The sequence below is a fragment of the Callospermophilus lateralis genome, chromosome 15, assembly GCF_048772815.1.
Source record: "Callospermophilus lateralis isolate mCalLat2 chromosome 15, mCalLat2.hap1, whole genome shotgun sequence".
Taxonomy (NCBI): Eukaryota; Metazoa; Chordata; class Mammalia; order Rodentia; family Sciuridae; genus Callospermophilus; species Callospermophilus lateralis.
Genome location: NC_135319.1, coordinates 85,028,513 through 85,600,495, shown reverse-complemented (window position 1 = coordinate 85,600,495; position 571,983 = coordinate 85,028,513). Strand labels below are relative to the sequence as shown.

The 571,983-nt window shown below is 44.9% G+C and overlaps 6 protein-coding genes, 1 non-coding gene and 1 pseudogene across 27 annotated transcripts; 3 read left to right on the top strand and 5 right to left on the bottom strand.

Moving 5' to 3' along the window:
• Nucleotides 1-31,556: 31,556 nt before the first annotated feature.
• On the bottom strand, nucleotides 31,557-93,767 carry Plekha1 (pleckstrin homology domain containing A1). Of its 6 annotated transcripts, none has more exons than XM_077105273.1 (13): nucleotides 93,655-93,767; nucleotides 71,434-71,594; nucleotides 65,884-65,940; nucleotides 62,528-62,573; nucleotides 55,710-55,807; nucleotides 49,416-49,541; nucleotides 45,209-45,352; nucleotides 43,907-43,975; nucleotides 39,903-39,967; nucleotides 38,618-38,681; nucleotides 37,013-37,102; nucleotides 35,473-35,543; nucleotides 33,810-34,116 (listed from the first exon to the last, which is right to left on the bottom strand). In XM_077105273.1, exons 2-13 carry the CDS (start codon nucleotides 71,572-71,574, stop codon nucleotides 33,903-33,905), a joined length of 1,185 nt encoding a protein of 394 aa, XP_076961388.1. In that variant the 5' UTR covers nucleotides 71,575-71,594; nucleotides 93,655-93,767; the 3' UTR covers nucleotides 33,810-33,902. The 6 variants fall into 6 exon arrangements, with proteins under 6 accessions (XP_076961386.1, XP_076961391.1, XP_076961387.1 ...); XM_077105274.1 differs by having other exon boundaries at nucleotides 35,486-35,543; XM_077105275.1 differs by having other exon boundaries at nucleotides 35,503-35,543.
• Nucleotides 64,293-65,093, top strand: LOC143638053 (ATP synthase peripheral stalk subunit b, mitochondrial pseudogene; annotated as a pseudogene).
• A 26,882-nt stretch (nucleotides 93,768-120,649) lies between the features above and the next one.
• On the bottom strand, nucleotides 120,650-172,403 carry Btbd16 (BTB domain containing 16). The gene is made up of 17 exons (XM_077105361.1): nucleotides 172,309-172,403; nucleotides 166,582-166,639; nucleotides 164,485-164,636; nucleotides 160,833-160,906; nucleotides 158,411-158,554; nucleotides 156,543-156,554; nucleotides 155,410-155,475; nucleotides 154,318-154,432; nucleotides 150,906-150,975; nucleotides 149,583-149,713; nucleotides 142,009-142,128; nucleotides 129,635-129,730; nucleotides 127,186-127,264; nucleotides 125,515-125,592; nucleotides 123,677-123,775; nucleotides 122,169-122,357; nucleotides 120,650-120,718 (listed from the first exon to the last, which is right to left on the bottom strand). The coding sequence occupies exons 1-17, from the start codon at nucleotides 172,401-172,403 to the stop codon at nucleotides 120,650-120,652; spliced, it is 1,647 nt and encodes a 548-aa protein (XP_076961476.1).
• A 4,386-nt stretch (nucleotides 172,404-176,789) lies between these two features.
• On the bottom strand, nucleotides 176,790-367,494 carry Tacc2 (transforming acidic coiled-coil containing protein 2). Of its 9 annotated transcripts, XM_077105524.1 has the most exons (22): nucleotides 367,409-367,494; nucleotides 348,773-348,870; nucleotides 328,191-328,300; nucleotides 303,402-308,549; nucleotides 302,727-302,828; nucleotides 270,680-270,799; nucleotides 218,968-219,104; nucleotides 210,633-211,941; nucleotides 207,175-207,235; nucleotides 205,893-206,094; nucleotides 199,128-199,189; nucleotides 197,159-197,271; nucleotides 196,016-196,187; nucleotides 194,647-194,787; nucleotides 193,715-193,804; nucleotides 187,487-187,630; nucleotides 186,986-187,062; nucleotides 185,017-185,060; nucleotides 179,341-179,501; nucleotides 179,033-179,139; nucleotides 178,773-178,893; nucleotides 176,790-177,327 (listed from the first exon to the last, which is right to left on the bottom strand). In XM_077105524.1, exons 2-22 carry the CDS (start codon nucleotides 348,803-348,805, stop codon nucleotides 177,262-177,264), a joined length of 8,520 nt encoding a protein of 2,839 aa, XP_076961639.1. In that variant the 5' UTR covers nucleotides 348,806-348,870; nucleotides 367,409-367,494; the 3' UTR covers nucleotides 176,790-177,261. The 9 variants fall into 9 exon arrangements, with proteins under 9 accessions (XP_076961639.1, XP_076961631.1, XP_076961632.1 ...); XM_077105516.1 differs by lacking the exon at nucleotides 303,402-308,549 and having other exon boundaries at nucleotides 205,800-206,094; XM_077105517.1 differs by lacking the exon at nucleotides 303,402-308,549 and having other exon boundaries at nucleotides 197,159-197,268; nucleotides 205,800-206,094.
• On the bottom strand, nucleotides 353,201-353,274 carry Trnaa-ugc (transfer RNA alanine (anticodon UGC)). Its single transcript has one exon. It is a non-coding gene; the product is annotated as a tRNA-Ala (tRNA).
• Nucleotides 367,495-385,616: 18,122 nt separating the features above from the next.
• On the top strand, nucleotides 385,617-399,066 carry Nsmce4a (NSE4A component of SMC5/6 complex). Its single transcript, XM_077105412.1, has 11 exons — nucleotides 385,617-385,957; nucleotides 386,724-386,801; nucleotides 388,822-388,952; nucleotides 391,022-391,173; nucleotides 393,050-393,149; nucleotides 393,784-393,874; nucleotides 395,107-395,201; nucleotides 397,023-397,071; nucleotides 397,782-397,876; nucleotides 397,962-398,048; nucleotides 398,947-399,066. Exons 1-10 carry the CDS (start codon nucleotides 385,693-385,695, stop codon nucleotides 398,034-398,036), a joined length of 1,131 nt encoding a protein of 376 aa, XP_076961527.1. The 5' UTR covers nucleotides 385,617-385,692; the 3' UTR covers nucleotides 398,037-398,048; nucleotides 398,947-399,066.
• Nucleotides 399,067-400,426: 1,360 nt separating this feature from the next.
• On the bottom strand, nucleotides 400,427-405,096 carry LOC143637974 (uncharacterized). Its single transcript, XM_077105360.1, has 3 exons — nucleotides 404,876-405,096; nucleotides 403,324-403,399; nucleotides 400,427-401,218 (listed from the first exon to the last, which is right to left on the bottom strand). The coding sequence occupies exons 1-3, from the start codon at nucleotides 405,094-405,096 to the stop codon at nucleotides 400,427-400,429; spliced, it is 1,089 nt and encodes a 362-aa protein (XP_076961475.1).
• Nucleotides 405,097-413,023: 7,927 nt separating this feature from the next.
• On the top strand, nucleotides 413,024-557,519 carry Ate1 (arginyltransferase 1). 8 transcript variants are annotated; one of them, XM_077105278.1, is made up of 13 exons: nucleotides 413,024-413,129; nucleotides 415,844-415,907; nucleotides 418,010-418,072; nucleotides 422,848-422,951; nucleotides 425,146-425,400; nucleotides 428,210-428,439; nucleotides 430,764-430,892; nucleotides 431,775-431,903; nucleotides 454,615-454,647; nucleotides 474,624-474,805; nucleotides 485,105-485,204; nucleotides 525,453-525,573; nucleotides 554,475-557,519. In XM_077105278.1, the coding sequence occupies exons 1-13, from the start codon at nucleotides 413,045-413,047 to the stop codon at nucleotides 554,651-554,653; spliced, it is 1,674 nt and encodes a 557-aa protein (XP_076961393.1). In that variant the 5' UTR covers nucleotides 413,024-413,044; the 3' UTR covers nucleotides 554,654-557,519. The 8 variants fall into 8 exon arrangements, with proteins under 8 accessions (XP_076961393.1, XP_076961397.1, XP_076961396.1 ...); XM_077105277.1 differs by lacking the exon at nucleotides 413,024-413,129 and adding an exon at nucleotides 413,146-413,624; XM_077105282.1 differs by lacking the exon at nucleotides 430,764-430,892.
• Nucleotides 557,520-571,983: the final 14,464 nt, after the last annotated feature.

The window sequence follows — 571,983 nt, the reverse complement described above, 5'->3', positions numbered from 1 at the left end:
ACTACATTTCATTCAGAATCTCGCACGGTGGTTCAGGAAGCTGAGGCAGGAGGATCAGGAGTTCAAAGCCAGCCTGAGGAAAAGCAAGGCACTAAACAACTCAGTGAGACCCTGTCTCTAAATAAAATACAAAATAGAACCAGGGAGGTGGCTCAGTGGTGGCGTGCCTTTTTGACTTCAATCCCTGATACCTCCCCCCAAAAAGAAAAAGAAGTGAAAGCCAGAATCCCACCTATGGAAAGAAAAGCCTTGACCCAGAATCCACTCAGCCCAGGAAATTGAGGGGGCAGTTACCTCGTGCAAGCCCTGAGCATCCTGCTATCTGTGGTTAATTTGGGAAAAAAAAGGGGGGGGGGCTGCAATTATCAAAGCTGATCGCTGGTGAGGGACTCCTGGGAGGCAGATGAACTAAATGGGCATGCGGTGGCCAGTAAACTAGTGAAAACCTCTGTATGTCCAGTTCCCTTATTTTATAGATAAAACCCAGGACCAGAAAGCTGTGACTCAAGGGGAGCGGGGCGTCACACAGGAGTGAATTGTCCCTGTGCCCAGCCCTCATCCCCCAACCAAGGGGCCAGACACAGGGTGAAGCAGCTGATTTACCAGTGTGACCACAGCTGCCCACGGGAGCTGGGGAGGGATTTCCACTCCCTTGCCTGAGTCCCCATCATCCCCACCCACTCCACTCCACCTCGCTGCACTCACACCTTTCACCCACCACCAGTACAGAATAACCTGACTTTCCAGAACATGCCTTCCCGCTCACATCTCCATGCCTTTACTGCAGCTCTTCCCTCTGCCAGAAATGCCCTTCCTCCCCTCATGTGACCCGTATGACCTAATGAATCAGAGTGTCACCTGAGAGACCTTGGTTCACATCCTACTCTGGGTCTGAATTCTATGACTCTGAGAAGAGTGGGTAGTTTCACCAGGAAAATGGCAGTTACTGTCCATCTCCCTGGAGTGACCGGCCTAAGGCCAGCACCCAGGCACCACTTGCTCGGGGCTCCTTCCAGTCTCATCTGGCACACTCCCCTTCCACCCTCATATCCCTGCCCAGTGCCCTTTCCTCTGTCTCTCACCTGCGGCCACCCTATGTGGCTGTTACTGCCCTGGTTCGTCACCCCATCCCTGGGGTAGGGGCTCACTCCTGCTGGTCTCTGAACATCCCAATACCAGCCCAGGGCCGTGACACAGCCTACCCTTTGGGAAGTGTCTGTTGAGGTGAGGCCATCCCTGTAACAACCTGGGAGGGACGTTTGCCATGGATACGAGTAAGTACAAGACACAGAGGCTCCTAGAGAGTAGGCCTCATACTAGAGAAGGAAGACAGCACCACTCCAGCACTGAGAGCCATGCTGGGGGCTTCAGAAGGAGGAGTGGAGGACCACATGGTACCCAAGATGCAGAACTTGCAATGCCCAAGGGCAGAGACTCTTCACAATATGATCACAGAATCATCTCCCAGTTGTGAGTGCACCTTACCCCTCCTGCTCTTACAGATCACTAAGTAAATAAGCAACTTAACAGAGGGTCTTAGTCCATTTTCCATTGCTATAACAAAAAACCTGAGGCTAGGTCATGAAGAAAGAAGAGCTCACCATTGTGGTGGCTGAAAGCCCAAAATCAGTTCAGCCTTTGGTGAAGCCTTTCTGGTATATCACAAGTTGGCAGATGGCATCGTGACAGGAGTGAATGTACACAAGAGGTAGAGGTCATATGGGAAACAGAAATAAGGGATCCAGGGGCCAAGCTTGCTCTTGTTAACAACTTACTCTCTTGGGAACTCACTGGGGTCCCTTGAGTACTGCACTACTTTCTCCCAATGATGCTCCAAGAACACAATCACTTCCCCCAAGTCCCCATCTCTTAAGAGTCCACCACCTCCCAGCATCACCACGCTGGGGACCAAGCTTCCAGCACATGAGCTTTTGGGGGACACACTCAAGCCACATTCAAACCATAGCTGGCCCAACAAATCCTTCAACCCTTAGAGAAAGTCCTGCTGAAAGGATTAGCCCTGAATAGGCCACACAGGAGAGTGCTGTACATGTGCCTGTGTGTCCCTGTGTGCGTGACCACTGGGTGCATGTGGGAAGGAAAGAGAAAAACCCAACATCACAAGCCCATCTCCGGTCTCCTCCGCCCATCCCCGGACTCCGCCCATCCCCGGTCTCCGCTGCCCATCTTTGATCTTCGAGGTGTCCTCACGCCTCCTCCTCTGCAGGCTGTGCTTTTCATCTGCAAGCGTTGCTCCTTATCCTTCAGATTCTTCCCCACCTGCTCCCATTTATAAAAGTGATTTCTTAAACATGCAGTTTTTGATGCATCATGAAAATTCGTTTCTCACTCACAAAGTCTTGGCACCAATCCTAGAGAGGGTTTTTCCAGAAAAAAAAAAAAAAGGATAATGCTGAAGGCAAACCGGCAAGTTCCCTGCCATCCTCTCTGCAGCCCTAATTTACAGCATTTGCGCTTTATTTTTGAACAGAGGAGTCCATTCATGAAAAATGAATGACGAAGCGCACCACGGCCAAAGCCTTGATCAGGAAATGAGGCTCCTGAGTTGGAACCCAGTGCCCTGGTTGCTGCCCAGCAGAGGAAGGATCTGTCACCCAAGGCCTCTGTTCTCTCAAATGTACCAAAGACCCAGAATGGTCGGAGGCTCAGATTGCCTGTCCTACTTCACAGAACCTAAAACCCAAGGCACTGTATTCATGATTCTGACTCTTCTTATAACCTTACACTCCCCAACTCCCTGATTTCCAGGGGCTCTAGCCCCAGAGAGATGAAGTCCAAGCTGACTTCCTAAGTCCTCCATGGTGTCACCAGAGTGGCCCTCAAGGCAGGTTGTTCAATGGCCCCAGGGCAGCAGGCATCTCTCCCCAGCCATCCATTTTCCCATAGTGACAGGAACCTGGCTGGTTCTGACAACAGGTGGCTTCTAAGCTGGGTAGGACTCCCTTTCCTGAGTGCCAGGCACACTCGCATGTCCATTCTGCAGCTTATGTGGCCCAGGCCCTTTGCTCAATGCTGGAGAGGCAGGCTTGCATGAGCTGGGTGCCTGGGGAGCTGAGGCCCAGCATTTTCTGCAGTTCTGTGCCTGTGCTCTCAAGAGGGCAGCTACTAGCTACAGGTCCACTGGGCATTTGAAGTGTGGCAAGTGAAAACAAGGACCTGAATTTTTATTTCTACCTAATTGTAATTAATTTAAATGTAAATAGCCACATGAGTGCAACCCATGAATCACCTAAGGCCTTTGGCCCCACAGAGAAGGGGCTCAGAAAACAACTGCAGGGTGACAAGAGGGAATCCCACATGGAAAGGGGTGGGATATTAAGAGGAGATGGCTAAGCTAAGGGAGCCAGGGATAGAAAGACAAGTGCTGCCTCTTCTCACTCATGTGCGGAAGCTAAAAAGCCATCTCATAGAAGAGAGTGGAGTAGTGGCCTCTAGAGACTGGAAAGGTAGGGTGGAGAGGAGATGGACAGAGGTTAGGCGTGAGCATCCTAACACGGTTAACCAGGAGGGACTGGTTCTGGTGTTCCACATCAGTCAGGTAACCACAGCCTACAGCAATCCATGACATATTTAAAAATAACTAGAAAGGTTGGGCATGGTGGCACACACCTACATGCCCAGCATCTCGGGAGGCGGAGGCAGGATGATCGCGAGTTCAAAGCCAGCCTCATCAGCACCGTGTCTGGCAACTTCTGAGCTGATTAGGACTCCCTTGCTGAGGTGCTAAGCAACTCAGTGAGACACTCTCTCTAAATAAAATACAAAATAGGGCTGAGGCTGTGTGGCTCAGTGGCCAAGTGCTCCTGAGTTCAATCCCTGGTATTGCCCCCCAAATAATAATAACTAGAAGAGTCTAAAGGATCTCAACATTTGGAATTGATGGGTGTTTGAGGAAGTTAGAATGGTATTTACCCTGATTTTACTGTTACACATTTTATTTATATGTGTGTGTTGGATCATCATACAGTACCCTATAAATCCATAAAATAGTATTTGTCAATTAAAAACATTTCAATTTTTTTTTTTTTTTTTTTTTTGGTTATGGGAAGTGAACTCAGGGTTACTTGACCACTGAGCCACATCCCCAGCTCTATTTTGAATTTTCTTTAGAGACAGGGTCTGACTGAGTGGCTTAGCTCCTCCGGGTTGCTGAAGCTGGCTTTGAACTCAGGATTCTCCTGTCTCAGCCTCCAAAGCCGCTGTGATTGCAGGCGTTTGCCACCACACCCGGCTATAATTTCTTTCTTTCTTTCTTTCTTTTTTTTAAGGAGATAGAGCTACATCTTGAGGGATGGGGACGATTTGGGCTGGTAGACAGAAGAGGGGAAGGTCAGTATCATGAGTCCATCCAGGTGGGGAACCTGCAAGCTGCCCAGGATGGCTGCATACAGGAGTCCACAGGACAGGAGAGGCAGCTGAAGGGAGGGTCCCCTGAGCCAGATGTGACAGGCTCTGGCTGTCCTCCTAAGGAACTTGGACTTGACACAGGTACTGGTGAGAAGTTTATCAGTTGTTAAGAGGTGTATCATCTTGGAAAAAAAAATGATTCTGCAACACATTATTAAATATAGGTACATTACTATATTTTAGGCTGAGGAGCACTTTGAATTAAATTGAAGATGCAGTCAGTACAACCCAATAGGCTAAGAAGTAAATAAATTCCATTAGCTTTGTAACAATTCATTTCAGTATGAGCTCTTCAATGCAAACATCTTCAAAAAACAACTCAAGGTGAAGATGTTTAATATATTTCTGAGACCTTCTAAAGCACTTTAGATGTGCTAATATCAAATCACAAAACCTTCTTGTCAATTAATTAAGACCCTAAGCCCCGACCCCAGGCCTGGTTACAGTATTCCCTTCAATTGTTTAAATTCTGTGTATTCTTTAAGATCCGTAATTCAGATCTTTCATTAACTGAAACTAAATTAATGAGGGATTTGAACTAACCTTTCCCCTAAATCAATTGCTTAGACCAACATTCCACTTGTACATTAATTGCCTCCTTCCAACGTATTTGCTTTAGAAAATTAAAAGTGCATGGCAGGTGACCAAATTCTTCACTCGCAGAGATGAAGATCAGTCAGACGCAAATTCAAAAAGAACCACAGGCAGCTGCCAAAATGTAGTGAATGACAACTTGCGATTTTCTGTTATTTGGGAACAGCATATAAAGCCGAGCAAGGTCAAGTTTAGGACACACCGCCTTTGGGGCAAAATTGTTTTACTTTGAATGAAGGAAGGAAATCATGAGCCAGAATTTTAAATGTGCTTGTAACAAGAAATTTTTAAAGGGGTGATGGGGAATTTGAAACTTTTTAGCTATTTTATTATCTTAATTATATAGACTCTACAGTAGGGACGAAGGTCCAAAATTCTGTAAGCATGAAGAAGCATCCACCAAACTTTTTCAGCAACATTTCAACATTTTTAACCCACTTGAGCTAGAAGGCTCATATTCTTTTTCTACAAACTTGCATTATTATTTTCTTACATACAGCCAAGTGTTTTCCTAACTCCTAAGTGAATGGGAGCCATGAACATGTAGAACTGGGAGAATCCAGAAACAGCGATGCTACACTAAGCCCCAGGTGAGCCGTGGCCCACAGCCGAGTTTCACGTTTCCTTTGGGTAACTCCAGACCCAGTCCACTGCTTGAGGGACTGCTCTGGGCTTTGGGTTCTTGCTTACCCAGTTCTACCCTCTTACCTAGTGTGCTTTTCTGTTTCCTTGGTCTGGCACATACTAGGGGCACTGGGAACACTGATATTCCTGAGCCGACTTGCTGGCTCTAGGGAACATGTATGTGGAGCTCCTTGATACACAGCAGGGTGCAGGGACCTGTCCTGCCTGGGCATCCCTGCAGCCACGCTAAGCTAGAGGTCCTCAAGCAGCACCTGCATCAGACACCCGCAGGGCTGCGTGAAGTACAGATGGCTGTGCTCCACCCCCTGAGTTTCCAGCTCCTTGGGTCTGCACCCAAGCCTGAGAGTGAGCATTCCAACTAGTTTCCAATGACACTGATGCTGCTGGCCCAGGGACCTCACTCTGGTTATAAATCACAAAACTGAATCACCTGTGTCCCCCTTCTGTCCCTGTCTACCTCGGGTTCACTCTAGTTGATATAGTGGGAGAGAAGCAAGTGGAGCCAACCTGAAGCCTCTGAGGTTCTCCCTAGAGACTCCAGAGCAGACTCTTGAAGAGTGCGGGGGGGGGGGGGGGGGGGTGCGGTCAATAGCGATGTATTAAGAAAAAACCGGGGAGGGACTGAGCTTTCATAGCCTCTGTAATGTGGCCAGGCACAGTGGTGCAGGGGCTTGGGAGGCTGAGACAGGAGGATCCCAGTTCAAAGCCAGCCTCAGCAAAAGCGAGGCACTGAGCAATTCAGTGAGACTCTGTAGAGGAAGGGCAGATCGGGGACAGACCTGCTGCCTGCCATTTATTAAATCCAGAAGAACACAGGTTTCAATCAGGAAGAGGATGCAGTCAGAGTCCTGTGTTAGAAAGACCATCCAGGCCCAGTAGAAGCCCGTCTGAGGGATGGGAGCAAGGAGGGGGAGCCCAGAGGCAGATTCTAGGAGAGAGGAGGGACTGTGAGGTGTGGATTTGGCCGCTGGGATTATGGAAGGCAACAGAGACAGGGTGCCTCTCTGCCCTCGCCAGCTGCCTCTCCTCCCCTCAGTGGGAAGCACAGACCCTCCAAGGAGGAAATAAAAAATGCCCGTACTAAAGAGGGCAGCCTGGCCGTCCCAGGCCCCAGGAGCTCTCCCACCTCCCCATCCTCACAGTCTGCTCCTGGGGGGAGAAGGTGCAGCATGCCAGGGCCCTGGGCCCTCTGGCAGAGACAAGGGTGCTGTCCCCTTGCCAAGTTGGTTGGCCATCTCACTCAGCCAGGGACAAGATGCTTTTCCTAAGTCACACAAAGGTGTCCCATGGTTCAGGGCACCCTGACAACTCTGCTCTAAATTGTGCAGGGTGACCTCAGAGAGGCATCCTCCCCTCTGGCTCCCACAGTCCTCATCTGCCAGAGGGGGTGACAGAGGTTCCTGATGCTGGTTAGAATCTGTGGAAGGTTTTAAAAGGGCCTATATCTGGGACTTGAACACAGTTAAATTTGGTAGGTTATAATGCTGAATCAATGTTGATTTTCTGGTTTTGATTATGTCACAACTGGTTGCATAAGAGAAAAATTTTTAAAGAAAAACCCCTGAGCTGGGCTGGCGCACTCCACTCCTAATAATCCCTCCCGAGGCAGGAGGATCACAAGTTCAAGACCCTCCACAAGTTAGCATGACCCTATTTCAGGGGGGAAAACAAAAGGCTAGGATTGTAGCTTAGTGCTAAGGCACCTTGGGGCTCAATCCGAGAGAGAGAGAGAGAGAGAGAGAGAGAGAGAGAGAGAGAGGCCTTGAGCACGGAACCTACAAATACAGGAAGATGAGTAGGCTGCTTGGAGCTGATTGAGCAGAGATTTAGGGATAGAGTAGCTCAAGTTTCAGGGCTTATTTTTAAGAGAAAGAAAATGTTTTGAAATTGCAATAGTTGTGGATGTCTACGAGTCTACCACAACCTTCAATGGATGAATTATCTGTTATGTGAATTCTATATCAATAATGATGTTTTAAGAAAAGACCCTGGAGGGACTGAGCATTCATAGTGTCTGTAATGTGGCCGGGCACAGTGGCACACGCCCGTAATCCTAGTGTCTCGGGAGGCTGAGATAGGAGGATGGTGAGTTCAAAGCCAGCCTCAGCAAAAGTGAGGCACTAAGCAACTCAGTGAGACCCTGTCTCTAAATAAAACACAAAATAGGCCTGGGGATGTGACTCAGCTGTCGAGTGCCCCTGAGTTCAATTCCCCTGTACCCAAAAACAAAAACAAGAGAAGCCCCATCTACCCCGGGGCTCCAACTAGGAGCAGTGCTGAGAACTACAGACAGGCCATTTCTAGGCACTAACATCATGCGAATGCACCTTTAAGCCATTTCACTTACTCTATAGCCACAGCAATGACCTTAGAGGTCTAAAATTCCATGACACTAGCAATTTTGTTTAAGTCTTAACCCTTATTCAGCCCATCTATTCTAGATGGGTCACCACATTGTCCCCCCACTGCTGGCTGGACGAGCCACCTCTGGTGGTGGCTCTGTTCTCACACTGCTGTGTTAACAGGTGCCTTCAGCCACAGCCAGGTATAGCACAGAAAGAGCACAGTTTTGTCTTAATTTTCATTTACTTTCTTAAACATGATTGCAGTTTTGATGTCTTTCAGCTGTCCGCTGTCTGCACTCACGATGGCGGGTGGCGTGGCACCAGCAGAGCACTCTCCTGATGAATCACAGTGAGGTACTTTTCCACTCAGCCAGCTCTCCCTTCTCCATCCTTCAGGAGAGTTCTGTCACCTTGCATGGCGGAGACTGTGTCTCTCACCCCCACCTCCGGGGGGCAGTGTGTAGATGCTCATGCTGAGTGCAGTACATGGCACCTAGTTATGAAATCAATTCTCTTTTTCTTTAGGAAGCACAGTCACCACTTTGGGAAATCAGGCTCAAAAATGCACCCGCTTCCTCTCAGGAAGACCTGCAGCTCAGAAGGAGGAGAGAGAGAAATAACCCAAGACCCTAAGCTTCAGAAGACCAAGTTCAGGAAATCCTCCCTAAGGCCAAACTTCCCTGGTTTGAGATGCAAAAGGAAATCGGATCCCCAGGGTAATGCTTCTACAATGAGCAAAAAATGCAGAATACAGTACCATGTGCACTCTGCTCCTGATTATTTAAGAAAATGATATTCAGATGCAACCCTGGAAGGAGATGAGGTTAACTGGGACTCATTCTGGGTGGAGGGGCGGTGGGTTGTCTTTTCTGCTTTTTATTTTCAGTACCATCAATATTAGGGAGAGGGGCAATTAAAACCAGAAGGAAGAAAAGGTAAAGAAAGGCATCTGTGGTCATGCAAGGCTGCCTTGAGCATGTCCTCCCTGAAGCAGAGCTTCTCCATGAGGGCACTCCCAGAAGGGCCCGGCCACCGTGGCCTCTCCTCTGTCCTGGGGCACTTCAGACTCAACCCGCACCACCTCTAAGCTCAGCACCTGGGCTGCTTCTGCTGGTTACCAACTTCCTCCCTCCATCGCCACCCTCTGTCAGCCACTGAGCTGGGTGTGCCCCCAGGAGCCTAGCACCGGTGAGGCTCTTTCCAAAACAATTGAAACCTCTGAGGGGCTGGAGTTGTAGCTCAGTGATAGAGGGCTTGCCTCATATGTGTGAGGCAGTGGGTTTGGTTCCTAGCACCACATATAAATAAGCAAATAAAATAAAGATCCATCAACAACTAAAAAAATATTTTAAAAAATAAGCTGGGTGAGATAGACAGTTATTTTCTAACATTTTAAAATGAGGATGTCTTTTCACGACCTTTAACACCTATACATCACAAATAAAAGAAAGTTTAAGTCTTCAGAAAAACTCTTTCGGTATCTGGACACTTGTATGTTGTACTTTCCCAGTTCCACCTTTCCATTTCCTGGTACAAGGAAATAGCCTTAAACTCTCCATTGGGAGAGACAATTCTGAGAATACTTTTAAAGACAGTGTCTACTAGCTCTCACAACATAATTTGACAATGATGAGGGGAGTTCAGTACAGGCACACACACAGACACAAATGAGTCAATAGAATCAAAGGGAACCCAGACCAGACTGGTACATACCATGAGGCACCTGATTTAACAAAGGCATAGCTGTGATTCAATAGGGAAAGGAAAGTGGTGCTGGATCATCTGCTATTCATATGCAGAGACAGAACTTTGCCCCTGTACACACGGGACAGAAAAAGTAATTAAAAAGGGATCATAGATCCAAATTTGACAAACAAAAACAATAAAGGGAGGAGCTGGGGTTGTGGCTCAGTGGCAGAGTGCTTGCCTAGCATGCACAAGGCCCTGGGTTCCATCCCCAACCCTGCAGAAACAAATGAATAAATAGACAAGCGTGGTGGCACATGTGTGTAATCCCAGTGGCTCAAGAGGCTGAGACAGGAGGATCATAAGTTCAAAGCCAGCCTCAGCAACTCAGTGAGGCCCTGAGCAACTCATCAAGACCCTGTCTCTAAATAAAATACAAAAAAGGTCTGAGGAAGCCTGGGGCTATAGCTCAGTTGGTAGAGTGCTTGCCTAGCAAGAGTGAGGCACTGGGTTCGATCCTCAGCACCACACAAAAATGAAATAAAGGTATTGTGTCCATCTACTACAAAAAAAAAAAAAAAAAAAAAAACATTAAAAAGGGGGGGTGGAGGGTGAGGGTGTGGTTCAGTGATTAAGCACCCCTGGGTTCAATCCCTGGTACATAAATAAAAGAGAAAAAAAGGCTCTGAACTTGACAGAAGAAGATATACAAATGGCCAATGACGTCAGGAAAATCCAAACTGAAGTAACCAGGCACACCCACAAGAACAGCTACAATTGAAAAGACGGAGTCTGACAGTGATGGAATTCTAAGAGGCCTCTGAGATTTCCGCCCTCTGGTGGCCACGCCCCATACAGTTGTTTCCCTCACACACACTGTGAGCAGGACCTGTGGCTCTGATGGATGTCACTTCTGAGACTCAATTACATTATATTCCAAAGATGGAGGGATTTTTGCAGATGCAATTAGGATCTCTAATCAGTTCAAGTTCATCAAAAGGGAGAGTATCCTGGGTTGAAGAGAAGGAACTGCCCTGAGCTTAGAGAGATTTTCCGGCTGTCCTTGAAGAGGCAAGTAGCCATGAATCTACAGATGTGCGGAAATGAATTTGGCCAACAATCCTATGAGCCCTAGAAAAAGGGCACCCCAGACTCCCTTGACCTCTCCATCCCCCACACCACCTGTCCTAAATCATCCGCAGCTGATGATGGGGCAGGCATCAGATCAGGTCCCACAGACAGGCACCTTCTCTGCCAGTCCATGTCACTGCCTCTCTCAGCTCCCTGCACAGAGCCAGGCGCAATGTAAGAACTCAGCACATTTACATTAATTTACTGAGACATGAGCGTTGAAGCTGGAATCCAAAACAAGGGTCCCTAAATCCAATTAAAGGTTCAGGTGACACTCTTGGGCTTTTACTCCCCCTGTCCATACATGGAGGGGTTTAGTTGCATGTGGCTATCTCAAGTGAAAGGATTTGTAAATTAAGGTTTTCTGTATTTCCTCCTCTGAATTTAAAGGAAACGTTGCTACTATTGATTATTTTGCAATTTTGCTAGTGTCACCACGGAGTAGATTGCAGATATTCGTTGCCTGCCCTATAAGGCAGGATTCTATCAGGTTAAGCCATGTACAGTGGAGATTATTTATTCTTTCTTGACTTAATAAAATGCCAATTTCCTATGGTTCACCATACTACTCTCCTGATCCTTTGATGTCTAGCTTGACCATTTTCTCTGGCCAATGAAATGTGAGCTTTAGAGGCACTTCTGAGCAGTTTAAGAGTGACTGCATGTTGACCAGTGAACATTCATCCTCTGCCAGGATGACCAGACAATTCCCAGACAGAGGCTGCTTAATGTGTGTGGGTCCCAGGGAGAAAATGACAAAGGACAGAGCTATTGACAACCTACAATGAGTATACAGCATACAGGACCAACAAACCTCTGTGTTATAAACCTCTGAGGTTTCTGTGACGGCAGCACAGTCCAGCCTGTTCCATCAATAGGCTGTCTTTTAGTTGTGCTGCAGTAGGCGTAATGTGAGTGCGCCTCACTTACTTTTTATATCCTAGACTCCAGCACAGTTTTTTTGTCCATAGGAAGCCCTTGGAAAAAAATATTGATTGGATTTAATTAAGCACTGTGTCTTCTGCTGGGCAAGAATCTGGCTGAGCACAACCACAGAGGTCTGTGGCATTCATTAGTATCTGTTCTCCCTTTAAGCTTAAGGACAAGAAGCAGCCGCAAGCCAAGCTGAGTTATGTCAGCAAAAATCCCCAACAATTAAGCCACCCTGGAGTTGTTTCCACAACCATCCGGAGTGAGGGAGTGAGCGCTAGCTCCCCTTCTTGGAGACCCTTTTGTCACTCTAAGCAGGACAAGGACACCAAACCCAAGCCCGAGTAAGTTGGAGGTACCTAGAACTGGGTCATGAAGGGCCTTCATAGACCACGAGACTCGAAGCTATTGATGAAAACTCTCAGAAGTGTCTGCGCAGGGGAGAGACAGAGCTGGTGTTTTAAACATGGTGAGACCTTGTCGGCTAAAATTTAGGAAAAAGGGGAAATAGATGGGATAGAAACTTTCTCAAAAATAATAAATTGCCAATCCCAACTAAAGACAAAACCTTAAACAAACCACTATCGATGGAGAAAAAGAAATATTGTCAACAACACAAGAACCTCCTCTGGAAAAAATTCTTGAAGCCAAATAATTTCATGATTAAATTCTTTGAAACTTCATGTGAACGGATAATGTTATGTTCTTTCAGCTGATATGGAGTATGGAAAAACCTTTTTTTTAAAAAAAAACTTTTGGGCTGGGGATGTGGCTCAAGCGGTAGTGCGCTCGCCTGGCATGCGTGCGGCCCGGGTTCGATTCTCAGCACCACATACAAACAAAGATGTTGTGTCCGCCGAAAACTAAAAAATAAATATTAAAAAATTCACTCTCTCTCTCTCTCTCTCTCTCTCTCTCTCTCTCTCTCTCTCTTTCTCTCTCTCCATCTCTCACTCACTCTAAAAAAAAACAAACAAACAAACAAAAAAAAACTTTCCAATTTATTTTACAAAGCAAGTTCATCCCAATACTAAAATCTGTCAGAGCTAGCATGCAGTCTCTCCTGCAAAAAAAGACCTACCAGCCCAAATCATACATGGATTCAGGCATAGAACTACCCCAGAAAATAGATACAGATCCATCCGGCATTATGTTAGAGAATAAATATGAATGAAAGAATGGCATACTATTATAAGAGGTACTGATTTATCTTATCTCATAAATTGCCAAGATGACTCTAAATAAAATTTCACATCCATCTCTGAGGGGAACTTTTGTTTTTGCGAACTAAAAAACTGAAGAACTTCCCTAACATAGTAAAGAATATCTCAAGTCAACAGCCAACTCAAATAAAATTATAAAACATAAAGAGACATTCCTGTAATTTCCAGAGTAAAGCAAGGATGCTCAGCACTGGGAGTTCTGACCAATTCCGTGAGAAATAACACAAATAAAAATTGGGAAGAAGGAGGTAAAAGGATCATTTACTGTAGATAATACTATCATATTACTAAAATCATGTGGGAATCAACTAAAAAAGACTAGTAATTTTCTTTCTTTCTTTCTTTCTTTTGTGATGTTGGGGATTGAACCCAGGGCCTTGTGCACACGAGGCAAGCACTCTACCATCTGAGCTATATCCCCAGCCCAAGACTAGTAATTTTTTAGTTGATGAATTTTTAGTTTAGGTGGTTAATTTAAAAAGTTACTTTATATAAGCATTAGCTTCCCTATAGACTAGCAATAAGTGGTTTTAAAAGAATCCAGTTATGGGGCTGGGGATGTGGCTCAAGTGGTAGCGCGCTCGCCTGGCATGCGTGCGGCCCGGTTCGATCCTCAAAACCACATACAAACAAGGATGTTGTGTCCGCCCAAAACTAAAAAATAAATATTAAAAAATTCTCTCTCCCTCCCTCCCTCTCTCTCTCTCTCTCTCTCTCTCTCTCTCTCTCTTTAAAAAAAAAAGAATCCAGTTAATGGAACTAAAAATATAAATTAGATATAGAAAAAAATATAAATATAAAGAATTAAATATAATAAAATGTAAATAAATATAACAAAAAATATTTTGTTAAAGAGGAATAGAACTACCTGGAAACTTAATAACTAAAACATAGAGGAGCTCTATGAATACAATTACTGGAGGATCTAAAGACAGTGGGAAGACATAAAGATTCCAAGGTGGGAAAAATATTATATGTGTGGAACTTTTCAGTCCCTTTGACTGCTAGCAGGCCCATCCTTGAAGACTGCAGGGCCTGACTCCAGCTCACATGGGGTAGTGTTTGATGATCCCCAAGGGATTTCTGGCTCAGAAACGCTCTGCCCTTCCTCTGCAGCACAGACACCAGCTGAACAACTCCTGGGGGTAGGGGGCTCACCCTGCCCAGGGCCAGTGGTCTGTCTGGAGGGGGACAGCTTCTTTCCCCAGGGCGCTGCCCCAATCCCTGCTCCCACTCCTCAGATTCGCAGAACCCTTGAAGCAATGGTTGGCTGGTAAATATTCAGCAACCATTCCTCTAGGGGGCAAAGGTTTATCATAATTTTTTCTGATATGAAGGATACTCAGCATGTGATTTACGAATGACAACATATGGGTTAAGTCTGATCCCTCCCTGGATTTGGACAACATGCAATGGAAAACATGGTTTTTACATTTTTGAATGGTGGAAAAAGGAAGAGCTGTATTTTATGACATGTAAAAATCGTACGAAATTCCAATTTCAGTACCCACAAAGTTATGTTACGCTACAGCCTGTCGTCCATTTGTGTGTCTATGGTTGCTTTCGCTCAGTCATAGCAGAAACAATACTCGTGACCGAGACTGTGTGGCCTTTTACAGAAAATGTTTGCCAACCTCTCATCTAATCATCAAAACAAGCAATCATGCATGCCCTGGTTTGGAATCCTAATTTGTTTGGAATCATGCATGCCCTGGTTTGGAATCCTCATATCCTAATGTGGTAGCACTCAGGCGGTAGCATTTGTCAATTTGCATGGTGTAAAAACTTTCACTGTGCCAATGTGTGACGTCATTGAATATGCAGTCAGGAAGAGAGGCACAGTAGCAGAAATGATAGACGCAGACAACCTCAAGAGCACACGAGGTAGCTCTGGGGATGTGGCTCAGAGGCAGAACAATGGCCTAGCATGCACAAGGCCCAAGTTCAAGCCCTAGCACTGCAAAAAGAAAGAAAACAAAGGGCACAGGAAATGATGGATTTGAGGATTTGTTACTGAGTCAGGAAACGGATAGGCAGGTAGAATTGGGGTCCCACCACCCCCGGTTAAACCCTGGGCTAGAGCTTGTTTGCTCTTGGTAGCCTGACCAGAGCCCGACTCATGCTCAGATGCCTACACAATCTGCAGGTGCCCCAGGCTTCCTGGACTACCCTAACAGGAGTCAACCCCAAAGAGTTGGTATGAACTCAAGGAATCCTTATTAAAAAAAAAAAAAAAAAAGTACAGGAAAAATCTCAGGTTAACAAATACATTAAACCATCCCATTATGGGAATAAGAAATCAAAACTGTACACCTTCAATTGAGTCCAAAAAAAGAGAACAAGAGAGACTTTCCAAGAAAGGTCAGTTTCTCTTATCAAAACAGCATAAAAACCCCTAGACAGAGAGCCACCAAGGCAACCACCTTGGGGCCCCTCCCATGCGGTGGGGGCTTTTCTTGCTTGCTCCTGATAAATCTGGTACTGAGTCTCGCCTCTGTCCTCTGTGTACTTCATTTTTCTGATTTGTGAGATGAGAACGCTCCAGCCTCACACAAACCTGTGTTACATTACTTTGTTCTGTGTGTGTGCCCACTCTGCCACTGTGGTCCTGAGTCAGCAGCTCTTCTTGGCACCCATCTTCAAAATACAGATGCAGGGCTGGGGATGTAGCTCAGTGATAGAAGCACTTGCCAAACATGCAGGAGGCCCTGGGCTCCATCCCCAGTACCCCTCTCCACAAATAATAATATTAATAATAATAATAATGATATTATTATTAATGGTGCAGATTTATTCACAGTTCAGAGCACCGACCCTCTTGACCCTCTCGTTTCCTCCCGTGTGAACAAAGCCCCTTCCCCCAAATGCAAACAATCTCCTGAGAGATCCCTAGTTGGGAGAATCATCTGTCTATAGAGTAACCAAACACCTACGGCTGTGATCTGAATGTCAGTGTCCCCTGGTGAGAGATATAAAGTCTCAGGGGCTAGGGATATAGCTCAGTTGGCCACCCTGATTCTGAAACTAGCCAATCATGTAGATTGTACCACTGAGTCCTCCAATTAGGATAAAGGGCAGCGCTATATTAGGTACATAAACAGGTGACCTGTCCATCTAATGAGCTAGCGGGTGTTTGATTTGTAGCGCCACCTTGTCATTTCTAACACCCTCCAAATCCACTTGGAATCCTAATATCCTAATGTGGTAGCACTCAGGCGGGCTCTCTTGACTGAGATAAGGGCCTTCAGGAGAGAGGCTGCTGCGCCCCTTCCAACCCCCTCCAGCTGAGAACACAACAGTTACCCTCTCTAACTAACGCCAAGCACGAGGCCTTACCAGACACAAGTCTGATGGTGACTTCATCTTAGACTCCCCAGGTCCAGAACTGTGAGCAACAGATTTCAAAAGGCTACAACAGAACAGGATGGCAGTATCCCAAAAAGGTACATTTGGCTGTGTATAGGTGTAGCTAAGAACAGGGTTGGGGGGGGTCTGCTTTACTGTGTGTGAATGAGAATAGTCAGTGGTCAGCAATCTGAAGTGCTGGGCCCCAACAGAGGTCCTGTTCAAATGCAGAGACCAAAACTGCAGGCTCACTGGGCACATGAATGAGCACCAGCAAGGCCCATTCAGATGTAGAAGACCCTGAGGCTCACCCTGGGAACCCTCCAGCCAACGGTTTTGTCCCAGAGGTGGAAAACCGGAAGACTGGGGTAAACCCAAATGGAAGCTGCAGGAAGGCAACAGCCTTTTTCAGTGCCTGTTTTCTGGATTTTGATCAATGATTTTGGTGCTGTTTGCAATGCCTGTTTCATACAGATTTTGCTCCATGCTCTACCCAGACCCATATATAAGCTCCAAAGCTAGTGAAAAACCAGCCTCTATCTCTGAGCAAAGCCTGTCCAAGGAAGGGACATGACCTTTGTCCTTGAAAAGACCCACAGAGCACTCCTAGGCACATTCCCACCCTGCTAAGTTGTTTATCTACAAATAACAGGAGAGCTCTGCTGCTCCAGGTGTCCCTGACTCAGTCAGGCTAGGTGGAGACCCATAGCAACCCCCTAGCAGCCACCAATCGGCATGAGACAGGGAAATACCTGGGATGCCAGATGACCCTCCAAGTAGTTTATGGTGGTTGATAACGGGTTGGGAAACCATGTAGTTCAGCATGAACATCCCTCTTGGCTTAAACCAATCAGTTCAAATGAATCCCCCTCTTGTAACCAATCACCCCTACCCAACTTGTGTAAGGGACCAGCGAACGACGGAGGAAGAGACCACCAAGAGACCGACTCATGCAACCGCAAAAGGGGGTTTATTGAAGTTCCAGCTAGCTGGGGCTCCGCGCTCACTCAAGAAGGGAGAGCAGCCAAGAGCCCCGAGCAGGGGTTAAGCAGCGCTTAAGTACACTTTTTGGGGAGGGCGGGGGCTTTGCATACATCAGAGCAAATCATCATGAGGTGCGGGAAAATCAAACAACAACTCTCAAACATGATTAGTGCATTCATTGGCGGGAACAGGTCGGGCGGGGGTGATAAGTCAGTCCTAAAGCGGGGTGTACATTCAAACTGATTGGTTTAGGCCCTGAGGTGCCTACATGCTGAGCTGCACAGGGTCCAGGTTGTTAAACAACTAGGTAGTCAAGGGGGGAATCCGGCACACAGCTAATGGGCAGTTCCGGGAATTGTCTTAACTGCCACTGGAATTTCAGGCTTTGAGTGTAGCTTAGAAACTTTACAATACCTGGTCTTTTACATTTTAACTCAGGCTTTGCAGCTTAGAAGCTTTACAATGCCTGGTCCTTTACATTTTAACTTCAGTTTCTTTTACCCTTTCACTTGTTCCCGCCAGGGAATGTGCTAATCATGTTTTAGAGTTGTTATTTGATTTTCCCGCAGTGTGTGATGATTTGCTAAGAGATGCTATGATGATGTGGGGATCCCCGCCTTCTCCAAAGAATGTATAAAACTGCTGCAAACCCTGGGCTCGGGGCCTCTCAGCTTCACCAGTTGCTGTGTGTGCGCGTGGAGGACTGAGCTAGCTCGCAATAAACACCTCTTTGCTGTTTACATCGATCTTGGTCTCTGGTGGTCTTTTGGGGGTCCCAAGTTCGAGCATAACACTAGCACACCAAAATGGGCTTTTCTGCTATCAGCCACCTCCCCCCTCCCCCACCCCATCCACTTCCTCCCCTCCACCCCCTCCCCCTTCCACACGGCAGGATTTCTCTCTTCTTGCTTAAATAAACTCTGCTCCATTAACTCTTCCCTTCCATGGTGGATTTTATTATTATTATTTTTTTAATATTAATTTTCAGTTTTCGGCGGACACAACATCTTTGTTTGTACGTGGTGCTGAGGATCGAACCCAGGCCGCACGCATGCCAGGCGAGCGCGCTACCGCTTGAGCCACATCCCCAGCCCCGTGGATTTTATTCTTCAAAATTTACACGACAGAACCCAGAGGAAATTTGTGAAGCAGGGAATCTAGTCTCATCTCAAAACTCTAGTTTCAGTGTGTGGCCTGTGATGTCTGGCTGGTTTACAAAGACTGTGGAACACCTGTACACATACACAAAGAGCTAAAAAGGCTTGGGAGGGTAATCACCGAAATGTCAGCACAGGCCATTTCTTGGTGTTAAGATGACAGGTTATTTTATTTCTTGTTAGATGCTTATGTGAATGTCCCACAATAATGTGTTCAGTTAAAAATCAGGAAAAACAGACTGTTCTTTTTCAAACCAAACAAACTCTTGGTGTTGCAAAGGAAGAAAGCAAACAAAATGTAGTACAGTAATGGTCACAGTGGCTGTGGTTCCTGTTGGGAAAAGTATAAACGGCAGCCATACCCCAGAGAAAAAAACCCAACATGGCGCCTAAGGACCTCTTCTTCCTACCTTCTTCTTCTCTGCAGTGGCGCGAAAAGTTCCCACCCGTGTGAACTCTCCCGCCGGCGCCAATTTCAAACCTCGCTGGGCTGGCGGGGAACCTTAGCTCCAATGAGAACTAATTCCTGAGCTTCAAAGCTGATATCTGGAAGAACTTGCCAATAAACGGGTTGTCTGGTACTTATCTAAGCCCTATTATCTCCCCCTTAGTTCTATATAAGCACACAGCTTTTTGCAATAAAATTGGAATTCTCCCGGCGAAGTGTCTTTGCGTGGGGAATTCTTTCAGTTCCTGAGGGTGCAGCCTCCCCAGGGAAGGGAAAGTCAGCAAGAGCTGGGACGGCTGAAGACATGTCACCAGGAGTTTGAGTCAGGGGAGGCAAAGGGTGCTCCAGCTAGAGGGGACTCATTTCCTCAGACTCAGCTCAACAGATTGTTCCTGGTGCTACAGGGCAATACGGAAGACGAGGAACTTTCCATCCTCTACAAAAACTGCCCAGGGCCTTGGTCCCCAGGTTACTCAGGTCACCTGCAGCAAAACAAGTTTCTGAACATTTAATACCTGGAACTTCCACTACCCAAAAAGGTGCTAGGCGTCATCCTATCAAAGACTAGTATAGAAGTCAGTGTTTTCGCTTCAGGAGGCTCAGGGTTAGATCAGTGTTTAAGCACTTTCCTCAATTCCTGATAAAATTCCGTCTATATATGAAACTTGCTGGGAACAAAGGTTCTGGTGTCCTACCACTGGTCACTCCACTAGAGCTGGGGAGACAGAGGATGGTGAAGGAAAGCAGGTTTATTCAAAGCCGGCCTGGATGAAGATAGAGGAAAGCTTTCTGAGTAAACGTGCAAACAGCTTCTATGAGAGGAAGAAGGGGGCAGTGGGACAAAAGGCAGGAAGTCTGCAGTAGCCTTGCTCCAAAAAGCATTGCCACCTCCTCTGCCTCCCTCTCCAAGCCTCCTGTGGCTGCGCATCACTTCAAGGGGAACCTGGGCCTCCTGGGGCCAGCATCTCTGGTATTTTCTTTTCAGATGGACATGTTACATGCTGAGCTGGGGAGAGGCCCTGTGGTGGTATTCTTTGGAATTTAGAATGTCATGGGAAAGAGATGGGTTATTAAAGCAAGGGAGAAAGATTAGGGAAGAGCTTGGGAGTGCAGGAAGAGAAGGAAATAACATGAAAGAAAAACATCTTCCCAAGGGAACTGGGAAAAATGCCCGACCAAACAGCTCTGTTCCATTGAGACTGTTGGATAAGGAACGCTCTTCATTTCAACCTGGTTTACTTGGTCAGAGCAGGTTCATGCAGGTAGCATTTTTTTCAGTGGGGGTCCTCACTTGAATCACAGGACACAATGATTTGATGACCATCTTTCTCAGCTCTCCTAAGGATGCTGTGTAATAGTGCCATTCTAGATGCACAGGGGAAAAGTTAACTTGTTATATGCAACGGACACTTTAGGGCAAGGATCTCACTCTTTAATGGTCTGAAACTGGCTCCTCCCCAGAGATAATTCCACAGGACTGGGATGGGAGCAGTAATTGCATTTCCAGCAAGTTCCCAGGTGATGTTGGCATTGCTGGTCTCAGGGAGCACACCAGAGAACCACTGTACTGGGGAACCAGCATTTAGTTTCTCTCGCTGCAGGCTTTGAGGCAGCCATGGGGTGATTGTGAACTCCCTGAAATTCAGTGTAAATCTGAATACACAAGTAGGAAAGGGCATGACCATCTGCTGTTGCCGCTATGGTCAATCTGACCTACACATTACCTCCAGGGTGTTTGAATTTTGTTTTCCATTTTACCTAATTTGCCTTTGGGCCAATCTAATCAACCAAGAGCTGACTTGGGCTGTTTCCATTTTCTAATCTCTTTCAAGTTTTGAAGTCATTTGCTTTAAAAGGGACTGCAGTGGAGAGAAGAAAGCTATTTAGTCAGCACAGCATTTAAGAGCAAAAGCTAAAGTGAATTCTGGCTCCAGCCTACGGAACCAAAGGCACACAAGGAAAGAGGAGGATCAGGTGTCTGCAGGGAAAATGAGAGGGATTTCAGTGCCACAAGGAGAAAGTTGGATTTTGCTGACAATTGGAAGATGGGTGGATTAACAGGCAAGGATTAAGAGGAAAGTGGCTTTCCAGGCAGTAGAAACAGTGAGAATAACGACAGGAAGGTAGGAAATCCAGGAAACAGTACAGGTACAGCTGCAGTGGAGTTGAGGACACAGGTAGAAGCACTCTGTGATGAGGAGGTGGACACGGAAGGGCCATAAGTACCAGCAAAGTTTACAGTGTTCTCCTGGGATCATATGAATTTTCTTCTTTTTTTGTAGTGCTAGGGATTAGACCTAGGGTCTTATGTATGCTGGACATGTGCTGTATCCCTGGTCCTTTTATTTTTAAAAATATTTATTTTTTGTAGTAGGACACAATAACTTTCTTTATTTATTTTCATGTGGTGCTGAGAATTGAACCCAGGGCCTCGCTCACGCTAGGCAAGCGCTCTACCACTGAGCCACAACCCCAGCCCTCCCTGGTCCTTTTAAAATTTCATCTTGAGACATGGTCTCCCTAAATTGCTGAAGCTGGCCTTAACTTGCAATCCTTCTGACGCCAACCTCTGGTCACTGGGATTAACAGTTGTGTCCCAAACACCCCAAACCCGACAGATGTGTCTCTCTTTGAATAAGAACGGTAGGGCTGGAATAGGGCTCAGTGGGAGAGTACTTGCCAGGCCTGTCTGAGGTACTAAGAACAACAACAAAAAGAAGATCTGTATATTTTGCTCAGCTTCATGCAAACACAGTAAAAATTTAGGTAAAAGGTATACTCTTCTTGGAGTATAATTTATCAAACTGACCCTAGAAGAGATGACCTCAAAGAAAGTTTGGGGGAGTTCCTGGAGAGAAGGGGAACCCTGACTCAGGTCCAGGGGTATTCTTGGCATACAAGACAGAAAATTTCAGCGTGTGCCAATCAGAGGCATAGACAGAAGTTTATTTAGTAAAGTAGTATTCAAGGTGATACCGCAGGTTACTGGTGACAAGTTCTGCTCCCCACATGTTGAAATTTGAACATTAGAGGAACACGCCAAGGCAAGCATATAAAACAGGTTTATTTAAAAAGGGGTAACATAGACTTCTCCCGGGAGGAAGGGGGCATAGCATGTGTCCTGGTATCCCAAGAAGCAAGGTGTTCTGCTCTTTTTAGATGTCTTAGGCTTCCTTTGTTCTCCTGCCTTCTCCCCCTTACCTTCCTCCTTCCTGCTCACATGACTAGGCATTTGAGGGGCCTAGGAAATAAATGCTCGGTGGGATGGCCAAAAGGTGGGAAACAGGTGGGCTGAAGGGGGAAGGACACAGGGGCCATTCCTGGGACAGGTTACCTTAGCAACAGGCTGGAGCAGGGGGAGGTTCATGATGAGGGTGGAGGAAGGGCTCTGAAGGAATTAACATTTCAATCCCTCAGGGACCGTCTCCAACTTGGCAGACTTACTCTTAACTGGCCTCTTAGATCTGACCTGACTCGATTTACCCATCTATACCGACTGCCTGCCTAATTCTGGCTTCAGAGGGAGAATGGGGGCAAAGCAAGAAATACACATTTAAGGCATTTAAGGGAGAACGGGGAGAGATGTGCATTTGGGGCGTTCCCAACTCTTGGGTTAGAGGAAACTTGGTGAGGGAGAGGTATGGAAGTGTAGTTAGGGAAGGTAACAGGCAAGACAGTTTCTGGTGGTCTGATCAATCTCCGGACCCTCAGGCTGACGTGGTATTATCATGACCTGATTATTGATCAGATAATGAAAGTCCCCTACACTATAGGTTCCTTGGAAGGGATACCATCTCTTCCTTTGTAGGATCTATTTACTGGGGTTAAGTAGACTTACATATTTTCCAGGAATCTGAGAGTGACAGGCCTGGAAGGTAGTAAGGCGTAGGGAGTGACAGGCCTGGGAAAATGTGTAACTTCTGAATGAAAATATTTTTTTCCTAGTCCTTCCTTTAAGTCTCCTTTCTACCTATTTCTTATCCTACCTATTTCTTATTCCTTCTATCCTACCACAGAAGATCTCAGCACATCTGCTTTCACAGAGAAAACGAGGAAGTTGTCAGAGACATCTGAGCTCCAGGTCCAGAAAGTTTTATAAGGAAATTCCACCAATTATTTTTAAAAATATTTTTAGCTGTAGATGGGGACAATACCTTTATTTTTTACTTATTTATATGTGGTGCTGAGAATCGAACCCATTGCCTCACACATGCTAGGCAAGCACTCTACCACTGAGCTACAACCCCAGCCCCAAATCCCACCAACTTTAAAGAATGGTTATTTCCAGTTTGTTTAAAGCTGTTGTGGAACAGCTTAAAAGAACACCTCCCAGGACTGAAGTTGTGGCTCAGCGATAGAGCACTTGCCTCACGAGTGTGAGGCACTGGGTTTGATTCTAGCACTACATAAAAACAAAGGCATTGAGTCCATACACAACTAAAAAAAAAAAAAAAAAAAATTAAAAAAAGAACACCTCCCAAGTGTTTCCCAAGAGGCTAGTGTAACACCACAAAACTTACCAAAAGCCAGGCAGGGTGGTTGGTGCAGGCTGTAATCCCAGCAGCCTGTAATCCTAGCAGCTTGGGAGGCTGAGGCAGGAGGATTGAGTTCAAAGTCAACTTCAGCAATTTAGTGAGACCCTGTCTCAAAATCAAATATAAAAAAAGGGCTAGGGAATGTAGCTTAGTGGTTAAGCACAAGTTGGTTCAATTCCTGGTACCAAAACCAAAAAAGAAAAACCTACAAAGACAGGCTGGTGGGCCAAGCCTATAATCCCAGCGGCGGGGGAGGCTGAGGAAGGAGTCCAAAACCAAGCTCAGTAAAAGGGAGGTGCTGAGCAAATCGGTAAGACCTTGTCCTTAAATAAAATACGTAATAGGGCTGGGATGTGGCTCAGTCACTGAGTGCCCTTGAGTTCAACCCCTGGTGCCCCCCCAAAAAACAAACCCCCAAACCAAAAAAAAAAAAATCTATAAAGATTAGATCTATACAAAATAAAAATAGACACATACCACATATTTATGCAAAAATCACCAATAAATAGCAAAAAGAATCAAGCAGTATATTTAAAAAATAATAAGTATCAGGGAGGTGACACACCTACTTAGGAGGTAGATGGAGGAGGATCACAAGCTCAAGGCCAGCCTGAGCAACTTAATAAGACTGTCTCAGAACAAAATAAAAAGGGCTGGGGGTGTAGCTCAGTGGTAGGGAGCTTGCCTAGTATTCTGAGGGTCTAGGTTCAATTGCCAGTACCCCCCTACACACACCAAAATAAAACCAAACCTGACCAAATGGGATTTAGTCAAAAATTAATGATAAATATTGGAAAAATGGATTAATATTTTTCACCAAATTCAACCAACGAAGGAAAGAAAATTACTCCCATAGATACTGAAGATAGGATGTTATGGTCTTTTGTGAACTGAGGCAGCAGAGTCCCCCTTCATGCGGATTCTTGAAATCAGGCCAGAAAGATTTCAGATGTGTCAGAGAGTGAACTAGAAGGGATGGGAAATGGGCAAAGGGACACTCTCTAGAGAGGGTGTGCTCTCAAAGAGGAGAGGGACAGCACACCTCTCCTGCCCTCCAGTTTGACTGGGGTTCCAGGGAAGAGTCCAGAGTCCCCCCAAGTCCACCTCTTGACTTCTGACAGCAGGATGACATCAGAATTTCAAGTCCCCACTGCTATGACAACTCTGGGTCACTTTGGCTCCTGCTGACCAGTTCTAATTGGAACCTGTTCACACAGATTTTATAATTGGGGGAATCACTGTTATTACCCTGGGTTCTACGATCTGGTCTGTCAAAGGGTCACACAGGTGATTTGTGATCTTATCATTGGCATTTGGGGCCTGCACTACTTCTGCAGGTGGCAGGTAGATTGCTAAGGAATGTACCATATCCTGTTGGCTTAGGCCAGGCAGAGTTGCAGTAAATTGCTTTTTAAAAATGAAAGCGTGTGGGGTTCAGCACAGTGGGTCAGTTTATACAATTACACTCTTGACCTCATGTTCCTACCACTCACATCTGTCTGTCCCTTATCCGTAGATTCAATATTTCCATCTCCACCCAAAGCCAACATTATACTGAATGGGGAACCATGAAGGACTTCCCATTGCAACGGGGGACGGCAAAACGACTCACTCCCAACACTGCTCCTGGTCACAGTGTCAGCTTGGCTCAGTGCTGACCAGGGTATTCCCAATTTCCTCAGTCTGTGCTTTTCCACATCCTAGGCAGTTTCACACCTTCTGTTCTCCCCTGGAACCTCTCGCATCTCCTTCCCCATCTCATAATTGAGGATTCTGTTTCCTAATTCACTGAAACTAGAGACAAAAAGATTTTTAGAGACTTGCCCCTCTGCATTTACCCACTTAGCCAGTGGCTAGCCTGCCCTTGAATAAAGCCACACCTCCCAAACTTGTGCACCACTTTCCTTTTTGGTACCACAGATTGAACTCAGGGGCACTCAACCACTGAGCCACATCCCCAGCCCCTTTTTGTATTTTATTTAGAGACAGGGCCTCACAGAGTTGCTTCGCGCTTCACTAAGTTGCTGAGGCTGGCTTTGAACTCTTGATCCTCCTGCCTCAGCCTCCTGAGCAACTAGGATTACAGGCCTTTGCCACCACACCTGACTCTTTTTCCTTGTTAGCTCAGTTTCTAGTTTTCAAACCAAAACACTTTCCATTACCCTACTGCCTCACTTCCTGTCACTCCTCAGACCTGACCCACTAAGTTCTCCACCTTAAAAACATAAACAGACAAAGGAGAGTGGGAAGGAAGGACAGCTTAAGTGACAACATGACCTAAGACCATGAGTGTGAAGTATGCATGGTTACCAAGAGTGGATGTCATCAGGACCAACGGCCCTCTATTTGCAAAATGCAGTAAGTTTCCATGGGAAATATGTTATGATCATATCTCGAAGGTACCAAAAACAGGCAGGGAAAAAAAAAAGGCTTGATGTGGGCAAGTTTCCAAATCACGGCAGGTTCCCCACATTCCCTGCCTCACACTCACCCTCACCCTTTCCTCCTTCAGAAGACTAGCATGAGAGGGTTAAGTACAGCAGTTTGGGAGGAAGAGGCAAAAATCTTCAAGAAAATTATTTCAATTTTATGCACCAGTTTGAACCCAATATTTACAAATTGTCATGTCACGTGGCTGTTATAAAGAAATACTTTTTCTCTCTGGGACTTTCTAAAGGCCCTTTCCCCAACGTCTCTTCTCTTACCCACACTATCCTTTACCTATCATCAGTTTATGGGTGTGTAGTTTTCCACACCACTGTAGTTTTCCTGCTGGATTTTATCACCTATTATACTTTTGTTTCTTCAGGCAAATTCCTGTGGACAGCTTCATCACCTTAGGCCTCCTGAATGCTGTGTGTCATACACTGAAGACATGGATTTGAACTAGACTGACTTCAATGGGTCAAAAGCTTTCTCACACAGAAAAACATCTTACCCTTGCCCATACCAAAGTGATTATCTTCATGATCCATCTCTATATCTACTTCCTGTGCAAGAATTTGGCATTTCAATCCCCAGCCCTATTTTGTATTTAGAGACAGATCTAAGTTGCTTAGAATCTCACTTTTGCTGAGGCTGGCTTTGAACTCTTAATCCTCCTGTCTCAGCCACTGTGCCTGGTGATCTTTATTAATTCATATGTCAGCATGAAATCTTTTAGGAAGGTTCAGGAAACTTATCTATTATTCTTAAAAGTTCACTTGAGCTGGGTATGGTGGTACAAACCTGAAATCCTAGTAACTCAGAGGCTTGATGCAGGAAACATGGCAAGTTTGAGGCCAGCTTCAGCAAATAAGTGCGACCCTCAACAATTTGGTGAGACCTTATCTCAAAATCCAAAATAAAAAAGTCCAGGCAAAGTAGCTCAGTGATAAAAGTACCCTGGATTCAATTCCCAGTGTATTGAAAGAAAAAAAAAAAAAAAAAGTTAAAGGAATGTATAAAGACAACTCTCATTTGAAATACGGTTGTGGCTGGGTGTGGTAGCACAAGCCTATAATCCCAGGAGCTCAGGAGGCTGAGGCAGGAGGACTGCAAATTCAAAGCTAACCTCAGCAATTTAGTGAAACTTAATCTCAAAATAAAAATAAAAGGGACTAGGAGTATGGCTCAGTGGTTAAGCACCCCTGGTGCTTAACCACTGAGGAGGGAGGAAGGGAGGAAGAGAGAAAGGAAGGAAGGAAGGAGAAAAAAGAGAGGGAGGGAGGGAGGGAGGGAGGAAGATGGATGATTGATTATGGTCTTGGAAAATGTTGAAAATAAGACCGAATGAAATTTCAACTCATTATTAGTAACCAGAAATAATATAAACAAAGCAGTTTTCAAGACTCTACTGTGACAAGAGTATCACAGGGGTCAGAAGCCTAAACTTTGGTACTTAAAGATTGCATTTTAATCCTAGTGTGACTCTGGACAAATGACTAATCTGTTTCCAAACCATAAAATAGAGGCATGTGACTATAAAAGGGTCAGAATGAGGGAATTGTGTGTATCTTGACGGCATCAGTCTCAATATCCTGGTTATAATACTGTATTATTTCAGTTTCTAATATTTCTTATAACTACATGTAAAGCTACAAGTATTTTATACAAAAAGTTTAATCCAAAATTCATTTGTAGCCGGGTAAGGTGGCACATGCCTGTAGCCTGTAATCCCAGCAGATGGGGAGGCTGAAGCAGGAGGATCATGAGTTCAAAGCCAGCCTCAGCAAAAGGCGAGGCGCTAAGTAACTGAGTGAGATCCTGTGTCCAAATAAAAATACAAAATAGGATTGGGGATGTGGCTCATTGGTCAAGTTCAATTGCTGGTACCAAAAAAAAAAAAAAAAAAATTCATTTGTAGCTGGACATGGTGATACCTACCTACATGTAACCCCAGTGACTCAGAAGGTTCAGACAAGAGGATCACAAGTTTGAGGCCAACTTCAGCAATTTAGCAAGACCCTGTTTGAAAACAAAAAATAAAAAGGACTGGGGATGTAGTTTACAAGTGACCCTTGGTTCAATTCCCAATACCCGCTTCTCCCCAAAGAGTCATTTGTAAATGGTGGCTTAAATTTGATATTAACTTCAAAACTATCCTAAGCAACCACCTATCTTCTCTTATTTTCTGTTTTGGGTAAAGAAAGAGAAACAGGTACCAAATTACTTTTAATTTTAGCAATGGGATAACCAGAAGGTGGAGCTATTATCCATGAATACACAATAGTAAAACACTATTCACATTTTATTTATTTAGGTACCAGGGGTTGAACCAAGTGGCCCTGAACCATTAAGCCACATCCCCAGACACACGCACCCCACCCCCAACTTTTTTTTTTTTTTTTTTTTAGACAGGGTCTCACTAAGTTGTGGAGGCTGGTATCAAACTCTGAATCCTCCTCAGTCTCCCGAGTTGCTTGGATTACCACACGGGGCTAAATCTTTGCATTTTTGATACAAATATTTCCTATCTCAACAACTGTCAGCAGGTTTATGTAGTTTCTTTTAAAATTATTTTTTAGTTGTAGTTGGACATGGTATCTTTATTTATTTATTTTATGTGGTGCTGAGGATCGAACCCAGGGCCTTGCAGGTGCTGGGCAAGCACTCTACCGCTGAGCCACAACCTTAGCTCTTCTTTATTTTTTCTAAGAGACAGGGTCTTGCTACCTTGTCCAGGCTGGTCTTGATCTCCTGGGCTCAAGTGATCCTCCTGCCCCAGCCTCCTGAGTAACTAAGGCATGTACCACGGTGCCCAGGTGCCCAGCTGGTTGTAAATTCTTGAGCTGCAACCAAAAGTAAAAGGAAAGCTGAGGGAGGACACTCCTTTCTGTCAAGGCAAAAAGGCTTAGCATTTTCCTTCTCATTTGGGGTTTTTTAAAAAAACATTTAAAATAGTTTTTGAGGGAAGAAAATTAAGTTGCATGGGTTAATAAAATTACCAAGACAGATACAATTCTCTCGTTTTCTATAACGTAAAGGTGAGGTTTCAAAATATGTATACACTTGCCCAAGTGTGGCAGACCTGGAGCTGAATCCAGGCCCCAAGATTCCTAGTATAAGACAGCTGTTGTATGTAGACCAACAAGAGAAATTCAGGTAAAAAGACACACTGAAGGCAAAAATGCAGTATCTTTGTTTTAACTGTGTATTGTTTGTTTGGGTACTGGAGACTGACAGAACTCAGGGGTGCTCTACTACGAAGTAAACCTACAGCCCTGCAAAATTGTTGAGGCTGATCTTGAATTTGAGATTCTCCCATCTCCCGAGTCATTGGGATTACAGGCATGCACCACTTTGCTGGGCCATTGGTTTAATTTTAATAGTCACATTAGTCTTAAGTAGATCTTTTTAAAAAATGGACAAACTATGTCTATGAATAAGCAAAATTATGTATTCAGCCAGGCACAGTGGCACACACCTGTTAATCCCAGTGGCTTGGGAAGCTGAGGCAGGAGGATTGCAAGTTCAAAGCCAGCCTTAGCAATTTAGTGAGACCTTGTCTCAAAAAAAAAGGAAAAACAGACTGGGGATGTGGCTTAGTGGTTAAGCACCTTGGGTTCAATCCCTGGTACCAAAAAGAAAAACAATAATAAAAAACTATCTGCAAGAGAGCTACTTATTACAGGAACATAAGAAGCATCAAGAAACCACAAACAAAAGGGTAAACATAAAGCATCTGTGATCCAGAGGGGAAAACAGCACCAGATGCTGGCAGGCCAGTAGCTTTCAATGAGGTGGCTTCCGAGATAAACGTGCTAGAAATTATTTTCAAGTTATAACTGATTCTCATGGCTGGATGTGAACAAGGGAACATGGGCTAAGCATGCAATGATACCTTTTAAAAAATATATATTTTTAGTTGTAGATCAACACAATACCTTTATTTTATTTATTTTTATGTGATGCTGAGAATCAAATCCAGTGCCTCAAATGCACAAGGTAAGCGCTTTACCACTGAGCTACAACCCCAGCCTGCAATGGCACTTTGAATTAAAAAAAAAAAAAAAAAAAATCTTAATCTTTTAGAAAAATAAGTGTACAGTTAATAAAAAAATCAAACTCAGATAAAGTCTTGGAAACAAAGCTTTCCCCAAACAGTATCAGTATTAAACATTCCTCTTTCTGAAAGCACTGAAAATGCTATGTATAAAGATGTCAAGTGGGTTTCTACCAAATGAAATATAGAAATGTCCACGGATTTCTAAAAAATGAAACACTGATCAAACCTCAAGTTCCTTGCATTCTAGGGCCAACGTGGTCCCAACGTGGGAAGGGCGAGTGGGAATACACACTAAGCTACTCAGCAGCTGCTCAGTGGGTTTTTCACCAATCATTTAAATAAATGAAGAGATCTGAGGGCCTATGAAGAAGAAAGCATTTCAGAGAACAAGAGGCCTTAGGAAAATGAGAGCGAGACCAAAGAGCAGAACACTAAATGAACCTGTCTGGAGAGGAGAGAGGAACTCCTGGAGGGCACCAGGAGCCAACCCACATGACTCTAGCCAAGGTATAGATCCTAACAGTTCTTTGTCCCATGGGCAAATCCTCTCCTTCCTGGTGGCACAGGTTTGGACTGATTGATTTTTAAGATATAACTCAACTTTTGTAAAAGGAGCATACATCAAAATGTTTAATGCCTGCCCTGAGCAATGACAGGATGAGGGTGGTACAGAGAAGTCTAAGAGGACATGAATAGGTAAGAGGAGATACTGGCTCAGAGTCATTTTGGGCAGCCATCTCGGAGAACAGGATTATGAAGATACAGGAGAAAAGCAGCAGAATTTAACAATGAACTAGACATAAAGAATAAAATAAAACATCTAAGATTACTGAAGGCTTCTTTATACAGAGAACATTCCAGAATTGCAAGTGAAGAATTCGTATTTTAAAGTACATAGTACTTTAAAGTGTACAGTTCAATACATTCTCTTCCTGCCTTGTCCTCACTTATTGAAGGAGGACTTGAGCTTTACCTGTACATCACAAACCACACAGGGAGGGCTCTGGGTGCAGTGTTCACCACAGCTGTCAAGAAAATTATCAAAAGGGAAAGCTTGGCCTGGCACAGTGGCACATGCAACTCAGGAGGAGGAGAGTTAAAGCCAGCCTCAGCAACTTAGCAAGGCCCTAAGCAACTCAGTGAGACCCTGTCTCTAAATAAAATACAAAAAAGGGCTGGGGATGTGGTTCAGTGGTTGAGTGTCCGAGTTCAATCCCCAGTGCCCAAAACAAACAAACAAAAAACAGGGAAAAGTTGTGAGAAGCAGCAGCCCGTGGATGGTACCTCAATGTCCCACCTGGGAATCAAAAGGCCTCTGCATCAAGCCTAGGCTCACACCATCTAACCAATGAGCAAGCATGATAAGCAACCCTGATGGTCTGATTCTATGCTTGCAAACTCCCCCACCTCCCAAACCCTGACATCTTTCCTTGTATAATTTCACATGAAGCTATGCCTTAAAAATTCACAGATCTGAAGTTTCTTAATTTTTCAATTAGCAAATAATTACTATCCTTAAATATGTAAATTTAAGTCGATTACCAAAAACATTTTGTACTTGCCCTGTTTACTTGTTCATAGGAGAGCTGAAGCAAATGGAATGAGAAATAAATTAGAATGAATTCTGAGCAGTTTATTCTCAAGTCATTACAGTGTTCAACCAGTTCGACATATAAAGATAAAAGACGTAACAGTAAACATTGGGAGGCACACATTCCCATTCTGAAAGAAGACAGGTTACACATACAGGAAAAAAAAATGCAGCAAATATTAGGGTATTCAAAGTAATTTTTTGACACTTCAGATGTGACATATTTACAAGAAAAGGTAAGTTTTAAAATAATTAAATAATTTCCATAGACTTATAAAAGAATTGAGATAAATACTAGGAGACCCTGACAATCACAAGAACATTTTCCTATGCTATTGAACAAGGGTAGTTCTATAAAAAGTCCCAAAATAGAGCTAATATTTGCCACCATTAAATATATCAAATTACCAATACCAAAATATGCTAAAAGGAACATGCAATGTGGAAGCTGTACCAAAGAAAACAGCATCAGGCTCTTGAATATTGCAAAGTTCTATACAAGTTTTCTTAGGTGCATCCATGAAACAAAACTTCTTTCAAAAGAGCCATTAAAATGTGTAGGTCAGCAGAAAAAGTGTAATTATTTAAAACCTTTTTATTCTATCCTTTTCAAATGTAGGTGCAAAAGAGAAAAATCTAAATATAACTTTAAAAAATATTAGCTTATGAATGAAAAAAGGTGAGTGGTGCATTCTTATGCATTTGGATTTTTTAAAAATATTTTTTTCAAATTGCAGATGAACACAATACCTTTATTTATTTATTTATTTTTATGTGGCACCGAGGATCAAACCCAGTGCCTCCCATATGCTAGGCAAGCACTCTACCACTGAGCCACAACCTCAGCCCCTGCATTTGGATTTTTTAACTCATACTCTATTAATTCTAGTATAATGTATCTTAAGCTCTGGACCTTACCACACTAGTAGAAAGTTTTCCTTCCTCTCAGACAAGAAGTCATCTTAGAAAATAAAAAGGAGAAATGGTGATATGTATGAATTCAAAACAAAACAGTACTGGAAAATGGTAAAATATAAAAATAGCAGCATGTGTAATTCAAGACTGTGTTCTTAAAGCAAATGTTTAAGACTGAACTGCAAAATGGCGCTTTCTCAAACTAGTCTATTGCAACAATAGAATTCTTTAGAGAGGTGCTGATATTTTTGACATCCCCATGATTAAGTGTATACTTAAAATTGTTTTTTAAAACATGTATATTGCACAGGTAAGTATAATACCAGCATTCTGGTATCTCTAACATAAAATGCTATATTATTTAACATATTAAGCTATGCTACTAAAAGTTTTATCTCACTGTTTAAAGCCAATCATGTAGGAATTTTGAGCACATTAATCTCAACATATTCTTAAACAAGATGGAAAAACACAGGCACTTGAATACAGGTTATTAGTAACAAAAAAGTAGAGGCCACAATTTCATGACTAAGGGCAGTTACGTTGTCACATATAAAGTTGAGGTCTTTCACCAATCCAAATATGGAGATGAGAAATATTTACAAAATTTTGTTAAGAAAATCAGGTGTCTCCAATACTTCCAACCTAATGATCGTCACTGAACAAAAGCACTGACAGCTGCAAGTCCTAAGCTTTTTCAAACAAATATTTAAAATATAGTTTGAATTCTAATTTCCCCCCTTTCTCGAGCCTAATACAACCCCCCATCCCTACCAAGGGTCTAAATCATATCTTCTGTGCAAAATTTAACACTCATCTCAAGATCCAGGGCATCAAAAATGGTTATGATTTCAAAATAGTCTACATTGCAGTATAAATTTTGCAGCACCACAGACATCATGAGCTTAGGAATCTTAGTCTGGCAATATTTCATTCAATAATATTAACCAATAATGATGTTTAAATATCAACATTTAATAGGAATCATAGTAGCATTTTTTAAATGACCAAAATCATTAATAAGCATTTTCAATGTTTATAAGTCGTTAAACATTTAAACTGTCAAAGTCACTAGGAAAAAAAATACCACACACACATTTTTACCACCCAAAGGAGAATACACAAAGCTTCAGATAGTTGATATGAAGACAATCAGGTTTTTTCCTTCTTTCTGAAAAAAATGACATTTCACTTGGCTACTCCCTAGATTCTTGGTTTACCAGCTTTCAAAGAATACATCTAAGAGGCAGTATAATATACGCATTAAAACCCACTTCCCCTTTTATCATCTTTGGCTAGAAGCCTCATGAAGGACACTGAGGATGGATGGTGGTAGGCCCTGCATGCTTCCATCTCACACATCGCTGACTGGAAGGCTTGCATCATCCAAGTCCACGGGGTCACCATCTTTTTCCTGAGGGCCATTTTTACTTTGAGGTTTTAGCAGAGCTTGTTCAGTCACTTTGGAAGCTGGTTCTCTTGCAGAGACAGTCTGGACCTTGAAGTTCCCTGGCCTGACCTTGGCAAGAGATTCGTAAAATCCTCGCTTCTCCATGGTAAAGCTTGAGACCAGAGAGTTGCTGCGAGAGGCTGTGGAATGTGAGGTGGCTGCTGCTGCGGCACCGGCAGGACGGACAGTGTGTTTGGACTCTGAAGGACTGTGGGAATGCTCCTAGAAAGAGGAGTAATGGTCAGACACTGTCAATCATTGACAATAAGGTTAGTAATTCAGCGTAAGACTTGATTCTCTGAAAAACACACATACACGCACACGCAGCAGAAGCATAAGCCATGCAGGATAAATGCGCAAGTTCTTTCCCAAAGCAAATGCATTTTTAAAGGTGAGTTTAAAGCAATGACAGCCAACAACCATTTCCATTAAGAACCTAGTTCTGTCACCAAAGCTGAATTTGGCAGCTAATGACACTTTGAAGACTTAGCCAGCCTAAATCAGGATAGTGTTCCAACTGCAACTGAACTGTATTTAGAGGAAGCCTACCAGCTTTACCTTTTATTTAAGAGTATATTCTCAATTGACAATGGGAATTATCCCATGTATTTTAAAAGATAAAAATACAAAGTCGTAAATTTCTCTGATAATCAGGAATCAAGATTTTTCAAATATTCTATCTTAACAATCTGATAAAATTTAGTTTATTTCCCTAAATTTCATTGCAACCAATAAGAACATGGTCTTTTTATCTAATTTCATGTATTTAGTTTTGAATGTTATATATTCATATGGTTTAAGATTTTAAAGGAAAGAAAGAGCATATAGTCATTTTTAAACTGGTGAAGTAATATCAATTGTGAATTTTAAAATGCTTCTAACTAGATCAAATCAGAATATACCTTTAAACTTGACCATTCTAAGTGCATTGTGCCATATACTTCCTAGTATATTCTGTTCATTTATGATACCAGTGGCTTTGAAAACAAAGTACTACAAATTACAAAAACACAACAGAGTTCTATTACATGGCTGAATTTCACTAGATTTAAAATGCCATGCAAATTAGTTTATCCAATGTATATGCATGCAAGGCTTGTATATATTATTGGAACAAAGGTAAATTTCAAGTGTTGCAGTATAAAATATCTCAAAAAACATAAAATATAGAAATTCTTGTAGCAATTCAGTAAGTAAATTTTTAGAACCTAGCTTAATATCTCTTTACATTATTTAAGTTGTATTTTTAAAATCTTTTTAATAAATTACACATTCAGGGCTGGGGTTGTGGCTCAGAGGTAGAGCGCTTGCCCAGAATGCATGAGGCACTGGGTTGATCCTCAGCACCACATGAAAATAAAATAAAGATATTATATCCACCTATAACTAAAAAATAAACATTTTTAAAAAATACATATTCAACCTGATGACTGCAGTGAAAGTTTGTGTTAGTGTTGACAAAGTCAGTCATGACAACTGCAAAAGGCAGTTTAGTGAACTCAACTTTCTAGGATCAGCTGTTAAGTAGTGAGTCAGGCCCTCCACTAAGAAGGCACGTTTGCGTGAGAGCCCACATACGTGCTGCATTCACCAGTTCTTGATGTATACCTCTGTATACAAGGGTTCGACAGCCTTCTGGCCTGCCGCATCTGGAACACAGTGCAAAGCTAAGATTAGAGTTAACCTATACGTGGGAGAGGGAGGAAAAGAGAAAGTTGTGCTGACAGTGACAGCTAGATAGTTCACCTGCCCCCACCACAAAGCACAAAACACAAGCACCCTTCTCCAGCTTCTCCTCTTCCCAACAGACATTGTTTTTGCAGAGAATCTCAGAGGTGACTACTGAAAAGGTCACATAAAATGAAGATAGTTACAAAATTAACACCCACAAAAGTGACTTCTCAGACATTCCAAAAAGGATATAACTAGAATTTGCTGATCTGTAATTATCACCACCAGGACATTAAAAGACAACACTTCCAGGAAAAGTATTAAAAGTACAGATTACATATAATGAATCTAGATAATAAAAGCTATATATTACATACTAGACTACATTCTACCCTTGACAATGCAACTCTTTAAGACACTACATTTTTTATTTCTCAATAGAATTTGTATTTTCAGATGAGAGATCGGTGGCCAAAGTATTCCAAAGGAAAATACAAGTCTTATTATATACTTGAACAAAATATATAAAAGACATTACTACTTCTGAGTAGAATATTTAGTTATTTCAATTTTATTATCATGCTACCAAAAAGATAATTACGGTAGCTTTCTGAAGCAGGCTTTTATTTATTTATTTTGGGGGTACCAAGGATTGAACTCAGGGGCAATTGACCACTGAGCCACAACTCCAGCCCTATTTTGTATTTTATTAGAGAGAGGGTCTCACTGAGTTGCTTAGCACCTTGCCATTGCTGAGGCTGGCTTTGAACTCATGATCCTCCTGTCTCAGCCTCCCAAGCCACTGAGGTTACAGGCATGCACCACTGCACGCAGCTTGAAGCAGGCTTTTATATTAACCTGCTACAAAATAAATAAACATGAAATAGAAAATACTGAATGGGAGAACTAAACTATATTTAAGGTTCCAGCTTGGTCAGGAGTTTTATGGCATGCTAAGCCAAAAAATTAACCCCAAAACCAAAAAAACAAAAATGAAACAAAATGTTAACTGATATTAGAAAAGTAAAGAATAAATTGACATTCATAAAACTGTGTAATGCTGGAACTAAAGGTGCCTTTCATGATTAGGCCACATTCCACACTAAGAGTCTTTCAAATTATACCAAATCTAGACCTAATGACAAGTTAAGAATTGCTAAAACAAAGCAAGGAAATGTCTATTCTTTCATTGCCCTGCTTGTGCATTTAACACAATACAATGCACAGAAAGTTAAGTCTATGTAACACTACAAGGAAGCATTAAATTAGAAATGCATTATTCTTCGCAAGTCTAATTGGTCTAAAAGTTAACATGCAAATAAATCTCAAAAAAAAAAAAAAAAAAAAGAAAGAAAGAAACCAAAGGGATTAGGGGGAGAGGAAGGAAAACAATTCGACCGGGTGAGGGGACCCGTGGGACTGTCACCCCAGAGAGCAGGAAACCTACAGAAGATGCTGATCTGCCAGGTCCCCGCTGTGCTACAATGGCGCCAGAGACTGCTTTAATCCAACTGTGCATCTCTTCAGGGCTATCAGCCTAAAGGAAATAAAGGATTCAGTTAACTTTTCCTTAATATGTACCTTCTACTTCCATAAATCCAACATATTTATTTTGGTAACTTGTACTGCCACCTACAAAATCATTATCTAAGACAATGGTTTCCCAAAATTTTGGAAACAAACAAAATAAATATATATATATATATATACATGTAATATATGTATGTTATAGGCGAACACAATACCTGTATTTTATTCATTTATTTTTATGTGTGCTGAGAATCAAACACAGTGCCTCACACATGTTAGGCAAGGATTTTACCACTGAGCTGAGCTATAACGGGAGCCCTTGGAAACACTTTTTGGGTGGTGGTGGTGGGGGGGGACTGGAGATTCAATCCATGGACACTTAACTAGAAGCCACATCCCCAGCCCTTTTTAATATTTTATTAGAGACAGGATCTTGCTGAGTTGCTTAAGGCCTTGGTAAGTTGCTAAGGCTGGTTTTGAACTCTCAATCCTCCTGCCTCAGCCTCCCGAGCCACTGGGATTACAAACATGCTCCACTGTGCCTGGCAGAAATACTTTTTTAAACCAGGTTTTGCTGGGTAAGTTACTATACCAAGACATAAGTTGAGAACTAACATTTTGAGATCAGACACATCTAAAAGGGTCCATAATGAATACTTCTGGAAATAAAATAATAAAAGGAAGAAGTCAAAGAAAGCCCGTCTTATTTTGTTCTTTCAATATGTACACAGCTGTCATTTTAAAAAAATTTGACATCATTTCACATATTATTTTTCTAGAAATAATTTTTAGTAGTACTATTTAGAAGTACTGGCAGTCACATTCCAAAATGCCATATTCCTTGATATGTACTTAGCTCACTTAAGTTGGCAACAGTGACGCACAACTATAATTTCAATACTTTGAGATACCTGAAAAATACTTAGTTACTGGGATTATAGACATAGTACCACCACACCTGGCTAACAAATATTCTATTAAAAACCTTTCTATGGGTCTGGGGATGTGGCTCAAGCGGGTAGCGCGCTCGCCTGGCATGCGTGCGGCCCGGGTTCGATCCTCAGCATCACATACAAACAAAGATGTTGTGTCCGCCGAAAAACTAAAAAATAAATATTAAAAAAAAAAATTCTCTCTCTCTCTTTCTCTTTAAAAAAAAAAAAAAAAAAACACCTTTCTAGGAGGCAGGCGTGGTTGCACACACCTGTAATCCCAGTGGCTCGGGAGGCTGATAGAGGATTGCAAGTTCAAAGCCAGCCTCAGCAAAAAAAAGTGAGGCACTAAGCAACTCAGTGAGACCCTGTCTCTAAATAAAACACAAAAAAGATTTGGGATGTGGCTCAGTGGTTAAGCACCCCTGGGTTCAATCCCTGGTACCAAAAAAAAAAAACCTTCCAGGGCTAGAAGTATAGTGCTTGCCTAGCATGGAAGCCACTGGGTTCGATTCTCAGCACCACATATAAATAAATAAGTATAAAAATAAATAAATAAATAATCTATGATTTTCAAATAAGTACCTTACCTGTACGTAGAAAGTTCGAGATGTTGTTACAATTTCAAACAGGTTGTCCCTCATCATTATATCACTGTTACAAAAAAAAAAAATAGTTGTATTTAAATAGCAGTTGTTGCGCAGTTTTTTTTTTTTTACCTGTTTATAATCTGTGCCAAGTATGTGTCAACAATTATATATCACAGGTAAAACTGATTTACAAAAATCAGTTTTTAATTTAACCCATTTATTTTGGGTATTTTTGCAAAAATTTTTACACATATAATTTTAATAAAGCATCTAACTATGAAGAAATTAATTTTTTTATTATTTTTATTTTTTAGTCATACATGAAGAAATGAATTTAATATACCAATTTGTCAAATCTGATGGCATAATTGTAAGTTGCTCATATTCATTTTTTCCTTTCTCATAATAAGCTATTCCTGAACTTTTAGTTTTTAAAAAATAAACAAAATATTTCAATACTTTTGAGATTTTTTGTGGGGGAGGGAACCATTGATTGAACTGGGGGATGCTTGACCACTAAGCCACATCCCCAGCCCTATTTTGTATTTTATTTAGAAACAGGGTCTCACTGAGTTGCTAAGCACCTTATCTTTGCTGGGGGTGGCTTTGAATTTGTGATTTTCAGGCCTCAGCCTTCCAAACCGCTGGGATTAGAGCCACTGGGATTACAGGCGTGGGCCACTCCAATATGCTGGAGAATTTTGAAAACTTTAGCAAATTCCAACTATAAAGAGTTAAAGATAAACCAGGTGCAGTGGCACAAGCTTGTAATCCCAATGTAGGAAGCTGAGGCAGGAGGAACTCGCATTCACAGCCAGCCTTAGAAATGGCAAGGCTCGGGCTAGGGTTGTGGCTCAGTGGTAGAGCGCTTGCCTAGCATGTGTGAGCCACTGGGTTCAATTCTCAGCACCACATATAAATAACTGAATAAATAAAGGTCCATCAACAAGTTAAAACGTATTTTTTAAAGAAAGAAATGGCAAGGTACTAAGCAATTCAGTGAGACCCTATCTCTACTTGAGTAGGTGAGGAAGGAGGACTGAAAATTCAAGGCAACTTGGGTAGAAAGAGACCATCGAAAATAGAAAATAAAAGGGCTGGGATATAACTATGTAGCACAGAGCCCTGGGTTCAATTCCAATCCTCCTCCCACTGAGGGGAAAAAAAAAAAAAAAAAGAACCCGCTAGAATAGAGACAAACATAACCTGCAAGCACGTCAATGAAGCCAAGGCAGTCCTCTGTCTTAATAAACTGTGCCAGTGTCAAGTCTGAGCACTTCCTTACCTTTGCTTACACTCTTGAACTTTATGAACCTCTTTAAGTGGTATTACACGGAGAGGTTCCTTTTCCTGGCAAAAAAGCAAACAAGTGTATGACATTTATCTTTAACATCCCTTCGAAGCTTAGTTGTCTTATTTGGAGATTTGTTTATTTTCATGTGGAGATCTATGGAAAATTATGCTTCTTTAAGCCCATCTAAGATATAACTATACCTTTTTAAATCACCCAGCATCAGAACAGCTCAAATTCTCTACCCTTCTATGTGTGTTGTTTGAAACAAGGCTTCCAGGCTTAATGAGTATCACTTATTAAAAGCCACGAACCAGCAGAGTTGGTCTTGGAAGGCCCACTGTGTATAGTAAGTGAAGCATGCTACCTCCTCTTTTGGAATGTCACTTTGACATATAAGGCACCTGAGCAGTGAACATTCAGTTTGATGTAAATCTATCACTTTACATATGTCACTTTTATATAAATACATTATTTTAATATGCACCATTTCTTGGAGTGCCAGGGCATCTACCAGACTTTTATATGTGTTACCTCACACTTTCCACAATCCTATATATACATGCTACTATTCACCTGAGAAAACTAAGGATTAGGCATGCTACTAAAACTAAATATAAAAATACAAATGTAAGATAACTGGTTTCTAGTAGGATAATATTGATACTATACATTCCATTAAAATACTATATCCATATTTCACTGAATATGCTACCATGAGATTAAGACATAACATTATTTTATGTAGCACCAAGAAATCAAATTTTCAAAGTTTTTTACAAAAGTTTTATTTTGAAATAATTTGAGACTACAGGAGACTTACAAAAATAGTACCAAGAATTTCTACATACCTTACACCTCATTTCTAAGATATTAATATTTTCCACTTTCTTCAGCACTGTGCATGTGTGTATGAATACATATGTTGAGTATACTTTCCTGAAATGTTTGAAGTTATAGACATGATACACTTTTCTAAATACTTCAGTGTATTTTCTTTTTCTTTTTTGTATCTGGGACCGAACCCCTAGGCACATAACCCCTGAGCAATAATATCCCAGTCCTTTTATTTTGTTTTGGTTTTTTTGTTTGTTTCTTTTGGGTATTGGGGATTGAACTCAGGGGCACTCAAACACTGAGTCACATCCCCAGCCCATTTTTTTGTATTTTATTTAGAGACAGGGTCTCACTGAGGTGATTAGTGCCTTGCCATTGCTGAGGCTGGCTTTGAACTTGCAATACTCCTGCCTCAGCCTCCCGAGCTGCTGGGATTACAGGTATGTGCCACCGTGCCCAGCTGTCTCTGTTTAAACATTGAAGCAATCATGAATTTACACAAAAGTTGAAAAGCTAGCCCACATACACAAAAAGTTTTTCCTAAGTCATTTCAGAGTTAGCTGCTGACTTGGCTCTCACAGTACCTCTGAATACTTTGGTGCTTATTTTCTATAAAGACATCTTCTTACATAATCACATTATAGCCACTAAGTCAGGACATTGTCCCCAAATGTATTTTTTTTTTTTCCGGTCCAGGGATTGAACTCAAGGGCACTGGACCATTGAGCCACCTCCTCAACCCTATTTTGTATTTTATTTAAAAACAGGATCTTACTGAGTTGTTTAGTACCTTGCTTTTGCTGAGGCTAGCTTTGAACTCTCCAGCCTCCTGCCTCAGCCTCCTAAGCCACTGGGATTACATATGTGTGTAATCACACCCAGCCTCAAATGTCTTTTATTAGAGCAAACGCACTCTATTCAGAATCAGACTACATCTGAGCCATCTCACTTTTCCTTCCCTTAGCATGAACAGTTCCTCCTTCTTTTCTTGACTTTTTTTGCCAGGTTTTTTTCACCATAAATTTGCTCTTTTCACATAAATATTTTGAAAATGTAAATATCATATTCCTCACTATACATACAAATCATTTACCATTCAACCATTTATTTATATATGTATGGATTCCTACTTTATCCAGTGAGCTATAATCTGTTATCCTCATTATTCATTTTGATGCTCTCATTGTCCCAAATTTGGTAAGAGGGAATGTTTTCAAAGTGGCTTGTGGGATGAGCACTGAGGTGCACACAGGTAATCCCAGGAATATATAATAAAAAGGACTGGGGATATGGCTCTGTGGTAGAATTCTCTGGTTTTTGGTTTCTTTCTTTATTTGGGGGGTTGGGAGGGAAGGCAGTGGCTTTTCGGTCTTTTTACCTGTCTTTATCATTCTACAAGTACTTCCTTTTTAGTTGTAAATGGACAGCATGCCTTTATTTTGTTTATTTTTATGTGGTGCTAAGGATTGAGCCCAGGGCCTCACACTTGCTAAACAATGCTCTGCCAACCCTGAGCTACAGCCCCAGCCCCTGAGTACTTGCTTTCTGATACAAGACATTCCATGCTCACCTCCCATTTATTTCTCTTATCCCACTCTATAATCTGCTATTTCTCTTTGGAAACCACTTCTGAAATGGTAGTTTTCTTGGGACACAGAGCAAGGGAATGCATCATATACACACACACACACACACACACACACACACACAAAATACATTTAAATCTACATTTATCTCAGTGTGCTAAGTTATGCCAGATTTATCCAATTCCAATCTAAGACCAAAATTTTCTCATTTTTCTAATTTGTCCTTCCTTGGTTTGACAGAAACTTGGCTTCCTTTATCTTTAATATATTTCCCCATTTTATCATTTTATGTTTGTAACCATTCTCCTATCTCTGCCACCATCTTCTTCCCCATGAGGATAACACTTTCCTCTCCCTACTCCATGCTGGGCTATCCCTGAAAGAGGACAAACTCATCCTGTGTGATTGCTGACTGCCCACACCAAGCTATGCTGACTACTCCCTCTTTTCTAAGGCCACAAAAGCTTCCTAGAAGAGCTGATAGCTGAGATGAAACTTAAAATAGTCTCTTCCTATTTTCTAGAGCACCACTGCCATATATAGTAGTCACTAGTTTTGTGTAACTTTGTCAATTTTAATTAATGAAAATGAAATAAATTCAGTTTTCATTTTCAGCTCAGTAGGCACATTTCTAGCACACAAAAGCCACAGGCAGCCACTGGTATGGACAACACAGATATCAAACACTCCCAGCTGTGCAGAAGGTTCTACAGGAATAGTGCTTTTCTGGTGCCTTCATTCAAATAAAGAGCCTGGTTCCCCTCAACAAGAAGAGGTACAGAATTGCATTAATTTATGCAACCATCAATTGCAGGATTCAGGTCAGCTGACAACATTTTAAATAAGGATATCATTCAAACATGTGAGAAAGGGAATCTCAATTTCTGATTCTACCTTCAGATAGGAGAGAAACACCTTACATAAAACAACTTAAGAGTTGATCTGAAAAGATAAAGAAAATATCAGGAGAAGGCAGAAATACAACGTGTTGTTAGCCTGCAGGGACAATCCTTCAGGAGGACATCTGTAGACAAATAAGTTTAGATCTTTCACGGTGGAAAATCTCTTTGATGATATGACATTTTCATTTAAGATGCATTTAAGAAATATACCATTGGGCTGGGGTTGTGGCTTAGTGGTAGACCACTCACCCCAGGCCCTGGGTTTGATCCTCAGCACCACATAAGATAGATAGATAGATAGACAGATAGACAGATAAAGGTGTTGTGTCCATGTACAACTAAAAAATTAATATTTAATAAAAAAGGGGGTCTGGAGTTGTGGCTCAGTGGTAGAGCGCTTGCCTGGTATGTGTGAGGCCCTGGGTTCAATCCTCAGCAACGCATATAAATAATAATATTTTTTTAAAAAGGTCCACTGACAACTAAAAAAGAAAAAAAGAAAGAAATATACCATTAACCAACAGTTTCACAGTAGAGTAAACTGAACTTTAGGTGCTTCTCAAAACTAGAAGCAGCTTATTCTAAAAATAGAGAATGCACAAAACCATACACCACCACACTGTAACACTTCTCAAGCATTTTTAGATGCAACATTTATGATGCAGCAACATACCAGTTCAGATTTAAAGTAGCCTATTGTGTTTTCATCCAATTGAAAATATCTTCTCTTCCAGTTTTTCATCTACCAGAAATAAACAGAGATATAAGATTTATTTCCAAGAATGTAAAATTTAATCACTACTTACTCATTCCACTATAAACCCCCAATGAGAAATGCTAAGGATTAAAACACCTCACTACCTTCCCCCAGTGAGGCAATATATGAAACACTGGCTCTCTTTTGCTACCCAGGACTTGAACTTCTGGTTCAACTTTTGCTGTCTAAATTTCAACTTTTATTAATGATTTTATGATATTTTATATTTTTAATGCTCTAAAAGAGGCACTTTTATTTCCTCGTCATCCCCACAAAGTGAACAGCAAGCACAGGAAATGTTATTAAACCACTGGGTTTCTCTATCTATAAAACAGACAAAGAAACCATCTATAATTATTTTACATGTAGTAGCAAAGCAATAAATACTTAATTCATGAAACAGTTAATGATAAACACATATTTATATATATTTAAATATTTTTACAATTATTTTTATTAATGGGTATACTGAAATGTCTCTAAATGATATCTTGGACTTGGGAGTAAATCAAAAAGGAATCCCTCATTAACACACAACAGAGCATCACGGCCTGGTGATGATTCTGATTCTACCCCTAGACACTCTATAGGGAGAGACCTTCAATCATTGCCTTCATTTCCCTGCACCTAGAGGAAGTCAAACAGAGCTGGAAGAACTTTCCCTGGGCTGACCTAGGGGAATCAGAGTTGCCAGAAAGGGATGAGCAATCAAACAGAACTTCCAAGAGAGTTGCTGGTTTGTTTTTTTCCCCCTCTTCTATTTTCAAATTGTAAAGTTTATTTTCTCATGCAATTCTGAAAATTTAGCCCACACAGAAAGAATAAATTAAAGAAAAGCATTTGAATCCTTAGAAATACTGGTAAGTTTATACTTTCTATTGGCTTCCACTTTGCACTAGAGCTCTTTCCCTCACCCATTCTAGAGGATAGAGAGAATCAACAGAAAAACTTTGCAAAATAAATTTAAACTGTTAAAAAGGTTCATTTAAACTGAAGGTTAATGGTAATAGGCCTTAATTTACCCAACAACCCTTAGACCAAGGAAATACTACCATTACATTACAAACATAGAACAACCTCTGCTCTAGGTCCTAATGCCCTTCCCAGTATGCTAATCTCTACTTTCATAAAATAAAGCAAACATTCTAAATGTTAACTTGCAAGTTTCCTAGTACATTCACATTTTCATAATCTCACAGATTTTATTAAGTTACTCACCACTGCTCCTTGTTTTACACAATATCCAGCTTTGATAACAGCACTGTCAAGAGGTGGTTTTGGAGTAAAGCAAGGAAGATGGCTTTGTGATCGTTTCAAATTATTTCTGTCAACACTCTCGCCACATTCATTTACTTCTTCTTTCTAAAATGGAACAAAAGAAACAAATTTTCTTGCATGTTTGACTTCAAAGCATACTTTCATTTCATATTGTTATCCTAGTAGAAAATCTTCGTATCTACCGTAATGCAGTAGGAACACAGATTTTGAAGAGAGGAATTTTCTAATTAACCCAGGATACCTAATCATAATTTTCCTTTTATTGATTAAAACACAAATTTCCACTTCTGTGGGTCTACAAAGTCTTACTAATGCTTTTATGGGGGGCAGGTAACTCCCATACATACATATATACATATATATATATACATATATATATATACATATACATATATATATATATATATATATATATATATATATATAAAATTAACTTGTTGATAGACCTTTATTTCATTCATTTATTTATATGTGGTGCTGAGAATAGAACCCAACACCTCACACATGCTGGGCAAACACTCTACCACTGAGCTACAACCTAGCCCTATAATGTCTTATTTTGAAATAATTATACAAATTCTTGATAGGAAGTTTATCCCCCTCACCAAAAATGTACAAGACATCCTCTGACCCTACAACCAGATTCCCCCAATAAGAAAAGTGTATAACTATAGATTACATAACTAAAACCCAGAACAGACACTGGTACACCTATAAACCTTATTCAGAGCTTAACAGTTCCATAGGTACTCATCTGTCTGTGTGCACATATAGTTCTACTCAATTTGATCACATGCGTAGATCTGTGTAACCACACCACAATCAAGATAAAGAAGGCTTTACCCCTTTAGAGATCCTACCCCAATCCTTCCGTCATTTATCTGTTTTCTTTGTCTGTAATCTGACACTTTGAGAATGTAAGTGAAATCAGGCAGAAGGTATTCTTTGAAATTGATTTTTTTTTCCACTCAGCATAAGTCTCTGGAGATTCATCCAGGTCATTCCTTGTATCAGTAGTTCAACTCTTTTTGCTGCTGCATTCTATAGTACAAATGTACTATACCAGTTTTTTAACTTTTAACCATTTACCTATTAAACAGCATGTTCTCCTAGCTATTAGGAGAATTAGGAATAAAGCTACTATAAACATTTATGTAAAGCTTTTTATCTGAACATAATAATCATATCTTTAGGATAAATGGTTAGGATTATGTTGTAGTTTGAATCTGCAATACTTTCCACCCCAAAGGCTCGAGTGTTGAAGGCTTGGTCCCCAACACAGCAGTATTCAGAGGCAGGACCTTCAGGAAGGTGATTGGATGATGAGGGTTCTAACCACTTCAGTGGACGAAGCCACGGAAAGATTCATAATCTGATGGCATTACTGGGAGGCGGTAGAAACTGCAGGAGGTGGGGCCTAACTGGAGGAAGTGGGCCACTAAGGGCACTCCCTGGAAGGGTATATCTTGTCCTAGGTTCCTTCTTTGCTCTCTCTGCTACCCAACTCCCATGAGGTACGCAGCTCTGCCCTACCATGCCCTCTCTGCATGATGCTCTGCCTCACTGCAGGCCCAAAGCAACAGAGTCAGCTGACCATAGACTAAAATTTCTGAAACTGTGAGCCAAATTAAATCTTTCCTTCTTAAAGTTGTTTTTCCTAGGTATTTTGTCACAGTGACAAAAAGCTGACTAATACAGAGTACAAATGCTAGTTTGGAGAGCAACTGTTAATTTATTTGTATGGTAATAAAACAGCAAAATCTGCCAAACTCTTTTTTGACAATGTCTGAATTATTTTACATTCCCACCAAAAGTGGATGAAACACTGTTTTTTTCCCTTCATCCTTGTTAGCATTTGTCTTGTCACCAGTTTATTTCAGTTACTCTGATAGGTATGATATTGTAGTCTTACTATTTCCCTACTGACTACTGATGAACATTTTCAAGTGCTTATCATATGTGATTTCATCTTTTGGTGAAATGTCTGTCGTGAATTTTGTCCACTTTCTAATTGGATTTTGTTGTTGTTAGGTTTAATTGCTAAGAGTTCTTCACATGTTCTAGATACAAGCTCTTTACTGGCTATGTGGTTTGCAAATGTTTCCTCCCAGTCTGTAGCTTTTCCTTTCATCCTCTAAACAAGGTCTCTCATAGGGCAAATATTTTTAATTTTGATGAGGTTCAATCTATCAATTTTTTCCTTTTGCAGATTATACTTTTGATGTCAAGTCTAAAAATTCTATTTAGTCCTAGATCTTGAATATTTTCTACAATATTCTTTTTCTAAAAGTATAGTTTCATATGTGAGCCCAGTGTTTTTAACCTCTAACTATACGAGGATTTCATGTTTCTCAGAGCACTGGCTTCTTGTTTGTTTCAACATCTAACAATTTAAAATCCCACAAATAAGCCAAAGGTATATTCAAAAACTCCTAAAATTCAAGAAAAACCTACATCTAAATTGTATACGTACCTTAAGGCTTTTCAACCTGTTCTACATTTAGACAGGTGGACAATACTCCTTACATACTTAACTCACTGCTTTCATAAAACTTATTGAATAAATTCATCATGCAAATGAGATTTAACATTCTCGTGATACTATATTACCTAAATGCTTTATAATGAGTAAATACTACTTTATTATTTTATAAACTATTGGTAAATACTAAAGCAATAAAATTCTTTATTAATAGAGTGTTTAAAAAATGGCACCCCCCTCAGAACCCAAATTGAAATAGCCAGAGATACAAACTGCTACAATATCTAAATAAAACTAAAGAGAGTCTTGGCCCTACTGTCAGTGCAAGTCACAATACAGGTGAAAGCAGCTTAGTCTAGCTGGATATTAACCAGAAGTTTAACAAGTTAAAATCATAAAAGTAAATACAGATGCAATCCTATTGTATCTTTTTATCCAACTTTGGTAAAAACTGTAAGCTTCTACTAGAACAAGGAGTTTTATTAATTAATATCCTTTGCCAAGTATAAAGAAAACATTGAACAGCTAATTAATTAATGGTATGATTTTTCTTTCCACTAATCACTGTCCCCTGCCAAAGACCTAAAAAATATGGTGTATAATATGATTTAAAAGGTTTATAAGTGTTAGTTTAAGTTCAAGAGATATGAAGCTAATGAAAATGCACGAACACTGGCAATAATAATTACTTAAAAATTCCTGGTTTCTCAATTACTAGTAATTAAATTTGCATTATAAATTCATTCCCTAAATAGAAAACAAGAAATATAAGCTCATAAAAAGTAATAATTTCATTAAAAAATGCCTACAAATTTATATTTTTCTTAGTACCCAAGTGAGGCTAGCATGTCAATTCTTTTTGGATACAATAAAATCAGTATTCAAGAACTCTCTTTAGTTCACTTAGTACAGGTTTTAGGAAAAACAAGTTTTAAAAACTGTACATTTTTGCAAATTCTTTGAATCAGCAATTTTATTTCCAAGAACTTATCTTTTAGAAAATATCAATAATGTCTCTAAAGTTTAAGAATGTTCATCATGGTACTATATATAAAAGAAGAAAGAAAAGGGAAAAAGAACTCCATTTGTCCACAATAGAGTATTTGTAAAATTATGGTAAATTCATGGCAGAACTACTATGAGTCAATAAAAATGATATTGAAAGCTGGGCACAGTGGTGGGTTGCTTATAATCCCAGTGACTCAGGAGGCTGAGGTAAGAGGATAGCAAATTCAAGGTCAGCCTCAGCAACTTTACAAGACCTTGTCTCAAAATAAAATTTTGAGGTTACAGCTCAGTGGTAGGGCACCCCTGGGTTCAATCACCAATACTGGGGGAGGAGGGAGCAGAGTAACTGTAGATGATCTGGAACATATTCATGATAAAAGTGGAAAATATCTAATATAGAATTCACATCTCCATTTATGGGGAGGAGTACACAGAAGGCTCAGAAAAAACATGAAATTTATGTATTTTAATCTGTGATTTCCATTTTTCTTAATAATAAACATATACTTTGGAATTAAGAAACACAAAAATAAAAGTTTCCTACAGTATTGAGTATTGAATTCGTTTAGTAAAGATGCACACTGTTTTGGTTTTGATGACAATATAAAAATCAATAGAATAACAAGACCCTCATACAATAGAAGATTTATTTATTACCTGAGTTGGAGTAATGATGGGTACACCACCAACAATATCAGTTCTGTAAGACACTTGCTTCTTCCCACATTCACCCTGGCGACTTGGATTATCTGAATTAGGCTGTGAGTCTGCTTGCTTTGGTACCTGAAACAAAGTTAGTTTGTAACCAGTGTTTTATATGAAACACTCTATCAAAGAATTTCCAATTGTTCGTTTATATATAATTGACAAATACATCTGGGTGTATAGGTACACACACGTGAGTACCAATCCCATAGGTTGTCACATTAATTTTCTGATCTAGTAATGCTTTACAATACAGCCAAATACTGAGTGCTAACTTGGCACAGGTACTGCTTGATCCATTTCTTCATACTCCTTCTGTTCACCCTATGCAAAGAAGCAAAGAAGCAGTATCTCCATTTAAGAAGTAAGAAACAGAAACCCAGAGGCATTAGGGAACAGGCTCAGACCCTGGTTGTATTAGATCTAGCCAAGTCTGTTTAACTCTCTTCCAAACCATCATGGACCCTGCTCAATAGAGAACTTTACATGGATTGTAGATCTTTGCCGCCACCCTCCCTTTCCTCCATTTCTACTTAAGATTCCGCAAGGTCTGGGGGTTAGAGATCGTGGCACAGTCATCTTTAATGGCTTCAAAACACAATCTATTTCTAAAAACATAAGTATTCAATAAAGGCTGAAAAACCGACTCAATAAACACATTTAAAATCAGCAGAAAAAAAGAACGAAATTCCTAAGAGAAAAAAAAACCCAAGGTATTCAAAATAACACAACACTTATTAGGGATTTAAAGATGAGATTCCAATTCTGAAATCAATGATAAATCACTCATAGTATAAACAAATAATGACTGTGATAATAAGAGAATCTCATACATGTATGCCTAACTGATGTGGAATCATATTTAACATATACTTTAGCTTTTATTTGTGGCCCAACTAGGGACCACAAATAAAATACTCAGCTAATCAATATTTTTGTCTATAGACTGTTAAACATGGTATGAACTTTTTTTTTGTTCTGGGAATTGAACACTGGGGCACCACATCCCCAACCTTTAATCCTCCTGCTTCAGCCCTCTGGAAACTACTGGGATTATATGTATACACCACCACGCCCAGCTTATGGTCTGAATTTTAAGATTTTAAGGCTATGAATAAAATGTAGTAAAACCTACAACATCAATTATGATACTTAACATGATGTAAAGGACATTTGGGGATCTTGCAGTCTTTTAGAAACATTATAATAAATACTACTGAAAATCACAAAACTAGTGGCATAAAAACATTTAAGATTAAATGTCACATAGTTAATCTGCTGGTCACATAGTTAATCTGTTAACAAAGTCCCAAGAGAACTAAAGGAGACTCCATTCATGCTGTATCCAAAGTCCCTAATCATGCAGTAGTATGATCCCAAGGTAGGGTGGATTCTCACAAACTGAAATGTGCTCAAGGTATCACTCAGGAACATTATTGACAAATTCAGATCCTCAGGCTTTATATCCAGAAATTCTGATTTAAAAAAAATCTAGAGTGCAATCCCCCAAAAAATATATTGTGAGAGAAAACACTAAGTGTTTTTGAGGGATGTGTTTCACAAACCACAGTTCAAGAAAACACTGTTCCAAAACCTGTGTTCTTTTTATATGATGCTACTCTCATTAGGTTTATAGAAAAGCAGCTTTTTTGCAAAATAATTAGCAAACAGATCATGCCTGTGAGAGAGGATGTTGAGCTGTAGCAGACCACACAAACTTGAACACAACTGTTTATGGATATAAATGATTTGTCTCATAGGTGACCTTTAAAACTCCTTCACCTTTCCCTTCCACCCTGCCTCCCTGGTGATGCTTCCACTCAGTCTTTGGGTCCAATCCTTCAGCTTCTGATGTGAACTTATATTACAATGCCAGTCACTGGCAGAAACAAAGGAGAAAAAGAGAAACAGTAAAGGAAGATCAGAAAGTGAATCCTGGATACCTCAAGTTCTATACATTTTAGACTGCTTAAAAGGCAACACAAGAGTACACAGAATTTTAGCTGCCAACAAAAAATAGAACATTATGCCCTAGAACAACCTGCTGAGGAAACATACATTTTTCTAATAAACAGCATCATGTATCTAAATGATTTTGACAGTGAAAACGTCGTCTTTTATCTTACTAAAAACCAAAAACACCATAAAGAGAATTTGAAACCAGAGAGAAAATGATCTCTTTAACTACGTTAGATGAGATGTGCTGTCAAGAGGAGACTTATAAAAAAAGTAGTAGCTTCTCCTTTTTACAAGAAGTTGAGAGTTCAGCTGTATATGGTAATTTCCTAAGAAAAATCTTTAGTGTAACTCAAAAATCTACTGAAATTTATATTAGGTTTTCCATTTTTCTTCCAAAATTATAGTATATTAAAAATCCTCAGCTGGGCACAGTGGCACACACCTGTAATACCAGCAGCTCAGGAGGCTGAGGCAAGAGGATCGTTTGAGTTCAAAATCAGCCTCAGCAAAAGCAAGGCACTGAGGCAACTCAGTGAGACTTTGCTTCTAAATAAAATACAAAATATGGCTGGGGATATGGCTCAGTGGTCGAGTGCCCCTGAGTTTAATCCCTGGTACCCTCTCCACAAAATCCTTCCTTATGCTGTTAAACCAACTGCTTCTAATTTGTCCCTATAATAAAATCAAAAGTTAAATATAGCATAACTCCAATGTTCAAGTCTAATAATTAACTCAGAATTGCATTTTGTAACAAAAACTACCTAACTTATAGTTACCTTAAGAACAATACAAGCCAAATATCCATAAATATATGTAACTCCCTTAAAAATTATAGGTACTTAGGCTTTGGAAAGTGGCCCAGTAGTACTGTACTTGCCTTAAATACACAAAACAATGTATCCTCAATGTATCTCTCTCTCTCTCTTCTCTCTCTCTCACACACACACACAATAAATTAAATACATTTTCAATTAATTTTTTTTTAATTTAGATACTCAGAATGAAAAATTAGTCTAAATTCAGCCATTAAGCTAAATTTTCAAGAACCCTAAGCCACAAGTTTCCAAATAAGTCAACTATTAATGAGAATCAGAAATGCGGTCTCACAGGGGAGGGTGAGAGCAAGTGTCAGACACCAAGCAGGTCTGATCCGACTATTGCCTTTCCCTGCCTTCTTTCTTTTTTTTTTAAACATGATTGTTTTTCATGTGAGAATTGGATGCATTTTAGCATGTATTTCCTTATGAATCTAATGTTAAAAATTCCAATAGTAGAAAAAGAAAAGGTAAAAATAATTTGGGGCTGGGGATGTGGATCAAGCGGTAGCGCGCTCGCCTGGCATGTGTGCAGCCCGGATTCGATCCTCAGCACCACATACAAACAAAGATGTTGTTGTGTCCTCTGAAAACTAAAAAAAAATAAATATTAAAAAAAAAAGAAAAGGTAAAAATAATTAGAGAGTAAAGAGATGAATAAAACAGACTTTGATATTTATAACGGAAATAAATGGAAATGTTATATATTTCTTAGAAGTTTAAGGGAAGGTTGTTGTTCAATTTACTAATTAGACAGTACTTGAAGACTAAAACCTGAAAGGTTCAGACACAAATTCCTGGACCTCCCCAGCCATATTTTTTATTTTATTTAGAGGCAGTGCTCTCCACCTGACATGCCAGTTGAAAATATTACTTTAAAACAGAAGGTCCAGCTAACACTCTTGGGCACATATACCATTTTATTAGAACCAAAGTCATATACTCAGTTCACACTTCAACTTGCTCTCAGTGGCCATTAAAAAAAAAAAAAAAAAAAGTCAAATTTGAGTTTGTAACACAACTGAAAAGATTAATTTTTAGATTAAAATTGACTTTTAAATTAAACCTATAGTAGACCTGAGCATGGTGGCACACACCTGTACTCCCAGGTTTAGCTACTTGGGAGGCCAAGGCAGGCAGGAGGATCAAAACTTGCCTTGGCAACTTAACTCAGGAACGCTCAACTACTGAGCCACATCCCCAGCCATGTTTTGTGTTTTATTTGGAGACAGGGTCACACTCAGCTGCTTAGCACCTTGCCACTGCTGAGGCTGACTGAACTTTCAGTCTTCCTGCCTCAGACCCCCAAGCTGCTGGAATTATTGGTGTGTGCCACCCCACCCAGTTGAGTCAAGGATTTCTATATTTCCTAAATGTGAATTATAAAAACCATTACTAACAAATTTACCTCAAAAATTAAAAATTTTAGGGGATGTACCAAGGAATGAAATTGATCAAATCATGTTATGTGCATGTACAAATGTTAAAATGAATCTGAATATTATGAACAATTATAAAACATCAATAAAAAAACTAAAAATTTCAACATAAAGCTGCAAAACCACAAAAGCTAATTAAAAATTCACATTTTAAAGCATTAAAAAGATGGATGCTTATTATTGCAAATTGTAAAAAAAATAATTCAGGAAAGATACCACATATTATCCTTTTTTTTTTTTTTTTAGTTATAGGTGGACACAATATCTTTATTTAATTTTTATGTGGTGATGAGGATGGAACCCAGTGTCCAATGCATGCTAGGCAAGTGCTCTACCTCTGAGTCACAACCCCAGCCCCTTGTCTTTATTTTTCAAGTGGAGAGTATCTACTGATGTAAAAATGATCAATGAAAACTTTTTAAGAATATATACTTCTGGGACTGGGGTTGTGGCTCAGTGGTAGAGTGCTCGCCTAGCACATGTGAGACACTGGGTTCAAACCTCAGCACCACATAAAAATGAAATAAAGATATTGTGACCACCTACAACTAAAAAATAAATATTTTAAAAATATATACATACTTTTGAATCAGTTCAAAATATTCCTTTCCTAAAACTGCAAACCAAAATAACTTCATGTACAAATCAGATATGATATGTGGGCGTTTTCCATCATGTGGTAACCGGCTATTCTGAAGACAAAAAATTCAATCCACCTGTGAAAACAGCTTTAGCTACAGTTAACTCCTTCTGCTGCTATAATGTAAATATGGGATCATTCATTTTAGAAGGAAACTAACAAGTGACTAACAAGCTGACTTTTGGGGCTTTTGTTCTTTTAGAGTAAGTTGTTTAGAGCCAGTAAATAACCTCACAATTAAAAACACCCTTTAGGGGCTGGGGTTGTGGCTCAGCCGTAGAGCACTTGCTTGGCATGTGCAAGGCACTGGGTTCGATCCTCAACACCACATAAAATAAATTAATAAAAGAAAGGTATTGTGTCCAACTACAACTTAAAAAAAAAAAAAAACACCCTTCAGCTGACACAATCCCCACAGGAACTCCTTCCCAAGCCTTTCCAGGCAGCCTACAATGTGTTTCTCTGTTAGTGTAGAAAGAGATAAAGGTGCAGCAAGGCTTATTCAGGAGAACACCCTATGCTCTTGCTCATCAGCATCAGTAGTAGAACAAAACATCAGGATAGGCTCTTGTTCACTGCACTTCAGAGCTAGCTAAGCTCCAAAACCTGATAAGACCATCTCCGGGCTCCCAGTCCCACAGTTCACCAGCTCTGAAACCTGTACAAGTCACTCAATCTTTCTAAGCCTCAGTTTTTAGGTAAAACCTTCAGTTCAACGCCTATCATAGTATAAATAATCAATAAATATTAATGTTCAACAGAAAAAAAAAAAAAAAAAAGCTCATGTCAGAAGCAAAGAGGTTGTAGGAGTAGAGGAAGGTCGTCCAAAGAGTACCAAGCTCTGGAACTCAAGGAAAAGGCACAGGAGAGGTTAGAAAGCTAGTGCCTAAGATCAACTCCTTAGGGCCACCTGGACAGAACCATCCAGCTACCACAGTCTTCCCACCAGATCCCTATATTGTACCTCATTTCTTAGCCTTCATTTCCCTTTGTTTTGCTCCCATCTTCAACTCCTGCCCTATTAGGGCTTAGGCCTATTACCATCACCTGGGTACATACCCGGCAGAAAGCCTCTTCTACTCTCAAGATAGAACTCTGCATGCTACATGTATTTCCCCCAGCAACATAAGAAGTGGTTGAAATCTCTAATAATATATATCCTTATTGGTACATAATGGGTGAAATGCATTTGTGGGCTGATGAAATGTCTGATGGTCACCAGGTACAAGATAACTATTTCATATTCTGAACATCTGTCTTTTAAACAAAGCTCAAGTATGTGACCTGACAGGAAGCTGGGGACATTTGGTAGGTACATTTTCAAAATGTTAAGATTACTTCCAGACACTCAAAATTGTTAAAAAAAAAAAAAAAAAAAAATCCAAATACTTACTGTGATTTTTATAGCTTTGTTCAACACATTTACCCATTCTACTAGATCTTGCTGATCATTGGCTTGTAGGAAATATTTCCTCATTCCTGCATTCATAACTGTTGGAAGGAAAAATAAACATGAAATATTGTACTTGTTACCTCTAATCTTGTTCACAGCAGCTAAAAAAAAATCTTGCTAGATTCAACACTTTGAGACTTTCTTGGATTTGACAAAATATATTTGCCTATATAAAATAACCCAATTACATAGGGAAAATTCTTTGATGGGCACATTTTTCATTAAATGGTTGTGGTATATCCATTTAATGAAAAATATGCCCATACAATCCCCCAACAATAGACACTCAGGATATCTGCAATTTTTGAAATTAGATAAAATATCAAAACAAAACATCAGCACTAAAAAACAACAAAATCATGGCATTTGCAGGGAAATGGGTGGCATTAGAGCAGATTATGCTAAGTGAAGCTAGCCAATCCCTAAAAAACAAATGCAGAATGTCTTCTTTGATATAAGAGGGGCGACTCAAAACAGAGCAGGGAGGAAGAGCATGAGAAGAAGATTACCATTATATAGGGATGAGAGGTGCGTGGGAATGGGAGAGAGAAGGGGAATTGCACGGAAGATGGTAGAAGACCCTCATTGTTATGTAAAATTACATATAAGATGGTGTGAGGGGGAAGAAAAAAGAGAGAGAAACGTGTCACAGCAGATTGGGTAGAAAGAGGTGGGGGGGATAGGAAGGGTAGCACAATACAATAGACATTAGTATGGCCCTATGTATAAACGTGGCAGTATAACCAATGTGATCCTGCAATCTGTACACGTGGAAGATTAAGATTATGTACCCCATTTGAATCAAATGTATGATATGTCAAGATCATTGTAATGTTTTGAGCAACTAATAAAAAAATTTAAAAAAAAATCATATCTTTCTCCATATTTGGACTAGTATTTCTATGAGATTTCTTGACACAGACTTGCTGGTCACAGGGATTTCACTTAAATTTTTTAATAGGTATTAGTTATTGTCTTGTAAAAAGGCTGAATCCATTTATAACTTACTTATTTTCCTTTCACTTATTCCTCCTAACCAGAACTGGTCATTAGTACCTGTGCTAGTAATAGACCTACTGTTTTCAGCCCCAGGGCCATGTAACATTAGGGCTAACAGTCTGCACAAAGTACTTCCTAGGCTTCCTTGCAAACTAGGGTCATGTTCTGCCCATGGGAGGTACTAGTAGACGCCTGAAAGGTGTAGGGAGGAGGATGAGAGTAGATACTCTTGACTACTCTGCTCTTGACCTCCCTCCAACAGCAGCACACAACTAGCTACTGTCCCAGGACCTTCTGGTGCTTCCTACACCATCCTGGCAGGGTGCCCTCAGGCACCTCAGGAGCCCTGGCAGCTCCCTAGTGGCTGCTTCTCCAAATCCTAGATGATAGTCTACCTTTTCATTTTTGTCTCTCTGGTCCTGGGGTAGACTGCTTCACATATTTTCTAATTTGTGGGTGACTTCAACATTCCCTTTATGCTCTTTCAACATTTAAGTAACCAATTACCTATAATAATTTAAATCCCCTGAGACTTATGTTTTCTTGACCAGACTTTGACTGATAGAGAAATCTTTGAAACCTATCAGTGGATAATTATACCTTGTTTATATTTGAATTTAATTATTGTGACAAATTACTTTGGCACATTGATTAGTCATCTGTACTTGTTCCATGAGCTTTACTCATATTTCTCCTGAGTTGTTCGTTTATCATCCACCCTTTCTGTTTCATGAAGTACTTCCCCTCGTCTGTCATTTGACTTTTCACTTTGTTCATGGTATTTTTGATCAAACAGAAATATTCTACCAATTTTTTCCTTTAATGCCTCTACATTTCATGTATTTAGAGAACTTCCCTTACTCAGAATTAGAAAAATAAAGACTGGGATCCAAATTAGAATAAGATATACTCCAAGTTTGCATAAATGTCAAAATAGTCTCCAGTGTTATGTATAACTAAAAAGAACAAATTAAAATTAAAATTAAAAAAAAAAAGATTAGAAAAATAAAGACCTTCATTTTTCAAGCCCTTAGGAGTTTTCTTTACATTTACATTCTTTATATATTTGGAGCCTCTAATGCAATTTACATATACATAGGGACTGGGGCTATTTATAAAGCAAAGCACATCTGCATATATAGCTGGCTACAAAGATAGTTTCTGAATTAAAGCTATTTATTATATAAAATGTGGATTTATATTTAAAAACATAAATATTATTACAGAAGCTAAAGCATGTGAATAGCTACACTGTTGCAATGTGTTACATTGCATGTGAATAGCTACACTGTTGTTAAAATATAAAAATAACTTTCAAAAGTCTGCACCAAAACTTGAAATGATGTACTAGCATCCAGCTGAATAAGAGTAAGGAAGAAATGAAAACCCTCAAGGGAAAAAAAGTTACCAACACACAAGATATTGAAATTGGGACTGGAACCAAACCAGAACTTCCTTGATTAAGGTGAGGGTCTCCGAAAGGAAATAAAAATGTATCCATGAAGTGCCACTGAACAACTAGTCTGGAAACTAAATATTAACACACTGTAAATTGTTCCTTTATATTCTTCTAAAGACTGGAGAAATGATAAACACCATAAAGAAAATTTTAAGTAAACTAGTGAGTTACATATGTTTAGCAAGAACATCATATATGTCAATATTCAACTTGTGTTTTTTAACTCCCAGTTGTCAATACAGTATGTTTTCAGACTCTTTCACAGCTTGGGCTGAGACTCAGCCCTCACGATGGTTTCTCCCTGCTCAGTGTTGTTTGGGCATCCACTCAGAATGCCGAGAGTTTGAAAATCTCTATAGTAATTAATATACTACACCTGGTACAAAGTCAATGTTTAATACACACATTTCTGAATGAATAACATTTCTAGAAAAACCTCTTCTAAGAGAAGGAAGTGAGGCTGCTAAATCTCTAAAAAGACTTCTGGCACACCTTGAAGTCTGAATAAAAACTCACATACTTTTATTATATCACAGCAAGAGAGGCACGGTGATCTGCTGTAGAAAAAATAAATAAATCAGAGCCTGGAAATCAGTCAGACCTGATTGGCTGATGCTCTTACAAGCAGAATCATCCCATAAACATCATTTGACTGCTAAGCCCTGTTTTCTACATCTGTGAAACAGAAATGCCAACTACCCCTTCCTTGAGAGGTAGAGATGATACATGCAAAAACCTAGCATAGTGCCTGGGACAGAATATTATTCTCCATCATCATCCTCGGAGATTTCACTAACTATGGAAATATTGTGGAAAATATAAAGCAAATTACTGAAAAGAGGTATATTTGAAATATCAGAGGCAAGAGGAAACAGGGAAAGAGACTCTGATTTTTTTAAAAAAAGAAAGAACTAGAACATCTCTATGTTGTCATCTTTTTAAGTTCAATGAACAATGAATGTGCCCAAGGCTTGAGTGCTTCCTGCCTTTTCCCTGGACAACTTTATTCCAAATCCTTACCATCCAAATAAATAAAATAAATGAAATAAAAACTAAAGCATAAACATTAGCTTAACTGCAAACACAAATCATCTCACAACCCAGCACTGACTATGGCTCAACTGTGGTTACATATTAAGTGATGATAAAACACATTATCTCATTCTTTGTCAGGTTCCCCTAATCTATTCTTTTTCTGCCCTCTCCTCTCTTAGATGCTGGACTTCCTTGAGAGTGTGTCTAATTTTCTTAATTCTCTCCTCTTACCTCTTTACCTTTGTCCTACCTTTAGATTTTTTTTTTTTCACGTGAGTTTTGCATTGTCTCATGTCTCTTTTCCTATTTGATAATTCTCCTTAAATATTAAGTAATTCTGGGCTGTCTATTCATGTTTTAAAAAGAGGTGTTAAAAAGACTGACTAGAACCCAACTACTATGTATAACTATAAAGGTATCTAAAAAAAAATAATAATAATATGGGAAGAATTCTTTTGGGGAAAAAAAACCCGTGTGAACTCTCTTGGATTATGGGGCTGCCGACTCTTCTAAGAAAATTTCCAGGTCTAGAGTCAGGGTAGGGAAGGACCCAAAATATTTAGCTCTTCATTGGCCTCTTCCTCTAAGCTGCCTAGGTACCTGTTATTCCTCCATCTTCTTTCTATCTTTATACAGTGAGGTTCACACATGTCTATTAGAGGTTTGAGTGTTTTTTGTCCTCACTGTTCTGGAGCAATTTGTGAGATAAGGTTGCAACTTGAAATGGAAATTGTGGTTCATTTTAGAAGCCAGTGTCTGTCTGTCTCTCTCTCTTTCTCTCTCTCTGAAAGTAAGCATTTTATGACTCATTTCTCTACTGCAATAGAAGACTAATAATAAACTAACTATAGAGAGACCAGTAAATGATTAATCTTAATCTTTGATTCCAAATAAATCATCTATTTTAAATATCTCAAAATTATGAATGTCAAATTTATTACTTTACACTATTTCTTCAAACTCTAAGTATGAAATTTTACAAATAAAGATTTGTCAAAAAGTATATTCATTAAATATTCTAAAATACAAAATTCTTACTTGACTTGCCCCCACTAGCCATCATTTGTAAGGCTCCTAGGCATGTTCTTATTTAATAACCAATAGTATAATTTGTAGTAAATACGTTATTTTTTTTAGGGGGGTGACTGGGGATTAAACCACTAAGCCACATCCCCAGCCCTATTTGTATTTTATTTAGAAACATAGTCTCACTGATTTGCTTAGGGCCTCACCTTTTGCTGAAGCTGGCTTTGCACTTGCAATCCTCCTGCCTCAGCCTACTGAGCTGCTGGGATTACAGGCCTGCACCACCATGCAATAGCTTCATAGCTACTTTTCCAACTGCTGTATTCCATCCTGCTCCTATCATATTTTCTTATTGGATATATGATTACTATCAGATGCTATTCCTAATTTATAGCCTGCCAAAGAAAGTTGCCCTTTGCAAGTAAGAGAGAGCAAAGAATTGTAACATTAACTCTGCCTCCCAAAGTAACTTTTTTTTACAACAATGTAAATAGTCTCTCTTTATGTCAGCTGGCCATTTCTAATTTCTGTCTCTCCCACTACTAGTGTCCACTAGGATATTCTGAGAGAATATTAATTCTCCCAGCTTCAACCATCTCCCTCTCCAGTTCTCCATTCATGGTTTGTTTGTTTGTTTGTTTGGTGGTGGTGCTTACCCCTAGACCTTCTCCATTCTTAATCTTCCAATTTTAGCCAGTTATCAGTTATTGCCACCAGAAGATTTCCACTTGAAAGTTCCCTCACCCCTTCAACCTCCTACCAAACATTTTGCCTTGTCGCATCAGCTCTCCTCAATTCCTTTTTTTTTCTTTCCTTTTTTGGGGTACTAGGAATTAAACTCAGGAGCACTCAACCACTAAGCCACATCCCCAGCCCTATTTTCAATTTTATTTAGAGACAGGGTCTCACTGAGTTGCTTAGCTTCTTGTCGTTGCTGAGGCTGGCTTTGCTTGTGATCCTCCTGTCTCAGCCTCCCAAGTTTCTGGAATTACAGTCGTGCGCCACAATGCCTGGCTCCCTCATTTTTTAACATAAACTTCCTTGCTATTTCTCTCTTCCCTTCAGCTCCCGTACATCCAGCATCCAAGTTTTGGGGACTTCAAATGTTTTTCCAACCTTCCTCTTTCTCCCATTGGTACCATGGTAATTCAGGCTCTTAAGTACAGCAATTTAAATGCGACTGAACCAATATGCATCAAGGCTCTCCCAAACCAAACTACTTCACCTATGGGTTGCTTCCATATGCTCTTCATTCTCTCTTCCTTTTTTCCTTTTTTTAAAAAATCTTATTATTTAAAAAAATATATATTTTTTTCTTTAGTTGTACATGGACACAACGACTTTATTTTATTTATTTATATGTGGTCACTTGTCAACCCACCCCATGCAGACTTATGCCTGCCTTTTTACTCCAACCTCTCACGACTGCCCCCAGCTTCACCAAGGGCTGAGCCCCCATATTCTACCTGGCACACCTCTGCCCATGTGGTCCTCCTACCTTTCTCCCCAATGTAAAGGATGATCAGGAGTTTACTTGGCCTCAAACTCAGCACCTCATCCAGTGTGGTTCCCCTGACTCCTGAGGTCCCCTATGAAGGTGTGGAGTTCTTTCTTGGTTCTTCCTTTAACAGACTATACCCCCCTTTATGTATTTTGATAAATGTAATGATAATAACCTTACATTGTGTCTGTATGTGAGACAACCAGCCTCTGAGAGTCTTAGAGGCAGCAACTGCTCCTGTTCACCTCATCATCCCAATGTAAGCACAGTGTCTGCCACAAACAAGATAGTCACTAAATATCTGCTCAACAAGGCAATCTAATAACCTCAACTACTCCTGCCTCCAAACTATAAATTTCTCCTAACTGACAAACTCAAGACCAAATCTTTTTCATTATTTACATGTTTAATAATATGGAATAATACTAGGTATAAAGTTAAAAATTACCTAAAATCTCACTGAAGGTGATTATTATAAACGTCAAGATAACAGTAACACATGGGTGCAGGGAGGAGGCTATGACTAGAATAGGGCACAGAAAGAAGCTTTGGGTTTGGGGATTGGGACAAAGTTTTATTGACTTACCTGGATGGTGACTGCAAGGAAATTTGTCTTAAAATAACTCTTTAAGCCACAGGTTTACTCTCTGTGTTTTCTGTGACTGTTTTCTTTTACTCTGATGGAATTAATTATATCAATCTAATTTAAAGTAACTAACATAAAATATGGCTACTTACCAAAACAGAACTCAGCCTTTGGCCTTAGCTTAGTTGCATCGCTAACCTAACAAGAAAAAGAGAGATGCGTTATTCAGTTCTTCAACACTACTCTAACCAAACTCAAATATCATATAAACTCTCACATGTATACTTTCCCAACAATGATGAACACTTATCATATAAATCTGAAATTAAACTTCAAAGGCAACTGAAAAACAGCAGCAAATTAAGTATAGAATCTGAGTTTCACATGTAATGTTTAAAACAAATGGTACTTCCATGTTTTCTTTGAAAAACCTTGTTTTTTTCTCTGAAGGAAATAAGAAGTTGAAAGTAAAACAGTAGGCTTTGTCACACACATAAATATTTTTCATTTAACATCATCTTTAAAACTCCCTCAATGAATAATCTATATAAGCTCTGAATTGTTCTCAAATGTCATGTTTCAAAATCAGCTGTGAACTCTAAGTGAAATGGGGGTGGGCAAGGGGAAGACTGTGTATTTGAAGTCTCCAAATCCAGAAGGCATTAATATGCTATGAGAAATTAACAAGGTACTTAATCCCCACTTTTACAGGAGAATAGAGGGTAATGGGGCCACTTACTTAAATGTAGCACAAGGTTCCTTTTAGAAAGTGAAGCAACTAGCTACACCTGGTAGCTGCTATCCCCAAATAAGAAGCTCCCAGAATCCCATGCATGACTATCTCTATGCTGTTGCCGAGAGGAAGAACTCATAATTGTGGCATCTATTTTGTACCTTCAAAAGGAATTCTGATCCCAAATACAAATTCACAGCTGCGTCACACTGAACTTTGTTTCAGGAATAAATTCTGGGTAAATAAGTTGAAATGTCTAAACTAGAGTACAAACTGTAAATCTCAAACTTCAGTAAGCTGTAGGACAGACCGAAAGTTAGAACTGCACAGAGAAGAGGTTGTTGTTACTGTTGTTATTGTTGTTATCATTAATATTATTATTTTAGTACCAGGGATTGAACTCAGGGGCACTCAACCACTGAGCCACATCCCTCTATTTTGTATGTTATTTAGACACAGGGTCTCATTGAGTTGCTTAGCACCTCACTTTTGCTGAGGCTGGCTTTGAACTTGTGATCCTTCTGCCTCAGCCTCTTTGTTGTCTGAGGGCTAATAAATATGTTTTGTCAGGGCTGGAGTTGTGGCTCAGTGGTAGAGCACTTGTCTGGCATGTGTAAGGCCCTGGGTCTGATCCTCAGCACCGCATATAAATGAATATATAAACAGAATAAAAGATCCATTTACAATTAAAAAATATTTTTTAAGAAAAAATGTTTTTTTCAATGAGAATGAATAGCTTTATTGTAATACTGATGAAGTCTTTTATTTAAAAAAGTATCTGTCTTGTGAACAGAGGCCCATCTATAATCAATATTCTATTGAAATGATCCATCTTTGCCAATAATCACAGTATGTGTATCATGTACATTTTTAACAGCACTGTGTGATACCTTTGGCATCTCATACTTTACCAACAAACTTCTTATGGCTTTTGTGTAAAACAAAACAATCACACGACTAGCACCTCCATGTCTCTTTCTAAAACACTAATTAAAGAAAAGGAAAACAGCTATCTGATCAATATAAAATCTCAATTTTTGAAAATAATAGAAAAATAGTACTATAAGAGCACCAAAAAAACAAATAAAACAGAAACTAGTAGAAACAAAGTAAAAAGAAGGGAAAAAAATCATCTTTCAACATGAAGATAGTCCACATTTTCCTCAAAATAAAACATAAACATAATGTCAAAAACAAAGGAGCTGGGGCCCCTACGGTCTCTGGTCGGAGTCACAGGGACACTAAGCCTGCTACCTGGATGTTTGCTGACCTGTGGTCTCCTAGTGGTACTTTTTGCTGCCGCCTAAGCGGCCCTGTCTCAGGAATGCAACATTCCTAGGACCGGGATATTGCAGGCAACGAGAATCTTTCATACCGGGCAGTCACATCTTGCCCCTCTACCACCTCTTCCTGGATATGGAGGAAAAGTTTGTCTTGGGCTGATCCCTGAGGAATTCTTCCAGTTTCTTTATCCTAAAACTGGAGTAACAGGACCCTCCATGCTTGGAACTGGGCTTATCTTCTATTTTATATCCAGAGAAATAGATGTGATTATTACCCCAGATGCCTTCTCTCCCATATCAATAGTGGGGTTACTCGTCTATGTAATTAAAAAATATGGTGCCTCTACTGGAGAATTTATTGATAATGAGCAAAAAAATTGCCCAACTAGAAGAGGTGAAGAAGGCTTCCATCAAAAATATCCAGGAGAATTTTCCAATTGAGTTGGAGAAGTCAAAGCAGGCACTGGTTGATGTCCAGGGGAATAACATTGCTATGGCCTTGGAGGGAGGTAAAGAATTGCCTGGATTATCATATCTCTCTGCAGAATATGATGCATCGAAAGGAACAGGAACACATGATAAACTGGGTGGAGAAGCTTGTGTACAGAGCATCTCTGCACAGCGGGAAAATGAAGCGACTGCCAAGTGCATTACAGATCTCCAGCTGCTTGAAAGAAGGCTCAAGCAAAGCCGGTTATGTAAATGTATCTGTCCCAGTTGAGACAGCTATACACAACTGACTGGATAAATGAAAACTATTCTGCGTAACAAAATCTTTCTCTACTGCTATCTACTGAAATTACAGTTTACCTTTTCTAAAAAAGAAAAGTTCAAGTTTCTTTTAGTGAGACAGCTAAATCTGTTGGCCAAAATTTCTCATCATTATTCTGCATTTTGAGTTGTTCTTTGATTGCTTTTTAAAAAGTGGTTTGCTTTTATTAAAACATATTGCCTGGTGAAAGATTACCAAGTTACAATTTAAATTTAAAATTAATTCCATCATCTTGCAATAAAGTAATGATTAAAACAAAATTAAAAAGAACAAAGGAGCTAGATACGGTGGCTATTGAGGCAGGAAGATCTCAAGTTTCAGGCCAGATTCAGCAACGTAGCAAGGCCCTGCCTCAAAATAAAATTTTAAAAAGTATCTGGATATGGTAGAGCACCCCTGAGCTCCCTAGCACTACAAGAAAACAAAATAACAACAAAAAACAACCACACGTTTAGAAAACTCTTCTCCAGATCTTCTCAAAATAGTTAACTGATTTTTCTCATTCTGATGTTCAAGTATCTGACCACAAGCATTAGTATTAACTTTTGCAATTCATCACATCCTGAAGACTGAATTTATTTTCTTCCCAATTTTGTCAATTTAAGGATCTTCCTACCTGTAGTAATCAGGTTCTGTTTTCAGCAAGATATACCCTTTAAATGAAATAGAAACTGCTGCTTTTAGTTCACACATGAAAGTAAAACAAAGCATAAAGATTACCTTTGAAATATAGGTAAGTTTAATGGCTCCGACACGTGATGATCCAGAAGGAAGGTTCTAGAAACAAATTATTAATATATAATTAATAGCCAACATTATACATTTATTTATAATATAATGTTTCATATATTCTAAAGGTAAGAAATTACAGTTAAGGTCACATTTTAGAAATCAGCTTTTCTCTGGTACGTATCACAAGGTTTGATACTAAGAAACGTGGATAACAAAGTGGCAACTCCTCTGTTCCATTTGAATGCAGTCTATAACTGAAAGTCTGTTTTTATCATTGTAGTCAAACTAATGTTCTTTTTCATGAGCTTAAAAAGCCACAAAAAAGGATAAGACATTGAAAACATAAACAAATAAAACTGTAAGAAATTTTAGAAAACTACACATATTACTGTTTTATTGAAACTTCTTTATCAAATGTATATCTTGAAAAAAAAATGCTGGATTTTTCTCTCATTTAAATGGCTTAGTGTTTGTCATACCACATTTAATCTATATGGATGACTTTTTTTCAAAATATTGATTCTCCCTAAATCATACGTAGGGAATGTTGAGACAAATGAAGATAAATGAATTTATAGTGTTGAAACCAATGAAGAAGGCTGGTGAGCAGATACATAATCAAAATTATGCTTTATGTGAAATATAATAACTAGGTAGTTTATAAAAGAGGAAGATGGAGGTAGCAAAACTATAAAAAACGAACCTGGGAAAAAGTAATGAAGAATATAAATGAAAAGAATGATATAAGATTTTAGAAGTAAAACTAAATCTTGACTTTGAAAACCATCTCTGCTAAAAATGAAACAGGATCAACTTTTCTCCTGACTTTATAATAATGCACATTAAGAAAAAAATCTAAAGGGGCTGGGTTTTGCCTCAGTGGTAGAGCGCTCACCTCACATATGCGAGGCCCTGGGTTCAATCCTCAGCACTACGTAAAAATAAATAAATACAATAAAATAAAGGTATTGTGTCCAACTACAACTAAAAAATAATTAAAAAACAAATCTACAGCTTATTCCAATGAGTAGTTAGGAAGTACCTTCATCAGATAAGCTTATTGGAAGCTTAGACATTTCAGTGTTCAGGTTCCCAAACTTGAGCTGGTTATTGTTGATAGGGACAGTCTTTTCAAAATATTTACTCCTATGTAGAGTAAAACTGCATTATGTTCTGCTTTGAACTGTATATGATGTCCAAACTTTCAAATATAAATCAATAAATATGTATATAAAACAAAATTATAGTTTTTAATGTTAAGTTTTTAAAAGTTTAGTCGTATTCTAATATTTTATGCTTAGGTTGTTTTTTTAAAAAAAATTTTGGATAAGGAAATGTAGGTCTTCAAGAATCATTCATATTAAAGTGAATTTTTTAAAACAGTTACCCTTTAATTCAAAATAACTTTTTTTGTTTTAAATCTTCCATAAGTCTATTGTTTTAACTCACTGGACAGAGCTCTAAGCCTTTGGGTAAGAAAGTGAGAAATCAAAGTATGAAACTTAGGATCACGGAATAAACAGTAGCACAGTAGAGGGAAATATCAGTGGAATATTTAAAAATACATCTATGGACTAGAAGGACTTTTGTAAAGTTCAAATAGAAAAAAAAAAACCAGGTTTCAAAATGTATTACTTGACAATGAAAAAGAAATAATAAACTAATAAGACATCTAAGATACAAAGGGAAACAAGCCATTTGTTAGTTACGAGCTCCTAAACTCATTTTGCCAAATACTTTTTAAAGTTTCTTCAAATTCACTTCCTAGCACAGTTACTTAATTATTTAATTCTCCACTATTATCAATATCCACAACAGAACACAGAAAGCCCCCAACTGATACCTAGTAATAGATTAGCATTGATTTTTTTAAACCAATGATTAGTGGAAGCACTTAAGAGAGGAATTGACTCTCTAAAGACAGTTGCATCAAACAGATTTTCTTTACCAGAGTTATTACAATCAGTATAACCACGTCTCACACTTCCACAAAAACAATGAGACTGAATCATTTGAAATTGACATTTTTCAGTAATTCAAAATGACTAAAAACTGGAATTTAATATGATTTAACTAATGTAATAATCTTAACAAGATGTTTTGCTAAAGTTTCCATAAAAAAATTATGTCTTTTTTTTTAATTAGTTACACATGACCGTACAATGATCTTGACATATCATACATTTGAATCAGATGGGTTATAATTTCTCATTTTTCTGAGTGTACAGGTTGCAGAATCACATTGGTCATGCAAAAAATTATGTCTTAATCATTACATTTAGGTGACACAAAATGTTATTAATAGCAGGTCAAGATTATAAGGAGTCTCATAAGCTGGAAAGAAGACAAAAAAGTAATAAGAATTAAAAAAAAAATAAATTCTGCAAATAGCCAGAAAAATCACTGATCTAATTACAAGAGAGACAAAAAAGTTGACGTGAGAGCCTGGGTATGTAGCACAGAGGTAGAACCTGTGGTTAGCATGCCCAAGGCCCTGGGTTCACTCCCCAGTAACACCCTCACTCCCAAAAATTCATGTGACAAAGACCCTGCTGAAACCCTCAATAGATACCCCCCACTTCCAAAGAGATAAACTATTGTCCAAATGTGCCATGGGTCCTCTTGCCTTGACTGCTTTGTCCACAGCACTCTGAGCCCTGGAATAAACTACTTGTTATCACCTCTTGACCAAAATCATATCCAACATTCTAGGTTAATTTTGATGTTACCACATATAAGTTCCACAGACCTTGCAAAGAGAGAGGTCTATCAGGGAGAGAACACAGGCTAAACTATGTGATGGCTCTGGAGAAGAACCAGGAGCTGAAATCTGGCAATTATAGGGAGTCAAGGAGTTCTCAGTTTCTACCTGGGGAAAAGAAGTTTATGAAGGGACCATGCCCCAGAAAAAGAATGGCGGTCCTAAAAGGGAGGAATCTGATCTACACTTTTTTTTAAAAAAAAAAGCAAAGATGAACTTTTGATTTTTGCTGACCTATTGTTCCTCCCACTGACTCTAGCCAGGTAAATAAAGGAAATAAGTTGTGACTATACATCAGGTGGCTAACTCCCAAGAAAGGTGGTTACACCCAGAGGTAAGGCAATAAAACAGGGTGTCAATAAGCTCTGCAAAGATAGTAATAGCAAACAGTTCCCAGCAAAATACAAAGTCACTACTCAAAAAATATCAAGTGAATTAAAAGTGAAAGGCTGCCTATAAATAAAGACTTAAAACTTAGATAACAGAAAACTGGAGGGCAAAAGTGAGATTAATGGTTAGATGATGCAATGAACTAGATTTTGACTCACAGGAAAAAAATAATAAACACTGTCTCAAATATAATTTTTTAGTAATGTGTGTTTCAAATATCTAAAACCCACTGGGCAAGACATTTGCTAGGGATTCACCCCTGCTTTGCATATATTTTCTTGTAGCATACATTTCTGTTTTTAACTTTTGTATCAAGTTTTATTTGAAATAGAGTCCCACAAATAAATTTTAAAATTACTCATAGATGATTTCTATTTTTAAGTCTCTCACATATCTTGAAACTGGGATCCTAATTTTTAATTTGTGATCTTTATCCCAATGACTTGCAAAGCAACAATAAAATTTAAATATATTTCAGTTCACATATGGCATTACAATGACTGACAGTCAAGTCTTACACTATAAAAGAACTATATATGATTTTGGGTTTTTTTAGTGCTGAGTAATATTCCATTGTGTATAAATGCCACATTTTTTTATCCATTCATCTATTGAAAGGCATCTAGGTTAGTTCCACAGTCTAGCTATTGTGAATTGTGCTGCTATGAACAATGATGTAGCTGTATATCTCTACAGTATGCTCTTTTTAGGTCTTTTGGATATAGTCCGAGAAGTCGAATAGCTGGGTCAAATGGTGGTTCATTCCCAGCTTTCCAAGGAATCTCCATTCTGCTTTCCAAATTGGCTGAACCAATTTGCAGTCCCACCAGCAATGTACAAGTGTACCTATTTCCCCACATCCTTGCCAGCACTTGTATTGTTTGACTTCATAATGGCTGCCATTCTTACTGGAGTGAGATGATATCTTAGAGTGGTTTTAATTTGCATTTCTCTGATTGCTAGAGATGGTGAGCATTTTTTCATGTAATTGTTGATTGATTGTATATCCTCCATACCCCATTTGAATCAAATGTATGATATGTCATGATCATTGTATTGTCTTGAGCAACTTAAAAAAAAAAAAAAAAGAAGAAGAAGTAATAGTTTGGGCTGAGGCTGGGGCTCAGTGTTAGAGTGCTTGCCTAGCATGTATGAGGCACTGGATTCAATCCTCAGCACCACATTAAAATAATAATAATAATAATTATCATCATCATCATCATCATCCCTATCCTACATACAACATCTCAACCAAATGAGTTAAAAATTTTCTACCAGAACTATGTACACCCCTTTTAACATTCAGAGTTAAAAAAGGTTTTATATCTCATCTATACATACTATTTTTTCAAAGGAATAAGATTTTAGATAGGTGGAAAAGCATTTGTGGTAGTTAAGATTTGAACATAAACAAGGTAGGTATACAAGCTGAAAACATATTTGCAGAAGCCTAAACCCAGGTGTGGTTCCTACTCAGTGCCACAGATAGACTGAGTCCTCTTTGTAGGTCACAATTATGCAGTAATTTTGTTTCACAGAATTTTATATTAAATTATTTGAATGTATACAAACCTAAATTTAAAAATCTGTACATATTTATTATTATACCTGTATTTTGGTAACAGGTATTATTATTTTGTTGTTGTTGTTGTTTTTCCTCTTTCTGGGCCCAGGACTGAACTCAGGGGGCACTTAATCACTGAGTTACATCCCCAGTCCATTTTATTTTTTATTTTAGGATAGGGTCTTGATAAGTTGCTTAGGGCCTCATTAAGTTACAGAGGCTGGCTTTGAATTTGCGATCCTCCTGCTTAGCCTTCCAAGTTTCTGGAACATATATCATTTTGATGTATTAAGATTGATAAAGGGCTGGGGCTATAGCTCAGTGGCAGAGTGCTTGCCTAGCATGCGTGAGGCAGCACATAAAAACCAACAAATAAATAAAGACATTCTGTCCATCTACAACTACAAAAATTTGTTTTTAAAAGATTGATAAATATTGCTGATTTAAATTTTAAATTACACATATGCTTAAAGGACAGAAATTTCCAGGAAAGTAACTGTTAAACTAGAATAAGTAACTTTTCAACTTTTTAAATAAATAGCAAGATTAAAAAAAAAAAAAAATCCACTGGAGGTAACACTTTTCTCCCAAGAATAATATACACATACAAACACACACACACAATTTTTATCAAATGATGTAGTTTTACCTTCTGAAACTCAAACAAGACAATAAGGGTCATGGGTACAGATAAGACAGAGAGTGTAATAATAAACATAGTATTACCTAAAAAGACAAATCCTAAAGCCTATAGAGCATGTCAAATCATGTAATAAATAAACTTTACTATGCTTTTTAAAGGTAATCTTTGGATCTTACAAACCTGTGGATTATCCATGTACCATACAAAACTATCTTCTCTGGTATCCAGTATGAAGTACCTCCGAAGAAATTTCCCACTGTTTTCATTTTCTTCAATGTCTAGAAAACCACAGATGCGATTCTGACGATCCACATAAGGCATTTCTGGGCTTGAACATTACCCTGTAAAATAAAAACATTAACAGTAAGCTCCCTAGAAAAAAGAAAAGAATTTTGCAATAGGAAGCAAGATTAAATCTGTGCTATGATGCAGTCGTTTAACAAGAAGCCTACTCTTCTCAATGTTAGGGGGAACCAGTTAATAAGAATTTATGCCAACATCTAAAGCATGAAAATACATCACTTTAGAAAATAAATTTATGTTCACATTGATAGGGACAAAGAAGAGCTGTGTACCCCTTAGCTGAATAAGTTACTTACTTTTACCCTAAAATAAACTCAAGTGAGTCAAAAATTAGCTTTCCAAATTTTAATTTCCTAGCAAGAAAATCTACCTTTTGGATTGTTTTAGAATATTTAAATTTGTAAGACAACAGTAATAATAGCTAATGTTTATAGACCACTTACTCTATTATAGGTTCTGTGCAATGTTCCTTTCTATGCATTATCTTAATCTTCATAACAACCCTAAGTGTAGGCATCACCAATCCATTTCACAAATAAAGATGTCAACAGTGACAGTAAGTAACTGCCCTGGATTACAGAACTAGTAGGAAAAGAATCAAAACTCAAACCCAGATCCCTGGACTCCAGAGCTCCTTTTTTTTTTTTTTTCTGAATATATGTATTAATTATAAAGAAAGTAGGAGAACTCCAAGTTCAACAAACACAGGTGAGTCTGTGTTCCCAGTGTCCTTGATAGGCTCCCCAACAAACCATTCATCTTTCCCATTTACAGAGTATTTTTATTTTTTACATTGTACCAAGAAGGATAAAGAGATAACAATAAAACTATCCTCAAAAATAAATTTTGTTTTGAGGAATTCACCTAGAAAACACTATTTTCTGTAGTCATCCAAAGAATCCTGTCATTGTTTATGATGCTGTTGAACACGGAGGCTGAGGCTCACCACCCTTGCCCTTCTTACCCTATGGGGGCCACAGCAATGGCCATCCTGGGCCTTCCACTGGGCCACATCTTCAGGAAGCTGCCTGACAAAGGAGGGTCAAAAATACCTGCCTTTATAGGTTTCCAGAGTTCCCTAAAGCATTCTTGGTCATTTTTTTTTTTTTTTTTTTTAAGATTCCACTTTATACTCTGCAATAGTTCCCAAGCAGATATGGCCACTGGCAGAGAGTAAGCAATGATCTTCATGATTGAGGGACCAGCCCTTTGACTCAAAGATGGCAACACAGAGGGCTGTGAGCCTCAGGAGGATGCGCCAGGATGTCCAGGTGACTGGGGTTTAGGGGTTTTCCTACTCTTGAGGGTGGGGATGAAGTGTGTTCTCTACATTAAGCAACACAGCCACCACAGTCTTGAAGTCGGAGGGTCGGCCGCCTCAGCAAACACACGGTGAAAATTCCAGGTGGGGAGAAGTCCACAGCCTTGTGCATGAGCGTGTGAGTACTTTTATAGGCAGCAACAGAGAAATTCAAACTGTTTTTCACTGACTACTGGAAAGTGGAAAGATGCTCAAGTTTACCATTTAAAGGAACCATAGGCATTTCAAAAAAAAAAAAAAAACCAAAAAACCAAAAAAACCTATCTAAACTTTGGTTTTCTATTTTTTTTTTAAATCAGTTCACCACAAAAGAAATATAAATGGAGGCTGTAGCCAGCTGCGGATCATGTCGTTGGCAGTCTGTTGTGCAAAATAAGGCGTATTTGAGCTCCACATTAAATGGTGTAGTGGAGTCTACTGGCTCTGCATGCTGAGGCAATGCACATCATCCTTCCCCTTGGTGTCATAGCCCGGGAGGGGCTGCCCGTATTTGTCCACACACCAGCAGAAGCCCCGCTTTCTGCCTTTGGAAGGACGGCACTGCTTTTTCTCATAAAATCCCTTCTTGTCACAGTTTGGGATGTGCACGCCCCTGGGACTGAGCACATTGAGGAACTTCAGGTGATTCAGTGTGTCCTCCATTTCTCTACGGCAGGGACCATATTCTGTCTCCCGCTTGGACTCAGAGGAGAAATTCTGGGTGTCTATGCTTTGTGACTCGTCCACTTTGTAGGGCTGGCTATCCTTGGCATGTCCCTTCTTGATGACATCCATTTTGGTATGGAGGGGATGGAACTTGGAGTCAGTCACCCTGTGTGTGCTGGGGACTGCCTGGCTCTCCACACTTCCAGTGCTACAGTCCTCCTCGGATTCACTAGCATTTCCTGGAGAGGATGGTGCCGGCAGCAGGTAGGCGCGCAGAACCCCCAGAGCTCCTTTCTTAAACTCTACACCACCCTATCTCTCTAAAACTCTATGAAGTGAACATGTAATAACAACAAAAAATGTTTTATCTAAATCTGAATTACTCGGTCCCTTTATATCCCACTACCAAAGACAGAAATTCAGAACACACAGGAAGATATTAAATTGTACCACAGGAATCCAATCAGCAACACTGAGATCCAATCCAAAGCCAGGTTGGGAAACTAAAAGACAGACTACCCAGTTTCTTGAGCAAATAAATTACCACAGGGGGAAAAAAAGGGAGAGAGAAAAAGAGGAGGTACAGGTTAAAAGAAACTTAAGAAGTACAACATATTCTGGTTCTAAAGTATTGAAACTTTTGTTGAAAATCAGAATCTGGGTAAACAGTGTTGTTTCCAACCATTTTTGATCTAGAAACTATAGATGTATGATCTTCCTCACATGAAGCTTAGTCCACTCTGCAGATAGCTGTTCCTATACTGGCAGAGCCAGCAACACTATACCTTTTGGCAGACTGAATTTGTATAATTAGTTCTTCATTTAAAGGCTCAAGGTAAATTAACTAAAATATTTAAACTTGTAAGACAACAGAAGATTCAATAACAATGCAGTCTGATATACGTACTATATATCATTATTTTATATGTAGAGAAACGGTGAAACCCATCAAAAAGTTTCAAATAAAGTTATTCATTAAATGTGTGTTATCAACGGAAGGTTTTGTTTTTTTCTTTTTGGTGGTGCTGAGGACCAAACCCAGGACCTTATACATGCTGGGCTAGCATGCTTTACCCACATACATAGCTACACCCCAGCTAATAAAGTTTTATTCGGCCATTTAAAAAAAAAGGGAGGGCTGGGGATATAGTAGAGCGCTTGCCTCACATGTACACGTCCCGGGGTTCAATCCCCAGCACCACACAGACACACACACAAATGAAATCATGTCATTTCAGGAAAATAGATGGGATGTGAAAGCATTATGGTGAGTGAAATAAGTCAAACTCAGAAGGTCAAGGGTCATATGTTTCTCTTGTAACATATGACCTAAGCCCCAGGCGGGGGAGGGAGTCCGAAGAGAGGAAAAAGAAAAAAACAGATGTAGGGGAAGGGATCTCATGAAAAATCAAAGGGAGATCAGCAGAGTAGAGGAAAGGGACCCTAGGGAAGGAGGTGGGAAAGAAAAGGGGAAACATCAGGAAATGACACTGGTCAAATTATATTCACTGTGTGCATGAATAAATACATAAAAACAACCAATAAGTACAATAATGCACCAAAAAAAAATGTAGAGAAAAAAAGTGTTATAAATCTAGTACTTACAAAGAAATAATCTCTTTACTCAAGTTTTCCAAATCTAAAATCTAATCAAAGCTTTAAAAGTTAATACTCTATACTAAACATACACTACAGTAAAAACTATCAACTTTGTGGTACTGCCATGAGCACAGGCATAGACCAATGATATAAAACCGAGAGCCCAGAAATAACCCAGATACTATTGCTGAATGATTTTCAGCACAGATGCTAGCACCATTCAAGGGGAATGAACAGCCTTTCAACCAATAGTGCTGATGTAACTGAACATCCACAGGTATAAGAATGAAGCTGGACCCCTACCTCATACCACACCAAAAGTAACACAAATGCATTAACAATCTAAAATAAAGGGGTAAATAGAGGGGTAAATCTTTTTAATCTTGGATGTGGCAATGAATTCTTAGATGAACCCTAAGAGTATGAACAACAGAAGAAAAAATAAAATAAACTGGGCTTCATCAATTAAAAATTTTTGTGCATCAAAGGATATCAATAGCTGGGTGTGGTGGACACCTGTAATCCTAGGAGGCAGGAGGATCATAAATTCAAAGCCAGCCTCAGCAAGTTATAGAGCCCTAAGCAACTTAGTGAGATCCTGTCTCAAAATAAAATATAAAAAGGTCTGGGGATGTGGCTCAATGGTTAAGTGCTTCTGGGTTCAATCCCAGATTGGGGGTGGGTTTCATTCATATTATATATATTATATATATTATATATATATGTTGAAGAGACAATCTATAGGGAGTAATTATCTTCAAATTATATATCTAATAAGGATCTAGCATTCAAACTATATAAACAATTCTTATAACTCAATAACAAAAAAAAAAAAACTAATTTAAAAATGGACAAAGACTTGAGATATTTCTCCAAAGAAGAAATAAAAATGGCCAATCATAACCCAAAAAGATGCACAATTTAATTAGTCATTAGGGAAATGCTAACCAAAACCACAATGAGATACCACTTCATACCCACTAGAATGACTATAATTAAGACAGGAAAATAGCATGTTGGCAAGGACGTGGAGAAATTGAAATTCTCCATTACTGGTATAAATGTAAAATGGTACAACAGCTGTGTGAAACAGTTTGGCAGTTCTTCAAAGGTTAAACATAAAATTACATAAGACCTAGTGAGTCCACTCCAGACATACTCAGGACTGAAAATCAGTACTAAACACTTGAACATGAATGATTCATAGCAGCACAACTCATAATGGCCAAAAGGGGAAACAACCCAAACAGCTACCAACAAGTGAATGAATAAATAAAATAGGGTATGTATCTACAATGGAATATTATTCAGACAGAACAGGAGAAAGGAATTAAGGTACTGATATATGTCACAGTCCGGATGAACCTCTAAATGCTAAGTGAAAGAAGCCAGCAACAAACAGCTACACATTGTACAACTCATTTACATGAAAGATCTAGAAAAGATATATCCAAAGAGACAGAAAGCAGACTGGTGATTGCCAGGGTGGGTGTGGGGGTCGGAGGGTGGGGGGGAGAGGTAAGTATAAGTAATACCTATAAAACTGTTTTGACACTTTTTGATTAAGATGGTGGTTTGCATAAATCTGACAATGTATTAAATGCCAGCAAATGAAAACACTAACATGCTTGTCTTATGTTAATTTCACCTCAATTTATAAAAATAAACTTACAGGACATCTTATTACCCTAATGAATTTTACCTTACTTATTTTGAAAAAGTACACCAGATAAATTACCTATGTAAAAACAACTTATATGCAAAATGAGACTAACTTTAAGACCCCCATGTTGTGTAAAAGCCAACTATTCCACAGAGAAGCTGTGTGGAGAGAAGTGGCCAGCCCACACCCAGCTGTCCTGGCCATGCCAGCAGAGCAAGAGGCTGGCTCTGGTGATCATCCAGCCTACTCAAGCTGCAGAGGACTGGAGTGCTGGCTGCCCTGTGTCAGCAACTGCATGAGGGAGCCTGGGGAAAAAACTGCCCAAGTGAGCTGGGTCAATTCAAAGAACAGTGGAAGACAATGAATTGTTCTTAGAAGACACACACACACACCCCTAAAAAAAAAAAGAAAGAAAAGAAAACAATCTTACCCGTTATCAAAATGCTTTGGTCCAGAAGCATTTCAAGTTTCAGAGTTTTTAGAATTTTGGGATTTTTGCATAGACTTTACTAGTTGAGCATTCCTAATCAAAAAATTTGCTATCTGTAATGCTCCAAGATCTGAAACAGTTTTGTTTTTGTATGATACTAGAGATTAAATGCAGAGCCTCACACATGCTAGGCAAGTACCCTACCACTGAGCTACATCTCCAACCCTTTTTTATTTTGAGACAGGATCTCAATAAATTGCCCAGAAGGCCTGGAATTTATGATCCTCCTACCTCAGACTCCAGAGTAGCTGGGATTACAGACATATACCACATGCCCAGTGGAGATCTGAAACTTTTTGAGTGCCAACATAACATTCAAATGGTTTGGGATTTCACAGCATTTCAGATTTGTGAATTGGGAATGAGAAATCGGCATAAACCATTCAAGGAATTGTATTATTATTATAACCTGCTGGATTTTTTTTTTTTTTTTTGGTACTGGGGATTGAACCCAGGGGTGCTTTATCACTAAGCTACCCCTCCAGTCCTTTTCAGTTTTGTAATCTTGAGACGGGGTCTTATGAAGTTGCTGAGGGTCTCACTAAATTGCTGAGACTAGCCTCGAATTTGTGGTTTTAGGATTACAGGTATATACTACCATACAACATTCTGGATTTTTGTTAGTTTTTAATGCTATAGATCGAATTATCACCTGGACAGCTATTGAAAATTAAGATGATGTACATTTAAGTAAACCACAGATGAAAGAAAAAAAATTGAGAGAAATCAAAAAATCTTTTTAACTGAATGAAAATAAAAAAGAAAAAGGTCAAACTGTGTGGGATGCAATTAAAGAAGTGTTTTAGAGGAAAATTTACAGCTTTAAAATGCTTTCGTCAGAAAAAAGGCTCTAAAATCAATGATGTTAAGTGCCACCTTAATTGGTTACAAAAAGGGCTAAAAAAGAACAGTTAAAATTTAACAAAATAGAATATCATGCTAAGTGAAATAAGTCAATCCTAAAAAACCAAAGCCCGAATGTTCTCTGATAAGTGAATGCTGATCCATAACTGGGGGGAGAGGGGTAGGAAAAATGGAGGAACTTTGATGGGGCAAAGGAGTGGGGGGTGAGGAGGGTATATGGAAACAGGAAAGATGGTGGAATGAGATGGACATCATTACCCTTGGTACAAGTATCACTGCACATATGGTGTGCACTACATAGTGTACAACCAAAGAAATGAAAAGTAGTGTTCCATGAATCAAAATGCATTCTGCTGTCATATAGACCTAATTAAACATTAACAAAATAGCCGGGTGTGGTGGCACACCCCTGTAATCCCAATGGCCTGGGAGGCTGAGGCACTGAGCAACTCAGTGAGACCCTATCTCTAAATAAAATACAAAATTGGGCTAGGGATGTGACTCAGTGTTTAAGTGTCCCTGAGTTCATTCAATCTCTGGTACCAAAAGAAAATTTAACAAAATAAAAAAGAAATGATAAATATTAGAAAAGAAATTAATGAGGGCTGGGATGGTTGCCCAGTGGTAGAGTTCTCGCCTAGCATGCTTGAGGCACTGAGTTCAATCCTCAGAACCACATAAATGTAAAATAAAGATACTGTGTCCACTTAAAACTAAAATAAAAATTAAAAAAAAAAGAAATTAATGAAATAGAAAACAAACAATAGCCAGGCATGGTGGCGCATGCCTATAATCCCAGCAGCTCGGGAGACTGAGACAAGAGGATCACAAGTTCAAAGCCAGCCTCAGCAATGGCAAGGCACTAAGCAACTCAGTGATACCCTATCTCTAAATAAAATATAAAATTGGGTTGGGAATGTGGCTCAGTGCCAAAAAAAAAAAACAAACAATAAGTTTTCAAAACTGGTTCTTTTGAAAAAACAAACCAACAAAACTGATAAATCAAATACTTGGGAATTAATCTAACAAAAGAGTTGAAAGACCTACACAGTGAAAACTACAAAACACCAAAGAAAGACAATGAAGACCTTAGAAGATGGAAATATCTCCCATGTTCTTGGAAAGAAAAAATTAATATTGTCAAAATGGCCATACTACCAAAAGCATTATATAGATTTAATGCAAGTCCAATTAAAATCCCAATAACATTCCTCATAGAAATAGAAAAAGCAATCATCTGGAAAAATAAGAGACCCAAAATAGCCAAAGCAATCCTTAGCAAGAAGAGTAAAGCAGGATGCATCATAACACAAGACCTTAAACTATACTACAGCTATGGTAACAAAAACGGCATGGTATCAGCATTAAAATAGACAAGTATACCACTGGTACAGAATAGAAGACACATAAATACAGTTATCTCATACTAGACAAAGGCACCAAAAACATACATTGGTGAAAAGATAGCCTCTTCAACAAATGGTGCTAGGAAAATTGGAAGTCCACATGCAGCAAAATGATTTTAAACCACTCTCTCTCACCATGCACAAAACTCAACTCAAAGTGGATCAAGGACGTAGGAATTAGCCAAGAGACCCTGAACCTAATAGAAGAAAAAGATCCTGACTTCCTTAACCAGACTCCTAAAGCACAAGAAATCAAATCAAGAATGTATGGGATGTAGTCATGCTAAAAAGCTTATTCTCAGCAAAGGAAACAATCAATAATGTGAAAAGAGAGCCCACAGAGTGGGAGAACATCTTTACTACATACACATCAGATAGAGCACTAATTTACAGGATATATATAAAGAACTCAAAAACTCAGGATCAAAAAATAAATAACCCAATCAATAAAAGGGCTAGTGAACTGAACAGACACTTCTCAGAAGATGTACAACTGATAAACAAATATAAGAAAAAATGTTCAAATTCTCTAATTAGAGAAATGCAAATCAAAACTACTCTTTAAGATTTCATCTTACTCCAGTCGGAATGGCAATTATCAAGAATACAAGCAACAGTAAGTCTTTGCAAGAATGTGGGAAAAAGGTACACTCATATATTGCTGGTGGCACTGCAAAGTGTTGCAACTGTATGGAAAGCAGTAAGGAGATTTCCTCAGAAAACTTGGAATGGAACCACCATTTAACCCAGCTATCCCACTCCTCGGTTTAGATCCAAAGGACTTAAAACCAGCATGCTGTAGTGACACAGCCATATCAGTGTTCATAGCAGCTCAATTCACAATAGCTAAACTGTGGAAACAACCTAGATGCCCTTCAACAGGTGAATGGATAAAGAAACTGTGGTATATATACACAAAGGAATAATACTCAGCATTAAAAGAGAATAAAATTATGGCATCTGCAGGTAAATATATGGAGTTAGAGAATATTATGCTAAGCGAAGTAAGCCAATTCCCCAAAAAACAAAGGCCAATGTTCTGATAAGTGGATACTAATCCGTAATGGGAAGGGAGGTGGAGGAACTTTGAGTGGGCAAAGAGGAGGGAGGGAGGGAAGAATTGGGGGTATGGGAACAGGAAAAATGGTGAAGTAAAATAAACATCATTATCCTAGATACAAGAGTAATATACATATTGTGTACATATGGTGCGACTCTACATCGTGTACAACCAGAGAAATAAAAAAGTTGTCCTCTATTTGTGTATAATGAATTAAAATGCATTCTGCTGTCATGTATAACTAATTGAACAAATAAAAATAAATAAATAATTTTTTAAAAATTGTATGAATCTACAGCTATGTGGACCAAGTGAAAAAGAGAGCAAAAGCCAATATTAGGAGTTAGGCACAGTGGTGCACACCTGTAATTCCAGCAACTCAGGAGGGGGAGCCGGAGGATGGCAAGTTTGAGGCCAAACTCAGCAACTTAATAAGACTCAGCAACTTAGTGATAGACTGACTCAAAATAAAAAATAACAACGATTGGGATGTAGCACAGTGGTAAAACACCCCTGGGTTAAATCCCCAGCACCCCCGCCACACACACACACACACACACACACAAAGCTATAGTCTAAAAACTATAAAACTTTCAGAAGAAAATACATAACAGGGCTGGGGTTGTAGCTCAGCGGTAGAACATTTGCCTAGCACGTGCAAGGCCCTGGGTTCGATCCTCAGCACCACATAAAAATAAATAAATAAGGGTATTGTCTACAACTAAATAAATGTTAAATATATATATAAAGTCTTCATGGCCTCTGGGATAGACAAAGATTTCTTAGATAAGATATAAAAAGCCTAAACCACCTAACTGATGCATTGAATTTAATCAAAATTTAAAATGTCTGCTCTTAGCCACTTGCCTGTAATCCCAGTGGCTCAGGAGGCTAAGGCAGGAGGATCATGAGTTCAAAGTCAGCCTCAGCAATTTAGCGAGGTGCTAAGCAATTCCTGCCTCTAATAAAATACAAAATAGTGCTAGGAATGTGGCTCGGTGGTTAAGTGCCCCTGGGTTCAATCCTCAGTACCCAACCTCCCCCCAAAAAAGGCTGCTCTTCCATTGAGTCGCAAGTTTTCAATTCTGCAAATATTTCAACAAAATTGATACAGACGCATTAAAATAGGCTGGAAATCATAATTCAGAGCTTATATATCCTTTTAATGTATGTTTACAAACACGTATGTCCAAATGCTCATTTATCTATTACCTTTCTTCAAAAGAATAGATCTCTTGGGGGCTGGGGTTGTGGCTCAGTGGTCGAGCACTTGCCTAGCATGTGTGAGGCACTGTTTAATTCTCAGCACCACATACAAATAAATAAAATAAAGGTCCATCGACAAATAAAAAATATTTTTTAAAAAGAATAGATCTCCCAAACCATAATTATTTTTTAAATAGTAAATGTGCTGCTCAGTTTAAGTTTTTCAGGTGTTCCACATCTGGCATGATGGGTGATGCTTTAATCCCCAGCAACTGGGATTAAAAAAACATAAAAACAAGCCACAAAATGGGATCCAGGACAGGCAGGTAATTATTACAATTCAGTAAGGCAGACAATCAAATAGGAAAATAGGCAAAAGACTCAACAGATATTTGAACGAAGAAGACACACAAATAGTAAATAAGCATCAAAAAAAGGGATGTTCATCATCATTAGTCTACAAGTTATTAAAAAAAAAACTATGATACTACAATGTACTTACTAGAATGGCTGAAACAAAGACAAAAAACGTGATAATACCAAATGTTATCAAAAATGTGGAACAAATGAGCTCTCATACATTCCTGGTGGGAATGTACAACTCTGGAAATCAGTTTAGCAGCAGTTACTTATAATGTTAAACAAATCCTTATAATACAGCACAGCAATTCCCTTCCTAGGTATTTTTGTTCATGTAAACTTTTAGAGCATTATTCATAATTGGCAAAATCCAGAAACAACCCAAATGTCCTTCAACTGGTGAGTAAATAATTAACAATGGTATATCCAGTACAATGGAATACAACTTAGCAATACAAAGGAATTAACTATTAATATATAAAACAGATGAGTCTCAAACGTATTTTGCTAAGTTAAAGAAGTCAGGAGAACAGATCCCTGGGTAGAAGAAGTTCATTTCAGAAGGTAATTCTGGAGGTGGGAGAGCTGACTAATTGTGGTAAGATACAAGACTATGAATGTCTTAAAACTATTAAGCCTAAATACCACATTTGCATGACCTTAATCACATGCAGAGTAAAAAGACAAGAGGCTGGTGAAATAGCTCAATAGGTAGAGTGCTTGCCTTGCAGGGTTCAATCCCCAGCACCACAAAAGAAAAAAAAAAAAAACCCTACATTGATGGAAAGCAGATCAGAATTGCTCGGACTTGGAACAGAGGGAAGAATTGACAACAAAGGACAGGAGGAAAATATTATTTTCTTTTTTTGATTGCTAATGGTTATGCATCTGTATGTAAATGCCAAAACTCACAGAACTAGACCCATTTTAAAATGGGTAAAATTTATTGTTTATAAATTTTAAAATTTATATTTACAAAATTTATATTATAAATCAATAATCCTGAGTTTAAATTTTAAAAAATATACACACTTACCAGAACAAATAAAACTATACAGACTGATAACAAAATGTCATCAAAGATGTAGAACATCCAGTTTATACCCTGCAGATGGGAATGTAAAATGGTACAACCACTTTAGAAAAAGTTTTGTCAATAAAACCAAACATATACCTATCCTATAATCCAGTCATTCTATTCCTACCTGTTTACCCAAGAGAAAGAAAAACATATGCACACAAAGACTGACAAAAGTTTAGAGTGACTATTCATAAATCCTAAACTAGAAATAAGCCAGAATGTGCATCAACAGGTGAACAGATAAATAAAATGAGTAATATCTATGTAATTAAAGACTGCTCTACAGTAAAAAGGAATTACTGGGCTAGGGATGTGGCTCAAGTGGTAGCGCGCTCGCCTGGCATGCGTGGGGCGCTGGGTTCAATCCTCAGCATCATCCCTAGTCCTTTTTCACTTTTGAGACAGGGTCTTGCTAAGTTGCTGAGTCTGGCTTTAAAACTCCTGACCCTCCTTCCTCAGCTTCCTTGGTTTCTGGAGTTATAGTGATGTACATGGCTAAACTGTACATTTTAAATAGACAGCTGTATATAACTTCAAAAAGCAGCAATAAAAAAAATCCAGAAGAAATAAAAACTCATTCCATTGATAAATGACTACAAGTAACTTTTCAAAAGTTTCTGCTTGTCAAAAACTTGATAAGTCTCTCTCTCTCAAAAAAAAAAAAAAAAAAAAAACTTGATAAATGAAATCAAAGTAAAAAACATTTGCTACTTATTTATCACAATGTGCTCATCTCCCTAACATTTAAAGAGTTTACCAAAATGGTCAAAGAAAATATATCAAAAGTATGATAGGAAAAAAAATGAGTAAAAAAGACTTGAACAGACAATGCCTTTAAAAATGGCCTTTGGGCTGGGGATGTGGCTCAAGCGGCCTGGCATGCGCAGGATGCTGGGTTCGATCCTCAGTACCACATAAAAACAAAATAAAGATGTTGTGTCCACCGAAAACTGAAAAATAAATATTAAAAAAATTCTCTCTCTCTCTCTCTCTCTCTCTCTCTCTCTCTCTCTCTTAAAAAAAAAAAAAAAAAAAAAGACCTTTAGGGCTTGGGATGTGGCTCAGTGGTAGAGTTCTTGCCTAGCATGCATGAGGCACTGGGTTTGATCCCCAGCAACACATAAAAATTAAAACAAATAAAATAAAGATATTGGGTCCATCTACAACTAAAAAAACACTTTCTTAAAAAATGGCCTTTACATATACGAAAAGATGTTTAATACCATGCATAAGAGAAATCTAAAAAAAAAACAGAAATGTGGCATTACCACTAACATTACAAAAAGAAGCAAGGGGACTTCCTATACTTCCTCACAGAAGAGTATGACACCATTTATGAACACTTTGGGGGGAAAAAACAAAAACATTCTGAATCCAATCCTTTAAATCCAACTCTACTATATAGGAAACACAGAAGGCAGTGAAAGAGCATGAGAAACTACACCACAGGGATTCAAATGATAAAAATCTATCCTATCAGAAATTTCTTAGGACAACTAGTTTCTTCAATATTAAATGAAAAAGCAATAGGAGAGGCCGGGCACGGGGCACATCCTGTAATCCCAGTGGCTCAGGACGCAGAGGCAGCAAGATTCCGAGTTCAAAACCAGCCTCAGCAATTTAGCAAGGTGCTAAGCAACAGGGTGAAACCCTGTCTCTAATAAAATACAAAATAGGGCTGGGGCTGGGGCTCAGTTGGTCAAGTGCCCCTGAGTTCAATACCCAGTATCTCCCCCACCCCCCCCCCCAAAAAAAAAAAAAAACCAGCAGTAAGGAAGAAAGGAACTGGTCAGACCCTACAAACCAGAAAAAGACTTTGAAAGAAGATTAAACCTATTATAACATATGTACCTTATTTAAATCCTATTTAAGAAATGTGGGGAATTTGAATAATGTCTAATGATATTAAAAAAAGATATTTATGTGGTGATAATGGTATTATTGCTGTTATAAAATGGGTTATCATTTAGAGATGTCTACTGATACAGAGACAAAATGTATCTGGGATTTGCTTCCAAATAATTGTGGAGATGGGAACAAATGGAGAAGGAAGCCTGGGCTGAGGGCTGTTTGGGCTAAATAACGATGCATGAGGACAATTTATATTACTCTTGTCTACTTTTTGTGGATGTTCACAATTCTCCACAACAGTAAAGTTTAGAAATATCTAAACCTGTGGTGCATGTCTATAATCCCAGCAACTCTGATTGCTGAGGCAGGGGAATCACAATTTCAAGGCTAGCCTCAGCAATTTAGCAAGATCCTAAGCAACTTAGCGAGCCCCTGCCTTAAAATAAAAATTAAAATTTAAAAAAATGGGCTGGGTTTGATCCCCAGTACAAAAGTAATAATAATAATAAAAATAAAAACTTTCTAAAACAAGAAATATCTAGGGCTGGGATTATAGCTAGGCAGCAGAGCACTCATTCGAGGTGCCCAGTTCAACCCTCAGCACCCCGTAAAAATAAACAAACAAAATAAAGGTATTGTGTCCAACTACAACTAAAAAATATCTCCCCCAAAAAAGAAATATTTACTATACAACCAGAGACATGAAAAATTGTCCTCTGTATGTGTAATATGAATTGAAATGCATTCTGCTGTCATGTATAACAAATTAGAATTTTAAAAAGTTTTAAAAAATACATTAAAAAAAAGAAATATCTGAACTACATAGAAATATGATTTTCATTTATCACACGGGCAAAAATTCCAAAGTCTGGGATGGGGTTGTGGCTCAGTGGTAAAGCATTTGCCTAGCATGTGTGAGGCCCTGGGTTCGATCCCCAGGCACCATATAAACTAAATAAACAAAATAAAGCATTGTGTCTATCTACAACTAAAAATATTTTTTAAAAAATTCTCAAGTCTTGGGCTGGGGATGTGGCTCAAGCGGTAGCGCGCTAGCCTGGCATGCATGCGGCCCGGGTTCGATCCTCAGCACCACGTACAAACGAAGATGTTGTGTCCGCCGAAAACTAAAAAATAAATATTAAAAAAATTCTAAAAAAAAAAAAAGAACTAAGATTTTCACAGCAAACAAAAAAGTACAAACACAAAACAGAAGGAAAACCTCTGTACAATGTATCTGAATTACTACAAACTACAAACTCATGATCTTTCAAAGTACAACAGTAATAAAAAAAAAAAAAATCACCACTTTGCAATCCCAGTTTATTCATTAATTTAAGCAAACATCTTTAATAAACACTATAAGCACCAGATGAGACACTGTTAGGGAACAGAATATTAGTAAAGCCTTAAAGTCCCACCCCAGTTTTCTTACTGAAGTATTAAAGAGGAAAATGCATCTTTACAATGGAAAAGCTTTTGGAGCCCTACCACCTTTACTAAACAATTTAGAATCAAATCTACCTAAAAGGTACGTCCTAATAGATAATACTTCTCTCTCAGTAGAATACACCTTATGTGATTCCCTTGATAGGAAATACCCAGAATGGGCAAACCCTTGAGGATAGAAAGTAGATTAACGGCTGTCTAGGGATGGGGGATAAGAGGGAAATAAGCTGACTAGGGATAGAAGGTCCAAGGGTGATAAAAAATATTCTAAAATTGATTGTAGTGATGGCTGCACAACTGCAAATACACTAGAAACCACTGAATTCTGCACTTTAAATGGGTGAATTAAATAATGTGAACAATTTCTCAATAAAGCTATTTTTTAAAAAAATGAAATAACTGTAATTGTCTTTATTCTAAAGAATATCAGAAATCCTAATGGACACTTCATCTTCCAGACCTCTCTGTATGTTGGAATGTCTCAGGGAGACTGTGGACCTCTTTCTATTTACATTGTCACTCAATGAACTCACTTAGTTTCACAGGTCTAAAGAGCAAGGATTTCAAATTGGTACCTTCAGCCCTGAATACTCTGTTGACCAGATAATTCTATTGTTCAGCCAAAGTTAAGAAGCATTATTTCAATAGGACCCCATCCTACTCAAAGTAAAAGCCAAAGCCCTTATAAAAGCTATAGGCGTTACTTCCTAGCTCACCCCAGCTCACCCCATCCCACCCCCACCCGGTTGCTCACTCATCTGGCTACTGGAGCACCAAACAAGGTGCCCCATTCAGGAACTTTTAACTCAACTATGGCTCTTTAATGAAGCATTCCCTAAGACCTTATCTAAAATTGGAAACCTTCCAAACTGACCTGCCTCTTCCCACCTCCCCTCTCCTTCCTGCTTACTCTTCTCCTTAGCATTTGTCAATAAGTAACAACTGATATACTTCGCCATTTATTTGCCTGTTTCTCCACACTGGAATACAAGCTCCATGAGAGCAAGAATTTTTTTTTTAAATGTTATTCATGTCTATTTCTCTAATACCTAAAACAGCAGCTGGCACATGGAAGACACTCAAAAACTATTTGCTGAATGAAGTATTAAATAAACCCATAATTACTACATCAAATATTGATGTTTTCAGATAGAAAGTTACTTTTTCCTCATCATATAAAAAAAATCACTTAGCAGATTTAACTGGTTTATTTAGCTAACAGAAGGAGAAAAGTTCCAATACTGTATTTCTGTTTGAATTTATATTCCTAGGAAAGCCAGCATATGGCAGGAATAATTAAAATTAGATTATTAACCCCTGAATTTGTCCTTCAGCTTTACTTAAGCTCTTAGGTGTAGGGATATCTTATAAGAGTCATAAATTAAGATATACAAAAGTTAACACTTTACCAGTCAGGATCCAGGAAGTAAAACAAAAAACAAACCCAAAAAAATCAAAAAGAGAGAAATAAAAGAAAAGGAAAAACTGAATTCTGCACAGTGAGACATTCTTAGGCCTACAGGACTTCATATTGTTTGTTAGATGCCGAGTGGACCCAGTCCCGTTGCCCCAAAATCTGGAAAAAGAAAAAAAAAGCTGAGAAGATAATCATTCCCTCCTTATCCATAGGGATTAGGTGGATGCTAAAGTCCCTTATATAAAATTACATAGTATTTGCACATAACTTATGTACATCCTCCCTGTACTATAAAGCATACCCTTAATACAACATAAGTGCTTTGTAAAGAGTTGTGACTATATTGTTAAGGAATAATGACAAGAAAAAAGTCTCTCTACATGTTTAGTTAGTAAAAATGCAATTTTTTTCTCGAATATTTTTTAACTGTGGGTGGTTGAATCTGTGGAAAGAGAATGGATTATACAAACTTCAAGGATCAAGGCACGCTGGTACAGCCTATAATTCCAGCAACTCGGGAGGCTGTGGTAGGAAGATGGCAAGTTCAAGGCCATCCTCATCAACTTAGTGAGACTGTCTCAAAATAAAAAATAAAAAGGACTGAGGATGTAGCTCAGTGGTAAAGCACTCTTGGGTTCCATCTCCAATACCAAAAAAAAAAAAAAAGATCAAATCTCTGTGGTGTTTTGGCCCCTCATCTCCCTACACACAAACACCTTGGGGCCCTGGCACCCTAACCACCACCTGCCCTCTATGGAAGCAAGTGGCAGAGGAGAGGAAAGAATTAGATACCTTCCAAGTCTTCAGAGAGAACACAGGAGTCATAAGGTGGTGTTCGCCCAAAAACAGAGGTGGAGGCCTCCAAGAAAAATCACTCACTAAATCAAAGTACCCAGAAGGAGGAGAGACTGGCATCTCATCTTCCATTTCAGTGTCTAAATATTGGGTAGACTGAGTGACTACCTGCCTATCTGAACAAGGGAACAAGGAGAATGGATGGGAAGTAGAAGGATACAGAAAAAGGGCACATACTTATGCAGTCTATAAGACATCGTATGGCATCAGAGGAAGTGAGTTTTCAGTGGGATTAGGGGGAAATGCAAAAGCACCTAAACTTGAGCAATCTTGCCATTATCAAAAAATCTGCACACAGAGCAAAAAGATCCTCACCCAAACTCACCCACACTCCACACTCACAGGAATAGACAAGTGGTGTGTGGGTTGGAAAAGGTTTAGCTACAGAGAATTTCATACCCAGGAACTATGTGCAGTAGGGCGTCTCCTGGCAAGAGTTCACCAAAAATGTCAGTGTTGTTGTTCACCAGTGGATATCAATGACCTGCCATCGTTAATCAAGAGACCTTTAGACCCAACAAAGTTTCATATCTCAGCTGGGTGTGACGGCACATATCTATAATTCCAGCGACTTGGGAGGCTGAAGCAGGAGGATGACAAGTCTGAGACCAAGCTGGGCAATTGAGTGAGACCATCTCAAAAAATAAAATGGTCTGAGGACCATCTCAGAGGTAGAATGCTCCTGAGATCAATCCCTAGTACGTGTCCACACACACACACACACACACACACACACACAAATAAAGGAGGTGGAGGGATTAGGAGAAACTGGTAAGAAATACTTGCCTTTTTCCATTTCTCTTCTGAGTAATTCCTGTCCAAGTAGATGTCTTAAGAGAAAAGAGGCATCCTAGAGCATACCACAATCCCCCCTTCCCCAAGTGCTGCCGCAGCCAGACCCTGAGTAAGGGAGGAAAGGAGTTCTAAACTGAATATGAGATTGAAGGTTTAAACTAGAATAGACTGGAGCTTTTAATAGCTGTAAATGATAGAAAAGCTATCATTTACCCATGATGTCATGAGGCAGAGGGAGGAGGGAGAAGAAGATCCTACAAAGCACAGTTGAAAGCAGTGAATGGTGAAAGTTAAAATTGCTTTTTGTTTGCACCAGTTTTGGACTGCTCAGTATCTCGATGACACACGAATGGGAAGGAACACATGCCGTGGGAATTCTCAAGAGTGATTTATTGTACTGCGGAATAACTACACTAGAAGTTCTCTGAAACTGCTCAACTCTACTGTCTATAACTGTCTGTTCTTCAAGAAGAGGTTAAATGAATCCAGAATCTACAACTCAATGGTTAAAAACTATAAAAACGTACGATGCCTAAAGATTTAGTAAAACCCTAACTTTTGGGAGAATAAAGAGCTATCAGATGGACAAGTCTGACAGAGCTGCATTTGGGAATAATATTTTATTCTAAACCATATTCAATTAAAAATCCTAAATGACTCTAATTCTCTTATGCTGAACAAAAATTTCAGTTCAAAGAAAGTTTAACATAAAAATCCCCAAAAACAGTATCTTTCTGAAGCAAAGCTATTCAACTAGTCAAAAAGGCTATTCTAAAATAAACAGTAAACAAATGTTTGCTTAAATATCTTCTAGGAATTACAAATGCACATCGTACCTACAAGGAAAAAATATTACTTCAACAGTTTTATTACTCATTAATTTTAAGACACTGGGAAAGGTGGGAAACAGTTTACATTTTCAGAGGGCCTTTTTCCTTAAAAATACTTGCTAGAGCTTTTTAAAAAGTGACTTTGCTTCAGCAAATACCAATGTGAACTTTATTTTCACATAAAAACATCCCATATGTATGTTTTTAAAATTATATAAACATTACAGACAAGCACTGGAAGCTACCAAAAGCCCCTGTTCCATGAAGTTCTTTCTGACACCATGTCAGTAAGTTTCTAAAGGATGGGTATTCACAAATGGTCAAAAAAATCTCTAAAACTAAATTTTAATATTTATATTCTGAATCCACTTATTGCAGACCTGAAATTAGGCTTAAAAAAATCTTGAAATTTAAAAATTACGTTTTAATATTACCAAAAGTACACTGCTCAAGCATGTTTTAAAAAATTTGTGTATTACCTCAGCTCACAGTTCTGGCACATGGGAGAAGTGCTTAAGGCAGTTACTGTTATAGTATTCAAAATTTTCTATTTACTAAATTAGATAATTTTTTTATCTAATAAATACAAAATGTAGCTATTGTCACATCTGAATAATTAGTACATTCTATTCACAAAACTATCTTCCTCATTCTTTTTTTTTCCTTAAATATCTTTTTAGTTGTAGATGGACACAATATCTTTATTTTTTTTTTTAAGAGAGTGTGAGAGACAGAGAGAGAGAGAGAGAGAGAGAAGGAGTGAGAGAATTTTTTAATATCCATTTTTTAGTTTTCGGCGGGCACAACATCTCTGTTTGTATGTGGTGCTGAGGATCAAACCCGGGCTGCACACATGCCAGGCAAGCGCGCTACCACTTGAGCCACATCCCCAGCCCCAATATCTTTATTTTTATGTGGAGCTGAGGATCGAACCCTGTGCCCTACATGTGAGAGGCAGACGCTCTACCACTTGGCTACAGCCCCAGCCCCAATCTCCCTCATTCTTAAATGACAGACTTATTTAAACAAAAATAAGAGTAACTAACATTAAGCAAAACATTGATGTAAAAATTCAACTTAAATCATGCTTATAAATTCTGCTTAAATTTCACTCTGGGTTACAAATTATACAGGCAAATAAACTGTGGGATTTGGAGTATGACTATGAATAACAATTAAAAACTTTCAGGCTCAGGCAATAATGTTAATTTTTAAAAAGCTCTAGCAAGTATTTTTAAGGAAAAAGGCCCTCTGAAAATGTAAAATGTTTCCCGCCTTTCCCAAGTATCTTCCTGGGAATCTTCAATAACATTACATCCCAGAGATTATCAACCAGCATTTGAATAATGCCCACAATGACTTTTTAAAGAAAAAACCCAATGCTATTCTTAACAACCTTAAATGCTTCTAAAAAGGTCCTTCCGGCTTATGAACTCATGGCAGTTTCCTCACAATTGTATACTTATCCTGTTCCACTGTCTTTCCTAGTTTAAGACAAACTCAAATTTACTATCACCTCTTTCTATTTTCTTACGTCGCTAAATCTGGAAAGAAAAAAAGACAAAAACCTGCTCCCCACCCCCACACCCCAACTAAAACAAAACTACAAATTAACAAGATAAAGTGAGATGAAAGCAACACGTTTGTCACATCTTCTTAGTGATGTAGAAGTTTTCCTCTGCTTAGCCCAAAAGACAAATCCACAGCCATATACCTTGATGCAGTTTACTCTCAAGAGAAACCTGTCAATGGATACGTTGTCCATTTTATAGCACTATAAAATAAATTAACTGTCATTCTGCCAAGTTTAATACTCCTGTTTAAGTGTATCAGTATTCTAAAACGTAATGTCTCTTAGGAAGATTTTGATCAGATCAGGTATATTCACACAAACTTATTTGCGGAAATATTTTTTGCCTCAAGTGTGTCAATATGAAAAAAAACTGAAGTATGAAAAGTAACAGGTATCTTAGGATAAGTCTTAATATTTCTGAAATAATGGTTCAAGTTCTTCAGATTCCAAAGGAAAATAGTTTTACAAAATTGTGAATTTTTTTTCCTCCAAAGTTTTTCTCTGAATCACATACCACTCACCCAAATTTTGCGGTAAATTCTTTTCATGGCATTAAACACAGAAAGTATGTGCGCTGGGTACTCGGCGGGAAATAATGCAGATGGCTCAGTAGTTCCAAGATGAAAGACAATGGTCGAAACCTCAGAGTGTGCTACTTGTTCCAGTCATTAAACACACAGGAAATAAGATTTTCTTGTTAGAAAACTAATTTGCAAAGGGCAGTGACTTACTTAAGGCAAAGAAAATCTTATTAAGCAAACAGCCATCAACAGCAAAGTAAAGGAACCAGGTATTACAGAGGACTCGAAGGCGAAAATGGCACAAACTGCCTGACTGTGGGCTCCTTAAACCTGCTCTCGGACCTGGCCCCAACAGAGCAATCAAGTTTGGGAACTGCCACCCGCCCTCGAGGCTCGGCCGGGCGGCGCAGCCCACCTAGAACCCACAAAGGCTGCCCACACCTGGAGAGCAGGACCGCTTTCGCTATGACACCACTTTCCCCTCGGCTCGTCCACCCGGAGGTCAATAGAAAGCATCGGAGGCAAACCACAAACCCCGCGGGGCCGCCCGTCGGTGGCGGCGGCTGCAGGCTGGCGTCAAAGCCCCCAGACCCGGCTCCGGGTCGCCTCCCTGGTCCCACCTGACCTTGGGCAGACCAGTCGGTTCTCCCACTGGCCGTCTGCACCCCTGCAGCGCGACGCCCGCCGGGGCGACCCCGAAGGGAAGGCGCAGTCGATGCCCGGATGAGGATGCCCAGCGCCGTCGGCCGGGCGCGACCTGGAGCCGCGCCACTCGACAGGCGCCGCCGCCGGGAATCCCCGGACAGCTGCCGGGCGCTGCTCGGAGACAGGGAGGGAGGGGCCGCCGCGCTTCCCGGCGAGGGCACCGAGGGCTCCGCGGCCCCCGCCCTGCCCGCCCGGCGCCGCCCGCAGCCCGCGCGCAGGTGAGCCGGCCCCGCGGCCTCGTCAGGTGCACGACGCGCGGGAGGGGGCGCGGCCCTGCGCTCACCGGCCCGCCAGCCCCGCGGCGGACGCCCGGCCGCCTCCCGCTCGCCGCCGCCTCGCTCCGCATCCGGCCTCGTCTCCCTCCTCGCCCGCCCCGGCGCGGCCGCGCTCCACACGCCCCATCTTACCGCGGCCTTGGCTCGGAGCACCCGCGCCGCCGCGGCCCCGGCTCCTACAGGCACCCAGAGGCCGGCAGCGGCGCCCACGACGGCCCGCCCGCGCACTGCGCACGCGCGGCCGCGTCGCCTCAGCCCCCAGACGGCGGCTGAGATTCCGGAGCGGGCACTCCCAGTGCGCGAGAACTCCAAGTCCCGGCAGGCCCCGCGCGCGCCCCGCGGCGTGGCGAGCCGGGTGTCGGACGTCTTCCTGGTTCCAGGGCGCGTTCCAGGGCGCGTTCCAGGGCGCGTTCCGGGGCGCGCCGGGGCGGGGCGCGCGCGGAGTGCGGACCCCTGAGCCGCCGTGCATCCTGGGATGCGTAGTTCTCAAGGACCGCGAGGCTTGGCTTGGAGGTGGAACTCCGGGTTCTCTGATGTCATCGCCCCGAGCTGCGAGGCGCAAGGATCTTTAAAATGAAGCTTCGTTCGCTTGCAGATAAATTTGTTTGCAAACCGTCGCACAGTGGGTACTGGAGGCATTAATTCACAGACTGCAGTGTGATCTGGAGAAAAGTGCTTTCTACCTCTGAGCACAATTTTTCCGCTCTTAAACACTTCTTTCTCCTTTAGAAATGCACCTCCACCTCCTAATTAGAATGCTGTTAATAGTATAGGTGGCTACGCGAAACTTAAAGAATTAGTCGAAATTCTTTAAGGGCGGATGTCTTCTCAAATGTTTATAACATATTTGTTGAGCACCTACCATGTGCCAGGTACCGTTCTCAGGGATCCTGCGTTAGGTAAGGGGAGCTAGTCCAGAAGCCAGCAAAATCATTACAGATTTTAATACGGTGAAGAGCCGGAAAACTGCAGAGGTAGTGTCAGAAAGGGTGGTCAGGGAAAATTCTCTGAGGAAGTGATATTTGAGCCAAAATCTGAAGAATAAGAATCTTTAAAAGATACTAAGAGTTAGAGAAGAATTACATACTATAATTTTCTCGGTACGTAGCACACACTAGACTGAATAATTTTGTGTTCGTTTCTTCTCCGTGCACAACCTTAGATCACATTCTTCCCCCTCCAAATGTTTTTTCAAAACCTTTCAGAACATCCTTTCTATGTGAAGATGGTGCAGGAGACCATGTCCTGAGGTAGGACACACTGTTCTCAGAGTTGGATAAACTGAGGAAGGTGAGCACACCTTGCAAATTGCATGGAATGTTCCAGTGCTGGCTCTCAGATTTCCTCTTCAGCTGCCTTTCCTCCAAGGTGATTATTCTGTCGTCTTCCCAGAAATCTTTTTACCCATGCAACCTTAATGACACTTGTCTCTCCTTGGGGCCTCATTTCCTCATCTAAATGATGGTTGAAAGAATTTGGCCTCACCAGAGTCTATGAGCAGACTGTTTTCTTTGATCCACACTATGAATTTGTGTTGGTTTAACTGAATGTGTGGCTGATATTTAAAAATAAGAGTTTTCACATAAAAATCCAGATGTCACCTGATTCCTCCAGGCATTTGAACTGGGTGGGCTTTCCTGGCTTGAAGATCTGGAAGAAGTCTCTAGCTTTTTAGCTCTAGAATCCTAGAAGATTCCAGATGGGATATTTGAGACATACTTAACAGATTTTTTAATCTGAAAACCCTAACCCTGAAATCAGACCACTGAGGCAGAGAGCCTCCAACTCCCTCTGGATGCAGAGGGAATCATTTTCCTAATTGTTACTACCATTTGACATCATCAACTGAAAAGTATTATATTGCTCCTTTGCTCTTTTTTTGTATAAGAAACCCCAAATATAGCCGGGTGCAGTAGTACGCACTGTAATCCCAGTAGCTCAAGAGGCTGACGCAGATGGAGGTGAGTTCAAAGCCAACCTCAGCAAAAATGAGGTGCTAAGCAACTCAGTGAGACCCTATCTCTAAATACAGTACAAAACAGGGCTGGGGCTGGGGCTCAGTGGCTGAATACCCCTGAATTCAATCCCTAGTACTACCCCTTCAAAAAAAGAAACCCCAAATATTGTTTGACTTTCAGCACCAAATCTGTATACAATGAGGGAAGCCAGAGATATGACTCAGTTTGCCCAAAAACACACAGCAAGGTAATCCCAGGACTGCTTTGAGGCAGAACTTGACAGCTCCTGATCAGCCAGTAAGTACAGAGACTGAGGAAAGGAAGAAGAAGGAAACAGACAAACAACAACAACAAAAAAGCTGTCTCTGCTTTTCTTCATCCTTTTTTTTTTTTTTTTTTTGGATGGAGAGGTTTTGTTACATAACAGTGCTTTCAGTGTTACTTAAAAGAAAAAAATGTGGAATATTTCCTTGTTGAAATTACAGTCTGAAAGCAAACCAAGAAACTAAAGACACACCAAAGGCAGTGAGGCAGGATGGAATATTCCATCAATCTTTGTCATCAGAAGGAAAAGGACAAACTCTGAATTCAAGGACCAGCAGTTTACCTTGAGAACATCACTGTCATTGTCATCATGGTGCTCTGCACATATAAAGTACTTGAGTGTTTCATTCGAAACATCTCTTCATCCCTTTCTTCATGCTTAGCATGGGCCCTGGATCCTCCCTAAAGACATCAGCCCCTTTGAGAAGGCATTTACTTTATCCACAATTTCAGGGAAGGTCACTGAGCTCTGGCTGCCTCCCTAACACAGTATTTGACTTCCCCACTCCTGTGCACATATTGTATCTCATTTCTCCACTTTATTTTTACATATGTATGTATAATATATATCTTACATATTTATTATATATATATTTTTCATTTATCTTGTTTATTTTCTGCCTGTCCTCCTAGAATGTAGTCTCCACATGGACAGAGATCTTCTCTGTTCTGGTCAAACCTTAATGCCTCAAACAGGTACATCTGCTGAACGATGAACGCCACAAACTCGCTTTATGGATGGAGTTAAACAGGAGGAGCAATTCCAGAAGTCAAGCCTTTACAAGAAATCAGAACTAAAATAAACAAGAGTAAACATGAACAGAACACTCTCTGAACCCAGCTTTGTTCTTTTGTGTTCCCTCCAAAAACGGAGTAGCAGAGAGTTAAAAATAAGCTCTTCCCTATTTTTTAGTGTAAAATGGAACCAGACCTTGTGGGGGTCAGAGCATTGCTTCTGTGACTGGAACCAGGAGGCTTCCCGACCACCCACACCTGGCAACAACCTAGTGACAGGGAGGACCGTCCTAGGTAATTACCCAGGGCAGGCCAAGTTAAGGGACCTGCTCAGACTACAGGTGAGATGACTGGAGTGTCCTACGGCCAATTCTTACTTCCCAGAGCTGACCATAGTCCTCCTTCAGGAAAGAGCATGAAGGACTGCCCATATCTCTTGCTTACAGATGTCAAGAATAGGATTTCTGAAGGGCTGGCTCTGAGAAGTCTGCAGGGTGGCTGGGTCTGGCCTGAGCTCCAAACCCACAAAGTGGGAGTTGGGGGAGATGATGCCTCCAAGACTTGTGGAGGGCAGAACCAGGTCTTTCTGACCCTCAGATCATCCAGCAATAAGAAGCCTAACCCTAAACATCTGGACAAATGTGAAAGTAAATGTCCTGGTGGTATTGGGGTCCTGAAGCTCCCCCCCAGAAGTCCTATGATCTGTGTGGTGCTGACCACATATGGCATTCTGGGATACTGGTAAACTCTAAAATTTAGGAGCAGGATTACCCACTGTCATCCAAACATGTACACTCTTGCACCCATGTGTCATTCAGACTTGAAGAGCAAGGTTTTCTGAAGTCAAGGCTATCATCCAGAGCCCCAGCTAGGTGGCTAATTGCTGTGTTGAAGTGCAGAACATTCTAGAAGCTGAGGGAGACTGGGGATGAGCCCATCTTGGCTTCACAAGCTCCTTGGCCTATGGAAAGAGGAGCTCACACCCTGCCCTGACCTGTCCAGCTCCTTTAGTCAAAGGCCACTGGCTTCTTTCTTCTATCTCCATTCGCCAGAGGAGGTTATTGATGTTCCACAACAAGAACAAATGCCCCCAGGGTCCCTAAAGGCTGGCTGCAACCTGTGCTTTGACTCCCCCAAGGAAGAAAAGCACAGAATCACAGCTTCCGGGGGGCCACCGGGGGCCGACCCAGGGTATTTCATTGGGCTCTAACATTTCTTCATCTGTAAAGGAGATGACAATAGCTCCTGCTTCTCAGCCTGGCCAGGTAAAACGGCAGCAGTTAATGCTTGGCTCAGTTCCTGAGCCTGCCTTGCCAAGGCTGGCTGAGGCAGTAGTAAAGTTCTAGATTCACACCTCCCCCACAGTGCTGGGGATTGAACCCAGGACCTTGTGCATGTGAAGCAAGCACTCTACCAACTGAGCTCTATCCCCAGCCCTAGGACTTATTTGATTGATTACGTACATCAGGATGACTGAGAGGGGATTACAGTGTAGGATCTTGGGGAATTCAACATGGTGGATCTGATGTTGGGGAAGGAGAAGAGCCTGCCTTGGAGGGACCCAAGATGCCAGGGCAGGACTAGGATGGTTTGATGGTTTCAATCCTCCCTGGCTCCCTCAGAAACATTTCACTTTCACCTAAAGGCTCCCCAGACTCCAGTACTGAAAAGTAAATACATAAATAAAAATAAAACCTCCAGGTTGCTCCCCTCCCCCACAACTGCCCCACCCCCAGGCAACAGCAGAGGCAGCTCTAAAAATAGCTTGCCTCCACCGACCCCCTGGCGTGTAAATACATCTTTGTTCCAGGCTGGCATTTAATAACTGTACTTTATGGTGAAACAAAAGCTGTAATCAGAGCCCAACAATGGAAGCTGCAGTCAGCACAGAACAACACTCAGAATTCCCAGGGTGATCTCCCATCCCCAGCTGTGAGAACCAGAAGTCGGCAGCAGGATTCCATTCACAGTTATTCACCAGTCCACTGTGGCTCCTTTCTATCACAGCTTTCTTGCCTTCTTAGCAGGCTCTTGAAGGGTGAGCAGAGATGCCAAGCCTGGGCCCCCACCCAGAGCAGGTGTACAGCTCTGCAAGGGCTGGCTCTGAGAAGTCTGCAGGGTGGCCGGGGACAAAGCCAGGCTGCCCCGTGCTGGAGACTGCAGCAGGCAGCTCTGCACCAGCATTTCATGCAAGACTTCCTTCAGGTAAAAGAGTGCCTTGCACCTTCTTCCTCCTGGGACCCTGCAGTCTGCACATTCCAGGACCAGGCCCCCGCTGCCTTGTGCACCAGGTCCTGCAGCTTGGAGAAGCAAGGTCTTCAAGAGAGATCAAGCTAGTGGCCTGAAGCCCTGCTGGGCAGTCATCACTGGGGATGCTTTACAAAAGTCCACTCAGAATCCCTGCTCTCGGGAACTGGCTTCTATTTTTTCTTCTTCTTTTTGTTTTGAGATTTAACTTAAAGTCTTAAAAGTCTACAACTCTGTGTGTGCATGTGTGTGTGATGCTGAGGGTTGAATCCATGGATCTATACTGAGCTACATTTCCAGTCCTTTCTGGGCTTTTTTTTTTTTTGGTGCTGGCGATTGAACTCAGGGCCTTGTGCATGCTAAGCAATCACTCTACCAACTGAGCTATATCCCCAGCCTCTCCTTTCTGTTTTGAGACAGGGCCTCACTAAATTTCTGTGACTGGCCTGCAACATGTGATCTTTTGCCTCAGTCTCCCAAGTAGCTGGGTTTATAGGCCCGTGTCACCGTGCCCAGCTTAAAGTCCTCAAATTTTAAGTATAAAGCTCAATAAACTGTGTATCCACCACCCAGAGCAAGATATATTTTTAACACCTCACAAGATTCCTCTGCCAACCAAAGTTCACCCTGTTCTGATTTCTATCATCCTAAGTTAGTTTTGCCTGTTCTCGAACTTCCTATAATAACATAGAAGGTTATATACTTTTGGGGTCCTAACTTCTTTTATTCAACATTGTATCTGTGAAACGGATCTAGGTCAGTGTGTGTCATATTGCTAGGTAATATTCCATTGTGTAAAAAAAGCACAATTGATCTGCTTTCCCGTGGGTGGATGTTGGAGTTTCCGGTGGGGGGCTGTTATGAATAAAGTTGCTTGGAGCATTCTGTGGACCACTTTGGTGGATGTTGGTGTTCTTTTCCCTTGCATATCAAGTGGTGTTCCTGGGTCAGAGGATAAGAGTACACTTAACTTTATAAACATACTGCTGCCCGGAGTGCTACACCAATTCTACTCCCCCCAAGCAGAGAGTTGCAGGGGCTCTGTCTTCTCACCAAACTTTCACTCTAGCCCTTCTGATGGACATGTAATGGAATCTCATTGCAGCATCTTTCAGAAGCTCTTCAGTTGATTCTAATGCACAGCCAGGGCTGAGGGTCAAGGATCTTATCCACCTTGGTTGGTAGATAAGGAAACTGAAGCTAAGAGGAAGAAAGAGCCCAAGTCAAGCACAGGGCTCCCCACTCCAGGTCCAGGCTCTTCCCACGAACTTCCCCTGGATGCTTGCTTGGGATTTTGGCCTCCTTGTCAGAATGAGAAGGGGCTGGGCTGGCAGCTAGGGGGGCCTACCATGTCTGCCCACGGCCAGGCTGAAGGAGTTGGCGAAGCTCCTCAGGCTGGCTCCAGGGAGGCTGGACTGCTCTGGAGCTCTACGACCCCAGGGGCAGAGGGAGTTCCAAGCTGTTCTTAGTCCCTGAAGAAGCCAGGGACTAAGGCTTCAGAGGCCCTGTCCAGAAAAGCCACCTCCCTTGTGAATTCTCAGTGCAGTCCTGCCGTCTTCCCGTCTTCCAGTCACACGAAAAGTAACCTGCTCACCTCCTGAGACTCCTCCCTGTCCTCTGGCCCCATATCCACCAAATGCCAGGTGCTGCCACTCCTGCCACCTACCCATCTTTCAATCCCTCTGCCTTCTCTGTCTTACTCCTAATCTGGCTCAGGCCCAACCGTCAGCACCTGGACTCCACCAGCCTCCCTCCAGAGCACACACTGACCTGATAGAGCAACTGTCCTGCTTAACAGCCTTCCAGGACCAGGAGGGCGCCACACACACACCTATGATCCCAGCGACCTGGGAGGCTGTCAGGAGTATCCCAAGTTCAAGGCCAGCCTGGGCAATTTACCAAGACCATGCCTCAGAGTAATTTAAAGGGAAAAGCTCAGAGGACAAGCACTTGTCTAGCATGCCTGAGGCCCTGGGTTCCATTCCCAGTGCAGTGTGGAGAGCCGGGAAGCAGCCTTCCATGGCTCCCAGTTGCCTCAGGTAAGATCTGAACTCCTCGGCACAACCTTGCCATGGCCTCAGAGCCTTCTTAGGCTCCTCCATGGTCTGGGGTTCTCACATGCAGACCACTCTAGCCCTTAGTGTGTGAAAATAGCTTTACTGAGTATCATTGAGATGCAGTAACATGTAAAGAGCACAATTTGATAAGTTTGACCCATGAATACACCTGTGAAGACATCACCGGAAGATAACGAACATTTCACCCCTAAAGTGTCCTTACTCTACCCTTTTATCATTCTTTCCTTCTGCCTCTCCCAACCCAACTGTCAGCACTGGTCTGTTTTCTGTTACTATAGATTCATTTGCATTTTCTGGAATTTTGTATAAATGGAGTTGCATAGTTAGTGCTCTTCTGTGTGTGGCTTCTTTTGGTAAGCCTATTTTTGAGACCCATCCATGTTGTGCTTATCAATCATTTAGTCTTTTTCACTACTGAGTACTATTCCACTGTATGGGTACACCACAATTTATTTTTCCATTCACCTGTTGATGAACATTCAGGTCATTTCCTCTCATCTTTTTTCATGTGGCTTCCTCTGCCCAGAATGGCTTTTCCCTTCATCCCTAATCTCTCATGAATAAAAATCTGTCTACTATTCAAAATTGATCATTTTCTGAGTGTTCAGGGGGAAGTGGCCTCATTCCTCTGTGACCCCACTGCTCCCCACCTTTAACTTAGGGGTGTCTGTAACCTACGATAGAGGATCCCGATTTCCTCACAGGTGGCAGCCGGGTCTTGACTAGGGCCTCAGCCCTGAGTGCAAGGCCCAGGAGGCATGGTGGCCTGTTTCCGGAGCTTTGCTTTCTTTACTGGACAAATGGTCCCTCTGCTGACCTCAGGCTGTGAAGACGGGCTTGGTCTGTGCTCAGTGCTCAGCGAGAGGCTTTGATGGTGCTGTCTGCCCATCCTGGTCCGTCGTCCCTGCCTCCTGACAAGGAGCGACTTCCTCTGGAAGCTCTCCTGCTTGTCCCCAAGTGCCCTGCTGTCCTCCGTCCCGGTGCCCACATGCCACTGCCAGACTGTTTGTTTTGGAGGCAGGAGGCTGGCAGGGAGTGGCGGGCCAGCCCTTGCGGTTCCTGAAACAAAAGTGGCTCACTGAGTCATTGCTGGGAGAAGCCAGCGCCGAGCATCCACAGGGACACGTCCAGGTAGAATGCCCTGCGGCAGAGCCACAGGACAAAGGATGGCAGACAGGCCCAGGGCGTGGACTTCATCCTGGGGCAATGGAGAGGGATATTGAAGGACTCTAAGAGAAAGACAGGACAGAATTGAGGGCCGGGGGCACGGGGTCGAGGAGGCCTCTGGACCTGGGCGTCTCTCTGGATGTAAAAGGCCCACCTACCTTCTAGCCAAACTGTCCTTTGCCCAGTCCAGGTGTCCAGCAACACCAGGCCCCCGAGCACCCTGGGCACTTCAGCCTCACTGCAACATCCCTGCCTTTAAGCCTGGGTTGGCTTTACCTCCTCCAGAAAGCCTTCTCTGGCCCCAAGCACGTGATCATCTCTCCCTACGCCAAACCCAAGCCTTTCCACACACCCAGGGGACAGAATTACTTGGAACTTGTTGCCCTATGCAGCTAATTCTTTTATTTATTTATTGGTAACAGGAATTGAGCTGAGCCACATCCCCAGCCCCCCCCCTTTTTTTTTTTTTTGTATTTTATTTAGAGACGGGATCTCGCTGAGTTGCTTAGCATCTTGCTAAGTTACTGAGGCTGGCTTTGAACTCAAGATCCTCCTGCCTCAGACTCTCTAGCTGCTGGGATTACCATCATGTGCCACTGTGCCCAACTTCTATGCAGTTAGTTCTGAGAGCACACAATGCCATGGAAAGAACAAAACATTTGTGGTCAGAAGATCTGAGTTCAAGTTCAGATTCTATCCTATTTTATTCTATTCTAACCTATCCTATCCTATCCTCAGCAGCTGTGTGGCCTGCAGTATCTCACACAACCTCTCTGAGCCACACTTCCCTTATTTGCTCAGGAGGGCTATTCCAGCATCTCCTGGGATTGTGGTATGAATCAAGGGAAGGCAAGGACTTCATAGTGACATTACACCAAAGCTGGAAAAGGCATGGTGTGGCTGAAGTGCCCGGAGATCCAGGGTAGAAGTCTGGCTTGGTACCCTGCTGGCTGATTGTCTCTGGACAGGTCATCCAGTCTCTCTGGGTTTGTTTTCCCCTGTAGGTGGGAAGCCTGAAGGTCCAGCATGTGAACAGCACAGTCCTGCAGAGTGTTACTGCCCCTCCCTTTTCACTGCCAAAAGACTGGGTCTTGGACTTGGGAGTGCACTTCTATGTTGATTGCCTCAACTTTGAAAAAGAAACGAGTGGGTTCCTTCTGACGGTTTCTGATGGAGACTCTGCTGTCCTTCCAATGTGCTGGGTTTTGTTTGCTGGTTGTTTTCTGTTGGGGTTTGTTGCATGTGTCCCCACCCCCCCACCCCCACTCCATCCCCACTCCCACCAGGCAGTCCATCTCCTCTCTCCACTGCCTTTGGAGGGTGTTTTACTTGTCTTGATTTCAGGAATTGGCGAGGATGATTCTAGGCAGGGATGACTCTTGATGTATGCCACTTAGGGTCCACCTGGCTTTTCAACATGTAGGTTTATATCTTTTGACACTTCCAGCCATGATTTCTCTGAAACCCCCCAGTTCCACCTCTTTCCTTCACCCTGGGGCTCCAGTCACACAGTTTTTTCATACGGGCCCATGAGTACCGTAGGCTTCGTTCCTTTTATTTTTCCATTTATTTTCTCCCTTTTCTTCAGATTGGGTAGTCTGGATCTTCAAGGTCATGAGTCTTTGTTCTTTTTATTTTCCTATTGAGTCCATCCAGTGAGGGTTTATTATTATTATTATTATTATTCATTTTGGTTATTGTGTTTTTCAGCTCTAAAAATTTCACTTGGTTCTTCTTTGCTGCTTCTATTTATTAACTGAGATTTCTGTTTCTGTGCTGAGAACATATTCACTGACGTCAAGCGTTTTTGCAATTGCTTATGTACGATGGCCTTTTTAGGATGGTTGCTTCAGTGACTTTGTCAGGGGATTCTAATCAGTGTTATCTCAGTGCAGTCTGTTGTCTTTTTCATTCAAATGGAGATCTTCTTGGTTCTGGGCATGGTGAGTGATTTTTAAAAAGTTGAAACCTAAACCAGGCACAGTGGCCCATGCCTGTAATCCCGGGGAGGATGAGGCAGGAGGATGGAGAGTTCAATACCAGCCTTAGCAACTGTGAGGCGCTAAGCAACTCAGTGAGACCTAAGTTAAATATAAAGTAAGGCTGGGGATGTGGCTCAGTGGTTGAAGGCCCCTGAGTTCAATTCTCAGTACCAAAAAATAAAATAAAATAAAAATAAAAAAAAATTGAAACCTAGACATTTGGGTGTAGTGTTGTGAGAGTCTAGAACTTACTTAACTCTTGTGTTTTACCAGCAATTCTTTAACACTACCCTAGCAGGTAGGAAAATGCTGCCTTTTACTGCTAGGTGAAGATGGACTTCCGGGCTCTCCGCTTGACCTCCCCTGCCACTGGACAGGGCACCCCTTGTTATTGCTGGGTGGACGTGGACGTTCTAGCACATTCTGCGAGGCCACAGAGACACCAGCCTGGCTGTGAAGGGCAAGGGAGCTCGTTTTTCTCTGCAGGTTGCCTCCACTGACACTGGGTAGGGTGGCCTTGTGACTGCTGATCCGTAGTTCAAGTCCTAATTCCCACTGGCCGTCCTCTGCACCACCCCACTTAGGAGAGTGACCTCATAATCCCTGCATGGCAGTGGAAGTCCAGGCTCCTTGGACAGATTCCACCAAAACACGCGGTGAGAGGGCAGGGACACTTGTGACTGCACGTCTCATCTCCCCACCGGCCTGCTGACAGCACCCCAGGGTGTGGGGCGGGGGTGAGTGTGGAGTCAGACTCTGGGTTCCAGGCCCACAACAAGGGCCTTCCAGGGGCCTGCTCGGCGCTTGGCTGGAGTTGAGCGGCTGCACTCTGGAGCTGGGCTGGGTTGCTCTTTCCAAGCTCCTTTAGTCAGAGGGAGCAGGGCTTCTGGGGAACTCTCTTTGTCTGCACCCACTGGTGTTATTTCCAGGTTACAAGCTTTTGTACTGTGTTTTCTAGAACATAGGAGGCAAAACGAAAGCCAGCAACCCACTATCAAGTCTTGACCTCTCTCTCTGCCTGACACAGTCTTCTTCACTTGTTTCAGAGTTATTATCTGGAGTGTTTAGTTGTGCCCAGTGGATATCTAGGCTCTTTGTTTTGTTTTTGTTGTTATTGTTTTTTCAGGGGGAGGAGTACCAGGTATTGAACTCAGGGCCCTTGACCACTAAACCACATCCCAGCCCTATTTTACATTTTATCTAGAGGCAGGGTCTCACCGAGTTGCTTAGCACCTTACTTTTGCTGAGGCTGGCTTTGAACTCACGATCCTCCTACCTCTGCCTCCCGCACTGCAGAGATTACAGGCGTGTGCCACCGCGCCCAGCTATGTTCTGCTTTGTTCTGTTTTTCTTTCTAATATTTATTTATTCATTTTTAGTTGCAGGTGGACACAAGATCTTTGCTTCATTTTTATGTGGTGCTCAGGGCCTCACGTGTGCTGGGCAAGCACTCTACCACTGAGCCACAACCCCAGCCCTACGTTCTGTTTTTAAACTCAACAGCATGAACCGTATATCTTTTTCCATGTCAATTCAAGTCCACATATGAAGTTCAGTTAAATGCATATCCTCTAATTTGCTTGATTAGTACCTATTAATGGCCAGTTTGATTTTTTTTTCCGAATAATCTCCCAAGACAATCACATTTATATATGTTTGTGTGCTTTATTCTAATAATAAATTGCATTTTGTAGAATACCAGGCAAAGGGTAAGCAAATTTTGAAGACTTTCAATTTTTTAGAAAGCCTGTGGGTTTACACTAGATGCAAAGGACCCATATCCCCACCTTTACCAGCTCTGGGTCTTGGACCCATACGGCCTCTGAAGATCAGGTTAGCCCTGTAGCTACGCCTCCCTCTTTTCCCTTCAATCCCACCCCCCTGCTTCTCATGGGTCCGGTGTACACCCAGGCTGGCTGGAGACTGGGCCTCCTGGCATGAACGCCAACCTGCACTCCATGGTGCGGTGGCCGCCTAGTTGCTTTGCTTGCCACGGAGACAGTTGAGGGAAGGAGAAGGAAGGATCTGCAGAGTGCTGGAGTCCAGAGGCTCCCCGCCCCTCCCCAGAGTCTGTGCCTGTCCAATCCCAGGCCTTCTCAGGGCCTAGCAGGGGTGGGATCTCTGCCTGCTCTGCCTCAGAGCCTGGAGAGCAAACTGCAAGGATCCTGACTTCCCGAACTTCCAGTTCTCACCACACTAGCGACTTACTGATGAGAATTCAGTCTAGTTTTTAAAATGCGAGATACTGTTGTGTTTTGAATGCGGTTTGTCCCCACCCAAACTCATGTTGAGGCCTAGTCCTCAGTGGGATGGTGCTGAGAGACACGTAGGAGACATCTGGGGCCATCCGGGAGGGACTGATTTTGTTCTTGGGAAAATGGATTCGTTTTTGCCAGAGTGGGTTATTATAAAGGGGGTCAGCTCCTTTGTCCCATTTGTCCTCTGGGAAGTAAGAAGATGACAAGGCCCTTCCCAGTCTCCAGAATCGCAGCAAAAATAAAACGTTGCTCTTTATAAATTATCCAGTCTCAGGTGTTCTGTTATAACAACAGAGAATGGGCTAAAACAAATATTATACAAAAGACCTTTTAAAATATATGATTTTATGCACCCCTAGGGGACTAAGTTAATCATAGTTATTTAAAACTCTCCCTGTGTGTGGGCTGGGTGGGGCTCAGTAGTAGAGTACTTGCCTAGCACGTGTGAGGCTCTGGGTTTGATCTCCACACAACAACAAACAACAACTCTGCCTTTGCTATGCCTTCTGATGTCTCTCAGCATTCTCCGATGATAAACTCCTGCCTGTAACTTAAGGTCCTCTCTGCTCTTCACTTCAGTGAAGCCTGCTGGTCCTGAGGAGAAATGGTGGATTCTCAGAGAAAACTTTTCATGTGCTAAAATAATTCCAGTTTTGACGGACATCTCTGACACACACCGAGATGGAGAAACCCCTCCCTCTTTAACCTTGAGCAACATGTTTCAGATCCTAAATATTTAATTCCCTTTGCAGACCTCCTCAGAATTCCTTCCCCGAAACCAACCTGGAGCTGTGTTCTACAATCCCCAAGGGGCCTTGGGGGGACCATTGTGACATCAGGTCCAGGAGACTCGTGCTGGGCCAGCAAGGCCCCACTCATGGCTAAGCTATTGGGGCCTTTGTATTCCAGACTCATCCTCCAAAGTGTTGCTCCAGGTCCTCACGTTCCCCTCCCTCCCCAGGGCAACTTGGGCATGTCATGACAAGTAAATGGCACCTGTTGTCCTGCCTTGGCTTGCTACCAGTGAAAGGGCCAGCCATGTATCCTGGCTCTTGATCCGACCAGCTCTTACTAGCCCAGGTTCTGGAGGCTTCTCCGGATTGCAGACCTCGATCTAATCAAGCACTCAAGCCACAGCCCCTCAGGCCTTCTGCTGCCTCCTGTCTGCAAAGTGATGGGCGCCAATCCAGAGACACCAGGGCCCGTGGGTGAGACCTTTGCTTGAGCAGCAAGGGAGGACCAGGCCCGTCCCCCAGGAGGGGTTCAGTTTACACATGGAGGATGACACCATGCTCACCTACCTCTTCCTTCTGAAGAGTGTTCACCCTCTGGCCTCACCAAGATGCCGCTCTAAAGTATCCTCAGTATTGCGCCAGGGTCTGAGTGGCTGAGAACCTCCTGCCTCTGAAGCCTCGCGACACATTGTGCACACATTCTACCTCCTCGGTTGCAATTATTTACGCCCACATCTTATCTCTACCATTAGGCTGTGAACAATTTAAGGGAGAGAATCCAACCCCTCCCACCTCCTCCACCTCCTCTACACACATCTAACACTGAGGTGCACCTGGCAAGACAGAAGCTAGGGACAGAGCTAGCGGCCCACAGATACACAGCCAGATGAGACAGATCCTTCTGCAAGATGAGCAAACACACCAGACCTCCAGAAGCATTAGTGTCTTAACCCAGAAGAAGGGATTTCTGGATTCCCGGACTCCCAGGCCGGGAGCAGAGGCTGGAGGTGATTAGGCCAAAGGCTTTTCCTGCAGGGTCCCCAGCAATACCTGCCCTATCCAAGTATATTCTCTTCCCATGTATCCCTTTCCATTTTCCCGAGGAAACGTGTGCTGTCACACCACTGGCTCTTCCTTCTGGAAGAGAAGCAAAAGGATCCTTGAATTCACCAAGAAGGCCTTTTAAATACATCAACCAATCCAGGCTGATCAGGAAGACGATGACTCTTTGCCCCTGTAATGAGTGAGGTGAGGCCTGGATGAATTTAAACGCTGATCATGGCCTGGCGCTTTTTATTATCTCCTCAATCCCAAGGAAGTCATGGACCTTCCAAGGCTCCTGACTGTTCTCACAGTATCTCTGCTGCATGGGGTAGAAGACGTGGCTGGGAAATGGAGAACGGCCCCGTGGGGCAAAACAGAAGTCAGGTGTCTTGGGGAGTGTGCTAAGAGCTCAGCCACAGGGCTCCCAGCATGCCACAGCTCCCAGGGGGCTGGGACACCGCTCACTCCAGGGCTCTGCAGCAGACCCTTCTGTCCAGCCGCCAGGTGCGTCACTGCCCACCTGGGGTTCTTTTTTTTTTTTCTTTCTTTCTTCTTTCTCCTCTCTCTTTTTTTTTTTTTTTTTTTTTTTTTTGCAATGTTTGGGATTGAACCCAGGGCCTCAATATGAACAAACACTTTACCACTGAGTCCCGCCCTCCCCCAGAACTGGGCTCTGATGCTCTGAGGGCCTGTCCCCGGCACCGAGAGAACCCTGAGCCAATTGCTCCTTTTTCTTGCATTCGCCTTGTGGAATCTCATGTTCCCATGGCCTCCCCTTGTCATATCTGGGTGGGTCAGTTCATCTCCGGTGCTGAAGGTGAGATGACTTGGGAAGCTCTTCCTCCCGCCCTGGAGATTGCCAGAATTCATGAGACGTGGTGGTCTGAGGGACTCTAGCAGACACCCGCTGTGTGCCTGGCACGGGGTGCAATGGCCCAGGGGGCACTAGAGCACTGGTGGCTCTTTAGAGCAGTCTATAAACTGAAGGGGTGGTGGGGAGACCTCTGGAACCGAGAGCGTCAGACCTCCCTCCTTCCCACGCGCTTCCCTAGGAACCCACAAACCTATCTGGAGAGCATGCCAGGGTGGGATCCTACCTGTCCCCACACCAGGAGTTGGTTCTCAAATGTGAGCCAGGGACCAGCCTCAGCATCACTGGCTGCTTTGCTGAGTGCAGATTCTGTGACTTGCCCAGGCCTCCCTGGTGAGTCAGAGTGGCTGGGGCTGGGAGCAGGCAGCGTGTTGGAACAAGCCCCAGATGATTCTGAAACTCACTCCAGTGCAAGCAGCTGGGCTCTCAGTGTGTGTGTGGCTGAGTCCTTGCTCTCACGGTTTCAGTGCCCAGAGTTTGCCTTTGATTCCCGGGAATGTTGTGCCAGGGAATCTTTCTCTGGTAAACCATGAAATCCCCTCCTCTGCCCAGGGAGATGGCATGATGCTGCAGGTAGGAACTCTGAAGGCGAGTGGCCACGTTCCGGCCCCAGCTCTGCCCTCACCAGCTGCACCGCGTTGGCGGAGCACTCGGGCCCTTGGAGGCCAGTTGCTTTTTCCGTGAAGTGATGACCACCTAGGAGGGCAGCTGGAGGTGATCCTGGAGGTCCTCCCCTCCAGCAAACACTCAAGGTCATCCCAACTGCCAGTACCATCTTGTAAATTAGGGAGTCACAACTTTGAAATCATGCTACACGGATTCGTCCTGAGGCTCAGAGCTCACATGGCAGTAAAGATTCTTCTCATGTGGGTGGCCTCCTGCTGGGATCCTGGGAGGGACAGGGTGACACCCACAGTCCCCAGATCCTGCTTCCAGCCTTCCCTCAACACATCAGTGTGGCTCCCCGCCTTTCTGGGCAGCCCTGGACAACCCAACAAGGCCCCTCTGTCTCCTGCCAGAGAGGTGGTGGCGTTGGTGACCCTCCTTTTGTTGGAGGGAGTTAGCTTTTGTCCTATAGCAAGACTAGAGTGGACAGTAAACTCTCAGAGCTTTCTTTTCCTGAGAAAAACGCTGGCTGTAGATTCATATACCAAAGCATAAAGGAATACTTTGAGGACCGCAACCCTGAACAAACAAGCAGTCTGTGCACCAACCCGTGCCATGCGCTTAGTGTGTCTGAGGACTGGTACCAGGGCCTGGGCATTTTTTCCCTTTTCAATGGGATCTTTACAAAAATGGAGAGCAAGCATTTAGGGACACTTGTTGCTTTTGTGTGTGTGTGTGTGGGGGGGGGCTGGGGATTGAACCCAGGGCCTTGTGCATGGGAGGCAAGCACTCTACCTACAGCATTTTGATGTTGCCATGGATAAATGCATGATCAGTGAGTCTGTATTTTGGAAGCCTGTTTTTCTGCTCATATTTCATAGAAGTGTCAGTCTGAGATGGACTATGGAGGGAAGATTGGTTACTACTGTGCCCAAGCATTGCTTCTGAAGGCTGTGAGAGGCTCAGAGATCGAGAACCTTGGGGACTCGAAGGACAGGAGGGACAATCTGTGTACAGAAGATGGTCTCTGTCTCTCTGCCTCTCCTCCCCACCCTCAGGACTACCAGTTTGGAAGTTCTGGAATGACTCAGGACACACCATTCTAAGAAAGGTGTTTAGAGGAAAACTTACAGACATGCTAAGATCCTTTGGGGGGATTTTTCCCAAGCACTGGGCAACCAGGAGGAGTTTCACCTGTGTTCAGCATTCCCAGGGCAGAGCGAGGGTGGAGAAGTGCCATCTGTGCAGATGCCACAAGGCAAGGCCAAGTGTGGGAAGATAGGAAGAGGCCGAAGGGGAGCTCAGCACCCTGGGGAGCAGAAGGCTGTCCTCTGGCAGGTGAGCCCGGAGGGATCTCCCACAGCTTCCCAGTGACCCCCTCAGACCACCATGATGAAAAATCCTTTTACAAACTTCCTATGCTGCTTCTTTCCTGTGCCTCTTGGCCAGTTTTGGAGATTTTCCAGCCCCGTGAGCTGTGGACATAGAGATCATCTGCATGTGTCTTTCAAGTCCTGACCCTCCGTCCTCCACCCTCAGTCATCAGGCTGTGGGCAGTGCTGCCTATTTGGCGGTCATCGGAGTGCTGGTGCGTGGTCCCCAGTGCAGACTTTCTGCAGGCAAGCAGGAGAGCCCGCTGTGACGGGAGCCACAGGGGACAAGTCAGCTAGGAGAGAGCCCAATCCAGAGAGAGGCAAGCAGCAGGAGAAAATCGGAGAGGGTAGAGACAGAGTGCAATGGGCAGGCTGGTGGCACCTAGCCCCCCAGCACAGCTCCTCGTGTGACGGCTCTTCAGATGCACACGAAAAATGTGATACAGAGGAAGAGTGTTTAGAACTGGAAAGCGTTCTTCCCAGAGAACCAAACATCTGCGCTTGAGAAAAAGCCATGCTTTGCAAAGTGTGAGGCATGGTCACATCTGGCCATGACCCCAGGTCAGAGATCTGCTAGGAACAGGTGTCCTGGAGAAAAACTGGTGGACGCCCATGGGCAGGCCCAGCCGGAGCCTGAGGGTGCCGAGGCCTCACCAGTGGGCGGGCACCCACGCGGGTTGGTCTGACTGAGTTTACTCTGCTGTGAGAACCCCATTAGTTCCGGGGCTTCAGGGGAACTGTGTGTCTTTGGTTCAAACCTCTTGGTGATGCCTGCTGCCTGCAGGGTGGCGTTTCTCCACGGCCACCTGGGCAGTGACTGAGGGTGAGGTCTGCCAGAGGCCTTGAGATACAGCCCTCAGGGTGCCAAAATAAGCAGGCAGGGTCTACCAGGCTGTAGCCATGTGATGTGTTCAGGAAGGGGACAAATGCCCTTGCCCACTTCCGTGTCCCACCATGTCACCTAGACCCCAAAGCTTGTACTCCTGAGGCTATCAGGATCCCTTGGAAAACAGTTCCCTCAGCTCCATGGAGCTGCCTCACTGGACTGGGGCACCAATCTGGTGACAAGGCAGGGTTAGATAGCCAACACCATCCTGTCACACAGCCATTCACAGCCCCTTCTTGTGGATGTGAGCATGCAAATCAACACCTGCAAGCTGACACCTCTCTGGCTCAACAGGCATACCCACCCCTTTGTCCTCTCTATATTATTGGCTCCGGCTATGTGACAGCAAAACCTTCCATTTCACATCAATTTACAAATCAGCCTGTATTCGTTATCTGCAGCTGCTATAACAAATTACCACAAACTTGGTGGATTAAAACAATACATATGTATCCTCCTACAATTCACAATTTTGGAAGTCAGAAGTGCAAAATCAATTACTTTTTTCTTTTCTTTCTTCTTCTTCTTCTTCTTCTTCTTCTTTTTTTTTTTGTACTAGGGATTAAACCCAGGGCCTCACACATGCTAGGCAAGTGCTCACCACTGAGCTATACCCGAGCCCCAAATCAGTTTCACTAAGCTAAACTTTAGGTGTCAGTAGGGCTGGTTCCTGCTGAAGACTCTAGGGGAAAATATGTTCCTTGGCTCTTGTACTCCCCAGCTGGTGACCCCATCACTGCAGTATGATTCTGCCTCCTCCTGCCTCCCTCTTATAAAGATCTCTGTGTGTACGTCAGGCCTGACTGGTGACCCAAAATAATCTTCCTTTCTCAAGACTCTTGACTTAATCACATCTGCAGTGTCCTGTTGATTGTATGTCACAGGTTCTGGGAATTAGGACTCAGCTACCTTGGGGGCCATTATTCTGCTGACCACATGTCCCCACTCATCCCCTCATTCCATGGCTCCCTGAGGATGAGAAGCTAAGACTCAGAAAGGTTAGGCTATTTGCCAAAAGTCACCTAGCTAGAAAGTGTGTGTGTGGGGAGCAGGGTGGGATGCAGAGCTGGGTGTCCTAACAGAGCAAGAGGAGCCCCAGGTGCTGTGGCCTGGGGAAGGCCTGCTGCCCCTCCCTGCCCTTGCTGCCTGCCACCACCGTGGGAGGCCTTTGTTCCTGCTGCATTCTCCAGGGGTTGGCTCTGAGTGTGTCAGCACAAAAGGAACACCTGCAGGCTGCCCTAGTTCAAGAAGTGACCCACATTAGAAGAAAAGAGCCAGGCAGGCCACAGCTGGGTCCCCTTTTCCCTCCCTGTGCCAGCCTTTATGGCAGGCAGTCCAAGGGTTGCCAACAGCAAGCTCACGTGTGGTTTCGTCAATGATTTTCTCAATTAACCCACGAGTTAATAACCTTCCTGCTACTGCAGGAGGTGTTCAGATCCCTGGGACCCTCCACCTTGACCCAACAGCCTGAAAAGGGGGAAACAGTGGGGACTTATCTCTCTGGCACCAACACCCCCTCCCCCAAAAAACGATCACTATTCCCTAGTTTTAATAAGGCACTGCTGCCCACCTTCAGCCTGGTTTCGAAGGTGCACTCAGCCTCACGCACTTCCTGGGTGCCTCAGGGGACCCAGAACGAACAGTGCACCTGCTGGGAATAAACCACTCCTGCCATAGTAAGATGCCCAGTGAGTCAGGCAGAGCTTGTGCAGCGGAGCATGAATTAAAGAAAAGCTAATCATGGTGCCCCAGCCTCGCTGAGGCCTTTCTGGAGCACTGAGGACGGCCCCCTGCTCCCAGCTGCCACCCTCTCCAGCGCCCTGGGCCTGGCTTTCTGACTATTCACGATGCTGCACCAGAAGTTTCCCTCTCCCTAAGGAAGCCCAGGAGCAGATCAGGCCCCTCTCGATGGGTGAGAAATGGGTCAGTGGATGGTGTCACTGGTGGCTGAGAAACCAGGAAACCCTGTTGGAATGAAGGTTGAAGCCATTTTGCTTGAACTCACCCCAGAGCTGAGATTGAATTGATTGTCTCAAATGTGGCGGGTGAAGGGCCTTGACCAGTGGAAGGCACCTCATTGCAGGTGGGGAGATAAACTGCCCATTTTAGACCCATCGTTTCATATTAAAAAAAAAAAAAAAAAAAAAAAGAGAGAGAATTTCTTAATATTTTTTTAGTTTTCGGTGGACAAAATATCTTTATTTTTTATGTGGTGCTGAGGATCAAACCCAGCGCCCTGCGCATGCCAGGCGAGCACGCTACCTCTTGAGCCACATCCCCAGCCCCCATATTAAATATATTTTAAACCCATATATTTAATGGGATCATTTTATGTACTGTAAAAATTGTTTTCTTCTTCCAATTATTCTAGTGTGGTATACTCTGGAGATAACACCAAGGGTTAACTAGAAATGATTCAACAATAGCTTTTTAATAATTGCCTAGTGTACAGACATACCCCATTCTGTCTAATTCCTGCTATTAGGCATCTGGATCATTCTGATGTTTTATATTATAAACAACGCTACAAGGATATCTTTGTAGCCAAATTGTTGACTTTCTTTGTTTTTATATAAAAACATCCCTAAAGTGAATTTGTTTGATCAAAAGGACATGAACTTCAGTCATCTCTTGGATCATAAATCACCCCAAAATCCAGTGAGTTAAAATGATGATGAGTTCTCTCTTACGATTCTGGGCATTGGCTTGAAAAGCCACTCCAGGGTTTCTCCGGGAATCACTAGGAGGCTTTGTTCCATGGAGGGGGCTGGGCGTGGAAGGTTCCAGATGGCCCTACTCACAGGTGTGAGTAGGGCAGTCAGTGAGGCCCTTGGTTCTCCTCCATGTGACCTTTCAGCCTCCAGCAGGCACGGTGTTGTCACGGGGCACCCAGAGGACAGGCCCTGAACGCCTGAACTCATGTGCTGATACTTTTGCCTTGTTCTTCTGGCCAAAGCAAGCCCCAGGGCCAGCCCAGGTTCAAGAAGTAGACTCCATCTGTTTACACTGGTGTGGTTCACCTGAGACCATTACCACCATGATCCACCTCAGGAGTCACCATCCTAAGCCCTTTTCTAAGGTGTTGCCACCCACAGTGGCCCCAGAATGGCAGGATCATCTCAGATGCCACCAGCCAGCGTCCTTTGGGCATTTTTACTCTAAACCAGCTGGTGCAACTACTTCTGGAATACGTGAGAGCAGAGAGGCTTTCTGTCCCCTGAGTGGTCACAGTCACACCCCTGGGATGGAAGGGTCATTAGGGAAGCAGAGGGGCAGAGCAGGGGCTGAGCTCTACACCTCTCCCAGACTGACCATTTCACAGCAGCCCCGCGGCCGTCCCGCCTGCCGAAGGCCCACCCGTGTCTGGATCCTCACAAGAACCTCCCAGCTGCCTGCTCCCCTCTGCCCTTTCCACTCTTCTTTGCCACATGTCACTTGGAATGACTTCTAAAATGCAAGTTACATCAGGGCAGATGCAGGCTTAAAACTCCTGAAGATTCCTCTCGGTTCTCAAGAAGGAGGTCAAATCCCTCCTGTAGATAATGCCCTCAGCGCCACCTGCACTGCCAGCTGGGCTCCCTGCTCTGCGGGCTCTGACCACACAGGCCTCCTTCAAGGCCTCCTTCCACGTGTTCTGTCTCCCCTGAGTAAGCTGTCACCCAGGCTGGCTTCCATGCCTGGGCGCCCAGTTCCCCACCCTTCCTCTCTCTCCCTCCCTCCCTCCCTCTCTCTCTCTCCCCCTCCACCCTCCCTCCCTCCCTCCTTCTCTTTCTCCCCCTCCCTCCCTCTCTCTCCCTCCCTCCCTCTCTCTCTCTCCCTCTCTCCCCCCTCCCTCTCTCCCTTCCCCCTCTCTCCTTCTCTCCCTCCCTCCCTCTCTTCCTCTCTCTCCCTTCCTCCCTCCCTCTCTCTCTCCCTCCCTCCCTCTCTCCCTCCCTCCCTCTCTTCCTCCCTCCCTCCTTCCCTCCCTCTCTCCCTCCCTCCCTCTCTCTCTCTCTCCCTCTCTCTCCCCCTCCCTCCCTCTCTCTCTCTCTCCCTCTCTCTCCCCCTCCCTCCCTCTCTTTTTTCAAACAGCTTTACTGAGGCAGAATTCACACATAACGCACCTTGCTCATTCAGGTGGACACTCCATGGTCGTCAGCGCGTTCAGGTCGTCACCTCGGTCAGGCTTAGAATGCTTTCATCTCAAACAGAAACCCTAGGCCCTTTAGCTCTCGGCCTCCACTCCCTCCCTTCTCCAGCCCAAGCAACGTGTAATCTGCTTTTTGTCTGTAGATTTTCTCCTCTGGGCATTCCCAGGAATGGAACCACATAATATATGGTCTGGGGGACTGGCTTCTTTCACTGAGCATATTTTCAGGGTCCATCTATGTAGCATGGGACAATCCTTTTTTTTTTTTTCCTTTTGGTGCAGGGATCAAACCCAGGGCTTTGCATGAGCTACATTCCCGTCCCCCTCTGTTCCTTTTTAAGGCTGAATCATATTCCATCGTGTGGACTGACCACATTGTTTATTCATTCATCCAGTGAGGAACACTTGGGTTGCTTCCACCTTTTGGCTCTTATGAATCATGCTGTGGTCAACATTTTGTGTACCAGTCTCTGTGTGGACATATTTTTATTTGTCTTAGGTACATATCTAGGTGGGAATTGCTAGGTCACAAGGTACCTCTCTGTTTAATTGAGGAACCATTAAATTTCCAAAGCTCTGCACCATTTCCCATTCCCATTAGCTGTGCGGATGGATTCTGATTTCTCCATGTCCTCACCTCAGCCTGTTCCAAGACCCGCTCCTACTCTCCCACTTCAGATCTCAGCTTAAGCATCTCCCCACTCCCCCAGAGGGTCCTTCTTGTGCCTTAAACCCCCTGCCGGGGTCTAGGTCCACCTTCTTTGCTTTATGCTCTCAGAGCCACCCTGGCAGGGCACTCTGACATCCCTCAGCACAATTACTCTACCACGACTGGCTCTTCCCGACTCTTTGGCTCACCTTTGCAACCCTGACTCAAAGCCTGGCCTGCATCAGCAGCTCCCAGAGGTCTGTGGAATGGAGGCCCAGAAGGGCAGCGCAAAGATCGCATGACTCATGCAAAGTCACGGGGAGGAGCGCCTCTTGTCCCATATCTGCCCTGCCCCTGCAGCAGCCACTGGCCACGTATGGCCACCGAGCACTTGAAATGTGGCTAGTGTAACTGAAATAAAGCTTTAAATTGTATTTCATTTCAGCATGTTTAAATGTAAGTAGTGCAGGTAGGAGCAGGGTAACAACGGTGTCCCCAGCACAGGTCTGAGTTCCGCTTCCCGGGCCTTGGAATCTTCTTTACCCAGCAGAGTTCCTCCCTAACCCTGGGAGGTGACCTTCACCCTGTAGTCCACCCAGTTTGGGGTGACCACTGGCTGAGTCTCAGGCATGGCTGGCCACAGATGCTCCTCTTGTCTAGACCTGGGGGAGACAAGAGGCTCTGACCATGGAGAGTCTGCAGAATCAGGAAGCTCTCTTTCCAAGGTGGCCACTGTATTGACCTGACCCCTCTGCTTGCACTATCTATGTGGGTATGTGAAAATGAACGGCAACTTAAAACCCTGTTCCTCAGTTGCACTAGCCCCCATCTCAAGCCCTGGGTGGCCACACATGGCTAGTGGCTACCATAGGAGCATGGCAGATACAGGTCATACAAAGTTCTGTTGACCCTTTTGGCCCCAGGTCTCCTTCATAAAAGTTCCTCCCATCTCTCCTCCAGGAGAACCTCCTTCCCCACCCCCAGCTCCCAAGGCTGCAGGACCAGGCACCAACCTCCACCACACCCTGAGCCCCACCCCCTGTGCAAATGGGGCCAGCCTGGGACTCCCCACAGCCTCTGGGAGACCATCCTGCTCCCCAAAGCTCCCAAGTCCTAGCGCTTCCCTTCCCTTCCTGGGCTCTCAGGGGTAAGAATATCCTCCCTCTGAGTGTTCTCCAGATGCAAAGCCTCAAAGAGGGGGAGAAAATTCAGGTCAGCCTGAATCTAAAAGCCAAGTATTGCTGCGTGGAGAGTGAATCCTGGGCCAACTCAGCTGGAGGGGAGGGCATGGGAGGTGGGCCAGGTGGCATGTGATGGGAGAAGTGAGCAGAGAGAGGTTCTAGATGTGGCACACAATGTTACATTGTCCAGTGCTCTTGGGGATTGCTTGGGCATTGTGACTATGGCTTTAAAATTCTTGTCTAAGAAGCTCTCACTTGTAAGAAGAGCTTGTAAGATTTTCTTAGGAAATTTTTGTCCCAGGACGCACTCCCTAAGTTCAGAGATTTTGAGCCGTCCATGCTAGATATGCTCCCTTGCCCAGGTGTACCAATCTCATTTTGAACCCCTGAGCTAGGGGGACTCTACTCCGGCAACACAGAGTTTTCAGTTTTCTAGGCTGCAAATTTCAGTCACTGTGATTCCCATTTTGGGGATGAACCCACGCCCTCTAGTGGAAAGGGGTGGACTCTCAGAATTACACCCCAAGGTTGCAACAGGAGGGGCGGAGTGGTTGAGGTTCTGCCTCTTCCTAATTCTAGGAGATGCGGTTGTTGGCTTCTTTCCTTCTTTTTCAACCATCCAGTGTGATGAAGTGGATCCACAGGTCTATGTTGTGGTTTGGACTTTTGGGCACTGGGTAGGAAGACGGCCGGGTACAAAACCCCACCTTGGAGTTGATGCCTTCAGATTAGAGTCCTTCCTGTGATCCCCAGACCTCCTGCATTAGGATCCCCCAGAGCATCTGTGAAGGTGCAGGTTCCTGGGCGTCTCAGAGGGCAGGATCAGTCTCCCGAGGCCTGGTCGGGCTCCACACTTGCCTGGGCTCTCAGGTGGCTCTGACAGGTTCAGTCCAGGAGCCCTGGGGCTGGTGACAGCAGCTCTTGACTGTGTGAATACCACCTGTGTGTCCCTCCCCCATCCCTGTCTGGAAGGACACTGCCCACCATTCCAGGCCCATTTATGTGCCACTTCCATGGTGAGAACACACCCGTGGTCCATCCAGATCCGACGAGATCCCCACACATAGCATCCGGTCCTGGCCTGGGCAGGTGCTCGGAGCAGACAGCAGGTATTCACTAAGCACTTGCAGGACACTCCCAGAACTACTTTACTTCTTCTCAGTGGACCACGCAGGGAATGGGAACAGATGGGCCTGTGGCCAGGCTACTGCCAGGTGCCTTGGACAGCGAATGCCCACCCGGCCCTGGGCTCCGCTTCCTTCTTTAGCAGCCCTGAAAACCGCACCTGCCTCCAGGGGAGGGAACTCGGGGAGATGTGCAGGGTCGAGTGCCTGACCAGAATGGCCACCCCAGCTGGCTGTCTTCAGTTTCCCCTCTGTACGATGAGGAGGCAGAAATGATGTCAAGAAATGATGCCAAGTGAGAAAACGAGACAGCCTGGTGCCTGGCAGTGATGGACGCCTGCACCGCCCTGAGGGCTGGAGGGACGAGGGACAAGGGCTGGTATCAGGACAGGAGCCGGACCCTTTGCTGGGCCCTGGAACTGTGGCAGGAGGCTGCTTGGGAAGAGCTGGGGTGGCACTGGAGGCGCCAGAGCCAGCTGGAGCCGCAGAGGACACAGCTACTCCAGCAATGGCCTCCATACAGGGTGACAGCTGCCCTGGCCTCCTGGCCACTCCTCTCCTCTCCCCAGCTCCCACCACCACTTCCCACGGGTGAGGGAGGCTGAGAAGCAGGGTTTGCATGAGGGAGGGGACCTGCCAGCCGCTCCCAGCACCCAGTTCCTCAGCTCCCATTCTCCCACCAGGCCAGCTCCCCGCCACCCTGCTTGGGTTCCTGCTGGGAAGAAGCCTCCTTCACTTGGGCCTGACTCTAAGTGATCTTTAGGTTGATTTCAGCCACCTCACTCTCTACACAGCATTCTTAACTCGCCATCACTGTCCAGAGACAATAGGTGACACACTGGTGTGGACACCCCCTAAGGTGACCTTTGTAGAATCCTCTCTCCTTGGATGTGGTGGAACAGGCAGCTTCATTTTAGCTCAGAGACCAGGACAAAGGCAGTGGGTGGGTGTTACACCCACAATTACGGTACATCGTGTAAGACTGTTCTAGAGGGCCAGAGCGAGGGGTTCTCCTGCTGGCCTTCGAGAAGCCAACAGGGTGCCTTGAAATTTCTGTAAATTCCCACCAGGACCTGGGCGACCTCTCCCAACAGCCAGTAACTACTGGGGCCGTGGTCACACACCTGCAAGAAGATGCATCTGCTGACAACCTGAATGAGCTTGGCACAGGTTATGTCCTTGCTGGTCACATTATGGATGAGAACACAGTCCAACTGCCACCAAACCATAGTCTTGTAGAGGCCCTGAGCACAAGACCCAGGAAGCTCATCTGGATTCCTCAGCCGTGAAAACCATGAAAGATGTGTGGTTTAGGTGGGGACTCCTGGGGTGCTTGGTTACACTACCATAGAAAACTCACTCACAAAGGGGGAAGAAAGCCTCTTACCCCACTGCCCCAAGCCATGCAGTCCCATCTGAAAAGGTGGATGACAGTCACTCGGCTCCCCCCATCCTTACTTCTGTCTCTGGCTGAGCCACAGCATCAGGGACAAGGGTCAGGTGTGTCCTTCCGGGCACAGGTGGAGCTGCAGCCAGCAGAAGGAAAATTCTGAGGCCTGTGGATGCAGGTGCTCCCATCACACCCCTGGGAAGCGGGATTTGGGGTGCTCTGGGGCCAAGGATGGCAAGTGGCCTTTCTATCCTCAAGTGAGGACAAAAGTTCTAAGGAAACACTGCTAACTAGGACAGTCAGCTGCACACTGGAGTCCCCTTTAATGTCATTTTATTTCCTTTTATGCAGACCCACGTCGGGGGAATCCCATAGAATCTTCTGGAAACTGTCAAGATAGTGGGAAGATGAATGCAAAACTTGCATAGATTGGGATGCCCACAGTTTGGATTTTCAGGGCCTAAAATATGAACCAGAACAAAGCAAATGGGAATTTTAGGACAAGAACACAACTCATATCCTCCAGGATGGGGACAGGGAGGCCCCTCCACCATAACAGTGGGCAGTTCCCAGCCCTGTTGCACTTCGTGATCACCTTGGGCGGGGAGGGTGGTTAAAGACTCTTAAAATTCTAGGCATACTTTAAATACAGCAAAGTCAACAAGTCTTGAGTGCACTTGGGAGTTTTCGCAAAGCCAGAATGTCTGTGCAGCTCCCGCCTCCCCAAGGTAGGGGATGTCTGCAAGGGGCTAGAGACCTGGCTCACAGGTAGTGCCCTTACCTGGCAGATGCAAGGCCCTGGGTTCCATCCCTAGTGTACACACACACACACACACACACACACACACACACACACCTGCAGCCCTCAGAAGTCTCTGCTGGGAGCCATCAGCCAAGTAGGTATGACAAATTCCTTGCCAGCTTACTCCCATGCTGTCTAGTGGAAGGACTTCTGAAAGGTGACCTTGCTCAAGGACCAGGGCAGGATCCGTGTTTAGGGTGTTCCCCCTTTAGAATAGGGCGGTTTAGCATAATAGGAGATTAGGGTGTTCCCCCTTTAGAATAGGGCAGTTTAGCATAATAGGAGATTAGGGTGTTCCCCCTTTAGAATAGGGCGTATCCTGCTGCTGAGTTCCTCTTGAGTGCTTAGGGTCAGACAGTATATTTTGGGAGACTGAAGCCCATACGGTGTGGATTTGGGCAGAGTAGTGGATTTGGGAGAAGTGGATTTGGGCAGAGAACGTGGATTCCCCCAGAGCGTGTTTGTAGACGGCCGGTGTGAGATCGGGAATAAAGAATTGCTGTTTGAATCTACAAGCTGTGTGGAGACTCGTGATTTGTGCCCAGCCAGAGACTGCGGCAAGTCTCCTTCATGTTCTCACCCATTAATATCCCACTGCCTCACTTAGTCCACAAAGAAAGTTGCTATCCTGATTTCCAACAGCACAGGAAGTAACCTGGGAGGCATTTATGAAAACCCCAGGCCTCAGCCAGCCGTGGTGGTGCACACCTGTCAACCCGATGGCTTGGGAGGCTGAGGCAGGAGGATCGCGAGTTCAAAGCCAGCCTCAGCAGCTTAGTGAGGCCCTGTCTCTAAATAAAATACAAAAAAGGGCTGGGGATGTGGCTCAGTGGTTAAGCGCCCCTGGATTCACTCCTTAATACAAAAAACAAAACAAAAAACCAGGCCTCATTCATGCAGCATGTGGTCTCCTGCTCTGGGGAGGCTTGAGTGTTTCTAGGCCCAGGTGATTCTGACGGGCCGTGGGACTGAGAAGTCTTCTCTGGCTTCTGTGCAGTCCCAGCTGCCCTCCTGTGGATGACTGGAAGCCAGGGGCTCCCAAAATGGGATGGGAGAGAGAAGGAGCAAAAGGAGATCAAAGAGAAATGAGACTGAAAGGAATGCTCACGTGGCTTTTGCAGCACGGCTGGACGAAGCCGAACTTCTGTGTGATCTGGTTAGTGCTGAACTCCTGCCACTTGCCTTCCACCAGGGTCTGGGCTCGGATCTCATACTTCACCAGACGCTCTGACTTCAGGCTGACAGCGCTGTGCTCGCAGACGGTAGAGGGGGAATCCAAGTCTGTGTGCCTTATTCTCTGCAAAGAGAATGACCCATTCCAGGTGGACCTGTGACTGGGGTGACCAGGGTGGGTGGAACCCTGTTCTGGGCACATAGACCCTTCCTGTGTGCAGACAGCAGGGGGCACTTCCCAAATGGCATCAGCTCCTGAAGGCCACTACTGAGTCTGCCCTCACCATACACAGACCGCTGTCAGATGGACCGGGATTCGGCCAACCCAGAAAAACACCCGGTCAAGCTCTGTTGTTGCTTCTGCATGTTCCTGAGTGAGGAGAAACCCTGACCCAGGATTCCTACAGCCTTTAGACTGGTGGTATTCCATGACCCATCTTTTCTATCCAATAAAACCCCCTGGGTAGGGAGATGCCTGAGTGACTGGAGACCAGAATGGAGGCCCAAGGAAGAGACTTGCCCTTCCAGAAGGTGAGAGCACCGGGAATAAAACTCAGAGCCATCATTTGTTCGTTTATCCACCCATTCAGCCAGTCATTCAAAGCTCCCCCTTTTTTAGGTTCAGAGACTGGCAGTGATGATGTGAAGATTAAGTCAGGAAGCTTGCAAATGGTACAGAAGAGAGACTGCAATGTAGATCCTACGCGGACCACAGCAGCCCTTAATCACAGAGGTTAGTCATAACCATCGTCAGTGCTGACACTCACACTGTTGGACAGGGATTAGCTCAGAGGGAGAGCACAGGCTTAGCATACAGGAGGCCCTCAGCATCAAACAAAACAAAAACACAGAGTGCCTTCCGCGACAGACCCTGTTCCAAGCCCTTTGCACAAATCAGTGCACCAATGCCCAAAGCCATCCTGGTGAGGCGGGTCTTGTGACCTTTCCCATCTTATAGGTGGGAGGTTCAGGGGAATTTCCCAGCTCATACTGCGCACCAGGCAGTCTGACTACCTCTCTGCTCATTATAGCTGTCCCCTGCCTCTCGTAAGGGTCCAGCAGGAGCACTGACTCCTCAGCATCCCGCCCACTGCCCCTTCCCACTGGTAGGCACTCTGCATTGCCTCCATGGAAGAAGGACACCACCCATTGAGTACAAATCAAAGATGAATTAAATCCTAGATGGAGAGGCAGAAGACCGAAATTCAACCCTGGTTTTTCCGCAGAGGACGTGCAAACATGGAGTCACCCAATCTTGAGATCCTCCTCAGCTCACAATACCTATCTCCTGAGGTGGTAATAAAAATCAAATGACATCAGGTGTATGAGCACTTACGATACAGTCCATGTGAATTACTAATCAATCAACCATTATTGATCAGTACAAATTGACAGACTGTAGGTACTTGTATCAGAGACGTAACGGTTCGGTGCTGTCCTTACCTGCATGTAAAAACTGTAAGAGGTAGTGTCATGTTTGATTCCCTTTATCTCAAAGAAGAATCCATATATAGAAATCATCTTTGAATGAATGGTGTTCTCCTACAGAGGGAGAGAGAAGCAACCAAGTAAAGGAGGGCGATCTTCAGTATTCCAAGGCAAGGGGACGGCAAACTGGAGTGACACCAAAAGCGACTCATTGACAAGGGACCTGAAAGTGGAAATGCAATAGCAATTCCAGCCCCGGAAGCACGGGGAAGCCAAGTGATGACTTTGTTATGACGTAGATGCTCACGTGTGAAACAACACAGGAAGGTTCAAAGGTAAAATGATCTGGTTATTTTGTTAGAGCTTTAACCCAATCAGTGGATTAATCCACTTGAATGGATTAACTGGGTGGTAGCTGTAGGTAGGTAGGGTGTGGCTGGAGGACATGGGTCACTGGGGGTGTGCCTTTGGGGTTCATATTTTGCCCTGGGTAAGTGGAGTTCTCTCTGCTTCTTGGTGCCATGTTTTCTGCTTTCTTCCACCATACTCTTCTGCCATGATGTTCTGTCTCACCTTAGGCCCAGAGAAATGGAGTCAGCTACCTATGGACTTAGATCTTTGAACCCCAAGCCGCAAATAAACTTTTCGTTCTCTAAAATTTTTTTATCAGGTTCTTTGGTCACAGCAATGAAAAAGCTGACTTAGACAGACATCATCAATTTTTTGGCAGGTTAATATTGATTATTATTACTACCAACAGTACAGTTAGTAGGAGTTAGTAGTCGATACTGAGTAGGGACAATATGTTCACTCTGCATGTTCCTTAATGAGGAAAGGCATGAGTTAGGTATGTTCCTAGGTGACCTGGGCTTTGCAGACCTTTGAAACAAAGTGTTTTGTTCCAATTTTATGGACCTAAGAGGCACTCCCTGCTCAAGGTACTTGCTCCTGCAATCTACAGACCCACTTAGGTGGGTCTCTGCAACCAGAGGGCTGATCCAGGGGATTCTCTCAGATGAAAGATTTGGGATTCCCCAGTCCTTGAGACATTGAATTCTTTGGTGATCCCTCCTGGAATGCCTTTAGCCCATTTTGTACCATCATCCCAGATGTGGAACACCTATAAAAACTTAAATATAGTATATAATATGTATAATAATTACTTAATATAATTATAAAAATAATATAATTATAGTATGATATAATACTTATAATGCTAATTAATATAATGCTAGATATGAGCTCCAGATTATGGTTTCTAACCCATTTCCACACTCCTGTATCAATTTTGTTGAAATATTTGCAGAATTGAAAACTTGGGCTTAATAGGTTAGGGAGATGGAAGGAGACTGGTAGCCTGTGCCCATCACCGGAAGCACAGACAGCAGACACTGGCTGTAGATGCTCCCCATGCTTGAACACCAGGACGCCTTCACCCCAGCTCCTTGGCCCCCAGTGGGGTTCGTCAAAGTAGCTGCTGGGAATAAGTACACCCTTGCAAGCTCCAACACAGACTTGGAGTGGAGGCTTGTCTAGCCTGTTGGGAGGCATCCATGTTTGTGAGAAATTGGGAGAGTCAACTCCTCATCCGTTTCCCGGGACTTTCCTGGGTTTAGAATGGAAAGACTTGGATCCCAGGAAGACACTCTTCTATCCTGGGGAAACCATGACAGTCTATCCTGGGAAAATCTGGGGTACACGGGTTGGACTTCTGGATGTCCTGTCGCAGGCTCCTGTTCTGGGAGCCCCTGACTCTCCTATCAGAGGAGAAAAGATCATGGCCTGCCCTACAGAGGTCCTTGATCAAGTGCAGGGCACGGTTCTTCCCCTTGCTTGAGTCCAGTTCTCAGCACCTGGTCAAAAAGCAGCCCAAATCTCACAGCCTGGGTGGTCAGATCTTTCAGGTGGGCCATGTCACCTCCGCTCTCCAGCTGAAAGGGAAATGCACGCGGCTTACCATCAGTGGAAAGGAGCCTCTGTCGCCTCTCCCCATCTTCCTGGGTCTCCCCAGCCACCACCACCATGTACTGGGAGGAGTTCCATCTCCAGACCCTCTGTCCAGCCATTCATCTGGTCCACAAGAATTTATGGAAAACCTACTATGTGTTGGGCCCTGTGCTCGATATTTCCAGAGAAAACAGAGAGAAGAAAAAGAAAAATCCCTGAGCAGTCTCACTGGGGAAATAAAATGTACACATCAGGATCTCAGTAATGAGGCCGAGAATGGCCACGGTCAGAAAGTCCAGAACAAGTAAGAGCCCCATAACCAACTCCACATACAGGGCAGCGGGGATGGGGTGGGGTGTCCCCAGCAGGATGACACTGGCAGCTACTGGCAAAGGGAAGGAAGTGGCAGAGGGGAGAAGAGAGAGTCTGTGGGGACTTCCTGAGGTGTCAGCCTCAGAGACTGTCCCTGGGGTGCTCTGTTACAGCCTCCTTCTGAGTTGTCCCAGAGAAGCACCATTCATGAAGTCATTTCTAATGTGCAAGGAGGGTGGAACTTGGAGGCTGGTTTGCCATCACAAAAGGCATTTGTTGAGCTGGTTGCATTTTAACTAGTGACTCATGCATCTTCAGACCTTGAACAATGCCCAGCTTCATCTCTAAAAATGCTTGATTAGAAACCCATGAGAAATATGGCAGTTTGCATAGATAATTCACAAAGAGGGACATGCTGGCCTGGAAAAATATTCATATTTACTAGTAATAAAGGAAATGTATACTCAAAACTGAGATTCCATTGTCCCCTTCACGGTCAATAAAAGTCATTTGAAATTAAAATGCTCTATATTGTTGAGGATGTACAAAGCCAGGCATATTCATTTATTTCTGAAGAAAGAGTGATTTTGTCCCAACATTTGTTAATATCTATCAAGAACAAATATGCACATTCCTTTTAGAGCCAGTATTTCCTCTAAGGCAACAATTCAAAGCACAGAAAAATAAATGGTGATGTAAAAATATGTTCCCCATATGATCATTTATAACAATAAACAATTAGAAACACTATACATTTTCTATAATAAGGGAAAGTTCAATAACAGTAGCTCTGGCACATTCTGTGGGTGAAAGGGTTGGCAGCCATTAAGAAAGGTGTTAGGAAGTACATATACTTGAGTACATTATATATTTTAAAAAGACTTAAAGATAATAAATATCATAAGATGTCAACAGCGGTTGTCTTTGGGTGATGGGTCTAAGGGTATTTATTTTCTGTTTCTCTGCATGTTGAAAAATTTCAATTATAAGCACATAATACGTTCATGTCTAGTGGGGGCCCTGGAGGCTGGGGTGACTGGAGCCCCCCTGCTGCAGACCATCAGAGCACAGGCCTTGAACACCAGGACTCCCAGGCTGGGCCTCCTCCCTCCTCTCCTTCCCAGGCCCAGCTCTCCCTGATTCCCCTGGAGGAGGATCCAGGCCTCAAAGACCCAGAGGTGGCACACATGAAACCATCTTCAGAAAAGGCAAAGTCAAAGAGGCAATAAATTCGGGTGATTTTTTTCCTTGATGAGCAGACTCACTGCGTGGTAATGGTTGGCTGTAACCCGGATCAGCCAGGACTCGGGAAAGAAGTTAATGTGCCTTAACTCCTCCAGATCCCTGCCTTGAGAGAAGCACAAGGAGAACATATTTACGGTTTCATTCATAACAGAACCTCCAAAATCTCACAGAAAGAAAAAAGAAGATGTCAGGAGCCAAGGGAAGGAAGGGGCAGGTCTCCTTCAAATTTGGGTTGATAAAATGGGAAGAAGACAACTCGGAATCACTGTGGTGGTGTACAGAGTCTGGTTCTTTTATATTCCAAATGAATTTTCTTTTAAAAAAATTTATAACAATAAGCAGGGCATAGTGGTGCACACCTGTAATCCCAGAGGCTTAGGAGGCTGAGGCAGGAGGATCACAAGTTCAAAGCTAGCCTCAGCAACTTAGAAAGGCCCTAAGCAACTTACTGAGATCCTGTCCTAAAATAAAAAATCAAAAGGGCTAGGGTGTGGCTGGGTGGTTAAAGTGCCGCTGGGTTCAATCCTGGTACCAAAAAGAAAAAATAAAATACCAGTGAACTTTCAAAGGAATGAATGAATTCACTCCAAATCAGAGAGCAATTTCAACTTCAGCGGGAAATTCTCGTTGCTACATATTAATGCTTTAAAAAGCAACCTATGATCTTTTAATAGAAATATATTCCCAACAATCCTACAAAAAGACATCAGTGCCCTGTGATCCTGGAGGGTGCTTGGGGAACTAGAGAAAGGAGAGGCCATCAATGGTCCTCAAAGTGCAGCTTCACCCACATGCTTCAAAGAGATTTCTATCCTCACAATATTACCAAAATATTAAAAGAAGTGGTGAAGAAGATTTTAGGCTGTGTATTGCTGATTCAAATTTGCTTCTGTTTTTATTTTTCTTCCCATATTTTCCCTAGGTCTCCATGGGCATCCATGAGGTGTGCTTCAGTTACAGAATACCCACCCCCACCCCAGCGTTCACAGTGCCCTGGCTGCAATCCTGCCTGGCAAGGTGTTGTTGGAGCATCTAAAGCAACTTGGACAAAACAACCCGACTCCCTCAGCCATCCCGGGGTTTCAGAGCTACTTAGTACATGTGGACAGATGAAAATGGATTTGAGGGCTGGGTGGTGGCTCAGTGGTAGAGTGCTCACCTAGCATGTGTGAGGCACTGGGTTCGATCCTCAGCACCACATAAAAATAAAGATATTGTGTCCACCTACAACTAAAAACTAAATATTTTTAAAAAATTCAAAAAAGGAAAAAAAAAAAAAAGAAAATGGCTTTGAAAAGTTCTCAAATATCCTCTAAGAGGGCAAAGATCTCATTGGGTGGCTTCCTGTCCTGCCTAGAATATATTCCCCAACTTTCCAAGTCTCACTTGACTCCCCTGTACCCACAGCATGAGGCCAAGGGAATATAATCTGGCTTTGGGGCACAGACCTAGAGTTTTTAGATCAGTTGAACAGTTTGTCCTCCGGGTGTTCACTTTAAGGATTTATCCCTGAGGGCAGCAGTGGATCACATCTGTAATCCCAGCACCTGGGGAGGCTGAGGCAGGGATTTCGCAAGTTCAAGACCAGCCTGGCAAATGAGTGAGACCCTATCTCAAAATAATCATTTTTTTTTTTAAAGGGCTTGGGATGTAGTGCAATGGTAGAGTGTCTCTGAGTTTAATCCCCAGTACCATCACCAAAAAAATATTAAAAAATTTGTCCTTGATAGATGCAGTAAAGGGGAATTGAAAGCATTAGGTCCCAGTCTGCAATGCTGCCTAAATTCAGCCAAATATGAGCCCAACACATTTTAGAGCGCTCCCCTCATGGTCTCCTGCTTTGCTGTATGTTTGTTCCAGGAGGACTTGATGTTTGGATATGCACGCCAAGGGGGGACAGGGAACGGAAGGTGCCATCACGTGACCATATGCAACCTCTGAGTCCTGTGAAAGGCAGAGCCGGGTGAGCTCTGCAGTGCAGAGCGGGCAGCAGCACAGGGGCACGGTGGCCACCAACAGTTTCCAAAGACCCAGCACTTGACCACAAGTGTGGGATCCACAACACCAAGACCCACACTTCCTTCTCCACAGGACTTGAACTGCTGGACAACTTGTTCAATTGATCCAATTTTTCTCTGGAAATGCCAAACAAGTGACCTAGAGGTCAATCCCCTGCTGAGGCATTTCCCACAATCCTATGGCAAGGAAACGGCCCTGGCAGCTGTGCCCTGCTTCACCATGGAGAGCCACCTCTGTCCGTCACCCCATGTCACAGAACCTCTGATTATCCCCATTTTATAGACAAGGAAACTGAGACCAGAGGTTACTTGATGCTCCCAAAGTCACACAGCTCGGAAGTGACAATGCTAGATTCTAGCTGGTTCCTTTGGAAACATCTGGTAGGGCTTCTTGGGAGTGGCTGAGGGGTGGGGCAGGTCCCCAGCTGCTTTCCTGGCACAGGGGTGACACTTACCGCTAGTGATGCTGTGCAGACGCAAGCAAAGGAAGAGCGGCAGCCAGCTCTGTCCTATGTCTCGGTCCAGAAAGCAGCACTTCTTGGGAAAGCTTAGCAGAGGCACAGAGAAGAACAGAAGCCCTTCAGGATGCTTCCTTCTGGAATGGGAGAGCGCTACCAACAGCCCGGCCATAGACTAGTGGTTTCAGCAGCAGGGGCAGATGGCACCGGGTCTCTGGGTGGGGTAGGCGAGGAAGCAGGAGGCAGCTTAGAGAACACTTGTGACTCAAACCCCAGAGAGTGTCATTAGACAAGTGGCTACGTCCCGCCTCCTCCCTGAGAGCTCTGCACATAGTGTAAACACATGTTAAGTGACTGATGGGAACACATGGTGACAGAGGATTTTGATCCACCTTTTGTCCCCCGAGTCTCACAAACTTCCTGTGGTACAGACAGGGCAACAATCATCAGCCCATTTTACAGATGGGGCATCTGACCCCTCCCTACAGATAGTGCCCTTGCAGCAAGTGACCAAATCAGGCCCTTCAAAAGTTTTCTGGGGGCTGGGGATGTAGCTCAGTTGTAGAGTGCTTGCCTCGAATGCACAAGGCCCTGGGTTCAATCCCCAGCACCAAAAAAAAAAAAAAAAAAATTCCAGTAGAATTACAAAGAAAAGAAGGGTGGGCATGAGTGTGGCTGGTTTCAGCAGCTGACTTTACCAAAAGTTCTGCAACAGCCAGTTGGTGCTAAATGCCAATTAATTTCCACACAGGCTGAAGGTCAGAGCTGGCTGGAGATGATCAAATTCCCCTTGAGAGGTCATGCACACACAGACACATCCACCATCCCTGTTTTGAAATAATTTGCTTCATAAAACGGTCATTTTTCACAAATAGGGACAATGGGGGGTAATTTTTCCAAGTCCCTTTGGAAATGCAAAGTCATTCCCTTGAGACAGATCCTGCATAAAACCAGCCAAGGGCACTTTGGGATTATTTTTCCATAAACTGAGAATCCAAATCACACCCTGTCCCAGCTGGACCGGATGGATGCCTCTTGGCCCATCTCGCCTTGGTTGGGGGTGCCTGCCAACCTGCCCAGAACCACTAGCCTTCCTGGGATCCGGGAATTCCTGGGACTTCCCAGCTCCTCTCCATGTCAGTGAGCTCAGCAGATGGGCCTGGGGTGCCCAGATTTGTCAGAGGGGGAAGGGTACATGACAAATGCGTTCGACCCCATTCAATGAGATTTCTAAAACCTACTACGTGCCTGTTTCTGGGGGTGACGATGAGGCTAAATAAAGGAAGGCCAATACTTGCAGGACTCTGGGGTTATTGGTTCTGGAACCCTCCCACCATCACCCAGGGTGCCCTAAGAACACAGGTGTCTTAGACAAGTAACACTCAGGTCCCTTCCACCTCCTGACCTGGACGCCACCACCTTCTCTGCCTCCTTCACCATTCAACAGGGGAGCATGGGGAAGGCATGGTGGCTGGCAGCAGAGGTCAAGGAGGAAGGGCACAAGCTGGCACAGCACTCCCCAGCCTCACTGAGCACTCTGGGGAATGAACCAGTCCGCGTGGCAAGGGCTTCCCCAGCCCAGGCTGAGGCTGTGGGTACCAGCTGGAGCTGCAGCTTAAATATAATCAGATGCCACCCCAGAAGGGAAACTCCAACCCAGAAGCCGCAGCACCAGCTCCGCTGCTCTGCTTGGAGGGGAGGCTGCTGGGCAAGAGGAGGACCCAGGCCCTGAACCTCCCTTGAGAGGCACTCAGACCCCAAGGATCACCCAGGATCTCTCTGGACAGCCCTCCTGTCCCAGAGGATATGGGAAGAGCTTTGTGGTTAGGCAACGAGGCTTGATGACCTCTTGGGGAAGTGGCAGGGATGCCCACTGTCATGGCTGAACTGGAGAGATCACGGGTGGGCTGTCATCCAACCAAGCTGGGTCCTGGAGTCAGACCAGCCAAGGTCCCATCCTGGTCCAGCCAGCATCGGTCATGTGTCTGAGCCTCTCTGAGCTTCACTGTCCTTCTCTGTCAAGTGGGAACAATAGCCACCCGTGCCTCTTTGGGTGGAGGGGGGACGTCAAGGTGACAGTGCTTGAGAGGAGCTTGGCACAGCTACCCATTGGGTCCTCAGCACCTTGTGAGTACCACCATTGTCCTCTCAACCCCAAACAATCTGGAGCATGGAATCACTCCTGGTGATCATAATGCCACTAAGTCACCCAAGCCATGGGCCACATCCAAGGAAGGCAACGGTGTACTCAGCTTCTAATTTTCTAAAATCTCAAAGGACCAGAGGGGTGTGGCCCACTCCTTGCTCCTAGAGTCTGGGAGGTCCAGCCCGGGGCCTTTCCACCTCACCTGGTGCCTCTTGACTGCCTGGGTGCAGAGGCATCTCCACTCTGGGCCTGGAGGCCAGGGCATTGGCCTCATGTCATACACAGTGGGAGCAGGCGGCTGGCTGCTCAGTCTGGGGACGCCTTTGTATGGGTACCTCGGTGGGGTGGACTCACCTGGGGCTGAGTCCTGTCTGTGCAAAGATCTCCCTTGGTTTAGCACTACGGGGGACAAACTTCAAGCTATGGTGTCTGCTTCCTCAAGTTCACTGAGAAACCCTTAGACATGTCCCTTTTAAGGACCACACTTCTCAGTTCCTTGACATACCCAGGTTGACTCTGGTCCCCTCTCAAGGCAACCCCCCTACAGCCCTCCTGAGAGACAGAGCCTGGGGCAAGGCTCCCCCCAAAGGCACAGGCTGGGATTCCAGAGATGCTCTCCCTCAGCTCCCCAGCCCCTCTCCATCCTGCCAGGCTGGCGTTCCCTGCCCTCCAGTGAAGGGGAGCCCCACAGTCTGCTAGATCCAGCACTTCAAATTTGGGTGATAAAATTCACACTTTGGTATTTTGACACTGCTGCTATGTGAACAAAGCTCGGGGGCATTATGCCAGGTGAAGAAGGCTGACATGAAAGGCAAAGGATTCCTCTCTAGAGCAAGCAGGAGGCTAGAGACCAAGAGCAGCAGAGGCTGGGAGAAGAGGGAGTCAGCATCAGGCTGGGGAATGAAGGTGCTGGAGATCACTCAGTGCCTTTGAACCCACATAAAAATGCTTGCAATGGTAAGTTTTATGCAATGTATATTTTAATCACAATAAAAAAGATCTAGAGTTAGCTGGGTGCAGCAGCGCACGCCTGTAATCCCAGAGGCTTGGGAGGCTGAGACAGAAGGATCACGTAGTTCAAAACCAGCCTCAGCAGTAGTGAGGCACTAAGCAACTCAATGAGACCCTGTTTCTAAATAAAATACAAAAAAAGGCTGGGGATGGGGATGTGGCTCAGTGGTCAACTGTCCAGCCTCGAGTTCAATCTCTGGTACCCCCCCCCAAAAAAAAAGATCTGGAGTTAAAAATTACTTAGCATATTTGAAAAATATTTGAAATAACATACTAAGTTTTAAAGTGAATTTTGAAAAAAAATTACATATTTTGGGACAATAACTCAAAAAGAGGAGAGAAGATGGCTTTTTGTCAAAAGGTAACTTGTATAGAACACCTGGGCACTTTCTGGAATCTATGAAACAGGAAATGGCCTGCTGGCTCCCAACTCCAAAATGTGGTAAATGAACTAATCCTGCTGCCACCACACACGGTCACTTCCAGGTCAGTTCCTCCCATCCAGCAGGCCGGCTGAACTGGTACAGAAGCCAGAATTAAAAAAAAAACAGATAGTCAGCATAGAGAGATGGAAGAAAACAGACCAAACCAGTTTGGAGATTGAAATGTTAATGTCCCAAACCCAGCCAATACAGCCCATCCTAAAGAACTGTTAATGAAGCAACATGAGCAGACTGAACAGCAAATTAATCTGCCCTGGGCCCCTACCTGCCTGGATCATCCCCCCACCCCCCACCCCTGCCCCTCCAGCCCCTCTTTCCTACCTTTTGGCCATCCTACTGAGCATCTCCTGGGCCTAGTCACCAACTAAGAAGGAGAGAGATTAGGGGGAGAGAGCAGGAGGACAAAGGAAGCCTAGGACATATAAAAAGGCAGAACACCCTCACTTCTGGGGATACCAGGACACCAGCCATGGCCCCCTTCTGCCTCCTGGGAGAAGTCTATGTGACCCCCTTTTTAAATAAACCCTGTTCTATATGCCTGCCTCGGCGTGCTCTCTAATGTTCTACTTCAACATGTGGGGAGCAGAACACGGGTAACGGCGTTTCAGTACACCCACCACAGTGGTTAGGTTGCTGACCCCTTAAGCACGCACTTTGTCCAGACTTGAGCTCTTGGAGATGGGTCTGCATTTTCTCTACTTCCTGTGTCCACTCAATACCTCTTTCGCTTATACAGTGTTGGGCAGGTCAACTGGATGGATGATCTGGCGCCTGCCAACTGCCCAGCTTCCACCTCACCTGTCCTTCCCTCCACTCACCCACAATTTATCTCCAAGGAATGCCTTTGCTGACAGCTCTGCTGCTCAGGTGACTCTCTGCCAATGTCCTATGTCCTCTATTGCTATGCTCCTTATTCTGGCCAAGCCCTAGCAGTCATTCATTGACACTCAGTCCAGTGTTACTTGTCCAGCTCTCGGGATGGTTCTGACATTTGCTCCAAGGGGAAACCCAGCAGGACTAAAATCATCTTCTGCTCTGGAAGGCTCTGTGGGTCTTGCTAAAGCAGTATTTGTTCCCATTTAACACCAGACAGCTGACCAGAAAGTCACTCTGTTCATCCTTGCAGTATTTATGAGACATTCGATAGAATAGTTTTCAGAGTTCAAGTGAAATATTTCAGATGTTGCAGTCCCCATTAAAGAGCGTTTAAGGCATCATTCATTCCAGTCTTAGTGAACATATTAAATATTGTGGACTTGGAGAACAAAGTTAATAAGTCACAGTGCCTGCTGCAACTGTCCAGGGTGAGAGTCACACTTAGGAACAGGTAAACACTCTATATGTTTTAAGTAAACAAGTGATAAATCACACCTTTAGGAATAGACACAAGAAAAGTGCACAAGACCTTTAGTAAAAGGTAAGACCTATAATAAACTATAAATATTAAGATAAATTTAAAAATATAAGTGGAAGCCAGAAGCGGTGGTGCATGCCTGTAATATCAAAGGCTTGGGAGGCTGAGACAGGAGAATTGCAAGTTCAAAGCCAGCCTCAGCAACTTTGAGGCACTAAGCAACTCGGTGAGAATTTGTCTCTAAATAAAATACAAAATAGGGCTGGGGATGTGGCTCAGTGGTTGAGTGCCCCTGAGTTCAATACCCAGTATCCCCCCCACATACCAAAAAAAAAAAAAAAAAAAAAAAAAAAAAATATATATATATATATATATATATATATATATATATATACACATATATATGTAAATTTTAGCATTTTCATGGATTGTAAAAGCCAATATTTAAAATATGTCAATTTTCCCCAAATTGATCTATAGGTTCTATGTTTTCTTAATGAGAGTTCAGCAAGATGGGGAGGTGGGGGTTGAAATTGACAAACTTTATCCAAAGGATAAAGAATGGCCCAGTTAATCTTGCAGAACAACAAGAAGGCTGGTGGACCTGCATGATTAGAGATCAAGATTTATAAAGACCAAGAGACAGAGAGATTGTGGCCTTGATTTAAGGATAGACAACTGTACAGAATTGAGAGTGCAGATATGATCCCCCTCCATGTAGATGGCTGTCTGATATAATGACAAAATTAAAACCACAGAGCAGAGGACAAAGGATGGGCTTTTCAATCAGTGGTGCCGGATTGATTGTGCATCTTGATGGGAGAAAAAGGATCATGATCAGGACCCCTACCTCATACCAATTCTGAAAAAGCTTCTAGATGAACTGTGGATTTAAAAGAACGTAAACCGGGGCTGGGGATGTGGCTCAAGTGGTAACGTGCTCGCCTGGCATGTGCCAGGCGCTGAGTTCCATCCTTAGCACCACATAAAAATAAAATAAAGATGTTGTGTCCACTGAAAACTGAAAAATAAGTATTAAAAAAATTATCTCTCTTCTCTCTCTCTCTTTAAAAAGAAAAAAGAAAGAAAGAAAGTAAACCAATAAAGCTTCTGGGAAAAAACAGGAGAATGTCCTCATGGACATGGTATAGGCAAAGATTTCTGGAAGAGCAGAAGCTACAAAAGGCAAGCCTGATACATTAGACAGTTTAAATTTTGAATTTTTAGTTCATCTCAAAACTGTTAGGAAAGCAAGACAGCTAGCCACAGAGTAAAGATGTTTGCAATTCACATATCCAAGGAGACTTGTAACAGAATATAGGAAATAACAATTACAGATCCTTAAGAAAAAACATCTGACTGCCCAACAGAAAAACATGGGCAAAGGCGTAGTCACCTCACCAAAGAAGACAACCAACTCTAAAGAGGGAGTAGATATCATTAGTTGTGAAATGTAAATTGAAAAAGAGAATAGGCAAATTAGTTCCAGTATCTACACACTAGAGAAGCACAGGATTGAAAATACCAAGTATCTCTCAAAAAAACCAAAGGCTGAATGTTCTCTCTGATATGTGGATGCTCATCCATAACAAGGGAGGGTGGGGAGGGGAGTACAGAAGTTCATTGGATCAGACAAAGGGGAGTGAAGGGAGTGGGGATGGGGATGGGAAAGACAGTAGAATGCATCGACGTAACTCTCCTATGTGCACATATATGAATATACAACCAGTGTAACTCCACATCATGTATAACAACAAGGACGGGGTCAAAATTAGAATGGGTTGCACCCCATGCATGTATAATAGGTCACAATACACCCTACTGTCATGTATATCTAAAATAACATTTTTTAAAAAGAAAATACCAAGTATTAAGCAAAAAAAGAAAAAAAACCAGAAAACCCAAAATTACAGAAAACCCAAAATTCTTCTATACTGCTGGTTAGGGAGCAAATTAGCACAATCACTTTAAAAAATTGTTTGACAGTGTTTACTAAAATTGAGTTTATTCATGCCCATGATAGTAATTCTAGTTTTATATTCAATAGAAGCACATAATTTTGTGTACAAAAAGACATGTATAATATCACTATTCCTAATAGCCAGCAATATCCATCAACATCAGAATAGATAAATAAATAAATTGTGGTGTCTTCATTCATATGATGGAATATTCTGTGGGAATATGAAGGCTGTTGCTACATTCAACCACACCGATGGATTTTACTGATAATAGTGTTGAGTGAAAAGAACCAGACACTTCAAAAGTGTACACTAGGGAAGGTCGGGGTTGTGGCTCAGTGGTAGAATGCTTGCCTAGCACATATGGGGCCCTGGGTTTGAACCTCAGCACCACATAAAAATAAATAAATAAAATACACAAATTGTGTCCAATTACAACTAAAACATAAATATTTTTAAAAAATGCCTGACCCTTATAAAAAAAAAAAAGTGTACACTAGGGGCTGGGGCTGGGGCTCAGTGGTAGCACGGGATTCAATTCTCAGCACCACATATAAATAAATGAATAAAATAAAGGTTAACATCTTTATAAATAAAATTAACATCTAAAAAAATTTAAGGAAAACAAAAAGTGAACACTAAGGCATTCTATTTATATAAAATTCCAAAGCAGACAAGATATGCGGAGGGGAATAGAAGTCAGGATGTGGTTCCGCTTTGGTGGGAAGTGGTGTCTGAGATAAGGCCCCCAGGGGCTGGCCGTGCTCTGCTTCTTGACCTGGGGGCTGGTCACACAGGTGCTGCCCTTTGTGGAAACCCGTCGGGCCACTGTTCACGGAAGGTCTGCATTTTTCTGAATGTATTTTATATCTTGATAAAAATGTACATTAGAAAAAGTTTGACATTTGGCTGCTTGGCCCTTTTCCAATCGATGGTTTTTACCATTTTTGTGAACTCCTCAGACTGCTAAATGAAGTGAAATGATGATTTTTTTCCTCCATGAATGAAGGCATCAGCTTTGTTCTTTTTTTTTTTTTTTTCCTACAAGGAGATGCTAAAATTAATTCTGGACAGCCTATTTGTTTTCCTAAAATAGCTGCTGCCAGGAAAACAGGCTGCAGGATGCTAAGGAGTGTGTGTGCAAGTGTGTATTCATTAGTGTGAGCATGTATGTGTGTGTGTGTATGAGAGTGTGTGTGTACATGTGTTCTGGTGTGTGCACATTCCCTTCTTATACTGACAGCAATAAAAAGAGGCTGAAAATGTTCTGAAACATCTGGTTCTGGAGAGAAACTGCATTAGTGTCCAGGGAGGATAGAATATTCAATTAAAAAAAAATCAATGAAGAAGAGATGCCGCTGGGCAGATGAGAAAGGGCTCAGCAGGTCCCTTTGCTCATCCTCTGGGATGTTGGGCTCACTCCTAGCAGACCTGCCAGCCCTTGGTATCTCAGGATCTGAGTGGCTTGTGCCACTATTGTCACATGATGAAGATCTCCTAAAGTGATGGCCTCAAAATGTCTATGCAGGGCTGAGGTTGTGGCTCAGCGGTAGAGTGCTTGCCTCGCATGTGCAAGGTCCTGGGTTTGATCCTCAGCACCACATAAAAATAAATAAAAATAAAATAAAGTTATTGTAAAAAAAAAGAGTCTACTCTGCTTGCTGTTCCTCCTCCCTGGGAGAAGGATATGGATCACTCTGTCACTTAAATTATATCACCAAATATTTGCAGCTTTGAAAACCACCAGGCAGCTTCCATTCTAATTCCTGAACTGGTTTCCTATCTCCCTAGGGCTCTGCTCCTCTGTCCCATCTTTCAGTGCTCCTAGCAAGTCTGTCAGCAGCCACCAAACTGCCTTGGTAGCTGTTCCCTGTAGCTACCTCAGCTCACACCACTGGGGAGCCAGTTCTGGCCGGGTGGACGGTGACTCTCCACAGGTTCCCTCCTCCAACAGCAGGAGCTGGGGCATCCTGAACCTTCTGGATACCAGTCCTGCTAAGCCAGTAGCAACGAGGCTCTGCACTCCTTCTGGCAACTCTGGGGATCCCTGGGAAGGGAGGAAACACGTGGAACATGGGTGCCACCAACCGCACTCCCATGTCCAGGTAGATGCCGCTAACCTACCCAGACATTCTTCCTCACTGAGTCTAGACACAGCGCTTCTGGCAAGCACCACTCATGCATGAAAACGGGAACTCGTCCGCGATCCCTGTTACTTGCACTTGCCACAGGCCTGATATTCTCTGAGTGAATCTTGCACCAGCAGAATAAGACCCAGTTCTCTGAGGCATAAAAATCTTTGCTGGAATCTCATCATTCAGGAAGAAGTCCAGGCAGGTGCCAGGTGAGTTAGGGGTGAGGTAAAGGATGATCTTCTCATGAGTGTGAGCCAAGGGGTTCCGGAGGGGCTGGATGGGGAGGTTCTCAGGGGAGGTTCCCACCAGGAGCTGACCTGACAGAAAAGAGCCAGAGCAGACTGGTGGGGTAGGAGGAGTGTGGGGGCTGAGCCCTGGGGAAGGAGACACCTTTGAGGCCCATGTCAGGCCTCACCTTAGTGTTGCCACTGCCCCCAGGGAGAAGAATGAGGCAGACAGGAGAATCATCCACAGGCGCCACAGTCCTCCAAGCTGGGAGGCCGAGGGCAGAGAGGGCCTGGGCGCCCGCAGGCAGAGGAGCCATCCAGCTCCAAGCTGTCCCATCTTTCTCCCTTAGGGACCCGGAGCTTACGGGAGAGGGTGAGGGCAGAGTGGGCAGGGGAGGCGAGGGTGGGCCCAGGGCAGGCCTGCCCACTCTGGAGCTTCTTGGAGCACCTGCCCTGCTATAGGGCACAGGTCCTGGCAGGCAGTTGTCACCGCTGCTTGGGCAGCAATGGGGCAGTGACAACTGGGGTCCAAGCAAATGGTTTCCAGAAAGAAAGGCAGCAAGGGCCAGGGCTGTGGGGGTGCTGTGCAGAGGTGTTAGGTTTGGGGGCCAGTCTGAGTCAACATGTATTCCTGGGAAAAAGGGAAAGTTCTGACAGCAATACCCTGGCGTGTGACACTCAGGGGGGACCCAGGGGCTACTCGGGAGCGCTGTGGAAGCCCCAGAAAGCCCACCCTCTGTGCAGAGGGCTGCACGCCTCCCCTCCCTCTTCCCCGTGTTCCTCTCACACTGCAAACACAGCTCAGTGAATCACCCGGCTAGCTCACTTCCTATCTCCCCTTGACATGGGTCCAGGACCCAGCTGACAGGCAGCCAGGCAGGAGCCTTCCCAGTGGGCGTGACTCACTGGAAAGAGTGTCTCCTGGGTTATTAAAAGAGGGGAGAGGAGGGATTAAAACATTGCGATTCAAAGCGAATTACATAGAAAGGAGACACACTCCATCTAATTCTGACACGGAATCTGCTTTTCCCAAATAAAGAGACCTAAGAAATGAGCTTTGAAGGGAACACAGGCCAAGATGTTCCCAGAAAGGATTAAATCTTCAAAACAATGCAAATGAAACTCGGTAAACAGGTCGATCAGCTGATTAGCATGAAAAGACAGCTGCCAGGCACACCCCTGGAACCCCAGCCTCTAGGGAGGCCGGGACAGGAGGATGGCAAATTCCAGGGCGGCCTGGGCAACTCTGCAAGAACCTGTCTCCGAATAAAATAAAGAGGGCTGGGATGTGGCTAGAGGTAAAGCGCCATCCCCTCCCCCAAAAGGGGAAGACTGTTTATCTGCTAAACTCACACGTGCACAAGAAATAGGGTTCTATCTCCTTGAACATGCTTCATCGTGCTTGGGAAGGATGCCACCAGTGTCCCCTGTCAAAGGCGGGACCCCTAAGGGCCACCTGGGACTGTCTCTGCTCTGGGATCATGCACTCAGCTGGCTTGACAGTGGAGTGGTATCTCGCAGAGTGGATCGGAACCGTCCCCCAAGGGCCCACATGGGGAGGTGATGGACGCTTCAGGAGGTGGGGACTAGTGGAAGGGAGTCGGGTCATTGGTGGTGTGCCCTTGGAGGGGATATTGGTACTCTGTCCCCTTCTTCTTTCTGTTTCCTGGTTTCCGTGAACTGAGCAGCTTTGCTCCACCTTGGACGCCCACTGTGATGCTCTGCTCCACCACAGGTCCAAAAGCAACGGCGCCAGCCAACCATGGATTGACACCTCTGAAGCGGTAAGCCCAAATAAACTCTTCCTCCTTAAAATTTGATTACCTCAGGTATTTTGTCACAGCAATGACAACCAAAGAGGTTAACACAAGAGGCTGAGGCACAAAATGGAGCCTGGCAACCACTGCCCTCCCCCTCAACCCCTCAGCGCCCCTCCTCCGGCTCCCCTCCCCTGGCCATGGCAAACCTTGCTAATGGGGCCTTTTGACCAGATAGAAAACATTCACAGGCAGAGAGGACACAGGGAGGGGAAGAGTCGCCCTCTGGAGCAATTTTAGAAGTCCTTGGCTAACAACAACAGATCTAGGAGCAGCCTCAGGATCTTCCTAAACCCAGGGCCCAGGAAGGTACTGTGTCCACTCCGCTCCCTGGAGTGGACACAAGACAGGAGCCCTATCTGTTCTTCTAGGAATGAGGGAAGGGCAGAGCACTGTGGGCCTTGGTGGATCAGGGCTCAAGTGAGGTTCTAAACCCCATCATTTACATGACCTCTGACAAGACATTGCATCTCTACTTCAGTTTCCTCATCTGTAAAATAGGAATAATGAAACCAGCCCCTTAGTGTGCAGATACACTGAGAAAATGAAAAGAAAGTGCTTATTGTTACTATTCTTAATAAAGCACATCAGAGGGCTGGGGCTGGGGCTCAGTGGTAGGGTGCCCGCCTGGCATGCACAGGCACTGGGTGCAGTCCTCAGCACCACCTAAATGTAAAATAAAGATACTGTGCCACCTAAAACTTAAGAACAAATATTTAAAAAAAAATAAAGCACATTAGAGGGCTCACTATTATTATTGTAATTTCTATTTCTTACTTAATTGTTGATATCGATACAAACTTCAGGTTAGTTTGGAAAGCATAAGAAACAGTATTAATGCTATGAAACCTTGACACATCTAAATGCTTTTTCATTTGTCCAGAAAATTGAGGATTTTATATCTAATCTAGTAAAATATAAATGAGAATGACCTGGTCTGATTTAGGTACACTAAAAAATAAAGTTTTTAAGGTCAGTGTAGTATGGTAATTTTCCTGAGCAAAAGTACCTTTTGGGTCATGCTATTTCTGGACACGGAGTTCCCAGAAGCACATGATTATCTCATATTATAACACCTACGCACTATTTACTTTTCCAAGTTGTGCAGTGGTTTGAAGGCTTTCTGTGATCTTGGGCCCCATAAGGAAAACTGCATTCTATGCCCTCTGGATGATGCCACAAAAGCTACATCACCGATTCGTCTCCTGTGACCCCAGGAACAGCAACACCACCGGGTCTGCACACTCCATCAATCAACACTAAGCCGTGTCACCTGTTGAAAAACGTCAGCATGGTCTCGTGGATGGGGATGGCCTGGATCTTGCTGTTGAGCTGCAGGTAGGCCCACATGAGTAAAGTTTTCAGAAGATGAAACTCGCTGAAGGTGAACAACCTGGTCAAGGGAAAAGAACCGGGAGAAGTTTCAGGAACAGAAACCATTGCACCATTTGTAAGAAAACAAAGTCAAAAGCGAGTTTAGGAAGGAGACTGAACGCGGCCCAGACTCTGACAGAAGAGGACCACTGGCTCAGGGCAGCTCCTCTGGTGATGCGCCGAGGGTGGTAGGGAGGTGGGGTGGGGGTCGGAGCTAGAGGGGGTAGAGAGAGAAGAGGGGAGGGGAGGGGAGGGGAGGGGGGATAGGAAAGGATAGGAAAGGCAGCAGAATACAACAGACACTAGTATGGCAATATATAAATCAATGGAAGTGTGACTGATGTGATTCTGCAATCGGTATATGGGGTAAAAATGGGAGTTCATAACCCACTTGAATCAAAGTGTGAAATATGATATATCAAGAACTATGTAATGTTTTGAACAACCAACAACAACAACAAAAAAAGAGGTTTTCTGCAGGTTTTATTTATTTATTTATTTAGGATGCTTGCAAGGCAAGTGCTCTGCCACCGAGCCATACCCCTAGCCCTCCATGGATTTTAAAATTAAATTCTGACCACAAACCTGCAAAGCTGGGGTATAGTCCTAACTTTTACAGATGTGGAAATGAAGATGGATCCTAAGTCTATTCAAAATTTTAATGTGTTATTTTCATCATGGATTTTTTTTTTGCATTGGTTTTAAAATATTGCACAAAAATAGACTTTATCATCACTGAGTGTTTTTGATAATTTTTTTTTTTTTTTTTTTTTTTGCATCCAAGTGAGTGCCTCATTGACCCCTTCCCAAATCCTGGCCCTGATTGAAGGCTGAACGTGAGCAACTCCTTCAAGGCCACACGGAACTGGGCCTGGGGCAGGAAACTCTTGGATGTTACCAAACTGCAGTTGCCATTTCCTCATCTGTGGAAGAGCAACAGCAGCAGCTGAAGACAGGAGGTGGTGACACTCTGTGTGAGTTTCCCATTGCTGCTGTTAACAAACAGTCACAAACCAAGTGGCTTAAAACAACACACATTTATTATCTTATCATTCTGGAAGTCAGAAGTACAAAACAGATCTCACTGGGCTCAGGTCAAGGTGTGAACAGGGATGGCTTTTTCTGGGGGTTCTTGGGAGAGTTGTGTCCTGGAAAATCTCAGCACCCTTGGCTTGTGGCCCATTCCCTGGTCTTCAAGCCAGCAATATAGCATCTTCCAGTCTTCTTTTGATTCTAACCCTTTAGCCTCTGTCTGAATACTTAAAGGATGCTTGAGATGATGTTGAGCCCACCCAGAGAATCCAGAGTAAGCACAGTTTGAAGTTAACCTTCATTTCATCTATGACTTTAAATCCTCTTTGCCATAAAACCTATGCAGGTTCTTGAGATTAGGCTGTGGACATCTTTGGGACCATTATTCCACTGACCACGTATCAACAAAGTGCTTAGCACAGTGATTGGCACATTACTGGGTACTCGGTGAATGGCAGCTGGGTACTCAGTGAATGGCAGCACTAGATCCCAAATGGCAGGGCTGGACCCGGCTCTGGAGCCCAGGCTGCACCTGCAGCAGCAGGAGGCCTGTCCTCAATGACCCTTGATGCCAAAGAGCCGCTGTTGCTCTCTGTCAGGTCAGCTCTTAAGCAGGGGCAAACAGTGCCTTGGACAGCCTCTGCTGACTACATTATCTAGGCAGTCATTTCCATGGTTCTTTATTTTTTTTTTTTTAAAGAGAGAGTGAGAGAGGAGAGAGAGAGAGAGAGAGAAAGAGAGAGAATTTTTTAATATTTATTTTTTAGTTATCGGCGGACACAACATCTTTGTTTGTGTGTGGTGCTGAGAATCGAACCCGGGCCGCACGCATGCCAGGCGAGCGCGCTACCACTTGAGCCACATCCCCGGCCCCTCCATGGTTCTTAAACTCATTGATATTTTCAGTTTCTGATCATGGACATGCCGTGAAATTTGTCACAGCCTCTTCATTCACCACTTTGAGGGGTCATGGTGGGTGGAACCCAAACTAAATCGTGACTCTAAAGGGCAGTGGAAAGTCACACACCCACCTCTCATGCTATCTCTGGACAGAATAGGGCTTTATGGTTTCCCTCATTTGGTTTTCAGATCACCCACAAATGCATGGACTTTGAGTCTGGCTAGAAGGACTAAGCTGGTCACTGATGGAGGGACCAGGAGTAAAGAGGCAGCAAAGGGACCCCACATAGAGCTGCTTGGTGCAAAGTCCCCAAAAAGAACTTTGTCGTGGGGTCAGAAGCGGTGTGACTTTCAGAGCAGACTCCCACTTGAGGCCCTCAAGCCCAGGAGGCTCTTTGACATCTTACCAAAGAGGGGCTAGCAGCAGCAGGGGAGCGAAGGGGGCTCCGGGGCTCGGGATTCTGGTTCTGTTCACGAAGGGCAGTTACTGAAGTCAAGTGCTCTCCTTAGGCCAGCACGGAACCCAACCCTATCAGCTCTGCAGTGAGTGACCTCGTCGAGGCATTCAAACACATTTCATTCACCCAAGAGCTCTGATGGCCTCAACCCATAGACACTCCGAGCCTCCAACACATGCCAACAACTGGCTGAGCGTGGTGCTCATGGGGGCCCATCAAACTAACTGGTGTCTGTTCTTCAGGAGGAAAAAAAACCTTTTCACAAGACACTGTCTTCTAATTTTATTTCTTAAGAAAATTGTATATAAACAACAAAAGCCCCCTTCTGTGTATGTACCATGGAGAAAGTCAACTGCTTGGGAACAAAGAGGAACAAGGAAACCCTCACAGCATGGTCTGCCCGGGCGAGAAAGAGAACTCAAAAGGCCTTTAGGAGAGTAAGAAAAGACTGCTGTGTGCTCCTTCCCTCCACCCTTCACAAGGAAGGAGAAGAATGCTAACCAGATGCAATCACAGGGAGAGAGCATAAGGCAGGGTGAGTGTGCACCCCATGTCACTGTCCCTGTCACTGTTCCTGAGATGTCGGTCTGAAATGTCAACCTCCACAAGACATCATGCACGATTCTTGAGTGCACATGTACATATTAAGAGCTTAATCACATGGATCGTATCCACCCAAGCTCCTAACTGTGGTTTAATTGTCTTTAGGAAGGAATGGGACTGGAGGGGACCCAGGTGACCTGCTTTATCAGTGGTGTTTTATTTCTTAACTCATGACGAAATGTTACTCTTTGGTCATTTTGGGAGGTAGCTGCAACTGTTTTGTATAATCCGCCTACCTTTGTATTTTTTTACAACAACAACCAAAAAACCACAATAGATTAATTTAGACAACTTTTTGGTCACTGTGACCAAAAGACTAGACAAGAATAATGTCAAGGAGGAAAAGTTATTTGGGGTACACAGTTTCCGAGGTCTCGGTCCATAGATGACTAACTCCATTGCTCTGGGCCCAACGTGAGGCAGAACATCTTGGTGGAAGGGTGTGGTGGAGGAAATCAGCTCAGGACATGGCATCAGGAAGCAGAGAGAACTCTGCTCCCCAGGGACCAAATATAAAACCCAAAGGCACACCCCAGTGACATATCTTCTCCAGCCTCATCCCTATAGCTGCCTACTACCACTCAGTTAATCCATTCAAGTGGGTTAATGCACTGATTAGGTTAAGGCTCACAACCAAATCGTTTAATTTTTGAACCTTCCTGCATTGTCTTACACATGGACTTTTGGGGACACCTCATATTCAAACCGTAACAAAGATCAATATACTTGTTGACTCGACTGTCCATAAGGACAAACATGGCCTCATGCACACACATCAGCTGACTGCTAATGACCTCAACTGTGAGACCACTCTGACCTGGGTTCAAATCCCAGTTCTCCTGCAGCATGGGGGGAGATTTGACTGACCTCTTCATTTTCTGGAGTCCCCCTTCCCCAAGTGAGAAATGCAGAAGGCAGCACTCCCCTATCAGGCTGCTGTGGAAACGAGTAGTGGGGATGACGCATTCAGAGCTGCAGTGTACAAGTGCTTCCTAGCCGGGTACTGTTATTGTTTACCAGAGAAGCAACGGCTTCAGGTTCAACTACTACATTAGATAGGGACACGTCGATGTTCAAGACGCTGTGGGAACCATGTTCCACCCTATCCTGCAGGCATGTCAGGGACCCTGGGACCCTGAGACTCCATGGCCATAGACAGGAAGCTGGAAGAATTGGAAACAGAGGGGTGTAGGATCCCCTGTTGCCAGGTAGCTTTTTGTGGAGATGGTACTAGAAGGTCCCCTGAAGTCCCCATCCTCCCAGGTCCATGAGGACATTGGCTTCCAGGAAAACAGAACTTGGATGAAGTTTTAATAAACGAGAGTTACAAGAACAAGGTGACCTAGTGGTGACCTCTAAGGAGAAAATTAATTGAAAACTAAGTGCCTAAGCAAATAAATTAAAACCTGAGGCCCAGGAGGTCAGGAAAACCGTGGATATTTGACCCAAGGCTGTTTACAAATGGAAAGTAAAACTCCAAAAAGAGATGAAGTCAAGGGCCTTCAGACGGGAAAGGCGGAAAGGCCCAGAAGTCACAGCATCTGCTAAGAAATGGATGTTGTTCTAAACACCCACAGCCACAAGCATGGGGTCGGTGACAGCGGGCGGCTGAGGGACAGCTGAGTGGGGCCAGGGGTGCCCCATCCCTGACCTCAGGTTTGACATTTCCACATTTCCTGCTCTGGGGCAGGAGACTTCTCGGGTCACCCAGGGTCCTGCTGAGCTCTTCCTGGTGCTAGGCCACCTCTGCCTCCTTAGGAAGGAGCAGAGGTTCAGGGTCAGGGCAGGACGTGGACTCTGGAGCCAGGGGAGGCCTTGTCCAGCCCTTCATTAGCCCTCCCACCTCAGGGATAGCAGTTTTACCTGCCATGTGGGGTGGGGGGATGGAGAGGGACAGTATTCCTAGCACAGCGCACACGGGAAAGCGCTCCCCAACAGGCTCACTCTTAGGTGCAGGCCGTGGTACAAAATCCACCAGCCAGCACCCTGGACCTCGGCAGGTCCCCTGAGGACCCCAGGCCTGGCTACGTTCCTGGCAGGTACCCCTCTTCTTGCACCCCCTGCCTCCACCCACAAGCTGCAAACAGCAGACCCCTCGAGAACAGCGCCCATGCTGGGTGCACCCTCTCCTGTGCACTTGGGCACGTGGGCCCATGACGTGACTGAGGCCATGCAAGGCTCTTGCCGCCTTGAGCCTCACGGCCCTGAACTGTCCATGCAAGTGGCTCCTGCGGAGGGCTGGGGGCGCGGGCGGCCGGGTCCCACTCGGTCGCGTCTGCCCAGGCTGGCGAGTCTAGACACCGGATGCGTCATGCTCCTGACCTCTTTTCCTGCCCAGTGTGCGTCTTGCCAGGCCTGTGCCATCACCGACGTGCTGATTGTGGTCAGACAGCTCTCCTCGTTTTTGGCTAAATGCTTCCAGGGTAGGCCAGCTCAGTCTTTCCAAGGGAGGGACCGTGTTAGGAAAAGTCTAAGGAATGCCAGGTTTATCTGCTCTTCAATAATTTCAAGACCTTGTCTCCACTGGAGGGTGTGGCGGAGGGTGGGGGACACACGAGTGGGGCGCACCAGTGCCCTGGGTGCTGCTCGGGGGCCAGGCTCCTGAGGTCTCCCTCAACACCAGGACTCTGTCACGTGAGAGGCCCTGCAGGCCCCTGTGTACTCTGAATCCCTGGGATGGGCTGATGATCTAGAATGGGATAGATCTTTCCAGATCTAATTTCTAAAAGTGGGACATTTTCTACCACATAAATGCTAGAAAACACTTATTTTCTAACATGCCACTAAGATTTTGAGTAGACTTTAGTTTTCACTTTTGAAATTTACCCAAAGGGAGCACAACCCTGGAAATTTGGCAATGAGTACCAAGGAGCTTTTCAAATAAGCCCCAGAGAGACTTAACGACTAAATGCAAGATGTGATCCTAGACTGAATCCTGCATTGGAGCGGGAAACGCTATCACGAACAGTGTCGGTCAAGGGGTCTAAGTATCACATCCATGATAAATTTCTTGACGTTGATAATTACCATGGGGTTATATTAAGCAAATTCTTTTTCTGGGGAGATAAACACTGAAGCATTTGGGATAAAGAAACATAATATTTGCAACTTATCCCCAAGTAGTTCAGAAAAAAATATGTGGACCTGTGGATATGCACAGAGAAGCAAACGAGAAAGCAAGCAGGGCAGAAACTGACCCATAGGGTAAAGCGTCTACAAATTGTCCCCACTTTACAATGGTCTGATTTATAAGTTTTCAGCTTTACTGTGGTGGGAAAGTTATGTGCATCAGTAGAAATGATACTTTGATTTTAATCTTTCTCCAGGCCCGGGATATGTCCTTTTTCCTGCTGTTGGGCAGGGGCAGGGCCAGCGCCTCATCACAGCTCCCAGCCAGCTGGCGCCCTCTAGTGGGCATGTTGCCTGGCTGTGACACTCGGGAGGCGAGGTGCATCCCGTGCATTTTCAGCTTATGCTGGGTTCACTGGATGCAAGGCCGTTGCAAGTTGAGGAGCATCTGTAGAGATATTCTTTATGCTGTTCTTATTTTTCTCCAGGTTCAAAGTTCATTTCAAAATATTATTTAAAAAATGAATTTTAAAAAGCCATTTTGACTTGAATTTCACTTATGGAAAGTCAATGCAGGGAGCTCATGTGAGAGGAAGATAAATGTGCATTAAAGGACATTCATCCAGCTGCTACTTATATTGGTAAAACATTGGGAATAGCCTGAAAGTCAAGCACTGAGAATGTTCCCATGAACCACTCAGAGGGATAATAAGGAACCTGGCAGGGGGCAGCTTGCCCAGAGGCCCTGTGTGGGTGAGAACTCAGCAGGGGAGTCTGAGAAAGGTGCCTGTGGCTGCTGCTTGGTGTGTGAGATGCAGGAGCAGAGAGCAGAGCAGGAGGCCCTGGAGTGGACAGGGTTGGAAGGGAGTCAAGACCAGAGGCAGGACGCCACCTAGAGGGTGCTGCGGTGGTCCCTGGAGGCCTCAGGCTGGGGCTGGGCTTGTAGCCATACTGGAGCTCAGTTTGGAAGCAAAGAAGGCCTCATAGTCAAGGAGAGGCCAAAGAGGTATCCAGAGGACTCTCACGGTTCTACCTTGTGCAGCCATCGATGGTCCCGGGACACTGGGGTGGATGGGGGTGCAGTAAAGGGTGGGGGACACTGAGGATTGACTCTTGGCCTTCATTGTCAGAGAAACCAATAGGCCGTCACTTGTCCAGGTGGAGGACGACTCAGCAAAGGAGTTTGGGCTGGATGGGAGGTTTTATTTTCCTTTCCTACCTTTCCCTCTTTTCCAAATTTTCCCACAACAAGTGTGTGACTGTCTGGGAGCAGCAAGTTTGGAATCAAGGAGGACAAGGGTATGTCCTGCAGGGGTGTGGGTGCAGACACCACTGTGGAATCTCCCTTCCCGACAGCCCCCCATTCTTTTCCATACCCACCCTGGGCAGCACCCCCAGAATTAGCTCTGACCTGGGGGACCTCAGCACCTTTTGGAGCAGCTCCTGAGGGATATGCCGAAGATGGATCTGTGTCGCCATCAGGGGGACCAAGTTCATTTCCAGCCACTTCTCGCAGGCGGTCGTGAGCTGCTCTTCCTTATACTGAGAAGACAAAACACGGCGCTTGACGGAGGAATTCCTGGCTCTCAGCGCCCTCTGATGGCCGTCAGTGATACTGCACACATGCACAGAACGGGCTTACAATGCTCAAGGCATGGCACTCCGTCCATTTGAACCAGTCCTCTCCACCACCCTATGAGGCTAGCTTCCAGTGAACCCTATTTTTACTTATGGAGAAACTGAGGCTCCAAGGTTTCTGTTCTTCCCATGGGAACACACTAGTAAGTGGCAGAGCCAGGAGCAAACCCAGGTTGTCTGGCCTCGGGCCCTGCATGTGCAGACCTCTGGGCTGTCAACTGACCTCCTGAGGGCCAGGGAGGGGCATCCCGTTGGAGTTCTGAGGCACAAACTTTAGAAGCAAGGTTGAAAGGACAAAGGGAAATTGGAAAAGTCTCCCTGGAGCCAGGGGCCCTGAGAGCGTCTCTGTACATTTAGCATGTCCTCAGGGCTTAGCGTCTGTCCAAACCAAAGATTTTTTGAGAAATGTCAACCAGAATGTAAAGATGTCACTGAGAGTGACTTTCCAACAGTGTGGGGTGAAGGCAGGGACCGCACGGTCTTTGCCAAACAGGTACATAGGACATTCTTAGAGGTGGTGCTAGGAGCACCTGGCGTGGGGCCGTGTGCAAACCCTGCTTTGCCCGGAGTAAGTCTGTCTCCTGGTGTGAGTGTCCCCGAGTCAGGCAGGGAGCTGGGATCAGCAAGCCTGAGGCTAGGCCGCACTGCCCCTCAGCTGCCGGGCACCCTGGGCAGTTTGCTCCCTTGGTCAGGTCGCTGTTTTCTCCTCTGGCAATAAGAGCTGGATGACATTATTTGCTTCCAACACGGACACACTGACTGGGCTCAGGTGGGACAAGATCTCATGGCTCCATTCTAGAATGTTCTGAAAAGTCTGTGCTGTTTCATTGAGAAAGGCCATGCTACACCTTGTTTCTCAACCTCTGAGGTCGTAACTATTCTACTCTTAATGCATATCTTTAAAAAGAACTCTTTTTAAAAAAAACAAGTGCACTCCTTTAGTAAAATAAAATATTTTAAACCTTAAATTGGTGACTTTGAATAGAATTTTTGGAGCTGGGCCTGGCAAGTGAAATCAGAGTCCAGAGTGCTCTTGAAGGCCCCACCCCATAATCCCATGCCCCTGGGTCTATGTGCCCTGCCCAGGTGTTCTCACCCTGTGGCCAGCCAGGTAGAAGTTCTTGATGGTGCTCGGCCTGAGTCCATTCATCATCGTGACCACACATCTGCGGAGAGAAAGCTGTTGATCCTGGAGGCCCCCTCAGGCTGCTTTCAGGGAGGGGACCCCAGAGTTTTTCATTCAGTTTCAGGAGGGCAGCAGCAACCTCTCACAAGGAAGGGAGCCTCCTTTTAGGGATATGGTATTTGTTTAGGCCTGTTACAAAGCGCTCCAGGCTGAGGCAGATAAGGCTGGTGATCCAATCCCTCAGAGGCAACCATGTGGCCTTGACACCAGGGCCAAGGTCATTGCTCAGAGCACACAGGTCTACAGATGCCTAAATGAACTCAAGCTCAGCCAAGGGGGCCAGTTGGTTGTCCTCCTGCCTGGGCTGCTTTCTCCCTGCACTGACCATCAGGGCGCTGCTAGTGGGGCCTCAGGTCCTGAGCTGCTCTATGAACAAGTGGATCCAGAGAGCCTTTCTTATAGAAGCCTCAGTCCTCTGTCACGGCCAGGTCTGGTTTACTTGCTCACTCATCCTTCAGGGTCTATTTATTAAGCGTGCACCCCGTGCCAGGCACTGGTGAAGACAGAGCTAGTGACCAGGGGGTGATACACATCGTTAAGTCACCATGGGGACAGATGACCACATTACTGCAGTTGTGTTAAGGGTTCTAAAGTTAAAGCACAATGTGCCCTGGGAATGCAGAAAAGATGAATCTAACCTAACAGGGTTAAATCAGAAAAGAGGTCAGAAACCAGAAAAGTAACATTAAAAAAGGGAAGGAAGCCAGGCGTGGTGGTGCATACCTGGGAATCCCAGCGGCTCGGGAGGCTGAGGCAGGAGGATTGCGAGTTCAAAGCCAGCCTCAGCAAAAGAGAGGTACTAAGCAACTCAGTGAGACCCTTTCTCTAAATAAGTACAAAATAGGGCTGGGGATGTGGCTCAGCACTTGATACCTGGTACCACAAAACAAAAACCCCCAAAGGAACAGGACAAAGAATTGGTTGGGATGGGACTGGGAGACCAGCAGCCCAAGAGAACACAGGGCCGTACCGCCACCTGTGAAGCTACCTTCCTGTTAACCCTATTTTACTTATGGAGAAAATCTGGGTGAGCAGACCAGCAGTGCAGGGGGTGGGCCACACCAAGTCATCGAGCTGGCGGGACCGAGGGGTGCACGTGCTGGCGGAATGTGGGGCCACGGAAGACTCGACATTCGGTGACTCAACATTCATACCTAATATTAGCCCCTTTTCAGCAAAACCGTCTTAAAACATGCTCACCTTTTTAAACAGGGCACCTGAGAACAGCTCTGGGACTCTCATATGAGATGAGATCCTGGCTCCGTATCACTCAGAGGCCACCCTAAGGTGTACCTGAGCTACAGGATTTCCAGCAACTCTTGCACATGTTTAAATGTATCCCTCAAGGAAGCCACCATGAACTAAAACCCCCATGGGCCCTTGAGGTAGGGCAGAGACGGCATGCATCCTCTGCAGCCGTGCACCTGGGCTGCGCCTCTCACAGGTGAAATGGATCTGCCCTCTACAGAGCAGCCGTGTCCCCTCTGGGCTTGGATTCACTCACTCACTCACTCAGGTGAAGAAACAGGCGTCGGAGGAGGTGAAACAAGCCAGGCAGATCATCCCCACCCTCCTGGCTCTCTACACTGACTTGCTCAGGGAATTTGAAAAACAAAGAGCTTCCAGAGAGCACATCTATCTTCGGGCCCGTCAGGCACCTGGCATGGTCCTGCGAGAGCCCAGGAGACGAGCCAGATGCCCTAGGAGACGATTCCCACTAAGGCTTTTCTGTTTGGTTCACTGCCCTCTCTAAGCATGAATGGCACCGAGGGGTACTACAGGATTCCAGAAAGGGGACGCCCTGATGAACGTGTTTTCTTATCGTGAGCACCAGCTGACTTGAAATTAATCATACATAGCACAACATGTTCCATTTGGGAGCCTCCGCCCTTCACTCTGCCTGACCTGACTCATTTCCTGTGTCTTGGGCCTGTTGGACAGGAGGCCTTCGAGGACAGTGACCTGCCTATCTGTCCCTTTCTGTCTCCTTGCATCCTGGAGAGGCCAAGAGCTCCTTCTTGAAGGAGTGGGCTGGAGAGTGAAGGCGTGACTGAACATGCGGCAGGTGAACCACCCTAGGCAGCCCCACCTGGCCGAGTGCTGCTCCAGGGAGGGGGGCAGGGAAGCGGAAGACAGGCCAGCGACAACATGACCACCCAACTGAGCACAGCAGAGTAGTGCCATGTTCGTGGTGTAGGTTTTGGGGCTCCTCGACCTCCTTCCGTTCTTGGCTTTCCTACTTAGAACCTGGGTGGCCGTGAAGCCTCAGGCTCCTCGTCTGTAAAATGGGTGACTATCTCCCAGGGGTGCAGAGAAGATGAAAGGAGCCTGTGGGGAATGCGTCTGACTGTAGCAAACGCGCCACCTCAAAGCCCTTTGTGTCCACATCCCTTAAACCCAGGACAGTTCTGGGAGGCAGATGGCACAAACACTGAGTCACGCTTTACGGTGGAGACGGTCGAGGTACGCGGAGGCCGAGGGGAAGCTTATTGTAGGGCTGAACACAGCCCCTGCAGCTCACGTGCCCGGACTGTGCAAAAAGTTCAATGAAAACTGGGCACCTCCGACTCAACCGCCCGAGGCCGGCTGCCTTGCCCCAGCCCCTGGACGCCGCGGGCAGAAGCGGCTCCCTGGGTGTCTGGAGCCCCCGTGTCGTCAGGATGAGGATCTTTCCCAGCGGGCGCCAACCCACTCTGAACTCCTGCTGCCCCCTGGCCAGGTGGCTCCTCCTGGGCAGCCTGGGTGGGGCAGCAGGCTCTGAATGCCCAGCGGGAGGACGCTCCCCACCACCTTGATTTCAATCTTTGCATTTTCTCTGTTCAAAAAGATTTCTAACGTATAGCATCCATAATAATAAAAATACTGTTATAAAAGAAAAACCAAGACTGTCTGATATGAGCAGAAAAGACGAGACCTGAGAGGGACGGGAAATGAGCTTGTCCCCCGTGGCCCGTTTAGGTGTATGCACGAGATCTAGAAGTTTTTAACCCCCAAGTGAACACAGGTGACATTGACAAGCGCCTGGACCTGGGGCTCCTGGGAATTCACTTTGCATACCTGCAGCATCTCCCCAGCCACAGAGCCCCTTCCCCCGTTGCATTTCACTCCTATGAGTCAAGAATCATTTGGCTAAACTGAGCACGCAGCTGGCTCCAGAGAGCAGGCTCAGGCCCACGCTCCGAGCGCCTTGGGGTTGGTGGTGCTTTACTTAGCACACAGGACCCCGGGAGTCGGCCCGAGAAGAGGACTGTTCCGTGCGGTGGGCCGGGAAGGGCGCTTGCAGTGGGCCCAGGCTGGCCCTGGCCCTCCTCCTCCTCCTCACCTCTTGAACAGGCGGCTGAACTGCAGGACGTGGGCGGAGGCCAGCACGCCCAGGACTTCTTCCACGTTCATCTCCTCATCCTTCAGGTAGAGGTTCTTCAGAGCCGTGGCGAAGGCTGGGGAGGAGCAGACAAGGGAGGCCATCAGCACGAGGCTCCGCACGCCAGGCAGCACCCCAGGGCCTCAGGACTCCTGAGCTGGGTAGGCAGAGACGCCCTTGGAGATAAGGCACAGCTGGACCTGGGGCTGGCACTGCCAGGGGGAGTTCAGCTGGAGCCAAAGCAAGCTGAGCTCCTGCTGGAGGACCTTCTCTGAGTCTGTGCCTTGGGGTCACCATGAGAGTGAGACATCTTGGGGATCTCTCCCAACCTGGGGTCTGTGGCCCCGAGGGATCACGAGTGCCTGAATTTGTGCAGAATGCCATGAGTAGGTGGGTGAACTTTTTTCTCCAGAGACAACATACAGCTTCCCATGGACTCTCCTTGGAGTCTGGGGACTTTGGTAAGGAACAGAGACTCCTGGGAGGAGCCAGGACAGCTTGACTGTTCAAGAACTGGCCGGCCTTGGTGGGGTCAGATGGGCTTGGCCTGTTGTGCTATCACGGTGGACTCTGAGGATGACTGGCTGACCCATGCTTAAGTGGATCATTTCCTAACCTAGCCATTCATAGCTGTGTTGTCACGTGATGTCACACATGCCACTTTAACACAGCAACCCATGACTGGGAAAGGACGGGGACAAAGGGAGCCCAGGAGAGCACCTTGGGGGAGGCCTCTGCTAGTAGAAGCCGGTGGGGGTCCTTGGCTGGAGGAGTGGGTGGGTGCTGCTGGGGAGCAAGGGTGGCCCGCTGGTGTGGGCTCGGGAGGGGCAGTACCACTGTCCCTGGCCTGAGAAGCCGGCTCCTTCCTGCCCCCAGGCTCCTTCCTACAGCAGCACCTTCTGTTGCTCCCAGGTGCCCTAGCCCCCTTGTCCCTTCTTGCTTGTCACTGTTCGGCACTTTGGACAAGGCTGTGTGTGCCACCTGCATGTTCTGAATCTGGGAATGCTGCCCAGTCAGTGGCACCTGGGGACAGAGAAGACAGGGCTGCATTACCAACTCTGGTGACCGCTGGATCGTTGATCTTTAGGGAAATGATCATCCTCTTTACACGGGAGCGTTCTTGGACCTTCCCAGGCAACAGAGCTAGGGAAGGAAGTCAGACAGTGATCTGCAGAGGCCACCAGCACAGCGGAGGCACAGAAGGAGGCTCCCGCTGCCCTGCACTCGCCTGGGTCTCCGCGGGCATCACATTGCATTAGCTCGGTTAATGGATGCATGTTTAAAATAAGTGCTTTTTAAAAAAAATACTTTTAGACTCACAGGAAGTTACAGAAGTAGTGTAGAGAGTCCCGGGGTCCCCTTGCTCAGCTTCCAATGACCCTTTATGGCTGATGCACATCACCCCCTGCCTCCCTCCCTCTGACCCTCTCCAGCCGTCTCTGGTTAACCTGGGAGTGCAGGTAGGCAGGTCAGGCATTGAGTGGGAGCAGAGTGGCCACTGTGGGGACTGAAATGTCCTTCCAGTAGCTGCTGACACTTTGACCCACAGATCTCCAAACTGCAGATGCCTGCCACCGAGGAGTCCCAGGAGGAAGGACTGGGGTCACCAATCCATCCCCAGCCAACCCATCAGCTTGGAGCTGCTCTCAGGCAGCTCTGGGGCAGAAGCCGATGTCCCATCCGTGGCCCCGGGACCTTCACGGCCTCCCACCCCTTCCCCTGCACCAGATCCCAAACATGCCCCTCTGGGTTTGTCTCTAGGACAGAAGGGGCCCCTCCTTGCTTCTTTCTCTTCGGGGACCTGCCCACACGTGCCATCTCAGAGACGCCTTCCTGACACCACCCGTGCGGCAGCACCCACTCCTACCACCCGCGGACAGGCCTTTCCTTCTGCACGGACCAACCTGCCCACCACCTGCTGCTCCCCCTCAGGGCTGCTGGGGACGATCCGCCGGGCAGGCACATTGATGGCCGGCTGGTGGCTCCGTCCCCAGAAGCCATGGCACTCTTTTACACACCAGGGCTCAGTAGACGTCACTGAGTTGCTGGAATGAAGACTCCATCATCAGTGAGCTCAAGGCTCCAGGTAGTGAAAACCATTTGAGAGCCAAAAGGTAGGTCACACTTCAGGAAAAAAAGACCCCAAATGCCCCTTCCCTCAATGTCCCTTCACTCTCCTCTGGCACTTGGCTGTTCAGCTTTCACTCAGCAAACATGTGTCAAGCACTTACTAAGCACCAGGCCTGTTCCCACCTCTGGGTCATTTTCCCCTTGGCATTACCGCTCACCCTCCTGCTGCGCGACCCTGCCAACCACTCGGCCTGCGGCGGGTAGTGAGTGAGACGATGCCCGCGGGAAGTGGTGGTCAGGCCTGGGAGGGATTCTGTGTTTACTGGGCTTTGCCATCATTTTGGGTTTGCTGAGATGGCAGGGTCCTGGCACAAGGCCTGGCATAAACTGAGCACTTAACCCCTTCGTACCAGCCAGGCCAGAGTGGGCAGAAGACAGTTTAACCCCCCTCCAGGTGAAAAAGCCCCCAGATCAGACGGGGCTCAGATGCTCAAGAGTTTCTCAGTGGGTGTTTAGTAAGAGAGCCGTTTCTTTTGGATTTTGACCCGAGAATAAACGTTCCCTGCTCAGGGACAGCTGCACCTCTGTGCTAGGTGGAAAGGGACCGAGCAGCAGAGAGGCTGTGCCTCTTCACAGAGCCCAGAAACCTCCTCTGCTGCTGACTCCAGGGTAGCAACGTGGACATCCTCAAGAACACGAAGGCGCGTGGGGTCAAGAACACAAACTGTCCTTGGGAGATAAGCTCTGCTTTTAAAGGCACGGCAGGACTTGGCTCCCATGGAACTTCCTGGAGACATGGAGCCCCAGGGATACCTTGGGGGGACCCTGGAGAGTCGTGACAGTCAAGGGCAATGGGGTCTCTTTACTGTGTCTTCCTTGACACTTCCAGCCAGGCCCAGCCTATGGCCTGGGGGTGGGGCTCATATCTGCAGAGCCACCCTGGTCCCAAGCCTCTTCTGTTCAGTGACATCATTCTAGACCCGTTAAGACCATAATGTTAACAGTGACCCTCCTGCTCCCCAGTGTGCTCGCGGTCTAGGTCACCAGAGCCCTCACTGATGGCTTGGTGAGTGCTCTGACCGGGCACAGAGGAGATGGAAGAGACTGTCCTGCTCTTGAGGACACCGGGACAGATGCTTAAGAGCAGTAAAAACCATCCCGAGCAGGAGTCACGGCTGCCACAGGAAGAGCTGAGTCAGGGGCCCTGTGGCCAGGCAGCTCCCAGGGTGCCCTCTCCAGGCCCAGGAGGGGCGGTGGCCAGGGTCTCTGGCTGCCCATCTGGCTCTGGAATAACAGGGTCCTGCTGCCACATCCTGGAGCCGTAATCCCAACCTGACCGTGAATTTTCCACAGCACCTGCTTGTGAGTCAGCCCTGGTGGTGCCCATCTGTTGCCCCAAGAAGTTGGCAACGAAGCTGAGGAAGACATCAAACAGGTAAGAGCAGGCTGAGGTGTCCAGGACTTAAAGGAGGAAAAGAAAAGAAAAGAGAGAGAGAAGGGACCTAAATTCTTTTTGGAAGGAGAAGTTAAAAAGAAAGAAAAGAAAAAGAGAAAAAAAGGGAAAGAAAAGAAAAACCAGAGGCACACAGTAGGCCTCCACCAGCAAACAAGCCAAGTCAGCACTAGGACTTCCTGCCTTCCAGAAAGCCCTGCAGGGACTCGACACAGTCCATTTCTCTTCTCTAAGAAGCATATCTCCCCGACCAGACTTGGAGAACCCAAGGATGACCCCTGGCAGGCGGCATGTGCTGAGTGCTCACTGGGACCGGGCATTATTGCAGAACCGCCTCCGGTGACCTCCCTCGGGCTTCAGAGCCAGGGGATAAGAGCCTCCGTCCTGTTGGACAGCTGAGGGCGTGGAGGTTGAGCACACCTTGAGCTCACACCAGAGCCACACCCATATTTCCTGCAGGGACCCTGGTCTCAAAACAGATAACCACTCTCCAAGCTGGGGTCTCTGGAGCCCGAAGCCTTGGGAATCCACCCTGGGTCCGTGGGAAATTACCTCGGCGGGGGCTTGAACCGCCCCGGCCCAGGGCTGCCAAGTACAGCTTGGTCAAGGTCTCCGACTGGAACAGCTGGGGCTGGTGGAGTTCCCACTTGAAGCCGAGGCATTCGAGAGTCACATCTGAGGGGAGAAAATGACACTAAGCAGCGATGCAGGAACGTGGCCTCCAGACACTCCTTTCAGTCCCAGCTGCTAAGCAGCACAAGTGGCAAGCAGCTGCCTCAGGTCTCAGTGAGGTGCAGCCCTAAAGGAGCTCAGCGACCTGGGGGACACCAGGGCAGCCTCACTGAGCCAGCGGTAAACCCAGAGAGCTGCCGGCGAAGCTGTGGGGCTTCAGGGACACACGTGCTGCCTCCCATTTTGGGAAACGGAAAAGGTTTCCCAGGAACCTTTCGGGGACACTGGCTGGATCACTCTGGTGGGACCTCATTACAGTGTTTCTCAATCTCAGCACTGTTGACACTTGGGGCAGGTGACGACGATGTGAGGACTGTCCTGTGCATTGTGGATGCCCAGCAGCATCCTTAGCTTCTACCTACCGGATGCCAGCAGCACTCCCCTCCCCAGCTGTGACAACCAAGAAGGTCAGCAGACATTGCCAGTGTCCCTGGGGAGCAAAATCATTCCTGTTCCCTGCTGAGAACTTCTGGAAGGTTAGTACCCATACGCCCTGCCCATCTGAAAGGCCACAGAAAAGTCGCAACACAGTGAGAGGCCTGTCAGAGAGGCAGGGTCTGCTGAGTCTCTCTTCTCCAGGGAGTGGAGGTGAGCACAAAGTTCATTATTTCACCAGAAAATATAAAATAAGATGGCCATGTGGGCTGGGACTGGGGCTCAGTGGGAGAGCGCCCGCCTACCACGTGTGAGGCACTGGGATCCATCCTTAGCACCACCTAGAAATGAACAAATAAAATAAGGTGCGTGTCCATCTACAACTACCAAAAATAAAAAAATTTTAAAAAGACAATGTGAAGAAGACCCTTTGCAAATTGCAGAAGGTTTTAAAACATTTTTTTAATGTCTCAACTTTTCCTTTTTTAATATATATATATATTTAGTTGTAGATGGGCACAATTTTAATTATTTGTTTTTATGTGGTGCTGAGGAACAAACCCAGTGCCTCGCACATGCCTGGAGAACGCGCTATCACTGAGCCACAACCCCAGCCCCTGCAGAAGGTTTTATGGGGGAATCTTGCCTGTGGATTGCATGGATGATTTAAAGAGAAGAGACTTTCATAGGAGGGCAGGTGGGGTATCCAAGGACACCAGCCAGGCGAGGCGGGGTGAGAGGCCTCTGCACAGCTCAACTCCTGTGTTAGCACAGAGCTGGAGGAAGGGATGACGCAAGGGCTGAGCTCCCCAAACCCTGAATTTCAGTGCTAGGTAGGACCTGTAGGGCTAACGAGCCCCATCTAGTTATTTCTTGGCTTTGCCATCAGTGTGAATGTGTGACCTGGGATATCTGTTTCTTCTTCCTGTTACTATTCTTGCTGTTCACCTGGGGATCACACCTTACTTCTTGGATCAGCCCAGGTGGTCTGGTTATGCTGAATTAGAAAAAAAAAAAAATCCCACTCTTAGGGTGACCACAGGCAGGAGCATAACTGGATCAAACATGGTCCCTCACTGGACATTGCTTTCCACTTTCCAGGACGGTCAATGCAGGACAGACATTGCCAGTCGATCCTAGAGCTCTTTCTCCTAGTCAGGAGATAGCCTCAAAAGATTGACCTTTTCTGGGTCAATCAGAATTGATGGGTGAGAAGAAATCTATTAGTCTCTCCTTGGAAAGGGGCTCAGCTCTGATCTCAGGCAGCACTACATGGGGTCGGGTTTATCCTTCCCAAAAAATCTTCTTAAAGGGCTGACTTTGGGCTGGGGGAGTAGCTCAGTGGTAGAGCCCATGCTTAGCATCATGAGGCCCTGGGTTCAATGCCCAATATCTCAAGAAAGAAGAAAGGAAGGAAAGAAGGGAGGAAAGAAGGGAGGAAGGAGAGAGCTGACTTGTCTAGGTTTCTTGTGGCTCAATGGACCTTTGTTCAGCTGGATGGTCCAGTTCTGATTTTTGGTTCTATTTCAGGAAAGTCCTCTTGGACAAGCACAGATATGGATGTCCAAGTCATAACTGGTTAAAGCCCAAAGGGGGTAAAGCAGCCCAAAGCAGCTGCCTGGTGCTGAACATCACTGTTTAGTCTTCCAATCTAAGGGCGACTCGTTAGTCCGTTTGTCCTGGTGTGTTTACTGAGCTTGGTTTTCATCCATCATGTATTTGACAAATATTTACAGGCCAGTGGACAGGAATGGTAGCTTGAGGTCTAGTGATCTGAACTGTAAAGACCGCAGAGTCCCCTAAAGTCAGCCACATTCTGATTTCACCCACAGATGACAAAACTCACCTGCTTCCCCGTTTGGGCTGGCCTTGTCCTTCAAATTCTCAGTGAAAATTTTCTGGATTTTTGGAATACGTAACCTCAAGGAAAAACACAAACAAAAAAATCCAAGAGTGAATCCTGACGTTTTTCTCCAGCTGGGACACACATCACTCCGGTGTGTGCTTCCCTCCAGCCACCAGCAACCACCTTGTCACATCATGCCCTTTGGGGGAGCTTCCTCAAGTCACTGTGTGTGGATTTGACCACTGCAGGCTGCCTCATGGCTGGTCCCCAACACTGACTCCCATGTCCAGTCTATGGGTCGGTCTTACCAGGGAGGTATTGAGGCTGCCCTTGGCTGCCTGAACAACACCTTATTTGGTGAGTCCCTAAAACATGGCAGATGATAGGTGCTCAATAAATATCCTTTGGAGAAAACAACAGCATGTTCTACCCACTTTGGGGACTAACTCACCAACAATTTTGTTTGGCAGTTATACAGTCCCCAGTCACAGTGTCCTCTAGCCTGCTCCTCTTGCCAGGGTCCAGCCCCCAGGGCCCAGGCTGGCCTGATGAGTGCCGTCATGTCCAGTTGCTTGCCTCCACCTGATGATATTCTGTTGCATTGGTCCCTGCATCTTTGTCTTTATTATCATGACCTTTACCCTAAGCTCCTCCCGGTCACTGCACTCCTGCACCCCCACGGCCAGCCCTCCTTCACAGGATGCAGCCCTGAGCCCTGCAGAGCTGGTCCTGCCTCTCCTGCTGAGTGTCCCCACCGCCCCCCAGTGCTCCCAAACTCCTTGGCCCAGCTAAGAGCTCCTGCGTCACTCTCAGCCTCGTGCCTCACTGGGCGCGGCCCCCCATCCAGCCCCTTCTGACAGCTTCAGCAGCAGGCGGGCTCCTGCTTCCTCTGCCCCACAGGTCCTGCCCATGGGGCCCCAGCGCACTCCTGCTCTCCTGCTTGCCTTTTTCCTTGAGGGGCTCCTACACACCTTCAGGATGGGCTTTGTTGTTGCCTTGTCCAGTGAAGCTAGGCCAGCGCCCCCCCACCCCCCACCCCAGGATGAGCACCACTGAAGCCCCTTCTGGGTGACTTGTGTGGCTGCCCAATTACTCAGGGTCCTCTGCACCACAGGGCCTTGGTTTATAGCTCTGCCCTGTCGTTCAGGCCTGCAAGCCATCGTGCAGGGGCTCAGTAAGTGTCTAAATGGATGAGTGACAAATAGATAAATGCTTTTCCACAGACACTATGTACTCAGCCCACTAAGCAAGGAAATGAAACAAAATTTGAGTCACATATTTATGGTCTGAGGGTAATCATCCCCAAAAGGCCAGCCAGCCAAGGAGCACTTGATGACCACATCTGGTCCCGGGAGTGTGGTGTCTACTCAGGCATGCTGTTTTCCTGCATCCCAGAAGCCCTCACGGGCCAGGGTGCGTGGAGGAGCTGTGAATAATACTGCCCGTGCCGCCCTTTCCAGAGCCAGAGAGGGTTGGGAGTGACTCAGTCTCAGGAGGGGCTCAGGGAGCGTGAGTTGTTTACCCCCCAGGACTGTGGGCAGGACCCAGCCACCCTCACATCCTCCCTCAACCCCCTGGTGGCTTGGGGGACATGTTTGGGAACATAGAGCTGGACAGGGTCAAGAGTCTGGACCATGTCTTCAAAAGGGAGCAATGAGTTTTGGAAAATATGGGGCAATGCCCATGAGCTCAACCACCTCACAAACATCCCTGTCACCAGCTGAGCCAGGAGATGCCAGACAGCAAAGTGAGCACCCTGCCTCCTCCGGGGGTCATGGTGCCTCTCCAGGTGGGCTCTCCATCATTCTGGCTCTGCAGGGCCCAGCGAGTGATGGATGAATGGCATCTCTTCACCTTTGGGGGACTAAATGGCCTGAGATGAACGACGTGGCATATGGAGACGTGGGGACTGTACTCTTAGGCTGGGAGCTCCCTCCCCCAAGTCATGGCCCATGATGGAGAAAGGAAGGGGATCCTCTAAGTTTCTCAGGGACACATGGCCTCCTTCAGGAGTCTCACAGTCCTTCCGTTTCCTGCCATGCAGCCTTGGACCCACCTGTGTCTCAATGCTTTCCTCATAAAATGGAGATGTCTGGGTGGGCAGAGGGCAAATGTCCGGGAGGCCGTGTCCACGTGCACTCAGCTGACATTTGCCCCTTCGCTTCCTCTCTGACTCAGACCCTCAGGCTCTCAGCCCACTCTCCTGGAACTGCTCTCTGGTAAACATCTAGGGGTCCCATTTTGACATCTTGCCCCTTGGTGTGACCTCCCTCCGCCCTTGGGATGGGCGTGGTACTGCAGGCCAGATGGGAGGAAAACATCAGGCAGGGTCGCCAGCTGGGGAGCAGGGAGGGCTCTGGGCCCTGTCCAGCACCATGACCCTTAGAGTCTTAGTGGGGTGGCCCTTCCCTTGGGCCCTGCCTGAGGAGTGCTTCGCCCATGCTGGATTTCTGGGTTCAGGTGACAGTGTGCGTCCACACATGCCACACCTCACCAGGGACTCTGCCTGACATGGTTGTACTTGTGCCAAACTCTGTTCTAAACTCTTTCCTTGGATTATGCCATAATTCTCACTGCAACCCCATAAAACAGCATATCCTGTATGCAGATAAAGAAATTAAGGCACAAAAGGACAAGGTTGTTTGAAAGGAAGCCAGCATTTCCTCATCTGTCAGCCCCCTCCGCCATGCCCCAGGCCCTGAGGAGGAGAGCAGGACAAGGAGGAGAGCAGGACGAGGAAGAGGAGGAGAGCAACCAGCGGTGCTGCAGCATCTCTGAGCACTGGCCTGAGGGCCCGCAGCATTGTGGACACAGATGCAACCAACTGGCCAGCTGGGCAACACCCAGGCAGGGGCCTGCTCAGGACAGGACATAAATGGGAAGTTGGAAGCCGGCGTCCCAGCTTTCTACCCGAGAGCCTTTACCAACCAGAAAACTAGATGGGTCCAGCTCCTGTCCAAGCACACAGCGCCCTCAAGTGGAAGAAGCAACAATTACAGCATCAGCAACAGGAACAGGGCTTGCTGTGGGCGTTTCAGGGAAGGGATGGATGGGATGTCTTGTGGTACAACCAGGCTCCCCATTGGCCAGGGGGTCTGGAAGCGAAGGGAGGGAAGATGTGGCCACTAGCTCAGCAAACAGGGGGCAAGCAGAAATCGTGTGCCAGACTCTCCCCCAGGGGTACAGCCCTGCTCATCAGACTTGACCTTGAGCTCATGAGATAGATAACGCCAGCCAGAGTGCATGGAATCCGACCAGGGGGAGGCACTAGGGAAAGGAAGAGTTCCTTCTGCAATAAGTCCAGTCTGTTGTGGGGACAGGTATGAGAGAACTCATAGCGTGGAGGAGTGAAAGTCCAGCTGGCTGCTGAGGGGCCATGAGATTGAAGGAGATCAACTGATGGGGTAGAAATGGGCATTTGTGAGAGGTGTCCAAACACTCAGCCACCCAGTTTGGTCAAGAAACCATTCAGTTCCTGGACAGTACATTTAGGATCTTGTGGGGGGTCTCCAAGTTCCAGGTGCAAAAGAAAAGTCTCGAAAAAAATATTGTCAGCCTCTCTCTACATTCTTGTCACCACCTTGCCAATGTGCCCATGACAACCCCTCCATCCAATCAGGGTGGCCCAACCACAGGTGCGGATTCCCCCTACCTTTCTGGGTTCTTCAGAGTTTCCTCAATGTTTATGCCCAAAGCCTGGCACATCTGGGGAAGTGCCAGCAGGTCCCCAAAGAAAGGCTCTTGAGGCAAACGCCACCGGTTGGTTGAGCCAACGATCCGGCGCTCCAGCCGTGCTTTGTGTTGCTGGGTGATTAAAGAAAGAGATAAATCTTAACTTCCTGGGCATGCCAGAGTTCCCAAATTGTACAGCAGGAAGAAAATCAAGGCAAACTTTAAATTGCTGGTTAATTTTCAAACATGCTAATATTTCTCATAGAGACTCTTCTCAAGATAAGGATGCTGTCTGTATTCCATACACCAAGGATCGAAAGCTACAAAGTTATTTGGAATTTAGGATTAAGGACAGGAGGGGTCAGAGGCCAAAGGTCAGGGGGAAAAAAATGGTTTCCTCACAGGCTGCTCTGAAGAGTCCACAAGTCATAGTGTTTGGCTTGAAGTACTGTTCTTTAAGTATCCTAATGTCATTCAGAGAGACTCAACTAAGGAGATCCTGGGCAGGGGCCTTTCTTTTTTAGCAGAATATACAAAACATAAAATTCATATTTGAAAAATATGAAACACATTATTCATTTTTAAAGGGTACAATTCGGTGACATTTAGCACGTTGATAATGTCACGTGACCATCACCACTATCGAGTTCCAGAACATTTTCACTGCCCCACAAAAGCAGCCCGATACCCATGAAGCCGTCACTCCCTCTCTCCCCTCCCTGCCCTGGTGACCTCTAAGCTGCTTTCCGACTCCTCATATTTGCCTGTTCTGGATATTGCCTGCGTGTGGAATCACGTGGTTCAAGGCCTTTGGGGTCTGGCTTCTTTCATTTAGCAGCATTATTTCCAGACTGCGTTCCTTTTCGAGGCGGAATAACGGTACACTCTGTGGTCTGCGGCATTTTGTTTATCTAGTCAGCGAAGGGACACGGTTGTGCCTCCCTCCTAGGGCTGTTGGGAAGAGGCTGCTGTGCATATTCCTGAGTGAGCTGTTGCTGACCGCCCGTCTTCTAATTTTTATTTGTTTGTTTGATACCCAGGAGTGGAACTGCAGGGTCGCTTGGAATGGGGCCTGACTTGAAAATTTTCTTGAGGTTTCAGAAGAACTTCAGTTATTTCCTTTAGGGAGTGGGAGACCACCCACCATGAAAATAAACCTCAGACTCAAGACTCAAAGAAACCAAGTAAAAAAAAAGCACCACGAAAAACACAGGAATGGACATAATTGGTCCTAAGCCTTCCAGGCACCAGTCCTGTGGAATGGAGGTTCTGAGCACAAATCTTCTTCTTCTTTTTTTTTTTTTTTTTTTTTTTGTGGTGCTGGGGTTTGAACCCAGGGTCTTGGGCACTCGAGACAAGCACTCTACCAACTGAGCTATATCCCCAGCCCCTGAGCTTAAATCTTGTTACTGCCACTTACTAGTGGTATGGCATTGGTAAAGTCACTTTGTTCTTTTTTGAGCCTCTCTTATCCTCATGTAAAGTGGAATCGGGTGAAATGGGAAGGATCTATGGCAAAGATGATGATAATGACAGCATGTGATAATTATGACAATGGTAGTGATGGTGGTATGATGATGGTGGTGATGGTGGCGACGTTGGCAGTGGTGATAATGATGGTAATTGTAGTGGTGGCAATGGTGAAGTGGTGATGGTGTGATGGTGACAGTGATGGTAATGATGGGAGTGATGTTGATGGTGTTGGTGATGGTGACGGTGGTGATAATGGTGACGATGGTGATGATACCCTCTTGCCTTCAGAGTTTTAAAAGGGATCAAGTAAAGCTTGAGAAATATGCGTTAGCATAATGCCTAAAATATGGCGGGAGACTGAAAACTGGCTTGGGGTCCAGATGTAGTCCTGCTGTTGTGTGAGGCATGCACAGGGGTCAGTGCAGACAGTGGAGCTGCTCTCTGCGTTCTGGGCAGTGCTGCCTGGACATGCTCTTCCCAGCAGAGTCGCCCATAGAGCTGGAGGCCCTGGGAGGTGCCAGCCCTGGAGGAAACCTGGCAATCCTGCTGAAACCCAGTGCCTCCCCTCGCCATGACCTCCTCCTTGTGAGGCTGATCTACTTACCGGATTCAGCATTTTAACGGATGATAGTGGAGATACACAGCAGGAAAGAGATGAGCCCCTGAAAGGCAAAAGAGCCAAATTGGAAATGTTCAGTAACTTTCCAAAGGGTCCTTCAAAATATTATGGAGGAAATTGGCCTAAAGAATCTATATTTTGCCACAAAGTAATGAGTCAGTCTCAAATCTGTGTTATTTGTCAAATCAAGAGGATATCTGGTTTTTAAAGGCACAGGAGTAGACAGACAATTCTCTGGCATTGTGCTGGGAAAGTGACTCAGATATAGCAGCACAGGGACAGCCGAGGATTCTCTGTACTGCAAAGCTGAGGAGGACCGAAGGCTGACAACAAACAGGCTGATTGTAAAATTTACTAAAGGGGTAATATTATCATTTTTTTAATATTTATTTTTTAGTTGTAGGTGAACACAATACCTTTATTTTATTTTTAGGTGGTGCTGAGGATCGAACCCAGTGCCTCACCCAGGTAGAGTCAGCGCTCTACCTCTGAGCCACAACCCAAGTCCTGGGTGATATTATTCATAGGCCCAAACAACAGGTGTGGCCAGGGCTATCCTGGACCCAGGGGACTTATGGCACAGCTTAGAGGGCTTGAAAGGGGATAAACAGAGGATTTTCCAACTGTCTTTCAAGGCAATTTGTTTGCATGCAACAGAAACCAATCTGGCCGGGTGCAGTGGTGCACGCCTGTCATCCCAGGGGCTTGGGAGGCTGCGACAGGAGGATCATGAGTTCAAAGCCAGCCTCAGCAAAAGTGAGGCACTAAACAACTCAGTGAGACCCTGTCTCTAAATAAAATACAAAATAGAGGGATGTGGCTCAGTGGTGGAGTGCCCCTGAGTTCAATCCCTGTTACCCGCCCCCTTTCCCCCCAAAACCTTGCATATCAAGTCAGCCTGGGCTGGGGTGTGGCTCAGTGGTGGAGCAACTGCTTAGTGAGTGTGAGCCCCGAGGTGTGATTCCCAGCACCATTAAAAAAGATGTTTCCTTCATGGCTGGATTTCCACCTTGCCCGGGAGGTTTCTCCCGTCCCCAGGGAAGACGAAGCTGCTTCTCTCACCCCTCCCACCCAGGAGTTAGAATGGCCTGCAACTTGCTCTCTGAAAACCCCCCTCCAGCTTCCCACGTCCCTTGATTTCAACCCCAAGACCTCAACGTGGCGGAGAGCAATCGGAGAACAGAGGAACCGCGTTCCACACCAGGGCAGACCTGGTCTGCCCAGAATGAGACACGCCACCAGGACTCCAGGATGGCAGGAATCCTTCAGCTTGGGGAAAGGGTTCTGGGGTTCGCCCGGAGCTCTCCCGGCCACTGCTTCCCTTGACAGGATACCCGGGAGCCTCACTAGCTGATCCTGAACCAGGGGTGCCTCCGTGGCCCGGAGCGTGTGTGTTCTTTTCTCATCCCACCAGGCAATAGGCCCTTAGTGGCTTCTGAGAGTCAGCTCCTGAGTCCCTCTGAGTAATGGGAGCTGCTTCTGATGGCCTCCCAGCTCCCAGAGCCCCTGCTCTCCAGCAGGGAATTCCTGAGGTCCCTCTGCCAGCTGAGCCCAGGGTGAGCAGGACCCGGCCCTCCGAGGCCCTCTGGGTCTCTAGAGTGGATGGAAGAACCAGTCCTGCTTACAGTTGGGAGGCCCTTTCGCCCAGCACCAGAGTGTTTACTGAGGAGATGTGTCCAGGGGAGGGACCCTCATGGCACTGTCTCTGAATTCAGGAGGGCTGGCGGCTGGTCACTTCTGAGCCTGAATTCCGATAGCTCTGATGACATCTGGAGCTCACCTTTTTCTTCTTAGCTGGGCGGCTTGCCTTGGTTTCCTGGGGGCATTGCGGGCACCATGGCGACAGCAGGCAAGGTTCCAAGCACTTCCTGTTCTGGGTTCTGGTTTCAGCGCAGGATGGGGCGTATCCCAGGTTCTCAGAGGGGAACTGAAGTTCTCACTGTGAGCAAGGGCTTCTCACAGGGACTAACTGGGTCCCAGGTACTTCCTCCCCAGCCTCCTCCTAGAGAAGCAGTGCACTCCGGTTCCCTTAGAGCACCAGGATCTTCCTGGAGCCACCTGGGGCCACCTGGAAGAGTCTTTAAAAAGGCTTCCCCGAGGGTCAAACCCTGAGTGTCAGCTGTCAATGAGGTTAGACAGCAGGTTCTCAGATCCCTCCTAGCTCTGACATTCTGGGGGACTCTAGCTTTCTGTATCCAGAAATGTTTTGATAAAAATATTTCAATAAAAATGGAGTTTTACAATATTAAGAGCTCTGCCTAATGGGTTGCTTTGTTGATGGGTAATTTTTCAATTTGTTCTCTCTGGGAACAAGAACTACCTAAAAGTCAAGGGCAAGACCAAGAGCTTTTGTGCCGGGGACCAGGGTGGAACCTTGGCATGTCTTCAGTGACTTGGCTTGCAAAGCCTCTGCCCCTCACCGAGGAACGCATCAGTCACATCCACCTCGAACCGTGGTCCATCAAGCTTGGACCACCACTCCAGGGTTGCAGAAAGCCCTAGGCATAGTAACAGGAACCTGAAATTGGGCAGATTATGAGATCGGAGGATGGACTGTCTCCCAGGTTTCTTCTCAGCCTCTCCTGAGTTATGGAAATTATAAAGTAGCACAGGAGAGTAGCTACTCTACCTGTAATTGTGTTCAAGAAAATAGGAACCCCACATAACACACACACACACACACACACACACAAGAAAATATAAGACACTACATAGCTGGGAGGCAACTCTGAATTTACCTCTCTCCTTATCCTGCAATCCTGCCTGTCCTGATGCCTGAACTCTTTGCAGAGTAGTTACTCTGGAGGATTCGGTGGGTGGCTTACCCATCTCTGTCTTCTAGGAACCCAACAACTGAACTTGGCCCTTAGAAAGTGCTTGACAAATCCTCTAGAATTGGTTGATTGAATGTATTACTCAACAACTCTGCTTTTGCATGTGGATGGATGTTGTGTGTGTGTGCATGCCTGTTCATACATGTATATATGTGTGGGTGCATGTGTCCCTGTAGGTCCTGGTGCTAGTACACAAATGTCATTGTTGGCAATTGCATTCATGTATTCATGAATGGGGTGGACTGGTTTAGAGTAGTGTCTTTGGGTTGTGCATTGGATGTGGGGTTTGGGAATAAAATAGGAGGGGGTTTCGTAGTAGGCTATGACTGACCCTAGAAGCTGCTGCCATCTGGCTGAAGAACAATTGATGCTCAGGGTTTTGTGTTTAGTGGCAGCAGCAGCAGCTGGTACCACAGTCAGACTTGAGGTGGGGTCCAAAGGAACCCACTGTCGCTCTCCTCTTTGACTAGCACTGCCAGAGAGGTCAGGAGAGGCAGGAGGGATGCACTTGGTAGGAGAACAGTGTGGCAAGAGACTGGGGGCAGACACTGCTTTTGTTTTACATTTTAGATCCTGCCTACCCTCCCCTGGTTAGCCAGCCTCCAACCATGCTGCCCAGCCTGCAGGAGCCAGAGGCCAGAGGCAGAGCTTACCGTCCTGAGCCAGGCCCCTGGGCTCTCACAATTGAAAAACAAAGAATTGGGGCTGGGGATGTGGCTCAAGCCGTAGCGCGCTCGCCTGGCATGCATGTGGCCTGGGTTCGATCCTCAGCACCACATACAAACAAAGATGTTGTGTCCGCCGAAAACTAAAAATATTAAAATTCTCTCTCTCTCTCTCTTTAAAAAAAATAATAAAAACAAAGAATTGTTAATTTTTTTTTCATTTTGCAAATGCAACTCACTTATAAGGACAAGTTCAGAGGCAAAATATATTGAAAAGAAAAATAATTCTAATTCCATGGTCAAAGTTAACCGTCAATAGTATATCAATATTTTGTGTGTATATATATAAATTTTAAAAGATGAGATTGTGCTCTACTTACTTTTTTCACCTCAGTTGTTCACTCAAAATTTTACAAATGTCTTCCCCCACATTCTTCTTTTAATTCTAATTTGTTATATATGATAGCAGAATGCATTACAATTCATATGACACATATAGAACACAATTTTTCATATCACTGGTTGTATACAAAGTATATTCACCTCATCGTGTCTTCATACATGTAATTAGGGAAGTGATGTCCACCTCATTCCATCCTCTTTTCTACCCCCATTCCCTTCCCTTCCTCTCCAACTCCCTTCCCCCATCTAGAGTTCGTCTATTCCTCCCATGTTCCCCCATCCCATCGCCACTATGAATCAGCCTCCTTATATCAGAGAAAACATTTGGCATTTGGTTCTTTGGGATTGGCTAACTTTACTTAGCATTATCTTTTCCATTTACCTGTAAATGCCATGATTTTATTATCTTTTATTGTTGAGTAATATTCCATTGTGTATATATACCACATTTTCTTTATTCATTCATCCACTGAAGGGCATCTAGGCTGGCTCCACAGTTTAGCTATTGTGAATTGTGTTGCAATAAACATTGATGTGGCTGTGTCCCTGTAGTATGCTGTTTTTAAGTCCTTTGGGTATAGACCAAGGAGAGGGATAGCTGGGTCTGATGGTGGTTCCATTCCCAGTTTTCCAAGGAATCTCCATACTGCCTTCCATATTGGCTGCACCAATTTGCATTCCCACCAGCAATGTTTGCCTTTTTCCCCACATCCTCACCAACATTCTTGAGCATGATTGTTTATGGTGACATTGTTTCCTGGTGTGGAGCAGATGGTGGTTGGTGTAACCAGCCCCCTCTGCTGGACATCAGTGGTGGGTGCAGGCCCTGCAGGCAGGCAGGCTGAGTGTCTGTCTGCACAGGGGAACTATAGCAGCGCACACCGACAGCCACATAGGCACACACACACACACCCTGCACCTTTCCTTTTAAAGTTTGGAGTATTGCCCCCATCCTATCCCAATTCCAAGACCACAGTGTGTGTGTGTGTGTGTGTGTGTGTGTGTGTGTGTGTGTGTATGCAGTGTAGGGGTATATCGTAGAAGAAGCCTGCATAAGTGGACAGATCTGCTTTCTCTACGCTGCTTCTTCCTCTTCACCCAAACTTTTCCCAGATAATTGCCCCTGGACTTTAGGGCCTCATGTAAGTTTTCAATTAAAAAGTCTGATGGAGGGCTGGGGTTGTAGCTCAGTGGTAGAGGGCTTGCCTCGCATGCATTAGGCCCTGGGTTCGATCCTCAGCGCCACATAAAAATAAGTAAATAAATAAAAATAAATATATTGTGTACATGTACAACTAAAAAAATGTTTAAAAAAAAGGAAGAAGAAGTTTGATGGAGCTGGGGTTGTGGCTTAGTGGTAGAGCCCTTGTAAGTCACATGTGAGGCATTGGGTTGATTCTCAGCATTACATATAAAAAATAAATAAAATAAAGATTTATTAACAACTAGAAAAAAAAATTGTAAAGTTTGAAATACATTACCCAGGGCTTTCTTGACATCCCCGCTGTGGGGACCACTTCTGGGGCACCCAGCTAAGCAGGTCCTTGGGCTCCCCCTACTGGCCACTGTAGGGAGTGTCTTTCTGCTTAGGGTGCCATAGTCCTGATGGCTTCTACACAGAAAGCCTGGCCTTGGCTGGGTCCATCACTTCCTGCAGCATCTGAGCTCAGGGATCCAGGGCCTGAGTCCCACCCCTAGAGTTCTTAGCACATACATTCTCCACAGAACTTTCAGGAACTGAGCTGTAAGTCAAAGATAACAAATAATCATAAATGAAAATAGCTCTAGCATCTTTCTCTGAAAACTCTTACCTGGTGGTGCCCAGCATGCTCAGGATGTGCAATGACCTAGACACCTGAGTCCAGTCCATGAGAGGGAAAGAGAAGAGCATAATGTACATCCGCATTCCAGCTACTGGGGTGGGGGGGATGTCCAAACAACTGCTTTCTATCTCACCTGACCTGGAGCATCAATGAGGAACTGGCACATTGGGGTTCCTAGGGGTTAAAAACAAAACAGAACTCAATGTCTTGTTGTAGCGCTAAAACACCAGCAGTACTGCAGAAAGACATAGGGAAAGAAAAGGCTCCAAACTCCTAAAAAAAAGCTGACGATTATTCCTGATTAAATGCACAAGCCCAGAAGAGGTACACCCCCAGAGAAAGTTTGTGAGGCCCCCAGAATTAGTAGCCAGGCTGTTTGTTTCTTATGAATGTTTTTTTCCTGTTTGAAAATAATCTATAAAGACTGGAAGAGGTGGTTGTTTGTTAAAATAATTAAAAAAACAGCAATAAATAAATAAATAAATAAAATAAGAAGGCACATGAAGAAACAGGGAATCATAGCTCAGTCAAAAGAATAAGTTTCAAAAACAGACCGTCAAGAAATGGAGATCCATGAGTTACCTGACAAGGAATTAAAAATAACTATCTTATAGTTATAAAAGAGCACAAACAAAATCAGAAAAATGCTATATGAACAAAGTGAAAATATCAACAAAGATAGGAATCATAGAAAAGACCCAAGAAGAAATTCTGGAACTGAAGAATACAATAACTAGTTGAAAAAAATCCCTAAAGGAGTTGACTAACATATGTGATCAAACAGAAGAAAGAGGGACTGTGGTTGTAGCTCAGTGGTAGAGCACTTGCCTAGCATGCATGAGGCACTGGGTTCAATCCCTGGCATCATATAAAAATAAACAAAAATAAAAGGTATTGTGTCCATCTACAACTAAAATTTTTAAAAAATTTAAAAATAGAAGAAAGAATGTGTGAACTTTTAAAAAACAGGGAATTTGAAATTATTGAGTTAGAGAAACAAAAAGAAACAAGAATGAAGAAAAGTGAAGAAATCCTAAGAGACTTCTGTAAACCTTCGAGTAGACCAATACACTGGAGGAGGAGGAGACAAACAGCAGGAGGCCAAGAGCTCATTGGAGAAATAAATGCCTGAAAGCCCCAAATATAAGGAAGGAAATAGAGATTCAAATTGAAAAGGAGAATAGTGGTTGGTAAGCGGGTAGGTTAGGAGGGACAGGGGATTGTTCAATGGACATGGAGTTTCAGTTTTGCAAGATGAGAAAGTTTTAGAAATCTGTTGCACAACAATTGGGTTATAGTTAATAATACCATACTATACACTTAAAAAGGGTTAATATGGTAACCTGTTATGTGTTCCTGTACCATAGTAGTAAGAATATGTTAATGTTAGAAGAAACTGTTAAATATTAAAAAAAAAAAAAAAAAAAAAAAAAAGGAAAGAAAAGAAACCTTAGCATCTTACCATGATCCAGGGAAGGAGCAGTCACCAGCACCATCCGCATTATCTCTTTCAAGTGCCCCATGCAGAGCACTGTTTTTCTCTCCTGGAGTCAGAAATCTGGGATGCAGGTGTCTGCAGGGAATGCTCTTTGGCTTGGCCTTTGGTCCCTCAGATATCACACCTAAGGGGCTGAGCCCCGAAGTTGAATGGAAAAGAAACCCCCAGGACCCCTGCCCCCGTAAGTCATCAGGGACCCCTTCCATCTTTCCCTCCTGCTCTCATCCACATCTCTAGCCTCAAAAGGTAGTTTTAGTATCTCCAGCCACCTTTAACTTGAGAGCCCCAGGGGAGGTGCCGAGCTGGAAAGAAATATATTAGAAGCTTCAAATTACAACTGACCTGGCAAGCTGAGGTTCCTAAGGCCCTGCTAATCTCACAGCTGCGGGGGGACTGTCCAGCCATCCCATCCATGAGCACACACAAGTCCACATGGTGATAGAAAGTAAGCAGAGGAGAAAAAGTGGCTGATCTCAACCCCGGGGGGCCCTAGAGGCCAGGAACTCCTCCCAACTGCACTTTGGGTAAGCAGAGATACAACACCTGGGTCCAGAGAGGGTCAGTGACCTGCCCTGAGCTCACAGCTAGAAGGTGGCAGGGCTGATGCCTTAGAGTCTAGCTCCCCAGGGGCAGGTGCTGGGGGTGAGTTTTCCTCTCCATCTCCCTGCCAAAATGCCTATGAGGGAGCTGACAAGGAAGAGGGCTATTGTCTTTCCACTCCCACCTTCTCTTTGAGGTCTCCTGGCCTCATACCTCTGGCTCACCTTGACACAGCCCTTAAAGGTTTTGAGGGAATCACATTGATGGAAATACTCCATTTAGCACCCCAGTAAAGCATGTTGACGGACAATGGGGGGGCTGACGTGGCACTTCCTGTAGCATCCCAGAGACAGAGCCACCTCCCAGGGAGGGCCAGGGTGGTGAAGTAGTTGTGCTGAGGTCATGCGAGGCTGGCCGACAGGCAGGAGAGCAGCGTGGGGGCCAATCACACTCCTCCCTGAGGGCGGGGGAGCAATTACATATGGGTATAGCCTTAGTGGAAGGCTGTTTGGCCGCGGCTGCCCAGACTTTAAAAACGTGCACATGCTTAAGGTGTCAGCTGGGCTGCCACCAAAAACATGAAAATATAAAAAATAAAACAAAAATAAAAGTCCTCCTCCTGAGAAAGAACAAAGCAGCCTCTGAAACCTGGAGCTGGCCTGGCACTCAGTGCTGGGCCTTGACCATAAACAACGTCACAGATCATCAGCATCAGGCCACTCGGATTGTGGTGGGGTCCAGAAAAAACAACATCGACCCCTAGAAGTGTCTGAGCACACAAAAGGGAGCAAAGATCCTGGCTTTTCACCGACGGCAGTTTTAGAGAAGAAGCAATGAAACTCATTCCTAGAATTGCCTGTCTCCCTGACAGCATCCGACCAGGAGCACAGCCCACTACCCACTACCTCTCCCAAGAATCCCCTAATCCCAGGCCAAAGTCTTCCCAAGACCCTCTTCCTGAGCTGCCTCGGGCGCCCCCTGGTGTGCGCCCTAGCTCACTGCAGAAAACCATGAACCCAAGCCGCTCAAGCCCTGTGAGGGGCTCTGGAGTTAAACCTAAAGGAGTAATTCCTGGACTCCTGCGGCTTGCAGGATGAGGGCAAAACACCAAGCACCATGCGAATGCACAGCCTCCTTCGCGGGGGCTGGGTCAAGCACTGGGAATGCTGCGCAGCCCCTCAGCATTTACTGCTGTGACAGTTTACCAGAGGGCAGCACATTGAGCTCCAGACATCCTGGGACAAGTTAGAGTCAATGGGCGCTGGGGACTTTGGCTCACTGAAAGAGAATGACTACACGTGGGCTGAAGGAAAACCACAAAGGGACAGGCCTGCAGCTGAGCTGAGCAGGTGAGCTTCATCCACCTTCAAGTCACAGAAGAGACCCCCACCCTGCCCACACCCCCATAGCTGAGGCTGCTAGGGGCCTTCCCTGTTGGGGGGGTGGGCCTTTGTAAAGAGAGCAGCCCAGAGCCACTGTGCCTAGGGCAGAAGATGACAGCTGAGGGCCACTGGGGTGCCTGGGCCTCATCCCACATCCCACTGACACACGTTCCCCAACAAGAAGAGACAGCCATCTCCGCATCCCTGCTAAGGATGGGCCTTATTTGGAAACAAATATATTGACAGATAAAGCTGAATCTCAAAATGAGGTTATTTTGAATTTGGAATGGGCTCTAAGTCCAATGCCAGGCGTTCTATAAGAAAGGAGAGGGAAATACAGAAAGGAGAAACCATGTGATGCCAGGGGCAGAGGTCAAGCCAAGGGACAGCAAGGGCGGCCAGCAACCAATGGAAGCTCAGAGAGGCACAGAGCAGATCCTCCTTCAGAGCCCTGGAGGGTCCAATATCACCAAGGCTCTTAGAACTTCTGGCCTCTGGAACAGAGTGTCTGCTGTTGTAAGCTGCTGGACCTAGGAAACAAAACACACCCTTTCATCTGAACCCCTCTCCTCCTGTCCTTGACCCTCTGCCCCTGAGCAAGTGGGGAGTAGTGAAGGAGTCTGACGGCTGGCAGTTGATTAAATAAGCAGCTTAATTAGCTGCCTCCTGGTCATTGCCTGCCCTTTCCTAATCATTTAGAGGGGAATAGATGACGATTCAGGGTTGATCTTTGCATATCAAGGGCCAGACAGGAAGAATGACAGCCCTTTACTTCCTGGACCCAATAAAAGGAAATAGATTTTGCCTCCTAAGCCAGAGGCTTTGTAAAAACAAAAATCTAAGTTAATCCAATGCATCCACTTAATTATTTAAGTAGCAAGTCAATATTTCTCATTAGCTTCATCTTACAAACCCAGCCATGATAATGAGTGAGAATCAGTGGAGAAAGAAATGAGCCCAAAGAAGAGCAAGAGGCCAAATCTGATATTATTTCATGAAGGCAAGAAAGGCTCAACCCCTTCCCAGAAAATAAATCACAGCCACACTCATTGCCAAGATCCAAAGAAAAAAATTTATTTACAATAGAGAATTTTATTTGAAACATGCATTTTTTTTTTAAACAAATCAGCAAGTGCAGATCAAGTTTACACTCCTTAAGGCAAGAGTCCCAATGCACGCTGTACATGTTCATATTAAATCAAACCTGCTCACCTGGGAATTTGTGTACAAAGGGCAAGACCAAGGTCAGCAATGTGTTTATTAGAGAATCAGACAATCTCCCTGATACAGGAACTCTGAGGTCAACTTGCTATGAATTATACTAGGAAAATGCAAACCAATAGCAAGAAATCCTGATAGTCTCCTTAGCACTGCATACAATCAAATCAACTTTATTCAGAAAGGAAATACAGTAGTGCATACGAAAAGTGAAAACAGAGCCTGTCCCTGTGGGTGGAAGGACGGCAGAGCGCCCACGGCCATATTGCACGTGACGGTCAAGTCCCAGCATTTGGTTCAAAGTTAGCTTTTTCCCATTTTGGCAATCAGTTCATCACAGATCTTGGTGAGTTCTTCTATCTCTTTATTCTGAAAATGAAGACAAGAATTAAGTTCTTGATGTTTGAAATCAAGCCACTTAGAAGACCACTGGACTCTGTGGGGCAATGGGGTTACCTAAAGCGGCAGGAGAACTCAAAGCCAAACAATCTGAGTATACATCCCAGCTCTGGCTATGTGACCTTGGGCAAGGTACACAACCTCTCTGAACCTTGGTTTCCTTATCTTTAAAAGGTAGGTGATGACATCTCTCTAAAAATTAAAAATGAGGCAAAAAACATAAAGTCCTTCTGGGCGAGTAGCCAGCACACAGTATGGACCTTGCCCCTCTATTTGCCTCTGACGGGTGGTCTGGGCTGAGCTCTTTGGAGGTTTACTTGAGAAATGGCCCAAGGTTGAAGCAATTCTACCTGGATGGAGAACACCAGCAATGTGTGGAAGATGCCCAGTAGGCTAAGTCAGTACCAGACTCGACTGCAGGGAATTTCATCTGTGCATTTTATCTCTAGAGCAAAAGGGAGCTTAGCAACCAAGGGGAAGGACAATGCTTGCCTGGGGCCATTAGATGGCAGAGTAGGGAGGAGCTGAGCATCCTGATTCCCAGCTTCTTTCCCTGACCTCCCCTAGTGAAGTGAGTTGGTACTGTCCAGGGCAGAGGTCACTGCACCCGACCCACAACCTGCTCTGGTCAGCCATACTGCAACCTGGCAGGGTGTGGGCGGACAAGAAGAGCTAACCTCCTGGGGACAGCAGGATGTTTCCACAGGCCATCTGGGAGACACACTGGACTCCTGATGCTCACCTGCCTATCAAGACCCATCACCTCTGCCCAGCAAAGCCCAGCTGCTCGAGAAGCGATGCTGCCCAGACCACTCTCAAATGACCACTGGGGGATCCTAAGGTTGGGCCCTTATCTGGAATGGGCTGGCCACTGCCTAGAGAACCAGACTCACTGGTCTAAGCATATAAGGCTCCAGGGCCACAGGGGCTCCTCATCTAGGAACCCAGGGAGACGGGCACACCGTGCGCTGAGCACCAGATTGAAGGAAGGAAACCAGGGACAAGACGAGCAACTCTGGGAAGTCCACCTCCATCCATGGAACGCGGGCCCTTTAGCCTGACGCTACCCATCCTCTGCAGAGCCTGGCAGGCACGGATCACTCTCCAACAAGCACACGGGCTGCAGCTTCCAGAACCGTGCCAGCACATCACAGGTGCTAACAAATATTCGACACATGAATGATGCCGACAAGGAATGAAAAATGGAAATAAACCCCTGTGCAGACTGTGGTTCTAGGAAGGGTGGAGAGAAAGTCTGTTTCAGGACTAGCACTGAACCGGGCCTCCCAGAGGCTTCTCAGGAAGCATGAACTGTTGGGCCAGCTCTGCCCGGGAGCCCCACCTCGGTGTATCTGATGGAGTAGCCGGCCGTCAGGGCACCAACCCCCGCCCAGAGGCCCACCCTCCCCTGTCACCTTCTGCTCCAGCGTTCTTTCCAGGGCATCCACTCGCAGCTGCTCCTTCCTCAAGCTGGCCTGGTAGGCGGCCTGCTCCTGCTGGGCCTTGCCTCGAACCTGGGCAATCTCAGCGTTGGCCCTGTGGGGAGAGGGGACCCAGAAATCAGACCTCTTCCTATAGATGGCCGTAAATCACCGCAGACACCTCCTGCCTCCCTCGTCCCTACCCTGGGCAGCAGGAGGGGCCGCCAGAGCTCCCAGCCGAAGGGCTGTGTTACCTGTCCAGCTTTTCCTCTGCGTGCACCTTCAGGGCCTGGTACCTCTGCTCCTCCTTCTTCACGCGGGACAGGTACTCCTGTGCACATTTCTTTAGCACCTCTTCATTCTAGCATGGCAGAGGACAGGTGTCAGAACCCCCCAGGAGAAACGCCCTGACTAGGGCACCCCGCCAACTCTGATGCAGGTAGAACCCAGTGGCCAGTCTGACTCCCCAGCCTCCTTCAGACTCCCACCCCCACACAACGGGGCCCCTGACGTCTTGCCCAAACAGGCCAGCCTCCTGCTCTGCCCACGAGCTGGGACGCACCTTGCGGAAACCTTCCAGGACCTCCTTCATCTTCTCGTATCTCCTGAAAAGGTCGGCCAGAGACTTCTCCACGGAGTTCAGGTCGGCCAGGGCTTGCTCCTTCTCCAGCACCAGCTGCTGCACTGTTTGGTGCGAGACTGACTTTTCCCTCTGTTCATCCTCTGGGGGGAGAGACAAGAAGCCAAACGATGGAGCCTGTGGAATCCAAACTGGGCCTCTGGAGCCAGCAGAAGCTTTTGGTGTAACTCAGCCCAATCAGCCCTGGCCGATTGTCCTTGGGATGGGCCGACTCCCCAGATCCCTCCCAGATGGTCTCTGATGGCTCCAGCATCTTAGGCCTGGGCCCATGCAATAGCACACGGGGTGGACATTACCCCTTATTCTGTATCCTGCTCAATGCATCACTGACAAATCTACACTGGGGACCCCACCGAGCCTATTTTTTCTGCTGAGAAAAAAGGAAGACATGGCTACTGAATTTTGTGTGGGGCAAGATTAATGGGTGCCGTGGCCCGGGCTTCCCAAGTGCTACCAAGACTGACAGAAGGTCATCGGGAGAGACAAAGGTTTCTTCATCCCTAAAATATCCCAGAATCCCAAAGCCCACAAGACAGTCCTCCTGCAGCTGTTTCAGGCCAACACTGACACTCCTCTGTGCAGTGAGGACTGGGCTCTAGGAAAACAGTCATTTCTGCAAAGTGAGTTTCTCAGTGATGCACGAAGAACAAGCCCCAGGCCCAGTGTGACTGCCAGCCCTGGTGTGAGGAAGAGCACTGCTCTCCAGAGCGCCTCTCTGGCCCTCGGCCATCTCTGTGCTGATGCGACAGGCTTCCTCAGACACTCTACATGAGGCCTGGGCTTCCTCCAGCCTCTGCATGCCAAGCCCAGGGGCTTCAGGACTTCACTGGCCTGGTGACAGCAGAGTGAGGAAGGCAGAGGCCCCAGGGCTTCTGGGGGACACACCCAGCAGACCTGCCGCCCCAGATCTCCTGGGAAGGGGCTGCCCGGGACTGACTCCTAGTGCTGGCTGCCACCGGGAAGCACATCTGGAATTGGTGAGCAGCCACCAGGTGCAGGGCTCTACTCCAGCACCCAGCCAGAGCTGAAAGGTCACCCTCACTCTACCCCTGCAGAACCCCCACAATGGCCGCCCATGCACTGGGACTAAAATCCAGGCTCCTTCCCCACACCCTCTGGCCCTTTATCCTCCCTGGCATCTCTGCTCCAGCCTGATGGCCTCAACACCCAGGTGCCTCCTGCCCCAGGGCTCAGGTGGCTCCAGAGCTTCCCATTCACGCAGGTCTCTGACCCTTGTCACTGGCCAAGGTGTAGGAAACGCCCTCCCCCACGCTCTAGCCCTTGCCTTTCCTCCCCACTGCAGCCGCCGCCCCATATCGTTTTAGCAGCTATGTGCACACAGGGACCTGTACAGGTGTGCGCGCTGGCTTCTGTCCCCACTGAACACATTCCAGGCGGGCGCTGGCTGATTTCGTCCACCACTCTGTTCCAGGCACATAGGATGCCACCACACAAGTCCATGCAATGAATGAACAAGTGAAACCTCACAAAGACCCAGGTGCAAGTTTTCTTGTCCCCATTTTACAGAAGGTGAGATGGGGGTGTGAACAGCTAAGTCCCTCGGTTACCGAGGAAGCAGCAGAGTCTGTGTCTAAACTCAGAGCCATGATAGGGAGTGTGTTTCTACGTGGGCTTCTTGTGGGGCCAGGCCTCGAAAGACGCAGTTCCTGTGACACCAGGGAGGTTGCTTTGGGGTTTTGTTCCTAAGGTTCCTCCTAAGTCTGCATCTGGCTTGAGTTAGGGGACCCTTGGCATGTGGTGTGATGGCGCCACAGGCTGAATTTTTAGCTCCAAACCTGACATCAAGGGTCCTGACCTCTCTGGGTCCCAGGGCCTCATTACAAGCTGCATGTGATCAGGTGGAGGGCTGTGCATGGGCTTTGAGGCCCACCTGACTTTCTGGTTTGGTAGGTGTCGGTGGAGCTGCGGCTCTGCATCGGTAACAAGCTCCCCAGTGATGGAGATGCTCCAGGACCAGGACCCCACTGGCCAAGAAGATGCCTAATGCCCCTCTGTCCCTGCCTCTGTGATCACAAGGGTCCTTAGCACTCTTCCTACCAGCAGCTTGGAGCTACACAGGACAGGGCCAAGGTGCTCCCGAATGTAACTGCCCAGGTTCGAATCCTGACTCTGACACTTCCTAGCTATGTGACCGTGGGCAGTTTTTGACCTTTTTGAGTCTCAGTTACCTCACCTGAAATAGGAAACAATAGCATTTCTATCACACAGCATTGTGGGGGGGGGGGGGATTAAATGACATACTACAGACAAAGCCCTTGACACCTAGGAAGAGTCCAATACCAGTGACTCACTATCCACAACGTCACTGTCCATAATAAATCCTGTAATGGTGTCACTCCTGAATCTGTGTGGCAGTGTCATGGGGACTTAAGAACACGGAACAGAATCACCAGCAGCCTGCTTGCTAAGTCTACGTTCCTAAAACAAAGCGTGTTTCTAAGTTTCACTAGCAACCCAAAGCTTCTTTTTCTTCTTTGAATTTTAGCTTCTTCCTTAGTTTTCAGCATGGGGTGAGACATCGATTCTGGGCTGATTTGTGGCCACATATGAATCTCACTCTGTGGGGTAAAGGAGTCATTTATCAAAAGGAGTCTAGTCTGATTTCCTGGATCAAGACGTTGCCTGCCTTAGGTTTCCTTTCCTCCCAACCTAACCCTTTCAAAAATAGAATTGCCCAGTTCCCAGGAGACCAAGGCGGCAAGAATACTGCACACAAAGCTTTTTATATGTGACCAATGCAGTTAGGTTCTTAAAAATCAGGAAATCAGTCTCAGACCAGAAACACCCCGGACCCAACAACAGAACGATGCTTCTGAAGATTTTTCTGGCTTCTTCAGGCAAAATGTTATTAAATGCAGCAAATACGCAAAAGCAAAACGAACAAAAATGGAAAAACAAAACACAAACAAGGGTTGCAACGGGTAGGGGACCAGTTAGGGGGAAGCGTCTACTTACCAGGCTTGCCTGTTTGTTTTGCAAGCAAAGGGCAAGAAGCAACAGAAAATGGAAGCAAAACAGATAATCAGGGCAGTTGTTAGAAAAGCAGAAAAAAACAATTGCAACAACCTGGAATGCAGAAAGCACAGAAATCTCTTTTTGTTCCAAATCCCAGACAGCCAATATCTGATTTAATAAGACACATTCTCGTAGTAAGCTGAGGGGGGACAATGGCAGCAGGATGGAGGTCACAGCTGGTGAAGGCCGTGCGGAGCCACAGAGCCAGGAAGAGCCAGCCCAGGTGGGCTAAGCTGGAGTCAGCGGCAAAACCCTTTTCCGTTCATGCTGGTGCTGGACTGACTGCCCAGTCCTCAGGGGACCTGTGTCCTCTCCCCTGAGCGGTGCTGTTAGGTGACTAGAATTGGAAGAGAACTATGGAACCCAGATGTGGCTGATGGGCCCGTTTCACACACAGAGAGACTCCCTTTCCCAGAAAGAAGCACATGTGCCCACGGCGACAGTCCGCCAGTCATGCCTCTGGCTCCTGCTATATTCTACTAGGACACAAGGACCTTGAAACATATGGTGGCCTTAATCAGTGACCTGCAACAGTGACTGGAGGCTGACAACCACAGACAGGCCACCTCTGATGAGAAAGCTCTGGAAAAGCAGATGATGGAGGGGGGCAATGAGGACGGGAGTGGACTCAGGGAGATATCACCCTGGTGACAGTGTGTCCCTGGTACGGATGCTGTGGGGGTCACATGAGCCACCCAGAGAGCTCTCCCAAGAAAAGGAAAATGCCAAGAGTCCAGCTCTTGGAGACAGAACCTCAGGCCAAACACACCAGGTGGCTGTAATCCCTGGAGTGGGGCGGGGGGAGGGGGCAGCACCCCCCGCCAAGGGCCACTCTGGAATTATATCACATCTTGGGGGGAAAATGCTGACTGCTCCCACCTGCAGTCTTTCTGCAAGGAAAGCTTGAGAGTCAATTAATCTTTCTGTCCCAAGGCCAGGCGGCTTGTGTCAATGAGGAAGGTCTCATGCTCCGAGTTCTCTAAAGGGAATGCCTGCTTCAATCAGCTTCTCCCACTGGGCACCCAAGCTGGCGTTGAGCAGCCTTCTCTCAGGAGCAAACCTCAAGCCCCTTCACCTCCATTTCTACATGTGCCAAAATGCATGTCCCTGCCAAGGGCAAAAATACTCAGGAATGGAGTGGGATGTTCCGGAGGAGCCATGATGGGTCTAAGCGATGCTCCCCTCTTCCCAAGACTGCAGAGGCCCAAGGGTACTCTGAATGGGCAGAGCCGAGGATGTGAAGCCTTCACCCCGACCGCTCTTACCAGCATGTCGATTCCAAGAGTTTTGAAGTTTCCATCTCATCCGAATGTGTTCATACATTCTTACGACAACTGAACACAGAAATTTCATGTGATGGAAAGCACACAGAAGGGGGCAGCCGAGGGGCATCTCCCAGAGGTGGGGGGCAAAACAGTCTTTATTACAGGACCACAATGAGAGCTCCTCTGATTGGACAGTGCCTCTCCGCCATTCCTGTGGCTTCTGTTTTCTTTATCTGGGGACAAGCTACAGGTGGGGTGTGACTGGCAAATCCAAACATTTGAGAGAGAGGGGGCCCATTTGCTAGCTTAGTGTAAAGCTTAAACATATCAACTGTGGTTGGCAGTGACCTGGAGATTTTACATATATCCTTAGGAGAAAAGAGGTTTTTTTCCCCCCAGTTTTTGCAGTTACTGGGGATTGGACCCATGGGCTCTGCTGCTGAGCTACATCCTTAGATGATTTTTATTTTCATTCTGACACAGGGTCTCACTAAGTTGTCCAGGCTGGTCTCAAACTTGTGACTCTCCTGCCTTAGCCTTCTGATTTGCTAGGATTACGGGCATGTATCATCGCACTTGAGAAAAAGATTTTTAAAAAACTGATTGCTAAGAACCACAGGAAATAATAAATTGACAGCTAAACAAACATCACGACCCCAGAGTCAGAATGTCATTTCTCAACAGTGATCATCAGTCTGAAAACTTGGGCTTAAAACTTCTGGGAGATCTTTTCTCAGTATTTAAAAAAAAAAAGAGAGAGAAAAGAAAAGAAAGGCCGAGTTAGTGTTAGCTTGAGGTTTTCTTCCATTGCAGGCCCAAGCTAGTCCGTCGGTGCCGGCTGCCAAGGATGCAGCAGCCAATCTCCCTGCACAGGGTTAGTTATCAGGGTCTGCCAGAGGTGTGGCAGCAGAGCAGGTGGGCAATGGCCACAGGTTCCTGTCAGGCCCCGGACCCTGTGTAAAGGCTGAGCGGCAGGTTCAGTCATTTGAGACTGAACTAATTAGCTGTAGGGATTCTATTCCATTTCTTTCCCATGAACAAAAACCAAGGTTTGCAAGCAGAAGCCAGCCCAAATCTCCCTCTCCACCAGGTGAGCGGTTCCTGGCTGGGTCAGAAGGGGCCTGCCAGGCCTCCCACGGGCGCCTTCTGGGAGGTCGTTTCCAGGACAGAGCCATGCGCTGGGTGCTCGGGTCCCTCCTGAAGGGCGTCATGTTCTGAGCCTTCACTCTCAAGGCCTCCCCTGAACTTGGAAACCTCACGGCAGGCCCAAGCCCCACAGGATGGTCAGGACACTCACCTATCATCTGTGCGATGGTCTTTTCGTACTCGGCCACGATCTTCCTGTAAGACAAGCAAAAGCACGTTGGACCACGGCAGCAGGATGCTCCCACACGGGGCACATTGACAGTGTGACAAGTCTCACCTGCCAAGGTTGGGCTCCCTTGGGCAGGGCCATCCCAACTCTCAGCCACACACAGCGGTTCATTTCCCCAGTGTGTGACTGCACAGTGCACGCCCTCTGCAAGCCCTCAACTCCCCACTGACCACTAAGGCCACCTTCAGCCTGCAGCCACCTGGGCCCACGCCCTCAGAAGGCCTGCCTCCGCCTCCAGCCCACCTCCCCCCCCCCGCCCCGCCCCGCCCCCAGGCTCTTCGAGGCCCAGGGGGTGCTCGTTTATTGCTCTTTCTCAAGGTCCAGCTGCAGTGTCTCTCCCCTGGGAGACCTTCTCTGATTTCCCCTGGGAGCCCTCTAACATCTTCTCTATCTCAGACACCTGGCCTCCCAGAACACGAGTCCATCTCCTCCTCCACCAGAGCAGACTCTCCAAGGCCTGGAGGTGCACTTCTTGGGGAGCCCCGTAAACAGCAGCTGCACCCGAGCACTGAGAGCCCCTAGTTAGCCCGCTCGCGGCTCCCCATGAGAGCACTGAGGTGAGAAGCAGCCCTCCCTCCAAGGAAGACTCGGGAAAGCCAGTTTCCCTGCATTATTCAGCAATTATTTTCCCCCAAGAGCTGCTAATGGCCAAAGAGACAAGACCTTGAGGACACAGGCCACAAAGGCCCAGGAGTCGGGTGGCCCAGGCCTGGCTGACCTGCCTCTGCCCGCTCCAGGGTATAGGTGGACCAGCCTTGCGCCACCTTCAAGCGGGCAGTCACTCAATTCTTCCCGACGCCCACTCGGAAGCATTTCCATGCTTTCTGATTGACGGCCACCTCTTTGCATCCAGGATCACAAAGATGTGGTGGGGCTGAGTCTAAAGCTGTTACTGATGATGATGACATGCAGGTGGCCAGGGCCACGTCTTTTTAGACGTGTGGATGGACCGTGGGCCTGAAAGTGCTGTAGCTCACTGCACCTTCATCTTATCCTCAGTGACCCAAGAGACTGTGCTCCTACTGTCCCCAGCACTACTGATGAGGATGCCGGGACACTGCAGACTCAGAAACCTTTCCAGGATTCAAGGATTCACCTTTATGTCCCACTGCAGCAAGGCACTGAAGGTTACCCCCACTTTACAGATGGGGAAAGGAAGGCAGAGTTAAGCAACATGCTTAGAAGCAACTGGGAAGAGGAGCCTGCTTTCACCTGGTGACGCTCCAGAGGCCGATAGGGTGATGCTCAGGCCATCAAACGCCAGTGCAGCTGTACCAGCTGGCGGCATGTTGAAATCCTGCCACCTCAGTGAGTGGACAGCCCTCCCTGGGAGGCAGGAAATCAAGGGCAGACCTTCCAGCCTTCCCAGTATACCCCGTTCATTTCCAGAGCAGCTAAAAATCTAGAGCCACCCGACCCTCTCAAAAGAAGAAATAAAGAAACTAAAAAATAATGCAGCTGTGTGGCTTCAGTGAGCCTGTGGAAGGGCACAGGAGACCAACCACAAGAAGGGCCCACAGGAGGGCATCGGTGCTGAGAAGGCACAAGAGGAGAGTTTCAGGATGAAATCACTGGTACCTAGAAAACAGTGCAATTCCCAAGAAGTTTGCTTGCTGCTTAAAATGGCAGCCAGGAAGGCGACTGATTTCAAGCCAGCTCCCACCACTGCTACTAGGTACATGGTGGCTACTGTGTATCTATGACAACACCTGGCACATGAAAGTGAATGATCAGGAGGAACTGGAAGGGAGACCCTGGGAAGGAGGATTATCACTGTACATATCTTTACTCCGTTCTTTAACTACACTAAAAATACTCATAAAACTCTGGGCCTTGCACAATAAAGAAAAGAGGACTTCTCCAAGAGACACTGTTGGGCTCCACCACCAACCTCATCTCCATCACCTCCCGTCTGCTTTCTTCATATTTCTCTTTCCACTCCGAGACCTCTCTCTCCTTGGTTAGGACCTAGAATCAGGAGGAAGAGGAGGGTTAAGCCCAAATGTGTGGATTTGGATTTGACCGAATCAAAGAGACATCAAATAAATGTGCCATTAAAACTTCCTAAGCCAAATCATCATAATCACAGTCGGAGAACTTCCCCAAACACGAGGGAGAAGTAAGCCAGGTACTACTCTCCCAGAGCCCACTGGGAAGCAGAGGAAAGGGGCGTGCTTTCTGTCACAAACAGACAAAGCCCTCCGAGCCCACGGACATGACTTCTAAGGAAGATCAAGGCCCACGGACCGCCACGCATCTTTTGCCTGCAGTGCTCCAAGGAGAAAGGCTGACTCCAAAGACACGGGCTTCCCAGGTGTGCATCTAATTTACAAGACACCACATCCTTTCCAGGGCAACCCGAGTGGCCCTTCCCCTGGCTGTGCCACTGTACCTCTGCTCTGGCCACCTGGAGCGCAGAGTCCAAGTCTGGCTGCTGGAACAGAAGGCCCGCCGGCTTCTCCACCTCGGAGGTCCCGATGCGGGAATACAAGGCTGTTTTGGAGATGGAGACATCTGGTGGGTGAGCAGCTTCTCTCTGTGGAACGGTTTTTCATTTAGGGGAAAAAAAAAAAAACACACAAAAAAAACCCAACCCAGTTAACATTCACCATAGGACAAAGAAAACACATCCATCCTCTCAGTTGCATGGTTTTGAAACAAAGAACATCAAAAGTATGAAGAATGCAAAGACTCATGAATGGGGAGACACCAGGCACCACTGATGGAGATCCATCTTTTGGCCTGTGCAGCCAGACGGAGCGCTGATAATGGCAGAAGCCCTGGCAGCCCAGAACGGGGAGTCGAGTGGGTCTGGTGCCGGCTTATCACTGCCACTTATCAGACGCCAAGCCACTTTAGGCACAGTGCATGAGACCAAGGTCATTATCCAGCAGGCTCCAGTTTCAGAATGAAATCTAATCTACGTTTTCCTGGTTCTGTATAACCACAGATTTGATCACTTTTGGAAGACTGGCCACATCTGAATTTGGGGGCATCTGTTTAGTTCCGTTTGAAAGGATGCGATTCACACATTTAAGGCTGTAGCAATCAACCATGCCAACTTCAACAAGCTGGAGTCTCTGGGCGTAAGGTTTATGTTGGAGTTACGTTAAGTCTGTTGCATCTACAGGAAAACGGACAACTGGGTCAATGGCAATCTCCACATTTGCTGATATGATCTCCACCCCACCAGATGACATTGGCCTGAGGCTTTCTATCCTTTTCAGGGGAGGTTAGGAGCAAGCGGGCCATGGTTATTCTTCCCTTGGCACAGAGTGCTTGGCAACCTGCAGCCTGGGTGAAATGCAGGGTTAGAAGCATCGATCAGCACAGCCAGGTTCGTCAGCCTACTTCTACCACCACAAGAACAGCAAGCCAGCTGCACTCTCAGTCCCATCCATTCACCTCATGGAGCTGTTATGGCTGCCAAGGGGACATCGACCCTAGTTCTAAGTCCAGTGTGAGCCCATGGTGGTTAAGAGGGTGGAGAGGGGCTGTGTCTTCCCTAGGAAATCATGAGACAGGACTGGGCAGTGAACAGACAGAGCACCTTGGGTGTAGGAGGAAGACAGATTTAGGGAAAGAAGGGCGTGGACTGTAAAGGGCAGCAGATAAGATAAAAGAGCCAGCGGTCTCAGGAAGGGGTGGACCTGCAGGCACTTGAGTGTCTCTAATCACAGGACAGCCACGGTGACCCTACCACAGCACCAGGGCAAATGACCTTGGGAAAAAGAGACAGCTCAGAAAACCCGGGCGGAAGTGTAATGGATAGGACTGGAGATGAGGAGTCAGGGCAGTTAGTTGAACACATGCAGGGTGAACGCAAGAGTTTAGGTTGTCCTGGACGAGACCACCTGTCCTCTGGATTTTACTGCCTCTGCCTGGCCTTGAGCTCTTGGGCTGACCCTGAGGTGAGGGGCCGTGCTCAGCTGGTCAGAGTGAGGAACACACAGCCCTGGCCCGGCCCACCCCAGAAACTCGCCCGCAGGTCAAATGGGGGGGCCACGATCTTCTCAGCCTCTGGTCCTCAAGATGACACCTGACCAGACACGGTGGACAGCCCTGGCAGCAGGCAGGCTGAGCGCCTGCAGGGTGGCACCTCTGCCCCGAGGGCTGCATCCCCGCTGTTGGAAACCGGCTTTTACAGTTCTGCCTGCAAGGGGAAGCGTCTCCAGGCTCAGCACTCATACTTGAAAGTTCACAAACATAAAATTCAGAAGAGGTCTTTAAAAGGAAAAAAAAAAAAAAAAATTGGGGGGTGGGAGGGGGGGAGATGCTAGGATTCAAACCCAGGGCTCTGTGTGCACCGGCCAAGTGCCCTCCCACAGAACTACACCCCAGCCCTCCGCTCACTTTTAAATGTGTTCTTTTAAAAAAAAATTAGAACAAAAATATTTCAAAATGAAAAGAACATTAGAACCGCCACACTCATCCCGGTCCTTCTGAGGATGAAGTAAAATGAGGATCGGAGAGATTTGGTTTAAAAATTTCCCCAAATGACACTCAGCTCTGACCCCCAAATAAACCACTCCCCGAAACGCAGAGGAAAATGAACATAGTGAAAACTAACTTTATTACCCTGAGCAGGCGCTAAATAGGATCAAGGAAGGGATTAATGACCCTAAGCTGCCCAAAGTCCTTTGTGAAACAAAGAGGGGAATGAAAAATACATACAACACTGAAGAGATAATGACCACAGAGTCAGTCCCTGTCACCTTTTTGATGGCACCTGGTCCTCTCAATAAAGGAACAGAGGACTTCAGGACGCATGTGAATTACTGCCCTCCATCAGCACCTGTCTGTATAATGAAACTCATCTTCCACACCCTGGCTTCTCCTTACAACTAAGAATTGTTTCCAACTGAAATTCAAAGGTCTGTCTCTCACTGATATTTTAAGATCGGATATTTTTAGATGAAGTTTTGCTTCTCTCACATAATTTCCCACTTGCTACTTTAGAGGAACTAAAGCCACTAGAAATCACAAATTGAGACGTGAAGGGCCAGGACTCGGAAGGCACCGGCCCTTGCCACCAACCTCAGCCATCAATCCACTCCTCAGGTCCGGGGTCCTGTGCGACCCCCCAGGCCACTGTCTCCTGCTACAGACCTACAGGCCTCTTGCCAGGGTCCTTCTGGCCTTGCAGCCAGGGAATCGGGTCCTGCCACTTACCCAGGCTCACGGTCCTCCCTGAGGCCAGTTCCCTGTTGTCAGGCCTCAGGGCTTGGACTGTGGCAGGATCCCTGTCCCCAGAACACTTGGAGGCTGATTGTGGGAGGACAGACCGAAAGCTCAGAGAGCTGTGGTGAGGAGGACCTGCAGGGGTGAGGACCAGGAGTCAAGGACCTGCACACTGAGCTAAGGCCATGGAGTGTGGACCCAGCGTGAGTGTCCAGGAGTGTCTGGTCCTATCCAGGCAGGAGAGTGGCCTCAGCTGGGAGCTGCCCCATCCAATACTGACGGCAGACAGTTCCTAAGCCCTGGAGTGGCAAACAGGGCGGACATCATCCCACACCCTTGTCCCACTCCACAGATGGCACCATCAGGCACCAGGTGGCCACGCCAGCCACCAAGCCAAGACTCGGCCTTCCATCCTTACTGCACCAGGTCGAGGCAGCACCTGCAAGTTCTCTGCTCGCTCCTCCTCAGACTGTTCTCAAGGCTCAGGACACATCTCTCTCCTTGGACCCCTGCCAAATGGTGGTGGGAGGGGAGGTGTGTGTGCCCCGGAGCAAACAGGCTGCCCACCAGCAATATGGCTGCCCCAGCCCAACACCTGCTCAGCTCATGGAAAATCCAGGCACCTGTTGGCCTAAGCCATGACTCTGAAAGACATCAGACACGGCGTGACATCCACAGGCCAACTCCCATCCCCGTGGGAGCCACTGCTGGGACCTGCTCGCCATTCACGTGACCTTGTTCCTGTGCTTCCAGAAGCATCCTTCAGTTTTTATCATGGGTCCCCCTCACTGAGAAAGCCCAGTAGCTCCAGGAATCACAACCAGCATGTCACACAAATGAATTAAATCAATGTGCCCATGCCTGGCACCCCTTGGAAAGCCCCAAAGACAGGACGTGGCAGGTCCCCTCAATCTGTAGCAGTTCCCCTCGGTGTAGCTCAGTGTTAAGCTTGGAGTTGCTGCATGGCAGATCCAGCCACCTTGGTCAGCTTCAGGGGACAACTCGATTCAGTCACCAGAAGCACATGGGAGGAGTCTGATAACGAGGCTGCAGCCTGACACCCCGGCTCCTACGGACTTTTCCTCATCTGTAACGTTTTCTAACCAGAGAGCATCCCTCGCGGTAGTTCAGAGGGGTAACTCAGTTCTGTCAGTCTAAGAGAAATGTCCCTTGAAGCTGCTCTGAGGAACATCCAGAGCCCTTCCCATTCCTGTGGTTTCTTTCCCCTCAAGAGGACAGCCTTATTCCATGAGAACTCATCTTTGTGTTGATAGCAGCTCAAGACCATGCTGTAAAACCTCAGGGCCATGTTGCCTGCAGCTGAAGCGCAAGGGCAGAAAGAAGCACCTTTCTGTCTGTCTGCCAGCAGGTTCCAATGCAGAGGACAGCAAGGGGCCATATCAAGCTTCTACATGACAAACAGGAGACCTGCAGGGATGTACAAGTCACTGGATCGCCCAGAGAGAGCGTCTGTTTCTACAGGCCACAGTCCCCAGAGGACGTCCTGACCAAGATCAATACAAGTTACCCCTGTAGAGAGAAGTGCTCCTTACAGGTAAGACAGTTCCCTTGACAGAATATTCCTTTTAGCACAGCTTCTGAAACACCTAAGGAGGTGGCTTGGGCGCCTCTCTGGCCCACACTCAGTGGATCCAGGAAACATTATTAAATCAAAATGGAGACACATGTCTGAGAACAGGCTGTAACTGACAGGAAGCCGACCGCTACTTGCCTATGGCCGAGGACTGCCTTCTGCCTGACCACCACACTCCACGCAGACCTGGACTACTTAGAGGAGCAGGCTTGGCTAGGCACCAAACGTCCCCGGAGAGGAATCCACCAGTTAAGCCATTCCTACAGGACACCAAGAAACCAACCCAGTGGAGGAAGAAATCCCTCACTCTGACAGCTTTCTAAAACTCCGACTTTCAGGGACATTCAACCTAAGTTTTTGATTTGGCAACAAGAACAACCACATCGCTGATCTCTTTTTACATTCTTGTCTCTGCCCTATGTCCCACTGTTCTCAGTCTGGACGCCCACTGTGGGACCACCTCCTGTCTCTGGAAGGGGTTTTCCTCTTGGCTGCAGCCAGAGAGACCCAGGTGGGGTCTTACAGGCAGGAGCAGCTGCTGAAATTCCCATGTCACCATGTGACTCGGTTTCCCACTTGTAAAACAAGACCTGGACCTGCTTCCTGAGGAGACGCTGGGAACATCTGACCAGGTAAGAGGCAAAAGTGGGGTGCTGGCCAACACAGCGTCTTCCTTTTCTTGCACACCTACGATGTGCCAGGCAGGGGCTGCTCCCATACATCACCTGGAGCCCTCACTGCACCAACAAACTTGCCGTGATGAGCCTCAATGCACAGGTGGAAAAAACGAGGCCCAGAGAGGTTCACTAACTCATTCAAAGCCACAGAATACAAGTGGGGTCCAGCTCCAGGGTCACATTCCATGTCCACTGGGCTGCCCAACTTTTGGGTAGTAAAAAGGGGTGGGAGAAGGCCAATGCTGAGAGACCACAGCTCGACAGCAACCTGGGGCGACACACCGCCTGTCCGTCATCAGCCTTGACTTCTAACCATCAAGAAAACTCACCCCAAACCTGGAAGCCAGTCTGAAAGATTTCCACATGCCCTATCAAGGTCACACTCAAGAATTGGGTGCTAGCAAATGCTGATCCAAGGAAAATGGCCTGCTGCCCCCTTTTAAAATTAAAACAAACAAACAGGTACAGTTCCTTGGCCATCTCTGCACATATTCTGAGGCTACAGGGCACTTGTCAGGCAGAGGCCGTGTGCGGGCCCTGCAAATCTGCACTATTTCTGCAAGCCCTTTACCAAAAGGACTGCCGCTAACCCCCCGTCAGCACATGGTCCAGTGCCTCCGCAAAGGTTTTGCTTTCACTTCCCATCTACTGCTGATTCTCAGTAAAATTCGATGTGAATTTGTAGGAAACAAAAAAGTTGCAAATGATTTTTGTTCCATAGAGAAGCACACATTATCTGTAGGGGAAAAAAACCCGACAATCTCAAAGGTAATGATTTTTTCATCCAAACCAGGATTCTCCGGTTTGATATCAACTCTGCCACTCTTCCAACCTTCTTCATGCCCCTCCCCTTCCTCCTGCGTGCGCGCGCGCACACACACACACACACACACACACACACGCACACGCACACCACATACTGGCTTCTCTGATTCTCCCCACCTAGCCAGCACCACCATCTGCTGGCGAACGCATTCTTGAGTTAAGCAGATCTTAGACATGTGCTCAGCGTGTTTATGCAAGAGTTACACTTTTAGCTTTTTGGAAACCACACTTGGCCGGGCACCCACAATGCCTGCCTGACCGACGGTTAGCAAAGCAGGCGCTGGCCCACGGTGGCACACACAGCATTCTCAGAGGGCAGCGCACTGCAGCCGCAAACCAGTACCTTGGTGTCCTGGCGGCTGCGGGAAGCCAAGGCAATCTGCCTGGCCAGCTTCAGGGCTTCTATCCGCATGATGGCAAACTCTAACTCCTCCTGCCCAAGGGTGGGGTATGAGCAGACCGCAGGGGAAACGTATCAAGACAGATGTAATGTTGTCCGCACCCAAGAAATGAATGCGCCATGTAAATGCGTCATGACAGGTACTCAGGAAAGACACACGCTTGGCTTTCTCACAATAAAGCACCTCAGCAGATCATGAAACCATGTTTAATTTCCTTTTTAAAAAATATTGTCCTTTTAAGTCTCTACAGAGAACCTATGCAAACATGAAATGGATCCAAATTTTTACTGTACTATATACAGTCTTTGATTTTTCCTTTTTAAAGTGAAGTTGGCCAACACTTTCCATGAATGAATGTGCATCTGTCAAATGACTGTGAGCCGTCTCTCTAGATTTCCGTTCAAAGTTCTAGTCTAGGGGATATCAAATTAAGCTGTCAAATGTAAAAGTACAGAGTAGATAATCGTTTGGGTTTCAGATGCAAGACTGAGTCCAGATGTTATCTCAGCAGGATTCTGAGATCGCCTAGTCCACGTAAACAACCAGGCTTGATGGTGACCTCATACCTTTGGTTTGGTGAATGGATCACGGTCACTGCTGTTGGGGTTATCAATACATCTGAAAAATGACTGTTTTGGTCCAGTTTCCAGACTGAAATGGAAATGGTTCCTTCAATATGTAATTGCATAATTTGTATAATTTTGGCACACTGGATAAAGCACACCACATATCAGTGCCTGAGGGGAAGATGTTTCATCTGGAACATTCTCAGCAACTCCTCAGTATATCCGGCCTCAGTTCATCTGGGGCTTGGGGGTTCATTCTCTACTGAGGTTTTGACAAACTTCCAAAAGGTCACACATTGGCTACAAACCTGAAGTTTCTGAGCAAATACTGGGGGGTTCTTTTCTGCTAAGTCGGGTTCCAGATAGTCAAGTGCACCACAGAGAGAGGCGGGGTGGGCCAGCCTGCTGAGAAGGGCGTCAGCAGAGGCAAAGGCAGCCTCGGGAGCTGTCTGAGCGGCGGAGAGGACGAGAAGGAAAAAGGAGGAGAGCAGAGAGTGACATTGATGGACCACACATCTATCTGCAGGACATTTCTGCTTTCAGGCTAAAGGGAGCATCCAGGAGCTGCCAATCCTCACCCACATGCTGATAGTGGACACCTTGATACTGGCCGGCCCATCCCACTCCCAAAAGCACAGCCTCCTGTGCCCTCCCCAGCCTTACTCCCTGGCCAGAGGCTGAAGCCAAGTTACCATTTGCTTCTGTGCTTGGAAATCTCAGTGGTGGGAGGCAGAAGCTAGGTGATGGGTTTTCAAAACCTGACCTCACTCAACAAGGAAAGAGCTCCAAGCGCAAACACCAGAGAAAGTAAGGTTTTGGTAAAGGAGATTTTCTAAACAATGGAAAGATGATTTCAAAAGGAAAAAAAGTGTCTCCTGGCAGATCAAAAAGCCTTCAAAATCAGAAGCCAACTTTGCAGAAAGTGAATGGTGGACGAGTCCTCCACAGCATTGATCTGAGAGGCTGATTAACATCCAGATCTCGTTTTGCCCATTATTATGTTTCCAATATTCCACCCAGCCTCCAACTGGCACGTACACGCATGGTAGGTGCTCAATAAATGTTTGCTATGTGAGATAAATGAAGTCTCCTAAGGCAGACCAAAAATAACACACTACATCAGTGGCTTCAAAAACACTGGGGATTGCTAGGAAGGAAGTAAAGAAATAAAATTTGCCTAGGAGAATGGTCCATTTAAGATGCGTGGAGACCATCATACATGCATCACATACTCTAGGGAACCCCAGGGCCCCATGTGCATGTGACATCAGGGAATGGGCTGGGGGAGGGGAAGAGAAATTCCCATCAGCGGGACCCAGGAAAACCACCTGAGCTCCAAAAGGAGGGTGTCCCCTGCTCTGCCACTCTCGGATCTGCTATCAGGCTGCAGAGGCAGAGTACTGGCCAGTGGTGGCCCCAAAGCATAGTCCAGTCCCAAGGGGAGAAAAACCGGAAAAAAATAACCCTGGGGGCAGATAAAGCACCCAGCCGAGGACTGCGAAGCCAGGTAGGAGAGGAGTCCTTCCCTGGGGTGATGCTGTGGGGTCTCCCAGGCTGGCTCCTGTGGTCTGGGGGTCAGGGTGGGGCCACAGCAGGTGCCAGCTGAGCTTGATGGCACCCAGCAGGCCCTGGCCTCGGCCCCTGTGATCTCACTCTGGGGCCCCTGGCTGTACTTACGACTTCAATCGCCTCTGAGGAGGTGCCCAGGGCCATGGCCTCCAGTTCTGGCTGGGAGGACTTCTCTGGCACCTGTAAGTGTGGCTCTTGGCTGGAGGCTAGCCCTCGTGAGACAGGACGCTGGATTTTTGCTGCAGCATTAACAAGGGCTTCTGTCTCTTCAAAACTTGACCTGTGGAAGCAAAGGGCATCTTTAGAGTCTTCTCCTGGGAAATCCCACTGAAATCAGCCAGGATGCCCTGAACCAGGCAACATCCCAAGCCATCTTGGAGCTCCAGAGCTGTGTCTCCAGTAGCACCTGGGACACAGCCAGATGCCACTGGGGTCACAAGCTCTAGGATCAAGCAGATGGCCTGCTGCTTGGCTGTGTACTCTGGGGGAGGTGAAGACACCACATCCCGGCTTCCTTTCCTATAAGCAGAGACAAGTACCTACGTGAGGATGAGATGAGGTACCGAGTGGACCTCCCATGTGGTGCGACCTCTGCTACGTACCATCACCATCTCACCTCCCGGGCAGATTCTGGTCCGTAAGTTTGAGAAGTCAAAGAAGAGCAGGCAGGCGAATGTGGGACGATCTGAATCTTAACGCACTCCCACACCTCCCCCATCAAACATGACGCTGTTCAGGACACATGCCACATCCATGTCGATAACCTACGTGTATCCAGCATGTTGCGTGGGCCAGACAGCCTGGCAAGAGCTTTCCACACAGCACTGATGGGAAGCCAGGGACCCCCTGCCCCTCGCACAGCTGAGGGAGGTGCCGGGGCCTCTCGAATCTTCCTAAATCCCTGCGTGGTCAGTCTGTTACGTCACACTCAAGGAAACTGAGGCACACGTGGGACACGTGAGTCACATCAGGTCACACTGCCCTTACGGGGTGGAAGTGGGACTCGGGTTCTGAATGCCTTTCACCATTGGATAAATGACAAAGTCGCATGTGGATTGTGGGGATGGTGGGGGTTCATGCTGTCAGCTGTTGAAGGGTTTCACCTTAGTTCAAAGGGCCCCACTAACAAGACCAATGCATCTGTCTGTGCGGACAGAGCCTGGAACGTGGGCTGCCTGTGACATCAGGGCCACGGCATGAGGGTGCCCGGGGCTTCAGGTCTGTTGGTAACTGTCACAGTGGAAGTCGTACCCTGAACAAGGCGTCGGGGACTCGGACATCCGGGTCGGAGACTTAACGGGGCTCTCCTGAGACGTGTCGAACATAAGGTACAAGGATTGCTTCTTCGGGGTGTCATCGTCCTGCTGCAGGGATCAAAGTCACACATTAGCTTGGGAAGATGAAAAACCAGAGCGCTCCTCAAGACAGAGCAAATAACTCAGGGAGCTCTGACTCACTGGGCCAGGAAGGGAAGGCTAGAGCCTGCCAGGAGAGAGGCGGGGAGGAAGACGGGGGTGCGGGACCCGCGCAAGTGGGAATGCATGAGAAGGAAGGAAGCTCTGAATGGTCCTGCTGGGCCACACTGTGTTCAACTCATTTACTGGCCACCCTCATGCTGGCCCCTGAGGATAAACGGAGGGGTAAGGCAAGATCACAGCTGAATGCAGGACACCAGCATGATGACCCAGTGTGATGAGCCCTGCCACTAAGGCACCGGAAAGAGAGCAATGGGTTCAACCTGAAAAGAGGGGGCTCCTCTTGGGGGCAGGGGTGGACAGGGCATGAACAGAGAGGATGGCGCGGGCTGAGAGTCCAGGCACATTCAAGGCCTGTGGAGAGGCTCGACTGGACTCTTCATGGGGGCATACAGTGTGGAGCTAATGGGGAGGAAATGAGAGGCTGGGGGCCATTATCAGAGCCCCAGGCCTTGAATGCCATGTCCAGGAATGGGGACTTGCATCTTTTTGTGAGGGAAAGACCCTACATCTGCCCTGCTGAGGTCCCCAAAGAAGCGCAAATGATGGCCAGTGGGCATGCGCCATCACATCACAAAAACCTCTGGTGGCTGATTCCTGGCAGAGCACACGTCTCGTGAACTTCATCCTCGAAGCCTGACAATGCCCGAGTCAGCAGGCGGTGCACAAGAAGGAGCCCTGTGGTTTGGTCCCATTAAATCAATGACATCAAAACATGGGACTGTTCCACTTCAGTGGTCCAGTGTCATATTATGCATGTGGTGTCAACTATCAGGGACACAGCTGTGGTCTCAGGGGGAAGCGGCCACTCTGAGCAATGCATCAAGAGATCACAACAAAGCCCATGATGCGCCATCCTCAGGGAGCTGTGACTTCCCTCTGTGTCCTGACGTTTCCTGCCTGACCTTCAGGTCCGCTGCAGTTTAGAAGCAGTAACCCCAGCATCTGTGAAGGACGCATGGGAAGAACAGATGAGAGCAACCGTCCAGGGCCATTCAGGGCTGTAGCGAGCCCTCCCGCACACGCTGGGGCTCTGAGGACGTGGCTGGCCAACAGCACGGAGAAAGGCCACGGGCAGAACCAACACTTAAGCCGGGAAGACAGCGGCCGACTACGACCAGTTAAAGTGAAAAGGGGGAGGAGGCCTTACAGCCTCTTAAAATAAAAAGGGGGGTTACTTACCATTGTCCCTCAATATCCACTGGGGATTTGTTCAAGAGCCCCTTGGATACCCAAGTCTTTTATATAAAATGGCATGGTATTTGCATATAACCACCACATATTCCCATATATTTTAAATCAGCCCTAGATTACTTATAATACCTAATATGATGTAAAAAACTTATTATACTGTATTATTAATGACAAGAAAATGAGTTTATATTTGTTCAAAACAGTTGCATTTGGGTTTTATTTTTTTTTTGTTTTTTTTTTTTGATGGTGCTGGGGGTGAACCAAGGGCCTCATGCATGCCAGGCAAGTGCTCTACCACTGAGCTACATCCCCAGCCTACTGTTTTTAAAGAGCATTTTTTGATCTACAGCTGATATGACCCATGGATAGGGAGGGCCAACTGTAATTTGTAGGAAACTGCTTAGGGCACTTTGCCCCCCTTCACCAGCAGCGTGCCCCCAGAATGCTGGGACACAGGGGGCCCCACTTGGGTTCTGAGCTCCAGAGACACTCTGCCCAGGAGAGGTCTCGGCCTGCATGTCCCCAACAAAGGGCAGTGGGGAAGAACTTACGGGTAAGGAGGAGCCAAGTTTTTCCATATATTCGATTTCATAGGAGTTTCTGTAACCCAACTCTGCAAAAGAAACACAAAGTGGATCAGTGCTTCAGACATGACTGGAAAGAACTAGGCCAGCCCGGGTGGGGCATGGAACAAGGCCCTGCCTGATTTTGGCAATGCCCAATGACCAGAGACTACTGATACAGCCAGCAGGGAGGCACAGCTCAGCTGCTGGCAGAAATCAGTTAACTTCTTGCTGACAGGGATTTTCTCCATTAGGGAATCTGAGGGAACCCCCAAGGAACTGAAATGGAGTGACCAGACACAGGTTTTTGGCTTTGGGCAGATCCGAACACTGTGCCCTGAGTTTTTAGATGACGGAGCATGTGCATTTGGGGTGACAGTTTTCTCTGTGACTCTTATTCACAGCACAGGTAACGACATGTCCTAATGACATCTTGGAACTAAACCTGTACCTGTCCTCTGTGGACCCAACCCCAGCTCCACTCTAGAGCAAGGGAAGGACAGATATCACTGTTCCTCCAGTGTTGCCTACAAGGGAAATTTCCCAAGTCACTGGAGTGTTTCCCAAGTTCTACAGTGTCTACAGAGCAGGTCCAAACCAGATTTTCAAATGCAAAGACCACTGAAGCCCAATTAGGCGAAGAAGTGACTTATTCCAACTGGTGGCTTTGAGCTGCAAATAAAATTGTGGACAATTACTGGAGACTAGAAACCCCACAGCCTGCCTAAGGCACCTAGGAGGGTCCTCGTGGAAACTCAGTCCTGCTGCTTAACTAAACGCCTTGCCCAGCACTACTGTGTGCCTTGCACTGCCTGAAGCACAGCAGGTATGACAGTGGATGACCTAAAAAGGACCCTGTTCTTGCAGAAACCACAACCTGGAGCTACCAGGTGTCTCTTTACTTGAAAAGAAAACCACGATGTGACATGGACCTCACTGTATTAAGCACCAGTGGCAATCCATAAAGCTCAAGGCCTGTTATAGCTGGATCTAGAATGTCCCCCAAAGGCCGACAGGTTGAAGGCTTGGGTTCCCACTGCAGAGGTACCAAGAGACTGGGCTTTAGGGAAATAATTGGATTAGGAGGGCTCAGACTCCAACAGGGGATTAATCCACGTGATGGGTTAATGATTTCAATGGACTACTGGGTGGTAGCTATTGGCAGGTGGGGTGTTCTTAGAGGAAGTAGGTCACTAGGGTGGACTGCATCTGTCCACAGCCTCTTCCTCCTTCTTTCTTTCTCTGCTTCCTGGCTGCCCTGGACTTTCTTCCTCCGTAGTACTAAGCCTTAACTCAGGCCTGGAGCAATGGGCCAACTGACTGTGGACTCACATCTCTGACACCATGAGCCAAAAAAACTTCTCTTCCTTTAAGTTGCCTGAACTAGGTATGGGGGCCACAGTGGTTGCTGCCACAGTTGACTAACACAGGTCTCATTTTTTTTTTTTTTTTAAGATAAAAGTAAATATATGTAGCAGTTCCGGTGTAAAGCTCCTTTACCTCTGCGTATGGCTAAAGGCGTCACTGAAACAGTGATTCTTCAGTATGTGCTTTAAGGTGGGATTATCCTTGGGGCTGGGGTTGTGGCTCAGTGGTACAGTGCTCGCCTAGCAAGAGCAAGGCCCTGGGTTCGATCCTCAGCACCACATAAAAATAAATAAAATAAAGGTATTGTGTCCAACCACAACTAAAAAATAAAAATAAAAAAATTTTTAAAAGATAGGATTATCCTGGAGACTTTCTTAAAACCTACAGCCATTTGTGGTTTTAGCTGAATGAACTCAAGAACCTCAGCTTGTGGACAGAATCTCCATCTCCTGGTGGAGATAACATCATTCTGGTGGACACACCTGCTTGTGGGCTTGAAGCCAGATTTAAAGATAGGTAGTGAGTGTAGTTAGGTAAATCAGGTCTAATATCCAGTAAAATCGAAAATAAAGGCCATGTTGAGAATGGAGCCCGGGAGAGCAGAGCAGCACTGGGGGAAATTCAAATGTTAATGTTCCCAAGGCCCAGAGCCCATTCTAAAGAAATGTTAATGAAGCAGCTCCCAGCAAACAGGGGGATGCTAATCAGAAGCAACCCCCAAACCCCAAAGCAGCCCCAGGCCCTTCCTGCCCAGATTACACCTTCAGCCCACCTGTTTCCCACCTTTTGGGCCTTCCCACCTACATTCCAACACTGCAAGATGGAAAAGCTGAAAGGAGACCTTAGCTATAAAAAAGGGAAGACCTCGCCCTTCCACAGATTCCACCTTTTGGGTTCCTTTCTTCCTCGGAGAAGTCCTTACTTCTGTCCTTTAATAAAACTTCTGCTTTCTACTCTACACATGCTTGGGCGAGCTTCTCTGGTGTAAACAGCGGTAACAATAGCAAGCCGGCCCTGCATCATGTAACGGAGCACCCGGAGCACCCGTGGTGTTCTCAACAAGCAAGGGACACCATGAGCCTGTGACCTCTAACGAGTGACCACACCAGCTCTCCTCAGGGCATCCCACCTGGACACTATGCTCACTCCCTGGCCCCCGAGTCTGGCTGCATTTTGGGTCACCAAGTTCACTTACCTGTCTCCCCTCTACCTGCCAAGAGGGTTCCCCTTCCCACTGCCAGTGTCCCGTTCATCTCTTTAGAGGCAGCGTGTGACAGTATGGGTTGATGTATTTTGTGGAAACATCTTAATGAAATTGGCTGCAGAAACCTCACTTATCTGCTTTACCTCATAGGGTAGACATGGGGGCGAGGCCCTGTTCAATTGCAGCCCCCTTTCTGGACCAGGCCACATGCAGGTGACAGGCCAGGAGGGGTTACACCAATGGCCCCAAGTGTGCATCCTCTCAGCAGCTCCAGGGTAAGCCCAGTCGCTGAAGCACGGGGCTGCCTCGCGCTGCAGAGGCCCAAAGTGTTCTGAAGGGCCTCTCCTGTCCGAGGGCTGCTTCTGGTAATCACTGTGTACTGGGACACGGCACACAGACAGGATTGACTGCCCTTTCTTTCTGCCTCCAATTGCTAGAGCTTTGCTAGAAGACTGGGAAGAGCCCTGGGCAGCAGACAGAAGGAGCTTTGCTCCCAGGACCGAGGAAGTCAGTTCACCTAATTGCTCCGTGCCTATCGACTTGACCCTCAAATGGAGCTCAAAGTGCCACGTTGTGCTGGCTAAGATGAAACGTGTGAGACAAAAGCCCTGCAACAGGTAAGACGGGGGTAAGGGATCGTGATCTGACGTATTATTACTGCTCACTGCCAGTATTCTGCAACTTTTAACACAAATGATTTTGTGTTCAGGGGAAAAGAAAAGAGCCCTTGGGAGAGGGAGGAGGCAGCTGCTCCCAATTTCCTCACTATTTCTCTTCTAAACATCAGTAGGAGAGACTGAAGGAGCCCACCATTAAAATCAGAGTAGAGCCAGGCGCAGTGACACACACCTGCAACACCCACAGCTCAGGTGGTTAAGAAGGACGCCTTCCCTCTACTGGATGTGGGAAGGAGGGGCTGATGCAGCTGTGTCAAGGGGACAAGGAAACTGGGTGACCACTAAAGGGCCACCTGGACATGTGAATGTAGTCTACTGTCCTAGACTAAAAGCAGGTGAGCTTGTTCTCCCTGGGGACCACATGGATTAAGTGTGCTCCCATGGCAGCAAGCTTGAAAAGACTGTGCAAGCAAGGCAGTCACTGAGGGCGAACATTTGTAACTGTCAATCCAAGTCATTAATCAGCGGGAGATTATCAGAGTCGCCACAGTGAGGTGATGTTTTGCAGCTCCCTTGTGGCATTGCAAGCGCCCGGGCATTGTTATATTAGAACTAGTATCCACGGAGACACCTGAAGCTTTTCACCACTGCTCTTGTCACCTGGTAGGAAGCACCCGGTGTGGATACCCGGTGGGAGTCCACACCCTCCTTCTGCAGGGAAGGCAGGAAGTATGGTCCATGCCACAGCAGCAGCAGCACAGCCAGGAAGTCGGGCAGACCCTGTTCTCCCTGCATCAGCCCCGAGACGCCAGGCAAGTGGCTTAACAGCACTGAGTCTCTGTTTCCTCGTTCTTAAAGTGGGGGACTGTAGAAATTCCCCATGGAGCAGGGAGGAGGAATTGAAATCGCACATGCAAAAGACACAGCACAGTACACGCTGAGCCAGTGATGGTCTCCCCTATGGAACTGGTACAGAATTACACTAAGACCAAAGTCTTAGGATTTGAATATTTGTTCAAATAGTAATTATTACTTCCAACCCAACGTTTCATTTTCCGGTGGTTGGCGCCTTCTGTTTAAGAAAGTCTCAGATCACAGCTGCAGCCCTGCATTGCTCTACTCCGAAACACATTGGCAGTGCCAGGTATGAGTCTGGCACTGCTGAACTTGACCTTATTAAAGTGCCAGGAGGGCTGATCCTGTAAGAGGGCTCTGCATCCACTTTCCACAGCCAGATGCAGAGGGAGCCACTGTATATTACAGAGGAGGACGCAGGGCCAGCACCTCCTGAAACTGCCCCTTCAAGTCCTCACGTTGGCAATGGTCTTTCTCCATTCCACCAGCTAAAATCACAGGTGTGACCTGCCAAGTCCTTATAATTATTTTCTAAGGAGACATGTTGGGCAGAGTTTTGTTTTGAATTTATATATTTACCTACTTGCTGAATTTTTGCAAAGAATCGTCAAGTCACTGAGCTAGTGAGTTGTGTGTTCACCATGTCAGATGAACAAGCAGATGTTACCATGAATGAGCCACCTCTTAACTTTAGAAGCATTATTAAGTTTTTTACATTTTCTAAGAAAAAAAGTGCATGTATTTGGTTTCTGATGGTAAAACTGAACATACCAGAGATCACAGGCTGTTTATTCTTATCCACAATGCCAAGCCCAGGGTGGTTTCTAAATGTGGTTTTTCTTCCTCCCCAGAATTCAGAAGTTTCTTGTCCAGCTTAAGAGCCATGAGCCAACAGGAAACCACAGGTGCTCTCACAATGGCAAGTCCAATGCTCATACCCAAATGTCCCTGCAGGTCCTGGGACACAAACCTCGCCCCTGCGGTCCCTTACACTCATGCTGGCAATGCCCATTGCAAAGATCAAATCAACAGCTAACACTAGGCTGTCCACCTGCCGAGCCCTGTATTTCCTTTATCTCTAACCCACCTTTGGCCCCTTTAGTTCAGGGTGCTATGGGGACACAGAGTGGCCCCATCAGAGTTTCCCAGACAGAGTTCCTGGCTTCAGGAAACACAGACAAGTGGGGAAGAGAGAACCCACATGCATCTTCCCTTTGGTAAGTGTCCCAGGGACCAAGCATTAAAGGCAAGTGGAGCAGGGAGGGGACATCAGGGGAAAGGCTGAGACAGGCAAGGGTGGGAAGCAGGGAAGGGGTGGCAGCCACGGCAGGCGCCACTGAACGAGGGCGTCCCAGGGAAGTGATCACATTCAGGAGGCTCGTGGCTCAGGTGCGGATGCAGAGCACTACCAAGCTACAAGGAGGCTGAGGCCAGGCCCCAGGGCCTGTGGTGTTAGGTCTGAACAGAGAGTCACTTAGAAGCTTCCTGTACCCCAAGCCAAGGGCCAATACAACGGCTAACCAAAAGGCTCTACTTGGCAGAAAGTAATGCCATAAAGTCCAAATACATATAATTTGGATCATCTTTCCACTGTCAAACAGAGAAAGGCAGCTCTGTGGGGTGAGGATGAGCCCCCTCAATTCCATTACAAACTAGACCTCAGCACAAACACATGCGGGTAGCGTCTGGAGACCTCACGGGCACCAAGCGACCCACAGAGAGCGGTCAGACCACAGAGAAGCATCCTGAGTTACAGTGAGAACCCTCTGCTCCTCCGTCACTGCGCCACCCAGATGGGCAAGGAGGAGGCTGTTTAATGGAGCTCTCGGTTCCTTAACAGCAGCAAAGAAAAGGAGTCGGGCTTTCCTGTGTGATCCTCCTTGTGGTAACGCACTGGGCTTAAAAGTTACCAGAAATCAGGATCTTGGAAAATAAAACTCAAAACCATCATAAAAGCCAGAACTGAAATGCTGACCATGACCAGGTTTGTCAGCCTCACAGAGGAGGTCACAGGGGGAAAGGGATGTGAGGTCTGGGGACACTGAGGACGTTGGCCAGGGAAAGTGGACTCCTCCTTCCTGAGAAAGGCTCTTCTAAGAAAGAAAGCAGGGAAGTCAGCCGGTGCGGTCTGCACCCCGCCTGCCTGGGCTTACTTAAGATATGCGAGTTTTTCAAGACAAAGAATTAGACAAACTGCACACACAGGATGATACTGAGATAAGCCCAATGCCTGGGGACACTTCACAGGAGCCAAGCACGCAGGAGCAAGGCTGGGGTGAACCTGTGGCTTGGGACTTGATTAAAAAGTGTGGCCACACTGTCTGACCATCCTGTAGGAATGAACAATAATGGCACCAAGAGACCCCAAAGTGGGTTGACCAACACTGAAGGTTTGCTGTGACGAATGATTTTCAAAGTCACAGAAGGGACATAAGCCACAAAGCCAAGAATGAGCAAGCTCGGTAGGCTCTCAGGACTTGGATTAAGAGGCAGCAGGCTCGTTCTCAGCAGGCACTGTGGGGTCAGGGGACAGCTGGTATCAAGTTTTAAAACACAGCCTCAGCTTCGAGTGCTTAGGAGCCTGCAGGCGGTCACAACGGTAATAGTAACGGTTACCTGGTTGAGAAGTGACTTTCCTGGCCCTTTGCTCCCTAGAGGCAGTATTCTCCAAGGCAGGGTGGGGGTCCGGCTGGCCACTGAGTTGCTTACCCTCTGTGGGCGAATTGAATTTGGTCTCGTTTACAAAGGTAGACAGGTCCGAGGGTTGTGGGAAGTCCTGTTTGTCAGCCTCCAAGTCCACCGTCATGCATGTCCACTTCTGATTGGTGACCGCCAGCTTCTCCTCATCTGTTGCGTGGACCACTGCGGAGATCACTGGTGGTGCCTCTGGTGTCGCAGCTGGAGTAGGGTCCTGCAAGGAAAAGCGAAGCAGTCTCTTCTCTCATTCATTGTCTTGGTCTATAACTGTGCCTGTCCTCGAGTATGGGGCTCCCTTACCCAGAACAGGTCCTGGCCAAGTCCCTCCCCCTGCTCCCTCACTGTCTGCTCAGACTCTGCTCCAAATGACCCCTCTGGGAAACGCATTCTTTCTTCTATAAATCTCCCTCTCTGATGTTTACTTCAAGGAGTGATTGTGGATTTAAACACACACACACACAGAACGCCGTGTCCTGGTTATCTGAGCCACTCTGCGGGTTTTATTCCTACACTGATGTGTTGGCTCCTAGGGGGCTTCAGGCTGCCACAGCAACACCGTCAGTATCTCCCAACAATCCTCAATCCTGGGAGGACAGAAAGCGGGTCTTACTGCCATTCTGCAAAAGAGGGTGAGCTGAGCGGTGAGGGAATCCAGAAGTGAGAGCTAAGCTGTTGCAACAGGACCCTAGGCCCAAGCCAGTTTTTTGGTGCCTCCTGCAGCCCCAATCCTCACCAGGACTGGGGTTTTGCTCACTGGGATGTGGGAGGTCAGGAGGTTTGTTTTTTGGGGACTGGGAATGGCAAGGCAAACCTGCTTGAGGATGTCCTCCTTTGGTCTCTGGTAGGGGAATACTAAGGAAGAAGGGGCTGTAGGGCTCCTTCCCCCTCTGCCTTTGGGGGCTTAGCTCAGTGCTCCTGACAGACATCTCAGTGTCTCGTTTTCTTACTCTGCATTCCTTGACCTCAAAGACCTTCCCGGCTTGAGGGGTGCATTAGTTCTCAGCAGTTTAATTGGGCAGAAGGGACCAAAATGGTTCTGCCTACAGAATCCAACTATCGCTTTTCCTGAACTTCTTCCTAGTCTTGGGACACGCTCTGATCTTTGCCAAAATGACAGGATCAAAACCAACACCAAGGGACGGACCCTCTATGTAGCAGGCCGGAGGGTCTTGGAAACCCACAAAGAACAGAAAGGAAAGCTCTGTTGATCAGGGCCATAAAAACACAGCAGTGTGAACCCCCACCTCAGCCCCCAGTGAGCAATCGAGTCATGGGGATCAAAGGAGCATCGTACCTGAGAGGGTGGATCAGAGAGAGGACATCGTTTTGGCGACTTTTTCACCCTAAATGTGTCACTGGAAACAGAATGAACAATGTCAACAAACAGAGCTACAGAGCGTCCCAAGCAACTCCGAGCAGGCCGAAGCCACCCTCCCTTGGCCCACTCCAGCACAGCCCGTGACATCCATGCTGATAATTCAGTGACTTAACAGATATTATTTTTACCCCCAAGGGAAAGATCCATCAAGCTGCAGTTCTTTAAAGAGATGCCATTTTGGAGTATCTGACCCAGAAAATGAAGCTAAATTTAACTAAATGTTCCTATTTTACAAAGCAAATTTTGGGTGAGCAGATTAATTCATCTGGATTCTTCCAGGAATGTCTGAGCCAACTAAGGTTGGGGGAGGGGCCCCAGGCCGGGGACACCAATGAGCGGGATCCAGTTTTCACATGGGCAAGGCCACACAGCACTGAATGGACGGCGACAGGGGCCCACGCAGGGACACAAAGCCCTGGGTGCTCAGGAAGAGCGTGCAGCATCCTTCCCGTGCACAGGGATTTTAAGCTGAAAGGATTCCTGTGCTCCGGAGCAAAGGCAGGGCCAGGGGTCAGGTGATGTTTAATGTTTTCGTCTAACCGTGGTTGACAGACAAGGTTCATGGCTCTTTTCCCATTCCTTCCCCTTTCTAGGGGGGGACAGGCTCAGACTCTGGAAGGGTCAAGGAGGCAGACCCCAGGAGGATGGGAACACTTTGAGCACAAATAAGTACTATCAGGTCCAAGGGGCAGTCAGGGGTCATTTCATGGTCAGAGTGGAGGCCCTCTCCACCCTGCAGACTGGCCCCCGCCTCCTCGTCTCCAGACCATTCCAGCAAAGCAAGGGTTTTGGTGGGGGAAGGGGTGCCTCTCACCTTAGATTCCATAACCTTCCCCTGCCTTCTGTGTTAACAGGGTGGACAGGAAAATCTGTCACCCAATTTCCTTTTCACGTTCTCACAAATAAAATGCTCCCACAATGGCATTTAATAATGGAGGGAAAATACTACAAATGGTTACTTACACATTTATGGCATTTGCCATAAAAGCCGTATAATCACCGCTCAAAGCATGTATTTATTCATGCGTATACAACGGCATCCTGAAATTGCTATAGTGCTCAGAAATGTTAAAAAGAGCTGAAGAGACTCCCACTCTACTCTGGGGTTGCCAGATCTCGGGTCCAGCCAGCTTCGCTTGTAAGGCCAGGGAGAAGCCACTGGCTTTGGAGCCCTGGACACTGCTCACAGGATCCCCCTGGTGGGGGTGGGGCGGGGAGCAGCAGAGGCACACAGGTGGTCAGCTGCACTGATGCTGGACTCACGGATGGCAGATGAGGCGTGTTGACGCCTGGCTGGGGACCCAAGTGACCCAGGGCATGGCTCAGGGCAGCCTGGTGATGGCTTTCAGCTGTGGGGTTCACTCTGAGCTGGCCTCACATTTCAGGGGGCTCCTGGAGGCCTGAATTTGGAATGATCCAAACAGTTATACTTCGCATATTGGCGAGGACAGTCTCTGCCTAAGCTTTGAGTGAACAGTGAGCATAAAGCCGCAGCACTATCGAAAGCCATCGCCTGCCAGCCCAATTTAAATCAAAGAATGAAATGAGGAGTTAAAAAAAAAAAAAAAGTATGGGTTTCAGATGAAGGCATCCAGTATGCAGGGAGAGAGAAAATTCCATTCCCAACAAGCAGGCATATGTTGGATAATCACATTTCACAGCCAAGCAGTCTCTCTATGCTAATCACTATGATACAGAAAAACCTCTGCTGCCGGGGAGCCCTATGCCCTGTCATTCCCGGGGCCCACCCCAGAAACACATCCGCAGCAGCATGGAGAGAAACTCAAGAGGGGTCGCAAGCAGAAACAAAGGAGGGGCAAGCACAGGGGGCGAAAGAGGCGGATTGCATTAAATTACTTACAACAGAGAACACACAGACATCACATCTTCAACCATCCTAAGACCAGAAGACAAAGAAGAGAGAGACAGACAGAGCAACTGACAAAAGGATATATCTGCAGACAACCGTTCCTGGCGGGCTAGGATGCCACCGTCACCCTCTGCAGATTCTGCCAGCTTTTTGCGAAGGGGCCCCGGGGAACCGCTACCTCCCTAGGTTCGGATCATGCCCAGGGCCCTGTCCTGAGACCTTTGTCACGCTGGGGTAGGAGCTTCCAAACCAACACCCCATCCACCAGGGGTGAGACCACAAGATGTGGGCTCAGCTTCCCGGCCTATTAGCTTCAATGCTCAAAGGACAAAGTGGCTGGGGATGGAACGTAACCAGGCTGTCAGAGAACGTGGCTACAAGTTCACTCCTATTTCAAAGACCATGCGTTTCAGTAAGCATTTCAGATTCCTATTCCAGCATCTAGGAAGAGCCTGGTGGAAGAGATGACCTAAGAAAAAATCCACAGTTTTGGCCAGAATGACCTCCCAACCTCCACCATGCAGTGGGGTGGTACAAGGCCAAAGCCAGCTATGCAGAACCTCTTCTCAGGAAGCCCCAGCGGTCAGATGCTCAATGCATGAGGGAGCCCAGAACGGGAGGTAAGTGGGTCACCCTGTCTAGCTCATCCCAAGCAGACTCGAAGGGACTGCTACCTGTTCTTTTGCGCTGCCCCTGGGAGACTGGTCTCTGGAGTCTTGATAAATTATAGATGATGCCTCCCAGCACAACAGCAGAGGCTCAGAAGCCAACCACACTGCATGTGGCCCAGAGCCCTAGAATGGCCTGTAGCCAGCCAAGCTGGAGCCGGGGCTTGGAATGAACGCTGGAGTGCAGACACACGGGACTCCAGGGCCATGTACTTGGCCAGGTTTGGGCAAGACTCCATTATTAGCGGCTCCCTGGAGGTGGCAGGGTCTCCCTGCCCTATGCAGGTTTCTCTGATCTCTTTTGGACTTACAGCCTGGCTGGTCAGGTGTAGGGAGTGGCCCAGGGTATACTCCCCTCCACCTCCTGGAGTCCACCACCATGTTGGGTTCTGGGCTGGCCTCGTGACAGGAAGAAACAAATACTCTACATCTGAACAGTGTTTTACAGGGCACAGCTGCTGGCTTTCCCTCAAAAGGTAATACACACGCTCAACAGGCAAAAGGGTCCCGGTCACCAAAAAGGAGGTGGTCAGGTCTCTTGCGACTGCTGCCCTTCTGAAGGGCCTCCCACACTCCCCTAGAGTTGAAGGTTCTGCTAAAGGCCGCTTTAGATCACTGACTTATGAAAGATCCAGGATCCTGACCCCACAGGGCTCTGTGGAGGGGAAAATGCCCCACAGTGGCCTCAGAGAGGAACGGGGACACGTATCCTGCCTGCCTGAGAAAACGGTGGCAGTCAGGGTGAGGTCAGGGCAGCTGGGGGTTACCCAGGACTAAGGGTCACGGCACTACCCCTCCCTGCCTCCGATCCTCACCACCTTCACCCCTGAACTTACGTCTTTAGGGGCGTCTTCTTCTTCTTGGCGGGCTTGTTCAGCCCGTCCCCATCCATTCCATTGGCTTCGATGGCACTGGCTGGGATCTCAAAGGAGGCTGGGGATTTAGAAGGTGAGCTGGGGGTCTTAGAGGAGGTCTTAAAGGGATCAATGGACTCGTCACAGGCGTCTGGGTCAAAGTTATATGACTGTTGGGGCAGTTTGGGAGACTCCTGCATTTTTGAGGTGGAAGAAAAGGGGTTAAAATTGGGGTCATCCCACTTGTCAATATCAAAGGTGTAGGTACCTTTAGCCACAGGGATGTCATTGGGCTCAGCGGGGGACCTGGGAGGTGAGGCAGGAGTGTTGTCGAGTTTCTCGGGTGTCTTTTTCATCTTTGGCCTCCTTAGGGGCATTTTGGCAACTGGCTTTTTGCCTATCTTTTTGGTAGGAGGGGGGTTTTCCTGCTGGTTGTCCCAACCACCCTTGTCCTCAGAATAGTCAAACTCCAGCCTCACTGAGAGCCCTCTGGCCGGGGAGTCCTCTTGCCCCCCACTATCCGATGGAGCCTCCTCCGCGGCCTCGGGGGCCGTGGTAAGAGGCAACGCTTTCCTCCCAACAGGAGGTGAGTTCTGCACCCTGCCACCTCCAGAAGCCAAGGGGCTGGCGCCCTCGGCACACTCTGGGTCCAGAGGACAGGCGGCTCTGGGAGTAGCGGCAGGCTCCGGGGGCGTCTCTTCCGACGAGGCGGACCCTGAGCCCTCTGCCGCGGCCGGCTCCGTCTTCGTCTCCGACGCCAGATACTCCTCGTTGGGGACCGGACTCTCCTCCGCTGGCTCCTGCTGGGTCTCCTTCACTGGGGGGGTTTCTGTGGGCTTCTTGGTGCTCTGCTTCTTTTTTAGGGACGGTGGCCTGGGTTTTTTAGTTCGCTTGAGGGTACTGGAAGCACTGCACGAGCCTGTGCTGCCTGCGTCCGGGGCGAGGACCGCGGCCTCGGGGCTGCCTGAGCAGGAAGCACCATCAAAGTCACCGGCCTGCAGGCTGAGGGAGCGGGACAGCGTGGACTTGGCGGGGGGCACGGACTCGGTGGACTTCCTCCGCGCGCTGGCCTTGCACTCTTGGCTCTTACAGTCCGAGGGCCGAGGCTCCAAGCTCTGGAGGTTATCCACCAGCTCGATGCTGTCAAAGTCTAAGTTGTAAGTCCCGCTGCTGGCTATCGGCTTGTCTTCATCGAAGACGGCAGAGGAGGAGTGTGGAGGGCGGAAGGGGCTGCCTTCCACGGACTCGTTGCGTGGGCCATCAGGGACGGTGACCGTCTCAGAGCCACATCCTGGGGAAATGGAGACAGAGCTGTCACTTGAGAGCATGCCTCACCTCGTGCCAGACGGCTGCCCTCCAGACAGAGGGTGACAGACCCCATCCATGGGTGACTAGCGCCAGACCCTGGGCAGGTTAACCTCAGTTCCCGCAAATGCATTTACCAAGTGCCTGATTGGGATGGGACCAGGCACCGTGCTGAGGACTCAAAAAGGAAATGGACAAAGTAGATGTGATCCTTGCCTTCCTGGAAGTTGCAGCCTTCAAGAGGACGATGGTGAGGAAACAACTAAATAATAACCCAGACTGTCAGATGGTGCTGTGTGCCGGGAGAAAACCAGGGCAGGGAAAGGGATCACCATTTTAGGTAAGATCATTAGGCAAAGTCCCTTTGATCAAAGACCAGACCCGAGGTCTTACACAACCAGGAGGATGTCTGAGCAAGAAGCATCCTGGGCAGCAGGGGCCTGGGGGGCAGGAGCACCCTTGGTCTGTTGGAGGAACGGGACAAGAGGCCAGTGTGGTTGGACAACGGGAGAGGAGCAGGACAGGAGAACAGGCAGCGCAGCGTAGTCAGCTTTCCACGTTAGCTAGCTCATGGGCACCCTGCTCCTGACGACTCAGAACCATGTGAGGAAGAGCCATAGCCTTTACATGGAGGACCCCAGGGGACGGAAGCAGGACTGAGCTTGCCCTTTGCCACCTGCCCCTCCAGATGTCACCTGGAACCTCTCTGAGCGATCCCTCCCGCCTGTCCTTGGCCTTGCCAACTGTTCATTCTCTCTCTTCATGGTTTCCCTCTCTCCTGGTCGACTGCTGGCCAAGGAGGCTCCTGACTTCCTAACATGCTGTAGATATACCAAATGTTGGCCACATGGCGCTCCGTGACCTCTCCACCCTGCCGCTCCTGGGGATCCGGCCAGTCCTGGCCTCAGCTTGGCTACTCTGGGCTCTGCTTGCACCAGGGGGTTTCTCATGCATTTCTGGGCTCCCAGCTGTCTGAGCATCAAAGGATGCTAGGAAATGGTCTTCCAGAAAATTAAAAACGTGTCACTGGACGAGAGGGCCCATGTTGTAAAGTCCTCAGTACAGGGAGCATGCAGGACAAGGGACAGGGAAAGTTGGTACAAATGTGACGTGCGGTATTGCCCAAGTGTGCTTCCCTTACAACACCATGTCTCTCTGAGTCCAAAGGACAGGTGGCTTTGGGTATAGCAGCAGGCTCCAGGGGCGTCTCTTCTGACGAGGCGGACCCTGGGCCGTCCGTTGTGGCCGGTCCCTATCCCTGTGAGAAAACTGCCCCTAAAGTCAGGATGCCTGGCTAAATTTGACTTCAGATAAATGAATACGGGTTTTAGTAAGAGGATGTCTACATCATAATTATTTATCACCTGAGATTCAAGTTTAACTGGGTACCTTGCACTTTTGTTTGCCGAATCTGGCAGCCCTACCCGTCGCCCCAATAAACAGGCCTGGGAAATGCCCATACAGGTGTCTTCCACCGGTGGCTGAGCTGTCCCTGGTAGGGACCAAACCTTGCTCACAAGCAGGGCTCGCTCCTGGAGCTGCACCGAGCCCCATCAGGCAGGGGAGACTAGCACATAGGCCTCCCCAGCAGGAGCTCATCTCCTCTACCCGATTCCTCCACTGTCACACTCTGTCTTGCAGACTCAACAAGTGCCTCCTGGATTGAGAGCACCTTCTGGATCCATGATGAGCCAGTCCGGGCCTCAGGCCTTCTCTCCTCTCCTCACCCAGCCCAGCTAGGAGTGCACACCCTGAATACGGAGCACCTGACCGGAGCCTTGGCTCAGCTCTTCCCACCAAATGATTTCTCCACCCACCATCACCTGACCCCACTGCTTCCTGCTCATCTCAAAAGAACAGGTGCCACTCTCCTTTCTGAGATGAACTCCCCTCCTTGTTCCTGGGGGACTTCGTATCCTGGAGCACCCCATCTTCGCACCAGCAGTGACCGTGTCGTCCTGCCCTGTAGAGGACCCTGGACACTGAGTACAGAGGGCAGAGGCCCAGAGAGGAGGAGGAGGAGCAGGGGAGCCACATGGGCCTCAACAGGGAGAGAAGGGGCCTGTCATCTCCAAGCAAGGCCACGGGCCAACCTTCCTTTGCTAAATTGCTGCACAGGCCTCAGCAGCCTTCTGAAGTCAGGAGTTCTCCCTGAATCATGCTGCAATCAGCAGATATGCCGCTTAACCATCTGCTCATTGGCTTTCCCCAGAAGAAAGAGCTCCTCCTGCTTAACACAGCTTCCCGCGTGGAATCAACACTCCACAATCAATCACCATGGGCCCCGAGACCTGAGCCTGCTTAGCACTGCTTTCCCTGGGCATGATGGGTATTTGGGGTTGGTCAGGCCTCTTTCCTAGGGGCTGGGTGTCCACTGGGCACACTGTACAGCACCGAATCTACTTGCCTCTACCCAGTAGACATCGGCAGCATGTCCCACTCCAGTGGAGACCATCAGCAACGTGTTCAGACATCGCCACACGTCCCCTGGGGGGCAAAGCTGTCCCTGGTTGAGAACTGCTCTGTTGGTGTGTGGTCCTCAAGCAAGCTGCTCCACGGCATTCGTCACAGGGCTGGGAAGCCCTGCAATGCGAGAGGCCACTGCCACGTGCAGGCCTTGATCTTTCCAAAGCAAGTGTGGGTCCACTGGGTTCCCACTGGACTTCTCGATGTCCATACACATCTGCATGAAGACCACTCATTTCACACTCCGAGGTGCCTCCTACCTGCCAGTCACTGAGAGGTAGGCAAAGCAGGTAAAGGTGAGGAAGGACTAGACCCCAGGCCAATCCGTCCACATCAACATGCCCTCTGTCCTGCAGCCGGTGCAGACCCGGGCACAGCCTGCTCTGGAAACCTATACCGGCAACTCCACATTTCTGACTCAGTATGAGGACAAAGTTAGTATCCAGGCTCATCACGTGACAAAGCTCACTTGGGGTTTCTCAGCTCTGTCACTCAGCTCACGTTGCCATAGCAACTATCACAGACTAGGGGCTTAAACAAGAGACATTCATTCCTCACAGTTCTGAAGGCTGAAGATCCAAGATCAAGGCGTCAGTGGATTTGGTCTCTCCAGAGGCTTCTCTCCTTAGCTTGAAGAAGGCGCTTCTCACTGTCCTCACACGGCCTTTCCTCTCTCCTCACAGGGCCACCAGTGCTATTGGATCAAGGCCCATCCTCTGACCCGTTAACCTCAGTGCCTCCTAAAAGGCCCATCTCCAAATACAGTCATGTCGAGGGTTGGGACTCCAATATGACTCCGGGCTGGGCCACGTAGCCCAGAAGGTAAGGGAAAAGTGGGTGCACTTGGAAACAAGAGGGAATTCCCAGGAAGGGGAGAGGGGGCAGTAATTGGCTTGGGCACTAGTGCTCTGCCTGGCCAACCCCTGCCACCTGCAGCTGACACAACCACACCCGCCTTCCACGGGGGTCCTCAGGATGGGCTGTGCTTCAGAGCCCCCAGCAGCCTCCCTGTTCCAGAGACCTGGGCACATGGGACACAGCCAAGAGGGAGCAGCCAGCCAAGGGGGGCCTGAGTGCTTGGGGCAGCCCTTGGTCTCAAAAGCCCTGCTCCCCCTTGCTGCACCCTATGGCCTGACATCTGCGTCCTCCAGAAGTCCCCGTACTGATTCTCACTCCCAAGGTGACCGTACCAGGAGGTGAGGTCTTGGGAGGTGATTACAACTGCCAGAACAGACCAGGGCAGTGCCAACCTGGGGCATGCTGCTGTCCCCTCCAAGCCTCAGCTGTAAACCAGACATTCTTATGAGGACGACGTGGGGGAGCCACCTAAGTACTCGTTTCAGGGTACAGCAAGGGCCAGGAAATGACAGGCACAGCACCCAAATCCTGCACATGCCTCAGCGACGCTGCTCCCTGTACCCTGCCAAGGCTGGGACGGGCTCTCGCCTCTCTGGTTTCTGGGATGCCCAGCCCAGAAGGCCACCTGTCTCCCGGGTGAGTACCCACATGGATTGCTCCAGTGACAGCACACAAGGATCAGGGTCCTCTGTGGAGGGCACAGTGGAAATGCAAGCCACTGGGAACTCTGCCGCCAGGTCTGGCACTGACAGCAGCAGTCCACAGCTGGAGCCCTGTGGGCCCCCACTTTTGGGGGAGAGAGGAAAGCTGAAGGCATTCAGGGTGCAGTCACCTCCAAGACCCTAACAGGGCCCTCTTCAGGCTGGGCAATCTCCCAGCAAGAATGAATATACAAGCTTCGTCCCCGGTGGAGGTCAATGTTCAACTGAACCCTCCTCGCCACCCCTGCCCCCTGCTACGCGCCCTGCCGACTGTCTACTTGCTGTCCCCCGACAGTCCTGTGCCCTGCGCTCTGCCTTGACACGGCCCAGGCTGCGGCTCACAGCACGGGCTGTCTCACAGAGCTGCACCTGCAGCCATCCGCTCCCAGCACCCCCGCAGAGCCAGCAGCAGGTCAGGGGCTGAGCGCACTGCTCACAGCGCCACGTGGACAGCAGCCTGCTTTCCAGCGCAAGGAGCCATCCTGGGAAAGGGGTGTCACGTGCGTGAGGGAGAATTCTCTCACCCGAATGGGAGATGACACACTCAAAAGTCCAAGCCCAGGCCCAACACAGGGCAGAGGCTCAAGTGGGAAATGTTACTGGATGGTGTGATATTTCACTGTGTCCCCAGTGGCCAGATCTGAGTTCTGATGACAGCCACTGTACAATAGCCAAGCATTCCACTCACAGGACCCCCAGGTCAGAGGGGAGGGGTCTCAGAGGCCCTACAGGTGGCCCTCCTCCTTTACAGATAAGGAAGCTGGCTCCAAGGAGTCCTGCCCCACCCCAGACAGAGGCAAAGGCAAGGGCAAACCACGCTGTGACCACAGCCAAAGGTCTGGTCTGTTATTTCATGAGGTTCCTTGGGCAACTTTGGTAACATTCCAGGCACTGAAGAGGAAAGCCAAACAATAGCTCTTCCTCTCCTGCCCGTTCTTTCCCATGGTTCCCAGAACAAGCCTTTCTTCCCTCCGGGCCCCCCACAGCCCCCCACGCCACAGCACAGGCACTTCTCACGCCTCTGCAATGCCCCATGCGGGTCTGCAGAATGGATGAGGGGATGCCACCTCTGGGGGGCAGTCCTAACAAGGGCGGCAAATCAAATGGGCCTTTGTGCAGCCCAAGCAGGGGGGACGCGGGGCAGTGGGGAGTCTAACCTTCCGCTCCTCCTCGCAGGATCCTCCCCTCAGCCTCCCTGCAGTTCTCAGGACGGGGCAGAAAGTCGGAAAGTCTCCGTTCTCCCTGCTCCAACTCCAGGGGTGTAATCAAAGGCTCTGAGGACTGTGATTCAGTGGCAGTCCACATCCCCAGCCCCTTCCCCAGGGGGCCCTCCCATAAGCCTCATCATGTTCACTCTTACAACCGCCATCTAAGGAAGAGGGGGGTGTGGCGTGTGTGCGTTTTTAAGAATGGAGATTGTTCTCGGCTTTGGCACAAGGAAGAACAGCAACAAAAAGAAGTGGAAAACTGTTCCTGAGAGCAAGCAGGGAATCGGACAACAGAAGACGAGCCCATGGTCATGAAATGAACTTGCCCTGCAGGGGCCTTAATCATGTGCTTGACCCAGGGTTCACAAGGTGTTGGTCATTCAGTCACTTATCATCAAAAACTGGGCAATCTGTAAAAACCGTACGGGAAATACATTTTTACATGATCATATAAAATAAAGGAAGGGAAGCAAATGACTCTGGGAACTGCAAGCAGCCCTCTGGGTCTTCCCCACCTCAGTCAGATAAATACCAATCCTCCGGCTCTCGGAGCCCAGCCTCCGTCCTGACTCAGCAGAGCCCTGACTCTGGGCTGGCTGAGGAGATGCTGAAGACAGGGGACGTGAAAACAACGGGTCCCACCCCAGCCAAGGCGGCTGCTCTCTGGAAACAGCTCTCCCATCTTCCTCTGCCCCGGGAAGCCCACCTGTCAGGGCCAAAGCCCTGGTGTTATCCTTTTTCAATCACTGGCCTTCTTACACCCGGGGCAGATAAAATCAATTCCACCTTTTACTTTCTAAAATCAACATCAAGGTCAAAATCTTATTCTGTTGTACAGCCCGGCTAACTCCTGACCCAGGCAGGAGCACAACTGAAGGCCCAGCCTCACCCTGACCCTTTGCCCACTGCCAGCTCCATCCCTCCTGGCTGCCTTGGGCCAGGCTGTGCACACCAGCCTGCAGGTCCCAGCCTCAGCCCAGTTCCCCCGCAGGCTGGAGGGGAAGATGGCTAGGACTGGGGCTGGGGTGGACCTCCGGTGGCTGTGGGAGGCTTACGAGGTCTGGAGGGAGTCAGCTCCACATGCTTGTTAGGCAGGGACCCGGGGAGGGTTAGAGTGGGTCCCACAGTGGGGGCCCCTGAGCCATCCAGGCCCTGGCACGGCACCACCTGGCCTTGACCCGCCTGTAGGGCCATTTCAGGCAGGCCGCATCTCCTTCCAGGACTCTCTTAAGCTTTCTACCAGGGGTTCTCTTCACCCCCCTGGAGAAACCAGGGGAAGCACACAGCACCAGTCACAGGAGCAGTGGGATCACCACGTCTAAACAGAATCTAAAGGTGTTGCCGCTCACAGCAGGGGAGGGAGGGTGTGGGGTAGCACCAGGGTGGTGAGACTCTCTCTTACTCCCCAGCCCACGAGGGCTCTGTGCTTGGAACACAAGTGCAGAGTCACATCAGCTGGACAAAGCCTGACACTCTCACAGGAGCACAGGGTCAAAAAGCAGAATCCAACATTCTTCTGGAAAGCTCCAGGACCCAGCTGCTCCAGCTCCACACCATCTGAGTCTCTGGGTACCAAGCTCCCAGTGCAAAGCACACTCAGCCCAATCCAACCCCAAACACAGGACACAGCCCAGAGTCAAGGCCCAGTGCTGCGGGCTGTGACTAGTCCCAGGGTCTCGCTTCCTCTGTGCTGCGGTGGGCATCTGCCTCCAGCGTGCACCGCCAGAAGTCACTGCCCATCTCCCAAGGGCCCTGGCCCTGGCCCTGGCCCTGCGTTACCTGGTTCTTCCGGGGCTGGTGGTGCGCTGACCTCAGGCTCTGGGATGACTTCAGGGGGTGGCGGAGGTGGGGCTGGTGGAGCTTTGACAGGGGTCGTTGATTCCGGGGTCTCAAATGCTTCTTCAGAGTCAGAACTCCTGAAGGAGAGAGGAGAGAGACAGGTCAGACGGGGCCAAGGGCAATTCTGCATGTTGCATGCCGAGGTCTGGAGGGAGCTGGCTCCACATGTTTATTAGGCAGGGAGGGCCGGGAGCCGGGAAGGGTCAGAGTGGGTCCTACAGTGTGGGACCTTCCTCAATCACTGGCCTTCTTACACCCGGGGCAGATAAAATGAATCCCACCTTTTGCTTGTTGCCCTGGGGGCAGCAAGAGGAGGGCCCCTCAATTCGACCACCTGGGGACAGAGGTGAGAAAGTGATGACTCCTTAAGGTGAAGACTTGACTATGACCAAACCCCTTATTCTTTGAACTCAGCTCTACTCAGATCACATACTTGTAACCTCAGGGGAAATTCGCCCACGGCAGACTCTCCGGAGGAACTCTGGTACCCACTCCTTGGCGTCCATTCAGACCCAGGGCAGTATGCGTGTTGGACAGGGTGGTTCCTGTTACCTAAATTCCCACCCCATGGAGTTAGGCGTCCGTGCCCCTCTTCCTCCTTCCCAGCGCCCCTCATAAACTGTCAGCAGAGATTTATTCACTTGCTAATAATCGTGCCCTCTTTTTTCCTCCACGGGGCTGTACATGCCATGCTTGTTCACAGCACCCAGAGCCCCACACCAAGGACAGTGAATGGGCCTCTGTGGAGTCGTGAGTGAGTGAAAGCCAGCGAGCCAGCAAGGACGGGCACCAGGCCAAGCCACAAAGCACTGCCTGGGAGCCCGAGGGTGTGGACACAGTTCTTGTGGGCCCTGCAGGACAAGAAAGGTTCTCCACCTGGAGATGTGGACCAAAAGTCCGCCCCGAGAAGCTACTGTCTGTCACATGGGCAGCCAATGGCCAAAGCCTTGCCCTGGGCTGTGACAGCCCAGCAGATGCCCTGCTCCCTCACCTGCTTCCACAGGTGCTCCATCTTAAGCCAGAAGATGAGGCTCCCCAGATCACTGGCCCGCATGCTGCCTGGGCCAGAGGGCAGCAGTACACTGGCTCCAGCTGCCCGTGGACAGGTGCCCAACCACAGCTACATGGACGGCCAGCATGGAAGCATCAGCAGTGGGCCAGTTCCCACCTCAGAATATGATAAATAAACCCGAACACCAATGGGTTCATTTGCAACAAGGCGGTTAACTACCAAGAGGGTGGGCTCTGAGGACTGCACATGGGCATGACTGACCTTGGCAGGCGGAAATGGAGCAGGTGACGGGGAACACGCTGTGACAGACACACTGGACGGCACCCGCTGAGCCAGGTAGGCCAACAGTGTGGGGCAGGCACACTGCTGGCCTCTCCTGGGTCAGAGGACCAGTGACCTAGGTACAGGCCACCATCTTCTAAAGACCAACAGCCAGAGAACACCAGGAACCACACCAATCCCTCCACTATCTGCCATGAGGACAGAAAGGGGCCATTTGGTGAGTTCCCTTGTGAGAGACTCATAGTGCCAGAGGTCACCCCCATCCACCCCCCATAAGGACCTTGACTCCTCTAACCAGCCATGAAGTCCTTCAGGGACCCAAAGAGATGAACAAACCCCAGAGCTGCTTTTGATGGGCTCCACTGGGCCAAAGCCAGCACAGTATTGAATTTCATGAGTAAATACTTACAATTCATGCAAACACAACAGGGAAGCTGACTTTTTAACACACACACATTAATATTACAGGACTCAGCTTTTGTCTAAGAGGAGAATTTAAGACCCATCCCCACAGGGACGGTGACAGATCTAGGCACGTGCGATTCTGCAGAGTCTGTTTACAAATACGAGAACACAGGGGGTCACACCACGCAGCCGCAAAGAGGAAGGAGGGCCTGGATCCCCTTGGTGGCCAGGGTGGACTCTGGGAACTGGCTTCCCCACCCTGCCCCCAGCATCGGGGCAACACCGACAAGACGCACGAAGCCAACTTGCCTCTCTCCAGAGCCTCCTCGAAGGGCGGGTGGCCCGGGAGCCCGACTGCTGCTCACCGCCGTCCACATCCACCGGGCCCATGCCACCAGAGACCACATCCGCCAGGAGCCAAAAGCCATCTCCACGGAAGAACAGCCTCTGTCCCCCGAATTCCCAGCCCCAATGTCCTCCCTGGTATCTTTGGGATCTAAATCTCTTTCATTATCACCAAAACAGTTAGCCACACCACCAGACACAGACGCCATGAGCTTCTCCGGCATCCGGAGGCCCAGTGCCGCTCCACCCAAGCTGAGACGAGAGGAGAGGGACTGAGTGTCCGTCCCCCTAGCTTCTGCATCCCTGGGGCACTGGTGACATGTGACTCTGGAGCACAAAGAGCCCTGGTCTTTCTCAACAGCACAGCAACAGGGAGGGCCGGATGCTCTTGGGGTCTAGCTGCAGCTGCCCGATGGTACACCTGCTTGGAGGGACCGCTATTCACGGGGGCCTGTGTGGGAGGCAGCGCCGGGGGTGGGCCGGGCAGGGGCACACCAGGCCCTTTGTGCCCCCTCTCCTGTTTACTATTAACTATTCCTGCATCAAAACACTGGGGACCACCGTGGGCCACAGGAATGGCACTCACTTCCGGAGCCGTCTGCCTGGTTTTCATATTTCCGCGCCCTCTCCTGGGAGGGGGGAGCAAGTTAATTAGAGGAGGCGGATGGCAGCTTTTTTAATTAGCTCTTTCTTCCCTATTCAGTTTCCCAGGAGCTCGAAACATTTCCAAGAGCAAAAATTTCTACAGTCCACCCACAAAGAGTCTGTACATAAAAATAAAGCAGCGTTTTGGAGCCCCAAGGTACAAAGGCAATTCCCGTAGGCTGTTTTCTTTTTTTTTTTTTCCCCAACCAGAAAAAACTAAAATGTAAGAAATTATTCTGTGATGGCTCCACACACTTTAAAACTGGGGTGGGGTTGGGGGAGGAAATTAATATGCCACAAGTATGCATCACAAAGAGAAATGTTGTCATTACAATCTGTTAAAACATCTCTAAATTATAAGTAAATATATTTCCCTAGATGGGCATATGCTATGCTCACCATATAAGTAAGTATGCAAATACGATATGTGTATTTCTACGGTCTGAACAGCTCTTAATAGCCAAACATAAATACAGTGACTCTGATTCTCAGCATGAGAAGCATAATTACTATAATTTGTTGAACATTTTGTTATGCATCAGGCACTGGACTGAACCCATTTGTACACTGACTTATAATCTTCAAACAGACCATTTTACAGATGAAACAATCATGGCTTAGAGAGGCAAATTAATCTGCCCTCGGCCATGTAGTTAGTTAGCAAATGATGGAAGCCAGGGCTCAAATCCAAAACTGTCTTTAAAATCCGTGCCGTGCCCTTTTCACGATTTCTGTGGCTTCCAAATGTTTTCAGCGAGCTCAATTTATGGTATGTTCTTATCCTAGTCTGTCGTGGATGAACTGAGAGCTGACACGGGGACTGGGGGTGCCCACTGCAGCATTATCTCTGCTGATTTCCCTCCTGCTCCCACGGTGCTAGGAGAGGTCCTGATCACCAAGGAGCTCATCACAAACAGCCCCTGTGTTTGCAGAGCTTGTCTGCAGCAAGTCAGGCAGGGCCGCAGAGCCACCCACCTGCACAACACCATCCACCAGCACACGGCGATACGCTACTGTGTGAGGTGGCACACAGGGAAGAGGGAAACCTGAGCCTGCGGGGCTCCCCAACTGTTAGGCCAGCGTAGGGGCCTTTTTATCCAGCTATTTTCTCAGATTTCAGAGACGTCCACAGAGCTCTCAAGACTAAATCTCAAAGCCACAGTTGGAAGTTGTCCAACACAATTCTGAGTTCAGCCCTCCTCAGTGATGCGCTGCGTCAAAACAGGTTATGAAACTGTCCCCAAAGCCCGAGTGTGGACTCTCTTTTCCCTTTATTTGTGATTTGGTTTAAATATTTTCATGTTTTTACTTACAAATGAACTATGATAGTATCAAATAGTATAAGACCAGCCCACATACATGATATGGTTTCCCAACACTAAGTGGTTCCATTTTGCTCAATTTTTACTGGAGAAAATTCAAGGTTTGGAGATAATAAGTAGCAAGAGACCATACAAGTTTCCAACTGTGAAAGCAGAAGAAAAGTTAAGCCATCTTTTTATCCCATTTGTGTGGTTTAGATATGAGGTGTCTTCCAAAAGCTCAGGTGTGAGATGATGCAAAGGGTTCAGAGGTGAAATGATTAGGTTATGCGAGCTGTGGCCTAAGTCGTGCTGGTTTGGGTTAACTGGGCAGGCAGGTCCATCCTAGGTACATCCCTCCACCTGGATGCTCTGCCTCACCTTGGGCCCAGAGCTAGAGTTGGCCGACTACGAACTGAGCCTCTGAGACCATGAGTCAAAATAAACTTTATTTTCCTCTAAATTGTTCTTTTCGAGTATTTGGGTCACAATGACAAAAAGCTGATTAAAACACCATCTTTTTTAAAACAGGTGAGGAAACTGAGGCCCAGAGACCTGGAGCGACTCTGGCCGGTTTGTGGCAGCCACAGCCAGAAATTCCACAGAACCAGGCCTGACTCCATCAGGGGCTGCCTCCAAATGGGAGTCTGTGTTCCGAACCACAATGCCCACCCTGTGTTACCTGATGATCAAGACTGGCTGGTAAGGAATGCTCATGTTTATCCATCTCTAGATCAAGTCCCAAGATGAGAGTGATCTGGGACTGGATGGAAGTTTTCGGACCACCCACCCAGGGTGAAAGAACAGGCGCGACACAGGGCCTTCCCGTGATGTAAGCCACACCCTCTGAGCTCCATGCAGAGGTCGGTGCTGCCTGAGGTCAGGCTGCCCCTTTCTTCACCCCGCCCCCCACCTTGCTCTTGAAGATGAAGCCCAGGCAACGGCCATGGATCTGGCCAAAAGCTCTACTTTGGGGAAGATCAGCCAACATCTCTAGGCCAAAAGACCATCTGCTGTCCCTGAAGAGAGGGGCAGCTTCCAGAAACAAAACTGAGCCCTCAGCAGATTAGACAGACTCATTCATCTGCATCTCATGCAGGAGTCTGATGAATTTGTGAGTAAGTGGATATTTTCGAAACTGCTGCATACTAGATTCTATTCAACAAAATACTTCCCTGAATCCCAGCCAACACCCCGCCCCCCACACACACACACGTGCAAGCACACACACTCCTCCTGTCTAAATGACTTGACCTGACTGGAAGATGCTCAGGGGCTGAATGCCAGGGTCTTTTTCTTTCATGCACCCATCCTGGTTGGAGAAAGAAATCTGCTCTGATGTATGTCTCTCACGGAGGCGAGGCAAGAACACAATTTCAACAGCCAAATGCTGAGACCCCTTGGGACAGGCAGGTAGCTGGGAAGCAGACGTGAGGAGCCGTCTTCCATGAACACAAAGTTAGCTCTGACAAGCCAGGCTAGACTAACACCTACGGTCACCTAGGGAAAATCAAGGCAGACATATTTACCCCAGATTCCCAGCACCCAGTGTCTTGGGTTAATAAGATGGTCCTGCCGTCAGAGGCCAAGTGTCTATCACTTGGTGGCTGTGCTGAGAGGTTAGCAGAGCTCGAAGGCCAAGGCCATACCAGTTGCCCCCAGGTTAGAGAGGTGGCAGGCCAAGGGGAAAGAGCCCACACAGATGAAGGGTCTCTCAGACCCAGTTACACCCAGTTGTAGACCAAATGTAACTGAAGTCCTTTCAAGAAGCAGGACTTAACTCTGGATAACTAAGACAAAAGTACAACTTACCATAAGGTTCTGGAGGATTCCGATTTAGATAGACGTGACCTTAGGCAAGCCACTTGACCTCCTAGGCCCTTGGATGATTTGCAAGCTCTGACTCCCCTGGACCCCAGGCATTAGAGAATGGGGGTGTGATCTGCTCGCACGCTGGCTGGGCCTTCTATTTTATTTGGTCAAAACAACGGAGTTGGGAGATGAAAGAGAATCTGGAGGCCATGTAGAGTGTGGTCGCCGCCTGGCCAGGGTGTCTGTGAACCGCGTGTGTCCTACAGAACATGGCTGCTCCGAATCACAAGAGCTCTGCCTCGCCCTTCCTGAGCCATGGATCAATCCTGTCTCCAGGGACAGGCCAGCACCTGCAGAACGGCTCAGCATGACACTGTACACAAGTGGGTGTGTACACGCGTGCCCGCCAGCGAGCGTAATCAAGACTCAAGAAAAATAAAGGGCACTGGCTGCCCTTGCACGTACCTACTTTCATGCACTCAAGTCCCTGAAACCTCATCTTGACAGCAGAGCTCCTTCCTGAGTAAGTCAAATTGAAAGCTTTACTTTAAACCAACCAGGACCCCAGAAAGCACAGAAACCTCCCTGTTCCACCAAGCCTTGCACAGAGCTTGCTCCATAGTCCTCCAGAAAGCTCTTCTGGGCTTCTCTGGAAACATATTTAGCTCTCATGATTTCATACACGGGTCTAAGAGGTTTAGTATCTGGTTTACGAAACAAAATCAAATTAGTTGTTTTTGTGGCACTGGGAATTGAACCCAGGGGCGCTCTACCACTGAGTACACTCCAGCCCTTTTTAATTTTAAGTCAGGGTCTCGTTAATTGCTGAGGCTGGCCTGGAACTTGCGATCCTACTACCTCAGCCTCCCCGGTTGCTGGGATTACAGGTGTGTGCACCAAACTTGGCTCCAAATCAATTAGAAAGGGCAGGGTATCAAGGTGGGCACCCATAACGGGTGTGTGACTACAGAAAACTACAAAAAACATAAGGAGGAGAGCAGCACTGTCCAGCCAACCTAGGGGGCTTCCCCAGCACCTGGCAAGTCAACAGGTCCTCTTTGGGCACCATCTACCTAGAAGGGGTTGGGTTGCAGGAACAGTTAGGAGAGCTCCAAGCTAAATGATGTGTTGAAATAAGCAGGCCAATTAAGAAACGTATGTACAGTATGAGCTTCTTCATAATAAAATGATGACACATAAACACACACAAATGTACATAAATGCTTATGTACCTTCACATACGTGCCTGCCTCTGTAGGAAGAGAAAGAGTCCCACAGGTAGACAGCACTTAGGGAGGTTCTGGAATTCAGAACGAGACGTTTAAACACCCAGGCTGCCGGGGCACAGGGGAAGACTCCAGCCCCAATAGGCAGAGCCCGTCACACACTGCTGGGGACTTGGGGACCAGCTCAGATTGTTCAGCAAGTTCTTCCAAATGTCACATGGTTCCCAGACATGACCAAGGGGACCCAGCTGGGATCTGAGCAGCTGGATCATGTTTAGGGCAACAGATTAAAGAAAAGGAGCCGATAGGAGTTTGGCAAAAGCCGAGGGGGCTGCAAGAATCTAGGACAGACACAGTCACCAGGGTCAGCTCCCCCCAGGCCACCCCGTTCAGCTCCCCCCAGGCCACCCCGTCTCACCCTCAGGGGTTCCCTGGGGCCATCACCCTGCATCGGGGCTCCTGGTCTACACTCCCCGAGGGTTCTGGTTTGAAGGTGGTCTCCTGAGCAGGTACCCCAGTACCAGGCTGGGGCTGCGAACAGCTAGGAAAGGATCTACCCCACATCCGCTCACCTCAGGGCTTCCTCCTCATTATCAGCCAGTCACAACAGTGGAGTGCAAGACCTCCCAGTACTATGCAGCAGAACCTGCCATCCATCACCAGCGGGCACCTGGGCAGGTGAGCCAGCCCCACTCTCAAACAGTTGAGTCCCCAGGTCCTGAGGATGAGCCGAGACAAGGGCACAAATCTCATCCCAAGCCAGGTGCCTGCCCCTGGGTCACAGAAGCTCCTAGGCATGGACCAGGGAGTCTGTCGGCAGGTCAGTCTCTGGTCCATTTGGATGCGTCCAGTTTTCTAGAGCATTTTCACCCCCAGGGGGGCAGTGAGTCAGGCCAGCGAGTGACTCCTGCCACTTGTCCCTCCTCACCTCCGTCCCCTTTGCTTTGGCCCATTCTTTCATTCAACCAGCGGGAAGGCCCACACCAGGCCACCAGGCCTGCAAAGGCTTGAGATTCTCGGCTCCTACAGGGAGTGCCTGGGGAGCCTGGGCAAAGGGCAATGCCATCCTAGGGTCAAGGGGACACGAAAGGGATGGGTGATCTCAGAGCAGACTCGGAGCAGCTCTGGTCCAAGGACCCAGGTCCCAGCTCTTTCTGTCTAATGTGTGTCTGTCTGTCTTTCTCCCCCACCCCCATACATCTTTATATCTATCTCTGAATTCTCTGCCTCCATCTGCCCCGGCACCATGGCTCTAGGTTTCCCAGGCTTCGATCTCCCCTCCTCTCTTCCCCCTCCAGACAGGAGGCAGGTGCATTGGGAAGCTGCCCTACTAGTGTGAACACTGCACTTCCCATTAATAATTAAAGGCCATGTGTCTTGACTTTATAATTCATCATTTGTAATTTTCCCTTTAAGCTGGTATTTCAATGCCTGCAAATCACAATGGATAACAGTAATGGGGCGGGTCTGTGGCTCTCACTGTGCAGGACACACCTCCCTGCGGCACCTCCCCCTGCTGAACACGGATCGCTCTAAGGATCACTGTGTTCAACAACATACACACACCTTGCACCCACATTCCATCCGGTGGTGGAAATTCCAGAGGCCCAGGAAGCCTGGGGAGCTCCTGGGGAGATCCAAGCAGCATCCCACCTTTGTCCCCCCTGGTCACACTCCCTGCTGACCAGGGAGAGGCCTTCAGAGACTCTGGAGCTTTGCCCAACTTGGTAAAAACACACTTGGTTTTAATTTGGGGGTTTTGTTTGGTTGTTGTTGTTGTTGCTGTTGTTGTTTGGGGAAGGGGGGGGGGCCTTACTAGGAATTGAACCCAGGGGTGGCTCTACCACTGAGCCACATCCCCAACCCTTTTTATTTCTCATTTTGAGACAGGGTCTCACTAAGTTGTGGAGGCTGGCTTTGAACTTGTGATCCCTCAGCCTGGTGAGTCACCGGATCACAGGTGTGCACCACTGTGCCCATTTTGGTTTAGTTTTTGTTACATTTCACTTATCTGAAAACTGGTCATTCTCAAGGTCCTGCCAGTAGATGTTCAACAAATTCGTCCCACAGAGATTCCCCACTAGCCAGACAATTCTCCAGAATGCCTCTTTCCTGCTCTGCTAAATACATAATCCTGAGTGTCACAGAGTCTCCATCACAATTTTGTGCATTGAAATAAAAGAAGCACATGGACTAGACATGGTGTGGCCAATGTGACATGGTGTGGCCAATGTGCTGTGGTAAGAGCCTGAAACTGGGAAAGTTTTAAAAGCTCGTTTGTTACCACATGCCACAGTCTGCAAACTGTGCCTGGGTACAATAAGGAGAGAAAGACTTAAATCCTTTGTCCCTCCCTTCCAGACCTCCTTACAAGACTGCAGCCCGGGCACACTCAGGGCCTGGGAAGCCACTCCCTCTGCTCTCACCCATGACGCAGCAATGCCAGCTCAGTCTTTGACCCACTATTACAAATCCAAACCAATGAAAGTCTAAATTCAGGGCCCTACTTTGCCTGGAACACATGAATTACAGGACTCTGAAGACTCGAGCAGACAGCAGAACAATCTCCATCAAAAAGAAAACTGAGCATCAACAGCTCTGGTTCCAGCTTCATGCTCCGCCACCTGTGAGGTGAGCACCTCTGGACAGGTGCCTAACAGCCCTGGGCCTCAGTTTCCTGCACCACAGGCAGCTGGAGAGAGAGGAGGACAGTGCCATGCACGGGTGCTCTGGGAGCTGGGTCTGCATCTGTAGGGCAGATGCCAAGCACTTAAAAGGCATTTACTCACCAGTCTTCAAAGGGTTAGAACTCTACGACTGCCCGGCTCAGTGGTGCACACCTAAAACCCCAGTGACCTGGGAGACCCTGAGCCACTTAGCAAGACCCCGTCTCAAAAAAAAAAATCAAAATAAAAGGGGGTTGGGGTATAGCTCAGTGGTTAGGCGCCCCGGGTCTAATCCCCGATGCCAAAAAAAAAAAAACAAAAAAAAACAAAAAAAAACAAAACAAAACGAATAACAACAAAAAACTCTACAACTAAAATCACTGAGTTCTTCACGTAACACATCAGAGAAACCTAAACACAATCATGCTCCCATTTTCTTTAAAGTCCTGTAGCTGAGAGACAGCTGCACCAGTGATTCATGAGTTTACAGAGCAATGAAAAAAGAACGTGACTTTTCTTGCACTTCCCACACATCAACACACACGCACACACACAGCTAAAATGGCTGTGGGTGAGGAATTGTAAAATTAAGCAATAAATCTCACTCGAATATTTACTGAATTAATCCAACCACTCAGAGAGAACCCGTGATCAGCCAGGAGGGCTGAAGCTGTTGGCTGCGGCTCCAGGAAGCACTGGGGTCTCCCTCTGGCGTTCCCAAGAAGAGGGGGCCCCCGGGAGCTGAGACATGGAGAGTGCGGGAGCCAGTCACCACACAACTAGGGAGAAGGTTCCAGAGGGCGGCTGGCAAGTGCAGAATGGGCTGGGGTGTGGCTCAGGGGGACAGCTCCTCCCAGCACACACAAAGGCCCCCTTCAGCCCTGTGCACCTCAAAAAATACCCAAGGAGAAAAGGCTTCGGCCACCTGGGAGAATGAAGTAGACAGGGAGGAGAAGGTCTGCCAGGTGGCCTCAGAGAGGGCAGCAGTGACAATCACCCTAGCCCCTGTTGGGCATATGCGGAGCTGGGAAGCCATGCAGGGCTTGGCCCTGGGGAAGGACTTGCCCTGGGTCATGTTTCCAGAAGGTCATTCTGACCGCTGAGACCCACAGCAGGGACAGGAATGGCAGGATTTGAGACAGCCCTGGGAGGTTACAGTGACAGGTGTCAAGGAGAACGGCAATTTCAACCTGTGCTTCTTAAAAGTTTTAGCTAAAAAGTGCATTTGTTTTTACTTGCACTATAATGAATACAGGGAAGAAACGGTTTTTCTTAACTCCAAGAGATTCCGAGTCTCTTGTGTACTGGCTGATTTAATAGCGGCAGAAACATCAGAGCCATAATCGTGGTTTAAATATGACAGGGCTGATAAGGAACCCTGGATTTCAATTATACGTTTAACAAAGCTCCAATGGACAGATATAATTTCCCACATCAAACAAGCATTGCTATCTCAAGGTTAAGGGTTCTGTGGCAATGACCCAACTGAGTTAAAAATAGACTCGGAGCTGACCTTCTTGCCAACAAGTTACTCTACCGTTATCGGATAAGCAAAGACACACGGATGCATCTGAGGACGGTCACCTGGCCATTTCTCTTCATCATGCCTCCAGCCTCCCGTGCACACAAAGCTCCTTGCTTTACGTTTACAACAGATGTCAAGGGCCAGCCCTGGGCTTCGTGTCCCAAGCCGCCTGCACAAAGGCTGAAAGCGGCCACTATCTCAAAGTGCCGGCTGTTTAAAAGTCGTCTCCTGGCTCTGCAGGAATTCTAGGGTAAGTTGAGCTACATAATCAGGGGCTTGCTGGGCTACATAACCAGGGGTTTCGGTTGAACCACATAATTGGGGATTTGTCTTTTCTTCTTAGTTCATCACAGAACTGTTGACTGATCATCACAATCAAAAGGAAAGAATCGGGGATTCCGGGTGACAGGTGCACGGCACCTGCGCCAGCGTGAACGGGGACGCTGTCATTTCCACATCAGGTCCCCTTCCAAAGCCAGCACAGGGGCCAGCTGATAAGGACCAAGAGGACCACTGAGGGGATGGCAGCTCCAGGCCAGAGTCCTTAATGACCATGTCCCTGAGTCACCACTCCATGGGCGCCTGGAGGCTTAATAGAAACCGTGCAAAAAAAGACATCAGTGATGGGGAAGAGCACTTCCAGGTAAAGACAACAATCAGAGACTTGGGACGGGGATGTGGCTCAAGCGGTAGCGCGCTCGCCTGGCATGCGTGTGGCCCGGGTTTGATCCTCAGCACCACATACAAACGAAGATGTTGTGTCCGTTGAAAACTAAAGAAAAATAAATATTAAAATTCTCTCTCTCTCTCTCTCTCTTTAAAAAAAAAAATAAATAATCAGAAACTTAGGTACCATCTTGAAACCGAGGTCCCACGAACCCTCCACTTCCTCTTCAAACACCAACTTCCACCCAAGGACTTGAAGCAAGGAGGAGGAGAGGGGAGGAAAGAGAAGGAGGAAGGTGTGTGGCTCCAAGGAGACAAACTCCGGGCTCTTCACTGTGAACGGACGCTCCGTGAGGATCCCCGACTGTCCCTCCTCTGCCAACTCCATGTGCTGGAACCCTAACATCCAAGCTGATGCTAGGGGTGGTTAGGTCACCAGAGACTCGGGTCCTTAAGAAAGAGGCCCCGGGGAGAACCCCTCACTCCTACTCCCAGGTGAGGCCATGGCAAGAGGTGCCCAGCTCTATGACCCAGAAAGGGAGCCCTCACTAGACACCGAGCCTGGCTTGGATATCAGTCGTCCTGGTCTCCAGGACTGTGAGAAATCCGTTTCTGTTGTCCATAAGCCACTGGACTCATGGTATTTCGTTACAGCAGCCAGAACAGACCTCCAGAGGTGAGCTTGTGCATCCCACTGACGTGTCCCCAGGCCGTCCACCTGGGACCTCTGCAGACTTGCTCCTCACATCTGGGCCCTGGCAAGGGCAGGGCCTTGTCTCCTCCCCAGCTTCATTCTCCTGCTGCTCCGAAGACCTCTCACCCCCAGGCCACCTATGGACTGAGACCTCCAAAACCGTGAGCCCCCAAATAAACTTTCCCCCTCTTAACGGTTCTTCTCAGGTTCTTTAGTCACAGGAGCAAAGGAGCCACTGACATCGTCATAACTCTTTAAAGGCGACGACCACCGTGCTGCTCCTCCAGCCGCATGACCCAAGCACAGCTGCCCGCTCCTGCCCCTTCCTAGAGGAGGACCTGCTCTATCTGAAGTCCTTACACCCCTCCTGCCCCTTCCTAGAGGAGGACCTGCTCTATCTGAAGTCCTTACACCCCTCCTGCCCCTTCCTAGAGGAGGACCTGCTCTATCTGAAGTCCTTACACCCCTCCTGCCCCTTCCTAGAGGAGGACCTGCTCTATCTGAAGTCCTTACACCCCACCTGCCCCTTCCTGTGCACCTAATCTCACACAGCGTCTCTGCACCTCCAATCTGATGGCTGGTCACAGAGCGCACAGCTCGCAGGGGAGACCTACTTTTGTCCACACATACCAAGGGACGTTACCTAACGCGGTGTTAACGTTCTCCAGGGCTGGGATGAGCTGGTCCCCAAGTTCCCTGCGGAACAGCGGGTCCAGCCTCTATCCCATGACTCCCCGGTGAGGCAGCCTCTCACCCTGAATCCCTGTCCACATAGGGGTGACAGCTGAAGTTCTTCCGAACCAGAAGGACCCTCGGGAATGACCATTTCCAGACAATCCTGAGAGACAGGAACCAGGAGCTGCGCTGCCCCACCTCCGACCTGACAAATCCCAAATTCCAAATACACAAACTCCAGATAGAAGAGAGGCCACTCGGGAGACGCTCAGCAAGATGAAGTTGGGCCCTTTTCCCTTTCCTGCCTTGAACACAAACCCGAATCTGATCCGTTGACTCCCTTTAACTGCGTCTAAGACTTCCACCACCCTCCAGGCCCAGTCCTGCGGCCACTGCCAAGCCCAGCCTCTGTCTCCACTAGTCCTCTCGGCCAGCAAGGCCCTGTCCTTGCTCCCTCCACCCAGCACACCCTTCCTGCCCAGCCGAGGAGATCTTGCCAGCTCGAGGGAATGTCTCCTCCTCCATGCAGCCCCCCTGTCCTGTTCTCCCCATCCCTTAGAGCCCTGCTGAAGGCTCCCTGGTGCCACACCCTGTGAGTCTGGTGTCAGCCTCCCCCAGTAGACTGCAAGCTCCCTGTAGGCCAGGCTGTGCACCCCATAAGTCACCCTGCCCCCCCGCCCCCACGTCCACAGGCCCAGCCTTGATTCTTCACCTGCAGCACCACCCTGCCACCCGGGCCCTTTCCACTGTACGGTTCAACTGCTCCAATTTCATCTTCTAATATTTTTGACCAATAACATGCTTCCTCGGGATGTGGCGGAGAGACTTCCCAGGTGGGATTAAAACAGCACCCACCCGGGAAACCACAAGCTGCACTTGCGCCTTGACTGGGAAACGCGATATGTGAGCCCTGGAGGCGCATGAAGAACAGAAGTGCATGGCGCCGTGGGGCGCGTTCTGGGTCTGAGCAGCGGCTCCGAGGTCAGCACCCTCCTCCCACCTCCCAGGCAGGAAGGGGTTTCCTCACTGCTACCAACTGTCCAGAAAGTGACACTAGTGTGGCCTTCCACAAACTATCAGCACTTCAGTGTTTTTCTTCACCAGGAATCATGCTGTGTTAAAAAAAAAAAAACAAAAAAAACCAACCCTCAATGATGTAGAATGACGTAGCAGATAAAAGGGCAGGATGGTGGGTGCTGAGGGTGAAGCAGGCTGCGGGTGGGAAGACGTAGGTTAAGTGGTACGAAACTTCAGCCAGAGCAGAGGAATAGTTCAAGAGCTCTACCGGACGACTTGGTGACTAGTTAATAACCGCGTTGTCGTGCACTTGAAAATTCAAGAGAGCCCATTTTAAGTGTTCCCTTTTACACAAAAGGTATGTGAGGTGATACGTGTGTTAATTAGCCCGACTCAGCCTTTCACAATGCACACAGATTCCAAAACAAAATACAATATCTACAATTTTATTTGTCAAAAAAAAAAAAAAAAAATCCTGCACATCATTTCTTCTCTGGGGTCTCCAAACTCACGTGCCCGCTTTGACTTCTGCCCCCCCCTCTGTGGAGTTCTGCAGGTCGCAGAAGCTGATCGTCCACAGCGAGTGGGCACTGCCACGTTCCCAGATGGTGAGGGAGGCATGCACCGACCAGAGCCCTGTCCACTGGCTGTGTGGGGTACCTGTCAAAACCTGGCGCTGTTCCTTCCAGTGCAGGAGGCTAGGCACGCTCTCCCCTCTCTATGGAAGGAGAGTTGGGTCAGTTTATCAGGCACACCCTCACCTTGCAGGCTACCTGCCTCATGGCCCAGGGAGCACACAGGACTCACAGATATGGATGGACACGGGCACCAGGTGGGGAGAAAACAAAGAGGAAATGAAAAGCCCCAGTCCGAGGAAAGCACACCGTACTGCCCAGTGGCCCTCAAGCACGACCCCACCACAGGGACAGACAGTCCCACTCTGGGAAGGGACCACAGGATAAGGGAGCTCTGCTGGCCAGGGCCCCCACCCAGCCCAAGTCTGCTGTCCACTCTATGGGAGAGGAGGCTGGTGACCTCAGGGCCTTGGAATCCAGGGGCAGCCCAGACCGTGCAGTCTGCGGGAGGGTGAGCGCTGGAGGTGGAGAGGGGTCAGCACTCACGCCCCATGAGCCACACAGAGGACTCAGACACACCCTCACCTGTGACCAGAGCAGTTGGACGGGAAGGACATGGACAACGAGTACCTCTCTCCTCTGAAGTCCCTGCAGCAGAGCCCTTTCCCCGCCCCACAGCAGCAAGGCTCCAGGACACACTGCCAGGAGCGCCCAGTCACACACGCCCACCCTCCTCCTGGCCCTCGGGTCACTTCTCTCAGGCTTTGCCCTGGCCCCCGAGGATGCTCACTCCAGGTGCCAAAGCCCAGCAGCTGTCCCAGGAGCAGGTTGCCTCCTGTGGTCCCCCGTTAGCTGTTGAAGGGCATCTGTGACCAAGCCAAGGACCAGGGCCCAGAGCTCCCTCTTCTCAGTGTCCACACCTCCTACCTGGGCCACGGGTCCAGTGTCCATGCAGCTCAGAAGCTGAGGCAGGACACCCCTGTGGCAGCTGCATGCCTGTTAGCGGGCTCAGGAGGTCGGGGGAGGGCAAGGCCACTCCAGGGAGGCCAGCTCTGGCAGACCATAGAAGGTGAGTCCAACACCATACATCCCGGTGCTCGAGTGTTTGGATTTTTTGGACTTTTGGGGTATTTGTTTTTTTTGGGGGGATGCAGGTGTCCCTTTCCTAAAGCCATCCTGACAATTACCTCTGTAGGAACCCTACCTGTCAGTCACGGGAGACACGTTCCCTTCTTTTTTTTTTCTTCCTACTTGCAACAGAGGGTGTCTAAGGCCACAGACAAAGCCCTGTGTGAGGAAGGGCCATTCTGGGTGCAGCTCTGTGCAGGACACTCTAGACTCTAGGCTCCTGGTCACCAGACCTGTCCTGCTTAGCGCACATCAACTTGCACAGGAGTTCCAGCTCAGGGCTCTCCACAGGCTGGAAACCAAAGGGTGCTGGAGCCTTAGGCGGCCCCACAACTCCCCTGCAGCCCCCCCTGGCTCTCTGTGCACCTCTGCCTTTTCCTGCTCCTGGAGACTGATGCTGAGCGGTGAGCATCAGTGCCGCTGATGCCCCACTCGCCCCGCAGCCCTGCGCCCCAGAAAAGTACCCTAGGGCCGCTGCACGGGACATTCGCACTCCCAGGATCCCAAGAGTTTGGCTCGACCTGCACGTGTGCAGCTGTTTTCCCTGAAGTGAAGCAGTAGCTCCTGCCCTCCTCCTGGAGGGAAAATCCTTCCAGAGCACTCCAGGCTCCTGCCTTTAATACAGAACAAGGAGCAATTAAAGAGCAAGCGTCATCAGGGCAAAGGGGAGTGAGTGACTTCTCCAGTCGGAGCCCCCTTGGATGCGACTGCTTCTGAAGTTCCAGAGAGATCGAGATCTGCCCCACACAGTCCTTCCTCGGGACTGGACTGCAACACGAAGCAGCTCCTCCAGGTGACAGGCGACAAACAGGCAGACAGGTCCCGTGACCTTCGCCCCCAGCAGAGGACAACATAGCCCAGGCTTTTCCTAAATCAAACTTCAGCCTAGACCTACTAAAACCACGGAGCTAGAACACGAAATTAAGACCCCAGGGAGTCTCTGGCATGTCCCTGGGACTTTGACCGCATCCATTTCGTCTCTGGGCCTCTGTCTGTTGGAGCTCGGGTCATTTTAACTCAGTCTCAACAGGTGTGGTTACCGAAAGGCCATGATTTATCCCAGCACCTCTGGGCTTGCTGGGCCCCAGGAGAGATCAACTCCCTCTTGAAATGTCTATACCCGTCACCTGCCTAAAGAGCCAGGAGTCAGATCCTACAGGACAAAGACAGGAGCTACAACTCAGGGAGGAGCTGGATCTATGGCCCAAGTTCAGTCATTTTTATCCCCAAATAAACTATCCACTACATCTCCTCCCGGGACAAAGAATTTGCAGTTTCAGCTGTTTCCCCGTCCTGGGAAGATTCCTGTCTTAAGCTTGCAAAGTAACATATAGTCCATCTAAAAATACATATATTAAGCAAATTGCAAGTTAAAGGGAAATGATTTGAAGTGGCTACTTGACACACTCTGAATCATGACAAGGAGGAGCCGCCTACGAGATATTTACAAGGTTCCTATGAGATTTAAGCAATTTTCACTTCAGAAAAAGCCCTCGGTGACTAAGATTCTGATGCTTCCGTTCCAAAATCCCCAGACTTTGGCACCACAGTCCTGCAGACCATGTGAAGCTGACATGTTGGCGTACACTGGGCCCAGCAGCTGGCCTGAGTCCTCAGCTCATGAGGACACACAGGTGCTGTCCCTGCCTCTGTCCTGCTACCCCAGGCCCCCCTGCTTTGCCCGGAGCTACAGGCTGCCTTAGGCACAGCTGCATCCCTGATCCTCTCAGAAGGAAGCAGCCACACACAGGAAGTGGTCCCTCCTGAATAAGGTAGAACCCTGCGCCAAGTCCACCACCCTGACAGGCGACGTGGTGCCCACCACTGGGGAGTGGGGTGCAGCAGCCACCTCCCAGGCCCAGGAGCCCCCTCCTTTATCAGAGCCAAAAAGGCAGGCACAGAGGGGAGGAGCCGCTCACAGGCCCGCACCAGCCTCCTCACAAGGCTCTGCAGGGCTGGTGATGGGCACCTGGTCCCCCCAACCACGGGACGGAGGGTGGAGGTGGAGGTGGGACGGGGAGAAGGTGCCACAGGTGGAAGGAGGTGGAGGCAGAGTGGCAGTGAGCACAGAGGTTGGGGAGAAAACAGCGAGTGTGCAAGAGGAGAGAGACAGACGGGGAGGAGTGGGGCCGGAGGAAGGAGGGAGGGCTCCCGCTGTCACCTGCACTGTCACCTGCGTGACCTGCCAGTAGCTCTACCCCAGGCTGCAAGCTTCCTGGGGCACTCAGTAGAGAACGCTGAGGCAGGGACTCACTTCCTCTAACAGAGGCACCATGAGGACCCTCTTTTGCCACCATGACACCAGGCAGGCGGGTGCTGAGCCCATTCATGTGGCAGCAGCAGGCCAGGTCCCCAGAACCCCACACCCAAGGCACCCAGCCAAGGCCAGCACTGTCCCCTGCCCCCTGGACAGCAGATGTGGCCGATTTTCCTCACTAGTAAGACTCCCATCCGTCTGTTCACTTAAGCATTCATTCAACAAATATTTACTCTCTGCCAGGTGCCGGGGAGAAGAATAAGCAGAATGCCCTCACCTCGGGCTGGTGAGGACAGTTAAATACAGCAAATGATCACCAACTGTGCTGGCATAAAGAACCCCAAAGAGGGGATGATGCAGAGCTGCAATCTCCAGTGTAAGAGCCACTTGTCAAATATCACTGGGTTAATTTGAATTAAACAGAATTTAATATTTGATTTCTGGGTTGCACTCGTCACCTTCTGAGGACTACTGCACTGGACAGTGCAGATGACAGGGCCCTTCCATTGCCACAGAGGTTCAACTGGACAGCACTGGAGAAGAATGGCAGGGCAACCCATGGAGAAGCCAAGCTGGGGAAGCAGCTGGCCAGAGCAGCTCAGGGTGGAAGGCCTTCCTGGAGACCTTGGCATGCGTAAAGGCCCTGAGGCAGGAAAGCATTGCACAAAGAGCTGCCAGGTGATCCATGTTGGGGAATATCAGGCGAGGGGAGGACTGTAGGCCCTGCAAGGGGGTGGAGGTTTGACTAGACACAATGGAAATGGTCACAGGGTTTTATCCAGGGAAGGCCCATCACCTGGGCTGTCCTACAAAGAAGGGAAGTGAGGGAAAAGACCTTTGGGTTCTGGTTTGAGTACTTGGCTGGACGAGGTCCCATGTGCTGAGATGGGAGACGATGGGGCTGGGTTAGCTGGAATGTGCAATTGGAGGTTTGGGTTTTGGGCATGCTGGGGACGGAGCCCAGGCAGGCCCTCTAACTAGGCTGCATCTTCAGTGCAGTTTTGTTCTGGGAGAAGGAAGGTCATCAGAGTGCTACCTGGGACACATTAAGGCTGAGCTACCAGGAGCAGTCCAAGGATGGGCATGGTGCTCAGAGAAACACAGGAGGCTGCCCAGGTCAACGACAGGAGGGCTCCTGCGCTGACAGACAGCCTGCGGCCCTCAGGGCACAGGACCGGGTCTGAGCCCTGCACCTACCATCTGGATAACCCGCTCACTGCCCGCTCCTGGGAGCAGAGGGCTGCTAGAACATGACCCGTGCTACCTGCGGCTGCCTCTGCACAGCAACTGGAGAGCTGGTGTCCACCCAAGCTCAAGTGTCTACTATCTGACCCTTTACAGAAGGAGCCTGCTGACCCCTTGGTTTAAACCATCCAGAGGACTCAGTTTCTTTATCTGTAAAATTCACCCACCTCACAGGGTCAACAGATATAAAATTTCCATAATGAAAAAGTCTAGCATACAGAGACGGGCACAAAAGTTTCCACCGAGTACCGAGCCGAGCCTGCCTAGCAAGACCAAGCGGTATTGACGCCACAGCGTCCAGCTCCATTTCCACACTGGCAACAGCACATGGCACCCGGGACCTGCCCTCCACACACAATCGTGGATGTGCATTTGTCAATATAAACAGAACAGGGTCCACGTCCAGCGCAGGACGGGCATGAGCCCAGTTCTGACTCTGTCGCTTCTTTGTGCTGGGTGTCCCCTGACCCCTTAGCCATTTGTAACAAAGGCCTGAGTTCGCAAACCGTTGATTTTCACAGAACAACTGCTGACAATGCCTAAGCCCACATGGTCGACCTGAAGGGGTAAGGACACAATTGTTCAGCATCATTTGGTCACCCCGACACTGCCCTCGCCAGGTGATCCATCTGGCAAGAGCAGCCAATCGTCTACCAGGCTACAGTTGTTTCCTAGGCAACCAACAATCTAGCCACAGAAACAGGCTGGAGACTGTGGAAAGAAACACCGGGACGTGGACCAGAGGGGCAATGGCAGGGAGTGACCCAGACTCCCCTGATCTGGCCACAAGGCCCTTCTGCAGACTCACACTCCACGACACCAGGTTTCTAGCTGCCGGCCCAGGCCCAGCAGAAGGGATGGCAGGATCCCCTGGACTTGCAGGAGCTACCCAGAAGGCCTCAGAATCTGCCTTCAGCCCTCTATAGAGAGCCTCAGGGAAGGCCCACACAGGTGGTGGGGAAGGGCAGAGTCCACGGAGTCCCGGGCATTCAGCCACAGGGCCAGACCAGACATCTAGGACTGGCGCTGGGTGTGGGGGAGGGAGAGGCAGCCCTGGGGAGCTGCTGGGCTCCAGTCCCCAGCCCCCATTCAACAGATAAGGTTGCAGCTTATTCAGTTTGGTGGCAGAGGGGACTACTAATTGTTTCAACAATAATATAATATCCAAAGTGAAATCTGCTTCCGGGAACTCAGAAACTGGCTACAGTCCACTTTTGGAATGCTGTCACTTGTGCTAAATGACTTAGCCAATAGTTGCCTCAAGAAACAAGGCTTTGAAACAGATCCAGTGAGAGCTGATGAAAGATTCCTGATGAGCACCAGCAGCCTTTCTGGCCTCCTGAGGCTGTGAGGCTGGAGATTTTCAGGGATGGGTACCTCCTCTGCTTTTGCAGTCATCAGGCACTTTCCTCATCTCGAGTCTTTACAGACCCAGTGTCTTGCTTCTGAGAAAGCCCATAAAGTAGGTGGGCAAGATCATCCCCATGGACCCTCTCAACAGCTCCCAGACTGAGACTCAGAAAAGGTCAAGAGCCACACAAATGAAGGAAGAGATCAGAAACCTGCCTCTGGTCTGCAACCACACAGAGAGGCAGAGCTCCAAGCCATTCTGCCTGGGGAGGGGGTGCCTAAGAGCTTTCTCTGTTCTTGGCTCTGATCCAACCCACTTCTCACACCCCAGTCCAAGCTCATCAGCTTGCCACCCCCCAGCCCCAGTTTCCATGCACTGACTCGGTCCTTAGTCACCAGGCCGTAACCTTGGCTTTGGATCGGCCACTACCTGTGAAGCCAGATTTAAAGACGGGTAGTGAGTGTAGTTAGGTAAATGGGTCTAATATCCAGTAAAATGAAGGCCACGTTGGTAATGGAGCCTCGGAAGGCAGAGCAGCACGGGGGAAATTGAAAAGTTAATGTCCCCAAGGCCCAGAGCCCTTTCTAAAGAAATGTTAATGGAGCAGCTCCCAGCAAACAGGGGGGTGCTCATCAGAAGCACCCCAGGCCCTTCCTGCCCAGATTACTCCTCAGGCCCATCTGCCCCTCACCTTTTGGGTCTCCCCCTACATTCCATCACTGCAGATGGCAGAACAAAGGACAGAAATGGGGGAAGCTGAAAGAAGCTATAAAAAGGGGAAGACATGGCCTTTCCACGGATTCCACCTCTTGGGTCCTCTTCTTCCTCGGGGGGGAGAAGTCCTTTCTGCTGTCCTTAATAAGCCTCTACTTTCCACTCCACACTGGCCTCGCGTGCCTCTCTGGTGTCACACTTCAGCACTGGGGAAGTAAGGACGGTAACGCCTGCACCCTTCCTTCCCGCTGCCAGCATTCAGCTTCCTCCTCTCTCACTCGCCTCCTGGCGTGGCCACTGGATCCTCCCGGGTCCCACATTTGCAGTTTGCTCCTGGGGACTAAGGCCTGAGTGGTGCACACGCCCAGAAGGCAGAGCTCCTGACAGAATTGGCTCTTTGGCTCTCAGATGGTAATGGCTCTCCATGGCTGAGATGCTGGGGCCTGGAGGAAGCTGGGAGAGACCCTGGGATGGAGTCGCCAACTACCGGAAGGACAAAGTACTTAACGCTGCCTCACTTAGCAGAAACCAAGTCCCGCGGGCAGGAGGAAGGCGGGATAGAGTCGCTCATCACTAGAGAAAGACCACTCCACACCAGTGCTTCTGCCCAATGCCCGCCCCCCAGCCAGGGTGCTGAGAACACAGTTTCCATGGTGTGGTCTCCCTCTCCTTGCTACCCAATTTCTCCGTGGACATGGCCACTGTTGCCTTCAGAAGGTCTTTCCCAGTAAGGAAAGGAGCAGCAGCGGTGGCCATGGGTGGCTGGAGGACTTGGAAGGAGAGAAGCTGTACCTAGCTCCAGGCTTCTCCAACTCTGACCTGCCCCAAATCACCTGGCATCCTTACAAACTTGGGGTGAAAAGGGAAGTTCTGATTCAGCCGCCTGGGGCAGGGCCTGAGATGCTGCAGTTCTAACAGGCCCTGGGATGCCGATGCTGCAAGTTTGTGGGCCACACAGGGCATAGCAAGGGAGTAGCCACCTTGAGCCTTCATCTGCTGTCCCATTCTCCAATCCCACAGGCCCTCCTGCCCCCCAGCCTCCTCCTCCCCCATGCCTCCGCTCTCCTGTACAGGACAATTCTGTCAGCTAGGGCTACAAAAGTTGTCCAATGGCACCCAAACCAGCCATCTGAAAGAAAGAATTCCTGGGGGGTGGGGGGATCCTTCAGTCACTTCCAAATCCTCTCTTGGCTTCACTCTTATACCTGGCCCTCTGCAGACCCACCTATCATTGGAGGGAAAAAAAAAACCAAAACTGATTCCAGTTGTCACAGGCTGCAGCTGGCGGCAGGTGAGCACCCCAGGTTGTCTCATTCCTGCAACTCCAACAGCAGCATCTTACAACAGAAGCTCTTTTTTGTGCGGACCCGTGGCGCTGTCTCCTGTATTATTCATGTGCATGCATTTTGGGGGCAGGGAAATACATATGATCAAAAAAGACTTGTGCCTGGGTAGGAAAGAGGTGCACTCAACACATTTTTTTAGAGCCCTGTAGATTGCAGTGGGTGCATCTGGAGTAGAAAGGCAAGCCCCAGTTACAGGTACAGCAGAGACGGGTTTTGAAGGAGGACAGGTGCTAGGAGTGGCATTGTCCCCAAACATTTCCTCTCTCGTTTTTTAGAACAAAAATGTTAGGGGATAGAGCGTGGGATTTGGCGAAAGAGTAAATACACTATCTTCAAATCATATTCAGAGAAATTTCAGAAGCATCGGCTCCAGGGAGAGAAGCCTCAGGCAGGTACATAGGGACCAACTTGACCACGAAAATATTTGATAAGCAGTTTCTGTTACAATGTGGCCATTCAGCCTGAAGTTTTACTTAAACCCCCCTATCCCCACAGTGCAGAGCCTTAGAGGACCTTACCCAGAAAGGCGCCCTAACAGAATCTTTCCAGACTCAGCCTTCAGCCAACAGATCACAGGTCATTTATTAATTCAACTGGGAAAGAGGGCGGGGATGTCAGAGCTGAATTTCCAGTGGCTGAGGAGCACATTTTCCCAAACACAGGGTCACATTATCCTTCCCGAGTCTCTGAAGCACTTTGGTGGGTATGAGCTGTAACAGCCGGCCAGCTGGTGCCCATCCTGGACTAGCTCATTCCTACTTCAGAGACTCCTAATAAATAGGCTCGAATTGTTCTTTTCCTCATGCTCCACAGCGTGCGTTTCCAAGCAAACAATACTGCACCAGGATGAGAACCTGGGCAGCACAGAGCAAGGTTCCCGGCATAAAACAAAACAATCCTCCACACCATGCGCCTCCATTGTCAGATGATGTCTCAAGTTACAGGAAGAAAGACAAATGATGGGTGCACACCTGCCCCAGAACTGGAGCCTGCAAAACCGGGAGGCTCAGCCCAGCATGACATCACCACATGGGGCCAGCTCCTCTCAAGTCCACGCTCAGGCTGGGGAGGAAGCCCCTACCCCTGTGTGGGGCCCCATCCCTACTACAACACACAGACCACTCCCTGCTATCTCTAAATCTCCACATTGAGGGCTCCCAAGAACCCACTGCTTTGCCACCCCCACCCAAGTCTCTAGAAATCTTCTTCTCTGAAACAGACCTTTCTTTGGGAAAGGAAAGCGGTCCTCAGAGTGGACTCAGAGGCCCACTTTGGACGCCAGCCTGACTTGCTGAAATGTGACCCAGCAGGCAGACCTAGTCAATAAGCCCCATCCTCCAAACACGCCTGAGTAGGCGACAGAGAGGACCATAACAGAAGGGCAATTCTAATAAACACTCATCAAGGGAAGAGGCCACTTCTGGGCACATTAGCTCTGTGGTTTAGAGAAAAGATCGGATTCCTGGATCGATGCACAGTCAAGTACTGCCTCAACCAATGACAAGGCTGTTAGCTGTCTTTACTAATAATAGCAGCGGCCTTGTCTTCCAGTGTTCACCAGAGTACATGGGCGATCCTTAGGCTAACTGCACTACCGTCCACCAGCGAGCTCTAGCCATCGGCCAGCCAAGTGAGGGGCTGCCCGGTGTGCCAGTGTGTCTCCACCAGCACGGGGCTGCCACCATTGAGGGCTCTTCCTTAAGAGAAGGCCTTCCCACACTCTGGTTGTTCCCATGCAGGAAATACCACTGTGTGGGGGGTGCAGAGGAAAAGATGCTGATAGAGCAAGAAGCCCCCAACCATGCACCCTGCTGCTGAACAATCAAAACCGAATTCCAAAGGGTCGTTTCTGCTCCCAGTAGTATCTTGAGGCTGCCAGATGCTCATAACTGACCGGGCATGAAATGCTACAAGCCGCAGCCACCAGGTAAAGCCTTACAAGGCTGCCGAGAACCCCAGGCCAGCCCCGGCTCCAGGCTGCACGGGCTAGGTAGGAGAGGCACACTAACAAAGCGGGGCAGCCTCTCCTCCCTCGGGGGGCTCTGGGCAGCCGGACGCAGCACTTACATGGCCTCGGAAACCTCCTGGTTCAGGTCGCTGGCTGGGGCTAGCTGCAGGGACTGCGACCCTCCCATCCTCGCTGCGCCCTGGCGTGCAGGCTAGCCGCGAGCAGGGCCAGCGTCCTGGCGCGGTTCCTCCAGCCGGGGGCCCGGGGCGGGCCGGCCGGTGGCCGGGGCTGCTGCACTGCAGATAGCAGCAGCCGCTGGCATCCGTAGTAGCGATGGCAGAGAGCTGCGGCTCGCGGCCGGAGCCGGGGGCCCTGGGGGCGAGCGCCAAGGCAGTGTGTGCGCGAGTACGGCTGGAGCGCGCCTAGGTGTGCGCGCAGAGGAGCCGGCGCGCACGGCTCTGCCCGGAGCGCGCTAGTGTGAGCGTGAGCGCAGGGGTGGTCTGAATAGATCTTCCCCTCTTAAAGCCCCGGGCAGCCCAGCTCCTGTGTGACGATGATGTCATCACCACCGAGCGGCCCCACGCCAGCATTTTTACAAAGCTCCAGCGCTGGCTGGCTCCGGAAATGGGGCGGGGGAGAAGGCGAAGACCCTCCCTCTGCGCCCACGTCAAGCCCCAGCCTCTCCAGCCTCTCCCAGGCTGCCCGCATTGTGTGGCTTTGAGATGTAAATATACTGCGGGGTCGGGAGCCAGGGGCCCCAGGAGGGAGGAGTGTGGTGGCCCCCAACCACTGACCACAAGAGTGTGGAAGGTCTCCGTGCAGCGGGCTCATCCCTCCAGGAAAAATGAAATGGTCTCTCCCGCCCCAGAGGTAGGGGCACAGCTGTAGGAACAGGTAAACAGGCAGCAGTGGGAATTGAGGACTGCCCACCTCTTCCTCCTTCAGGGTTTTGGAGGCGCTAAGCCCTGTCCCAGTGGGAGCCTCCGGGCCTGATCCCCCCTTACTGCCTCCAAGGATACTACCTTTGTTCTATTAAGTTTTCTGCAGGGGTTGAGGCAAGCCTGAGAGAAACAGGCTCAGGGCCAGCTCAGGGCTAGGTCTGCAACCCCATCTTTGGCCACTAGATGAGTTTTCCACAGAGAAGCCCTGTGCAAAAGCTCATCCTACACAAACAGGCCAGGTAAGCTGTACCGAGGGGCGGGAGTCAGACCCCATATGCAACAAGAGTACTGGGGAAGACATAGCTCTGTAGTCTGACCTACAGTGGCAATATTTTTGACATCCAGTGCGCAACCCCATTCTCCTGCTGGGAAGCAGCCAGATCTTGGCCCCTGGTTCTGAAACTTGCAGGTGTGAGCTCCTAGGCCTTCATGGTGGAGGCTATCAGACAAGGACTCCATCTCCTCACAAGTGCAGTAGGCTTAGGGGTAACCCTGGAATCAGACTGTCCCCTTCTACTTTGCATGCAAAGCAACCACCTTCTGAGTTCTAGACTCACAACTGAACTCAAGTGGAATCACCCATGGGGAAGTTGAAGGCTCTTCTTCATTTCCCCACGATTTCTTAACCCACAGGGCAGTCAGCCTAAATTGTATCTAAATTGTGACCAAAAGAAAAATAAAAATTAAGCTAAAAATGTCCAAAGCATTTAAAAACTTTCCCCCAGTATATTGATTGAATACTTTCTAAAACTGTAGCCAAGGATGTCTGAATGGGCACGTTTAGGATGGCCACGCAAGGTGTTAGGATGGCCAGAGAGCTTCCTGGTGAGCAGACTTGCAGCATCTGGCATTTCGTATCCATGTCAAACTAAACACCAGACTATCAAAACTGCATGAAAATAACTAATGATTCTGTCAATCTCCAAGGGAAGGTAACTGTCAGAGGGTGGTCTGATGTGGCCTGCTCTGGAAAGCACCTCCAGGAAGCTGTCACTCACTGTCAACATTAGGTATCATTTGGTGACAAGGATCCTGTAACCTGGTTCATCCAATCAGGATCCTTAGCACTGGAGGGTTTGCTTCTCTATTAGTAAACAGATCTCTTGGGCTCCAGCTGTAGTTGGGGGTCCAAAGAACCTTACCATGAGGAGCTGAAAAGCTCATAAACAACAATCTAGACTGTTAATATTTTGAGGAGGGCTGGGGCTATGGCTCAGAGGTAGTGTACTTGCCTGGCATGTGTGAGGCACTGGGTTTGATTCTCAGCACCACTTATAAATAAATAAAATAAAGGTCCATCAACAACTAAAAAAAAATTTTTTAAAAAATATTTTGAGAAAAGGGACCCTTTTCCTGGGCACCTAAGGAAAGGCCTTCAGCCAAGCTTGGTACTGGGGAAATGCGAGGGTGGAATTGAGGAAACCCAACTAGAACCTGTCGAACAACTTTCATTTTGGATTTTGTATGACGTGCAAAATGACAGCCGTCAAAGTGTCCCTAATCTTAGTAGGTACGGGTTTTGCTGCAATAACGAGAGGACTTTGAAAGGAGACCAGAGTTCAAATCCTGACTTCCCCTTCATGAGCTGTGTGGTCTCAAGCCAACTGCTTAACCTTACTGACTCTCCACCTCCTCAGCTGGCCAAGGAGAAAGAGCAGCCACTTTGCAAGGGTTTTGGGAAAATTAAATAAAACACCATCTATGAAAACCCAGGACCAGGACCCTTTTTTGTAATAAAATTGAATTCCCTAAGAATAATAGTATAAAGATAGTATAAAGGAAATAAGTCACAGTGCTTTTACTTAGAATCCAGCAGCAACAACAAAACAATTATAATCCCAACAATCAAAAAGATACGACATAGCAACACATTACTTAGTGGATCACTGATGTTGAAAACATGGCCAAGAACCAGGGCTAAAACAAATAGAATGGGGGTACCTCTGAGGTCCATGCAACCCAGACTCATGTGTCATTAGTCTGTGTGACTTTCTTACAAAAACCTCTCAGACCCTCCATTAGACTTTTTGATGTTAAATTACTTTTTTTTTTTTTTTTTTGGTGCTGGAGATTAAACCAGGGGTGCCTAATCCCTGAGTCACATCCCCAGTGCTTTTTTTTTTTTTTTTTTTGAGACAGGGCCTCACTAAGTTGCCTTTCTAAATTGCTGAAGCTGGCCTTAAACTTGTGATCCTCCTGCCTCAGCCTCTGGAGTCTGGGGAATTATAGACATACTCCACTATGGCTGCCTTTTACCTACAATTTAGAACAAACTTGGCTATTTAGTAATTTAGCCTACAGAAAATACAAAGCTGAAGAAAACAGGGAGGGTAAAGGTTGTACCGTTACTTGAATGTTTGTGCCCCGACCCCACTTATCTGTTGAAGCCCTGATCCCCCAGGGGATGTATTGGAGGAAGAATCTGGGAGGAGACTGGGGTTAGATGGGGCGATGAGGTCCCCTCATAATGGGATTAATGCTCTTATAAAAAGAGAGTCAGGGGACCCCACCCCCACCTGATAAAAACATAGAAAAAAGGTGGCCACTTGCAAAGTAGGAGGAGGGCAGCCCCCCAAGAACCTGACTGGGCTGGCATCTTGACCTTGGACTTCCAACTTCCTGAACCATAGGAACAGCTGTTTTAGCCAGCCAGGCTACAGCGATTTTGTTACAGCAGCCCAAACTAAGACACACTGCTTAGGATACATCACAGTAGCAAGAAGAACAGCTAACAAAATAGCAAAAGACAGAAAAACAATTGAATCAGACTAAGGAAATGCCAAACAGTAGCAATTCAGGCATCCGCAGGCCCTGCAGAGACACAGCCGCCCTGCCCTGGGCCACACACATCCCACAACAAATGCTTTTACCACCAGCCCACTCCGGCTTGTTTTGCTGTGTGTGTTGGGGGGTGGGGGGTGGGGGGGGGCAACCTCATCCCCAAATTCATTCCATAAGGGTTAAATCAGCGATTTGTACAAGAGGAAGCAATTAGCATTCCAAAACTCACCCCCTTGTTCAAATGCATTAAGCCCCCACTTGGGCCAGGTTCTGACCAGGGCCAAGGCCATAGTCACGGTCCTGGCCCCACAGACCCACAAGATCATTTATCTGGAAAATCCACACAGGTGGCTCTTTGCCCTCTGTTTCTCCCTGACCTTCACATGCCACTGCTCCTCCCTTCCTCACCGCCCCACATCCAGCAAGGCCTCTACCCTGGTCCCTCTGTGAAGGACGAAGGCTTCTCCAGCAGACCATGTCCTCTCCAGATCCAACAGGAGTGCCCACCACTTCTAAGCATGGACCTAATGAGACCGTTCCAAACAGCCCCTCTGAAAGCCTTGGGGCCATGGTGCACATGGTCTAGGGCCCTGAGGGTAGACCAAGGCCACACAGACGGTTCCATGACAACTGTCCTGTTGTGTCCTGAGACAGCTAGAAACCTTGATAAACTAAGGGACGCCTCCCTCATTTCTGCAGCAATTAGTTGTTCAAGGTCTATTATGACACCTTCTCTGTGCCTGGCCTGTCTGCTCTGCTACTTACTGGCACACACCAGACACAGCAGCAATCTCCTGTACCCACGAGATGAGCCTGGGAGGACTGCAAGGGACTGAGACACGGGAAAGAAACACTCGTGGTTTGAAATACAAACTTGCAGGGTCCACCTTGGCCTCTAGCCTCAGGTAAGACTCCCGTTGCCATGACAGCCAGACTCTCCTAACACTATCAGGGGCCCCCAAGCTGCTAATTAGCCCAAGTGCATGCTAAAGGAAAGTAGGTCAGATCGCAGACCCATCTGGAGGATGCCAGGATGTAAATACAGCTGGAGAGCGGGACTGAGCACAGTGCAGTTCCTCCAAGCCCTTGGCCTTCACCACCCAGCACAGCAAGGTGGGCAGCACAGTGTAGCTGGTCCTGGAGATGCGAAGGTTGCCCACTTCCAACTCTTCCCTGCATCTGTAGCCCCACAGGTCCAGCCCATGTCTTGCCACTGTGCCCAGCACTTTCCAAACAGCCACGCACTGCATTCCGCATGCTAAATTCAAGAGCTGGAAGCTGTGTGGCTGGAGGATAGCCCACATGGACGGTGAGCAGGAGACCAGCACAGCAGGGCAGCCAACAGGGAGAGAACACCCAGCTGCCATCCAGAGCGCACTGCTGGGCTTTCCCGCCCAGGTTTTGCAGACCTCCCCTGCAAAAAGGGATACTTGCTCTCACATCACTCAGGCTTGCTCCAAAAGTTCCAAAAGCTGTCCACCACCCAGTTCTACCTCCTGGCCCTGGTCACTTGCCTCCTCCTGTGTTCCAGCAAGGCCAAGGTCCTCACAGCTCCCCACTGCGCGGCTCCTCATCCCTCTGAGCTCCTCCCCAGCATGGTGGCCCAGCTCCTGGCCAGCTCCATGCCCCTTCAGCAGACTGCTCTTCTCCCAGCTCCCTATATTTATGCTGGGGGGCTTCCTTGCCTTGTCAGTCACAGTTACCCATGTGTCTGCATCCAGTGCCCCCCCTCCAGCCAAGCAGGCTGCCCTCCCATGACCAGAGCTCTGTAGCTACACCCTGCAGAAGGCCAGGGCCAAATCTTCAGTCCTACCCTGAGAAAGGGTGAAGGACCTGAGGGTTCCTCCATTTCCAAGACCACTGGTGTTCTCTTCATCTCTCACACACCAGCATGACACCTCACGCCACCCCAGGGAGTCTCGGGGGTTTTCTTGGGCTGAACACAAGCTCAGGTGAAACTTATCCAGAAGGTTCTCTGGTTCCCTCCTTAAAAGGGCTGATTTACCATCTGTTTCCCTTACCGCCTGCTCCAGACTCCCACTAGACACCTTTCAGAGTCCTTCACAGGCAAGGACAGCTCCACAGGCTGCTCCTCAGGGGAACCAACCTCTAATTCAGTTATGATAGAAGTCTGAGGATTTCACTGTTAGACCCAAAATGTGCCAGGAAAGAAATCAGTACAGATGAGACTCACTTTCCCTTTAAAATGAAGATAGTGTTCAGGACACAATCTTGATAGCTATAGGAAGGAAGGGAGAGGGAAGAGAGGGAAGAGAGGGAAGGAGGGAGGGAGGAAGGAAGGAAGGTTGGCTGGCCCTGAGAATCCCAGGGCTATGCAAAAAGGAGTGGAGAAATCACATCGCATAAAAAAAAGCAGCAACACTAACACTCTCAAGAGGAGTCTCAGAACCCTCCTTTTGTTACCCAATTCCTTCAGCTCTTTTGAGATGGAAATGGTAGGTGGCACTCTGAGATCACTTTGTAGAAAAATAGACCCTGCCTCATGTCAAAAAGGATATAACCTTGCCATCCAGGAGAGCAAAAAGAAATGGGGGTAGAAAAGATGGGGGAGGCTAGTCCAGCAGGGCTTACCTGAGTTAGCCCTTGGAGTAGTCTGCAAGTCTGGTTCTGAGTTTCCCAACAGCCAGGCAAAAAGGGGAATAATCATGATCAATTATGCCATCCATAAAGTCCAGCAGGTTAACAACAACAAAAAAAGGAACATTCCACCAGTAGCAGCTTTTCTTGTCACTGACATTCTTAATATGCTGTTTTACAGGTCCTCTGTCGGGGGCTGTGTGCATGCATGGATGATGCCTTCAACAATATCCTTCCCCGGGGCTGGGGATGTGGCTCAAGCGGTAGCGCGCTCGCCTGGCATGCGTGAGGCCCGGGTTCAATCCTCAGCACCACATACAGACAAAGATGTTGTGTCCGCCAAATACTGAAAAAATAAATATTAAAATTCTCTCTCTCTCCCTCTTTCTCACTCTCTCTCATTCTTTCTTTAAAAAAAAAAAAAACAATATCCTTCCCCAAGCCAGTACTCGATTTCATATGGATACCTCGGTGTGCACATCAGAAGCTCCTCAGCTCCCCCCACAATCAACATCAGAAAACTAGGAAGTTACTGGAGACGCATGTCCTGCACTGAGGGACCCCGCTATGCATGTCTCCATGGTAACAAGGTCACAGGGCCGCCTTTGGACAATGTTTGTCAACCCACAGCTTCCTGAGTCTTCCCAGTCAGCCTCCGGCTGGCAGGACAAATGTACTATGCCACCAGCCACAGGGCCAAGACGCAGCCTGACAGAAGACGCAGCATGTCATGAGGTCACCATGACAGATGGCTCAAAACCCATCTGGAGCCTGGAGAAATGGCAACCAGCTGAGGTGGACCAGGCAACAACTGAGGAAGAGAAGCCCCGCCCAGGGGTGGACTGCAGGTGGCCTCAAAGAGAAGAGTGAACACCCAGGGTGGACGAAGCCCTCGGAGCTGCTCAGAGCCTCTGTGCGAGCAGCCAAGTCAAGGATGACGGGAGGAGAGGGCCACCCCGAGACTCCAGCAGGAAAGCACCACCGGACCCCTCGCTGCCCCCAGCACAGCCCCAGCACTAACGCGGGTCAGGCCGACGTCTGTTCAACATAAAGTCAAATCACGCTCATTTCCTTTGTCAAGGTCAAGTCTCATTTTCTCCACAATTAACCCTAAAATGCTGACCCATGAAGCAGGCTCATTTGAGCATCTTTCTCAGGTAACAGTTTTCTTCAGGTTTTGCCAGCCCTCCCTCCACCTTTTGGTCACTAACTTCATAAACCAGGTCTAAGGTCATACGCAGAAACAAACAGGGTGGCCCAGAGCAGGCACTGACCCATAACAGCCCAACCTCCAAGTCAGGCTTCTGCTTAGAAATGAAGTCAAGCTCCACCCTAAACCTCTGAAGGCAGAACCAGTGGACTCACCTGCGCCAGGTAAGGGCTTCTGTCTAGGATCAAAAACGTAACCAGGGGGAGCCATGTCTCTTCTCGGGGCACTCTTTCCAGGAAGGACAACAGATAATCCCATAAACAATACAAGACCAGGTTTTGGTTCTTGTTAAAAGAGCTTTAATATTGCGCTGGGATTGCAATGAATGTTGACGTGTTAGTCGACCGAGTTCCTCTAGAAGCTTAAGTTGACTGGTTTTAGAGGCTACTTTGTACTAGGAATAAAGGAGAACTCTTGGGGTGTAAACAGAGATGGGGTCTCCCAGCTGCCAAAATGGACGGCAAACCCGTTCCTCTGGCTGGACTGGAGGAGCGGGTGGAGAGCAGCCAGCTGGCCCATCTGTAGGAGCAGGAGTTCTCAGCGGCCCAGTGAGGTGCCACAGAGACGGAAGTGCTTCCCACAAGCACAGGAACACTGCACAACCAGAAGCTCTGAACATCTTGGTCTCCCCTGTGGCAAGCGGCCAGCAGGACGGCATGTACTTGGGGCTGCCCCTGCCGCAGGGTGGCAGCTGTTCATTTAGGCCATCCCCGTCAGCTGCTCTGGGGCAAATCTCTTCCTAGGCCTGGTGAGCTACCGACACAGCCCGACACCAGCTGCCCTACTTGTGAGCAGGGCCATGAAAACCAGGACCCGAGGCCCAAACTGCTGACTCCAGGCTTCACACAAATCCAGAGCGCCCGGCTGGAAAGAGGCGCCATGAGCATCTATTACAGCAGACCGTCCCATCCGCGGCCAGAGGAGTGAATGAGTGGGTCGGGGGTGGGGGGGGTGCACGCCTGCGTATGCCTGCGTGTGTCTGCAACCAAGCCCTAAAAATACCTCCCTTTCCATAACCTTCCACCCTGCCCACTCATGACTGCTGCAAGGAGCATCTAACTGTCTGAGGACAAGGGATTTTCCCCTAAATACAAACTTGGATCTTTGCAAACTGACTTGAACACATGAAGACACTCTTTCTGTCTTCAGAGCAACCCAAGTCCTGCTTCACCTTGCAGATCTAATGGAAATGTTGTGAGGGACACCCCAACACAGGCAAGAGCAGGTGGCCCATCAGCTTGCAGAAGCTGGCTCCATACAGAAGTTTGACCAAAAAAAGCACAGTATATTTATATAACGTTTGTGTCTCTTTAAGTCATTAATCCAGGAAGACAAGAGGGATTCCTGCTTTCAGTGAACTTTCCACCAGGGAACAGACCCCAGCGTGGTGCAGCCCTGCATCCAGGAAGCACGCAGTAAGCTCAGCTCCAGAAGGAAGTGTGGCCAGCAGTGGGCACCTGGGAAGCCTCCAGGAACTAACTGCCTGTGTGGATGGACAGATGAGCAGACAGACCTGTACTCAGACACACTGGAAAGGCAGAGAGCAAAACCCTTTGCAGCTGAGACTAGAGCTGAAGGAAACTCAATGAAGTCATTCCCAGGATGAGGCCTGACCCAGCCTCCAGAGCTCTAAGGAGACCCCTGCCGTCACTCACCACGCCCAGACCCACACTCAGGCTCTGGCCTCCACGTTCCCCAGGGCTTGGTTTGGTTTTGTGATGTTGGGGGAGGAAGGCAGGCTGGATACTCAGCAGCAAGGTCTGCATGGACTCTCTTCTTCAGACACCGCAGTCAAAAAGATGAGTAGACAATAGGGAAAATGTTTCACTCACTCAGCTCCTTAGGCTGGCCCCAAGAAGATGCTCGGGCCCTTGGGGCCTCGGTGTTCTCATCTGTGCAGAAGAGCTGATGATGACAGTACCCCTTCCACAACGCGGAGGTTGTCAAGTTTAAAGGAGATAACACACGAACAACTTTTAGCACAGCAGGGCTAGACGTACGGCAAGTGCTTGACACATGTCAGCCACAGCTGCTTTGTGAAAAAGCAAGAAATCACACCAAACTGGGGAGGACACCACGTCCCTGCTTTGCTGACCCTCATGGCATCTCTGGGGCACTAAGCCCAGAGCTCCTCAGTCAGGCAGGAGAGTTCAAGGTTGGTAGGCTTCCTGGAGGAGGCACTGAGTGACCCAACCCAGAAGTTTTTACCACTGCTGTGCCCTCAGAGCTTGTGAGCTCAGCCAAGGGCCTGACCTTACCGGGCCTCAGTTTCCCCACCTATAAAACGGATACAATGAAAGATCTGCCCGTCAGCTGTTATGGACATTAAAAGAGTGAAGCACACACCTGAAGCCTCTCTCTCAGTGCCTGGCACACAGACGGCGCTCCACAAAGGCCGACCACTGCACCATGATACTCCAGGGACCAAGTACCCACTCCCAGTCAGAGCCCACGAGGCCATCCCTGGCCCTTCCTTTCTCAACCTTGTTCTCCCAAAGGGCCACAGTTCCTATCCCAAGTCTCACCAAACAGCGCCGCAACAACCAGGGTTCTGATCAGAGAGGAGGGCGGAGGGTGGCCCGGCCCGCACAACCAACCGCGTCCACCCAGACAGACGTCTCAGCCTCTGCTGGCAGAAGTCCCGCAGGTTCCACCTGCCAACCCAGGGACAAGGCTCTCCTGGAGATGAGGCAGCTCAGTGCACTCGGAATGCTGCCAGGGACTGAGTGGACGCCGTTGCAGAACAGACTAGAACAGCCCAGAGCAGAAGAGCCGCACAGGAGACAACGGAAAAGTCACGCGTCCCATCTAGAAAGGAGGGCCAGCCAATCGCGTCCACGTGCGAGCAGCCCACGTGGACAGGCCGCAGCGCAGAACTCCCCCAGCTTGAGCAAAGCACCCTAGGCAGGCTGTGGGTCCTCGGATCCGGAAGACTTCCCTTTTCACTTGTTTTGTTTGCTCGTGTCTGTTTGTTTTAACGCCTCAAGATCAAAGCTGGGGTCTTCCGTCCGTTTTTTAAAAAATCGCTCTGCTTTTGCTCACTGCCTTTCTGAGAAGGGCAAGAAGGCCCGTGGTTCTGCACAGCCCCCAGGCGACCATGCTGGGTGGATCTGGACAAAGACTGGGAAGGCACTTGCGGGGGGACACGAGGTGGCATGACGTCCCCAAAGAGATGGCGTCCTTTGCCTCTCAGCTCTGAAGAATGCACAGGGTCCCCATGCTGGGGGAGCACATGGGGAATCCTCCCTGGGCAGCGAGCCTCAGCCCTGGGCAGCAAGGGGGGTGAATCCTAGCGCCAAGCCTGAGGCTCTGGTGACTTGTCCCGGCAACCTCTGCCCAGAAACACAGCCCAACCTGGGAGTCATTGTCCTGCAGCGTCTCTATGACAGACGGCGTGGCCCATGTCTGCAGCGTCACCCCTGCCTCACCAGCACCGGCTGCAGGCCTGCACAGAGCAGGTGCTCCACGTGGCCCTCTGACCTCCAGCCTCCCCTCCAATCTGCTGTCCTCCTTGCCGCCAGAAACATTCCCCAAGGCTAAATTCCAGGCTGCTTGAAAAGTGCAGATGAGTTTCCTTTCATTTCTTGGGACCCAGCAAATCCCCCAGCCTGGCTCCAAGCCCCTCCAAATCTGAAGACCACCTGCCACTCTGGTGCTAAGCTGCTGTTCTGCCCAGGAACTTGGTGCCCGCCTCCAGTCCCCCAGCTTCTCCCTGACCTGCTGCCTGCATCTGCTGGGCACTCCATAACCCAAGACCTGACATATGCAACTCCCTCCCTAAAGAACCTCTGCCCTTCTCCCTCAGCAAAGGCTATTCATGCTGCAAAACCCAGTGGAGAGGCTGCCGCCTCCAGGAAGCCTTCCCAGCATCTGCAGGCAGAGACAGGTGCTCTCTTATCTGGGGTCTTTGTCTTCAGCTCTGTTGGAGAATGTACCCTGTCAAGTTATGCTCAAAACAGCTCTTCATCTCCTTTCCCCCAGTCTGTGATCAAATGTCTCCTCCTTGGCAAGCCAGGAGCTACTTGCTTCTTAGACCTTTACTCTTCACAATGACCCCTAGAAAATGGCTATCACTAGCCTCATTTTAAAGATGGATATACTGAGGCTCAGAGCGATCAAGTAAGCTTCGAAGGCCGAGGCAGGAGATGAAAAGATCAAGACCAGCTTCAGCAATTCATTGAGGCCTTGGCAATTTAGCCACATCCTGTCTCAAAACAAAGAAAAGGGGCTGGGGGGATGTGGCTCAGTGGTTAAGCGCCCCTGGGTTCAACCCCTGGGGTAAATAAATAAATACGCCAAAATGGGTCCAGCAGCCTGTTTCTCCATCTCTGTTCCTTCCCCTGCACCACGACACACAGGGTGTGGCACAGGATCAACCAGGATGAATCTACCAAGTGGGTGGACAGAAGAACCAAAAATGCAAACAAAGCATGAGAGAGCACCAGGGAGCACTGCGGGTCGCCACTCACCCTTCCTGCACCCGGGGGCTTCCCCTCCTGCACCAGCAAAAGGCAGCAGCACTTAGGCAGGAGGGGCCAGAGCCAAGCACGCTCTGGCCTGAACGCCCACCTTCCCACCTCCCAGGGGCGCCTCTGTTTTGCCTCTGAGGAGAGGGTCTGTTTCTCCACTCCCATTGGGCCATCTAGGACAGGGCCTGCCCTGGCAGCCAGCATGTACTTGGAAGAAAAGCATCCCCCAAGGTACATAACATGGGGCCAGGGCTAACACTGGGCAGCTGTGCTGGATTCAGAGTGGGCTTTTGGCCTCAGCTCCTCCACTCAGGGTGCAAAGGGGCCCTACCCTCCCTGACTGCTCCAACCCCAGCGCATCATCTGCTTCTCACTCACCCACTCAGAGTCAGCTGCCCTTCCAGGCTGTTCCAGGGCCGCAGACTCCAAAAGTGCTGCCAGCCTCAATTTTAGTCTCCTCCTGGGAGGTGGAAGAGTTGCAGGGCTGGGATCCTGAGCCCTGCTCTCTCCCATGCCTGTTCCCACCCAGACGAAGGAGACACCTTCTATTTGACTCCTTGAGAGTGAGGCAGGTGCAGGACTTAATCCACAGAGACCCTCAGCCCCAGCCAACCAACCCCTTTTCCCTGGCAAGACAGGGAGAATCACCCAGACCCATGATGATTTGACTAGGGTTTACCCCCCTCCCAAACTCATCAGGAGTTTAATTCCCAAAGCCATACGTCAATCACATGAAGACAGTGGAACCTTAATACCACTATGATATTTAGAAGTGGGGTCTTTGGGGTCTTTAGCCAGTGATTAGATTTAGAAACATCTCTAGAGCAGAGCCCCATGATTAAATCCTGGTAGCTTTACAAGAACAGGGACAGAAGACAAACACAGACTTGGACATGCACCTCCCTGACTCTTGCCACAATGCACTGTGGCTTGCTGCCATGAAGTGATACAGGCAGGGGGACCCTTGCCAGAACCTATACCATGCTGTTTTGGACTTTCAGCCTCCAAACTGTAAGCTAAACAAGCCTCTTTATAGAGTTGGTAATGAAAAGCAAACTAATAGAAGATTCCACCTATAAGATGAACTGCCGAGGGGGGAGCCAGCTGAGGAACAGCCGAATGTGAAGATGTGCGCTGTTTTTCAAGAGGTTCCTGTCGGTTCTCCCCCTCCTACCTGGGAAAAGCTCTCAAATCCTGGAGGAGTACTGATGGAGAGATGGACGCAATTTGGGGCAGGCTGCTCAAGGCAGGCAGGGACACTTACAGGAAGGCTGGCCACCCCACCCCCACAGGCTGCCGTTCAAGGGGTGCCATTCCCTGGGCCTCCTGCATCTGTAACAGGGAGCTGGCCTCCCCCTGCAGGGAGCTCGGCTGCCTCAGGCCAGGTTCCTAATTCCTAAGGGACCCTCCCTGAGCCCCAGCAGGGAGAGTGGGAGGTCAGCTCTGAACTAGGATGGTGTTTTCTTGGATCACGTGCCAGCACAACAGGCTCTTTGCCATAAGCCCCTGAGGTCAGCTGGGCTGTCTTGGTGTGAGCAAAACCTTCTGACTTGTGCTCCTGTGTTCCTGGAAGTTCTTAAGATCATCAGACTCTCTGGCCTCAGCCTCTCTCACCCGCCAAACAGCGCTGGGTGGGCACTGGAGGAGACAGAAGGCCTGTTCGAAGCTCAGTCTCAGCAATCGATGTTCTCCTCCCTCCTCCCAGGACAGGCTCGTTGCTTCAGGCAGGTTTGGGCTGCAGAAAGCAAAGCCCTCTCCTACCCTTCCCTTTCTCTCTCCCCAAGTCACATCTGTTGTCCCCAAGGCATGGGGCCTAATGACACTGATGGGTGTGTGAGGAAGGGGACTGCGAGAGCTCCTGGAGAAAGGCTCTTTGCTCTGGGATTGCGTCAGTATTTCCAAGGCAGCCACGAGAAGCAGCAGGCGGCAGGAAGTGGCTCAGCAAGAAGAGAGCGTCTGTCCATCAGTAATAAGACGTGCCCTGGGCGTTCTCTGTCAAGACACCAGGTCTCACTGCCATGCTGCTCCCCTCCAAGCCAAAGAGGGAAGACAAAGCCACAGATGTGGGGGCGCTGCAGCTGCCTGCACGTGGTGAAAACAGGAGGCAGCCTGTCCAGCAAGAGAAGCCGCAGGGAAACGGGAACCCAGGGACGGATCTTCACATCACGCAATGGAGGAATGGAGGACCTCTGACGCTGGGCCAGGTGGGTGAAGAACAACTTCCGTCTCCACGCAAGGAAATGCTCATCTGCTCACTGTTGAAAACGGCCCTGAAAACCTCCAGGGATGGGTCAGAGAGGAAGGGACATGATTTACTTGGACCCCTGGATCCAGGCCACAGTCCCCATGACCTAAAAACAGTGCCAAGTGGAGTTGGAAGGCATGCTTCACTAGAGGTGATGGAAACACAGCTGTCTGCGTCCTGCCCAGCCAGGCCAGGGCAGGGAGCCTCAAGGCTTGGGGGCCTCTCAGTGCTGCAACCTCTCTGCCTTGGCAGGCAGCTTGTGAAGGTTTTAAAAATGCAAATCTGATCACATCACTGTCCTGCCCGGGGCTTCTAGACACTCAAAAGAAAGTCAACGGAGCCAACAGCCAAAGCTCAGCAATCTGCACAATAAAAGATGACAGTATTGGATTACAGCCCAAAGTATTAAATAAATACCCCGGAGTCCGCACTGATAAATAAATTATTGAATAAATTAATAAATGGGAGAGAGGAGACAAATCTGTGCAGAAGAATTCTAAATAATTTATGTAAATGTAACAGAGGCGGAGGGTAGCTGAAGCCCCAGGCCAAAAGTAGGGGCTGCACCATGACTCCCTCCAAAGACTGCAGATGGAAGAGAAGCCCGTGGAGCCCTGCAACACCACGGCACAGCCAAGGACACAGTTCCGTGATGGCCAGGTTCCTCGATGGGACCGAAGTAAATGGCATTTTATCTCTGTACTCTTTCTCTCCCAAAATCCATATCCCCAGTGTAATCATGAGAAAAACATCAAGCAAGTTCCAATCAAGGGGCATCCTACCAAATGCCTGACCAGAACACCCCAAAACTACCAAGGTCACCAGAACCAAGGAGCGTCTGAGAGGGGGATGTGCCATCTTGGAACAGAAAAAGGACATGGTGGGAGGGGGATGCGGGAAGACTAAAATAAAAACTTAATAAACTAAGGAATTTAGTTAAAAATAAGGCATCAATATTGGTTCATAAATCATATCAAATTACCAGACCATTATTACAGTGTTATCAGAGGAAACTCTAGTCATGGATAAATCGGAGCTTTCCATACTATCTTTTCGACTTTTCCATAAATTTAAATTGTACTTTCAAAAAAATTTTATTAACAAAAAATTCTACCAAAGAGAACAAAAGGTAAATCCCAATCCCCACCTGACCCTCTGCTTGGCCCTCGGGGCCTGTCTTCCAGACCACCCTCCGCTTCCGCCCCCCCCCCACTCTAGGCTCCAGCCCCTCCAGGCATCCTTAGTGAGGGTCCCTGGCCTGTCTTCTGTGTTCTCACTCAAGCTGGCAGTTTCTGTCCTCTCCCCAGCGTCCTCAGCCCGTGTGTAGTTAAGCCCTCCCTAGCCACCTGGAATAGGTGCAGAGCCAGGTCCGTCACCCAGCGAGACACACTTGTGAGTCCCACTCTAGCTGCTCACGCCATTCCTGTCCTCTCCAGTGGGTCGGGTGCCCCACAAGGGCAGGGTGGCGTGTGCCTTCTGATCTTGTGTCCTGTCCCAAGCAGTGTCTGGCCCAGAGTAGCCCAAGCTCCTGCGGCTATGCACTCAGAGTGTAAAGGAACAGGACTCAGAGGTGGCCTGAGCAGAGCAGACTCACCCTGTCTGAGAGGCAGGGAGCCTCGGCAAACCTGGAGGAAACAGGTGCCACTCACATCCACTGGCTCCAGGGACGCGCTCTGCCAGACTGACTGTCTGCATCAGGGAAAGTTCTGGAGGACTGAATTCCTTTAGATTTCACCCAGAATCTATGTTAGCCCATGGATAAGTTTTTTCTTTTTTTTTTTTAATTGAGGTATAACTTATAGTAAAATAGTAAAAGTCACTCTTTTAGTCATAGTTGCCAAAATCTCGACAGTGATGTAACCACCCCCACAACCAAGAGAGGATCTTTCCATCACCCCGAGATCCCTCTTCCCAGCCCCACCCTGGCCACCCTAATAGGGTTTCCATTCCTCAGAGCCTGGCCCTTTCCAGAACACGGTGTAACTGGAATTCTGCAGAAGGAACGTCTCGCACACACTACTGGTCCTGCCTCTCTGCAGTCCCCTGACTCACACGGCGCCTCCCACGGTCACATAAGGAGCTGGCCTGAGATCAGCTGCGGCCCAGAAGACCAAAGACACAGGCTCACAGGGCCCAACCACCGCTCTTGCTGATATGGCCTGACCCATGCCCAGGGCCGAGCTCCAGGACCCTGGCCTCCAGGATGGCTGCTGCGAAGGGGTTTTGCACGGTGCCTGCTTGTGTCCTTGGCCAGATCCTGGCAGGAGGAAGCTTCTACTCCATGGCCAGCTGAGGCAGAAGGCAAAACTGCGTGGTCTGAGGCCAGGGGAGCAAGACCCGCATGGGCAGCAGCTGGGGAGGTGCTGGGGACACAATGGAAGGATTATTCCAAATGGAACTTGGCTCATCAACGGCACATTCATCAGGCCCCACTCACCCCACCCAAGCCACCCCACACACTGCATGGACTATTTAAAGACCCAGTGCACTGCTTCCCTGGTCTCCCCACCAGGGCCTCCACATACACGGTAGAGGCTGTGACCTCCAATGCCAGGTCAGGGCCTCCAGTTCCCCCCTCCTCAGGCTCCAGGAAAACCGGGGCCTCACTAACAGCTCAGGTGTTGGGACCCTCTGTGTGTTTTCTTGTTTGACTTTTCTCTGGAGGAGAGGATTTTTTGTGTGATAATTTATCATCATTGTGTACAGGCAATAAAACTCTGAACTGAGAACTACAACATAACTTTGCAAACTCTCCAGGATTTGCCCCCCCAAAAATCTGAGGCTGAGAAAAGTACAGCTGAAAAGGCTGATGGGTAGCCAAGGACTCAGGGCTCCCTCCCTGGCTCCTCAGCGGAGATGGCCACAGCCAGGGCCTGGTGTGTTGGGTCAGCGCCCTCTCCTGGACGTCCAAGGGAACTCCAGCATGCAGGGGCCTCCTTGGGAAGCTCCGGGAAGACAATCCCAAAAGCCAAGAGGCACAGTCCTGGAGCTCAAAACAGGTGCCCATCTTCCCCTTTGGCAAAGGCAGGAGCAGCACTGCCATCTGCAGCCCGGGAACAGACTTCGGGGACGCCTCCCCAGTCTCTGCAGACCTCCAGGGCTCTGTCCCGAGAGAACTGGCCTACAGGGCCTCTCAGCGGGGGCCGGGCTGAAATTCCGTGACTCAGTTCTGAGGTCTTGAAACCCAGCCTGGGGTGGCAGCTGGGGTTTGAGGTTTCACAGCCCTTGTGGGGCAGGATCATTTCTTCCCCCAGGGGCAAATACCCACAGGAGCGTGGGTTTCTGCGTCACCAAGTCCTGCTCATTCCCCGCTTCTCGGGCTCCACTGAGGCTGGCACCGTGGCCTGGAGGACAACCTCCACAGGCATCTACCCCACACACCCTGGAGGAGACTTCTCAGTCTCGCCCAGTCCCTCACTCCCCTCCCCTGTCCTGCCCTGTCCCCTCCCTCCTGGGTGTGCCTGAAGTGATGGGCCCAGCCGTGTCACGTCCAACGTGCCCACTTTCTAAAGAGTCTGTCCCGGTCCTGAGCCCACACTCCTCCTCGGGAACAGGTCCTGATGTCTGTCCTACCCTGGGGAGACCAACCTGTGAGCTCCCGGTACACAGGAGCCATGTCTCTTATCCTCCCCATCCAGCTGGGCCACCCACAGGAAGCACCAGCACAGACAGCCCGGGAGTATCCCACCGGCTGTGCCCAAGGGTCACGAGTGCAGACTGAGCTCGAGTCCACCCTGTTGGCTCCTCGGGGCCCCATGGAAATGGACAGAAAAACAAGAGTCAGACGACAGCGATCCCTGAAGGCCACAGTGCCAGGCCACAGTGGAGAGAAGTGACAAGGAGTGTTGGAAAGACCCAGGCGAATTCATAACATAGGTTTATAGGTGGAGCGACAACTGGGTCATCCAATTCTTATTTGTCTACCACGTGGACAGGGATTAAAATAATTTTGTAAAAAAAAAAAAAAAAAAAAGACTCAACATGAATAATATGGACTCCTTGAACTGTTTAAACTCTTAAGAGAGACACCTTCACACTCAGGAAGCCCCTTTATGATATTCCCTCAACCCACATTCCTAGTCGGTGAAGAGGCCACTTACAAACACAAAGCGCGCGTCTAAAACACAGGCTCTCAAGGACGTTCAGCTGCTTCCTCCGCGCACACACATCCCACTAAGAGGTAATTTAATACACAACGAGGAAAGGTATACTGCTTGCAGTTCTGTTATTCAAAGTACTCCGTGTGTGTGTGTGTGTGTGTGTGTGTGTGTGTTTATTGGGACTGAACCCGGGCGCTTTATCACTGAGCTACGCCTCCAGCCCTTTTAATTTTTGAGACAGGGTCTGGCTAAGTCGCCCAGGCTGGCCTTGGGTTTGCAAGCCTCCTGCTTCACCCTCCAGAATCGCTAGGATTACAGGCGTGCATCACGGCTCCGGGTTATCAAACTGTAAGGAAAAATCTATTTTGGAAATGTTCCAGCTGGGTGGCCCCAGGACAGTCCACAGCCTGGGACCCCCCCAGGGATGCCCCCAAACTACAGTCCACTGCAGCCAACCTGAGAAGGCCCGGGGGCAGCACCATGGAGGCTCACTCGGTACCCAGCTCCCAGCTCCGCGTCCTGGAGCTCCTGGCTGTCCTCAAAGCCAGTTCTGTTCCCCAGGCCACCCCAAGCTCACTCCTCCCTTCCCTCGGTTGGCTCTGAACCACCAGGCCACACCCTTCCTGCCCTGGCCTGGTCCCATTAGTCAAAGGCACCAAACAAGTGACTCAACAGCTTGATTAAGAACGGTGGGTGCCTCCCTCCACCTTCCCTTCCAGCCATCCCCACCAGCCAAGGAGGTCCGTCCCCCTTAGGGAAATGAGCGAACACCACCAAGCCCAGCACAGACACTCCAGGTCCCAGTAGGGACCCTCCTCCTCCAATCTTCTCATTTGGACAGTGACCCCACCAGCCGGTCACGCAGCGCCTGGAAATCAGGATGGTCAGCCTCCTCCACTCTCTATTGCCCCAGGCCCTTCATCGCCTCTTCCTGCTGACTCACCTCCTTTTTCCGGGATCTGCCTCTCTGGCCGGCCACCTCTGCAGCCCCAGGTCCTCACCCTCTGGGAGCAGAACTCCTGGGACATCCGGCTATGCTATCCCCTCAGATCCATGTCCCCACAGCACAGAATGACCCAACTCAAGCAGGTCCTCTCCTTGCATAAAACCTTCCCCAACTTTTTCCAAGGCCTTTGAACTGCAGAAGCAGACCCCAGCCAGCAGGGGGCTCCCCAGGTGGCTCTGAACCACCCCCAGGCCTAGAGCCACCACCACCCGCTCTGACCCAGCCAAGCAGTGAGGCCCCTGGACGCTCTGAGCAGGGCCTTGGCTCCACAGACCCTCCACCTAGAAGGCATCTGCCTCCCCCCTCAGGCGCCTGCCAAACAGGGACTCTCTCTCCCCTGACAGGGGAACAGCATCCACCAGGCACACCAGGCCAGGTGGCCCCCAACCTCTGGGCATCCCATTGTGTCCCATGAAGGTGTCCTTTCTTCTGCTAGAGCAGGAGCAGGAACAAGCCCAGTTCTGCCCACAGGTCTCCAGCCCCCAGGAGGGAGCCTGGCCCCAATACAGTGCTCCAAACCTGAGGCCCTCCCTCCCAGGCTCGCCAACCTTGGGGGCAACTGACTGTCCTCCGGGAATGTCAGAGTCAAGTGCAGAGGCTGGGCCAGCAACATGCTTTCCAGGCAAAATGGATGCAGGTGAAAGCCAAGGGAAAATGCCGGGCTCATCTTCTAAAGGCACCGAGATTTCAAGAGAGAAACGGCAGAGGGTTGAACCAGGAGCAGGGCCCTTCTGAGAGCAGCACACTGGGCAGCCCCAGGCTACACATCCAGGAAGCCAGCCTGGACCTGGACCAAAGAAGAGGGGAAATGGGTCCCTCTCACTCCCCGAGCTGCCAGAGGGCTCGGCTACCCCGCAGAGACAGGAAGGTGGTGAGGTTCTTGTCATCGATTCCGGTCAGCTCCTGTCTCTGCCTTCCTCCCCACGACCCACAGTGACTGTCTTGAAGACACTGTTCTCAGGAAGGTGAGGCCTTCATGTCTTAAAGACAATGTCCTCTGTAGAACTTCCAGGACCCTTGCCGCATCCAGCACAAAGCACAAGAGGTGGGGTCCTCACCCTCTGCATTCCATGTCACCTCTACAAGTGGTCCTCCTGTCCTCCCAAAATGGGCCCGAGGCTAAGGTACACAAAGGCCTGTCTAGTTGTGAGTGTCCTGATCCCCTGTCCCATTTGAGGGTCTCACCAACACTTTTCAATTCTCCCGGAACAAGTCAAAGCTGAATTCAAATTCACGTAGAATGTTTGCGTGTTTGGGAGGTGAAGGGGATGCGAATTTCATTCCAACTTTCCCCCTTTTTTTGCGACACAGCTGACAAACAGAGACCACCCAAAGCACCATCCTTTCAGCAGACAGGCGTGATCTGTCCATCAGGGTCTTCTTTCCGGTTAAGCCCAGCTGGACCAGACTTCAGAATCCTTCTCTGCAGGCACTGCTGCAGAGCCACTGTGCTGTCCCTGAATCATGCCTTGCCATGGTCCTCATGAACAATGACTGGTCCCAACGGCCATTCAGCCACAGTCCCCACCCACAGAGAACAGAGACCGTCTTCCAGGGCTTGCACCGAGTCCAGCTACACCGAGACGCTTGTGCCTTGAGTCCCTGTTCAGGGTGTTTAAGTCCTTGGCAGAATGCCCACCGAACTGATAGCAAATTTGATTTCACAGATCAGCTGGAGTTGCCAAATTAAGCCCCTGTCCAAGAACAAACACCAGAGCGGCCCAGGCTGTCACAGGAGGGTGATAACAGCCCCCCAGGTGCGAGCTGAACGTATCACGTCCTGCCAGGCCAGGCCAGCCTGGCGCAGCATCTTATCTCCAGCTCACAGCACCATCTGGAAGGCATTGAGCACAACAGCCCTGCCTCACAGCCCTCTTGACTTCTTGTTCTTCAATCCCCACGTGTGCAGATCACGTAACGGGCAGGCACCAGAGCCCAAGTCAGCCAGACTGAAAGGGAGAGCAGGCTGGAAGGAGGGATGGGCTCCGGAATGGCTGGTTTGGAGAGCACTGGACAGTCATTCTGAGGCCGGAGATTTGATTACGCAAGTCCCAGCAACTGGAGACAGGGCAAGCACCTCTGAGCCACGCTACCAGAATGCTCCAGAGCCCAACTCAGAGGGTGCTGAGAGAGGCCCGTAAATTGGCTGGAAGCTCAGAGGCAAGCACATCCAGATATTTCCAGTCACCAGCTAGATGCACCAGCATGTGAGCACCAGCAACCCCCAGAGCATGGGAACAGCCCCAAATAGACTGAACTGCTAATCTTCAGCTCAGAGGGTGGGGGGCAGGGGGGCGTGACTCCTGCACAGTTAACCCTGAACTGGCTGGTCAGTTCTTCCCTGGTACTTTCCTTATCCTCTTTCCCTTCCCAGACTGAGTCTGTGTTCAGAGGAGAAAAATTATTATTACTTTTTTTTAAGTTTGGCCCAAGTGGGATTTGGCAGGAAGGAAAATATTAACTAGGGGAAGAGTCATAAAGACCATCCCAAAACTATAGCAGAGGCTTTGGTCTGGGTTGGAACATCTGGGTCACGAATTCCCACTATCTCCTCATCGCTAGCAGCTCCTGAGGTGCTCAGCCCAGGTGCAAAATCTCCTCACGGGCTCTGAGCACCCCAGGGTAACAGGCCCAGGTTACAGATGGTGGAGGCATGAGATAAAGAGAACGAAAGGAAGCTGAGCTCAGAGATACCAGGCTATGTTTTCATCAAGCCAAAACCCACCTGCACAGATAACGCAGGCCAAGAACCAGGGGAAGAACAAAACCCTGTGTTCATCTGAATGATGTGAAACTGTCAAAATCTGACAACTACCAAAGTGGCAACTCACACGGTTCTGCCTGATAGTAGCCAAACACTGGAAACGCAAAGGTTCTGAATGAATCTACAGAGCACCCCATTTACTAGGCACACTGTGCGCTGCTTGTGTAGATCTGACTCATGAACATCAAAGTAGCTTTGAAATGGCACAAAGGAGCCATTTGGTGGTGCATGCTTGCAATCCCAGAGGCTTGGGAGGCTGAGGTAGGAGGATCAAGAGTTCAAAGCCAGCTTTAGCAACTCACCGAGGCCCTAAGCAACTCAGCAAGACCCTGTCCCTGAATAAAATATTAAAAAAAGGACTAGGGATGTGGCTCAGAGGCTGAGAGCCCCTCCGTTCAATTCCTGATTACCCCTCGCAAAAAAAAAAAAAAGCTACAAAGAAATCCTGTTAACAGAATTGGGTAATCCCTCTTCTAAATTTAAAAGAAATTCTCCATTTTATGCTTCCGTTTTCAATCTAGTGTCTGCTTAAATAAAAATTCAACAAAGCTTCATGGTGGTGGAGCCCCCTTAGGCAACAGCTTGCTGGGGAGGTGGCTCAGCGGTAGAGCACTTGCCTAGCATGCACAAGGCTAGAGCTCAAAGACAAAAAAATCCTGTGCAAACAGCAAAGTGATTTAGGAACAAAAGGAAAAACAGAAGCTTTACGTCTTGCACCTTCTAAAAGTGTGAAGTTCTGCTTCTGTGTTTGGAAATGCTCGAGTAAGTAAGGATGCTGAGCAGGAGCTCCAGGTTCCCTGGCTGTGGCTGCTTTGTTTGAAAGCAGAGAGCAGGAGCATCTGCCACCAACTGCTGATGCAGCCGCCTGGAGTCCTGCCAGCTGTGAACAGGGTGAGATGGCTTCCACGCAGTGGAGCTCTGCTGGAGGCGCGAGACCAGCAGCACAGGCGTCCCTAGGGACTGTCAGCAATGCAGAGTCCTGGGCAGCTCCTCAGGCTCTGCAGCAGAGGCTCAGCTCAGGGTGGGGTTAGCAATCTGGTTGTCACCAGGTCATTCTGATGCACACTAAAGTTGGACCCACGGACATGAGTGGTGAGTAGGCAAACAGTTTCCCAGCTGTGTCGATGGGAATCCTCAAGGTCACCTGGGTCTCTGACAATGGGGAAGAGCATGGGAGATTTCTGGATGTGACCAGAGCTCCCATTTCAATCTGTCTGGTCAACAGCTAGAAGGTTTCATAACGAAATTCATTCTGGTTTTCATAATAGATGAGAGTACAAATGCCCACGGGCAAGCTAGTCATTAGTAGAATGTTCTAGAATACCGGGGCCCCAGGGATGCCAAAGCAAAATGGAAGCACAACTAGCCCAGGCCCTGCAGGGGCCCTTCCTAGGTGCGGGCAGGTGGGAGTTCTCCAGAGGCTTTAATAAGAGAAACACCCCGGACAGAGGTGACTTCTCCTTTTTTTACTATTTAGAGAGAAAAGCTCTAGGAATGTAGAATGAGCAGGACAGAGGCCTGCTCTGTTTTTCTCTTAGTTGGCTTAAAGCAAAAGCTTCTGCCCCATCTTTTACATAACTTTTTAAGAACACATTGAGAGGTTTTTAATTAGCCAGATGTGGTGGTGCACGCCTGTCATCCCAGCAGCTCCGGGAGGCTGAGGCAGGAGGATCTCAAGTTCAAAGCCAGCCTCAGCAACTTAGCAAGGCCCTAAGCAACTCCGTGAGACCCTGTCTCTAAATAAAATACCAAACAGGGCTGGGGATGCGGCTCAGTGGTTAAGTGCTCCTGAATTCAATCCCTGGCACCAAAAAAACCAAAAGTTTTTCATTAAACTTTCTAACTTGAAGTACCGACCCTGTTCTGTGAAGACAAAGGACTGTGACAGCCCAGTTTTCCTCCCATCCCCTCCCCATCCCCTCCTCTCCCAAGTCCTACTCTCAGCAGGGGAGGGAGGAGGGGTCCTTGGGTAGGGGAGGCAGGGACACTTCTGAGGTGAAAACTGTCACCACTGCACCCCCAGAAGGTCCCCTCCTCCACTCTGACAGATCTGCAGGAGTCTGTTGCTTCTTGCTGAACTTGATAAAGTCTGTGAGCCTGAATCTGCCAACACTAAACCTTGGCTCTCGGGGCTCCTCAAGGACAAGGTTGGGCCCCGAGAGCCTCTGACACAATGCTTTCGTCAGCCAACCTATCGACAGTGAGCTTGTGTGTGCATTTCCCTCTCAAGGTGTCCTAGGGTGGGTGACCTGGAGCTCACGCCAACCACACCTCCACTAGGCCAGAGCGGAGCTTGCCTATCACGCGTCTTCTCCCACGGGCACGTCACACACGGCCTTCTTGCACGTAGGACAGCACTGGGACACCCAAACACACAGCGACACCTCCAAACCACAGCACAGGAACTGCCAGCGATCTGTGAAAAGGACTCTTGCTCACGGAAAGCCCAAATGTGGTGAAGACAGCCAGCGGGGCCTCGTCCGACCTCGGCTGAGAACACGGGTGCCATGCGACCCCGATTTTCACCACTCGGCAGGTGTCTCCACGAGACTGAGGAAGAGCCACAGGTTCTGACTCTGGGGTTAGAAGCAAATCTCAGCGAGCCAGTTCACAAATGTGGAACTGAATGAGGAGGATGGATTTCGTGGAGCCCTGGGGGACCCTGCTCCTACCAGAACTACCTCTTTCCCACCGACCCACTGAGAACAGCCGGACGATCTGATTGGATAAATGCCCGCTCCTCTGTGGTGTCCTCCCCAGGTTTGTAGCGGTCACCTCCTATTTTAATCACACTTCACCCTGCCCAGGTTCTCCCCAGCCTCCCCTCTGGGAGAGACAGTGGGGGAGCTGCTGAGGTCCCAGCAGCACCGAGAGCATCTATGCTCTGTCACCTGCCCCCTCCTGCACTCTGCGGTCACCCGACAGGGCTATAGATGGACCTGGCCATCTGCCAGGGAGGGGCTCTACCCCCACCCCAGCTTCAACCCAGCTCTGCCACTTAGGAACCAAGTGAGCCAAGTCTGCACGTGGGTGACACGCAGCGGGCACAGCACCTCCACCTCCTACGCTGCTGCGAGGATTCAGAGACCTCAGGGTGGCACACAGACAGGAGGTGTCCCGGCAAAGGGGCCTGGGACAGCTGTTAAACCATGGTCCCAGGGACGGGAGGGACTTCAGAAGCGCCCGTCACCACCCTCATCCCCTCACTGGACTTGGTTCTCCCAAGAGCCAATCAGCCAGACCCTCCTCCATCCTCTGCTCTGGGGTCCTCGTGCCCCTGTGCGACCTGACTGTAAGATGAAGCTTCAGAGGGGCCCTTCCAGGGTTCCTCAAGCCTCCCCCTCAGACTCAGCCCAGGGGCCCCAGGCTTCCTAAACACTGGGGGATAACTGGGAACACTTGGGAGGAAGGAGGAACCAGGAAAGAGGGAGCGGGTCCCTGACTTCCAGCCTTCCTGTGCTCCGGACCGCTGTGAGCATAGTTCCCGGCCATGATCTCTCCTTTAAAAAGTTAGACTCACAATTAAGAACTAAGGCTGACCTCCACCTGGACGGGGAACATTCAGAATTCCACACCCACATAATGCTGCTTTGGAATCTGCTTCTGGCCGGCACCTTCACCCCCTCGTATCTCTTCCACAGGCAGATACCCCAGTGTATGAAGAGGCCACTCCTTGCTGTTGACCACCTGACTGTCTGCACCCGCCTGTCCCGAGAGAGGCGGCTCGGGAGGGGGTAGCACACACCTGCTCCAGGAGGGTGAGCAAGGGGGCCCTCCTGGTCCTCCCCTCTACTCTGGTTCAAGTCTCAGCATTCCCACACTCTGGGCCACGTTTTAGAAACACAGTTTACTTTTCTTTTTTAGGTACTGGAAACTGAACCCAGAGGCCCTTTACCACCGAGTCACATCTCCAGCTTTTCAAATGTTTTTATTTTGAAACTGAGTCTTGCTAAGTTGCTCAAGGCCTGGCTAAATTGCCAAGGCTGGCCTTGAACTGCAGTCCTCCTGCCACAGCCTCCAGAGCCTCTGGGATTACAGGGGTGTGCCACTGTGCCCAGCTAAGAATAGTTCTGAGGAAGCCTGGTTTCGGTGCAGGCAGAGGGCGGCATGAGGCTGAATCCAGGGTAAGCACAGTAGAATTGTGGTCAGTGTGTGTCGCTGGGGTCAAATGGCAGGGACAAGGATGTGGGAGGAGGTGAGGCAGCAGAAGAACAGGGCAGGACCCCAGGACCTGCGCAGGTAAAGACAGCAGGACCTGGGTCCTATCCTCAGATGCAGCCGACTCCTTGCTCCGAGTGCCACAGAAAGACCAAAGAAAACAAGTAACTGACCCTATTGTCTCCCAGAGGCCAGAAGGCAGCGACCTAAGTCACACCTAAAGCAGGATCAATGGCCACTCTCTGTCCAGGAGGCCTCTGTTTCCACAGAGACCCTTGTTTCAATAGACACCCCTAAATGTTACAAGAGAACCTCTAAAATGGGCTGTGTGAGTGTGGTGGCAGGGTGGTCTCCCCAGAGTCCCCTCAGATTGTCCCCAAGGCCATGAGAAGAGGCCAAGCCCTGACATGCACGTGTGGGGGACAGGTATGCAGACCCTGCGTGGGGGCAGGGAGCAGAACTGCAGATAAGAGGGAAGGGAGGGAGGCAGCCTCAGGGAGTGTCCTGGGGTCCCAGCACCAGCCCCGTCTCAGCCCCCACTGTACCTCTGGGCTGTCAGACCCGTGGAGACCTGGCCGATGGCGTCATCATGGCGGGAAGAGGCCACTAGGGGCAGGTTTCTCAGGCCTGCAGCTGGCTGGATGACATCATCTGTGGCAGGGGTGCTGGGGAGAGAGAGAAAGACCTCAGAAATGCCCTGAAGTTTCATGTGTGTTAACAGCACCTTCTAGCCAGCCCTGAGCAGCCTGTTTCCCCTTCTATGAAGTAGGGTCTGAGCTGCTCACAGGATGGCTGCACATGGCCAGGTCCAGGAAGGGTCGGTCATTGGCCTGTGATAAGTTGTGTTCAGAAACCCAGGGGAAGGTCTTAAAAACCTTTATAGCAATCAGAGAGAGGAAGCTGACGTCTGCTGAATCTAATCACAGAACATCAGGGCTTCTGTTTTGCAAGTCTTCATTAGTGGTTCTCAGTCGGAGATGACGTTTGCCTCCAGGGGACACTAGCAACGTCTGGAGACATTTTTGGCCGTTCAGCTTGGGGTCGAGGTGCTACAGGTAACTAGTGGATACAGGCCAAGGCTGCTAGGCATCCTACAATACAGGGGACAGACCTCTGTGTCAAAGGATTACCTAGCCCCGAAAATCAAGCATCAATGTTGGGAAACCCTGGGCTGGAGTCACGTTCCGTCTTTCTAGTAATTTATTTCATTGGATGCTCAAAAGTTCCGATGTGACCAGTTAGAAATTTAAAAACTGCACTGGTCCCTCACTGAGAAACGCACACTAGAAGACCCCAAGAGCAGGCTGGCCCAAGACACAGGCCTGACACACGGGGGATCCTGCGGGGAGCCCTCTGGCCATGGCTGCAGCCAGGGCTGCCACAAGCAGCTTGCTCTGCCTCCGGGAGGAGTGGCTGCTCCACTCACAGGCACAGTAATGGGACTGTCACTATCATTCCCTGAGCAGGTGCTTACTGAACCCGAGTCCTGTGCCGTGAGCTAGAGATAGGTCCCTCGTGCAGCTTATAGTCTCAGGCAATAGGCAGACATCTTCAAAATGCTGATGTGTGTAGTAACAGTTGCTGGCACTGCTAAAAAGGAAGGTACGGATGGCCGTGAGAGCATAAACAGGAGTTCCCGGCCCAGACTCGGGGTCAGGGAGATCTTCTTTGTGAGGGGTGAGTAAGCGGAGGCCAGCTGGCCGGCCCTGGACAGCAAGTGTTTGCTGATGCTTACTGTGTGCCAGGATTTCTTCTGAGTGCTTATCCATATATCGCCATATTTGGTCCTCAAACAACCCCATGAGGTGGTTACTATTATTATCCCCCTTACTAAGGTTCAGAGAGGCTGAGTAACTTGTCCAAGGTGGCATAGCTGCTGTATGGCAGAACCACGGTACAAACCCCAGCCTGACCATTAGGAGCCTTGTTCTTTGTCACAGCGCTTGGCTGCATCCCAAATGTGGAAGAGTAAGAAAAAGGTGAGTGTCCGCCAGCATAGGGAGCCAGACGCTGTATGAAAGAGTCATGATCTGGAAGGAGTTTGGCGTGGTGGAGGATCAGCTGAAGGTGGTGGAATTGGAGTGTAGCTAGAGAAGGGAAGACTACGAAGGCAGAGTAGACGGGGCAGATCGCAAGGCCAGGTGGGGCAACTGGGACTTGGTCCTAAGCCAGGATCAGCCAGAAACGTCTGTCGAATGTTCAGCATCGAGATGAACGAGGATGGGGAGGCCCAGGGTAACTTCCCCAGCTACACTCTAAATAAAACTGGACCCGCGCACGCGTGTGCCCACACATCATTGCCGGCGCTCCGTGTTCCCAGCATCATGCTGATTCCCCAGGGACAAGACTCTGGAGCCCGGTGCCCACCCAGTCAGAGAGAAGTCTGTGCAAGGAGAGAGAGGAGGGTGGAAGCCAGCGGGGGGATACGGCAGGAATTTGGGATGTCGTCTGGGCATCACAATTTGGACGATACTAAACTACGGGCAAGATGGACTTGCCGGCATCATGAAGTCAGAGCGGAAAATCAGTCTGGGAGTTTTGGCAACACACTCTGAACACCAGAGAAGCCTTTCTTTCCTCTGACACAGCCATGAACTTCCAAGAGTTTATTTTAAGGAGATAATGGAGGGGGAGGCAGATCCCAGCCACAATCAATAATGCAAAAGAACTGTCACAACCAAAATGTCCAACAGCAAGGGACTGCTAGCCAAATCATGGCACAGTGTCACATATGTGTAATCCCAGCCACTCAGGAGGCTGAGACAGGAGGATCGAAAGTTCAAGGCCAACCTCAGCATCTTAGCAAGATCTTGTCTCAAAATGAAATAAAGAGGGGTGGGAGTGTAATTTAGTGGTAAGGTACCCCTGGCTTCAATCCATAGGACCACAGAAATAAATAAATAAGGTAGATCTTCACGCATCTAGAGACAGACATGTTCATCACCAACTGGAAGTAGGGTCAATGCTATTTTAGCACAGTCAGATCTCAGGTGCCTACGTGCACAGAAGTGTACGTTTCCATGAAGGCACACAGAGGATGTGGCAGCAAACCACGCAGGATAAATGCCTCCGTGTTGACAGCACTTCCTTCTCAGAAGTGAAATGATGAGTGTTCTTTTTTCTTCATGGAATTTGTCTCCCTTTTCTGGCTCTATGCTGAATGCATATTGCCCTTGCAATCAAAATAAATAAGAAAACATGTTTAAGAGACTCTTAAACTCAGCTCAGGGAAAGCTGGACGTGATGGAGATGACCAGAACAATGGTGGCTCCCCAGCTCTGGAGGCCCAGGCGTGCCCAGCCTCATTCCTGGGCAGAAACACACCCACGCTGCGCTCAGGAGGCATCACTGAGGAAAACGAAGGAGAATTTTTCAGAAAACACTTATCTGCCCACACGGGCTACAGGATGTCATTTCTGGCTCTTTGGGACGAAATTATTTTTCAAAGCATATTGGACACTTCCCTGACTTCTTCTGAATGGAGAATCCTCAACATAATTAAATAGTTTCTCGATGACATCTGATCAGCATCCTGCCCAGCCGCCAGGGCACTAAAACAACACTCGTGTGTGAAGTCAGGAGCTGGCTCCCAGGCCACCCCGCCCTGGGCTCTCCGCCAGGCACCCTCCCCGGCTCCAGCCTCTCCCTCCGTGAGAATGGAGGCTCCAGGCCACGTGACCAGGGACTCCTGACCCAGTCTCGACCCTCCTGCTCTCAGGCTGTCGGCTTCCCTTCTGCTTCCCAGGCCCGCTCCACCTCCTGCCCGAGCCCTCCAGTTCTCTGCTCTGGCACTCCACAGACTAAAACACAGCCAGGGTGTCAGAACAGGGCACAGATGGAGAGTTAATAAGCGCTAAGTAAAGGACTAGCCGCCTCCCAGACACGGACAGCAGGCCGAACTTCAGGACATTCATACACTATCAAATTCACACTGGACCACCAGCTCTGGGGCTTCTCTGCCTTACTCCCTGGTGACCCAGGTATGCTTCAGATGGCTGACATCTGACATCCCAGGCTATGGAGGGATTCAAATAAAACCCCTCTTCTCAGACCAACCGGCAGAGGTTACAAAAGGTACAACCTAAGTTGTACTGTGGTGGCACTGGGTCTAGAGTGTCTGAAATAGTTTTCAGAGAGTTCAGCCGCCAGCTGCTGGGTCAGTCCACGGTGAGCATGGGCCAGGGCAGGGTTGCTCTGCCACTGGAATGTCAGGAAGGGAAGCTCCGATCAACATACGTCTTCCTGCGGGCCATTGGACACGGCTTCAGAGCTGGAGATAGAGGGTTCTGCTCAGAGAGAAAGCCATTCCCCTGGTCTAAAAGTCTGCTGCCTTCAGTTCTACACGTGCTATCCGACCCCAGAAGAGCCCGTGCAAGGACCAGCATGAGTGACATGGACGGTCCACTCCAGGGCTGAAGACTCAAGAGCAAGACAAGTTCAACATCTAGCGTGGGAACCATGAAGGGAGGTGTCCGAGTCCCTTAGGGCAGCCGCAGCAAACTCCAGAGACGGTGCCTCATCAGCAATGGACATTTATTCCCCACCTTTCTGGAGGCTGAGAAGTCTGAGACGAGGCGCCGCAGACCTGGTGTCTGGTGAAGGCTCACAGATGGCAGCTTCTCGCTGCACCTCACGTGGTGGAGGAGGCCAGGAGCCTCTCGGGCTCCTGATGCCATCACCTCGGGGTTAGGGTTCCAACATATGAATGTTGGGGGGACAGACCATAGCAGGTGGTGACAGAGGGACAAGCTGCCATGGAAACACAGGACTCTTCCAGGCCAGCAAAGATCGCGTGTAAGGTGAAGGGCACAGGGGCTGATGGGCGCCAAGGGCTTCCAGCCTAGAAACCGCCTCTCAGGCTGGAGGAGTGCTCAGTGGTCAAGTGCCTGAGAGAGGCCACAGAGTGAAACTAGCTTCTGCCTCCCTGTGGCCTGGCTGGAAAGCCATAGGCTTCCCTTCCCTCCCACAGAGGTGGGGAGGGGAGTGCACAGGAAGGGGCTGGAGAAGCACTGGCCTGGAGGAGGACAGTGTCCCCGGGAGGTCATTACCTACAGGGAGGGTAGCCAAAATACCACAACCATACCAAAGATAATGGGAGCCAGGCTCGGAGTCAGGGAAGGATTTGCATGTGCAAAAAAGTAACAGGCCAGGCTATTCCCAGGCTGGCTGCAATCAGGGAGAGCAGACCCATGTGCATACACATGTGCAGGCATGCACACACCAGCCTCTCTTCCCCCACGAGGAGGGCCGGGTCAAAAAGACAAGACCACCTCAAACAGGCTGCCACTGGCCAAATCTGGGACTGTTTGGACCTCAAAAAGATAAATAACATGGACAGAGATGGATCTTAACCTACGGAATAAAATAATAACCCACGAGATCAAATAGATATAAATGAAGACAAACAAATGGGGAGAGGGAAGAACCCTCCCTGCTGGCAGCATAGAGCACAGGTCTGCAGGCAGCAGCACCCAGACGCCCCAGCTCAGTCTGGCTCTGGAGGACCGTGTGGCCTGCAGTTTGGCTAGTACCTGCCTGGCTAGCGTATCAGGCAGTGGCCATGGGACCTGCAGCTGGACAGCCGGGGCCAAGGCCAGCTTGGAGAGACCTCAGAACCACAGGAGGTCAGCTGGGAACCTACAATCCCAGGGACGACAAGGAGCATCGGAAAACTATGAGGGGCGCACAGGAGCAGAAGCGGAAACCAACACTTCTCATATTATCTGTCAGCACGGAGGAGAGGGGCCCACAGGTGAGCTCTGGAGCAGTTCCGGCACTGAGCTACACTGGGCGTCTCAGGACACTGCAGAGTGGGGATGAGTCATGGACAGCCGTGATGCCCACCTGGAGGGAGGGAACCCGGGAGCTATCAGAGGCAACTTGGGTTTGGAGCAGCTAAGGGATCAGAAGACCAATTATTAACTGCATGCTCCACACATGAAACCTCAGGCCTCCTGTACTCTTATTTACTCATCTTTAACGAGGATTAAAGATTATTGTCTTGTCCTAAAAGGAAGTCAGCATTCAATTTAATAAATTCACATCATTCTGAGTAATGACATGGACGAATCCCTGGTTGTAAGTGTTCCTTCTCCTTTTTTTCTAGCATGTGTGATAGACTGACAGATAAAGCGTTTTAATGTTGTTGTTGTTTTTAGACAGAGTCTTACTAGGTCGCCCAGGACTCTCCTGCCTTGGCCTCCTGAGTAGCGAGGACTACAGGTGTGCGCTACCACATCTGGCTAATACATAACTCTTCAAATGACCACACAGCCCCAAACTCAGGGCCGAGCTCTCCAGAAACCACGTGCCACACGGCAGAAAACACCGGGGGAGTTCTCACCCTCACAGCAGACGGCGCCAGCGCTGCTCACAGCAGGGCCTCGCACACGCTGGGCAAGGACTCTACCACCCAACTGCGTCCCAGCCCCTTGTGGCCTCCTTTCTTGAAAGCTGATCATAAATCAGCAAAATGAAACCTTCTGGAGTGCCGAATCTTGGTGAGCTGTTGGCAGGTTCTGGGCTGGGCAGGACCCAGCTGGCGAAGGCTTAAGTCAGAGCACAGGCCTAGTAACCAGTGACAGCCTCCGCAGGGTCCCCATCCGCATCTCGAAACTAAGCCTTCCACCTCCGGGTGTGGAGCGGCCGCCCCGATCTGCTCTGCAGGTGTGTCCCTAGGTGCGCAGCTCTGTGGACAGAGGAGCCACGCTGTACTTTATTACCCACAATGGAGAACAATTCAGCTTCTCAGGATCTGGCAGGTAAGATGGGACAGGTGTGGCTTGCCATCATGCAGGGGTGGGGCTGGGTGATAGAAACATTCCTAAGACCAGAGCAGGCCAGCTCTCCCAGGAGCAGGCAGGGCACTCGGGATCCTGTGGATTGAGGGACCTGATCAGGTGTAAGTGTGCTGGTTTTATTATTGATGACAATATATTTTAATATATACAAAACACTGGTACAAATTGAAATAACTATAATAAAGCATTAATCATAGCAGCAATGATAAGAGCAGCTAACACAGCTGAGCACTGGTATCTGCCAGGCCTGTGGGAAGTATTTCACAGCACTCACCCGCCGAGTTCCTCTCCCGGGAAAGGGTGAAGAACAGAATCAAGATTTGGACCCAGGTCCAAGGGCACAGGGGCCAGGAAATCCCGCAGCAGGCTTGAGGCCTGGCTCCAGCTAGGGAACAGGAAGACACCCCCTGCAGGACTCTGGGGAAACCAGCTCTTGGAAGTGACCCTGGAACCCTGGTCAGGGAGAACAGCCAGAGAGTTGCCACTCCCAAATAAGGTAGTTCCACAATTTAAAGATTTAGTCTTTAGTTTAAAAAAAAAAAAAAAAAAAAGTATTCTTTAAACTAATAGAGAGCTACTTAAGTTTGTGCAGGATGTTTTGTCAAAAGCTGCCTTTAGTGATTCCCCAGGACCCCTGGGTAGAAGGCAGCCAGTTACTTTATAGAACAGGAGACAGAGAAAGAGACTTGGCAAAGAAGCACATGGCCCAGTCCCCCTTGAGAGGCTGGACAGGGCAGGTGACAGGAGACCGGGGACTGGGGCCAGACTGTCCAAGCTGGGACCCTCTCCAGCAAGGCAGAGCTGTGCAGCCTTGGGGCAGGTCCACTGAGAGCCTCGGTTTCCCCATCTATCAAAGAGGGCAGCGGCAGGCCCTGCCTGGAAAGGGGGGAAGAGGTCTGTAAGACTAAACATGCAAATGTTTCTCCAGCAAGCGCCTGGCACCTGGGAGCCACTCCAGAGGTGAAAAGGCCACCAATCCCAATATAGGCGTGAGAGCCACACCTCGCTTGGCCAAGTCCTTGAGCCCCTCTCTTCTGCCTCTCCTGCCCAGGTGTGCAACCTCAGGAGCTCATGGTTCCTTCACGCAACCTGGAGCTTGAACACCAGCAAGGCGTGGATTAAGAAGGAATACAGAAACCGGGCACTGTGGCACATGCCTGTAATCCCAGCGGCTCGGGAGGTTGAGGCAGGAGGATCATGAGTTCAAAGCCAATCTCAGCAACTTAGTGAGATCCTGTCTCTAAATAAAATATATTTTTAAAAAGGGCTGGAGATATGGCTCAGAGGTTAAGCACCCCTGGGTTCAATTTCCTGTAATAAAGGGAAAAAAATGAATACAAATAACAGGTGAAGGGAAGCAATGTTTATGAGCACCTAGTATGTGCCAGGTCCTTTCTGGGCAAGGTGACAGCACTTCACAAAAAAACAAAGGCAGCCTCCTGGGTATGGCTTGAGTATGGTTAACCCCCCACCCCCCAAAAAAAACCTCATATGGAAATTCAGCCCCTACTATGAGACGCTAAGAGGTGGGACCAGGTGGGACTGTGAGAGGTAATCAGGGCTCTGCTGAGTGAACCGATTCTTGCAGTCACGTGATTACTGATTAGCAGGTGGTCTCAGTGGTGGTCTGATATAGAAGCAGTCTGGCCAGGCCTCTCCTGCTCCCCGACTCCTGACACCATGCCTGAGCCGTCTCAGGACTCCACCAGCAAGGCCTCCCCCAGATGCGGCCCCTCCATCTTGGACAAGAACTAGGAGTCAAAATAAGCCTTTTTTCTTTCTAACGTGTCCAATCTTGTGGCACCGTGTCATTAGCAACAGGAAACGGACCAAGACATCCCTTGACCACAGGAGGCCAAGCCCCCTCAGGCTGCTCGGACTCCAGATCTCAGACCCCCAGGACCTGATGGCCTCCCTGGAGCAGCATCTTTCCCAAGAAGTTCAATGAAAAGAGCATGAAGTGTGAGCAGCCGTGTCGGGGCTACAGGGGCCACCCCCCTCAGGGAAAGGCATGACAGCCAGTCAGGGGCCTGGCAGTAGCTCTAACCCCTTAGGAACCCTGCCTCTCTCACGGTACAGGAGCCTCCACAAAATGAGGGTTTGGACTGTTGGTCTTCTGGGGCCCCTTCGGACCTGAAGATATGCTCATGTGATTCATACCCAAGGCTCCAGAAGTACTGTCCCCTGGCCTGGCTGGAAAAGGACAGCTTGGGGGAGGTCACAGGGAGAGCCTGTTTGGCCTAACCCCAGGGGTTAGGACTTGAGGCTGGGAAGCAGAGGGTGACCTGCCGCGTGAGCTCCAGCTCCCTGCGGGCTCCACTGGGAAGCAGGAGGAAGGGAACCCTGTCTTCACACACGACTTAGCCACAGCTTGATGTGGCTACTGTTGTCCCCATATCCACCAGGGCTAATGAGTCCAAGAACCAGAGCAGGGTTTCACAACATCCCAGGAGAGGAATGTACTCCAGGAAGACAAGCCCCAAGGAGGCAGCCCCTGTTCTTCCCCAAAGACCAAAAAGTAAACCCTTCTAGGTGCTGGGAGAAGCCACATGGTCAGGTGAGTAACAGTGCAGTTGTGCCCCTCATCAAAGCCACACAAAAACCAAGGGACACTCTGAATGGGCCAGCACTCCAGGTTGCAATCCTAGCTCAGGATCCTCCCCCCCCGCCAAAGCATCAAGCCCACAGGTTCACTGCCACTTCCAGAACTGTCACAGAAATCAACTGAGGAGTCCGGGCAGGGGGCAGGACAGCAAGTACCTCACAAAGAGCACAGGCCCTGGACACAAGTCGGAGCCGGAATCGAGCTCTGCACTTACTTGTCATTTATAAGCCCTAACTAGGTTCATTAAACTCTCAGTTTCTAAATGTGTAAAATGGGAATAAAATACATTACTTGAAATTTTATTCAAAGATATAAGAGCAAAAATGTGTAAAACTCATAGAAATAAAAGTAGAATGGTTGGTACCAGGCCTGGACGAGGCAGAAAAGGATTTGTTGTATAACGGATTCAGAGCTTCGGGCTGACAAGATGAACAAGTTCTGGAGATCTCTCTCCCAAGGTGAATATACTTAACACTACTGAACTCTACACTTAACAATGGTTCAGATGATAAATTTTATATTACATCTGATTTGCTGAATCACAATTTTTTTTTTAAACGTAGGTAAAGCACAGTGTCCATCTTACTATTGGTCCTCAATGTACAGCAGGTGTTCAATAAATATTGCTTGGTTACAAGGAAAGTAACAATAACAGACCAATACTAACAGCTGCTCTCACTAGGTCTGCCTGGCTGCCACTACATTCAGGCCAGAAATCAGCTTCCCCCTGAATTTTCCAGGTTGAGAACAGGCTCCCAGTAGTCAATAAGCCAAACTTCAACAAATACCTCCAGGGTTTTCACATGGACACCACAAAATTTAAAAACAAGGGCTGAGGATGTGGCTCAGTGGTAGAGTATCTGCCTGGCATGCACCAGGCCCTGAGTTCGATCCCTAAACAAAACAACACCAACAACAGAACTGAAAAAATAGCCTCATCCATCCAGTTCTGTGTGTCTTTGATCAGAGTCACAGATTTTCCCTGATTCCAAAACCACACAAGCAGCAAAATTACCTCCACATGTCCACCCCACCATGACGGAAGCCTTGACCTTGAGCAAAGCCTTCAGTCTCACAGTTCAAGAGAGGAGACATCTATTTGTTAGTCCAACAAGAAACTGCTGGAAAGGTGTTCTGCCCTGCAAAGCCCTGGACACTGAGGTGCACACAGAAAAGAGCAGGGTCTCGCAGCCCTCATGGGGAGAGACCCTCGCATGTGGCTGACAACAGAATGAATACCTGGGGACTATAGAGAGCAGAGGTGACAGTTAAACTCTTCCTGTTCTTTTGAAGCATGGAGCCACCTGCAGGAGTCTCCAGAAAGCTCCAGGATTGGAAGGTGTGGATGGGAAAGGATGCCACCAAGGCTGGTGGCCCCGACTCCCTGCCATCCCTTCCCAAGCTGGCACATCTCTCCCAGAGGGAACTGTCACCATGTGAAAGCAGGCCCATGCCATCAAGGGGCTTAAGTGGTTCCATATTCTTTTATTTTCACTTGCTTTTTAGGGAAGGGAAGGGAAGATTGATGGGCAGCCTAGCAAGGCCAGGCAGGAGGAGCCCAAGGGGGGCCCAGTTAACCAGCTCCCAGGCAGCAGGGTCAAGAAATGGCTTTGAAACAAAAGAGAACTACATTCATTAGTATTGATCCCTTGTTTGTGTTTACCAAGAAAAATAATACAAACAGACTCCAGGAAGTGTTAGGAAATCCAACTCTCTAAATTACAATGAGGTGGAAAATCCCAGCACCACGGATCTTTCCTTTGCACGGTACTTAATATTTTACCAAGTACGGTCCCAGGGACTTCACTCGCCTCAGCTCTGCTATGGGCACGCGAGGGGTGGGGGGAGTCACTATCCTCCCACTAAAGAAAAGTGACTCAGAAGGTTCATAACTTGTTCAAGGTCACACAGCTGGTGGCGGGTGGGCCAGGGCCTCTTTAGAGAATCTCTGTCTCCAAATTCTGAGCTTTCTCTATCCTGCCCCTCCCCACCCCAGGGGAAATGAGTCTTGGGAACCTTGCTTTCTCTAAATTGGCAGCCCTGGATACATTTCTAAGTGAGAGGCTGAAACCCTATAAGGGTGGAGAGGGGAGGGGGAAAGGGCTGAGAGCCGCTCTTCCACAGGCCTGAAATGCAACCTCACTGTGGCCCTGGTCTCATCCCCTGGAGAATTCCTCTGCCCCCTGCCCTGTTTTTAGAGGCAAATCCCTGCAGAGGTTAGTTCCCCAGGTCTTTGTTTTCATGCTTTCGTTTCTCTTGAATGATTTCATAATCCTTGGGATGTTTTGTCATCACAGGGAGTTGCTGTGGAAATGACAGTGGAGGCCGTAAAACAAGGACCGTGACCTCGATGGCAGAGAGACAGAGAAAGTTCAGACAAAGATAGATTTCACAGACTTTGGTCACTGGGGAGAGACAGGGGACCCAGCCGGTGGCCTTCTCTACCTTAGACTTGCTCCTCTTGCCAAGCTCTGGTCACTGGCTCTATCACCAACTTCCCAAACCTCCTTCAGATCATCTGTGCAAAAGTGCAAGGCCCTGCCACACCCAAATCACAATGATCCAAGGACCATTTGCTTTTGGCTCTGGAACCAGGTCCAGGGAGAGTACACACCTGCATGTCAGCCTGGGGACTGGCAGGCCAGAGACCCTTTAACTCATCCTCCCAACTACATCTCTCCTGACTCCACCAACTTTGCAGAGTCCTCTACACAGGATGCTATTGGCATTTGAAGTGAGGCAATTCCTCATTGTGCAGGACTGTGTGTCCCATGTGTAGTGTCCCTGACTCTCAGCCACTAGATGCCTATCATATGCTCCTGGTTGCTTGGAGTGTTACCCCTACTACAGGCTGTCCAATGTGCACATGCCTGGGTAGCCCCCCCCACACACACACACAAGCACTCCTCCTTGGAGGTAGGGCCTGCGTCTTATTCAATTCAACCACCATCTACCCCCTAGGCCCCGTGTCACTGGTACAGTGCTACTGCGAGCTAGACATGTCCTCCCTCGAGCAGTGTCTGTCTCCATAGAAGCAACAAACAAACGACTATGATACAAAGCTAAATAAAACCAAAGAGGTCGCCTGTGGACCTAGCACAGAGAACCAGGCCAGGTATCTGGGGTCCTGGGTTGGAGTCTCACAGTGAGGAGCAATCCTAGCCAAGACCCTGGAATTCTTTGAACCTCCCTTTTCGTATCTTTAATGAAACCAGTTTCCTAATAGTTAAAATATTCTATGGGCTGGGGATGTGGTTCAAGCGGCAACACGCTTGCCTGGCATGCGCGGGGCGCTGGGTTCGATCCTCAGCACCACGTAAAATAAAGATGTTAGATGTGTCCACCGAAAACTGAAAAATAAATATTAAAGAAAAATATTCTAAGGGCTCAAGCTTGAGAGAGACAATGGGGACAGGAGGCTAATTTGATCTAGGTTTCAGAGAAGTGTGACGTTTGACTGGCAGATTTCCACAAGCAGTTAATGCCTGTATGTGAATAAGTGTGACTTGAAGCAGGCCACTCTGCATGGTCTACCCTGAGGCTAGGATGTCCCTTCTGATGAGGGACCAGTGACAGTGTAAGAGCCCAGGAAGAGGCACGGGTGGCTCAGCCACCCATGCCTCTGCCCAAGGAGGGCGGTCACTGGCCTATTTCCTGTTCCAGCTCTCCTCAGAGGAAAATGCCCCGGGAGGACAGGCTGAGAGATGCAGTCCCGTGGGAATCCACTCCTTTTCACTGCAGCCAGTACAACCAGCCTGATCTCAGGAGGCCCTCCCACCTGGCCTGGGAACAGGCCAGACACCCTAGGAGGTAGCTCTCCAAGACTCCCCGTGGGACGCCCAACAAAACCCTTGTTAGGAGTTCACCAACTGCCAACCCTGAAAACGCTGGACAAGAGTCACCATGGAAATCTACAATCTGAATGGATGAAAACCACAGATGAACCACACCCTCAGGCCATAGCCTCTGTCAGTCCTTTCCAAATATAATGGAACCAGCTTTTGAAATGTGACTTCATAAGGCATCAGTGAAATATAGTTGGTGAGAGTTCTCTGCCTGATAACAGAACTAAAACTTTACTCTGGTTTAAGACTGATAAGAGTCAGCCCTAGGGTCCTAGATTTTCCAGGTGCTGTGACAGAAGGGCTGGGACCGTCACAGGTGCACATGCACAACCCCCACAGGCAGCTGGGCAGCAACTAAGCCAGGGCTTCCTCTCCTCCCGCCTCCACAGGCTCCTTCTACTTCCTCTCCACAATGTATTTCAGCCTTATTTCAACCAGCTACCACATATTCCTGTCTTCGCATCCGACGGAGCCAGGAGCTAACAACAATAATGATAATGATGATAAAGCCATTTTAAGACAAGTATAGAGTACAGCAAAGTTGCAGGAACAGCCTGCAAACGGATGGTGCATGGAGCGCTCTGGGCCTGCGCGGCCAATCACAGCACTTCTGAAGCTGCATTTGCAGGACGCCCAAAGTCAGAGGAACACCCGGCAGCGGGAGCCAAGGACGCCAAGGGGAAGCTCGGCGGGTCACGTGCTGCGCCAGAGCCTCGAAGTGCGCCCGCTGACGTAACTAGTCGAGAATTTAAAAGTCCCAAACTCGGAGGAAATCCAGTTCAGAGTTTTATGGCTAATCCACGCGCCGCTGTGGCCACTGGGGGTGCCCCCCACGAGAACTGGTGGACCACACGAACTCAGAAGGAGCCCAGGGGCATGGCGCCGACGCCACCCATGGGTGGGGATCTCAACCCGGGCTGAGACCCCAAACTTAGGCAGGGACTCCGACCACGGGTGGGGATCCCAGCCACTGGTGTACATCCTGCCATGGATGCAGACCCGGGACAGCACAGACGCACCCGAGGAGACCAGCCCGCAGGTCCCCTCAGTCCCCCACCCCCCTGCAGACACACTCCACTGCCAGCAGGAGACACAAATGTGTATTTAGATACTTTTCCATCCTTTACCAATTCCTGTCGGGGGAAAGCCAAAATAAGCTTAGCTACCACTTCTAGCACGCCTTTGTCTGGCGGCCAAGGTCCTGGGGACGCCTGTCTCCTCCCTGACCCCGGCCGCCCGCCTCCCTGTGGCTGCGGCGCACTTACCCGCCCGGGGCGATCCAGGATGGCCCTCACAGAGCTGCCTTCCTTCAGGGACACAGCGGCCAAAGAACCGCCGAGCGGCTGGGTTTTTTCCAAGCAAAGCCACAGCGTTGCCTGTGGAGTCTCCAAGGCCGGGTCCAGCCACGGACGCAAACTTTCCCCGGGCAACGGCACTGGGACTGCGCGGCTCGGTGAAGGGCTCGGGAAAGTTGCAGCACAAAAGGCCAATGAGTGGGAGAGCGGCGGCGGCCGGGCCAGGCTCCTCCCCCAGCTCTGGCGCTCCGAGCCTGGCCAGCGCGCAGCCAGCTGCTCGCGAGGGCGCCCGCCGCGCTCTCCTCCCCGGCCAGGAATGTACGGGGCGGCCCGCGGCGCGCCCAGACGCACGGAGTACCGCGCAGAAGCGCACCCACTTGCCCTGCGGCGACAGAGCCAGAGGCCAAGACGGACACACAGACAGGCTTGCCACCCGCCCGCCACTCCTCAATGCCCCGCAGACTTCTTCCAGGAGGCTTTGAGTCATGATACTTGTTACAGTTCTTAGTTTTTCCACGGCGCTTTCCACTAATCATGGCAACGCGGGGAAGGCATCAGCGTGTGAAATGACCACCAAGGCCAAGGGCAGGCCTGACAGCCCAACCCTGCAGTCCACGCTTCCTCCTCTCCTCGAGGAGGGAATGAGGGATTGCCTGCATGCTGCCCGGGGAAACTTCAGAAAGAAGCTGGGGCAGAGGGAGCTTGGCTTGTTCCTTGAACCAAAATCTGGTTCTTATCTCCACCTGGGTGTCCTGAGGGTGCTTAGCCGCTGGTTGTAAGCCAGACTGTGCTACAGTTTGCACAACTGTTAACTTGCTTCTCTTTGGCTGTGGCACCCTCTGAAATAGGCAGAGGCTACTTCACACCACTTCCGGCCTCCTTATTCCAAGGAACACGTGTGTTTCTATTGGTTTGTGAATAACACCCCCCCCATAGAGCCTGAAGTTAACCCCTTCCTTCACTAACATCCACTGCACCCAGAAGTGTGCTTACCTGTCCACACCATTGCAGATCACATTTTCTCTGGAAATTTCTGCAGCTAGACCCCAGCTGAGAAGAGTGGGTAAATATTTGTGTGTGCCAGGCTTCCTGTTAAGTTCAGTGTCAAAGAAAGCACTGCTATATTTTATACACTCAGGGATCAAAGGGCAAGACACTCACAAGTGACTCAGTGCTTCCTTTCCTTCTCTTAAAGAAACAGATGCCCAAGGACTGAGGGCCCCCCAAAGGAAAATTCTCTGTAGAATTCATGGAATATATTTCCACAAAAATATTGTTTGTTTTAATTCCATGATTCTAAAAGTCACATTTCTGAGGGAAATGTAAACAGATTCTTTGTTCACATGCTTATCATGAGCTTACTGGAATATATTATAGTGCCCATTTCACAAATGTAACAACTAAGACCCAAATAGGGTAAGTTGTTCAAAAGTATACCATCAGCCATTGGTGAGTAAGGACTGGAAGGCACAGTCAGACTCGCGGGTTCCTGTGCCCCACTCCCAGGCCAGATCTCACCCCCTTGTAAGCTCAAGCACTCCAACTGGGCCAAACACAAAGGTGAACTTGAGGTGCCACCCCTGTTAGGAGAATCAGACCCTCCCTGTTGACAGCTGCACAGCTTCATGGCATAAGAAGGAACTGCTATGCTTTGAAACCTACTAGTGGGTGTGATCACCAGAATGAAAGCCCCAGGGACGTTGAAGTCTCAGTCCCAGGAGCCCGTGAATGTGTTAAGTGAATACAGCAAAAGGGAATTAAGGGTGTGGAGGGAATTACAGTTGCCAATCATCTGATCTTAAAATAGGGACATGATCCTGGATTATCTGGTGGGCCCAAGGTGATCACAAAGGTCCTTCCAAGTACAAGAGGAGGAAGCAGAGAAAGAGGAGAAAGAAGAGGAGAGAAGCTGGGATAGAGAGATGGGATGGCGGAAGCACACAGAGGGCTGGAGATGCTGGTTGGAAGATGGAGAAAGGAGACATGAGCCAAGGAAAGTGGGCAGGCTCTAGAAGCTGGAGAAACAAGGAAATTGATTTTTCCCAAGAGCTTCCAGAAACAACACAGACTTGAGTGATTTTAGCCCACTGAGACCCATGTTAGATGGTTCACCTACAGAGCTGTAAGAAAATAAAACTGTGTTGTCTTAAGCCATAATTTTGTGGCAGTTTATTAGAGCAACAATAGGAAATTAATACAGTAGGAACCAGTTATTACTGTGATGTCCTCTTTGAAGGATTTTAAGACGGCATCTAGGAATTCATCAACATCTCTGGAGTCTCACACAATTCATTCATTGCTGGGGAAACACTCTGGCTGAGGAAGGTTGACACAGCACCCCTCTGAGGTGTCCCCAAGATCAGGCAGTGCAGTGACCATGGACAGCCAGTGAGAGTATGTCCCATGTAGGGCATACTCATTAGAAGAAGAATTCAAGGACTCCCAACATCACAAGGGATTGAGAGTCGAATCCTGCTATGCATCAGAGATGAATCCACACCAGAACCTCACTGCCAACCCACAGAACCCTGGTCCTAGCTTCAGCCAGAAATGGGGCCAGGAGACACCTGAAGTGATGGGAAGGGTGCACTGTGGTTCCTCCAGCTCCTGGCCAGGGCAACAGCACAATACCAATTTGCAAGAGAGATTTGTGAATGCATGTGAGTCTGTTTTGGGATACCTGGAATTTATAGAAGACTGAATCACAGGCAGCAGGAATGTGCCTTACAAACTGCATCCATGACTATCTTTTCTGTTCTAAGGATTCCCTGGATCCGTGCACAGGGCTGTGGCCTCTGCAGCAGCGTGACCTGTACAGGTATGCACAGTTGCCCTCATGTGGTAGGCGCTGGGCTATCTTCTTCAGAGTCCTGGGGTTCCTGGAGATTGATTGATTGTGGTAATGGGGATTGAACCAGGGTCACTCTATCAGTGAGCTCCACCCCCAGCCCTTTTTATTTCAAAACAACGTCTTACTAAGTTGAGCAGGCTGGCCTAGAACTTGTCATCCTCCTGCCTCAGCCTCCTGAGTACACTACCAAGCCCAGCTTCTAGAGTGATTTTAAAGGCTGGCTGGGAGGCACTCACTGCATCTACAACTAAAGTTTGTCCACTTTTATCTGTTATTTCTTTGATTTTGCATAAGATTTTGTGTAGAGAAAAGGTACATTAGGAGGAAAAGAAAAAAATTTAAAAGAGGACATAGGAAAACACCAATTTATAGAGAACTTTTGCTATGTAATCCTAGAACCCAAGGAGACACCTGAAGAAAGAGTGTGACTTACCCAAGGTCAAAGGCAGCCCAGCCACAGAGCAGATGTCTTGATTGCAGACTTTAAAAAGGTAAGTGGAGAGGACAATATAATGAGCCCTACATATATTACCCAGCCCCCACATTATCAAATCCTCGCTAAGGCTGTTTTACCCACATGTCCACTTCTCCACTGCTTCCCAGATTATTTTGAAGTAAATGTCAGGTAGCATCATTAACATTTCTGTTTGAATCTCTAAAAGACAAGAACTAGGAAAGGAACTTCTATAGGCTAAGTCTTTATTTGTCCTACTCTTTTCTAAAGAATCAGCCCTGCCAAACCAGAAAATATAAGTAGGAAATAACTACACATATCAGGTCCTTGGGCTGAACTTTACTGAAAACCTAGTTCAAACAACAACTAGGTGGTTGTTCAAAAGCAGATTCCTGGACCTAGGCCCCAAACGTTCTGGCTCAGGAGGTTGGAGAAGGGGTTCAGAAATGTGCATTTTAACAAAAACATTCTGGATCATCCTGATAGAGATTCTTTTCAGTCCCCACTTGCAGAGTGCCAAGTTGGAACTTTTGTGGCAGGTGGCACTGGTGCCTCCAGAACTTGGGTTCCCTTCCTCGTCTCCTTCCTGCTTTGTTCCAATGATTGGTTGAGGCCTGGTCCTGTGACAGCATGGGTCAGTGAAACAGAGGAGAAGTCAGCCAGGCCTTCCGGAGGCATTTTCCTTGCTTTTCTTTTTTTTTTTTTTGCAGGGGAGGTATTGGGATTGAGCTCAGGGGTATTCACTCGCTGAGCCACATCCCCAGCCCTATTTTGTATTTTATTTAGAGACAGGGTCTTACTGACTTGCTTAGTACCTCGCTATTGCTGAGGCTGGCTTTGAACTTGAACTGCCTCTGCCTCCCAAGCCACAGGGATTACAGGCAGGTGCCACTGCTCCTGGCTATTCCCTGCTCTTTAGGGGACACAAGATGCCATAGCTCCTGCCCTTCACGTGTCTCCTGTCTGTCAACATTGTCATGGGAGGGCACAATGCCTTAGAGTAGCCACCACCAGCTTTCAATGGTGCAGCAGGACATGAACTCACATGCTAAATGTGGATGGCAAGGAGAGGAAAGGAGGTGGGCGCTCAGAGCCACCACTGAGCTAAGGAATCCCTCCACCTCAAGTGCCCTGCCTCTGCACTTCCTGCTGGGTGAGGTGATGAGCCTCCCGGTGCCAAGGCTTTCTGGAATTGAGTTGTCTGCTATTTGCAGCCAAAAGCACCTTCAAAGACCCACAGACTGTAAGGCCAGAAGTGCTTGCTTGGTAGAGATCAGACATCAGGCACAGAAAGAAATGACAAACCACAAAGCAAATGGTCGTGTGCCAGGGAAGTCTTCTGGAATATAAAAGGCCAACGGAGCCTACGCCACTCCTGCCTGTCCACCACACAGCGCCCTGCTCAGCATCGGCGGCTCTCTGCTGTGGCAGCCAGATTTTGCTCAGGCTGTGAAGCAACAAGACACATGAGGTTAAGAAGCCAGGGGGGAAACCTGTGCAATCAGCGTTCCAAGTACCCACGTGGGTATAAGAATGCACAAGGCAGGCCCTGCCTAGGAAGATGGGCTCTGGTTAAAGAGACAAGAAGCAGGAACGTGGAGCCAAGAAGCCCAGCAACACGGTGCAGTAGGCACTGGAGCTGAAGAGCTGGAGGCCCGAGCAGCAGGAGAGCCCTCGCCACCACCGCCCTGGCCTGGTGACCTCCCAACTTCATGCAAACATGTGACGGCTGGGTGGTGAACAGGGAACCTGTGATGCAGAGGGACAGAGGTCAAACCTCCCTAGATGAAGGATTTACTAGCTCCTTGCTGGGAGTTGGGTGTCTACATCCAAGTTCCTATGTGGGATTTGTTGACATGCACCCAGGTGGAAGCGTGGGAATGCGGGGTCCTGACTTACAGCATGTTACTCTCAGAGAATCACAGGGCGCCTAGTTGGGGCACCCACTCTGCCAGGCAGCATAAGCCTCCATCAGCTAAAGGGGATTCATTCACTATTCAAACCACTTATTGAATACTACATGATCTCAGGCCTGTGCAAAGCACTAGGGTTAAAACATCAGACGCAAATGGCCCCTGTGCCCTCTCCTACAGTTGGGGGAAGGAATGACTGCCTCATAGCAGAGACCAAAATGAACACTGAAGCCAGCCTTGTGAGAGGTATGGGGAGGTTTTCCAAAGAGGAATAGTTAGGCTGGGTTTCAGAGGATAAGAGGGTGTTACTATGTTAGGATTTCTCAGATTAGAGTATTTTAATAGCAACACATTTAAAGAATGTTAGGGGGCTGGGGCTGTAGCTCAGTGGCAGAGCGCTTGCCTAGCATGTGTGAGGCACTGGGTTCAATCCTCAGCACCATATAAACATAAACAAAATAAAGGCATTCTGTCCATCTACAACTACAAAAAAAAAAAAAAATTAAAGCATGTAAGGGAAAAAAGACAATTAGCACACCAACCCTGAACTTTACAGATACTGCTGGGGACAAAAATAAAATAATACATTGAAATAAATAGGAAGCAATTTGAAGAAAGATAGTAAGTCGATACTTGAAGTGGCTACAAAAATAGCGAGCACCAGGAGGTACTGTGAGTGAGTGGCCCTGGTCCAACACTGAGCAAGAAACAAAGGGCCGCGGACTGGGAGGAACGGAACACTCTAGGCAGTGGGAGTTACAGCTCCTCAGTGTACCTTGTGACTGTAAGATGAGGTGAAGGACAGGTGGTCAGGGTAGGTAGTAAATGATCAGGTTGGAAAGATGAGGGCCAATGGGCTGATTATCAAAGAAAAGGAAATGGGTTGCTAATACCTCTGGGGAATCCCTACTCCCAACACAAGCAGTGGCTAATGATTACCCCAGGCTGCTCTTCTCCTGCCTGGTACAGTCACAGGGTAGGGAGGAAGGAAACCTAGGATCTATAAAATGGCAAGACTAACCCACCAGATACCCAGCTCTGCGTCCCCTTCTCTCGGTCTCTTTTTAAATAAAACTTTTCTGCACTTGCCTCAGTGGGTGTTTCTTGGTGTTTAACCGTCAACACTGGGGGAATGAAGACCAGATGCCGACTTCCAAGGCAGTATCAACTTGGGATAAGGCAGTATTTCATCAGTCATCCCACAAAGACTTCCTGAGCACACATACAGAAACGGAGTTTCTGAAAGCAGAGACTTCTCCCCACTGGGGCTATTTCTATGTCCCATTTTTACAGAATCCTTCTCACCAAAGATAAAACATGAACCAAACAAGAGGTTTAAACATCAGTCTCACAGGGAACCTGGTGGTTTCTAATAAACTTTCCACCTTCAGGCAAAACTAAATTCTGCAATGACCAATAGGAACATTTTGTCAGATGCCAAAAACTTACATTGGAGAAAAGGCAGCCTCTTTAACAAATGGTGCTGGGAAAACTAGAAGTCCATATGTGAAGAGATTGGAAAGAGATGCCTAGCTGGCTGCAGTGGTGTGTGCCTGTAATCCCAGTGACTCGGGAGGCTGAGGCAGGAGGATTGCAAGTTTGAGATCAGCCTCCCAACTTACAGGGGCCATAGCAATTTGGCAAGACCCTGTCTCAAAATAAAAAGCAAAAACAGCTGGGATGTAGTTCAGTGGTTAAGTGCCCCTGGGTTCAATCCCCAATACCAAAAAGAAAATAGATCCCTATCTCTCACCCTGCACAAAAGTCAATTCGAAGTGAATCAAAGACCTTGGAATAAAACCAGAAACTTTGTAACTGCTAGGAGAGTGCACAGGGAAATGATCCAACCCATTGGCCCAGGCAGTGATTTCCTGAGTAGGACACTGTAGCTCAGGAAATAATGCCAAGAATCAATAAATGGGATGGCGTCGAACCAAGAAGCTTTTGCACAGCAAACAGCTACGAGCGTGAAGAAAGAACCTATAGAATGGGAGAAAATGTTTACCAGCTACTTTTCTAACAGAGGATTATTATCTAGAATATATAAAGAACTTAAAACTCAACATCAAAAAAAATCCATTCAACAAATAGACAAATGAACTAAACACACTTCTCAGAAGAAAGACACATGGCTAAGAATTATATGAAAAAAATTAAAGTTGCTCAACATCTCAAGGCATCAGGAAAGTACGAATCAAACCTTCACTGAGATTCTGTCTCTCTCCAGTTAGAATGGCAATCATCAATGACACAAATAATTATAAATAATGGTGAGGATGGGAGTGGAGGGGCAGTGGGAGTTACTGGGAATGTGAATTAGCACATCCACTGTGGAAATCAGTATGGAGGTTTCTCAGAAGACTAGGAACAGAAACACCATATGATCCAGTTACTTATCCAGAAGAATTAAAGTCCACATACTATAGCGATACACATATATCCATGTTTATAGCAGCTGATTTCACAATAGCAAGCTGTGGAACCAGCCTAGGTGTCTGTCAAAAGAAGAACAGAAAAAGAAAACGTGGTATATTTACACAAGGGAATTTTATTCAGCCACAAGGAAGAAGGAAAAACTATGCTGTTTGCAGGAATATGAATAGAATTGGAGAACGTCATGTTAAGTGAAATAAGCCAGACTCAGAGAGACAAGGGTCATAATACGTTTTCTCTCTTGTCTGGATGCTAGAAAGGAGAAAGGGGACAAAAGGGGATCTCAAGAAAACAGAAGAGAGACCACTAGGGTAGAGGAAGGGGGCCAGGGAGGAGAGGGGGACAAAGGGAGACACTGGGGGATAAAATGGTCGAAGTTTGTTGTATGCATGTATAAAACGCCACAATGAAACCCACTGTTCTTCATAATTAGTATGCACCAATTAAAAAAAAAAAAAAGCATTTTCTCTCCCAAGGATTCATGGCCCAACTGTTTGCAAAGAAACTTGAACCAGACCATGGTGTGTTCTGAGGGTTTTCTCAGGAGAGGACTCCCACAGACACATGGGCAGGAGCAGGCAGAGCTCGAGTTTCAGCAGGACCTTCCCCTGTGGGAGAAAGCCCAGCCAGCGCTCCCACTCTGCACCCCTGCATCCCCATGAGCTGGAGAACCTGTGAGCACTTTTCATGGTGCTTTCCTGCAATCCCCCTGCAAGGCCCTCAGACACAGCAAAGGAAGGCCAGCCACACAACACAGAGGCTGCAGCCTGGGCTTGTTTTGCCAAAAAGCAGGAGCAAGCCTGCAGAGGCTGCTTCCTCAGACACAACCCAAGCTCAAGATTATGTTAAACCACCACTGCTTCCAGAAAACAATCTAGAACAACAAACTTACAGACTTGCTCTAGGGATGTTTCCTGAAACTGGCAACAATGTCACTTGTGCACTAGTGTGTCAGTGGGGTTGAGAAAAAAGTACACTGATCTTGAAACCAGAGAATCATATTCAATGATTTGGATCAGTGGCCCTGACAGGCTGTGTGGCTTTGAGGGAGACACATACCCTCTCCAGGTCTTAGGTCTCTCATTTGTAAAATGAGGCGGCGGAAGATCCTGAAGGCCCTTCTGGGTCTGACATTTCACGACTGTGAATGCCTGAGCCAGGCGTGGTGTGGCTCCGGTTTCCAAGGCCGGCATCCTTGCTACCCAGCATCAGGAGCTAGAGGCTCATCTGCCCAGACATCCTTCCTACATGGCCCAGAAAGGCAGTCTGGCCCAGGGCTGAGACCTCAAGCCCAGGGTTGGCACTCCCACCCTTTCCAGATTCTCACTGCCTGCCAGCTCTGGCCATGTGCCCTTAAATACCAGCTGCTTGGTCACTTGCCAGAAAGGGTCTCTTCCTCCAGGACTGTGCTGTGGCATCCAGCAGGCGGGCAGGGCCAGGCAGCAATCCATGCTGCCCCTCCCTCTAGAAGCTTGGAATAGGCTGGCAGCTCCAAACTTCATGGCCACACAGTCAAGGCAGTCTGTCCCGGGAGATGCGCTCAGCACTTGCTTCCCAAGAGGTGTGCCCGCTCACCCACGCGGGCACTTCCTCGCTCCTGCTAAAGTTAGCATTCAGCCTTCTGCAGCCACTCTTGGCAAGAGGCTAACCCCAAAGCAAGACTGCATTCACTGCAAGTGCCAGATGGTTTGACCTTGCATCCAATACAATATTGCAACACTGAGGCCACCCTTGTCGGAGGTGGCCACAGGATGGGAGGGCATTAGAGGGCCCTAGCACATTCCAAAGAAACCAGAGCCGACTATGTGAACTTCAGCAAGTTCCAATTAGTCACTGGGTAAAAACACAAGTCCTTACCACGCATCTACCTTGATAATAGTATTAAGATTCAAATGGTGATGATAATGATAAAACAATAAGCCCTGGTGTTTAAGTGCTTACCGCAGGCCTGCAGGCAGGCTGATAGGCTTTTCACATGTTATTTTTATATAATCTCCTTAGTAATTCTATGGGGTGGACCCTAGTATTATATTTTTCACGTGAGGAAACTAAGACTTTGAGTAGCTGAGGAACTTGCTTGAGGTTGAAGAGTCTAATAGCAGACCGGAAGTTAGACTCAGCCTTCTGCCTCCAAAGTCCTGTCTGACCTCATATTCTAGGACAGGAACCTTCAAACACACCTGATAGCTAGCTGCATTCAATTATTCAACGGACACTTATAGCATCATGCAGAGTATCAGGTGCTGGGTAACCAAGAGCCATGCCCTGGGAGTCTAATGTTCCCCAAGAAAGAAGAGCATAGCTTATCCTCCTGGCCAGAGGCTGAAATGACTCTACATCCAAATGACCACAAACACTTCTAGACCAAGAACTTAGGCCTTGATGCCTTTCCTGATCCTGTGTTGGAGGTGTGAGGTCCAGGCAGGTGAAGGTGTGCTGTGCTTTAAAGAAGGCACAGGGGAGTAGACAGGCACCCCGAACGCCCAACTCTTCAGGCTGAGCCCTGGGTGTGGAGTCAGCAGCCTTGTGGTCACTCCACCACATCACATCGACATGCCTGCCCCTGACCGTGCACCCCAGAGCTCTTCCCGGTGGAGGAGCCAGTGCCCCACGCTGCCGGGTGCCATCCCAGCCCTTCCCCCCCAGCTTCTCTTCTGAGCACCTGCCTGCGAGCACATTCACTGGGTGACTGCTGATCCGTTGTGTGGATGGAGCTGTCTGGAAATTCCCCCAGCTCAGAGCCTCGTCCATGGAGTGCACAGTCACAGTCAAGGCATGCTATCCTGCCTCATCTACTCCCATTTCCACTCTCCTTCACCCCCAGACACATCAGCCCATTCACCTGCCGAGGCTTGGTACAGTCCTGTGCCTCCCCCAACAGAGTGGGAGCAGGACTTGAACCTCAGCCTGCAGCCTGATCTCAAGCCCGGGCCTCCTCCCCCACATCTCCCCACTCACCAGGGGCAGCTTCAGGGCCCTGCTCTCCTCCTGCCATGGTGGCTCAGCACTGGGCTGAGCCTCTGCATCCTGGGATCCTCTCTCGGCCCATCCTCCCACTTCGTGAGGCCTGGATGTGACCTTCCCCTGAGGTTTTTATTGCCTAACCTCTTGGTGCCAGCCTTGCAGAAGGAAAAGGCACTAGGGTATCGGTAATCAGGCCTGTTGCAGGGCCTTCTCTGGAAACAGAAACTCTTCCACAGTCTCTGTCGGAATCACAGGCTGCTAAAATATTTAACATTGCAGACAACTTAAGAGGCAAGATAGCATGCCTTAAGAAAGAAGAAAGGAAAGTCGGGCCCAGGTGCTGTGAGCTGGGGCCTATTGACACTGCATGCTAAGCCTCTTTCTCACCCTGCTGGTTTCTTAGGACAAGAATAGTACAGAGACGTCAACCGGAAGACGGCAACCCTGTTCAACTTGGCTCCCTCCCAGGAACCCTAGTGGGTGGGGCTGCTGGGGGGAGTGCAGGCAGGTAGGGGTCCCCAGCTGCTGGGAGCCAGCTGACCTTGCAACACCATCTGTTCAGGGACAGGCCATTCTGCAGGACTGGGAGTGAGGCCACTGGCAAAAGCAGGCTGCTGGTGGGCCAGGAGTGCGCCTCCTTGGCCCAGTGCCAAGGTGGTGCCTCCTGCGGGTCCTATTGCTGCACAGTTGTGCCATGAACACACCTCAGACTCCACCCTCTAAGGACACAATCAGCTGGGGGCTGGGGTGTGGCTCCATGGTAAAGGGCTTGCCCGGCATGCAGGAGGCCCTGGGTTCCATCCCCAGCACCACAAAGACTCCACCACCTGATTTTCCCAGGCACAGGGCCAGGAAGCTGAGGGGGAGGGATTCTAATGCTCTGTGAGCACCAACAGGTGCCTAGGAAACTTCTAGGGCTTCACACACAGAAGCTATGCAGTAGGTGAGGGTCACTCTCCTCTGCTCTCCTCCAGCCCCACACGGCTAATTCAGTTTCAATTTTACCTTGTTTAGTTAAAACCAAATGAGATCAGCCATTCAGTTCCCCAGCACCAGCCTCACTTCAAGTGCTCAATAGCCATAGGAGGCTAGCGGCCATTATATTGGACAGAGGAGATACAGAACATGTCCATGGCTGTAGGAAGCTTTCGTGGACGGTGTTGTTTCTGAGAACAACCTCCCCAAGGGTCCACCCAGTGGGCAGGTTGATGATCAGGGTTCTAAACATGGCCTTGAGGTCCAATGAGCTTTCCAGAAGAGAGGGTCCAGTCCTTGCTCTTACTCTTTGTTAGCTCTCTGACCATGTCACCTGTTGGACCCTCCATTTTCTCAACTGCAAAAAGGGGACACAAACAGAACATCCCTGAGGGCTGAGGTGTTGCTGGATATAAAAGCGACAGGGAGAACTAAGCGAAAGGGAACTTGTACCAAGTCTGTGTGCTAGGTGCTCTTAATAAAATGGCTCACTTAATCCTAACCACATTGTACAGGAAAAATTGGGACCCATTTTACAGGAGAGTAAACAGGTTCAGAGAGGGCAATAGCAGCTCCCAGGTCACAGAGCTAGAACCTGAGTTGGAACTTTTTTGGGGAGAGAGTACTGGGGATTAAACTCAGGGGCATTTCACCACTGAAGCATCCCCAGCCCTATTTTGTATTTTATTTAGAGACAGGGTCTCACCGAGTTGCTAAGCGCTTCACTGTTGCTGAGGCTAGATTTGAACTTGTGATCCTCCTGCCTCTCCTGAGCAGCTGGGATTACAGGCATGTGCTACCGTGCCTGTCTGAGTTGGAACTTGAGCTCTGCCAACACCCAGGCTTGTGTTTGTCCTGCTCTAGTCCCGAGTGGGGCCGTCTCCTTGAAAGCCTAGAAGCACAATTGGGGTGGCTGGGGTTGGCAGTGGGCTCAGTGTGGACACGCAGGAAAAGCATGATGTCAACTGCCAGGGGCCAGAGTCCTGTTCTAACTCTGCAGCCAGTCAGTTCCCTAGTCCTCCCTATCTGAAGCCTCAGTTTCCTCCTCCATAAAGTGTGGAGCCTAATAAGAATGCCCCCAACTTTCTTTCTAGCTCTACCCAGGAGAGTGTCCAAGGTCCACTTCTCAAACATTACTTCTGGAACAAGCCTCAAACCATGTCTGATGCCGTCCTTCCTACCGGTGACCCTAATGACAGGCTGCAGGAAGGACAGCTGGGTTAGTTTGGACACAAGCAATTTGGAAAATCATCACCTTGCCCTAAAACTGTCCTGGATTTCCCAGGAGCAGGAGTGGCTCTTTGCTCCCCTGGGCCCAGGTGCACTGTAACAGGGGCCCCAGGGCAGAGGAGCTGGAGAACCAAGGTGGTAGCTACCCTCTCCCAGCCACCTGCAGAGAATCTGGCCCCTGCCTCCAAGGAGACGGGCACCTTCTGTGTAGGTACCTCATAAACTGACTTTCCAAGGAGACTTGGCACTTGCCCAGATGCCAGATCAACCTCTCGGGAAATTCACTTTAATTATAAAACACAAAAGCTTCAGGACTTAAAGGCTGCATGTCAAAGGGCCCTTTGGTTTTATACAGGATGGTTCACAATGATTGAAGTTGTGCGCAGTTACGCAAATCTACCTTGTTTGCCGTCTCCTGAATCTGTGATCTCATTCCATGCAGGAGCTCCTTGTGTGCCAAGCTGGGTAAGCGAAGGAACCCCACTGGACAGACAGCCACCAAGGCACAAAGATGCAGATTGGCTGGAGACCAACCTCAGTTCCTGGGGCTCCCTACTTCTGTAGGGACAGTAACAATGACCATCTTTATCATGTTCCGACTGTACACCAGGCACTTTCCTGAGGCTTTGGAAACACTGTTGTATCATCATCACCACCACCAGGGAGGTGGCTGAAATGCAAGGGAATCTGTCCTCCTCAACAGCCCCCCAGAGGTGAAGAAGGTAGATACAAGATCAGACCCAGGGACCGAGATCTGCTGTCCTGGCTGTAGCTGAGGGAACTATGTTGGAAGAGACTTTTTTCCTTTTGCTTAATTTACACAGTTGTAGTCATCCTCTCGTCTTATTCTTAAACTTGAAAACATGGTGTCACAGCTGGTAATTTTAGGAGTGACGAGAGAAGGAAGAAACAGAGACCAAGTGGGAAGGTGGCGTGGGAGGACGGGAGAGGAGCGGTTCCCGTGTGGCTTTCAGGTTCTGCCAGCGCTTCCTCGGCAAGAGGCCAAGCTTCCCTCTCTGTTCTTTCCTCAACTTTTCAACCCAGCCGCCCTTTGTGATTCAGCCTAGATCTGAACAAAGACGCTAGGCAATCTGGGAACAATTTAATTCTCTTAAAATGCACTAATAATTGAACACAATACCTTTCTCCAAGTGGGGGAAAAAAAAAAAAAAAAAACCTCTAAATAAATGCTCAGCAAACATAGCAGGGTGGTATCTAAGATCGATCCAGAACCACGTGTGAACATTAGTGATATGTAACCAAGATGCCAAATTCTAACCGACCCTTCTACCCAACATAGAAGGTGGTCTATAAAGGTGAGACCAGTTCAAGCACTTTCAATGAGGCCACTCTGGGTCCCAGACTCCTCCACGGGGAGGACCACACGATGTACAGACATGCTCCCTGAGCCATCTGTCCATCTTTACCTACTTGTGAGGCAGTGGCTGCTAGGACTTAAAGCCACAGGCTACCCCTGGCACATCACCAGCAGTACCCACGGCAGTATCTAAGTTGGCAAGTAAAGCAGGAAACATCTTGACGCTGCCTGTGCATATGATATTGGGTTACCCAGCATCCTGTCACCAAGACGGCAAAGAGACCTCTAGGTGCTGAATTTGACATGGGCTATAGGTTCTACCCAAGTCAGCAGGATCTTCAAAAATTCAATAGGAGGGAGTCACCTGGTATCAAATAAGAGGGTAGAAATTTGGGGTGTGATTTGCTTTGCCCCTCGCCTAGTGACTTACAACATTATTTCAATGGCGAAAAAACAATATAATAGGGCACACAAAGAAAGACACACAATGTATCACAGTAAAAGCAATCTCAAAAAATTTTAACTTGCAGATTATTGTGGGCTACACTGTAGGAGAGAGGAAAGCATCCTCTCCTTCCAAAGCAAGATATTTCAGCAGGCAAAGAATTCTGTGCGAGAAAGGAAGAATAGCCAGGTTGTGCTCCTCAGTCTCAGGAGCATTGACTGATCTCCCAGAAACAGTTCCACACCGGAGACGTGGTCACTCAACTCTCTGAACTAGGAAAATGAGCACCAGAAAATGCCAGTGTAACATGTTAACCAATGATCTCTCAACTTCCTGGCCATCTGAGGAGGCAGGCACTGGTGCTGTCGTCCCCATTCTACGGGCGAATGAAGTGAGGCTGGGTGTGTAGCTAGTAAAGCAGAGCTGGGTTAGGAATTCAGGGCCTTGGCCTTGAACTTCCTCCTCACTGCAGCTCCTGGCAGTGTCCACGGAAGCCTGACCATCCAGCCTCCCACAGACTGCTGCTGGATTTGACCTTCAAGTGCAACACCTCTGCTCCTAACCCCTGCACCTTCTGGCCTTTCTTTTTTATTTTTTAGTTTTAGGCGGACACAATATCTTCATTTTATTTTTATGTGGTGCTGAGGATTGAATTCAGTGCCTCACACATGCCAGGCAAGCGCTCTAACACTGAGCCGCAACCCCAGTCCTGGTAGAACCTTTTCTGAGACCTGCTCAGTCGACACTCACAACTCTTTTGTGGTAAGTGGACTCATTAGAAAGAAGTACTGAGTCTCCTCCCCAAGGAAAAGAAACATTCTCGCCATTTGTGTTAAACCAGTAGGAATCAGCCCCCTGGGCAGACAGGGATCTTGTGGGGTCCTGTGGGACGACATGGCCTTCTGGGTCAATTGCCAAAGCCCTTAGGTCTCTATAGCTAGAGTATCCAAGAGAGGAGCCACTAGCCACCTTTGGCTGTGGAGTGCTAGGAATGGGGTCAGTCCAAATCCAGATGTGCTGTGAGTATAACACATGGTACAGCACTTGCCTAGCACCTGTGAGGCCCGAGTTCAATCCTTAGCACCACATAAAAATAAAAAAATAAAGGTGTTGTGTCCATCTACAACATATATATTTAAAAAATAAGATTGCAGCTTATTGCCTTAATAATTTTTACATTAATTTTATGTTGACAAGGTAATATTTTTTGCATACTAGGTTCAATAAAATATACTGAAGTTAATGCTCCCAGTTTCTGGTTAGGTTTTTTAGTGTGGCTGCTAGAAGATTCAAGGGTACTTCCGTGACTGTGTCACTTTCCTATTGGACAGAGCTGGTCTGTGCATTTCCAGAGAACTTCAGTTGCCTCCTAAGGATAAGAGGGGATCCCACTGCCTATTTGCTCAGGGTTTACCTCCCCTGTCATCTGGCAGATGAGAGAGAAAGACTAGTCACAATTCTTTCCAGAAGGCCTCAACCAACAGGGGACAGAGAAGAGGCCTCTCCCCGAAGAGCCTCAAGCACAGGGAAGCCTGAACTTCTACCATGCCTGGGTCTCCAAGGACCAGAGAAAAGCAAGTCCTGGAGCCAAATAATCTACAGAGAATGCAAGTTATGTCTGCAAAGGCCACATGTGTAATTTTTAAAAATTGAGGGAGCCACATTAAAAACACAAAAAAGTGGATTTAATTTCAAAAATACATTTAAGCCCAGTATATGATATAATCAGTATAAAAATGATCAATAATGAATTTTTTGTATTCTTTTCTTCATACTGAGTTTTCAATATCTGGTGTGTATTTCGTGCTCACTCCTCACACAAAAGTGAACAGAACCACTGCAGGAACCTAAGACTCATGGCTAGGGGCCCAGGACCAGCCTTGCAACCTAGCCACGAGAAATGTCTGTACAGAGTTTGATGACAGAGGAAAAAAATGACTCTGTAAACAGTTAAGCTAAAAAACAGTGGGTGAAGTGACATTAAGACACTGAAACAGTAATCGTCTCTCTTTCCTTTATACACCTTACAAATAGGCCAGAAATTTTACAACATCTAATGCACACTGAGATGTGATAATTTACGATTTTTAAAGTGATAAAAACAATGAGCCATGAAATATTTATTGGGCTGCTCTATCTCTGGCTAAGTCTCCAAGAGGGGGATAAAGTGTGTACATCTTTAAACCCAAAGGCACTGATAGAGTCCCTTGTTGGCGGAGGAGAGGCTTCCCTAGCTAGTCCAACATCCTTCCTGTGCCTTCACTGGGAATGTAAGGCACATACCAGCAAGGGCTGCAGGAAATTTTTCACTGGTCAGCAGCAGAAACAGGCGTCAAATGCAGCTTAGCCTGCATCTGTTTGGGAGGCACAGGCCTCCACACTGGCCCAGAGTCCCGAGTGTCACTATTGTGGGCAGCAGAGGCAGCTGGGAATCGGAGGAAGCGCTCAGACTTGAAAAACAGGTGACCATGCATTCTTTCCGCATGTGCAAAATATGAATCAAATCATTTATAAAATGCCTGCAGCTGTTGGTGGAGACATAGGTACTAATTTAGACTCCGACCCTACCGCACATGTTTACAAATGTGCACATGCGAGCGCGCGCACATGCGCGCGCGCACACACACACACACACACACACACACACACACACGACAGCCCAAGGTCTTGGGATACTACAGAGCTTATCCGGAGTGTGCGTGTCCACGTGTTTCCTTACCTCCAAAGGATGAAACTTAAGCAGCAGCTCCGGCAGAATTACAGGTAACATTTCACTTAGGAAAGAACAGGCAGTCCCCCATAAGTGTGAGGATCTGGCCTTCACACACATCTATCACCCGTGCTCCTAATCTCAAGATCTCTGGGCAACGTAGGCTGCTGTTGATGAACCACACCTGCTTCAGGGATTAAACCAGTGCTGACCCATTTGCCTCAAAAGGCAATAAGCTAGATTAATGGGTGCCTGTGGCTGAGAGCACGAGGGGTTGAGGTATGATGTGCAGGTGGTGGAGAAAATGTTCTGGAAATTGATCGTAGCCATGGTTGCACAGCTCTAAGTACACTAACAGTTACTGAATCGTACACTGTATATTCTTTTTCTTTCTTTCTCTTTTGCAGTGCTGGAGATGGAATCCAGAGCCTCGTGCATGCTAGACAAGCACTCCACCATGCAGCTGCATCCCCAGCCTCATTTGTACACTTTAAATGAGTGGATTCTATGGTATGTGGCTAGTATCTCAATAAAGTCATTCCGATTTTTAAAGGTATTAATCACAAATATGAAAGGGACTCGGCTCATCTCACAACAGTGGCACTTTGAGTCATCTCAGCACCACTTCACCTGCATGCAGGAGGGGACTGGCTCTCTGACTCTCTTGTGTAAGACTCGTGTATAAAGACTACCCTCTTTAGTGAAACTCCCAGTGTTTCTGGGTCTGAGGAAGGCGCCGGTGAACTTCACTGACCTTTCTGGTCCTCCCACACAGCTGGTCTCATCTGAAGGGAATCTCGGAGCATCCTTCTCAGGAACCGTAGGTAAGGTAGCTGGGCCAGGCCCCAGGCTCTTTCTGGGACAATGAAAGGGAGCAATAGATAAGATAATGTTGATGGTAAGAGAGACATCAATCTCCTAGTCTTTTTTGAAAAACATATTTCCCAATGAAAGCTTTAAGTGGCTACTACACCAAAATCCTTCGGGCAGGGTGGGGTGTGGGGGAAACAAACGTCATACAACCAATGGCTTAGAGATGCTTCCAAATCATCTAAGCCCCTCTAAACATATCTAGACTCAAAAGCAGATATATCTGCATCTCCAGAAAAACATACGACTGATTTCAACCTACACCCACCCAAGCACTGCCAGCCAGTGAACGCATGACGCTTTTGCAGCGGTTTAAGTTAGAGGAATTAAAGAACAATAGAAAAGCAGCGAGGCATGTAAAACAGACAGTCCTCACTCCTCCAACCATTGCTCACATATTGCAGAATCTCAGCACATCCAGAGAGGGCAAGCGGGTATATCAGCCATTGGATATGTAAAACTTGGTCTTTGGGAAAACCACCCATCTATTGGATTGACTTAAAAAATCAGGCTGGGATTCACCCTTGAAGCTGAACCCACAAGAATTTAATTGAAGTACCTGTCAGCGTCTTGCTCTTCCGGAGCCAGGGGTTGCAGCTTTGAGTCTCCAGTGTCATCAGGCTCTGGGGGTGAAACACGCACCTCCCCATTCCCAGCTGGAGTAGGGAGCTCAGGTCCCAGCTGCTCCTTGGCCGGCTGGTGCCCACTTGGGCTGTCCCCTCGCAGGGCAGCTGTGTCCTCCATCGCCTGACGGCTCCCTGGCAGCACTGAGTCATGAGCTACGCCGGCGATCATCCTTGCAGCACCTGTTTCTGGCAGGTCACCAGATGCGTGTGCCCGTGCCTCAGCTGTGCTCAACGTGATGTCACCCTTCACCTCCCCAGCAGCTCCTGCCTTCTCGCTGGGCTCCTGGGGAGTGTCCAGCACTTCTCTAGCCAGTGGTTCAGGGATGCCCGGGTGGCCAGGGGCGTTTTGCATTTCCAGGAGGCTGGCATCAGCTTCAGGCTTCCTTTCACCCCAAAGCAGGTCACTATTAGCCTCGGGCTCAATTAAAACATCCCCACGGGGAGGAGAGGATTCTAGAGCACAGGTAGATTCGGGCACATCACCTGCACCCACCGTGTGAGCCAAGTCCTGGGTACCATCTTCTCTAGGGTGACTGTCAGAGACCAGTGTTCCCTGGCACTGTTTTCCAGAAAGAATTCTGTCACCTTGAATGGAGGCCTCTTCTCCAAGGCTCTGGGGAGCCACCTGGAAGTCAGCAGCTCTCTCTAAAGATGTCCCCTGAGCAGCCACTGGTGAGGAAAGGCCTAAAGCTAGTTCTTGCCCACCCCTCGCCTGCTGTGAGTGAACCTCGGCTCCCAGGTCTGGCCTCTCGCTTCTCCTTGCTACGAGTGATACACCAGTCACCTCCTCCTCAACACTGGCACCTGACTGGTTTTGCTCCAAGGCTCGCCCCCCAAGACCTGGCAGCTTGTCTGGAGCTGTATCCTGGGAAACCAGATGGGAAATCTTAGCCTCCACAGCCAACTCTGGCTTCTTCTCCACCCAGAGTCCAGCAGGAGGTGCAGGGAGAGTGGTGGCAGCCATTCCTTGAGTTCCATCTAGAAGCTTCTCTGGGCTTAGTAGCGTGGTGAGGTCCTTGCCCACCACACTCCTCCCAGCTCCTGCCTTTTCACTCGGTGCATTCTGGGGCTGGTCAGCAGTCAGGGCTCCAAGCACCGATTGCTCAAAGATTCTGGTGATGTGCTCCCTGAAGTCATGGAGCCCTACAATGGGGCTAGGCTGCTTGGAGCTTGCTTCTGTACCACCTGGTGCACCTCTCCTTGGATCTGGAGGTGTCTCTACCACCCTGTCCCTGCTGCCCTCTGTCTGTCTTGCTGCATCACCCACCATGCTGTCCTCGCTGCCAGAGCAGGCTGGAATCTCACAGGGCCTGGCCTCTGGAGCTGTGGCCACTTTGTCCTCCTCTGTCATCTGCTTACTCTTGGCCAGAAGAGGCATCCTGTCCAGGTAGGGCATGGAGTCCACAGGTTCCTCAGTGGTTCCAGCTTTGGGGCTTCCAGAGCTGGCAGGCACAGCAGAGTCCTCCCCACCTGAGGCTCCTGGTTGCAAGAGGAGGCTGGCCGGCAGCTTCACAGAGGCAGCCTTTTCCAGCAGGGACTCCTCCATGGGACAGGGACTTTCACCCCGAGTTGTGGGGCTCTCAGAAGAAACAGCTCTCAGACCACTGTCTTCTGCTCCTTTCCTGGCGGCTCCATTGATATGCAGGTAAGGGGTGTCAAGAGCAGCACCTTTCCCAGCCGGCAGGGGCCTCTCTGGGTCAGGGCCAGCCTGATGTGCAGAAATGCCCTCCGTGCCTCTGGGCATCCCATCCAGCTCTCCGGCCCGTGGCAAGGCATCCTGGTAGCTGGGCATGAGCTGCTCAGTCTCGCAGGACTCACCAGGGACGGAGGTAGAAGCTCCTTTCCTGGAGGTGGGGCAGTGCTCAGTCTGAGCAAAGGTGTCACTTGGAGCGGTTTGTGCTTCCCCTGGAGCTTGCTGCGTCCCTGGGCCTCCTTCACTGGCACTCTCACCAGCTGCAGCAGCCCCTCCTTCACCACCCTGCTCCCCAGCCAGCGGGAACTTCTCAAGAAGCTTGTGTGTCTCTGTGTCTGTGGTGGCCGCGGTGGCAGGGCACTCCATTTCTTGCTGTAGGGCCGGCCCTGGTTGCTGCCTCTCTTCCTGGGCTTGATCACATGTCTGTCTCTCTGGAGCATCCTGGGTGGGTGTGACTCTGGGGCTGGCCAGTGCTGGGGCTGCCAGACCATGAGCTGTATCCAGGAGGGCCACTGAGTCAGGTGGATGAGGCGGGGCCCCCACTGTGTCTCTACTTGCCATCTCTGCCTTGCACAGGCCCGAGGGTAGGGGCTGTGCGTCAGCTACCCCCACATCCCAGCAACATGCCCCTTCATGCAGGCTGCCTGCTTCCACGGTATCACCCAGCTCCTGTTGGGACTTGTTTGGCCCCTGCCCAGCACAGCAGCTTCCCTCCCCGCCCAAGCTCCCTGCAACAGAAGAGTCTTTTAAAGTGTCTCCTGCGTTAAGCAAGACCCCTGAAAGTTGGCCACAGCTGCCTGCTCCCTCTTGGCCATTCTCCCCTAATGCAGGCAACTTCTGTCCTGTTGGAGTTGGTAATTCTGACTCTTCCGATGGAGAACTCTCTAGAACCAAACTTGGAGCATCACACAGACTGTCTTTGGGGAGCACACTTTGAAGTTCTGAGCCAGATGCCTGCTCCTGTCCTTCATACGTGGGCAAGCACAGGTCCTCCCGAGGCTCCATGGGTACGTGGGCTGGGGAAGGACCTGCACCCTGGTTCTTCACACCTGGGTTGCATGGATAAGCCTCTTTCCCATTTGCAGGAGGTTGAGTCATCTCCCTGAGCTTATCAATGATGGGTGCCCCTGTGTCCGACTGTGATGGCAGGAGGCAGTTCTCAGAAGATAGTGGGGGCCTCTCAGATGCAGCTTCTCTGGTCCCACTGTCCTCTGGGTGGGACGGGTTTCCCTGAAAATCTTGCTTCGGACTGAGCATCGTATCCGCTGCTGGGGTCTCCTCACAGGGAGTGCTTGGCACATCAGCATGAACTTCCTGTCCATCTAGATTGTGGTGCCCTGGCTCAGAGGACTGGCCTGGGGATGTCAGCACGTTCTCCCCCTCACAGCTGCGGGGCCTCTGTGGGGACAGACGGCCCTCTGTCTTTTTTTCCAATGTGTTCTCTACCTCTTGGGCTTTGGATACAACCTCTGCAGCAGGAGTCGACAGGAAATCCGATTTCTCTGATTCTAAAGCAGGAAGAGACTCCATTCTTCCCGATCCCCACGTGTCCTGAAGGGTATCAGGGCATCTGGACTGCAACTCCAGAACGACATCCTCATCAGTTTCCTCTGGTGCTGGGGGCAGGACCGGCTTCTCCTCAGGGAGGAGCAGTGGGGTGGCTGCAGTGGTCACATTGGCACCAGCCGCCGCCTGCCACGCTACCTGCATTGACTGAGGGTTGGGCCCGTCTATGTGTCCAGCACCGTTCTTCCTGGGTGGCTGTGCCGAGTCTAAGCTGGGAAGGATTCTGCTTTGTTCGTTGCCACTTTGTTTCGAAACCTCATCTTTGTCCCCCTCAGCATTGGGCTTGCCACCAGGAGCCGGAGACTCCTCTGCCCTCAGGTTTCCAGGATCTGTACCACCAGGCGTCTCTGGGGTGGCATCCTGGCTCCTGTCTCTAGCCATGGCAGGACCCTCATCATCCTCGAGGGCCTTGGCTCCATCCTTCGGCCCCTCTGACCTTCCAATACTTTCACTCGAAGTCCCAGGAGGAGGAGGGGGCAGCGGCATCCCTAGTGCGACCCCCTGGCTTTGCTCCCTGTTCCAGAACTCTGCTCTCTCCTGAGGTGAGGGGGCAGGAAACTCCCCAGTACTCCCTTTTGGGTGCTCTCTCTCTCTTTCAAGATCTGATGCCCCCTCCTCCAACCCTCCCAACCCTGTATTCACCAGCTCTTTGGCTGCTTCTGCAGAAACTGGTTTCTCCGCCTGGGAGATCGTCTCCCTGGCCAACCGGCTGGATCCTCCTTCGGCAACAGGGATCTGAGCATCTGTATGTGCAACGGGGCTTGAAGCTGGACACGTTTCCTCAGTCGGAGTGAGTGGAGAGGGCTGGGCACTCACCAGCAAACCCCCAGCTGCCTGGCCACCTGCGGCCACACCGATGACTTGATGGGGTTCAGCTCTTTCTGTCCCTATCTGTGAGTGACCCTGAGCATCACTGGTGTCCAGAGGCTTCTTGCAGGAACTGCTGATTGCTGCAGCCAGAGCAGGACTGTGCGGGTCCCTGGGCAGCTGTGTGTGTGGCAGAGGTGGTCCCATTTGCTGCCAGCAGCTTTCCCAGGTGGCAGAATTTGCATCAGCTTCATAGGCGGGGCCTGAATTGCTGGGAGGCGGGCCGCAGGCCCCAAGGATTTCCAAGCTACCGGCTGAATGCGGAGGCGTCACCTCCACTCGGCCTGTTCCTCTGGCCGAGCTTCCTGCGGCTGGATATTGTGGTTCCCTGGTCTCAGGTATTGGGGGCCACTCCTCCAGGCCAGCTGAGCTCTCCTTGTCCAGCTGGACAGCAGCTGGGGCCTTGGTGGCCACTTGTATAGAAGCTGGTCCTTGCCCGGACTCGGCAGGGGAGCCTGCAGCCTCTTTCTCTTGGGCCTCGAAACCACCAGAGTGGCCCCCCGCTCCACTCGGCAGCTCCCTCCTCAGCCCTGCAGGCTGTGCTGGTGAAATTCCCGACAACTGGCCCATGTGGCCAGAGGAAGAGGAGTCCTGTGCCTCTTCCCTCGGCTCCTCGTCACATCCAGTACTGGGGACGATGGCAATTCCGCTGTGATGAGTAGAGCTGTCCCCCTCAGGGGTAAATGCCGCCATGACATCTCCCGGGGCACTTGGGGACGTTTCTGGTGTGGCTGTGGGGCTTGCCAAGCAAGCCTCTGGGGGGCACTCGGTGAAGGGCATGGAGGTCCTGGGCCACTCCTGCTCCTGGGGCGGCGGTAGGCCAGGCAGTGAAGAACCTCCCGGCCCCCTGGCTTCCTGTGGGAACTTCCTTGGCTCCGTCACCTCTGGGGACACGATGGTCGGATCCCGGCTGGCAGCACTCTCAGAAGTGGAGGGGGGGCTGCCGAGCCCAGCGCTGCCAACAGTGAAAACACTCAATGTTTCATTGGTTCTCAAGGGTGCCAAGGACAGAGCCACACCACAGCAGGTCACGCCAACCCGCCCCCACTCCAGGCCACCAGCAGCCTCCACCACAAATGTAGGGGCCCCCATGCAGCAGGCTGCTCCCCCTGGGAAGCCCTCCAGCCCCTCCCTTTCTCCAAGTCAGACATTCAGCTGGGGGCTTCTGTGCTGGTCAGCAGCAAACAGGGAAAGATGGAGACTCATTCATAATAATCTAAAACACAGGACACCCAGGAGGACCTAAAATGGGGGTTTGAACCAGTTCTCGGTAGACTATAAGAAGATCTTGAGTGCTTCTGGGAACCCTTTGATGTTCAGGAAAAAAGCCCAAGTTGGCCAGGCCAGGCTTTGAAATGGAGAGCTATTCTTGAACACAGTTAACATGATTCTCCGCCATTTGACAGGTGGTAAGAGAGACACAACCCAAAAGTCATTTCTGTTTAGCATGGAATTTCTGTACTCAACCAACATGTATCGCTTGGAATCTGAAATACCTTCATACCCCTATCTGTCCTGACTTGAACACACTTATCCGGGCAATGCATAAAAAAAGCAAAACAAAGCACGCAAGAAACTCAGAGGAACCGGTTCAGAGTCAAGAAGCTGCTGTAGATAGCCGGCTATCGCTATCATAAAAGAACTTATCACATGCTCTGCTTGATTGTTGCCCAATCCCATATAGTTTGAAGTAAAAATATTATTTTAAAAATAATTATTAATAATTTTAAGGCCGCCTGCGGTGGCACATGCCTGTAATCCCAGCAGCTTGGGAGGCTGAGGCAGGAGGATCTTGAGTTCAAAGCCAGCTTTGGCAACTTAGGGAGGCACTAAGCAACTCAGTGAGACCCTATCTCTAAATAAAATACAAAATAGGGCTAAGGATGTGTTCAGTGGTTAAGCGCTCTGGGTTCAATCATGAGTAACTAATTATAATAATAATAATAATTTTAAAATAATTTTTATAAATAACATACACACAATACAAAATTTGGAAAACAGGAAAAAATATCCAATGTGCTTGGCACCTTCAGTGTTCTAGAGATTTTTTCCTTTCTATTTTTTTTTCCTGTACAGTCTCTTAGGGGTATAATTTTTATTATTTGTACATCGCTGTGACTCTATACACTTGCTATGATTAAATATTTTCTGGTTTCAGGAGAAATTGCTGAATGCATAACTAATAGTGTTTCTAAAGCCATTATCTTTTTCCTTCAAGTTTTCATAAGGAGGAAAATAGTGAAGGAACGGCGTGGAATCTTTTTGTAACCATCTGTCACACACACGCACATTCACACACCCCTGGACCTGCAGTGTTCTGGACAAGGCCAGAGGAAGGGATCTATTCTCTGTGTTCACTGCCCAAATTCCAGGTTTCCATGCAAGACAGCACACGTGCATTCATATGTGAGGGAGGCACAGAAAGGGAGGGTGAAGTACGATCCTATTAAAATGTAAAAATATGTTCTATGGACTGAACTGTCTGTCCCTCAATACCCACATGTTGACATCCTAGTCCCCAATGTGACTGCAATGTGACAAGGCTTTAGGAGGCAAAAATTAAACTAGGTCCTAGCGTGGGGACCTAATCCAATGAGAATGGTGTCCTTATAAGACGGAAGACACTGGAAGTGCTGGGCAGAGGGAAGGCTGTGTGAGCCGGGAAGCGCCTCCCTAGCTGGCAAAGCTCTCTCCAGAATCCAGCCCTGCTGGAACCCTGACTGTTAAAGTCACCCAGACTGTGGTGTTTTGTGATGACAGCCCAAACAAACTAATAAAACAGAGGCATATGGCCATTTATTGTCCTATCCTTTCAACATTTTGGAGATTTCAAATTTTCCAAAATAAAAGATTGAGGAAACAATAATGAATGAGAGAACATCAGTGCCTGGCAAGGATCAGCTCATTAAACCGTGCTGACAGCTGGGTGGGGTGGGCAGCACTGCGGCCATTTGCAGATGAGAACACTGGGGAACAGAGAGGTTAAGCTTGGCTTTCAACTCGGGCATCTTCCTACTCTCTGCCACCAAGAATAAGAGCTTCCAAGGAGGGCAGGAGGCCCTTTACCTGGCCCCAATCCAGCCTCTCAGCCAGGCCCATCACCTCCAAACGTGCCATCATTCGACATTCTTCCAGAAGGTGTGTGCCCATAATCACCATGGCAGTCCCCATGGTGACTATGCTAACACCCATGCCTGCGTAAGGACACAAGACAGATGCCTGAGAACCCGGGGGAACTGGCTCTGGTCTCCACCCGATTTTTCTGACTCCAAAGCAGGGTTGACAAGGGCAAAGAGAAAGCTCCAAGGGTGAGATATCCAAGCCCCGAGGATGCTCAGAGGTCACCAAGATGGCCCGGTCAATGGAGAGCCCTGGCCCAGTGCTGCCAGCATATGCAAAACAAAACTACCCTGGGACTTGGGTAAAGCCAGAATGACAGGGCTCTTGGCTCACCTTTGCAATTCCCTCCTGGCAGAGCCTCTTTTTTTTTTTTTTTTTTTTTTTTTTTATTTGTACGGGGGATTGAACTCAGGGACATTCAACCACTGAGCCACATCCCCAGCCCTGTTTTGTATTTTATTTAGAGACAGGGCCTCACTGAGTTGCTTAGCACCTTGCCATTGCTGAGGCTGGCTTTGAACTCGCCATCCTCCTGTCTCAGCCTGAGAGGTGTGCGCCACGAGCCCAGCAGGAGCCTCCTTTTAACAAGCATTTTACATCTCATTTCAGGGTGTCCCAGCCACTAACTGAGGTCAAACAGTTTAGCAGGCTATAAAACTAATGGAGTGCTCCTTTTTTAAAAAATTTTATTTTTCTTTCTCTTAGTAGTGGGGATGGAATCTTGGCACATTCTGACACTGAACTATAACCCCCCCCCCAAGCTTATTTTATTTTATTTATTTATTTAAGACTGGATCTTCCCAAGTTGCTCCACCACTGAAACTTATTTTTTAAATGGACATGTTTCTTTCTCTTCCTCTCTCCCTGCTCCTCCCTAATCTCTCCCCCTCCCTAATCTCAGGGGAAACGGAATTACCTTTCTTCCCCATCCAAGGCAGAATCATCTGTCCTGAGTACACTTCTACCATAAGAATGAGGTAATCCAGACTTTGGGGATGGTACCAGAAGATCTCAGGAATGACCATCCCACTGAAAATAAGATAAACAAAACCACTTCCTTGCCCATGCCTCTGACAGCAACTGCCATTTAGGAGGGTGCAGTTTCCCTTAGGCTGACTGAAGTCATTACTAACTGGGACAAGATGATAAAAGTTGACTGTACTGGGGGCTGGGGTTGTGGCTCAGCGGTAAAAGTGCTTAACATGTGCGAGGCCCTGGGTTCGATCCTCAGCACCACATATAATAAAATAAAGGTATTGTGTCCAACTACAACTAAAAAATAAACTTTTTTTTTTTAAAAAAGGTGACTGTATTTTGGCATCTTGGGAAATCTTCTGTGTTCTTATCAGAGAGCAAACAGAAGTGAATTTTCCTCAGAGTATGGGACCCCCAGCAACTAACTGGCCCCCAAAAGTAACCCAGACATTGGTTTATTTACCATAAGTTGAGCATCAGCAATCTCTTTGATTACCCATCAGAAGCAATTTTAAAAGCCACTCACCAGGAACTGATCTGCCTAAGGGCAGGAAAAGTTCTAAGAACCTGGTCTGTTGAGGAATCTGCATTAATTAAGCTAACATAACAACCTTTTATACTTCAAGATTGAGTCCAAATGTGTGGGACCAGGCTGTGCTCAGAATCCAGGGGGGTGCTTTTCTCTGGCTGGGCAGCAGGGAGCTCAAAGGAAGTCTTTCAGTTTTGGTGTCAGTATCAAGGTCGCGGTCAGGGAAGGAACAAGGACCACAGCGTCCCAGTGCCGATCTTTGCCCATGGTGCCCGCCTGAGGCTGCTGAGCAGATGATGGGGACAGAGAAGGCCCTCCCCACTGCCCTGGTGAAGACCTAGTTCTGCATACACCCTGGGGGGTGGGGGTGCTTAAAGGGAAGAAGTTGGCTGGCTGTGGAACACAAATGTCCTGCACCCTGGACTTTAGGAAGACCATCAACCTGAGGCAAAACTCTTTATGGTGAAGAATTGCTCCACACTGTGTCCTTCCTAAGGCAGAGCCCCCGGTAAGCAGTTGTGGTGCACAGCAGCCTTGCAGGGGGATGCTCCTGGGCACACGTGAAGAAATCTGCCAGGGAGGTCCAAGACTGGCCTGGAGGACAAGAGCCGCTCCTCAAAACAGGGCCATGGCCTTGGGGCTGCCTGGGCAGAGTCCATTTCTGTACTTGCTGCCAACACCAGCCTCTTGCCTGGACAGGTGTGCTGCCCCTTCTCCCATCCACTCTAGCCCCTTTTTTCTGCTCTCCAGGCTGCAGCCGGAGCATTGGCTTGGAAGTGAGTCTGCTCCCGTCTCCCCTGTGGGAAAGCTGTGGCTTGGCTTTGCTATCAGCTTGGTGCAGCCCCCTGGCCTCCCCTGGCTTCCCCTGGCCTCCCCTGGCCTCCCCTGGCCCACATCTCCTGGAGCTCACAGCCCTGCATCTGCCTGAGACCTGGAGCCCTCCTGCTCCTCCCCAGCTCTCAGCACTGGTCCTCACTTCTCGGAGTGGCCTCCCTGGTCTTAGCTCCCAAATCAGATCTACTTTCATAGGCCCACCTAGAGCTAGTCGCAGCAGCCATCAACCTGGTCAATGACCATTTCCCTCAGGGAAGACTGGGTCCTTCTCTCTTCCCAACACTGTATCGGAGGTGCCTGGCACCAAAATGAACACTCAGTAAGTGCTGTTGAATATATAAGTGTATAATGAAAAGATGCACAGACAGGTGGGTGGTGGATGGACAGACACTACTGAAGCCAAATCAAGGACCCCAAATATGCAACAAGGCTCTCAAATTATAGTTGTTTTACTTGAAGATTAGGAAAGTTCTTTTCTTTCATACCACCATAGCATTTCAGGATAAAAAATATCTTATTTTTCAGATTAAGGCAACTGAGACCCAGCCAGGAGTGGTGGTGCACACCTGTAATCCCAGTGGCTCTGGAGGCTGAGGCAGGAGGATCCCAAGTTCAAAGACAGCCTTGGCAACTTTGCAAAGCCCTAAGAAACTTAGCAAGACTCTGCCTCAAAATAAAAAATAAAAAGGTGGACTGGGAAGGTGGCTCAGTGTTTGAATGCTACTGGGTTCAATCCTGGTACTGAAAAAGGAAGGAAGGGAAGAAGGAATGAACAAATGAATTAAGAAACAGAGACCCAGAAAAGGCAAAGTACTTCTCCTGAAGTGAGTCTGCAAAACCACACACAGTCCCTGCGCTCCCTGCAGGTCTAATGAGTGACGGTGACATGACAAGCAATTTGTCACTAATTACACAGGACAGGTTTCTGGGAATAATTTGTTATTTTTACAAATCACTCTGATTCAAAAGATAAGATTGCTGGGTGCCATGGCGTGTGCCTGTAATTCTCACTACTCCAGAAGCTCAGGCAGGAGAATCACAGATTCTAGAAACCTAGTAAGACCTGAGCAACCTAGTGAGACCCTGTCTCAAAATAAAACGAAATGAGCTGGAGAGGCAGCTCGAGGCTAGTGCGCTTTCCTGGCACCTGAGAAGCTCTGGGTTCGACCCCAGCACCACAAACATTAAGAGCTTCCCCTCGTGCCACCATCCCTGCTGCCCACTGCCTCCCACGCGCTGTCTGGGAAAGGAAAGGGCAGAGCTGGCCATGAGTTAGCGCGGCAGGATGCATGCCAACAGAGCAGGTGGCTGGGGTGGAGAAGAGGGTGTTCCCAGGTCCCTGCATTCCTACCTTGGCCGTCAAATGAGGGACTTTCTCAACACTGCTCAGTCTCCTCCGCCCCGTTACAGCCACCCTAAGGGGGTGAGATGTTCTGAGTGGCGAGAGGAGGAGAGCACCCAGGGTCCAGTTTCCCCATGGGTGGGGCTGAGGTGCTCAGAGTCTGCCCACAGTGCAGCTGTCTGCCTTGTGACAAGTGGACTGTGCCAGCTCCCTGTCCTTCCTGGCACCTCCACAGTCCTGGACAGGAAAGGTCAGCTCAGGGGCAACAGCCTGCCGTGGATCACACTGGGTTTCTTTGACTCTAGATCACAGCCGGTATGGAATCTGCTGGGAAGGGTGGGGTTTATCGGTCTCCTCAACCCCGACCACTTGGGGGTTCCTTCTCCCCACACGTTGCAGGGTGGTCAAAATCTGAATGGGCCTTGTCGTGTGGGGGAAGAGGCTGTTCCTTTCTTTTTAGGTGGGGGAGATGTTACCTAGGGCCTCTCCCATGCTAGGTGTTATGGTGTAGATGTGGTGTCCCCCAAAAGTTCACATGTGAGGTTCAGGAGAAAGGATCGGGTTCCAAGACTCTTAACCCAATCAGTGAATTAATCTGCTGGTAGGGATTACTGAGTGGTAACTGAAGAGGTGGGGTGTGGCTGGCGGAGGTGGGAAAGGGGGTGTGGCTTTGGGGTGTGTGTTTGTATCTCACAAGTGGAGTCTCTCTCTGCTTCCTGATCCTCGTGTGAACTGGCTCCCTCTGAACACTCTTCACCATACGTCCTGCTTTACCTGAGCCCTGAGGAATGCAGCCTGCTATCTCCGGATTGAGACCTCTGAAACTGTGAGCCCCTAAGTAAACCTTTCCTCCTGTGCACTTGTTCTGGTCGGGTCCTTTAGACACAGCAGGGGAAAAGCTGCCTAAAACACTAGGCAAGTCCTTCACTGAGCTACATCTGCAGTCGGTGGTCTCTTATTTAGTTGTTTATTAATGTCCTTTCCCCCTGGGTGCAACCTCCTGTAGCTTCCAGAGCTCCTCTAGCACTGCCTAACGAATGAGTGAAGACCTCTTTTAGCCACAGGGGTACAGTCATAAAACCTCTCACTTCCATTGACACCTGCACGGTCAGATTAGTACCTATTCCAGAGACTTTGGGAAAACAATTTTCACTTCAAGTGATCAGGCCAGGGACAGAATTCTCATGCCTGAGAGTTCACCGACCCTGGCAGCATGGCCAGACTTGGCTTTGTATTTTTAATCCAGTTTTATCTTCCTCTGCACATTCTAGAAAGTAGAGAGAGGAAAGGAAAGTTATTGGAGGGCCTATGGAATTATTGGGGGAAATGGTGTGTGTGTGGTGGATTAAAACCAAAAGTACTCTTACCATTCATCTGTACTTTATATGACTCCAAGGCCAAGGTGTTATTCAACTCACAAGAATCCATTATCCAGCTTAGTACAGGGGATGGAGATAAAGAAAATTCAAAAACTGCTTTTTAACCAATTTTTTCAGCAACTCTCCCTAGAGTCCTAAAGAGCAGTAGGTGATCCAATTTGTGAATCCCAGACTGGCTGCTGGAGGAGGCTGGATAGTTGCACCTAAGAGACCCCCACAGCCAGAGCGAGCTCCAGGATCTACCGTCCCTTCAAATGTATCCAGATTCCGACTTTTCTTAATGACCAGATTAAAAAAAAACAACAAAATCAATTATCCCAATAGAAAATTCTTCTTCTTTTATTCACAATAAATAAGAATTTTTAAGACTTTAATAAGCTCAAATCAAGAAATTTGGTGGAGCACTTACCTAAATATGAATAGTCCCATAATTTTAAGTTCAATCCCCACTGGTTATTCGTGGAAAAGTACAAATGACAATTTTGCTTATATAGTTGGATTCTGGTGACATTTTATTTTGACACTCCAAGGGCATTTGGAACAATAATGATAAAAGTATTTTTTTTGTTGTTACATTCCTTCTTATATTTTCGCCATAGCAAATGCAGTGCCAACCAGGGAACATGATAGAATCGTCCTTGGGTGACTGAATATCTTTCAGAGGATTTGAAGAACCCTCTAAACAATAAGATGTCACCAGTGTCACTTATCGGAGATTGAGCTCATGTGTACTGAGCTCAAAAATGTGATTAGGGGCTGGGGTGGTGTCTCAGTGGAAGAGCCCTTGCCAAGCAGGTATGAGGCACGGTATTCGATTCTCAGCACTGCATAAAGATAAATAAATAAAATAAAGGTCCATTGACAACTAAAAAAAATTCTTAAAAAAAAAAAAAAAATGGGATCCAAGTTTTGTTTTTAGGCTACACCCCATTCTCCAGGCCATTTTGTTGAGACTTGTCCCTCTGTGACCCCACGGACCTCTATGGGGGGTGCAAGGTCGATGAGTCACCATTACTGGGAATCAAGCTGGTTGAAGGTCAAAGACAAAAGGCCATCAAAGCTGGCATCCAAGGCCATGAAAGGACACAGGGGACCACCAGTGGCCGGGGTAGGAGGAGCTTCAGAAGAGAAAAGAAGAATTCTGCCCCAGAAAGGCTCTTATTCTTTTTTTCCTATACAGTCTCCCCACCTCTTCCAAAACAAATGCCAGGTGTTTTGCTGCATTTCCTTTTAAACCCAGGAAAGCATCGGTATTGCAGCTTCAATGTTTTCAGAGAACTGAGGATGGAGAAAGGCTCAGAAAGACTTGTTAATTACAAGAGGGTTGGCCTCAGGGGGCCAGGGGACGACTAAAGGAGACACAGAAAGGTGGCGATCCCTGGAGGTGGCGAGCAGCAAGGCGAGCCCTGCCGTTGCCCAGCCTGAGGCCTGGAGAGGTGGGGTGGGCAGCTTGGGGCCAGGCCAGGTTGACATTCTCCCTGACGTGGGGAGCTGGGGCCTGGTATCTGGGGAGGGAAGAGAGCTGAAGCCCCAGGGCAGAGCCCCGTAGAAGAGAGGTCTGGGAATTCCAGAAAAGAACAAGGTACCCATCAGTATGTGCCGAGACCATGACACCAGGTACAGACGAGCGAAAGGTTTAGAGGGAAAAATCCCCTCAGCCACGGAGCTGGGAATAGCTCCTGTTCCCAGCAGGAGCGGAAACTCATATTTCATGGGGTTTCTGTTAAAGTTCTCAGAAGGCTCTTGCCTCAGTCGTGGGGAAAAACATCCCTCACCCACACACTTCTCTCGTCCCATCTACCAAAGCAAGACCCCAAAGGATTAAGCTGTTCCAAATAACTGCATCCCAGAGCAAAGTTCAAGAATATTTATAGGATCACAAAAATATCCAGACCCTAAATAAAAGCTCAAAGTCCACAATGTCTGGCATGCAGAGCAGCAGGGAAACATGATCCATGACGAGGAGAACAATCAAGTCATCAAAATTGACCCCGAAAAGTCACCGTCAAATTAGACACTTTAAAAAAATATTATAGGGGGGCTGGGGATGTGGCTCAAGCAGTAGCGCACTCGCCTGGCATGCGTGCGGCCCGGGTTCGATCCTCAGCACCACATACAAACAAAGATGTTGTATCTGCTGATAACTAAAAAAAAATAAATATTAAAAAATTCTCTCTCTCTCTCCTCTCTCACTCTCTCTTAAAAAAAAAAAAAAATTATAGAGGGGCTGGGGATATAGCTCAGTTGGCAGAGCACTGGCCCAACAGAAATAAGGTCCTAGCACCTCAAAAGTAAATAAATAAACTGTAACTGCATTCCATATGTTAAGGAGACTTGAGGAAAGATTGAGCCTGTTGGGCTGGTATTGTGGCTCAGCGATAGAGCGCTCACCTAGCACGTGCGAGGCACTGGGTTTGATCCTCAGCACCACATAAAAATAAATAAATAAATGTCCAACTAAAAAATGTATATATTTTTTCTTTTTATTATTATTAGTTGTCAAAACATTACATAGCTCTTGACATATCATATTTCATACATTTGATTCAAGTGGGTTATGAACTCCCATTTTTACCCCGTATTAAAAAATGTATATTAAAAAAAAGATTGAGTCTATTAAATACAGACATGGAAGACATAAAAAGACCCCCATCAAACTTCTGGAGATGAAACTACAATGTTTAAAGTGAAAAGCACACTGGGAGAGAATACGACAGATTAGCCACTGCAGAGAAAAAACTCAGTGGACTTGAAGACAGCGATAGAAAGGTACCAAACGACACAGAAATGAACAGGGCGTCACCGAGCTGTCGGATGGCTTCCAGGAGTCGAACACATGTGTGATATTGGAGTCCCCAAGAGAGGGGAAGTAAGAAACTATTTGAAGAAATATTTGAAAAGTTTCCAAATGCAATGTAAACTAGAAACCTACACACCAGGAATCTCAGCTGACTCCATGCACGAGGAGCAGGGAAAACTCCGCACCCAGGCGTGTGGTGACCAAATCGATTAAAATCAGGGGAAAAGGAGAGAATATTGGAGGTAGCTAGGGGAAAAAAGAACAAAGATAAGGATAGCACCAAATATGTCCCTGGAAATAACACAAGTCAAATACAGCCGGGTGGTGTCGTTAAAGTTCTAAAGGAGAAGGATTCTTTACTAAAAGAAAATATCTTCCTAAATTCAGGTGAAATAATTTTTTTTTTTTTTCCAGGCACAAATGCTTAAAGAATTAACCACCAACAGACCTACATTTCAAGAAATGTTAAAGGAAGTTCTTTAAGTGATAGAAAAGACCAGGTGGTAACCTGATGACCAAGACCTACACAAAAGAATGAACACTTTACTTACTATTTAAATTTCTCTTAAAAGATAAGTAGGTGGGGGCTGGGGTTGTGGCTCAGCAGTAGAGCACTCGCCTCGTACATGTGAGACCCTGGGTTCGATCCTCACCACCACATAAAAATAAATAAGTGAAATGAAGGTATTGTATCCAACTACAACTAAAAAATAAATTTTAAAAAAAGATAAGTAGGTGGAGTTTTATTTATTGTTGTTTTGTTTGGCAGTGCTGGGGATTGAACCCAGGGCCTATGTGCATGCAAGGCAGGCACTCTACCAACGGAGCTATAACCCCATCCCCCAATAAGTAGGTGTTTAAAATAAAAACATGTGCTATGGGATTTGTAACTTACATAAAAGTAAAGTGTCTGACAGAATTAGCATAAGGCTAAAAGAGGAAAAACAGATTTACAGTTAAGACTCTTCTAAAATGTTAAATGACATAAATGTCACTTAAAAGCTGATTGTGGTAAATTAAAGAGGTATAGCATAGTTCCTAAAGCAACCACTAAAATAGCATATATACTTATAGATAATAAGTCAAAGGGGAGAAAAATAGAATTATAAAAATAACAAATTACACATGTAATCCCAGCAGCTTGGGAGGCTGAGGCAGGAGGATGGAGAGTTCAAAGCCAGCCTCAGCAAGGGTGAGGCGCTAAGTAACTCAGTGAGGCCCTGTTTCTAAATAAAATACAAAATAAGGCTGGGGATATGGCTCAGTGGTCAGGGTACTCCTGAGTTTAATCCCTAGTACCAAAAAATCAAAAATAAAAATAACAAATTAATCAAAAAAAAAAAAAAAAAAGAAAAAAGAAAGGATATGGATAGATAGAAAATATAATTGTAGACTATAGAACTAAACCAACTGTGTTAATAATCTCATTAAATATAAATGTAATAAATACTCCAACTAAAAAGCAGAGATTTTCAGAGCAGATTAATAGAACAAAATCCTATGTTGCCTACAATAAAGGCACAAATAAATTAAAATAAAAAGAATGGGATGGGATATACCATGCAATCAAAACAAAATCATTGTTTGTATTGTATCAGACAACATAGATTTTGGAGAAAATATTACAGGCACGAAGAAGATCATTTCATAATGCCCAAGGGTTCAATTCAGTAAAAATTCTAAAAATTTTTAATGTATCTAATAATCACAGAGCTTCAAAATATGAAGTAAAAACTGACAGACTCAAAAGGAGAAATAGATAAATTTACAATTATGTTCTGATGTTTCCACTCCCCCTTCAATATTTGATGGAACAAGTAGATGGAAAATCAGTTTGCATGTAGAAGACCTGAACAATATGATCAACCATCTTTAGCTAGTAAACACGTGTTGAACACCATCCAATAGCAGCAAAATAACTTTCAAGTACAGGCAGAACATTTACAAGACAGACCATACATATCCTCTGCATTAAAACAGGTCTCAGGGCTGGGGTTGTGGCTCAGTGGCAAAGTGCTTGCCTAGCACATGTGAAGCACGAGTTCAATTCTCAGCACAATAAATAAATAAATAAAATAAAGGTCCATAGACAACTAAAAAAAATCTTTAAAAACACAGGTTTCAATAAAATTAAGATAAATTCAAACTATCCAATGTATTTTATCTGACTATGATGGAATCAAATTAGAAAGCAAAAACAGAAAAATATCCAGAAAATCTCCAACTATTTGGAAACTAAAAAACATAATTCTAAAGGAGTCAAAGGAAAATCAGAAAGTATTTAAATTGAATGAAAATGAAAACACAAATACAAAATTTGTAGACTACAGTTAAAAAAGGACCCAAGAGGCACACAGAACACTGAAACCCTTAGATTTAAAAAGGCCTGAAATTAATGACCTCAAAACTGGAGACACTGGTTACACAACAATGTGAACATACTTACTACCACCAAATTGCACACTTAGCAATGATTAAGATGGTGAATTTCACATTCTGCATTTTTACCACAATAAAAAAATATAAAAAAATCAACAAGTAGCAATATGTAAAAGAAACCAGTTACTAAACAGAACTCACTTTTTAATCCCATTTGGGTGAAATTCAAGAATTTGCAAAAATAACCAATGGTGACAACGTCAGAATGGTTACTCTCTTGGGCAGAGAGATCAGAAAGGAGCATGAGAGAACACTCTGAAGTCTAGATTTGGGTGTGAATACAGAAGCACACAGGTGTGGCAGAACCTCACCAGGCTCTCAGATTTAGAGGCCTCTCAGTGTGCATTTCATGCCAACTTGTTAAAAATAATAGGAAAAGAAAGAAACTATAGAGACGGCTTTTAAAAAGGTAGAAGAGAATCAGTGAGGGTCAGGGGGATGAAGGGAGACCAATAGGTGGAGCAAAGGACGTTTAAAACAATGAAGCTCAATTGTATGGTCTTGTGATGGAGGACACTACGCATCTGTCAACCCAGAGCCGGAACAGCACTGTGATCCTAACGTAAAGGCCAGAAGCAAACATAAAGCATTGATATCGACTCATGAATTGTAAAAAATACATATGTTATGTATGATATTGATAACCGAAGAAATGTATGAAGGAGAGCAAGTGAGAACTCACCATGCTATCTGCTTAATTTTTCTGCAAACCTAAAATTGCTCTTAGAATAGTTGATTATCCATACACACACACACACACACACGCACACACACACCCCTACATAGAAAGTGTATGTGTGTATATACACATAGAAGGAACATCCTATATATCTACATATACACACACATATGATATGGCTTGGATATGCGGCATCCCCCAAGCTCCTGTGTCAATGCTGGAATACTGGGAGCTAAAGTGACTGGATTACAAGAGCTGGAACCTAATCAGTCCATCCTGGTTTGAATGGACTGACGGGTGGTAACTGTAGGAGACAGGCCATGGCTGGAGGAGATGGGTCGCTGGGGGCGTGCCCTGGAAGGGCGCATCGTCCCTCTTGGGCCCAGGGCAGTGCAGTCACCGTCTAGATCTAAGACCTCAGAGTCGCAAATCAATTCTCTCTCCTCCAAGTTGTTCTTCTTAGGTATTTTGGTCACAGTGACATAAAAGTCGACTAAAACAACAAATGTATATATTGAAAATATAGCTCTCCCACACCCGAGAAAAGAATGAGAAAACAAACCCGGAGAAGTGTGAGGGAAGCACTAGCATTTTAAGAGCAGCCGTCTACACGGCAGGGGCCTCGGTGACATTTCCCCTGGGCTTTCCACTTTTTCCTTGGCTCCAAGCTGTTACAGTTAATGGGGATGATCTCACGAGGGAAAAATACTCCTCTTCCCCTCATCTGAGGACTGAAAATGCCTGCTGAAACCAGAGGAGCAGGAAGCAGCAGACACCACCTACTCAGCCCCGATGGCCCTTCACCAGTGTCAAAAGTCAGGGCTCACTCCTTCCCCCTCTGCCATTCTGCGCTGAGTTTACTTCCGGCCAGAGGTAAATAATGAGTCAGGAGCAGGACAAGGACGGGAGGCTCCGGGGCTCTGCCCGACACTCCCTGGCTGAGCAGAGCAAGCAGCAGATCCGGGCCTTTGCAACACCTTGGAAGAACAGAGCTCGGCCACCCAGGCTGTGTGGCTGGGAGCTGGTCCCGTTGCTCTAACAGACTGGACCTTCCCGAGTTTTACTTATCTCCAAGAACCGAATTTGTTTACCGGGAAATTAAAATTTAAGGATTGACTGAGGTTTGCTTCCTTGATTATGAAGGCCACAGCATAAATACATTCAGACTCCTGCGAGCCAGTTTATGGTTGTAACTCTGGGTTTTGGTGGCATCAGACCAAGCTGGAGTCTGGTAGCCCTCGTGCCCCTGATATCTATGTGGCCCAGGGCAAGTTCCTTAATTTTTCTGGGCCTTGGTCTCCTCCTGTGGCCCCTCAGGTCCTCTGCATGTACCCACGCAGAGCAGGTGGATGGGATGAGCTTCGCCTGGCCCAGCGTGCACGTGGCAGACGATTCCCGCTAATGACGGGGGTGGGCGGTGAGAGCTGACACTCTTGCCTTGCATTTGAAACCAGTTATTTCACTTTTCAAGCCACGGTGTCTACTCTTCCAAGCGGCTAACACCAAGGACTTTTTATTCTAAAGAGGAGTTTGTCTTCTGAAAAAGCCAAAAATTTTGATTTTAACCAGTGCTTTAGGCCATTCTGGTCAGGTGGGCCTGGCAAGAGCTCACCGCTTCACAAACTTCCCTGCTCACAAGAATCACCTGCTAGGAACAGATCACTCCACAGTGAGCAGCACTGCTTCAGGGCCCTGCTGGGGCCTAGGAAATGAAGTATTTACCCAACACCCAGGTGAATCCCATCATCCAGCGGGATGGGAGTCACGGCCCCAATGGTTCCATTTACTGTGGTCCACCCCAATGCTGATCTCTCCTGCCGTCTCAATACAGCATAAAGGCACACAAAGACGGGTACTGGAAGGGGTCAATAGCTGAGTAAACTTGTATAAGTGACTGAAACTGCCCTGAGGATCCCTTAGGATTTGGGGCCACCATCACTCCATTAGACTCACTCCGCCATTGTCAGGGGCCTGCTTTAATAAAGCCAGGCCAACAGAGTCCCCGCAGATAACCTCAGTCGTTCCTTCAACACGCCTAAGCTCCAGTTTCCCCAGATAGCTTTCTGGGGTGGAATACTCTGTTTCCCAGTTTCCAATGTCTTTCTTCTGGGATCTTGGTGCAAGGCCTTAGCATCTTCTTCAACTCCAACCTTCTGCGCATACCCAGGTAAGCAGGTGTCCTAAATTCTACCTTGGGATTGGGTTCAGGCCACCATCCCAACCACAGGACATCCCTGATGGCCCTTTCAGGTCCCACCCTCCTGGGCACTGATCAAGGGTCTCTAACTTCATCTTCTGAACCTTTCCTGGAATGCCTAAGCCCTGGTTTAAAAAAATCCCAGAGCTCTTCCCTGGCAGCCTGTTACCTTCAGGATAAAACCCCACCCAGTCTGCTTACTTCCTGCTCTGGCTCCAGAGATCTGACTCAGGAACTCTGCCCCCACCTGGATTGGCCTCAGCAAGGGGCCCCTTAAGCTCAAGTTCCCCCACCATCTGGAAAGGTCTGCTCATCTGAACCCCAACAGCACTAAGCCCCGGCTCCACACAAGGGCATAGCCCATGCTGCAATCTTCAGAGCACAGCCTGGACCCTCAGCACCAGTGTCACCTGGTGTTTTGGGCAGCTTTGTCACTGCTGTGACAAACAGACCTGGCCAGAACAATTTTAAGGAGGTAAAGTTAATTTGGGGGCTCACAGTTTCAGAGGTCTCAATCCATAGATAGCAGGCTCCATTCCTCGGGGCTCAAGGTGAGGCAGAACATCATGGCGGATGAGGGTAGTGGAGGGAAGCGACTCATGTGATGATCAGGAAGCAGAGTGAGACTCCACTCACCAGATACAAATATATATACCCCAAAGGCACAAGCCCAATGCCCCACCTCCTCCGGCCACACCCTATTGCAATCAGTTCCTACTCAGTTAATCCCTATTAGGGTGTTAATTCGATGAGTTTAGGCTCTCATAACCCAATCATTTCTCCTCTAAGCCTTCTTGCGATCTCCACGTGAGCTTTTGAGGACACCTCCCATTCAAGCCATAGCACCTTTAATCTGTTAGGAATACTGGTTCCCAGGCCTCACCCTGGACCTACCCAGACCAGACTCCCTGGAGGAGAAGCCCAGCAGTTTGCATCTGCACCGGCCTTGCAGGTGATCCTGAAGCCCGTTCAAGTTTGAGAACTACTGGATAATAGTTGAGGCTCTAAGCAGGTGAGTTTCCATTTCTTAGTGACATAGGTGCCAGAAATTCCCCAAGGGATCACCCAGAGTCATCCTTAGAAAAAAAGCCAGGCATCTTTCAAGTTGGCTGGGAGCCTTCCTTGGAAAGATAAGCAAGTGTGATTTGGAACATAGGAAATGGCAGATATCCAACAATTTTTCACCTACAGAAACAGTAATTTCCTGTGATGCAACCTAATGGTTCTATTATGGGGAAGCTTGTGTTTTGCAGGTTTAAAGGAAAGGGCTACCCCTTCCCTGGTTGCTGGTACCCAAGGAGGGAAGGGTTCCAAGACACAGCAGGCCTAGAAGCACTTGAGACACTGGTATCCAGGAGGCTGTGCTTAGGGGTAGGTGCTGGGCAGTATGAAGTGTTACCTGGAGCTAAGCGTCACCTGGGAGGGCAGGATCATCCTCCCTCCAAAATGCAAGGCTGGTCAGAGATGGCAGGGAGCATCACCCAGCATCTGCAGGGCTGGACTATGCAGGGCCAAGTTACAACAGCGACACCACGTGGCAACCAGGAAGCAAAGCAGTTGAGCTGAAGGGACCCCAGGCTCCTTCTATTTGAGTGGAGAACATACCCGCTTTGGGGAAGTGTAAACCCTGAGTTCTAGTATAATTCAAAGGCAGAAGGAACCCTCGGGGCCAAGCAATGGACGTCCTGCTGCCAAGACAGATTATGTGATGGTCTAAACCTGTTTCCTCATCTGTGGAGTGAAGATGGGCTGAGAGACAAGCCTTGGAAACACCAACATGCGCCTCTCTGCACAGCTGTCCCTCCATATCTGCTGGGGATTGTTCCAGAACCCCTCAGACACCAAAATCCAGAGAAGCCTGATTCCATTACACGCATCGACAGGGTACATCCTCCTGAACGCTTGCAGTCACCTCTAGACTACTTATCATGCCTAACGTGGCAAACGTTCAGGACAAATGCCGATTTTTCTGGGATATTTTTGACCCACGGGGCTGGGGACAGTGTGGCCAGACCAACGGGCATCTCATTGGTGATGGTCCCTTTACCATGAGGCCCCAATACACCAGGCCTCAGTGGAGGGGTGTCCCAGTGCCAGCTGCCCTGGGTATGCTCACCAGCCTGGCTGAGCAAGGCCGTGTCACAAGGGAACTGGTTCACAGAAGGCAAACTTTAATTTTGTACACAGAGCCCGTGACATAGCGTCTGGCACACAAATGCAATATGAGCATTAAATACGACGGCTATCCTGCTGGTGGCCAAGGCTCCTGTGACTCAGGAGCTGGTGCCCATCTCTCCTCCCCAGGCATCCTGACTTCACATGGGACAGACTCATGGTCAATTCCTGGGGAAGTCAGAGGCCAGCTGCTGGAAATGCAGCCATTTATTGAGGATAATCCTGATTTTGTTCTGCAGCGCACAGGGCCTTGCTCCCTCTAGGTAAGCCCCCTACCACTGAGCTGCCCCCAGTCCCAGCAGTCCTGTTTCTACCCTGAACAGGAAGTTGCTGCTCTGGGCTTGGTCTTGGAAGGCAGCTCTTTTATGCTCAATCTGCACGCCAATGAGAGCAGTTCTTCTTCCAGGCAGAAATAGTTGACTAATAATTGTCTAAAGCTGGGGAATAAGCAAGAAAAGACCTTTGCGCAACTCTTGCTCTTCAGTCCAGCTGTGACACAGGCCCCAGAAAGATGGGGAAGGGAGAGCTGGACCCTTGGTCTTAGCCAGCAGTGTTTCCTTTGCACTGAATTCCAGAAAAGATAATACCATTCACTGGATTCATGATCCTTGGAGCCAGTTTAGAGGTCTGATTAGAACTGAACATTAAAACTGAGGCTGAGGCAAGAGGATCACAAGTTCAAGGCCAGCCTGGACAACTTAGCAAGACCCTTTCTCAAAATAAATAAAAAGGGCTGGGGGTATAGCTCAGTGGTAAAGTTCCTCTGGGTTCAATCTCCAGGACCAATAAAAATCCTATGTCCTAATACCCTGATAAACAGACTGAACAGGTATCAGCCCCTGGAATTTGGAGAGGCAAGGAGGCACCACTATTGGCAGAGGGCAGGAGTCAAAGGTGCCTGCTGATCAAGGCATCATTCCAAGGCCCTCAACAAAGAATAATGTGCTGCCCACATTGATCATCATTTCCCTAAAGAAATATAAGGCTGGGGGCTGGGCTGTGGCTCAGTGGAAGAGCACTTGCTTAGCACATGTGAGGTTCTGGGTTCGATTCTCAGCACCGCATGTAAATAAATAAAATAAAGGTCCATAGAAAGCTAAAAATTACTAAAAGACAGAAGGAAATCTAAGGCTGATGCTGAGAGGTTCCAAGTATTTCCTGCAGAAACCACACAGCCCAAGCCACCCAGAAAGGAATACCCCCAGGTGTGGCAATTCCTGCCACCAGGGGTCACCAGGGTTATGTACCCAAAGCGCACAATGTTGCCTAGAGTTCAGGTTGAGGAGCTATTTATTACAGGGCCTGTTGCCACCTCCAGCTCCGAGAACTGTGATGGGCTCAAGGCTGGATTTCTGCGTTGGGTTCCGAGAGCTCTTGTTCATTTGTGCCTTCAGGGCTGTATGATCAGGAGTCTTGGAAGTTCAATTCTGCCTGGGGGCTATTCTCCTCGGGGAGTTGAACCCATAAGTAGTTACTAATTAGCTCCAGGGTTTCTGGCCTGTTTCTGCTGGGGACTGAGTCTGCAGCCCTGGGCTTGTGAATACCCCAAAACTATAGGTTCAGAACACGATGTGGGGAGAAGTCCGGAGGGAGTCACGGCAGGGAAACCCCGGCCTGGCTGAGCATCATGAGATGAGGAGCCACTGACCAATGGCCCAGGGCTCACTGGCCATGTCCCCCTGCCACAGGGTCACCTCCAGGGCTTCTGGAATTCGTCTCCCCGCCTCCCTGGGTGGCTTTAGGAGTTGCTCCCTGAAGCCCCTGTTCCAGGGTCGGGTGCCTACACAGCCTCCAGCCTGGAGCACGGGCCACGTGGTCTCTGACCATCCTCCTGGAAGCACTGATCTTCCCATTTCCAGGTCTGACCGTACAGCTAACTAACCTGGAGTGTCGATTACTAATTCTGGGGAGTGTGTAATTACTAATTTCACCTGCGGCAGAGAAACCATTACTTTTCTAATCAGTGCAGGTGTGGCCAGCCCAGAGCGGTCTAGGAGCCACGGCCTCACCACGGGACCTCTCACAGGTGTACAGGTGGATTTCCCAAAGCCAACCAAGCAAAGCAAATGCTGGAGGGGCAGCAAGCCGGCCATGCCTCGCTGTGTCCACCCCAGGGCGGCTCCCTACCTGGTCAAGTCCCTGTGGTCCGGGCTTCCCGGTGGGTCCCCCTGCTTCCCTTTTGTATCCTGACCGTCCTCAGGTGGTTGCGCGGATCTTGGGTTCACAGTTGAAGTCCTCTGAGAAAGAAGAAAGAGAAATCAGGAAGGACTCAGATAAGCATCTAGAAAGCGCTGGAACTCTTCTCAAGAGGCCAGTGACCAGCACATTGTCACCCGGCGGAGCCCCACCGGGCACAGAGTTAGGCTTTGAAGATATGTGGTGAGCAGAGCAAGGCGGCCTGCTCCCATCTAAAGAGAAGAAGCACAGGTAGACGGGCCATCCCAGCTGGGCAGCAGGACCGGTATGGCAGGACTCCAAGGGCAGCGGCATCTGCTCCCAGCGAAAGTGGAGAGGGTTCATCTCGGACCTGAAAGTGTCCACGCGCCTGTGGCTCCACTCTGGATGGTTCCACAAACCATGACTCAGCTGGAAACCGGCGGGGGTGGGGGGACTGGCCGAGAAATGAGGCCTTGCAGCCGGGTCAGCCCCACTGGGCTTCTACCCTCTCCCAGACCAGGTCACCTTTTCTTTCACTCCTTCAATAAACATGTCCCCTGCTGATTTTTAAGACCAAGATGCAAAAATAAGGCTTGGTTAAAACTTCAAATCTCAGGACAAAAAGAGATGAGACCTTTTACACACTTGATTTAAATGATGTTCACTGAAATATAACACAAAGTTCAGGAGAGGGAGAAGGTTTTTTCTCTATTTTTAAACTCAAACCATATTTTCAAAAGCAGTGGTTGACTTTTATTTCATTTTCCCCGCAGTGTCCTGAGCCCCCCTTTTTCACGCCCACCAAACAACTCACACCCCTACTCTGGGACTGTCTGCCTTCAAAGAACTCTTCTACCTGTCTTCTGTCGCCAAGGTCTCATGACCCCCTCCCCTCCCCCCCCCCGCCCCGCACCCACTGGAATATGGACAAGACTCAGGCCAGTCCCCCATGACTCCCTGGGGAGAAGCGGAGAAGCGGAGCAGGGCGATCGGCCCTGAGCTCGAAGCGAATGCAGGCGTTACAGCCTCCCCTGCTCCTGGTCACCATGGAAGAAGGCGGCAGAAGAGCCAGGAGAGCTGGCAGGTAGGGGGAGCCCAGTGGAGAGGCCGGGGAGAGGGCCCTGCTGGTGCCGAGGCCTCGTTTTGTGAGGCCCTGGGGTCCAGCCTCGTTCTGCCCCTTCTGTCCAGAGGTCATGGGATGAGGCCCTGCACTCCCCTTTTGACCCCAGTGAGCACAGGTTGGATCTCTGTCACTTGCAATCCAGAGAGTGCATCTATAGATCACCGGAGGCGTTTTGAGGGGGGGGGGAGGTGCCACTTTGCAGAGCCCTCTTAAGAAAGTCACCGCTGTGCATTAACACAGTCAAAGTTCTGAGAGGTGAAACAGCAGGGGACCCTTTGTTTATGTCCCACTGTTAAGGAGCTGGGTCGCCTGGGACACACCATGAAGGCAGTGAGCACCAGACCTCACTTCTTACTACCTTGCTGAAATCTGGCAACTGATTCAAACTTGCACAACAGAACATTCCCTCGCCTGTGGGTGCCCTTGTGAAACTAGACGGTGGCACTCTCCCGAGAGCACGGCTTGGGAGCCCACGGTACCTCTGTGTGAGCCAGAAGCAGCTTTCCCTCCACCGAGGGGCTGCACCCAGGTCTGGGCACATGGCTTGTGTGGTACCCGGGCAAAACAAATCCGAGTCCCAGCGCCTGGCGGAGAATGTGGTGGTGGAGGCATCGCCAGCCAGGCAAGAGCAGCTCCTCCCGCTCTGTGGGGCTCCTTCCTCCTAGCGGCTGGAAATCTCCCTCCACTGAGGGGTTCTGTTCCCCAATATGACCCAGAGAGAGGCCCACTCTGGCCTGGCCATCACTGGGGAAATCTGGAGATCCTCGTGAGCTAATCAACTCACCCATTGGCCTGGTGCAGTGGTCATTTAGTGACCATCTCTTTTGACACCTTCCAGAAAACAACATTCGAATCATTGATTTTGACGGCTTCAATCATCCAGGGAACATTCATCCAAAACCTGCCATGTGCTCGGCGTGGGGGCCATAGAGGTGACTAAGGCTCCACCCCGCCTTTGTTTGCCCACAGTTGAGGGTGGCAGACCCAGTACCACCTCCACCAGGGGTGACCACAGAGGACAGCCCCAGAGGTCACAGGTGTGCCTCCTGCCTGGAGAGTGGCTCCCAGCCTCCTGGGCCCCCAGAAGGGGGGACCCCCAACCTCTGTAACCTCTAGGTGGAATTCTGTGAATTAATATTGGAGTTTCTGTGGGACCCCAGAGGGCAACTCATGCCCCAGCCTGAGCCTGTGCCTGTGCCTGGGCCTCTTTCTGGGATCCTGACTCTCCTGTTGAATGGACCTGACTTTCAGGTGCCGGCCTGAAGAGCCGGCTGGGTTTGCCTGTGTCTCCTCCCTGCCTGGCCCATTTTTCTGAGAGGTTGGCCAAGTTCTTCCTGCGATTGTGACCAAAGGTAAAACGATAAAGGATGTCCCAGCATTGGGAGGCCCACAGGGTCCAGTGCTAATGTGAACACTCCAGTGGGAAAATCTCCCTCACTGTAGCGGAAACGGGGCAGGCAGCAGAGAACACAGCAGCAGCAACAATAATCATCGCTTCTGTCCTTGAGCAACTGCTAGGGGCCAGCGCTGGGCCAGTATCTCTTCATGAACTGTCACCTGGAGTCTTCACACCCTAGAAGGAAGATGGAGTTTGTGTCCCTGTTTACAGCGTGGCTTCGGAGTTTCAATTACTTGGCTGAGATCACCCAGCAGCGGTCTGAGTGGACAGAGTCTCTGAGTGCAGAGCCAGGACGGGTTCTCTGTCTTCCTGATCTCCTGGGCCAGGAGGGGAGAAGGAGGCCTAGAGAGCCGGGGGGATTCCTCACCCCAGCGGGGCTGCTGACCCCGGCCTGGTGTGACCTCTCTGCTGGCTGAACCATTCCCTGCAAGGGGAGTCCCCTCCCCGCCCTGCAGGGCCTCAGCCCCTGTCTGTGTGTCCAGGAGGGCATTTGCCCGGGAGCACAGTATCAAGACCGGGCACGTTGAAATCACCGTAAATCCAAGCTCCCCGCTGGACGCTTCAGAGGTAGGTTCCTCAACTAGAGAACACCACCTCCTTTGGGTGCGTGGTTTTCATGTTATGTTATAACTCAAGAATGACAGACGGAGTGAACCTGGGTAAGCGTTGTCTTACTCAGTTGATTGTCTGTCAGGCAAACCTCGGCTCCTAACACCTTCAGCTGCCTCCCTTCTAACCACCACGTGATTGTCACTGAATAATGTACAAATAATTTAAAAGATAAGTGTCCTGCCCAGCATTCCACAACCAAAGTTACTTTCTTTTTCTTTTTTTTGGGGGGCGCGGGTATCAGGGGCACTTAACCACCAAGCCATATCCCAAGCCCTTTTTTATATTTTATTTAGTGACAGGGTCTCCCTAAGTTGCTTAGGATCTTGCTAAATTGCTTAAATTACTGACACTGGCCTTAAACTTGCAATCCTCCCGCCTCAGCCTCCTCCGTTGGGATTACAGGCATGTGCCACTGAGCCTGGCTGATCAGTTTCTTTAAATTCTGGAAAGATGTCAACATATCCAGCAGCCCTGACAGACACAAAGGACAGATGGAAAGAGGAGGTGGAAGGGGAACACAGTGAGGGCTGCAACCTGACCTGTCTCTAAAGAAAACAGGGAGCATTTCTGCTTTTTCAGCGTGTCCCATCTTGCTGCTAGAAAGCTAAGCGGCAGGAACAACACCAGCTATCTCCAGCAGAAACAGATTCGGACAGAGTTAAAAGCAACAGGGCAGAGGATGTGGCACAGGGCAGAGTACGTGCTTAGCATGCGCAAGGCCCTGGACTCCATCCCCAGCACCAAAAATAAATCAACCAGTGGCACACTGCTCTTTTCTTTTAAATATTTATTTCTTTTAGTTGTACACAATGCCTTTATTTTTATTGATTGATTTATTTTTATGTGGTGCTGAGGATCGAACCCAGGGCCTCGCATGTACCAGGCAAGCACTCTAACGCTGAGCCACAACCCCAGCCCACACTGCTCTTTTCAAAGTGCTTTGAATCCCCTCTGATTCTTACAAAATCCCTGCTGACTAAACAGGTTGGTAAAAGAATATTTTTCCATTTATCAGATGAGATACAGGTGACTTGCCCAGGTGTTCTGCCTTGAAATGCAGCGTTCTTTCTCAATAATACTCAACACTTAGCTAACATGTGTCTGCTGTAACAGCAAATGTATTATTATAAATTCAGTGTGCGAGTACTGTTCTTTTAAGTGCTTTACATCTTTTTTAAAAAATATGTTGTTAGTTGTCAATGGACCTTTATTTTATTTATTTATTGTGGTGCTGAAAATCAAACCCAGTGTATCACACATTTTAGGCAAGTGCTCTACCACTGAGCCACAACTCCAGCCCTGCTTTACATCTTTTTAAAAAATATTTTTTAGTTGTAGATGGACATAATGCCTTTATTTTATTTATTTACTTTTACGTGGCAATGAGGATCAAACCTAGTCCCTTATACATCCTAGGCAAGGGCTTTACCAGTGTGTGCTACGACCCCAGCTCCAGTGCTTTACATCTTTAAACTCATTTAATTCTTAAAACCCTACTTTGCAGGTAAGAACACACATCAGAGCACAGAGAGGTTAAGCCACTTGCCCAAGGTCACACAGCTGGAAAATGGTGGAGCCAGGATTTGAACCTGAATGGGTTGACATCCAATTTATGCTGCTTTACCATACAGTGGAAATGCTGGCTTTACGGTCCCTGCCATCATGTTGCTGTGCTCCAAGTAACTAAAACAAGTGGACATTTATGAATAATGTGGCACAACTGCCTAGATTTGATGCCTAGAATAGTACCTGGCACTGAAAAGGCAGTCCATAAATATTGGTTGAATTTATGAAAAAAAGATTCTCATTTGGCCTGGCAGCCACTTCTGAGCCAAGGAGAGCACATGCAGCCCTCGGGTGCTCAGTTTTGTCCCACCTCCTGTGGTGTCTTCAAATCCCCTCCCGTCTCCCCAGCCTCCCCACAGTGCCGAGCCTCAGTGCTCGCTGGACCCTGTGGTGCCAACAGGCATCCCCACACACCAGCACGCCTTTCTAAAGTGCCTCTTCCACACTCCAGACAGCAAACCCATCAGCAGTGCCCACGTGACAAACGCACTTGCCCAGTTGCTTCTTCACATCTTTGCTGCCACTTCTTGAGTAAACAAATGCCTTTCTTTGGCTCTGGAATACTCCAGAGCCCTGAGCAGATTTTAAAGCAATCTTTATCCAGTTACAGCAACATTCTCGTCTTGAAAAATACCCTGTGAAAAGCCAATGTATTTCAACATTAAAAAAAAAAAAAAATTCACCCACCTTACTTACCTCTTAAATATGCTCCGTCTCTCTGGCTCATGCCAATAAGATTAATTAAAGCATGCCTCATTAGCATAGCTAGGGCTCCCCACCTCCTCCAGGCTGAAGGAGCTCCTTGGGGCAGCCTGAGCTCAGGTGCATGCTGGGAAGTAGAGCAAAGGTCATCCCCATGGCGCTGGAGTCGGGTTTCAGAAACAACTGCCAGGCTGGCCAAATATGGAGGGAGAACACATGCTCCGTGCTCCAGCCAGCAGGCCGCCCAGCTTCCCTGTCAAGGGCAGCAACTGCTCGCCAGGCCTGCGAGGTCATCCCAGATCTCTCCTCACCTCCAAGAGTACAGGACGGACAGACCTATGCAGGCCGGGAGGACACTGGCCCCGGCCAGTGGGCACTTCCTTTGTCAGGCCAGCAAAGGGGAGCCCACACGGGTGGGATTTCAGCCCTCGGATGTGACACTGCCTGATCGGTGGACGAGACGAACTCGCTCTGGAGTGAGAGCCAGCTGGGTTGAGTCCTCACCCGTGGACTCTGCAGGCTGAGCTGACGGTGCCCGTGTGTAAGGGCTGAGCAGGTTCTGGGTCGACACCCAGAATTAAATAGGCCACTTTCAGTGGGAAGCCGGGGAGCCTCTGCAGGGGACTCTGGACTATCTTTGCAACTTGTCTGTCAATCTAGAAATATTCTGAATAAAAAGTTTATTATTTTAAAAAAGGATGTGTCCGGGCTGGAGTTGTGGCTCCGTGGGAGAGCGCTTGCCTAGAATGTGCAAGGCACTGGGTTTGATTCTCAGCACCACATAAAAATAAATAAAATAAAGGTCCATCAACAACTAATAAAATATTTTTTTAAAAAAAGGATGTGTTTCTTACATTCACGGAACTTTAATAGTGGATACGAATGACATCGACCTTCCCTAACTCAAAAGCATTTGGGTTGCATGTGGTGGACGTCACCCTAAGAGGACCCAGGAACCACAAAGATGCAAGAGGTGATGCGTTCTGACTGCTTTGGTCTGTAGGAGAAAGGAAACTCTGAGACTTCAAGACCACGCCCGGTATTGACATCTGGAATGTATTTGCTATATTAGAAGCAGCCGGGTTCAAGGAGGGCAGAAAACCCTGCCCCAACGCCCTAGGACAGATCCGCTCACCTCTTGGAGCCTCTTTCCCGTCTGTAAAATCCCTGCCCTCCCTCGGTGGTGGCAGGAGCACCTCGTAAACCTGGCAAAGATGCACGCACACAGGAGGGAGCTGCTGCCGGGTGGCCGGCAGTGCACTGCGAGGTCTTCTCCAGCACACCACCGGACACCAGACAGAAAGCTGCGTTCTCCTGCCCTCTGGAATTCCCACGTCCACTCCTTCTCAGGCCGAGGGGCAGGAAGCCCAGGGAGGTGCCCCCACAGCTCCAGGTGGACTGCTGACGTGCATGTGGGCTGACACCTCCCGGGCCACACTTGTAAGAGGGGATCAGTCACAGGGCTGTTTTCAAGGTCAAATAAGATACGACTTGCACATCACTTGGCACAGGGCTAAGCCGTGGCGGAAATCAGACATGCTAGTGATTATAACTATAGGAAGAAACGGACCCAAGGCTCCTTTACTGAGAGCCCCAGTGGCTGCTCCAACGAAGGACAAAGTAGTCAGTCAGGCCCTCAGAAGAGGCGCCTGGCTGAGCCTGGACCCAGGCTATTCAGGTGAGTTGGTGCCTGTGCCAGGGACAGTGATCCCGCCTCTGGACAGGTGTGATGCCTCTACTGAGAGATTCTCCATTGTTATGAATATGGAATTGGCGCTAATTGTCTTCTCACTGGATTTCTTTCCCATTACTGTCCCACCTGCTGTCAGTCCCTGGGAGAAAAGGCTGCCTATTCCGCTGCTAGCCCAAGGCTGTGGTAACGTGGATCCCCTGGGTCCCCCAGGCACTAAAGAAGGCCCTTCTGCTGACTCAGCAGGAGGCATTTGCAGCTGTTGGCGACACACCCACAGCCACAGGCCCTCTATCCATCACAGAGCAGCATGATGAACAGCCGGGGCCAAGGCCACCTTAGGCTGCAGAAGCAGACCCCATTTCCTCCCCAGGGCTTTCTTCTATCTCCAAGCACAGGTGCGCAGGGAGGCAAGGCCCCAGGGAGAGCGGCCTGGGCCCGGCTGCGCTGTATCTGAGGCTGCTGGGCGTGTCTGGGAGCAGCCTGAGTGTCATGAGGGACAGGCAGGACTGGGCGGGCAGCAGAGGCAGCCCAGGGGTGGGCGGAGAGCAGCGTTGGCTGACCTGGTAGAGCAGGCTGCAGGCTCAGTATGGAGCTCTCCCCTGCCACTGGCCTCTCTCCCAACACAGAGCAGAGACCAAAGCTAGGATCTAAACAGCGTGTGCTGATGAAACTAGAAATAACTGTGACCGTCAACGGGTCCCGAGGTGGAGCTACTAAAATTGGCTTTAAGTGGCACCCCCTCTCGCCACAGAAAAGTCTTAACTGAGCTTCTCCAAAAATCTTCCCCATGGCTGATTTGAGGACTATCAGCAAAAGAGTCTCTGCAAAAGAATTCAATAAACTTCCTATTTTCATGTCGCCCTGTTTACTTGGCCACTGGCTGGGAAGATACCAGCACTCCAGGTGCTGGACACCCCCTTACTAGTTTTTCACAAACATATCCAGTAGAGTACTTTGAAGAAATGTGCAAACAAGGCCTCTGGCCTTGAGCTGGGCTTCACAGAGATGTCTACATTTTTAAGATAAGAGAAGTTACCAACTGGGCTCCATGGTACCAGCTGTCAGGGGGAGAATTGAAAGGGGAGAAGAAGCTCTCCCCTTCTCAGGTGTTGTCCTTGAAGGGTTAACTTGCCCAAAACAGTGAAAGAAAAAGCTGCTTTTATGTGAACTTGTGCAGACTGTGAACTTCTGAGCCCCTCCCCTTGCACGCTGGGTACAAAACTCTGAAACTCCCTGAACTCGGGGTTCAGGGGATTAATTAATTACAGCAAAAGCTGTGCCCTCTGAACCTGGCTGCAGCCAAATAAAATTGTTTCCTGCTGTCTTCGGTGCCTTGCCTCGTTTCTCGAGGAACCAAACTGTCAGTAACTCACCCAACCAATGAGCTGTTGCCAAAGAATTGCAAAAGCAAAAATCATCAAAATAATCAGCTGGCCTGCTGCCCAGAGGCTCAGAAGAGAGGTCCTGTCATCCTGACGTCCTCTCTCCTCACTGGGGCCCCTTCCAAACCCCGAGCTGCTCCGTCCTTCATCTGACTGTCTCTTCTGACCTTGCCTCTGCCCCCAGATGGGCCATCGTCCCCCCTCCTAATTGCTCAGGTTCTTCCCACCTTTTCCTGCCTGTCCCTCAGTGACTGACACTGAGGCCCTTTCAAATATGATGATTTTTCTTCCACATTCCAGAATTTCAGGGTTTGGAAAGTGAACCAGAGATCCTGCTGTCCCTGATGTTATCACCAAACTGTTTTGTGTCTTCCCCGCTGAGGAGCCCAGAGCCCTTCTACTGCCCCAACACCAGGGCCCACTGCCTTTCACTGCCCTCACGGGGGTGCCACCCGCCAGCTCCCTGTCACATCTGCTGTGGCTTCTCAGGCTTCTACTCTCTACTATCCCAGGACCTCCACTGCCACCTAGAACAAGGGACTACAGACTGCACGCTTAAAAACAGAGAAAATGTCCCATTTCATTTATGCATTAGCAAAAATCTTGTAAAAACCCCCAAACAGAGGAAAAAGCAGAAGTCCCACCCCCAGCTCATGTAGGAAATGCAATGATGCTTGCCTATGAGCTCACTGTCCGTCTCCCCTACGGAAGGGAAGCTGTGGCTGGGGAGATGGTGGCTGAACCATTCAGGTGCTAGAATAGAGCCTGATAAGCAAATTTTTATTAATTTAACTCATTCTTAACTGATGCATAAAACCAAAAACCATACATACTAATGGAATACTATATGATGTTTTAATTTATGTATATTTTGACAGAGCATTGCAGCACATGCCTGTAATCCCAGCAACCCGGGAGGCTGAGGCAGGAGAATTGCAAATTTGAGGCCAGGCTCCGCAACTTAGCAAGACCCTGTCTCAAAATAAAAAATAAAAATGTGGCTCAGTGGTTCAGCAACTGGGTTTAGTGTACATATCACTGTTTGAATCAGGGTAAACGTATCTATCTCCTCAGACGTTTGTAATTTTTATAGGAAAGCATTCCAGCTCTTGGAGAGGTGGGGCTTCTTCCTCCCGTGTAAGTGTGACTCAGTCCCCACTGCTCAACCTCACCCACCCAGCCCCAGCCTCCAGCAGCCGCCTTCCATTCCCAACTTCTATGAGATCATCTTCTTTAGATTCCTCGGGGGAGCTCACGGTGCCTGGCTCACTTCACTTAACACAATGATCTTCAGATCTATTCACGTTGAATTAAAACAGCTTATTAACTTGCTGGCTTGTTCGCCAGCAAGTCCAGCTTGTCTGGCTCCTTGGCTGGACATAAGTTCCACGAGGCGGGGACCTTGACTGTCCTGCTCCCCTTTGGAACCTCAACACCTAAACCAGCACCTGCACTCCAGGAGCAGGAGCTTGTGCGGAGCCCTTGAGCTCTGCTGCAAAGTGCTATGTGGTCCTGAGCCAGCCCAGTGCCCCTCCCCTGGCAGGGAGCCTTGGACCAGGAGTCCCCAAGACAGCCTCTTGTCCTGAGGCAGTGGGCAAGGGCCTTGACCTCCTGACTGACACCCAAGACAGAACGATGATGAGGATGGCCCTGATCAGGGCTTATCTCCACCCTGATTCCAAAGGTTTTCTTCCAAATGTCTTATGACCCATGGCCACATAAGGCAAGCTGGGCTGCTGACCCAAAGTCTCCCCTTCCAACGTCCCTGTTGAGATGGGGCCAGTCCTTGAAGCAATGTGGGAGGCCACCAGATTGCCCAGCATCCAGTTTGAAAACCACTGGCCTGGGGGCTGGAGTTATGGCTCAGTGGTAGAGCACTGGCCTAGCATCTGTGAGGCACTGGGTCCGATTGTTAGCACATATTTATACTTATATTCTTACCACATATAAATAAGTGAATAAAATAAAGGTCCATCAATATCTAAAAAAAATATTTAAAAAAACCCTCTGGCCTGGCCGTTCTCTATAACCCCTGAGGACCAGGGTTCTAATTCTCACTCCTCCACTCACTCAGGGGAGCAGGATGATTGGCGCCCGAGCCTCTTTCTTCACCTACAAATAGATAGTGACCAGCCTGGGCCTGCCCATCTCAAGGGATTGTGAGAGGCCAAATCAGGCTGGACCCTCACATGTGTTCAAAGGCATCACCAGACTTCGTCATTTCACAACCTCAAATGTCACTCCCTGCTGGAATAGGCAGAGACACGAATCCATCAAGCACCCCATCTGGCACTGGCTTCAGGGTGGAGCACCTCTTAAAGCAAAGAGCACATCACCTTGATGACTAAGCCAGACGTACACCGGCATGACAGGGACTTCAGAGCAGGCAAGCAAGGAGCCGGGGTCTCACTGCCTCCCCGAGCACACCCACAGGTACACGCTGACCCCAATAGCCTCTTCAGGAAAACCACTGTGACATGGAGGGAAAGCATTCATCTGCCCCGACCCTGATGGATGGCAAGGACCTTGGGCAAAGCCAAAGCGGTGAGCTCATCATGCCTGCATCATGCATGCCTGCATCATGACGCTGAGGGTGGATTTGCAATTTAATCTTTTTAATGACTAATTCGTTTTGCCCATTGGAGGCAAAGGTGGGGCCACTACCTTATTCCAGCCTCACTCCAGGATGACAGATATCAAAGCAGAAGAGCATGAAGCATTGGTAATGGCTCCCAGGTCTGCATTCCCAATCCTCTAACAACAGCAGCCTCGTTCCTCAACTCAGAGCACATCAGCCAAGCCAGGTTGGGGATACGCACACCAAAATGTTATTTCTAAAAACCTAAACATGTATTGCTCATTTCTACTGCTTTACAACCTACTAGGGGTCTATGGGATGGACAGGGAGAAGGAGAAACCTAAGTATTCAAATGCACAAGCACACCAGACTGGCTGCAGCCACAGATGTTAGCAGGGCTGAAAGCCACGTGCAGGGCACCACACATCCCATACCTGCACAGCGTCAGGGTTCGGAGGCCACAGGACGACATTACGCAAGTTGGCGTCCTCCTGCTGAAAGCCAAGGGTCCCACGGTTAAGACAGGCGAGAGGAACAGAGACCTGCAGGGCCTCTGGCTTCCACTCCAAGGCCCCAGTGGGCAATGCACTCCTGCGCGGCCTGTTCCCGCCCACCCTGCCCGTGGGCACCCAGGTGGAATCAGACAACAGAAGGAGGGGAAGCCCAGTACCGGGCTGGCTTGTCCCTCATCTTCTGCCCCTGTGACACAGCTGGCCTGCAAACCTGCTCCTTAACCTACAGACAGGAGATTCCTCATCTCACGTCTTTCTTCCCAAGTTCTCTTGTAAGCAGGCTGCAGAGACCCCCAGGTGCATCTTCACAGATGAAGAGCTTGCTGGGAGGAAGGGGGCCTGGGTGGACCCCCACTGCACACAGAGTCAGAGAAACCAGCACAGAGGCGATAGTGACCGTCCAGGTGAGAGGGGAGAGGTTGTGGGAAGGACGAGGGGAAACCTTAGATAAGACGATGTACTGAATCAGTGTCACCTCTGTCCTCTGAGAAACTGCTCCAAACTCTGCAGATGGGCCTCACTGAGCGGGCCTCCCTGTGCCCTCCAGGGGTTGGTGCATGACTTGGACTATTAGAGGGTCCACATTCTGGGCACAGTGTTTGATCCCAGGGAAGGCACACGACACAATCAGGGCTGGTCCAATTCCTTAGGGAGGCCAAATCTGGCTGGACCCTTAGCGGGCAAAAGCATGGGGACCTAGAGTTGGGAAGGGCACTTTTTTTCTTCCTCCAGGCTGAGGGCAGGCCCTTGAACACTGGGGAGTCACAGAGGCAAGTAGAGCAAGACCCAGAGAGGAGGGAACTCAGGTCATCTTTGGAAGCTGTGGGCTAAGCCAACGCGTGGCTGAAGCTGTGGGCTCCTGTTGAGAGCCACAGCTGAAGGGGCCCCAGCAAACTTCCAGCTGCCATCAAACTTCCAGACTGCCGGCTGATGATTGGCTCACAGCGGCCCCAGCAACATCTAGCTGATTGGCTCCTCTGCGGTGATGCTCATTGGGCTGTTTCCCTGCCCTTTCAGACCACGGAGCTGCTCATTGGGGGACTTTTTTTGGCTCTGCCCATGCGACCCAGCCAATCAGCCTCAAGAGCAGGAGGATTGTGGGAGGTGGAGAGGCTGGTGGGTGTAAGAGTGGCTTGTGGGAAGCCAGTGGTGGCAGTTGGGCTCTGAGGGTTTTTCCGGAGGAGCTGTTTTGTTTGGCGTGTGTGGTTCTAAAAATAAAGTTAGTTTCTTTTGACAAGTGGCTCCTGAATCGTGCCCAGCCAGACTGTGGCAGGCTCCCCGTTTCTACCAGCCAATGTTGCCTGTCTCTGCCCACCATCACTGGGGGTGGGCTTCTGTCTCCTGTAGCCCCCAAAGTCCTGATCACACAAAATTCAGAAGGCTAAATACCCAGGCCATCAATCAATCACAGGGTGACACAGCAGATGTGGGGGTGGCAGCATGCAGTGTCAGGGTGGCCTCCGGATTTTGGTCTTGGATGGCAGACCAGATCCTCAAGAGCAGGAGGATTGTGGGAGGTGGAGAGCACAGGAGGAGAAGCAGGATGGTGGTGGGGAGACACTGAGTGGGGTCTGAGGAACTCGGGTGGCTGCAGAGACACGCTGGGTGCGCAATGCTCACGACTGGAGAGGCTGGAGATGAAACTCTGCAGAGCCGGGAAGGCAACCCTGACACTCAACAGGGCCCACATAGCGGGGAGGCTGGGGTGGGGAGCTGGCAGGCCTGGGGAGCAAGGGGTCAGCAGGGCGGGAGGAGGGCATCTAAACCCACACATGTTTACCCTTCTGATTTGTAAGGTCCTGAGGCATTAAAACAGTCATAGCTTGCAAGGCCACGGTGAGATGGGCCCTCACACCCTGAGGAGAGCAGGGGGAGGTGGAATCCCCTTTATGGAAAGCATTTTGCCAAATGCACACAGCAAGAGTCTTGTGAGAGTCCTCACCCTTCACCTGACATGTCCCACTCTGTGAGTCTCTGCCAGGTGACAAAAGCCACCCATTCTAGACAATGGGGAGAGAGTTAAGGCATCCTCACTTTGTCTGAATTCAGGTCAGAATGTTGGAGGCTATATATTATGGTTTGTTTGAGCCTTTAAGGCAGAGAGACCACTCCTCTGGGAACTCCTGGACTGAAGTTCCCCAGGTGGAGAATGCCCGGATCATGCTCCTGGAGATGGGGGTAGCCTGCCAAAGGCCAGTCGACCTGTTTACGCAATACCCCTGCCACACAGAGAAGCAAGCACCTAACAAGACCCCTCCCACTGAACCTTACCCCACCTTTGATGCACTCCCCCTTAAACACAGAATTGGGGCCCTCTTCAGTTGTTCAGCTCCAGTTCTATCAGGTCTGGAAGACCCAACAGATGCTCCGGCTTTTTAAATCTAATCTTTGTCTTTGTCTTATTTCTTACTGATTGTTTCAGGCTTTTTCTTTTCCCGGGTGGCTCACACCTCCTGAGCAGGAACCTGCTCTGTCGGGGTGCTGGCCACCCCATCATATCAAAATTCATCTCCAGTTAGGGAAGTTTGCCCACCCCCCGAAAGGAGTTCTGTTAAAGCAGTTAAGAAGGCTAATGCTCCTCTGTTCTTGGCATTGTTGGGGCTCTGTGCCAGACAATTCTGTGCCGGGCGAGACGATTCTGAGCATTGTTGGATATTTTGCAACAGCCCTGATCTCTGCCACCTAGATGCCAGTAGCCCTCACATCTCAGACCTTATCACAAATTGTCTCCAGACGTTGCTAAAGGTCCCTGAAGAACGAAAGTCCCTCCTTGGGTCAGTACTGCTGCTCTGTCTAGCTGTGGGGACTTGAGGGAACTTGAACCTTAAGTGGAGTCCAGGGGAACCCAGGGAGGGGTGAAGCCACGCCCCTTGGTTTGTTAGTGAGGAGTGAAGGCCATGCTCAGGAAGTGCCCTGTGCTCACCTACCCTTGGAGGGCTCTCTGCAGGTGGCTGTGCTGCTCCACACCAACACAGCAGGGAACAGTCTTTCAGGTGGAGACTACAAGGAGGGGACCTGAGCTGACCCAGCCAGCAGGCACCCTTGCCAGGTTCACAGTGTCCAAAAATAACCGAAACTGCTTGCCAACTTTTTTTTTTTTTTTTAATGTAAGATTTATTTTACACAATGTTTTAGAAAACAGGAGTAAGCACATCTCGGCTCATTTGGTGGGGCTAGCATTACTCTGATACCAAAACCAGACCCCAAAAGAAAACGACTCAGCAACACTTCTTGTGAATTTAGGTACAAGTTCTCCACAAAACAGTAGCAAGTTGATGCTAGCACGTGTCAAAATAATTATGGACCACAACCAAGTGGGACTTATTCCAGGAGTGCAGGGCAGGTTCCACATTTGAAAATCAGCCAACGTCATCCATCATATCAACAGTCCAAAGAAGAAAGATACTATGATTATTTCAATTGATGCAGAGAAAGCATTTGATAAAATCCAACACCTGTTCATGATTTTAAAAAATCATAAGCAAACTAGAATAGAGAGGAACTTCCTCAACTCGACAAGGGTGTTTATAAAAAAACTGGCAAGCTGGGTACAATGGTGCAAGCCTGTCATCCCCGTGTCTCAGGAGGCTGAGACAGAAGGATCATGAGTTCAAAGCCAGCCTCCACAAGGGTGAGGCACTAAGCAACTCAGTGAGACCCTGTCTCTAAATAAAATGCAAAACAGGGCTGGGGATGTGGCTCAGTGGTTGAGTGTCCCTGAGTTCAATCCCCAGTACCAAAAAAAAAAAAAAAAACAAAAAAAACCACCTTGCAGCTTAAGCTTGCTTAAGTAAAGACTGAATGCTTTCCCCTTGGCAGTGGAAATATAGGAAGAGAAGGGTTCCTCTCTCACTGCTCTTAATCAACATAGCACTGGGAGTCCTAGTCACTGTATTAATGAAAAAGAGCAAAGAAATGAAAATCATGGAAATGGAAGAAAAGAAACGATATAGTCTCTATTTGCAAATCACATGATTGTCTACATAGAAAATCCGAAGGAATCAACAATGCTAACAAAGTAGCCCCTGGAACTGGTAATTGAGCTCATCAGCTGTAGACTACAACATCAGCACACTAAATCAAGGCCCTCACCATAAATGTGTGGACACCAAAGTGACAAACACGAAATAATCTACAGTCACTCCAGAGAAAATGTTCTACTTAAGTAAAACTTAACAAGACACGTGTGGGTCTGTTCACTGAAGATTACAAAATGCTGGTGATGAAAGAAATAAAGATGACCTGAAGAAATGGACAGTCCATTGTTCCTGGACTAGAAGACTCGGCACAGGAAAAAGTCAAATTTTCTCCAGTTGATCTAGAGAAGTAATTCCTATCAAAGCCCCAGCAATCTTTATTTTGTATATATAGATCTATTCTAAAATTTATTTTAAAAACCGTAGGTTGCAGAATCCTGAGAACAGCTTCAAAAGAGAATAGAGTGGGAAGAATCACTGCATCTGACTTCAAGACGTGTTCAATAGCTAGAGTAATTAAGACAATCAATGAAGCAGAGCTGAGAACCCAGAAGCAACCCACACAAATATGCTTAACTGATTTTTTTTTTTTTTTTTTTTTTTTTTTTTTGGCACTGAGCCACATCCCCAGCCCATTTTACTTTTTATTTAGAGACAGGATTTCACTAAGTTGCTGAAGCTGGCCTTGAACTTGCAATCCTCCTGCCTCAGCCTCCCAAGTTGCTGGGACTACAGGCAGGCATCACCACGACCAGCAGTTTAGCTGATCTTTTACAAAGATACAAAAGCAATTCAGTAGAGGAAGAATGGTGTTTTCAACAAATGGGGCTGGAGAGACAGACAGTAATGGGCAAAACTACAACAAACACCAAGAAATGAACCTCAACCTCAATAGAGCAAGATAAGCCCTAAGAGAAAATATTTACAAAAGACACACCTAAAAGAGAACTGCTATCTAAAATATACAAAACCTCTCAAAATTCAGCAATAAAAATGCCAATGACCTGATGAAAATAAGCCAAAGACTTTAATAGACGCCTCACCAAAGAAGATAGAGAGAAGGCAAGTATGGCCCATGTGGAAAGATTCCCCAAGTCATCAGGCATCGGGGAAATAAAGCAATAATGAGATACCACGACACACCTACAAGAATGACCCAAATCCAGAATGCTGGTGAGAATTTGGAAGAATCATGTGTCAGAAAATGTGTCACAGCTTTCTATTGCTATGACAAAATGCCTGAGAAAAAGAACTGGAAAAGAAGAAAGATTTATTTTAGCCTGGTTTCTGAGGGTTCAGTTCATGATCAGTTGGTTCTCTTGCTTTGGGCAAAACATCACTGTAAGGAGCAAAAACTACTCACCTCATGGCAGCTGGACAGGAGAGAGAGAGAGAGAGAGAGAGAGAGAGAGAGAGAGAGAGAGGGAGAGCGAGCGCTTTTACAACAAAACCCTTCCCCACACCATTAAGCTCCAGAGTCATAAGTGGATTAATCCACCCATGAGGTCAGAACCCTCATGATTGAATCCCCTCTCAAAGACTCCACCTCTGAACTTATGCCTCCACAAAAACCCGCACATGGATGTTACTGCATCTTTATTCAAAATTTGGAAGCAACCAAGATGTTCTTCAGTAGACAAGTAAACTCTAGCGCATCCATCACTCAGAAGACACCAGCACCCAAGCCGTGGAAAGACACAGAGAAATCTCAACCACATATTGCTAAATGAAAGAAACCCATCTTAAGAAAATACTGCATGATTCTGACCATAGGACATTCTGGAGAAGTCAAAAACTACAGAGATGATAAAGAGCACAGAGACCTGGGGGCAGTGAAAATACTCAGGGTGATACTATAATGGTAGATACCTGTCACACATTTGTGAAAATTCATAGACGGTTCAACATCCAGCCTGAACCGTCATGTCATCTGTGCCCTCTGGGTAATAAGATGCCAGCGAAGGTTCATCAGTCATAATAAATGTACCCCACTGGTACAGGATGTTGACAATGGGGGGGGGCTATTTTTGTGTGGGGACAGGGCGCATATGGGAAATCTCTGCACCTTCTGCTCAATTTTGTTATGAACCTAAAACTGCTCTAAAAAAGAGGGGGGCTGGGGATTGAACCCAGGGCCTCACACATGCTAGGCAAGTGCTCTATCACTGAGCTACATCCCAAGCCCAATTTATTAAAGAAAATAAGCTTCAACCTAAATTTAGCACCTTACACAAAAATTCACTCAAAATGGATCACAAACTTGAACATAAATGTAAAATTTATGTAAAAATTTTTAGAAAAAATAATAGGAGAAAATCTTCAGGATGTAAGGCTAAGCAAAGAACATTTAGACTTGATACCAACAGCACTATTCATGAAAGAAAAAACTGATAAATTGTACCACTTTAAGATTTAAACTTTTGCTTTGTAAAAGACCCTGATCAAAGGATGGTAAGTTCCAGAATAAGAGAAAATATTACCAAACCATAATCTAACAAAAGACTAATATCTCATCTGTATAAAGGATTCTTAAAACCCAATGCAAAAATAACAACAGTAATACTGATAATCCAAATAGAAAATGAGAATGAACAGAATGTATCCATTGGGGATACATTCTAAGACCACAGTGGCAATGACTGTAACCACGGTAATACTGAAATTTATATTTACTATGCTTTTCCTATACATATATACCTATGACCAAGTTTAATTTACAAATTAACCACATTAAGACATTAATAGCAATAAATAATAATAAATACAATTATACAACAAATCATAATAAGTTATGTAACTGTGGTCTCTTTTTCACTCTCTTCTTTGTGATGTGAGATGATGTAATTTTCCACATGATGAGATGAAGTAAAATGAACAACATAGGCATTGTGAAATATCATTAGGATACCATGTAAGGGTTATTTGAATACAAGCACCACAGTGCTATGACAGTTAATCTGATAAACAAAGACACCACTAAATTACTAACGGGTAGATAGCATATACAGCATGGATACACTGGACCAAAGGATGATATTACATCCTGCACCAGATGGTGTGAAATTTTATCATACTACTCAGAACAGTACAAGGTTTAAGACTTATAAATTATTATTTCTGGAATTTGTCCATTTAATGTCTTTAGGTCGTAGTTGATCACAGATAACTGAAACTTTGGAAAAAGAAACCATGTCTAGGTCTGGGGGTATAGCTTAGTCGGTAGAGTGATTGCCTCACATGCACAAGGCCCTGGATTTAATCCCCAGCACCACACACACACACACACACAAAATCACATCTAAAGATGGCAAATAAGCATGTGAAATTTTTTCAACATCATTATCCACCATTGCAATGCAAATTAAAACCATCATGAGATCACACAACACATCTAAGAGACTGGCAGCATCAAATAGGGATAACACCCAATGATGGTCAAGATGCAGGGAAACTGGATTGCTCATAAGTTGGTGGTGAGAATGTAAAATGGTACAGTGACTGGGAGAAAGCCCAGCAGTACCTTATAAAACTAAGCATGCACCCATCATGTGACCCAGCAATTGCTCTCTTGGGTATTTATCTCAGAGAAATGAAAACAGCAACTTTATTTGTAATAGCAAAAAATGAGAAGTGACCCAGTTTTGCGTCAATGGATGAATGATTCAAGGAACTACAGCACCTCCATACAGTGGAATACTATTCAGCAATACATCCAACTTGGATGACTCTCAAGAGAATTATGCTGAATATCCTAAAAGGTCACACATTGTATAATTCTATTTATATAACATTATTGAAATGACAAAATAATAGAAGTAGAGAACAGATTAGTGGTTGCCAGGGTCTAGAATGGGAGACAAGAGGGAAACTGGTGTGGCTATAAAAGGACTTTCAGAGGAATCATGTTATGATACTGTGTAATAGTCTTGCAAGATGTTATATTTAAGGGAAACTGCGTAAAGGGTACATGGGATCTCTCTGTATTATTGCTTAAAATTGCACGTAAATCTACCATTGTCTCAAAGCAAAAAGTTTGATTTAAAAAAAATTTAAGACTTCATAGAAAAATAGGGGCTTTTGGCTTATTTTAAAGAAACGGCCCTGCACAAGGAGGAGTCATCCCACATGGCAACCATCAGCTGGAATTGACAAGAACTCATTTCAGCTGCTTTGGGCAAGAACTGGCCTGTTTGCCATAGTACCCACCTCTCCCTATTGTCTCACACCCACACCAATGGTTTCTTGCCTATCCATAAAATCCCTGGACTTTGCCACCTCTTCTTTTGATAGTTTCTGTTTTCCTGCTTGAGAAAAGAAAATTGTAGGGAAGAAAATGGCAGAGGGAAACTAATTGCAGTAGGTTGGCTTTGGGATCCAATTTTCTCAAAGAACTCAACACCATTAATCCAAAATTCCCACTCCATGTGAGCAGAATGGGAAAGCGTGTCTCCCTGATTTTTTCTCACCAGGACATTGTTAATATTCTCAGACTGAAAATGGATCATGATAGAATTTGGATAGATCCTATTCCCAGCCTTAGGCAACATCCGGCAGTTAAAAGCCCATTCCTCAATTGTGGAAACCTTGCCTACCATGAGAACAAGAGTTTGCATTTCATCTGCTCAACGCAGATCGATTTCAAAATCATGTTTAATGGCCATGGCTCTACTGAAGGGAAGACTGGGAAGATTTTAACCTCCTCCACTAAAACCATGTTAAGTTGTTGAGTGGGCACAGTCTGGGCAGTAGTGTGCCAAATTCTCATTATGTCAATTTTAGAAGCTCAGAATAAAATGGAAAACTAAAGTTCATGGCTTATAAAATGAGAGAATTTGAAAATGCCATTAACAAGCCTCCACGGTGGGGTGAGTGCCTGCGTGCGTCTAGGCATGAGCCGGGGCTTTGCTTGGCCTTTCCTGGGCACAGAGGAGGCGCTGGGGAGCAGGGAAGAGTGTGGTCAAGGTCAAGAGAGCCGGGCAACTCTAAGGAGGAGCTTCCCCATACCCACCTGGCGCTCCGAGGTGCTGTTCTCGTTGCCCATGGTCACTCAGGGAGTCCAGGTGTCTTACTTCCAATGAACGTCCCTCAGAATTTTGTCAGGGGCGACTGGAAGAAATGAGAGGGTGTCAACAGGTGCAGAACGGAAGGAGCGCTGAGGCTTTCTGTCTGCACCTCTCCCCGAACTCCAAAGCCAGATGATGTGAAAGGCTTATCTCTGCAGTCACATCATGGAAAATTACTTTTGAAGGTTTGCTTTTGCAGTATGCCACCCAAGCTCCTTTCCCAGTCGGGGCTGCTGTTCCCTCCCGGCCCTGGGGTTGGCAGACCTGCTGGGAGGCGGGTGGGCGCGGCCTGCCTGGCCCATGCCAAGCGCACACACACAGGCGTCTATACACACACAGCCACACGGGGCCTGTGGGCCCGAGGGCTGGAGAAGCATTGCTCATGGAGTGTTTGCTGTTTCCAATTGTGTGCAGCTTGGGAATTCAGCATGACGGCTTTCTCATGCTGGTGACAGCAGAGCTGGGTGCCCAACATTAGCAGGCGTGAAACCCACTGCTCTCAACAACATCTGGTCTTCGTAGATTTTACTCTAAACACTTGTTTCACCAAATCAGTTTCACTTCTACCCACATTTTTACGAAAGGGGAATGGTTTCCTCGCTGAGGAAAAGAAGTAGTTGGGAAATCATCACGGAAACTTGCCAAGACAGCTGGAGTCCTTCCCGGGGCTCACTCACACGGTGACCCGGGTTGACTCAGGATCATTGTGCTGCTGACGCTTCCCACACACTCAGGTCATACACGGGGAGTCCTGAGACCCTGCCCCACAAGCAGGACCAAGCTCCCACCTTCACTTTTCCCAGGTGGAGAGACTTAATTTACAGAAGGTTTAGACACCAGAGACCTTTAGAGCTGGTGCCTTAGAGACATCTGTCTAACCCAGAGGGGACACTGAGGCCGGAGAAGGCAAGGGGCCTGCCAAAGACCCAGGACGGGGAGGAGAAGAGCCGGAAATAGAACTCAGCCTCTTGCCTTCTAATTCAGGATTTCTCCCGCCACAGGAATGGGGCTTTTATGGGATTATTTCCTCAGAAAACTTAAAGTTCGCCCATTGGTTTTCTTATTCGTTCAACCAACACTGAGCTACATGGACTGAACATTCATTGGAAATAAGACATCAGTGCTGTGAGTAGGCCCCAGTAAAATGCCTCCAGCAGAAAATCCCAAGTGAGGTCACCCCAGTCCTCAAATCCCCTCACCCCGAACTCATTGAAATGGTATGATCCCTTATGAAATTCACGCCATTTGCTATGAACACACACACACACACACACACACACACACAATTCAGGCTCACTTATAGAATGTAAGAATCTTCAGTTACTTAAATTCGATCTCCAGACACAGTGGCACATGCACTGCCATTCTAGCAACTCGGGAGGCTGAGGCAGGAGGCTCACAAGTTTGAGGTGGCAATCTAGCGAGGCTCTAAGCAATTTAGTGAGACCCTGTCTTAAAATGAAAGATAAAAGGGGACTGGGGATGTAGCTCTGTGGTAAAGTATCTCTGGGTTCAATCCCCAGTAGCCCCCCCCCCCAAAAAAAAACAGATTAAAATTGATCACTTCAGTGTAGTTCTTCCATTCATTTGGAAGATGATTCTTCCAAATGTTGACTGTTACTGTTATTAACTTCCCTGCATCCATCAAGTTGAACTGTCCAAAATGATAGTTTCATATAATCCAAAGTGATATTAATTTTGACATTGATTCACCAGATAAATTTAATAATTTTATTAAAAACTGGGTATTTGAACTAGGGGTTTTTTTTGTTTGTTCGTTTTTCCTTTTCTTTTTGGTTCCAGGGATTGAACCCAGGGTCCCTCAACCACTGAACCACATCCCCAGCCCTTTTGTATTTTATTTAGAGAAAAGTTCTTACTAAATTGCTGAGGCTGGCTTTGAACTCCCGATCCTCCTGCCTCAGCCTCCCCAGAAGCTGGGATTATGAACTAGGTTTCCGAACAGACTGGAAAGAATGGCCAACAACTGGTGAAGTGTAAGCTTCAGATCCGCAGAGGGAAGGCCTGGCTGCATCTGGAGTCTCTGCACCTAGCAGGGCTCCCAGCCAGGAAGCGGGTGGCAACGCTCTGCCTTCTCACTTACCTTTGGGGCCGGCCTGGAATTTGGACGCTGCCTCCAGAATCTGCTTTCCAGCACCTGGGCTTTCTCCTCTTCCACTCAGGGGCCCAGGCCCTGAGCCACCTCAACCAGCTGGGCAAACAACCTGTCTCCACCCCTGCACCGGCACCAACCAGCTGAGCCTCCTACCTGGGCCCGGCCGGCTGGGAGATTAGACAAGCCTTCCTGCCCACATGGAATCTGGCTTCGCAGCCCTTCCCTCCGGCCTTTCACACAGGATTTTCCCGGTTATTACATCAGCGGGGCTCCTTTCAGAAGAGGCTTATCTAACTAAAGCAGCCCCTGCATCTGATTGGCTGCACCCACAGCGGGACGGTCCTGGCCCAGAACCACAGGCTGGCCCTTACGCTCTCGGCGGGATCGGCCTCTCTTTCTAGGAAGGAGTCAAAGGCTCAGTGGGCTTCTGGTGTGCACCTGGGGAACCTCCACTCGAGTTCCGCGGAGAGCCAGGAAACTTGTGGAAAGGCGCTGACGCGGCAGCCTGGCACCTGTTGACGGGGAGGGTGGGCCGTGCGCACCCAGGTGTGGCTGGAGTTTCAGGAGGGAAGCTGTAAAAGGCAGCAGGCAGCCCGCCCACTGGGACCCTCCCTGCACCCCCTGCCTGCTTCCCTGGATTCCTCCCCCCATTGCCCACCAGCCCCTCCTTTGCATGAAAGCAGCCAGAAAGGAGAGGAGCCTGGCAGAGCTTTTCATTTAAAGGAAAGTTCTGCAGAAGCCTAGACTTCAACTCCAGGTAGGAGCACTCCAAGGGAAACAAATTAGCACTTCAGGGAGCCTCCTTGGAGGCCCCACCAGGGAAAAGCTGAAGGCAGGGCAGGAGCTTAGTACCCCCTGTGGATTGTGACAGCAGAAGCCTGTTAGTTTCAACAGACTAATGGGTAAGTGCAACCCTGTCTAGCCACACCATGGAATACTAGTAGACACAGAACACAGTGAGGAATCGATCCAGGCTCCGACTCTGATGAACCTACAAACCGTTATGTCCAGGAAAGATGCTCCATCTGAAGCCACAGGGTGCATGATTCTGTTCACATGCGACATTCAGAATAAGAAAATCTAGAGAGGAGAAGCCAGAGTGGCCAGGGACAGGGGGAAGGAGAGTGACTGCCTAAGGGGTACCTGTGCAGGTCATGTTGTGCCGTGATGAAAGTGTTCTAGAACTAGCTGGAGAGGGCGGCTGCCCAGCGTTGCAAGGGCACTAAATGCCACTCGGTTGCTCACTTCAGAATGGCTGATTTCATGTTTTTGATTTTTAAAAGCATGTTTCACATCTTGGGGTTCTGCCTAAGATATTGTTTGGAAAAAGGATTCCACCACTAGACGAAAAAAAGTTTGGAAAACATTTCTTCTGTGTTTATCAACATGAGGTCTCTGTATGGTTAAGGTTTGGAGGGATGAGAAAAAAGAATGTTTGCTTCCACCCCTAAAAATCACAAGAGAATTTTTCTAAATTAGAGAATCCAGTGAAGCAAAAGATCTTGGGTGAGCCATTTGGGAATGAAGAGGCAAGTCTTCAAGGGGACAAACAGGGACAAAAGAGAGAAAGCCCTGAAAAATAGAAGGGGCAGATTGGGGGTTTGCTCCTGAAGAGGGTTTGGGGGAGGAGCTGGCCAGCCAGAGGCACACCTGGACTCAGAAGGTGGGCACACTCAGAAGGTGGGCACACTCAGAAGGTGGGGCACACGCAGGGTCCAGCCCTCAGGTGTGCATATTTTTGTGATGTCCATTTGCTCCACAGTCCACCCTGAAGGTTCTCATGGTCAGCTCTGCAGCCAGCACAAATCCCTCAAGTGACTGGGGTTTATAGAGGCAGGAGGGCTGCATTCCAGGACTGGGTCAGCTCTGGGATCCCTCCCGCATGCTGGCTTCCAGAACGTCCTCAGTTCTACCGAAAATGAGAGGCCTCTGCTCCTTACCAGCAGCGTTTATTATCATTACTGTTACTGCCTCTGGTGGCTCTTTTGTGAGCAGCCAGCATTTCTTGAGGATTCACATGCACCTGGTACTGTGCTCCAGTTTACATGGAATCCTTGTAGCAAAGCAATGAGGGCAATGAGGTCAGACCTATCGTCAGCAGATGAGGGTCAGAACCAGATTGTGGCCAAAGGACACACATCCCACCAAGGGGGTGGGACTTTCTGTTCCTAGCCCCTACCCCTTTCTCCCATCACATGAGGGCTTGTTTCCCAGGTAAATCTGTCTCTGTGTGTGTGTGTGTGTGTGTGTGTGTGTGTGTGTAGTACTGGGGATTGAACCCAGGGCCTTATGCGTGCAAGGCAAACACTCTACCAACTGAGCTATATCCCCAGCCTTCCCAGGTAAATCTTGCTGCACACATAAGCTAGTCGCCCAGAGAAGGCAGATGAATCCTCTGAGGATTCAAGTCAAAACCTCATTTATTGGCATCCTGAGGGAAGACCTGCACTGAAAACGCACATTAACCCAACACCTAGGCGGCCGCACACAGGCTGTTCTCTCAACCAGGCTGCTTGTTTATCTGCATGGAAAAGGTAACCTGGATGGCAAGCAGACCAGGACACCCAAGTTGCCAGAACTGCAGTTGGTCCCCTAAACAGGATATACAGTTACTCACAGGATCCCGAGGAGGACGGTGGGTGTGGAATCAGAGACGGGTGTCAGCTGCAGGCAGAATCAGCTCTCCCCTAAGGTGCCTGAAGGCACCACCACCCTTCCATCACGGTTCTTGAGCACAAACAACTGAAATTCCTCTGGCCAACTCAAACAGAAAAGAAGCTCAGGGGCGGAAGTCGGGCAGTCGCTGTTGCTGAGGGAAGCCTGAAGAAGCCGGCTCAGATCAGGCGGGGACAGAGGCCTCCGGGCAGCTGAATCCACTGCCAGGGCCTGGCCAACGAGGGGCCTGCCTGGGCAGCTCCCACTGCTGCCCCAGTGGCGGCCGCTGGGATCACTGGTGGTGCCTCCAGCCCCTGGGTCCAACCGCTGGTGTCACCATGGCTTCTGGACCCTGGGCATTGCCTTCAACCTCTGTCCTACCACTGCTGTGTTGTCCCCCACCAGGCACTAGAGACTGTCACTGCCAATGGGAAGAGCAAAGGAATACACAGACTTCTTGGTTCCCGTGCAGGGCTGGGGCTGTGTCTTGGAGGGATATGCTGACCAGGCACAGGGGACAGGTCCAGATGCAGGGCACCAGAGATTCTGGAGTGCTCACGTTCATCAGTCGCAACCCCTTTTCCAATGGCAACTCGTGGACTGGACCCCAACATCAATCTCTGCCACGTGCCATGGTCTGCAGGTATATCCATGGCAGACCTGCTCCCCCTCTCCAAGCTGGCTTCCTCTGACCTCGACATCATGCAGCTGGCCAGCTCCCCACGTGGATGTGAGTTGGCTTGTCTATTTCTGGGACAGCCCACTGCAGTGGCTATAGAGGGCTATGAGGAGAACCGGACCCCGCGGCCAGGGTGGTGCAGTGTGAATGCCAACGCCTGCTCCCTTGGTGGACAAACTCTGGCAAATAACTACACTTCTCTGTGTTCACTTTTGTTATTTCTAAAATGGGAATCATAATAATCCCTACTTCACATGGCTACCATGAGTTAATTTCTATAAAGTTCTTAGGCTAGATTCAGTGCTCAGTAAACTGTCGACTGTTACATTATTGACAGTGGGTGTCTTTGGAGCCTCCAAGAGGTTAGTCTCTCCCTAAAACAAAGCTTCTGATGCTCTCTCTTTATTTCTGCCGTAAAATCCTGCATCCAGACACTAGTAATTAGAAATGGGTCTCATCTGCAATAAAAACACAGCTGACTGATTTGTGCACTGGCAGAAAAAAAAAATGTTTGACTAAGAAAATTTATAGTATAGGCCCAAAGAGGGGAAAGTCTGTGGCTTCAGGAACTTTTTTGGGGGGAGATGGAGTACTGGGGATTGAACTCAGGAGCACTTGACCATGAGCCCCAGCCCCAGCCCTATTTTATATTTTATTTAGAGGCAGGGTCTCACTGAGTTGCTTAGCGCCTCACTTTTGCTGAGGCTGGCTTTGAACTCGAGATCCTCCGATCCTCCTGCCTCAGCCTCCAGAGCCACTGGGATTACAGGTGTGCACCACCATGCCTGACTGGCTTTGGGAACTTTTGACTGGCCATTTACAGTGAAATACTTGCTCCCTCCAACACCTCCTCCCAGTCCAGTCCCCCGCTGTGGTGTTGTTGGGCATCAGATGTTAACTTAGCTAGCCACTCTATATCCCTAGGGGGAAAAACTACCCTTTAAAAAGAATCCAGGATTCTTTAGTAGGCTTTTAATTAATTCAAGGTGGTTGGCCACAAATAAGGATGGACTCCCCAAGATTTCTTCCACCTAGTTGTTCCCTGGACACTGCCTGGACAGTCAGGTCAATGGAACTCTTTCCTCCAATCAATTTTAAGCTAATCTTAATATAATTTAAAAATACAAATATAAGATGTATTTGTTCCATATTTTTAGAAGACAGTTGTGAGCTGGGGATGGGGCTCACTGGTAGAGCACTTGTCCAACATGATCAAGGCCCGGGTTTGGTCTTCAGCATGGCAAAAAAAAGTTGTTTGAGGGCTGGGGATGTGGCTCAAGCGGTAGCGCGCTCACCTGGCATGCGTGCGGCCCGGGTTCGATCCTCAGCACCACATACAAATAAAGATGTTGTGTCCGCCAAAAATTGAAAAATAAATATTAAAAATTCTCTATCTATCTAACTCTCTTAAAAAAATAAAAAATAAAAACTACACTGGTCTCCAAAAAAATTAATTAATTAATTTTAAAAAAAAAGTTGTTTGAGAAAAAATTTATTTATTTTCCACTGGTGTGTTGGTGTCACCTCATCAAGACATGTGGCTCTGACGTAGACTGGAGATGAGGTAGTGCAGGTGCCCTCTCATAGATGAAAAAACAGGCTGGGGTTGGGGGTGGGTTGCAATTTGCCTGGTTTCCGTCCCCCACACTGTCCTATGAGAGCAGCCTAGTGATGATCTGTGGGGCTTGTTGATATGTTAGGTAATCAATTATGGTTTCTATTTGATTTTTATTCTCTATAGAAAAAGAAATCCCTCCCCCATTTTGTGATGTGCTAAAAATGTGTCTGTTTCAAAATTTGTTTTTTTTTTAAATTAGTTGCACATGACAATACAATGATCTTGACATATCATACATTTGAATCAAATGGAGTATAATTTCTCATTTTTCTGAGTGTACAAGGAAGGGCAGCAGAATAAAATAAATACTAGTATTGCTGTATGTATATACGTGTCTGTATAACCAATGTGATTCTGCAACCTGTTTCAAATTTGATGACTTCTGATACTTCTTCTGCAGAGAATAACAGAGATCGTTAGTGTCAGGGGAAGAAACCTTGAAGGTCCTCTCCTTCCAAACTTCCCTTCACAGAGGAGGAGCCCAGGAGGAGAGGGTGGCAAGGGGGCGTGGGGGATGGGCCAGAGTTAGCTTCCACAGCTGGGCCTGTTCCAGCAGGCAGCCTCGCTGGCCCAGCCCCTGCAGCCCTAAGGGCAGAGCAGCTCAGATCAGAAGTATCTGTCCACCCCTGCCGGTGGGGCCAAGGTTCCGTGTTGGGGGCAGGTTCCATTGCTACCCCTGGCCAGCCTCTCTGGGGCTGCTTGACCTGCCCTACAACCCAAACCAGCTGCGACTGCCACAGAGCCGCCCCTTCCCAGCAGGCAGGAGACCTTGGCTTCTCCCCCTAGGGACCCGAGCTCTAGCTCCCTACCTTGCAGGGTTGAGCAAGGAGCTACTTATAGCTCTGTTATCATGTTCCTGTTTTAATACAAACAAACAGCTGTAGCCTGGGGAAGAGATTTATTAAGAGCTGTCGCTTGCTTTCTGCTCTGGCAAGAGACGGTCATAAGCACCAAAGACCTGGCTGCTCCTGGGGGTTTGAGTGAAGTGACAGCTCTTCCCTCATCCTCTCCCCTTCTGCTTTCTTCTCTCCCTCCATCTCTGAGGCCCCTGGACACTTTGAAGTGTCTAGTCCTGTTCTGTGGAACATTTGGGCTGGGACGACCTTAGAGACTCCCTGCTCTTAGGACCTGGTGGTCAGAGACCAGTCCGACGGACCACCCTCTGCTGGAAAGGCTGGAGCCAGAGCCAGCCCCCCACAGGCTTGCTCCCCACACAGGGCCTCAGCCCCCCAGCCCCTGAAGGCCCTGAGGGGCTTCTCAGAGAACACAGCCAGCTCCGATGAGAAGCACTCGTCCCACCTTTGCTGAGGCCCTGAGCCAAGCACCAAAAGGCCTCAGGCCATTCGGTCTGCGTTGCGAGGAGAGCTGCGCAGTTAGCTTTCTCAGCTCCCAACCTCCTACATGCCCTATGGTCACTTTATCCGTCTTGCTTTGTTTCTGGCAGGGACTGGGCCTAGGGTTGAAGCTGGAGGTAGAAGCTGAGCTTTACTCATGTCTGAGTCCATGGAGTAGAGACCAGAGACTGAAGGAGCAAGCAAAGCCCGAAGGTAGAGAGGCCAGCTAAGATAAGCTCTGGGGATTCCGAGAAGCCTTGGGGTGGGCTTCAGGGGCAGGGAGACCCCAACTGATGTTTGGGTAAACATATTTACAAAGTTAAAACCTACAAAAGCAAAGCTGGGATCATGCATACATGTGTGCTCTGGTTGAACTTGTTTTTTAAAAAAATTTAACAATAACATATCGAGAACATGTCCCATGACTATCTGTCATATTTAATAGCTGCAGTGGGCACCAGTGGTCTCCCAGTTTTACAAATGTACGCCTTATGTTCTATAGTTTGTTTCTGTCTGGATGGTGTGGGCATTGCAGGGTGAAGTGGGCAGGGTCACCCTAGCCTGCCATTGGTTAATGAAGCAGGAATTGTGAATGAGAAATGGACTCAGGAGCAAGCTCAGACTGGCAGGATCAGAAATGGGCAAGGACTGAGTTAGCACAAGCAGTTGGGGCAGGGAGCAGGCAGAGGGCTGGTGAACAGGCACACAGGGGGCTTGGGGGCAGGGGGCAGAGAGGCCTCTGGTGGCAGGGCATCTCAGCTCAGAAGTCCTGTTCTGCCTTTTAGTGGGAGACCTGAGCAGCCAGGTCTGAGGAGGTTTGAGACAGGCCTCGAAGCTTAGCTCATCAGCTGGAATCTGGTTCTTTGCAGAAAGACACTGCGTACCATCAGCAGTGTTGCTTGCCGAGTCGTAAGCCTCTAAAGTAGAACCTGGGATGGTGGTGGAATCTCTAGGTCTACTTGAATACTTTCTGGTGATAGGAAACTTACTACCTCCTGGTGAAGTAGGCATCCCATCTGGAGAGGGTTCTGTTGGATAACTTCAAAGCTTTTTCTCATGCTTCATACACTAGATCCTGGAGGCTGGGGGTGTAGCTCAGTTGGTAGAGTGCTTGCCTTGCATGCACAAGGCCCTGGGTTCACACCCCAGCACCAAAACCAGAAAACACATACACTAGATCCCACCCACGATTCTGTGTTATTCTCCCAGGCTCTGAACAATGATGATACCACCTGGGCATGTGCTGGGGCATGTGGTGAAGCTTGAAAACCAACAAGGGATAATCTGCTTGCATTTATGATCCATAACCTTTGAATAGGCCCAGGCCCAACATGAATTTGCCTTGTTCTGGGACTACACTGAGACAGCAGGATCCCTCCTCTTCATGGCTGATTAGTGGTAGCTGACAGCTAGCACCCCACAGCTGACCACAGACACATGAGGGTTCCCAGCTCAGACCAACAGAACCACCCAGAGGATTAGCTGAGCCCGGCTCAAAGTGCCAACCCACAGAATCCAAGCTAAGTAAATGGTTCTTATTTAAACCACCACTTTTTGGGGTAGTTTGTTATGCAGCAAAAGCTAACTGCTCAGAATTCCCCAGAGGGCCCATTTCACTTCCCTTCACACTAGGCCGCATCCAACGCTGGCTGGCCACCGGGAAGAGGGAGCAAAGGATGACAAGTGAGGGGGACCGGAGAACCTGTCAACCCCCTCCCCACTGTTCCCATGGCAGTTGACAAGCAAGGCCCTTGGCTGATGGCACCAGTGTCATCTTAGCGTGTGCCAGACTGAAACCTCTGAGGACAGGTCCCTGAGCATCTGTCTGGGAGAGCCAAATGTGTCCTAAGCCACGCAGAGCCCCTAGCCCCAAACCAAAATGTGAAACCACATCTTGATTTTCAGTAAAGGGCCTTTTTTTCTCCTGCTAAAACAGATACTCGAAACCTTCAAGTATATAGTTCCCTTACTCACAGTTTCCACACCGCCCTTCTCTGCAGATGAGATTAGCAGAAACCATATTTCTTATGAAAACAAGCTGTTGTAACCCACAAAAAAATCCAGACATTGATTGGAATCCTAAAGCCGAACTAGGCTGTCATTTTTAGAAATCAAATACAGGATCAACATCATTGGGCACCGCGGGCTAAGCACAGGGTGGCGGTAGCATGGAGTGAGGGTGAGGCTGCTTCAGCACAGGTGACACGTGGGCACCTGAGAGTGAGGGTCACAGCAGGGCCAGTGTTGCCAGAGCCGAGGCGCGGCCACCAACGAGACCACCCTAGAGCCAATCTGGGAAGCTGAAGGTATTTGCTCTCTACATGATGTCCTAGGACTTTGGGTATTTATACTAACTTTGGGTCATTTTATTGTTTAAAAAGGAAAAAAGTTTTAAAACCTCCAATCCTCTTATAAGTTTATTGTAAATTGATCCTTACAAGTGATGCTGATACTTATAAGTCCTTGCTTAGCACCTGGATGGCCACCTTAAGTAACAGCTGCCATCTTAAGAAAAAAATTTCACTTTTCTGCTCAAGGGCATTTCTGAGAAGGGTTCCCCACTCCCTCATACCAACCCCACCCTAAACACCCCATTAGGACCTGCCCGGCTCTAATCCCTGAGCCTCCCCATAAAAGTCCGGAGCCCCAAGCCTGTATTGCCTCTCGCCATCTGTGGAGAGATGGCCTTTATTTTCAGCCCTGACAACAAACTCTAGTCTCTGCCTAGTGTCCCATCTCCTGGTGCCTCACTTTCCTTTCAATACTGGTTATTATGTAATTTAAAAGTCCCAAATAAACAGGACTTTTGTTAAACAGGACTTTGGCTAGTCTATACTTTACCCCAGAAAGAATAAGAACAACATCATTTGGTGGGGGGGGGCTGGGGAATAACCCCGGAAGTGCTTCACTACTGAGTCACACCCCCGCCCTTTTCATTTTCTATTTTGTGACAGGCCTCTCTGAATTGCTGAGGCTGGCCTTGAACTTGTGATCCTCCTGCCTCATCTTCCCGAGGCATTGGGGTGACAGGTGTGCACCACTGTGCCCAGCAAGAACAATATCTTCATCATATTTGCATGTTTTAAAATTAGCTCCCTATGTGATATAAAACCATGAGAAAATAAACAGACACAAACTTTTTCATCATCATTAAATAAAAAGAGCAAAGAGAGAAAATCCCCCCCCCCCCCGCCCCGCACCATTCCTAATACCTGGCTCCCACCCATTGCAGATGTTTATAGGGAACGTTGGCGACCCAGCTCCTGGGAAGACCTGTGGAAAGGCAGAGGGAGCCGCTGCATGGAGTCCGGCTTGAAGGAGTTAGGGTCAGAACAAGCCCACCCTAAATCAGAAAAGCCCCCAAAAGGTGCCTGAGCAGGTCTGAGCAAGGCCTGGGAGGGATTCCACAGCACAGGGGAATGAAAGGGACAGGCACAATTCAAGGGCATGGTCTTCAAAATGTGTGGATTCTGAGGGAGAAAAAAAACCAGCATAAGCACCCCATAGCAGCAGGGTGTTCACTGGGGAAGGGGAAAACCCAGAAAATTTAGTCCTTTTTTAAAAAAAAAAAAAATACTTATTTTTTAGTTTTTCGGCGGACACAACATCTTTATTTATATGTGGTGCTGAGGATCGAACCTGGGCCACATGCATGCCAGGCGAGCACCCTACTGCTTGAGCCACATCCCCAGCCCCAAGTTTAGTTCTTAACAAAGAAAGAAAGCCGTGAAGTGAAACTCTCCTGACACCTGGGCACACAAACCGGACCCCGGCTGCAAAGACAGAAGGAGCGCTACTGAACCAGGATCCTAGGAGACGTCCAGGGTGGCAGACGTGGACCAGAGGAAGGCTGGCTATGGGCACAGAGAGGGAACAGCATGTCCCACACATCACCCAGGGAAACCTGCCTCACACCCCTGTGTCCGCTGGAAAGCACAGCGAGACCTCAAGTCAGCTCTCCTGTCAGGATCCAGGATCCTCACTTGGGCACAGAGAAGCACTTTGAATCAGAAATTAAAAATGCACATAGAGATGGACCCAAATCAGGGAGGGATGAGAAGGTTGTTGGTGGGACTCAGGAAAGAAATAGGAGAAAAAGACAAACCTATCTCGGAGGTAAACCCATCCCAAGGCACCCGGGGAGGAACAGACTCAAATGGAAGTTTAATAAAAGGCACCGAATGAAATCAGGGAAACGGGGAAGGGAACGAGAGACAACATTCGGAAGTAACTGGAAAGTGTAAAAAGAAGAGGGGCAGGAAAAGAAGGAATCAAGGAATCATATTCCGACTTTTGGAGAGCCTGGAGTGAAGACAAAGAAGCAGGATAGTTAGAGCTTCAACTGAAGGAACTTTCCAGAAATAGACAAATACAGCACCTGAATCTACCCAGTGAATCTCACTGGATGCCTAGGGAAAGGAACCCAGGACAAGGAATTCTGAGACAAATCAGAGCACAAGTATTAGATTTCAAAGTTGGAAGATAAAAGATCTCTAGATAAATAGATCAAATAACTTACAAAGTCAAAAGAATCAAACTGGCATCATATTTTTTAAAAAATGCATGAAGTAAGATATCAGTGGAAACACTTTTAAGTTTTAAGGGAATGGGGGTGTAGCTCAGTGATCAAGTGCATGCCTAGCCCCAGAGGTCTGGGTTTAATCCCCAGGCTGCAAAACAAACAAACCTCTTTACATGGTGCATTCCTGTAATTCCAGATGCCTGAAAGGTGAAGCAGGAGGATCACAAGTTAGAGGCCAGCCTAGGCAAACATAGCAACCCGTCTCAACACACAAACAAAACCTGAAAATATCCAGTCGAGCTGTTCTTCATATATAAAATCTAGAGAAAACAATTTTCAACATAACTTGCCAAATTCTGCACCTATATGAAGAATCTACTAGATATATTTAACCCAATCAAGGGATAACTACAAAATTTTTAGCAAAACGACTGATGTTGAGGATTTTTAAATATGTAAATACACAACTAAGACTAAATCAAAGGTGAGAAGGGAAGGATGGAAGTTCAACGTATCAACATTATTCGGTATTAACAAAGTTAAAAATGCATCTATCCAGGCACGGTGGAGCATGCCTGTAACCCCAGCGACTCAGGAGGCTGAGGCAGGAGGATCACAAGTTCAAAGCCTCAGCAACTTAGTGAGGCTGTAAACAACTCAGCAAGACCCTGTCTCTAAATAAAATACAAAAAAGGGCTGGAAGTGTGGCTCAGTGGTTGAGTACCTCTGGGTTCAAACCCCAGTACCCCCAAAATAAAAATAAATAAAATAGATTGCTCATATGTAGATCATGGTTGAAACCAGTAATGGGTACATGAGGATGTTTATAATATTTTCTCTACTTTTATGTATGCTTGCAAAGTTCATAATGAAAATTTTAAGAAGAAAAGAAAAAGGGTAGAAGGGTGGAAAAGAAGTCCTTCCCTCCTTTGTGACTAGGACCCCCCAAGTCACTTCTGGCCATGTCAGTCTCTGGCCCATCCAAGTAGCATTTGGAATTAGGTCATCCCTTCCTAAGCAGACAACAAGACAATCTTTCAATGATTCAAGCTACTAAAGTAAGCTAGTTTTGTTTTTGTTTGTAGATGGACACAATTTAATTTTATTTATTTACTTTCATGTGGTGCTGAGGTTGGAACCCAGTGCCTCACACGTGTTAGGCCAGTGCTCTGCCACTGAGCCACAACCCCAGTCCCAAGTAAGCTAGTTTCGATTTGCATTTTCCAAACTGAATTTACCTGTTGGGCTTGAAACTTGGGGCCCAAGAGTCTCCAACGGATCACTCAAGTTCAAGTGTTGCCTCCCCAGTCCTAGCTCTGCCCCTTTCTTTCCATCCATGTTGGTTGGTTCCTAGTACTGTGTGTTTAATCACTACTCCTCATTTCTAGAACTTGGGCCTAAGGGCTTATCTTGCCATATGTGAGCACAGTTCCTAAAGGAAAACTCAGTTCCAGACTGCTGGGATCTGTCCACCCAACAGAAACTCTGGCAGTAAGGACTGGTCAGCCCCAGGCTTTGTTCCTTCTCTGTCTAACTGCTTCTCCAAGGTTGACATCTGTTGATCAAGAGCACCAACTGAAATCTCTTTGTTTATGCTAAGTGAAGATAAGACATTTGCAAAATGTTGACATCCCTTGGGGCAGTAAAGCAAGCTGGCATTGGGAAGGCAGGGCACTCTGACAAATGCCAGACAGTGAGCCTTCCACCGGGCAGTGCAGAGAATAATGTCACCAGGTGCTCTTCAGAGAACACATGAGATAATGATCTTGTGACAAACCAGTGTTCAAGGATTGGTTGTCTCATCTGTTTGCTATGAAATATGAGACACAAAATCACTGCGTCAGATTCTACCTAGAATCTCATGACCAGTTTCAGCAGAAGTCTAGTCCCAGGAACAGTTTTCTGAACAACCAAAAGTGAACACAGAGCCATGTTTCTTAAGTTCCCAGAGATTTAACTGCAAAATTAAGTGCCCTCAAAATGAAAATCTTGGTCCCACTTAGAAATGGCCTACCCAGCTTCACAGACATCCTTACTTTTCAAAACTCATATATATATGAGCACACCCAGAAAGAAATGCAGATTTCATGGCCCAGTCTTGCAACTCAATAGTAAATAGCAAAGGAACCACTCTTAAAAGGGCCAGTCCTTGGTAGAGTCCTGATATTTCTTTGGAGCCCCCGAATGCTGGGACACAAGCAGTATCAGTTGCTCCTGAACTTTGTGCAGACGTAGATGGTTTGGCTCCAGAGAACCGACTCTCTTTGCTTGGACAACAGCAACCGAGTTGCTAGGTTTAATCTTGCGGTTCTTTGGCACCAATTCTGGCACAGAGCTCTGCTGAGGCTGTTCCCTGACTTGAGTGCAGAGAGAATTTCCCCTTTTTAGGTCACAAACTCAGAGTCTTCACTCACCACAGACACTCTCTCCACTGTGTCAATTTTAAACACCATTATTAATAACATCTCTGAAGCATTGGCAAGGGGCGACTGTTTTGTGTTTTTCCAGCTATACACAGGCAATTCAGCAGTCAAAAACAGGAGCAAATTTGCCTCTGCAGACATTGTTCACCACCTCTTGTAAACCCAGATGAATTAAGAACCCAAGGACCAGGGTCACAGTGGATTGTCCAGTGACCCACTAAGGATGCAGATGAGCCCACAAAGAGCGGTCTCCCTGTTACTCCTCACTGGGCAGCGTCTAGTTGCTCTCCTGCTGCCTCACCATCCCATGTCTTGGTCTCCATGCCCTACATTTGGGGTTGGGTAGGACCTCCTGTTTGGGGGCAGCAATTTTTGAAGGCCTGCCTTGGTTCTTGACTCCAAAAACTGCTCATCCCTCCCCCCTTCCACCTCCCCCCTCCCTCCATCACCCCCTGTTGACCATGGCTTGGCTCACCATGCAAACCCACTCTGGAGACTGCTAATTGGACCAGATTTTCTCTCTTGATATTTGATAGAGATCCTGAAACTCAGTCGGGGAGGACCCTCCTCACAAAGCCATGCAGAATGGGGTGAAGATCGGTGGCCGAGAAGCCTGTGCCCATGCATACCAAATTTAGGGGTGGGCAGGACAAGGAGACCAGCAGAGGAGGCCAGTCCATCCTCAGATCAGAAGGAGGCGAGTGGCTGCTGGGAGCCAGGGCGAAAGAGCTGGTGCGGCCCAGGACTGCGCCTGTTCAACAACCGTCCTCTCCCTTTTCTGAGTGGGTTTCTGTTTCTTGCGACCAAGTTGTCATTGAGTGACACCACACTCAAAAGTTGTCCATGACCCTAGATCCTGGCTTTGTCTCCGTCCTTGTCCTCTCTCAGTCACTCAGCAGGATCCATCACTGTCATCCCACCCCCTCCTCTAGTCCCCTCTGCTAAGGGCTTTCTGACCAAGGTGCTCCCGGTCCTGCTCTCCCTCCTACTCCCATGGCTCCTCCCTCCCTCTCAAGGCAGCCACCTTCTGAGGTCAGGACTTGGTCTCCTAGCCTGCTCTTCTCCTTGGAAGGTCCACAGGTTCTCATAGACTCCTTACTGCTATCCCAGGAGGGGACAGGAGTCCCTCTCCAGGAGATGGCTCTGCTTACAGGACTCGCAGGACTCGACCTCTTGAAATATAAACTGCCACTTTCCCCACAAGCCGACTCTTCTCTTGCCTTTCCCTTTTCTTTCTTTCTTTTTTTTTGGGGGGGTGGGGCGGTGGGTGGGTACCAGGGATTGACCTCAAAGGCACTCGACCACTGAGCCACATCCCCAGCCCGATTTTGTCTTTTATTTAGAGACAGGGGCTCACTGAGTTGCTTAGCGCCTCAGGCTGGCTTTGAACTCGCGATCCTCCTGCATCAGCCTATTGAGCTGCTGGAATTACAGGCCTGCGCCTCTGTGCCTGGCTCTTTGCCTTTCCCGTTTCTGTTTAGAGGACCTGGTGCTTTCAGCCCTATGCCAGGCACCATCATGGTGATTCTATATCTCATGGTGGCTGCCTGTGTGTACCTGCCTCCCACTGGACCAGGAGCTCCATGAGGGCAGGAGCTATGTCCATGTGGAGCATAAACATCTGCTCTGTTCTGGGGCCTGGACGTTAGGTACATGAGGTCATTTAGTGTTTCCCAATTAAGTAAAGAGATGGTTACCTGGGGTTCTCCTTGATTTTCTTTTTTCTTTTCTTTTCTTTTTTTGGTACCAGGGATCGAACCCAGGGGCACTTGGCCACCGAGCCACATCCTCAGCCCTATTTTGAATTTTATTTAGACCCAGCATCTCCCTGAGTTGCTTAGCGCCTTGCCATTGCTGATACTGGCTTTGAACTTGCCGTCCTCCTGTCTCAGCCTCCTGAGCTGCTGGGATTAGAGGCGTATACCACTGTGCCCAGCCTTGATTTTCCATCCGCACTCACCAAGCCTTTTAGAGTCCTTGTTCTTAAAGTCTCTTTTATTTGTCCCCTTCCTGGCCATCCCTTTGTTTGGGCCAGACCCCCATCTCCCACTCAGAGACACCCTGCGGAAGCAAGTTGCTCTCCCTGTGCACAGCATGGAGCTCAACAAATGGAATTCTGGGGAGGAAGCAGCAACAGTTTTTAGAATTTTCCAAGTTCCCTCAGATAAACAGAGCCACTAGACAGAAAAACCTGAAAGTCTGTGTACAACATTTACCAAAAAAACAGGTAAGAAGGTACCTCCTGAGCTTGCCCGTGCAGAGGAAGCTGAGGGAAGCAGAGGCACTGTCAGCTAGAGACCCGAGAACAAGAGAACCCCGAAATAGCCGACAGGTGTTCCCTGGAAGGGTCTGTGGACTGATTTGGAAGCAGAAGCTGAGCTGGGAGCTTTAGCTCTGCACACACTGTGCTGATGTTACATAGCAGACTACAGTGGTGTAAGTGGGCAGGCAATTTCAGTTCACGAACTTCTGTTTTATGAGACATGGTAAAAAACAGACTGAAGGTGCACACACACACACACACACACACAAACACCATGCATACACATGCTCCACTGTGTTTAACTGAACCGCTAGACTCTGTCCTGAAGCTCAGAATCCTGCCTAATTTCAGCTTTGACCTGATGACTCAGTTATAACGGACTCGGAGTCCGTTATAAACAGTCCTACTGAGATCACAAGGCAGCTCAGATTGGTAGCCACACCTCAGACACTGTTCTGAAAAGATGACTGTGAGAGTCTAGAGAAATACATGTGCAAACAGCTCAAGATCAACACAATCATGTGTGTAAATATCAGTGCAAAGTCTTGGCCTATTAGGGTCTTAAGAACTCTCCTGAATTTTCATTTTGCAAAAATCACAAACACTTGAAAATACAACTGAGAATGAACAGAATCATCACAGAGTCCAGATGAGATTTCAGTCATCATCCAGGCCAGCCCCTCATTTTACAATGAAGAGATCAAGGCTGAGATTAATGGGGCCCTGTTCTGCTACTAATGTATTAGGAAAGAGCAACGAATAGTGTATTTGGGGGAAAAAAAAAAAAAGTAGTTCATTTGGCTTAGGAGGTGATGAGGTGGTGGGAAGGAGAGAAGCACAGATGTGCCTTTAATTTTGCTTTACAAGGAAAATAGAAAGAAATGTGTGTGTCTTTTTACTCCCGGAGCCAACACAGTCTAAAGCCACACACTGCCCAAAGGAATGAAGCCATCAACCTGAGACCGACTTACCCAGTATCCTCTTAGCCCGGAGAGCAGCAAGCGGGAGAGGCCTCTGTCCTGAGGTCACCACTTTTCAGCACTGCCCTCTGCCCGCTGTCCGCCTTCCCCAGGATCCCATGCGATCGTTCTATAAATGTGCATTGGCTTAAGGTTGGGAACACTGGCCTGCGAGGCAGTGGCGTGTAAGCAATGTGACCCAGGCCAGGAGGCAGCTTTCCAGAAGGCTCTGCGGCCTGCTGGGGGGCAGGCCTGCTGCAGGAGGCAGGCAGTGTGCAGGTACCACCAGGCCCAGCTCTCTGCTTTGCTCCCCCTGAGCGCACATGGGTGAGGAAGCCACCAGGATCAGCTACCTTGGGCTAGAATGCAACATACTCACAGCAGTTCTCTCTTTTGGCTGGGGCAAAGCAAAGCAGTCTTACAAAAAAAGAAAAAAAAGAAAGGAAAGGAAAAAAGAAAAAGAATTGAATTAAAAGTGCTTTGATCGAATGAGGCAGGTAAGGCGTTGTCATCTGCAGTGGACCTCATAATGTCAAATTGTTGTTTTTGACAACGTCAATATGCTTCCTTGCCAAAGGCACAGTGAGTGGATAGTGCTAGGCCAGTCCTAAATAGCAAGTTCCCCAAATTCCCTCAGTCTTCAGCGAATTAAAGGTGCGGCCATATAACGACGGGCAAACTAAGCAACCGTTAGAAAGGTTATGAGGTCTTCGTGTACCAACAGGAAAACTCTCCAAAAGCAGGGCATGGTGACACACGCTCACCTGTAATCACAAGTTCAAGGCCAGCCTCAGCAATTTTAGGAAGGCCCTCAGCCACCCTGTGTCAAAATAAAAAATAAAAAGGGCTGGGGATGTGGCTTGGGGGTAAAGTGCTCCTGGGTTCAATCCCTGGTACCAACCAAACAAAACAAAAACACTCTAAAATATTCTCCAAGACACGTCATTAAGTGAAAAAAACTAAGGCACAGGATCGTTTGTGTACAACATGCCATCATACTTTAAAAAAGGAGGGTGTAAATTGATGTGCACATGCTTCCTCACATTGGGTGTATAAGTCTACGATCTAAACCATAAAATATACTGTCCTACGATATATAAAGGATCCTGGAAATTCCCTCAAGAAACTAGCAACAGCCGCAGCGCTGGGGCAGGGAAAGAAGATCGCCTCCTCTCACATTTCCCTTTCTAGTCTAAGAATTTTATCACATGTAAATGTTAATAATTTTTCAAAGAAAATTTAAAAAGTCATCTCATTTTCATTAGATACATTCAGTTTTGAAAATGATTTCAATATTAGAGTGTTGAAGTCAACCAACCATGACTTCATTTTTTTCCCCCATATTTAAGAGTTTTGGCTGAGTTATCTTCTTTAAGAGTTTTGCAATAATTAAAGCCCTGTGGTTCCAAAGGCCCTGAGAATGTTGAAGGAGGAGTCTGAAGGCCACCCTTTTATTCCAGATTGCCTACCTTCTAGCAGTGTTTTAACATACCTGCTCAGCACCTCAAGTTCATGAGGATAAAGTGAGAAATTACCCCATGCCCTGCCTATGTCACAGGCTCAGGATGAGCTGATGATGTTTACTAAAACCCTCCTCCGAAAACAGAAAGTCTTTATCAACAAGAGAATCATGCAAGCCCTGCATGGTGGCACATGCCTGTAATCCCAGTGGCTCAGGAGACTGAGACAGGAGGAACGTGAGTTCAAAGCCAGCCTCAGTAAAAGCGAGGCACTAAGGAACTCAGTGAGACCCTGTCCCTAAATAAAATACAAAATAGGACTGGGATGTGGTTCAGTGGTTGAGTACCCCTGAGTTCAATCCCCGGCACCCTCTGCTCCCCTCCCAAAAGAGAGAGAGAGAGACTGAGAGAGAGAGAGAGAGAGAGAGAGAGAGAGAGACAGAGACAGAGACAGAGAGAGAGAGAGAGAGACATGCAGAGTGATCCCAATTTGAAACTTTTTTCTTCCCAAGTTTTTGTGTCATTCAGCACTCACACAAATGAAGTCCGGGTTTCCCTGGAAGCAAGCACAGAGGTTCAGGGAGTGCCTGTCGGGGGCCCTGTGTCTGCGGCCATCGGTTAGGCCTCACCTTTGTGGCCCCCTCTTTTTGTACAGGCCCTTTCCCCACAGTGTGTTGGAGTCACCTGGTGCAGCATTCTGGGCCTTTGGGCTTCCTCCACAGTCCCCAAGCATATCTGACTTCTGTTCCCAATTTATTTATCCAGGATCATTTCCCCCCCAGTCATCCCCTAGGATCAACACATAACACTGGGAGGAAGTTGCTTTAAGATATAAACAAAATTTTAACGACATTAGAATCACCAGCCTGTGTTCCAAAGCCCGTAAGCAATGGTGCGGTTCCCCAGTGCTCACGGAAACCCGCAGGAGACTCTGTTTACCTGGCAAAGCGCTGACCCCACGTGGCCGTGGCCTAAGTGCAGCTTTGATCCTTCAATTGCCTGCAAGTTTGATGACTCCAGACCTACACATTAATTAAGTAATTACATTAATTTTTAAAACCCTTTTTAAATTTGGGAAGATATGAAATATTTCCAAGTTTGCTCATAAAATGAGATTGAATTAAATTTCTTATTTCATATCTGTCCCATTCAAACTCACATAAACACAACTTTGCTGAAAATTACTAGCATATGTAGGAGGACACAGAGAAAGGAAAAACATTTCCAGGCAAAGCAAAGGACTCTGATTATTATTTTAAAATCCTGGGAGGAAAACAAATTCAAAGCAATGTTTGCTATGACAGTAAACAGGTGGATTTATTAAAAAAATAATAATAATGTTGAAAGGTCATTATTTCCATACATAATGCTGGAGAGGATGTGGAGAGAGAGGAGTACTTTTACACTGTTGGTGGGACTATAAATTAGTACAGCCACTGTAGAAATCAGTACGGAGGCTCCTCAACAGACAGGCATGGAACCACCATAGGACCCAGCTGTACCACTCCTCGGTATTCACCCTGAAGAACTAAAGTCATTTCACTCCAGTGACACCTGTGTACCCATGTTCATAGCAGCACAATTCACAACAGCCAAACTATAGAACCAGCCTAGGTGTCCACCAACAGATGAATGGTTGAAGAAAATGTGGCATATGTTCACAATGCAGTTGTATTCAGTCATAAAGAAAAGTGAAATTATGTCATTTGCAGGGAAATGGATGAAACTCGAGACCATCATGTTAAGTGAAATCAGTCAAACTCAGAAGGTGAAGGGTCGCGTGTTTTCTCTCATATGTGGAAACTAGAGAGGAAAAGGGAAACGAAAGGTGGGGAGATCTCATGAAAATCAAAGGGAGAGCAATAAAGGAAAGAGACCAAGGGCTGGGAGGCGGGGAGTGCTAGGGAGTGACACTGGCCAAATTATATTGCTATATTGTGTGCGTGTACAAACATGTAATAACAAATCCCACCTTTGCGTACAACTATAATGTACCAATAAAAAACGTGGAAAAAAAAATAAAAGTAGGGGTCAAACCTGAGCTTTGAGGAAACGGAAGTGTTGAAAGGACTATAAAGATGGCTGGTCCAACAAGCGTCCAACCAAATTTAAATGCCAAATATGAGCTGGAAAATGTTGACTCCTTCTGCAAATTGCAGTACTGGAATGAAGCTCAGTCTTTAATCCAGCACAATCATTTCACAGGTGGGGAAGCTGAAGTCTGGAAGCCTTCCGAGTTTTCAAAGCTCGCACAGTAGGGTCAGAGTGAGAGAACCATCTCCTCACTCCTGCCCCTTCCCAACCTTGAAGCTGTGGTAGATCCAGAGGTGTGGGAGGACCTAAGGGCACCTGATGGAGTTTCCTGCTGTTCTCATCCACGATGTTTCTGGGAGGCTTGCCCCATATTGGCAGATGTGGCTACTTGTGTAGGTAAAGTTAGGCCTCCAGAGAGAGGGGGTCACTTTAACTAGGTTTATTTCCCTCTTCTTGTAGGTTGTTTCTCCTGGTAGACCAAGATGTCTTCTCTGATTCTCTGCCCTGATCTCAATTTAGAGCCAAAGATCAGGTCAGGGAGAGGCATTAACAAGCCTTTAGAATCCATGACAATGACGTGGTGACTGATTTCTGGGTGAGATATCTTGAGATTGCTGACCGAGAAAATAATGGGGGCTGGGGTTGTGGCTCAGTGGTAGAGCACTTGCCTAACATATTTGAGGCACTGGGTTTGATTCTCAGCGCCGCATATAAATAAAGATCCATTGGCAACCAAAAATATTCTAAAAATATAATGGTACGTGTCATGCATTTCTTTTTTTTTAAAAAAATATTTTATTTATAGATGGACACAATACTTTGCAAATGTCATTATTTGCATAAACAATAAAAAATAAATCAAAGCAGACAGAAGACATACATTTCACTTTTTTCCTTCAAGAGAGTTCATTAAAGTGGTGGCAAAGGAGATTTTTCAAAAGCATGTGGAGACAAACTGGAGAGGGCACATCTGCTGATGTGTGGACCATGTGGGTGGATGGTGGCCTGGTAATGAAGGAAGAGGGACAGAGGAACCTAGCCTGGGGTCAGGTGAGAGAGGTGGAAGGAGCTGCAGACCCAGAAACAAGGAGGAAGCAGAGTAAATTCGCCAACAGACAGCGAACAGGGGCGGCCAATCTCTTTGGTCCAGACACGGGCCCAGTGGCACTCCCTCCGTGTGTACTTGGTCAGCCAGTCCAGGGCCTGGGTTAGAAGGGAGGAAGAAAGATGCCAAATCTCATGAGGAAGAGTGTCTCTGGCCACCACTTCTCCCAAGTGTCTCCAGAAAACAAAACAGGTCACTTTCCTGAAGGGATCCGGAGTGAACCAGAGTGGCATAAAGATGATTCTGACCTGAAGACATTGGAGAAGCAACAAAAAACGGAAATGACTTTCTCTGAATTCCCCTTATCTACTGAAAAGCAGAGCCTCCAAAATAGAACCCACCTGTCATAGATCCCCTTCTGGGAACTTTGACCAACAGGGAAGACGGACTTTTGTCATAGGAGAGGAGCCGGGAAGCCTGCACCCAGACAGACCCTTCACCAACCCGGTTTCTCCCATGGATTTTCCTGAGGCCCATTTGTTTTTCCTGAAATTCACTGGCTCCCCACCAGTGGCTTTCCCCCTGTCCCTTTCCTCTAGTAGGATGGCAGGTAAATCTCGATCCCAGTGCTCTTTGGGGTATTGAATTATTTCTACGATGTCTCTGTGTGTGAAATTAAAAATTCATAAAATCAGAACATCTTTTCCTGTTCAGCTTTTATCAGTCTGATTCATAGGCCCCCACCCACTGCACATAAAGGTAGAGGGAAAGTTTTTCCTCCACACTTACAAAGTACTGGGAATCAGAAGCAGATTTATTCCCCTCCCCCCGCGTCAGTTCTTGTTATGTACCATACTCCAGCCACATGAGCCTTCCTGAAGTTTCCTGATTGTGCCAGACTCTTTTTTAACCTCAAAGACTTCTCTTTGTATTGCTTTTGATTAGAATGTGATTTCCCTGCATCTCTGCATGACTCACTCCTCCTCACAAATCAAGCCTCATCTCAAATGTTACCTCTTCGGAAAAGGGGTCTTTGCCCATCACATCAAAAATAACAACTCCTGGTCAGCACCTATCCACTTAGCCTTATTTAAATCCTTCACTGCACTTATAATTATCCACTCATATGTTCCTGAGGGTTTTCTTAAAATATTTTTTAGTTGTCAATGGACCTTTATTTATTTATTTATTTTTATGCGGTGCCGAGAGTTGAACCCAGAGCCTCGCACCTGCTAGGCAGGTGCTCTACCACTGAGCCACCACCCCAGCCCTGAGTTTTCTCTCTCTTGCTCATTATCTGTTTTCTTGTGAGAGTGGAGACCCTCTCTTGTTCACCATTGTATCCAGTGCGTCAGCGTTCCTGGACTCTGCTGAGTGAACATTGAATCAGATGTTGTTTCAAGTAGAATGGGAGCAATGTCTTTAAATTCCTGTATTTTCGACTTAAAATTCTGTATCCGGTGAAATGGCCAACCAAATGGAGGAGTAGAATCAAGACATTTTTCAAATGTCTTTAAAGACTTTTAAAACGTGGCCTCCTTTGTATCTCCTCTAAGGAAGAAGCTTAGCAAAGCTGGGGCAGGAAAGAAGCCAGGTGGAATCCGCATCTCCGCGTGAGCAGAAGCAGTCAGTTTAGCAGAGGGCGGCAGAACAGGGCAGCCCACGGGTGACCACTGTGCAGCGAGGCTGGGGTGGCATCTGAGCTGAAGTGGGCAGGGAGTGGCCCTGAGTTGCTGATCTCCCAAACAAAAAGGGGGGTTCAGCAGAGTAGTGGGTGGGATGAAGAGGTTGGAAAAGGTGACGATGGATTTCTTTAAACCATGAAATGAAAGCTACACAAAGGTGTAGGAAGAAGCAAGAGTGTGAGAGAGTACTTAGTGCTACTTAGTGCTCATGTTGATTATTGTTTCCACATTAAACAACACTCACAGGAACTCACTAGAAATCCATTCCTCACTGATCCTCAGATCTGAGCGTGGAGATGAACTCAGATGATTCACCTTCGGTTACACAACAGTCTTAACCGTGTTGTGGTGGAGCCGGTGACACACCGTCCAGGTAAGAAAGAGCTTATCCTCCAGCTGCAGGAAATGCCAGCAGCCAGTGGGTCCTTTGGGGGTTGACTCCACTGAAGAAAAATGCGTGGCGTGAAGCCCAACTTCCTCCCCTGCCCAGTCCTGCGCCCTTTCCTTCTGCGACCGCAAATCCTAAGGAAACTCCTGCATATCAACCTGTTTCGGAGTCCAGAGTCCACCTGCCATGGCTGGTACTAGAAAAGTGGGCTCAAGCAAAAACAAAAAAGAAGTCAGGTGGGATTTTGGAGCTGGGTCCCCTGTCATCTGGCTGAGGATGAGGATATCATTACTAGTCATTGCTGCAACAGATTTTCCTGGTGAAGGGTGTCTAGTACAACTGTTAAGAATTTCACTGGGGCTGGGCTGCAGCTCAGTGGTGGACTGCTTACCTGGAGTATCAGTGGGCTCTCCAGCACTGTGATAAAACGCCCGAGGAAATCAGCATAGAGGAGGAAACGTTTATTTTAGCTCACAGTTTTAGCAGTTTCAATCCACGGTCACTTGGCTCTGCTAATTCTGGGCTCTACGTTGGAACAGAGCATCATGGTTCTGAGGGTATGGTGGAACAAAGTGGCTTGCTTCATGGCAGCCAGGAAGGGGTGGGGAGAGGAAGAGGCAGGGAGGGAGGGAGAGAGATGGATGTGGGGGCTGGGGGGAGATGTGCACCAGGGACAAGGCACACCCGCAGTGACCCACTTCTTACAGTTTCTACCACTTCCCAAATAACGTCATCACATTAATGTGAGTCTGTCGATAGATCGATCCCCTGATGAGATCAGAGCCCCCATGATCTGATCATGAGGTCTTCTCCAAAGAGCCGCTTCTGAACACTGCTGCACTGGGGACAAAGCCTTTGGGGGACTTTCCAGATCAAACTATGATACCTAGCATGCTTGAGGCTCTGGTTTGATCCCTAGCTGGCACACGTATGCACAAGTGTATACACACACACACACACACAGAGAGAGAGAGAGACAGAGAGAGAGACAGAGAAAAGAAAAAGAATCTTTCACTGATGGTCAGCTCAGACGGTAATTCGGTGAAGGAGATGTGTTAGCATTAAGGTATTAGATGTCAGAGACACAAAGGAAATGCTAAGAGTGATTCATCAGCAATTGCAGCTAAGTGAAAGCCCAGGGCCCAGCCTGCAGGGAAGACTGTTTACATACAGGGGGATTAGGCAAATAAGGAACTACATCACACTGATGCTAAGGGAAATCAGGCTTCCCACTGTTGAAAAAGATGTTAGAAACATGGAAAGAGAATGCATTCGGCAGAGTTTTCCAGACAAACAGAATCAGTGGGATATCTCTCTGTTTCTGTGTGTATAAACTTAGTATGCCCTTGGCTTATCAGTTATGAGGCTGAGAAGTACCACTGTATGTGTTCTGGAGAACAAATTCAGTATGAGCTGAAGCCCTTAGAGCCAGGGAAACTGATGGTGTAACTCCTAGTTCAAGGTCAGAGGCCTGAGAACTGGGAGGTGGTGGGGAGAGGAAGGGGCTCAAGGCCTTCCCTTTCTAAGGGCAGATGTCCCGGCTCAAGATGAAAGAGAAGGTTCTCCATTTCTCTGTGTTTTTGTCCAATTTGACAGGCCCTCAATGATGTCCACCCACTTGGTGAAGGCAAATCTTTATTCAGTTCTCTGATTCAAATACTAGTCTAGAAACACCATCAAGACACACCCAGAATAATGTTTTTGCTGACTTTCTGGGTTTCCCTTGACCCAGTAAAGTCAGCACTGAAGAAAAAACTAACCATGATACATTTATTGACAATAAAATTAGCCATTACAGAGAAGAAAAAACCCAGCGGTACTGGATTAGAATTGGAAATGTTGGGGAGGACTTGTGTTTCAAAGTCATCTATCAATAGAAAAATATAAAACAAGCACATGTGTGTTTATATGTGTGTAAGTATGTCTAACCCGTGCTTTCCCTGTTTCCTGGGAAAGGTGTAGAGGTAATAATATCCCAGAATTAAGGAGCACACGGAGCCTCAGATCTTGGTTTCAAAATCCACTCTCCTCTCAAAAAAATGAGCACTCTTGGAGATGTGACTGATCCAAGGCGAGGCAAGGAAAGCACAAGTGTCCATGTGCAGAAATAAGAGGTGCTGCGAGAAATCAAACGCGTGCTCTAAAGTAGGCGGGAGGGACATGCTACAGGTACCAGGCTAGCAAGGGGGCCTGGATGGAGACCCCCTGCTTGTATCTCCAACCTAACAGCAGCACTGCCCTTCACTCTGATTGGAGGTGTTTGGGTTATAATCTATGGAGATTGGCTAATTTTAGAGTTAGGGAAAAAAGGGAAGGGCTACGATTGGATCCAATAAAGGCCCAGAATACTAGATTTTGAAAATGAACCACCAGACTTTCTATTTCTCACACAGAAAAATAAGGAAGGGGTCAAAGGGTGAAAAGTCTATGTTAAAAGGACAGAGTGAACACCTGGAAGGGATCCCAATTTTGGCATCACTGTAAATCATTAAAGTCTCAAATCAGGCCTCTGCACAAGCTCTGCAGAAGCTGCTGCGGTGCCTGGAGGTCTCTTCCCTGGGAACAGCCTTGGTTACCTCGAGTCTCTGAACCAGAAATCTCCTGTCAGTCAACTGCCGCATGCACTGCTGCCACCATTGCTGCTGCCACAGAAGAAACCGCTGCCCGGATGCAGCTGAAGCCAGCACTGCTGCTGACCCCCGGAGATCTCCTGGTGACGCTGCCCCCACAGCTGCAGCCTCCTCTCCTGCTGACCCAACAGCCTGCTGCCAACAGCCACGGCCACTACTGCTGCTACCACGGCCTAGAGGACTGCTTCCGGGGAGACTCCAGGTTTGGTTGCATGTGGCTGCACCCATTTTGGGCCACCAGCCAGGGCCTGGGGCCTGGGTGCCAACAGGTTGACCACCACAAGCGCCTCTGTCTGGGGACTCCAGCTGGGACTGCAGCACGGTGGCCCAGGTCCAGTGTGGGAGTGCCTGAGGGTTTGGAGGCGCCTGGGGTCTTCCTGCTGAGAGTGCTGGTGGCCCTTGTCTGGCTGCTGCATCTTGGGGTTGCTCTTTTGCATAAGTGTATCCCTGGTGGTCTCTCTGCAAGTAGGAGCGGCACTGAGATCTTGGGACTGCAGCGAGGCCGAGCCTGAGATATCAGAAGCCCAGGTCAGGGGGATAGAGACTGGGTTTGCAAGGGCTGACCTGGGTCAGGTGATCCTGAGAGATGTCAGAGACAGGGCTGAGAAACTGTTGAACACTCACAGAGACAGTTTGACTTTCCAGCAAGTTTATTTTATTTTATTTTTTGATTCACTGATATCTCTAGCATATTTGGAACAGGATTTCTTATGCATCAGTGTGTGGAGGACAATGATATATGAATAGTGTTTTGTATTTTTATTTTATTCTGATGTCTTTAACTTTTTCTTTTTGTTCATATTCTTCCTCTCTCTTCTATTTTCTTTCTAAATTTTCTCAAATAGCCAATCTCTATTGCTCCTCTTCCACTCTTCCTGTGAATTTTTACTTCTAGCTTCTCTCTTCCTCCCTCATGAATATTGTAAACCACACTACCTCTGTTCTCTCATCCACCATTTGAAATTGTAAATCATTTTAACAAATATTCTGTTTGTACTATAGATGGTTATTGAACTCACCATTTTGGTTTAAAGTGAGAAAGCAATAGATGCCTTAGTGGGAGCTATTAGGTTTAAGGCTATATATTGTGTACATTGGGTGCTGTTGATATTGGTCTCACCAGTAAAGATGAAACACCGGGAACCTTCAGGGACACTGCAGGTCTACAGGGTAGAATTTATCCTGTCTTAGATCCATACTTTTAGATGGGAAAACACACTAACAACATGAAAACACAAGGGAATAAAGTACCCCAGACAAACCAAGACGCTTTAACAACAGAAGCCACTGATAACACAGCAGAAGAAATGTCCAGGAAGGAGCTCAGATTGTAGACAGTTAAATTGATATGTGAAGTAAAGGATAGTATAAGGAGTGAAATCAAAGAAAAAATATAGGGAGTGAAAGATCACTTCAATAAAGTGTTAGAGATTGTGGAAAAAAAAAAAACAAAACAAGCAGAAATCCTCAAAATGAAGGAATCAGTAAACCAGATTATAAATTCAACAGAAAGACTAGACCAACAGACCAGACCACTTGAAAGACAGAACCTCAGACAATGAAGACAATATATATAATCTTCAAAGTAGAGTTGAACACGTGGAGAAGATGGCAAGAAACCATGAACAGAACATGCCAGAATTATGGGATAACATGAAAAGACCAAATTTAAGAGTTAACAGAATAGATGAAGGAACAGAAACACAAACCAAAGGAATGCATAATCTTTTTAATGATATAATAGCATAAAATTTCCCAAACCTAAAGAATAGGTTTTTAATACAAGAGGCTTACAGAACCCCAAATGTGCAAAATTACAGCAGACCCACACCAAGACATGTTATAATGAGAATGACTAACACAGAGAATAAAGATAAAATCTTAAAGGCTGTTGGAGAAAAAAAAAAATCAAATTACATATAGAGGGATAACAATTTGGATCTCAACTGATTTCTCAACCCAGACCCTAAAATCTAGGAGGTCCTAGAATAATATATTTCAATCTTTGAAAGAAAACTGATGCCAACCAAGAATTTTATATCCAGCAAAATTAAGTCTCAGATTCGAAGATGAAATAAAACATTCCATGATAAACAAAAATTAAAAGAATTCACAACTAGAAAGCCGACACTACAGAGCATTCTCAACAAAATATTCCATGAGGATAAAGTGGAAAAAAAAAAAGTGAAAACCAGCAAAGGGAGGTTCTACACTAAAGGGACATTCAAACAAATGAGAAACTAAGATAAATGAAAAACCAGAAATAAATCAAAATGACAGGAAATTCAAATCATATCTCAATAATAACATTGAATGTTAACAGCCTAAACTCATCAATCAAAGGACAGACTGACAGATTGGATTAAAAAGCAAGACCCAACAATATGCTGTCTTCAAGAGACTCACCTCATGGGCAAAGACATCCACAGGCTGAAGGTGAAAGGGTGGGAGAAAACATCACTCATATGGATGCATAAACAAGCAAGGGGTCTCCATCCTCACCTCAGATAAAGTAGACTTCAAACCAAAGTTAATCAGAAGAGACAAAGAAGGACATTTCATACTTCTTAAGGGAAGTATATATAAGCAGGACATAACAATTATAAATATTTATGTCCCAAACAATGGAGCATCTATGTACATTAAACAGACCCTTCTCAATTTCAAGAGTCAAATAGACCACAATACAATAATACTGGGTGCTTTAACACACCTCTTTCACTACTGGACAGATCTTCCAAACAAGAACTAATAAGGAAACTATAGAACTAATAATACAATCATTAATTTAGACTTAACAGACTTATATAGAATATTGCATCCATCAACAAGCAAATATACTTTCTTCTCAGTAGCACATGGCTTCTTCCCTAAAATAGACCATATCTTATGCCACAAAGCAACTCTTTGTAAATTAAAAACAAAAACAAAAACCCAAACAAACAACAACAACAACAACAGAGATAATATCCTGCATTCTCTCAAACTACAATGGAATAAAATTAGAAATCAATGATAAAATAAAAAATAGAAGCTACTGTAACAAATGGAGACTAATATCACAATTGAATGATGAATGGATAATAGAAGAAATCAAGGATGAAATAAAAACAATTCTTAGAGGTAAATGAGAACACTGATACAACATATCAAAATCTCTGGGACACTATGAAGGCACTACTAAGAGGAAAGTTTATTGCACTGAGTGCATTCATTAAAAGAATAAAAAGTCAACAAATAAGTTACCCAATACTACATCTCAAAGCCCTAGAAAAAGAACAAATCAACACCAAATGCAGTAGAAGAGAGGAAATAATTAAAATCAAAGCTGAAATTAATGAAATCAGAACAAAAGGAACAAATGAAAAAATTGACAAAACAAAAAGTTGGTTCTTTGAAAAAAATAAATAAAATAGATAAACCCCTAACCATGCTAATGAAACAAATTAGAGAGAAAACTCAAATTACTAAAATAGAAGATGAAAAGGAAATATCACAATGGACACATCTGAAATACAGAAGATAATTAGAAACTATTTTGAAAATTTATACTCCAATGAAATTGAAAATATCAAAAACATTTACAAATTTCTAGAGACATATGATCTACCCAAACTGAATGAGGAGGTCATACATGATTTAAACAGATCAATTTCAAGTAAGGAAATAGAAAACGCCATCAAAAGCCTACCAACCAAGAAAAGCCCAGGACCAGATGGATTCTCAGCCAAGTTCTACAAGACTTTCAAAGAGGAATTAACACCAATACTCCTCAAAGTATTCCATGATATAGAAAAGGAGGGAACCCTTCCAAACTTATTCTATAAGGCTAATATCATCCTGATACCAAAACCAGACACACACAAAGGAAAGAAAACTTCAGACCAATATCCCTGATGAACATAGATGCAAAAATTCTCAATAAAATCTTGGCAAATTGCATCAAAAACATATTAAAAAGATAGTGCACCAAGATCAAGTGGGATTCATCCCAGGGATGCAGGGTTGGTTCAACATACGGAAATCAATAAATGTAATGCATCATATTAATAGTCTTAAAAACAAGAATCATATAACCATCTCAATAGATGCGGAAAAAGCATTTAACAAAATTTTACACCTTCATGTTCAAACACTAGAAAAACTAGGAATAGTAGGAACATACTTCAACATTGTAAAAGCTATCTATGCTAAACCCAAGGCAAGCATTATTCTAAATGGAGAAAAATTGAAAGCATTCTCACTAAAAACTGGAACAGGACAAGGATATCCTCTTTCACCACTTCTATTTAACATTATCCTTGAAACTCTACGCAGAGCAATTAGACAAAAGAAAGAAATTAAAGTGATACAAATAAGTAAAGAAGAACTCAAACTATCACTATTTGCTGATGACATGGTTCTATATCTAGAAGATCCACAAAATTCTACCAGAAAACTTCTAGAACTAATAAATGAATTCAGCCAAGTAGCAGGATATAAAATCAACACCCATAAATAAATGCATTCCTATATATCAGTGATGAATCCACTGGAAGAGAAATTAGGAAAACTACCCCATTCACAATAGCCTCAAAAAATAAAATACCTGGGAACCAATCTAACAAAAGAGGTGAAAGACCTCTAAAATGAAAACTACAGAACACTAATGAAAGAAATTGAAGAAAACCTCAGAAGTTGGAAAGATCTCCCATGCTCCTGGATAGGCAGAATTAATATTGTCAAAATGCCCATCCAAAATCATTATACAGATTTAATGCAATTCCTATTAAAATCTCAGTGGCATTCTTCATAGAAATCAAAAAAGCAAACATGAAATTTATTTGGAAAAATAAGAGACCTAGAATAGCTAAAGCAATCCTTAGCAAGAAAAGTGAAGCAGGAGGCATCACAATACCAGACATTAAATTATACTACAGGGCTATAGTAACAAAAATGGCATGGGAATGGCACCAAAATAGACTTGTAGACCAATGGTACAGAATAGAGGACACAGAGACAAACCCACGTAAATACAGTTATCTCATACTAGACAAGGGTGCCAAAAATATTCACTGCAGAAAAGATAGACCATTCAACAAATGGTTCTGGTAAAACTGGAAATCCATATGTAGCAAAATGAAATTAAACCTCTCTCACCCTGCACAAAATCAACTCAAAGTGGATCAAAGTCTTAGGCACTAGAACAGAGACCCTGTGCCTAACAGAAGAAAAAAATAGGCCCCAATCTTTACCATGTCGGCCTAGGATCTGACTTCCTTCACAAGACTCCTAAAGTGCAAGAAGTAAAATCAAGAATCAATAAATAGGATGGATTTAATTAAAAAGCTTCTTCTCAGCAAAGGAAACAATTAATAACGTGAGGAGAGAGCCTGCAGACTGGGAGAAACCTTTACCTCATGCACCTCCAATAAAGCATTAATCTCTAGGACATAAAAAGAAATAAAAAAAACTCAACACCAAAAAAAACAATTAACCCAATCAATATATGGGCTAACTGAACAGACACTTAACAGAAGAAGAATACAGGCAACAATAAATGTTGGTGAGGATGTGGTGAAAAGGTACACTCATACATTGCTGGTGGGACTGCAAATTGGTGCAACCACTATGGAAAGCAGTATGGAGATTTCTCGGAAAACTGGGAATGGAACCACCATTTGACCCAGCTATCCCACTCCTTGGTTTATACCCGAAGGACTTAAAATCAGTGTACTATAGAGATGCAGCCACATCAGTGTTTATAGCAGCTCAATTCACAATTGAACCAACCTACATGTCCCTCAATAGATGAATGGATAAAGAAAATGTGGATATATATATACTCAATGGGCTATTACTCAGATTTAAAGAAGAGTGAAATTATGAGATTTTCCAGTAAATGGTTGGAGTGAAATAAGTGAAATAAGCTGATTCCACAAAACCAAAGGCCGAATGTTTTCTCTAATATGTGGATACTAATTCACAGTAATGCGGTGGGGGGCGGGGGAACTAGGGAAGAATAGCATTACCTTAGATTAGGTAGAGGGAAGTGATGGGAGAGGAGGGGAGGGGATGTGAGGATAGGAAAGAGAGTAGAATGAAACAGACATTATTACTGTGGGTGTATATGCGACCACATGACCAATATGATTCTGCAACATGTACACTCAGAAAAATGAGAAATTATATCCTATCTATCTATGATATACCAAAGTGCATAAATGCATGCTATTGTCATGTATAACTAGTTAAAACAAACAAAATTTTTAAAAAGTAACAAATCAAGTGAGTGAATAAATATTTGAATGAGGCTAAGTAAATTGGGAAGCTCTTACTTGCAGCACAGTGTCCATAGATGTATGAGAAATGACTCATCGTAATGGAAGGTAATTTGTGACCGAATATTAATAGATGCTAAGTAAAGATTTAAAAAGGTAGAAGATACTGGAATAAATCTGGTGTATTTTCCCATAGAATACTTACCAATTACAAGGGAAAATGACTACATTATGATGGAGCAACCTGGCAGACACCAGCATGACCCATGGTGGGGGTAGGTAGACGTCATATGCCCCCTGCTGAGAAACACTGAGACCAGGGCTTGGCCTCTGTAGTATCCCTGCTAGCAACGTAGGGACCAAGTCCGGACATGACTTGTTTTGCTGTCACATCTCAAACTGCAAAAGATATGGCCACATGCTTAGTGAAGATGGAAGAGACACAAAGTTGGTATGTGTTCATATATGGAAAAAAAAAGGAGGTCTAGCCATGGTTTCAGGCATCCACTGGGGGGCCTGGAATGTATCCCCCTTGAGGAAGGGGGACACTGCTATATTAGCTATTGTGTTTATCTCCAGTTCATTTGAATTATTTTTTGCAAATGGTATGAGAGTACAACTTCATTATTTGCCTGTGGATATCCAATTGTCCCACGACCATGTATTGAAAAGACTATTCTTTCTTTATTGAATTGTCTTGGCACCCTTGCTCAAAATCAATTGGTCATGGATCAATTTATAGAGTTTGAATTCTATTCCAAGATCTCTATGTCCTTTTTTATGCCAGTACCACAACTACTAGTTTTGTCGTAGGTTTGATTTGGATAAGTGTAAGTCCTTCTAATTTTGTCCATATTCAAGATTTTTTTTTAAGTATTTATTTTTTCGTTGTAGTTGGACACAATATCTTTATTTTTATGTGGTGTTGGGGATCAAACCCAGGGCCTTGCCTGTGCTAGGCGAGCGCTCTACCGTTGAGCCACCCCAGCCCTCAAGATTATTTTGATGGTTTTGGGTTCTATGCATTTCCATATGAATTTTAAGATCAGTTTCATATCTGTCCATGGTAATAATCTAGAAGGCAAAGGCCACCTGAGCCATCTTTGTGGTCTGCTGTGTTTTGTAGCTTGTCTTGCCCATTCATATACATTAAAAGCTTGTTAGCAGATTTGAAGGCCTGGGTTCAATTCCCAGTACAGTAATGACAATGACAACAACAACAACAACAACAACTTATTGAATTGAGTGAAAATGTTGTAGGTATTTTGATCTAGAGCTTGGAATGAATTTCCTCTGGGAGAACTCTAAGTATTTGTTTTGGTCACTGTACATTGAGCTGCAAGTGACAATTAGTGGTGTCTTAAACCATAGGATGTTTATAGTTTACTGTATACCAAAGAGTATGGAGAGTAGGCAGCACATCTAGCATTTCAGCCAAATCAGTCCTTCCTCTCCACTATTCTCAGAATTCTGGTCTTTCCTCAGGCTTGTCACCTCCTGAGTAGCAGATGGCTGCCAACATGCCAGGCAGCAGGTTCTTGGAATAGAATTCAAACTCTATAAATTGATCCATGACCAATTGATTTTGAGCAAGGGTGCCAAGACAATTCAATAAAGAAAGAATAGTCTTTTTAATACATAGTGGTAGGACAATTGCATCTCAAAGGAGTGAAGGTTTGCATTTCATCCCCATGAGGAACCTTCTCATATCTCACCAACAAGGTCCCAATCACATGTCCATCCCTAGACCGGTCACTGGGAAAGGAAAATGAGAAGACCACCACCTACTGGGAGCAACCACTTAGTGTTCACTGAAGAGGCAGGGGTAGGGCAACATATCAACATATCAGTTGGGTAGCAAGAAGTAGTGCCACCTTGTTTAACACATGGGATGCACAAAATGCATTCTTGCAGGTTTGTGTAGTAACCCAGCTTACACTATTGTTCCTTCAAAAAATTGTGTTCTTAAGCACCAAAGGGAACTTGAAGGAAACATTTGCCATACAATCCAAATCTATGGAATGATGTTTACATCATTCTTCGAAACAGTACTCAACGTAATTCCATCTTCTTGAACCTTTAAGACGTATTTTTGGAATCTTCTAGTCTGAGAGTCATCTATGAATATACTGTCATGTTGCAGATGTTAGGAGGGATGGTAAACAGTTTACTATGAGAAAGTCCAGGGGCGCTGTTAATTTGGTCGTTCTTGTGTCCTCAGAGTGGTACTGTAGGCTGCACATAAACCCCACTTCACCGCCCCGCCCCGCCTCCCATGGCTCTGGTCACAATGATGCGCCAGCAGCAGACCACTTCTCGCGTCCCCGCGCTGGTCCTGTCCTGGTGCACCGCGGGGATTTGCTCAACCAACAAGAGCTGCGCGCCCACGCTGTTGCCAGGCTGTAGCTGCGTCCTGGAGAGCTCAAGGGACCCTGGGAAGATGGCAGGTCTAGCGGGATGGGCATAGGGGACCACAAAGCCAAGATTCTGACGACTTTGCAGGGTGGAGTAAGTGCGATCGCGTTACACCAATGTCAAGCGAACAGAAGGCCTCGGCCAGGGCCCCCAGGTGCAGTCGGCGCCACCCAGGCCCCCCGGAGGTCCCGGCAGGGGCTGACCCGGCGCCCGCGGCCTCCCGGCCTGGAGACCCGGCCTCCCGCCACAGGCGTCGCTGTGCGCTCGCGCGCGGGCCCGGGAGCCGCGTTCCGCCGGGAGCTGGCGCTCGCGCCGAGCAGGGGTTTCAGTTTCTGGCGCGAACTTCCGCCGTTCGGAAGTTGCTCGGAGAATTGGCGCGATGTCTGGAGACAGCAGCGGCCGCCGGTCCGAGGGCCGGGGTCGGGACCGCACCCGTTCTCGCTCCCGCTCGCGGTCCCCGTTATCCCGCCGCGGCGCCGCGCCGGAGCGCAGGGAGGCCCCGGAGCGCCCGAGCTTGGAGGAGGCAGAGCCGTCGGATTCCGGGGACGAGATGGTGGACCCGGCTAGCTTGGAGGCGGAGACCGACCACGGCCTGTGCCGCCAGATCCGCCATCAGTACCGGGCGCTCATCAACTCCGTCCAACGTAAGGCGGCGCCTCGGGGCGGCGCGGGCCGGGGCCGCGGTCCAGCCTGCGCCGGGCGGGCGGGGAGGGGCCACGGGCAGGTGCCGGCGCAGGCCTGGAGGCGCAGCCTCGCGCGGCTGCGCCTTCCTGTTTACAAAGTGCTCCCACAGCCGCGCGTCGCTGCAGCCGCCCGAGCTAGCTGGGGCCAGCGGGTCCTCCATGGGCAGGCTGGAAAAGCCGGAGGCCGGGCGCGGTCGGCCACTCGCCCGAGCTCAGCCGGCCATGGGGAGAGGACGCGGAAGCCTCTGCGCTGCGCTGCGCCCAGCGGGTCTCGGCGAGGGCTGCCCGGCCCGCCGCGAGCGCCCCCCCCCCGCCCCCGAGAACTGTCAGAAATGCACGTTGTCCCACGCGACCCCGATCCACCTAATTTGAGACTCTGGGTGGGCCCGCGCGTCTGCTGCGTGGCGGGCCAGGTGACCCTGTTGCTAACAAAGTTTGAGAACCGCTCTGTAACGGAGCCCTCCTCGGAGGCTGCGCAGGAGCCCAGCCCTCGGGGTTAAGGTTAGAGGGAGCCAGGGTTTCCTTTTCAAGTTCATGCTGCTTAAAGCGTCGAGTCGCCTTTCTCCTTCCCTGCCATGTTGGTTAAAAAGGTTAAGGCTTTTGAAGTAATTATCTAGGGAGCAGGGACGGGGTTTGGCCTTGCCACCTCAGGTGACCTACATAACTTTGTCTACTACTTCGAGTTTACCAAGAGCATATTGACCAAAGTTTGTGCTTTCTTAAATAGAAAACCGGGAGGATATTCTGAACGCCAGCGACAAATTAACAGAAGTTCTTGAAGAGGCCAACACTCTGTTTAATGGAGGTAATTCATTGTTTTATATATGTTCTTATAAGTTTTATGATCATTTAATTAGTTTTATATAAGAGCCACATTTTTCTCATTATGCAGTTCCCACATTTGTGATGGTGGATTGCATTGGAACCTTTTTCGGTATAGCAACAACACTATTTCCATTGTGCACTTGCTAAGCATATACCAAGGGATCCAGGTGACATTCTGGGGCTGGATCCCACAGTCTGTTTTAACAAGCTCCTCCTCATGGTTCTGTTGCCTGTTCCCAATTTGAGAGCTTTACATGTGAATCACATTTGTTGAATGGGTGAATTAAAGAAAGGAGCTAGCCCCTGATGTCCTATTTCTTTTCCTGTTCCCTTCCTAGTCTCTTTTTGCCCAGCTGTTGGTCCTTTTATAACCCAGTGGAGGTGGCCATGTTTGCTAGTGCACCTGTTGACCTCCAAGGAGGAGAGGGGAATTTAGAGCACTGAACTGGACTGGGAGCTTTAAAAAAATAATCTCAAGATAGAATGAAAAGTAACAAAAGTGGTTGTGGTAGCAGTGATCTATGTTCAATGACAGGATAGATGGGGGGTCACAGAGTTCCAGTACACTCTTCAGACACTCTCCCCGCAGACCCCTCCTACAGTTCTGTGGGAATGCAAAGGGAGAAGGTAGACAAAAATCAGGGTAAGAGTCAACAGAACTGGCCCTGACATCCCGATTCCTCATTTTCTTCATGGACTGGAATACTTCTAGTCATTTCCTTGCATGTATAGTGGCTTCAGTGTTGTCACCTTTAACACTTCCTGTTGACATGTTCTCCAGTTGTGTCTTTTGCTCTGACTGTGGTACCACTGACTCCCCTTCTTTGTCTGCCACATTTGTTAAGTCTCATCAGACCCTTCAGGAACCAGGTTCTCCTCTTTCAACTGGATGAATCCCTCTTCCACCTCTAGCTCATCTCCCTCCCCAGCCTGGCCCAGTCTCCTCACTGCTATCCCTGATTCATTGACTCCCTTGATATTTGCTGTGCAGCTATCCACATGTCCTTTCCTCCCTGAGTTATTTCCAATATTTAAAGCAGAAATTTAAGGCAAAATTATTCTCTCAACTGGACCCTAGAAGTCGCCCTAGAAATAGAATTTCATTTTCTATACATGCGTGGATGTGATGCCTCTGTTTTAAGTCTTTAGAGACTGAGCAGGCGTCCGTGACATGATATTTGCGCTTTTCTTGCGGTGTGCAGGGGGCTGGTGGGTGAGGCAGATAGAGCCCAGGAATGATCTACCCAGGAACAGCATCTGCCTCTGCTTTGCTCCTTCTCACTGTCACTTCTGCAGTGACTCCTGAAATGATTAAAAACCTTTCCTCTGAGAACAAAAATGATGGATAAGAACAAAAACTGCAGTCAACAGGTTCTCCAGCCACGTCTTTGCTGTTTTTGTGAGGATTGTTCAGGAAAGCAGTGCTTCAAATGAAGTGGCCTTGAGAAGCAAGCTGGGCACCAGCATTTCTGTATTTGAACTTGGCTGAAATCGTCTCTTCTCAGCTCCTTTGCAGGCATTCCCAAACTGCTTTTTCATGCTCCCTGTCACCCACAGGGTGTGTTAAGCCCAGCCCCCCCAGCCTGGCTGTTTCCTCCATTTGAATCCTCATCTCCCCAAACTTCATGTCTCCCCTCCACGTAGTGGACACACGACTTATATCAGCACAGGTGAGAATAGTGATTTGAGTCAAAGGAAAAAGTGAGTGTTAGACATGACAGAGATTTTTGTTAAACTGGGGTTGTTAAGAGATTGTGGTTCAGTTACCTGGAGCATGAACTAGATGGAAAGCAGACCTTTAGAAGATTGGTCAGTTTGGATTGAGATTTTGGTGAGGTGGGCAGGGGAACCAGTTTTAGAAGATAGAACCATTTTCAGCTTTTTGAGTTTTTAAAAAAAATTTTTTTTTTTTTTAACCTCTGTGGGATATTTTAGTAAGTAGTTGAAAATTTGGGGGATATCTGTCAGTAATGTGTATATTTTCCTTCTTTCCTCAATAGTGTCCCGAGCAAGAGAAGCAGTCCTAGATGCCCAGTTTCTTGTTCTGGCTTCAGATTTGGGCAAAGAGAAAGCAAAGCAGCTGCGCTCTGATCTGAACTCGTTTGATATGTTAAGATATGTTGAAACTCTAGTAAGTTCAAAGCTATCAAATTTTAATGTGTTTTTGTCATATAATTACCTGTTTGGCTTATATGAATCTAAAATTGGTTTTCACTTCATTTTCCTTTTTTTCTTTTTCTGGTCTCAGAATCCTCTAAAGAGATCTTGCCAAATTAAACAGATGAAAGCAGACCCTATGTGGTGGAATCTGGAGTAGGAACTTAGAACAGTTTGAAAATATCTCAGTGTTCTGAGGCTCTGGGTGCGAAGTTATCCATTTATGGCCATTTCCTCAGTCACTTCATCATTGTCTAGATCACTCTCCAGAACCTGGGGCCCTTGTCCTGGGCTGGGCTCTCACTGCAGGGGCCAGAGCTCAGCTGGAGATGTTTGGTCTGGTGAAGAGGCATATTTTGGTCTGTCTTTGAGAATACTTTAGAATCATACAAATATGACTACATTTTTTTGTTTGTTTGTTTTACTTTACCCATTTTTCTTTGCCTCTTAACAAATTTAAATACTTGCTACCTGAAATTTTAAGACTTTTTTCATGGATTTACTGAAAAAAGTACACTGAGATTAACCTTGTATCTTGCTCTTTGTTTTGTTTTTTTGTACTCTGAGTCAGAGCCTCTGTATAGATGCACATTAGTATGAATATAAAATTTCTGACTGGGTGTTTATGTTAAGTGATTATTAAAATGATTTAGTATTGTGAGATCCAACTAGATACAGTGACAATTTTGTAAAGGTTTGAGGCAAGTCAATTATTTCCAGCTTGTAGTTTTCAAAACCTTAAAATGTTCTTTTTTCCTTAAAAAAACCCTTTTTTGTGTGTGTGTTTAAAATATAATGCCTCTAGGAAAAGGCACGCTAATGTATAGCTGAATAATGTGACCATATATTGGATATTTTTAAAATTATTTTTTAAGAATTCAGATTAAATTTTGTACCTTAAATGTCATGTCATAATTAAACCAGAAATTTTAAGGCAGTAAATATAAAACCTTAAATTAATATTTGTCTGGACTCTGGTTGGGGAAAGCCTTCCCAAGTACAAGATCAAACACAGACACTGTATGGAAAAAAACTGGTAGATCTGTCCAGACGACAATTGAAACACCCTCCCACATGGGTAGGGTTGGACTGGGATGCAGGAGAATGGAGGAGCACTGACCAGGCCACTGTGAAAGGCTCTCGTGGTCCTTCTTTGCTTTAAAGTTTGGTTGCCTTTAATAAGATGAAGCTCCTCAAGGGCTTTGTGATTCTTGTTTACGTATGATAATTTTATTTTCATAATGCCTAGACATTTTACAGCATAATGCAATAAAAGTGTTCTCTCATAAAAGTTAATACATTTTCTGTAAGAAACTTTGAGACGACAGAATTGACTTCTGCCAGCTCTTCCCAGGACCATGAGCAGTTCTCTCACTGCTGCTCTCTGTGTTTACTGAGGTTCTAGCTGGATAACGAGCTCTAAGAAACTGGCAAAATATTAAAATCTGAAATCCAGGAACCTCCCTTTGTGTTGTGGAGTTTTTGATTTGGGATGTGATTTGAGATATTTATGCTAGTACAGCTTGCTGACAACTAGTTGTGGTACAAGACTCCCCAGGGGGCCCAGTTCTTTTAGCATTCTGAACCCTAGCCTGCCATGGGCTGCAGCAGGCTCTCTCAGCTTGGCGTTTGGGGCTGGGTGAGCCTTTGTTTTGGGGGCTGTACTGTGTATTGTAGGACGCTGGGCGGCCTCCTGTCTTCTACCCAGTAGATGCAATAGCACATGGGCTATGATAACCAAAAATACTTAACTATTGCCCAAAGTCCCCTGGAGGCAGAATCATCCTGGTGGAGAACTACTGGTTTAAATCATGGCATTTCTCACCCAGAAGTTCTGAGTATATTGAGGGATATTTTCTGCCAAAAAAATGGTACCTTTGAGTAGGTTTTATATATAACACTGTTTTTACCATAAGAAATTGCGTCAGCATGTTGAGATGCTGGAGACAGGCTTGCCTCTGCTTCTTAGGGTTGTGCAGATTACTGTGGGGAATGACTGCTTGTGGCTTAACTGGGGCTTTTTGTTTTCCTTCGTTTTTGTAGCTGACACATATGGGTGTAAATCCGCTAGAAGCTGAAGAACTCATCCGTGATGAAGATAGTTCTGATTTTGAATTCATAGTCTATGACTCCTGGAAAATATCAGGCAAAACAGCAGAAAACACCTTTAATAAAACCCATACATTCCACTTTCTGTAAGATTATTTTAAAAATCCAACAGACCAGCCACTTGTAAACCTTAAATTGTTTTTTATTGTAGGCACAAAGATTATTTGGTATTGTAGAGGTGATAGTCACAATGCCATTGTTTGGAGACTTTCTGAACTTTGACTTCAAAGTCCATAGACTCTTAGTAGAGAAGGAACCTTAAGGATCTCTCATCCTACTTTACCAGGAAAGGCCACAGGACACAGTCTCCTCGCTAAGGCTCTCTCCTGGTGTGTTTGCTTTCTAGCTCAGGGGACTTTGGGTCTGTAGCATATTTGGTTTCATTTTATCCTCTCTCAAATCCTTATCATGTAGGAGGATGAGTGATTCTCCCACTGATGCTCTCTGGGTTTACCCAGGGTATCTTGAGATTCTAGCAGTGTGTGTCAAGGACCACTATTAAGAGTATCCTATTGGGTGATTGCTGACCTATATTTGGCTACTACTTGAGTCATTCTCATATAAACTGCCCAGTTTGTGTTTTAGTTACAACCTTAAGAAAATTAAAAAAAAAAAAAAAAATTCAAATGAAATGGGCTTCCACCTGTAGCTCCGACCTGTGGAGAAACCAAGAACAGCCCATGGTGGATTTTTTTTTTTTTTTTTAAACAGCCCTTAAGCCCAGTGGGCCTGTTCCCTGTAGGTACTTTCTCTAGAGTAAACTTCTGAGTCGTCTCAGTCCTTCCTAAAGTGTGTTAGTTCCTAGACATTTGCCTTGAAATCTCCTGAGATTGGTAGTGTCTCAGTTAGAAGGCTTTGGAGATATGGACTGTAGTTGGTCATGGTCCAAGGCCAGGCATTTGTTTGTAACAAGTGTTAGGTAACTCTGGTGCCCATAGCTATTGTGTATATTATAGAATAAATTCTGAATCTTTGATTTTTTTTTTTTGCTGTTGAGTACCAAGTTGTCATAAATTCTAGCATCTAAAGATGAAGCCCTAAACTTAATCTCATCAACTAGCACAGCTTCTAGCCACAAAGAAGTGCTTACAACTCTGTGTCCTTGTACTTGCTGTGCCCTTGGCCTCTGATGTCCTTTCCCCCACCTTTTCCACCTAGCAAGGTTTACTTATCCCACAGGCTCCAACCTGGAAGCTTTCTGTGGGAACTTCTTCAGAGGGGTTACCAGTATAGGGTCAGATTTCCCAGCCAGATTACTCCTATGTTTGGGTAGAAATCTCTGCCCATACTTTCTTATAGCACTTGAGGAACTTACTAAGCAGCACTGTAGACTCTACCACATTATGTTGAAATGGACCCTTGTGAGTAAATAAATGTCTGTTCATCTATAACATACACTTTCATCTCTGCAAGAGTGATCTCAGGGGTCTGACTACTTGGGGCCTGGATCTCTATCTGATACATCTATTACTGTACCTCAAGTTCTCTCTCAAAAGGAAAAGAATCCCGTGGCCTTTCCGTGACCATTTTTCCTTACGGTGTTTTCTGTATCACAGGCTCTGAACCTCTGCCCTGGCACTGCTAGATCAGACTTGTGACCCCATTGGAGGGGTTTTGTTCCCCTTGTCATTTGTTCATCTTTCCCTGATCTCAGAAGTTGGCTCTGACAGACAGACAGCAGGCTTGCTGGGAAGACTTCATAGCCACTCACTGGCCTATGGTTCAGAGCACCGTGCATGTGCTTGAGATGTGTGGTTGAGCAAGTTCCTAGGAGCCCTTTTAGAAATACAAAGGGAGTGCAGAGGATGTCACAACCTTATTGAGAGTCTTGGTCTCACATCAGCTCATTTAACACTGATGCCTGGTCTGAATTTGATTATACCATGCTGACTACTTTTAGTTAGGAAATTAGTTTGTTTAAAAAACAAACAGAAAAAGACATGAAAGCATATTTTTCATTAGGTTGGGTTCAATACAAGGAGAGCTCCCTGTGCCAAAGCCACGAATCGATCGTCCAAGAAAACATCATATGATAGAAGAGCAGAGAGCAATGCCTGCTCAGGTTTGTTTTTTCAAATGTTGCTTTTATAACCACCTTAAGTTAAACTAGTCATTAATATAATGTACCTACAATAGGTCATGTTTTCTAAATGTTAGGGATCGGAGTCTGCTTTTACCGTTTATCATTTTATTTGAGTTGTTAAATATTTTAAGAGATTGGCCAGTTTTGATCAGTTCTTCTGAACCAGGGTTTCTTTACCTCAGTGCTGGATAATTCTTTGTTGTGCGGAAGGAAATGTCAGTGTCCTGGACGTTGTAGGATGTTTAGCAGCATCCCTGGCCTTTATCTAGTAGCTGCCAGTATCACCTCCAGCACCATTGTGAAATCCAAAAACATTTTTTTGGAAAAACTGCTTCCACTTGAAAACTACTGTTCAAAACTGTTCTGTTTGTATTTTACTGTTTTATGTTCAACCTGAAAATTGCAGATTTGGTAATGTTACTTTTCTACTAATATATTAATAGAAAAATGTTGCTAAAACTAGAAAAATATTGTAACTAAAAAATTTAAGGCAGGAATAAAAACTGGCAATCCTCAAAAAAAATTTTAAAGCGTTTAGGTGTATAGGAGAAGAGAAGATTGTTAGCTGGCGAGGAGGTCACTGAATTTGATAATGCCTTTTGTCTTTTTCTAGTTGAAAAGAATGGAAGAATCTCATCAAGAAGCAACAGAAAAAGAAGTGGAAAGAATCTTGGGATTGTTGCAAACATATTTTCGAGAAGACCGTAAGTATGACACCAAATGAAAAATGGAACAATTAGTATTTATCAACACATGTCACTTTCAACAAGGCTATTTTTATTTAAAAGGCGTTTTCAGTTGTATATAATCTTTTGAATCACTTTGACTTTTTCTTGTTGTATGTATTTCTTCCTTTAGAAAACCCCCTGTGAGAATGTTGTTGAAGTAATTTATTTTTATCTTTAAAAGATGAGGTATTTTAAATGGGTGCAGTGGCCACACGCCTGTAATCCCAGTGACTTAGAGGCTAAGGCAGGAGGATTGCAAGTTCAAAGCCAGTCTCAGCAATTTAGCAAGGCTCTAACAACTCAGTGAGACCCTGTCTCTAAATAAGATATTAAAAAAGGGCTGGGGAAATGGCTCTGTGGTTGAGTGTCCCTGGGCTCAATCCCCGCTACCAAAAAACAAAAAGCCGGGTGGGTATTTTAGCTGGGGGTGGTGGTGCGTGCCTGTAATCCCAGCAGCTCAGGAGGCTGAGGCAGGATTATTCCAAGATCAAGGCCAACCTTGATGACTTAGTGAGATCCTGTCTCAAATAAAAAGGACAGGGGATATGGCTCTGGGTTCAATGCTGCATAACATAAAAAACAAAAACAAAAAATGAAAGGCAAGGGTATTACAACTGTGCCATAAAAGTGGGAAAAGGGAAAAACCAAGCACCTCTATTGCCTCTTCTCGTTTCTCAGAGGTAGCCATTTGTAAAATATGATATGCTTATTTTCATGTTATTTTCTGTTTATGTTAGTCATAAAAATGCATGTAGTTTTTTGTTTTTTCAAAGCTGATCACAATATATGCATCCTTCTGCAATCTGGACGTTCTTTCCTGTCAGTACACACAGATCTCCCTTATTCTTTTCAGTGATTCCCACCTTGTGGCTTTGTCATAACTATTCAGTAGAGCTCTATTAATGCATAAGTTGTTTATTACATTTTACTATTACATTAACTGCTGAAGTGAAAAGTTGTGTATGTAACTGTGCACTTGTGCTGCTATTTCTGTAGGATGGCTTTTTAGGGGAGGGTTGCCAGGTCAGTGGTCATACTTGTTTTTAATACATAAGCCCAACTGACCTCTTGAAGAGTTGTTTACTTGTACTCCCACAGCAAGTGTAGCGCTCTTTCCTTTGTCTCTGGCTAAAAATAGAAAGTGTGGGTCTTATTGGTAAGTAAAATTCATTTTTTCTATTCTGAGGAATTTTTTCTTTCTCTTATAGCTGATACTCCAATGTCATTTTTTGACTTTGTGGTTGATCCACATTCTTTCCCCCGTACAGTGGAAAACATCTTTCATGTTTCCTTCATCATACGGGTAAGATTTATCTAATTGCTTTTATATGCTTTTAAAAGGATAGGTAAGGGGCTGGGGATGTGGCTCAAGCCGTAGCACGCTCACCTGGCATGCGTGCGGCCCGGGTTCGATCCTCAGCACCACATACAAACAAAGATGTTGGGTTAGCCAAAAACTAAAAAAAAAATAAATAAATATAAAAAAAATAAATAGAAGTGACTTATTTAAAAAAAAAAAAAAAAAAAAAAAAAGGATAGGTAAGCCAAGCACAGTGGTGCACACTTGGGAAGCAGAGGCAGGAGGATCACAAGTTTGAGGCCAGCGTTGTCAACTTAGCAAGACGGTCTGAAAAGAGGAAATGAAAAAGTCCAGGGATGTCCCCTAGTGGTTGGGCACCTCTGGCCTTAATTCCCAGAATTGGGGGGAGGAGGGAAGGAGACATAATAGAAGCTATAGATGGGAGCTTGCAAAGTATGTATAGATTAGACCTGTTATAGCAAAATATTATTTGGTATGTTAGATAGAAGAAGCTAGTTAAAAATTTGTGTGCTTACTTTCACATTTTAGAAATTGCAGGTTGAAAATCCTTAATTTGAAAATTCAAAATGCTCTAAAATAAGAAAAATTTTGAGTGCTGACATAATGGCACAAGTGGAAAATTCCAGCACTGACCTCATGTGATGGGTTGTAGGTACATTGAAGGAATCATATAAAATTATCTCAGGATTTGTGTGTAAGATATATATGAAACATAAATGAATTTCATGTTTAGGCTTGAGTTCTGTTCCCAAGATATTTAATTATAATATACAAATATTCCAAATCTGGAAATATCTGAATTCTGAAACACTTCTGGTTCTATGCATTTTGGATAAGGAATACTCAACCTGTGTTTAGAGAAAGAATTGTCAAAGTTTGGATATTGAACTATAGATTGGATAAAGGTAAGGTAAATTTCCTGAGTTTAATTAATGTGTTTTATAAGAGAATGACCTTATTCTCAAGAAATACTGAAGAATGTGGGGAATAGGGCTGGCTATCATTCTCAAATCATTCATACATAATACTAATATATAATAGAGATGGTGATAAAGTAAATATGACAAATTAGTGATTAAGTAAATGTTAACAATTGATGATTATGGGTAAAGGATATGTGGGAGATCTGTACAGTAGTCTTATAATTCTTTTATTTATTTATTTTAAAAATATTTTTTTAGTTGCCGATGGACCTTTATTTTATTTGCTTATTTATATGTGGTGCTAGGAATTGAATCTAGTGCCTCACAGGTATAAGGCAAGCTCTCTACTGGGAGATTCAACTCCAGCCCCAGTTTTAACCCTGAAATTATTCACATAGGTCTTAAAAAACTCCTGAATGTACTGTTTGCTTCAGACTGACTTATAGTTTTAGGTTACACTGCTATACCTGTAAGATGAATTTGATTTTAACCTTAGACAAAAGCTTGTATTTATTTTCTTCAGAAATAACAAAGGCATATTTTGCTAGTAGTCTCAATGATGGAATCGTGCATAACAAAAATTAAAATATCTATAATAAAATATGCATAAATTGGTTAAGGAGATAAGACAGAGTTTTCCTTAAGAGATTCTCAGGATGGAGACTATGTCTGGTAAAAGAGCTGATAAGAAACCTGAGTGATACCCTATTGTAAAGAAAGATGTTTGAGAAGTCTGTCCATATCATCTCATTATTGTTGGTATGTATTTTGATTATCTGAGACATAGATTTTTTTCTAATTGAATAATTTGTTTTCATCCAATTGTTACAGGTTTTAATATAAATTTTGGTCTTCTCCTAAAATCATATTTTTGTTTTAGGATGGTTTTGCAAGAATAAGACTTGACCAGGACCGACTGCCAATAATAGGTAAAGATTTTATGTTTGGAAAAGTTAGTTTTAGAGAAAATATATTTGCCATTAGAGTTGATGAAATGTATTTTATAAAGTGTAAATGAGTTTTCATTGTACATAATAAATTTTTGCCATGTTGAACACTGTCTAGCTATAACTGGAAAACATGGCCACGGATATAAAACTTTGATAGATTCACCTGTCATTGGTTGAACATCTGCTAAAGATTAACAAATGAATAAAGTTTCCCTTAAATTTAATTTAGGAAGTTTGTAATTGTCATTTTTGTAGTTTCCTTCTTCTTACCACTTTTCTGCGAGTGCCAGCTTCTCCTCCTCCCCTAAGTTTCTGTGGCTCTTTCATTCTTACTTCACATTTTCTATTACTCATGTCCTTCTATGTTCTCTAATAGAGAGTCAAGTCCTTTCATTGAACTTGTTACTTTAAACGTTCTTAATTTCATTTTGGATTCACAAGGGCTTAGTATTTGGTTGGTACATAGATATGTGTAAGTTTTCTAATGTTTGAAATAAGTTTTTAAAATGGAGGCAAATGGGATTACTTGCTACTGTTAACACTACTATAGCAATTTAATAATGTATGGAATCCTAATAATATGGACTAAGTATTTTTTACTAAAGGTTTCGTTTCTGTTATTCATCAGTTGCTATTCAGATTACCTATTCTGATTTGATAACTTTTGAAAACTTTTGTCTTTCAAACAGAACCTGTTAATATTAATGAAGAAAGTGAGGGAATTGACCAAAACACCCAAATTAGGAATCAAGGAATTATAGCTTTGAGTTATCGAGACTGGGAGGTAAAGCTCTGCATGTTGTGCCTGTTTCTGACTCTGACTCACTTCCCGTGAACCCACTGCCCAGAACTTCTTTCTTCCCTGCCAGGAGATTGTGAAGACCTTCGAGATTGCTGAGCCTGTGATTGCTTCGGGTCAGAGCAGGCAGAGGCTGAGTGCTTGATGCCAATTGAAGGTAACATGTTCCGCGGGACAGCTGCGTGGTTTTCCCATAGTTTATTTGGCAATCCAAGCCATACTTTCTCCCCGTGCCAGTGAAATTTGGGTTTTGCTTCCCTCTAGTGCCTCATCCTGGAACTGAGTAACTGGTGAGAAAGGTAGAGGCAGAATGTGGGGTGGAAGTCCCCTTCTCTGGGCTGCTTACCTTGGTATTGGTTTGCAGCTACAAGCACAGGAAAGTTTGTTCTTGCTGTGGCTTTTTTTCCCCTAATAAACTGATGTTAGAAAATTCTTAATCCCCCCGCCCCTCAGTGTTGTTCACTGTCCCATTAGGTACAAGGAAGAAAAGGAGGATTAGGACAGAGTTACTGTAGAATGTTGTTAGTAAATGGACATTTCTGAAACCTGAATTATGCGATGAAGTAATCCTTCATTTTATGAGGGGGAAGATTTCTAGATAGAAATCTTAGAAGTGATCTGGGATTCTATACTGTAAACAGCTGTGGGTAGGAAGCAGAACTAGAATCTGCTGGCTCTGCCCTACTTTAAACCTGTAGGCAAGTCACTTCATCTCAACTGTATTTTCGTCATCTGTACGTCTCTAGAAAATTGAGGAGTTTTTGAATTAGATAATTAGTGTTTTTTTCCCTAGCTTCAATTTTCTATGCTTTTGAGAATTAAAATGAGATTGTTTAGTACTTAATATAACCTCTTAATATGTACTTCAATTAATTGAGCTTCTTTCATTCTAATATTTGCTGTCAAAGTATTTTTGAAGGAAAGAGGTGAACAGATATTAACCTGGGACCTATTTTCTAAGAGGGGCTAGTTGTTATATTTCACTTATGTATAGTTCATAAACTTTCGGTTTATCATTTATAAACTGTTTACCAGCTCTTTTTCCTCCCTTTTAGGACTCAAATGGATAGTGAAATCTGAAATGGGAAGCAGCATGTATTGTATATATTGTATGATTAAACATTTTTAAAGACAGATTGTTTTTAGTAAAATGTAGCTTTTGATAGTTAATTAATTTGTCATGATTGTCTTTGAATAAAGGAAATTCACTGCCATATTCACAAACTATTGTGATCTTTGTTTTATTCTTATTCTCTCTTCATGGCAGAGTCTCTCCTTTTCCAGTTCCCTCCCATTGAAAATCCTAGGTCGTTATGCCTGTGGATCATTAGTTAGCTGGTCAAGTCAATAAATAGGTTGCTCCATATGGAGAGGTTGTTATATCAGGTTAAAAATGGTCAAATGCCAGCAATTTCATATGACTGAGCCCAGGGTTTACACACCAGGGACCGTTAAGTCCTCTGGAAAGCCAGGCTGGACCACTGTTCCCAGCAACAGCAATGTTGTGGATAATGTCACTGTTGGACTCTTTAGCTTTTATATGCCAGTTGCTGGTAGTTAGAGGGGTCATGCTACTGTTTCCAAAGAAATGTATAGATCTTATGAGTAGAAGAAAGTTCTATGTGTCTGATATCATCTTTCAAACTGTTATGTCCTTTTACTTTTGATGTTCATTTTGATTTTGAACCTGTTCTTAGTTGCATAACAGAACTCTGCAATGTGCATCCTCTTAATCTGCTGTTTTATCTGTACTGTGTCTTTTCACATCTGTGATGCTATATGGTCAATGTAAAAAGCATTTCACTTTCCATTGATTAAATATATTATTTTCTTTAGCAAAAAAAAAAAAAAAAAAAAAAAAGCCTTGCAGGATCTGACCCTTTGTCTATATTTCCAGGCTCACTTCCTGTTCTTTAAACTCCAGCATTTCTTTCTTTCTTTTCTTGTTAAGCATCTTTATTTAGATACAATTCACATGCCATACAATTCATCCACTTAAAGAGAACAATTCAGGGGGCTGGGGATGTGGCTCAAGCGGTAGCGTGCTCGCCTGGCATGCATGCGGCCTGGGTTCGATCCTCAGCACCACATACAAACAAAGATGTTGTGTACGCCGATAAATAAAAAATAAATATTAAAATTCTCTCTCTCTCTCTCTCTCTCTCTCCCCCCCCTCCCTCTCTCCCTAAAAAAAAAAAAAAAGAGAACAATTCAGTGTTTTAAAATTATGGGTTGTGCAACCATTGCCATAATCTATTTTAGAACCTCCTTTTGTCCTCTGAAACCCTGTACCCAATCAACCATCACTTTCCCTAACTCATTTAACTTTCTTATCCCTTAGCTCTAACCAACCACTACCCTACTTTCTGCCTACAAATTTGCCTTTTCTGGACATTTCACGTAAATGGAATCATACATATAGAACCATAATTTTCAAGTATGCATGGTGAGTTGCTTTTTCATTTGTCTACTTTCTACAATTTTACTTCAATAATTGCTATAAAATATGTAAAAATGCAGTAATCAAAAAATAATTTAAACTTTATTCTTTTTTAGTTGACTTCTCAGAAAAGGTGGCAAACTCAAGAACTCCCTTTGGAGTGGTTTTTGAATTTTATCTTCTTTCGATTTTTCCCTCAGGATACTAACTTCTATGCATGATTTCTGGTAAGGCTGGAAGATAGGATAAGCTGTGACCCTTTCAAACACTCTCTCCTCCTTTTCCACTTGAGGTTTTAGGAGAGGAGAAGTTTGACTGGAGAGCTTCCAAGGTTCTCTTTGATCATTTCTTTGCTCTGAGAGTTCTCTCCCTCTAATCATTCGATCTTTATGTTCCTTCATCTGATTTGCCCATGCTACCTTGTGCTTTCTGGTTTTAGTTTTATGTGTTTTCTGGATATCTTCATTCTTTTCATCCTCCAGTGTTAATATTTTTGGGAAAAGCATTTCACTTGGAAGTTTCTGAGGGAGTAGTTGATACTTTTGGTCTCTGAGGCCCCTCGCTCGTTCGGCTCGGTATATGTGTTTCTCTATGTGATTTAGCTCTCTTTCAGACACTAGATAATCCCACACATTCGCATCTTCTGACTTTTCACTTTGTGATCTCTCCTCCTCCTCTGTTTTCATAATTTCCCACTTTGGAACTATTTTGTAGTCCCATACTTCTTCCATCATCATTTCTTGATATCGTTGGTAGTAGTATTCCTCTGCTTTAGCAAACCGGAAGTCAAAAGATGTGGCCTTAAGTTTAGCAAGTGCTTCATTCTCCTGCTGAAACTCTTGGGCTAACAGTTTTTTCACTCCTGAAGAATGGATGCCACCTAAACTCTTGTCAAAGGGAGTAATTAGACTTTTTAAGTCAGAAGTCTCTTATTCTAGTTCCATACTACAGATCTCAAGCAGGCTACTACCCTGCCTGGCACACCAATACCGTGCTCCAGTTAGGGTCCTTACCCATGCGTGGTTTATGTTTTCATCATCAAACCTCCTATACTCCCCTCCCCTCCTGCAGTATTCCCTCGTTGAGGACTCTGCCTTAGATTTCCTTGAGAGAATGGAAGCAGTCACCCAGGAGCATCCTCCTCTTCCCACTGCCAAATCATGACCGCCCTAGACTGCCTTCCTGCCTCAACAGTGGAAACATTACCCCTTGCCTATCAAAAGACCATTCTTCTACCTGTGCTTTTTGAACTTTAAGAATTACAATTTTGCAATTACCAAATTTCCTTTCCTATATCATTAAAATCTCCTTTTTACTGGATAAAAATATGCTTCAGTATATCATCTTTAAACAAAAATGGAAGCCTTCCTTTACTGTATTTCCCTCTCTGCGTTATTTTTTTTTTTTGTACCAGGGATTGAACTCAGGGGCACTGGACCACTGAGCCCCATCCCCAGCCCTATTTTTGTATTTATTTAGAGACAAGGTCTCACTGAATTGCTTAGCACCTTGCCCTTGCTGAGTGAGGCTGGCTTTGAGTGATTCTCCTGTATCAGCCCCCGGAGCCGCTCAGATTATAGGCGTGAACCAATGCACCCTGCCCTCTCTGGTATTTATCCCCACTTTTGTTCACCCTTCTATAGTATACTGTGGATTAGTCACCTATAATCCCTTCCAATTACTGACCTCATGTTTTCTCCTCAGATTATTTCCACTGAGTTTCCATCCCCTAGTGCTTCTCAGACTGTTCTTGTTGAGGTCACGATTGGTCTCCAAATAGAAAATTTAGTGGGCTCATTTCTGTTCCTATCATAATTGACCTCTCAACAGTGTTTAACTGTGAGACTTTTCACTTTCTTCTGCCTTTCAAGCTGCCAAGGACATGTGACTAAGGAAGGTTATCCTGAAATCCTCGACCATCTTAGCCATTTGCTGAGTATCCCCAAGTGACTGAATATCCTGATTGTCTTCCTACCTTATAGCCATTCCTCCTCTGTCTGCCTTGCTGGTCTGTTAAATATAGCAGAGGAAACGGTAACTTGAGATACAGCATGGTCACACTTAGGCTTCCTTGGATAGGGATGTTTCATTCAACAAGGTGACATACCATGTGCCAGGAGTGAGAATAAGGGTGAATGAGGGGCAAGCCACACAGGCAGGCACTGGCCTGCATCGGCTCTCAACTTCAGACCTACCTAGTCACTGTGTCCTGGACAGACATCTCCATTTGCTTCTTCCCTCAGTTTTCACCTTAATCATATTTAATTTGAAAATACCCCTCTCATCAATGTTTCATTTCAACCCTGATGACTTCACCCTCGAGTATATGCCGAGTTTTTTTTTCCAAATCTACACTTATTTCCTCTGTCCCCATGCCCACCAGACTGATTAATGCAGCCAGAGTGATCTTTTTGTTACATAATTCTGTCACTCTGGCATAAAACCCTGGGGTAGGGCTCTGTTGGTTTTCAGAGAAGATCCCAGATTCTAGTATGGTATCTATGACCTGGTGCCTGAGGCCCTCCTCTCCAGACAACTTTCTCAGCTCACTATTTATTCACTCTACTCTAGCCACACTGGATTCTGTTCCATGTGAGTATTTTCACTTCCTTCATCTCATCCTAAACATATATATGAGCAACTCTGACCAGAGTACTTGCATCTACAGTTTTTAGATTTTGGTTTATATGTCAACTCCTCAGACCTTCTGTATGCTCACCAGAGAAGACCCAATTCTTTTGTGACAATCACAATCAGTGATTACTGATTGCTTAATGTCAATGTTCCTCACTAGACTAAGTGCCATGAAGACATGAGTGGCATTTATTTTGTTCATTGCCCCACTAGAACTCAAAGAATCAAATGCCAAACTAAGCAGGCAACGCACTTTGCCTTGAAATAGGCCTTTTTTTCCTTTTCTTTTTGCCTCTAGGCTAAACTTTGTGGTGTCCTATTATTGAATCCAAAGTTCAAGGAAAATGTGTTTCCTCACCTTAATCCTCTTTTCTAGTGGGGAATGGGAACCCACTGCAATCCGAGGATCTTGAATATTTTTAGCCCAGGCCAATCTAGAAGATCAAAAAGAAATTATACCAGGATTTGTGGGAAGGTATGGGGAACATGCTCTGGAATGAACAGCATTAGGGAATGATTTGAAACCTACTTTCCATATGTAATAGAAGGCATTTCTCTGTCCTAAAGGGTAGGACTCTTTTTTTTTTTTTCCCTTTGAGGTAGTGGGGACTGAACCCAGGGGCACTTTTACCACTGAGCTACATTCCTAGCCCTCTTTATTATTTGTTTGAATTTTGAGACAGGGTCTTGCTAATATGCTGAAGCTGATCTGGAACTCTGAATCCTCTAGCTTTAGCCTCTTGAGTTGCTAGGATTACAGGTGAGTACCACTGCACGCAGATGTATGTTTAACTTCTTTCCCTAAAGCAAGGAAGGAATACACTGTGATAAAAGTATAAACAGAGTCATATTGAGTCTGAGATTGCAACTGTCTGAAGCACCTTTATTTTAACCCTTGAGAGGGAAGACCAAGTTGCTATTTCAAATACCACAAAACAGTTTTTGTATATCATGAGTAGAACAAAAAACTTAGCTTTGATGAGAAAAGTTTTCATTTTAAATTTAAATAAAGTTATGTGTAATGTTATCAGAAATAATTTCTAATAAGTTATCTACTAGAACATGTTTCATGATTATGGTCAGAGTTTACCTTTTAAGTAGATAAAACAGGTGCAGTGGCGCATGCCTATAATCCCAGCAACTTGGGAGGCTGAGGCAGAAGGATCACAAGTTCAAGGCAAGCCTCAGCAATTTAGTGAGACCCTTCTCAAAAAATAAAAAGGGTAACCCCTGGGTTCAATAACCAGTGGCCCACCCCCAATATATAACAAGGTTTTTTGCTTAAAAAATTTTTTTTTCCAGAAAAATATAGCAGAGAAATTTGCCCTTTAAGACCAGTACAGTCACATTTAGGCATCCTAGAGATCTCTCAACCTGTTTAGTAAGCAAATAAATTCTATATTTAGCAACCTAGATTATAAATGTTGTTTATTTAGCTTATCTTAGCAATAGAAGAAAGGATTTTATAACAGAACTGGAAGAAACTAACAGCGTATTTATTAAATAAAGCTAATTTCTTAAAAAGATAGACACAGATGTCTGATTTCAGATTCTCTAAGAATTTATGTTGTTTCCATAGCAACATTTCTTGAGTTTACTATATATGGGGCATTGTACTACAACTCAGGTGGATCATTTTATTTAATCTACTAAACAACCTATTAAGTAGGTAATCATCATCCCCTATTTCATGGAGGCCATGAGAGGGTGACTTCTTAATGGGCCCGTATTAATTTCAGAAGTATGATGTGTCCTGCCTCCTTATGTCCTTGTGCTACACTGTTTGTTCTTTGATGTGTCCTGCATGACTCCTTGTGTCCTTGTGCTACACTATTTGTCCTTGTGCTACATTGTTTCCAGGAAGAACATTTTCTTGCCTGTACCCAAAATGGAAGGAAAATGATACCTACTGATCTTCTGCACTTAGACCAAACCACTCCGAGTCTGTCATCACCGGAGGCTGGGAGAGTGAGGCCTGCACTGCTCTTTGCTCCTTTGATAGTCCCCCACTGTGACCTCTCTTCAAAGCCCCATTGGTCGCTTGCACTGTTCTTACATCCTTGTGATGATTTTCTCTGAAGTCTTTGGCTTTGGCCATCTCCCTATCAACTGCCAGCTTCACATACAGCATCTTTGCTCTTCCCTCGCTCAGCCCCTGCTCCCCTGAACTGCTCCCCAGTGCTCTAATCTCTCACTTTCTGTTCTGCAAGTACTGGTTTCTAGCCTCTAAAGTTTCCGGCCCTCTTCAGACTCTCAGCCGCTTACTGTTGACCCTCAAGAATGCCTTGAGTTGATTTCTAAGGCAACCAGGAGGAGTCACAAGCTTTTGTGTGTGTCATCACTATCCTGGCTGGAGACTACTGTGAGGGGGTGTGTGAAGACACAGTTGTTGGCAGTGAATGGACTTCACTCTGTGAGCTATAGCCAGAATCTAGAAGGGTCTGTGTTTTGCAGACTCAGGCACTCTTTTCAGTGCCATCAGAGAGAGCGTCTTAAGGCAGTAAGGGCATCTTTCTTTCTTTTTCATTTTTTTTTTTTTTGGCATATTGTATATTCTTCCCATTAAGATGGAACCTGAAGAAACCCTTGGAGTAGATCCTGCGTGTGTACTTGAGAGGTGCTGGAGGATGCAGCAGCATGCCAATGGTCTTATCATTTCTTGAGCTGGTGTTTCACTCAGATTAATGCTGCTATGGAGCTTTTGAGCTTTAATATAGTTTAATATATTTTTAGTCAATTTATGCTCATAATTGGTCATTAAAAGATAGGGAAGCAGAAAATATTTCAGTGTTGAAACACAAACCATAGAGATTGCATCTTTCAAGGAATGTACCTATTTCCTCTAAGTTGTTTTCTTTCTAAGCTCAGCAGCGTTTGTAATATTTCTTCATTATCCTTTTAATGTCTGTGAGAGTAGAAGTGACAATTGTTCTTCAATTCAATATTGATAATTTGTCTTCTCTTTTTTCCTATGGTCACTGCCTGAGCCAGGCACTGTGTGAAGTGCTAAAAGGCAATATTATATATAATCTCACATGAAGCCTCTTTCAAAGAAAAATGTGTAATTCTGAGTGTGAGCCTCCCTTTTAAAGTAATAAGCATAGCTTATTACTATAAACTATAACTTACATTTAAAAAACACACGGACTTAAAAGTAGTTTTAATTTATTATGTTGTAAATTGTTTCTCTTTCTTCATAAGAAACTATACTATACCCTTGATTTTACACAAGTGACAGATGGCTTATGTTTTTTATAATAAAACAATTCTGCTAACAAGAATTTTATTATATTCCTAAATTTTAATTCTTCATAAAAAAACTATGAAAAATGTTTAACTAGTTTGAGAAGCCCTGACTCATGAGGGAGATGATTATGGTTCCTGAATGGATAGTATTAGCAATTTCTAATGTAAACTGAACTTGAAATGGACTTCACTGTATAATCAGAGTATACTCAAGCTTTTGGGATGACTATATTTGTATGAGTCTATTTCTGGGCTCTCAATTCTGTTCCACTGACTCATTTATTTATTTTTTTTTACCAATACTTGCTTAATACAGTTCTTATAGTACATTTTGAAGTCAAGTAGTGTCAGTTTTCCAATTCTGTTTTCCTTCAGTATTATCTTGGTTATTTGGGCTTTGTGGCTTTCCATATAAACTTCAAATCAGTTTGTAAATATCCATATAAAATAATTCCTGTGATTTTGACTAGGATTTCATGAAATTTAAAGATAACTTGGAAATAACTAATATCTCAACAATATTCATGTTCCTTCAGTGAATATGGATTATAATTTAGATCTCCTTTGATTTCTTCCATTTGAGGTTTATAGTTCTCATATGGTAAATCTTGTACATGTTTTGTCAGATTTATTGGTATTGTGTTTTTAATTTTAAATTCTACTTGTTCATTTGTTATATATGAAAGTAATAACACTTTTCATATATTAATATTATAATCTATAATCTTGTCATAATTGGGTTTTTTTTGATAATTATTATTACTTTGGATTCTCCATTGTCATTATCATCTGTGAACAAAGATAGTTTCTTTCTTCCCAATCTATATAACTTTCATGTCATTTTCTTATTATGTTTGAACTTCCAATATGACGTTGAACAGGAACGGTATGAAGAGACATATTTACCTTATTTCTTAGGGAGAAAACACTTAGTTTCTCAATATTAAGTTTTATGTTAGCTACAGATATTTTTTCTGTGTTTTTTATCAAGTTGAGGAAGTAACCTTTTGTTCCTGGTTTGTTGAGAATTTTAATCACACATGAATGTTGATTCTGCCAAATGTTTTTTCTGTAACTATTGATATGATCATCTAATTTTTCTTTTTTACCCCGATGATACAATAGATTAATTGCTTTTCTAATGTTGAGTTAGCCTTGCATACCTGAAATACTGCCTGGTGATGGTGTGTAAATCTTTCTTATACATTCTTAGATTTTGATTTGCTAGTATGTTGTTGAAATTGTTTGCATCTATGTTCATGAGATATATTAGTGTGTACTGGGTATAAACTCAGGGGCACTTGACCACTGAGCCACATTCCCAGCCCTATTTTGTATTTTATTTAGAGACAGGGTCTCACTGAGTTGCTTAGTGCCTCACTTTTTTGCTGAGGCTGGCTTTGAACTTGTAATTTTCCTGTCTCAGCTTCCCTAGCTGTTGGGATTACAGATGTGCACCACCACACTTGGCTAATTTTCCTTATTTGCAATGTCCTTGGTTTTGATATTAGAGTAATGTTGGCCTCATAGAATGAGTTAGTGTTTCATCTGCTTATATTTCTGGAAAGGCCCATAGAGAAGGTATAATTTCTTCCTTAAATATTTAGAATTTAGTAGCGAACCCATTTGGGCCTGGTGCTTATTCTCTAAGGTTTATTATTTATTGAATGAATTTCTTTGATATAGGCCTATTCAGATTATCTGTTTATTCTTGTATGAATTTTGGCAGATTATATCTTTCAGGGAATTAATTTATTTCCTCTGAGTTGTCTTTGTTGTGGGCACAATATTCCATTGTTGTCCTTTTAATGTCTGTGGGACCAGTCGGAATGATGATATGTGTGTGTGTGTGTGCGCGTGTGTGGTGCTGGGGACTGAACTCAGCCCTTCCTCTTTACTTCTGATATTGGTAATTTGCCTTCTTTTTTCTCCCTACCTATCTTTTCTACTTCTTTTTTTAGTACTGGGGTTAGAACCCAGGGCCCCACATATGCTAGGTAAACACTCTACCACTAGACTGTATCTCCAGCCCTCCTCTTTTTTCCTTTTTTGGTACTAGGGATTTAACCCAGGGCATGGATATGAACTCTGGATCCTCCTGCCTCAGGCACACTAGTTTTTGGGATTATAGGTGTGTGTATTGATCTTTTCAAAGAACCAGCTTTTGGTTTCATTGATTTTCCTCTCCATTTCCTGTATTTCAACTGATTGATTTCTGCTCTTTCATTATTTTCTTCTTGTCTTGAATTTGTTATATTTTACAATTTGCTGATTTTATATTTCCTTTTGTAATATATTTACTTAATGCTATAAATTTCCGTCTAAGTACTGCTTTTGCTGCATCCCACAAAATTTAAGTTGTAGTTTCATTCCAGTTAGTTCAATATATTCCAAAATTTCTCTTTAGACTTCTTCTTTGATTCAGAAGTGTTTTATTTTAATCTCCAAGTAGTTTGGAATTTTCTAGCTGTTATTGATTTCTGATGCAATTTCATTGTGGTCTGGAAGCAGATCTTGTATAATTTATACTATTAAATTTAAGGTGTTTTATATGGTCCAAAATGTGGTCAATTTTGGTGAGTGTTCTGTGTGAACTTGGGAAGAATATGTGTTACTAGTATTGTTGGATTAATTCTATAGACACCAATTAGATCCATTTGATTAATGGTACTGTCTGATTCAACTATATCCTTATTGATTTTCATCCTGCTGGATCTGTCAGTTACTGATAGAGGATTCTTGAAGTCTTATTGCAATTCTTGGCATATATACGTAATGTATTTTGCTGTTTTGTTGATGCATTCACATTAAGGATTGTCATGTCTTTTGGAAAATTTACCTCTTTATTATTATATAATGCCCATCTTTATCCATGATCTGTCTGGCTGTGAAGTCTGTTTTTAAAATAGTCTTTTCAAGTTCCTTTTGATTAGCGTCAGCATGGTATATTTCTTCATCCTTTTCCTTTTCATCTGTTTAAATTGGGTTTCTTGTAAACAACATGTAGTGTTGGGTCTTTTTTTAAATCTACACTGACAATCTCTTTTTAATTATTTTGAACCAGAAAAATTAAAATTTAAAACAAATTATTTTGGGCTGGGGCTGTAGCTCAGTGGTAAAGTCCGTGCCTTGCATGTGTGAGGCACTGGGTTCGATTCTCAGCACCATGTAAAAATAAAGATATTGTGTATCCATCTACAACTAAGAAAAAAATTTGAAAAAAAATTTACTTTCTTTTATTCCATCTATAATGCTCTGCCTTTCTTTATGCAGATTCAAATATTTGATATATTATTTTCTTTCTTTCTGAAGATTTAACATTTCTTGCAGAGCAGGTCTACTGGCAACAAATTTCTTCCATTTTTGTTAAAATCTTTACTTTTCTTTCACTTTTGAAAGATAATTCTCTGTATAAAGAATTCTTGTTTTTTTTCCTTTCAACATTTTAAATATTTTACTCTACTCTCTTCATGCTTACTGAAGTCCGATTTAATTCTTGCTCCTCTATACAATTTTTTTTTTCCTTCTAGCTTCCAAGATTTTCTGTATGTAGGTCTAAACCTAGTATTTGTTGATGTTGTTTCCTCTTCAGTTTTTAATTTTTATTACTGGCTACATTTTAGGTGTTCAATAGCCACGTGTGGCTAGGATCTTCCGAACTGGAGAACCAGGTCTTGACAATAGAGAAAAGGGGTCCAGTCTAGACCTCTTGCAGTGAGTGGCCCACAGATGAAAGCATCTGTTAGGCACACTCTCAGGCACTAGTAATGGCAGAGTCCTATCTATTCCCTGCTTCTGTTCATGCCACTCTCCCCTTACTAAGTGCTTCCCTTCTGTGCCTTCAGGTTACCTCTGTCTCTTACCCTTATTTCTCTGGTTTAACTTAGGTCCCATCTACTTAAACATCTTCTTTGGAAGGAAAGGATAATGTTTTACTTCTCCCCTTTAATTTAGCAAACATGAACTGGGGCTGCTATCACGTTGCAAAGATCCTTCACATCACCAGGACAGTACTGAGCTGCATTCTTGTACTTTGCAGACTATATATCACATCTGGTAATTTAAAAAAAATGTTACTAAGACCGTATATAGTGCTTTTAGCATTTTATTATTGTTATATAAGAAAATTAAAAACTAAGACAACTTGCTATCATGTCATAAATAAAAAGATATTGGGCTGGGGATGTGGCTCAAGTGGTAATACGCTCGCCAGGCTGTGTGAGGAGCTGGGTTCGATCCTCAGCACCACATAAAAATAAAATAAAGATGTTGTATCCACCAAAAACTGAAAAATATTAGAAAATTCTCTTCTCTCTCTTAAAAAAAATAAAATAAAAAGACATTGTAATAGTGCTTCCCTTTCTCCTTGAAAAGGAAGAAACCGATGCTTTGCCTCTTTTTTCCCCTCATTTGGGTCTGGAAGATGAAACTGTCTCTGACCTTTAACAAAATACATTCTGTATGTAGGTCTAAACCTAGTATTTATTGATGATGTTTCCTCTTCAGTTTTTAATTTTTATTACTGTTTCTTCCTCCTTTCATATGGCCTTTACTAGTTAGGTGACCTTTGGCAAATTATTCAGCCTCTCTGGTTTATGTTTACTGTCTTATAAAATTTCTGTAAGGATTAGGTAAATTAACACACATATCTATTGTTCAAGGCTGGCATGCTCTGGAGTACACTGGCTGAAGATGGTTTTGGCATAAGGTTGAGATTTTGATGGGATAGAAGTGAAGTGAGACAGGAATACTGTAATGTTCCTTATTTGAATAAGTGTCCCATATTCAAGATCCCTGGTGGAGGCCAGAAGCTGTAATGACTAAACCTTATAAATTACTGTTTTCCATATATATATATAGATATATCTATATATATAGATATATCTATGATTTCATTTAATTTATAAATTAGAGTATAGAGGATTAACCATAATAACTAAAAATAGGATAATTATAATACACTAAAAAGTTATGTTTCAAAATATTTTATTATACTGTAGATCTTAGAACCTCAACTTAAATTTTTTTTCTTTCTTATTAAGTCAAGAACTTAAGTATTTTATGGCTTATTTTTGGCATGTCCAAATTATCAGTATCACTATTATTTCACTTTGGGGCCATCACTAAGTAAGATAAGTGTTATTTGAACATAAGCTTTGCAATACCTTGACAGTCAATCTGATAATTGAGACAGCTACCAAGTGGCTAACAGATAGGCAGTATATACAGTATGGATCTGTTGGACAATGGGATGACTCAGGTAGTACAGAGTGGGACAAGAGGAGATTTCATCATGCTACTCAGAACAGTGTGCAATTTAAAACTTAGGAATTATATTGGAATTTTACATTCATTATTTTTGGACTGTGGTTGAACATGAGTAACTGAAATCAAGAAAAAAGAAACCAAAGATTAGGTAGGGACTGCTATATAAGAACAAAAAGCCTCCTAGCCTCTAACTTCTGCCCGAGCATTGCATTCTGCTGTTTCACTCTACAGGCTCTTGCTGTCACTCAAAAGGAGAACCTGTCCACAAAAAGACTGGCAATCAATCAAACCTGCTATAAAGAACAAAATGGAGAGCTGGACACAGTAGTGCATTCCTGTAATCCCTGTAAAGTCCAATTCTAGAACTATTGGACTTTAACCTAATCCTAAGAATCCCAAATTCTTCTTGCAATCTAGTATACCACGGTCTTCTAGACAGGTCAGCTAAATAAGCTATCTGGCCCACAATCTAAAAACGTTATTTTTTTATCGTTTAGGTACTAATTAACTCCCTAACCTCCTCCACTATTATATTTATTCTCAGGAACTATAATTGCCCTGCTTAGTTCCTATTGACTTCTCATCTGAATAAGACTAGAAATAAGTCCGAGAGAGAGAGAGAGAGAGAGAGAGAGAGAGAGAGAGAGAGAGAGAGAGAGAGAGAGAGTGTGTGTGTGTGTGTGTGTGTGTGTGTGTGTGTGAGAGAGAGCGCGCGCGCGAGCGCATACACAAATACATAACACACTTTTTTCTTTTTTGTAATGGGATTGAACCTAGGGGTGCTAAACCACTGAGCCACATCCCCAGTCCTTTTTATTTTCTGAGACAGGATCTCACTAAGTTGTTTAGGGCCTCGCTAAATAGCTGAGGCTGCCCTTGAATTGCCATCCTCCTGCCTCAGCCTCCTGAGTCCCTGGAACTACAGGAGTGCACTCCCGTGCACTGCGGGAATAAGCACACCGGCTCTTATTCCCATCCTAATTAATAATGAAAATCCACGATCCACAGAAGCTGCCTCCTCGCATTTTTCTCAGCCAAGCAACTGCATCAACAAGCCTAACAGCACTCTAATTACTAATCTCCTAGACTCAGGACGACGGACCCTGGCTACCAGGTCAGCCGACTTGCAGCCTCCAGCGAACCGAGCTGGCTGTTTACACGCCACACAACCTAGACTGATGGCTTCTCTTCAAAGGCCATAGGGGCCAAGGACTCGGCTGACAGCGGCTTCCTCCTGCAGCCCAGCCTTCCGCCGGCCGGGCTCTCACCGATGGCAGAACGCCCGTTTCTGTACCTGCACCGGGAGCACCGTGGCCAGCGGGCTTCCGCGCGGTGGAAGGGCGGCCTGGGAGGGAGCTTTCGCCTGAGCTCCGCACAGAGCGGCGGGTGAGCGAGGCCCGGAGCCCCGCTTTCCGCGCTGCGAGCGGGCTCTCGGCGCGGGCCCCTGCGTGGCCCCCGCCCCCCGCCGCGCCCCGGCCGCCGCGCTCCCCGCCGCGGGCCCCGCGCCCTCCGAGCCCGGCCCCGGGCGCCGAGAGGCGTGGCCGCCCGCAGCACGGGCGGCGGCCATGGCCTCGGTGGTGGAGTACAAGGGGCTCAAGGCCGGCTACCACTGCGGCTACTGCGACTCCGAGGAGGGCAAGGCGTCCTGCGGTGAGTGCCTCGTCCATCCGGCCGCCTCGCGCCCAACGCTCGCCGGCCTCCGCCGCGCTCCGGCGGCCCCTGGCGGGGGGAGCGGCTCCGGCTCCCCGCTGCCGCTCGCCTCTTCCCAGCCGTTTCCACTCGCGCTCCATCTCTCCGCTTCACCCTCACGAACGACCGCGGCGCCTCACGGAGAAGGAACGGAAATAGCGGAAAGCTGCCCTCTGTCAAGATGGCGCGGGCGGCGTCAGCCCCCCAGGCGCCCGGCCGCGTCGGGCCTGCGGGTGCCCAAGTGGCTTCGCGCGAGCCTCGGAGGCTCCTGGGCGGCGCGCTGCATTGTGGGGTGGCGGCGACGGCGGCGGCGTTGGGCCGGGCAGCGCAGTGCTTGCGGGGCCGAGGCCATGGCTTCCTGGAACGCGCTGTCGCCTAGCATCGTAGAGTATTTCGAGGGCGAGGACTTCTATCGCTGCGGCTATTGCAAGAACGAGTCGGGCAGTCGCTCCAATGGTGAGCGAGGCGGAAGCGGGAGGCCGACCGCCGCGGCCCGGGGTTCTGGCGGACCTGTCTGGGGGACGCGGGGCGGCCGGGCCCCTGACCAGCTCCTGGCGGGCCTTGGGCCGCGGCCTCCCGGGGCTGTGGCTGTCAGTTACGTCTGACGCCGTCAGCCTCGGCCGCGAAGCTGCTCGGTGCGCGTCCCGGGAAACCCCAGGCTGCCCCTGCCCGCCAGACGGGCGGGGACGGGCTCGCCCTCGCCTAGCCCGGACGCCCGTCTGCGGGGCCGGGCGCGCTGAGCTGCAGCTGGGACCCGCTCCCCGGAGCGTGCAAACGGGGTGCGGGGCAGGCAGGGGCCTGGTGCGGCGCGCCGCGCGGCAGGTGTGTGCAGTCCCGTGCAGCCTCCCTGGTGGCGCCTGGGTGCGACGCCTGGGGCCCGTGGCTGCGGCCAGGACGGCGGGGGCGTTCGTCTGGGTGTTTGACACTTTGCCCGGGACGCGTGCTGTGTCATTCCTCCACCCACCCCGGCGAGGACACCCAAGTCAGCCCGCTGTCTTGTCCTTCTTCGTGACTCAGGTCTCTCGGGGAAGGCACCAACCATCCTGTTTATTTTCTGCCGTGTCGGGCAGACGCCATGATCCAGGGAATAACTGAGCACTGAAGAAACGGGACAGCATTTAAACGGAGGGTTAAAGGGAGAAAACAGGATGCCAAAGGCATATGTGACACGACAGCTCTGAGAGGAGCAGCACCGCAAATAGTGGCAGTGATTGCCTTCGAGTGGTAGAGGTTCCATCCTTCTCTTTCTTGAGGTTTTTGTATTGTGACTCTAATATCTATATCATCAGTAAGTTATATTAAACATACCTAAAATTAATATTTTGCTAGGGCCTTAGTTATTTTCCAGTAATTTTAGTAAGAGAAAATTGGCCAAGATAAATGTCTATTTCAAGTTTTGTGGAAGAAACCTGCCTTCAACCTTTTCATCTAGAGACATCAGTATACATTTCTATCATTTCAATTTTAGTTTACCCATTACTGTAGGGCACATATTTGTTGTGTTGGTGGGCATGATTATTCCCATTTTACAGAGGATGGAAATAGAGGTTACAGAGAAACATTCTGGTATTAGTGAGGGCCTACTAGGTGTCCGGACATTTTTGCTGGGCTTGTGTACCTTGCATTTTCCTGCTTCACTTTGCTCTGTCAGGCCTATCTCTATCTTGACATATCTCTGGTACAATTTACTATTCACAAAAGGAAAAAGTCCACGTCTCTTTTTTTTGAGACAGGATCTCATTATGTTGCCCAGACTGGTCTGGATTTTGCAGTCCTCTTGCCTCAGCTGGTATTTCTGGCTCCACCATACCCTGCTCCCCATTTCTCTCTCTCTTTCCCTCCTTTTTTTCCTTTTTGGTACTGGGGATTGAGATTGAACCTAGAAGTGCTTTGTCACTGAACCACATCCCCAACTATTTTTAAAACTTTTATTTTGAGACAGGCCTAAATTTCTTATGGCCTTGTTGAGGCTGGCCTCAAATTTTCGATCCTCTTGCCTCAGCCTCCCAAGTTCCTGAGATTACTGGCATACACCACCATGCCCAGCTCTATTTCTCTTTTAACCTTAGTTCTAATATACCTTTAAATGTTAGTTACTTTTCCCCCATAGTTTAATTTGATAATCTCATAGTTCCTGTAATCATCTCTTGGTATCCTTAGCATTTGGGTTAGTTTTTCACTTAAGAGAGAATATTGCTACATGCTTTTGCCCTATTTTTAGTATTTAAGACTGTGCTGAGCTGTGTGTGTGTGTGTGTGTGTGTGTATAAAATATGTGTGTGTATAAATTAGAACTAATATGCACAATATTTTTTGCTGAATATTCTACAGAGACTAGTGTATTAAACCATTGGTGACATAATTAAAGTTTGGAGCTGTGTTCTAGTCTGATTGCAGTAAGGATCTAGATTTATGATGACATGGAGACCATTGACTAATCCTCAATTTGATGTCATTACTTTTATGTATTTTATTTAATTAAAATAAATACATCTTATTTTTAATTTGTGTTGCATATATGCCACACTAAGGAGTGTGAAGTATGCAGTATTTTTCTCCTGTGTGAGTGTTCTAGAATTTTAGCCTAAATGGCCATATTTTAAAAATTAACACTTTGAATTTTAACAGGAAGGAAGTTTAACCCTGCTGAATTTAACACATCTTATTTTTTTCAGGCATGTGGGCACATTCTCTGACAGTACAGGATTATCAAGACCTTATAGATCGAGGATGGCGAAGGTAAAGTTTTTTAATACAAAGATACTTTCTGCTGTTTTTCAGGTACTTCTTATAAAAAGTTTGCTTTTAGAATATTTTCTTGTTAGAAAGAGGTTTAATAAGGTGTTTGTTCTTTTATGTAGTTATTTTGTTATTTAAAAAAAATTAGGAAAATTTCAAGTAAACAGAGAAGTAGAGCCTCATGTATCTATCACTAAGCTTCAGAAGTTAGTAAAATTCTGCCAATCTTGTTTTATCCATTCTTATCGCTTCCCCTGTCTCCAGTCTCAAAACACTTCACAGCAAATTACGCCTAAATTATTATTACAGATAGCATATCCATATACTCCTAATAAATATGTATATTTAAGAGGGAAGGGATTTTTTTCCTTTTAACATACCTACATCCACCATGCGGCCAGCGCATTGGTTTCATTAATGAGGTTCTTGGCATAAAAGTTAGCTAGCAGAGATCGAAATAAACACACAGACTCAGTTACCTTTTTCTATGACCAGGTCTGAGACGGCTCCCCTCTCTGGTTCCTATGTCTAATCGCCCGGTAGGGCAGCAAGGATTACTCAGGGCTAGCAGGAGAGAGAGAGAGTGAGCACGCCAGGGAGTAGCCTTTTATTGGGGAACAAGAAATTCAGGGGAGAATTCCATCCAATGAAGGTTGAAGGCGGGGGGGCCGCACTCCAAGGTCAGGGTCAGTGATTGGGCCCCCGGGGTCAGTGGTCAGTCACACCCCCACCCGGATGGGTTCTCTCATCAGGAGAGGGCCGGGAAAGCTCCCACACAGCCAGAGCGCCTCAGACCCTAACCGGGAGTCGCCCAGTCACGTGTGAGAATGGCTCCCCACACCTACAATACCTTTATCACACTTTAAAATTAATAGTTCTTTCATTTTACCTTTCCCCAATCTAGATTTTCTAGATTGTCTCAAAATCTATTTTTTAAAAATTCCATTAAGGGTTACTCATTGCTTTTGTGGAGTAGTTGTTTTTAGAGATGATTTTTAAGTAACTTGTAGATAAAGTTTCTTATGTAAATATAAGCAACATTAAGTAGTCTAACTAATATTCTCCAAAGACATGGGATTAAACATATCAGTTAAAATGTTAATGACTTTAATTATGAAGTTCAAGAGGGAGGTTTAGGTCAGAAGTTGAGGATTTTTTTTTTTTTTTTTTTAAAAGAAGAAAGAGAGAGAGAAAAAGAATTTTTTTAATATTTATTTTTTAGTTCTCAGTGGACACAACATCTTTGTATGTGGTGCTGAGGATCGAACCTGGGCCGAATGCATGCCAGGGGAGCGTGCTACCGCTTGAGCCACATCCCCAGCCCCAGTTGAGGATTTTTTATGCCATGATAAGGAACCTTATTATTTTTTAAGGTAGAGGGGAACCATGAACAATTTTAAGAAACATACATGACCGAATTTGATTTGAATAAGAGCATTCAGATGGCAGAGAGGAGTTTAAGGAGGTGATCATGGAGGCAGGAAGAAAGTTCCAGAAATTATTACACTATCCAGATAGGAAATGACGAGGACTTGTGTGTTAGTGGCAGTGGAGATGGAGGGGAAGGGGCACATTTGAGCTCTAGAGAGCTTGTTGATAAGATACAGAGGTGAGTTAGAGGGGATAGTCTAAAAAGATCGACAGGTTTCTGGCTGAATGAGTGGTTCTGCCATTGGCTGGGGTCTGGGATGCCTGGAGAGAGTTTAGTTTGTGGTATTTTATGCTTGTGATCATCCATGCCGGGGTTCACAGTGGTGGCATCCATCAGTCCCACCTCATCACTGGCGGTTTTCTTTCATTGTCCTATGGTTTTGGGGTATTGGTGGTAGGCAAAGGCATCGAAGGGATGGCAGGTGCTGGTGAGAAGGTAATTGAGGCAGTTCACCTTGCTGTAAATATGTAAAGGTTTGAGAAGGAGAAGGCTGGCTTCTGGTGCTTGGTATACCTACTTGCAAGATGATTTTGGTTTTGAAGAGCAGTTAAACCTAAATACGTTTTTATACTAATCACTAAAGTTTTACCCTTAATTTAGTGTTCTTGTACTAACCTGTTTTGGCCCATGTGAACAGTGTAAGGAATTAACAAACTTTTTATAATTTTAGAAGCGGGAAGTATGTGTATAAACCTGTCATGAATCAGACATGCTGTCCTCAGTATACAATAAGGTAAGGGGATCTATCATGGGAAGACTATGTGCTATTTTAAAGCAGAATCTTATGCTTTTTTATTATGAGTTTAGGTAGACATTATAAGGAAAAACAAATGTCTTTTCGAATACTCATGCTGTATTATTTATATGTTAACCAATAACTTTTAATAATAGCTTAATTGATCCTTATATAAATAAGATGTAAGAAAATGTTTCATTGCTTTATTTTTAGCATTCTAATTAGTGGATGCTGTGAATATTGGTAAATATTCAAAATGCTCTTAGATACCAAATTTTTATAGGACTTAGCAGAGGAATCTCCATATTCTATTGTTGCTCCGCTGTGTTTATAGTCAGTCAAACCACAGGATCCTGTAGTAGTAGGAGGGCATAACTCCACTCTGCCATATACAGAGCCTACTTTTCTTACGGGGAAGACTTAAACCAAAAAGTCTATTTCTTGATTTTTTTTCATAACCTTTTGGTCCCTTTTGGATCTTTTCCTATGTACCCTCCCACCTCATTGCAACACAGAAGAATTTTCTTTCCTTTTCAGATTATAAAGGCCTTTTTTTGCCAGGTGTGGTGGCACATGCTCCTAATCCCCCTTGGGAGGCTGAGGCAGGAGGATCACAATTCAGTCCTAGCCTCTGCAATTTAGTGAGAATCTTGTCTCAAAATGAAAAATAAAAGTCCTCCTCCCTGATCTTAGGACAAACAGATTCATTTCTTCTCATCATAGGCAGAGTTATCTGTCCTTGAGCACACACCCACCACAGGACCGAAGTAATTCAGATTTTGAGGATGGCACCAGAATATCTAAGAAATTTGAATCACTGCTGCAGTCCCGCTGCAGCAAAATAACCGGTGTGGGGGGGTGGTGACGGAAAAACTCCCGTACATTGATACAGCAGGAGTGGGAGCCCTTTATTGTAGGACAGGAGTGGTATTTATACATTCCACACAGCTTATCTAATTAACATAAACTCGATACAGCAGTCAACCAATAAGGAATCTTCACACTTAATGGCTCACTTTTGTTACTTCACAAACCACTCCCTCTGGCATTTTGCCAGGCGCCATCCAGACTTGTTTACAGACTCTAACATTTCTCTGGCAAAATGCCAGGCGCTATCCTGACTTGTTTACAGACTCTAACAAATGACCACTTGAAACCCCTGTTCCTCTTGATGGGCAGAATCACAGCCTCTGGGACAGGAGTCCCCTGTTTATCCTTTGCTAGAAAGCAGTAAAACTTCCTTTTCCCCTTTCATAAATAAATAAGTAAGTAAATAAAGGTCTGGGGATGTAACTTAGTGGTAGAGGTTCAATTCCTAGTACCAAAACAAACAAACTTTTCTTTTTGTAGAAAATATGAAACTGCTTTTGAGTATGTATTTGTCCTCAGTTTAAATGTGTAAATATGTTCTAGATTAAAAAAATCATAATTGTATCTCCCCATTTTTTTGTCTGGTCTTTGCACCTGCCTCCCTTAATTGCTATTAATTTGTTTTTGAGTTGTAGGCTATTTTGAGAATTTGGTGAAAGCCCAAACCCCTGTCTGTTTAAATAAAAGCCTTGAGGGCATATAGACACAGATATATCACCTTCATGTCTTAATTTTAGGATAATTATGGACTCCCAATGGTCCCCTGATTCCTAATGAAGAGTTTTCTCTAACCTAACTGGACATCAGATGGGCAGATGATGAAGAGAAAAGATTGGTGTGTGGTTTGCTGACATTGTCTCATTTATTCACATATAATAGAATACAGCATAGCTTTTGCCACCCTCTTTCAGCTTTCTTGGTTATGAGGAGATGACATCCTTCAAGGCAGAAGTCACTTTCTGGATTATGAACAAGATACCCTGAGGATTTTTATGATAAGAAGAGGTTGCTTTCAATTGTAAAGGAAAATTACCTAATTGTTACATGCAAAGCACTCTTTTAGGTGTATTGCCTTTATGAGAAGAGATTGAGTTAACTGCCAAATGTGATTTTTGAATTTCACCTGGAATCAAACATTTCCTGAACTGAATTGTTGCTCTTTACAGAATTTCTTTATATACCTTAATCTTATGGAGTCATTATTCATACTTCCTATTTAGACTGTTTTGTTCATTGTGAAGTTATAATGAGAACTTAAGGAAGGGAAATTAAATCTCACAACTTGTCTTTTTTTTTTTTTTTTTTTTTTTGGTATCAGGGATTGAACTCAGGGTCACTCAACCACTGAGCCACACCCTCAGCCCTCTTTTTTATTTTATTTAGAGACCGGGTCTCACTGAGTTTCTAAGTGCCTCGTTAAGTTGCTGAGGCTGGCTTTGAACTCACCATCCTCCTGCCTTATCCTCTCAAGCTGCTGAGATTATAGGCATGCGCCACTGTGCTCAACTACAGTTTGTCTTTTTGATAGGCAGAGGTTAGGGATTGCCTGCCTAGCACATGAATTTAAAATTTTGTAAGCATTATACATGCTCATAAAGTCCAGATGGTCCCATAAAGCTTATTTTGGACTAGCAGTCCCTGAAGCCCTCCTTTCCCTTTTTCTGTTTCTCTGTGGCCATCACTGTCAGCCCTTAGCTGATTCTTTTGGTTTTCACCTCCCTATCTTTTAAAGTAACATGCTTATTTAATTATAATACTGATATTTCCCCCCGGGCCCCGGTTTTTGCAGGGCTTCTCCCTATGAACGAGGATTTGGCTGTCTTTTACTGTTCCACTGCCACATTCAGGCTCCTTTTTCTTCTCACCCCCAGCCTCTCATTTTTGAAGTATGAAGATTTTGGATGGATGGTTCGAAGCATTATGAACATGTAGATGTGCTTCCCAGCTGAGCTGTGTGGGCTTCTGTGACTGTTCCCTTGCTTTCCCTGGAGTTACCGGTTTTGTTGTTTGCAGAGTCTTCAGTGTACCTGTTCCCAGGTGTTTTGAAACCCTCTCTGTGGTGTGCTTTTTCTCTTGATGTGTCTAGATGTGTTGCTACTGCCTGCGTCGTCGTCTTCCTGACACTCTCCTGCCCTTCATGCTTGCTGCAGCGCCGTCATCCTGGATCTCTCGTCATCATCATCTAGGGAATGCTCGTTGGCTCTGAGTTGAATCTCCATCTCATCTATTTGCCTTCTTTCTTTGATTATTCCCTTGTTTTAGGGAAGCTCATCTTCTAAAGCTTCCTGAGAAAAAGTACATGAGAAAAATTTTTTTGAGACTTTGCATGTCTGAAAATGTTTTAATTAACTCCTCAGAAGGGCTTTTTAGTTCTGCTGCGTATGGAAATGTAAGATGGGAGTAATTTTCCTCTGGAGTCTTCAAGGCTTTGCTCATTGTTGTGCTGTTGTTCAGAAGTCAGGTGGCATCTGATTCTCGTGCCTTTGTCTTTGGAAGATCTTTCATCCTTAGTGTTCTGATGTTACACAATTTGGCTGTGTGTGTGTTTTTGTCTATCGCACATGGCCTGGAGTGGGACCCTTCTGATCTGGGAAATCCTTTCATTCTTCAATTTGGGAAAATTTTCTTATATTATGTTGTTGATCTTCCTTTCTTTGTCTTTCTTTGAAGTGCCTTTATTCAGATATTGGACCTTTTGGATTGGTCCTCTGACTTTTTTGGGAGTGTACTGGGGATTGAACCAAGGGGCATTTGACCATTGGATCACATCCCCAGTCCTCTCTATTTTTTATTTTGTGATAGGGTCTCACTAAGCCTTTTTAAGTTGCTGAGGTTGGCCTCAAACTTTAGATCCTCTTGCCTTAGCCTCCCTAGTCTCTGGGATACTGGCACGCACCACCATGCCCTGCTTCTCTAATATTTTTCTTTTCACTTTTCCATCTATTTTTACTGAATTTTTTGGAAATTTCCTTAACTTTATTTTCCAAGTCTTTACCTTAATTTTTATTTCTCTTACCAGTCCTTCCTTCTGAGGGTCTTTTATTTTGGCCCAGTTTCTGTTTTGTGTTGGGGGGATGCCTGTTGCTCCATGGCTGTGGTAGCTAAAGAGAAATAGAGATTTCTGAGGAGTTTTTAAGGTTTTTCTGCTTAGTCTAAACTTCCTGGTTACTTTGTGCCACCTGTTAGGTACCTATCTACACAGTAGCGGATGTCCTGGAGGATCTGATGACTTCAGGGTTCCAGTGTTCCACTGGAAATTCTGCACCCCAGTGGGGCTTACTTTCTATGAGCCTCGGATTCGTTGATCTGGCTGGGCTCTTCTGTTGGGGAACATGTGGTTTGTCGTCAGGTCTGATCATACTTTGGAGAGAAAGAGTAACCCTCTGGTGTTCTGGGGCAGGGTTGGGAGCTCAGGATCAGGCTGTGGACCTCGTTTGAGCTTCTTGTTTTCAGTCAGTGTGCTGGCTGCAGCAGAGGCCCCTCCTCTGCCATCTCCTGAAAGCTACCTGTGTAGGGGGAAGTCAAGGGGGCAGAGGAGGGAGGGATCTGATGGCTGACTGCTTTGGAAATGGACTCTGAGGGAGCCCTTGAAAATCAGGGCTCGGCTTTCTTTGGTCACTGTCTGTCCTCACTGTACTTCTGCCTACCCTTCTGGCGTTTCTCCCCTTCTCTTTTTAAACTTTGGTTTATGTGTTTTCCTTTCTCTTTTTCCCTTCCTCCTTCCCCCCCTTTCTCCTCACTACAGCATTAATGAAATTTAGTGTGGAATTAGAGGCTCCTTAAGCCCCATCTTTAATCAGAATCCCATGTATAACATTGGCCTCGTCCTTGGTACTACCCAGACTGATTTTGTTTCTTCAGAGTTTTAGTTTTCTTTAAAAATATTCGTTTTGCTTTTGTAGGTGCCGACCTTTACAGTTCCAGCCATCAAAATCTCACAAGAAAGTTTTGAAAAAAATGTTGAAATTTCTGGCTAAAGGGGAGATTTCCAAAGGAAATTGTGGGGGTAAGATGAAACCGGGTCTAAAATCTATTTACTTTAGCATGATGAATCTTTTCAGCATTCCCACTTTGAAACACCTCCGGTTAGGTCAGGGAGTGGGGTTGCTGTAATCATGTACTATTGAGATGACAGGGACTACATTCTGCCATTCCAGTCACCCCCAGATCAAGGAAGGAGAGTTGAGCTTGGAAAGAAAATGGAGGGTCATTTTCAAAATGGTGTGACTTTCTGGAGTTTATTGAAATTTTCATTTTTTGAATGTTTTGACAACTTATCTTACTCAATTCCTATAATATGCTTATGAAGTCAGTGGAAAGTGAGCTGGGTGTATAGCTCAGTTGGTAGAATGTTTGCCTTGCATGCACAAAGCCCTGGGTTCAAACCCTAGCACCACATACACAAAAAACAAAAAAATGAAAAAGAAAGTGGCATTATGTCTAGAGAAGCAGATATTTAGATACAGCCTATACAAGACTGCACTGTGTCTTTGCTGAGTAAGGGTTAGGTTTTCATTATTATTATTATTACTACCACCAGGGATTGAACTCAGGGGCACTTGACCAGTGAGCCACATTCCAGCCCTATTTTGTATTTTATTTATAGAGACAGGGTCTCACTTAGTTGCTTAGCACCTCATCTTTCTTTGACTGGCTTTAAACTTGTGATTCTCCTGCCTCAGTTTCCTGAGCCATTGAGATTAAAGGTGTGTGCCACTGCACCTGGCAGGTTTTCTGTATTTGAATAAGGCTTTCCTTCAAGAAATTATGTTATCCAAAGTTCTTTTTTATTTATCTGATGAATTTTAAATTATGAGTGATTTTCCTAAGAGATGATTAGTAGCATTTAATTAACTTTGGATATAGATTCTTAACTTTTTCAGAGTTTTTAAATTTCTTCTTCTTCTTTTTTGGTATTAAACTCAGGGGCATTTGACCACTTGAGCCACATCCCCAGCCCTGTTTTGTAGTCTATTTTGAGACAGGGTCTCATTGAGTTGCTCAGTGCCTCACCATTGCTGAGGCTGGCTTTGAACTTGCGATCCTCCTGTTTCTGCTTCCAAGCTGCTGGTTTTTCTTTTTTAACCTTTACAAAAGGTTTCTTGTTGGCAGTGCCTACAGCAAGAGTGTAAGAATTGGGAATGCTGTCTATTCTCAGAGCTCTTTTTCACAATTGCCATAGGAAACACTTAATCCTGAGAACCTCCTAGCTTGCTAATTCATTCCACAAGTATGATTTCCATCCTTGCACCACCCATGTCACTGCCTTATGCCCTGGAGATAGAGACCTGCATGAAAGGTTAAGTTTTTACCAGGCACAGCCCTGGGTGGACCAGGATTCAGGACAGTGTGGAGCAGACTTGGTAGAGCTATGGGCACGGAAGAGGCCAGAGGCTTAATTTTATAGGTTCAGTGCTGATTGGAACATTGGAAACGTCAGAATTTTACTGGTACATACTCTTCAAGTTTAAATAGATTTTTGTTTGCTAGTTAATATGCAGGGTTTTTTTTTTTTTGAATCTGGGAATCATGTTCTGAGTTTCAAAAATTAACATGTAGATAAGCTTTGAGGATGCTGTCCCTTTGTAAATTGATGGTTGCATATCTTTTTACATAGTTTTTGTATTTGGCTCTTTATTTGTCTTGTTTCGAGCTTCTAAATTATTTATGTCTGGAACTTAATTCAAGGAATGATGCACTCATTAGGGTAAAAGCCTAAACAGCTCTGACAAAAAGACACCAAAACCCAGTGGCTACACAGTGCTGGGAGTCGGTTTCTTCCTTCACGTCCATTGTGTTCTGGGTAGAACTGGAGCTTTGCTCCCCCTTGGCCATTCTGGGACTCACTTCAACATTTGATTTCCCAGGTCACTCTGTTTTTTTTTTTTTTTTTTTTTTTTTTAACCCAGCCAGAGATGGGTTAAGATAGAAGTCCTAGGTCACAGTTTTCTTTTAAGTGAGACAAAATTAGGTCTTTTGTCGTTGGGAATTTGGTCACAACTTCAAGAGTGATGGGCAGTGCCTTCAGTCAGGGCACCATGGTTTCAAGGACAGCTCTCCTGCTTTGAAAGGAGGAGAATGGATTTGGTGGATACACAGTAGTTTCTCTATGCTGGAAATAGGGGCATTATAGTTCTGTGTTTATCTTGGCCATGTCAAATGACCCCAACCGATGGACTTTCTTTTCTTCTGGCTTTTAGATGAGCCCATGGATTCCACAGTGGAGGATGCTGTTGCAGGTGACTTTGCATTAATAAATAAATTGGATATAAAGTGTGATCTTAAAACTCTCAGTGATGACCTCAAAGAGAGCTTAGAGAATGAAGAGATGAAGAAAGAAAAAAACTCAAAGAAGGAAGGATCAAATGAATCAATTCATTCACAAGCTATAGAAGAGAAGTTGGGCTCTGGTGAACCATCACATTCAATTAAAGTTCATACTGTTCCTAAGCCAGGTAATGAACATTTGATATCAAGTCATATTAACTGCTTTTCTTTTTGCTTGAGTCACTGTGATGCTTGGCTTTCATGATATCTGTAACATAGAGCCCTGTTTTATACTGGAAGAGACTACCTATATTTAGATGAACAAATCATGTCTTTTTAAACCATTGTGCTTAAAATCCTGAAATAATACCCTTATTTTCTCCAAATACAGACATTTCAAGAATTCTATTTCATTACATTATAACCTTAGAGGCTTGAGAATTAGATTTTTGTTAATGAAAAGGTATGGTGAGGGCTGGGGTTCTGGCTCAGTTGGTAGAGCACTCGCCTCAACGTGCGAGGCCCTGGGTTCGATCCTCAGCACCGTGTAAAAACAAATAAATAAAGTAAAGGTATTGTGTCCATCTACAACTAAAAGAAAGAAAGAAAGAAAGAAAGAAAGAAAAGATATGGTGATAAAAAATAAACAGTTATTTTTAGAAAAATGAGATTATAGGTATTATGTCCAAAATGCAGATATTTTGAAATTCTTAAGTTTATCATTCAAATTTTTAATACAGTTATAATTCATTTTTATTTAAAAAGTCTATATTTTCATGCTTAATATTAATAAGGTAAGACTTTTTCCTATGTTCTCATTTATAAAAAAAGTTAGGTTTAAAAAATTCACACACTAAAAAAAAAAAATTCACACACTATTAAATGGGTTTTTTTACCTATATATGTATGACTTTTTCAAAATTATTTCATAAAATATGAAGTTGGATAGTTTTTGAATTAATTTCTATTCATTCAAAATGATGCCAGGAGTGATTCTTTTAGTATTAGAATTTTTTTTTTTTTGGTTCCAAATTATGTTATAGAAGTCAAAGTGCAGAGAACTTTCCATTGGCACTTTTAAAATATTTTTTACATAAGTCATTCATGGTATTTAAATTGATGTTAGTCTAAGATTTCATCCTAATTAATAAGAATAGTCCAATGAAATATTATGTTTAGAGAATTTCTTTCAACCCTAATTCTTTTGTGTGGTACAGGGTCAGCTCTTTTATTTATTTATTTATTTTGGTACCAGGGACTGAGCCACATCCCCAGCCCTGTTTTGTATTTTATTTAGAGACAGGATCTCACTGAGTTGCTTATTAGCACCTCACTTTTGCTGAGATTGGTTTTGAATTCATGATCGTCCTCCCTCAGCCTCCTGAGCCGCTGGGATTACAGATGTGTGCCACCATGCCTGGCTATTTATTTCTTCTTATAAATATTATTTATAGCTAGTTAAATTTCTAGAAAGCTTTTCATTACAGAGGATTTCAAATGCAGGCCAGTGTAGATAGAATAGTACAATGAACGTCATGTCCCCTGTCCTTGTTTGATATAGTTCTTTACTCATTACAGTCACTATGTTTTATCTCTGCCCAAATCTAGTTCCTCCTCCTAGTATCATACTGAAGCAAATTTTAGATACTATGCCATATTCTTTTTTTTTTTTTTTTTACTGTTTTTATTTTTTTTAAGAGAGAGTGAGAGAGACAGAGAGAGAGAGAGAGAGAGAGAGAGAGAGAGAGAGAGAGAATTTTTTAATATTTATTTTTTAGTTATCGGTGGACACAACATCTTTGTTTGTACGTGGTGCTGAGAATCGAACCTGGGCCGCACGCATGCCAGGCATGGGCGCACTACCACTTGAGCCACATCCCCAGCCCCCTATGCCATATTCTTTAGAATTCATCTCTAAAAGATAAAAACTTGAAAAAATATATTCACAATACCATTATTACACCTAAGTAAAATTTCATAATGCCATTGAATATTCAGTGTTCAATTCCAGTTTTTAAATATTGGTTTGTGTCAAGAGTCAGATGATTCCAACACAACTGGTTGATGCATTTAAAAAAATCTTTTTTTGAACTGTAGGTTTCTCTTCTGTTGTTCCCCTATGTTAACTTTCAGGTTATTACTTGTTGAAGAAAGTGAGTTGATTTTCGTGGGTTGTTTGTCCCACTCTTTGTAACTAACTGATCATATCTGCAAATGCAGTTTAACCGTTCTTTGGCCACCTATAAATTGATAGTTGGATCTAGAACTTTTAACCAAGTTCAGGGCTAAGTTTTCTTTTGTTCTTTTGAAGGGGGGAAGTTTTAATCATCTTAGGATATTATTTATTTGAGGCTTGTTAAGGTTACTCTATGGGTCATTGAATTTCCTTTCAGAAGATATAAATGTCTGGGTGCCTCTCTCTTTTTTTTTAAAAAAATATTTATTTAGTTGTAGATGAACGCGCACAGTATCTTTATTTATTTTCATGTGGTGCTGAGAATCGATTGCAGTGCCTTACACGTGTAAGGCCAGCACTCTACCACTGAGCTACAGCCCCATGGATGCCTCTCTTTTCTTAATGTTAATAGTCATAGCTGCTCAGTACCTAAATCTGTTTATTAATTATATATTCTAATTCCGTCATTCATTTATTCATCCACTGCCATCAGTGCTATCAGGAATTGCCTCTAGAAATGTGGGTTAAACAAGCAGAAGATATTTGATTGGATATGTTCTTTCTACTTACAAAGGCAGAGAAATGGATGGTATTTTAAGAGATTTTTCAATAGTAAGAACTGCCTTGAAAAGTTTCAGGGACACTTTCCTTTTTTGGCAATTCTTGCTTTTGAGGTAGAATTGCAAGTTGAACCTAGAGCCTCTTCCCTAGAACTAACTTAACTGTTAGAACTCTTGGAACTGTGTAGAATTTTTGAGATTCTTGAAAAAACATTTTTAGAGCCAAGTGTGATTGGTCTAATATTTTGAAACTCTTTTTAGGCAAAGGGGCTGATTTGAGTAAGCCTCCATGTCGAAAAGCAAAGGAAATCCGGAAAGAAAGAAAAAGGTTAAAACTCATGCAGCAAAATCCAGCTGGAGAACATGAGGGTTTCCAGGCTCAAGGTCAGCCACCATCTTTGTTCCCACCAAAGGCTAAATCCAACCAGCCCAAATCACTTGAAGATTTAATTTTTGAATCTTTGCCAGAGAATGCGTCACACAAGTTAGAGGTATTTTGGAGGTTTTTTAATTTGTTGATGTTTGTTTGTTTTTGGGTACTTTATTTTCTTTGAACTTATTTGCCTATATTTTGATATTTTAAATTACGAGAAATGAAGGAGAATTGGGGTTTACTAAGTTAGCTACTATTTGAGAGAAATATCCACTTCTTCAAAAAAGAATTTTTGAAAATATTTGAGGCAACTAGCTACTAAAATTCTGAAAATTATTCCAGTTTTAGCATGTTGTTATGGTTTTTGTATCCTTTGAAATTAAGTAGTTAAAAAAAAAGAAAAATACTCTTTAGAATTTCGTTTTAGAAATTTAGATAGCAAAAGGTAGTTTAGATAGTAAGAGACTAGATCATACTAGGAAAATCACTGTTTTACCTGTTAGAGTATTCTGATCTGATGAAGACATCAATCAGTGTCATATATGCAAGCCAGCAGTTAGGAATCAACCAAGCAGTATTAAGTTATACTGAAAAATTCCTTCCTCGTAAGTAGTCCCAATCAATTTAGGCATGATATGAATGTTTTAGAGCTAAAATTCTCTTTTTTTCCAAATTGACTTACATTTCTAGATTAATTTCAGATTTCTTAGTATTAATTTCACTTATATAAAATTCTCAACTGGGCACAGTGGCATGTGCCTGTAATCCCAGTTGCTCTGATGGCTGGGAGTGGGGCTGAGGCTGGAGGATTAAAAGTTTGAGCTAGCCTGGGCAACATAGAGAGACCTATCTCCAAGTACACAAATAGATAAAAATAAAAAAAAATCTTCTCTAAGACATTTACTGTAATGATTTCATTATATATTCTCATACTTGATTAGTAACTAATCAGCCTTTGAATCTATAACTTAATATCATCTAAGAATATCACTTAATGTTTAACCTAATACTACAGATTAGCTTTGATGCATTCGAAACCTTAGGGCAATATATGTATTATCAAACTTAAATTTTATTTTAATAACTTTGATTATTATAACTCTGATTTTGGTATTGATTTTTCTCCACAAAATCAATTGTAAAGAGAGTTGAGTACACTACCTAAAATATTTTATAAAGAGACCTTATAAAGAGACTTTATCTTTTGATTATAAATAGTAATATATTCAGGGAATCAACCATACCTCATATAACAGTTCTATAAGCATAAACTTTTGCTTCTTTTTTTGTATTTGGAATGGAACCCAGGGCCGCACATACACAAGGCAAGCGCTCTGCCACTGAACGACATCCCCAGCCATTCATTCATTCATTCAGTTATTTATTTAGTTTTGTGGCACTAATGTTTGAACACAGGGCCTTGCACATGCTAGGTAAGTGCTTTACCACTGAGCTACATCCTCAGTCCCCCCTCTCCACCTTTTAAACTTTTTTTTTTTTTTGAGATACCATCTCTGAAGTTACCCAGACTGGCTTCGAACTTTTGATCCTCCTTCTTCAGCCTCCCAAGTAGCTGGGATTCCAAGTGTGCAACACCACACCCAGCCCACTATTGCTTTTTTAATGTTATGGGTCCCAGGATGTATAGAGATTTGTTATCCACTGGATGTCACTCTCTTCATGTAGGAATTACTTCTCATGGCACTCTAGAACAGTTATGGCTTTATTATATTGCATTTGATTTTGTTTTATTGTTGTGCTTTGCTAATACTTTTAACTGGTTAGTAAAATTAATGATAAAATATATATTAGCCATTACCATATTCAATTATTACTTTTAATTCATCCTCATTTTATATATGAGAAAACTAAGTCACAGAGAGGTTAATTTCCTTGACCAAGATGTTGACAATGTGAGATTTGAGCAAAAGAAGTCTAATTTCAGAGTTTTCCTTTTTACCAGGCTATGAAGGAAAGCTTTATGAGGATTATTGTTTTTATTTATTTAACGGAGTTGTAAATTTAAAGTTAGAAATGATAAATGAAAATGTTCAAAAAATATGTTCACAGTTTCAGTCTTTCCGACTGACATTGATGGCGATTTGTTTACAGCTAACATTAAGGAGTGTGTATTTGTGCTTTTGCCATGAGTGCTAGAAGAATCCTGCTTGTGTGCAGTACACAGGCTCACATGTTCAGCCATCAGAGGTGAGGCTTAGAGCTCAGAGGAATCCTCCTCTGTCAGTTTAAGGAGTGTAGAACTTGCAGAAATCACTTGTTTATTAACTAGTTGATTTTTTTCATAATGTTCATGATTTTTATATTTATGATTTAATATTTGCTGAAACTTTTTTTGTGGTATGGGAATTACTGCTAATGCATATTCTACAGAATGAATAAATGAATTAATTAATGAACATTGTTTTTTAACTCCTTCTGAAGGTGAGGGTGGTGAGATCATCTCCACCAAGTTCTCAGTTCAAAGCCACATTTCAGGAGTCTTACCAGGTCTATAAACGATACCAGATGGTTATTCACAAGGACCCACCTGACAAACCAACTGTGAGCCAGGTCAGCAGGGCAATTGTCATTTTTCTGTGCAAACAGAACTTTCCCCTTCATTTGGTATCATTGTATGAAATCTTGATTTATTTGTGGTACATTTTACTTATATTCAGTTTGCAGCTTATCTGCACAGAGATAAGACTGACTTAATAGACATTCTGAAAGTGCAAATGGTACCCAGTGTCATGTCAAGTGCCAGTTATGTGTAATTTCAAAGTGGAAAGTAACATGTAAAGTTTATATAAAGTCACTACATCTGGATGCATTTACCTGAAAGTGAGAGAGCTCTAAGGTGAAATAACTGAGAATAATATATTTCTATGTTAGACATGTGTTGTCCAACATGGTTAGTGTGCTTTATTCATATTTAAAAGTTATCTGTAGAAATAGTCATAGCTAAATTATTATGTTAATGTGCTACCCATGCACGATTGAGTGGGGCTGGAAAACTCAGGTAGCAGAGTGTTTCAATGGATGTCCTCATAACCTTTTTGTAATTTTGAAAATCAAATGACCCAAGAAAAATCTGGAAGGGAAAGCAAGCTTAAACCACTTCACATAAGTGGGGGTGCAAAAGTGGTGGCCATGGCCACGATCAGCAGCAGTGCTGATTAGTGCACGTAGAGTTGACCGGTACAGAGAGAACCAGAGTGAAACAAAGACAGACTGTCCTGGCCTTTTGCGAGTTGGTCATGGCATTAGTGCACAGTCGACACTTAGGTTGGGTGCCAGTCAGCCTACTCCAGAGGATCTTGTTTTTATGAGAAATTCCAATGCTGAGCTTTGGAAGTGGATTTGCGGAGATCTTACTCTAGCCTCACCTTCAGAAGCACATCATCAGCTGGAGGTGTTTCAATAGCATTTGCTTGTATTTTCCTTGCTCTGAAGGTGAGGTTAGTACCTGTCTCCTTTGAGGACCCAGAGTTCAAGTCGTCCTTCAGCCAGTCCTTTTCTTTATATGTCAAGTATCAAATGGCCATACACCAGGATCCGCCTGATGAATGTGGAAAGACTGAGGTACTGTTTGCTAAAACATTTTTTCCTTTGTTGACGAGGTTGTCTGAGAAGAAGCATAATATGTATATATAACCTTCTTGTGCCATTTTCTTACCTGTTAAATTGAGGGGATCTTCCTTTCGTTGTGATTTGCTTAACTGTTGTGAAAATGAGTCATACTTGTGAGCATTTTGAGTCCTTCAGAAAAAAGATTCAAGATATGTCCTCCTGCAGGGTTTTCTTGAGGAACCTGGATATAGGGTGCTTGTGAGTTCAGTTGTTCAGCCTAGGTCAGCAGACATTTGACTAAGGACCAGTGTGTGCCAGATGGTGTGCCACAGAACCCAGGGAAGAATCTGTCTTCAAGGGATTGATGTTCAGCTGGGAAGGACAGACCAGGGAAGTAGGAGGGGGAGAGTGACTATATTGAGGTTATTACTTAGAGCATCACTTAACAAGCATTTATGAGGTCTTATATTTTCTAGGCCTGGGATATTGAATGAATAAGAGACCGAATGTCGCCACAGTGGGGTAGTTAGGTGTTAGAAAAAGGGTGCCAGCAGACAAAGAGGAATTAAAAATTTTGATTTTTTTGTTTGTTCATTTAATTGCTTTTGTTTTTTTAATGGCACAAAATGTGTAAGCTAAAGAGAGGATTAATAAGGCAGGAGTCGGCCCTCCATGTTCCCTGAGAAAAGGCTGACTTCGCAGGCTCTTACAGTCTTCTGATTAAAAGCTGTAATTTGTAGGTGAATAGCATCATTGTGCCCTCAAATGCAGAATCTCAGGCCTTGTCATAGGTCTACTCAGTCAGAATCTTTATTTTTTTAAATGTTTATTTATTTTTTAGTTGTTGCACACAATACCTTTATTTATATGTGATGCTGAGGATCAGGATCAAACCCACAGCCTCGAACCCACAGCCTCGAACACGCTAGGCGAGCGCTCTACCACTAAGCGATAACTCCAGCCCCAGAATCTGCATTTAAAAAATTTTTTTTTTTTAGTTGTAGATGTACACATTCCTTCATTTTACTTATTTATTTTTATGTGGTGCTGGGGATTGAACCCAGTGCCTCACATGTGGGAGGCAAGCTCTCTGCCACTGAGCCACAACCCCAGCCCCTGAATCTGCATCTTAAAGGAGGTCTCCAGGTTTGAAAAGTGCTGACCTGGGTTCCCCACTGAGATGCACAGCTGGGGTCCATGCATTTTCTGGTAATCAGGATTCTGCTGAGCTTTGAAACTCCTTTTGATAGTTTCCTGGGTCTGTCTTTTCCTGAACTTTGCCTCTTCCCCCTGCTCTGGAAACTGAGGCTTTGTACCTGCCTCCTTACCATTCTCCACATGGTGTAGTGTGTTCACCCTGAGTCTTTCCCTCAACCTTTCCCTGACAGCTTCACTGTCTGTGCAGGTCAATGCAGACCTACTTACTGTAGTGGTCCAGGCATTGGAAGTCTAGTTGCAGGGACAGGTAAGAAGTTCCCACATTGTTGGAATTAGGATTGGGTTCGTAGGGAGAGCCAGCTTGGTGTAGGACTGGAGGTTAGAGAGATTTTTTTTTTTTTTTTTCTTTGAGAGAGGTACTGGCTGAACCAAACCTGCACAGATGAGGAAGTGTTTGTAGGTCCAAAGAGACAAAAGCATTGTGGGCAACAGGACTAGGATGTGTGGAGCTGTGCACGTTAAAATCCTGTGCTGTGCTTGAGAAACCATTTGATTTAGTATGGTCAGAGTATTGGGTTTGTGTTATGTGATAGCAGAGGCTTTTGGAGATTTAAGTAAGACCCACATTTTCAAAAAAAATATTATTTGGGATATACATAAAATTCCTAAGTACCTATCTTCAATAGTTCTCAACATGCTACCATTTTAATTTTATATCTCTCCATAGTTTTTTGTTGTTTCTTTGCTGGATTATTTTATACCAAGTCTTAGATATAATTTAATCTGTATTTCAGTAGATATCTCAACTTATTGCCAAAGTGGAACATTCAGGTATGTGCCTCCTAATGGAGTCCAATGCGTATAAAGCACTGCCTAAGGAACATTGTTGCTAAAGAAATGGAATCTGGATCTGTTTTTTTTTTAGAGAGAGAGAGAGAATTTTTTTAATACTTATTTTTTAGTTTTCGGCGGACCCAACATCTTTGTTTGTATGTGGTGCTGAGGATCGAACCCAAGCCGCACGCATGCCAGGCGAGTGTGTTACCGCTTGAGCCACATCCCCAGCCCTGGAATCTGGATCTGTAGAAGCTTCTAGATCTAATCACCAGTTCACCAGAAAGATAAGGGCTAAAACAACAGTTGGGTAATTTGTATGGTAAATAACCTAGTTTATTTTAATAAATAAACACTATTTCAAAGAAAAGAAGGAACTCTGTTCTTGATTAAAAGTTAGAAACTTGGGGCTGGGGATATGGCTTAAGCAGTAATGCGCTCGCCTGGCACGCGTGGGGCACTGGGTTCGATCCTTGGCACCACATAAAAATAAAATAAAGATGTTGTGTCCACCGAAAACTAAAAAAATAAATATTAAAAAAAATTCTTTCTCTCTCTCTAGGAAAAAAAAAAGAAACTTAAAAAAAGAAAGTATCTACAATACCACCCTCACACTCAGCAAAATGCACAAGAATTATATCATGTAATGCCTAGTACATATTCAGTTTTCTCTAGTTATTTCAAAAAAATGCCTTTTTATATTTGGTTTGTTTGAATCAGGATTTCTTTTGATACTCTTTTAAGTATTAGAACAAAATTTTCTTTTTGAAAATCATATTTTTTTAAGAAATTAGCTCATTTATCTTAGAATTAATTTTGCTTCTTTTTATTGATTATTTTTGAAAATGCAAGCAAAAAGTGCCATGAATGTGATATTTATGGGTGTGTTTGTATGTGTGTGATCTCTCTCTTTGGATGTATGGGAAGTGAGTATGTAAGTATGTGCATCACACATGCATATTTATATCATACATGCATATTTATGTCACGTACCATGTTACACACTTACATGCACACATACACACATTTCCTTCTCTTTCTTAGATGTAATGTTCTAGACACAACTCTGTATGCCACACTTACTGTTTGTATCCTGAAGGTCATTCCGTAGCAGTATGTAGAGAAGTTTTTTCATCCCATTCTGTAGCTGCATGGTAGGCTTCATGAAAGTATCATAGTTCTTTCAAATAGAGCTTTATTGATGACCATTTATTATTTCTAGTACTTTGCTGTTACACAGTGTTGCAGTAAGTACCCTTATGCATAGAATTTTTGTGTTTTCATTAGTTCGTCTTTGCTATAGGTTTCACCCAGATTGCTGGGTCACAGCTAGCCTCCTCTTCAGAGGGGTTCCCTTCCTTAGGAGCTATCCAGTTAGCATCACTCTAGCAGTTCATGAGAATGCCTGCTCCTCGATGGCTGTGCTCATGGAATAGTAGGCAAACGTTTTGGGTTTGGATTTTTGCTATATAGACGGAAATGAAATTTCTGTGTTGGTTTAATTTATATCCTTTTATTATAAGTGTAGTTGAGCATAATTTCATAGGTTTAAAGGCCATTAGTGTTTTTTTCCCCCTATAAAACATTTGATCAGATTTTTGCTCATTTTTTTTGAGGGGTACTGGGAATTCTTTACATATGTTTTGTTTTTTCACTTTTTTTTTTTTTTTTTTTTTTACTTTGCTTATGGTGTTTTCTCTTGCAAAAGTTGATTTCTATGTTATCACATAATCTACGGGCCAAAATTGGTAGAACTTATTGGTAAATAAGGTCTTTGGACTCTAATGTTAATGTGATAGGGAATTATTTAAGGATTTTAAATAAGGGAGGTGTAAATTCTGTTTACTTGTTAAGAAACTTTATGGGCAAGAGAAATTGAAGTTGAACTGATTTTTTTTTTTCTTTTTTGCAGTGCTAGGGATCGAACCCAGAGTGTTGGTATATCCAGGCAAGTGCTCCACCACTGAGCAGCATCCCCTGTCCTGTGAACTAATTTTTTACTTGCATATGTAATTCAGAACTTCTGGCCTTATTTGATCCTTGGTGTATCTTTTCTCTGTAATGGTTTCTCTCAGGCAGGCATGTGATAGTAGAGGTGGATGCTGTCACTTTAGGTCTCATGTTCTCACAGTGATCTAAGTAAAAATTAATACATGATTCTTTCCTGATGGTTTCAGTTAAAAGTCCCAAGGCAGGTGCTGATTGGCACATCTTCAGATATATCCTTGTCTCCGAGACTGAGCAAGTTCACAGTGTCTGGGAGTATGAGAAATTTATCATGCTTGGGTCACACACCCCTCCCAGAAGTTTAGGTGGAGGAGAATCTCATGATCTACATGTCTTGAAAAGAGTAAAGAGGGAGTCTTACCATGTTGGACATTCCAAAATCCTACCTGGTACTGAGGAGCACCTGGGTGGCAGGGTTGTGTGGGAGGTTTTTATTCCAGCGTGCACAGACTTGAGGCATCCTAGGGGATTGGATGGATTTATGCATTTTGTTTTAATGCCATTTCCCATTTTCCCTGTGTGTCCCTGTCTTTTTGTTCCTTTTTTTTTCCTTTTGCAATAAATGACTGTTTTCTAGTGTAACAGTTTATTTTATTTATTTTAATTCCTTTATGATTTACACATGTGTTACATTTATATTTTACATATATGTATTGTTTTTGGCAATGTTGGGGATTGAACCCAGGACCTCATGTATGCTAGGCAAGTGCTTTATCACTGAGATACACCTAGTTATTATATATTTTAACAGTATTTTCTTGGTAGCTACTCTAGGGCTTCCCATATAGATCTTCATTTTATAGGATCTATTTAAGATTTATGCTAAAGTCATTCCAAAGATAATAAGTTACTATTACTTCTGTTTAAAACTATTCCCTTTTTCCCTTATTGTGCTATTATTCATAAGCATATCATATATCACAAATTTAATCATATTGTTATTTAATTTTATGTTTTGTATATAGCCGAGAAAAGGGACAAGAATAAGTAATTATTTCTAATTTGTCATAGTAACTTTCTTATTTATCATTTCTGGCTTTCTTCGTTTGTCCTGTGGATTCAGGTTGCCTTCTAATTTCATTTTCTTTACTCCAGTATAGCTTTGCTCCTGTCCATCTTTTTTTGATGATGTTGTCAAATATAGTAATTTTCTAAGTTATTGTCACAGTAGTATACGTATGTAAATATTGTTGCTTTTAAATTAGTGATGAGAAGAAGGAAAGTATGCATTTATATATGAGAAGCCCCTGCTGTCACTCCCTGGAGGGCTCAGTCCTAGGCATGTTCAGTCCCCTGGGATGACAGTGTCTTAGTAATGTGTTGTCTCCTCTCTGATCTCTCTAAATGTTTGCAGAGATAAATACTTCTCTAAATACTTCTGTTGGCAGCTGTTTTAGTCAGATTTTTTTTGTTGCTGTGACCAGAACCTGACAAGAACAATTAGAAGAGGAATAGTTTATTTTGGGGCCCACGGTTTCAGAGGTCTCAGTCCATAGAAGGGGGCTCCATTCCTTGGGGCTCAAGGTGGGCAGAACATCGTGACGGAAGAGTGTGATGGAGGACAGTTGTCAGGGTGTGGCCACCGGAAGCAGGGAGAGCGAAACTGCCCCTTACCACAGACAAATATTATAGCCCCCAAAGCATACCCCAGGTGACCCGACTCCCCTGGCCACACCTTACCTGCCTGCCATGTCAATCCCTGTCGGGGGATTAATGCATGGATTAGGTTAAACCTCTTTCAACCCAGTCATTCCAGCTCCAAACTTCCTTTCGTTGTCTCACACAAGAGCTTTTGGGGGTGTCCAAGCCTTGATGGCATAGCCAACTTTTGGTCTCCACTGGTTGCTGTCTTGTTTTCAGCAGTGCCCTGGGGATAAATTGCTCTATAGTCTGATGTAATTAAATTTGGACTGCATTGCCAGGCAGTGTTTGAGACCAGTCTTTGAGGTTTGCCCTGACACTAGATAGAGGGCTCTTGGCTGTCTTTTTTTCCTGGTTCTCAAAAACCAACACAGCTGTTCAGCTGCTGCTCACTTGGAACCGCTGGTCTTCTTTTACTTGCTTGCCACCCAGATCTGAGTTTCCAAGAGTGCCTTTAGGCTTGAGCTTCCCTGTATTCCATTCTGAATAGTCACTTCCCACAGGTTGAGCTGAACGATCACCCCCCTGCCTAGCCACCCTGCTTACAAAATCTTTTCACCACTATTCTGTTCTCTGAGTGTCATCTCTGCTTTATGAGTAGAGCACGGGTTACAGCCAGTATATTTAGTCTTTCCCAGGTAAGGAGATGAAGTTTGGGCTTCTTGACCCTTAGACTTAGCAAGCTGCTCTAGATAGCTCTGAGTGAGGAGATAGCCACACAGTGGATGAGATTCTTCACTCGTTTTTGTTCATCTTAGCAATTCTTAGCACACTTGGCAGGCCACGGTTGCAGATGGAGTTGGCACACTGCCTGTGGGTCCAGCCTGCTGGGCAGAATGGGCTCGGCCATCCTACTTTGCTTCTCAGTTGTGAAGTATGTTTCATATAGAAAGAAGCTATTTTGAACATGGAGTGCAAAAGTACTTTCCCTTTGTACACGATTATAGTTTTCTATATGAGCAAATAGCCAGTATTTTGTGCTTAGGAGACATAAAGAGAAGCCAAAAAGTTAGTGTTTAAAAATGTATTCCTTTTTCCTGACTCGTTTTAAGGGATTCTGTGCAGCAACACATTATGGTGTGGTTTGGTTAATATAATGAGAAACTGCTCAAGAAAATATATTTTTTGCTTTTTAATTTTTTCGTAAAGCACCTTAAGTAAATAACAGTCTATATGCCAACTGGAGACTTCTATATTAGTGTGTAAAATTCATTTTGAGTCTGTTGGTAACTCCATCATCACTTAAACAACCCTAGAATTAGGTTATTTTTTGAGAAGTTTGTTGAAAAAATAAATAAATATAGATTGCTTGATATCCCAAAATAGCCAAGTCAGGTTTTTTTTTTTTAAGAAAATTTTTTAATATTTATTTTTTAGTTTTAGGTGGACACAGTATCTTTATTTTACATTTATGTGGAGCTGAGGATCGAACCCAGTGCCTCATGCATGCTAGGGGAGCACCCTACCACTGAGCCACAATCCCAGCCCCACCAAGTCAGTTTTTTAGTAACACCTTTAGATAAATAGCACATTATTGCACATAGCAAGATTACATAGGATCTACAAATTAGTGTATGTTTCCATTATAATTTTTAATCATTCAGGCAGATGTCAAATTTTTAGAAAGTAATATATAAATAAAACACATAATTTGTGACCTGTCTTGTGCATAATAAAATATAAAGCCAACATTTAAGAATCTTTGTTTCTATTCATATAATGTGAATACATAATTTTTGCTGAAATTTTATTGGTGTTTTATTATAGAAAAAAATGCAATATTTATTAAGTGCCATTGTTCCTTAAAATAATTCATATTACTCTTGTAGCTCTTCTTCACTGTCTGAAAAATGGTGCTGTCATGACCCTAGAGTCTCTCCACATGTCTGAGTTCAACTGTCTCCCCAATTTTATTAAGAATTCCATCAGAGGAACATTGAAAGAGTGGCATATTGGACATCTGGACACCAGTAACAAATAATTGTAGCTTAGTTTTTCCTTTGCTTTATCTTTTTTCTTTGTGAATAATTTTAACTAAATTCTACATTATGATGTTTTACTCTCAAATTCTTTTAGCATGCATCTCCAAAAAAGGAGTTGTGCTTCTACAAAATGCAGTATAATTATAAACCTAGAAAATTTATAATTTGTAATCATAATCTAGTATCTAGTCCTTATTTTACATTTTCTTATTTTTTAAAAATTAGTATCTCATCACTATTTATGTTACATTTTTATTGTTACATCATTTTAGATTCTTCTATCCTACAACAGTTTGTCTTAATTTCTTTTTTTTTTTTTTTTTAAAGAGAGAGTGAGAGAGGGAGGGGGAGAGAGAGAGAGAGAGAATCTTAATATTTATTTTTTAGTTATCGGTGGACACAACATCTTTGTATGTGGTGCTGAGGATCGAACCCGGGCCGCACGCATGCTAGGCGAGCGCGCTACCACTTGAGCCACATCCCCAGCCTTGTCTTAATTTCTTCATACTAGCTTCTTTACCCCGTCTTTTTCCTTTGAAACTTTAAATTTTGGGGGTGGGTACTGGGGATCAAACTCAAAGGCACTGGGCCATTGAGCCACATGCCCAGCCCTATTTTGTATTTTATTTAGAGACAGGTTCTCACTGAGTTGCTTAGCACCTTGTTTTTGCTGAGGCTGGCTTTGAACTCACCATCCTCCTGTCTCAGCTTTCTGAGCCTCTGGGATTATAGGCATGTACCACCATGCCCAGCCCTGGTGAGTATTTTTATTAGCATAATTTATCAGGTTGTGTCTTATTATCGTGCTTTGCAGCTGGGGATTATTCTTGTTAAATTCTGTATGTCCAACATCTGGTGGTTGTCTGTTTGTCCAGACGAGTTCCCAGTCATTCTGCCTTAGTACTAGGAAACTAGTACTAAGCTCAGGGCAAACTGCTGCTTTATGTATCCGAGTAGGGAGGGCAGGCACAGCCTGAAAACTCCTGCTGTACAGTGTGGGGAGACTCAGCCGGGCACTGCCTGCTCTCTAGAAGAATGTAATGAGCTATCCAGATACCATTCGCCAGGGTTCACCCTGTTTAACACTTTTGTCAGGTCTGATTTTCTTTTCTCCTCTTTTGCCTGAACCTTTTGAAATTAAGCTGTGGACGTGTGACACTCCCCAGCAGGTGGTAAGCACACTTTTCCTGAGAGCAATTCTCCTGCATAACCACAATGTCTGTCACTCCTTACAAATTCACAGAAATGCTTTAAAGTCCCAAATCATATTCACATGTTCCCAATTATACTTAAATACCTTTTATAGCTTTAAGAAAAAAAAAAAAAGAGGGTCCAGTCAAAGTTCACACATTGCTTGACTGTTATGTTCATGCTGTGTTTATAATGTGACTGTTTTTAGTCTTTGAATGACTTGGACATTTTTTAGGCACTTAAGTCAATTGTCTTTAGAATGTCCTATATTCAGGATTTGTTTTCTAGTAATTAGGTTCTTCATCTTAAAAGTTAATCTGGGAGCAGTGGTACACACCTGTAATCCCAGCTACTTGGGAGGCTGAGGGAGGAGGTTTGCAAGTGTGAGGCTAGCCTCTGGAACTTGTCTCAAAAAATAAAAATGGCTGGAAAGGTAGCTCAGTAATAGAGCGCCTGTAAGTTCAATGCCCGGTACTGGAGTTGGGAGGCATTCTTAAAAGGTTAAATATTTTTTGTTGGAAGTAAGTTTTTAAAAACTTTGTATTGACCTCGCGCATATGAGGCCCTAGATTCAATCACCAGTACCTGAAAAACAAAAAACAAAAACAAAATTTTATTTAAGTATAATTTGAAGTTTAAAATTAGAAGAGTAAATGTGTGTATTAAGGTAGATGATATTTCACAAACTGAGCTCGGGGCACCAGCCCTCAGTTACGAAATCGATTCCTACCAGCCCTTTTAGCCCCCATTTTTTCCTTCCCTCTTTATTTTCCACTTATAACTCTGCAGATTAGCTTGGCCTTTTTGTGCTCTAAGTGGAACAGTCTGTTTGACAGGATTCTTTTGTCAGTGTTGGTCAGTGCCCCTCACCTGTGGTCATATTGACCGGTGTCTGGCTTGTCCTGCAGAAGCTGTGTTGGTTTTGTAAAAATAATCAGACACATGCAGTTGTATTTCCCCTTCTTTCACCAAGAGACCCATTCTGAGGAGAACCATTCTGAACATCCTCTTGGATCCCTATCCCTTTTCCTAAAAGCACATCCTAGGTTTCCCTTTTGTGTTATAGTTTCCTTGGTTCATTTTTTTTTTTTTTTTTTTGTTTCTGGGCTTTCCCAGGGAGCTGTTGAAAGTTAAGCCAGAAGATTTCCAGTACAGACTGAAACATAAGGAGACTGCCCTTCTGAGGAGTACTTATTTGTTGAAAGTTATCTTGTAGTCAGGCATATACCATTTGACAGCTGGTGTGGAAAAGATAGGGGGAAACATGGGTCCACTCTGACCTGTGGAGCAGGGGGAGTGGTGGAGTACTGGCCTGTTATTTCACTCCAGCCACCAGGGGGTGCTGCAAGTTAGGAGCATGCGGTTGCTCTGTGTCCTGCCTCAGTGCCTCCTGTGGAGCTGGTGGGTTTGCAGCCCTGGAGCCTGCATAAATGCTCTTTTGCTAAGGTGATTACAAGTAATCTGCATTGATGCATTAAAATGATAATTACGAATGATTCTTTGCTTGTTAAATATTGAAATATTTTCAGGAATTAACCTAGAGAACCTTTCAGCTTCCTTTGTCTTTACAGTTTTACTCCATATGTGAAAATAATAACTTTTATTTAGAAAATATTCAGTGTGTCAAAGAATTGATATTTTCAATTAGGTAAAGACACCAATCATGTATATGCATGCACTATATAATAAATATTTAATTCTGGCATATAATTAATTGAATTTATATGGTGGCAGGATTTGAACATTTTTAAATTAAAAAAATGTATTTTGTGGGAGTTGCTGAGAAATGAACCTAGGATGTCATGCATGCTAGGTAAATACTCTTATCACTAAGCTATACCCCAATCCCTAAATATATTTTTAAGGCTAAGGCTAACTTGAATAGAATAGATAGTTTAGACAATTATTTGTATAATTTAATCAAAACTACTTTTTATGAGCACCTTCTAAGCTCTCTGGTATAGTATAGTCTGTCCCATGGTCTATGACGAGACATTTGCTACCAAATTAACTGGAGAAAAGGTACGTTTTTCCCAGTATAATATTACTTTCTGGAGAGATCAGAGTGGTGGAATTAAAGCTAGCACAGGAAACATTTTTTTTTTAAAGTTTCTTTTGGTTAATAATTATCTAAACTGCCTCAGATCACAAAATCATAGCATCAACAACATTCTTTTGTAACTATATGGATTAACTTCTCTTATTTAGAGGAAGAAATTACCCAAGAAGGCATGAATGGTTAGTGGTAGAACAATGACTAGAAATTTCAGTACTTATTTATGTATTTATTTTCAGCTTTTTAAAATAGTAAAAAAAAAAATTTAATATATTTTTAGATACATATGACAGTAGAGTGTATCTTGACCTATTATACATACATGGAGTATAACTTATTCTAATTAGAACCCCATTCTTGTGGTTGTACATGACGTGGAGCTTCACTGGTCGCATATTCATTGTAGGAACATAGGAGAGTCATGTCCAGTTCATTCTGCTGTCTTTCCTATTCCCCTCTCCCTTCCCTTCCCTTCATCCCCTTGGTCTAATCCAGTGAACTTCTCTTCTTCCCTCCCCTCCCCTCTTACTGTTACTGATGTGCGTTAGCATCCACATAACGGGGAGAACATGCAGCCTTTGGTTTTTTAGGATTGGCTTATTTTACTTAACAGCATAGTCTCTAGTTCCATCTATTTACTGGCAAATGCTACAGTTTCATTCTTTTTATGGCTGAGTAATGTTCTATTTGGTATTTGTACTTTTTTTACACGGGATTGTCAAATGAAAAAGCTAAAGTTGGCTAAAATAATTAATATAGAATAACTGACATCAGTGATGGAAGTTCTCAACATAAGCAACATTTGCAGATAATCAAAATATTTTTATTGTAAGATTTTGTGCCCTCTGGTAACTTAAAATAGCAGTCTTTGCACAGAGGAGTGCATTATTGCGTGCTTTCTAACAGTGCTAAGGGGCACTGACGTTCCTGTTCCCAGGAGTGTTACTCTGCTCTTGCCCTTTTCAGTGTGCCTGTGCCCTCCCCACTGCCACTTTCTCCAAAGTTGCTGTTGTGACCTTTTAGCCTTTCTCTTTCTTGCTATTTTTTTTTAAAAAAATATTCCTCAACAATGTTTTTAACTGAAACTATGAAATCATTTTAACTTGAAAAATTTTTACAAGAAATAATCTTAGTCCATGGTATCATATATTCTCAGTACACATGCATTGATAAATAATACAAATTAAAGAGAAATAAACATGAAATTATTACATTTGAACTTTAATCAATTTCTAAAATTTAAATACAAGCAAAAGTATGTTTAATAGAATTCTACAAATTTTTCAAATTAAAAGGAATCTGTATTCCAGATATCTGTGCCTTTGAAGGTATTTTTTGTCTAATGGTACTTTGGAGTTAAATTTCATTCATGTCATTAAAAATAACATTTAGCATCTATTGCATATGAATCATTATGTTAGGTAATGAAATTATAAGCATGTTTACAAAAATTCCCTTGGCTGCTAGGACCGTACAGAAAATTTCTTACTGCTAATTGTCATGTTAGCTTGCCTAGTATTAGAATTGTTCCCTTTCTAATTTGTGGTTTCTTGGTGTGTTTGTTAAAATACTTACTGAGCACCTATGATGTGCCAGGTACTGTTCGAGAGGCATCTGCTACAATTAACCAAACCATGAATAAATCAGATAAAGATTTTTTGCTCTTGCAAAACTTACATTATACAGTGAGGGTGGGGATGGCAGAGGTAGTCATGAAATAATAAGCACCAAGAAGTAGCCAGTTATGTGGTTGGTTAGCAGGGGGCTTGGTGAGACAAGTAGTGCAGGTATAGGTATAGGAGTGGATTGGTGGAAGTGTTGGTTATTAGCTTGGAAACTAGGTTACCATGTTTATTGTTAGTAAAATTACAGTCAAGAAGAAAATGGGTAAAAGAAGTTCCTCTGTGAATGGGGACATAGCCCGAGGAAATCCCTTTCTGTTTCTTTCTCTTGGCTGTTTTTTCCTGTGGCTTATCTTTGGTTGTATGTCTGAAATTCTGGAGTCGCTTGGTACTTGACCCCTGGTTAAGATGAAACTTAAATGTAACCGTGATGAGCACAGTGGACTTTGGCGTACTCGCAGTTTCTCAGAGTTGAGTAATGGACTGTGACATGGACTGGCAGATGCCAGATGGAATGTCTGGCATGGGATGAGCGAGGGCTCTTGAGGAGCCACTTGCTTCAGAGCGTGTCAGAGCGTGTGTGCCTGGTAAGTCATTTGGGTTGAATGGCGTTAAGGTGCTACCAGGCGCGATCCATGCTGGTTGGGTCGGATACAGAGGCGGTGAAGGCTGAGTGGCATCTGGGGTGAGTGTGAGCTTCCCACTTAACACCTGTGGCTTTAGCAGGTTCCCAGCTCCTCATGCTTCTGCCACTTCAGAGAGTCCCTGGTTGTAAACGTGGGTGAGGGGATGTTATAACACGGCTAGTTGTGAGGATTAGGTGACACTGTACCTGATGGGGGCTGGCCAAGTTAGCCCTGGCTGGACTTCAGCCACTCAGAGGAGCTGGTGACAGGCCCTCAGAGTCATCAGAGACTGAGGCAGGGCAGAGCAGTGGTGCTTCTCCAGAATCCACCGGTCAGCATTTAGAGACACAATTACATTTTCCTTGTAGTTTTGTTTTCCATTTTAATTAGTATATTTGTTTGAATTAAGAGACCATGTTTTATATTTTAGTGTTAAATTAGAATTAGTCCTTTCAAAGGAAAAAGTATGATATTTATACCAGTTTGGTTCGTCAACATGTAATTTTAGTTTTTAAAATAAGTTTTTTTTTTGGTGCTGGGGATTGAACCAGAGCCTTACATATGCTGTGCCAGTGTTCTACCACTGAGCTGTCCCCAGCTCCAAGATTTTTTTTTTTTTTTTTTTTTTTTTGCAGTACCAGGAATTAAACCCAGGGGTGGGTGCTCTACCACTGAGCTTTATCTTCAGCCCTTTTTATTTTTTAATTTTTAGTCAGTGTCTTGCTAAGTTGCCCAGGCTGGCCTAGAATTTGCCATCCTTCTGCCTCAGCCTCCCAAGTTGTTCAAATTATAGACGTGTCACTGCATACTAAGAATTTTTAGTAACTCATCCTATTTTGCCATGTAAAACAAACAAAAGGCATTGCTTGGTGAAGGGTTGGTTGGTTGTGTGTTTCTTAACTACTTTACTCAGGACTGGAGACAAGGGAGAATTGGTGTTTCTGGTTTTTGGAAGAGCTTTTGCTTATTAGAATAGGTCTCTCCTTTTGATGAATTAGTATATTAGATTACCTAAATTAATAGCACACTCTGTTCTTGTTACACCATCTTGTAAAGATGCTTCGCCAGGAAGAGATACACTGCTCAGCAGAGAGTCTGTGATGGACTCGAGGCCAGTGAGTATTAGCTGAATGAACGAGCAGCTGAGTTAACTGTTTTAAGAAACAGCTGGAGAGAGAACTCAGTTGTTGCCAAATTGTAAACTGCTCAGGAAGAAAATAGTGTTCTTGGGACTTTGGATGTAAGCAAAAAGGAGAACTCAGATGATGTCAGAAGCACTTGACAGTTGTCCTGCTGTAATAAGTAAAAGCTGCTTTTAATTTCCTGCATGAGAGTGTTGAGAAGTTTACCTGCTATGAGCTAAGCAGGTTTTAGTGAGTGCAAAGCTCATTTGATAGGAATACTCAGGCTGTGAGCACCATTTGTCTTTGCTTTTGTATTTTAGGTCTGTTTTTGCCATTAAATCTGAGGAGCATCAGGTTTTATGACCTCTGGTAATGACTTGACAAGTGAACAATACTGCCTATTGATGACTAGTCTAAATAAGGAAAGCTTGTATTTTTTGCCATGGTAATTCATTTTATATGCCAAATATTTTTAGGTAACTTCCTGCATGATGAAAAAGCAGTTGATTTTCTTCTGGTCAGTAGTCAGTTATAAAAATTTTAAAAATATTGTATATATGATTATTTGTCCAGAGGATAATTCTGCCTTAAAAATACGTAGAAACAGGGAATATATAGTCATGTAAGTCTGTAAAATATTGATATATACATGTGTTGGCTTTTATGTAACAATTATTCTAGAAATAGCTCAAAATTTCATACTTTGAATCATTCCCATATTTCTTTCCCCTGGGCTGTGGAGGAATGTTATTTTTCATTTCAGTCAGTCACATAAACATTTAATTCCTGGTACATTCCATTCAGTATGGTAGAGCTATGCATGGAGGAATAAGACACGATTCTTGTGCATTTTACTAACAAAGTGAACTTAAAATATTTTTAAAGCTTCTTTTTAAAAAAATTTATTTATTCTAATTTGTTATATATGACAGCAGAACACAATTCAATTTATATTATGCAAATATAAGAATTTCATGTCTTTGTTGTACACAAAGTAGAGTCACACTCTGTTGTACACAAAGTAGAGTCACACATGTTTTCATACATGTACTTAGGTCATTTATTTGTTGACTTTTTATCCTCACATTACATCTCAAAGCCCTAGAAAAAGAAGAACAAATCAACACCAAAAGCAGTAGAAGACAGGAAATAATTAAAATTAGAGCTGAAATCAATGAAATTGAAACAAAAGAAACAATTCAAAAAATTGACAAAACAGAAAGTTGGTTCTTTGAAAAAATAAATAAAATGATAAACCTTTAGCCATGGTAATGAAGGAGAGAGAAGACTCAAATTAGTAACATCCATGATGAAAAAGGAAATATCATGACAGACACTACAGAAATACAGAAGATAAATAAAAATTATTTTGAAAATTTGTACTCCAATAAAGTAGAAAATACTTAAGGCATTGACAAGTTTCTAGAGTCACATGATTTGCCCAGACTGAACCAGGATGATATACATAATTTAAACAGATCAATTTCAAGCAATGACAGAAGACGCCATCAGAAGCTTACCAACCAAGAAAAGCTCAGGACTGGATGGATACACAGCTGAGTTGTACAAGACCTTTAATAAAGAACTAATACCAATACTCCTCAAATTATTTCATGAAATACAAAAAGAGGGAACATTTCCAAACTCATTCTATGAGGCCAATATCACCCTGATTCCAAAACCAGGCAAAGGCAAATCAAAGAAAGAAAACTTTTAAAGCTTCTTTTCATGAATTTGCATTAATGTGAAAAATGTTAAAATGCTAATGTTAAAAATTATTTGAAATATGTGTACCTGGCAGGATGAGAGGGAGTGTTTGATTTTATTTGAAATCTGTTGGTCTGATAAGTATGTGAGCAGTATCTGTGTCCATTATTATTATAATCAGGTATTTATTTCTGATAATCAAATTGCTGATGATATATTTTATTTTCAATACTTTGTCCAAATGATTTTAAAACCAAATTTGGTCTTGACCATGATTTTTCTGCTAACTTTGATTTTTTAGGTTCTGTATTCTTTTCCACTTATCCTTAATTGATGTTTTTCAGATTTCCGGAAGATACTTAGTTTTTCAAGGTCAAACCATCCTTCCCTGTTTCTTTTCTTCTATTCTTTTATCTTTCCTTCCTTCCTTCCATCCATCCTTTGAGTCCAGGGTCATCGATTTGAATTCTTTTGCCCAACCTAATATCATTGAAGTGATACCTAGTTTTGTCCAGAGTATCTTGAGTAGTTGCTCCCTTAGACATGACACTTGCTGGATGTTAAAGGGCTGCCCCAGGGACACAGATGTTCCTCAGAGAAACATCTGTGGTACCAGCTCTTCCTTACTGGTGACTGCTTCCCTTGGTTCATGGCGTCTCACCTTGACCACATGACCTGATTTTGTAAAGCAGCCAGGCTCTGTGGAGAATCAGGGGGGCAGGGAAATAAGAATCTTCAATTCCATTCACAGACGAGTGAACACGTCTGTTCTTTCGGCTCGGGGGTGCGTGGTTAAGCGCGTAGACATGAGCAGCAGATGTTTACTCAGCTCCTCTGTGTGCCAGGCATTCCTTTAGACTCCAGGGAACAGAGGAAAGTTCTTGACCTCAGGGAGACTGATGCCAGAGAGGAGGGAGAATAATAGACAGGGGTGCAGTAGAGTGTCAGAGTGACGAGTGCTGCTTAGAGGAATTAGGGGGAGGCCAGGGATGGGCTGGTGGTGGGGACCGGAGACAGGTGCCCGGAGGCGGCTCTGGCAGACACCTGCCTGGAGAAGCCTGCACCTGTGGTGCATCTGAAGGGCTGCATTTTGGGTGGATGGGACAGTATAGCAGGGACACCAGCAGGCAGGAGGGCAAGTCATGGCGTGTCTCTGTTCTTATTGATGGTTTCTCTTTCTGTGAATGATCTTTTTAACCCCCTCCCTTTTTGCCATTTATTAGCCATATTGGTTGGTGTTATAAAGTTGTGTATTTTGTTGTAAACTTGTTGAACACCTGCTTGTCACCTCATTTTAGTTTTTAGTTGAGGCTCTTGATATCTCTGGATTTTGTTGTGCTCTTGTTGAGTTCTGAGTGAGTAATGGTGTTGTAAAGTCCTTTGTTTAATGAAGGGACCAATGGATTGGAAAGGTTTCTGGGTTCTAACCCTAGTTTTGTTGTTGTCTATAAAATAACATAACATTTCTGGGACTCAGTTTATGCATTATAAAGTAAAAGAGTAGGATTAGGTGTTTGAAAAGATTCCTTTAGCAATAAAATTCTGTGGTTTTAATGATTTGAGGAAGAATCCCTAGGAGAAACTTGGTAGTATTTTCTACTTTTTAAAATTTAATTTTTTAATTTGTATTAGTAAAGTACGTAAGTCTTAGGTGTATGTATGCCTTGTTGAATATATTGGTATATACTCTTGAATCACCATTCAGATTGAGAGAATCTACTTTTCTTATTCCCCACTAGTGGGATAAGCATGCTCAGGACTCCCTTGTGCTCCCTCCCAGTCAGAACTGTCCCCCCTTATGCTAACTGCATTCTGACTTCTGTTGGTATAGATTATTAATTCTACTCATCCTGGGGCATTTTATTATAGTTCCTTCCATGGTGTTGTCTTGAGCATTGGCCCATCTACCAACCCTGAAGGTTCTTATAAGGACCCCCTTGAGAGAGGTGTCACTGGGTTTGAACCAGATCTTTTAAAGGGAAAAAAAAATAGTGATTCATTGACATTTATAATGGAGTTTTTTTTTTTTTTTTTTTTTTTTTTACATTGTTGAGAGCCATACTGAGTATTTTCAGGGGGTGTTCCTAGTAAGTACAGATGGGGGAACCAAATCAGAGCTGGCATGGACCAGTATTTTTTCTGGAACAAGTTCTGTGGAAAATTGATTCTGCAGAATATTAATAGATGTTACGTAAAATTAAAAATAAGCAAAAATCAATAGTCAGGTAACTTTGCAAATAACTGAGTGAAATGAAGTTGAAGTGTTTCTTGTTTGTAAATTTAGGAATTTGCAGTATACCTTGTAAGTTTTGAAGGCAAGGAGGAAAAGAGGTGTGGCAGCTTAGAATACAGTGTTTCTTGGTCTGGGGATGTGGCTCAAGTGGTAATGCACTTGCCTGGCATGTGCGGGGCACTGGGTTCGATCCTCAGCACCACATACAAATAAAATAAAAATGTTGTGTCCACCGAAAACTGAAAAATAAATATTAAAAAAAGTTAAAAAAAAAAAAAAAGAATACAGTGTTTCCCAAGTATATTTGGTCATGGAATCATTTTTAAGAAATGTCTGAAAAGCCTGGCATGCCATGGCACAAACCAAGAAAAGTGGTTTGCCCGAAATCTTCTTACAGATGAGAAACTGTTCACATTTCTTTTCACTAACTCAGAAGACGTAGGTTTAAGTACATTAAAATGTAAAGAAGATCTTCATTGTCATTTTAAGCTGTTTTGATGCTTAAGGATTCTAGGTCTAATCAGAAGAGATAGTGTGCAAGGTCCTTTCAGATGTATTGCTGGCAAATGGAACAGGGAGTAGCTCTAAAATATGGTTTCAGAGAATCACCTGAATCTACTTTTCTTATTCCCCACTAGTGGGATAAGCAAGATCCTTATTCTCAAACCTTAGTTTTAACTCCCTCAAGTGCAGACTTAATTCTTAGGATGAGTTTTTTAAAAAAATGGGGGCTAGTTGTGTCTTTAGGTTATATTTGAAGGCTTTATTTTACTGTTGTACAATATGGAACGATGAACTTTATTTCTTTTGTGAAATGAGATTAATTTCTGAGAATTGTAGATTTATAAGAGACACATTCTTAACACAAAACAGTTTTACACTAAAGCAGACAATTTAAAAATAGTTGTAAAAATGTACCAAAAATTATAGGACTGTAGGGTGTGAGAAAGGGGTCTAAAATATTACTTAACATAATTTAGAATCTTTTTTCCCCCCATACTGGGGATTGCCCCTCAGGGGCACTTAACCACTGAACCACATCCCCAACCACTGCTCCCCTCCTTTTAAAATTTTTATTTAGAGACAGGGTCTAGCTGACTTGCTTAGGGCCTTGCTAAGTTGCTGAGACTGGCTTTGAACTCACGATCTTCCTGCCTCAGCCTGCCTAGCCTCTGGGATTACAGGTGTGAGCCACCATGCCTGGCTAATTTAGAATCTTAATTGAATTAAGGCTTCCAAATTCCTGATAGAAAAATTGGGGATTTTGTACTGAAATGTGATTTAGATTGATAATTGCACAATTCCAAATAACATTTTATTAGAATCCACTTAGAATAGACCTGTTCCTTGATAATTTGTAAGACAGCAAGTGTCACACAATAAATAAAAGGAACTATGACAGTAGAAATATTTGGTTAATGCAAGGAAATTCTGGAAATGTGTAGGAGCAATTACAAGACTTGGAAATCCACTTTGATGGAAATGCCTCACAAATATTCTTTGATGTAGAAGAAATTTTTTGAAATGTGATTTATCTTTTTAAAAATTGCATTTTGGTGTTGTATTTCCCATTTCTGTAAAATTTCTTACTGAATCTAAAATCAGTAAGATAATTGTGTAAAATATGCTAAAATCTTTATTTCATTTTTCTCAATATTATGCTAAATATCTTGAACAGAATCTTTTAAACATTAACTCTGTCCTTTATTTCTTATTTGACAGCCATATTAGAAAAATGGTATTGAGGTATAAATATGGGTCCTCACTATGGACATAATCTTTTTTTTTTTAACTTTAATAAAATTTATTTATTAGTAGTTTTTAGCCTCAGCAAAATTGAGCAATAGCCTTTTTTGGGGGCCAGCCCTATTTTGTATTGTCTTTAGAGACAGGGTCTCACTGAGTTATTTAGTGCCTTGCTTTTGTTGAGACTGGCTTTGAAGTTGCAATCCTCCTGCCTCAGCCTCCTGAGCCTCCAGGATTACAGACGTGTGCCACTCAGCCTGGTGGGAGCTATAGCCTTTGTGTTATTATGACAAGACTGCATGGTAGTATTTGTTAAAAGGGCACTTTTTCTATGTCAGTTGCAGTGTATGTACAAAATGTATTTGCAATCATGTTTTTTTTTTTTTTTTTTTTAATAATTGTTAGTTTTGAAGGTATAAGCATCTGTACCTAACATAAGATGTATAACTTCATTGTGAGACTTATGAGGTCAACTGAATTCAAACATGGGATATCCATGGTTTTTTTTTGGCGTGCTGATGGAGAAGCGGCATTTTCTGAAATCTTTCATGTCTGGGAATAGTGTGAATCTGTGTCTTGTGATTTGTTATTCTGTTTTTACTGCTTCAGGATTGGAAACTTTTGTATTTCATGTTTTGGCAGTTCAAACAAGATAAGAATTTTTAGTTCTATTTTGAAAAAGCTGTGACACAAATGTTACACATATACATGCCAAAGATGAATGTAAGTTATTGGAGCTTCAAGGAAACTTAGTGTTCTTACTATTTATATGTTTCTCTTGTTATTGTAGCTTCTGTCTTAATTAATGTATCACTTACAGACCTACTTATAAACTCAAAAGTTTGTGTACATAGTTATCATGCACTTCCAGGGTGAAGTGTAGAAACCATGTAATATCAAATTTCTGATTTTAAAATAAAAACTCACCACACTTTGCTTTTTTTTTTTTTTTTCCACTGTTGAAATTGGGTAGTACTTCAACTGGCACTTGTGACTCCTCGGGGGAAGAATAGCAGTTGTCTTAGTTGGGCTACTGTAGGAGAATCCAAGACTACAAAGCTTGGATTTTCAGTTTTAATGCAAAGACTTCTTTCATATCAGCATTCCGAAGACTTAGCATTTTGATGTATCTTGCACTTTCAGAAAGTTCTCGTAATATTAAGATAACCGAATTGCACAAGGATATTAAGGAAACATTTCTAGAGTCTGTATTTTAATGTATCATGTCATCTAAGCCCTAGGTGATGCTAATCAATTGCATAGCTTTGAAATGCACTAGCGATATTTTAAGAGTGTATTTATTGAGTTTTGGGGAGGGTGTATCTGAAATATATTTTCAAACTTTATTATGGAAAACCTTAAATGTTCACAAAGTAGAGATAATCACAATGAATCTTATGTATTCATTGCCTCATCTCACTAGTTTCATATCACAGACAATCTTACTTTATCCTCACACTCCCATATTACTTCCTTCTTCCTTCTGTAGTAATCTAGTAGGAAATCCCAGGCCTCATATGATTTCATTGGTAAATATTTCAAGGTGTGTCTCTGAAGGAGAATACAAATTATTTGTACTCCTATTAAGAGCTGCCTGGCTTTGTTGTGGAGAGGAAGCTGAGTGCTTAGAAATGGGCCTTCCATTGCATTTTATTGTAGTTAGTTTGGTGTGTGAGGTGGGGATCCTGGGGATCAAACCCAGGGTTGCTTAATCACTGAATCACATTCTCAGCCCATTTTTTGTTTTATTTTGAGACAGGGTCTCATGAAGTCCTTAGGGCCTCAACAAGTTGTAGAGGTTGGCCTGGAACTTATGATCCTCTTGCCTTAGCCTCCAGGCGTGCACCACCATGCCCAGTTTATTGTAGTTAATTTGTGTTTAGAAATATGAGTTTATATACTACTTGTGTATTATAGTAAATATCAAGGGATTTGAAATGTTTTTTTTTCTGTAAATATATCTGTGAAGACATGAATTACCATCATGTGTGAAGCTATGTGACAGTCCTCATTTCATAGCCAGCCTACAGTTTGCTTTGTCGTCCCCTGCCACCCTCCACCCCCCACCCCGTTCCCACCAGCTGCCCATTACTTCCTTCTTTAAATGCTGAGAGAAAGCAGCATATAATGCTGTTTTGGGTGGTTTTCTAGAAATCTGATACACATTAAAAAGGAGAGAGAGGGTAGAGGAGGGAGGGAGAGTGGGAGAAAGCCAAAAAGGAAGGGCAGAAGGGGAGATTTGGGTTGAGAGAAAAGAAGGCAAAAACAGCGAGACATGAGAGCAGGACTGCCAGGTTGTCCCCACAGCGAGCCTCCCTGTGCCCTCCCTCCTCTCTTGGTCCTCAATTCTCTATCTCCACCTTTCTTGGCTTCCCCTGTGGTTTGTATCCCCTTTTTTGTGGGGGCAGTAACTTAACTTTGCTGGTGGCATTTAGGGTCAGGAAGTTTGCTGATTTCTCCCTTGGAGGGTATTTCTATAAGATAAAGGTTGTGAAATAAAACTTAAAAAAATGGGTACTAATTGTTGTGCTTTATTTGCTTTTATACAAATATTCAGGACTATTTATTCACTGTAATTTAAAAAGTTGGGTACCTAGGGCTGTGGGCTAGTTGGACTTCTCATCCTCGGTGGATGAGCCGTACAATGTTATAAAAACACTAATTTTTAATATAGACTTTTGGGTTTACTTTAGATGCTTTTACTGGAAAATTGTATAATGATTTTTCCTTTTTCTGTGTTCTCTTTTTTTGCCCACTGACTGGATGAATTGATTCTGCTCAAATTTGCCTCTGCAGTTCACAAGATTCCTTTGCAATTCACCGTTGGAGGTAAGAGTTACTGACTGACTTTGATACTAGAATTATTAATTGAGTATCAATGTTGGTATCTTTCATTAGGCATTTATTTGACAATTTATGAGTGATCATTTTGAAGTAACACATTTTTCAATAATAGTAATGGGATGAGTACAGCCTTTTTTGGTAAAATTTTCTATAAGTTACAGCTATTCACCTTCATAACTGGTCACTGCTCCTTTTTAAGTTCATTTCTTTCTTAATAAATAGAGTGAACATTCCTTCACTTTAAATAGCCTTGTATTTCCATTATTCCCACAATTGTTTATTTAACTCTATATAAATTAACCTTGTGTTAAGAGACCTGGAGAAATCACAGGCAAAAGCTGTAATTGAGGAGGTTTTACCTGGTTTGAGAGACCATTTTAAAGCCCATGAGTTGACTGGACAGGAGCAGGGGATTTGCAGCGAGCTTCTGTTGCCACACAGGCTTGGTTTTGGGTGCTTCATTTTCTGTTCATTGAACACTCATCCTGGTTCTCAGTACAGAACTGAGGATCCAGTAATTATATTTTAAGATAAAGAAAAACGATTGGATATTTAGAGAACCAGGTATCATTGTGAGCTGCAGTTGCAGAAAAACTTGTAGGTGATTGGCAAGACCTGGAAAAAGAACATGTTCTCACTCATCAGCCACATGATCTTGGGCAGATCCCAGCTTCTTGGAGCCTTAGTTTTCTTATCTTTAAAATGCAAATAATAATTCCTACATCTCAAATGAGGCCACAAAGAGGAGCAGGTGTGAACCATGCTGCTGGAATCCTATGGTATTTGTGTTCTTCCCTTAGGTGATGCTTCAACCCACACATGCCAGCTCTGCTCCTTGCTTTCCTCTTGCCTTTCCTGTTGCATCTATTGCTTATTTCACTTTGTGCTTCTTTCCCTGTTTCCAGCTCATTCAAACCACATTCCTCTCCATAGTTGAGCCTCAGTCTTATGTCCTTTGTGAGCCCATCTTTGACCTCCCCACATACTGGCAGTTATTCATTTTCTGTTTCTGTAACCTTGTATTCATTTGGTTATTGAAACAATTTTTGTTCATGATGAATTATGGTGCCCAGCCTGGCACGTTAAGCACTCCGGTGGCCAAAGAGTGATCTCCAAGGGAAAGGGACCAAACCAGAAAGACTGGTACCATCCAGGTTTGGTCACATTTTCTAAACCTCCGGTGTCTGAGGGGCATGTGGGAACAAAGAAATATTCTGGAAAGATTCTGGGCTTTGAAATGGGAGGACTTAGGTGGCCCAAGGACCGTTAACTGCCATGAGTCTAATGAAATTGTCGGGTTATAATAATGACATCCTGCATTGCTGTTTTGCAATCTAAAAATGGAAATAATACTTAGAAGGTCATTAAAATTAAATGAGTTGATTTGTAACAAACATGAGCACAATGCCTGAAAAATTGAGTTTTAAATACGAACTTAGTGTAAAGCAAAAACCAAACCAGAAGAAATTTGCAGGCAATATACATTTTATAGTCTGTTCTTTAATTGAAGAAGCAATTTCTACTATAGAAGCAGTAGGAAGTATCACAAAGGAAAAGATCAAAAAATTAATTATATAAGGATATATAATTTTGTACATAAAATACATATACTAAAAAGGCAACTTGGGTGAAGTGTCGTTAAAGAGTTATTATGTTGAATGTAATGATCTTTTAGAATAAAAAAATTCTGTTTCTTTGAATAACATTTGGTTAGATTTGATCAAGTAGTCAATAAGGTAAAATGCAAATTCTAGTCAATGTGTTTTAAAAGTTTATAGTAATCAAAGGAGGAGATACACAAAATATTAGCATCAACTATGAAAAGTTAAATAATTTTACTCTTCAAATAAAGGACCCACAGTGGGTAGAGGTGCATTGGTAGCCTCGATAGTAGTTTTTGTAATCATGTCATAGAGTTTCAGTAAGAACTTAGAGGAGTGACCTGGAGTAAGGGTTTTAAGGAGAAGGCAGCTAAGTTGAGTTGCTCCCCTGCACAGCTGGGACTTAATCAGGGCCTGCCTGAAGGCTTAGTGAGTGGCAGCTACCCCCAGAGCTCCTTCAGCAGCCCTGAGCCCAGGATTCTGTATTTTTGCCACCACACAACTCCTGAGAGCCCAAGCAGAGCCAAGGCAGGAGGATGTTAGAAGTCTCAGAATGTTTAATTTTGCCATTAAGTTTATTTTAGCTGAAGAAGGGAAATTACAGATATGGTAAATACCCAACACCTACCTAATTTTGAAGGAAAGATTAAAAATAAGTCTGGTAGAGACACATACTTGAGACTTGCAGTTGAAAATAAAGCTGACTTTAAACTTAATTTTGTCTACAAAAGCTTCTATGAATGAACCATGTCCCTTTGTTGTAAGTCCTAAACAGTTAACTGCCACATGAATCTAATGAAATTGTCAGGTTATAGTAATTACATCAGTAATTTGATATGTTGTCATTTGAATGGACCATGTGTGGAGAGTCAGCTCCTTTCCTCTGTGGAGCTGACCCTTCTACATTCCTGTAAGCTGAAGACTAATAGCGCTCATTAAGCTTTATGGGAAAAGAGCTTTTATCACCTCGTCAAGTCAGGCCACATATTTCCATTCTACTTCTAATTCTGTGTGGCTCTGTGGCTGCTGATGTGCACTCCCTGCTAGGTTTACATCGGACCTCTGCCTTGCAGACATTTTTATTGACATTTCTGAGTCTGAATTACATTTTGTGTGGCACCACTTACAGATGTCTTCAATTAAATGTAGGTAAATAAAAGGGATTATATATCAGAGGCCAAAAGATTCTTGAAATTCTCTTTAGAGTCAAACTTTGCCAGCCAGTCCAGTTGGTCGCAGCCTCATCGTCATATTTAGAGGTAGAGCAGCAGAGGGCGAGGTGTTGGGAACAAGTCATGCCACACATGCACGGGGACAACTTAGACCACTCGCTTTCTCTGCCTTCTGTTCCTTCCTTTCCCATCCCTAAAATCTTCTGGGAAGTCAGCACCTGTCATATATAGGAACTGTGCTTAACTTTGCCTGCATCGTTGATTCTTACAGACGATCTACTACTTCTTAGGAAAAATCAAGCCCAGAGAAATAGATTAGATTAGCTAGGCACTCCACAGCACAGTCTGGAGGAGGTGGCGCAGTGAGAAACTGGAGCACTACTTGAAGCTGGAGCACTACTTGAAGCTGGAGCACTACTTGAAGAGTGATGACTTGGAGGTGCACTTGGTAAAGCCCACAGCAGGGCTTTTCAGCCTTGGCGCCCAGGGCATCTTGGGCTGGGGGAGTCTTGGTTGTAAGGACCATTGGGAGCCTAGCTGCACCTTTGGCCTCTGCCCACTAGATGCCAGTATATCCTCCTCCCCTGCCCTAGTTGCCATAAATGGTCTTCAGACTTTGCTAGGCGTCCCTAGTGGACAAAGTTGTTCCTTGTTGAAAACCACTGCCCTAGAGCAGTCATAAGAAAGAAAAAAGGTGGAAAGAGGTAGAGTTAATAAGCAAATAGTGAAGATAAGATATGATGATAGAGTGTTCAGTTTAATAGAGGATAAGGAAGAGTGAACAGAAAGCAAGTGGGACAAATGGAGAATAAGTAGCAAGACGGTCCTTAAATCTAACCATGTTGATTATTAACTGTGAAGGGTCCCAGTCAGAACCCTCCTGTTCAGAATGTCCTGCATCTGTACTGCAGAACAGTGGTGGTCATACGTATTGCTGAGCTATGTAGGAATTGCATTTGAATTTTAGTTAACTTTAAGTAGCCACATGTGGCCAGGGGCAATACAGTGTCATACAGTGGGGAGTTGACAGAAATGTTCTAACATTGTATTGTGATGGTTTTACCATTTTCTAAGTTTGCTGAAAATCAGAATTCTGCAAAATGTAGAAGAAAGAAAGGCCAAAACTGGGTCCTGGAGAAGTGAAGGGATCTTGGAAAGCTAGTAATGGAGAGATGAGGTGGGGGGAGAATGAGTTAAGCTGGAAAGAAGTCTGAATAATTTCTGGACACTAAGAATCAGTGCCGCAGTTTGGCTGGGCGCAATTCAGGAGCTACTTGTCAAAAGAAACGAACTTTATTTTTAGAACACACACGCCACACCACACAGCTCTTCAGGAAAACCTTCAGAGTCCAACTGCCACCACCGGCTTCCCACAAGCACCTCAACCTCCCCCACTCCTCCTGCTCTTGAGGCCGATTGACTGGGTCGCGTGGGCGGAGCCAAAAAAAGTCCCCCAATGAGCAGCTCCGTGGTCTGAAAGGGCGGGGAAACAACCCAATGAGCATCATCGCAAAGGAACCAATCAGTTAGCAGCTAGAAGTTTGCTGGGGCCGCTGTGAGCCAATCATCAGCTGGCAACTGGAAGTTTGCTGGCGGCTGGAAGTTTGCTGGGGCCCCTTGGGCTGTGGCTCTCATCAGCTGTCCATAGAGTTGTGGAGAGAAGGCTAGGAAGAGGGTTGAGCTGTGAGTTGGGGAAGCTTTCATCTGTTCTCCAGCCTATTACTTGATTGACCCAGCTGTGTTTAAAGAGCTAGGGCCTGTGCAGAAAGAGGTAACTGAAGGGGACATAGACATCCTTAAAAGAATGGTTAGCATTCCTAACTGATGGCACTGAATAGTGAGCAGGGAAAAGCTAGGTTGTAGCTTGGTTCGATTGGCAGAAGTTGAAGTATAAGTAGGGATGTTTTTCTGTCATGGAGGTTAGGAAACAGTTGTTGGTTTTTCAGGCTGAGTCCCATATTCTTGAATCAGATGTTGAGCAGACTGTAGACCAGAGGCACTAATTAGAATTCTGGAGCAAGATCACTGGGATTGTCATTTGACTGCTCTTCCCTTCACTTGGATCTGAGTGTACTCCTGGCTGGGACAGGGCTGCGAGCTAGGCTAATGACAAGGAACTCAGTTAAACTGAAGACGCTGTTCCTTGCCCAGCAAGAGGAACTTGTATGTGCTGGCCAGAGTGTACTTCTGAGCTTATGGCTGGTTACTAGAGGAACGAGCTTACTTCCATCTGGTTTTTGGACACCACCAAGACAATATAAATTGAAGGGGAGTATATTTCGTAGTAAAATGATAGCACTTGGAAGTCCTTTTCTAGAAATTGATCCTGAATGATAAAAGTATCAAAACTGATTCTGAGAAAAAAGAAAGCACACTTAGAATAGAAAATCAAGCATTAAATACCACAAAATCATCTTGTTAAAGATTTTTCTGCATGAATTTGGATTAGTTATGGTATCTTAAAATCTTAAGTTCATTCAATCTATCTTCTTGCTGGATCTGGCTTCCTTTAGCAAGTAGTAGCATTCATCATTACTCCAAGGACCTTTTTAACTGTGTTGGAAATTAGGGTCATCTTCCTTGACAGTTTTCATTGCCCATTAGATGTGCATGAATGCTTCAGAAGATGTGTGAATAGTAAATCCTGGGGTGGATTAGTTTCCATGGGGACGTCAGTCTTGTTTGATCTTGGCATTCATTGAGTTCTCAGTCTGGAATGTCACTGTGGGATGTGTTTTCCCTCATAAAAAGATCGGAAAAGCAGGAGTCTCAAATTGAAATGACATTAAAAAAGGGCCCACATAAGGATAGTAACTCTTGATTTTTAGGTATATGTTGTAGTATTCAATAAATATTGACTAGCTAGTAGAATTAAGAAGTTTCGGATTCTTTTATTTTGTGAGCCATTTTGGTGGTGCTTTATTAAAAATCTTTTTTTAAAAATATTTATTTTTTAGTTTTAGGTGGACACAGTATCTTTATTTTTATGTGGTGCTGAGAATCGAACCCAGTGCTTCACGCATGCTAGGCAAGCACGCTACCACTTGAGCCACATCCCCAGCCCCAAAATATTTATTTCTTAGTTGTAAATGGACACAGTATCTTTATTTTAATGTGGTGCTGAGAATCGCACCCAGTGCCTCATGTGTGCTAGGTGAGCACTCTACCACTGAGCCTTAACTCCAGCCCCTAAAACTCTTTTTATTGAAGTGTTAGTTTTTAAAATATAAAGAAATATCAGATTAAAGAAAATCTTGATTTTTATCTATTCTTTATAAGTTTCTTTCTTATTTTGGACACACTTATTAAATTCCTCAATTACTTAAGCTTTGTAAAGTTCAATTAAAATTTTTGTCACAGTGTCTCCATTTTTTAGTTTTAAATGTTAAGAATAAGCCCTTTTGGTTTGTTATGGTTTAAATATTATGTGTCCCCTAAAAGCTCACATGTGAGACAATGCAAGAAGGATTAGAGGTGAAATGATGGGGTTATGAGAGCCTTGACCCAAGCAGTGAATTAATCTCATGATAGGGATTAGCTGAGTGGAAACTGAAGGCAGGAGGGGTGTGGCTGGAGGAGGTGGTCATGGGGTATATAGTTTGTCTGACAAGTGGAGTCTTTCTCTCTTTTCTGAGCTGTTTTCCTCTACCACACTCTTCCACCATCACATTCTGCCTTACCTTGGGCCCCAAGGAATGGAGTCGGCCGTCAATGGCCTGAAACTGTGAGCCCCTGAATAAACTTTTCCTCTTCTGATTGTTCTTGTCAGGTCTTTTGATTGTAGCAGTAGAAACGCTGACTGAAACATGGGTTCTTTGAAATATTTAAATTCCTAACAATTACATATTTGAGAAACACATTTACTGAACCCTTTCTTCATTATGTTGAACAGCACCCAGGGGCACATTGTGATTCTGTTTCAGTGTGGTGTACCACAGAAGCAGTGTCTAGTGAGAAAAACCCCGCATTGAAAATTGAAGATTCTAGGTTTTGGTTCTTCCTGGCATGTTCCTAAACTGGCTTTGTAACCCTGGGCAAGTCCCTTAATCATCCTGGCCTTATTCTTTCAAGAGAGTGACTGGAGTATCCAAGAGGGAGAAGTCCCTCAAAACTGAGTGAATGAGCCAACATTTCAATGTATTTTATGGCTTCTTTTCAGCTCAGGTATTATAAAGCAAGGCAAATAGAATTCACTCCCCTGTCCTACAGCTTGCTATAGTCCTTCAAGTTTCGTTTTTCTTTTTATATTCTCAGACAAGCTGCCACTTTACTTTAGGATCATTCTACTCACTTCTTGCGATAAAAAAAAAAAAGCGTCGTCCCATTACCTAGCATACATAAAGGCATATATCTCTTACTTTTGCTATTAGTGTGGGTTCAGTCATCGATGTGTAACTTCTGTTATATTCAGAGAGCTAGGTGTTGGGTAATTGAGAACTGTATGCAAGCATTGCCGCAGACTCAGAGTGCATACCCTCTTATACTGAGTGGCAAAGATGGGTATTTGTTGACATGATCCAAAGTTATGGAGACATAGAAATAGGAAGGAAAGGTATATAAACTTTAAATTATGCTCTTATTTTGGTGTTTATCTTACTTTAGAAACTATCCAGATATCCAGAGATTATTCATTAACTTATTAATATAAGCTGGGTATAGTGGTACCTGCCTATAATTTCAGCTACTCCAGAGGCTGATGCAGAAGAATTGCTAGCTTAAGGCCAGCCTAGGCAATTTAGTGAACCCCACTCTCAAAATAAAAAGAAATAAAAAGGACCGGGGATATAGCTTAGTGGTAAAGTGCCCCTGGGTTTAATCCCCAGTACCAAAAATAAAAATTTAAAATAAATTTATTTACATGTTAAAATTATCAGGGGATCTTAGAAATTGCTCAAGCTGTCACAAAATATAATATATAATCATTAGGGAATTGCAAATCACAGCCATAGGGAGATACCAGTTTATACCCGTTTGGTTATGGATGTGGAGAAATCCGGACTCCTATGCATTGTTGGTGGAAATGTAAAATGGGACAATTTCACTGGAAAAAAGTGAAAAGTACTTTAGAAACCTGCAGATAGAATTACCATGCTATCCACCAATGTCACTTGTAGATGTATATATACAAAAGAATTAAAGCAGGTGGGGCTGGGGATATAGCTCAGTTGGTAGAGTGCTTGTCTCACATTTACAAGGCCAGGTTCAATCCCCAGCACCGGCAAAAAAAAAAAAAAAAAAATTAAAGCAGGTACATGAACAGTGCAGCAGGGTTCATGCAGCATGATTCACAATATTCAGAAGGTAGAAGCAACCCAAGTGTCCACTGGTACATGAGGGATAAAAGATGGCATATTCATACAGTGGAGTGTTATGTGTGCAGAGGGCACACACTACATGACCCTTGTGAGACAAGCCAATTACTAAAGAATGGGTATTATGAGTCCACATGTGGTTTGTAGAATAGTTAAATTCCGAGAGACAGGAAGTAGAGTGGCAGGGCCAATGTAGAGTGGCAGGGCTAATGGAGAGGTCATTGTTTAAATGGGTACATGTGGAATGCTGAAAAATTCTGGAGATGAGTCATGGTGACAGTTGCACAACACTGTGAAGGTACTTAATATCACTTAGCTGTCCTCTTAAAAATGGTTAAATAGTAGATTTTATGTATATTTTACTATAGTTAAAAATGTTTAGCTGGGTGTGGCGCACACCTGTAATCCCAGCTACTGGGGAGGTTGAGGCAGGAGAATTGAGAGTTCAGAGTGAGCCTCAGCAACTTATCAAGGCCCTCAAGCAACTCAGCTAGACCCTATCTCTAATCAAAAATATAAAAAAGGGCTGGAGAAGTGGCTCAGTAGTTAAGCACCCATGGGTTCAATCCCCAGTACAAAAAAAAATAAAAGTTTAATTAAACATGTTTGTCAGAATTATAGTTCAGTTTAGTTGCATATAGATTTTAAAAATCTTAAGCATTGTGTAGGAGTACTGTTAAATTTTTTTGATGTATAATGAATAGTGTTAGAAGTTCAATTGAACTATTTTTTCATTAGACCTGCAGATTTATTTATTTTAAATCTACTGATGTATTATTATTAATAAATCTGAGAAAAGACAATTTTTTCTTCCTTAAACTCCAATTAAAAAAAATTCTTCTTTTTAGTTATACATGAAAGTAGAATGTGTTTTAACATGTTATACATACATGGAGTGTAACTTCACATTCTTGTAGTTATACATAATGTAGAGTTACATTGGTCGTATATTCATATATGAAAATAGGAAAGTTATGTCTGATTTGTTCTACTGTCTTTCCTATTCCCACTCCCCCTCCTTCCCTTCATTCCCCTTTGTCTAATCCAAAGTTCGTCTAATCCAAAGTACATCTATTCTTATCTACCTCCCCCTTATTGTGTTAGCATCTGAATATCAAAGAGAACATTTGGCTTTTTGGTGGGGGGGCACTGGCTTATTTCATTTAGCAGCATGATAGTCTCCAATTCCATCCATTTTCGGGCAAATGCCATAATTTTGTTCTTATTTAAGGCTGAATAGTATTCCATTGTGTATATGTACCACATGTTTTAAAATCCATTCATCTGTTGAAGGGCACCTAGGTTAGTTCCATATGTTAGCTATTGTGAATTGAGTTGCTGTAAACATTGATGTGACCATGTTAATGTAGTATGCTGATTTTAAGTCCTTTGGGTATATACCCAGGAGTGGGATAACTGGGTCAAATGGTGATTTCATTTCAAGTTTTCTGAGGAATCTCCATATTACTTTCCAGAATTAAACCCCAGGTTTTAAACCAGTTTGATTTATCTAAAGATTCACCTTAGTTATGTAACTTGAATTCTTTCTGAGATAGCAGTTTATGTAAGGAGTTTATTTTTTCTGAATTTGGAGATTTAATTAATATACATGCTTGTTTCTATAGATCAATTTTACTGAAAAGTAAAGACTTTTTTGAGTTTTCTAGAGAGTTCTTCAGTTTAAGTTCACAACTTTAGCCACAGGACAGAAATAAGCCCACTTGGCTTCCATTCAGATCTCAAAGAACTGTTTTCTTTAGTTAATTGTTCTGACAAACATACAAACTGACAAACAAGATTACAAACCATATTTTCTGTCTTCTGTCATTCAACAGAAAGTAGATCTCCATCATCCATCCAATAGAGATATAAGTCCTACTATTACTCCCACTGTTGGGATAATTTATTGGTCCCGAGTAAACAAAAAACAAAAACAGAAGCATAAACTTACTAGAAAGGGAGAAAAAGACACAGGGAAATAGAGTGAGCCGTGTGAGAGCTCTGGTGCTGCTTGGGAATTTTCGGGAACCAAAAAGACATGCAAGGCTTGGTAGGTCATGAGGTGTGTCTCTCATTGACTTCCCTCCATCAAATGAGTTCACGGGAACTTCTCAGTGGACGATCCCCAAAGCTGTTAGCTAATTTTCAAAAAGGTAAAATCATGACCTCATACACATAGAGCATGAACACATGTCAAATAAAATTTGACTCATTAGTTAATGCAAAGCCAATAAGACATTAAAATTGGCATAAAGAACATTTGAAACTAGATAGATATAGATACACATGCAGTTTAATAAAAAGAGGGAGACGAGATTGCTAGATTAGATGAAATCTTACAGGATGGGAAACTGTAACCTTGGGGTTATTTGTTTACCTGAATAGAAATATACAGGTTAACCCCAGCCACTGAAGGGTTGTAAAATAGCCAATCAATAGAAAATCAAGCCCAGACTGCACTGAAAGAACACCCAGCCCAATGGTCTGAATGTTGGTGTCCTGCCATATTCCTATGTTGGAAGTCAGTACCCAACATGGTAGAGATGGGAACTCTGGAAAAGTGATAGTGGTGAAGGCTCTTGGGATTACTAACTCCTAGAAGAATATATACCCATATACAAACGCATGTTCTCTGTTTTTTTTTTTTTTTTGTCCAGAGTCTTTGTCCAGCCATTAGTTAGACCAGTACATGTGAGGATGAATGGATTTAAAAACATGGGGACCGTGTACACAGGAGTTCTGCGTAAATGTAGGCCTTGCTCTGGACCTCACTGGCCCCTTCTTATAGTTTCAGCTGCCTTTAACAAATGCCATAGTGCCAGTGAGGCACGTGACAAAGAAGAGGGAAAGAAGCCACCCCTGTGTCTTCAAGGTGATGCTCTGGTTGGCCAAATGACACGCCCCTTGTCATTTGACAGCCTTCTGACCTGACTGGGGCTTTGCATGCAGTGAGGTTGGCTCGCCCTCCTACTTGTCACCTAGACCAGTGTATCCCAAGCCCAATGTCCACACGAAGTGCCTGTGTGTCTTGTTAATGCCCATTCCTGGCTTCAGAGGTCTGGGGTGGGGCCCGAGATCTGAGATGATAAATGAATGCTGGTAGCACAGTGATGAGTGATTTTCCTGAAAGGAGGCAAAATATGGTCTATTCTGTTTGTTGATTTTATACCTTTTACATTCATTCTTTTGACATTTGGTCTGACCTTTGATTTCCACCCAGGTTTGGATTCAGAAACTACTTTAGAAAATTTCCATCTGTAAGATCTAACTTCAGTTTTGATCTGTGAAATATATCACCAAAATTTAAACCTGTCCTCTTTGGTCTCTTCCTTTTTATTTCTTCCACCAATTCTGTTACCTGTCAATGAGTAAATTCCATTTCCAATTTGGGATAAATTATTTTAAGTTCTGATGTAATAAGTGGATTCTACCAAATTGAAAAATTGTTATTGTGTGTATCCAAGTTCGTTTTCTGTTGTTAATAACACAATACCAAAGACTGGGAAAGTTACCGAGAAAAGAGGTATGTTTTGGCTCATGATTCTTGGCCAAGGTTGAAGGTTGTATCTGATGGTGGCCTTATTATTGGCAGAGCAGGAAGCATAAGAGAGAACTAGCCAAACTGGCTTTTATGTTAAAACACTCTTAAGATAACCCATTCTCCATAAATGCATGAATTAATTCATTTTTGATCCTACTTCTGAATACCTCATAATGGGGGGTTAAATTTAGCATCTGTTTAGGATGAGAAAAACAATTTTTAGGTCCTAGCATTGTGGTACATTTATTACAATTTATGAACCAATTTTGCTGCATTATTATTCACTAAAGTCCATAGTTTACATTAGTGTATTCTTTGTGATTTATACATTCTCTGGGTTTTGACAGAGGTGTAATGATGCATCCACCATTACTGAATCCTAGGGAATAGTTTCACTGCCCTAAAGTCCCTTGTGCTGTACTTGGTTTTTGCTCTCCTGCTCCTACCACCTGTGGCAACCACTGATCTTTTTAATCTCATGTTTTGCACTTCTGGAGTGTGAATGGTTGGAATCATACGGTATGTAGCCCTTTTGCGTTTTACTCTAACTTCTTTCACTAGCATTATGCTTTTAAGGTTCTTCCTTGTCTTTTTGTGATTTTGATAATTGATTCTTTTTGCCAATTTTCCATTGTATGAATCTGTTCACCTATTGAAGGACATGTTAGTTGCTTCCAGGTTTTTCAATCATGAGTAAAGCTGTTGTAAATAACTATATGCAGGTTTTTATGTGGTCATAAATTTTCAACTCATTTGGGAAATATCATTTAGAATTATTTTGAAACACTTAAATGTTTTGTGTATTAAAATAAGTAATATAGCCAGGCAGGGTGATGCTTGCCTCTAATCCCAACATATAGGAGGCTGAGAGAGAGGATCACAAGTTCAAGGCCAGCCTTAGCAACTTAGTGAGACCTTATCTCAAAATTAAAAAGGGGGGTGGGGCTAGGGACTAGGGATATAGCTCAGAACCAAAAAATAATGATAAAAATAAAATGGAGACTATGGAGGCTGAGGCAGGAGGATTGTGAGTTCAAAGCCAGTTTCAGCAAAATTGAGATACTTTGCAACTCAATGATACTCTGTCTCTAAGTGAAATACAAAATAGGGCTGAGGATGTGGTTCAGTGGCCAAGTGCCCCTGAGTTCAATCCCTCGTATCCCCCAAAAAAACCCCAAATAAAATGGATAATGAAGTTTGATCTATGTTAACTGATAATTTTACAAATATGTAAGAAATAATTTTTAGCTGCCACTCATGTACACACCTGCAGTCAAAAAGTGTCCAAACTAGTAGCATATTGGAGCATGGCACCATAAAGTTCAGTGCCTGAGCTTCCATGTGTTAGTAAATGATTGGAGAGCTGATTTCTGAGTTCACAGATTTAATTGTTTCCATTTTTATCTTAGACTCTCTTATTCTTTTCTTGATTTCAAGTGTTAAGTAATTTGAATCAAGGGATTGTTTTTGAGAGGAAGATACCCTATTGTGGTGATTTCATGTCATGAGGAAGGAAGGGACTGATTCTATAGATGTGTCTGAATTTGTAGGCAGACATCATACATGCATTTAAATCCTATTGTAAACTAGGCACTGAAGTTTTTCTAAATGAAAGCCAGAGGGGAGTGACCTGGAAGATCTGGCTAATCCCCCTGAAAGGATGGTAAAGGGAGTCACAATCTCAGGTTCACCTCCAGCCAGTTCTCCATAGCTGTCACTTACTTGTTGAAAACTTTGTATTTATTTGTACTAACCACGTTAAGAACAGCAGATGGTTATCCATGGGGCTGAGACAACTGGATGTACTTTTAGGAAAATAGCTTCTCAGCCGCTTTACCTTGTCTTCCACTTTAGAAATCTGATTTCTTTTCTCCCTTGTAGGTCCATGAGGGACCTACAAGGGAGAAAAGGAACTCGTCCTATTTTAGTTGTCAGAAGACATATTGGAAAAAAAAAAAGTACAGCAAAACAGACTTTAAGAAAACAAACAGCATTCATTGAAATACTGCTTTTGATGTTGCTATATTTACTGATTTGGATATACTAGGAGTTTTTGAAACTGAGTTTGCTTGAATGCATTTGATTGGCTGACTTTTTATAACAGCATAAAAATAGCATTAGTCCAGGAGCTAAGAGGCCAGTTTTTGAATCATTTTGAGGTTTCTTGGTTTTCTGATATTTGTACTGCCCATTTGACTGTGGTATTTCAGGTTTCTTCTTGTATGCAGTGAAGGAGCTCAGAGTAGGTAGGTATATAAATCTATTTTTTTCCTGAATAATTATGAGATATCTCCTATCTGTATAAAGTGCTTTTGCAAGACCCAAGTTTCCAGACCAGTTGAGAGACAGGAATAATGCTTGTGGTTGGACACATTAGTTGTGACTGGACTCAGAGCAGAACACACCTGTGAATAAGAGTCAGATTATCAAATGGGAGGTTCAGGGGTGAGAGAAAGGATGACAGTTGGAAACTGAGAAGGTAATTGCAATTAGAAAAGATATTTCAGCTGGTACAACATTTAGGACTAATTTTTGTTTGTTTGTTTGTTTTTTGGTACTGGGGATTGAATTCAGGGGCACTCAACCACTAAGCTACATACCCAGCTCTATTTTGTATTTTTATTTAGAGTCAGGGTCTCACTGAGTTGCTTAGCACCTCACCTGTTACTGAGGCTGGCTTTGAACTCATAATCCTCCTGCCTCAGCTTCCTGAGCCGCTGGGCTGATTTTTATTTAGGATTAATAGTATGTATTGTTTATTGAGAATTCGATCATTGAGCTCATCCTTGTATACTTTGTAAGGACATTTTGAATGAATGGATGGATGACTGAGCACACACTTTACATTTAATGAATCCTGGAGTGAAGCACTAAACTGAAATCTTAGAAGTATTTAGATTAATTTCAAAGACACCTAATTAGCTTTGACTTAGAGAGTTTTTGATGAACTGGCAGCTTTTCTCTGTTTCCATTCCTATAAGCCTCAGGGCTTACATTTAAAAGAGAGTTGTCACGAAATCCAGTAGCATCTGCACTCTTTGGTCTCTCACCACATGGCTGGAGTGCTCATCATGGGCTTCAGGACCACCAGCACTCCAGAGCACACTGTCAGTTGGGTGTTCAGTTATAACAGGGCAGTGGCCTTTCTTATTTACTTTAGGTTAGGGTTTCTGTTTGTTTACCTGCTCTACCCTTCAAATTGTGTCTGCTGCTAGGAAAATAGGAATAACCTTTAAAAGACAATATGTATTTGACAGTGAATACTAAAACTAGGTTCTGACATAATTTGTTATTATAATTGATGGAAGCTCTTGAAAGTTATTGCCCAAACAGCATCTTAACAACAACAATGACTGATTGCCAATACTGCTAGCACGTCAGCAAATCACTGTTTACTAGTTGACCTTGTTCACCTCTGTACTTCTCCTTTATCCTCCTTCCACACTGTACTGTTCCTAGGAGTTGTGTACATTCCACACTTAATGAGGGAGGGGTTACACCCTCCATCTTTAGGGCAAGGTATCTAGGTAACCTATTCAGAATTCTTCTGCATGGGAATTTGTCTCCTCCATTATTTTTTAACCATATGTAATAGTATGGACTCAAAGATTTAGCATTATAAATCCAATACTATGTTATTTTGTTGCTGAAATTATTCCAACTTTGGACTTGGGGTGCTCTTTCAGTTGACTCCTGTGTTTCTTTGATACATCTCCATCAGTGTGGGTTTGAGTTTTGTTTTTGTTTTTTGAGTACATCCTTACCTTCTTGACACTATAAGATGCTCCAAGTTCATCTTGAATATTTCTTCCAGTCTGAGAACCAGCCATTTCTCCCAGTAGCCCTCATTCCTTTGATTGCAGAATGGAATTATGGATGAACATCTGGGCATTAGGTGTACTGTTGCTAGTGGGATGCTGTTTCCTTTAGCCCTCTCAGATGACAGGAAAAAAAATGTGTGTATTAACTTGTGTATATGCACATGTTTATAATATACATTTCCAGGTATTACCATTTGTGTTTATATTAAGCTAAAATTGATTTTTAAACCTTCAAGCCCTTATTTATCTATAAATTCCCACTGTAACAGTGAGAAACCTGCCTCCTACCAGCCACCATCCATATACTTAATTGTTTAGTTCCAGATGCTCATATAGCAGTGTCAGACTGTCAGTCTAGACCCTCACTGGAAGCAGCCTTCTCAGATGGAGCACCACCTTAGGTGCTGTTCGTTTGCCTTTGTTCCTGTAGCACCTTTCAGTGGGACTGTTTCATGCTTGTGTAATCTAGCTAGATTCTCTCACCACAGCCTGTGTGCCTTCATGGTTCTCTAGTCTCCCAAGTAATTGTTTTAGAAATTTGCATACATTTAGATTTATTCTTTGTGTTGCAAAGTTCTGTGGTTTTGATAAATACATAATGTGACTTCTCTACTGATATAGTATCATATATATAGAATCATTTTACCACTTAAAAGGCCTGTTTGATCTATTCATCCTTCCCCTAGTAACTCTGGTAACACTGATCTTTTTACTGGTCTCTGCTTTTTCCTTTTATGGATTCCAGGTGAATTTGTGCAGGTTGTAACCTTTCAGACTCACGTCTTTCACCTAGCAATATGCATCTGAAGCTTCTTCATTGTGTGTGTGCATGTGTCTGCCTTGAGAGCTTCCTTCTTCTTATTGCTGAATACTGTTCCATTGTATGGATGGACTGCAGTTTGTTTTCCATTCACCTATTGAAGGTTATCTTGGTTGTTTCCAGTTTTGAACAGCTGTGAGTAAAACAGTTATAAACATTTACTTTCAAGGTTTTGAGTTTTTGTATGACACAAGTTTTCAAACTAGAATAACATCTAGGAGTGTGGTTGCTGTTTTGTATGGTAAAGGGTAGTTTAGTTTTATAAGAAATTTGAAAAGTGCCATACCACTTTACATTCCTGCTATCCTTGAATGAGGATTCTGTTGCTCTTGATCTTTATCAGCATTTGGCACTGTTTTTGGATTTCAGCCATTCTTATAGTTGTATAGCACTCATCATTATTATTTTAATTTGGAATTCCCTAATGACAAATGATGCTGAACATCTTTTCATATGCTTACTTGCCATCTGTACATTTTTTTTCAGTTAAGTGTTGTTCATATCTTTGCTCATTTTAAAATAGGGTTTTGTTTTTATTGTTGAATTTAAAAAAAAATTGTGTATTTTGAGAGTACTAATCCTTTATCAGATAAATCTTCTGTAGTATTGTCTTTCACTCTGTGGCTTTAGTTTTTATTCTTTTTATTCAACATGTTTTTTTTATAAATTTTTATGAAGTGCAACTTACTAGCTTTTTACTTTGATGGATTGTGCTTTTGGTATTGTATCTAAAAATGTTCTCAAACCCACAGTTGCTGAGATTATATCTTCTAGATATGTCATACAGAAAATTTTACAGATTTGAAATTTGCATTTAGGTCTGCAGTCCATTTTGAGATTATTATTATTATTATTATTTTGGATACCAGGAATTGAACTTGGGGGTTGGCACTCGACCACTGTATGTCATTTAGAGACAGGATCTCTCTGAATTGCTTAATGTCTCCCTAAATTGCTGAGGTTGGCTTTGAATTTGCCATCTCCTGCCTCAGCCTCTAGAGCCACTGGGATTACTGGCATGCACCACCATGCCGAGCTTAAGTTGATTTTTGTGAAAGGTGTAAGTTGTCTAGATTTTTTTTTTTTTTTGCATATGGATGTCCAGTTGTTAAAGCACCATTGTTGTAAAGACTATCCTTTCTCTATTGAATTATGTTTACTCCTTGGTCAAAGATCGCTTCACTGTATTTCTGTAGATCTGTTATGTTCTGTTGATCTATTTATCTCATACTTTGTCAGGACTACCATGCTGTCTTGATTATTATAGCTTTGTGGTTGAGCCCTGACATGGGCTAGCATCAGCCCTTCAGCTTTGTTCTTCAGTATTGGGTTGGCTATTCTGGGTCTTTTGTCTCTCTATATAAACTTTAGAAATGAGTTTCTCAGTATCCCTTAAACAGCTTGCTCTGATTTTGATAGGGATTGCACTCTGTATAGATCAACTAGAGAAGAACTGACATCTTATCAATGTTAAGTCTTCCAATCGATGAACAAATATTTTTCCTTTTACTTAGGTCTTCTTTGATTCCTTCTGTAAGAGTTTTATGGTTTTCTTCATATAGATTCTGTACATGTTTTGTTAGATTTAAACCCGGATTTTTTTTTTCATGGTTTAATTAGTGATTCGTGTTTTTAATTTCAATCCTAGACATTGCTGATATATAGGAAGTTATGTATATATCAGCAATTAGGCTCATATTCTAGTACTTTTTAATGATTGCTAATAACGAATATTCTAGTTTTTCTTTTAGTTCTTTGGGATTTTTTTTACATAGACAGTTATGCCATCTATAAACAGATTTTTTTTTTCCTCTTCCCATTTTGAATACTTTTATTTTATTTTCTTGTCTCATGGTACTAGCTAGGATTTCAAGTCTGATGTTGAATAAGAGTTGGGGGAGAGGATTTTCCTGCCTAGTTCATGATCTTAAGTAGGGGAAAGCATCTAGTTTCTTATTAAGTGTGATACTTAGGGTTTTTTTGTGTATATTTGATATCAAGTTGAACAAGTTCCCCATTTGTATGAGTTTTTAGTTATGAATAGCTGTTAGATTTTTGTTAAACATATTTCCTGCTTCAGTTGATATGATTATATTATTTTTCTTGTTTTAGCCTCATGGATAGGATGGATTACATTGATTACTTTCCTTCCTCCCTCTCTTTCAATGATTGATTTTCTTATTCTAACCAGCCTCAAATACCTAGAATAAATTACTCTTGTTCATAACATATAATTCTTTCTGTACATGGTTGGATTGAATTTGTTGATATTTGTTGATATTTGTTTACAAGAAATATTGAATTATATTCTTTTTGTTTTTTACTAGTTTGGATATTAGCAAACCTGCTCTTTTTATTTTTCTCTATTCCTCCCCGCCTTTGCCAATGTACATTTTCTGTGGTTTTAAATATATGAAAATGATGTACCAGACATTTGTATTTGTTCACTTGTTAATTTCTAATATTTACAATCTCTATTATAAAGACTTTAATGTTGCTTCATAAATTTTATTTTATGATTTTTATGTCAATAGTTATATTTAAAATCGTGTTATTTTATAATGTGAAATGCCTATTAGCTGAATTTACAAAAAAAATATATTTATATATGTATACACACACACACACAAACACACACACACACACATACACACTGTGAAATTTCAGCATTTCTTCTTTGTGATTATAGTTTCATTATGATAATTATGAGGAAACCTTTTTCACCTTTAGCTAACAAGAAGTACCCATAGCTCTTAGTCTGTACACAGGAACTCTTACCTGGAACAAGTAATGGGGTCATGTGGCTTCTCAGTGGTGTGGTTATCAGAGAACCGGCCTGGTTGGCCTAATGGGAGCGCTTCTCCTGTTCTCACCCAGCCCTCTATGTTGTTTGTCTCCCACACATAATTTCCTTTCAACCTACATGTGGAACAAAAGAATATAGTTTCATAGTAATTCACTTAACCTGTGTATTTCTCACTGTCAAATATTAAAACAAGTAAGTTGAGGAAAACTTAAGTTGATTTCTTACTGTTTTTTAATTTTTTTGAATGAATTTTAATTGACACATTGTAATTATACACATTTATGAGATAACCATGTAATGTTTGAAAACAAGGTACATAGTGTATAATGATCTAATTAGGATAATTGGCATATCTGCCATATCACCTTAGACGTTACATTTCTTTGTTGAGATGATGTAAAATCCTCTCTACTAGCTGTTTTGGAATACTTGTTTAATTATTGTTTAATTTGGAATACTTGTTTAATTATTTAATTAACGTAGTTAACCTGCTGTGCTGTAGCACTTTTTTCTCTTGTGGTACTATGGGTTGAACCAGGTCCTTGGGCATGCTAGGCAGGCGTACACCATTGAGCCATGTCCCCAGCCTTGTTATAGAGCTTTTCAAGTTATTCCCCCTGGCCAGCTGCAACCCTATCCTTGCTAACCGTACTTTCCATCTCACCCTTTCTTGATTTTACTTTTCATCCTTTTGTTTCATCAGTTTTCTACAAGTTAAAAGGTTTGCTATTTAACATAGTATGTAACTGGGGAAGGTGAAGGCAACAAAGAGGGACATTTTAGGACTTATTTAACTTAGTAAAATAAAAGTCTGCTAGATTAATTATGAGATTTTTTAAATATAAGGAAAAATGGCAGACTTCATGTTTGTGTATCTATTTTTCATAGGCAGAGTATCCCCCTAATGGACCAGAGTGTGGTTATGGCTCCTTTCACCAGCAGTACTGGCTTGATGGGAAGATCATTGCTGTGGGGGTGATTGACATCCTTCCATACTGTGTTTCATCTGTGTATTTGTACTATGATCCTGATTATTCATTTCTGTCACTGGGTGTCTACTCTGCTTTAAGGTAAGGTTGCTTTTTGCATTACATAGAACTTCAAGTGATTACTCATCAGATTAGATTTTATTATATAACAGTAGAAATCTTACTTGACAATATAATAATTTGTTGGTATGGTTAGCCTCCTAGTCTATTTTGGGATTAAAAGTACCACTGTTAGAACTGATGCCATTGTTTGAAGGTCACTATCTAGCTTTTTAATGTTTCATGCACTCTGAAGTGTATAAGAAACTAGTGTATTCAGTGATGTTCTGCTGCACCTCCAGCAGAACCACTTATCTATCTTAGATGTTATAATATTTATACCCTTATCATCACTATCATATATATTCACTGTTAATTAAAAGTCATTAATGTGTAAATGGATTAAAACAGTATGATTCTGCTTAAAGAAATCTAGTTACAGAGTCACTTGCTTAAGGCCAGGGACATGTTCTGAGAAGTGCCTTGTTAGGAACTCTGTACGAACTTGATAAAGTATACTTAACACAAACTAAGATGGCTGCAGTGTCACTAGGTGGTGTAATCTTTTGGGACCACTGTCACGTATGTGGTCCTTGGGTGACTGAAATGTCATTATGGGGCACCTGACTGAGTATATGGAACAGGAACCAGGAATTCCTGGCTGACCGAATCTGTCATCCTCATCTGAGGATGATTTCCCTATGGTGTCCATGCTGCAAACATGTAATGCAGCACGAGCATTTCCAGTGGTAAGGAGATTGAGATCTTTATGAGAATATTTGTTCCTATTTTTATTCTTGCTTTCCTGTATGTATATGTGTTGAGCAGGAGAGGAAAATAAGGAATTTTTTTTGTGTGTGTGTGTGTGTGTGTGGGAGTACTTGAGTCTCTTTTTCTCCTGTAATTTTCTCTTTTTATTTCCCATTCTTTATGTTGATGGTCATATTTTTACATCATGGTAAAATGTACTGCTAGATTATTTTGTGTATGTGTACTTTTTTCTGAATTATACAAGTAGAGAGTTGATGTTTTTATCTAAATCATCAATTTGATTTAAAACATTTTTATTGATGCATATTAATTATACAGAATGGTGGGTTTTCATTGTGATATATTTGTACATGCACATACCATAATTGGATCAGTTTTACTCCCCAGTACCTCCCCTTTCCTTCCCCCTTTCCCTTTCCCTGACCTTCTTCCTCTGCCCTATTGGTCTATCTTGTATTTTCGTGAGATCATTTTTTTTCTTCTCTTTACCCTTCTTTTTTTTCTTCCATGAGAGAAAACAATAGGACTCTTGACTTTCTGAGTCTGACTTAATTTGCTTAACAAAATGCTTTCCAATTCCATCCTTTTTTTCTGCAAATGATATAATTTTGCTCATCTTTATGGTTGAATAAAACTGCATTGTGTATATATGCCTGAAACTTCTTGCATTGTCTCACACGTGAGCTTTTAGGAGACACCTTGCATCCAAACTATAACAGTGCCACATTTTTTAGCTTATTCATCTGTTGACAGATTCCTAGACTGGAACTTAGCTATTATGAATTGTGCTTCTATTAAATGTGAGAATGCACATTACCTCTAGAGTATGCTGTTTTGAGTTCTTTTGGATGGATACCAAGGAGTGATACAGCTGAATCACGTGGTAGTTCCATATTTAGTTTTTTGAGAGACCTCCATGCTGGCTCTCATACTGGCTATTCTACTGTGTATTTCCACCAACAGTGTATCAGTGTATCAGGGGTCCTTTTCCCTGCTCCCTCACCAGTGTTTATTGTTTTAATATGGAACCTCAGTGTAGTTTTGATTTGCATTTTCCTGATGGCTAAACAGTTGAACATTTGTACTTACTTTGAGAAGTGTTTGTTTGGTCAGTAAGTCCCTTATTTGAATTTTTTTGTTGTTGTTATTGAAGCATTTCCCTTAAGTTTTTGTGTAAAATAGTTTCAAAGTTTCTGGTTTTATTCATAGGTCTTTGATCCATTTTGAGTTGACTTTTGAGCAGGGTGAGAGATAGCTATCTAGGTTTTTTCAATTACATATGGATATCCAGTTTTCCCAACACTGTTTGTTAAAGAGATTTTCTCCAATGTATGTTTTTTGGTACATTTGTCAAAAATCAGATGACTATATCTGTAGGTTTGTCTCTGTCTTCAGTTTTGTTTCATGGTTCTATGTGTCTTTTTTATGCCAGTATCATTCTTTTTTTGTTACTATTATCATTCCTTTTTTGTTACTATAACTCTGTAATATAATTTAAAATTGGGTATTGTGATTCTGCCAGGATTGCTCTTTTTGGTTAGAAATATCTTGGCTATTCTGGGTCTTTTATTCTTTCAGATGAGTTTTATGACTCCCCCCTCTCCTTGTTCTGTGAAAACTATCATTGGTATTTTGATGGGGATCACATTTAACCTCTGAATCACTTTTGGTTAATATGGCCATTTTTTCCAAGGTTCAATAGTGTTTATTTTGTTATTTAATCTTACATTTCAGTTATCTTTTAAAAAATTAAAAAAATTTTTGAAACTAGTTATGCATGACAGTAGCATGCATTTATGTACTTTGGTATATCATACATAGAGGGGATATAATTTCTCATTTTTTTAAATCTTATTTTGTTTTGGTGGGGTTCTTTTTTTTTGTCTTTTTTGGATCTGGGGGTCGAACTCAGGGCTTTGCGAATGCGAGACAGACGCTTTGCCACTAAGCTGTATCCCAGCCCAATTTCTCATTTTTTTTGAGTGTACATGTTGTAGAATCATGGTCATGTGGTCACATATACACATACAGTAATAATGTCTGTTTCATTCTACTATCTTTCCTATCCCCACATCTCCTCTCCTCCCTTCCCATCACTTCCCTCTACCTAATCTGAGGTAATGCTATTCTTTCTTAGTGCCCCCTGCCTTATTGTGAATTAGCATCCACATATTAGAGAAAACAATTGGCCTTTGGTTTTGTGGGATTTGTTTATTTCACTTAGCATGATATTCTTCAACTCCAACCATTTATTGTCAAATGCCATATTTCATTCTTCTTTAAAGCTGAGTAATATTCCATTGAGTATGTATACCACATTTTCTTTATCCATTCATCTATTGAGGGACTCCTGGGTTGGTTCCATAGTCCTGCTATTGTGAATTGAGCTGCTATAAACATTGATGTGGCTGCATTTCCATAGTATGCTGATTTTAAGTCCTTTGGGTATAAACCAAGGAGTGGGATAGCTGGGGTCAAATGGTGTTCCATTCCCAATTTTATGAGGAATCTCCATATTGCCTTCCATAGTGGTTGCACCAGTTTGCAGTCCCACAAGCAATGTATGAGTGTACCTTTTTCTCCACATCCTCGCCAACATTTATTGTTGCCTGTATTCTTGATGATTGCCATTCTGACAGGAGTGAGATGAAATCTTAGAATAGTTTTGATTTGCATTTTTTTAGTTGCTAGAGATGTTGAACACTTTTCATATATTTGTTGATCAGTTGTATTTCTTCTTCTGTAAAGTGTCTGTTCAGTTCCTTGGCCCATTTATTGATTGGGTTATTTGTTTTTTTGTTGTTGTTAAGTTTTTTGAGTTCTTATATATCCTAGAGATTGATGATGCTATTAATTCTTCCTACTTTTGAACATAAGAGTTCTTTCCATCTTTTAGTGTCTTCTATTTCTTTATTCAGTGTTCTGTAGATTTCCCTATAGAAGTCTTTCACTTCTTTGTTTAAATTTATTCCTGTGTGTGTGTAGAGAGAGAGAAAGAGAGAGATAGAGATAGATATGAGGCTGGAATGGATTTCTTTTCTTTTTTTCTTTCTCATTGGATTCATTACTTGTGTATAGAAAAACCATTGATTTTTGTATGTTGATTTTGTATCCTACCACTTTGCTGAATGTCCTTATCAGATCTAGAGCCTTTATGGTCTTTTGCAGGTAATCATGTTATCTACAAATAGGGATCATTTAATTTCTTCCTGTTCTTTTATTTCTTTCTTTTGCTTAATTGCTTTGGCTAAAATTTCAAGTACTATATTGAATAGACATTCTTGTCTTGCTCCTGACTTAAGAGGAAATGCTTTCAGTTTTTCCCCATTCAATATGATATTGGCTTCGGGTTGGTTGTATTTAGCCTATATTATGTTTAGATAAAAGTCCTTAGTTTTTTTAAGGGCTTTTATCATGAAGAGGTGTTAATTTTTGTCCAAGGCTTTTTCTCCATCTATTGAGATCATCATGTGGTTTCTTACCTCAGTTCTACTTATGGGTGTATTACATTTATCAATTTGTGAATATTGAACAATCCTAGAATCCGTGGGATGAAACCACCTTGATCATGATGTATGATATTTTTGATATGTTGTTGAATTTGATTTATAAGTTGATATGGTTTGGATGTGAGGTGTGCCCCAGAAGCTTACTTGTGAGGCAATGCAAGAAGGTTCAGAGGAGACATGATTGGGTTGTGAGAGTCTGATTGGTTTGGAGTTTCTCTCTTGCAGCTTTAAAAATTCTTTCTTTGTTCTTGTTTTTTTTTTTTTTCTTCATTTTAACTATAATGTGTCTCAGACTATTTTTTGGTTTTGTCTATTTGAGGTTCTAAATGCCTCCAATATCTGAATGTTCATCTCATTTCCCAGGTTTGGAAGATTTTCTATTGTCAGTGTCATTTTTCTGTTTCTCTCCTTTAATACCTATAAGCCTTAAGTTAACTTTCTTAATGTTGTCCCAGAATTCTTGTATATTGTGATGACAGTTTCTTATTACTTTTTGTCTTTTGCCATCTGAAGATAGAATTTTTTGCACTATTTTTTTAAGAATATCTCTTTATTGAAATGCTCTTTCATATCCTTTATTTTTATCCCTTAGTTTATTTTTTAGATTTTAAAAACTAATTGATAATTCTAGTAGCCAACTTTTTGAGTTATTTTTTCTCTGTTTCTGTACTGAGATTGGTCCGTCTTCTAGAGTGGATCTATTCCACTGTTATGCGAGGGTCTGTTTAGTGAAGTGCTTTCTGTTATACTTTGTCTTCTGTGCCAGGGGTCCATCTCTGTGTGAAAGCACCCACTCAGCCTGTTCATGGTGCTGCATCATCAGTCCTGTACCTGTTGCTTCTTGAGAGCAAACCATATTCTAACAAGCATAAAAACTTAAATTTAAAAATTTCCCTACATCTCCACTAGTCCAGAAATGGAAAGAATTTAACACCATATATTAGCCTGGAAAGTTAGTTTTATTTAATTTGTTTTTATGTGATTCTGGGCATTGAACCCAGTGTCTCACATATGCTAGGTAAATGCTCTATCACTGAACTGCATGCAGCCCCAGCCCCTGGAAAGTTAGTTTTAAAGAAAGAAAGGTGGTATTAAGCTAAAAAGGACATGAAAGTAAAAGACAAAGGAAAAGATGTAGAAAAGGAAAAATGATAGCAAGTGGAGGAGGGAAGAGGCAAAAAAAGGAAAATTAGGGAGAGAACAAAAGAGAGGGAAAGAGTGTAGAAAAGAGAAAGACAAAGAACAACTAAATTCAGATACCACATTAAAAATGAATAGCAGAGGATTGGGGCTGGGGCTCAGCACTCAAGTACGCTCCTAGCACGTGCGAGGCACTGAGTTCCATCCTCAGCACCACATAAAAATAAATAAATAAATAAAGGTATTGTGTCCAACTACAACTAAAAAAAATAAAAATAATAATAAAAAAAAAAGATTTAGCCCCAAAAGTGACATGCCATCACTTAAAAAAAAAAAGGCAGGGGATGAGAGAAAAGAAAATTGGTGTGAGTAAAAAGAGAGATAAAGGATGTAGAAAAGAGGAAGAAAACAAAGAAGGAATAAATCAATTTCAAATTACAGCAATAAATCCAAACATATATATAACATTTAAAAAAAAATACAAAGCTGGGCATGATGTTGCACATCTGTTATCCCAGTGACTTGGAGGCTGTGACAGGAGGATCACAAGGTCAAGGCCAGCCTTGGCAACTTGGCGAGCCCCTGTCTCAAAAAATAAGAGCAGAGGGTGTCGTTCAGTGGTAGAGCACCTCTGGGTTCTATCCCAGCATCAACCCCCACACACATATAGTACTTTTAATAACACAACTGGAAACAATATACCTTTCTTCACTTTGAATTGAATTACATCTTAGTGGGATGGGTTTGAGGGGAAGCATCAGCTTACTGTTCAATCCCCAATAACAAAAATTAAAAAAAATAAAAATAAACACAGGGAAGGGAGAGGTACGGGCAGTTGAATAAGAAAAACCTAGGAGAGAAAAAAGAGAGGGAGAGAGTATAAAAGTGAAAATAATAATAGAGAAAAGGATTCCAGTTAACACATTACAACACTAAAGAAAAAAATACATAAAATTTGATTACAGTATTTAGTGTCAAATAATGGGGGGATCTACCTATTACCAGAAGATAATTCCAGTAAAATGAAAAAAAAGTAAATATTGAAGAGTCTAAAATTAATCCTTTCTGAGGTATTTGAGATAAAGGAATTTCTTATTGGGCCTTCCATCTTTGGATTACACCAGGTGTCAGGGGTATGGTAGATGCCCAAGTCTTGACCGCATGACCTGTGAGTGTCTCTGGGCTTAGAGCTAGCGACCATACTGCTGTCTGCAGGCTGGGTTAGAGTGCTGAGTGTTTACTTCTTCGCTTGTGAAACTCAGCCTTCTGCTTCAAAAGCTGCCTAGAGCCTCTCCACCTGCCCATCTGGTGTGAATCTCTGTGACTCTGATGTTCTGTGTTGCTTCTGGATACCTTCAAGTTCTTAGGAAGGCCTGGGGAACCTCCCTGAGCATCTGCAGCCCTGCTGCCTCATCTTTCCCTGCCAGGAATGAGGCTTTGTGTGGCCCAGGGGCTAGCAGTACGTGCCTTGCCCTACCTGCCAGCACCATAGATATGGCTCACAGATGTGGCTCCAAAAGTTCCAACTTGACTCCTGGTGCATGAAATCTGGACAGATGAAGTTATGCCAGACTGCAGCTGGTGTGTCCTGTGTGGTTCTAGAGTGCCAATTTCAAAGGGCCTGCTGTCAGGCAGTCTCAGTTTAGAGCTCCTAGTGCGTTCGAGCCAGTCTCACCCCTGACCTACGATAACTTTTGGTTTGGGCACCTGCTGACGAAGTGAATTTAAATGAAAAGGTGGTCAATGGGTCTCGGAGATTAAAAAAAAAAAGAGAGAGAGAGAGAGAAATAAAAGAGAAAGAGAAAAGGAACAGGGACTTCTGATCTGTGCAGATAGCTTTTAGGATGGTTCCCCTTCCCAGTGCTTGCAGAGATCACAGGGCAGTGCTTGCAGGTCAGGTGCAGGGTGCTGTTCAACCACACAGTCTCTGTGGGTTGCATCTGATCTCCTTTCTGTTCCAGCTGCATACCTGTCCTGCAGTGTAGTCTGTGCTTCTGCAATTTTTTATGATCCCTTATTTCAGCTCTCCAGAAGGGAGCTTCCCCTTCCTACCATGTAGCCACACCTTGGGTGCTGGTGTGGTCCATTTCTGCTTTTCTTCTTCTGACTTCTAATAAATCACTAGTCTTTGTTTCACCTGAATGCTGACTCTCTGAGTTGGGTTCCAGCATTTCCCCCTACCCTCTTGTCTCATTGTTAAGTTGTGTTATGGATCCAATTCAGTATACATCATATAGTACTTGTCTGTTGGTTTTGGGTTTTGTTTGTTTTTTGTCTAAGCAGTATGATTTTTTTTGCGGGGGGTGGGGAGCACTACTGGGGATTGAATTCAGGGGCACTCAACCACTGAGCCACATCTCCAGCCCTATTTTGCATTTTATTTAGAGACTCACTGAGACTTATTTAGGGTCTCACTGAGTTGCTTAGCGCCTTGCCATTGCTGAGGATGACTTTGAATTCGCAATCCTCCTGCCTCAGCCTCCCAAACCGCTAGGATTACAGGTGTGTGCCACCACGCCTGGCAGCAATTTGATTAAAAAAAAAAAAAAAGAATTGATTTTTATATTTGCATATGTTTCAGTGGTTCACAAAATAAAAAAGTTCTCCATCAAGTATTTCCAATCTGGCTTTTCTCTTAATACCAATTTATAACAAATTCACAATTATACAATATTTATAACTGATCTTTACTAATCTTTTATTTTTCTTGTGTAATTGCATTTGTTTTGTATAATATAATAAAGATATTCATAGCTCATTTGGATTTCACTTGAATTAGTTATTTACATTTTAAACTTTAGAAATTTATATAACTTTTGAAGCTTGTATTTATTTTATAAAGAATGTATTTTATTTATATCAGAATTATTTACTTTTAAATAATTGCCATTTTCTTTTTTGTTTTAATTCTTATATCTATCACTTTACAATGCATATTTGTGAATTTTTCCAGACCTCTCAGATGGATATTAACAATAATATTTAATCCCACATAATAAATCCTGGCCTATTGATGAAATATTCATGGCTCAGTAAACTGAGAGATATTTAACTATCCTGGTGCATTCGACATAGTCATCATTTCCAGCAAGATTGGAAGGAGTTCTGTCTGCTGCTTGGTGTGTCTCTCACCAAGCCTAGAACTATAGAGCTGCGAGGAAGCAGAGGAACAGTGGGGAGACTGCCTCTGCATTGTAGCCCTGTGATACCTTGGTGCTCTTGAAGGGAGTAGCTGAGTCTGTAGAAGAGGAGACTAACATAGAGCACAATTGGAGAGTAGGTTCCACATTGCCAATTGTATTACTGATTTTAACACATTTTGGTAGAAGCTGTTTGGGTAGTTTTCCAGTTTCTTAAGCAATCCTATAGTCAATATAGAGTTCTATACTTGTAGATTTTTATATAACTTTAACTGCAGATGTTAAAGTATTTGAATTGAAGATCATGAGCTTGGCATTACTCTATGTTTTAAGAAGATGAAGTTTAGTGATGCAACCAATACATTTAACATGTTTACTTGCACAGAATCTAATCTGTGTGTCTTGGCACCCTTCATAGACATGAATAAGATAGACAAGGGCTTCCTGATCTGATTTAGTACTCTAAAAGATTATTTGGCTCTGGAGATACTGGAGAGTCAAGAGTAGAAACAGAAAAGCCAATTGGGGTGCTACTTGTAGTTATGCAGAGGAGACATAAATGGTGGCTTTGACTAGAATATCTGAGATGCAGGTGATAAGAGGTGGCCAGAATCGGTATATTTGAAGACAGAATCCACATGATTTACTGATGGATTGGGCATAGGGAAGAGAGAAAAAGAACGGTTATGAATGACTCATAGATTTGGGGGCATAGTGATGCACTGAACTGAGATGAGCAGAACCAAGTAAAGGAGTACCTTTCAAGGGGTTGGGTGGTTTCATATTTGCTTGTATCCATATATTTTCTGGGTTGAATCTTGAAAGCGTATTAGTTTTAGGAATATTAAGATTTACTGTGCTTATTTGGCTTGGATTTAGAAATATTTTGAATTTGGGGAGGTAACAGTCTTTCAAAGATTTAAATTTGAACTAAAAATACATAGAATATTCCATTAAATATTATATTTCTTCTAAATTTCAAGCATCCACTGATTCCAAAAGTGAACAAAAGAATGAAAGCCTTCAAGAAACAAATGTAGAAACATGCATTAGAAATGTATTTAGGTTTTACTTAAAACTCTCAGATACAACAAGTCATTTAGCTGGGCAAGTAGGGTGAAAATTCTGTGCCAAGATCTTTCTGGATTTAAATTATAACCATGCCACGCCAAGGCATTGCAGCGAACACCATGGCAACTTCTTTGTTGAGGCAGCCCTTGCCTATGCCAACAAACAGAGGAAACATGGTATGAGAGCATAGTATTTCCCTCTCTTGTTTAGGGAAAACATGTATCAGATTTGCATGTAGATACGGGAATGAGTTATATGTCTCATACAGCTGAATATGTTTGCAGGTAAATGGGCATAATAGTAGTTATTCTTTCTGAAACTTATTAGCTTTTGAATGCTCTCAAATTTGCTCTATTTAACTATCTTTAACCTGCTAAGCTCATATTCTTTGAGAATTCCAGCATAATGAATAATGTGACACTGTAGATCAGTTTAATTTTATGCTTCTTGAATTTTGCATCAACTGTTTTGCCTAATGAAGAGTGAAACCTGAACTTAAGTATATTTGCTTAAAATAATTTTAGAGGATTATAGGGTATCTCTTTAATAAAAAATTATCTTAGAGTGTTTTGAAAATTATTTTTCTTTCAAGACTTAGATTTTTTATTATAAATATCAGATTTTTAAAAATATTATCATATTATATCATTGTTTTTGTTTTGAAAATTTAAGCTAAAGTTAACTGTATCTTCATCTTTTTCTTTTGGCAGAGAAATTGCTTTTACTAGGCAACTTCAGGAGAAAACATCTCAACTCTGCTACTATTATATGGGTTTTTACATACATTCATGTCCCAAGATGAAATATAAGGTAAAGTTGATTTGTGTATGTGTGTCTGTTTTCATTATATAAAAATGAATCTTTAATAAAATTTTTATTTCAAGGCACAGGATTTGGAGCTTTGAAGGAGGGATGAATGGGTTAATAAGTAAATCTCTTTGCTGCTTCAAAAAGTAAACTTTCTATAATGAGAACCACAGTTTCTACTGCTCTTACTTTATAATCCATTATGAGATTTAAGCATATTTCAGAATTTCCTTTAAAAAAGGGTTTTATGATTCTTGTTAGTGAAACTCTTTGATGTTTGCTTCGTACTAGTGGAGGATTGAGCAGTGTGGGGAGCAGATTCTTCCTCCACCCGCCATGACCACCATCACTACCACCAGCACAGTTGGTGTTATTAGCTCTGCAGGTGCAGGAAGATGCACGCATGAATCTTCCACCTAGAACTTGTAGTCTAGGTGGAGCTGGGGGCATTTAACATAAAACCAGGTCTTGCATTGGTGGGTGAGTGGCCTGGGAGGATGTGGGGTTTTGCTCCACAAGGTATGGAAGAGGAGAAAAGGAAGGGCTCAAGACGAGGGAAGGTTTGGGCTGACACTATAGCTCAGTTGGTAGAGTGCTTGCCTCGCATGCAGCATACATAAAGCCCTGGGTTCAATCCCCAGCACCATCACCACCAAAAAAAAAAAAAAGAGGGAAGGTATGATGGAGAAGCATGAAGGAGCCAGGAACAGTGCCTGTGGTGTACTCATAGGAGGGAGAGTAATGAGGAGTAGGAAGGACCCTGAAATGTGGTCCAAGGAACACAGGCAACTGGGAGTCTTGATGGGTCACACGTCAGAGAACTGTATAAATAAAATATATAAATTGTAAATATAAAATATATAAACATGCAGAAATATGATTTTTTAAATCATAAGAATTTTAAAAACATGCTGAAATAAATAAAAGTATCCTGGAGCCCCTGTGTGCCCATTATTTGGCTTCAGCAATTATTCACACATTTTTTCATTGTTCCTTTATCCCATCCTCATCTCTACCTTCTTATGAATTCTTCTGGACCAAATCAAAGAGATCCTTTCATTTGTAAATATTTTAGTGTGTATTTATTTCTAAATTGTAAGGGTGCTTTGAAAACAACTGCAATCTCACCATCACACCTAAAAAGTATTAACAATGTTTCCAAATGTCATCAATGTTCGTATTTCCCTTATCAATGTTCATGTTTCCTTAGTTGTTTCATAATGCTTTTCACAGTAAATTTGTTTGGTTTAGGACTCAAACAAAGGACATACATTATATTTGGTTGATATATCTCTTAAATTCCCTGCCCCCGCCCCCGATTCTTCAAAGGAATAATTCATATAACTTAGTGATTGTTCACATGATCATGGTTTTAAAGATTTGAGGTTAAGTACCAAGTGGCTGAGTACCAAGTGGCTGATGGTTCCATTTTCAGAAATTATGGATTCTAAAAGTAAGACTGGCTTTGAGAGAAGGATGAACATAGAGCATTGAACTTTGCTGGGTTTTGACAGTCCACTGTAGTAGTCTGATCAAGGTGTCCCACAGGTATTTGGGAGTTCTCTCTTGAGCTCATATTTAAGCATACATTGTAGGTAGATAGCTTTTGGATTTGGTAGTCTTCAAAAATGATCTGTATACCTGATTATTGTTTTACTTGATAGGCTTAAACAAATGTTCTGTGCAGAAGGAAAAACATGACTATATTTCTGTTTGCCCCCAAGTACTTGCTACTAATTTTATTAGTATTTTCTCTTAGCTTACTATCCTTGTTACAGTACCAAATCTAACTTAGTTCAGGGGAGAAAACTCAAATATTCCTATATTTTAATACTTTTACAAGCCTCAGGGAAAGCTCTGGCTGCTCTCCTTCAAGGAGTACTTGCACATGACCCATTAAACATAAGTATTTATACCAGACTCAGGGACTTCATCTCTTAGCCTTCATTTTTAATGTCACAGTGTTAAATTCCTAGTTTATGTATTTAGTGTTAGAGCCTTTCTCTTGTACTTTCCTTTTGTCTAACTAAATTCTAAATTACTCTGTATTTTAATTCATTTCTTTATACACACACACACACACACTCTTACTTGTCACTAGTGGAAGTTAATCTAATTTCATCATCCCTTTTTCTTTATTTTTTTCCTGAATTTATATTTTAATTTACAAATAAAATCACATATATTTATATTTTACAACATGATGCTTCGAAGTATGTGTACATTGTGAAATGGTTAAATCAAGCTAAAAAACATGTGCTTTACTTCACATTCTTCTTTGTGGTAAACATAATCTGCTGTCTTAGTAATTTTCAAGTATATAATGCATTGTTTGTAGTTACAATCTTCATGTTCTGCAATAGGTATTTTGGACTTATTCCTTCTATCTAACTGAAAGTTTTTACACTTTGAACAACACTCGATTTTAACCACCCCCCAGCCACTAGTATTATCATTTTGTTCTTTCTTTCTATAAATTTGGCTTTTTAAAAAATTCTATTTTGTTATATATGATGGCAGAATGCAATTCAATTCACATTACACATATAGAGCACCATTTTTCATGTCTCTGGGTGTATACAAAGTAGATTCACACCATTCGTGACTTTATACATGTACTTAGGATAATGATGTCCATCTTATTTTTCTTCATGAAGATGTTGAACTCAAGATTTTTTGGCTGTGGCCCAGATTAAATGTTTTATGTTCTCTAATCTTCCTAAGAAGAACTCTGGGAAATTGAAGTCAGTTCATATCTCTGTTTAAATTAAGGATTTTAAAAATGCCTTCTGTGCTGTTCAGTCTGGCAGGAGCAGTCACCATCATTGGGTCAGTGGGTCTTGCTGTGGATGTTTCTCGTGTGGGTTGTGTCTGTGGTGGTGGTGGTTGTGGGGTCTGTTGTCAACAATGTAATTAGCCATGAAAACATAATCAGTGTTAGCAAGTTTATATACAAAGTACATGAGTTATGTTCCAAGAAGTAATAAGCTTTGGAAACAAAGTAAGTACACGAACTGGCAATTTCAATTTGTGATTCTGTATAGTGCTACTAACTTGCTAAAAGATCTGCACATTAGGTTATTGGAAATAGTGCCTGCCTAATAAGGTGCACTGGCACTTTCCAGTGTTTTAATATTCGTCAGAGTTCTTTGTAAATACTACTAAACCTAGTGTTTCTTACTTGTTAGATAATCTTTAAGATATCCATAATAGTGAGTAAAAAGTATGAAGACCATGGAAAGAATTTAAGAATAACTTAGGTTTTCAGGGACTCTACTCTCTCATTTCCCAGTCTTTCAAATCAGTATCTGTTTGGAATTTGGAAACACTATCAAAATCTATAAAACTAGGTTCTAGCCCACAGTGGAAAGACTCTTTGGGACTCAAATAAGCCATCCAAGCAGTATTTAATTTTTCCAGTGTATTGTATTCATATTTTATCTTCTTGGGAGAGATGATTTTTAAATTTTGTAGTAGTGTTAGGTTTTTTTTTTTTTTTTGGTAGATATTTGTGAGATGATAGAAACTTTTAACACTAAATTTTGTAAAGCCATCATTTTCCTGGAATTATTGTTTTTGAACACTTCTGGGTCCTTAAAAACATTTTGATGTTGATTTTTAGATTGTTTTTAAAAGTTGTTTTCATTGCATTATGATTAGACTTAAGTAATCTTAGGTAACTGAGGGATATTTTTGCTTCACTTAAGGATTTTAAAAAATATTTTGAACAAATGAGAATTATCAGTTCCGAAAGAAGAAAATATCTGCTTTTTTTTTTTTTTAATTTTTAATACTTATTTTTTAGTTTTCGGCAGACACAACATCTTTGTATGTGGTGCTAAGGATCGAACCCAGGCCGCACGCATGCCAGGCGAGCATGCTACTGCTTGAGCCACATCCCAGCCCCCATATCTGCTTATTAAAATAGGTCTTTTCAGTTAGAAAATGAACCATCCAAAATTGTAAGACAAGTGTTGGTCTAAGCATGAGTATTTCTCATTGCAAGTTGAAGGTCTAGAATAAGAGACTACCACCAACAACAAAAGAACTCAGGAAATTTATTGCACACGATTATGAAATCTCTCATTTTCTTTTTTAAATATTTATTTTTTAGTTGTAGTTGGACACAATATCTTTATTTTATTTTTATGTGGTGCTGAGAATCGAACCCAGGGCCTCACATGTTCTAGGTGAGTACTCTACCGCTGAGCCACAATCCCAGCCCCTAAATCTCTGATTTTCAAGATAAATTTAGCATGTATCTACAGTATAGTTAAAACTATTTTTTTTAGCATATAACTGTTTAAAGTATTAGCAGTAGCATATTTCTGCCACATTTTGAAATTTACATGGAAAAATCTACAAATGTTTTCTGTCTGATATTAAGGAAAAAAGAAATCTGTATTTTTTAATAGGGACACTTTTGATAACTAAGAAGGAATAGTCTGTTAGGTGCCTGGTACGTGCCGGACAGCTGTTGAGTCTAGATTTGGTTTCCTCCCTAATGGCCTATGGAGGGCTGGAGGTATTTACAGTACAGTGCATGAAGGTAGTACCATATGACACTGAGTTGTACATGAAACTAGATTAAAGTTTCGTTTGGATTTTCTTATGTAGCTTTGGACTTAGTAAGTTACAGTCTATACTGTTATCTCATGTAAAATAAATCACAGTATTTATACCCTCTCTCTGTTCTTCAGTAATTAGCTGAAGTGATGGGTCCATGTGTTTAGAGAAGACAGTCCTTTGGGAGAGGGCTCCCAAAAGTGTCTGCCATCACTTCCTCTTACCCCCTCTCCTGTATGTGAATGCTGCTACACCCAGCTCAGCCCAAGGACCCTCACCCTGGATAGGACTGGCCTGGTGCCTTGCACTGACTGATTAGTGGATATCATGAAAGCAACTATCTGGGATTTCTAGACTGTGGGCTTAAGAGACCGGCATCTGTCCCTAATCTGTCTTTGGAGCCAGCCATAAGGTGAAAGGTCTAGCTACCCTGCTAAAGAGAGGCTGCCTATGATACCAGAGGCCATTGTGGATGTTTCAGTCCAGCCAAGTTTCTAACTAACTCATTGCATGATGGAACCCAGACACCAACAGAGAAACCCCTCCAGAATCAGGAGGAATATTAAATTATTGTTTGAAGCCACTGAGTCTTGAGTGGTTTGTTACCCAGCAGTGGATGATGAAATGTGTGGCATAGGTGTGGAAATCACCTTTATCTTGTGTCGAGCTGTGCAGGCTCCTATCCTGACTGGGGCCAAACTGACCTAAGCAGTTTCTGATGGTCAAAGTGAGAGTTTGGGCATCACTTAATTTCCATGTGTAGTCATGTCTAGAGATGAGCTCCTTTGGTTCATGAGAATCCATTTTATAAGGCATTGCATATAATACCCTGACTTGGGCCTGCAGACATCTGAACCTGTAGACAGGTTTGATTTTTCTTGCCTTGTTAATGATGATTATTGCAAGACGGGAATTATCATGTGGTCATCTTCAGAGTTCCATGAACAGCATGTGCTACAGTAAATTCTTGTAAGTACTCATAGTTTGCTTGTTTATAAGTTGCATTCCTTTTTATGTTTTTATTGTTGCGCTATAACTGTACATAATAGCTGGGTTCATTTTGTCATAATTATACATGTATGAAATTGCATTTGTCTTATTTCAGGCCCCAGTGCTGCCTTTTCCCCTCCCCTCCTATCTCCCTGTCTTTCCCTTCCTCTTCTCCACTGGTCTTCCTTGTCTTTATTTATCTATTTGTTTTTAATTGGTGTATAGCAGTTATATTCTTGTGCATCATATTCCCTAAAATGTTTTTATGGAATTCTTTTGATTCATTGTTCCATGTATATGTATATAAATATGTGTGCATTTGAAATAAAAGTTGATTTATGTAAACATTTCATAGTCAGATATGTTGTCTGTGACCATAGTCTTAGAGGTCAGGCATAGGATAGTTACAGAAGAGTTTCATGAGAACCAGTGAACAGTCATCAGTAAAAAGAGAGTGTTTTGACAGGTTGTGTTGTCATTGTGCATAATCACTATTAAGGCAATTGTGGCCATTTGAATGTACCTGGTGATATTTTGGCACAATTTACTGTTGGTTTGGGGAGTCAGGAACTGGCTGAAATGAGTGGAAATGATATTTTCAGTGTCAGAGATTCTCATTGGAGGAGCTCTTTCTACTTGTGTCTCATCCTCTTGGTATGCTTTCACACACTTCTGAGGTGGTTGCTGCCTATTCAGGCATCTCAGGCCATTGGTAGTGACTTGAATCAGGATACAATATGCTTTCCTATTTTTTGGTTGTTATTTAAAATATGACAACTCTTAACCACCCTCACTTGCTTTTTTGTGCACCACTCAGAGGCATTAAGTACATTCACATTGCTATGCAACCACCTCACCCCCACCTCTGGGAATCTTCATCTTGCAAAACCAAAACCCTGTACCCATCAAGTAGTAACTCCCATGTCTTCCTCTCCACAGCGCCTAAGACTACTCTTGGTGCCTCATATAAATGGAATAATACAGTTTGTATTTTTGTTACTGGCTTATTCATTTAGCTAGTGTTCTCAAGGTTATCCATGTTATAGCATGTGTCAGAATATTTTTCCTTTTTAAGGATAAATAATACTACGTTGTGTATATATTCCACCTTTTGTCTAACCATTCATCCATTTTGGGCACCTGGGTTGCCCCTTGCTCTCTGACTATTGTGAGTACTGCTGCTATGAACCTGGGTGTATAATAATCTGTTCAAGACCTGGCTTTGAATTCTTTTGGATATATACCCAGAAGTGGAATTGTTGGACTATATGGAACCATACTTTTCTCTATCATTTCACATTTCTGCCAGTAGTGTGTAGGGATTTCAGTTTTTCCATTTCCTCACTGACATGTGTTGTTTTTTTATTTGCTTGCATGCTTGCTTGGAAACCCTTACCAGAAGCCATCTAACCAGCTTTACACATTTTGTTTGTCAGAGTTGTGTGTCTTTGTGTGAGCCCCTCACTGGAAGGAGATGAATTAACTTAGAGCAAGTTAATTGAAGAAGTGCTCCTCCCTTCTCATTTCCAATACAGAGGGTGAGCATCTGAATAATTTACTGTTCATTCTGCCCAAGAGCCAGCATTTTTTTTAACAGAGATGTTAGTTTACATATATTTACATAAAGTTTTCTTTTTTAATGGTTCCATTGGTTTAAACATGTTTCTGTCTTTATATATTATCTTTGTAACCGAGATATTGCAGGGAAAAAAAGGAATCTTTAAAAAAATGAGTCCTTTTGGCCTTTGATCAGGTTTTAATTTTGTGCATAGTGATATTTGTATTTATTAATCTGATTTTATTTTAGTTTCCTGTCATTTTATCTTTGATGTACTGTTCTTTAAAAAGTCTCATATTTAGTTAGTTTCATATCTCAAGATTTATATATAGGCCTTTTTTTCTTTTTCCTTTTCTGTTCATGCTAGCAAATAGCTTTTTTTTTTTTTTAACTTGTTTAGTTTGTTCAAGCTTTTTTTTTTTTTAAATGGGGTTTCCTATGCTTTCCAAATGTTTGCTATTTGCATGTAAAGCTTAGATTTTGATAATTAGACTAGCTTTCTTTGACCCCTGCTCATACACTTAAAAACTATTTGATTATTTTAAAAAATGAGGGGCTGTGGGGATGTGGCTCAAGCGGTAGCGCACTCACCTGGCAGGCGTGCGACCTGGGTTCGATCCTCAGCACCACATACAAACAGATGTTGTGTCCGCCGAAAACTAAAAAATAAATATAAAATTTTCTCTCTCTCTCTTTAAAAAAAAAAAGAAAGAGCACATAGAAATGCTGTAATTTTTTAAAAATGAGTAATTTTAAAAAGTTCTTCTTCATATTATCTCTCAGAATGCTGCTGAAAGGATAGGCTGTGAGCTGAAAGAGGCGTTTTGATGGAGTTCTTTATCCAGACTTGTATGCAGGCCAAAGTAAACAGTGATTTCAGGCAGTCTGCTTTGGTATCATGGCATGGCCAGACATTAGATAGTGGAAACATCAGAAAGGGCTCTGAAACAAAAGACTAATTCATCTGTGATTAATCATTCTTATGCCGAATACCTCAGTTTGAGTGTGGTCAAACAGCACCCAGAGTTCTGTAGGACTTTGCTCAAGAGGAGGTACTTGGCATTACTGTCATAAGAGCATCTACCAAAAAAATTTAAAAGTTGGAGTTAACAGAGCTGCATTTGCAAAATCATGATTATTGGAACCCTGAAACTTCCAAGCTTTTCAGTTTCCTGACCAAACGAACTAGTAAGTGTGATTTTGCTACACTCTAGCCGTGCAGAGGGATGCACATGGGTACACGTGGTCATGACTTGCTACTGCTGGCCTGAAAGGAATACAGATGATCTCATCAGTTACCACAGCTCAGAGCAGAATACTGGATTCTTTTGATTCAGCATCTGTTTTTTTGATGTCAAATGTCCAGTGGATTCGACATAGTCAGTAAAAAAAATTACCACAGAATAATTTTAGTAAGGGATTTTTAATACCTCCTAGAGGCAGTGGGAAATTAAAGAATTCTGGTACTCATCACAAATTCTTGTTTCTGAAATTGTTACATGTGCAGTTATGTCACATCAGAGTCAAAAGCTGCTCGTTAAGGGTCATCTGTCCTAAGCTTCTCATTACAGATGGAAAATTGAAACTCAAGATGGTTAACCTGCCCAGGGTGTGCATTAACTGACATTTTAATTTTAGCAATAGTAAGGAGAATTTAAAAATAAGAGTTGTAATTCAGAAAAATGGTATAATTTATCCAGATTTATGAGAAGTATATATTTATGTATATATGTATATGTATGCATATATATGTATGTATACGTGTGTGTGTGTGTGTGTGTGTGTGTGTGTGTGTGTGTATAAATAAAACTTTTAACTTTGGAGTGTCCTGAAATGCTTGGTGTATTAATTAAAGGTAAATTTAACTGTGGAATAAATACATTTAATCATGTGCCACATTTCTCTTTATCTTTTTCCTTATCGCTCCAAAATGAAATAGAAAGTTTGGGGTAGTGTATAATTCTCAACCTTTGAAAACTACTAATCATCTGTGGAGCTTTTGAAGAATATTAATGTCTGAGCTCTACCCTGATCTAAGGAAGGAAATTTGCTTTTTTCCTTTACATGGCCCATTCTCTGGAGGCCAGCCACTATTTTATGTGAACTCCTCCCCCCGCCCTGCCCCCAGCCCTGTGCCGTCTGTTGCATCAGATGACTTTGACTTATCCTGGCATGTGCCTGTCTGTTCCCTTCTGGACCACCTCGTGCCTCACTTCTCCCAGGAGGTGACTCTGAATCTCTTCCACACCTTCCCATCCGTTTTGCTCCGTGCATGCTAAAGCCACAGCAAATCATTCTGCTTCTGTGAATTCCTCTCATTTGTGAATGCCTTATTTGTAGCTCCTGGGGTCTAGCTTGTAGGTCAACAGTGGTTATGGAGGCAGTGGTTATGGAGGGCCTGCTCTGTAAAAAAGCATCATGCTGGCTGCCGAGGCAAAAGAAGATGCTCAGACATGTTGCTTGTTGTCCTTGAGCAAACCATGTCTCATCTATCACTGTCCCCAGTGCCCAGCAAATTAACAGGCAAGTGTTCAGCGGGTTTTTTGGCATGCATTGCATACGGAAGCAGACATCTATCTGTGGAATTGAGGGGAATTAGTGAGTATTACACACAGAGCAAGTGATGCTAATCAAATTTTGAACTTACAAAAAATGTAAAAGTCTCATTTCAGTAATATACTTTATATTTTCTGTGATTTCTTCTCTTTGCTATCTACCTATAATTTTTTAAAAGTAAATTTGTTATTGGAGTTATACACACACACACACGCATATATATATATGTGAAGAAAAGTACACAAAAGTATAAAACTTGCTATATTTTCACCAAACGAATACACCTGTGCAGCCACATGGACCAGGAAACACCATGACCAGCTCAGCTCCCCTCCCAACCCCCTCAAGCTCCTTGATTACTTTTCCACCCCAAAGATAACCACCATTCTGACTTGGAACACTGGAGTAGTTTTGTCTGTTTTTATGCTTTACATAAGTGGAAACACTCATTATTTTGTTACTGGCTTGTTTATTCAACATTATATTGGTGAGATTTGTCTTTGTGGTAGTGGGTGGCCATAGCTGGTTTGTTTGGTTGACTATACTGTTGTGTTGAATGAATGCACTGCCTTTCCTGTGCGTGTTCTACTGTGGATGAGCTCTCTCTAGGCTTGGCCGCTGTAAGTGCAGCTGTGGACATTGTTTACATGGTTTGTGTGGGTGTCCATTTCTGATTGACCTAGGTACAGATTGCCAGATCACAGGGTACGGGTATGTTCAACTTCAGGTGCCCATGATTTTTTAGAAAGTGCTTGTACTAATTTATACTCCCTTGGTAGCTTAGCTTCTCATCCTGAAGAGTGTGTGCATATGGTCTTAATTTGCATTTTGCTGCTGCTAGACAGTGTCGGGTGCCTTTTTGTTGGCCTTTGTCAAGCATCTTGTGCAGGTCTTGTGCCCATTTAGCTATGGAGCTGCTTGTCCTAGTTGCTTGTAGTTCTTTTTACTTCTGGTAGAGAGTCCTTTGTTGGATAAATATTTTACAGAGGCCTTCTTCCACACACTGCCTGCCTTTTCAATTCCTTAATTGTTCTGATGAGCAGAAAGTACTCTTTTTAATGCTATCCCTTTTGTCAATTTTTTCCCCTTTATGATTGATACTTCCATGTTTTTATCAAGAAATTTTTTGCCTATGCTATAGCTGTGGACATTTTTTTTCTATATTTTCTTCTAGGAATTTTGCAGTTTTACCTCTTTAACAATGTATTTGAAATTGTTGTTTATGTAGAGTGTGAGCTGGGGTCAAAACTGATTGTTTTTCCCCGGGTGAATAATTGTAGCCTCTGAGGGCACTGCCACACACACATCATTTTAATTGGATTATTTCAGTGTCATCATGTTTGTGTTATAGTGAGATATTTCAGCTTTCCTGTCGTCCTACTTAGCACCAATTCCATTAAATGAGCAAATTATTAATTAACTTTAGGTTTCTCCCTGTAGAACGATACCTTGCCAGACTGTTGTATGGTGAATGTTTCATTTAAGGACTGAAGGGTTTGCAGATCAGTCATTGTAGATTCCTCCAGGTAACTTTAAACAACAAATTGCAAGCACCTTTTTAATTAAAAGGACAATATCTGTGGAAATTCAGTTGAGAGAAGGATTAAAATAAGCACAGGGCTTTTCATGCATTAATAGTGATATCAAGTGCATCTGTCCCTTGTGTACCACTTTGGTTACTTGCCTTACATCATTGTTTATGGTATGTGTATTTGTTTAGTTATACAGAAGTATTAAGTTTTTATGTAGCATGATTTATTAATCCTTTTCCTTCATGGTTTCTGGCTTCTGAATCCCCCCTTTAAGAAAACCTTCTCCTCTGGGTGTGGTAGGCCTGTAGCCCTAGCTGCTTGGGAGGCTGAGGTGGGAGGATCCCTTGAACCCAGGAGTGAGGGGCCAGCCTTTGTCACATAGTAAGACCCCATCTCAGAAAACAAAAACAAAAACAAAAAACAACTACCTCTTCACCCCACAAGGAGTGACAGTGATGGTATTAATTGATTTGGAAATGTTCATTATATTGCTAGGTGACAAAAACAAACTGCAACAGCATTATGATTTCACGTGTGTCTAAAATATGCATGTGTGCATGCTCGTGCGCGGGTATGTGTGTGTGTGTGTGTGTGTGTGTGTACACGAAGGATACACACTAAAATGTTAACAGCGCTGCTTCAAATGAGTACTGTTACCTTTGTAATTGTGTTTTGAAGCTCTTTTCATTTGGCATAAGGGACAGGAATGCAGTCCATCCTGGGGAATGGTGTTTGATAATTTATCATCACATCCCTACTCTAAATACTTCATTCATCTTTTAAGTGATAATGTGATTTTCAGATTAATGAAAATGAACCTATTATGTAATAATAAATTATTCCCTTCATCAGTACAGTTGCATTAATATTTAGACTAAAACAGAAATGTTGACTTAATGCTAATAAGTAAGTTAGTTAGTTACAATGTCCTGTGGTCATTTTCAATTACCAGTTTAAGTTCAGATATCAGTGTCTCTCTACAGAACAATTTCACTTACTCCACTTATTTAGTTGCTAATTGTCATTCTAAATCATTTTGTATCTTTTTGATTTAAAAATGGTGATTATATGTATCTATTATCTTTTAAATCATTTTCTAACTTTTTTGATCTGAAACAAATTGTGGTTTTATCTGTTTCTTCTCAAGTGAGGAGAATGAATTCAACTCTTACATGTCTATGGGTCTTCTTGTTAAACAATAAATAAATAAAATTCTTTAAATGTGTCTCTAGGCTTTTGGTCTTATTTACTAGGGGATCTTTCTCTCATCATAATATAGTGGGCTATGCTTCAAATAAAGTGGGTCTTTGGATAAAATCTAGGCGTTCATTTAGAAATAAAGAATAAAATTCCTTTTTCCTCCACACACAGCTATATCCATGCTCTGAGGTGACAGCCTGCTCCAGATGCCACGTTTTGGGTGTGTAGAGCCTTCCTGTTCTGTAGGAACTCACTGCTATAAATTGCTTTCTTTGGGAGTGTCTTTAGGTTTACTGTAAAAATGCTATGGAAGTCAGAGAAGTGTAGCTTTATTTTCAGATGCTGATGTGTTTGTCAGAACCTTACATGTTGGACTAACTATACTGAAGTTTAGCTATTCGTTATCTTTAATGTTAACTTCCCCCAAGAATAAAAAAAAAAATTTTTTTTTTTGGTACTGCGAATTGAACTCAGAGGCAATTAACCTCTGAGCCACATCCCCAGCTCTTTTTATATTTTATTTTATTTTGAGACAGGGTCTCACTAAGGTGCTTAGGACCTCCCTAAGTTGCTGAGGCTGGTTTTAAATACATATTTTCCTCCAGTCAGGACAAAAGATTCAGGACAAAAGCATCAGCTTCCTGAGCCACTGGGATGACAGACATGTGCCACCCTGCCTGGCTCAAATTGTTTTTGAAAGGTAAGTTAGAGCTCTGGTTCTTAATTTTGGATGTATAAGGTTTTATAAGGTTTTGTCCCTCCGTCACTTTGTATTCAAGCCCTGGGATTGGAGCCGTCCTCAGCGCTGTTGGAGGAATCTACCTGTGGACTCTGACTGGCGTCTTGGCGGCTTTGTGTAGCCTGCTGCCCCCCTTCAGCCAACTGCTGGGTTCTCCTCGATCCTTTACTCCCTTTTTCCCTCCCAGGTTCTTCTTGGTTGAGTCCTTCCTGAGCCCTGTCTGTGATTCTGGTGCACCAATGCTTACTGCACTGTTAGAGGTGCTTATTCTCCCTGAGCGCGTCTGAGAGACGGCATGAGCTCCATACTCCTCCTAGGAGCAACTCTCACTTTATGGTAAATGTTCAGTGAATGCGTGGGTGAACTAGAGATGAGGATGATGAATCATTTGGTTCTGACTGGAGGAAAATGTGTATCTGTGTCAGATAAAGTTGTATTGTTTGGCATTTCTACAGAATGTCTTTTTATAATTTTGGCAGTGTTAATCAAAGATAGTTTACTTAAAGAGGGTGAGAAACTTTGTGGTTGGATTGTCAGATAAATGAACAGTGGAGATACTCTTGCCCCTTTTCATTTTTCTTCAGATTCTTCTCAGGCATTGCAAACAATTAATACAGAACATTTGTAATTCTGAAGCAACAATCCTATATTGTATATAGCATAAATGGAATTTGAATTTTGTATAGGTGGCATAATTTGAATTAAAGAATTATTTTTAAATAGGTTAATTTAGAAATATTTCTTAGTCTGTCTCTACTGCTATACTTGAGAATGGGTAATTTTAAAAGAGCAGCAATTTAGTTCCCCTGGTTTTGGAGGCTGGGAAGTCCAAGGTCAAAGCACTGGTGGTTGTGTGTCTGGTGAGGGCTGGTTCCCTCAGCTTTCAGGATGGTGCCTTGAGTGTCATCTTATATGGAGAAAGGGACAATGCTGTCTCTTCACTGATGGGAGAATAAGAGGAACCTAAGCTGGTTTTCTTCAGCCCTTTTATAAGGCAACAAATAGTGGAGCCCTCATGATAACCACGTCTCTAAAGGCCAACACAGTGCAGACTTAAGCTTCCACATGGATTCTGGAGGGGATGCATTCAAAACTTAGTACTATTTAATTAAATGAAATCCTTGAAAAACCTGCTAGTATACTCTCTCTATATATACATGTGTGTGTGTGTGTGTATATATACATACATATATATACACACATATGTATATACACTCACACTGTGTGTGTGTGTGTGTATGTTCCCCCTCCCAAGAATACTGAGTACATTTTGAATGGTCATGTAATATATACTTGTAATCGAATCACCATTTTAGCAAAATCACGTTGTTTCACGATCTAACATATCAGCCGTGGCAGGGCAGTGAGGTAAAATGGATAAGAACACACTCTGGCTCTTCCTACTTGCTCTGAAATAGTGGTTCTCTCAAGGGAGCAGTTTCACTCTGCCTCCCCAGGGTGGTGGAGGGGCATGTGCTGTTGACACCTAGTGATTGGGGGCCAAGAATACTCTGACCATTCTATAATACACAGAATGTCCTCTCAAAACAAGAAATTATCTCGCCCCAAATGTCAGTTATTTGGCCTAAGGTCACATGCGAGACCCCTATAATAGCGTTACTGACTTGCCATTGAAGTCCGTAGGACTATACAGTTGTGCAGTTACCTTGGGTAATTTGACTCTTGCTGTCAAAAAGGAACTTATAGAAAGATTAATTTGGGTTTCACCATAACAAGCTTGAAATAAATCGTCCTGTATGGCACACGAGAGAGAGGTTTCTTGTTCTATTTCATGACCCTGTGCAGCCATAAACTCATGGAAGACCCTAGGACTACCTTAAATTTTTTTTGCGGGGGGCCTTATGTGTGACCTCCGTGTCAACCTAAAGGTAAGTAATGTTTCTGTGCAATGAGCTCTGCCTAACGAATCTTGAGGTCTTTTAAAAGAAGCAACAGCAAAAACGAATAAAAAAATTACCAAGGTGTTTTCTTTTTCCTGTTCTCCCGTGTGTGGTGGGGTCTGAATTTTGGCAAACAATAAGTCATTTTTTTCCTTGTCATTGTAAGTAGTAAAAGAAATTTGTCAGCATGATAATAAGTGAGTTGGATGACTTTCCATCCAAGCAGCTAAATTCAGCTCATCTTCTTTAGTACAGAGGGCACTGTACAGAGTATCGGTCTGTGCAGAGAATTCTGAGTCACATTTACAGTGTCACTCGCCTAAGTCGATCATGTTCAGCTTTAACGAGGCAGAGATGTTTGGCCTGTCTTATGTTCATAAGCTTAGATCCACTGTGGCTAACACTAAAGAAACTGTTAGAAGCACATATGCATTTTAGTTTATTCTTTTGGGGGTACAGTAGTTCCCCTGTCCATGCAGCATTTGTCCCAAGACCTCAGTGGATACCCCAAACTGCAGATAGTTCCAAACCCTATATAATATGTTCCCATACCTGTTTCACATGATAAATTAGGTACAGTAAAAGCTTAACAACAGTAATTACAAAATGGAACAATTATGACAATGTACTATAATAAAAAGTATATAAATATGGGCGCCCTCAGAATATTTTAGTAAACTTTCACTTGTTCATGTATAGGAAGCACTGGATGCTTTTCTTTGGTATATTTGAATTGCCTGAATCACTACTCTTATGCTTGGGGACCACTGGGACAATCTCCTAAGAGTCTTCTACATAGTAGCTCTAGAGCAAAAAACATGGATAGGCTGGGAAAAAGGAATGATTTGGGTCCTGAGCAGAATGGAGTGGGATGGCACAAGATTTCTTCACAGTACTCAAGTGATGCACAATTTAAAATTTATGAATTATTTCTAGAATTTTCCATTTAATATTTTTGGATTGTGGCTGACCATAGGTAACAAAACCTTGGGAACTGACAGCAGGGCTGAGGGGGAACTACTATTTAGTATTCTACTTCGTTGTTATTATTAGAATGAAAACTAATTTTTTCACCCCACGAGCATGCTCCCACAGCTTGGGTCTCTGGGTGTGTTGTGTTTCTTCAGTCTTCACCTTCCTGTTATGAAAGTAGGGCACTTGTGATGTTTTTTCATGCTTAGCACTTTCAGGTGCCTGTTGTCTAAGCAAGTGGCATTAGCTGACGGGAAGTGGCTTCAGGTAGCTACCTGTGTTGGGTATGCAGCAGGTAGTTGGGAAAGAAAGCGGAGAAGCAGTGTGTCTTGCCCACTGCGGCAGGACCTTCCCAGGCTGTCCCAGCCTCCTCTCCTTCCAGTGTCCTCCCAGATGTGCTCCCTTCCATGCCACCAGTTCTTCTCTTAAAATAGAATTGGAGATTCCAGTATTCCATCTTGCCCTACTTTTAAACGTTTTTTTGCTTCCCTCCTGTCATTCTGCTGGGGTGTGTGTGTTTACAATTAATCTGTGACCCAGGTAGTGATTTGCAGTAATCCTCAAGTTTTTTTCTTGTTGTATTTTCCCTAAACAGGGAAGTGTCCTGTTCACTCAGATGCCTGCTGTGCCCCCTCTTCTTTTCTGAGGGAACTTGCTGTTCCTAGAGACCCTACTAAAGAAAATGTGCCTTTGAGTTGAGGTCACCTTCCGTGTGACCCTGCCATCTTACCCACTGTAGACTTGGCTAGGGGTGGGTATCTGACCCAAGACAGCCAGTTCAGGGTGGATTAGTATCAGGCAGGGCTCAGTGTTACAGCTTTGCCCATTGACAAATGGGTGAGCAAGCCAGAGGTCCTCTTTTAAGGAGGGTTGGATTGAGACTGGGAGGATCGTAGTTAGTGGAGGTATTCATACAGAGCCACCCAGAGAAGCAGTAAGCAAAACGCAGTCAGAGAGGGCTTCAGAAACATGGGTCCCAGAGTTTGAAATTGTAGGCAAACTTTTGTACACAAGCATATTTATCTCGAGGATGGAATCCATGGGTTTCTTTCATCTGGTTTTCAAAGGGGTCTGTGAATCAAAAGATGCCAAGATGAGAGAGCAGAAGAGGGTAGGGGAGCGGACAGCAGATGAAAAAGACAAGGGCCTCCTGCTGCAGAGGAGACATGGACAGCTCTTGTCTCACCTGCCTGCCAGGTCTTGAGGTGTGGTTTCTCATCACGAGGCCTTTGTGCAGCGTGGAGTCACTGAGGCCCTGGCCCCACACTTCCTGTGGGCTGCCTGTTGTGTAGGCTCCCTTTCCTCAAGAGCACAGGCTACCCACAGGGATCACCTGAGGGAATGTCTTTGTTTCTTTACCCCAGAGAGCCACCCTAACAGCATGGTCAGCCGGCAGCATGGATTTGCTAGGTGGCAGCTAGCCCTTGTGGCCATTTCCCGTCCTGTGGGTACTCAGTACATACATGGGAAGTCATCCACTTACTTGCCCAAGGTTGTGGTGAAGGATGACGGGGAAGGAGCTTGCAGGTTATTCTGTAGAAACAGTAAGTGAGAAGACCCCTCACTGAGAGTAGTTTTCCATCTTTACCACACAGTAAGACATTTCACCCTCTCTTTTTAATGTTGTCTAAGATTGCAGAGGAAGATTCAGAAGAATAGTTGGTGGACCCACTGGTGTCTAGGCTAGATTTAGTGTTGGAGCAACCAATGCTACATAAAAATATTGATTTAAAATTGATATTGAGCATATAATAGAAAATATTATTTGAGGTTTTAAAGTGTTGAGGCACATTATGGAGGTTGAGGGTTTCTTCACTGAGAATTTTGGAAAAATAGAATCAATGATATTTGCATTTTCTTATTTTATCTCTCCTTTTTAAAATTATTTATAAGGTATACATACTTATCTTATAATAATAATTTTACTTATTTTTATGTTTAAGATTTGTCAAGTTTGTGCAAAATAGAATAAAGCAACAAACCTTCATATATCCATCAAAAAAAAAAAAAGAAAAATAGAACATTGGCTGTCACACAGATGTGTTCAACCTTCAGACTATAAGACAAGGAGAGGCCATCTCAAATTTTGGCCTAAATCTTTCAAAACTGAGGCCAGGGTGATCATAAGGAGTTGATTTTATAGGATAGGTAGTAATTACTTTTGTAATCTGGAGCAACCCACGTTTAATTAATTTGAACGTTAATTTTTCTAGGGACTTGTACCACTTAATGCACATTTGGCTGAGCAAAATTTTGGATTTGGTAAAGGAAATTAGGGTAAAAGAGCAGCAAGAAGAGAAGCGGTACTGTCATAGAAAATTGAACACTAGAAAATGTGCATTTTCTTTTTTCATGTATTATTCAACAAAGTTTCTATTTAAAAAAAAATATTTTTCCCTTAATTGTTGATAGATCTTTATTTTATTTATTTATGCATGGTGCTGAGAATCAAACCCAGTGCCTCACACATGCAAGGCAAGTGTGCTACCACTGAGCCATAGTCCTAATCCAAAGTTTTTGTTCTTTAATAATTTTCTTAGGGACTAAAATAATAAAATACAAAAATCAGAAATATATAATTTATTTACACTAACTGGCTGTACTTCTCTGCATTTTGAGGTGAGAAGAGTGTGTGACCACCTTGATTAGCCCGGGAATCGTAAATATGTAGAGGGAGTCTTAGGAGAGTGAGGATCTGCCCATTTTTTTGTTAATATTATTTTTCTTGTACTTTTTATTGTCTTCTCTCTGTTTTGCAGATCCTGTGGGTGCTGTGAGCCTCTGGTTTCCTTACTGGGTTGCAGTGTGTGTGGTAGTCAGCTTTTCAGTGCTTTATGACCTTTTGGTAACAGTCCAGTAGGGCCGAGGTGCTCTTCTCATGGCCTCATATCAGGACCAGGGGAAGCCATCATAAAGCATGCATAAGAATCCAGGAGTCTTAGGCCAACCCATATGACATTTCTTAATTTATTGATATAAAAGTTATTTTAATTTGATACTTTGATAAGACAGTGCAGTTGAATTATTTAAAATAACTTTATTTGGAATAACAGAAAAGTTAGATAGTACAGAGAATTTCAGCTGCTTCTGGCATTATCTTATAATACATTTGTCAAAATCTGAGAAATATATTGGTACACGTCTGTTAACTATATTCCAGACTCATTCAGATTTCACCAGCTTTTTCATTAATGTCCTGTCTCTGTCCAGCATCCAAGTAAAGGTACCACATCATTTTTAGTTGTCCTGTTTCCCCGGTCTCCTTTGGTCTGTGACAGTTTCTCAATATTTTTTTTGTTTTGATTTTTTTAAACTGGTTTATATATTTTAATGCTATTTTAGAATGTACTTTAAAAAAATTATTCTAATTTGTAATACATGACAGCAGAATGCACTATAATTCATAGTATACATATAGAGCACAATTTTTCATTTCTCTGATTTTACATAAAGTAGAGTCACACCATTTGTGTCTTCATACATGTACTTAGGGTAATGATGTCCACCATCTTCTCTAACCCCCTGCCCGCTCCCTTCCCTTCCTCCCCTTTGTTTTGTTTTTTGAAGTTGACAGTCTTGATAGTATACTGGCCAGATCTTCTGTGGATTGTCCTCCAGTATGGGGTTGTCTGTCTCATGTCTCGACTACCATTTATGGGCTTTGGGAAACAGTATCTTAGAGATGAAGCACCCTTCTTGTGGCATCCTGTCAGTGGTAGTCTGTGATACAGCTGGTGGTGTTCCTCTGAAAGATTGTATCCACACCAGGTTTTTCCACCACCAGGTTACCGTTGTCCCCTTTCCATATTCTTTTCTTTGAAAGAAAATCATTCAGTCTGGCTCACACTAAAAGCTCGGGGGATTAGCTCCACCTCTTAGAGGGGAGACTTTCTAGCATATGTTTAATATAATTCTTATATAAGTAGGATTGTTCCTGTCTCCATTTCTTCATTCAGTCATTTGTGTTATGTTGGTATGGATGCATGGTATTTCTCATACACTTTGGGTTATAGTCCAATATGGGGCTATTTATTTGCTCAAATTACTTCAGCTTTGCCCATGATGGCTGTGTCTTTCTGCCATGCTTGTCCTTTTGTTGTCTGAACACTTCTTACCTTCTGGTGCTACAAGATAGCCTAGGTTGTATTTTCCCTGCCTCAGCCCTAGAACCCTCCACTTCTCCAGGCAGTCCTGGCTCTTTTTATTGGATAATGGTGTTGAGAGATGAAGATTTGGATGCAGAGCATATTTATTCCTTCTAGGAGGTTCCACAGGCATGCACACTAACCCATGTATGTACATATATCAGTGATTATGGGAGACCAACCTTACACGTGACTGGGTTACACTCCCCGGCTGGGTGCTGAGGCGCTCAGTCGCAGAAATGTGGCAGAGCTTTCCCCATCCTTCTTGGGTCCAAGGGTTGGGGGTCTTGTGCCTGGGCATGGCTTCCTACAGCCCCATGGGTGAAGCTATGCTCACCTGTTCCTTTGTAATATAACCCCTTGCTCTGTTTAGGATAGAATCTTCCATGGAAGTGCCTTGTGTGTGTCTCCTTCTCTTATGCCCTTGGGTGTGGCCTACCCAGGTGTCCGTCAACCTGTTGATAGTGGACATCATGAAGATAGACTCAGCCCCCTGAAACCTGACTCCTTGCCTCATTTGAATAGCTTCTCTTCAATAAAAGGGGTCAGCGCGTGCTCTCCCTCTCTCTTTCTGCGGACCCTTAAGGTCAGAGGAGCCGTCACAGCGACTCCAAAGAAAAAGGTATTGTCTCTCTTGTGTGGTTATTTTGCGCAGCCCAGTTAGCCCAGTTCAACTGGAGTGACCCCTGAGCCTTTTAGTTGCGAATAGAAACCTGGCAAGTGATGGTTTCCACGCCTGTCCCTCTCTCCCTTAGACTGTGCAAATTCATACTGATGTCTTCACCTCTAACCCAATACCCCATCCTTTCTTGTTTGCTTAGCTTGTTCCTGCCTTCACCAACAGTGACACACCTGCCTCCAGCCTTCTCTTTTCCATTTACTTGTGTGTTCAACTGCAGGATGGTACTTGTGTTGACCTATACCCCAGTGAAAAGCAAGCTGACCAGCGAGAACTCAGCATTCATGTGCAGGCCCTCTTATTCCCAATTCTTGCAGTTTTCTGATGTTACTGAGATCAGCACCTTTATTCCCCAGCTCCTGTGTGGCAGTGTTAGGTGTCTGTGCTCAGTTAGGTTCCTTGGTAGCAGTTGACTTGTCATCCTAGGATCCCCTAGCGTCCTGAATGATGCTCCGGTTCCCAGTTTGCACACATTGAAGCTCACTCTGTGACGTCCAGTTCAGTGGGTTTTGGCGTGCACCACAGGTTCTGTAGGGAATGTTCTTCTCTAGCAGTTCCCCTGTGCTTTTCCCTTGTGAAAAACTCCTCTTCCCCCAACCCTTGGTAACCACAATCATTTTTCTAAAACTGATAGTGATGTAGTTGTCATACATTTGTGTGCAAAACTGGTATTTCTAGTGAAGCACTTAGGCAGCCAAAATTTGTTAACACTATCGGTGTTGGCCACTGGTGTGTGTGTTTGGGTTTGTGTGTTTTCTTTTTCCCACTTGAAAGAAAGTATGATGTTCTGGATGAGCAGCTCCAATGGGTGGACCAGGACTATTGTGTTGTGTACCAGCTTGAGCAGCAGACACAGCACATCTTCACAAGGAAAGTATATGAATGTTCCTGAAAGAACATCTGAAGTCTCCTTTACTGTTTGACATTGTATCATTTCTGAAGTTGTAAGAATTATTAAAATTGATTGAGTGAAATAACTTGTACAAGTGCAGAATCAACTTGCTTGAAATTATTGTTGCCCTTTTCCTATTTGCCTTTCCCCAACTTGTTCTTTTTTAAAAATTTTATATGAAGAATAATTTCTTTTGTGGAGAAGAGAATGGAATGTTAAGAGTTGTCTGTAACTGTCTTCCTCAGGGCAAGGCACTGCAGACCTTTTCACTGTATTTCCTTAGGCGTTATAAATATGTATAACTTAAGGTTTTCTTTTCTTTCTTTCTATATCATGAATAATTTTTAAGTCACTTACATAAACAATTATTTTAAGTGGCTAAGTGTCCTGATATTATAAGGTGTCACAATTAAATTTTTTTCATTTTGTTGTTGAAAACAATATGAAAAATATTTTTTTCTATATTTATTTTGGAGACATTAACACAGAATTAACCCTTTTCCAGTTAATATTAAATGTCATATTAATATTAAATGTTCATATTAAATGTCAGGAACCCATTTTTACTGTGTATCTGTTCATTTGGGACATTTTCCCCAAGGAGCCTAGAGGAAAATATCATAATTGAAGCTGCTTCAAATTAAACTGGTAAAACACAGACAGGAATATAACAAAGGATACTTCCTGCTTTGGAAAAATTAAACTAGTTGACTTTCATTTTTAATATGTCTCTTAAAATTTTTACACTAAAAATTCACTTAACTTGACTGCCTTTAAGTTCTTTTATAAACTGATAAAACGTAAGTGTGTCTCTCTGTTTCTATAACTTTGGGGTTTATTTAGATACTGATATATTTTATTCTACTTTTAGGAGCCAGTAGTGCTGATCTCTGGTGCCTATTTAAATTTGGGGTTGAAACACTAAAAGATTGCTTTTGTTCTTTCAGCACTTCCCAAACTTACCTTGCAAGTTCTCAAGAGCATTGTAAGGGAAATTGAATAACTCAGTGATGTCAGCCTTTGTATTAAGGGAAGTAAGGTTCTGCTCTACTCTAACTTGCTTTAGAGGTAAGCAAAAGGAGGATTCCCTCAAGTGACTTGAAATAGATAATAGTCTTTGCCATTTTTGTTCTTTTTTCCCCCTTTTCAATGTTATTCTCCCTTAGGCATCCAGCATAGCAGTGACTTTGTCCTGACTTGATTCTACTGTTTTCTTTCAGTCCCTTTAGGGTCCCTTAGTCCCTTGCAGATGCATCTTGTCAGCTGTGCCCCAAACACAACAACCTTGTAGCTGTGTTGTGGCAGATGGGCTTCCTCCTGGTTTGCAGCTGGGGCTCTGCTTTGCTGCTCCCTGCCCCGGGTCTTGATTCTGAGCCCTCTGTATTCAGTTTGTCTGCTGATGCTTCCATTCCCTTTGTAACTCACCCAGTGGTGCTCATGGCTCTCAGAGTACTCAGTTCTGGTGACTGGTGGGTGACATTTAGCACACCTGCATGTGTGTTTTCATCATTTTTTAAATGCCAACTGATGGAGAATTTTAAAATGTTATTTGCATTAAAATTAATTTGAATGCCTTGGAAAAACCCAAAGATGAGTCATAAAAAAATAATTGTTGAATTAGTTGTGAATTTGTTGAGTTAGTTGAGAACTAGAAGAGTTTGGGTTAAAAAAAAAAATCTGTAAGAATCTGGAAAGATTCTATACTTCTTGTTTGTTGTTATTGTTTGAGGTATCAGGGATAGAGCACAGGACCTTGCACATGGAGGGAAGAGCCCAACCACTGATCTATGCTCACCCAGCCCTTAAGATTCTGCACTTTTCTAAGTGTTTCTGTTCTCTGTACACTTTAAAGAACCGGTAACTAAAAGTCACAGTGGTGCGACCTTAGAGAAAAGCCTTGGTTCTGAATCAAAGATTAGCCAACTAATGTACGGTTAGTGCAAGCCTGATTAAGGTGTGTGTGTGTCTGTGTGAGTGTTCACACACATTCTGTGTTGGGCATTTTCAGTTAGTCACCTCTACTCTCCCAGTTCAGTTTGGATAAAGCTGGCATTTGCTGGGAAGAATTTAATAGTTGAAGATAAGCAAGTTGTGATTCAACATGTCTCCCAAGTCAGTTTGGCCTGCTAGCCTGCATGCCTTAGGCTTTCGCGTCCTATTGGGATCCACACACCATAGATGGCTTTGTGCTTGCACATTTCTATAGTTGCCCCATCAGCGTTAAATTACAAGTGATGTTAATTACCTCGCTCCTGTAGTCCTCCTCAATGCTAGAGTCTTGCTTTGGAATCTGTGCTGTGCTCCTGATGCTTGAGTTGGACCCTGCAGTTGGCATCTGCTTGCCTGAACTGCTTTCACTTGCTTTCAGGAGCCTTCTCTAATGATCTGCCTAGGTTGATGTGGGCATTCTGCCCCTGGCAACCCATAGTCTGGACTCCACCAAGTCAAACCCTGATTCTGACAACAGCTACAAAAATATCAGTTTTCAATGTTAATTATAGAAATAGTATCAGATTTATCTCCTTTGTAAATCTTTAAATTAACAATAGTAGATGTCAAAAAAAATTTTTTTAGTTGTAGATGGACACAATACCTTTATTTTATTTATATATTTTTATGTGGTGCTGAGGATTGGACCCAGTGCCTCACACATGCCAGGCAAGAGCTCTGCTCCTGATCTACAGACCCAGCCCTGATAATAGGGTCTTTAAAAACTTTTTCTCAAGACACACTCACTGTACATTTAGAAAAGTATATAAAAGTATAGATCTTCATGAATGTCACAAGATGAACAGATCCCCAGGTGTCCCCATCATTTCTGGAAATGGAAACTTTTCTCCCTGGGTCTCAGTAGGGTCAGCAGGATTTTCCCGTAAAGGATCAGACAGTTGATAGTCTAGGTTTTGCAGGCCTCATGGTCCGCATTGTGTCAAAAGCAGCCATAGACAGTAACAAACAGGCATGACTGTATGAAACTTTATTTATGGACTTTCAGTCTTAATGTCATGATTTTCATGGCACAAAATATTCTTTTGATTTATTTTCAACTATTAAAGAATATAAGAGCCAGTCTTAGGTTGTAGTTCTTACATAAACAAGCAACAGACCAAATTTAGCCCAGGGGCCATGGTTTGTTGACCCCTATTCCACAGAGTGCCACTAAGCTCCTCTTGGCTTACTCCCCTGCTGATCCAGCCTATGCTAGTCTAAATTAATGTCTTTATCATCTGTATTATCCGGTACCTCCCCGCCTTTCTCTCACAGTCACAAAATCCAACTATATGGATAATTTGCTATGTGAAGTTCAAAGATCAAATTACCTGGGTGTCTCTAGACCGTGTATTACTAACTTGGGATACAATTATAAAATGGACTCTTACCTATATAAATTAAATTTATGCCATTTGAAATAATAAAACATAAGGTGTTCCATGGTGGCCTACCAACTAAACATATGGTGATTAATGACCTTTCGTAATTCTTCCTTTCTTTTTTTACTGTAACTTTCCAGATACATGACCAGTTTAAAATTGTTCTAGATTTTAAGGATTATGTGGTTTTGTCAACCAGGAAATACTTCTGTTGTAAGTGCATTGAAGTGTTATTAAAAGCCATTTATTGTCATCTATGTAATGGTATCTTGTGAAATCAAATAGAGGCCTGCTCTATTTGAGGCTCTTTGGGATCCTGGTGCTGATGACTTGGACATAGACGCTGTCTTCAAGCAGCTCTTAAAGTGGATAAACATTTGAAAAAGATCTTGCTATATCAAATGTGTCAAATTAATGTCTAGGAAAAAAAAAGGAACACAAAAGTGTGCTGGGGGCATAGAGAGAAATATGTATTTCCTGGAACTGGTCTCCCCCCAAATTTTGAAATTTTCAAATCCACAAGAAAGTTGAAAGAATAGAACAGTGGACACCTTACATACTTGCATCCAAGGCCATCAGTTACAAGTATTTGCCACCTTTGCTTTATCTTTGTTTACATTGTGTAAGAGAATTTATGTGTGTTTCCTGCTAACCTATTTGAAAGTGTTTCAGATATCCTAACATTTCACGCCTTGTACTTCAGCATGGAACAAGGATATTCTCATACTTAACTATAATACCATGATCACTCTCAAGGAATTTAATATTTTTATAGTAGTACAACCAAATAGACAGTCCATGTTCAAATTTCCTAGTTTTCCCAATAATGTCTCCCGCAACCGTGAATCTGGTCAAGAATTACGTATTTCACTTATTTTTAAAAAAGATCACTGAATCTAGAACTGTAATTTTGTTTTTATGTTTTCATACCATGGACATTTTTGAAGGTTCATCATCTTTGTCAGGAATGCTATGTAGGTGCTTCTACGTCAATCTCAGGACATCATGCCCAGAGTCCTGGTATCAGGGTGCCACACTGTCGGTGATGTGGAGTTTGTTCTCTTGGGTCAGGTGGTCTCTTCCCCATCCTTCGTGGTGCCGCTGCTGGTGTCCCTGTGCAGCTGGTCATCTGGGGACACTACTTGAGACTGAATGTTTTGGTGCCCACAGCATTTTACTCAGTGCCATAATCTTATCTTTTTCAGTTTCTTCTGAACATTAGAATTTTTAGATTGTAAATGTTTAAAATGTAAATCTTATGCATTTTTGTGTATACACTCTCTTAATAAAAAGCTGTTGAAAACTGGACTATAAATACTTTTCCCTATAGAATTCAAACATTTTAATTAGCTTTTTATCAGAAGAAAGCAGAGTAAAGATGTAGCTCCCAAAGATGGAAGAGCCAAATTCAAATCTGATTTCTTATTTTAGGTGTTTATAAGCCTCCATGTCTTTGTGAAATGGAGACAGTAATCACCAGTCCTTGTAGGGTCATTATAAAGATTGATGTGGTAGCACAGGTCAAGAATTTAGTGTTATGCTGAGAACTGTTGGCTTGTTATTTTTATTAAAACTAAAATTACTTAATTACATATTATGTTTACTAAAACATTTTAACTTCAGTGTTATAGAAAGAGAAAACTAAACTTTAATTTGGTTCTTTTATTCAGATTTACGTTTCCACTACATCTGATTTATTCTGGTTTTTAGATGACTTTTATGTGCTCTTTTGTTAAGGCTGGATGTTGTATAAAAGAGCAGTAGAAAGCCTAGGTTTTATTTCTATCTTGTGTAACTCTTTGTAGTCCTGATGTAGGTGCTTCATGCTGTGACTGCAGAAAGAGGAGACACAGATGCTCACAGGTCCTACCGCTCCCCAAGACTAAAGTCAATGACTGGATGGAAGCCTGGCTTATGTAGCGGTACATCTTCAACTGCCACTCACAAGCGTACAGTGAATCTCAAGGATGGTTGAAACTCCTTTAATAAATGTCTCTGTGAAGATAAAGAGAAGCAGGGAAGTGATCATAAACTAGTAGGATGTGTTGGAAGCACTCAGGAGACAACTTAAATTGGCTCCCACTGGTTAGAATGTGGACAATTTGAGTATCAAAAAGGATAATAACTTAGTGGATTCAAACACATTAAACACCTTCAGATCTGTGAGTTCATAATCATACCAAAAAATGCTGTCAGATTGTGTGCTGTGTACCACCTGGAGTTACCTAGCTGCCGTGTTCCTGGGCGTGTGGGTCAGCAGCTTCTAAACACACTCAATGTTCCAAATTTTTCTAGCCCCAAACCGTAATCATCCCGTTGGCTAATGCCCTGATTTTAGGCTCCATAATAGTAACTTCTCTGAATTATACTTTCCCCCAATTGGAAGTTGTAGGTTTCAGTTTCTGTTTAATTTATGCAGGTTCTAGAGAGTTTTAATGTGGTAAACTGATAATATACTCTCTTGATTTCTCCAAAATGTTACTGGATGGAAAGATGGTGATGGCTCTTTCAAATTGTTGGGAAGTGGCATGTTTTGTGTGGAGTCCAAGATTGGTGACATTTTAGAAGAACTTGAATGACATAGTCACTGAAAACTTTCCCTTCATATAAACCTTTTTAAATAAATCCGAAAGTAATATTTTCAATCCATGTGTGAAAATATTAAAAATTCTTACATCTTAAAGATTTGTGTGTGTATTTGAGGCAGATATGATTTTATAATAGGCCAATAGTTAAAGAGGGACATAGTTATATAAGATTTATGTTAATAATTCCTTTAATCTTGAGGATCTTTATTACTAACTTTGCCAGCAGCATGATTAAATGAGTTTGGACAACTTATGATGTTTATAACCGGATGTCTTAGAAGGAACGAAAAATCCATGTGCTCCAGAGTTGTTGGATTCTTTAGAGGTGGTAGCAGCAGGCATTTTTCACAACACTTTCACTGAAATTCTGTGAAATGGACTGGATTTGCTCACCCTTTGAATGACTGTTTAAGTTAAAAGTGGTCACAGCTAATTGATCATTCAGGAGGGGAGGAGGTAACCTGTTAGGTGTCTGGAGCTTGCTGAGGTGTGGGTACTCCGCAGGCACTGCTGCTTTAGCTTTGTACTAGGTCCTTCCTTCAAGAAATGCAGAACAGTGCTGCCATCCAGGGGGACAGGACGCAAATCCCACCAGGACCCCCGCTGCTGCACAGTCCAGGGAGAAGAGGTTATCCTTACACTTGAGGTATTTAAGCCATTTGTGATGAATTTTCCATCAGGCAGAAAAAAGGATTGATTACCAATGCTCATACCCTTGGGAAAAATCTGCGGTTATGGCTAACTTCTTATTTTCCTCAGGGGTGTAATTAAACAGACCTTTACGATTAAGGTTTTCAGGCATTGAAAAATGTTTACTGTTTCCATATTCTGGGAAAAATAACAGCTCCAGTTGGTGATGTGATCAGTTAGAGATCACTGACCGACTTTATTAAAGCTGTATATTTGTTGGGAACTATTTTTTAGAGTTTGTTTGATTCAGGGCGTGTCAATTTTAAAAAAGAATGCTAAAAAGTAAAATCAAGATTATGTTTCTGAGGAGCAGGGCCTAAATGATTCTAATCAGGCATAGCTCCTAAGCAGGATCATGGGACAGTGCCGACACAATTGAGGTCTTCATACTTAGGCTTATTTTTGGGGGGGAGTTTTAACCAAAAAAGATTGAAGTTCTAATCTTGCTGTTAGCAGTAATCAGCCTCAATCAGGTCACTTAAGTTTTGTCTCACCTTGCCTCCTTTTAAAAATTTTAACATGGAACTGAGTACTAATATATATGAAGTCCATATGGTTTTAGGATTCTCTTCTACTTTTCTTAAGAAATATAATTTGACACAGTTCCGCTTAGTTCAGTAAATATTTAAGTGTTTTAGAATTCAGCCCGTATAAGGAATCTGGGCACAAGGAATGAAAGGAAAACTCCTTGGAAACTCTGATTTGGGATTTGGAGGAAGGGCTGATCTGGGGTAGGAGAAGTGCAGCATGTACACAAACAACTCCTGTGGACTGTGCCGAGTTCTGCAGGAGGCTTCTGTGGAGATGCAGATGGAATCTCCCAGAGTGTGAGCCCAACCCTCCCTGGCAGATTAGGGCTCCCTGTGATACCCACGTGCTTCCTCTGCAGCATATGACATCCTGTGTAGTAATGTTTCTGCCATTATATCCTTAAAGCTTGCCTCCCCTTTTAGACAAGAAGGTTATCTGAAACAGCCTGTGTTGCTGTTCACCAGGGGCCGGGCAGACTGTGCGTGTTTGGCATTGACATGTGGAATGCAGGAATGGCAGCATGGCCCGTGGAGCCCGGGACAGGAGCACTGTGGCCAGGAGAAGCTGGGGCATGGAGGCCTTGGTGTGGAGGAGGAGCAGGCAGTCTTAGGCTCCATCACGCCCATGGGGAGGGCAGCCGCGTGCCCTGGGGTGAGAGTGTGGGAGATGAGGAGTTAGACTGAAAGTGGGTCTTGATAGTCAGGCACATCCCTGGTGCTGCTAAACTAGGGAGTGTCACAAGGTATCCGCACCCATGTTGCCTTACAGACACGCGGGTTCGATTGTGATTAATAACTTCCAGATTCATTTAAAAACATTATTGGATGTGGGGTGTCTTTTTTTCTTGTGTAATTTTTTATCAGCTATACCTAAAATTACAACCACATCATTTAAAGCCTATGAAATATTTTTACTTTAGAAAGAGATCCTCCTGGGTAGACATTAGATACTGCAGAGCCAGTAAAGGGTTTCAATAGCATCCATCGGCTCAGTCTGGTGGCAATGGGAGATGGATTCCAGCATCAAGGTTGGAACCAGCCCCTCACTGTCCTCCAGGTGCAGGTGGCCTCCATCCAGGTAGTGGCAGAACCAAGGCCTCTCAGTGCTATTTTCTAAACTATAGGCTGAAAAAACAAACACCCAAACTGAACCTTCTCATCAACATAGTGAACATCACATCCATATGTACACGTGTGTGACTATCCATGTGCATGTGCACTCTCCAACAGAAACTGAGGCAGCTTGGGTTTTCTTTTTCTCTGTGTATTATTTCCTCTGCCTTCGTCTTTCATTCTAGTGTTTTTCATCCTTTCAACTTATGACCCTTCAGTTTGAAATTAAATTTGAGCTGTAAGTTGACTCCCTGAATCTTTTCTTCACAAGCTTTCTTTGTGTTTTCTAAAAGAAAAAAAGATTAACTCAGGGTTTCCAAAATAAAAGCAAAGATTGTGATTAAAACTGAATTAGAATCTTTATTCTCCATTATTTGCCAATAGTAAAATAAATAGCTCAGTCTTAAAGAAGCTTTAAAGTAAGTCCTGGAGCCTTTGAGAACCCTTGGATTTTAATTAAAGAAACACAGAATACCATCACTTTCTGTTTGTCAGTGGAGAAAATATGTATTTTTAAATTTTCAAAGCTTAGCGTGGCGCACATGGAGGACATCTGTTGGTGTTCAGAGTTTGGGGAACGCAAATGGATTCAGATGTTTAGGCCCTTTGTCTTGACTGGTCTCGGCTCACCTCGCCAGCTGAGCGTGGCACAACCCAAACACAGTTTTTGAAAACAGAGCAGCTAGAGTTACTTCTGAAGCGCTCTCTTGGGGACGGATAAAGTCAGTCTCTGTTTACGTAATGAAATCAGGAGCAAGGGGTCTGCCTCGCACTCCACGGATGGGATTCCACTGGTGTTGTCTTTCAGGGAAAGGACTGGATCTAATAAGCCCTTACTCTGACTTTCTCTGGGGCCGCAGCCCACTTTAATGGATTGTTTTGAACTATTTTCCTTTAGGTCGTGTGAGAGCTTCTCTTTAAGCAGTCGGTTTTAGTAAAATCAGTATGTTTATTGTGGGAAACAACACTGATATCAACTTTGCCTGACACAAGACTTAAATGTCTAGTTAATCTCTTTTTTGTTCCCTGCTTATGGTATTTTCTGTGGGGAGGTGGGTGTATGTATGTTGAAATAATTTTGTCGTTTTGGTGTACTTACATTTTAATTTGACTTGAACTTCTAAAACAACTTGCAGGTTTACCTCGTTTCAAATACTCATGAAAACCTTCCTGTTTTACAAAATATTTATAAAGTATTCTTGAGAATGAAATCTCATAAAGATCTTTGGTTCAGGACCAGAGTTCAAAGGAAAGTCCGTTTGGTTTTGATTTGAAAACTGTAAAAACAAAATACCCTCAAAATGGCAGGGTGTGAATTGGTAACTTCAGTTTTATTGCAATCTGCCAAGCCCATCTCCAGATGTTTCCAATTAAGAGCCAAGAATGCTAACTTGGGTGAATATCATATGAAAGCATTTCTTTACTTTTCTCAGATTTTTTTTTTTGAGGAAAAAAATAACAGTCTCAAATACTTTAACTTTAATTAAAGAAATAACTTCTAATTTGTGATGTTTAAACTTATACAACGAAAAATGTAATATTCAAAGGGAATTCTTCTCTGTCAGTCCAGCAAACGTACATAGTCCTGAATACATAGGGTTCACATGTTTCTTCATATTTATAATGGCCAAAAAAGGAAAAAAAATGACTTAAAAGATGTGAAAGCCCTTTAAAGATTAAAATAATGTATTTCTGGATTTACTGTAATCAAAGAATGGATGGTTAGTCATTTCAGTGGTTTTTTTTTTTTCAGGATTTTTCTGGGGTGTTTTCCTTTATAATGTAAATAGTAAATCTTTTTTTTCTGATCAGTTGTACATTCAGCTGTAAGAAGCACTTTGATGGAAATCTAGTAAGACAGGAGATTTAAGAAGATAAGAGGAACCACAGTGCATTTTAAAAACCATGGGTTCCATAATATTTCTCCAGATAATACCAATTATAGATGAATCATTTCGTGAATTACTTCAAATATATCATTCTGTATTAAGAGGAAAAATACTTAACTGGTAATAAATTTGAATTTATGGAAATTGGCATTTGTTCAGGGAGAAGATAGAGTTACTCTTTAGAACTAACCTGACATTAACATTTTGAATATAAAGCTGAAGATAACATGTCATTGAAGCCCCCCCAAACTGTGAAGCCGTGGGGCCACATGAAGCCTCCCGAAGCTGTGTAGATGCTGGACCACATACTAGCTGTAAAGATGACACCATCATTTGCCTTTTCATCTCCTGTTTGATGAAGTTTTGATGGCGTGATTTGGGAGCTCAGAAGGGAGACAGCTGTGGGGTCTTGCACCAGCGCTTGCTGTTGGTGCCTGTTTTTCCCAAACACGACGCTGCTCAGCCTTGGCAGTGCATTGCAGAGGGACCTTTACTGCTGTCACAGAAGAAGCTGATTCTTTGACCTTTGAGTTCCATAAGCAGCTTGGTTTGGTCCTCTTGTTCTTGTCACCTCCCCAGCACTTTGTGTAGTCGTCTGAATTCTCCTGTGGCTGTGGAAACTACCAGGGCACCATTACCCACTTCTGACTGATGGTGAGCACCTCCCAAGGCCATTTCATCCACTGATCCTAGATGCCAGGCACAGTCCCAGTGCATGTTTAATTAAGCTGTGATTTCTTAAGATTTTTTGGAATTTATTATGCAAATACTTTAAATAATAGTATTTTTTGATTTAGATATGGTGTGAGAAAGGGAATCAGAAGTTTAGAATTCATCACTATTATGAATGATATTGTTTTATCCACACAATAGAAATAACATCTGTTTTCATTCCTCCCTTATTACAGGATGTAATTCCTATGATACAAAGAATTATTAGGAGGACTGGGTTCTTAACAAACACAGGGAGAAATCATCATTGTTAAGGATTACCAACCAAGATGGTACTGCTCAGCTCTGCCAGCAGAAGAGGACATTTCTCAAGTTTTTTTTTTTTTTAGTGAAATGTAACCTGAATGGCTGTGCTCCTTTTGAGAACATATGCCAGTGAAAAAAATGTTTTCAGCTTTGTGGGGGGAAAAGAGAATTAAATGGACACAAGTAGCTTATTTCTAATCATCTTGAGTATGAAAATCCCTTTTTAATTTCAGCAACTCTTGTAGACCCTCTCATAATAATGTACTTGCAGTTTTAGCATTTGGTGATAATTACCAAGGGTTGAGAACTGCTCACACAATAGCAATAGGGAGCTGTACCACTGATACAAGTGTGGCAACTGCAGATGGATGGATTGGGGCAAGGCAGGAGATAACACAGTAACATTGCTGTGTTTGGGGAGAGGAGGGAGAAAGGGTGCAGGTGGAGAGAAGGGCGCAGGTGGAGAGCAGTGCCAGCTCACTGCCCATTCACCCAGTTATTTACTAAGCAGGTTTTGGAACATGTTAGTAAGCAAACTCCTACCTGCATTTTAACAGGAGTCTCATATAGATGTAAATGAACAGGGAACTAAAAGACACTCAAAGTTGATAAGCTCTGTGGAAGGAAAAATAGGGAGATAGGTGGTTTCCCTGAGAATGTGACTGAGCAAAACTTAAGTATATGACAGTGTTAGGGGATACCTCTAAGACCAGAAGAGAGTAGCCTGGAGAAGCCCTGAGGTGGGAACTGGCATGGCTTGTTCCAGGAGATGCAGGAAGCCAGTGTGGGGGCCAAGGTGGCATGGCAGAGAAGGGGGAAGTCATAGGAAACTAGGCCAGAAAGGTGACGTGGGCCTGTGTCACCTGGGGTCTTATAGGCTGTGTCCTGTCTTTATTCTTTACTTAGACTCAAATAGGAAGCATGGCAATTTGAGAAGATACTCCATTTTGAAATAGATTGCTAATAGATCAAGGGCCCTTAGAATGGAGAGTGACTTGAGGATGAGTGTGGGGTTGCTTTTGGGGAATGATGAATGTGTTATGTAATTATGTAGTGATGATGGTGGCACAGCCTTGAAATATAATGAAAGACTGAAATGTGTACTTTAAAAAGTGACTTTTACGGTATAGGAAATACATCATAAAAATCATTGCAAAAAAATTGACTGCCAGGGTTTGCTAGAACCATCTTTTATTTTTTCTCCACATCATTAATATAATTTTGCTCTTGAAAAATTCATATTTTTAACTAGATAGATACATTGTAACTGGGGAAAATCTCTAAGTGTTGTTGCTTTGTTTTCATTAGAAGTAAAAGATGTTCATCTAAAGTATCTTTGCTGAAATTATTACTGATTTTGAAATCAAATCTTTCCATGTACATATATCCTCTACAAACTCTTTAGATACTTGTATTTATTGTTATTCTATAAGATGTGATGGATGTTTTTAGTGTCTGGCTATCAAAATGAATGTAGTTTTTAGACTGAATTCAGACTATTGTGTTTTGCTAAAGTAAGATATTTTCCACATAATTTATTTTGTGATTTTTTTTTTAATAGAGTAGAAAATTAAATCAATATGGTAATGCTTTTCAAATTATGGTCTGAAGCATGCAAGTGAGAAGAATGTCTTTGTTCATTCCATTGACCAAAACCAAAATTGTACCATCTCCTTTTCCGGGATACACAGTCTTTTCTAATAGAAACAGAGCTGGAAATTTGTTCAGCTAGGGCTTTGGGCTTTTTTCTTTCAATGTTTTAGATTTAACTTTGGCGTTTCCTAGACTTTTATTCTGTGCAACTTAGCAAAATTGATTGAGATATTATGTAACCATATTTAAATTTTTTCTTAGTGGGGAGATGTAGTATAAGTACAAATAGTGTAAGTGATTTTCATTAGAGAGGAAGCCGTTGGGTCCTATAGCCATACTTTGAGTAGAACATTGACTCTTCTTTGGCAACTCATAATGTTGAGGCACTTTGTCAGTTTGTTTTCTTTATTTTTGTTCTGTTTTCCAGTTCCAAACAGTTTATAAACAGTTGTAGATGTTATGGCAGATTGGTGAAGTTATAAATCACAGGATTTGCTGTTAGTTCCCTTTGAGGGCTTTGAATTGTGCGGCTGTTTCTTACCGATTTTTTAAAATACTAATGAAAATTAGGCGTTCTGTCTTCTATTTTCAGGACTTTTTAAAACTAACTCTTAACTTTGCAGGCAACATATCTTGAACTAGGCTGCCCTTAATGGTACCTGCCCGAGGTGCCCTTCTTAGTAAGGCCCACTTTGTTCTTGTTGGGGGGTGGGCAGTGAGGAGGCTCCGAGGATGTCTAGAATTGATCTTCTAAGTTGTACATCACATTGAAAGAACTCCCTACGCAGTTGGAAGTAAACCCTGTTGGACCAGTCATGTTTTCAGAATTTTGAGTACTTCAGAAGTCTGTGGTAACTTAGATTTTTATTTACAAAAAGCTACCACTGTAGGAAAGAATCTTTTACCTCGCTGTTCCAATCTGAATGAATGTTCTTAGAGGTTGAAATATTTTTCTTTCTTACCAAAGGAAAGTATGTCCAAATCCACAGGTAATTACATTCTTCCTACAGACATTTCTCATCTGCCTACAGCACACAGAGCAGGGCAGCTTTCAGACCGCTGCACTTTCTACTTGTGCCTTTAACTCCTCAGCCAGCTTGATTTAGAAAGCATACATTTTAAAGTAGTTCAGTTTATGAATTTCTGCATCTTTAATGGTTTGGGAGAATAGTTGAAGTACTGAAATGAGCTTGTACTTTGGCAGAAAATAATGTTTTAGTCTAACAAAAAATTTGAAATCACTTGAGCACAGGTCAGAATGATTTATGATTATCATTTATGATCTTTTAGTGAGATAAGCCAGTGTCTTGCTTGTTGTGTGAGCTAACATTGCCTTCAGAGGACATGAGCTTTGAATTGTGGCACGCGCCACACTCTGCACATTCCTGTTTATGCTTCCTCTTGGCACAGCCCTGTCCCTTCATTGGACTGAGAATTTTCCAGAGGCATGCATTGATCCATCTTTTTCTGACCAGCACCTAGTGCCTGTCAATAGTGAGGATTCATTGAGTACTCATTGCTATTATTTATTGTCAGTACTATTGACAGTAAATCCTGTGACTGTAGTTGAATCCACATATCTGCATGGAGTATGTTTACAGGGAAACTGGGTCTGTTTCAACCAGCAAGACTCCCAAGTTTAGGCCTGCCTGACCCCCACCACCTCTAATATTTGTCATGTGTTAGCCAGTTAGCATTTACTCCCACCTTGAGTTAGAAAATGGTATCATTTGTACAATTTTGGGGTTTCTTCGTTTTTTTTAACTTAAGATGATACACTTTTTTTTTTTTTTTCACTAGATGTTCTTGGTATTCTATTTTGTATTCTGTCATTATAATATCAAGAATGCCATTCCAGCCAGGGCAGTGGCACATGTCTATGATCCCAGAGGTTCGGGAGGCTGAGGCAGGAGGATTGCAAGTTCAAAGCCAGCCTTAGCAACTTAGGAAGGCCCCAAGCAACTTAGTGAGATACTGTTTCTAAATAAAATATTTAAAAGGGCTGGGGATGTGACTCAGTGGTTAAACACCCCTGGGTTCAATTCCTGGTTTAAAAAAAAAAAAGAAGAAGAAGAAGCCATTCCATTTTTATTTCTGTTTCTTTACTCATGTGGGCCAAATATGAAATCCTATAATAATTAAGCAAAAAGAGCCAGAATATTCTGCAAAGGAAGAGTGATGAGAGGCAATTAGATGTATCCAGAGATTAAAATATAAGACAGAACTTTACTATATAAAACTGTGTGGCACTGGCACATGACTAGATTGAAGTCCAGAAAAGACTTCACAACATACAAAATTTTAGCAAGTTCTCAAAGAGGCATTTTAAGTGAGGGAAGGAAATGAAGATTGTTCAAAAAACGATGGTGAGGGTACTGAGGAAACATCTGAAAGAAATTAGGTTGGATCTTTTTCCTATAACCTATACCAAAATAAATTCCAGATGGAGCATAAATGTATTGTAAAATTTTGAAACCATAAAAATACTAGAAAAATTATTTTCTAGCATATTTTTAAAAAATCTCTAAACAAGTGTAGCCTTTTTAATTATTGTGCAAAAACCCAGAAGCCATTTTTAAAAAATGATAAAATTGACTACATGTCAAATTTCCACGTGGCAAAGAGTATGACACATAATATAAAAAGACATATAAACTAGGGAATATGTCAAATGAATTTTATAAAGTAAGGGTTAATTTCTTTACTATGTAAAGATTGTTTTTCAATTAATTAAAAAAGATCAGCAATCTAACAGCACAATGGGCCAATTTTATGGAACCGGGAATGGCAAATTCTTTGCATCTAGGGAAAGAATGTAATGCAAATTAAAACCAGTGAAATGCCATTGTTCAGACTGGCAGAGATTAATTTGGAAGTGTACAGTCTTGGTAAGGATGTGGGGGAAATCGGCAACTGGATACATAACATTGCTGGTGGTGATGTAAAATGGCACATCTTGTATGTAAAATCATTTGTCATTGATAAAAGTAAAATTCTTTAATCAAATTACCAATTCACAGAATTTATCCTAGATACACTCATGAATATTTATATTTTATCAAATGGCTTCTGTTTTAAACCTGCAATAGCTATGTTCTAGCTAGTCCAAATTTTTGCCAAACCTTCATTATTCCATCTTTTGAATTTTTAGTCACTTTAGTAAGAGCCGCAGTTGTAACTTGTCACAGTTTTGATTTGTACATCTTTCATGTGCTGGTTAGGCATTTGTATATCTTTGACAAAGTTTTTAAGTAATTTAAAAAGTTGATTGGTTGAAATTCTTAGTTCTGGGTATGAGTCTGTTGTCTACTGTTTGTGTTGAATTTTCTTCCTTCTTTGACTTGACTCTTTTCTTTATAACTTCTTTGAATACTATGCAATTTTTATGAAGTCTAACTCATCAGTTTTTTTTCTTTTTCCCTGTCTTCTGAAAAAATCTTTGTATATTGCATGGTCAAAAAAATTTACTCCTTTCTTTTCCCTAGAAGTTTGATGTCTTTAGCCTTTTAGCATTTTTTTTTCCCATTAGACTTTTCAAATGATCTGAATCAGAAAAGAAGAAAGATTTAGAACTCCTGTTGTCTATATTTTCACATTTAATCTTATGGAGAGCTTCACCTCATACCGTCCCTTCCCCCCAGTAAAATTGTTTCTGAATCAATGGAGAGTGGAGTTGCTTTCAATAAGAAATGTGTTTTAGTCAACTTTTTTGCTGCTATGACTAAAGATCTGACCAACACAGCTGTAGGGGAGGAAAAGTTTATTTGAGGGCTCTCGGTTTCAGAGGTCTTGTCCAGAGAAGGCTGGCTCCATTTCTCGGAGCTTGATGTGAGGCTAAACATCATGGTGGGAGAGGGTGGCAGAGGAAAGCAGCTCACCATGGTGATCAAGAAGCAGAGAGAGAGACTCTAGCTCCAGATACAAAATGTTACCCCATAGCCATGCCCCCAATTAACCACTTCCTCCAGCTACACCCCACCTGCCTCTAGTTACCACTCACTTAATCCCATAAGGGATTAATTCACTGATTGGGTTAAGACTCTCACAACTCAGTCATTCCCCTCTGAACCTTCTTGCATTTTCTCACCCATGAGATTTTGGGGGATGCCTCATATCCAAATCATAACAAAAGGGAATGGAATTGATTGTTTTTGATAAGATGGAGAGGCAGTGGAGTGTCTGGCTTTATTATACTTTTTCATTATGCATTTATTTTTAAGTAATCTTGTTGTGAGTTCTAAGAGTATACCAAGTGCGTAGATCACCTGGAACTGACCCTTTCAGGTGGCTCTTAACTGCTGTTGGGTGGGAAGGCATCAACAAGGCGGTGAGCACCCCAGGAAAGCGAAGACTGGAGTCTCAATTTCTGGTCTTCATCCTGCACCTGCTCCTGTTGAAATGTAGTAGTAAAGCCTACTCTGTCAGCCAGCAAGCCTTCCATTTCTTCTGGAAGAAATTATTCCAAAGCACACTTGAGGCTCCAGAATCTGGTCCTAGCCTCCCTTTCCATTGCCGTAGCAACCTGCTCTTTTCTGTTCCTTGGTTATCTGTGACTTGGCAGATCTCCATGTTATTATTCTCATTCCTTTTAAGTCTCCAATAAAATTCCGTCGTCCTGGAGCCTTCGCCCCGCCTCTGTTTCGCCTTCTGCTGTGGATAGCCTCCCGCTGGCTTAGCCTCTGACTGCCCTGAGTGGTGGTGGGGCGTGGTGCTCGCCTCTGGGCTGACTCAGCTCGCTGTTGGAGCTGTGGAGCCCTTCAGCCCTTGAGGCTTTGCGGAGGCGATTTTCACAATCTTTACTGCTGTGGGAGCACTTTTAGTGGTTCCAAAGGATCATTTTTTAAAAAATGAAAATAGAATAGAATGTAACATGGATAAGCATTGGGTGTGAAATCATTTTATTCTAGTTTTATACTTGAATATATGTTTAAGAAGTAATGTAAAATGTATTTCTTTCCGTAAGTTATAGCAAAATAGTTTGAAAAACACTACTCTAGATTTCAATCACTATATGAATTTTGAATTTTAATAGAGAAGAGACATTTGAAATTTTATTTAAGCTCAAAGAACATAAAGTGTTGATATTTCTGAAATTTTTCAATGAATACTTTCACATAATTTGCTTCATTTTCTGTTAACTATCATATTACCCATTAGTGAATGATTATTTTTCCCCAAACATGTATTGTATAGTTTTGTTTTTAGATTTAGGGTACATAATTGAGTTATAAATATACAAATTATTTTTCTAAAATAAAATTTTTGAAGAAAGTTCATGGAATTATCATAGATGTTTCCCTGAGATGTCTATTGTTTTAAAAGTTTCTTACTATATATGTATTAGTTTAGATTATTTATAGAAGTATGTTGATAAGATAAGTATATAACAGAATGAATATTATTATCAGCTAAATTAAAAAATGTGTGGTTAAGGACAGTGAAGTTCCTTCCATTTTGGAAAATGTCTATACAGTCCTCTAGTGTCCATTACCTCACAAAAGACAGCTCAGGGAGCGGAGAGTCACAGGTGTGTGTTCCAGATGCGGAAGTGCATGTTCTAAGGGGTCGAGGCATCTACAGTGCAGCTGCTTCTGGTTGCTTTTTTCCCCTCCTGTGATACTGGGGATGGGACCCAGGGCCTTGCACATGCTAGGCAAGTGCTCTACCCTGAGACCCTCGGTTAATTGTGACTTTGCCATTCAGACCTCTCCTGCTGCTCTGGGGCGGCCGTTAGTAATGCCTGTGCTATTTTTCTTCCCTTCCCTGCAGGGTCAGTACAGGCCTTCTGATTTGTTGTGTCCTGAGACATATGTTTGGATTCCCATTGAGCAGTGCCTGCCTTCCCTGGAAAACTCCAAGTACTGCCGTTTCAACCAGGACCCTGAAGCAGGTACACTGAGGCCGACCTTAGCTGGGGGTTGTTGACTTTTTCACATTCCATGTGCGTGGCTGTGGCTCTATGCAGAGATTAGGTGGCTTTACATACTGAAGAGTGTACATGAGTACATGTGCACACATGTGTAAGATGGGGCAGACATCTCACAGTTTCGCAAAAATTCAGAAAGCTAACGGGATTTTTGCCGCTGACAGCCCTCGCTTTCCATTGGATGAGTTTTTGCACGCTGTGAGGGTCGACATCGTTATCCATTTCTCTTGCAGCCACCACAGTACATGAAAGCTTACCATTAGATGGATTACGTGGACAGTATAGAGAAGATGTTGACTGATTAGCCTGATGGAGCTGTAGAATGGTATCACTGTAGCAAACAAGCTGTGGGGCTTTGTGACAATACTTTCTTGACTTCTTGCTCTCTGGTGTGTCTCCTTTCCTGTCCCCTCTTCTCCTGCCTAGTGCAGCCCCAGCCGTGTGTGTTTCCCGTTGTTTCCCTGGGATGTTAGTCTATACTAGATGTGCAGACACTAAAAGGATGGCCCTGGAGTTAGACTGGCTAGGTTCAGATCCTGTCTTCACCACCACCTGGTGTACGGCATGAAACTTCCCTGAATGCCGGGGTGTGGCTTTGTGGCAGAGCTTTTGCCTAGCACCTGTGAGGCCCTGAGTTCCCTCCCTAGCACCATGAAAACAAAATATCTCCCTGGCCTCAGATTCCTGACCCTTAATATTAATGTCTAGGACCTACCTTTGAGCTATCATGAGGGTTAAATTAAGACCAGCATGTGAGAGTCACCCCCACCAGTGTTGTTTCAGAGGCAGTCACACAAGTTAGAATACTGCACCCCATGTGTACCCAGGTTTCTGTCTGCATTTACTCTCATTTGCTGTGTACCTTCTTTCTGGAAAAATGTGTGATTCTGCTTACCTCCTCCTAGTCTTGAGTCCGCTATCGGTTTTAAATGGGCTCTTCCTGATGCCCAGGGCACTCAAGTGTGACTCTGCTAAGCAGTATGAGTTGATATTCTTGAAATGGATTGCCCTCCATCGACAGCATGTCCTCCCCACATTGCTGATGTGCCATGTGTGCTTCATTGAGCTCTGAGTCCTAATAAATCCACCACAGAGTTGCCTGACATATACTTCTTAAGAACACATTTTTTTCTCCCAGCCACCCATGATCTTAAAAGGAAGGAAAAAAATGCAAAGCCTGGCCAAGGGCAAGAGGCAAATGGACAGAATCAAAGGGAACACAAAGGGGCAAGGAAAGAAATGCAGTGATTTCTTTCAGCTCTAAGGTGCGCATTTTTTTCCCCAAAAGTTGGTATTTTTCGTACCAAAAAAAAAAAAAAAAAAGAATGCTCCTGGAAAAGCTGTTATGAAAGCCAGAGTAGCACTCGTAACCCATGGTGTGATACCTTACAATCTGGATCTGGTGAGGAGTGGCCTGGGGCCCTGCTGACTCATGTGCCAGGCATCGGGGTTGACTCCAGACTTTCCAGATATTTATATTTTATAGTTTAGCCAGGTTTTTATTAAGTTCCTATGCCTTAAATTACTAAGCAGAATAGGATGGTTTATTCTAAGTAAACATACACCTCGTTGATCACACAGATCTATAGCTCACAAGCATTCAATTTCCAGTCATTTTTGGAGTCAGAGCCAGAGGCAATAGTGTTATAAAGAAGAGCATATATGAACCCACTCTTCCCCACCCCCACAAACCACAGAAGCCCCCCACAGCTTTTCTCCAGGTCAGGTTGGAGCTAGATCCTCCATGGGGAAAGTGCTGATCATCTTGGTGAATTACTGCATAGGCATATGTGAAGTTTACAAATTCCTTGCAACTGAACAGCATCCTGATCTTAAATTTGTTTCTAACTCCCAGATTTAGGACACAGTTTTACCCGCTTTTCTTTTTAATCTGTTTTAAAGGTTGCTTTTATTATATAATACTTGGAGATTTAAAAGATCACAAGTTCTCCTTGTTTTATAAAGTTGAGAGTATGACCGAATAACTTCCATGCACTGGGTGGGTGTGCAAGTAAACATTTACTCAACAGATTTTTAAATTATATTCCAAAATAAGTGTTAATGAGCACTTCACAGCAAAGAACTAAAGTCTCAAATTGCTCTTTGTCATGAACACATGATGCCCTGGTGAGAGCCCAATACATAGCATGTTCTTTTGCCGTGACCTAGTAAGTTACATTACTCATGGCAGTCATTGTTTAGAATTTATTTACAAAACACAGTAAATATCTTCGAGAATAGTGCTTCGAAGAAAATAAGGATCCTTTCCATATGTTGAGACTTTGAAACTTTCAACAGAGAAACTGTACAGTTTTATCAGTATTGAATGTCACAGCCCAGACACTTTTTGAAAGCAGACTCATGTCCTGTGGTTTTAGGAAATTAAAATGCAGCTACATGCTGGAGTGTATGGCGCCTGCTGTGAAACATGGTCATCGGAGGCTTAAATGGCAGCCTGTAAGGAGCTCTCCTCTTCTCTGGGCCAGTTTTACTGTTATCAAACTCTGACGCAGACAACAAGAGCTCCGCAAGGTGCTGTTGCTGGTCGGCATGGTACTTTTTTCACTATGTCTTATATCTCCCAGCTGTTCTCTAGTTCAGTTCTCTGCAAAAGGCACAGCTAATGACAATTGGCCTCTGTAAGACAAACTGAAGCTTCAAGGTGCTTCAGGGGCCGGTTTTAAAAGAGTCCCACTCTCTCCCTCTCCTGGGCTGGGGTCAGCCTCTAGATTCCCTGGCTCCTGCCCGTGCACCACCTTCCTCTCTGGAAAGTTTGGGTTCTGTGGTTTACTCAGCCAAGTCTGTGTGACAGTACAAAATCCTTTTGTATTTATTGCTTTGTGATACAATGAGGGGATGTTGACAAACTAAAGTAACTTCAAAAAAATTCTAAAGAAATCCATCTTTTCATAAATAGGTGTGTTGTTTTCAGTTCAGGACTTTTACCTATTCCAAAGAAAGGAGTTCAAAAGTTTCTCAAATGACTTTTTTAAAAAAAATGTATTTTTATTTATATTTTTTAGTTATAAATAGACACAATACCTTTATTTTATTTATTTATTTTTATGTGGTGCTGAGGATTGAACCCAGTGCCTTATACATGCTGGGCAAGTGCTTTACCACTGAACTACAACCGCAGCCCCTCAAATGACTTTTAAGTGTTTCGATTTTTTTAAATTGATAGTTGATTATGACCTAGATTTTAAAATTTCTACATCACAGTTATATCTTCCTTTTTTGCTTGAATTATATTTTGAAAAATATTTACTGGGATCCCTAATAGGAATGTATAAAACTACTTGAGAGAAAGGTAAAATCAACCACAGTCTCTTGATACAGCAGTAATCACTATTAATTTTTTATACTCTCCAGGCCTTTTGTCCTGTGTATACATGTGTATTTAGAAGAAAAAAAAAAAACAAAATTCATGCTGCATACTTTTGTTGTTTTTACTTAATACCTGGAGTTACTTCACTTTTGATAAGATAAAAACATTTTTGGTGAGGTACAAACTACTTGGCTGTTAATTTGTTCTTTCACAAACAAAAGCACCCTGATATAGCAGTTTCATGGAGAAGCACTGTCGGAAGGGCAGCCTGTATGCACTGGAGTTGGTTTTAGAGCCTGATTTGACACGTGATGTATGTCAGTGTACCATTTGTCACTGGTATCAAAATCTTGGTTCCAGATATGAAAAAAAAAAAAAAATTACTAAGCCTTTCCTGTTTCCCAAATACCATCCTGGTTTGCCTGAAGTTACTCACTTTGTCCTCAGGACATTTGTCATTGACACCCCCCACCCCAGCATTTGTTGCACAATTACTGCTAAAATTTGTTTTTATCACAGGATAAAAGCTAATTTTTATGCAACTATTACCCTATGATTTTTATAAGTATAGTACTTAGTGTTCATTTCAGTAGGACTAAATAGAATAACTTTTACTTCTGTTTCTACTTATAATTACAGGAGTATATACATTTTACCTCAGATTAGTCTAGATTTTGTTCTCTTCTATACATACTTTGAAATGTTTGCAAGATATTTTCTAATTTGTCTTAAATATAACTGGAGTCATATTTTATATATATATATATATATATATATATATATATATTATTAGTAAAGTCATATATATTATTAATAAAGCTTTCAAAATTTATTATAAAGATAACAGTGTATAATTTAATTATAAAAATAACAGTGCATAATTTTGACTGAGTACCTTATGCATTTTCCTAGAATAGGTATGTCTAAGATACCTTACCTCTCTCCCCAGCAGTTGCTGAAAATTTAAACCCATATAAAGAAATTTTTTCCTAGTTTGATCCCTGGAAGCTCTGAGGCTACAATCTGTGTTATTTTCTGTTGTTTCAAAGGGGCCTCCTCTTTCTTCTTTCTCTGCTCCATTCCTCCTTGGAATAGAGCATTGTTCCCTGGTGCTTTTTTCTGTACTTCTGCACTTTTTTCTAGCATCTGTCCACATAAAAAGCCCATCCCACTCTGCCCTTGACAGTGTGGAAGAACCATACTCCAAAAGCAGTGGGGCCTTGTTTGCTTCCTGTTTCTCCAAGCCTGCCTCACTTCCTGAATGCTGTTTTTTTTTTTTTTTTTTTTTTTTTTTAAAGAGAGAGTGGGAGAGAGAGAGAGAGAGAGAGAGAGAGAGAGAGAGAGAGAATTTTTTAATATTTATTTTTTAGTTCTTGGCGGACACAGCATCTTTGTTTGTACGTGGTGCTGAGGATCGAACCCAGGCCGCACGCATGCCAGGCGAGCGTGCTACCGCTTGAGCCACATCCCCAGCCCCCTGAATGCTGTATTGATGGTCCCTCTAAACAGTAGACCAGGCCAGTATTGTGTGGATCACTGGGAAACAATGCCTAGTAAGAAAGCAGGTTTACTAAAACTCCTCAGGGTCCCTAAAAAATGTGCTTCAGTGATGATTAATGACCAAGTGGGCAATATCTTTCCTTATAATTTTAGATGCAGAAGTCAACTGTTATTCTTTTTATATTTCAGTGGGTGAAATTATTTTCAAATTTACATTCACAGTTGAACTACTCAAAATTGCAAAATGAATACTGTTGTTTGCTGCATACTTTAACACATATTCTTTGTTGTCTATAAAGATGGACGTGATTGGAAGTAGCTACATAACATAAAAGAAAAAGGCATCCAAAAGAAAGAAAGAAAAAAAATATCCTAGAAATTTGGTGAATCTTGAGAGTGTGTGTTGATATGAAAAGTGAGCAATATTACAGTATCCTGGGGTTTTTTTTCAGTTTACTCCCCTCTCTTTTTTACTCCCCTCTTCATATCTTTTTAAAATTCTTTATTTCCTTTTCAAAGATATACTAACTTGCCCAAAATTTAGTACATAGTCAGCTTTCCATATCCATGAATTCACCCAACCATGAGTCAGAAATATTTAGGAAAGAAAATTGTGCTGAACATACAGAGACCCTTTCTTGTCGTCATTCCCTAAACGATATAGTTTAACAACTATTTACTTAGCCTCTACATTGTACCAGGTGTTTTAAATAATCTAGATATGCTTTAAAGTGTACAAGAAGTCGAACGTAGGTGATGTGCAAATACTGTACCATTTTATATAAGGGACTTAAGGGAGTTTGGTCTCCATGGGGTCTTAGAACCAACACCCTGCCAAGAGAGATCCATGCTAATGTGACTCGCAATATTAAAATTAACACTAGATTTCTCTAGTTCACCCTGTCTTTTAGTGAGGACACTAAGGAACAGCAACAGAAATCTTTCCTACAATATTTGTACCAATGACTTAGTGTCTTAACAGTTTACTATTTGTATTTTTTATTTAAAAATGTGAAAATGAAGACATATTAAGGTAAACTTCAACAGCTGTCAGTGACTATTTTTAAGAGTGTTCTAACACCAGTCTTGCAGAGAATTTTAAAAATATGCTATTTTATAAATTTTTACCAGCCAGCCTTTGCTCAGTAAGCCATGCATGAGCAGCAGGCCAGCAACTGAAGCTTGTTAGAGCCTGGGCAGTGATAGGCTGAAATGTTTCTTGAAATGCAGACTTAAAATTTCCATTGAGCTACTAATAAAATATTTCTCTGATGCTTTTCTCTTTCCTTGTGGAATAGATTTTTAAAAATTCAAAAGATCAATTCCTTTTACAGTCACCCAGTTTGTAATTGTACTTAAGTAATCCTGCAATAAATAATAAAAATCCTTTCAGTATCATCAGATAGCTCAAAAATACTGTGATGCTTTCAACATGTCTATAAATGTTGGTTCCTACCTGGTTCTACTGTGTGGCACCTTAAAGTGCTGCTTTGTTTGTTTGAGAAACTCATTTGTTTTATATGATGAGTGAGTTATCCAGAAATGCTGGCTGAAGAATAGAGCCCCCAGCCATCCACTGTCTAAATGCTGGCTGAACTATGATAGTTTATTGAATTTAAGACATCTTCTTCTTTAGTCTAGTATTTTACCTGCCCCTAAGAAAGAGGGCTGCCAATTAGACTATGACCTGTCAGTTGTAAGATGCAGGCGGGTTTCTAGAGATGCCAAGGTGTGTAAACAAGAGTGCCTTAGTCTTTCCTGTGATGCCTGCAGGACTCTGGAGTGCTGGGGGCACTTTGCACATTAGGGAGCTTTATGACGTCTGGATTCTGAGCTTCAAATGTTATAGGTGGAGTGTACATTGAAGTATCTGAGCCTTGGGATGTTTGTTTCAGATACTTTTACATAAAAATAAGATTACTATTATTGATAATGATAACAAAGTGCTTACAATAGTTGCATCTAGATTTTTTAAAACTTTTTGAGAAGGTCTGTAACTACTTCACAAGGATATTATTTGTTAATGGAAGTAAAAATGTTTCTAGTACCCAGAAAATATTAATAGTTTGTAAATATTAATAATCCCCATTTATCCTATTTTAAAAAATATGAAGTGTTTTTTTTAATGTGTTTGATTTTATGAGACATTGACAAAAGTAGAGAATTTAAAAATTTTCTGAGCTTATAAATTCTGCCACCTCTGATAACTGGAGTAATTAAACATTAAATAGACAGTACCCCAGGATATCATGAATCTTTTCATCAGTCCAAAATAATCTGCAGCTATTTGAACATTTTCCTACCTTGTAACTTATAAATGTTCTCAGTGTAACTGTGGCTTTATAGTAACAAAACATGAAACGTTAGGTTGAGACAAATTCTGAAAGGCCTTGGTGCTTGATGGAATCTGCATTGCTAGATGTTCACCACAGTGTCTCCTGGGGGTGGAAGAGTTGACCCAAATACAGACCAGCAACCCACAGGGTTCTTGACTCATTCACATACAACTTCAGTAGAAGAGTGGAATCTCCACGGTTTTCTGCAAGGTATTTTAAAACTGTTTCGATTATCTTCTGTGGATGTTAAGATTTAGTCTGTTTTCAGAAAAATAAACAAGCTTTAACATGAAGGTATGAGAAAGTCTGTTTATTTTATGAATATTCTTTTATGTGATGCTAGCAAAATGTTTTTAATGTAAATACAACAACAGGGGTAAAATTCCTGTTCTTATAAGAAATATATTTTCCAAGCCTAAATTAGATTAGTTTATGTTTCTGTGGACCATTCACTGATTATGAAATGAAATCTGAGGGTTGGCTGGGGTAAAGCTCAGTTGGTAGAGTGCTTGCCTCACATGCACAAGGCCCTGGGTTCAACCCCCAGCACCACCAAAAGAAAATAAAAGAAAGCTGTCTGAAAATAGGAAGGAAGGGTTTGTTGACAGTAGGGAAATAATTTATTCACTTTACTAACCCCTATAAAAATAAAAATAAAAATAAAATTCTGAATACTTTTAGTGTTAAAGAGCCTGTCTTAACCTAGTTCCTTTATAAAAGCAAATCCTCAAATGTTGGTTTGCATTCAGGTAATTTATTGGGGAAATAGTCCCAAGGAAAAGGAGGAGGAAATAGCTGGAGAGAAACAGGAAAGGAGGAAAGGACAACAGCAGGATGTGTCACTGTGCGGCCACCACTCTAAGAACTAGAGCTCAAACCTTCTGAGACCCCTTGTGGTGCACACCTCTGAACAGGCTGCATGAGGGACCCGGGAAGAGTGCTTGTCTGCTGGTGTCTGCTTTCCACTGGCTGATGGTTGTCCACTGGGTGTTAACACCTCTGCACCTTCATTGTGCCTGTGCTCAAATGCAGAGCAGGCTCCTGCATGTGTACAGCTGCTGCCTCAGAACGGCAGGAAGCGAGAGAGGTTGCCCTTGCCTGTCCTCCACAGACCTGCACAGCAGCATTGTGTGCGAGTCAGAGGTGAGGCCAAGGGAGGAGCGGCAATGCCCAAGAGGCGTCTAAGACCTAAAAGTGCAGACAGGTTTAGCAAGTGCCCGAGGCCAGTGGATAAAGACTGAAAACCTGAGGGAAGTATTGGACTTCTAAGAAAAAAGCTGGCATTGAGAGAGAAGCCAGCCAAGAGTTAGAAATAAGCATTCGAAGAGTTCATGAGAGCATTTGCTCAATGCATGCTTGTTCCTCTCAGTATTACATTTTATAATGGGAGATGCCAGCTCTCGGGGAACCTAGTGGAGTAGACAGAATTATTAAGCAAATGTAGTAAGTGGAATAAGAATCAGTCTCGTGCGGGAAAGGCAAGGACAGCTGCAGGTAGGAGGGCCGAGGCCATCTAAATTGCAGCTACCGACAGTAGGTTGGTGGAGCTGAGTTTAGGGGGATCGTGTCTATTGAGGGTTGGTCAGGGCTGTTGACAGGGCGATTGCTTCAGCTGGTGGAACCCTGGTGGTTGGGGGTCCCGTTGCCATGTCAGCTTCTGATTGGCCATTTAGAGTCTCCTCAGCCAGGTGGAAAGTCCCTGCTCATTGCCACTAAGGAAGGGGAGGGGGAAGGGAAGGCCCCCTCTGACTTAACAGTATCATGTCAAATAAATAAATAAACAGAAGAAGCAATCCCCATGGGGGGGTCCTCAGTCCAGTTTGGGTGGGGTGCAGATCAGGGAAAGCTTCTTGGATGAAGTGGCCTAGGTTAAAATAGCAACAGAAGGGACTGCCAGTGCTGCAGGCAGCGGGCAGAGCAGGTGAGAAGGCCTGGTGGCCCACAGCCTCCTGGGAGAGGGAGGGGAGGGGCAGTGGGACAATGGAGGGCTTTGCAGATCACGGTAAGGATTGTGGGTTTTTCTCTTGAAAGTAAGGGAAGGCTGTGAAAAGGTGTAAAGCACTGGAAGACATCAAGTTTGTCGTTCCTCTTTCACTTTGTGGAGAATAAATGGCAATTTGTTAAAACCAGAGGTAGGGAGACCATTTAAGGGAGGGGTGCGTAGGGTATAAAATAAGCCCAAAATGTTGGTAGTCTGGACTGGGGCAGTGACGATGGGAGGTGGCAGGGACAGGGTGGATGCAAGAGATACTTGGCAGGGAAATCCACAGGGCTGGTGGTTAATCAGGGACAGTGACAGGGCAGGGAGAGTTATCAAGGCAGTTGCGTAGGATCTGACCCCAACTCAGTGACTGTGCTGTCTTTTCTAAAGTGAGCAACGAGGGAGGAGGGCAGGTTTGGCAGAGTAGAGAAGAAGAGCAAGTCCACTGTGGACACAGTGGGTGAGACCCCCAGAAGGTGTGGAGGCAGTTGGACATGTTGGTCTGAAACTCCAGTGAAAGAGCCAGGAAGGAGACACAGATCTTTGGGGGGCTTTGGCACTTGAGTAGGGGCCTTAAGAGTGAATAGGAGCAGAGCAAGACCTGGGAAGCCCAGCGGGGAAGGTTGTGTGGATGAAGAAGAGCCAAATTAGGGGCCAGGGAGGTAAAAAGAGCTAAGTGTGGGGTCAAGAAAGCCACAGGAAGCATTTCAAGAATCAAGGACAGATTGTGCAGAGAAGCAGCTGTTGAATATCTCTGCAAAGACCTATTTTAGTTTTGGTGGAAGTGGAGTAGTAGCCTAAAATGGAGTGGAATCGAAGAAAGGGACCATCATGAAATTGGGTTTTGGAGGCACTGACTGGAAAGGTTATCTGATGGAGGAAGCAGGGGAAAGGTTTGAGCATTTTCAGAAGCTGATGTGGGTCAGGGGAAGGAAAGGTTAAAATTAAAGAGAAGGGGAGATCAGTTCCTTGGGGTCTAGACCAAGAGCACAGATGGGAAGATGGCCTCAAATAAGAACGGTTCTTCCCATCCGGGAGGATGAGGGGAAAGTGAAGTGCAAGGGGAGAGGGAGTACTGGTGTGGTAGCTGAGAACTTTCTCACCCGATGCCTTTTCTCTTCCATTGATGTCGGTGCTGGTAAAGAGGGACATCTGGGGTAGGAGATGTGAGCAGGTGTGTGGAAGTAGCTTGGAAAGGGCTGGAGGTAGAGCTGATTGCCAGGCCTTGCTAGTAAGTAGGAAATCAAGGAACCAGGAGATGGGCGAGCGAGAAATGAAAGACAGAGACCAGGCAGAGATACACATGAGAGTTTATTTGTCAGAGCTGACAAATAAAGGCATATCTCTCCATAGACGGAGAGAGGCAAAACAGGCTTGGGGTTCAGGACTTTCATGGGGCAGGCCCAGGGATTAGAGCCTGGCAGGTCCTAATGTGAATGGTATGAGGGAGTTGTGAGCCTTTCTCAGACACTCCCTTGGGTGGGAAAGTGAAATTTTCTTAAAATGGCGGCTGTCACTTAAGATGGCCATCCAGATGCTAAGCAAGGACCTTATAGTCAAAGGTGGTAGAGTGGGTCAAAAGTCCTGCTTCTTCCACAGCCTAAAGGAACAAATAGCTCTAATGCTACCAATCCAAATGAAAGTAAGTGTAGAATAAAGCACCTCCTTTATATCGGTATATTATAGAGAATAAATACTAGAATTTTGGGGGTGGGTACAGTACTGGGGACTGAACAGGGCCTCATGCTTGCTAGACCTCATTCCACTACTGAGTCTTATCCCCAGCTCCAGATTTTATTTGTTTAGAAAAAGAAAATTTTGGATTGATAGGGCTATCTAACCACAACCTCAGAAAGAAATACATTTTTAGCTCTCTACCTACTACACAGTATTTGTACCTGTGCATCTGTGCAAGTATTATGTATATATATATGCATAAATATAAAGTTGAAACCAGTTTCATAATATTTACCTCATTAAATATGATGTACCCCGTTTTCTTTTCTGTTCTTAGTTCACTAAATTGACTTTACAATACACCTGAAGATCTCAACCTGCAGTTTGAAAGACACTGGTTTTTCACCACCAGTGAAACTCCACATCATGTACAAGAAAAAGAATGGGACCCCAATTAGAATATGTTATACTCTCTGTATGTATAATATGTCAAAATACACTCCACTGTCATATATATCTAAAAAGAACAAATTTTTTAAAAAGGAAAAAAAAGACACTGACTTATCTCAACTTTTAAAGACATAACTTTTCAAATTTGTGGGGGTAAAAGTAGTACTAAGTGTTAATTGTGGAATTTTGGCACTCATGTGAATGGCTTTTATTTTCAGGAAAGATTCCAAGGTTTCCTTTAGTTTTAGAAATTAGTATTCAGTTCATTAAAATGACAATCAGTTTAAGTAACAACTCTTCTTTCTTTTTAAAGGTTTGAATGACAATTATCTTACTTTCAGTATAGAAGTCTTTCAAATTTTAGCATTTATTTTTAAGGGACTTTTGAATAACATTTTATTGCATTTATAAGATGCTAATTGAATTTTAAAAAACATTTAAAATTTATTTTATAAAAACATTCAGTGTCCCTCATGATTCAGTTGTCTAACAAAGTATTATAAATTTAGGGACACAATATACCTAAATTTTTACTTTGTTTGCAATCACATTCTAAACCAATTATTTAATTATATATTTCCTATTGGTGTCACATTATTGCTTTCATAGAAAATCTTAGTAGTTGTGGAGCTAATGATAAGGGGATTTTAGAAAGATTGCAGGGCATTACGTTAACATGTAATAAATAGTTGTACTTTCTCATACTAGCAGTAAACAATTAGAAACTATATTTTAAAAATTTACTTACAATAGCATAAAGAACATATAGTACTTCAGAAGACTTCTATCAATAATCACAGGAGACTACTACCCTGGAAACCACAAAGCGATGGTTTCAGAGAGCTAGATGGAGAGATTTACCCCTTTGTGGTCTGAAGACTCAGTGTTGTTAGGACAGATGAAGTTGTGACAGTGACCTGCTGGTGTTCTAATAGATGCAGTTCTGTCAGATATTACAAAACAGGAACATAAAAACCTGCTCAGATTCCGTGATACCATTATCAGTGCCATATATTTATTCTTTTAAATACTTTCCATCTTAATTCTGAGTTTTCCTGGGAGAAAAGGCACACTGAAGCCTCTCACGGTGCCTCCCCCGAGATTGCATCTCCATGGGTGGTGGGCACGGTCGTTACCCAGTGCTCTCCTGCCTAATTATTGCATTTACAGAATGCTAGGGAAGTTTACATCCCTTAAGCCCAAGGGGTTCTGTCTTGACTGGCATGTGTATGTCTTTAGCTTTTCAGATGTGTCATCATTCCCATCTCACTCTAAAGAGCATCGAACTTGATGGAATCCTGCATTGTCATATTCTCAGAATCACTAAAAATTCAGGGATATTAGAATTCTATCATTTGAACTTTGGCTACTTCTCATGGTGTTTCCTGACTATTCATTCACAACTTCCAAAATTATTCTATTCATCATAACATTAATACCTAAACTTAACCATTACTATAAAATAGCAGGTACCTGGAACATTCTGAGTAACTAATTTTGATATATAAACTAGCAACCTAAAGACAAGTTTTTCAGGCTGGGGTTGTGGCTCAGTGGTAGAGTGCTTGCCTAGCACGTATGAGGCACTGGGTTCGATCCTTAGCACCACATAAAAATAAATAAAATAAAGGTATTGTATCTATTAAAAAAAAAAAAAAAGACAAGTTTTTCTAATTCTTCACTCACCAGCTTTGTGACTTCTGATAGACAAATTCTCAGCCCCAGTTTCATCATCTGTGAACTGGAGAACTTGGACTACTATCTAAAGTTAATGTCCTGTTATGTTTTGTGACTTCTGAATTGTTAAGACTTTTTGTGAGACTCTGTGTAAACACAGATGTTTGACCCTACAGCGCCTAGCTGAATATGTACCAAATTGTAATATTTTCCCTTCTGCTTAAGCTAACTTCCCTGATCCTTTTCACCCACCTTCTCCTTCTCATCACTGTGATCAGAAGGCCCAAGTTGCAGATTTAAGTGATGTCATGTTGTGCAGGATAGTATTTTTCAGACTTCTGACCATAAAGCCCCAGTAACAAATGCACTTTACAGTGTGATTCAGAACCCAGTATATAAAATAAATGCAGTCAAACAGTGCTAACCCTTCGCATGTGATGCATTCCGACATTTTGTAATCTGTTCTAGTTTTTATTTTTAAAGAAATGCTGGTCACAATCCATTACATAAATTCTATAATCACTACCACCACAGTTTGAAAACACCAGTCTAGGAGAATAGCAAAGATGGGGACTCGCTCCAGCTCTGGCTCTGGCTCTGCTTTACCAGACCGAGTACTGGCAGCAGGGATTACTATGATTAGTATTCATTAGTCCAGGCATTTTTGCTAAATGTGTTATGTGGCATCTTGGTTCATCCTTCTCACAGACCCTGTGGTAGTATTTGTGAGGCAGACAGCTGATAGGAAACAGAAGGGGGTTGAGATGGGTGGACTGTTAGCGTTCTCCTGTCCCTGGAAGGACCAAGTGACAGAGCCTGTCTTCATGTGATGCCTACCTCCACCTGGACCTGAAAGCCAAGGTCAGACCAAGGAAGGGACTGAGTACCACGGTGCTGTCTCTGGTGGCTGTGGACAGCTCTAGATTGGCATTGTGAGTCTGCGTTGATGAAGTTCAAGAGTTTGAAATAATGAGTGTGCTCATCAAAAACCAAAGTTTTGGCAGTAGGTAAGGAAAAAGTGGTAAAGTTGGAACCCTCTAGGTTGAAGAGTAAGACTGCTTTGCTTTTCCGGGTTTGTGGCTAGCAGGTCTCCTTTTTTCTCCTTTTTTTTTTTTTTTTTGAGACAGAGTCTTGCTAAATTTCTTAGGTCCTTGCTAAGTTGCTGAGACTGGCTTTGACCTTGTGATCCTCAGAAGTCTCTGGGATTACAGATGTGTGTCACCATGTCCAGAGGGATCACAAATTTGGGGGCCAGCCTTAACAACTTAGACCATCAACAACCTAGTAAGACCCTGTTTCAAAATAAAACCTGGGAATATATCTCAGTGGTAAATGTTCCTGGGTTCAATCCCCAGTCCAAAAAATAAAATCAAAATGGGTCAGATGTCAACATTTTGTACATTTTACTTGGGACTAATTTTGTAATCATACTAATCAAATACATCTAAAGATCATGTCTAGATCTATGTTTAACTGTCCAAAACTAAACAAAGTTCTGTTAGATAGTATTATACAGTACCATTGGGTATCATCTGTGTTTTAGCAAACTTACACAGTAGTTTTAAAATAACTCCTTGCTTTTGCCGCCTTTGCAAGGCACCTTTTGTCTGCCAAGTGTCTAGGTTTATCTGTGTGGGCCTTCTCCAAGGGGTGACCTGATAGACTTAACACTTGGCAAACTCTGAGCCAAAGTATCATGCCCATTTACATTATTATGTAGTCACAGATGAATTTTGGAAATATTTTACTCTAAATAAACATTATTCAGATGCATTAGGGAAATTTTAAATAAATTTTTTTTCCTCTTTTTGGCTCACTGCATTGTACACTGAATTGATTGTCTCTTTGATGTGACAGCAGCAGGAGCTGAGGTGTCAAGGCTTGAATTCTAACTTCACATTTAGAGCCAAGTGTTCTCAGTAAAGAAGGTTTCTGTCTCTTCGCAAGAGTGAGTTCTGAAGTGTGGCGACTGCCTCAGAGTGTCCTGGAAGTCGACCACGGAGCTCTGTACAGTACTGGTGCCATTGGAGCTTTCTCATTGGTATTTTTCTTACCTGCCATCTCTGTTGGCCTTGTAAATTCAAAGCAAATTATTCCTTATATGCCAGCTTTGATCTTCATTTTTTAAATTAATGCCACTTCATTCCTCAAACCTCTGAATAAAACAACAACAACAAAAAATTTCAGGTTAATGACATTGCTTAATTTTCTGACCTTGACCTATGCAGGCTTTGAAGTTAGAGAGTATTAGGAGGGTGGGGATTAGATGTGTAATAAGCTAAAGGTTGTATTCGATCCCATGACTATAAATTGAACTGTATTTTAATGTCCTGTTGTTAAATCCATTATTATAAATCTTTTGTGAAAAGTTCTTTTGCTGTGTAGCTTCATTTTTAAAATGAGGTTTTGAACATGTTTTTCTTAAAACACCAAATCGCATTCAAGAATGCATGAAAAAGTAGGAGCCATTTAGTTCATTTGCATTTTTTGAATGTGCCAGTGGTGCTGGAGTTTGCTTTTGGAGCATAGTCCTGACTTTGTACTGCAAACTAGAGCCGTTTCTTTTCTAACTACACATGGTGAAAGCCATTTTGGAAACAAATAGTGCTATTTCACGGAGGGAAGAGAGGTGAAGAAAGCTGTGCTTTGTAGCACTGTGTTGCTTGTTTTTTAATCACAATCCTTAATTTATTTTGGTTTTCAAAATTCACTGGAGGTATAATTAGAGATCTTTTAAAAGATGTTTAACAGAATCATATTTGGATTAAAAGAACTGAATAGCACTGCCTTCAGCTTCTATAGATTTGTGTCACATAAAGTAGCAGTTTTAAGACCCAAAAGAAGTGCCTGGGTGCAGAATCTTTTAAGATGTATTTTAAACTCTGACAAGCTGGAATTTACTCTAGAAAGCCTTGGCTCCGAGGGACCTGTGAGTGAGTCAGGAGCTGAGTACTGTGAAGACAGGTTCTTCTCTACTACTGTCTTTGTCCAGTGGTCCTCCATATCGATGACATATTTTGTCTTGACCAACTCAGTTTCTGGTGATCTTGCTCATTGAATGACAAGGGAGGGGATCAATATTCTTCTGATAATTCCCCCTGCACCTTTTAGTTTTAAAAGATTTTGCTTCAAAGTAGGCATGGAAAATGTAGTGTATTGAAATGAAAATGAAAACCAGAGCCTTAGCTCATTTGGGGAGATTTGAATTGGCAGGTAACAGATTCCGCCTCAAAAGTGAATTGAAGTGCAGTAGAACCTCTGAAGGAGGTTCAGCACCCAAAAGAGGTGGGAGGGGCCAGCAAGACCAAGCCTCCGTGGCTAGCAGAGGGCTGAGGAATCTCTTCTGGTCCATCACCAGAGGAAGCGTGGTAGGCTGCTCCTCTGCCACACTTCCTATTCTTCACCTTGGAGAGAGCTGTTGGCTTTACAGACTCTCTTGTGTGTTTTAGCCTCACATTCAACAATAACAGAGTCAAGACTTTTAGTTGATGATGTGTATGAATTTAGGACTAACAATCATACTTGGGGGGACAGTAGCAGAGCAGTTGGTAGTCCATGGCTGTCTCAAAAGCATCTGCAAATCTTCTCAAGCAGTAGACTTTGGCTATGATTTACAGTTGACTCAAATTACCCTCTTTGTACAAGTCATCACCTGAGCTTTACCAGTTACGAAAGATCTGGAGCCTGGGTGTAGAGCCCAAAGTGTCTTGGTTTCTAGAATTCTTGCCTGTCTGGAGACTGGCCCAGGATGTGCAAGCATGAGACAGGGGCTTTCACTCCAGGTAAGCTGGGGGCTTCTGTGATGGATTGATTGTATTAGCATCACCTTTTAACATTTTTTGTGGTTAATTCGTGAAGATTTTAGATAATACCATTCTTAGTCTAAGAATGGATCAACACAGCATAATATAAATCTATTGTGATCTGATTAATTTCAACATTTATATAAAATAAGGGGAAGTAATCCAAGAAAGATTTAACTTGAGAATTCAGACATTGAGTAATAAACATGTGGTGGTACTAATTAACAGAAAACTTGATAACAGCAGGGAGGTTGGCTCTAAAGATGCCTTTTGTTGCTTGTCTCTGAGGAACGTGAACCACAGATGTATTAGGTGCTGCTCGGCCCTCTGTCGTACATGTCTCTGTGTCCCCAGTGTCTAGGGAGTGTGGTGTCTGGGAGACAAGGGGGTTGCTGAGATGATATACTGCATGCTTTGAGTTGACACTAACCACATCATAAAATGAATGTCTCTGGGTTTTCCTTGTTGCTCATTGTTTTCAAGTATTGAGCTATTTTGTTCATTTCATTTTAGTCTCTAAATTGTTAAGAGCAGGTAGAAATTAATGGAAATATAAAATATGTGCATTTTTAAAAAGATGAGAGTTACATTTTCTCTTGATTTGTGCAAGTGAAAGATCTTGGAAACATTACCTTGGACTTTTGTACTCCTACCAATGGATTTTTCACTTTATTTGTTTATTTATATGTGGTGCTGAGGATTGAACCCAGGGCCTCACACATGCCAGGCAAGTGTTCTACCACTGAGCCATAGCCCCAGTCCCCTAAATGTTTCTTTATTTAAAAATTTGTTTTGATGCCAGGTGTGGTGGCACATACCTGTATTCCCAGCAGCTTGGGAGGTTGAAGCAGGGGATCACAAGTTCAAATCCAACCTTAGCAACTTAGTGAGACCCTAAGCAACTCAGATCCTGTCCCAAAATTAAAAATATGAAAAAGGCTGGGGATGTGGCTCAGTGGTTAAGTTGCTCTGGGTTCAATCCCTGATAACAAAAAAAAAAAAAAAAAAGAGAGAGAGAGAAAGAGAGAGAAAAAAGAAAAAAATTGTTTTGTAAACTTAAATGCCCCCCTCCACTTTTTTTGGTGGTCACTAGGCATTGAACCCAGGGCCTCCTGTGTGTTGGGCAAGTGTTTACCCCTGAGCTATATCCCCAGCTCTTAAATACTATTTTTGCTTTAGGTCTTGGGTATTTTTTTGTGCAAGAAATTTTAGACCATTATTTACTTACTCATTTAACATACTTTCAAAGAGTGAGTATATAAAGTCTCTTTTTGAGATCACTGCTAATTGCCATGGATTTAAAAAAAAAAAAAAAAAGGCTGTTTTATTTGGAGGAAGCCAGCTTTTCCTAGGACTTTTGGGGGTCTCTGTGTTAGTCTTCAGGGTTGGAAGCATCTCTGGTTTCTGGCCTGACATAGATGAGGCAAAAAGGAAGGGCAGGGAGTTTAGCTCTGGGCCAGGGTCACTGACTGGGCCGCCGCCTCCTCTCACCTGTCAGAGTTTTCTTAGGTTTGTTTTATAGACAGTTCCAGGATTTTTATTATACTTAGTGGAGAAAATGGAGAAAAGTAGTTCAACTTCATCTTTCTGCAAATGAAAGCCCTCTTGTTGTATGGTTTCTTAAGTTAAAAAAACAAAAACAAAACCCTGAAGTGCTAATTTTTTCAGAACGTGGAAGCTGTCACTCTTGTTTTAGCTGTGCATTTCTGACTACGCCATGAAGATATTAAATACATTACAGGTGGTTAACGTAATAATTCAGCAATTTAAAAAATCTGAATTGTTAGTAAAAATCAAATCTTATAAAATATGATTCACATTTTATGAAAGATTTATTTGTATTACTCTTTTATTACCATATTAACTTTAAAATGGTAATAATCAGGGCTAGGTTTAAAAATTCAGAAAAGAAAACCACATTTTAAAAGAGTAAAAGTAGGGCTGCGGAAAAAGCTCAGTGGTAGAGCACTTTCCTAGCATGTACAGGGCATGGGGTTAAGCCTTACCCCTGCAAAAATAGAAAGAAAAGAGCAAAGCTGTTGTAGGAACAAAACACTGTTATAATGTGGACTACCACTGTGACAGTCCCTTCCCCTAAGGTTTAGATATTCTAACCTATCTCCCTCCTTCTCTTCCTCTCTCTCTCATCTATTGTTACTCTGTTAGGTTTTTAGACTCCATAAATTCACTTTATCAAATTGTAAGTGAAATCCAGTGGAAGCCTGCTAATTTCTAATACAACAATAGTGAGTCAGACATAATCGTGCTAGGATGTGACGTGACTGTTGAGCTTGTGTGTCTGCCCTCATTTGCGCTCTCACCTAGGCTTGCCGGAGTGTTACTCTGTATTCCCAAGGACTAATGGGAGAAGCAGAAAATGGCCCACGGTACGAGGCAATATGACAGTTCCCCTGCCACATTCTTGGTTGTTTTTTTTTTTTTTAAATAACTCTCTTGAAGGCATCATTTTAAAAGCCAAGTGGCAATAAATTAACAGATCCTTAGATTCATGCACTGATTTTATTTATTTATTTGGAGGTTTTCAATATGACACCTACATGGTGAGGATTTTGTCCACATCACTATGTGTCTGTCCCTCTCTGATATTCTCAAAGTTCTGCAGTGTATCTGAGCCTGCATTTCTAGAGGCGGGGTGTCAGTGCCCTGGAACTGAGCTTGCTGTGTATACTGTGTTTCCCTTTGAGTCTGGCAGAGCTGTCTTCTAGGCAGTTCATTTGTCCTGAAGGATGGATGAGCCTTGCGAGGCAACCTCTTGTGGAGAAGCAGGTCCATGCAGTGGCACTGTCTCTGGACGCCACACACTCACAAGTCCCCTCCTGACTGTCTCTAGCAGGAAGTGAGCTGAGGGAGCACAGTTGGCAGCACCCTGCCAGCTTTTTCTGTCCAACTCTGGTCTGCAGCAGCAAGTGGGCAAGGCAGCCCTCCCTTTAAAGAGGGGCTGACAGAAATGGGAATTCTGAGTTGTTCTCAAAACAGTCCCACGGTTTTGACTGATGGGTGCTCAAGTGAGCAGTAGCTGTTATCACTCACCTGGACTGGACCTTCGTGTTTACTCTCCAGTACTTCAGTTCTCCCCACTGCTGCTTTTTATGTAAGTACTAGAAGCAACACATGATTGACACATGCTTGCTGTTATTAACAATCCAAGGTGGAAAGTGAAGCTCCTTCAGCTCATCTAGGGCAGGTGCACCCGGCACAGGCCTCTGCTCCCCTGCTCTGCTAGGCAGGCACTGCTGGAGTTTGATAGGGAGGCTGGGGGATCTTTTTCTGGGTGTCATTTAAAAAACCATATTGTTTATATAAACTATGTAAATGAAATCAACCTAAATAATCTGTGACTTTTTACATTAAAATTAAGATATCTTGCAAATCATTCCCTACGAACTTCCTCATTCTTTTTTAAAATGGGTTATATAGCTGTAGATTTACAGGAGAATTGCCAGTCTTAGTATTCTCTGCATCTCACCCCCAGGTTCCCCCGTTGCTGACAGCGTGCATTTTCATTCATTCATTCATCCATTCATTGGTACTTGGACCCAGGCCACAAACAGACCGGAGGTTTGGGAACTATTTTTAGCAATTTTAGGTTTACAGAAAAGTTGATCAGAAAGTTCAGAGTTGTAATATGTCCTCCAACCTCCCCTTGAATTTTTAATATTTTATACAGTTTGTTATGATTGATAGGCCAGTATTGACCCATTATTAAATAAAAGCCATAGTTTGCATTTGTATTGTACATTCTGTGGAGTTTTGACATGTATGATACGTATAATACAAATTAGTATCACTGTCCTAAAAATGTCCTCTGTGTTCCACCCATTCATCCCCCCCATTTCCCTTCTCCATCCTCTGTCAATCACTGAGCCTTTTACTGTCCATATAATTCCTGTCCATATAATTTTGCCTTTTGTAGAATGTCATGTGTGTATACTCTTCAGAATAAACTCAAGACTTTGTGGTTCTGGCATACAGATAGAGTGAGAATTCAGAAACAAACCCTCATGTTTATGGTCAGTTGATTTCCCAGAAGGAAGCCCAGACAAGTCAGTGCGGGGAAGAATAGCCTTTTCAACCAATTATTCTGGACACCCAATTGCAGGGGGAAAAAATGAAATTAGTCTCCTATTTCATTACCATCTACAAAAATTCACTCAAAATGCATTGGGTCTAAGTGTAAGAGGTAAAACTATAAAGTGCTTGGGAAACAACACGTTTGAGTAATTCTTCATGACCTTGCGTTAGGCATTGTTTCTTAAGTATGACACCCCAAGCACAAGAAAGAAAAATAAATAGATAAATTGAACTTCATACTTCCAAAGACACCAGCAAGAAAGTAAAAAGACAGTCCACAGAGAAGGAGAGTGTGTTAGCAAATCCTGTATATGATAAGGATCTAATATCCAGAAAATTTGAAGAACTCTTAAAAGTCAATAAAAAGGCAGCTAGATTTAAAAGCCGGCAAATGATTTGAATAGACGTTTCTTTTGAAGAAGATGAATGAATGAACAAGGGCATGAAAAGATGCTTGACATCATTAGCCACGAGAGAAACGCACATCAAAGCCACAGTGAGATGCTACTTCGTACCCACTAGGACAGCTGAGGATGTGGAGAAAGTGAGCCGTGCCTGCCCTGGTGGGGATGCAGGGTGACGAGGCCCTGTGGAAAACCGCCCTGCGGTTTCTTCCATGTGTTGGCAGCTAACGGAGTTTACTTCTCAGTGGATGAAATGGTCTAATTGATGAGTTGGATAGTACAACTTAACATACGCTAGAAACCACCGATGGGTGTACCTGAAGTGGGTGGCGTGCACGATATCTCAGTTATAGCTCAGTAAAGCCATTCTTTTACAAAGAAGCAAAGTTCAGATTTGTCTTAAGTTTTCGTTTTTATATAAAAAGTATTTCAATTGAAACTACTAACAGCAGTAGTCCTTACAGAATATGAAAATGTATTATATTCTCTGGGATAGATTCCCAAAGTAATTTTTGAGCCTCTCACCAGATGTACTCAAAGAAGCAGCTGGCTGAGCTTAGTTACTGCTGAGGTGACTGCTGGGCTTCTCGCCTAGCCCTGTGCTGTCCTGTCCCAAAGTCTTCCTCTTCTCCCGCTGCCTCAGAATGATTAAAACACTTGCTCACTTCTCCTCTCACTATAAAAGATTCTGAGTTGTATTTGACTGTAACTTCAAAGTTGAGCTTTTGCTAAGTTTTTCTCCCTGTCATACATTTGTTTAAATTTTCTTTATCAGTGTTACCCAATTATATTTAGTTGTGTCTGCCATTTATACAGCTGTCTTCATTAGAAACAATAAAGTGAGTAACTTGTTTTCATAATTTTGTAACAGTAAATAATGAAGTTAAAAAAATAGACTACTTGATCATTTTTTGAAAAGCCTGGCAAATTCTGAAGTCTCTTTAAGAATAACAAATGAGTTAAATCCCCATAAGAAGGAGAAGTGAAGCTTTGATCTCTAGATTCTTTTGCTTTGAAAGCACCTGTGATGCACACAGTTCCTCTCTTGTGAGTAAAAAGCTGGGGGTGGGTGATCAAGCACTTGCTGCCCCCAGAGTTTTTCTTGAAGATTAAAATATCATGGAGTTGACAGCATGTTTTTATCAGTAGTGATCAAATGCTTATCTCAGAAATGAGTTTGCAGGATTGCCTCTGGTTTTTATTTTATGAAATTAAATTGTGATGCATTGGGAGAGAAGAAGAGGAAGAAGTTCTTGTTGGAACACATTTATAAGACATCTCAATAAGCTAGCAATTATCTTTCATCTCAAAATGGCTTGTTTTTCTATAATCCAAGGTCCCCTAAAGAAAAGGCCTGTTGTGCGGTATTGGTTTAGTCTGTAGATTTTTGTCTATAAGCATTGTGACATTTGGAAGCCATACTAGAGGATTATACAAGGGGATTGTGAGGATTTGAAATATATCTTTTTCCTTTGGAAAACAAATCATAATTTATTTTCAATGTTTTAAGTATCTGGTAGGATTTATTTTTGTTTAGGTTTTGAATTGGTTTTAATATTAACTGCATAGTATATGCCAAGAATTAGAATCTGCCGTCATTGAGTATGTAACTAAGCGATCATAAACCACAGATGGTTAAACCAGGAAACAGAAACATGTCTAAGTCGATAATGATAACAGTGGTTCCTGAAGTTGGTACATTATACCAACAGGTGATTTGGTTTGATTTTCTGTGGTAAAATATGGCTAGAATGTGATCCCAGTTGTCTTTGAATATTTAAATACATCTTGTGAAATTGTTAGAACCTGGTAGCTGGAAGGGGTTTGGGGAAGCGAGGAGAAAAACCTAGGAGCAAGGATCCCACTTGGGGCTGGTGTCAGTCCACTGTTTATTTTTGTGTTATTTGAATTTTATAACAAGCACCACTTTCATTGTTTGAAAAGATGTAAAAAAACTAATGTGGTTATTATTGAATATTCATTAATTCATTGATAACTAATTCCCAGATAATTTATTGAGTTTGTTTAATTTATTGAAATGGCAAGTTTTTTAAAAACATGAATTTCTTTGGTTTCTGTTACTGTGTGTCTTGTTGACTGTGTTCTCTTTTTTCAAAACAGTTGGCAGTTTTAGATGGACATCATTGTTCTTTGGGCGGGCAGAATTCTAAGTTTACTTTCCAAGCTTGCCTTGTAATTTAAGTTTTTTAAGGAAAAAGAATACTAAAAGGAAACTAAAACGAGTCATTTGTTTATGTGTTAACAAATGACAAATATGCCTTCTTGGTCGAAAAAATTACTCCTAAGAGAATGTGCAAGTTAAGTTTAAATTATGTGACTGGAGAATTACGATGTTATCTGACCTGGGTCTTGTGAAGGTGCGAAGCAGTGCGCTGGGCATCCTGAGCGGGAATCCAGTCAGCTATTAGGTGTGGAGGAAGGTCCTGGTGGGACCTGACAGATGTGAGCAGCTCCTGAAATCCCAAGTGTTCAGCGCCCTTTTTTTGCTCAAAGTGTGATAATGGGAAAACTAAAGAATTGGGACAATTAAGAAATTAATTTGTATTTCAGTAAATTAATAAAAAATGTAAGTCTCAACACAATCTGGTTCATTGTTGATAGAGTCGGTACTACATTATTAGGAATGTTAAATAAGACCAATAACAATCCCACAAGCTTCTGAAATATCTGAACACTAAAACTAAATATATCTGGGTTTCCAGATGACTTGGATACATTAGGATTAAAGAGAATGAGGAAAGGATTTTAAAATTTATCAGTACTACTTTTTTATAATTATATTTGATGTTAAGAAGTAACTTGGGCTGGGGATGTGGCTCAAGCAGTAGCGCGCTCGCCTGGCATGCGTGCGGCCCGGGTTCGATCCTCAGCACCACATACAAACAAAGATGTTGTGTCCGCCGAAAACTAAAAAATAAATTTTAAAATTCTCTCTCTCTCTAAAAAAAAAAAAAAAAAGAGGAAGTTAGTAACTTGCTAGCATCTGCTTTAATTACACCATGTATCGACTCCATTGTTACTGAATCACTCCAGACCTCAAAATTATTTGCAGTAAAAAGAACTAAGTAGAAAGAGCTTGATTAATTTCTGTGCCACAAATCTCTGTAAAAATGCTGTGAATTAGTTTAGAAGTTTAGGAGACTTTCTTGGGTGTATATGGTAACCAAAACTTAAGATATTATAGGTTCCCAAAAATGTGATCTATATATAATTTTAGAACTTGTCATGTGATCTCAGTAAATAAATCAAAATTCATATTTTGAGAAATGAAGCAATAAAATTTCTACTTTCCAACATAGAATACAATTTTTTAAAGTTAGTGTAAATTATAGTAGTGGTAGTCCCCCCCTCCATTTTTAAGGAGGGGAAACATATTTTATGTTTATATGTTGTAGGGGAAAGAATAAAAATTGGAGGGTAGTATACCATTCTAGATAAAATAAGGGAACATCAAATCTCACTTTTTTATTTGCTAGGTGTTTTGTTTGGTTCGTAAAGTATGCCTGTCTTTTCTAAATTATTTTAGATGATTTAGGATGAAAGTTTAACTTTAATATAGGCATGCTTTTAAAACTGTTTTAAGTCAGCTTTTCATGACTAGAAGACCTAGGAGGAACAACTCAGAGGAGGAAAAATTCATTTTGGCTCATGGTTTTAGAGATTCAGTCCACAATCATCCAATTCTGTAGCTCTGGGCCCAACGTGAGGCAGAGCATCATGGCAGAAGGGCTTGGTGGAGGGAAGCTGTCAGCTCCTGGCAGCCAGGAAGCAGAGGGAGAGCTGTGGTGCAAGGAGCCTGGGATAACACAATCCCCAGGGCAGGGGCAGGCCCCAGTGACCTGCTTGCTGCAGCCATGACCGGCTCCCTCTACTCACCATATTAATCACTCAAATTGTTCATCTGTCAGATGGATGAATCCACCGAGTAGATCCCAGCTCCCCTAACCTAGTAATCTCACCTCCGGACATCCCTGCACTGTTTCACTTGAGTTTCTGGGGACTCCTCTTATCCAAACACGACAAACTCAAATTTTAAAAATCTTTTACATTTAAAAGATTTGGGATTATTTTGCTCATGTTCTTTCCCTGCTTTTCTCTCTGATCCTTGCTTTTCTATTTGGATCAGGTTCTGAATTTGCCTTTTTCTAGCTAGAAACATTTAGAGGCAGGTGATCAGGAAGAAGTTTATCCCTGTGGCAGAGCATACATTAAAATCCAAGTTGATAGCAGCAACCAGGGTGTGTCTTTTCCTTTGTCATTAAATCTTAGTCCTTTTCAGTTGCTGATAACAATACCACAGACCTGATAAGTCATAGAGTCATGGAGAAAAGAGGTTTATTTGGGCTCTAGGTTCTGGAAGTCCGAGGTCAGTAGGCTGCTTCTGGAGGAGGCTGGTTGGTGGCGGCTCCTGCAGTAGCACATAGCATCATGTTGCCAGAGACCAGGGGAGTGCAAGGGTGGCCTCTGGTCTCTCCCACTTCTTGTAAAAACCACCAGCACTCAATCCTGGGGACCCCAGCCTGATGACCCTGTTTGTCCCTAAGCACCTCCCACGGGCTCCACCTCTGAACACCTTAGTTGGATTGCATTTCCCCTCCTAATTCCTCTTAGGAGGGTTGGTGTTAGTCTGTGTTTTGGAGGGGACAAACTGTACTCAAACCACAGCACCTGGGAGGATGTGCTGACCTGGTGGATGTTAAATATTTAATTGCTGTAAAGTACATGGGTTTTCTGCTTCAGTTGGATAATAAAGCAATTTGTAAGAAACAAAACATATTTTGAAATTGGCATGAGTATCAGGCTCTAACCAAAACCCCAAAACTACTTCAAGTATTTACAGTGAAGAAAATGTAATGCAGGGGATTGTTGGTAATGAGCAGTGCTGTTGCTGACAGTCTTGAGAGGTGACCTGAAGGGTAGCAACTACAGGAGGCCACTGCCAGCCAGGCTGGAGAGAAAGGGCCCAGGGACCTGGGCCACCAGGAGAAACTGGAGCCTTAATAACTTCAAAGCAGCTGCAGCTGCTACCAAAAAGCAGAACCAAGGAGAGAGTTTCAGGGTGAACAGCCCTTGTGCTCTGTCCCCAGTGCTGGCTGGACTGACCTGCAGAGTTAACCTCCTGCAGAGCAGGCTGAAACAGGCAGGCCAGGAGGAGACAGCAGACTCAGAAGGCCACCTCTGGCCAGTCCACTCCCTTGATCTTCTTTGACTATGTCCCAGCGCGGACACTGCTCTGGCACTAGGTCTTATGGACATGGGGATCTCTGGCCAGACCTTGGTGTCCTTTCTCCTTGGTCATCATGCCCTCCCAGGCTGGTTCTAAGTGGAAGAATGTGGACTTCTCCAACATGTTGTATCTTTTGGACTAGTCATACCTGCCTAACTTGAGTTTCCTGCTACAGCCTCTCAACATTCATAAAGGGTGGTGTTGTATGGGAAGGCCTGACTTGGTCTCTTGTGCAGCAGATCTGGGAAGATTTCTCCTGATTAATTAATTAAGACTTCTATAGCAGAAACAGTAGTTGAAAAAGAATAAACTTTTAAAAGTTGTTACTTCTGTTACAAATCCTACACCTGACCTTGAGACAGGTCAGTCAAAACCCAGACATCACACTAAAAATACTGTGCAAAGTTATTTTCAGGCTATGTTTATGAAGTATAAATGAATTTCATGTTTTGTTTTTCCCCAAAATAGCTCATTGTGTATATGCAAAATATTCCAAATTACAGAATCTGAAACATTTCTGGATCCAAGCATTTTGGATAAGTGACACTCAGCTAGCACTAAGCTTTTATTTAAAAGAAATTATTGTTCTGTGCCTACTTTTTTTTTTCTCCTTAGTCCGTCTTCTGTTCTCTTTAATAGCTGCATAATGTTCCATTAGTGGGTGTACCTCAGCTCTGAATCAGGGCCTCACTGCTGGACTTTGAGAGGTTGCCAGGTTTCAGAGTGCTGTTGGGAGCACCCTCACACATAGACACACTTGGGTGGGTATTTCTGAAGGACAGTGCTTCTCAACTAACTTGAAAATGAGTAAAAAAAACCTCTGATGTTCAAGTTCCACTGAGACTATTCTTTAAATCAGCAACTCTGGTGAGGGGATCCAGAGATATGTTGGTGTTTTTTAAAAGTTCCTTGGATGATTCCAAATGAAGTCAAGCTTAGAAAGTAGACTTGCTGAATCAATGATTTCTTTTTTTTTAATATTTTAATCTTGGTGCAGTAATCTGAGCTATGTGGGAGGCTGTGGTAGGAAGATTACAAATTCTAGGCCAACTTGGCAACTTAGCAAGACCCTTTCTCAAAATAAAAATTTTAGAAGTAGTATGGATCAGTAGGACACCTGCTTAGCACGTGCGAGGCCCTGAGTTTACTCTCTAGTAACACACACACACACACACACACACACACACACAGCACATTTTAGTGGATATTGTAAGTTTTTCTTCATATTAACGTTAGGAGGAACTCTAATTATAGAAACCTAAAATACTGTTGGCTGAAATAAGATAGTTTACAGATTTTTCTTTTTTTTTTTTTCTGCTGAACTATGATTAAAACCAAGGTTTTGCACATGCTAAAAACCATGGAGCTACATTACTAGCCTTTTCTTAAAATTTTATTTCAAGACAGATTTCACTTAGTTCCCAAGGTTGGCCTTGAACTTGCACTTGTGATCCTCCTCCTTCAGCATCCTGTGTAGCTGGGCTTGCAGGCATGTGTGACTACACCCTCCTGATTTTTTTTTTTTTTTTTTAATAAGCACCTGAACATAGGTAGCCCAGGGATGGCATGCCACTTTTGTTCCAAGACATCCTGTGTTACCCAGCTTCTAGCTTCTGTTTTTGCTAAACCAAGGATAACTTCTGCCTTGGAGCTCTTAGCCTCCAGCTTTAAGGCAGAAGAGAAGTTAGGGTTCCTGCCGTCACGTCTGTGTTCCAGGATACAGGCTGAAGGAAAGGTTGAAAGATGAAAGAGTCAAAAGGCATGGGCCAGCTACTATTTTTTGTAAGATTTCTTGAAACTCCCTCAAAACATTTTCACTTGTATAACCATATTGGCCAGCACTTGGTCATCAGGCCATCCAGCTGCAGGGAAGCCTGGGGAGCAGGTTTCCTCCCGCATGGCCTGTGTGCCTGATCCAAACTAGAGGATGAGAGGAAGGGGGACAGCAGCAGCTTCTGGTGTCTTCCACGGAAGCTTGAGAACCGGCCCTCCCAGGGGCACAGGAGTACCCATGACAAGTAGGACAGTGTGTTGACCCTGGGGAGAGGCTCAGCAGATTTAAGACCACTCTGGGACGATGGTGGAGGTGCGTGCTGAATTTTACCTTGTCCCAGGAAACCACAGAGGTGTAGAAGTCCTGTTTTTCAGTTACACACAGTTCTTTGTCTCTCCCTGACATTTTAGCTGTCACCCTGGAGGACCTCCATTGTCTTTGGGACAGTCTTGTCATTCACTGGAGTTAGTCTGTGTGTCAGTGCTGCATCCCCTGGCATCAGGGAGGGCCTGCCGGCACCTGGCTGTGTATTCCAACTTTCAGCTTGGGAAACTGATATGTGGCTGCTTTTAACCCGCACTCTCTGTCGTTGCAGTGGATGAGGGTCGCAGCAAGGAGCCCGACCGACTGCAGGTGTTCCACAAGAAAGCCATCATGCCTTACGGTGTTTACAAGAAAAGCCAGAAGGACCCCAGCGAGGAGGCCGCGGTGTTGCAGTACGCGAGCCTGGTGGGGCAGGCGTGCGCCGAGAGGATGCTCCTGTTCAGAAGCTGAGGGCCGCGCACCTGCCTGGGTGCCTGAGCTGCGGGACACGCTGCTGTCGTCCGGAAACAGACTTTCCCATTTTGTCTATCTTGTGGCTTTTCTAAAATATTTTGTGGCAATGTATTTGTGAGAATCTCATAGTTAATATAAAGATTTTGAAAATAAGTTATGACCTAGCCTCATAATTGGGGTTTTTCATTTTGTAAGTTTGTTTCTTGAGCAAAATATGCTCAACTTCTGTAATTAATCATTGTGGGAAGTGATTCAGTCACCGTTGTGCCGTTTGTGTTCGGATAGAGAAATTCCAACTTCTCTTTCCTCGGATCCAGTGGCATTTATGATGGGGGAGCCTTAAGTGTGGGAGGAAGGTGGAAAATGTTTACTCTCTGGAGAATAGAACGTGCTGTCTGTCACTCAGTGTTCAGTGTGCAATGACTGCCAGCCTCTGCGTGTGGGCCCAGCAGAAGCTGAAAGGGGAAACGCAGACCTGTGCGAGATCTCATGTTCTAATTGGTCCTGTTTGTCTGTCATCTTGGCATAATTTTTTCCCTAGAATAATTGTTACTAGTTCTCTTTTACTCTCAGAAGTTTGGACAATAAAATATGTAATTACCTTAGTGATATATTATTTGCTTTATTTCTAAAAATCTAAGAAACAGAGTATTTAAGGCAGAAGAGAAGTTAGGGTTCCTAACTTAACTCCTTTAACTCCTGCCTTGATTCTAAGCCTCATCCAAAGGAAATAGGCACTAATTTTCCATCCTTAGAACTCAGGACACTTGTCTTTGGTTATTGATGACTGGTTAATATCTGACTACTTTCATAGCTATTCCACAAATCCTTTTTAATCACCAGCAGTCACTCTGACCTCTGGGCTCCTTTTCTGGCCCTTTGATTGAGAATGGAGAATGGGTACTGCCCTTGGTACTTAGGGGCAGAGGGAAGCCCCTCTTTCCCTCTCACTCTTGTTGAACCTCCACCCATTCAGCAGATGCCTGCTGTACAGGTGGTGGGCACTGGGCTGGGCACAGGAGAAGAATGGAGGTAGTTCCTTGAAACAGGATGGACAGGGAGGGCTGTTTCCTGGACACTCTCTCAGCTGGGCCCCTCTTTTGCCAGTTGCTCTGCCACCCAACCTTTTTCAGTCCCCATTTTGTCCATTTTTCTGTTTTCTATTGATTGATCTTTTAAAAAGCCATGCAATAAAACTTAGTAGCTTGAATCTCATTACTGATTTTAAATTTTTCTCCCAAGATGCACTTAATTTCAACAAAACCTTGAACAGTTAGAATAAAAAGATCACAAAACAAGGGTTTTAAAAATCAAATGTCTACAAATTCAGTATCCATGTAAACTGTACGTGTGTGTGTGTATGAGAAAGAGATCAAACTGCTGTTTCTTGGGTACCTTGCTAACTGGAGATGGTGGACTGAAGAAAGCCATTTTCTCTGATCACAAAAATTCTACCTCCTGAAAATTTGATCCACAAAATAGCTTCCAAAAGCATTTTAGAGACTGGGGTAGAACTACATTCAGAATTAGTAGAACTTTTTTTCTTTTCCCTCTAAAACGAAGATATCTTTACTATATAGATTTCTTTAAAATAGAAATGATACTGTAAGCAATTAAAATATTAAGAAAAGAAAGTAAAAGTAATCTAAAATTCTGCCATACCCAGAGAAAGAAAAAGAAGTCTGCTGTACATACATACATACCTATTTATATAAATAAAATTATGATCTGCATACAGTTTTGGTTCAAGAGTAATAATTTAGGGATATGTCTGAAATGTGAGAGAAATTTCCAGATCAGATTGCACCCTGCCTGCCTGGTGTTCTAGGTTAGCTTCAGAGAGACATAGGGTTAAAAATGCTTCTACTTGGTTGCTGCATCAATGAGTATGTGTTTTGAGAGAGGAGAATGTGCTCGACCCAGGAGTCCTGGAGTCTCCAAGGCACAGGCTGGTTGTTTTGAAGCCTCACAGAGCAAATGGTGGTGGTGGGCTAGGAAAGGACCGTTGAGGGAAGTGACCCTGCCATGTCAGTTGAGGAGCAGCCTAGAGGCCTGCTTTTATGTTGGTGGCTTTCATCTAAAGGAAGACACAGGTGAACCTTGCCAAAATAGGGGGTATCATTTACAGTCATAGTGTTTTAGTGTCCCGATTTCAGATAAATTCACACATGCCTCCTGCCTTGGAAGCAGAGTTACAATTTCAATTCCCCATGCCACTAGCATTATTGAAAATATTTCAGTTCTATGAGATTTTCATTTTCTTGTTAAATGTAATCTGAGCACTTTTTGTATTCTAAAGGTAGCAATTGTTATCAGATGAATATATTATTCATTTGATTGAATTTATTTAGGAAAGAAATTATTACTGTTTATGTTTTCTAGCTTATCATACTTTTCATCCGTTTTGCAATTAATAGTTTCATTTGATTTCTTAATATGTCAGAGCCTATTATGCAAAAGAACCTTTCCATATTTCTGAACAATAAATGGTTTGATTTTTTTAGACATTGTATTATTTCAATATGAATAAAAGAGAATATGAACAGTTAACTAAAATGTATCTATTGTTGCTAAGTTAAAAAGGAAAGAAATGAAGTGGAAACAGTTGGGAAATATTTGAATTACAAGTTATTCAAATGAGTGTTCTTTTCCTACAGAAAACCAGTGACTGTAAGGCAAAACAATTTTGATTGCATGTGATATTTTTGCTCATGTATATGCTTTTTGAACAATCCATTTGATAAAGCTTGAGTGGAAAAAAATAAAGCTGTTTCTATGTGCAATGGTACTTTTCTTTACTTAAAAAACATGTTTTCATTTTTTAAAATCTTGACTACATTTTGCCTGCAGAGAACATACACAGACAACGGAGGTAATATATTGGCTATGTGAATTATAAAATGTAATTTTCAGGAATTGGAGTTCCAGACTATTTCATTACCTATATCAAAGTATGGTGGATTCCTTTCTCAGGAATAAAGTAAATCTCACTTTAAGCAAAATATCTGGATTTCCCCAAGATAAATTAGGACCTAGGTGTTTTGTTTTGTTTTTTTAACCAGATGGATTTACCCATATCCATTATAATTCTCTAAAGTTCAGTTGACAGAGAAGTTTTTAAAAATGTCTCATAAAACAAAAGCATAGGTAAATTGTTCTTCATAGTCCACAGCATATTGGTGGAACACATTTACTAGTGTTTTGTCTTTTTATAATGAGGAGGACCTCAATAGGTTGTTTTATTACAACACTTTATTATATCACTTTATTAGTGAACCTGATTTTAAGTGACTTAGATATTAGTTTTAATTCCAACTGAATTTTTTTTCCAGAATGGAAATAGCTTTATTGTTTTTCAGATTCGAAATGGACCCTGTTCACCAGAAAGCACTCTGATACCATAGGAAAAATAATAAAATGAAATCATTTTTATTCCCATCACTAACTACTACTGACCACCATTTATGGTGTATATTCTTTCAAACGGTTTTCTACTTAATACATGTCTATGTCTTGTTTTATTTTTGAAGAAAATGGGATCATACCATGTATATTGTTCATACTTTTCATCTGCTTAATTCATAGTGACATCTTAATATATTGTGAACGTGAAAATAAATGAGGAAGTGTATAGCCATTGTGATGCCTGCACAATATCCCAGAGTGCCTGTTGTCCTTGGGAAAGAGGGTTGATGACTCTGGCCCTCCTTAGGAGTGGTGGGAATTGCATTTCACCAGCATGACCAGTTGTTTTAATCAGTTCTTTGTAGTACTTGGTGCCCAGAACTGAATATCTGAACCCCTCCATAATTCACATACAGAATTGAAATCTTTACCTCTTCTGTGGCGGTTTTAGAAGGTAGGGGCTATGGGAGGTAATTAGGTAACAAGGGCAGAGCCCCGTAAATGGGATTAGACCCCTTATAAAAGGGGCCTTGGAGAGCTTCCTTGCCCCTTCCATCATGTGGGACCAGCAAGAAGTCTCTTGAACCTGAAAATGGGCCCTCACCAGATCTGCAGCACCTTAATCTTGAACTTCCACCCTCCGTGCTCTGAGAAATTTAAGCTCCTTACCTCTTTAAGCCTCCAGTCTGTTGTATTCTGTTACAGCAGCCACACGACCACAGGAGGCAAGACGCTCATTGCCCCCTCGTTGCCCAGCCCCTCTCCCTCCCACTGGACAGCAGGAACTTCCTCTTTACCTGAAGGTTCAGAAAACTTGGAGCTTTTGAAACTGGGCGCCCCTCCTCTCTTCTGCTAGCTATTTTCTGGGAGGCCTATAATACTGTTTCTAAGTCTGCCTACCTCTAACATTTCTAATGAAATGTCTTGTTTAAAAGAAGGTTATTTTAAGGGCTGGAGATACAGCTCGGTTGGTAGGACAGCTTCCCTCCCATGCACAGGGCCCTGGGTTGGGTCCCCAGCACCCCAAAATAATAATAATAAAATAAATAAAAATCGTTATTTGAAACAAATGAAGGGTCTGAATTACTGCTTCTTTAGAAAACAGGGATCTTTAAATTGGATTTACTGAAAAATGTGGATGCCCATATTGGACTTTTATATTCTGTAGTTGTCAGAGTTGGTATCTTCTGTCCTATTCAGAAAATATTCCCATTAACTATTTCAATTAGACCAAAACTTAAAGTTGCTGAATATATTATTTCCCAAAATCTTAGCCTTTTAGAGTTCCAAAATAATCTTGACACATATAGCTTGGTGTTCTCAATTCATCTCTTCTGTATTATGAAGAGACAATTCTAAATTAAAGTGCTGGTTAAAAAGAAAGAAAAAAAAAAAAGAAAAGAATACAGCAGGTCTTACTTTCTGTGGCATTTGCAATGGTGCTCAAAAGTAAGTGTTTCAGCCCCCTCAAAAAATAGAGGCATCCTTCACTGGTCTGGCATGCATGAAGCAACGATTAGTGACTGGCACAATTTTTTTTGTTCAATGATCAAAGGATCATTAAAGTTAGATTAAATGCAGTATCAAAAAAGTGATTTTTAAAATTTATTTTAATGTTGCAACTAGAGTCATTCATTATAAGAAAAGGCATAAGCGTACTCCTAACTTGCATAATTCAACTATGATTTTGGAGTTGAATTCTCCTTGAACTTTCATTTTTTATGCTTGTCAGTCTGAGCCAGGGTCTTAGAATCATTTAACATAGGCCTTTTTTTAAATTTAATTAGCGTTAAATGAGAACTCATGAATACTTCATGAAGTCCAATTCATCCCACTATGTTAATTCGGTATTCAGTAAGTCTGAATAGCATCTCTCAACTAATGGAGCTTTTTGATCATGACACAAGAAAAACAACATTTTAGGTTTGTCAATTCAAAACTTAAGGCTCTTAGCTCAGTGATAGATACAGTTCTATGTGCTTGTCCAAATCTTTTTAAATTGAGAGGTGGCCAGACTATAATTTGGAAGTTAACTGTTACTAAGGAGAATTAGTTTATTAACCTTTAAAGTTTTATATATATATATATATATATATATATATATATATATATATATATATAAAGAGAGAGAGAGAGAGAAAGAGAGAGAGAAAGCATGTGCTTAAACCTTTGATTTTTTTATTCTTTTTGATTAAAAGAAGCATCTTGATCAGGGTTTAGATTTATAAGACTATGGGAGGAATCACACAAAACTTATAAAACCACCCTGCCTAGGCTGTGGTCATTTGTTATGGTGGCTCTAAGAAACCCATAAGGTATCTGTGGGCCACATGTGGATACTAAGCACTTGAAACATAGCTGGTGAGGCAATTTTAAATTTTAATCACATTTAATAGACACATGGCCAGTGGCTACCTTACCGGACAAGGCAATCAAGTTCTGTCTTTGATTTTAAATTCCATCTTTATTTATGCAACTTAAATATCTTTATTTAAAATATTTAAAGAAATAAAAAGTTTCTATTACTAGAAAGCATTACAGTACTCTACATATGTGTGAATTTGTAGTTTCTCGTTACCATGGCTGTGTCAATTTCCTGGGGTAATTGCCATGTCACAATTTATAATTAAGGGATGTACAGGGATGACACATTCTTGAAGAACAGTCTGAATTGCTGAAAGATTAATTCTAAAATATTTGCACATTATTCCTGCTATTGTATTTCATTTTTTAAATGTAGTACCTTAAATTTCCTTCCAGGTCTATTCTAGTTACATGTTAATTTTAATCAAATAGGAAAAAAAAAAAAAAAACTTTAGATTTATCATAACAGCTTCTGAATCCGTAGCAGTAAAAGTGTTTTCATACATCTCCCAAAAGAACTCCGCCCCCAAATCTGCAGAGACACGACTTTGCAAAAAGTGAGGAAAAAATAAATCCTCATTATCTCTCGCTTGAGCTGCCTAGTATACAGCTGGAGATTACTCACACAGGAAAGACAGTTCAGAAGACAGATTAGAAAGGTATAATAAAAGAAAAATAATTAGAAAGGCATAATAAAGTATTTTAGGATAATTTTAATTGCTCATTACTTTGGGGGTTTTGTTTGGTTTTGTTCCCTACTGCAGCCTACGTCTACCCAAAACTGTATCAGTGTCTTCAACGCTGAGATCTTGAGGAATTTCAGTGGAGATGTGCTATTTAGATACACGGGTGGGTTTGGATTTGCACTGGTGGAGGCGCCCTGAGCACAGCTGTGTTGCTGGGAGATCTGGAGGTGCTGCAGGTGGGCAGCGGCCCTGGGAGTTCCATGCAGTGGCAGGGGTGCCTTCTATGGTAGAAAGAATGACTCTGGCTAGTGCTCTGGTTTTCTGCTGGGTTTGGGGATCCACACTGTGACTTAACATGATTCCATTTATTATTTTACTAAAAACATTAGGAAAGCAACCCGTGTGACCAACCTCTGTACCTACAGATATTTGCACCTGCTGCGGCTGGTGATTATGCTTGAAGCAATTGGTGTGTGGGTACTGGGATTGAACCCAGAGCCTTGTGCTTGCTAGGCAAGTGCCCTACCACCGACCACATCCCCAGCCCTGTTTTTATTTTATTTTGAGACAGGGTCTCACTAAGTTGCTGAGGCTGACCTCAAACTTGGAATCCTTGTACCTAGGCCTCTCGAGTAGCTGGAATTACAGGTGTGCGCCACTATGCCTCCCTAAGAAATGAGTATTTCTGATAATGCCCCTAGTGTATCCATTAGGAAAGTATAGAAAGGAAGGGATCCAGTTTGGAGGGGAAGTCTGGGGAGCGGTTGACTATCGGAGCAAGTGCATTTTCATTGTTATTGCTTTGGTATTGCCTTTGTTAATAGGTGGGGACTGTGGGGTGTCGGCATTATCGGTGTGTGATGAATGGTGGGTCTCACTTATCTATCTGCAGGTTGCTTATCTAGCATTTCACCATCTGAAACATAAATGGAGTCTCAAAAAAAAAAAAAAAAAAGGAACAAAGTTGCCCCTTAGCAACTAGAAGGAGCTAGAATCTGCACACCAAAGCCCATGTGTACCTGTGGTTGGGGGAAAGAGCATGGGCTTTGTGGAGCTCTATCTCTGAAGACATTTTTAGTGGCAAAGTTTACTTTGGATAAAGAGAACTGAAAAAGAGGGTGCTGAAGGAAGGGCGCACATCACCCTCTGGCCAGCACTCACCATGTGCATGGCTGACAACCTCAACGCACCCTGCATTGCACAGCACCCCTCGGACACCTATGGGGGAGGAGCACTGAGGTCAGACATCCAGCAACCCACTCACCACATCACCAATGGCTACTTCCATTTACCTTAGAAAGCTTAAAGAAGGGAAAGATACGCTTGGGGAGACAGGACTCCAAAGACAACCCAGGCTGGGTTTAAGCTCCAGGATCTCTTACTATGTCTGTGACCCTGGACAAGTGTCACAAGGTCAGCAGAACTCAGCTTCCTCCTCAGGAGTAGTGAGTGGAGCAGGCTGGTGGCCAGCTGGTGGAGGCCATGAGATTCAGTGACGTCGAAGGCTCAACGTGTGGCCTTGCCGTTCCACTGTTCTGCCCCCATCACACCTTGTCCAAAGTAGGTATCCGAATCTTAACAATATTTTAGCAAAAAGAAAGTGGAGCCTACCAGTCCAAGGCTTGGAGCCTAAAACATTTTAATAGCTTCTGAGCACACAGCTGTTTCAAGCCAGTCAGATAGTTGACCTTGGCACTGGCAATGCTGAATAGTCAAGGAAATGCTAAGGTATTCAGAATACTCTATTATAAGGAAATGTACAACGCAGTTGAAATATTTCCATTCAAAACTGTTGAAGCAATAAAAAGTTTCTGTTACTGGGTAAATTTCAGTTATCTTTAAAATTCACAATATTGAAACAGGTCCTCCAGACCTTAGAATTTTGATCCATTTTAAGTGTCTATGACACTGTTATGTTAGAAGGGTAAGAACTCAGCCTTTCCTAATAGGATGTGGATAAACAGTTATTCACCGGAGCCCAGGAGAGAGCCTCTTTCCAGTGGCAGCCCGTTCTGGATCTGCTTGGTATAATGGGGAATAAAATGGGTTGGAGGCCTCAGACAATTATGCGCATTTTTGTTTGTTTTGTCGGAGTTGAACCTGAACAACAGGCTCTCTGGAAAACCAGCAGCATTTCCCGGGCTGTGCCATTGCCTGCCGCAGCAGGCTGCCATATCCAGTTACACTTCAACCGGTCACGACAACTGCTTCCATCTTGCCCCCGACTGTTCTTGCTTTTCTTCCCCGTCTCCTGCATTATTCTTTTGCATGCTGGCAAATTCTGGAGGCAGTATCGCCTCGGAAAGTGGGCCTTTCACAGAGCCACCCAGGTTAGCAGAAGAGCAGTACTAAATAGGCCCGGAACTCCAACGTGCACTTTCTGCTGCCCAGGTGGACAGAAAAGCAAGGTGGGCGACCATCCTGGGAAACTGGTAGCTTTTAACAACATATGTTTAATAGTAATTTTCCTGCAGCCTCATTACAGGTGAGTTCTGTGAGTGTCACTGTGCGTCCAGCCTCTGGCAGCAGGACCCGATTGGAAAGCCAGCAGACCTGTTGGCTGAGCAGTGTCAGCAACACTGTTCCCAGCTCATGTCCCTGCCACCACCCAGAGAGCCCCTCTGGAGGCTGAGTTAAACCTCAGGGCCACAGCTGTGCAGCTGTGATGAGCAGGCCCTGTGCTCAGCCTCCAGGGAAGCAGCCCCCGTCTGTGGCCTGATTGCGACCCAGTGGCTATTGTGGGGAAGGGGCTGCCTGGGCCATCTTCATTTGTCCAGAGGCCTCAGTTGACATTAGGGTACATCCTGAAGGCCACCAGGGGGCAGCAGTTCTGTTGCTCACCAACTGAGCCTCCATCCCAAGTCTGGTGGGTGTCCCCCTCTCCTGCTGGACTGGTGCGGCCCTGGGTACCTGTGTATGAGATTGTTGCAGTAGCCTTTCAACCAGCCTCCCCCTGCCTCCTGCTACAGTGCCGACCTGGAGTGTCCCCCCAAGGCCATGTGTTAAAGGCTCAATTGCCAGCATGTGGTGCTACAGGAAGGTGTGGAACCATTAGGAATTGGGGTCTAATGGAAGGAAGTTGGGTCATTGGGGAAGCAATGAAGGGGATATTGGGACCGGACCGCAGCCTCTTCCTCTTCCTCTCTGCTTCCCACCTATAAGACAGACAGCTCCTCTGTCAACATGCTTCTGCCATGATGTGCCATGTCATCAAAAGTGATGGGACAAGTAATCAGGACTGAAATCTCCAAAACTATGAACAAATAAACCTTTCTTCTTTTTTGTTGATTTTTATCAGGTATTTTGTCACAAAGACAGAATTTGGCTAACGCCTCCCCAGCCACATTTTATCAATGCCACAGGTCATCTGCCCAGTGCACAGCCAGCTGGCCTGTGTGCCCCTTGGACCTGCTGCTTTCAAGAGACTTGGACCTGTGTGCTCCTCATTTCCCTTCCAGGGAGGTCTGATCCACCCCTCCTGGCAAACCCGGACTATTTTTCAATCTTCCTCTCCTCTATCACACCACCCCATAAACTCCTGTCCCAGCTCTCTCCAGTTTTTTGATCCTGTCTGGCTGTTTCTTCCTGAGTCAGGCCCCCATCTCTTCAAGCTCCACAGGTTCAAATCCTCAAGGTCTAAAACAGAGGCGGTGCCTCCTCATGATCGCCTCATCCGTCTACAAATCAGAATGTCCTCTTCCTTGGCATTTTTTTCTCAAGGGTCTGGAAAACTAACAACATAACCGGGCCACAGGAATGACGCATGTAGGTCTGAGAGATCTCCCTGGAGACAGTTCTCACAAGTCGTGTGGACATGAAAATCCCGGCGTCCAGGCTGCATTTCACAGAGCTGGGCAGAAATATTTAGGAAGCATTCCTGAGGAGCGAGTCTGAACTGGACCACATTGAGCTTTTCAGGCTCATAATACGCTAAGAACAATGGAAACACCCATAAAGGAGAGCTGTAAATTTGAAGCATGTAAAAGAATTATGCTTTATAACCCCAGGAAAGTACCAGTCTGTCTGCTTGGGGGCATGCAGTTCTAAGGATTCCCACTAGGAAATTGTCCTTTGTTCTGCTCCCTTGTACTTTCTCTTGAAAGCAGCAGACAGGTGGGATGACTAGGTGTTGGGTAGTGTGTGGATATTTGTGAACAGCAGGTGCCTTCATGGTCTCTTGTTGCCAAATGAGAGTAAGAGAAAGAAACAAATGGAAGGTTCCATGAGTAAGAGGGGTTAACATGCCTCTGAGCAGGGAAGGGCTCATATGAGGAGGAATTGTCTGGGGACACTTGGCTAATGGTGAAATGGTCATTTTGCATAATAAATTCCTGGCCTAGTGGGTATGCAGCTCCCAGTACTCATGGGCAGGACTGTTTTGGGTTTGATGCGAATATACCCTGTCTCCCCCGCCCCATAAAAGAATGCACCAGTATGGACTGAAAATCCTTAAAGGATCCGTATGCCCCCTATTTAATTTGGACTTTTCCTCTTAAACTAACTTCATGAATGAGGAGACCTGCTAGCAATGGGCACAGGGGCATTTCACACCCGATGAACATGTTTCGCCCTGGGAAGAGTCCACTTGCATCTGATTGGGATTTTGAAGGAGGGAAACCTTGCAAACCAGCCTCTGCTCGTGCAGGGAAAGGCTCCTAACCACCCAGGTGGCATCTGTCATAAAAGTTCACCTACTGTCACGATCTCTCATGTCCATAGATTCCCTGATAATGTTTGGGGCAGCAGGGTCAGAACTGGGGAGTGAGTTAATTGTGGAGATTTCATTGCTTTTCACTTTAGTTGGCCTTAAATTCTGTTAGTTCACCTTTTTAATGCCTATAAGGCAGTCAAGAGCAGAACCCCGTGTGAGATGTGTCCTTCATTGCATTTGAGATTCTGTTCCCAGAGGTGAGTACACAGTGACATTTGCAGAGAATTGCCACATTGTTGGGTGGTAGAACATGCCCATTCCAGTGGGCTGACAAGGAGGGGTGGTCCTGGGGTACATGGAGGGCACCCAACCCCTGATGCTAGCCTGGGGCTGCAGACCAACACTTCTCCTAGAGGCCAGGGGCTCCCGACCTACATGCTCTTTGAAGCTCTGTGCAGAACCTATTATCACACATCTGTGATCCATTCATTGCTTTCTTGATTGACATATCCATCCAACAACTGTCTGGCACCTGCTCTGTGCCAAGTGTTGTTCTTGCCACTGAGGGGAACAAGACAGATTGGCATTACGTTCCAGCTGGAGAGGTGATTTACAGGTGAACAAATAAGCAAGCGAGCTGCTCAGTAGCACAGAAGTCCATTTGGGGTGGGGTGGCCAGGGATGGCCTCTCTGAAGCAGTGACAATAAATGTGTGTTGAGTGGATGAAACCAAGATGACATGAACATTTGGAGTTCCTGCAGATTCAGAGGTGGGACAGTCACCCTGTTTGCTCTTCAGAAGTTCCTACTCTCGGCGTGTGCTTGAAACCATGAGATGGAGCGAGACCGGGGCTAGGAGTGCAGGTGAAGTCCTCCCAGTATTCTCAGGAAGGAAGCAGAAAGGTTTCCTGAGTTGATCTTGGACCTACAGTTGATTTTAGGAAAGTAAAAGGGTCAGGAGTTCTAGGCAGAGGGAAAGGAATGAAGTCCTGTGTGGAGGCAGAAATACAGGCCATGTTCAGGGAACAGCTTGGAGCTTCATTTCTGTACAATACAGAGAAAGTTCTGGATGCTGCAGCTGGACGGGCCAAGGGGGCATCACCCAGAGGCTCAGCACATACAGCAACCCCAGTGTGACTTTGAATGGCAGACGGTAGCTGTGATGGGAAGGGCTGATGGACTCTGCAGAGCCTCCCCCACCTTCCCCACCAGAGAGGAGAGGAAGCCACACACACCCCAAGAGAGAAATGGAGCAAGCCAGCAACAAGGCAAGAAGCCCAGATCATCTCTCCCATCAGCTCAGTTGGTGTGTGGCTTGCCCCCGGAGGCCTGGCACGGCAGCTTTGTCCGGGGGAGCACTCTGAGGAGACTTGACAGAAGGACTGAGGCTCCCACCAGAACAAACCTCCGGAGGACAGTGTGGGGTGAATGGCCCAGTGGGCTTCGAGGGGTCAGCAGGGTCACCGTCAACATGGGTGGGTGATCCAGAAACGATGGTGACAAAAACCTCTGAGAAAAGCATGTGACGCTCGTGGCTAGCAGCGTTGCCCTGGTTTCCCAGAGGGCCTCTGACACGTCACTTCCACACTCGTGTGGGTGTCGGTCACGAGCCCGCCCTCTGCCCTCTGATCTAGCTGCCCCTGTGTGCAGTGAGTCTTGCTGAGGGCCACACTGGATGCCCTGTGGCCAGCATTCTCCCTCCTGGTACACCTCAGCCTGGCTTCTAAGTATGAAAACTCAAAATGAACGGGATGCAAATGCCAGAAAGAAATGTCCTTCTAGCCAACCTCCCCAAGATGGGTGCTCATATAAAAAAGAACCGAAGGTGAAAGTCCCCACGGATGACTCAGGGCTGTGACAAAGCCATCTTCACTTCCCCGCGGGCCCAACTGAATGGCCCTTTGGGCTCCCTTTGCGGCAAGGCTTCTCCCCTGAGTCAGGCCAGTGCTCCTGGCCTCATATGCAGAAGACAGGGCCAGGTGTCCACGCCTGGATCTTTTTTTTTTTAACTCTTTTTTTTTAATATTTATTTTTTAGTATTTGGCGGACACAACATCTTTGTTTGTATGTGGTGCTGAGGATCGAACCCGGGCCGCATGCATGCCAGGCAAGCACATACCGCTTGAGCCACATCCCCAGTCCCACACCTGGATCTTAACCCGGATCCCCAGCCATCCACTTGCTAGAAGTTCCCTGGCCTCTCAATCCACAAAGAGGGTCTCTGCCAGCTGCCCTCCTCAGACGAGGGGACAGGCACCTGAGTGAGAAGGCAGGATGGCAGAGAGATTCACAGGGACTAAGGTGAAGTCAAAGGTCATGAGAGCCAGACCCACTCAGCATCCCCTGGCAGCCTGGGGTTAAAAAGTGGGCACAGCATGGCAGAGCAGTCACCTAGTGTGCACAGGGCCTGGGTTCCATCCCCAGCACCACAAGGGGAAAAGGAGGGGCTGGGTTCTCCCACCACCACGGAAATTGGTTTCTACTGGTCAATTTCCAGAGAGAACATAGAGCATTTGGGGAAGAACTTTGATCTTACCTTTTTTGCTTAAACTTTTTAAAAGTACATAACATGCATAAAGAAAAAGGCATTTGGGGAAGAACTTTGATCTTATCTTTTTTGCTTAAACTTTTTAAAAGTACATAACATGCATAAAGAAAAAGGCATAAAACTCACGGGTCCAAGCTCAGTGAATTTCTACAAAGTGAACACACCCATGTCTTCCGCACCCAGAGCAAGACAGAGAACATGGCCACACCACCCTTCCGCCCTCCCAGAAGTCATCGCCATTGTGACTCCATCCCCACAGGTAAGTCGGCTAACTTTTGAACGCCTTAGAAGCGGAATCCTACAGCATATTTTCTCAAGTATCTGGATCCCTCCACGGAACATTCTGTTTGTGAGATCTGTCCCTATTGTGGGTTGTGGGACTATCTTGTTCATCCTCCCTCTATAGTATTTCATTATGTGTTCCTCCTGCCGTCTATCCATCCTACCATTAATGGACATTTGGCCTCCTCTTCCTGGGGTCAGTAGCCACTGTTCACCACCGAGGTCACACCACTGTGGTCCTGCCTTTGGACTTGTATTTAACCCGCACTGGGGCAACGACTCTTGCACAGGAGTTGCATCTGGACTTTAAGAGCTGGAAGGACCTGATCATACAGGTAGAACAGGCATCTGCAAAGGCCATCTCAGGGAAAGCGTTAAGGGATGACTTGAAGGCCGGCAGCTGGGAAGGCAGGCAAGGCGAAGAAAATGGACTTGGTAGCAAAAAGAGAAATGCACCCAGAGACACACAACCAGGAGCAGACGGGCCACCCAGGGCCAACTGGACGGCAGGAAAGGGAAGACCAAGTCATTCTGGTTCCATCACTAAAACCACGGGACTGGAGGTTCCCTCTGTCAGACCCCACCAGGGGAGGAACACACCCGAGCACTGGTTTAGGCCCTACCCAGCGGAGTGCTGGCACCAGCTCTCCCTGCACCCGCCCGCCCCTACTTGCTCCGGGGAGGCCGTGGCCCGCCCTGTGTAGGCGAGCTCCCTGATCCTCCCTGTCAACAGCTGGACGGTGTTGGGATTCTGGGCGCAGCCCTGCTCTCCGCACACGGCTGCTCTTTCCCCTGATGGAACACCAGCTCTGCGAGAAGAGGGACCTCTGTGTCTTCTGTGCCTCTCCAGAGCTGGGGCCTGAGCAGCCATCGTGGACTGTCAGCCAGCGCTCTCTGAAGGACTCAGTGGATCTGCTAGAGGAAAAAGGGAGATAACGAAAAGGACTAGGGGGATTTTAAAATTATACCCATAACTGACGTCACTAACAGGTCTTCTCCACTAAGGTCACTCCGTGTTTTCCTTTGAGAATGTATATGGGTATGTACTTTAGGTAAACTTTTTTCCCCTTTAGAGGTGTGGGAACATGATCATTAAGGAGATTGGTTCATGTGTCAAATGATGAAAAAAGTCTATAGACATTTAAAGAAAACCTATGTATATACATATGCATGAACTTCAGTTCTCCTCTTCACCCTCACCCCTTTAAAGAAGAAAACTGGGAACCCCCCTTGACGGGGTTCCTGCGCCTTTCTTATGTGCAAGGTGACACAGGTTGAGGCCTCTGCTCCCCTTTGTCTCCACAAGGCCCTGGCTCTCCTACGCCCAGACAGAACTGCTGGCACACGCAGCACACGTCCCCTCCAGGTGCTCCCCATGTTCTTCACCCACCTTTTTTACTGTGTGCCTTTTCAAAATTTGTCCCCGAAGATCATGTATTGGCAACTTGCACCAGTGTGACGGGGCTTTAGAGAGGCGTTATTGCCCTTACCCAGGGCTTGAGGAGAGAGGTCGGCACCTTTGTTTGTCCTTCTGCCTTCTGCCATGGGAGGACGCAGCGCTGAGGTGTCTTGATCTCAGCCTTTCAGCCTCTAGAACCATGATGAGTGAATTTCCATTCTTTATTGGTGGACTAAAATGTGCTTCCCCCTTAAACGCATAACTGACAGGAAGGTCTGTCTGATGAGATGAATGACCTAGCAAGTCACCAACATCAGGATTCTGGACCTGGTCCAGAATAAGACACCTTGCAATGTGTGACAGTGAAATCTGGCACCAGCACCCCATTTCCCTGGGGGGTTTGGGGCCGTGCGTTCTCAGACTCCAAGGGCAGAGCCACACAGCTCCCTTGACTTCAATAAGAGATGTGACTGAAACTGAACACTGTGTTTGCAAAGGTGAGAGTGGACCCATGTATCACCTCCAGGGAGGAGAGAGAGCTTTTACTACTCCCAGAGGAGGTCAAGAAGAATCAAAACCAAATGTGTCTGCTTGCATGCGAGGCCAGATACAAACGCTGGTGTGCGCATGCGCATACACACACACATACATACACAAGTTGTCCTTTCTCAACTCAACGACTGTAATGAACTCTTTGTAATGAATTCTCTGAGAGGTGGTACACACACACATAGATATTTAAAAGCACATTATTACTTCTGTGTGATAAATGAGGGGTAGTTAATGTCATAGAAATGGAACTTTCTGGTAGGTCTGTTGTAAGCCAAATGCTCAGAACATGAATAATTTTTATACCCTACATTCTTTCCTCCCTGTTACGGTTGAACACATTGACATTATCACCAGGTTATATTCTGCAAGGGGATTGCTGGTTCCATGTTTGGTTGACAAAATGTCAGGTGCACCTAAGGTGACATGCACGTTTGAAGTGCTATCCTGGCTCTGCAGTTGGGATACATAGAGCTTTTCCGGCACTTAGTGCACTAAGATGGCATGGCCACCTGGCTTGCCAGCAGTAGCAAGTGTTGTCACCCCAGTGACAAATCAAGTGCATTTGCAAAGGAATGAGCTGTGAGTCCCCTGCTGGCTGTGACCAGGGAGACAGCCTGCCCAGGACTTGTGGGTTTATATGCCTTAGCTGTGGAGGTTCAGCCAAAGTCGGGAGGGCTTGGGACTCTGCTCGGGGTGAGATGTTGGCAGCACACGTGTGTGGGAGAGCTGAGTTGATATTCCTCATCCTTGAAAGGCCTCCTGAGTCCTCCATTATCTCCTTCAGTGGTGTCCTGGGGCCACTGGCCCTCTCCCCTGTCCTCTGGCCTCTGCTCCTAGCTCCGCTTCCTGTTGCACTCCTCCAGGGCGACACCATCCTCCCAGCGGCTCCTGCTCCTTCTCCGTGCTCCACATGAGCCCTCAGTTCCGTCACCTGCTTATGCAGCCCGTTACTGCCATGGACTCCTCTCTCTCCTTTGTGATCAACAAGGTCTCTTGAAAGCCCCGCTGTGGCTCCGCACCCTGTCCTTCCCTGGGCTCTGCCTGAGTTGGCCTCTCTGCTGGCCCCTGCAGTGGGCTGCCTGCTGCTCTCTCCAGCCTGGGTCTTTTCTCTCCAATGCAGCAGAAGTCTTGCTAAACAATAAGAAAAAGACATTCCTTCCTGAGGTCAGACCTCCTTGCCTTTACATTCGTTCCAGACATTTCTTTCACTGCCTTGTATTGTGTGATTAAATGCTGAACTTATATTTTTAACCTTACATCCACTAGGGCGGTACCCTCCAAACACCAGAAAATGACAAGCATTGATGAAGTGTGGGGAAACTGAGCCCTGGCACGCGGACGGTGGGACTGTGACATCACACAGCTGCTGTGCAGGACAGGATGGCCACTCTCAGAAACTTAAAAACAGAATTACCACATGATGCGGCAACTCTACTCCTC

Coding starts and splice junctions, on each gene's coding strand:
- LOC143637974 (XM_077105360.1), bottom strand. CDS start 405,096: ATGCTGTATGTGAAGCTGGCAGTTGATAGGGAGATGGCCAAAGCCAAA. Junction 403,400..404,875: donor GGTCTAAGTGCAGAAGATCA/GTAGGTATCATT, acceptor TTGATCTTCTAG/ATTGGCCTGGGCTAAAAATA. Junction 401,219..403,323: donor CACTAGAAAAGAGGATTAAG/GTGAGGAAACAC, acceptor CCCTTTGACAAG/AGTTTAGGTGGCATCCATTC.
- Btbd16 (XM_077105361.1), bottom strand. CDS start 172,403: ATGCGGATGTACATTATGCTCTTCTCTTTCCCTCTCATGGACTGGACT. Junction 164,637..166,581: donor CCGTTAAAATGCTGAATCCG/GTAAGTAGATCA, acceptor TTAATCACCCAG/CAACACAAAGCACGGCTGGA. Junction 150,976..154,317: donor TTCAGCCGCCTGTTCAAGAG/GTGAGGAGGAGG, acceptor TTCTCTCCGCAG/ATGTGTGGTCACGATGATGA.
- Nsmce4a (XM_077105412.1), top strand. CDS start 385,693: ATGTCTGGAGACAGCAGCGGCCGCCGGTCCGAGGGCCGGGGTCGGGAC. Junction 391,174..393,049: donor ACCCATACATTCCACTTTCT/GTAAGATTATTT, acceptor ATTTTTCATTAG/GTTGGGTTCAATACAAGGAG. Junction 397,072..397,781: donor GGACCGACTGCCAATAATAG/GTAAAGATTTTA, acceptor TCTTTCAAACAG/AACCTGTTAATATTAATGAA.
- Ate1 (XM_077105277.1), top strand. CDS start 413,519: ATGGCTTCCTGGAACGCGCTGTCGCCTAGCATCGTAGAGTATTTCGAG. Junction 418,073..422,847: donor TGTCCTCAGTATACAATAAG/GTAAGGGGATCT, acceptor TTGCTTTTGTAG/GTGCCGACCTTTACAGTTCC. Junction 485,205..525,452: donor GTCCCAAGATGAAATATAAG/GTAAAGTTGATT, acceptor CCTTCCCTGCAG/GGTCAGTACAGGCCTTCTGA.
- Plekha1 (XM_077105271.1), bottom strand. CDS start 71,574: ATGCCTTATGTGGATCGTCAGAATCGCATCTGTGGTTTTCTAGACATT. Junction 39,968..43,906: donor GCTACTTTAAATCTGAACTG/GTATGTTGCTGC, acceptor CTTTTTTGCCAG/GAAAAGGAACCTCTCCGTGT. Junction 38,682..39,902: donor GTTCAAGAGTGTAAGCAAAG/GTAAGGAAGTGC, acceptor TTTTTGTAACAG/TGATATAATGATGAGGGACA.
- Tacc2 (XM_077105524.1), bottom strand. CDS start 348,805: ATGGGCAACGAGAACAGCACCTCGGAGCGCCAG. Junction 206,095..207,174: donor TCTCTGATCCACCCTCTCAG/GTACGATGCTCC, acceptor TTTTCCTTGCAG/GACCCTACTCCAGCTGCGAC. Junction 197,272..199,127: donor AACTTGGCTCCTCCTTACCC/GTAAGTTCTTCC, acceptor TGATCCCTGCAG/CAGGACGATGACACCCCGAA.